Here is a 404,467-nt window from a genome sequence, read left to right as displayed (position 1 = left end):
CAGGCACCACCAGGCTACCCGGTGGGGTATAGAAAATTAACAAAAGCACAAGGTCTGGCCATTCCAGAGGGTCTAGAAAAAGGCAGTCACGCAGGGATTTCTACTTGGAGGATCCATTGGAAATGAGGCCTCAACCATTATTGTCTGGGAAAGAGGCCTCCTGATTGCGTGTCGTCTGCTTCCAAGGAGGAAGGAGCGGTCCAGTCCTCCTGACCTGCCCTCCGGCGAGCCGGTCTGCGCTCTCTGACAGCTCTGTCCGCAGGCGCCACTGCTCGGCTTCCCGAAGGTTTCTGAGGTTTCACTGCGAACCTCACATTAAATGGATCCCGGCACAAACGCGCGCGTTACAATCCTTTCTCTCCTGCGCGGCTTCGTGCACGTGCGCTGCTTCTGATAACCCTGTCTGGCTGCGCACTGTGGCTGGACTGTGAGCGGAAAGGCAGGCAGGTGCCGCGTGGACCCCGCGGGGAGGGCGGCCCCGGACCTTCCACCCCCCGGGTGTCTTACCGCCAGCATCGCCTGGCGCGGGTCCGACCTGCCAGAGCAGGAGAGGGGAAACACTTGTCCATGAAATCTGTGCCTTTCGGTTTGGACGCCTCTAACGCACACCCCCTCTTGCAGTGCTGTTTTCTCCGCTTACAACGCGGATCTACCTGATGCTATTCAGTGCTCGACCCAATTTTCTGAGACTTAAGTGAATTTGGGAGAGGTATTTTTTTGCTTTTTTTTTTAACCAAGAGCTTTGGGCCTGAGGCTGGTGGGGAAATACTATATAATAACCTTTCCTGTGGGCTGGAGCCGAGGGAGAGGCAGAGAAGCACATCCCAAACAGGTTGAAATGCCAGGAGTTCTAAGCAAAGGAACAGACAAAACTAACAAACAAACCAACCCAATCTCTACCTCCCCTTCCACCCCTAGAAATATGACAGCAGAACTGAAGCTACCAGTGGTGGGTGGGGTGAGGAGTAAAGGGGGTGGGGCCCAATGCCCTGTGGTGGACTATGCTGGAGGGTCATGGGTGCCTTGGTTATGGGTGTGGTGTGATAAGAAACCTTTGGAGGGGTGTGGGCCTGTATTCCTAAAACATGTAGTGTGTCAACCAACTTTTCCTCAATAAGATAAATAATTTTTAAAACTGCGAGGAGTTCTGGAGAAAATTGGGAAAGACCCTAACGAAACAGGCCTTGAAAAGCCTGGAAAGGCAGCAGTGAGGAGCAGCCCCCTTGGGAGCAAAGAGGAAGGGGTTGGGAGAGGGGCATTGGGGGAGAAAGGCCATTGAGGGATGTCAGACATTTTCATAGTCATCCCAGATTCGTTTTAAGGCAAGGAGTCACTTAAGACAAGCTGTGGTCATGGAAAGGATATTGGGTTTTGCTCTAGGAGTCATTGGATTGAAATTTGAGAATGATTGAGAGGAGGAATCAAGAAACCAACTGATGGTGCCGCTTATGGGCGTGAAGCATTTTAGACAAGGACGAACATCCTTGACCCTGAAAGAGAATCTGAAGAATTTCAGTTTGCCTTTGTTAAGTTTGAGTTGTGTTTGGATGCAAGTGCCTGTCTGAGGAGAGGTTTGGGTTGGAGAAATGAATTTGGGAGTGGCCAGCACATAGTGAATGCCTGGGAATGGATGTAACCGTTCAGGAAAGGGGGGAAATGAGGGTTGTCTACATTTTAAAAGTTGGGGGAAGTTAAGTGACTTGTCACATCCACCCATTTTGCCACCGATATTCAAACCAAAGCCCATAATGAGTAAAGAGTAGATATGGTTATTTTTGTTGTTATTATAGCACTTATTTCTTGCTGAGGTTAAGAGCTTGACTCCATTTAATTTATTATGTTAAACCAGCTTAGCACCCTAAATACCTCCATAAAACTCCTCTGTGATGATACTCCATAGCCCTGAGAACTCCCAGGCTCTGTTTCCTACCCTTTTTTTTTTTAGATTAATTTATTTATACAAGAACGAGGGTACAGGCCAGATGTGTGGGAGGGTGAGAGGATTCACTAGAGACAGAGTGGGGAGCAGAACAGGCGGATTGACCAAAGTACACTGCTGAGGGGAGCAGCGGGTGAGATAGGAGAGGTCTGCTGTGCCATGTGGGCATCTCTGCGGCCAGCAGGGATCGAACCTACACTGTAGAGGCTGCGGACAGCTTCACAGCGCTGCGCTCAACCACCTGCGCCACCAGGGAGGCCCCCCCACCTGTTATTCTTAACAGCTTGTCTTGTCCTGGGGTCTCAGTTTCTGTTCCTTTGCCCAGCACCTGGTTACTTCTGCGTCTTTGCCCAGATCCTTTGGCCCCACACTTGAGTGAGTGTCTGGTATCTCCCAGCTTTGCCAGGGTTCTACCTTTCCCTTGGCTCTACCAGCTATAGCCAATGAGCCAGTTTGACCTCACCTCTGAGCCTTGTTTTAGATGCCAGATCCCTAAAGTGAGTACTTGCTTGTCCAGGAGGAAAGTTCAGGCCTTATCTAGCCTTGTCCTTTAATATATATTCTTTCCATTAAAAGCATTCTGGATATATTCTTACTCCTATCTTATCTTTCCAAGCTCGGACTAATCAAATAAGATATAATCTTCAAGCCATTATCTTGAATTTTCTAAAGATTCCTTCTTGCTTTTTTCTTCTATTCCTCTTTTATAAGACTTTTATATACTTTTTAAACCTATTTCCCTTCTTGTTTCCAGATGTCCTTGTTTTTCTTGAAGACCTTTCATCATTCCCCTCCTGTGTATTTGCTCTCTCACACCGTATCAGATTATTGCTAGCTTCAACTTAAAAAAAATTAGTTTAAACTTCACTGTTCTTTTGACATTGACTAATTCTATCTCTTGCATTGAGGTGTCTTCTCACAATTCATAAATATTGTTGGGGAAGAGCCAGGTACTTAATCATACCTTTTCTCCATTGCTAAGTACAGGGTGACCTTCAGGTAGAATTACATCTAATGGTTGTTTATACTCAAATTCATTCAGATTGTCTGGTAGCTGTATGGACTATCTATTCAGCATTTTAAAGATTACACTGGTTAGAATATGAACATCTCTAGAATATAGGCACACTGAGGAATGACATCTTTTAACTTTAATCCACCTGAGAACTCATTGATCCTCAATGTTAGTTTATAAGACGCTTGATGGCCCACTGACCTCTACATTCTTTCAGGAAACAGAGTGATGAAATAAACTCAGCAAACATTCCAAACCAGTTTATAGGCCTTCCTTGCTAGGATTGGTGCTGCTCTTACCACTCAAAAGACTTGAGTTTGCTCTGCCTTCAACCAGTGATTCTCAGTGAGGGCACTCAGCCTGCTGTGGAAATATTAGACTCTGCAGGTGGAGGGAAGGGGGATTATTTGGGGGGAAAAAACCCACGCTCATTAACAAGTATACTTTTATATTTGAAAAATATATGTGAACTTTATTTTTCATTATGATTATGCAAGCAAAAGAAAGTAAAGATGCACCTACAGAAAATAAAATCTCCATAGAGAGTCCAGGGAAAAGGCTGTTTTCTAACTTCTTGGTTATGAACCACAATGAGAAATAATTTTACACCTTAATCTGTACACATTGTGTATGTGTGCATGTTTGTGTGTGTATGGTTAAAACAAATGTTTTAGTAGAGCTTGGTGGCTGAGTGTTCATGTATCTGATTTTGATGCTGGGAGCTGTTGCATCTATGAGGTACAAAACATATGCAGTGTCCATGATCAAAGGGGAAAACTGTCAGGGGTTAGGTGAGAACGTGTTCTGGGTCTCTTTCTGGCCAGGTTGCTGGTCTGGGTATGTGTATGGTAAATGAAGTTAAAAATTAGGCTTTTTTCCTCCTTCCCGCCACTGCAGTAGATGCCTGGCCAAGGGGCTTGGGTCTGCCCCCTCGTGTGTGCCCTGAGAGCCCACCTGGGCCCCAGAGAGCACAGGGTGCACGCAGATGGCAGTGCTCACACCTGTGCCTGGAGGTGAATGATAAAGGCAGCAGTGGCAGCACAGCCAGAGGACCCCTCTGCGGCAAGACCATGAGATGACACAGACTGAGAAGACCAGAGAAAGGCCAGAGAAAGATGCATAGAAAGCTGGGAGGCGGGGTGCCTGCCTGCCTCCTAGGCCCCCTGCTCGGCCCGTGCCTGCCTCCTGGCATGCCAGCCTCCCTGCCGGAGTGCCTGTGTACCTGGTTCCCTGCTCCAATATTAAAGGCCTGTAAAAATCCATTGAGGTCTCCAAGACTCCGTTCTGTCTGCCCGAATCAGCAGTGAATCCTGCCCTGTGCATGCTTGTACTAGAGTATGTTTCCCCTAAGTCCACAAAATGAAAAAGTACACAAAGCTATTCCATCTTTATGAATTTAATCTTTAGGTTCTTTGTGCATGTGCACCAGAGAGCTCCAGCCCCAGCATTTTTGGAAGTGGTTGTAGGGGCAGGACAGGATGCAGGGCAGGTTTTCTGATCCCATGCAGACCGGGTAAAGGAGGAGTCAGAGTCCTCAGTGGCTTTTTTGCAGGTCTTTTATTGGGGTTCACCAGGCATATGGCAGGCAGGGGTGCTGGCTGGGGGGCTGAGAGGCTGGCAGGCCTCCCAGCCCCCAGCAAGTCTTCACCCTATCTGGACTCTCTGGCGTTCGTTCTGCTGCTTCTTGGCTTCTGCTTCGGCTTCTCCTGGCATCCCCGTGACGCCGCCCTTAAAAGCACAGTCTTAGCCCAGGTGTACCCACTCCAGGTGCCCGCCATCAGGCATGCATTCAGGATCACAGGGTTCCCTCATCTATCCTGATGGCGGGAGGGCAGAAAAGCCTGATATTTTTCCTTACCCTACATGGTGGTAAAGAAATCACAAATATTGGAAACCTATTCATTTATCATAAACTGTGGTACATCTGCTTTATGGAACTCCATGCACCTTTGGAAAATAAGATGGGTGTGAAGAGCTAATGACAAATTTAGAGAGGGCAAAAGAACGTGTGCTACACAGTATATTTTTTTATTTATATACAATCAAATATGAGGGTAAGACTCAGAGGGAAAAGGACAAACTGGTAACTCTAAGGATCAAGACAGGAGGAAAGTGATTGAGAGTTACTTTCATTTCATGTATATTGCTTTAAATTGTTTACAAAACAATTTTAGTACGTATTTCCTAACAAAGTTCTGAACATTCTGGAAAAAATGAAAAGCTTACTACTTGTAAAATAATGGTCATGACCAACTAAATTTCTGATTTCTGAACTCAGACATTACCCTCAGGCGACAGTGTCAGAATCTCGGGCAAGTGTAAGATTTTTGAGTTTATTGAAAAAAGAGGCGTCTTTAAAGAAATTGACCACATCCTGGAGATTGCAGGCTTCTCTCTTTTCTTCTCTTCAAGGCCCCTGCTGCAGATACTTTGTTCTATTTCAACTTGCAGACAACAAACCAGACTGCAAAACCAGCCTTCCACGAAGTGTGGAAATCCTGGGTTAACGGCCACGCAAAGTTGATAAACTGTAGGTACATGATTTCATTTTTTTATACTTCAACTTATCTAACAATCTGTGATGAGCTGGATTAACACACCATTAAGAAGCACATAATTAATTAATTTGCTTTACCTTGTGATTTTTATTCTATCCAGTAACTTTTACTCCTCCTTCTAAATGAAGGTCAGGATCTTTGCTCACCTGGCTGACAGGAAGCAAAGTCCTATTTTCCCTTCAAACTTGAGGCCTCACCCTCCCGTACAGGATGGGTCACATTCCACTTGGCCTCTTGAAATTTCAAGCGGTGATACTCTCCTGATCCCCCCCCTCCCCAATGATCAACAATTCCTGCAGCTGGTCTCTCTTGCTCACCTTCCTCTTAATCTGCCTTTTAAGTCAAGCAGTTTTTTCTCCCATTTTCTCCCTGTCGTCCTCCAGCCTTCCTTTCCCGTCCCCGGAAGGCAAGAGCCCAGAGCAGGCACACCACTGGCTCTGTCCATCAAGCAATTATGCAAGCATAATTTTTTAAATCTAGCCTGATAATGTGATTTTTCCTGGCATAAGCCAACAAGATTCATGTCAACATTTCCAGCTGTTGGGAGAGGAATGGCCTCTGAATAAGTGCAACAACCCTGTCTGTGCTAATGACTGTGGTGGGTGTGGGGCACAATAGTGTGTTATGAGCAGAAATTTTAGGGTCGGGCACACTTGGATTGGAGCCCTATACTCCGCCACTCCCTCATGGCTTATGACATTGAGCAAGTTTGTACCTCTTTGGGGCTTTGGTGATGACGCTTGTAGTGGCGGGAAGGCACAGAGCAGGTTTTCTATGATCCGGCAGATGGGTAAAGGAGAGTCCTGGAGCCCTCGGTGGCTTTTCAGGCTCTTATTGAGCTTTTTACAAGGCAGAAGGGCCAGGAGGCTGGCGGGACTCCCACCCCCCGGCGAATCTTCACTCTTTCTGGGCTCTCCGGCTTTCTCTCCTGGTCTCTGCTTCTCCTTTGCTGCTCTGCTGTTTCCGCTCTGGTTCTGCTGCTCTCCTCGTTCTCTCTTTCTCGCTCTCTGCTGGCATCCCCGTGACGCCACTCTTACAAACCCAGTCTCATCCCAGGCGTGCCCACCTATGCATGCCCACACCCTTCTCCAGGTGCCCGCCATCAGGCATGCATGTAGGACCGCAGGGCTCCATCATTAATGCTAATGGTGGGAGGGTGGAAAAGCCTGATAATTTTTCACTTACCCTACAATGCTATTTCACAGAGACCTGATGAAAAGAAATAATGCAGTAACATAGGACCTGGAACCCAGTAAGAATTAGTAAGTGGAAGCTATTATCAGCTGTTGTCTCTGGGAAAATGTACATTATGTCAAGACTGTTCTGACACTCAAACTCTAATGGGAGGCTTCCTTGCATGATGCACACCTTTTTGGCTTGTGGTTTTTCTGCATCTGTCTGCACATCCATTTTCCTCTGTCTATAGCAGCTTCTCTTCTGCTTTCTCACATTTCTTGCCTTTTCAACTTTTTTTTTTAAGATTTATTTATTTATTTATAGAAGAACTGGGGTACAGGCCAGATGCGTGGGAGGGTGAATAGGATTCACCAGAGACAGAGCGGGGAACAGAACAGGCAGTCTGACGAAATACACTGCTGAGGGGAGCAGCGGGTGAGACAGAAGAGGTCTGCTGCATCATGTGGGACCCTCGCCAGCCGGCTGGGATTGAACCGGCGCTGCAGAGGCTGCGGACAGCTTCACAGCGCTGCGTTCAACTGCCTGCACCACCAGGGGAGGCCCATCTTTTCAACTTTGATTGGCAGTTTGGCATCCTTACCATCTCAGCCATCACTGCTGGGTTTCGTAGCCCAAAAACCTGGAGAGGGAAGTGCACCTGCTTAGTTCACCTCTTAGCACCAACCCACTCTTGGGGCCAAACCTTCAGTCCATCACTTCATGGTTACTTCTGGAAGTAGAGGTGTGGCACCTCCAGCAGATTCATTTAGGAAAATGTTCTTGGTAGAGAAGCTAGAAAAAAGTTTATCACTAGTGTAGGGGCAGGAAGGACACAGGGCAGGTTTTCTATGATCCCATGCAGACTGGGTAAAGAAGGAGAGAGTCCTGGAGACCTCGGCGGGTTTTCAGGTTTTTATTGGGATTTACCAGGTACACAGCAGGCAGGAGTGCTGGGGAGCCGGAAGGCTGGCAGGCCTCCCAGCCCCCAGCAAGTCTTCACTCTTGTAAAGGGCAGGAATGGGCACAGTGCAGGTTTTCTGATCCCATGCAGAACGGGTAAAGGAGGAGTCAGAGTCCTCAGTGGTTTTGCAGGTCTTTTATTTGGGGTTCACCAGGCATATGGCAGGTAGGGGTGCTGGCTGGGGGGCTGGCAGGCCTCCCAGCCCCCAGCAAGTCTTCACTCTATCTGGGCTCTCTAGCGTTCGTTCTGCTGCTTCTCGGCTTCTCTTTCGGCTTCGGCTTCTACTGCTTCTACTGCTGCTGCTGCTGCTGCTGCTACTGCTGCTACTGCTGCTGGTGTCCCCGTGACGCCGCCCTTAAAAAAGCACAGTCTTAACTCAGCTGAATCCCATCTACCTCTGCCCACACCCTATTCCAGGTGTCCGCCATCAGGCATGCATTCAGGACAAGGATCCATCATCTATCCTGATGGCGGAAGGGCAGAAAAGCCTGATATTTTCTTTACCCTACAGTCCACCCCCTCAGGGTTTTCTGCCATACAGTCTATACATGTATATACAATTTTCTAAGCAAACAAACAATGCAGCCATGGCCCACAAAAGCAAATACATCAAATATAACAAATTACAATATAACAAAATACAACAGAACACAAATAAGTCCAGGCAGGGCACCAACCTAGTGCAAAAGACAATTATTGGTACCAGCAGATGAGCTACCAAATCTGCTTCCAAAGGCACTGCTCATGCGAGGGAGGGGAATTACTCACGGCATCTACTATATCACACCAGGAGCTGTCAGGCTTCCTGGCCTTCTCTGGCTGTAGTCTCGGCTACAAGGCACACACAGCATCCACCCCCAGGATACACTCGCTCTGGGATTGGCAATTTTATTCTGTTGGGGGCAATCGCCAACCCTCAGGGTTTCTGTCAGCAGTCGCTCCAACACTCGGCCTTCACAGCCACCCATGCGACTCACAGACCCCTGCACTCAAGCCAACCCACTGCACAATCACATGGGTCGGGGATCCAAACTCTGCATTCGGCTTGGGCTCCACCCCAAGCCACATTCCCCACCCGTCCCCCAAGGACAGGTTCCTCAGCTCCTCACCCTCACTCAAGAATGAGCAGGGCATCACCCACAGGTGATTTTACGAGACTCACAGTTTTTCAGCATACTCAGGCTGCTTAACAGCCGCTTAGGGCTTCTCAACTTAGCATCAGTACCAGCTTTTGCTGTCTCAGTTGGCTTTTCTCCTCCACCTGGCTGCTGGGCATGCACAGGCTGCTTTTGGCCATCTAGGCCCACTGGCCACCCCCAGATCCTCAAAAAAAAAACATAACCTGCCAAGGTCCTCCGCCTGCTGGCGGTATTGTCAGTCCAAGATCATCAGTTCATCAGTCCATCAGTCCATTGGCCTCTCCCTGCTTCAGCAACGGCCTGCTGCCTCAGGGGTCATTGGCTGGTCCTTTCTGGTGTCGTTGGCTGGTCCTATCCGGTGTCGTTGGCTGGTCCTTTCGGGCGTCTCCTTCACGCCAGGTCTCATCCTGTAGCTTGTGGACGTATCCATCTTCTATACCGCCATGGCACCTCCAGCGTCGTCACAGGCAGTCTTTTACTCCTTAGTCCCTCCAGGTCTTCGGAGGGCTCCAACACCCGTCTGCACGGATCTTGCCAACTTATGCCAATTGTAAAGGGCAGGAATGGGCACAGTGCAGGTTTTCTGATCCCATGTAGAACGGGTAAAGGAGGCAGAGTCCTCAGTGGTTTTGCAGGTCTTTTATTTGGGGTTCACCAGGCATATGGCAGGCAGGGGTGCTGGCTGGGGGGCTGGGAGGCTGGCAGGCCTCCCAGCCCCCAGCAAGTCTTCACTCTATCTGGGCTCTCTAGCGTTCGTTCTGCTGCTTCTCGGCTTCTCTTTCGGCTTCGGCTTCTACTGCTGCTGCTGCTGCTGGTGTCCCCGTGACGCCACCCTTAAAAAGCACAGTCTTAACTCAGCTGAATCCCATCTACCTATGCCCACACCCTATTCCAGGTGCCCGCCATCAGGCATGCATTCAGGACAAGGATCCATCATCTATCCTGATGGCGGAAGGGCAGAAAAGCCTGATATTTTCTTTACCCTACAACTCTATTTGGGCTCTCCGGCCTTCTCTCGCGTTCTCCCTACTTCTCTCCTTCTCTGCTTCTTTCTCGGCTTCTGTTCGTTCTCGGCTGCTGCTGGCATCCCCATGACGCCACCCTTAAAAGCCCCATCTTAGCCCAGGTGAATCCCATCTACCTAGGCCCACACCCTATTCCAGGTGCCCGCCGTCAGGCATGCGTTCAGGACCACAGGGTTCCGTCATCCATCCTAATGGCAGGAGGGCAGAAAAGCCTGACACTTTTTACCTTACCCTACAACTAGTTAAGCTTCAGGTTCAACACATAATCTTATTTTCATTTACAAAGTCCTAATAGATAAAAGTTCTACCAAAGTGATAAATTGAGCAATTGACCAATTCACCCATTTAAAAAATAAGAGAGAGCTCTTTTGCTTTTTGAAGAGAATTCTGCTTTACAGGACAAACCATGGTAGGAATCCTCCAAACGGCAAATTCTCTTGTGGTACATACTCTATATTTTACAAAGGGTGATAACCAATAACTTCTTCTCATGATAAAAATGAGTGAGTTTCCTTTCATCTCTACTTTTCCTCGCAGTTTTTTTTTTCTTTTTTCTTTTTAAAGATTTATTTATTTATGCATACAAGAGCTGGGGGGTACAGGCCAGAGGTGCTGCAGTGGGGTGAGAGGATTCACCAGAGACAGAGTGGGGAACAGAACAGGCAGATCAACTGAGGTACAATGCTGAGGGGAGCAGCGGGCGAGTCAGGAGAGGTCTGCTGCGCCATGTGGGCTGCTCCCTGGCCAGCCAGGGATCGAATTCCTGCTGCAGAGGCTGTGGATTGCTTCATAGTGCGGTGCTGTAAAGGCAGGACAGGACACAGTGCAGGTTTTCTGATCCCATGCAGACCAGGTAAAGGAGGAGTCAGAGTCCACAGTGGTTTTGCAGGTTTTTATTGGGGTTCAGCGGGTACGTGGCAGGCAGGTGTGCTGGGGGGCTGGGAGGCTGGCAGTCCTCCCAGCCCCCAGCAAATCTTCACTCTGTCTGGGCTCTCTGGCATTTTCTGCTCCTGCTTCGGGCTTCTTCTCTTTCGGCTTCTACTGGCGTCCCCGTGACACCACCCTTAAAAGCACTGTCTTAGCACAGGTGTACCCACTTCAGGTGCCCTCCATCAGGCATGCATTCAGGATCACAGGGTTCCCTCATCTATCCTGATGGCAGGAGGGCAGAAAAGCCTGATTTTTTACCTTACCCTACAGGTGCTTAACCCCTTGTGCCACCGGGGAGGCCATTCTCACAGTTTTTACATAATACTCAGACTAGCGCATTAATTTCCATTCCTTTTTTTTAAAGATTTATTTATTTATGCATACACGAACTGGGGTGTAGGCCGGGGGTGGGGTGGAATGTGTGAGAGGATTCACCAGTGACAGAGTGGGGAGCAGAACAGGCAGATCTACTGAAATACACTGCTGAGGGGAGCAGTGGGCGAGACAGGAGAGGTCTGCTGTGCCATGTGGGTCAGCTCCTTGGTGGGTGATCAAACTCATGCTGCAGTGGCTACCCATAGCTTCATAGTGCTGACGCTTAACCCCTTGCGCCACCAGGGAGGCCCTGGTTTACATCCTTAAGCATATTCACATCTTTCTTCACTAAACTATATTTGCAGTTGCAATGGTGGGCAAATATTCTTCACTCAGCATTTCTTTTTATTTTCCCACTTTATTCTTCCTTTTCTATTTGCTCCTGTACCACTTTCCCTTAATTTCAGTCTTATTTGCTTTTGCTATTTTCTGTGTACTTTGCACGAGTGGACATTCAAGCACATTGATGGATGGGTCTTTGGCAAGTATTGGTTGTCTTGGGCAGCCAGAGCCAGGCTTCCATAGAGTACAGAAGTCAGCACATTGTTCCTCAGGTGCCTTGTGTATGGCACTTCCATGCATGCAAGCGATTATATGCCTTAGTTCTACTGCTGAGTCCACATGCCAATATTATGTCAATTAACTAGAGGACTTGACTTTATGGAAACCTGCCCTTGTTCTAGATAATGGCCCTGACTCATTAACTCTTTAATTCATTCTTCCACACTGGCTATTACCTGCTCTCTCCACTTATGTTTTATGCCATCATCTTAACATCTTTAAAATTGAATCTACTGTGTTCTTCCTCCAACTATCAATATATCCCTTTCCAGTTTTTCTACTGACAATGAGAACCATGATGGCAAATAGCCCTTTTGTTTGTCCAGGGTATTGTAGCTTGTTTTTTGTTTTGTTTTTAATAAAACACCTCTTATTTCTTAAACACATCGTGTAGCTTGTGTTCTTGTTTTGACTCACAAAAACACAAGACTGATAGAGACACTTTACAAATGAAGAAACTGAGCCCAAGAGGGGTGTAGGGTAAGGAAAAAATGTCAGGCTTTTCTGCCCTCCTGCCATCAGGATAGATGATGGATCCTTTCAGTCCTGAATGCATGCCTGATGGCGGGCACCTGGAATAGGGTGTGGGCATAGGTAGATGGGATTTACCTGGGCTGAGACTGCTTTTCAAGGGTGGCCATCACGGGGATGCCAGAAGAAGCCGAAAGAGAAGCAAGAGCAGCAGAAGCCGAGAGAGAAGCAGAGCCATAGAAAGAGCAGAGAGAATGTGAGAGAAGGTCAGAGAGCCCAGAGTGAAGACTTGCTGGGGGCTGGGAGGCCTGCCAGCCTGCCAGCCCCCCAGCGCCCCTGCCTGCTGTGTACCTGGTAATCTAAATAAAAAACCTGCAAAAGCCACTGAGGACTCTAACTCTTTTACCCGGTCTGCATGGGATCAGAAAACCTGCTCAGTGGTCCTTCCTGCCCCTTACAAGGGGATTAATAACTTGTTCAAAATAGTGGATGCAAGTGTTCCACAATCAGTTCTTTGTTTTAAGTCGAGTACTACCCTCCACTCTACCTTGTAACCACATGGTTGTTTCTGTTCCTTCTTCTCTGTCATGTCCCATATTTAATCCGTCACAAAGGTCTCCTGTTTTTTTTTCTGCAGTGTCTCATACTTGGCCATTATCAAAAGCAATTAAAAAACTGTCCAGGCCTTATCTGCTCATTCCTTAGTCACTGCAGACATCTCTTGGTTTATGTTTCTTTTGCTCTAGTTCATCCAAAGACATTTGTTGGAATATCATGTTTATTTTGTTTTCTTAAAATATTTTTCTTCTTTATTAAAAAAGACCAAAACACCCAGCACCATCTTTTACATTCCCTTTGCTCTCGCTCTCATTCCCTGCCCCTATCCTCTCCCCCTCTGTCAACCTCAGTTCTGTTGTGCCCACTGGTTTATTTTTACTTTGCTTCTTCCATTCATTTGCTTTATTTCCTTACATTGCACATATAGGAGAAGTGATGCAATATTTGTCTTTTTCTTCCTGAATTATTTTGCTATTTTTTTCCCTTCTACTCCAAGGGCATTTTGAGGTCTAATTCTGGTTTCCTATCAGCACTAACATAGTGGTTTCAGATACAACAGTGGCTCCCATACAAATCTCGATAGTCCCTTACCCTCAGTGCCAAAGCCATCGAGCACTTAAGCCACCTGTGCCAATATTCACGGGTGCAGGTAGCCAGGGCTCCCTTCAGGGGATGATGGAGCCACCAATGTCAGAGGTACTAGAAGCACAACGAGGAATACGAAAGGAACCGACACTTACTGTGTACCTTCTTGACGTCACCACCACATCTGATATTTTAACTCCCTTGTCTAATTGAATGCCAACATCAATCCTGCAAAGCACGATAAAGATGAGATGAGGGTGGAGGAGTCCCAGTCTGGCCGCCTAAACTGGAATTCAGAGTTCTGTCAGGTCTAGGAATGTCTGGAAACCTGCCTGGTAGGAAGAGAGATATTCGCTGGAAGAATCAAAGAGGTCCTGAGAAATAATTTGTTCTACGAAGAGGAGGGCAAATTTGGACAAAAATGAGAGGGATGTTGTGAGTATTTAGGCTGCCTGTCACTAGCATTATCCTCTATTTCTGCTCCAGGGATGCTGCCTTAATCTGGATGACATAGTTCTTTACTGATGAGGCAACCACTGCTTCCTTGTTACATAACTCCTTCTCCACTCCTACTTATTTGGGAGGGTATTGAAGAGGCCTATTTAACAGAAACTACTTTGGTTGGCATATTTTGAGCCACTATCCATTCCCACAGCTGGCTGATAGGGTCTGGGAACATGTTTCATCTCCATCATACAAATGAGAAACTGAGGGTCAGGAGATTTAAATCTAAATTAATGCAATTAGAGAGTGGCAGAGCTTCGTTTAGAACCCAGGTCTTGATTTCAAAGTCCATGCTCTTTTCACTATTTTATTTATCCAACAAATGTTTATTGATCACCTACTGTGTATCAGGCATAGGAAGCAACGGGAAACAGATAAGTTTCTCCCAAATGAATCTCATACTCAGTGTCAGATTTTTTTTTTAAAGATTTATTTATTTATGCATTCAAAAGCTGGGGTGTAGGCCAGAGGTGAGAGGATTCACCAGATACAGAGTGGGGAGCAGAACAGGCAGACTGACTGAAATACAGTGCTGAGGGGAGCAGTGGTGAGACAGGAGAGGTCTGCTGCGCCATGTGGGTCAGCTCCCTGGCCGTGGATTGAACTTGTGCTGCGGTTCAATGGCTGCGGATTGTGTCATAGTGCTGAGACTTAGTCCCTTGCCCCACCAGGGAAGCCCCACAGTGACAGATTTTGATCACTGTTCCCCAACATTTACAATTTCCTCTTTTTCCTGGACTCATTGTAAGACTACATTTTCCAGCTTCCTGTTCAGTTAAGACTTGGCCTGCTGAATGTGAGTAAAAAGGATGAATGACACTTCCAGTCGTGGTCCATGAAAAGGCCCCCTCACATGTTTCTCTGTACTGAGATGACTGGTGAAACATTGGAAGCCATGTGTGGAAAATGGCAGAGCCGCCTCTGCTGATGAAGAACATATGATTTGGTCTGTTACAAGAACAAGAAATCAGTTTATATTGTGCTTGAAACATTATACATTTAAGAGTTTATTTTTTATAGCACTTAGCTTTATCTTAATTAAAACACACTTCTACATGCATACTGCCTACAGTGGTTTCCTTTTTACTGAAAGAATTGCAGGTAAACTCTCCTTCTTTTTGAACTGAACTACTTTCTAGAGGCAACTTTGAACGTCTCATGTTGTTGAATGGGAAGCAACCACCTGGTGGCCAGAGGGTTTTTTTTCATTGAACAGGCAACACAAGGGACTCATGTGAGAAAGCTTCCCTTTGTCCAGCATTGTCCATACTGAGGGCTTCATTCTTCCTGAGCCTGGTTCTGTGTTAACCATTGCACTTTGCAAACAGATTTGAAACTATGTTCACCAACCTGGCCTCAATCAGTCAGGATAAAAGGTGCCATCGTTAGATGTCTCCCTGGTGGCACAAGGGGTTAAGCACAGCACTATGAAGCTATCGCAGCATAAGTTCGATCCCCGGGTGGCCGGGGAGATACCGACATGGTGCAGCAGACCTCTCCTGTCTCACCTGCTGCTCCCCTCAGCAGTGTTTTCAGTCAATCTGCTGGTTCTATTCCTCACTCTATCTCTGGTGAACCCTCTCACCCCCCCAACACCTCTGGCCTTTATCCCAGTTCTTGTATGCATAAATAAATCTTTAAAAAGAAAAAGGTGCCATCTTTACATCTCTGCCACTCTTTCTTCTTATTTCTCAATTTGTTCAGAATCAGGTTAGAAAGATTGTTGCCACTTACATGGTTGTCTAAAAGATCTTGAAAGTTATCATAATTTTTGACTAAACTGTCATTAGTGGTTATATTATGATGACTATAAAACTAATCTTCACATTCAACTGAATTGTATACTATGACTATGTTTTGTTTCTACTACAATTTTTTTTCTGGAATTAATAAATGCCACATTTTATATTTTTAATTTTTTAAGTTTTCTAGGACCAATCACTGCTTTTCCAGCTACTACAATTCCTCTATCAATGGTCTTTTCTCAAGCAGTTTACTAAAAGTGCTTACTGTAAGAAAAAGTTGATAAGTTGGAAAACATTAAAATTAAACACTTACACTCATCAAATGATTAAGGAAGTAAAAAGGAAAAACACAGAATGGAAAAAGATATTTGTCCTACATATATCCAAGAAAAATCTTCTGTCTGGAAAATATAAAGAACCTCAGTGTATCCACAAGAGAAAAGAAAGAACACAATAAAAAAGGGAGGGGAGCAAAACTTTTTTCAACAGGCATCTCACAAAAGAGAATCTCAAATGACTTATAAGCATATGAAAATTGATCAACTTCCCTAAGAAAATATAAATTAATACTACAATAAATGCCTATATACTTACCAGAATGGTTAAAATCAAAAAGGCAGACAATCATCTGATATTAAGGATGTGGAATAACTGGAACTCTTATATGAATATTGGAAATGTGAATCTGTACAACCATTTTGGAAACCTATTTTGTACTATCTATTAAAGCTGAATTTACACATACTCTATGGATTAACAATTCTACTCCTTGATATATACCCAACAGAAATGAGTATACATAATCATAAAAAGACATGTACAAGAATGCTCATAGAGTACTATTTGTAATAGTTAAAAACAAATGTGTCCATCCACAGCAGAAGGATAAACAGTTTTGTACACATTAAACAAAATATTATGTAGCAATGAAAATGAGCAAACCAATGGTATTTGGAGAATCATGGATGAATCTCATAAAATACAACATTGAATGATAGAAAGCTGACACAAGAGAGCATATAGTATATGATTCAATTTGTACAAAGTTCAGAACCAGACAGAACTCATTGTTGGAGATGGAAGGTAGTTTAATTGTTACCTTTTTTGGGAGTAAGAAGGTTTGAGGGAGAACTTCTGGGGTGCTGAGTATATTCTATTTCAAAATCTGGGCTCTGATTACATTATTTTGTTTGCTGATTGCATTGTATTGTTTACTGATTACATTATATTTCACTTTGTGAAATTTTTTGGTGATGAGTACTTAAGATTTGTGCATCTTTCTGCATATGAGTTAGACTATAATGAAAAATTCAAAATCCAGGTCGTGTAGACATAGTGAAGAAATAATGAAAAGTCTAGGAAATTAGATCTTTCTGCATCAATAAGCTCACACAGTCTATGGTTTTATCATTCTCTATAGGATTTGGTCACCAGAGTGACAAAAGTTCATTCCAATGTATAGATTTCTCAAAGGTAGAAGGACCCTTATTAAGCAGCATCTCATTTAATCACCTGTCCACCCTCTTTGAAGGATGAATGTTGAAGTGGAATTATCTAGAGTGGACACAGGTTGTGGTTTGTCTGTCCAAAATTCCTTCCTTGGGGGCTGCTCTTGCACAATGTGTCAAATATGTGGTTTTGATGGGGTTGTCAGTAACAACAGGTCACTACCTGTTCCCACGTAGAGTTTGATGTTTGAGCTTTGTTTAGAAAGTAACATTATTTTCCCAGGAAGCTGGACTTTGAACTAAGAGACCCAGGCACAGAGGTGGTGAAGCTATGTTCTCTGAAAGCAATGCCATGGAAAGATAGTTCATAAATTCCTGCACCTAAGATCCCTGAAGCTCCTTTGGTTCTGGCCGCCTGAGGCCAAATGACCCAACAGATCTTTTTTATTCTCTGACCTCAATTATTTTATGCCTTGGTAATGAGAGTCTATTTCCATTGTTTTCAACCAATAATTGCCACATCAGATCCTCAACCTGAGAAGTTTGGAAACTCAGCTCTAATTAGTTCGCCCAGGAATGATTAGGCTACATGGAAGTGATTTACTTTGGCTAACTTTGTAGGAACTTAATATCTAAAGTATGATGTGTACTTATTTCACTCTGAGAGATTTTCTCAGTCTAAGGACAAAAACAATCATTTTTACAGAGGGCATTCATTTCATAGTTAACATTTGTTAAATAAGCACTGCCTATTAGGTACTGTGGTGAGCAAAGAAAAATGAAATTGGGTATTTTGAAAAAGCTTTTCATAACCTTCACATTATGTCTCAATGTGCTGCTGTCCTACTAACTTTAGTTCTACAATGCTACTTTATTGATTTTTCTAAAATATCATTTTAATCCCCCTGGTCAATAACCTCCATCATCTACTTACTGTCCAGGATGCTTCCATCCTCTTAATGTTGCCCTCCCCACCCCTAGCCAAGGTTTCCATAAAGATCTGGTGCCTCATTCTGGGGGCTGGAGTTGCTTCAGGCACTTTTCCCACCTCCTTTCAGAACCTGCCTGCCTCAGCTCCTCTAGGTCAGTCTGGTTACCTCATAACTAGTTCTGCTTCTCTGATTTGTTTATCTTGACCCTGGCCGTGCCCCAGTTTGCTGTCTCTTGATCTTTCCACCCTACACTTTGTAATTCCTTGGGCCAATCTTTCCTTCCCACTTAGCCTGCATCAGCTGCCAGGCCAGACGGGAATAGTGTCTCATGTCTTCTAGATCCAATGGAAGTTAGGACAAGGATTATGTCCTGAGGCCTGAAACTGGCATTCCAAACCCTCCAAATTGAGGTGTATTTTCTTTACATAAACATGCGACCCTGGCTGGAACAATTATTTACTCTCTTGTTAATAGAAAGTAAAGTATTCCCAACTCTCTTGCTTACAGGGTCTTGCTTCATTGTGCTCTCTCCAGAATTGCTCCCTACTTCTTCTCTTCCTATTTGAATCCTAGCCATCAAACACTCCACAAAAGCTTCTACAGGTCCCTCAGGGTTTCACAACTCCCCCTCCCCCCCCCCAGCTTCTCCTGCTGTGCTGGTTACTTAGTTATGCCTGTCCTATCTCCACTACCAGTTTTCAAGTATCTTGGAAGTAGTGACTGCATCGTAGATTTTTCACATACTATCAACTTAAATATTTGTGCTGAGATGCTATTCCATGAAGGGAATTTCAGTGGGTCTTTGGGGAAAACAAAGAAATATAAGACTTAGGTCCTGCCTTCAAATACAGCCCAGTTGAGGACACTTTGTCATTATAAGCTATGTGCCTTAGGCCTGCAATAAGGACCTGTTTGCATTAGCCTGCTCTGGCTACCACAGCAAAATACTGCAGACTGGGTGATTTAAACAACAGAAATGTATTTTCTCACAGTACCAGAGGCTGGGAAATCCAAGATCAAGGTGTTGGCAGGTTTGGTTTCTTCTGGAGTTGCTCTCCTTGCCTTGTGGCGGGCCTCCTTCACACTATGTCCTCATGTGGTTTTTCTTTTTTTAAACATTTATTTCTTTATGCGTACAAGAGCTGGGGTACAGGCCAGAGGTGCAGGGGGAGGTGAGAGGACTCACCAGAGACAGAATGGGGAGCAGAACAGGTGGATCTACTAAAATATACTGCTAAGGGGAGCAGTGGGTGAGACAGGAGAGGTCTGCTGAGCCATGTGAGTTAGCTCCCTGGCTGGGGACCAAACTCGTGCTGCAGAAAACTTCATAGTGCTGCGACTTAACCCTTTGTGTCACTGAGAGGCCCCAGGCTTCTTGAAGCTTGTAAGCTTTCAACCATTGGTCCTCCCCACCATAACATTTTCTTGGAGTCTTTTCTGTGTTAAGTCTTGTCAAGAACTTAGACTGGTAGGCACATGGCCAGGGTAGGTGACAGATATTGGGGATAATTGCAGGTTAGTGAAGGTATTTGACATATGGATTGGCTAAGGATAGGCTTCATACAGGTAGGTGTGGCTAGCTCAGGAGTTATATGAGTCACAGAAGACAGAGATTTTAAAAAATGGCTACTATCAGGGCCTCCCCTGGTGGTGCAGCGGTTGAGCGCTGGACTGCGGGGCTGCCTGCAGCCTCTGCAGCGCCAGTTTGTTCCCCGGCCGCCGGCGAGGGTCCCACAAAAAAAAAAAAAAAAAAGTGGCCACTATCAGCATTGTATGAAATCTGACAGACAAAGTTGCAGGAAAAATGAGTAAAGTTCTGGTCTGTGGGGTAGAGAAGCATTAGGCCAAGAATTTGTGGAAAGATGTTGCTCTGAAAGCCTGTGACATTGCTTTGCACATTCTATCTTCCACCCAGCAGAATGGCCTTTTAAAAACGTAGCACTGTTGGTCTCTGAACGTCAATATAAGCAACAGCCATGAGCAGTCCTGACTGCCGGTGTGCACAGGTACAGCCACACCGGTTGCTTAGGAATGACCTGTTGGATTCTGTGTTATACTAGGTGTTAAATATTTTGAACGTCAGCCCTGTGCATAGGTATAATTTTTCTATCTTTTTTGATAAAGTTTTTATCAAGGGCACCAGCTAGTCTGTTATTCAGTGTCCTCATATAAAGATTTACATGATAAATTTCACTTGGCATTCAGAACCCAGAATGATAAATAACTTTATGCTATAGTGTACAGTTCCAATTAACATCAGCACTGAAGTCACCAGAACTGTCAGTTTCTCTCTATGGCACTGTCTACTGACAATTTGTCTTGGTTTCCTGGATGTCATCCAGTACATTGGCCAAAGAGGCCAAAGCAGGCATTTGTGTTATATTTCAACCTTCCTCTTGTCTCTCTTTCCTTAGTCTTTAATTTGAACCTAAACTTTTGCTACTAAGTACAAAAGTGCAGCATGGGAAGTTTCATTATCATTTATTCACTCCTCGAACTCCTGGAGTTCCTATGATGTGCCAGATGGTAGTCACAGTGGTGGGCAAAACTGGACCTTGTCCTGGTCTTCGTGGAGTTTAGAGTGAAATAGATAGTTAATGGTAGGATAAACCAAGAAGTCACGTCCCCACTTATGGTTTTAATCTCATCTCCCTCTACTTCCCTTAAACCCTGCTTGGTCAATTATTTTCCTATTTTTAGTGCTACAGAAGTGAGCACTAATTATTTTCCTTTTTGTAACTTCAGTCTTTTCTGGTAAATGATCTTCCCCTTTGACCACCAACATGCTCATATCCCCCTTTTACTGAAATAATAATCCTCTTATTTTCATTTAAGTTCTTGATGGCCATCTTCTCTCCCCATCAATAGATTTCACAAAGGAGTTGCTCACTCACATCTTGTCACTTGTAATCCTGTTTCCATCCTTACTTCTTGGGTGGTGAGGTGATTTTATTGCTCTACCGAGGATTCTCTTTTCCAAGCTAACAGCTTGCTTACAGCAGAGTAGCAAGATCCTTTAAACTCTATAAAATGTTGTTCCTGAAAGCCTTCCCCCCAGACTCATTCTAGCAACAATGCACCCTGCAGGAAGCCACTAACTTACTATTTGGCCTTGGACAAGTTACTTAAGCTCTCTGGGCCTCAGTTGCTTTATCTGTAATAAGAGTAAGTGGTGCCAAGATCTCTTACTGCTTTAAGCATTTGTGGGTATAGGAAATTAGATGAGGAATAAGCCACAAGGGAAAGTGAACCCCCCCCAGTGTCTCATGACCCTAAGGAAAAGGAAATAAAGTGAGGAAATAGCAAACTCTCCTACTGTTGGAGAAGGTTTGGCAAGGAGAGTTTGGAGGGCAATAATGTGGCTGGGTAACGGGGAAGTGCAGAAAGGCAAAAGAAAACCTTTCTTGGAATATTAGCTACAGACACTTTTGTGTGTAGGCTCTGAGCTTGTGGAACCAGGATATGCTGAGTTTGAAGCAAGTCCTTGCTTGACACACACCAGCACCAAGAAAGGAAACACATCTCTCCTCCGAAAATGAGACCTACGGCACAAGCACCAACTGGCTCCATGAAGCTCCAATCTGTACCAATTGAATCCAGCTATATCCAACCTGCTCTAACTGACTCCAACCAGTTCAAACCAGGTCCAGCCAGCACCGACTGACTCCAACCTGTTCTAAAATCCTCTAGTCTGCTCTAAGATGTTCCAGTCTGCTAAAGTGTTCTCTAGGAGGCTCAAACTGGATTAAAGAGATTGAATGAGCTCTAATTGGCTCCAACCAGCTCCAACCTGCTCCAGTCTGCTCTAATCTGCTATTTTCAGCTCCAACAGGAACCAAGCAAATCTTACCTACTCCAACTGGCTAAAACTGGCTCAATCTTTCTCAGACTATCTGGAACTGGCTCCAACTAACTTCCTTTCCAACTGACTCAATAGGACTCAAACTAGTTCCATCCAGCTTGGACTACTCCAACCAATCTGAAGTGACTCAAAGTGGATCCAACCACCTCAAACTGGCTCCAACTGGCTTCAACAGACTCCAACCAGCTTGAGCTCCAACAGGCTTGAACTGGCTATAATCAGTTCCAACTGGCTGTCTGGCTCAAACAAGGTGTGACCAGTTCCCACAGGATCAAGTTGGCTCCAGGCAGATCCAACCAGCTCCAAGTGACTTGAACCAGATCCAACTGATCTGCCTGGCTCCAACCAGGTATCACCAGCTCTAGCCAGCACCAACAGGCTCGATCTGGCTGAATCAGATCCATCTGGGTATGGTTCCAACTGGCTTAAACCAGCTCAAACACGCTGAATCCAGTCCACATGGGATGGAACCTGCTCAAACTGGATTGAAGGGGCTCTAAGTGTATCCAATCAGCTCCAACCTACTCTGGCCCCAACCAACCCAGTCTGACTCAAAGAGGCTGAAACAAGGTCCAAACGTATCAGACAGGCTCCAAGCAGATCCAACTGGACCCAACTAGTTAGAATTGTATCTAACCAACTCAATCTAACCAGAAATGGTTCCAACCAGTTAAAACCAGCTAATCAGCTTCAAACCAGCTGGAATGAGCACCAACCTGATTGAACAGTTTCAACTGGCTACATCTGGCTCAATTCAGGTCAAAGCAGTTGGAAATGGCTGGTTTCCAGGATCAACGGATCCAACAGGCTACATCTGGCTCCAACTGGCTTGAACCCTATCCAACTGGATGATTCCAGATCAAACCTGCTAGAACTGCCTATACCGGCTCCAACCAGATTGAGCTGGCTTCAACCAGAACCAACCAGCTTGAACTGAATGCAACTGGATCAGTCCAACTAAAACAGGCTGGAACCAGTTTCAGCGAGTTTGAAAGAGCTAAAAACAGCTATAACCAGATTCAATTGGGTGAAACTGGTTCCAACTGGATCCAACTTGTTGCAACAAGTCCCAACTGTCAGAAATGGCCTCCAACTGGATGAATCCAATGCAAAAATCACTGGAACCAGTTCTAACTGGCTCAAACCAGCTCCAACCAGATAGAAGGGGCTCCAACCAGACCCAACTGCATACAACTGGATGCAACTGGCTTGATCTGGCTCCAACCATTTCCAATTGGCTCAAACCAATAGTAACTGGCTCCAACCATTTTAATCCAATTCAAACCAGCCAGAACTGATTTGAACTGACTCTTAAACTGGCTGAAACTGGCTCTAACCAGATCCAGTGGCTCCAACTGGCTCAAGCCAACTCTAACAGAATTCAGACAGTTTCAACTGGATCCAACTGGCCCAATCAGCTCAATTAGGTCAAACTGAATCCAATGGGCCCCAATCAGCTGCAACTGGCTTGACTAGCTGGAACCAGTTCCAACTGCCAACCAGCTCCAGTTGGCTTTGACTGGCTCCAACTGGCTCAGTCCAGATCAGTGCACCTAGAACTGGCTCCAACAAGCTCCAACAGGCTCTCTAGTTTACTCTATTCATGTTGATCTGCCTCTAACCTGCTCTAACTGTCATCAACCTGCTCCAATGGATTTCAACCAGCTTTAGCCTGCTCCAAACTGCTTCAACTGGCTCCATTCTGCTATGACTGGCTCTAACCTGTTATAATGTGCTCTAAGTTGTCTTCTTCAAGCTTCTCTTGACCAACCCCTGGTTTATGAGCTTCTGTGCCAGTCCCTGCATTGTCCAGTTTTAGCAAGGCTCCTGCAAAGCCAATTTAGCTAAAACCCTTAAACCCTGAAATCATTGCCCCACTGCCTGTAAGGCAGGACAAATCAGCTTCATTGTTGCTGAGGGCAAATTTTCACCTGGCTGCCCCAGTGAGAGTATGCTCACGAGGGTTCCAGCAGTTGGCCCCTGCGCACAGCACCAGTAGGCAGTGCCCAGGCCATTCCTGAAGTGGCAAGGCTCACCTTGCCTCTGGAGTGGGCTCGGTCCTGGGTTCTGACAGTGGTGGTCATCCCACCCTAGAGCAGGCCATCAGTGGGGCTCCAGCAGTCAGCCCTAGTATGTACTGCCCAGGCTAACCTGACAGTGGGTGGCTGCATTGGTGGCAGTGACAGCGGCAGCTTTTGTGGTGCCTGTGGTAGCAGTGGTTTCATCACTTACCGCCCAAGTATTCTGCCTATGGGCAGCACCCAGGCTGCCCCTGGAGTGGCAGCAGTGATTCTCTCATCCCACTCTAGTGTGGACTGGCCCCTGGGCTCTGGTGGCATGGGCCTGGGCTGCCCTGAAGCAGTCTCCTATCATCCATCAATTCTACTCTTGGGTATATACCCACCCCCAAATTGAAAGCAAGGTCTCAAAGAGATATTTGCATACCCATGTTCATAGCAGTATTACAATAGTCAAAACATGGATACAATGCAGTGTCCAATAGATAAATAAGCAAATGTGATAGATACATACAATGGAATATTCATCCTTATAAAAGAAGGAAATTCTGACACATTATGGTAAGTGAAATAAGCTAATCACAAAAGGCAAATAGTGTATGGTTTCACTTATATGAGGCACTTGTAATAAAAAAATGTGTAACAGTGGTTGATAGAGACTGGAGGAGAGGGGAGAACAGGGAGTTGTGTAGTGGGCACAGTTTTCTGAGATGAGAAAAGTTGTGGGGATGAATGGTGATGATGACTGCACAATGCTGTGACTGTATTCATTGCCACTGAAACGAATGCTTAAAAATGGAAATGATGGGAAATTTTATGGTATTTTAACACTACAAGAAAGGAAAAGAGTGGGCTTTAACTGTTTGAGCAAGTGGCTGATTTGCAGGAGAAAAGGTCAAAGGATCATGCCTAAGGAGTCTCTCTAGAAAAGAAGTTCTTTCTTTACCATAACTGGTTGGTTATGGTAATGCCTTTAGTAAATAATGCCTTTCATTTTCACCACTATTCAACAGAACCTCAACACTGCATGTCCTGAGGCTTTAGAAAAGTTAATTAAGACACTGGGCTGCAGAGTGGGAGGGAGGCTGGAAGAAGGAGATGCAGGTGTTATTCACAGTTGAAGCTATGGAAATAAATGAGTCAATCTAAGTGAGAGGAGAGCAGGGGAAAAATAAAACCTTGAGGATACCCTCCTTTCATGACTTTGTAAAAAATGAGCAGTTAAGGAAGTAGGTCCATTTAGGAAAAGTAGATGGAGCCAGAGAGGTAGAGAAGAACTAGAGAAGTGAAGCCCAATAGAGAGAGAAACATGGGTTATAAGTTCATGAAGAGATGTCCAACATCACTAACCATAAAAGAAACGCAAGTCAAAACTATAATGCAATACCACCTCACAGCTACTAGGACGGCTATTACAAAAATAAAAATAAAAAATAAGAACAGTGCTGGCAAAGGGAACTTGACATAAAAGGTGAGATGGAGAATGATGTAGAAGTCAGGGGAGGAGGAGTTATACAAAGGAGGAGTTAGCAGAATGAAGGTCTATAGAAAGGCCAGGGGATGATCTTTGACCGAAGTGTCCACTGGCTTTGTCAATCAGCAATAACTGCAGTGTGTCCCCAACAGGAAACACTGTCACCTGCACATGTGTCTCATTTGTAGGCACCTTCACAAGGATGGGGCTGGACCAGACTGAGAGGTAGGTCCTCCCAGACGGAACTAAGCTGGAACCCAACCCCCCCCCCCTGGTATTCCAGCTATTAGTGGGGATGGGGACTCTGCAAGTGGCTAGAAGTCTGCTAAACCAGGTGAGTGCAAGAACCAATGAGATTCTTGCCTCTAGGGCAAGACTGAATATAATTAATATATAAATGGGGTCTGGGCTAAAGGTTGTTTTATGAGCAGGACAGGGAGAGGACCATGATGGCCGTGAAGGATGGAGTACCTGCCTCTGGGAGAAGTTGCTCACGGTCTCAGAGAGGTCCCAGGGAATTTTCAAGTGGTGTTTTCAAGGCCATCGGATTTCAGTTAGGACAAGGGGTGTGAAGGACTTAAGGTTTACAGAGGTAGCTTTAAAAACACTGGGAGAGAACCTGCAGGCAAGGCTGGGAGACTGCAGCAGCAGCAGCAGCAGGACAGCATGAGGTAGGCGAAGGCAGCTAGCTGGGGACAGGAGTGCGGGAAAGGACAGACGTATGCACTTGGGCAGCCAGTGACTCATTCATCCTCAGCACAACCAGGGAGGAGAGACAGGTATTATATCGCCAGCCTTTGCAATGAGGGATGCTTTCTAGATAAGGCCATCACGGCTCAGAAAGCCTGTTCAGCAGCTGTTTGATTTCTCCAGCGACAAGGAACATTACTTTTGGAAGTAGCACTTCCATTACAGAACAGAAAAAACGGTCGGAAGAGAAGAAAGCTGTGGGCCCCTTTTGGGTACATTTTGGGTAATTCAAAGAATAGACATTTTGGGTCATTCATGGACGCAGAGCCAGACTCTGTGTCAGTCAGTCATCTGTGAAGCCAAGGGGGCAGGTGCTCTTCCCTCGCTCCGTCCCACAGTCTGTGAAATCACCTGGGCAGCCACCTCCCAGTCTCACAGAATAAAACCACGGCCCGCGGCACGGGTCTCGCTCAAAGTGACAGCGCGAGCCAGCGGAGGGGCAGGTCCGGGGCTGCCTGCCGGTCTGCGGGGCCTCTGGCAACAGCGCCCCGGCCCCGCTCTCGGGGAGGTGGGCGGCGGGAGGCCGAGATCAAAGCGCCCCGCGGCTCCAGGTCGCTCCCGGGCGGCGGCCGCGGCGAGGAACGCCCCGCGGGAGGAGGAGACGGGCCGCCTCTCCCGCACTTCGAAGGCCGGGCCGGGCGGGCCGGGCGGGCTCCCCTCGGGCCGCGGCCGGCAGGGGGCGCGGGGCGTGCGGCCCGCCCGGGGCGCGCCGTCGGAGCTCGCGGGCGCGGCGCGGGCCGGGCGGCCGGGCCCAGCCGGAGCCGGCGGGGGCCGCGGGCCGGGCGGCGGCGGGGCCCGGCGGGGCGGGCGGGCGGGCGGCGGGGCGGGGCGGGGCGGGGCGGGGCCGGCGGGGGCGGGGCGGCGCGGGGGCGGCGGCGCGGCGGCCGCGGAGGAGGAGGAGGAGAACATGGCGGCCGCGGAGAGCGGCTGAAGCGCCTGTTCCTCAGGCCGGGCGAGCGGGAGTCTGACGCGGTCGCCGAGCGCGCCCCAGACGGCTGCCCGCGGCCCGGGCCCCTCGGCCGGCGGTCCCGGCGGCTCCCCGAGCGCGGCGGCGGGCGTGCGGCCCCCGCGGGTCCCCGCGCCGGAGGAGGGGTCGGCGCGCGGCGCGGCGCGGCGGGCTCGCGGCCCGGGAGCGGCGGAGGCCGCGGCGGCGGCGCGGGGCGCGGGGAGCGCGGCCCCGCCAGCGCGGCCCGGCGGCGGCGGCGGCAGGTGAGCGCGGGCGCGGGCGCCGGGCCGCCCGGGGGGCGCAGCTGTCACGAGCCGCGCGGCGCCGAGGCCCTCGGGGGCGGGGAGCAGCTGCGCCCCCGCCCCGCGCCCTCGGCCCGGCCCCCTCCACTTCCCCGAGTTCGCCCGCGGCCGCCGGGCGGGGGCGGGGGCGCAGCTGTCACGGCGCCGGCGGGGCTCGCCCGGGGACCGCGGCGCGCGGGGCGGCGGGCGGCGTCCGCGGGGGGCGCGAGGCCCCGGCCCGCGGAGGGGAGCGGCGCCCCGAGCCGCCGCCGCCGAGAGGGGGAGCCGGAAGTCGGCGCGGGCGCCCCTCGGCCCGGCGAGCGCGGTGACCTTGGCGAGCCCGCCGGCCTCCGGGTCTCGCGCGCCCCGGCTGCGAAATGGGGATGACCGGGGCGCGCGCCCCCCGGAGGCAGCCTGGACGGCGCCCCGCCGCCCCCGGCCGGGGTGTCGGAGGTGGGCGCGGGGTGGAGAGGCGCCCCCCGGGGCCGGGGCCGCGCCGCGCGGACGGGGAAAGGGGAGCGAACCTGTGGACCGCGCGCCGGAGGCGGGGTGGCCCGGTGGTCAGCGCCGGCGCTCCGGCCGCGGCCGCCCCTCGGGAGGGAGGCGGAGAAGCCGGACCCCGGGGCCCCCCCGCTCTTGCTAACTCGGCGACGGGCTCGGCTTTTGTTCTTTTTTCAAGCAGTCACCCCGTGGGCCAGACGCTGCTCGTCTGACAGCGTTAGGGGGGCCGGGGGTGGCACTAAAGCCTGTGCGACGAGGACCGGCCACGCCGCGGTGGCTGCAGAGTTTGGTGGGAAGGAAAACTTTAAGCTCGGGGGATCTTTGCAGCCGTGCATGCTCGGCTCTCTCCCCTCGCCGTGGAGGCGTGGAAGAAGAGGCATTTGTCCTTGTGTGGAAGGTGACATTTTTCCTTTGAGGCTGTGCATTTTTAATGTCGAGTGTGATGATGGTGAATGAAGGGTTCTTGAGTGAATTGCAGTCCCAGCACCCTCTGTTGATGCCAAGAATAATCTCTGTGGCGATGATTTGTGAGGGCTGAGGCTTACACTTCAGTGATTAAGAAATCTTCAAATGTCGCTGTAAAGCATTGCTGCCTGCAGCTTGGGTTGTACTGCACTGTCGAAGAGATGGATTCCAAGGGTTAAATTTGCTTGAGGTTTGTCTCCTCTTCTGGAATTGGTTGGAGGTTAGTCTCCAAAAAAAAAAAAAAAAAAAGTTGGCCAAAGACGCCTCTCAGCTTGTTTCACAGAAGTTGTGATGTAGTAGGAAGGGGGTCAGATTTCTTCATGTTGAGAATAATGTGAAAAGAAAGTATTTGCTTGGGTCTTTTTTTGGCTCTTGAACTTGCAATAGTTTTGGGTTAAAGGTGGCAGTGGGGTTTGATTGAGTTTAATAAATGGATATTCTTTGAACTATTTGTTATAAGCTAGAGAAACTTGTGTTTCTATTTTATCTCTTCTATTTTGTGGAAAGATCTAATTTGGTTTTGTGAACTAGTTTCTGAAATGTTTCCTTCCATTTTTTAATTTAGATTTTATACCTTGGGAACAGTGGCTCAAAAAGGGTCCTGAATAAGGAGTATGTGGTTTGGAGGGAAAATGGAGGGGTGCTGCTTATCAGAACAGGTGTTTGGTTTGATTTTTATAGACATTTTGTTTGCATACATAACCAACAATGAAGTTTGACTTTTAAGGTGCAAAAAAAAAAAAAAAAGACTTGAATTTTTCATAGTTGATAGTTAATTTCTTCCTCATTTCTTTCTGAGAAAATCTGTAGGATTGTGTCTATTAAATTGCTCTTTGTGTGGTTTAAGCCAAGGGAGTATTTTAGATCTGCATTTTTGGGTAAGTGGTTTTATTGGGGAGGGGGAGCGCTTGATGGAACTAATGGTGATTGTTCCATTTAAACTAGGATTATATAGACAATGCATTTTCCTCCCTCCTTTGGCCAACATTTGTTTTTCTTTCTCCCTCAATTCCAGGATTTCATTTCTAGAAATCTGGGCTGGAAACAGAAGCAGCAGTTTGTATAATCCCAAGAACTTGCTTATGCTAGGAAGCTGTAAGGGTAGCATGAAGTGGGTGTGATATAAAGATACTGCTACTACATTTAACTGTTGAGGGAGTCTAGGGTCAAACTTTAATTTTTGTTGAATTTCCTGTTTTCTGTGTATGTGTTAATCTTTTGGTCGGCAGAGGATTGAGTTGCTATGGTGCTGACTGGTATATTGTGAAAGCGTTGGCAAAATTTCATGCTTTTACTCTATAGGGAAGAATGGTAAACAGCCTAAATAATTTAAAGATGTTGTTCCCAGGATGGAATGTTCTCTTCATGTACTCTTGATCCTGCTAATCCAGTGATCAGTCTTCTCTGGTACTAAATGTTGAGTAAGTGGTGAGGGTGGTATAGAGGTGTTGAAAGGTGGAGTCGGGGAGAAAGGATATTGGGCATTCCTTCAAAATCTGTTCTCTAGAGGTCTATCAGAAATAATTATTTTTTCGAGAACATGTTACCTTGTCCTTCCTTGTGATCATCAATTTCACATACCTTCTCTTTGATATTACCTGTTCCTTACTTTAGTTTGTGTTTTTCCTTTTTTTTTAAGATTTATTTATTTATTTACACAAGCACTGGGTACAGTCAGAAGCGTAGAAGGGTGAGAGAATTCACCAGAGCCAGAGCGGGGAACAGAACAGACAGACCGATGAAATACACTGCTGAGGGGAGCAGTGGGCGCAGCAGGAGAGGTCTGCATGCCATGTGGGACCCTCGCCGGTGGTGGCCGGGAATCGAACCAGCAGTGCAGAGGCTGCGGGCAGCTTTGCAGCCCGACGCTCAACCGCTGCACCACCGGGGAGGCCCCTTTAGTCTGTGTTTTTTGCTGTATCTCCAAGGGCTCCACGTGGTTTGACTGACATGTTGCACCTTTTGGATTTTGTTGGCCTTAAACAGGTAACATAGCTTTCATTTTAGGGCAAGAATGGGAGGTTAGTAAGAGCACACAGAACCAAATAGAATCCCCTAAGGCAGTGGCGGAGGAAGAGATCCCCATGATACTCATTATTGTCTTGGCTGTGATTTTTGCCTTCCACATATGATAATCACAGGAATTCTCAGAGGACCAGCAACTGCTTCTCTGGCAAAGATCCAAAACTTTATGGCGGGCTCCTTTCTAAATGTTAACCTGCAAGTATCAGGCGCAGAGGGGAGGGTGGGATTGCATGAAATACATGTGTTTTTTGACAGTACACTGTATCCAGTCTGGGCTGCAAAACCATTCCAATTTGTCCTGTCTGTGTACAATTTTCTACCCATTTGCGTAGATCAGACTGTAGGAAAGACCTTCTTTACTACTTTTCTCCCAAGCTAACGAGTATCTTAATCTTTGGTTGTTGGTCATTGAGGCCTTGTGGTCTCTGACCTTTTTTCTCACCTCTGGAGGTAAAGTCTAGACATTTCAGGTCTCCTCTTTTTTATTATTTATTTATTTTTAAAGCTTTATTTATGCATAAGAAGAGCTGGGGTACAGGCCAGAGATGCGGGGGTGAGAGGATTCACCAGAGACAGAGTGGGGAACAGAAAAGGCAGACTGACTGAAAGACACTGCTGAGGGATGCAGCAGGCGAGACAGGAGAGGTCTTCTGTACCATGTGGGTTGCTCCCTGGCTGGCCAGGGATTGAACCGGTGCTGCAGAGGTTGCAGATTGCTTCATAGTGCGTTGCTTAACCCCTGCACCACCAGGGAGGCCCTCCTCTCTTTTTTATATTTTAGTTAGACTTTGTGCCTTTTCTCAACATATGGGGTCAGAGGTCATAAGTGGCATTAGAGGCAATTCTTGGTACTATAGGGTACCATTCTTGGTTGCTTAGTTTAAGAAGGAAGTGCAGGATTTAGTTCTGGACAATATTTTGTGGGATTAATGTAGAGTATAGAGATGATTATATTTCTTAAGATATGTGGTTGAATAAGAGAAATTATTATAAAACACTGATACCAACACATAAGTCCTATCCCACAGTGCAGAAAGAGTGGGTTGCTGTATCCATGCTTCCTCCCCCACACCCCCATCTGTAACACAGTACTTTGAGGATCCTTGATATGACAGGTTTTTAGAAAAGCTTAGTATAGTTATCATATTTTGAAGATAAATAGCTATGTCAAACCAGAAGCTATAGTTACTGGAGAAGTTGTGGAAGGCTTGAAATTAATCAGTTTAGTTAGCCTTATATATATTTTGATATAATCCCTTTCCATAGGTATGTTTCAGTGTGGATGGGATGGGGAGTTTGGCTTTAATGAGAAGTCCTAGACCTGCCTATTGGTAACAGACAGATTGGACTGATAATAGGTATAAGCACAGAGGTGACATATCTCTATTAATAGGACTGAATTAAAATAACGGTGGGTTTCCTGGCTCTTCAGAATGATACTTCAGTTTTGCTCTTTGTGCTTGTAGATTTGAGATCATTTTAAAGAGTCTTAAAAGTGGAGCTTTTACTTCAAATGAATGGTGTCCTGACTCTTTGCGATACTTAGTGGATGTAACCGTGGACTAGTTAACCACCGCAGACCTCAGGTTTTCATGTTTAAAATTGGAATCCTGTACTTACCTTTATGATGTTATATTTAAATTAACTTATATTTAGGAAAAAAACAAATTGTCTAGCATAATGATTGACACATAGAAAGACCTTAATAATGTTTTCTTACATTTCTCTTACCTAAACATGTCACTGTCAATCACCAAATTTAATTTTCTGATTCCTCTCTTTGCAATTTCTTGGATTTCCTGTTTTATATCTGGTTCTGCACTCTGGTCCTCCTGTCATTTTGCACATGGAATATTGAGAGTCATATCAACTCTGTGGTCCTGAGTTTCTTTATCATTAAATGAGCATATTTGTCAGATTTTATGTTTCTTCTCATGTTAAAATTTTATGATTTGTTTATAGTTGTTTGCCTGAATGCATAGGTCTTACTAATTCATTCTAGATATCAATGTTGAAAAATTCTAAAATATTATTGTATTTGGTGAAAACTCTGTGGCCAAATTTATCTAATGTAAGTCATTTACATTGTTCTTTTATTTCTCATTCCAGATAGTTTGCTACAGATGGCATATGCAGAAATGCTTTATAAACTGTAAAGTGCTCTATAAGTGAAGAAAGTGTTAAAATTACCCATAGTGTTAAAATTGCTTCTTTGATTTTACAAGTTTCTTTTTGTTTAAATTTTGGTATGTTCTCCAGAAAGGTTAATTTTTATCATTCCCTTAGCATCATTTACTTAATTTATTCTCTAATTTTTCTTCCTTTCCCTTCTTTCCTCTTCCCACTCCACTTGTGTCCTCCTTTTTTTAAAAGATTCTTTTTAGTGTATATTGAATTGGTTTTCTTAATTAAATTTGAAAATCCTTGAGCAGACAGAATCAGAGCATTTAGAATAAAGGGGCCTTAATGGTAATTTAGGATGGCCTCCATAATATTACAGATGAGAAGACTAAGGCCAGGTGAATATATTGATAATTTTCATGGTTCTTGTATTTTGTGGCATTACTTTTGGTAAGAACCTAGGTATTTGGCTACCAGGCTTCTTTATGAGAGTTACTTTTGTACTTGAAAGTTGTTACAAGGAGATTTAAAAATCTAAGAATTCTAGTAAGTTTTTAAGTAATGTGTAAGCTAGGAGAAATGAGTGTTTTTATTTTTTGGTCAAAAATTGACTGTCAAATATTGTAAGAAGGTATTAATCAGGTGTTAATTAAGGCTGTGCTCTTAAAAGTGACAGAAGTGCCTAGAGAGAAATGTCTACTTTTTGTGTATGGCACTTATTCAACAATTTTTTTTTTAAAGATTTATCTATTTATGCATACAAGAACTGGGGTACAGGCCAGAGATGTGGGGGTATGTGTGTGAGAGGATTCACCAGAGACACAGTGGGGAGCAGAACAGGCAGATTGACTGAAAATACACTGCTGAGGGGAGCAGCAGGTGAGACAGGAGAGGTCTGCTTCACCATGAGGTTTCTCCCTGGCTGGCCAGGGATTGAACTTGTGCTACAGAAGCTGCGGATTGCTTCACAGTGCGGTGCTTAACCCCTTGCACCACCAGGGAGGCCAACAAATACATTCATTCATTCATTCATTCATTCATTCATTCATTCATTCATTCATTTTTGTGTATAGAATAGCTGGGGTACAGGCCAGAGCCTCGGGAGGGTGAGAGGATTCACCAGAGACAGAGTGGGGAACAGAACAGGCAGAGGGACTGAAAATTCAGCACTGTTGAGGGGAGCAGCAGGTGAGTCAGCAGAGGTCTGCCTTGCCGTATCGGAATCTCTCTGGCCGGGCAGAATTGAACCTGCACTGCAGAGGCTGCAGACAGCTTCACAGCGCTGTGCTCAACCCGCTGCGCCACTGGGGAGGCCCTCAACAAATATTTTTTAAGTGCTATCTCTGAGGTACACTCTACCGGGGAACTGTGCTAACTTATATATTACATTTTATAAAGGAAAATACAAGGCTCAGGGATGTTAAGTGGCTGATATAAGGTTGCACAGCTTCTGGGTATTAGTGATGACATTGGAGTCCAGTTTTCTGACTTGAAATCACATTCATGCTTTCTAAATTGGCTTCTTTACAATCATGTTTGCCACACTTGGCCACTTTGTAGCTCTTTCCCTTGTAGCACTTTCTGTTCTATATAGTGTTGTGGAGACTTCTGCAATCTTGTTTTCTGATAACTCAGGAGTCACATATAATAGTTATTTAATGAAAGAGTCCCTTTAAGATTTTTCTTGCTGTTTTTGGTCTCACCTTTGTACTTTAGTAATGTTGATTCTTTGGTACTTCTATCTAGGTAAGCTTATCTCTGAGTGGTTGATTTTGGATCTGAGCAATAAAATTCTGCCTCTCAAGTGTTTTTTTTTTAAAGATTTTTTTTATTTATACAAGAACTGGGGTACAGGCCAGATGTGCAGGAGGGTGAGAGGATTCACCAGAGATCTGCCTCTCAAGTTTTGTTGGCATTCAAATAGTTAAGTTTTGGAGATACACACACATAGACACAGTGTGTGCACATATATACACACACATGCGTATTAATTCATTTGGAATATGGAATAAATTGTTTGGGGTCATTCAGTATGTTTCCACTTGTATTTTGAATTATTTATCTTATTCTGATAGCTTTAATATATAACATCTTAAACTTTTGGTTTGCCTTTATGGTTAAAATATTTACATGCTTTATTATCAAACATTGACTTGATTATTTAACAGTAGAGGGTATTCTATTGTGAATGTATGTGTATTAATAAAGATATCACACCATAATTAATCAAATAGTTGAAGGATGAAGTGTCCTTGCTTTTTGAAAGCCACCTGCATGTGTAATACTGGCTTTACTTCAGTGAGTTTGGAGGAAACTGGGAAAAAGTTATTTGTTCTGCAGGCTCAGTCATACCTCCTTCTTCATTCCAGATGGTACAGGAAGTCTGTAATTGAATTTCTAAGTAGTCACTCAATCTTTCATTCAAGACATAGTTATAAGAGTACCTACTTTGTTGAAGGTGCTGTGTACTTAAAAGATAGGAAAATTTAAAAAAAAGATATAGATCCTGTTCTTAAGGAGATTATGACTTAAGAGAGCAACGATTAGACAAAAACACAAATACCTGTAACACTAATTGAATGTGATGAGTGCTGTGACAGTATGGGAATGGTACTTTGAGGATTCAGTAGAAGGAGGAATTCATTTCATTTAATGTGGATCAGGGCAAGTTTCATGGGGGATTTGGTGGTAGGTAAGAACATTGAAGGCAAGGGATGATTTCTATTGAGGGAGGGTAAGGAGAGCAGTATATTTGGAGAAAATGAAGAACAGAGATGAAAGGACAGACTTTAAGGGTGTAGTGAAGGGGGAAAGTGCAAGGAGTAGTGTGGTACCCACTGAAGTGGGAGAGGGAATCAGATGTATTGGGTAGTAAGGCTTTTAGTGAAGGAATTTTTTTTAAAGATTTATTTATTTATACTTAGAAGAACTGGGGTGTAGGCCAGAGGTGCAGGGGGTAAGAGGATTTACCAGAGGCAGTAAGGAGCAGAACAGGTGGATCTACTGAAATACACTGCTGAGGGGAGCAGCGGGCGGGACAGGAGAGGTCTGCTATACCTTGTGGGTCAGCTCCCTGGCCAGGATTGAACTCATGCAGCAGTGGCTGCCATAGCTTGATAGCACTGAGACTTTAATCCATGAGCCAACAGGGAAGCCTATAGTGAAGGAATTTAATGAAGGATTTTAATGGAGGGAGATGGGGGGGAACAGTAAAGTATATAGATCTGGATAAAAATGAGAAATGTCAGATTTCCAAATTTATGTGGATCTTTTTGGGAAGATTTTACACCCTACATTTTATATTATCATAATTTCTGAAATGGTTCCACATGTAAAGATTACCAAACTGGAAACTTACTAATTTTTATGTGTATTTGAGAACAGATTACGGTCTCCCCACTATCTAAAAGTGGAATGTTCTTACTTGGTACAATTTGGTAGGTTCTTTTATGGGCCTGGAAATGCTATTACCGTTAATTTATATGGAAATTTATTTTAGCATTTCCAGGTCCAAAAAGAACCTGTCAGGTCATACCAAATAGGAGCATTCTGCTTTCAAATTATGGGGTAAACTTGTATGTGCTTTTAAAGTAAAAGTCTTTTTCACTGGTGTATCCTTTTTTTATTTTTCAAGCAGTAGACATTTCTTTTTAATTGTATCATTTTTATTGCAACAACGTTGATTTACAACACTGTATGTGATTTAGGGGTATAGGTTCACACCTCTTCAGATGTAATTTTTTTAAAGGTTTATTTATGCATGCAAGAACTGGGGTACAGGCCAGAGGTGCTGGGGGTGAGAGGATTCACCAGAGACAGAGTGGGGAACAGAACAGGCAGATTGACTGAAATACACTGCTGAGGGGGAGCAGCGGGTGAGTCAGGAGAGGCCTGCTGCGCCATGTGGGTAGCTCCCTGGCCAGGATCGAACTTGTGCTGCAGAGGCTGCGAATAGCTTCATAGGTTGCATCTTAATCCCTTGCGCCACCAGGGAGGCCCAGATGTATATTTTTTTAAGCAGTGTATTATCATTTGACGTTCTTAAGATGATGCAGTGGCTAGTTTTGTATAAATATGATTTATCTCACTGTATAGGTGAGATTGGTCATGTAAGTTGAAAGCCCCAGCTCTCAGTTTAGCTCGTGATTTCTTTAAATTATTTCAGCAGCATGATACCTCTGAAATTTTTTTTTTTTAAAGATTTATTTATTTGTTTATACAAGCACTAGGTTATAGTCAGAAGCGGGGAGGGTGAGAGAATTCACCAGAAACAGAACAGGCAGAGTGACGAAATACACTGCTAAGGGGAGCAGCAGGCGGCAGGAGAGTGGGACCCTCACTGGAGGCCAGGGATCAAACTGGCACTGCAGAGGCTGTGGTCAGCTTCGCAGCCCAGCGCTCAATCACTGCACCACCAGGGGAGGCCCTTAGCTCATGCTTTCTTTTACTGATTTATTGATACCCTGTCATGTTCCAAAAAGGATTTAAAGTAGGATATGTCATGAAGTGTCCTGGATCATGTTCCAGCCCTGTTTATTAGTTGACTGAACTGCTAGCTGACATTACATAGAGGGAATGGTGGTGAAGACAACTGGTGTACAGAATGTCCTGCAAGTTTTGTCTTTTGCCAAACTGATAGTACTTCAAACTGATAGAACATCTTTAAAGGTAAGTCCTTTAAATTTTGATAGCATGCAAGGGAAATTGGTGGAAGGCTCTTGTAAAGACCCTTGGCCCTTGGGAGCCCAGGCACTTTAGAAGAGTGGTTTCTACAGTAGGATTCACATAAAATTGTCTGAGAAATGGGAGAAATAATAGATGTACATGGAACTCTCTTTACTTTCATTCTATTATGATGCTTTACAGTTTATAGGACCAGGATAGCTTTTTAGATTTATTATTTTGAATAATAGACTTTTAACATACTTTGTATTGCAGTAGAGTTACCATGCCAGATGTTTTTATATTTCATAGAAGTTAACTGTTCATAACTTCAGTCATCTTTAGGCAAATGACTTAAGAATTGTCTAACTTAAAGATGATATTCATTTTTTTCTCACAAAAACACAAATTTACTGACATTTTCTGGGACAAGTGGCTATAAGCTACTTAGTAGATATTTATGAAAAATAAACATACTGGGCCTCCCTTGTAGTGCAGCGGGTTGAGCGCTGTGCTGTGAAGCTGTCCGCAGCCTCTGCAGTGGCAGGTTTGATTCCCGGCTGGCCAGGGAGAAACCCACATAGCGTAGCAGACCTCTCCTACTTCGCCCGCTGCTCCCCTCAGCAGTGTCTTCCGTTGGTATGCCTGTTCTGCTCCCCGCTCTCTCTGGTGAATTCTCTCACCCTCCTGCGCCTCTGACCTGTGCCCCAGTTCTTATATAAATAAATAAATCTTTAAAAAAAAAGAAAAATAAACATACTTATTTAATATGTTCCTTTGGATGATGAGAAATTCTTAACAGTGACTTGAAAAGTTACTGCCTTTCAAATAAAATTCATTGTTACAACGTATTGAAAATGGGCCTCCCTGGTGGCACAGGGGTTAAAGACAATGCTGTCAGGTTCTCCCCAGTCACTGCAGCACTGAGTTCCATCCCTGGCCTGCCAGGGAGCAACCCACATGGCACAGCAGGCCTCTCCTGTCTCGCCCGCTGTTCCCCTTAGCTGTGTGTTTCGGTGGATCAGCCTGTTCTGTTTCCCACTCTGGTGAATCCTCTCACCCTTCGCACCTCTGGCCTGCACCCCAGTTCTTGTATGCATAAAGAAAAAAAAAAAAACAAACTATTGAAAGTGGATATTTGAAAATATTTCTAACCATTGGATTTAATTACTGATAGTCATGTATGTTAACTTTAAGAACATTTTCATATATATGTTTAATTTTGGGAGCACAATAATCTAACCTGTATAAAAACCTGGTAAAAGTGGCATATTAGTAGAGTTGAGTCTGTCCGCTGAAAATGTAAAAAGGAACTACCATCTGATTAGTGTGTAAGAACTGAGTGTCATCAGGATATATGGAAATGCACTAACTGAATTTTAGCAAAAATCTTTGCATAAATGGCAAATGGAATTGAAAATTGAATGTCATGTTTTATTCAGTACAGCAAGTGATACACTTTTTCCTTTTGGTCTTACTCATCTTCATAAGGTATATATTTTTGGCAATGCTAGCCATGAAAACTGAATGAAATAATTATTATAAAAATGAATTTAGAATCAGACCCTCAAGTTGCTGTATTGCAAGATGTGAAAAAATGAAAAAATAGCAAACCATGTTCATTCACATTACTCTCATGAGAAATGGTGTTAATTAAGAGGCTATGTTATCAAAAATATGTGTTTACATGTTTAAAAATTCTGTTTATCATAAGTATTCTTTAAAGTTTCCATTTTTGTGTATGTTTTACAAGTTGTATAATTTTTTGGTCTGGTGTGCAATGTATATAAATGATACATATTCATATACATATACCAGCCTCTTCATAAACTTTTAAATTATGCAATTTATAGTAAAAATGGTTATCACTTTTATAGTAAGGATTCTTAACTAACAACCCTTGGAGTTCATAGTTTAAGTGTCTCTAGATAGATCTTAGGAGGTCTGTGAACACTGAAATTATATGCAAAATTTTGTGAATCTCTGCTTTTCTTCTTGGGAGATAGTCTACAGATTTCACCAAACTCCCCCAAAGGTCCATGAGTTCCCCAAAGGCTAAAAACCTTGGTTGTTAAAGAGTAGAACCTCAATAACTTCATTCTTCCAGACATACCCTCTTGTGCCAAGTTTAATGGATATATCTGATGTCATTACTCAAGCCCGCAGTATGACTGGATTTGCAGTCTGTTTTTCCATTTTGCAATAGACGTGATTGCAATGCCTTTGGCCTTTACAGATGTTTGAGCTTTATCTATTTGTTGCACAACTACCTGACCTTCATCATTTGGCTGCTTTTATGTATTGTTTCCTACCTCTTTTTCCCCCAAACCCTAGTAAGAAAGAGTATACCTTCTGTAATTGCGGAGATGGGAGAGCATAGATGTACGGAAGAGCCCAATACCTGTTCAAGTACAGGGAGGTCTTGCTGGATAGGCTAGAATTCACAGTTGCTGAGCTTTTAACTTCTTTCTAGTATCTGAGTCTCAGTTTTACTAGAGTCCTTTGGGTCTAATTTGACATATGCTAAAAACACTTTCCAAGTTTCATTAGCTGCTTCTGTTCCTCACTGTCATCTTTTCTGTTGTCACCCTGTTATATATTCCTTTCCCTGGAATGTTCTACTTATCCCAGTCTGTACCTCTTGCAATTTTACCCATCCTTTAAGCTCAGCTCAGATTCCACCTTGCTTGTTCACTGTTCAGATGATACAATTAGGAAGTAATCTCTTTCTTCTATGAACTCTTTAAATATCTGCTTTCCTCATTCATTTAATACTTTATACTGCCTTGTACTGTGTGGAATTTTTCATTTTTATGTGTCCTGTCTCTCAGGCTAGGATATAAGAATGGCAATAAGGGATCACATTTTATGTTTTGTCCTCTGCAATTTCTTATGCATATAAATATTAAAATATTTTGCAAGTCACATTGATTAATCATAATGCTAGTTATTAATGTACTTAGAGAAATAGATGTGTGTCTGAAATACTGAATAATATCTAGGGATTCTCTTTAATGGTTTCAGGGCAGTTGGGAGATTGAATTGGAAACCAGATATTACTCAGAGAGCATGTAGTCCTACAGCATAAAAAGTTGGCTTTTAAAGGCTATGTTCAAAGTCTGGATTTGTTGTTCTCCAGTGTACAGCTCCACCTGCCAAGGATGATGGAAAAATGTGTGTTCCTTCCCTCCTTAACCACATTGGCTACACATATTCCTAATGTCTTGGGATTCTACACTTCTTTCTAAACTTTTCATCTCATTATTCTCAATAAAAGATACGTATTTGTTGAATACTTGTTCTTTGAATGATAACTATGAGGCAGCATGAAACTATTATATTTTAGGGTTCCTGCCTTTCAAGGAGAGTTTCCCTTAAGGCATTCTCATTTGCTTTAAATTTTTTTATATATTAATTTAAAAATAATGTAAAAGGTGTCATATGGAGTACCTACTTAGTTGCTAACTGAGATTTGTGGAAACTCCTCTAGCACTTTACTGATTTCAGCGCTCACCTGGAATGTATTTATTATCTATTCTTTCCATTTTTACATCTGTCCTTTCCCACCAACCACATTGTAAATAGAGGATAGAGGCCATTTCTTACTCTAGTTGCATACCAGTACCAAAGTATTTCCATAGTACTTTACCAACAGTACACATTCATAAATTTATAACTGATGATGCTGACAACATGATCTATACAGGCGTGGTCTGGGTAGACTTCCTGGAGGTAGCAGTATCTGAATTACATTTGTCAGATTTGGGATTCTGCTCATAGCATAGTCCAAATGAACATGGGAAAAAAAGGCTTCCGTAGTAGTTGAAATAATAAAGTATACTTCTGGCGCACTGTCTGGAACATAGAACCTCCTTGGTTACTGTGCCTTTGGCTCTGAAGTGACTGACTTCAGTTTCTTTGTAACCAATGGGCTGGAAGTAGTCATGGGATGCTACTTAAGAGGGCTAGGAAGTGTGGGCAAGAACATGCATATTTGGTGAGCAGTGAACGTTTTTGCCTCCCCATAGCAGAACATTTTGTTGTTTTTTTCTCTCGAGAGGTGAGTACTAGAATTGGTAGTTCCTGCTTCGAGTCATTGAAGTAAAGAGGAATTGTTTTAGTGTGTCAGTCTAAATGGGATTTTTATAATTAAGATTGTGAAAAAAAAATGTGTGGTGCTGAATGGTAGTCCTTCAGATGGTAAAGGAGAAGTTTTACCAATGTCTCTAGCAGTAGATGTTATAAATTATTTTAGTTTAGGTCATTTACTACCATCTCTAGAGTAGCTATTTGAAACAGGTAGAAAGTGATTATTTTGCTTCAGTAAAACTGACCCAGATAGTCTACATATACTGCTCCCCCCATGTCTGGTCAGAGTATCCTCCTTCCTGGCTAACCGGTAGGCGTGTGACCTAAGCTTGGTCTGTCATAGTGCTCCATTCCTCGGGACACAGTGACTGCTGCGGGATGGCCACGTGACCAAAGCAGGTTCAGAGCCCTTCTTTGATATTGAAAAACAGATGTTGGATGAGAGACAGGCTCATTCCATTAGAGTTGCTAAGCTGAGTGAAGATAGAGGGTGCCTGGCCACATGAAAGGATCCCATCTGTCACAGGAAAAAATGAGGCCAGCATAGTGAAGCAGAGCTGACTGAGACAGTCTGTCTCTGTTTCTGTCTCTCTCTTTGTCGCTGTCTCTGTCTCTCTTTCTCCCCTGCCTTCTCCTACCCTCTCCCTCTTCATTTTCCCTCCCAGCCCCCCCCCCCAAACACTCACACACACACTCACAAGTGCGTAATCACACACTTTCTTAGACACTAGCATGTATGAGCATGGGGAGTGTTTGGAGCCTTTGCATCCACTTGAGCTTTAACTTAGGTCCACTCTGTATCTCCCAGTTAAATGAACTAATCACTTGCCTGACTTGTGCTAGTTTGAATTGGGTTTCTGTCCTGGAACTGAGAGAATCCTTACTGATTCAGACCTCTGTTGGCATCTTGTCCCTCTGTGCACTGCCTCCCTCTCCCTCACCCCATGCTCTGTCTCTCCCCTCCCTCCCTCACCCTGTCTCCACTCTGTCCTTTCTCCCCTTCCCTTCTCCCCTTGCTCTGTCTGCCCCTGATTCTCCTGTCAGTAGGGCCACACTTTTTGAATTGTTAAAGATTTCTTTACTTAATGCCATGGAATCTTTCTGTGTCAGAATATGAGGGAGCCATTTTATTTTTGCATGTATGTATATACTTAGATGTATATATTGATAGTATCCCCCCTTAACTGTGGTTTCGATGTTTCAGTTACAGTTAATCTCAGTCTGAAAATATTACATACAATGAGATTTGGAGAGAGAGAGCATGTGTACCCACATTCACATAACTTTTACTGCAGTATATTGGTTTTTTTTTAAGTTAATGAATAAATTGCTTGATTTTATTCAAGTGATATTGATATTAACTAGGTGATGTAAAGGTAGTACTACAGTATATTGTTGTTCTTTTTTATTATTAGTTATTGTTAATCTTTCACTGTGCTTAATTTATAAATTAAAGCTTTATCATAGGTATGTATAGATAGGAATACATACATACCTACATATATAAAGTTCCATAATATCTGAGATTTCAGGCATCCACTGGGGGTTTTGTGTTCCTCCACAATAAAGGGGTACCACTATATTCTGGCATTTAATCATTTCTCTTTGTGCATTTAGAGATTCTGTTTTTTGTTGTATGCTATATTTTTTTTGTATGCTATATTTCAGTAAACATCCTAGTTTGTACTTGGTTTTGTACATGTATGAGAGCATACCTATGGAATTAATTGTTACGTGTATTTAAAACATTGATGTCTTTTCAAAATGTTACCCCAAAGCCTATATCAGTTTATGTGTTCACCAATAGTATATAATAGTTGCTGTTTTCCCCACATTTTTAATTTTGGATATTATCAGTTATTTATTTTTTAAAAAAAGATTTATTTATTTATACAAGCACTGGGTACAGTCAGAAGCCCAGGAGGGTGAGAGAATCCACCAGAGCCAGAGTGGGGAGCAGAGCAGGCAGAAGGACCAAGGTACACTGCTGAGGGGAGCAGCAGGCAGCAGGAGGGGTCTGCGCACCATGTGGGACCCTCCTCCGGTGGCCCGGGAGCAGCTGGGGATCGAACCGGCGCTGCAGAGGCTGCGGGCAGCTTCGCAACCCAGCGCTCAACCGCTGCGCCACCTGGGAGGCCCTATTATCAGTTATTTTTATTTGGATCTATCTGATGGGTAAAATGGTTAGGTTGTTAGAATTTTTTTTTAAGATTTATTTATGTATACAAGAACTGGGGTACAGACCAGAGGGGTGGGGGGTGAGAGGATTCACCAGAGACAGAGTGGGGAACAGAACAGGCAGACTGACTTAAATACACTGCTGACGGGAGCAGTGGGCGAGACAGGAGAGGTCTGCTGCACCATGTGGGTATCTCCCTGGCCGCCTGGGGATCGAACTCGTACTGCAGTGGCTACGGACAGCTTCATAGGTTGCGTCTTAACCCCTTGCAGCACTAGGGAGGCCCTAGGTTGTTATAATTTTTAACTCCCTGATTATTAATAAGGTTGATTATTTTATCAGATGTTCATTGTACATTTGATTTTTTTCTTTTTGTCTCTTTTATTTGCTTTTGGTCACTTTCCTACTGGGATGTTTGTCTTTTTTAAATTGCTTCCTACTTTTAATATGATTATGATGTAATTGTATTTATATGGCTTCAGATGACCCTGCTTCCTAGTAATTTCAGAAAGAAAGATATATTTACTTTTCCCAAATCTGTATCATATATATATATATGTATTTGCAGATATATATATATATATATATACACACACACAGATATCCTGGCTATTTGATTATATTTAATAAATTTTTATATAGCTACCCAGTTCATTTAGTAAACTTGGGGGTATATATCTCCATTGGACGTGTCTTAATTTATAAGCATCTGAGGATACTTAATTGTATGGCTAAATGTTGGGAAGCTCTTGCTTTGAGAATTGTCCAGTCAGAATAATTTGGAGTACATGGAATGGTAAGAACTCTGTACTCATTTGGCCACCTGTCCATTGGTGCAGAGTCAGAACCATATTATGGAAAAACTTTTGGCCCTACAAAAAAATACTTTTTTGGCTTAACTCCATGAAGAGGTGGGTTGGCTATATACTTAGACATCTTTAGTGGTTAATTTTTGTAAGAGCATATTAACCAGACACTTCTGCACTTGATTGACTGTGAAAGTATATAGTTGGCCTGTCATTGGCATTATAGAATACTGTTGCAAGTATGAATCCACTTACTTAGCTCCCTAATTCTCATAAACCTGGTAATTAGAAACAGATCTCTGAAATTGCTTGATAAACACATCCATTTCATTGCATTAGAAGCAATCATTTTTACTTGGACCAAACTGGGATATGAGAGCGCTACCTCTATTGATTGTAATTTTTTAGACTGGGGTAGAATTACTTGTACAGAATTTTGGTTTGGTATAATGTAGTCTACCTTTATTGAGGGGCATTAAAACAAACAGCTTTATAAATTTAGTCTTCATAAAATTCTTGTGAGGACATTCTCCTTTATCTCAGGGTCCTTGTAGTTGTAATTTCTGTTACAACTACAGCTGATCTGGCAGCTGATCTGTCGGATGAAGGCAGAACACAAAATGAGCTAATAATTGATGGGCAAATACTGCTTTTAGCTGAAAGCAAATGCTTTTGCTGAAAGGAAGACACTAGAATGGATGAGGGCTTATGTAATAGTGACCAGGAATGTGGACTCTACAGACAGATTTCCTGGGCTTGAATTCTGACTCTGCTGCGTCCTAGTGTTGTGTGTTACTTAACATTTGAGGCTTAAGTTTTCTCATCTATAAAATGGGGGTAGCCTCAAAGGGTGTTTTTTAGAATTTTGTAAGTTTTAGAGATACCAAAGGCTTAAAACATGCCTGATCCATTGCATGTGCAATGAAAATGAGTTGGTGTTTCCCCACACCAATTTTGTTTTTTTTTAGGTAAGATACACGTAAAGTTTATCATTTAACCATTAGCACATAGTTTGAACTGCTATTGTTTTCATGATTATCATTACTATTAGAACCCATGTAGTAATTCTGCTCACCTCCCCAACCTTTCCAGGTTTTAGTACCTTGAAAAGCTGTGTTTCCTTCAACCTACTAGTTAGTTTACTTGTACCACGCAGTCGACTCTTATAACCTGTGGCATCTCTGTCTTTGTAAAGGAGCTCACTCAAATGTGCAGCTCTTCCCTGGCAACTACACAAACCCTTGTGAGACATAGTTTGTGTGGTAAATTTACCTCTGACTTAGTTTCCTTCTGTATGGTCTTTTGCCGCAATCTTAACACTTCTTTCTTATTAATTCTGATGCACTCTGAATGACATCAAATCCTTTTTGGAATAATGCGGAAATTAACAAATAATCTTCATTACAGTTATGTGTCCATCTTGGAATTCAGATTAATTTTCATTCAGTTTACCTTAGGCTGGCAGACATGAAGGTCTTGGTGACAGGGAGATACTCTTATTTTCATTAGAATATCTCAGCACCCTTCCATGGGTTGTTTCTGGGAACCTTCCTGTTGACAGCTAATCCTGTTTACGGTGTGGGGATTTTCTTTTAAGCTTCAATTACAAAAGCTCTCCTTCCTGACTTTTTTTGTTTGCCTTTTCCCTTGACCTTTGCTCCAGCCATCTCTTGTAGATGGGGGGTGGGAGGGGTGGAGAATGCATTTTAAGAATTTGTAAACCTGTATTTTTTTAAAAATACTGTTCAGAACAAGACTTTTGTTACAGGTATAGTATAGGCACAGTAGAGGTTATGTGTGTTATTACTGCCTTTCTTTAAAACCAGGATGTTAATTTATTGATTTACTAGGGAAAAAAGAAATGTTCCAAAACCTAAAATATTTCTGAATATCCTGGCTATGTCACTAGTATATTTGTTTCCCTAGGAAACATACATGAACTGATGCTATTGCCTTTTGGGGGGAGAATTAAAAAAACATTTTTGGATTCAGGATTGATTGAAATGTCTTTGAAGTTTTTTACCCCTTCAGTTTATAGATTCCTCCTCTCCTCTCTCTCCTCCCCCCTCATACTTTATCTGCAGTAGAATCTGAATGAGAGCTGTTCTGTAGGCTGTCCTACAGTCTGGATTTCCCTTTAGTGGAACATTGTAGGGTAAGGAAAAATGTCAGGCTTTTCTGCCCTTTTGCCATCAGGAGAGATGATGGATCCTTGTCCTGAATGCATGCCTGATGGCGGGCGCCTGGAATAGGGTGTGGGCATAGGTAGATGGGATTCACCTGGGCTAAGACTGTGCTTTTTAAGGGCGGCGTTGCGGGGACGCCAGTAGAAGCCGAAAGAGAAGCCAAGAAGCAGCAGAAGGAACGGAAGAGCAGAGAAGCAGAGAGAACGCCAGAGAGCCCAGATAGAGTGAGGGTTTGCTGGGGGCTGGAGGACTGCCAGCCTCCCGGCCCCCCAGCACCCCTGCCTGCCATATGCCTGGTGAACCCCAATAAAAGCCTGAAAACCCGCCGAGGTCTCCAGGACTCTCTCCTCCTTTACCCTGTCTGCATGGGATCCTAGAAAACCTGCTCAGTGTCCATTCCTGCCCTCTAGAAACATGTTCTCTACCCTTTATATAGCCTGTAAGTTGTTGTGTGACAAAAAGGGTTAAGTAAGGTTTCATTTGGATGGAAATAAGACTTCTTTAGAGATGGTATTATGAGACGCAGATATTGTCTGTCTTTTTGTGAATTTGGTAGCTGTTTATATCACCATTGACTTTTTCGATTTTTAAAATCCTGATGTGACCACCATGCTGAGAAAGGGTAGTCATTGCCTGGAAATGGTAGCATTTGCTGTTTTGGTAGGGCTTCTGGTGACCATTTGAGAATGAAGCAGTGTTGTGTGGAATCAAAGATGGCCTAGGTTTCAGTCTTGGTTCTGCTATTTAGGAGCTGTTTGATTTCACATGAAAAACAGCCAGGGTAGGAACAACTGCCATTCATTCATTGCTTGGTTTATACTAGGTTCTGTGCTAAATGCTTTATACATGTTGTGTTTTAATCCTCCCAGCTACTCCTTATCATCTTAATTTTGCAGTTTACTTTGTTAAAAAGTAGAGAAGCAAGGATTCAAACCATGCTTGACTCCAGTCAGGTGGTCTTAATTGCTTTGTTTCCATTTCTGTAAAAAGGGGATGTAAGTATTAGCCACCTTATCTATCTTGTAGGGCTAATGAGACATTGTGGGTGAAAGTGCCTTGTAATATAAAGATGTTAAAATGAGAAGGTGATTGGCAGAGGCCTTTGCCTTTGGCTAAGTGATAATGAAAATTTTGGTTGGAAAGAACCCTCTGGTCATTTTCTAACTTCTGTTTCCATTACTACTGCTGTTGACGTGGGAGAATTTCCTTCTCTTGTTTAAATCGACAATGACAGAGATTTCATATGTGTAAATGTCACAGATCAGAGCTTGCTTAAGAGTCTCTGGGAGAATATGTGATGTCTTCATTTTGTTTCATGGGTCATTTGTGTGGTTTTAGCACAGATGACTTTAACTGAGAGCAAGAATGTATAGTAGTCACAGTTCTCCTTCTGAAAAGGTAGAAGTGTTAACTGAATTTGTAATATTATATGTCTTTAACTGGTTGGTAGCTACATTATGTATGTTAAAGTTGTTTCCAATACTTTTTATATGTCTGAGGTATTTTATAATTAATAAATCCATTTCTGTCTGACCACTTATAGTTGCTTAGACTAACAAAGAAATAGGTGTGAAGTTAGTAACTTTAGGTCTAACCTTCAGCAATTTGTTATCAATTATGATAAATTTGTAATGAGTTTATGGAAAACTGTTGAGAAGAGATCTATCACCTTGTTTGGTGGCAGAGGGTGTTGTAACTGATGACTGCCTGGGGCTTTGTTTAAATCTTGGTAAAAGAATTTTATCAGAAAGTTCCAGGACTTGACCTCCCACATTTTCTTGGTACTGGGCTTCTTGCAGTTACTGGGAATTACATTGCTCTTCTGTATTTACATTCACATTACATTCACAGCATCTGTGAATTATCTAGGTGATATTTAAAAAAATTTTTTTTCCCACATTTTAAAAATTATTTTTGTTAAGATATAATTCTCATGCTATGAAGTCACCCTTTTAATGTAAACAATTGAGTGGTTTTTTTGCATATTTACAAAGTTAGGGAGGTTATCATTACTAATAACTAGACTGTTTTATTATCTCCCAAAATAAGCTTCATGGAATCATATATGTATGGCTTCTTTCACTTTGCTTACTGTTTGCAAGGTTTATTCATATTATAGAATATATCAGAATGTCATTCCTTTTTAGGGCCAAATAATGTTTCTTTGTGTGGATGTATAATTTTATCTATTCAACTGTGAGGGCATTTGGGTTATTTCCACCTTTTGACTATTATGAATAATGCTCCCATCAACTTTTCATGTATTAATTTTTGCATAGACATATGTTTTCCTTTCTTTTCATTATATACTTAGTGGAATTGTTGAGTCATAGTATAACAAACACCATGTTTAACATTTTGAGGAATTACAAAACTTTTCCACAATGAATATGCATGCCATTTTACATTCCAACAGTATATGAGCTTTCTGATTTCTCTGCATCCTTGCAGATACGTGGTATATGACTCTTTGATTCTAGCCATCTTAGTGTAAAATGGCATCTCATTGTAATTGGTGAACATTTCCCCACCAGTGGCTGAGCTGTTATCTATTGGCCATTTGTATACATCTTTGGAGAAATGTCTACTCAGATCTTTTGCCCATTATAAAATTTGGTTATTTGTTCTTTTATTACTGAATTTTAGGGGTTCTTTATATATATATATTGCATACAAGTCTTCATGATGGCATAAGTGATCTTCTAAGAGGAGACATTTTCTTATCCTCCGACCACCCTCCTTCTCTAACTCCCAACTTGTGAGGATACAACAAGAAGGCAGGAAAAGGGCTTTCATGAGGCATGGAATCTGTTGATACCTGTATGGTTGCTGTTTGAGACACCCAGCCTATGATATTTTGTTATAGCAGCCCCAGTGTCCTAAGACACATCATAACCCACAGTGCCTTATAATTAAATGAGTGCATTATATCTACCAGCACAGTAGGATATTCCTAATTGCTTATATTCCTAAAGCAATGCAGTTCAGTTTTTAAAAACTAATGTTTAGAACATTTATTCTTTTATTCAGTTGGAATGTTGCCTTTGGTAACAACCACCCATTTAATCAAATAAACTCAAGAGTCTAAAATTAAACTCAGTAATTCAGTTATGTCCATAGTAGTACAAAATATAGTTGGCTAATAGCTTTTTGTTTTTCCTTTCAAAATAACCCAAAAGTAAGCTGTTGGTAACCATATTATCTTTGGGGTTATCTTGAGTTTGTGATCAAATGAAACCCCCTTTAATAAGAATTACTGTGCTCTATTTCCCATGCATTGAAACACCAGCGTTACTGTAAAAGTTGGTTTACACTATAGATTATGTTACACCTATAGATTATTCAAGTTCTCTGTAATTTATTGGCTATGTGATCTTAACCAAGACACCCAATTTCTTGGACCTCAATTTTTTTAATCTGCCGAATGGAGGTAATTCCTCTTTTTTTCTCAGTGTTGTTAGAGGGTTGAATGCGATTATTTGTGCCTGAGCATGCACATGGCTCTGACACTCCCAGATGGAAATAAGCTTGTGAAAACAGTCTTCTGTTGCAGGTGCTTCTTCCCTAGCTTTATTTACTCTTGAATAGATATTAACTATTTGTTAAATAGAGTCCACACAATTCAGATTTCTTTCAGTCCTGAATTTATAGGAACTATTTCAAACACGTAGAGAAGAATAAATAATAATAAAAATATTACTCCTGTACCATCCACCCAACTTAATTGGTTCTTAACATTTTGTTGTATTTGCTTCAGATTTTTTATTTTATTTTTAAAAATATTTATTTATTTATGCATATAAGAAGCAGGGTATAGGCCAGAAGTGCAGGGGGTGAGAGGATTCACAGAGACAGAGTGGGGAGCAGAACAGACAGACAGACTGAAATAGACCACTGAGGGGAGCAGCAGGCAAGACAGGAGAGGTCTGCTGCGCCATAGCTCCCTGGCCGGGGATCAAACTGCTGCAGTATCTGCTGATAGCAACATAGTGCTGATGCTTAACCCCTTGCGCCATCAGGGAGGTCCCTGGTTCAGATTTTTTAAAGAAGTAAAACATTGTGAAGATGAATCTGTGTACCCCTTCTCTTTCTCCTGCCCTCCCATTTCCTGGAGGTAAACACTATTCTGAATATATTCATTTCCATAAATAATGTAATTATTTTTTTATTTTTTAAGTTTAATTTTATTATTTTTTGATTTATTTATTTATGCATACAAGAACTGGGGTACAGGCCAGAGGTGTGGGGGTAACAGGATTCACCAGAAACAGAGTGGGGAACAGAACAGGCAGATTGACTGAAATACACTGCTGAGGGGAGCAACGGGAGAGTCAGGAGAGGTCTGCTGTGCCATGTGGGTTTCTCCCTGGCCGGGAATTGAACTTATGTTGCAGAGGCTGCGGATAGCTTCACAGTGCTGCGCTTAACATCTTGCACCACTAGGGAGGCCCCAAATAGTGTAATTCTTTTGAATGCTTTTTATCAACATATTTTTCCTACAATGTCTATTGCTTGGGTACACCATAATTTATTTACCCATTTTTCTTCATGTGGTTTTCAATTTTGTATTAGATAATGCTACAGTGAACATGTGTGAATTCCTATAGAGAACTTTGGAGTAGGGGAGAGGAGAGGTAGAGAGAGGAGAGGGAGAAGGAGAGAGAGAGAGAATTGGAATCACTGGTTGAAGAGCTTCTCCAACTTTGAAGAGTAATGTGACTTTTAATAGAGTATATCAATTTAGACATTATTGATTAGAGTGTGAGAGTTTTACCTTTCCCATATTCCCTCCATCACATATCAGCATTATCTAAAATGGGAATTCATAAGGTTCTAGATGGTGAGCATGTATTAGTTTCAGTAATTTATCTGGTTAACTCTAGAAGCACTTGGTGTGTGCAAGGAAACATATTATCAAACAAACAGGCTTCTGGAATTGTGTGCCTCAGGATCAGTGACTAACTTATTCTGGTGTAAGGTCACCCATAATTCACTTGACCAATTTAGTTAAAAAGTAGCAAATTTTAATATCTTGGCAATAACATCTCTGAGCATTGGTTATAGTCTTCATTACCTGTATTTTATTTGATTAAACTCTATGTGGAGCAAATAAATAAGATTCTAGTCTCGCACTTCTGAGTTCTGTTAGCAGAATAATAAAATTAACATAGCATCTTGGGTAAACATATAAACATAACTAGAAAGTTAAGTTTTTATGGCCTGAAATTTTGATACTGAAAGACATCTAGGATTTTTTAAGGCAATGTAAATATGTTTAAGTGTAGTATAATTGTCAGGTCAATCTGCAGAACCAATAATTAATATTCACAGTTTAAAGGGAAAGATGGTACAGTTTCAGTAAATTAAGAAACAAATAGATGAGCCACAAGTAATGGTGCTTATCCCATCTTGACCCTTGCTCGAATTCCAGCTGTCAAATCTTTTATTTTAAAAAATGTAGCACTAAGACATTGTTTCCTCTGAAGTTCCTAGTTATTTAAGGTTTATTTAGGAATAATTTATTTGGGGGGGCACTTATTGTGTCACCCTTTATTAAATCTCTCTGGTTATTTTGAGAGATTAAAAGTGATTGATGGATGTTGTATTACTTGGAAGAAGGTTGTCTTGTTTTCTTGCTTCTATGTTATGAAAAAAAAATGGGAGTAGTGTGGAGAATAGGAAAATATTAAAAAATAGAAGGAAGGAAAAAAACACTGATCAAGTGAAAAAAACCATGCATAGGCCTATCCCAGGCAAAAGCTACTCATATTCTGGTGGACTTTTTTTAAAAATTTATTTATTTATACATACAAGAACTGGGGTATAGGCCAGAGGTGCGAGGTGTGTGTGTGTGTGTGTGTGTGTGTGTGTGTGTGTGTGTATTCACCAGAGACAGAGTTGGGAGCAGAACAGGTGGATCTAATAAAAACACTGCTGAGAGGAGCAGTGGGTGAGACAGGAGAGGTCTACTGTGCCATGTGGGCCACCTCCCTGGCCAGGGAAGGAACTCATGCTGCAGATAGCTTCATAGTGCTGAGACTTAACCCCTTGTGCCACCAGGGAGGCCCTAAACTATTTCTTGTTATTTCATTTATCCCTGAGGGATATAGTCTTCAGCAAATTTAAAAACATTTAGTATCAGGCTTTGCATGCTAGCCTCATAAAGAGAAAGAAAATGTGAACCTTGTCCTTCAGGAACTTTCAGACTATATTGGTGGTGGGTATGTCAACAGTTATTATAATGGTATCTGATAAAGGAACATGTAAGTGGCGTTTTGAAGGTACAAAGAGAGTACACCAGATGCAGTGCTCAACTCTGTGGGAATTAGAGATTTGGTCCTGAATAAGGGGATGCAGTAATGAGATGTACATTGAAGAATTGTTTTGCCCAGATATTAAATTAACAGATTAAAAGAGGGCTAAAGACTGTTGATGAAAAGAGTGAAGTTAAAATTCAATTAGCAATGTAATGATATTTAGTTATATGTAATCTAACACACCATTTTTGTTAGAAGATTCTTGCTTTTAAAGATCTTGAAAGGAGGTAGTATATTTGGATTGTATTTATCTTAAAATATGTAATACACTTTCAGAAGAATGTAGGATAGAGTATTTAGAATTCCTTTAAACTATAAACAAAGAAACCACTATGAGCAGTGGATATTATAAATTAGTTGTAGAAGTGAGCACTTTCTATGTGTTTATTTTATTCCAGCCAGGGCTCCAAGCACTCTACATGTGTTAGTCCAGAATAATATATTTCATCTTCAGTTGTATGTGTGGTCAAGACCTGGTTGTCTGTAGGTAGTTTATTTGCATTTGGTTTACACATTCATTTCAAAAGACATTGATTGTGTCCTTTTGTTTCCTCCTCAATATCCTTCTCCCATTTGCTTCTATTGTACCTGACTGGTTTTTTAAAAAGTCATCATTTAGACCTATTTTTAAAAACCCTTAAATAGATTATTTTTGTCTCTCTGTCATTTATTGATATTTGATGGGTTATAAAGAGAGAACAGGTGTCACCTGAACCTGAGAAAGTATACAGACTCATTTTTCTGAGTCTTTGTGTTTTCCTGACTTCCTGTTCTCAGTATTTCATTTCTCTATTGAAAGTTTGTCTTCAAATTTCAATTTAATCATCTATAAAAGTACAAATGGAAGCCATTTCCCTCAGCCTTTTTATTGTCTTAGACTCAGTCACCTCCACAAGCCATGAATACAGTTCTTAGAAATTGCAGGTTTTTAAAGGAGTTGAGGGCTCAAAACTAGAGGAAGAAAACTTACGAAGCGGAATCCACTTATGGGAGCTGATTTCACACTTTGTGATAGACTTTACACAAAAATATCTTCACCCACATTGTCTGATTTGTCTTTGTGTTGCTTGAAAGTCTGTTTATTAAACGTTAATTTGAACACACAAATCCAAATTAATGCTTAACGGATGTCTCCAGTTAGACTAAGGGGTTATAATAATTTTTAGATGTTTTAGGTAAGTTTTTTCTTGGTCCCTACTACATAGTTTTTGATTCATGGAGCAGGAGTTGTGCAATTAGAAGGGAGAAATGTAATTTTGGAGATTAGAAAATTATGGTAAATTTTGCCCAGCAAGTGTAGGGTATGGGAATGGGGGGTTGGGATTTGAGGTCACTGAAATTAGAAAAAGTGGCATGGAGAGTGCTGTGCAGAAAGGTAGAATTTACAAGAGAAAAATTGTGTTATTAAAAAAAAAATCACTAGAAATAGTACTTTATGGAGTGACCATTTTATGGGGGAAAAGGACATTTTTTTCTTCAAGTCTGTCCTGTTCTGATGACCTCTTGATTGCTTGCTTAGAATTCAGGTTCCTTTCATCAGTGTAGTCTCTTTTTCCATATCTGAGGTGAATTTGGGAAAGATAAAGAAAATAAAATGCATTTCATATAATTAATACAGTACAGCTTTGTAAAAGAAGTTTTTGTGGACTAGTCTGCCAATTGGACCATAATTAGTTATATTTCCCTTATGGGAATATACCTATGAAATGTTAAATGGCAAATGTATATTTAAAATCAAGTATACAATTTGTTTTAGAGTACAAAGACCTCACAAAGACTAAAGACTAGGAAAACATAATCTGAGATTGTAAGGGACCTTTGCATATTTTAGTCCTCTTTTGCTTAATTTTAGTAATTATGATTCTGACTTCTTTGTATTATCTACTTTTTTTTTAAGATTTATTTATTTATGCATACAAGAGCTGGGGTACAGGCCAGAGATGCGGTGGGGGGAGGAGGCGGGTGAGAGGATTCACTAGAGACAAAACGGGACCAGAACAGGCAGATGGACTGAAATCCACTACTGAGGGGAGCAGTGGGCAAGACAGGAGAGGTCTGCTGCGCCATGTGGGTTTCTCTCTGGCTGGCCGAGGAACGAACTGTTGCAGAGGCTGCGGATTGCTTCAGAGTGTGGTGGTTAACCCCTTGCGCCACCTGGGAGGCCCCCTATTATCTACTTACTATTGGCCCTAATTCTACTCTCTGGAATCCTATAGAACAAATTTCTGTCCATTTTGATATATCAGATGTTCAGATATTTGCTGATACTTATTGTTTCTTCCCATGTGCTGCTGCTTTTCCAGACTAATTTTCCTCGAATTGTCTCTTATAAACCATGTTTCCAGACTCTTCCAATTTTAAATTCTTTAAATCTTGATAGTTTAGATATTATGCTGATCAGCTCAGATTAGTCTGGGTCTGTTTTATCAGTGTGATTAAGACAGTACAAGTTGCAATTAGTATTTTTTAATTACTGTATCCCACATTTTGTTCCCATTAACTACTTTGATAATGTAAGCTATAGGTAAATTTATGTCTGTCTATCTGTCTGCCTAGCTTCATAATTGCTATGAAACCAGGTCTTGTTTTCTTTTTAACCTATGAATACAGGAGAGAATGTTGTAGCAAAACAAACCATTGACTTTAGGGGCAAAAAGATTTGGGTTTTTCCATTTATTAGTAAATCATCCTTGGATTATTGACTTAAAAAAAAGTGTGGAAAATAATGCCTCATTACTAGGAATGTTGCATGAAATAACTAGGGAAAAGACTTTAATGTGCTTTATTTTTAATTTTTAACAACATTTTAAATATTTAACAGATACCAAAGAATATATAAAATACATAAAATGAAAAAAATATATAAAACATCTATAAAATACTTTATAGCAAACACTGTGTTCTTACCACCTTTGATAATTTGATTTTGACCCAGTGTTTTGCCTTTTAGATCCTTTTACCTCTTAAATTTTCATTTATTGCATTGTATGGCCTACTCAGCTTTGTGTTATCATCAGATAAGATAAACACATTCTTGAATTATTTGAACAAATTGAAAACTATTTAGCAGGGCAACCTGTTAGCACTGAGGCAGGTCACTGCCACTGTGTTCATTGGTGGATACTGAGTCATTAATCAGCACTTTCTGGGGCAGAGGTTTTTATATATAATTTTAGCTTTATCCTCTCCCTATGGAAGTACCATGAGCCACTTACTTTCTACCTCTTTTATTTTTTCTTTCCAAGCATATTTGAGAGATCAGCATCAGATGCATATATATGTATATGTATGTATTCTGTATAGTATAGTCCTGACTTATACACCTAATTTTTTGGATAACACTGTGTGATGTATGCTAATTTTTTTTTAAATCAGTGATATTTAGCATAATGATATAACAAAATTATAGATAATTATGGCTAGTGGTAAAACATGCATTTTCATCAGTTTTAGTATATTGAAGATTTTGAAAAATTGGTTTTAAAAATTTATACTTTTTTAGTTTTCAGGGCAACCCAACATGAACTAAGAAATTCCCTACCATTTTTCAGAAATAGTATTTTATTAAATCGTTTCTGACCAAAAACTGCATAGTGTATGAGTTGCAAACTAAGATTTCCAATTTTAGTATTAATAATAATTTACTCTCCTGGTGCCACATTTTTTTTTTTTTAAAGATTTATTTGTTTGTTTATTTATACAAGCACTGGATACAGTCAGAAGTGCGGGAGGGTGAGAGAATTCACCAGAGCCAGAGCGGGGAGCAGAACAGGCAGAAGGACCAAAGCACACTGCTGAGGGGAGCAGCGGGCGGCAGGAGAGGTCTGCGCGCCATGCGGGACCCTCCTCCGGTGGCCGGGGAGCAGCCGGTGATCGAACCGGCGCTGCAGAGGCTGCGGGCAGCTTCGCAACCCAGTGCTCAACCGCTGCGCCGCCGGGGAGGCCCCTGGTGCCACATTTTAAAGTCTTTTTTAAATAGACTGTCTAGACTGATATTGGGCAAAAAATATTTAATACAATTTTTATTTAAAAATTATATTTGCTTATTATTAAGAGCTAGAGAAGGATCATTGTTTTAATAATTGCATTCACCTTACTATTTCATTTTTTTAAAAGATTTATTTATTTATACAAGAACCAGGGTACTGGCCAGAGGCACGGGAGAGTGAGAGGATTCACCAGAGGCAGAGCAGGGAACAGAACAGGCAGATGGACCGAAAACATTGCTGAGGGGAACAGTGGGCGAGACAGGAGAGGTCTGCCGTGCCATGTGGGATTCTCACTGTCCTGCTGGGATCAAACCCATGCTGCAGAGGCTTCGGACAGCTTCACAGTGCGGGGCTCAACCGCCTGCGCCACCAGGGAGGCCCCTATTTATTTATTTTATGACATTTAATGAGTAACTTTTGACTATGGAATTTTTAGCTAGTGAAGGGTATTTATTTTGGGAAATAAAGTCACATCTGTTTCTTTTTATTTTCCAAAGATTTATTTATACGTACAAGAACTGGGGTACAGGCCAGAGGTGTGGGGGTGAGAGGATTCACTGGAGACAGAGTGGGGAACAGAACAGGCAGACTGACTGAAATACACTGCTGAGGGGAGCAGTGAGCGAGTCAGGAGAGGTCTGCTGTGCGATGTGGGTAGCTCCCTGGCCAGGGATCGAACTCGGGCTGCAGTGGCTGTGGATAGCTTCATAGGTTGTGTCTTAACCCCATGCACCACCAAGGAGGCCCCCACATGTGTTTTGTAATAATAGGGCTCTGGGTCTATTAGCTGGCAGACTGAGGTACCCTGGGGCCCCCAAAATTGCATGCTTTAAAGGGATTCTGCCATCCATCCACCACATAAAGACAATGCATACTCTAAGTGTGTAAGATCTTTAATAGAATGATTGTGCATACAGAGGGAAGAAGAGAAATGATATAGTTTCTCAATGAAGCACCCAAAACTACCCATTCCCTCATGGATAAATGCCCAGCCAAACAGTTCACCTGAAACAGGGCCACTGGGGCCCAAAATCTTGCCAAAAGTCTACCTTCTGCTGGGGAAGCATAGGAAAGGAGCAAAAGGGACCAGGCAAGTCTAGGACAAAAGGAGCGAAATTAAAGTACAGGTTAAGATAGAGGCTGCCATTGTCAGCCTCTCCATGAGTCTTCACCCACATGTCTCTTCATGTCTCTCCTCCATGGGTCTCCCTCCATGCCCCCCAAGTCCCCGGTGCAAGCTCAAAGCCAAGAAGCAAGCAGGCCCTTCTTTTCCCTGGGTATTTCTCTCCAAAGGTCTCTCTTGTTCCCACCTACATTCCTTGTCATCTAGCTTCACCTGGCCTCTTAGCTCCACTGCTCATTAGATGGGACAGGAACATGGGACCTCCCCTTTTAATGGAGATACCGCTGCTGCAGATATGTGTTTCACATTTTTGACTTATGTCCATTTTGTGTCTCAGGTGGCTTGGCTTTTTTTTTCCTACTGAGGCCCTTTATTCTTAAACTAGCTTTTGTTTTCACATAGCCACTTCCCATTAGTTCATCATTTATATGTGAATCAAACGTAATCAACATGCCATTGCATTCCAATCACTCTGTTTCAAGTTCACTAAGATAGTTTGTATTTTCCTTTTGTTTAGCACTTCTTTTCTGGTGGCACAGGCCAGAGTCCCCTTGTGTTTAGGCTTGGATGTTTAGGACCTCTGCAAATCTCTCTAGTGGTGGTAGGGAATGAAAGGACTAAGAAAAGTTTTGAGGTGGAAACGTAAGTATATTTATGAAATATACTTAGATAAGTATATTTAGAAAAGTATACTTAGAAAAGAAAGTATATTTATGAATATTTGAAATAAAGCATTTTTTAAAGGGATTGATTGGTGATAGTAAAATTATTATGGGAATGTCATAAATACCAGATTTCTTTATAGCCTCCTATCAACATTAATGCTTTATAATTAAAAAAAGAAGTTACTACTTCTTGAGTGTTATAATGCAAAACTACTTAGAGTAGTCATGATGCTGCTCATTTAAAAATTATGTTTGCAAATGTTTTGTTTCCAGAATAGGGGGATTTATAACCCTGTAATGGGTTATTTAATGGTGTTTATTAAATAACTTGGGTTATTATAACCCAAAAGGAGTTTTTGTCAATTTGTTTTAATAATAACCTATTACTGAAACAAACTGGGGGAAAAAAAGGTTTTCCTTCTTGTCAGCACATAAGTATGCAGATTAGGGAAATTTATCTTGCTTTGTAAATTTACCTTGTTTTTGTTTTTAAAAATGTCTCCTGAATGCAATGGAGCAAAGAAAGTTTGTTCAATAATTGGTGCTGGGAAAACTGGGTCGCTACATGCAAAAGAATGACGCTTGACTACTTCACACCATGCACAAAAACCAACTCAAAATGGATTAAAGAACTAGACATAAGACCTGAAGCCATAAACTATATAGAAGGAAATATAGGCGAAACACTACATGACATACATCTCAGTAACATCTTTAAAGGCACATCACCCAAAGCAGTGATAGTGAAGGCAAAGATAAACAGCTGGGACTACATCAAATTAAAGAGCGTCTGTACAGCAAAAGAGACAGTCACCAAAACAAAGAGACCACTACCCCCATTGGGAGAAAATTTTTGCATACAACACTAATGATAAAGGACTGATCACAAAAATCTACAAAGAGCTGATGAAACGCAACAAAAACAAATAATCCAGTCAAAAAAAGGTCAGAAGAGCTAAAAAGAAACTTCTCCAAAGAGGAAATGCAAATGGCCAACAGGCATATGAAAAAATGTTCAACATCACTTGTAATCAGGGAAATGCAAATCAAAACTACAATGAGATAACCATCTTACACCAGTGAAAAATGGCACATATTAAAAAAACTAGCAACAACAAATGTTGGCGAGGATGTGGAGAAAAAGGAACTCTCCTGCACTGCTGGTGGGAGTGCAAACTGGTCCAACCACTATGGAGAGCTGTGCGGAGATTCCTTAACCTACTAAAAATGGAGCTTCCCTATGATCCAGCAATTCCACTCCTAGGTATTTACCCAAAGGACACAGAAACATTAATTCCAAAGAGCACCTGCACCCCTATGTTTATAGCAGCAGTATTTACAATAGGTAAGCTGTAGAAACCACCCAAATGTCCAAAAATAGATGACTGGATCAAGAAGATGTGGTGCATATACACAATGGAATATTACTCAGCAATCAAAAAAGATAAACTCATGCCATTTGCAGCAAAATGGATGGGGCTGGAGGGGATCATGCTCAGCGAAATAAGCCAAAAAGAAAAATATCAGATGGTCTCACTCATAGCAGGAATTTAGAAAACTTAAATAAGGGACCAGGAAAAAGACTAATTATAATAAAGTGAAAATCAAAATCAACAAGCAGCTATAAACCAGACACACACTACGGGGGTGGGGGTGGAGGGAGAAGGGAGTAGGAGCAAAACAAGGGGGGTGGGAATTGTATGGGGACTATAAACAAGATGAAAATGCATACATTGTACAAAAATGAAAAATGATGTAAAAAATATACAAAATTTAAAAAAAGCTAAAAAAATAAAAATGTCTATTGAAGTTACAAAATACAGTATATCCACAAAAAGAGCAAGTGTTTGTTATTTGGTTACCTGGTAAAAACAAATCTATGGCCTGAATGTTTTTCATCTTTCCTTCTCTAGTTTGAGTTCGAATAGTAGTTGCCTCAAGAAGTCTTACTCAAAGGCAAGCCCTGGCAAAATGAAGGACTAAAATTTAGGTGACATTTCATGTTGGGATAACTTTCTTTTTCAAGCAATATTCAACTGTTAAATGGTATTCTCCTTACCAAAACATGAAGTGAATAGTAATAGAATAAATCAGCAAAGTTGATTGAACAACATTAGAAGACCTGATTTCTAATGCATTTTTTGTCAGAGGTTCTGATCTTGGGTAGATCACTTTACCTCTCTGAGATGCAATTCTTTAATCTGTAACATGAGGACTCAGACCTATTGCTCTCTTAAGTAAAGCTTTTCCAATGTAAAATGATTGTGTAATTATTATACCTTCCTTACTACTCCTATATGTCTGCGTATACTTTTCCCTCTTTTTTTTTCTGGGAGGATACGTTAAATAACTTTGCAAAACTAGTTCCTATGATAGTGAAACTGCCCATTTCCAGTTCCTCCAGTTTTGTTATTGTTCATTTATTCAGCAAACATATATTAAGCTTATATAAGATTTCGGGTTCTTTTAGGTTCTGGGAAGAGAAGGGTCAAGACACAGACACTTCCCTCAGGGAGATTACAGTCTAGTAAGGGAAGAAAGACCACGTAACTGCCAAAGGGTGCTAGGTACAGTGTGGTGGCACAGAGAGGACGTGAGTCTTTGTGGGCTGGTGGAGTCAGGGTGTACAAATCCTGATCAGAGTCGGTGTTTACATTTTTTTAATTTAAAAAAACAATTCCCCTTCCTCCCTCATAAAAGCAGTAGATTCTTCATGTAAAAAAAAGAAATTAGGAACTATGGATAAGCAAAAAATCAGGAAAATAACTTCTGCTAACATCTTAATAAGCAGCTCTTTCTACTCTTTTGAAAGTGGTTTTAAATGGTGCTTAGGAGACCGAAAGGAACCAGACTTGAGGAGGAAGCTTTAGGGACAAAAGGAATGAGGATGAAAAGGTATGAAGGTCTGAAAAAGCATGTCTGGCATGGCTAATTATAAGTAGGTAGGTGTGGCTGGACCATGAGGGGTATGCATGTGCAGTGTCATCATTCATATTGTGGAGGACTTTGAATATGATACTAAAGCATTTGGCGTCTGCCTGCAGGAAGTCAGGTGCTAGCAAAGAGTTTTTAGTTGGGCAGGGGGCAGATTCATGATGTGATTTGCATTTTAAAGAAAACTTACTCTGGCCAGTTTTAAGAAGGCCAACTGAACATTATGTTTTGCATCACCAAATCTATGGAAGTAATAGAAAAATAAATATGTACCCATCTATAGAAACAACAAGGGGAATTTTCCATAAGTCAGAAACTGTGAAGAATTTCTGCAAATAGGAGGCCCTATATGTAATGTTCTTATCCAGACTGGTGAAGACTGGTAACCAGAGGGGTTCTGTGAGTAATCACTAGAGTGACTCATTAGCATTACTGCAGCATGAGCTGTCAAGCAGCTCCGACCTCTTGTCATTCTAATGTCATTTTTGGCCAACTTCAAGGTCAGTTTTCATGTGAGAACTGCATGAAGGAACCTGGATTCGTGAGACCAGGAAGCTCACTGGGTAACTAGTTATACTCACACCTAGAGGACCAGCTACTGAGGCATCCCATCTGGTGGTATGTTTTGCTCCTCCTCTACTACTGAAAGCTATATGAAATGAGTATTGCTCCCTGAGTGCAGCCAGCAGATTGTAACAGAATTCATGTACAAAGATAAGAATCTCCAAATGTTTCAGGAAAACCACACCATGAAAGAGAGTCAACATACAAGAACTCGGTTGAATAAAAGGTTCCTAGTACAGAGTTCTAAAATAAGTGTAGCCAGTAATTTTAGGTAGAGAATTTATCCTTTAAAAAAAACACAAATTGTTATAAAATAAGAGTAAGCATTTATTATAAAGAATCACCTAGGGACCTGGGGAATGAAAAATGTGATTGCTGAAATGAAATGATCCTTTTTGGTGCCAATGGAAGATGAATTAGAATGGTACATGATAGGTAGTAGGGAAAACTGATAGGCTCTTTCTCTTGATCTCATGGTATAATGAGACCTTGAACTAAGAAGTAGTAGAGCTAGGGCTGAGGAAACAAATATATGCTTATATGCTCCTTATATAAAAAGGAGCGCCAGCACAGGCAAGGAAGGAAAGGATGTTTGGAAGAAAAAGGTGATCCAAGAGAACTGTCATGGAAACCAGAGAAATAAGGGCGTGGTCATCACTGCCAGATTACCGTTGGGTACATAAGGGCCATAAATGACTTGACAATAGTAAGGTGACGAGTGAATGTAAGGTGAAGTGGGAGAGGATGTGAACAAAATTCTGCAGACAGGTTTGCAGAGCTCTCTCAGAGCTGGGAAATGGGGGTGGGAGACAGGGTTAAAGGAGAGGATGTTGTTCCATTAGTCCTGTTTTCTTCTGTAGCCTCTTTTCTATACTAGTTTCTTAACCTTTTTCAGATTGTCAGATGTTTACTTTCATTTTCTTTTAACCTCTCACCTCCTCCCGTTTCACTTGTACACATTTCTCTTAATACCATATTTTTGTAGCACTTATTTTTTTTTTCCTTCATGTGGAAAGATTCACATAATATCTTACATCCTTGTTATTGTTATTTATATGCTGTCTCCTTAGTTACCTGATGCTACACATCATTCAAGGTTCTTTTTGTCTTTACCTTGACCACAGTGTCACATTGAAAGTTCTCAAGAGTCCTTGAAAAATCAATTGCTCAAATACAAGATGGAAAAATCCTGATTTGGAATAGTTCTAGCAAAAAAAGTGTGCATTTTAGATAATTAGAAGTTTGATAGAGCCTTTGGGAAATTTGGGGCAACCTTAAAATGCCTTAGTTTAAGTATTATGTTCAGACTACAGGAAGAATTAATTATTTTACTCAAGTGAAAATATATCTAACATCTGTTGTTTGACTTTAATTTGTGAATATCATATTTGAGAGGCACATTGGTAAGCTAGAAACTTGTTCAGGAGGGGGAGAAAAATGATGGGGCTGAAACTCCCTGTTGTCTACCCAGTAGCTATATATAGAAGTCTTTAATTGGGACTTCCAGGAAAGCTCTTTAAAGGAGATGAACTCACCTGGGATGCTTCTGAAGAAGCTCTTGTTCCTTCTTCCTTTCTTTGGCCGAGGGCATGGATGTAAATGCTGGAGTTGGAGTGATTATCACTTGACCATGAGATGACTTTGAGCACAGATGTCATAAGGGTAAGGTGGCAATATGAAAAGGTAGGAGTGAGGATCCTTGGTGCTACAGAGAATAGACTAGGTTCTATTCTGAACCTGTCAACTTCCATACCTCTCATATGAGAGAAAAATAAATTTCTCTTTTCTATGTATCACAAGTATTTGTTCATGAACCTAATCCTAACTGACACAGAGGTTCAGTCCATTACTGGATTAAAACCATTACTGAGGCAACCTTAGCAGGTGGAGAAGAGGTTGTGGTCCCAGCTGGTTTTTAGACTTCCAAATTTGACATAAAGGGGAGATTATCTGAAAAGGAATTTAACATTGACCTAAATAATTCTTGAGAGAGGCTTTCTCAACTCCTGATTCTGGAAGATGGCCATCCCACTTGTAGGTGTGAGCACCCAGAAAAATCATTTATGAGAAGACTCGGCAGTTTAAAGGAAGGAATGATTTGAGTTTGTATAGCAGATAGTTCTCTGTAAAATATTTATAACATTATGCCAGATGTAAATAAAATTCATATTAGACTTGGTGGGATTAAGAGAAGAATGCCATGAACAAGGAGCATTCTGAGAACAAGAAAAAAAGGTTTTGGAAAACAAAATAATATCAAACTAAAGTAAATAATAGTGAAAAGTAGATTGGATACTCCAGAGAATTGTATTAGTGAATTAGTCAGCTATTTCAAATGATGTTTCAGAATTATGGAAAGAGAGAGATGGTAATTATGGCACAAAAAAAAGTAGGAATAAAAAGATAGCTATCATAGATAGAGCCAAGAGTATAAGCTGGGTGTTCTGGAAGGGAAAAATAGACATGATATATAAGTTAAGTAATCAAGAAATACTCAAAGTGTAGAAAATGTTGCAAAATGGAAGACTTAAGACTTATACTTTTAAAAAGAAGCAAATAGCAAACAAGTTGATACTAGTCATGTTTTTGATGTTCAAGGATGAGAGAAAATTCTACAAGTATTCAGGGAGGTGAGCCAAATGCTTTTCAGAAGAAAGAAGTTGAAATCTGGTCTTCTATATAGTTGAAAAAAGCTAGATCAGAGAATTCCAGATCTTTGGACTTAGGTACTTATAAAATCCTTGTAGAAAGTTGGAGTGATTAACATAAATTATCAAACTTGTAGAAAGTTGGAGTGATTAACATAAATTATCAAACTTATTTTTGGCTACATACAGACTTAAAATATAAAACAAATAAATGCTTTTTTTTTTAAGTTGAACAATACTGTTACCATTTTTGATTACACTGAAGACTAATGAAATTGCATCACCAAATAGCATTGGTTTCTGGTTTGAAATTTGGTAATTACTGTAATATCTATAATGTTATGAGGGAAAAGGATTTGACCTTCAGATTTTATACCTTACTACACTGTCATTTATATATCAAGGCAAAAGAGTGGTTTCTGGACAGATGGTTTCAGAAATTATATGAGCTTTTTAGCTTTGCTTAAAAAAAAAAGCTGCCAATTAATACTAAACTTTGTTCTGTACAGAAGGTATTTCATTTTGACTGCCTATAAAAGTCATTAAACCTAACCCACAGTAGGTTTCTACAAAAGTAGAAACTCAGAAGTATTTATTTTGAAACTTTATCGTGTTATTGCTGTGTATTAGACAGAGAGCTAGGCTTTGAATACAGTGAAAAACTAGGCAATATGATTTTTACCATGATAGAACTTACAGTCTACCCAGCAATACAAGAAGTAGGCAGCTGGTTACACAGCTGTGGATGCTATAGTGGATAGACTACATGGTGAAGGGTGAGCATGAAGCAGGAGCATTTAAACTAAGTGTGGAGAAGAGCCAGAGATGGCTTTCTGAAGAAGGAACATCTGAGTTGAAACAATAAAACAGAAGAGAGAAATTGAGATTTCAGATTAGCTGATTGCAGAGAGTACAAAGTGAGAGAAAGGAACACATGACACCAATAGGTAACTAAGGACAGTATCCACAGAAGCTTGAGAACATTGTTGAGGCAATTTCTTTTTTTTTTTTTTTTAAGATTTATTTATTTATGCATACAAGAGCTGGGGTACAGGCCAGAGATGTGGGGGGTGAGAGGATCCACCAGAGACAGAGTGGGGAACAGAAAGGAAGATTGACTAAAATACACTGCTGAGAGGAGCAGCGGACAAGACAGGAGAGGTCTGCTGCGCCATGTGGTTTCTCCCTGGCTGGCCAGGGATCGAACTAGTGCTGCAGAGACTGTGTGTTGCTTCATAGTGCGATGCTTAACCCCTTGCATCACTAGGGAGGCCCTGAGGCAATTTCTTGAGATGGGCTTTTCCTTGAGATGAATGGGGAACTAGTAAAAGATTTTAATCATAAAAAAGAACCGTCATCATCGAATTTGTTTTTTAGAAAGGTCATGTGGGGCAGTAGTGTGGGAAATATTGGAGTAGTACCAAGTAAGATTGAAGCTAATGTTATAATTAGAGAATCTTTATTTGTTTAAACAATAAATATTATAAGTCACAGGTGGATATTGGACTAGTTATGGTAGAATTATTGGATGGCAAGAAATAGATGGGTTTGAAAAAAATTTAGGATTTGGTGATTGTGTGTTAGGAAGATATAGAGAGAAGAAAAAGCTAATCTTAAATTTCTGGCTTGTGCAATAATAAGTAGATCATGATGATGCCATTTATCATCATCTTGTGTATACGTATTTCTGAAATGAGGATTCTTCTAAGACTTTTGGCAGGAATGGCTAAAAAAAGTAGAGCAAAAATTCAGGAAAATGTAGGTTAAAAATTCTGAAACCATTGTATATTGATATTAAATAAGTAAATAGACTGTCAGTTGTGGGACCCAGGTTTCTTACTTTGAGAGAACATTAGAGAGCAAGGTTACAGATAACCATGGGCAAGCAGAAGGGTAGAAGGATTTATTTTGTACTGGGTTAGAGTTTGAGAATTCAGTATGAACTCAGGTTTACCTTAATGTAGATACAGATATGGAAATAATTATAGATACGTATGTACAGGTGGCTTAGTATACATACATATATTTTCTAGTTCTCTCTATGGAGTCTTCTGATCACCCAAATGTTGGCCTCTATTACCACTTTCCAATGAAAAGAAATAAGACTCCATGGAAAATGTTTCATTCTCGGACTGGGACAGGGAATATGCAATATTAGCCTGGAACATTTTGTGGCAGAAAGTAAGAAAATACTCAAAATCTGAAAGGATAGAGTCTTGGCAAAAGAATATAGGAGCCAGCCTGAAAGCACCCAGTGACCAAAGCTGAAACAATTTGAACAACACAACTTAGTATTGGATTTTAACCCAAGTTTAAAGTTAATATCCCTAAATCCATACTGACCAAAATGATTGAATAAATAAGCTCTATACATTTAATCCTATATATTTAATCCCTATAGAAGAATTCCAAGTAATTTATGTAGACACTTCCCTCAGCTAAGGAGGTAGAATTTAAATCCCCACCCCTTGAGTGTGGATTGCACTTAATGACTAGAAGAGAATGACTCTTAGTGTAGAGGTTAAGAATAAATAAGTCAAGGACCAGTGTCTTTTTGTGGGCTAGAATATTAATGAATATTAGTGATATCAGTGGGAGCATTTCTAGGAAAAAGGCATTTTTTTTGGCTATCAGTGTATATGACTAACTTTAATCAACCTTCTAAAGCACTTATTCTGTGTGTTCTTATTCGAAGATTCAATCACAAACTGACAACCCGTTAGTGTCTATCAAAAACTCACTCGAAATATCAGATATGAGAAATAGTCTAATGAATATCTAATTATTCATCCAGTTTTTGTATTAAGTCTTCAGAGAACAAAAGTATCAAGACCATGTCATCTCAGTCTCCCCTGACCTAAAATTGTTATCACTGAGTTGATCTAATGGGATACCGTCTGACTGTCTAAAATCTATAAGGTGCATCATTTGAATGATGTGCCTTTTCAAAATTATATTTCAAATTATGGTCCAATAGGTTCATTGTTCTTTGCATAAGTGCATGTACTTCTACATATTTTCTTCTTATCAAAAAATAAAAGCTTATAACCTGGAAAACATAGACCTAAATTTGACGCTCAATGTTTATAATTTGCTGATATCATTAGTTTGATAGTGTCTGTTTCAGTTGCCTACTGCCATGTAATGAATTACTCCAGACTTAATGGGTTAAAAAAATGACTTACTACTTTTACAGTTCTGTGTTCAGGAATTTGGGCAGGATGTGGCTAGGGGATTCTTCAGCTGAGTGTGGCATCAATGGGATCTCTTTCAGGTATTCGCTTCTGGGCTGGACAACCTGACTTTACTCACATGTCTGGCACATTGGCCTGTCTCCTCATGGCCTCTCCACAGGGTAATCAGCTTTGTTATATGGCCTCTAGGTTCCAAGGGGAGGAAAGGGAAGCTGCCTGTCCTCCTGGTCTCTGGAGTTGCGGAATGTCACTTTCTCTACATCCTGTTGGTTACAGCAAATCACAAGACCAGCTTGGATTTAAGAAACAGAGAAATAAGCCTCATCTCTTTTTTTTTTTTAAAATATTTATTTATTTATTTATTTATTTATACAAGCACTGGGCACAGTCAGAAGCGCGGGAGGGTGAGAGAATTCACCAGAGCCAGAGCGGGGAGCAGAGCAGGCAGAAGGACCGAAGTACACTGCTGAGGGGAGCAGCGGGTGGCAGGAGAGGTCTGCGCACCATGTGGGACCCTCCTCCGGTGGCCGGGGAGCAGCCGGGGATCGAACCGATGCTGCAGAGGCTGCGGGCAGCCCCGCAACCCAGTGCTCAACCGCTGCGCCACCGGGGAAGCCCAGCCTCATCTCTTGATGGGTGGAGTGACATAAGCACACAGGGAGGGAAGGACCGATGGCAGTCATTTTTAGAGGATATTATGTGGTCATACCAATTATAGCAGTATCTAGTTTTGAATTTTTAAAAAAGATTTATTTATTTATACAAGAACTGGGGTACAGGCCAGAGGCGTGGGAGGGTGAGAGAATTCACCAGAGAGAAAGCGGGGAGCAGAACAGGCAGACTGACTGAAATACACTGCTGAGGGGAGCAGCGGGCGAGTCAGGAGAGGTCTGCTGCGCCATGTGGGTCACCTCCCTGGCCAGGGATGAAACTCGTGCTGCAGTGGCTGCGAATAGCTTCATAGATTGCATCTTAACCCCTTGCACCACCATTGAGAATCTCTTTATCTTGCATTTTAACTTGTACCCAGTTCAAGTCCTCCAGAATTTAGACAGGTTATAAATACTAAATAAAAATTATTACTTTAATGTAATGGAACAGATTTTGGGTATAAATTTACCTGAGATTAGCAAGTATCTTGGGTTACTTAGAGCTAGAAGTCTTCCCAAACATCTGCTTAGTAATTGGGGTTGTATTTTGAGAATTTGCTGCTTTGTAGTAGTTTCCCTGATCTAAACGGCTTACTGATATTTACTCATACTTTTTAAAGTCCTGATAAACTTTGTGGAACACAGTTAGCAAAGCTATCATAGTTGAAAATCCAGATGCTCTTTTTTTTTTAAAAAAAAAATTTATATATATTTTACATCATTGCTCATTTTTTTTTTTTTTTTAAAACAATGTTTGCTTTCTTTTCTCAGGTGTAGTTTCCCATAGAATTCCCACCACCAATTCACTGGTGCACCATCATCATGGTCCCTTGTGCTCTTCCCACCGGCATTTTGATCCCTCTCCCTCATCCTCCCCTGCAGAATGTCTCCAATTTATAGTTGTCTGTTTGTTATTATTTCGTTTTGTTGTGTTTTTTGTTATTATTTTTCTCCTTTGATCCTTTGTATGGTTCCCCTATATTCCTCCTGTAAGTGAAACTATCCGAGAGTTTTCATTTTCCTTGTGGCTTATTTCACTGATCATAATCTCTTCTAGCTCCACCCATGTGGCTGTGAATGTCATTAGTTTATCTTTTGATTTCTGTATAGTACTCCATTGTGTATATGTACCACATCTTCTTGATCCAGTCATCTGTTTTTGGGCATTTGAGTTGATTCCAAGTCTTACCTATTATAAATAGTGCTGCAGTAAACATGGGGGTGCAGGTTTCCTTTTGAATTAATGTTTTTGTTTCCTTTGGGTAGATCTCTAGGAGTGGAATTGCTGGCTCATAAGGTAGCTCCATTTTTAGTAGTCTGAGGAACCTCCATACAGATATCCATAGTGGTTGGACCAGTTTTCACTCCCACCAGCAATGTGGGAGAGTTCCTTTTTCACCACATCCTTGCCAACATTTGTTGTTGCTAGCCTTTTAAATATGTGCCATTCTTACTGGTGTAAGGTGGTATCTCAGTGTGGTTTTAATTTGCATTTCCCTGATTATAAGGGATGTTGAACATTTGAAAAATCTAGATACTCTTTAATTCAGTATTTCAACTTTTTGACTATCCAGATATTCTTTATCCTTTACAGTCTTTTCAAATAATGACAAAATATTATAAACAACCTATGAGTCCATTAGTGAGAAACTGGTTAAATTGATGTATTTATAAAATGATATGAAATTGTTTTAAAAATGTGGGAATTCTATAAGGAAAAATAGTAATAAAGCTCTAAGATTCATTAAGTGAAAAAATCATAATGAGAACCTCTGTGTAGTATACTGCCACTTTTGTTAAAGAATATTTCTAAATACTGTTATATGTATAGAATACCTGTGAATAGACAGTAAACAAGGAATGGGGAGATTTTTCTATTCATTGTAACAGTCCTTTAGTACAGTTCATTTTTTGTGCATAGTTCTTATAGTAACTACTTTAAAAACTAACTTTAAAAATGCTCCATTTTGGGGCCTCCCCGGTGGCGCAGCGGTTGAGCGCTGGGTTGCGAAGCTGCCCGCGGCCTCTGCGGCGCCGGTTCGATCCCCGGCTGCTCCCCGGCCACCGGAGGAGGATCCCACATGGTGCGCAGACCTCTCCTGCCGCCCGCTGCTCCCCTCAGCAGTGTACTTCAGTCCTTCTGCCTGCTCTGCTCCCCGCTCTGGCTCTGGTGAATTCTCTCACCCTCCCGCGCTTCTGACTGTACCCAGTGCATGTATAAACAAAAACAAACAAATATAATAAATAAATAAAAAAACATGCCTCTATAAAAAAAAAAAAAAAAAAAAGAAATAAAAAAATGCTCCATTTTGTTTCATTTGTTGGTTATCTTGAGTAAAACAGAATGTCGGATGCTACATCCAGGCAGGAGTAATCCAGCTTCAGGATGTCTTCAAGCCCATAGAAAAGATTAAACACCTGTATCATGTAACCAGGCAGCTTTTAGAGTTATTATTTTTGGATTGTTCAAATACTTTGCCCTTCATTTTTATTGGATTATTTGTTTTTCTCATTATTATATAGAAGAGTCCTTTGTATTTCAGAAACAAATCCTGTATCAGATATTTGTTTGCAAATATTGTCTCCACGCTTGAGAGTGTCTTAACATTTTCATAGCACTGTCTTTTGAAGAACAGAAGTATGAAATTTAGTTTTAAATGCCTTATCAATTTTTTATGGTTCAAGCTTTTGTGTCATATCTGAAAACTTTGCTTAATTCATGGGTTGGCAAATGACAGCCAAATCAGCCCACTGATTGTTTTGTAAATAAGGTTTATTGGCATGTGGCCATTCCAGTTTGTTTACATATTGTCTATCACTGCTTGCATGCTACAGTGATGGAATTGAGTACTGGCAACAGACTCTATAACCCGCAAAGCCTAAAATATTTAGTTTTTGGCTCTTTGCAGAAAAAAAATTGCCAAACCCTGGGCTAACCAAGAGTTCCCCAAATTTCCTCCTATATGTTTTTCTCTAGAAGTTTTATAGTTTTGCACATTTTTTTTTTAATATTAAATTTTATTTTTATATTCCCCCATACAATTGCAAACGCCCCATTCTGACCCCAATCCTTCCCTCCCGCCCCCACCCCCAAAAGTGTCTCTGGTTCATAGTTTTTTGTTGATTTTGATTTTCACTTTCTTATATTCATTTTCCTGGTCCTTATTTAAGTTTTCTAGATTCCTGCTATGAGTGAGACCATCCGGTATTTTTCTTTTTCTTTTTGGCTTATTTCACTGAGCATGATCCCTTCCAGTGCCATCCATGTTGCTGCAAATTGCATGTGTTTATCTTTTTTGAATGCTGAGTAATATTCCATGGTATATATGTACCACATCTTCTTGATCCAGTCATCTATTTTTGGGCATTTGGGTTGTTTCCAAAGCTTAGCTATTGTAAACAGTGCTGCTATAAACATAGGAGTGCAGGTGCTCTTTGGAATTGATGTTTCTGTGTCCTTTGGGTAAATACCTAGGAGTGGAATGCTGGATCATATGGAAGCTCTATGTTTAGTAGGTCCAGAAATCTCCACACAGCTCTCCATAGTGGTTGGACCAGTTTGCACTCCCACCAACAGTGCACAAGAGTTCCTTTTTCTCCACATCCTCGCCAACATTTGTTGTTGCTAGTTTTTTTTAATATGTGCCATTCTCACTGGTGTGAGATGGTATCTCATGGTAGTTTTGATTTGCATTTCCCTGATTACAAGTGATGTTGAACATTTTTCATATGTCTGTTGGCCATTTGCATTTCCTCTTCAGAGAAGTTTCTTTTTAGCTCTTCTGCCCATTTTTTGACTGGATTATTTTCTTTGTTGTTGCTGAGTCTCATCAGCTCTTTGCAGATTTTTGTGATCAGTCCTTTATCATTAGTGTTGGGTGCAAAAATGTTCTCCCAGTTGGTGGGGTTTCTCTTTCTTTTTGTTATTGTCTCTTTTGCTGTGCAGAAGCTCTTTAATTTGATGTAGTCCAGCTGTTTATCTTTGTCTTCACTATCACTGCTTTGGGTGATGTGTCTGTAAAGATGTCTTTGAATGTGCAAATCCCGTAGTGTTTCGCCTATATTTCCTTCTATGTATTTTATGGTTTCAGGTCTTATGTCTAGTTCTTTAATCCATTTTGAGTTGATTTTTGTGTATGGTGCGAGGTAGTGGTCAAGCTTCATTCTTTTGCATGTAGCGACCCAGTTTTCCCAGCACCATTTATTGAACAACTTTCTTTTTTTGCTCCAATGCATAGTCTTTTGCTCCTTTGTCAAAGATTAGTTGACCATAAATCTGTGGGTTTATTTCTGGATTTTCTATTCGATTCCATTGGTCTGTATGTCTGTTCTTGTTCCAATACCATGCAGTTTTGATGATTATGGCTTTGTAGTATAGTTTGAAGTCTGGGAGTGTGATGCCTCCATTTCCTTCTTTTTTTTTCAGTAGAGCTTTGGCTATTCGGGGTTTTTGGTGATTCCATATGAATTTCATCAATAATTGTTCTATTTCTTTGAAGAATGCCATTGAGATTTTGATTGGAATAGCATTGAATCTGTATATTGCTTTTGGTAGGATGGCCATTTTAATAATGTTTATTCTTCCAATCCATGAGCAGGGGATGTCTTTCCATTTCTTTGTGTCTTCTTCTATTTCTTTTAACAGTGTTTTATAGTTTTCTTTGTATAGGTCCTTTACCTCTTTTGTTAGATTTATTCCCAAATATTTGATTTTTTTTTTTTTTTTGATTTCTTCTTCTTCAGATTTATTGTTTGTGTATAGGAAGGCTACTGACTTTTGCGTGTTGATTTTGTATCCTGCCACTTTACTGAATTGATTGATGAGCTGAATTAGTTTTTCTGTGGAGATTTTGGGGTTCTCTATGTATATTATCATATCATCTGCAAATAGTGATAGTTTGACTTCTTCTTTTCCTATTTGGATTCCTTGGATGTCTTTCTCTTGTCTTATTGCTCTGGCTAGAACTTCCAGTATTATATTTGAAAAGCAGTGGTGAGAGTGGACATCCTTGTCTTGTTCCAGATCTTAATGGAATTGCTTTCAGCTTTTCACCATTGAGAATGATACTGGCTGTTGGCTTGTCATAGATGGCCTTTATGATGTTGAGTATGTTCCTTGTATCCCAAGATTTCAAGGGCTTTTATCATGAATGTGTTTGCACTTTGTCGAAAGCTTTCTCAGCATCTATTGATATTATCAAATGGTTTTTATATTTCTTTTTGTTGATGTGTTGGATAACGTTGATTGATTTTCGGATGTTAAACCATCCTTGTGCCCCTGGAATGAATCCAACTTGGTCGTGGTGAATTATCTTATGGATACATTGTTGGATTCTGATAGCTAAAATTTTATTGAGGATTTTTGCATCAGTGTTCATTAGGGAGATTGGCCTATAGTTTTCCTTTTTTGTGTTGTCCTTATTCGGTTTTGGTATTAGTGTAATATTGGCTTCATAGAACGTGTTTGGTATTGTCCCTTCCTTCTCAATTTTTTGGAAGAGTTTGTGAAGGATAGGCACTAATTCGTCTCTGAATGTTTGGTAGAATTCATTTGTAAATCCATCAGGTCCTGGGCTTTTGTTTTTGGGGAGGTTTTTAATTACCATTTCAATTTCGCTGCTTGTAATTGTCTGTTTAGGTGTTCTATTTCTTCTTTATCTAGCTTTGGGTGATTGTAGAGTTGTAGGAATTTGTCCATCTCCTCTAGATTGTTAAACTTGTTTCCATATAACTGTTCATAGTAGTTACTGATTATTCTTTGGATTTCTGCTGTGTCCGTTGTGATTTCTCCTCTTTCATTTATGATCCTGTGTATTTGTGCTTTCTCCCTTTTTTCCTTTGTGAGCCTGGCTAGGGGTTTGTCTATTTTATTTATTTTTTCAAAGAACCAGCTCTTGGTTTCATTGATCTTTTGGATTGTTTTTTTAGTTTCAATTTCATTTATTTCTGCTTTGGTTTTTATTATTTCTTTTCTTCTACTGGTTTGGGGTTTTTTTGTTGTTCTTTTTCTAGATCTTTGAGCTTCGAGATTAGGTTGTTTCTTTGAGTTCTTTCTTGTTTTTGATGTGAGCTTCTATTGCTATATATTTTCCTCTTATTACTGCTTTTGCTGCATCCCATACATTTAGGATATTGGTGTCCTCCTTGTCATTCAATTCAAAGAATTTTTTAATTTCTTCTTTGATCTCCTCGTTAGTCCAGTGGTCTTCCAGTAGTGTGGCTTTTTAATCTCCATGAGGTAGGATAGTTCCTTGCCTTCTTTTTATGATTTATTTCTAGTTTGATGCCTCGTGGTCAGAAAAGATGGTTGGTATGATTTAATCTTGGTGTATCTGTTGATGTTTGTCTTGTGCCCCAGTATGTGATCGATCCTGGAGAATGATCCGTGTGCGCTTTAGAAAAATGTGTACTCTGTTTTTTTTGGGTTTAGTGTTCTATAGATGTCTGTTAAGCCCAAATGCTCTAGGTCCTTATTTAGAGCTTTAGTTTCTTTACTTATTTTTTGTCTTGTTGATCTATCCATTGTTGATAGTGGTGTGTTGAAGTCTCCCACTACGTATGTGTTTTTCTCTGATGTCTGTTTTCAGAGAGGACAACAGTTGTCTGATATATTTTGGTGCTCTTTCGTTTGGTGAGTATATGTTATGAGTGTTATTTCTTCTTGAAGTATTGTCCCTTAATCATAATGTAGTGACCATTGGGGTCCTTTTTATTTTTTTTGAGTTTGGAAGTCTGTTTTATCTGATATAAGTATAGCTGTTCCTGCTTTCTTTTTTGGCCCATTTGCTTGTAGGATTGTTTTCCATCCTTTGACTTTGAGCCTATTTTTATCTTTTGTAGCTAAATGTGTTCCTGGAGACAGCAAAAGGTTGGGTTTTGTTTCTTAATCCAGGCTGCACTCTGTGTCTTTTTATTGAAGAGTTTAGTCCATTTACATTTAGAGTTAATATATGATATGTTAGCATCTGTATTTGCCATTATGTTTGTCTTTCCTTTGATTTTATTTATTTATTCTTTTAATAACTTTTTTTTTTTTTTTTTTGGTCTTCTTTCATTGTTATTCGTCCCTCTGAGGTTCTGGCTTTAGGTTCCTTGTAGTATTTTTTGGAGTGGGGGTTTAGTCGCAATGAATTCCGAGTTTCTCTTTGTCTGGGAAGGTCCATATTCTTTCTTCATGGAGGAAGAGAGCTTTGCGGGATAGAGTATTCTTGGTTGGCATCTGTTTTCTTGGAGTCTGTTGACTATGTCCCTCCACTCTCTCCTTGCCCGTAGTGTTTCTTCGGAGAAGTCTGATGTCAGCCTGATTGGCTTTCCTTTGAATGGTTACTGTTTCTTCCCTCTTGTCAGCTTCATTATTTTTTCCTTGTCCTGATTCTTGGGAGCTTTACTATTATGTGTCTTGCTGTGTTTTTCCTTTCGTCGTGGAAGTTTGGTGTTCTTCTTGCTTCTTGTATATCAATTTTCAGCTCCTTCTTCGCATTTGGGAAGTTCTCTTCAATTATATCCGTGAATATTTTCTCTGTTCCTACATCTCTCTCCTCTCCTTCTGGAATTCCTATAACTCTTATATTTCCTTTCCTCATGGAGTCGGATAGTTCCCTAAGTCTTTCTTCATTCTTTTTCCTTCGTACTTCTCTTTCCTTTCTGTTTTTGGTTCTTTTTATTTCTGTGTCTTCAAGATTACTTATTCGTTCTTCCATTTCATCTATTCTGCTTTCATTGCTTTTCCCAGAGTTCTTTAGTTCCTCCATTAATTCTTTGATCTCCTGCATTTCTCTCTTCCCTCTTAGGGACTCAATTTCCTTCTTTTTGATCTATCACTTTTTAATCATGGCAATTTTAAATTCTCTTTCTGGAAGGCTCAGAAGTTCTTCCAAGTTGCTGTCGTTGCAATCTGGGAGTGGTTTTCTTTTGTGGTGTGCTTCTTTCCTGAGGAGTTGTTAGTTGCGTGTGGTTCTTCTACTCCCTACTGTCTGTTTTCTAATTTGTCGTATGCGTTGGGACACTGTGTTGCTCGGACTGACTGGCATCTTGGGTGAAACTTCTCCGCTCCCTCTGGCTCTTCCAGGAGCCATCTCTGGTCTTCTGGGGGAGCTTTCTGCTGGTTTTAGGCAGTTTTTACTGAAGAAATGTCCCTGTTCTCAAATGGCGAAGTGGGATGCAGTCCCTGCGCCTCCGGTTTCAGGCACACTCTTCTGCGCCCCCGGTCGGCCCCGGACGTGGGTGCCTGCTCCCTCTGTGGGCTCAGACTGCTGGTCGAAGGGCCTGGCGTGGAATAACTTCCCGGCTGGCCACTGGGTCCTCCAGAAGCTTCTGCCTTTTCAAGCAGTCCTAAGAAATTTCCTGTTTTTATGGGGTGTTAGTGACTTTTTTTTCCTGGTCACTAGGTTGGCGCCAGAGATCTCTCCTATTGTCCTTGGGGGGCTGTTTTTCGCCTCCCCCAACCTGTGGGACAGGGAACAGAGCAGGAATGGTAGGGTACACCTCAACAGCTTTTGGGGTGCTGTGTCTGCCTGTGCCCCACCGTCCGTGGAGAACCCACGCCCCGAATTTTCGTGCCCCGGGTCTCAGTTCAAAGCCCTCAGTTCCAGGACGCGGGCTGTAGCCCAGTTCAGTGGCGCGGGAATGGCGCCTTTTGCACTGCTCCCGTGCCTGGGCGCCTGGTTCCTGCTCACTCAGGGAGGGACCTTCACCTCAGTGAGGACCTCCGCGCGTCTCCCCGCAAGCCTAGGTCGTCTCCCCGCAAGCCTAGGTCTCAGGCGCGGGGACCTGGGCAGCCGCGATCCAGGTCTGCACTTGCTTTTCAAGCGCGCGCCGAGTGCGCCGTTTTCCCGCGCAAGCTTACCGGCAGCCCGGGCTGGGTGCGCGTCTCCGGGGGTCTTTGTTCTTCTCTAATGGCGCCCGGAGCCGTTCGCTCACCGCCGTGGCGGATCCTGCAGGGTTCGCCTCAGCTCCCGTTCACGGGGTGTGGTGGCTGCACTAGTTCCTTTCCACTCACAGTCCCACTTGCTGCGTCGTTTGTTTTTGTTGGCCGTTTTGGTTTGTTGTTTTCCTCCTCTCTGCCGGTCGGAGAGTGCCGCCTCTGTGGGCGGGGGAGGGGACCAGGGTTCTGCGCTTTCCTCCCTTCTAGTCCTCTTTTATGGCCACTTTCTTCTTCGGGTAATTTGCTGGAGTCACCCGTTTATCTTCCGTGTCCCAGTTCTCACTGGGACCTGCCGCTTTTCCTCCCTATTCACTTTTTTTAATGGGAGATCTTACTCGCAGCGTCTCCTCGCCGCCATGTTGCTCCGCCCACGTCATCACCCTGCACATTTTTTTTTTAAAGGATGGAATATATACATTGTCAAGTATTCCAGATTTTTTTTTTTTTTAAAGATTTATTTATTTATACATGCACTGGGTACAGTCAGAAGCACGGGAGGGTGAGAGAATTCACCAGAGCCAGAGCGGGGAGCAGAGCAGGCAGAAGGACCGAAGCACACTGCTGAGGGGAGCAGCGGGCGGCAGGAGAGGTCTGCGCGCCATGTGGGACCCTCCTCCGGTGGCCGGGGAGCAGCCGGGGATCGAACCAGAGCTGTAGAGGCTGCGGGCAGCTTCGCAACCCAGTGCTCAACCACTGCGCCACCGGGGAGGCCCAGTTTTGCACATTTTAATATTTATATCTACTAATTTTTGTAGAAGACATGAGGTATGGATTGAGGTTCTTTTTCCCCCCAGGTGGATTGTCAATTGTTCAAACACCATTTGTTACAAGGACAATTCTTTTTCTGCTGCATTAGCCTGGTACTTTTGTTGAAAATCAATCGACCATAAATATGTAGATCTATTTCTGGACTCTCTCTTCTGTTCTATTGGTTTATGTATTTATCCTCATGCCAGAGCTACAATATCTGATAACTGTAGCTTTATACAAAGTCTTGAGTCCAGATGATGTAAGTTTTCCAACTTTGTTCTTTTTCAAAATTGTTTTGATTATTTCTATATAAATTTCAGTGTAAATTTATACTTTTAGAGTAAAAGTATAGTGTTTATAAAAAGACCTACTGGGATTATTTGAATTTTTGTTAAATATACAGAGTAAAAATTGATCTTAATAATTTTGATCAATCTGATATTTGAAAACTATGTTCATTTATTGAGGTTTTTGATTTCTCAGTGTTTAAATTTTGGGTCATGCAAATTTTCCATTTATTTTGTTTGAGTTATCTTAAGAATTTTTTTATTTGATGCTAAATACTGTTTTGTTCATTTATTTCTAATTATTCATAACTGCCATACAGAAATAGAATTGAATTTTTTGGCTGACCTTGTATCTTACAGTTTAGCAAAATTCATGTAATAGCTTTTGTAGTAGATTCTTTGGAAATCTCTATATAGACAATACTGTTGTTTGAGGGAAAAAGCCAATTTTTGTTTCTATATCTCTAGATTCTTATTTCTTTTCTAAGGTGTTATTTGGCAATATAAACAATGTTGAATAGGTTTGTGAGAGAATATGTCTTGCCTATTCCCAATCTTGGAGGGGAAGCATTTAGTCTTTCATAATTATGCATATTAACTGTAGATTTGTTGTAGATTCATATTCTAGGCCAAGGATTTTTTCTTCAGTTTCTGGTTTCTTGAGAGTTTTGAACAGCTGTGGATATTTTCTAATATATTTTTTTGTATCTGTTAACATGATCGCTTATATTTTAATCTATTGACATGGTGATTTACATTGATGAATTTTTTTTTTTAAACATTGAATTAATACTGCATACCTGGGATAAAAGCTGTTTGGTCAAAGGATATATTTCCTTTCTATTATGCTATATTGCTTTCCATTATAGTATATTCATTTTTCTAATATTTGGTTAACATATTTCATTTCTATGTTCATAATAGGATATTGGTCTGTAATTCATATTTTTCTGTGAGAATAATGCTGTCCTTATAAAATGAATTTGAAAGTATTTTCTCATCACTTATTTCTGGAAGAGTTTATGTAATATTGGTATGGTATCTTACTTAGATGTTTGGTAGGACTTACCAGGGAAGCCATTTGTCATGGATCTCTCTTTGTGGGAAGATTTTAACTTATGAATTACATTTTCATAGTATGTCAAGAGCTAATCCTGTTATTTAATTTCTTGAGTGAACTTAGTAGAGTTTGTCTTTAGATTTTCAAGGAATTGGTACATTTATCAAAGTTGTAGAATTTATTGCCATAAATTGCTCATAATCTTTAATTATCTTTTTAATATTTATAAGGTTTTTAGTGATATGTATAATTTGTGCCTTCCCTTTTTGTTCACTTTGGCCAGAAGTTTATTCAGTTTTGTTGAACTTTTCAAAGAACTAGATTTTAGTTCTTTCAATGGTATAAATTTCTGTGAACTGCTTTGCTTTAGTATATCCCACAAATTTTGATAGGTTCTGTTTTGCTTTTCATTCAATCAAAAATAATTTCTATTTCTTTTACTCTTTGACCCTTCGGTTATTTGAAAGTATGTTGTTTAATATATAACCTTTGGTAACTCTTAATCTTTTAGCCATTGATTCTAATTTAATTATGTTTCGGTTAGAGAAAATACGTTATTTGATTTTAATTCCTCTTAAATATCTTGAGGTTTGTTTTATGAGTTTGGTCTTTCCATGTGACCTTTAAAAGAATGTATGTTCTTTTCTCAATGTGTAGAATGTTTTAAATGTTCAATTAGGTCAAGTCAATTGATACTGTTTTTCAAGTCTTCTGTATCTTAATGAGTTCCTGTATTCTTGTTCTGTTGATTGATGATACAGAAGGATTGATGCCTATGGCTGTAATTATGGATTTGTCTAATCTCCTAACAGTTTCATCAGTTTTTTATTTCATTTATTTTCAAGATGTTGTTAAGTGAAAATACATTTGTGATTGGTAAGTCCTCCTAATGAATCAGTCCTTTATTGTTATGTCTCTCATTGTCACTGGTTATATTACTCATTGTAAGGCCTGCTTTGCCATATATTTAAACAGCTACACTATCATTTCTTTCCTTTCTATCCTTTTCCTTTTAACCTTTTATTTTTAAATTTTTTTTTTTGCATTTAAAGTATCTTGTGGATCTTCTATTTTTTTTTTTTAATTTGGAAATCTACCTTTTAATTTGGTCTTTGGATAATTGCAATTTAATATAATCATAATGAGTTTGGACCTAAATCTACCATATTGCTAGTTGTCTTCTATTTTTGAATTATTTTTTGCTTTTTTCCTGCCTTCTGTTGAATTAATCATTTTTTGAAATTCCATTTTATTTAACACTCTGGGCTTATCCTGTATTAATATATATACACATGTATGCACACACACACATATACAGAAACATATACTAGTGGTTGCCCCAGGCCATAGTTTCTCAGCCTTGGCACAATTGGTATTTTCAGTTGGTAATTCTTTGTTAGTCTGTATTGCATATCCTGTGTGCATTGTGGGACTTTAGCATCATCTCTGGCCTCTATTAGATGATCGTAACAATCACTTCTTTTCCCAGCTACCAGTTGTGTCAACCAAAAATTGTTTTTCAGACTGCTTCATGTGTTACATAATAACCCTGTAAGAGTATATTTCAATGTTCTACCTTCCCATTTTATACTATATTGTCATGAATTTTACTTGTATATATGTTACTAATCTCACAGTATACTGTAAGGCCTCCTAAAATGAAAATAAGGAAAAAAAGGTTTTTATGTTCTTTTTTCTTTCTTGTAATCTTAATTTTTTCCTGGTAATTTTCACTCCTACATAAAGAATTTCCTTAAACTTTTCTGTTATCTATATGCAGTGAAGTCTTAAGGTTTATTTGCCAAATCTTTCTTTGTTAATTCAGTTTTGAAAAATATTTTTGCTGATTATAGAATTCTGTATTCAGCTTGATTTTCTTTCAGTGCCTGAAAGGTGTGTTATTTACTATTATTTTTTGACTTGTATGGTTTCCTCAAGAGGAAGAAATTTTAATCTTTTTTCTTTATATGTAATCTTTCTTTTTTCTCTTTCTGCCTTTGAGATTTTTATCTTGCTTTTCTGAGTTTGATTGTGTTTGTTTTATTCTACAGTTTGACCGTTTGTATATTTTTGATTTGTCATGATTGGGATTTTCTGGAATTTTTAATTTCTGTTTTGCTGTATTGTATTCATTGGGAACATTCTTGGCAACTATCAATTGATGTATTACTTGTATTATTTTGTTATCTACTCCTGGCCTTCCTATTAAGTAGATATTAGACATTTGATACTGTTGACCCTTGAACGGTGCAGGATTAAGAACACTAGACTCCAATTATTTGCAGTAGGAAGTCTGCACAGAATTGATAGTTGAACCTTTGTGTATGAGGGTTCTGCATCTGTAGTTTGAACCACCTGACATCCAAGGTTGGTTGAATCTGCAAATGTGTAATCTGAGGTTAGGAAAAAAATCCACATATAGGGCCTCCCCTGGTGGTGCAGGTGGTTGAACGCTGGGCTGCAAAGCTGCTGCAGCCTCTGCAGCACTGGTTCGATCCCCAGCCACCGGTGAGGGTCCCACATGGTGCTCAGACCTCTCCTGCTGTGCCCGCTGCTCCCCTCAGCAGTGTACTTTGATCCTTCTGCCTGTTCTGCTCCCCGCTCTGGCTCTGGTGAGTCCTCTCACCCTCCCGCACTTCTGACTGTACCCAGTGCTTGCATAAATAAATAAATAGATAAATCTTTTTTAAAAAAAATCCACGTATAAATGGTCTTAGTGTTAGAATCCCTCTCACAGAGATAGATTGTTGTTGTTTGATACTCAGTATGATGCTTGTGGGGCAGGGTGGGTTCTCTTTTGTTCTGGTCCAGAATTTACTCTGGTCAGGTCTATGTTCCTGGTCATTGGTGGTAAGAATTTCAGCTTTTCAGTTCTCCTTATCTGTGGCAGTGAAGCTGCTACATATTTGTAGTTGGTCTTGATCAGAAATATGTTATTCCTCCATTTGATCAGAAATATGTTATCTCTCCTTGGTATAAGAGCAAAATCCATTGCCCTTCCTGCTCCCTCTTTCTTACTGTGGCAGAGAAAGTTTTTTGCCTGGTCCCAGGAATGAGAAGTTTTTCTCTCCTTTTCCTAGTGAATAGGTAGAAGAACTTCAAATGAGCATCATAAATTCTCCTTGTCTCTGGGTTCCCCAGCCTTTCCAAACTACACACTAGCCAACACTTGGTCTTTAAGAATTTGTTAAAAAAAATCTTAACTTTTTTCCTTACACTATACACTTGTGTGCTGGTCAGTTCTTTTTCTGTGACCTGCCAGAGGTAAAATAGTTTATGTATATGGTCTCTCCTTAGAGGATCTTGTCCCTCTTCGGAATTAAGTTTGTTTGCTGTGATCTCAAATCTTTGTTCGGCTCAAGAGAATTTTTTTTTCCCTCCATTAGGGTAGGAATGACATTGTTTTGTGGCTTCCAGTATTCCTAGTCAAAATGGACACTTAGAATTCTTGACAAGCTGTGCTCTTTCAAACTGTTGTTTGTCTATCAGTAATGGTTTCTTTTACCTTCATCTGCCTCTGGAGCACTTCATCATTTAGGATTGAACCCACAAGTTTATTCCCACTTGAATCCTTTCTTAATCCCACTAAGTAGAATGAGACATTTCTTGATTTAGTAAATATCTTGACTCTTATACAACTGTATTTTATTTTTGCAAACCCATTAAAATGAGGTTAGGCAACTTTCAGAATTTAAGAACTTTTACCCTGAGAACTACACTTTTCTTTCAGAGCTTATGATTATAAAGGTTGATAGATTTTAAATCGACTGAGAATAACTTTGTAATAAAAGATAAAGCAAGGTACAGTAAGTCCTCATTTAATGTCATTGGTAGGTTCTTGGAAACTGACTTGAAGCTAAATGACTTATAATGAAAGCAGATCCTTGAATAACATCATTTTGCTCAGTGTTAACTGGAATTGTTTGTTTCCTTATCAACATTGTAATGAAACGTTACTGAAGGACCTGGTGTACAAGAGAACTTGCATTTGTTAATAGGATAAAAATTTGTGAAGTCATATTCCATAAGTTCTTGTATTGCTTGGTTTGTACAGTTATTGCTCTTGAACTAACTTACTTTCAGAAAAAAAGCTTAAATTCATAGAATCTAATTTCTTAAAAATAGGGACTTAGTTATACAAGCTAGTATATTTTGTCACAATGAAATATTATGGAACTTCAGTTGACAATGAAGAAACATAACAGAAAATATGCAGCATATACCAAGTGAAAAAAAGAAGGGTTGACACAACTCAACATGTGTAAGAAAGTGGAAAGAATATGACTATTGCAGTTGTATATTTGCATAAAGAATTACTGGAAGGATATATGAGAATATAATAAAAGTGGCAACCTATAATAAACATGGGCTGTATATATGGGTGATGTAGGAATGAGAATTCTCAGATATATTTTTCGTTTTGCGTCATTTTTGATTTTTTAATCAGGTGATTTTTATAATATTCAAAAATTTTAAAAAATAATAAACATAATTGTGGTACTTAAAAGATAGCAGGACGAGCTGATAAATACTTCAGAGCTGATAAAAAAATATTGACCTATGAAATTAAAATCATCTATGAAACAGCCTTTATTTTACACAAACCAGGTTTTACCGATGAAAAAGTAAATACAAAGCATGGGAAATTACAGAGAACAAGGTTTTATGAATCTGGTTTCAAATGAATAAATATGTAAGTAGACTGGCTCTCTAGCACAAGTAGAAAGGTTTTGGTTCTAGACCCAGTAGGTTGTGAGTCATATAATGATGGGGATAAGTTCTGAGAAATGCAGTGTCATAGAGTGTGATTGTACACCTAGGTGATTTCGCCCACCATGAACACTTGTCACATATGTGGTTCATCATTGACCGAAATTTCATTAAGTGATGCACGGTTAGTATGTATGATAACTCAACGCAGAAAACAGCACAGCGTGGAGGCAACAGCTATCACAGAAATACACAGCATTCAGAGTGAACTGGACAACTGTTTTTTTGCTCATGGAATAATCAGGCATATCCTTGGAAACTGATAAAAATGTATCTTGACTGTTGTCAGGAAGAATAGGGGACTAGAATACCAAGGAATAGTCTTATCACAAATGAAAGCATATAAAGACATAATAATTATATTGTTTAAATAGATTATACTCCAGAAATCCATCTTCTTGTAAACCAACAAGTGAAATAGATGAGAGGAAACTTTATAAACCAAAAAACTGTGAGAATTACCTAATGTTGGTAGGAAATTGGCTGGCAGCTTGGAATACAGCTCAGTTTAGAGTTAAATCTCATTCCATACATCATTTGAAATAAGGAATTCAAATAATTAGTCCACACAAAAATGAAAATCACAGTACTTCTCTGTTATCACTGAGAAGTTTTTTTTTTTTTTTAAGATTTATTTATTTATGCATACAAGAGCTGGAGTACAGGCCAGAGGTGTCGGGGGTGAGAGGATTCACCAGAGACAGAGTGGGGAGCAGAACAGGCAGATTGACTGAAGTACACTGCTGAGGGGAGCAGCAGGTGAGTCAGGAGACGTCTGCTGCACCGTGTGGGTTGCTCCCTGGCTGGCCAGGGATTGAACTCATGCTGCAGAGTCTGCGGACAGCTTGATAGATTGTGTCTTAACCCACTGCGCCATGTGGGAGGCCCTATCACTAAGAAGTTTCTAAGTGTAGAAATAATAAAAATAAATGAAAAAGGCAAAGATGAGCAAAACTGACCACTTGGAAGGAAAAATTTGTGTATTAAAAGTCAGTGATAGATTGAGAAAATGTTAAAATAAGTTAAAAAATAGTGTTTTCACAATATAACAATCTATACGAACTTTTAAGGGAAGATTGGAAAAGAGAGAGTGTGAGTTAGGGAGGAAGGACCTGCTTTAAAGACATGTGAAATTCAGCATGGAACTGAATTTGAATATCTTAATATTATAGAAGGGGCATCCATGTCATTGTTTGATTTTTCTCGAGCAGGTGATTGAATTGACCCAAGTTTAAAAATTTGAGGTTGGTGAAGTGGAAGGAAGAAAGAACACACTGGGTGTTCTGATAGTGGGTAACAGCCGAGATTTTGAGATAGGTGAGATGAAAGAGTTGGTGGAGACCTTTTAAGGGTTTGAGTCTGACCCCAGGTTAGTAAAAATGAAATGGGATATTGGATGACAAAGAGAAGAGGTTAGGACAGACAGATACCACAAGCCTGAAGGAAAGTGTGGTGGGGGGTGGGGGGCATTGCTTGTGTGTTAGGGTCTGGAAATTTTACTGTGAAGATTGATCCCTTCTGCCTAAGTCTTCATTTTAGACGTTTCTTTTCAAGAGCCAGATTTAGCCCACTGGTTGAAAGGAATGCTCATTGATCAGGTTGAGTATGTAGAGGTTATTAGTTTTAGTGTATAAAAGGGGTTCCCAGAGATCTCTGTGGAAAAGGTTGGCAGGTAGGGCAGCAGTCAGGGAAAACTTGCGGTGATGAGAAAGCATAGACAACACTGTGTGGGAATGAAAATAGGAGAGAGGCTAGTTGGACCAGAATGGAGTGGGATCTACTGGTAGAATTAACTAGCAATATTGCTGAATGGACCTGGAATAATGATTGTTTTTAGAGTCTAATTCATTGTATTTTTGTGATCTAAAGGGAAGGAATATTAGTAAAATATTTAACCCTGTGGGTAAAACCTAAAGCAATTAGCTTAGGGTTTGAATAATGAAATAGTAGGACTCACGTTGCTTAAGCATTCTCTGATACTGCACAATCCTCTGTTGTTTCCTTCTACTGTTCCATTTTACCCATAAGTCAGTGCTGGCCACTTGGAAATAAAAATTTGTGTATTAAAAGTCAGTGATAGATTGAGAAAATGTTAAAATAAGTTAAAAAATAGTATTTTCACAATATAACAATCTATACAAACTTTTAAGGGAAGATTGGAAAAGAGAGAATGTGAGTTAGGGAGGAAGGACCTGATTTAAAGACATGCTCCCAACTGCTCCTGGGGAGATTTCAGCAACTCTGATGAATGAGCCAATACTTTCGGGCCCATTGCCTCCTTGGACTATCAATGCAAAGCCCAATTTGGTGTGTATCTCTTTTGGGCATCTGACTCATTTTAAAGCAAATAATTACTTTTTAATCAACTTTATATATATATTTTTGAAGATTTTATTTATTTATACAAGCACTGGGGTACAGGCCAGAGGAGCAGGAGGGTGAGAGGATTCACCAGAGACAGAGCAGGGTGCAGAACAGGCAGAAGGACCAATAACACTGCTGAGGGGAGCAGCCGGCGAGACAGGAGAGGTCTGCTGAACCATGTGGGTTGCTCCCTGGCCGACCAGGGATTGAACTGGAGCTGCAGAGGCAGCGGACAGTTTCACAGCGCTGCGGTCAACCCGCTGCGCCACCAGGGAGGCCCAACTTTATATATTTATTGTGCTGATAACCTTTAATTTCGATTTAAAGAATCTATAATAGTGACAAGAATGGGACTTGGCATTTCTTGAGAAACAAAAGCATTCTGTATGGGAATCTTTGTATGTGTACAGGGAAGCTATCTAAAACCTGTGATGTTTCAGTGGACTAACTGTGTCTTCTTTCTCCTATATTAGATCTGTCCATACTAATGGAAATGTAGCTGGAACCGACTCTGATGATAATATCAAGTACCACCAGGCGAGATTATGCAGTAAGAATCTTTGTTTCCAAATGAAGGCACCAACCTTCAGAATTTCTACGTATTCTAAGGTATTTGAGATACAATTTTACTTTAATATAACTTTCAGTCATTTTATAATGCTGGTTTCTGTATGCAAATCCCATAAATTTGAAAGTTTTGTTAGAATGTTTAGCTTTTAGGGATGTGTTTACCCCCCTCTCACCTACTCTTCCCCAAAACTGAGAAAAGATTCAAATTTCTGAAGGTAATCCTTGTAACTAGGAATGCATTTAAATTATAAGACGTATACAGAGTATAGATTAAAGCTCAGTAAATTGTTTAGACGAACTGGAAAAAAAAATAAATAAAATATCAATGTAATTTATTATTTATGAGTCTCAGATGAGCAACTGAATTCAGTACTCTAACAGCATCTGCCCAGATGGTCCAGAATTCTTTAGTTTGATTTGGAAACCTCTCTCCTCTTCTCCTAAATTGTCAAGGATTTTCCATTTACCAAGAAGTGTTACTTTTTGCACTCTGTAGATTATCCTAGAGGACCTTTGGGATTTGATGGGTTACTTTCAGTTGACCAATAAAACAACACTTTCAAATCATGGGGTGGATCCTGATTTTAAAGACTACATAAGACATTTGGAAACAACCAAATGGAAGCGTAATACCAACCAAAAACAAACATGGTGCTATTTTTTTAAAGTATGTATAAGTTCCAAACAGGGTGCAGTTAGCTAGGTGTTCATTTAAAAACAAAATATGTTTAATTACATTTTTCCAAGTAGGCAGAAAGTATGGAAAGAGGATTATTTTAGGTGTCCAAGCCTGTTATTTGTTTCTCTGTAGATATTATAGAGGTCTCTAAATTACTCTTGCTAGACTATAAAGAAGATGAAAATTTGAGAAAAATATATCACTTATTACTAGGATTATTAATTTCATTTTGTTTGTTTTAGAAGAAGAATATGTAAAACAATAAATTCTAAAATAACCAGAATCCATGATATTGGAAAATCCAAAGACTTCCTCAGTTAAAATAAATGGATTTACCTCCTCAAATGGGATGGTGTAATTCCGCAATTTTTTGCCAAAGAAAAGTTACTTTGAATCAAATAGCAGATGAGAAAGTTAGGTTGCTTTGGGAAGTTTTAACAATTCTCTAACACCTAGCAGCTATATTAAATTTTCTAAAAATTTTTGAGGTCATTTTGAATCAAAGGATAATGATGCTTAAATATGTAATTTGTCTTATTAAAAGAGCCATCTTTCTTATTTTTTTAAAGATATCTTTCCTTCTTGTTTCATTTAACAACAGTTGAATGTCCAGACTTTGCAAAAAATGATTTTAGATATGTGGAAGAATATAAATTATTCTACAACTTCATTATGAATGAAGTTGAAGACATCTTTCCCATAGGATGTTTATCTGAGGCTAAGTACACTTAAAAGTAATCATAAACTGAGTACATAAAATCATAATTTAATCCCTTTCTAAGTAATATAATCATGTTCTACATTCAGACCACAACAAAAATTAAAATTAAGGAGCAGGAAGTTCTGATCAATTGAATTTGCTTACTAACTGGTTGTGGTTGTCAACTATTTATGGTCTACAAATAAAATCCTTAAATTAAGGATTTCTAATTCATCAATTTCTTATAGCCTCACTCTTTTGCAGGCTTTCACAGAATGACATCTCCTATTAATATATGTCATTTTCCCATTTGGAAATGGAGAAGAGTGAAAATTTCATAAATTTGTTCTCAGAAGTTTTATATAATACATTTTGACAATATTTTCTTATAATTTTTTTGGAGAGGACTTTAGATTTTGAGATTATGGGATGGGGGGTGTTTTTTGGTGGGGGGAGTTAAAACAAAATCAGTACATGAATGAAGCTGCTAGAACATTTATAAGGTTATATCTTGCACTGCAGTTTGCATTAATAGGCACCTTAAAAAATACTTTCTTTGGACTCAAGAAAACCTTTGAAAACAAATTTCAGGAAAGTTTTGAATGGAGTGGGTACTCCCTTGCTGCAGCTTCCTCTGTACACCACATGGAAAGAGCACAGGCTTTGGCTTTTCTACCTCTGTGCTACCTTGGGAGACTTAGTATTTCTTGGTTTCCTTTTCTAAAATAACTTAAATATGAAATCATTATATAATATCATATAAAATAATTTTTTGAGAGTGAAATTAAGGAATGATGTTGCTAAAGAGTTTTAGCACTGAAGAATCATCCACAATTATCCTTCTCAGAGCAAAAAACAGGTCAACTCGCACTACTATTGAGAAGCTTGTAAAACCAGTTTCAAAGTTAATGACAAATATTATGTTTGGAGAGAAAGTAAAATGAGCTTTTGGCAAAAATCCCTTATCAAAGGCATACCATCTGGAAAAGCAATTACTGTCATGTGTGCATGCTAGCAGATATTTTCTTTTTCAGTTGGACAAAAGTACAGATGGCAGAGGACATACCAGCACTTTCTATAGAAGCATTACTGTTTATCACTGAGAAATCCACACTGCTGCAGAAGACTTTTTTTGTTGTTGCTTTGCTTTTGGTGTTGGTTGTTCTTAAGCCATTGTCGCATGGAAAGTTGCTCTGATCAAAGCCGACTTTAACTGCCAGAAATAGTGCACTTGGTTTGTGAGCAAAGGAGAGTGCAATGGGATATCAATTCATGTCCTACTTTGTACAGAGAGAAAAACTGACATTCAGTAATGTGGTTTCTGATTTTGATTTAGTGTCAAAGAAAATAATATAAATTTTGGGTGCAAGCAAACTTTGTCCACTAAAGCTATGCTTCTTCAGAGCTTTGTGACAAAATGGCTCATAGTTGCAAGATTCTGCTTTTTCCACAGTGGTGTATGCTAGCTGTGTAGCATGGTAGAGCTTTCCATGTCTGCGAATTAGTTCTTTTGCACAATAAGAGAACTGTATCTTCACTACAGGTAATGCCATTTTATTCCAAGGGGCATAATTTAGCAAATACATTTCATATTTCAAACAGAACTTATAAGTTCGTACTCATGGTATCTTGACTTTTAATGTTAAGGATAAAGTATGAGGATTTTATTAAAAAATCTGAGATATGGTACAAAATATAAGAATTTGACTGTTTCCCCATACTTGATATTTCATTCATTTATCAAAGGGAAAAAACTGAATTTTCATTGTGCATGTTTAAAAAACATACCCAAATTTGAAACAGAACATGAAGAAATACTTTCCAGAGCCAAAATACCAGCAGAGAATAGATTAAGAATCTTTTTGCTTCAGTCTTTCAAATCAGAAGGTTTAATTTCCAGTTTTGAGTGGGATATACTTTTGTTTAGCGTTCAATGGAATGCTAAAAGTAGACTTCAGTGAGAAATTTTGCTTTAATTTCTGGGCCCATGTATAATCATAATATCCAGAATGTTTAATATAGACGTTTTATAATTAAGAATTATAAAATTTTAATTTACTTCAAGTAAGGAATAAGACAGAAACTAGTTGACTATGGAAAGCAGTTTATGACTTGAATACCTTGCAAGGAAGTTATCAAACAATAATTGGGATTGTTGCAGGTCAACTAAGTGTTTAATGAATGGGCTCTGGCTGAGACAATTTGTGCATTACTAAATATAACTATATTACAACTAAGCACATTGAATATATTTAAATGAGTTATACTAATACTTAAGAAAACTGATTATCTTTTTCTTTGGATATTGTTATGGAACCAACTGTACCTGAAGGTTACTTGTTGATGAGTGGAACTTTCTTTTCTCAGGAGCATTCTAGTTAATAAATGAAGGTGTGATAACTGGAACATCATAATTTTGTAGTGAATTCCTGGACCTAAGCAAAGATCTTCAGTGGCTGCTTATGTCTCAGAGAGAGAGACATTTGGTTTCTTTTAGTAAAGTTCATAACACAACCAATGAGGTATCTTACCAAAAATGTGAGCTCCAATGACCAGTTTTTAGGAAACACAGAAGGGAATCATGAAATAATGTGAGGATGCAGTCAGCAAAATCTAGACTGGGGAAAGTCCTTGGAACACAGGACTTAGTTTTTCAAGAAGGAAAAAAAAGGAAAATTAAGGAAGAAAAAATGAGAAAGGAAGGTAGAAATGTAAGATTAATAGCAAAATCTGAACTTTATTTGTGTTGATTTTAATAAATATATATGAAATAAAATGAACAGTGAATAGATACTTGATATGAAGAAATTATTGCTAATTTTTAGGTGTGATAGCAAGGTACAGTCATGTTTTGAAAAATCCTTGTCTTTTAGACATACATAATTCATATACTGATGGACACAAGAATTTGTCTGGAATTTGCTTCATTATTATCTGGAATAGAGGGGAGGCTGTGGGTAGGGATGAAACAAGATTGCTTGTGAGTTGTTAATCTTTTTAGCTGTACACTTGTGCTGGGAGTAATGAAAAGAAGCTTAGTGTTTTTTTTCCTATATGATTTTTAAGAGTATAGTTGAATTATATATGTTTAGCAACCTTCTCAATTCTTATTTCCAACAATTTCTTGTTTTGTAATGAATTCCTGGACTTAAGCATTGGATTTTCTATTTAGAAAATAATATTGCCTGTAAAGAACAGTTTATCATATAAGCATTTACACATTTTTTTAAGTCTTTTTTTAAAAGATTTATTTATGCATGCATGCAAGAGCTGGGGTGCAGGCCAGAGATGCGGTGGGTGAGAGGATTCACCAGAGACAGAGTGGGGAGCAGAACAGGCAGATGTACTGAAATACACTGCTGAGGGGAGCAGTGGGTAAGGCAGGAGAGGTCTGCTGTCCGATGTGGGTCACCTCCCATGCTGGGGATCCAACTGCTGCAGTAGCTGCAGATAGCTTCATGGTGCTGAATCTTAAACCCTTGCTCCACCAGGGAGGCCCCACATTTACACATATTAACCCATTAAATTCTCGCAAGCGTTCTAATGTAGTAGAAATTAACCTGCCCAAGGTTACCTAACTGAATGTGGCAGAGCTGGGATATGAATCCAGGCGTTCTTGCCCCAGTATTTGTTTTTTGTATCTTGTCTAAAAATTTTTAATCTCTATATTCTAATCCTTACACCTTTTATTTCTTTTGTTTGCCTTAGTGTGCTGGCCAAGAAGTTAAACTTTTGAAGACCAGAGTTTTTCTATTTGTAATTTTGATTGTGGAAGTTGTCTGGATACTTAGGGAATCTAGAGTTGAGATGAGTTTACTCCTTTAAAATACAAGGTATTCAGTGAGAGACTAAGAATTAATTTAGGATGCAGCCAAAACCATAGTATAAAGAGTATTGTAACAGCTTCCAGTGTTTTTATTTCATTTTTTAAATTATATTTACCATCTAATCTGTAAACAGCCTATTTATGGCTTATTTTACTTTCTTTTACTAGCTGATTTTATTGGTCTTATTTGATGAATTTCTTTGTGACTCTTAGATGAAATTACTCTTTCCTTCCTTCCTTCCTTTACATAAGTTACATGATAAAATTAGGGAAAGCACTTAGGACACTGCTTAGCACATAACATGTATTTAGTAAATACGCCTTTTGGTTTAAGAGGCCACTACAAAATAATTTTGTCTAAAAATAGTTTTTTCTTTAAGTTTTAAAATGGGAAGGGAGGGAATAACTTAAATACTTTAAGACATTCAAGGCCTGAGACAGGTAGAAAAAAACTGTTAATAATGTGTGATGGTGGTTTAATGAATAATCTCTGTGTTCTCTGTAAGGAACTTTTTTGTAATTGTCTCTGAGTTTGAGGAAAATTATTAAGAGAGTTGGCTGCCAAAAGAATACTTGCCTATTAGAGGGTGGGGTAAGAACAAAGAAAAATATTTAAGTTGAATCAAACTTTATAATTCACCTCTCATATATAAAATATACATAGGCTCACTAAAATAAATGCTGGAAGAAAGCTCATAAAAATATTACCAGTGTTTCTCTGGATCATGGGTGGTTTTATTTCTTCATGTATACTTTTCTGTATTTTCAAAATTCTTAAACAGATAAGTGATTCTTTCATATTCAGGAAAACTACATTGTTCTTAAAAAGAATCTAAGAAGAAAAGTGAAACGCATCAAACTAACAACGGTAGCCAGAAACTGGCCCCAGGCCCCTTACTCAGCCCACTCTTCAGAAAACTCATTCTACACCCACACCTCTTACCCCTAAGGAACTTTCAGTCTCTGGGCCCTCTTTATGCTTCCTCCCACCTTTTTACCCAAGATCACTCTTCTGCAATTAAAGCAAAGAAGGTCAGATCACAACCCAAGTCCATGGATTGATCGGGACTTTTCCCCAGCTCCATAGATTTTTAAAAAAATTTTCTTTGACCAGTTGCAAAGTATGAGGACACATAAGCTGAGCTTCATGAAAGGAGGCATATCAGCCTCTTCCAGTAAAAAGGAAAAGTTTTAGTTTCACTGCTAAGAGAAAGAGATGAGTCACAATTATGGACAATCTTTTCCTGAAGGTTATGGAAGGTGGCCACTTGAAGACCTGGTGTAGCTAGATAATACTTTGCTGTGTTTCTGTCCTTTACCATTCTCCTCCCTCAGACCCTGGTGAGCATGTTAGTTTGGATAGTAATAAAGGGAAACAACCTTTTAAGAAATCTTTAACGATAGCTTTGAAAATGATATTAAAGTGTTAGGAAACTGAAGACTATAGGAGCCTGAGAGTTTCTTTCATTTTCCAAATAACAGTTATAATTATTGCTACTGAAATAGAGTAACCAATTACTTGACTGTGTTCAAGAAGAGGATTTGCTTTTACTGGATGTAGTTTATTGGTAAGACATAAAATATTTTGTGAGGACTGAAATAGAAGTGTGTGATAGAAATATTCTTACCTTTCTGATTCTGAAAGCTTTGAGTAGAGAGACATGAAATACTTTCCAAACTATTCCTGGATGCTGTGGAAACTAGAAGGTGATATTCATATAGAATAAGCTCAGTTGAGAGGTGCCCAGTTTAACATCTGTTATCAGTTAGATGGTAAAGATATCGAGAGCTCTATTAACTCTATTATTTGAAATCTCTCTGAAATGAATTGTGAAACATCCAAACTGTTTTAGGAAGAAAACGGTGTGACCTAAAAACTCTGGAAGAAAGTTCAAGGAATTTTCTTCAAAAATAGATTCTGGGGTCAGATCATTTCGCCAGTGAGTTTTTTCCTAAATTTCAACAAACATATTTCCAATGGTGAGAAATTGTTGTAGAGATTATGAGAAGATAGAAACTTGCCTAATTAGTGTTATGCAATCAGTATGAATATCATAACAATGGTTGTGTCAATGATTAGGGGCTTTACTTTTTTGTTCCTATTGTAAGCACAGGTTTTTCTTGAAATTAAGGAAATTGAGAAAAAAATCCAGAAATTAAAAACTTAAGAGATGTCTTTCATATTTACTGTTAGTCTCATTTATTTATAGAGATAAAAATTTTGATCTAGTATTTTTTTTCCTTCTGCCCAACAACATTTCTGTAAGTGCATATCTTCTTGTAATGCTTTTTCCTCAAACTTTGTTTAATAACATTTTTACATTTGTTTTGAAATATATTTTAACTGGATATAGAATTTTATATTGACAGGCTCTTTTCCTGTAGTACTTAGCAATATCTCTCTGTGCATTTCTCCTTTGTGTAATTTCTAATGAGAAGTCCGCTATTGCCAGTGTCTTCGTTTTTCTATACATAATATGCCTTTCCCCCATAACTTTAACATTCTTTATTAATCACCAATTTTTGTTTGATTGTGATATTTCTAAGTGTGGTTTTCTTTGCTTATCATTCTTAGATTTTTTTTTTTTTTGGAACCACTTGGATCTGTGTGTTTTTGGTTTGAAAAAAAAATTGCCATTGTTTCTGCAAATTTTTTTTTATTACTTTGTTCCTTCTAGTTTTTGGATAGCAATTGTGTGTACATTAGATTGTTAGTTATATTGTTGCAACTCATTGGTGTCCACTTTCTTCTTCTTTCTTGTTTTAACCCTCTTTCCCTTCATTTTGAGTATTTTCTGTGTTTTCAAGTTAACTGTCCTATTCCCAGCCAGTGTACTTTTCATTTGTAGATGTGCCTTTAGTGCCTTAAAAAATCTTGTGCTTCTCAACATTTTCATGTCTTTCTCTACCTTCATGAGCATATTGAGACTATTTATAGAATCTCTTTTAACATCATTGTCTGCCAAGTTCTGAGTCTCCATCAGTTCTCTGTTTCTATTGATTTGTTACTCTGCTGTTTTTAGGTCATATTTTCCTTTAACTTATATGCCTGGTAAATTTTTATTATATGTCAGATACTGTAAATTTTATGTTGTTGGTTTTAGATTTTGTTTTGTTTTTTGAAGTAATGTTGATCTGAGTTTTAGTATGCATTTACATTTTTTTAAAATCACTTTGAGGTTTTTTTGAGAGTTGCTATGTTTTGAGAAAGCTTTGTTAAGAGCAATACAGAACAGCCTTTTTTCCCCCCAAGATCTAATTTAGAGTCGATACCCAGCAAGTACTTAATTTATTATGGGGTATAGTATTATGGGTTTTTTCCCCTCCACTTAGTGGGACTATGAACTGTTTCCTCGTCTTGTACTACTCTCAGGAATTTTTTGGCCTATTTGTTTTTCAGTGATCCTTTCCCCAACTCAGCTGTAGTTTCTTTTTATACATGACAGATCAGGATTCTCCCAAAGGCTCAAGAGTACATCTCTGCAGATGTCCATCACTCTGAGTGTCTCTTTAGGCAGTTCCTTTTTTTGGTATGCTTTTCCACAAATTCTGGCTACCATAGCTTTCCTGACTTGGGTGTTCAACTCTCTGAGACATCTTCTTTTTCTGGGTCACATCCTAGAAACTGCTTCAAGAATGAGGTGAAGGCAATTGTAGGGTTCACTTCTGATTTCTCCTTTTCTCAGTGATTCCACTCCTGCTCCAATATCTGAAAACTGTTGTGTATTCTATTTTACTCATTTGTCTACTTGTATAAGCCAGCAGAATTAATCAGATCTCTATTACTGTTCTGTGTGTACTTCATTATCTTTTCCTTTTTCTTTTCTGTGGGTTAAGATATGGGCCTCTCTGGTGGTGCAGGGGTTAGCCATGGAGCTAACCCACATGGTGCAGCAGACCTCTCCTGTCTCGCCCGCTGCTCCCCTCAGCAGTGTATTTCAGTAACTCTGCCTGTTCTGCTCCCCACTCTGTCTCCGGAAAATCCTCTCACTCCCCACACCTCTGGCCTAGACCCCAGTTCTTGTATGCATAAATAAATAAAATAAATCTTTAAAAAAAAAAGATCTGGGCCTAAGTAAAAGAAGACAAGAAACTGGTTGGCTTGTTCTCAGTGTTTCAGATGTTAGGCTTATTTGTACTGAGGCTGAGTAGTTCCTAATTGCCTGTGATCCAAATCCTTTGATCATAATAAACAGATGATTTTGCCTGGTATAGCCCCTCTCACTTTACTCTTTGGAACCTATTGCAGAGGTAAGTGATTGGTCAAGAATCATGGTGTACTGAATTTATGGCCACTATCACATAGTTTCAATAAGTTCTTAATAATGTACTTTTAATTGGATTAAAGCCCATTTATGTCTACTTTTCCTCAGATATTTCTACTTGGTATTCACTTTTAATTTTGTCAGGTTTTTGCATTACATGGTTTGCTAGTTATCTGATGGGTATTCATTTTTTTCGTTTCTTTCTTCAATATAGATTCAAATTCTTTATTCAATGTAGACTATTCAAATAAATATTCATGTATTTTTCTGCATTGCAGTAGTCTTTAGGATATTGGAAGAGTTTGATATTTAAGGATTATACCTTAGTTTTCTTCTTATTTCTCTGTTACTGCTCTCTATTAGAAATGAATGAGCTAGTAAATAACTGAATAGATGTAAACAAATATATTCACACAGTATGCATTTTCTCAATTTTAAGACTTAATTGTAGTATATACTATTGACTTAATATATTTTCAAGATAAAACATTAAATTTATATTTAAAATCCTTCTTAGAAATTAGGGCCTCCCCTGGTGCCGCAGTGGTTGAGCGCTGGGCTGCGAAGCTGCCTGCAGCCTCTGCAGCGCCAATTGGATCCCCAGCCGCTGGCGAGGGTCCCACATGGCACGCAGACCTCTCCTGCTGCCTGCTGCTCCCCTCAGCAGTGTATTTCGTCAGTCTGCCTGTTCTGTTCTATTTATTTATTTATGCTCTGGCCCTGGTGAGTTCTCTCACCCTTCTGCGCTTCTGACTATACCCAGTGCTTGTATAAATAAATAAATCTTTAAAAAGTATATATATAAAAGAAAATACATTTCAAAAAAAATTAATTGACAGAAGCATGCATTTATTCATATAATTTCTATACCATCTTCTCTGGAATTGTAAGGCTGAGTCTAATCCTTTTTCACATTCTGATGTGCTAATTTCCTCACCTGTGTTTGCTTTTTGGTCTCTTTACACATTATGATTGTTGGTATAGTTTTGAGTCACATGGGAAATATTTGGAATGTAACTGCTTTTCTTTTTTGGTTAAACCCAAAGTTTCAGTTTTTCTATAGATAAACTGTGAATTAAATAACTTCCTTTTTGACTCAGTTGGAAACTTTAGACAGATTGATATCCAGAACTTGGGTGATAGTACTTTGTGAAATGTAAATGGGTCACAGGGATGTCTCCCGGCTTGATAATTCTGTGATCTATTTTGAGATATTGAGCAATTTCTACTGTCTTTAATTGTTCTTGCTGTTTTTGCAACAGACAACTTTTACATCACAATAGTTTTTTTTTTAATTTCAGTGTTTTATCCTACTTCATTCTTTCTGAAAACATTTTCAAGAACAATTAGGCTTTCAGATTTAACTTAAAATTCAACTGCATGTGAGTTTGGCTATGCATTTAACTCAGCTGTGGTCATGTATGGATAAACATGCATGGGAAGGTGTTTCCCATCAGTTTACACATGGGCAAGCAATGACGTATATCAAAACTTCTCTGTTGCCTGGCTACTGTTAGGTTTTTTTGACATTAATACTGATACTTCTTCTAGTTTCAGAAACCTTTAAGTGTTATTTTAAGAACAAAAAATCTTCAGAATTGACAAAATATGGTCTAGGAATTTAATATAAAATAAGCATAAAGTCTGTGAAGTGGTAGAATAATAAGTTTTGGGATGATCAGATAGCAGAAAAATTATTGTTGAGCCTGTCTGTATGCAAATGTATGGTTTACTTTTTAAAATAAAAAAACTAGAGAAGTTATGCAAAGAACAGTAATATAAAATAAGAAAACTAAAAAATTGAGCATATCTATATGAAAAAGACCAACACATAGTTGAAAAATAACAAAATGAAAAATATTTGCAAATATAATCTTAAATATTATTTTAAATTGCTATGAATGTTAAAACAATGTTTACAATGCTAAGATTCCAGTAAGTATATTGATAAAGGGCTTTCCAATTAAGTCATAAGGGAACTTATGTGTGTACAAATATAAGAAAAAGAGTTAGATCTCATGGGTAATTAAAAAATAGTGAATGACCTTTTATACTTATTGGCTAGCCATTAATAAAGGTCCACAAAGATTCAAATATGCTGCATTACTTTCTGAATTGGTATAGTTCATTTGAAGAGTAAAATGGTGGTCTATATCTTAAAAGCTGTAAAGCAAGGCTAAGGTCATTAATTGGCTAAGGTCAATTGAGAATTGACCCTAAGTAATTAAAAGAATAAAAGGCTGTATTGTAGCAATGTTTATAATAATATTACTTGTAATAATAAAAACTAAAGACAACCTAATTGGCCAACAATAGGAATTGTGATATATTATGATAAGTTAATAACCAGTTGTTTCATGACTGTTACATAGACATGATTGTATCTTTTGTTCTCAATTATATCTAGAGTGACTTGGCTTATTGTAGTTACTCAATAATTATTATTAAAATGAACAAATCAGTGAAAGATTATTACATACACAATTTTGTTCTTAAGTTCCTTAATGAGTAAAGAAGATGGGGAGCAAGTTGGTTGATGAAAATATTTTGGACAAATCTGAATTGGTGTTAGAAAATTCAGAAGGATATGGATTTTCATGGGTGCTAGGAGTTGAGAAAGGCACCACAAGAGGAGGGACAGTCTGAGGAAGCTTTGACTGTAGGAATTAACTGGAAAGTAAGATAGAAACTGAGGCATACCTAAGGACATGGTCCTGAGGGAACCTGCTAATAGTTAGGGCTTTATTCTGTAGTGTGGCACATCATTGATGGTTTTTCAACTGAAGTTAACATTGAAAGAGTTATTTAATTCAGGAGTGTAATCTTGTGTTGGTATATAGGACAGGTTCAGGCAGGGAGATCAATTTAAATTGTGTGGAAGTAGAGTGAAACATCATGTAAGAAATTCAATTACAGTAATTGTAAGGCTGTTTTATTTGTCATCGTGAACTATGAATAGGAATATGGCAATTTGTTTCTTCGCATTAATGTTATTTTTATTAATTTAAGAGATAAATGTCACTATATCTAAAGATAGAGGTATTAGATTAAATAAAAATTTAAATTAATGCTGGAAAAATTTTACATTTAAAATTACAAAAATGTTTGGTGTCAAAATAAAACTGTCTTAGGAATCACCCATTGAACGATGCCACATAAACATGTCATTTTTTCAGCTTGTGTATCTCTCCTCTCTTCAATAAAGAACAAAGAAAACTATATCACTGTTATGTCACAAACATTGCTAGAATATTAAAATTATTAATTTTAAAATTGTAATATTCTAGTGAAAGACCACGTTTTAAAGTGTTTGAATTAAGAGTCTACTTTTTTTCTAGGGCTTTATGAAAAAGTAGCATTTTCTTTCCCCCAACATTTAACATGTGACTTGTCATAGTTGACATTTATGAAGCAGGCCACTGTGCAAAATTAGAGTATTGAAATTTATTTGGAATAAACTAAGAGAAGTCTTTATAGAAAAAACAATTTGTTGCCAATAATCGTGCAAAATTACTTCTGCATTGTTTATAAAATGGAGAAGCAACATAAATGATCCCTAGATGCATGTGCAGATGATGATGATGAGGAGGATTATCATCATTATTATTATTATGTTGCATAGAAGAACTGGGGTGTAGGCCAGAGGTGTGGGGTGTGAGAGGATTCACCAGAGACAGAGTGGGGAGCAGAACAGGCAGATTTACTGAGATATGCTGCTAAGGGGAACAGTGGGTGAGACAGGAGAGGTCTGCTGGGCCACATTGGGTTAGCTCCCTGCTGGGAATTGAACTCAGGCTATAGAGGTGATAGTGTTGAGAGTTAACCCCTATGTCACCAGGTAGGCTCCAGATTATTATTTTTTTTAATGACAAGAATTAAAAAAATTTTTTTTTAATTAATAGCTGGGGTACAGGCAGAAGCACAGGAGGGTGAAAGGATTCACCAGAGACAGAGTGGGGAGCAGAACAGACAGACAGACTGAAAGCACTACTTAGGGGAGCAGCATCTTCCATGCCATGTGGGAGTCTCCCTGGGCAGCCAGGAATCGAACCCTCGCTGCCAAGGCTGCAGACAGCCTCACAGCGCTGCGCTCAACCCACTGCACCACCGGGGAGGCCCTTAATGGCAAGAATTTTATTAAGAAGTTGATAAGTATTTTTGAACATTAATGTTTAACTCAGTTTAAAATTTAAATGAAAGCTTTAGGTGATGAATTTTTAATTAAGTTGACAATGAAATTGCATTGTTTGAATAGTAGTTTAGAAGAACATCCTCATACCTAACCAAATTTATTTATTTTTTAAAGATTTATTTATGCATACAAGAGCTGGGGTGCAGGCCAGAGATTTGGGGGGGGGGGGTGAGAGGATTCACCAGAGACAGAGAGGGGAACAGAACAGGCAGATTGACCGAAAACACTGCTGCTGGGAGCAGCGGGCGAGACAGGAGAGGTCTGTCTTGCCATGTGGGTTTCTCCCTGGCAGGCCGGGGATCGAACTCATGCTGCAAAGGCTGCCAATTGCTTCATAGTGCGGTGCTCAACCCCTTGCGCCACCAGGGAGGCCCTACCTAACCAAATTTAATCTATACTTTCAGAGTTAGAGGTTAAGTTGGAAAGCACTTTATTGAGTAGGTGACACATTACTTGACTCTTAAGATTTATTTATTGAGGGCCTCCCCGGTGGTGCAGCGGTTGAGCGCTGGGTTGCGAAGCTGCCCGCAGCCTTTGCAGTGCCGGTTCAATCCCCGGCTGCTCCCCGGCCACCAGAGGAGGGTCCCACATGGCGCGCTAGACCTCTCCTGCCGCCCGCTGCTCCCCTCAGCAGTGTACTTCGGTCATTCTGCCTGCTCTGCTCCCTGCTCTGGCTCTGGTGAATTCTCTCACCCTCCCGCGCTTCTGACTGTACCCAGTGCTTGTATAAATAAATAAATAAATCTTTGAAAAAAAATTAAAAAAAAAAAAAAAGATTTATTTATTGAGCTTGTACTATATGCTCTGTGTACCTGATGCTGGGTTTGTACATATATATAAGACATAGTCCTTTCCTTAATGGACTAATAATTGTAAACTATTTAGCAAATATTGAGATAAAGGTAACACTAATGAGACTTGAGTGGTAAACTCATATTCTCTGGAGAGGGGGAAAAGAGATGCTCTTAGATTGTGTAGTATGAGAAGATTATATAAGGGTTTTTCCTTTCTTCTCATTAAATATAAATAAACATTTTGATCCTTTAATTGGTGACTGCAGAAAAAAGCTCTGTTATGCCAAGCCATTTCTCATAGAATTCATTTTGATACTCTTAAATATTAAAGATTGTCTGGACTGCAGTTATGGAGAAGCATTTTGAGACCATGGAATTACAAGCAGTCCTTGTTTCTATACTTTTGACTGGTAAACCTGTATTTTTGCACATTGTATCCTGAGACACAGTAGCCAACTAATACAGTATTGCATATTTGTATCTATCCAATATTTTGGTTGCCATTTGAAGATATTATGTGATCCTTGGAATATTATTATACTTGCTCTTATTTGTAAAAATGAGTGGAAAAATGAAAGACATTCAGTGGATAGTTGTAGTAATATGTATGTTTATAAACTGAGTATTACTTAAGACCAAGATAAAAATGACAAATCTTTGGCTTCAGTCAGATGCTTATTGTGTGTGAAACAAGAACCAAATTTGAAGAAAATATAGAAATGATTTAGTTATGTTATTGACAATCAGATCAGTGAGAGTAAAATTAGGGACAAACATCTTGTTTAACCTTCTAATAACAGCCCATTTTATATTTTCACATTTTATTTTTCATACAAGAATATATTAAATATAAATGTAAAGAATTTCCTGCAGTGCTAGTGTTGCTATTAGAAAAATCTATTGGGTCAAACCTCATGAAATTTCCATTTTTTTAGAGACAAAAATAATAGAATATTCTAAATTTTTTGTGGCTTAACCTAGTATTTTTTTTCTCAGATTGATTGCATTCCTGTATATAGATTCTTGGTTGTGTGATTTTCTAGATTTTTCTTGGTTCTGTTTCTGTACAGAAGTAAAGAGATTTGATTTGCAGAGATAGCAAAAATGTGAATTAGTATCTTTTTAAAAGATACAGTTTACCTACATAAGTAATTTTCTGTTTTTGAAATATTAACAAGGTAGATAAAACTAAAGTCTATTTTGAACATTCCCATAGTCTTTGTTCATTCCCATTCTCTCCATAGACAATCACTGTTAAACATTTGGTCTTAATTTTTTCAGGTATTAACAATTTATTTGTATTTTGTATATAGGTATGTATATACAAACATATGCACAGATGTACATGCTCATATATACATATATACACACATACTTGTAGGAAATGTATATTATTGTGAATTATAGTAAATGAATGCTACATTTATATTATGTGATCCTTTGTTTTTTTTCATGCTGCAATGTGTTTGGATCTGTGTTCTGTTTTGTTTCAAAATTTCTGCTTTCCATTTTGTGCTACGGCTATACCATAGTTTTATTTGGACTGTCCAGATTTTTACAGCAGATTGTTTATAATTTTTCAGAAATACAAACAATGAATACAGGAGTGTCTTTGTATATGTTTTCTTGTGCACCTACATAAGAGTGCCTTTAAGATAAAGAGAAATGGAATTTCTGAGTCGTATGGTAAATACTCTTTGAAAGTGTTTTATTATGGAAAATATCAAACATATGCCAAAGTAGACAAAATAGAGTAATGAATTCCTATCTACCTTCTAACAATTATCACTCCATGACCAATCTTGCTTTATCTATAATCCCCCCTTTTTCTCCTCTCTCAAACTTTGGAGGAAAAAAAAACCCAAATATCATGTCACTTGATCTGTAAATATTTCTAATGTTTCTAGAAAAGATAAGGTCCTTTTTTTCCTAGAAAAACAATCACAATACCACTATCATCCTTCAAAACAAACAATTCTTTAATATTAAATATTCTGTCATTTTTGAAGCTTTAAATTATTTTAATATCAAACATCTTATCCATATTTTTAGCATTTGACTTGACTTAAGGCACAAGCTAATGGATAGAAAGGATGGGCAGAAAATGATTACTTAAGGGCCTCCCCGGTGGCGCAGTGGTTGAGCACTGGGTTGCGATGCTGACTGTGGCCTCTGCGGCGCCGGTTCGATCCCCAGCTGCTCCCTGGCCACCAGAGGAGGGTCCCACATGGCGCGCAGACCTCTCCTGCCGCCCGCTGCTCCCCTCAGCAGTGTAGTTTGGTCCTTCTGCCTGCTCTGCTCCCCGCTCTGGCTCTGGTGAATTCTCTCACCCTCCCGCGCTTCTGACTGTACCCAGTGCTTGTATAAATAAATAAATCTTTAAAAAAAAAAAAAAAAAAAAAAAAAAAAGAAATGATTACTTAAAAAGCCAAGAAGTTCAGAATTTCATTAGTCTCAAGGTGGTGTAGAGATAGACGTCTGGCAAACATCTGAGGCTTTAGGTTGAGACCTCTTGACTATGAGTGAAAACTGGCTTCAAATTAGCTTAATCTCTGGATTAGTTCTTACTGTAAAACAGAAACTAAAGTAAACTTATTGATGAAAAAGATAGTATCATTCACAGCCTCTACAATTTTTATTACATAATAGTTGACATTCAATCCCCAGATTCTAGGTGCGCCAAGAGTCAGAAACAAGAGAAAAATAGATATAGAATCACAAATGATCACATGTGTACTTCAGTGAAAATGTGCCTCTTCATCCTTCCTTTCTTTTAGAGGAGAAATTGGTCATTTGCATTGTTTTCCCACTATAAGTAAAGCATTTTCTTTATTGTTTTCACTGTTTTTACCTTTCACAAGGTATGTCTTATGTGGATTGCTATGTCTTAGTGTGGATTGCTTCGGACTTACCATGTTTGAATCTGTAATTTTATGTGTTTTGCCAAGCTTGAGATGTAATCAACCATTATTTCTTAGAGTAACTTTTTAACCCTGCCCTCCTCCTTCACTCTTTGTACGACTCTGATGACATTGATAACTTTTGTTATAATACCATAAAACTCCAAAGCTCTGCTTATTTGTTGTGTTTTATCTCTGTTCAGGCTGGGTGATTTCTTTTGTTTTATCTTGCAGTTCAAGATTCCCTTCTCTGTCCTCTCTGTGCTACTGTTGCCCTCATTCATTGAGGCTTTTTATTTCATTGTATTTTTCAGTTCTGAAATTTCCATTTGGGTCATCTTTATATTTTTCTTTCTTTGCTGAGGCTATTTTTGTTTGTTTCAAGCATGTGTGTAATTGCTTTTTGAGTCATTTTTGTTATGGCTGCTTCAAAATCCTTTTCAGATAATCTTAAGAACTCCTTCATCTTAATATTAGCATCTGTGGATGGACTGCTCTGGCTCATTGCTGCTGGATTGGGAGAAAAATCCAAATTCTTCACTTTGCTTGTGTTGCCTCTGAAGTTGGGGTGGCGCGAGGGAGATTCCTTATTGTTATTGGTTAGGGGTGGGAGTTTTTGCCTTCCCTCACTTTTCCCTTGCTGTGAGGGCCAGGAATGCCTTAGTATTGCTGGAGAGGGCACACCTCCACAGGAGAGGGCATTTCTACTTATGGGTGATGGTAAAAGGCCTGACCGCAGGAGACCTCTTTTGATACCAGCCTATAGTATGAGTGGAAGAGCACCTTGTTCTGTCAGATAGATAGCACAGTTCTCCACAAAGTCTTCATTAATACCATGGCGAAGGAGGTCTCTTTATCTTGGGGACCAACTCTCAGCTGGCCTTCTCTTACAACACCAGGGTGGGGACTATAGAGTACCCCGTTACAGCTTGGCAGGGATGGAAGTCTAGGCTCCCTGTTTGACCTTTGGTAGTAAAAGTGAGCCCATAATCTGTGTGTGGAGGGGTGGGGGGCAGGTTTGGATATAACAGCTTTTGTCTAGTTGTCCCTTTCCTAACTTTTGAGTATGAAGAACTGGATTTTTGTCTGGTTTGTTAGTTTGGATGGTTTTATGTGAGGTCTGGGCTTAGTGGTATTTCAGGTTACCAGTTTCTTTATCTCCCAAGTCCGGGATGTAGAAGGCACAGAAGAAAACTCATAAAACTATTAAGGCTCAGATGATGAGGTTCGGTGTATGGAGTTCTTGGGTTCCTCTGAGAAGGAATTTAGCAAATGTCCCCATTTGTCAGCACATGGCACACTTATTTTTTTTTTAAGATTTATTTATTTATGTCTACTAGAACTGGGGTACAAGCCAGGGGTGTGGGGGGGGGGTGAGAGGATTCACCAGAGACAGAGTGGGGAACAGAACAGGCAGATTGACTGAAATACACTGCTGAGGAGAGCAGTGGGCAAGCAGCATGGCACGCTTATTTGAGTAAAGGGAAAAAAGGAAAGAGAGATGCCTGCATAGATAGACAGGCAGTCTTAAAAGAACTGCATTTTGCCAGAGCAAGGGGTGTTCTTTTATAGTGTTCTTGGATGCAATTATTGTGGAAATTATTACCTTTGGGTCAGGTTGGGTTGGTCTTGTAAGATCGGTAATCCTCCCTGCCTCCACCTATGACTGATAATCTTTTCTGACGCCGCCTTAGATTCCTGGACACTTTCATAGCTGGTTTAGTTAAGATTTATTAATTATCCTTACCCCCCACTTTAGGTGTTTGTCCTGGGGAGACCTTCCATCCTAAATTTTTCTATGCTAAGGTTCCATCATAACTGCAGTATCATTTTCCTTGAATTCTGAGATCTCTATGTCGTCTGTCTTTTCCCTAGTTTTAGAGTCTTCTTTTGCTTGTTGCTTTTTTTTTTTTTTTAAAGATTTATTTATTTATACAAGCACTGGGTACAGTCAGAAGTATGGGAGGGTGAGAGAATTCACCAGAGACAGAGTGGGGAGCAGAACAGGCAGACTGAAGAAGTACACTGCTGAGGGGAGCAACGGGCGTGGCAGGAAAGGTCTGCACGCCATGTGGGACCCTCGTTGGCGGCCGGGGATTGAACCGCCACTTCAGAGGCTGCGGGCAGCTTTGCAGCCCAGCTCTCAACCACTGTGCCACCGGGGAGGCTCTTCTTTTGCTTGTTATATATAGTATCCAGGACTTTTAGTTTTACTTAGTCTTAATTATTTTGGAAAATTGTTTTTCAAAATCCCACTTTATGAATTAAGAATAATACTCTATGTTAAATTTATTTACTGCCTCTCCCAATTAAAAAGTGGGTTCTATGAATTTCATGTGATTGATCCAAGTAGACCTAACTATCAAATGTTTTCCTAATTTCAGATTCCCTTTACAACTACATCAAAGAATGAATTAATGTGCTAAGTAATAACTAAATACTACAGTGAGGGATTTAGAAATAAGTGGGGTAAGTTTAATGTCATCTTAAATACTCTCTGGATTTTTATAATGAATTACTGATTTGGGCCTATAAGGTGCCTAGCATCAAAACAGACACTGGGAGCAATATCTTCACTTTTAATTAAGCTGTCCCTGTTTGCAAGTATCACATAGCTGTCAAATGTGAGTCTAGAATTACAGAGTTTCCTAAATTATAATAATTCCGTCAGAGGGCAACAACATTTTCGAAGGGCCTTGCTACTTATGTCAAGTTGCTTCCTAGGTAGTTTGTTTCACCTTTTCTTCACTGTGAGCAAATGACCTGTTTTACCATATTATCACATTGAGTGTTCCACTCCCTCACTGTTTGTTAAATTGATGTGTACATTAGAATATTTAATGTTTCTTTGTTTGTATTTACATATCCATGGGAGTCTTGTCAGTTCTTACAGCATTATGTTATACATTTTTAATTATTAACAAAAATAACTTCGGCATTTTTTTTTGAAAATACATTTATCCTTTTTATTTGCTTTTTAATTTATTTTTTTGAGGATTTATTTATTTGTGCATACAGGAGCTGGGGTGCAGGCCAGAGGTGCAGGGGGTGAGAGGATTCACCAGAGACAGAGTGGGAGCAGAACAGGTGGATCTACTGAAATACACTGCTGAGGGGAGCAGTGGAGGAGACAGGAGAGATCTGCTGTGCCATGTGTGGGTCAGCTCCCTGGCCACGGGTGGAATTCAGGCCGTAGTAGTGATAATGCTGAGGTGTAACCCCTATGCCACCAGGGAGGCCCCAGCTTTTTAATTTTATGTGATTTCTTTTATATAGAGAAGTTTTGAAATAAGTATGCATGTCAACCATTTTCTCTAATTTTCCATTTTCTTTTTTAGTGTAGAAACAGCCGAAGATTTGACATACAAGTAAATGCATACACACATATATTCACAGACTTTATTTAAAAAACATAATGGAAATAGAAAAGATTAAGAAAAGGAATGTCATTTTAGTTACATTTATTTGATTTTTTGTCAGTGTCTCTTTGGCTGTTGGGGTTTTTAAAATATATTTTTTGTTTAATTTTTTGGAATTCTTATAAATGTTGTTATATAGAAATCTAGCTATTTTTCAACCTAAAATACGTAATTAGTTCTGATAGCATTTATTGAATGTTTCATTTTGTCAGGGCACAAAAGTAATCATCCTGTACCCTTCTGGGTTCTTCTAGGCTGACAAATAATCAAACAGGCACCAGACACATTGATAAGGGAAAAAACACAGGGGTTTAATAATAACATGTTTAACTCCTATGTACATGGGAGAGACCTACTATGGCTGAGTAACTCACCATGGCTTTAGGCACCATCTTAAATACTTTAGTTAAAACCTGAGAGGTTAAGAGAAGAGATGGGAAATTAGGGTGTTTATTGGGAAAACAAAGGAATGAATACAAATTTAAGTTCTGGGTTCTCTAGGGAAAAGAGAGAAGGAGATTAGGCCTTGTTGGAATAGGTCTTTACAGAGAAAAGTTTACAGGTAAATAGCAAAGCAACTTCCACCCAGCCTCAGAGCCTGTCCCATAAAAATGTCTTGCAAAAGACATGCTTTATGGTAGCAAATGTTCCCTCCTATAATTTCTTTCCCCCTTTCAAAATCTATACTTTCCTCATATACAAGATTCCCATATATACATGTCTTTGTGTGTCCGTACTAAGCTCCTTTAATCTATACTTTACACTGGTTTAATGTTGGAGCTTTAAAGTCTTGTCTTACTAGTCTTTCAAAAATGTTTGTCTTTCATAATTCCCTTATTTTTGATATTAATACTTACAGATTGAGAATATATTGATCGGGCCTCCCCGGTGGCGCAGCGGTTGAGCACTGGGTTGCGAAGCTGCCTGCGGCCTCTGCGGCTCCGGTTTGATCCCTGGCTGCTCCCCTGCCACTCCCTGGCCACCGGAGGAGGGTCCCACATGGCGCGCAGACCTCCCCTGCCGCCCGCTGCTCCTCTCAGCAGTGTACTTCGGTCCCTCTGCCTGCTCTGCTCCCTGCTCTGGCTCTGGTGAATTCTCTCACCCTGCCGGGTTCTGACTGTACCCAGTGCATGTATAAACAAACAAACAAACAAATAAGTAAATAAAACATGCCTCTATATAAAAAAATAAAAAATAAAAAAAAAGAATATATTGATCAAGTTGAAAAATAAGGATATGAAGGATTTTAATTAAAATTGCTTTGATTTTAAGATCCATTTGGGGGGAATTTATATCTGTCATCCTTAGTGGATCCAGGATCTCTATCTCTGTACTCTTGGGGACTTCCCTTATGCTCTTTGAATGGTCTTTTTTTTTTTTTTTTAGAGGCATGCTTTATTTATTTGTTTGCTGGTTTGTTTGTTTTGTTTATACATGCACTGGGTACAGACAGAAGCGCGGGAGGGTGAGAGAATTCACCAGAGCCAGAGCGGGGAGCAGAGCAGGCAGAAGGACCGAAGTACACTGCTGAGGGGAGCAGCGGGCGGCAGGAGAGGTCTGCGCGCCATGTGGGACCCTCCTCCGGTGGCCGGGGAGCAGCCGGGGATCGAACTGGCGCCGCAGAGGCCGCAGGCAGCTTCGCAACCCAGCGCTCAACCGCTGAGCCACGGGGGAGGCCCTTCCCTTATGCTCTTTGATTTCTAGGAGTCCCTATGGGCCATCTCACTAGAAAGCTGAAGTTTCTTTCTTTGAGTCTTACTGTTACAGGGCAACCCCAATATAAAACAGGTTGCCTGACTGTGGGTCCTCACCCATGCACTTAAAAGGGACTTATTAATACTCAACTGCAGGTGCATACAAAAGGTTAATAAAAGGTTTATTTACAAGGGAAGGGGAAATGAGGAAATGTACAACTCAGGGAGATAAGAGGGAGATAAAGTCTTAAATGCTCCTACCCTTCCACCAACCTGAAATCCCAATGGCACAGCTGAGAGCTGGCAAAGAGCCAAGAGTCGTGAAGCCAACAACCCTACCCAAGGCCCACATGTCTGGTTTTATACCAAACCGGCAGCTTAGCTCTGCCCTGAGATCCCAGCAACCCTCCCTTTGGTGATGATGGGATTTGCCATTTCCAGTGTCTTGATGGCTTTGGTCTGGAGTGTGGGTGGAGTCCACAAAGCTGTATGGAATTAGCTTAGGACATCCTTTCCCCCTAGCATTACTGCCTTGGTCAACTCCTCCTATTGCAAGGTTAGATATCATTGAAATCATCCTGGCAGCACTCTTTAGGTTGACTTCCCAGCTTACTGTGGGAGATAAAAAGTGAAGTTCCCATTGGAATCATCCTGGGTTAAAGCAATGTGGGAAGAAAGAGAGGAATACATAGTGGGGATTTCCCCACATAGTCTTCATAATTCCCTGTCTCCTTTTTCTTAGTTCCTTAGAATAAAGGGACCAACGTATTCTTAGACTTTTAGGTGTTCTACCTCAGAACTGCAGCTCTGTGACTTGGACTGGCTTCAGGGAAAGGTAAGCAGAAAGAGAAGAGGAGAGAAGGGGAGAGGAGGGGAAGGGAAGGGAAGGGAAGGGAAGAGAAAAGGTATTAAAGATTTATTCATACAGGAGCTGGGGTGTAGGCCAGAGGTGCAAGTGGGGGGGGTGGTGAGAGGATTCACCAGAGACAGTGGGGAGCACAACAGGCAGACTGACTGAGGGGAGCAGCAGGCGAGACAGGAGAGGTCTGCTGCGCCATGTGGGTCACTTCCCTGGTCGGGGATTGAACTCATGCTACAGTGGCTGTGGATAGCTTGATAGTGCTGACACTTAACCCCTTGCTCCATTAGGGAGGCCCAGATTCTGGGCTGTTCTCTAAAGTTTTTTCAAAGAAAAGTCTAAATCAGTGGTTGTCCAAATTGTATATGTATAGCAATCCCCCAGGCACCCGGTTTAAATGCAGTTTCCTCCCTTAGGTTTAAATGCAGTTTCCCTCACTCAGAAAAGTCTGATTAAGTATATCTGGGGTGGGACACCTAAAAACTAGATGATTTTGATGGAGTAGCCAGATGTTCTGTTAAATGTCAGTATTCTCCCTTACAAAGCATTGTCTTTTCCACTGAATATCAACTCTGGTGGCAGCACTCTGTAGGTTGACTTCCCAGCTTGCTGTGGGAAATAGAAAGTGAAGTTCCCTTTTTCTTTATCATGCACCTGCAGAGACATTACTAACAAGCTGGGACCTCTCCCACAATTTCTGCTATAGAGAAGAAATTTATCTGCAGAGTTCTAGTTGGTTTTCAATTGTCTCTGTTCCCCCATCCCCACTAGCCTGCTTTTATCACCCTATAAGTGCTCTGATAAAGTCTTAAAATTCAGTGCTGCATTTACTGCTTACTTACCATTAGAGTTGGTGGTTTTACATTACTTGTCCTGTGACCACCTATTCTTTTACGCCCTCCTGAATTGAGATGTTTTAGGAGGTCAATGAATGGACTCAATGTACCATCTTGAACAGCAAGTCCACTATTACTTTTAAAGTGATGTAGATTTCTATTGTGCCAAGAAGTATTTCTTTTGAATTCTCACATAATATTCTCACATTGAATTCTCACATTGCTGTGTAGCAGTATCATAGCTTACTCATACTCAACAATGCAAAGAAAATAATGGCTTCTTTATTTTTTATAATTTCTCTCTTCTTTTGATGAATCCTGTTTACTGGGTAACTGGGGGAAGAGTATTAGTCCAGACTCCAACCTGGTAAACTCTGTCATATCCAGTATCTTAAATTGATTTCTTCGAGTATTTCAGTTTCTATTTGGGTATACTCACTCACGTATCATCTCTTCTCTCATGCCTTCCCCCACTGGGAACAAAAATTGTGGGTTGAATGCAGGTGGCATGTGTGACCTTGTGTTGTAGACGGGTGCCAAGAACTTCAGTCAATATGCTGTTTTCTCTGGTTTCTCATGTGTCTCACTTTTAAAGTAAAATGGTGGGGACTGTCCTCTGGGATATCAACACTGTGCTGCTACCAGAACTGTTCTTGGGAATTCAGATTTCTGTGACTGAAATTTTTGAGACTGACGCACTACCTACTGTGCTAACGAGGCACCTTGTGACTGAAATTTATAACTGATGTTACTTGAAATCTGCTCTCTTGTCTCCCAGGATGCGTTCACCACATTTTCTAGTGTTAAAGACAACCTGAGATCTGGCCAGCGCTTCCCACGGCCCCTTGGCCAGGTGGTCTCTTTTCCAGGTCTCTGCTATGGAGTTACTTTGCCCTTATCACAGTGACCTCTTCTGGCAAACTTATTCTCCAGCATCTCAAGTTTCCTTTTCTGTCCTACTTTAGCGAACCCAGGAATTTCCCTGTGCCTTCCGTGGCCTTAGGAGAAAAGGGAGATTCCAGGGCCAATCTCATAACCTTCTTCAATCATTTTGTGCTTCTATGCATGTTTTAATATGACTCTCTCCAGCTTGGAGAGAGTCAGAGAGTTAGAGGATGGGTGTGTGCGTGCACCTGTGTGTGTGTGTGTGTGTGTGTGTGTGTGTTGGGGGTGTACTCCTGGAAGGCATTCACTTTGCACAGTCTCAAGAGGAAGCAGAATGGAAGCCATTCCAATTTCCAAATTTCCTCACTCCATCAAACTTTCCTTTTACAGCCTCTACCTGGAGAGTGGGAGTATTGGTGTAATCACTTTCTTCTCCTGTCTCTGTCTCCTATCTCTTCTTCCTTCTTTATCCCATAATCCTTTAATCAGAATCATTATTTTGAGATAGTAATTTACACCTTCTCTAGGTTTTATCCTCCTTTTATCCTAGGTAGTAGCATTCTGGTCTAGCTGTCAAGAGCAGAGAAATATCTGTTCTATAATGTGGAAGAAACTATAACCTGAATCTTTCAGACTTGGTCAGAAAATATTAGTATTTAAAAATATTCCCTCTTTGGGAAGACCAGATTTCCAAGACTTATATCTTACTAAAGGATTCTTTCTTTAATTCAGAAGATGAATATTAACTATCTCTTTTCATTCCTAAACTTAAAGGATATGAATGCTACTTACACAATAGGAAAGCTGGGAGAAAGAAATACAAATGGGTAAAAAATATTAATAACTTTTCATAATCATTGGAATATATCTACCTTCACTATACTTTTCGAAATTTCCTTGATTTTATTACATATTTACCCTTTTAGTTTTTCTATAGATTCTCATGTTATTATGCTTCTAAAACATACCATTTTTTGATTTGTATGGAGCCTATATTTTTTGGATCAGTTTGTATCTTGTTTTTCTAAATAGTCTGTTTTTTCATATCTTTTAAAAATGTTTATTAGTAAGGGTTTGTGAGATTTTGAAATGTGGCTTTAAAATATTGGTCTCTTGGGCCTCCCTGGTGGCGCAGCGGTTGAGCGCTGGGTTGCCAAGCTGCCTGCAGCCTCTGCAGCACCGGTTCGATCCCCGGCCACCAGCGAGGGTCCCACATGTCATGCAGACCTCTACTGCCGCCTGCTGCTCCCCTCAGCAGTGTACTTTGTCAGTCTGCCTTCTACTCTCCCCTCTGGCTCTGGTGAATTCGCTCACCCTCCCATGCTTCTGACTGTACCCAGTGCTTGTATAAATAAATAAATAAATCTTAAAAAATAAAATAAAATATTGGTCTCGGGCCTCCCTGGTGGCACAAGGGGTTAAGCAATGCACTGTGAAGCAATCGGCAGCATCTGCAGCACAAGTTCAATCCCCTGCCAGCCAGGGAGCAGCCCACGTGGCGCAGCAGACCTCTCCTGTCTCGCCCGCTGCTCCCCTCAGCAGTGTGTTTCATCAGTCTGCCTGTTCTGTTTTCCTCCTCTCACCCCCCAGATCTCTGGCCTGTACCCCAGCTCTTGTATGCATGAATAAATAAATCTTAAAAAAATAAAATATTGGTCTCAAGATTCATTTTTACACAATCTTTTTTTTTTTCCCATTTTGACTGTGTGTTTTTAAGAGCGAAAACGCCAACTTGCAACTCAGTTTTTTCTGCCTTGCAACTCTTTCCTGTGTGTTCCCAGAGTTCTTTGTTTGCCTTTTGTAGAATTCCTCATTTTTGTGTTTACTAGAGTGTGATCAGCTCAAGGACAAGGGACTCAGGTATTGCTTGTTCTTAATCGCCTTGTTGCCTAACAAATTCCTGGCATGTGGAAATCAATAATCCCTATACTCCTTCCTTGGTTTGTTTTTCTCCATAGTACTTATCACATTCTAACATATTGTATTATTTACTTATTTGTTTTATCCATAGCCTGTCTCCCACTAAATTGTGTCAGCGAGTCAGAGGTTTTTAACTGGTTTTTTTTTTTTGCTTACTAACATCTGGAAGATTACTTGGCACAAAGGTGATCAGTGATTTTTAGTTGAATGATTATTCAATGAAATGTCTAAAATTATTCCACATGATCTATAAAATATAAGTATAAATATCTGGTATGGGAAAAGTAGTAATCATAAAGATTTAATTAATTTTAATGTCATCTAATTCTGTCCCATTTCATGAAATGTCCAAGAGGTGAAATGACTAATTTAAGTACAGAGTTGGTTAATTGTAGAGATAGAATAAGAATTTAAAACTCTTGAATAAAATTTAATAATTTAAAGTGGCATTGGATTTGTGGTAGGCAAGGTTTATGATTGTGGTTAAGAAGCAGCACAGCTTTTACAATCAAATATAAGTAGGCAAATTACCTGATCCCCTATGCATCAGTTTCCTCCTCTGCAAACTAGGAATAATTTTATCTTTCTTATGGATTGTTCTGAGACAGATGAGACAAGTATATTAACTCTGAGCACAATGCCTGGCATTTAGTGAAGACTCAGTAAAGGTAGTTTCCTTTATCACTATTTGGAATATTTTTCACCTATATCTAATGAAGTGTGAAAGTTCCTCGGCTTTAATCCCTGCAGTGTGCCAAGCTCCTAGGTTCTCTGAATTGATGCATCTGTTCTTCTTTTGTTCTAGAGAACACTCTTTCCTGGTAACTCTTTGCCTGTTCTCTTATTTCTTTCATTTTTATACTTTTATTTTGAGAATTTTTTGATCATATACCAAAGTAGATAGTATGGTGAATTGCTGTGTATCCATTACCCAGCATTAATGCTGTCAACTTTAGGTCTCTCTATATATCAGAGAAGCTTTTCTTGATATTCCAGGAAATACTTTTTGTTTTTTTTCCCTCCATAGCACTTCAACACAATTTGCATTGATCTATTTTCTAACTCTACTTTCAGTTAGACTATAAGCTCTATGAATGCATGAATTGTGTCTGTTTTCTTTATCATGATATACCCAGTGTCTTATACAGTACCTGAAACACAAGAAGTTGTAAGGGGTTGAAAAAGAAGAATATTTGATGAAAAACTTGACCAACAGTGAGAATTACTTCAGCAGGTTAGTACCTAAAAAGGTACTACTTCTTAGGCTCAGAGTCATATACTTCTAAGCAACATTGTGTTCTTAATTTGTCTTTTCTAAGTAAGCTTCTCTGCTGAAAAGCAGATTTACTGCCTGACAAGAGTATTAGTTGAGTTTTAAGATATTATCCTTGTAATTGACTAGATTCGCTTTGGGGGATCACTAAGGTAAAATGACCCATTGAGGCACTAGATTTTGAGGCTGAAAGATCAAACACCTCAATGGCCCTATAGAGAAGTAATAATCTTGAGACCCTTGTTCAGCCATCAGCCTCTCTATCTCTTGTTACTATAGCTTCATTTGATGAAAATCAAGAAAACTATTTTTCTTTTTAAATTGCTATCCCCTCCTGCTTTTTTTTTTTTTTTTTTTTTTGGTACTGTTTTGAAGCAGTAACCATGGATACTAGTAGAGTCTCCTTAGAGCTTTAAAATCATCAGTCAGTTTCACAGCTGGAGGCAGAGTGATCTAGATAAAAGCATAAGAATAAAGCTTACTGTGGTTTTTTTCCCCTGTGTTATAACTGAGTTCTTTCATTAGGGAGCACTTTGCATAAAGTGAAATGTTCTTTGTTCCTACTAGAGTAGACAACATTTTCATTTAAATTAACAGTAAGTTAGCACTTGGCTCATTTTTAGATTCAGGATAAGTGAGATAATGCTATCACTTACCTGTCCTCCATCTCTTTATCTACTCATCTTTTTCTTCTCTATTTTCTTACCATCTTCCCTGACCAATAGTGAGTGATAGTAATACTGACATTTGTGTCTCAAATGAATTAGGTTGTAGAATTGCAGTTTTGGATTAATGGGATGGGAAAAGGAGTAATGAGGGAATACTAAAACTTTGATATGGTGGTACCAGGAGCATATTTGCCCAGGATCAAAAAGAATCAAGGGCCCTCTCTTGTCAGAGCGCCAGAACAAAGTGATTTCTAAAAGTAAGATTGGCAGTAAATACTGTCCTGGCTGTATGACACTGTTGAGAAGGGAAAGGAAATCTAGATTTATTATTAAGCATCAAGTATGTATGTATTAAATACCTGCATAAGTCCTTTTGACTGTATCATCCTCTCAGAGTATGCTATAAGGATTCTGAGAAATTTAAAATGACTTCTAATTGTTTTACTTGTAATGATTTTCTAGTCTGCAACTAGACATCTTAGCTTATACCTGCTTTACACCATCTTGTTTCTTAGTGTGATGTAGACCAGGGAATGGCAAACTATGGCCTATGGATCAAATCTGCTCCACAGACTATTTTCTGTAAGTAAAGTTTTATTAGAACACAAGCAACATGTTCATTATGTTATAGGGTAACCCTAGGGGAAACAGGAGTGATCCAGATTGTGAGCACTCACCCACATACTTAACACAGATGCCCAGAGAGAAACAAAAAAGGTTTATTTGTAAGGAGAATGAAAAGAGGAGGAAGAGAAAGTGAGAGAGATTATTGGCCAGTTTGGGGCTGGGTGCCTTATGTCCTGCCAGCGGCACTATCTGGGCAGAGACCAGAGTAGTGTAAGCCAAAACTGGAAAAGCAAGAGAGTGAGGCTCACCTGTCTCCAAACTTTAAAGGTCAACATCACTGCTCAGCTTCACCCTTAGTCCTCACCACACCCTACCACCTACCACCCACCCCACCCCCAGGTTCAGGTGATATGCTGTGCAATATAATGCTTTTCCCCTGAGCTTTTGGCAGTATGGAGATGGGGGCGAATTCAGAAAGACTTCATAGTGGAGTCTAGTATAGGCTCTGCCTTCACTGTGTCACTCACTCAGAGTTTATTCCTTACTGTTCCTCTAACAGTTTTTTTATATATTGTCTGTGGCAGCTTTTACACTCTGAATAGCCTATAAAATCCAGAATATTTACTGTCTGGTTCTTTACAGAAAGGTTTGCAAACCCTTCATCTAGGTGGACTGAATCAGTTTATTTTGGACCAGATAGGGAAATGGTTATATTGGGGGACACCATACTCATAGGTTATATTCCTTCCGACATTAGAATAGTAGAGGCATGAAAGGAGGTGCTAGAATTTGGATGAAGGTGTTGGGGCTTTCTGGAACCTTTTTAATCTTATCATAGACTATGTTCACAGGGACATAGTCTAATTCTGTTATTCATTCATATACTCATATAAATGTAAACTTGCACAAGTGTAATTGCAAGTAACTTTGGAGGTCATCTGCTCCATCTTATTTCACAGATGGCAAAAACTTTGTCTCTTAAAAAGTTGTCATATGCCTGATGTCACTAAAGCAGATTAGTGGCAAATCCCAGGAGTAAAGTTTTTTGTCTAATTTCCCACTATCATGTATAGCTATTCACATATGAAGCCTGCTTTGTAAAATCTTGCCCAGCGTATCTTTCTTAGCTTGAAGAAGAGCTTCTTTGACAATGAAAGAAACAGCTGAAGAGAAGCATTAAATTTAGATTCTAGTTTTAACTCTGCTACTGATACCTCTATGCATGCATATTCTCTAATAAACAAAAGTGAGAAAATAGGATGTAAATTAGACTTGTAAAGATGAATGTCGACTGAGAGCCAGATTATTTGCTTCGTTTTCTGGTCCCTTTATAGAATGTAATTCATGTGGGGGGAAATGTGCAGTTATTCAGGTAAACACAGTGGTATATTCAATCCCTAAGAAATTTTAAGTGGAACATTGAATCTAGATCATGTTGCTATAAGTATGTCTGTCACATAAATTGTGTTTAAGCATTTCCTTTTTAACATTGAGCTAAATGTAATTTGTAATTTATTTTTTAAAAGGTTTCATTTATGATTTCTTAATTTAATGCAAAACTTCCTTAAGAAGTTATTTTTAAAAGCACAAAAGAAATACACCAGAAAAGTTAAAAGTTAATATTTAATATTCTTATAGGGATATAGCTGTCACAATCAGGGTATTGTAATTATTTTCCCTAAATTTAGTGTTTTAGGAAAAGCTTTTCTCTTTATTGCATCAGAAAAGAATCAGGGCCTCCCTGGTGGCGCAGCGTTTGAGCGCTGGGTTGCGAAGCTGCCAGCGACCTCTGCGGCGCCGGTTCGATCCCCGGCTGCTCCCCGGCTACCGGAGGAGGGTCCCACATGGCGCGCAGACCTCTCCTGCCGCCCGCTGCTCCCCTCAGCAGTGTACTTCGGTCCTTCTGCCTGCTCTGCTCCCCGCTCTGGCTCTGGTGAATTCTCTCACCCTCCCGCGCTTCTGACTGTACCCAGTGCATGTATAAACAAAACAAACAAACAAACAAATAAATAAAACATGCCTCTATTAAAAAAATAAATAAATAAAAATTAATTTAAAAAAAAAAAAAAAAAGAAAAGAATCATAGAATTTCTTTTTGCTGGCTCCCCGAGGACCTATTTAAAACAAGAGAAATCCTAAGAGAAATGTGTATAAAAGATCTATATGGCATTAGCACCCTTTTAGCTTATTCTGTAAACGACTTATAAAACCTTAACACAGGTATTACTTGCCTGTATTTAATCTTTACAGGGTTGTGTAATTATTCCTTCTTCCCCTCCATGTGATATCAGACCCTTCTACTTCATTTTATTTCACACTGAAAAGTGTTTAAAATTTTTTTGTAAGTAATATTAGTAATGAGCAAGTTCATGTTGTAGCTAGACAGACATTAACCAATCTCAATTATAAATTAGGGTTTGTGAAACTGTTCAACTTCTAAGTTTTTATTTAATCTTTCAGATATTTAAGTCATTCTAGTAATTCAGTATTTCATAGTTTTGTATTTTGATAACTGGATGTTATTTCTAAATGGATTTTTCACATAAAGAGAATCAAATGGAGCACATGTTTGCCTAAGTTTGGAATTCTAAATAAATATTTTCATTACAGTTGGTTCATTAGAATGGAGATTAACATAAAACCCTAATGGTTTGGGTATCACTTATCTGGAACTCTGGCTTAACAGTGGTTCAATTATCTAAGCCAGTAGTTTTCATTTCTTCTAACTGTGTTTCTCTTTGATAGTTATAAGATCACTTTACAGTTCTTTGAAATTTAAAATAAGTTTAATTTGTTTAAATATCAAAAGAATTAGATACAGGGCCTCCCTGGTGACCTATGTGTTAAGTCTCAGAGCTACCATTCCTCCTAGCAAAGCAACCTGATTTCTATCCCTGTCCTGGAAGCTAACCCAAATGGTGCAGTAGACCTCTCCTGTCTTGCCTGCTGCTCCCCTCAGCAGTGTATTCCAGTAGATCTGCCTGTTCTGCTCCCCACTCTGTCTCTGGTGAATTGTCTCACCACCACCCCCCGCACCTACACCCCAGTTCTAATGTGCAGAAATAAAATAAAAATCTTACAACAAAGGAATAATTCTTAAATAAAAAGAATTAGATAACAGCTGCTGCTTTGTTTTCAAGCTTCTGAACACATCTCCAATTTATTGAATTCTGGTTATATTTACAGAAGTTTCTAATGTGAGTTCCACTCACCACACATCATTTAAACCCTCCTGGTATTATATACAAAGTTTCTTTCCACGTGGGAATTCTTTTGATATGAAGTGTCTGTAGCTTTTATTGGGGTCTCAAAGCTGTCCATCACCCAAACAAAGTTAAAAATCACTTTTATAGTGAGTCTGAAGTATTATACATTTCAGAGAAGTATTCAAGGTAAATTTGCTTTGTTTTCTAGAATCACTTAGTTATAGAATCTTGGAGAGACTGACCTTCATTTTCAACAGATGAGGTAATTGAAACTCTTAGAAGTTAAGTGAGTTACTCAAGAATATTGCAATTTAATCTTTGTTAAATTAGCAGGGGATCTGGGGCTCTTGTGATATCCTGATTGATTTCTTAGGACCCTTTTAACCTTCCAATTCTGTACAGATCTTGTTGAGCTATCAACTTGGCAGCAAGGTATTTGTATGTGAATATAGAGTTATCTGGGCACAACAGAGATCTTTAATAACTTGCTCCAATTATGTCATAAAGTATTAGTGTGATGCCAGTTTTATGTTTCTTAGAGGGAGGATTTATGAATGTCCATATAGTCAGCAAGGAAAATCTTAGTCTTTATTAAGAAATTATACTTTTTGGGCCTCCCTGGTGGCGCAGGGGTTAAAGTCTTAGTGCCGTCAAGCTGTTGCTCCAGCCATTGCAGCCCAGCCAGGGAGCTGACCAACATGGGGCAGCAGACCTCTCCTGTCTCTCCCTGCTCTCCTCAGGAGTGTATTTCAGTAGATCTGCCTGTTCTGCTCCCTACTCTGTCTCTGGTGATTCCTCTTACACATACCCTGCCCCCTGCACCTCTGGCCTGCACCCCAGTTCTTGTATGCATAAATAAATAAAAAGAAATTTCAAAAAAGAAATTATAGTTTTGATAGTGTATGTGTTGAAGTTGATACTAGAAACTTGTTATAAACTTTTAATTTAAATGTTAATCTTATCTAAAAAATATGTTCAGGGCCTCCCCTGGTGGCGCAGTGGTTGAGCGCTGGGCTGCGAGGCTGCCGGCAACCTCTGCAGCGCCGGCAAGGGTCTCGCCCAAAAATAAATAAATAAATAAATAATAAAAAATATGTTCACAGCAAAATCTAGGGTGTTTGACCATCTAGCTAGGTACTATGGTTTCGCCAAGTCAGCACCTAAAATTAAGCATCACAGCTACCAAATAAGTGATTAGTTTTGGTGGGGAAAAAAGATTCTTGAGTATTTCCATAGTGTTGTTAACTATGGAAAAATGAAAATTAGTGTAAGGAATATATATTAACAAGTTTAAATAAACAGGAGAGGAATATATTGGTATACTAGAATTTTTTTTAATATTTATTTATGCACACAAGAACTGGGGTATAGGCCAGAGGTGTGGGGGGTGTGTGTGAGAGTATCCAGCAGAGACAGAGTGGGGAACAGAACAGGCGGATTGATTGAAATACACTGCTGAGGGGAGCAGCAGGGGAGCCAGGAGAGGTCTGAGGCAGCATGTGGGTCACTTCCCTGGCTGGGGGTCAAACTCATGCTGCAATGGCTGTGGATAGTTTCATTGTGTTGCAACTTAACCCCTTACGCCACCAGGGAGGCCCCAGTATATTAGAATCTTATATTTAAGTATAGCATGGGAAAAAAATTAAGGCTTCTGGAATATTACAAAATATATAAATTGGGAAATTTATAAGAAATAGTGATTAGAATGGGTGAACTTGGGAAAGTATTCTTAAAAAATATAAATTTTTATCACAATTTGAAAAATGTTTATTTTTATTGCAAATATGGATTTAAGGGATAATCCCAATTAAAAAGAATATCAAAGGCCTGAGATTTTGGGGAAGAAAAGGCAGAGAAAAACTGAAGGAGGACCCTGAATATACATTTTAAATTTGTTTAGCTATGCAATTAAAGAAAAAAAAAATCCTTTGAGAGTTAATTAGGAGTGAAGTGATTAAATAAAAACATTTCTTAAAAATAATCAGTCTCCAAAATCCTTATATTGATCATTTCCTGAGGTTAGCATTGAGATTGTTGTTTCGCATTTGTTGTGGTATCTATTTATTTTTGGCAGCACACTGTGCGTGCCTTCATTTTTATTACTTTGACCCATAGTTCTAGTGGCATTAATTGGAATGTTCCTTGATCCAGAGCCACATATTTTTACTATTGTCATTGTGCTTTAGCCTTCCTCTTCTTGCTTCCTTTGAGTGCTTTTCAATGCTGGTATTTCTTCCTGTGCTGCTTCTCAGACCCCATTCTAATTTCTATTCTCCAAACCTTATTGCCTCTTGTTATGACTCCTGTGGTAAATCTCTTCTTTGGATTGTATTGTTGCAGTTTTTATGATATGCAAAAATACTGAATTACTGAAATAAAACTACACTTATTTTCTGTACTTGAGTTAATGTTCTGTACCTCAGTTTTCAATGAGTCAAACTGATTTTCTCTCCAGGTGATCCATATTTTCAAGGTTTTAGTACATGTTAATCATCTTGCCTTTTAAAAATAATATCAGGTATTGTTAAGGTTTGTTATTTACAAAGTTACTAGAGAATGGGATAGTTAAAATATTCATGCAGTTTAATGGAAAACTTTTCATAAGCTTCTGTACTCCAGTTTTTTTTTTAATTGCTGTTTGTTTATAATCAGTCAATGAAGGTATATTTTTAACAGTGCTGGGAGGAAAGAATTAAATAGCTCCTGAACATCTTAATCCCACCTCTTTTCCTGACAGTTTTATTAATTGGGATTCCTCTAGAGATCATTCTTTGGAAAACAACCCTACCTTCCTCTCACCTTTACCCAAGAGGTCAGAATACAAGTATTCCTTCCTTGACATGTACTTTAATCTTGGCTACAATTATTATGCCTTTCCCCCTTAATTGTTCCTTGTTACTACTTCTGTAGTTTCAAAACATAACCACTATAATTAAAATTTAGGTAGAGCACTGAGACTCCAATGTAGCTGTCAGTTATTAAATTAATTACAATTTAAGCGATGATCATGTGATTGGGGGAGAATAGGAACAAGTAATCGGATGCTTAACCAGTAAACTGTTTTAATAAACTGTAAATACTTTTCTGCATTTATGTAATAACTAGTAGTTTCTTGAATAGTAGTATTCTAGGTACTAATCAAGGCAATACATTTTAATTAATAAGTAAAGATTATTTGAAATATTAGTTATTTCATGGTAGGGTTATTTGAAATATTTAAGCTATTCTTCATAAAATACTATTCTTCATAAAATAGTCCATTTAATAAAAATGTACTGCCTTTCATTAAAAAAGTAGATTTTAAAATATTGGTTAGTATGTTAATATGAACCAAACAGTACTGTGAATACCTAACCTAAAATGGAATTTTACTAATAAAATCAAAATTCTTATATAAGCCTTTCTACTCTTCCTGTCTCCCCCTCCCCCAGTATACACACTTCCAGATAATTCATAAATATTTTATTGATTTCCAGAGGGGACTACATTACAGAATGCAGAAAAAATAGGTTTGATCATTATGTATTCATGTTGACTTAATATAGTATGGGGAAAGCAAAATATATAGTAGAAACAACCTCAATTTATAGTGAGACAGACAGACATGAATCTTTTTTCTCAACTGCTTGCTTTGTAACTATTAGAAAGTAATCTGTCTTTTCTGAGTTTTCATTTCTGATTTGCAAATGTACACGATTATTTTTTCTTCATAGAGATTTTGAAGGTAGCTGTAGAATCAGTAACATATTACCTGACACAGTGGGTGGTCAGTGTCCCAATTCTCAGTGTCCCAGAAGAAAATGTTCAGTTGCCTACCATGCAGGAGATTGTAATAAGCCTTGGGACGAGGCTTGTAGAACAATGGATGGTGCTGGTTGGGGCCATGCTGACCATCTCTATTGAGCATATACTTGGTGTCAAATACTGACCTAGACTCAGTAGTAGGCTCAGGGAAATAATAGTAAGACATTGCTTTCCTGCTTTTAAGGAGTTTAGAATCCATTTGGGGATATAGGCAGGTATGAAGTCTATTACTTTGCTAGATGCTATATAATGGGGTAAGTATAGTATGCTATGGGGACACATATCAGTAGGAGAATTACTCAATGAAACCATAGCAGATGAAGAATGGTTTCTTGGAGGAAGAGGAGGATGTGAGGGATTAGTCATAAATCCACATAGGCGGCAAGGCAAAGTCTGATAGAAATTTGAAATTTCTAAAAGGTCTAAAATGATCTAGCATTAACAAAAATATCAGAGATACTAGGAAAGTATGCTTTAACGTGTTCAATATTAAAAGTTAACTTTTATGTTTAGGCTTTACTAAAGTAGACAATTTCTTTTTTTTTAATGGTAAGATTTTTTTTTAATTAAATTTTAATTGAGTAGTAATTGGGGTATTAGATTTTACCACCATAGTGCACACACCAACTTACCCATATTCCACTACCATAAGCCATTGTGCTTCCTTCCCTTTTGTTCTTACCCCTCCCTCACCGCTACCCTGTTGGTGCTTCATTTCTGCAAGTCAATTATCAAGGGTTAGTTTTTAAGCTTGTCTTTATCTGACTATTAATTTAGTTACTTATATTCCATCTACTTGTGACAACCATCAGTATTCCTTATGACGTGTTTCACTTAGCATTATCCTTTCAAGCTCCATCTGTGTTGCCACAAATGGCTGAGTTTATCTTTTTTGATTACTGGGTAATATTCCATTGTGTATATGCACCACATCTTGATCCACTCACCTGTCCTGGCGCACTTAGGTTGTTTCCATAGTTTCGCTATGGTAAATAGAGCTGCGATAAACATGGGAATGCAAGTTGCCTTTCCAATTGGGATCGATGCCTACGTTTGAATGGGAGATCTATCTTTTTTGTTTTGAGACACCTCCATACTGCTTTCCATAAGGGCTGGACCATTTTGTGTTCCTACCAGCACTGTAGGGGAATTCTTTTCTCCACACCTCACAGTCCTTGTTTCTGGTCTTTTCCATATGGGACATTCTCACAGGTGTGAGATGGGATCTCACTGTGGTCTTGATTTTTGCATTTCTCTAATAAGTGTCTGTGAATATTTTTTCATGTGCCTGCTGGATGTTTCATTATCTTTTTTGGAGAAGTATCTAAGGCAGACAGTTTCTTAAAGCAAAATTAAAGTGGCATTATGTAAAATATTGAAATTTCTATAAAATAGTATTTTCTGATGTCTTCTATACACAAGACCTACATACTTGCTATTCAGTATTATTGTCACATTAAGCTAGACTTCTGGGGAAGAGAAAGAACTATGATTAAAGGATAGAAATGATGATTTGTGAGTTATGCTGGGTCTGCTGTTTGCAAGTTTTCCTTTTCCTTACTATCTTTAAAAAAAAAAAAAGATTTATTTATTTATTTATTTATTTATTTATAAAAGCACTGGGTATAGTCAGAAGCGCGGGAGGGTGAGAGAATTCACCAGAGCCAGAGCGGGGGAACAGAACAGACAGACTGACGAAGTACACTGCTGAGGGGAGCAGCAGGCGCGGCAGGAGAGGTCTGCATGCCATGTAGGACCCTTGCCGGCAGCTGGGGATCGAGCTGGGGATCGAGCAGGGGATGGAGCAGGGGCTGCAGAGGCTGCGGGCAGCTTTGCAGCCCAGTGCTCAACCACTGCGCCACCAGGGGAAGCCCTTTTTCCTTACTATCTTTATTCACATGTTGATTAAAAGTTTGAGTGTTTCATCCACATTGCATAGTTCACTTTTAATTTGGTAGCATGCAGTGCTCTGATAGGGATTTGATATTGATCCAAAATTGTATGTATTGGAGTTGAGATTTCTTTTCATCTGTTTATAGTGTCCCTTCCCAATAAAAATAGGCAGGGAAAGACCACTTCTTTTGGCAAAAGGGGCTAAGAAAAAGAATGAATAAAGAATTCCTTGAAAGAGGAGGAATATGGGTCTAGAAGAAAGAAGGGTGTTGAAATAGGTAGCCGTAGTGGATAAAATTACATCAGAGATTATAGGAATAATGGATGAGCTTGATTTTAAAAATACCCTAAAGGCAGCCAGTATCTCTGTATGTTTTGGCAATCAGATGAGTGTGACTTGATATGAGAGGATGTGTTGATCTCCAACAACTAAACTTGTATATGCACGTGAAACCCACAGTACTTTTAAGTACTGGTTTTGTTTTTTTTTTAACCATCAATCTTTCACCAGAGTTGGAGAAGACAGTTTATCAGAGGATGAAAATAATGATTCCTGAGTTGTGCTGTGTCTGCTGTTTATAATTTCCGTTTGTGTGAGCAATTGGTGTAGGTATTTGGAAACACTTGAACACAGTTGCTGGGGGACTAAAACTCTTAATGGCTAAGGATTAACTACAGGTAAGAAAGAAGATGGGAAATTTGAACTCAAGTTTGTAAAAATTAATTCTGAAAAAGATACTTAGGAAAGTTTGAAGAAGTTGGGCCTCCCCTGGTGGCGCAGCAGTTGAGCGCTGGGCTGTGAAGCTGCCTGCAGACTCTGTAGCACCAGTTCTATCCCCGGCTGTTGGCGAGGGTCCCACATGGTGTGCAGACCTCTCTTGCCACGCCCGCTGCTCCCCTCAGCAGTTTACTTCGTCAGACTGCCCGTTCTGTTTCCCGCTCTGGCTCTGGTGAATTTTCTCACCCTCCTACGCTTCTGACTGTACCCAGTGCTTGTATAAATAAATAAATAAATAAATCTTTAAAAAAAAAAAAAAAAGAAAGTTTGAAGAAGTAGGTGGAAATTGTGAATGTGTTTACTATGATGATAAATCTTTTTATCTTAGGACTAGTCAAAACATTTAACCAAGAAAACAGTTTTAAGCCATCCCCATCACCAAACCACTTTATAATGCCATTCCACAAATTTATAATAGAATTCTTTGTTGTTTGGACCTTTATGGCATGAAATTAAGGAGGGTGGTAGATAATATAGAGCATAAAAGAATGTAGGTGCAATTGATTGTGGTGCTGTAGAGATTTGTTGAGTTTTTGGTGCCTTTGGGGGAAAGTGTTTGTGCCTCACTGCAGTTTATTTTAGCAAGGACTCTTGACTATCTTTGGCCCCTTATCTAAGAGTTTGTGGTGTGCTAAAGGAATTGTGATTGTTTTGGCAGATTCAAAATAATTCTTGAAACTGACCATCATTATTTCCTTTATCAGCTTCTGCTGATTTTCCTTTTAACTTTATTCATTGTTTCTCTTTTTGTACTTGATAGCTCAGCTTTAACTGTCTGCCTCCTTCAGTATTGGAACATTTCCATAGTAATCTATTCTCTCTTTTTTTCATTTTTCGTTGTTCTTTTCATCCACTTCACTACCATCAATATGTCAGCAGTTCCAAAAACCTTTGTATCCCACTTCTTTGGAAGTCAGCTGGACTTACCTGCTTGGAGGTCATATTCATGATCAATGTGTTTCTACTGAATTCAGTGGGCTTTTCCTCAGTTATCTCCTGTAAGCTCAGTCTTGGTTAAATGGCATTAATACCCACCCAGTCTCCCATGCCAGGAACCTTGGTGTTTGTTGGAACTTATTCAGAGAATATAATCCTGAATGTAAACAAAGTTTTAGCCAGAAAGGCACCTCATCATAGAAATGTTTTTAATAGCTGAAATTGGAGCCAGTTTAAAGGCCTGCACCACTGTGTTGCTTAGAAATTGTGACACACACATTGAGAGATATTTTACAGACAATGCACACATATAGAAGAATATTTAATAACATGAGTAGTTTTATATATAAATTTAATGAAAAGGATTATTTGAAATTATGTATATCATATAATCATTAAAACAAAATTATATGTTTATTTGTAGAAGAATAAATACACAAATGTTCACCATCAACTGCAACAATTATGGATGATTTTTATTTTATTCTTTTTGTTTACCTATATTTTCTAGATTGTACAGTAAACGTGAATTACTTCCATAATTTGGTCTTTTCCACCTCTGTTCTTGTTGATTTAGCTCAGTATCTCACTCACCTCAACTACTGTTGCAACAGTATAACCAGTTGTTGTATTAGAATTAGATTATCACATCAACCCTGTTGCTCATTTATCAGAGCTGTCTTCCTAAAATTCTTAGTTGGGTGGTTTCTTCCCTTATTTAACTTTTCCAATTTAAGTAGCTAAATGTGAATTTTCCATAACCATGAAGAGTAGAGAAAATTTGAATGTTTTCTCTTGTTAGAATTTGGTCTGAAAACTTTAAGCCAACTGGAATTTAGCCAATTCAAGATTTCATGTCACATTTTTTTCATATCCCTAACGAAGTCACTTTTAACCAGAGCACAGATATGCCCGATTTGGGAGTTGAGGGAAGAGGAGAGAAAGAGAAAGTGGGAAAGAAAATAGGAATTGAACTCAGGCATTTACAAATGCTTGCTCTTTGCTTTTCACTTCTGTTCCTCTTCTGCAACCTGTCACACTTTGCCATTGCTAGGTGTTTTTCATTTTCTATTTAAGGAAAAATTTGTTGGTTTTCTTGAACATTTAGTCAGTAAGAACAAATAGCCAAATAATGAATATCCATCAGTTTTAGTGCCAATTATTATATCAGCAGATCCTATTAGGAGTATTTATTGAAGCATGTCATGCTAATAGTCCCAGAGTGTAATTATACTTGCAGATTTTTCTTGCTTTCAGGGAGTTTGTAACATGTTCCAGATGGTTAAATAGGAAAGTGTATACATTTTGTACTGTCTTTTCAATTATGATTAACAATTTGATATTACTACTTATATTACCATTATTGCTTTAGTTAGCTTTAAACATAGGAGAAATTTAACCAAAATGTGTGTGTGTGGTGGTGTATGTGTGTGTGTGTATTTTAACTCTTACTCTATATTTTCATATTAACAGGACCTTTCATGGATTCTTTTCCCCTGATAAATCATTTAATTGCTTTAATTTAAGCATCATTAAAGTGAGATAATTACATCTTAAGTAGTAATTCTTTTATGAATGTAGTCCTTAATTTATTCTTGGAAAGTATTCACTTGGATTTGTTTTAGACTTAAAATTACATGGTGAACCTTCTTGAAAAAACTTTCATTAGACTGAAATAGAATAATTTTCCAAATTGTTGAAGGTTCCTTTCCTTTTCCCCAAACTAATATAATCTTGGAGTCAAAATCAGTGGGACATGTACTTTAAAATTTGCCAATAGTAGTAGTGGTTACTTTTTGTTCATTTATTCGTGTTCTTTTATCTACCCTTAACTGACCATCAAGCTACCCTCAATTGAAATGCAGTTTACCAAAAATTAGGCATGTAGTCTGTGAACTCAGAGTAGAGCAGTTCATGGATGTTAGGGGGTCCAGACGCCTCAGCCTTGGCTTCATTATGACTTTATATTAGCCAATTTGCTCTCTGGTTAGTTGACTTAGAGAAATACGTTATTTTTCAATAAGAAATAAAATACTCTGTAATTCAGCTTAACCACCTAACATTTTCATAATGTAATTTTTTTTTTATAGAGGCATGTTTTCTTTCTTTATTTGTTTGTTTGTTTGTTTTGTTTATACATGCACTGGGTACAGTCAAGCGCGGGAGGGTGAGAGAATTCACCAGAGCCAGAGCGGGGAGCAGAACAGGCAGAAGGACCGAAGTACACTGCTGAGGGGAGCAGCGGGCGGCTGGAGAGGTCTGCACGCCATGCGGGACCCTCCTCCGGTGGCCGGGGAGCAGCCGGGGATCGAACCGGCGGCGCAGAGGCTGCGGGCAGCTTTGCAACCCAGCGCTCAACCTCTGCGCCACTGGGGAGGCCCCATAATGTAATATTGTAGGAGGAAGGACAAGTAGGTTTTGATCCTTAGACTACAATTCTCTGTCCTTGAGGTTTTCAGGTCCTGTTGTATATGAGAAAAACAAGCAAAAACATAACATATATAATGACAAAATTTCATTTATGTAGGCTATTTCTAAAGATTTTGTTGGAATAAAGGGAGTAGTTTATATTCTGTATCATCAGTAAAACTCACATCCTATGAATTGCTTTATTTATTTATTTTTTTTATAGAGGCATGTTATTTATTTATTTGTTTGTTTGTTTGTTTTTTGTTTATACATGCACTGGGTACAATCAGAAGCACGGGAGGGTGAGAGAATTCACTAGAGCCAGAGCGGGGAGCAGAGCAGGCAGAAGGACCGAAGTACACTGCTGAGGGGAGCAGCGGGCGGCAGGAGAGTTCTGCGCGCCATATTGGACCCTCCTCCAGTGGCCGGGGAGCAGCCGGGGATCGAACCAGTGCCGCAGAGGCTGCGGGCAGCTTCGCAACCCAGCGCTCAACCGCTGCGCCACCGGGGAGGCCCCTATGAATTGCTTTAAAATGACTTTGTTCATTGGGCCTCCCTCGTGGCGCAAGGGGTTAAGACACAACCCATGAAGCTGTTCGCAGCCTCTGCAGTGCGAGTTCAATCCCCAGCCAGCCAGGGAGAAACCCACATGGTGCAGAGACCTCTCCTGTCTAGCCCGCTGTTCCCCTCAGCAGTGTATTTCAGTCAGTCTGCCTGTTCTGTTCCCCACTCTGTCTCTGGTGAATCCTCTCACCCCCCACACCTCTGGCCTGTACTCCAGCTCTTGTATGCATAAATAAATAAATCTTTTTAAAAAACCCAAAACTTTGTTCATTCTCAAACTTCCCTATTCCTCATAAAATTGCCATATTGCCTTTTCTTCCCCCCACCCCAGTATATCACCTTTTCTTAAACACTTTCCTGAGCAACCTGACCCTTCATCCTCTTCAGATTCCTCCACGCTGCTTCCCTACACCCACTCTACAAACTTTTTATAATTTTTCCAAGTAAAATTACTATACTCTCTGAAATGTTCTTTAGATTCCTTCCCAGCAAAATCAGAGTTAAATCAAACTATGACTAAGAAAAGTATGTTTTCATGAGATTCAGTTCATCTTGCTACATAAATTGTCATTAAGCTGGGATTTATATTTTCTTGGCTTTTGCCATATTTTATCTAATTTGGCTTGTTTAACATGTACAACAGATGTCATAATTAAGTTATTAACTGTTCAGTATTATGAGTTTGTGGGAAGATGTTCAGATTTATTTATTTTTAAAAAGATTTATTTATGCATACAAGAGCTGGGTTATAGGCCAGAGGTATGGGGCCGGGGGACGGTGAGAGGACACCGCGGAACAGGCGGATTGACCGCAACACACTGCTAAGGGGAGCAGCGGGCGAGACAGGAGAGGTCTGCTGCACCATGTGGGTTGCTCCCTGGCTGGGGATCTAACTCATGCTGCAGTAGCTGCTGATAGCTTCATAATTCTGAGACTTAGCCCCTTGTGCCACCAGGGAGACCCTGTATGGTCCAATTTAAATCTTCTGTTGTATGTCTTTGAAGTGTTTTTATATATTCACTTGTCTTATATGTAAATTTTAATCTTATCCAAAAGGACATGTTAAAATGGAATTAATTTTTAAAAGATGATTCACACTAGGGTTTCTTTGAATAAAATATTTTAGTTTTACTAAATAAAAGATAAGATTTGATTTATAGAATTTAGTATATCGAAGACCTTTCCATGAATATCTGGTTAAGATTTACATATATGTGATGAAATTTAGGCTAATGTAGGGAAAATACCTCTTTGGGTTAATGCATATATCCCTTTGAATTAGTGTTTTGGGATTTCAGATAGATCCCTAGGAGTGGAATTACTGGTAGATCTATTTTTAGTATTTTGAGATGAGATTTTGATATACCAGTATATTTGAAAAGCAGTTCTACTTTGGATTCATGATACCATCTTTTATCTAGTTAGCTAGGCTAAAATTTTTCCTTACCCCTTTTTTGCAGTACCCTAGTCTCCATCTCCTGGAAAAAGTTGTTACTGTGATTCCCATAATATTGGAGGCAGTGTGGGTTTGCTTATCTATCTGGAATATGGCTTTTGAAAGTCTTTATCTTTTTGAAACATTTAGAAAAGTGCTGTAATGGTACATCATCCCTGATGTTTCCTTTGTGTCCTTAATATACGAATGGTATATTTAAAATCTGTTTATTTTTCTCTTTTTCCTTTGAACACTTTAACCAAAATGCTGCAGTTTAATTGAACCTAGGTACTCACTATAGAGTCAGATTTCATTTTTTGTGTATATGCAGGCAACTTTCTAAGCAGAGCTTATGAATTTGCATCTCTCCCATAGGTCCAATTTATTACTGATCTTTGTATTCCTGTATCCTAAGAGGCTGTATTAGGAATTTGTCTCATTTCCCTAATCTTCCCTAATGTTTGACCTTACTTCCTTATAACAGAACTCCCTGTCAAGTTCTGTTCACAGCATGATAGGTGTGTGGTAGTACTAGTGATACCTCTAATCCCCTTGTGTTTTGACCCATTAACTGTGTGAAATGAAAACACTCAGCCATTCCTAGAAAATCAGGCCGAATCAACGTATAGCAAAATAGATGATGGGTGTAGGGGAGGGGAAATTGCATAGTAGTTTGAACTTTCAGGGCACATTGTCCCCTGCCTTCCAGTTATGTAGCCAATCAATGGACTAGATTTTAACCTAAATAAGAATGTTTTTCCCCTCTGGGGAGGAGGAAGGGTAGTTTTAGTAATAAAAGCTCCTGATCATCCCATATCAGGATGATCAGGGTTTCTCAATTATTGACATTTTGAATCAGATAATTCTTTGTTGCAAGGGGGAAGTCTTCTGCTCTGATCTCTGCCCACCAGATGCTTGTCGCTCTCACTATCCTGAGTTCTCACAAATACAAACATGTCTTCAGAGATGGCTAAATGTTCCCTGAAATAGTATAGGTCCCAATTGAGAACTGCCCTATACTTAATGCGCTTTCGATGATATGATGATAACAAGTTATTAGAAAGTGGGTTGCTTTTTAGGTACATTTTGATTATTTGGTAACTCCAGAAAGGCCTATCAATTTACAGTCCTAACAATAATGTAGGACATTGCATATTTCCTGGACCTTCTCCATAGTTGGACTTCGTCAGTCTTTTTAATCTTTTGCAAGTGAAATAGATGAGAAATTACTTTGCCTTAATTTTAATTCAATTCAAGCAATTATTAATTAGGTTCATTATATTTTCATTTTATTGACAATTTGTATTACTTTATGTAATATGCTTGTCTTAATTCTTTGCCCAACTTCTTGGGGATATTGACTTGGTCATTTATGGGATTATGAGATTGTTTTTTGTTTTGTTTCTTACTGAGGTAACATTGGCTTCCAATCACACTATATGTGATTCAGAAGCATAGGATCACAGATCCTTAGGTGCATGTCACCATTCCATACTGACCATCCATATGTCCTCTACCATAGTCCATTGCATCCCCTCTTCCCTTTACTCTTCTCCCCTCCCTTGAACACTCTGGTAGTGTCAATTCTACTGTCAGACTTCTAAATTTTCTTATTGATTTGGCTTTATCTGACCCTTTGTTTTGTTTCTCTGTATTCTACAATAAGTGAAACCATCAGGTATTTGTCTTTCACCTTCTGACTCATTTTGCTTAGCATTATCCTCTCCAGTTCCATGCACGTTGTCCCAAATGGCAAGAGTTCATATATGTATATATCCAAGTGGTATTCCCTATTTTGGAAATTTGCGTTTTATTTAAAAATCACTTCATTTTTAATCATGATCCAACATTATCTCCTTTAATGGATCTGAGAAAATTTGAAAATTAAAAAAAAAATTACTTTTAAGTAAGGTAATATTTGGATATTGCCATCAGGTATTGCCACCATAGTGCACTCACCACATCTTCCTAATCCAATCATCTGTCCTTGGGCACTTAGGTTTTTCTGTAACTTGGCAATTGTAAATAATGCTGCGATGAACATAGGAGTGCATATATCCCTTTGAATTAATGTTTTTACATCCTTCAGATAGATACCTAGAAGTAGAATTGCTGGATTATATGAGGATCTATTTTTATTATTTTGAGAAACCTCTGTACTGTTCTCCATAGGGGCTGTTCATTCCCACCAGCAGTGTTGGTATGGGTTTCTTTTCTTCCACTAACACTTGTTTCTGGTCTTTTTGATATGGGTCTTTCTCACAGGTGTGGGATACTATCTTGTTGTGGTTTTGATTTGTATTTCCCTGAGCATTTTTTCCATGTACCTGTTGGCCATCTGTATGTCTTCCTTGGAGAAGTGTCTCCAAATTTAGCTGTTCTGTACATTTTATAATTGGGTTATTTTCTTTTTGTTGACTTGTGTGAGTTCTTTATATATCTTCGATATCTTTGTATAAGTAGGATGTATGATGTGTAAATATGTTTTGCATTCAGTAAATTTTCTTTTTGTTTTAATGCTGGTCTCTTGGTATGCAGGAGCTTATTAGTTTGATATAGTCCCTTTGGTTATATTCACTTTTGTTTCTCTTGCTTTGATGACAAATCCATAAGGACATTGCAGAAGCCAGTATCATAGAGTGTTACGCCTATATTTTCTTCAATTTATATTATTGTTTTGGGTCTTACATCTATGTCTTTAATCCATTTTGAGTTAATTTTTGTGTAAGGTGTGAGATGGTTTTATTCTTTTGCATGTGGTTGTCCAGTTTTCTAATACCATTTGTTGAAGAGACTGTCCTTTTTCCATTGTATACTTGTGGCTCCTTTGTCATAGATTAACTGTTCATAGATGTGTGGGTTTATTCCTGGGCTCTCCATTCTATTCCATTAGTCTGTGTGTCTGGTTATGTTCCATTACCATACCATAATGTTTTGATTACTATTATTTATAATATAGTTTAAAGTCTGGGAGTGTGATGCTATTGTACTTCCTCTTTTTTTGTCAGGATTGCTTTGGCTATACCAGGTCTTTTGTGGTTCCATATGAATTTCGGGATTGTTTGTTCTATGTCTCTGAAGAATACCTATGGAGCCTTGTTAAAGGTTGCATTGAATGTATATATTGCTTGGGAAAAGGTGACCATTTTAACAATGTTAATTCTTCCAATCTAAGAACAGGGATATCTTTACTTTTTTTAAAAAAAAAAATTTTTATCTTCTTATTTTTCTTGGTTTTTGTTTTTTGTGGTTTTTTTTTTTAGATTTATTTATTGTGCATAGAAGAACTGGGATATGGGCCATAGGTTTGGGGGTAAAAGGATTCACTAGAGACAGAGTGGGGAGCAGAACAGGCAAATCTACTGAAATATACTGCTGAGGGGTGCAGCAGGTGAGACAGGAGAGGTCTGCTGCACCATAAATGGGTTAGCTCCTTGGCCAGGGATCAAAACTCAGGCTGTCGTGGTGAGAGACTTAACCCCTAGGCCACCAGAGAGGCTCCTTCTTTTTCTTTTAGCAATGTCTTATAGTTTTCATTGTACAGACCCTTCACCTCCTTTGTTAAGTTTACTCCCAAGTACCTTAAATTCTTTTTGGTGAGATTATAAATGATATTTTTTTCTTGATTTCTTTCTCTTGTAGCTCATTGTTTGCAATTAGAAGCACAACTGACTTTTGTATATCGATTTTGTAACATGCCACTTTATTGATTTGTTAGTTCAATTAGTTTTTTGGTGGAGTCTTTATGGCTTTTTTGGATATTATTTTGTCATCTGCAAGTAATGATAGTTTTACTCCTCCTTCCCAATTTGAATTCCTTTTATATCTTTCTCTTGCCTAATTTGTTCCCACTAGTAGATGTCAAAGTGGACAACCTTGTCTTATATCAGATCTTAGAGGAAAAGCTTTCAGTCTTTCACCATTGAGGAGGATGTTAGCTGTGTGTTCGTTATATATGGCCTTTATCATGTTCCACCTGTCCCCAGTTTTTTGAGAGTTTTGAGCACAAATAGATGTTGAATCTTATTAAATAATTTATCTATATCTATTAATACAATCATATGACATTTATCTTTCCTTTTGTTGGTGGGGTGAATTATAATGATATATTTTTGGATGTTGACCCATCCTGTGCCCTGGAATAAATCCTACTTGGTTATGATATATGATCCTTTTGTTGTATTGTTGAATTTGGCATGTTAAATTTTGTTGAGGATTTTTGTATATTATTCATCAGGAATATTGATCTGTAATTTTCTTTTTTTTTTTTTAATTTCTCTGTCTGGGTTTGGTATCAGAGTGATGTTGAATTCATAGAATGTGTTTGGAAACATTCCCTCTTAAGTATTGGGAAGATTTTGGGAAAGATAAGTATTCGTAGGCCTTTGAAGTTTTTTGTTTTTTTTTTAAATAGCATTTTTTTTTTTTTTTTTTTTTTATACAAGCACTGGGTACAGTCAGAAGCGCGGGAGGGTGAGAGAATTCACCAGAGCCAGAGCGGGGAGCAGAGCAGGCAGAAGGACCGAAGCACACTGCTGAGGGGAGCAGCGGGCGGCAGGAGAGGTCTGCACGCCATGTAGGACCTGCCTCCGGTGGCTGGGGAGTAACCGGGGATCGAACTGGCGCCGCGGAGGCCACGGGCAGCTTCGCAACCCAGCACTCAACCGCTGTGCCACCGGGGAGGCCCCCCTTTGAAGTTTTGATAGAACTCACTAGTGAAAATGTCTGGGCCAATTCTTCTGGTTTTTGGAAAACTTTTGATTACTGTGTCAATTTCCTTACATGTGATTAGTGTTTTCAGGTTTTCTATTCTTCCTCATTAATTCTTGAAGGGTTGTACATTTATAAGAATTTGTCCAGCTGATCTAGGTCATTCAATTTGTTGGCATGTAGATGTTTTAGTAATCTCTTATGGAGAGCTGACTTAAAAGTTCTAAGATCCTGGGTCTCCCTGGTGGCTCAGCAAGCTATCAAGCTGTCACCAGTCACTGCAACATGAGTTCAATCCCCAGCCAGGGAGGTGACCCACATGGTGCAGCAGACCTCTCCTGTCTTGCCGGCTACTCCCCTCAGCAGTGTATTTCAGTAGATCTGCCTCTTCTGCTCCCCACTTTGTGTCTGGTGAATCCTCTCACACACACACTCCCGCCCCATGCCTCTGGCCTACACCCCAGTTTTTATATGAACAAATACAAATAAATCTTTTTTTTTTTTTTAAAGAAAAGTTCTAAGATCCCGGAGAACTGAAAAATGGCGATATGATTATTAGTGATAACAATATACTTAGTAGTGACTGAGTGATAGTTATCAGAATTTTCTTTTTGGCTCAATAGATTTTGGGTGTTGCCTGCATATACAAATATAGGCATCATATGGGTAGAAACTAGAAATTCAAGATTAGTGAAAAAGAATAAGGGGTTCCCCTGAGGTTTTTTGTTTTTTTTTAAAAGATTTATTTATTTATTTATACAAGCACTGGGTACAGTCAGAAGCACAGGAGGGTGAGAGAATTTGCCAGAGCCAGAGCAGGGAGCAGAGCAGGCAGAAGGACCGAAGTACACTGCTGAGGGGAGCAGCGGGCGGCAGGAGAGGTCTGCGCGCCCTGTGGGACCCTCCTCCAGTGGCCTGGGAGCAGCCGGGGATCGAACCAACTCTGCAGAGTCTGCAGGCAGCTTCGCAACCCAGCACAAAACGCTGCGCCACCGGGGAGGCCCTCCCCTGAGTTTTTATTACACACACACACACACACTATGAAATGATAAATTTTTGAAATAATTTTGGTATTAAGGTTTTGATATTTGTAGTCTCAACTCATGTTATTCTCAAATATAAATTCCCTTTGATCATCAAAATAGCTCCCTTACTAACTCTTTATCTCAAATTACTCAATTTTATTTACTGCCCTTTATCTCCCATTTGAATGTGAACTTCAAAGAGTAAGAACTTTTTCTTGTCCATTGCTGTATCCCAGCTGCTGTACAGTGCTTTCATGTATTAGGCTCTTAAATATTTGCGTATTGAATGACTCAGCCTGTTACAAAAGAAATGGTATATACTGAGTAAAAGAAATAAAAAGAGAATGTTATTGATTTTTACGTATCTTATTAATGTTTATTACCTGGTTTTTGAAATCCTAGTCTAAGTCCCTGGTTATTGTCATTTTTGCCAGCCCTACCCCCTACTGCCTGCCCTAAGATACTAGTCATGTCACTTTTTGGATAGTGATGATTAAATGTAATCATAGCATGACATCATTATAATTTTGCATTCCAAAAACTGAAATTATTTAACAAAATACATGCTGGCTACTTCTCTTTTAAAAATATGTAATTTAAAAATATAAAAAGAAAGAAATGTCTAGATACAAATAGTTGTATTTGTTAATTTTAGTATCTTTGCTACTTTAAGAGGCATGAAGAAGTAGTGAGACCATCTTTGTCCATTAATGATGTGTGGAGTAGACAGAGCCTACACATAAGAAAAGTGTGTGTTGCAAATATATATCTGACATAGTATATGTCATTGTTAACTGTTACCTAAAGTGATGTAGCCTTTGCTTTAGACTTTACTGAAACACCATCTTCTAACGAAATCTGTATTGTAAAAATCCTATCTGAGCATTCACTATAGTGTTTTGGAGATTTAAAACAGCTTAGTTTTGATAATCCTCAGCAGCTGCCTTCCAATTTAGTAGAGCTGCTCTTTAGGGAAGAACTAAACACTTGAGTTTAGGTGTTACATTTCATTTTTAGCTCTTTGAATGTGGACTCCCTCCAATACCCTGGTATTTTCTCTTGCCTCGTGGCAAAAACAGAGGGATAAATTCTATTCTAGAATGATACCACAGAAATGGGCTTTCTCCTGTTAACAGAAACTAACCTAGCACTTTTACTACTTTCAGCTTTCTTTCCTGACTGCATTCTCACCTGCAAACATAAGCCTAGTCTCCTGTAGGAATAACTGAGTATGCCCCCTCCATGCCATTATACTACTCTTGGATTTACTGAGAAAGAGGTGGAATATCCTTTGACCACTTTAAACATCTTCATTCTCTTTGAGCTTTTAACTACATTGCCATTGTTGAGTGAGAGCAGATTCACTAATTCCACCAATTAATCTTTTAAAATATTGTATGCCTACTCTGTGCCAAAAAAATATCCCCCAGGGAGATTACAGTCTAGCGAGGGAAATAGCAACTAGCATATAATCACACAAACACAAATGTATATAAATATTGTGAAAAATGCTAAGAAGATAAAGTTGAAAGTGCTTCGAAAGTATAGTGGAGGACTGATTTAGACTACTAGAGGAAGGTAAGTGGAATTTTAATTGAAACTGGACCAATGAATAGGAATTGAGCAGGTGAAGAAAGTAGGCAGCAGAATTATTCCCAGCAGAGGAAATATTGAAATGAAAGCTTTGGAATGGGGGGAGATGGGGAGATTGAAGATTAAAGAGCAACTAAAGGGAAGGTCAGTGGGAGTGGCTATGTTAGAATTCTGGATTTTGTTATAAGTGAAATAAAACCTTGTGGAAGGAGGTTGAACAGTAATAAGATACTGGATTTGTGTGTTTGTGAATTGATGATTTATTTTTGAAGTATACTAGATGAGATTTGGTGATTAAATATATACAGTATGAGGGTAGAAAAGATTTTGAGTGTCATCTGAGTTTCTGGTAGCAAAAGTTGGGTGGATATGAAGGTGATTTTTTTTTGTTTGTTTTTTGTTTTTTTGCATAGGGAAGAGTCAGGGAGAAGGAAAATGGAGTTTAGATTGGAACTCCTTAAAAAATAGGCAAACATAGGTATGGAACATAGTGTAGAGCATAAAAATAGTAGTAGGAACACTATTTTTTGAGAATAACTTATCCCTAAAATAGATGTATTTATACTACATCCAGAATTAGTGGTGTTGAAATGCCTAGTCTAGGCTTTTCAGTTTTTGTGTCTTTAATATAACAAATGGTGACTGTGGGCCTCTCTGTGGCACAAGGGGTAAGCACAGCACTGTGAAGCTGTCCGAAGCTATCCCTGGCCAGGGAACTAACCACATGGCGCAGCAAATCTCTCCTGTCTCACCTGCTGCTCCCCTCAGCAATGTATTTCAGTCAGTCTGCCTGGTCTGCTCCCCACTGTCTCTGGTGAATCCTCTCACCACCATTCCCGCCCCCACACCTCTGGCCTGTACCCCAGTTCTTGTATGCATAAATAAATAAATCTTTTTTAAAAATGAGTCTAAGAGTCTTTAATATTTTATATCTAGCAATTTATGTGCAGGCACTTGAACACAGTTATGGTTTTACGTTTATAATTAAAAAAAAAAAAGGCACCAAGAAAAAGAAACTAGGATACAAGTTACTCCTGAATTAGTTTCTTCCTTTTATTTTATCTTTAAAACTTAGAATTTTAAGCCTTAGTATCTCCCTAGAGCAGAGTAAGAATTAAAATCAAAAAGTTCTAAGAAGCTGCATAAAACTTGCTACATATTTATTACTGAAATAAATAATTAAAGGACTGCATATTAACCAAGTCTGGCAAAAACTAAGGGAAAATGTGATAGGCATCATTTATTAGCAAGTTGGCTGCCAGGAAAGAGAGATAATTAAACTTAGTTGGTTATGGCCTATTTGTTTAAACACTTCCACAGTGTTTACTATGTGCAAGGCACTGTTTTATTTATTTTTTTAAAAGATTTATTTACACATGCAAAAAATGGGGTACAGGCCAGAGGTGTGGCGGTGAGAGGATTCACCAGAGGCAGAGTAGGGAGCCAAACAGGTGGATCTACTAAGACACACTACTGAGGGGAGCAGTGGGTGAGACAGCAGAGGTCTGCTGTGCCATGTGGTTCACCTCCGTTGCTGAGGATTTGCTGCAGTGGCGCGGATAGCCTCACAGTGCTGCATCTTAACCCCTTGTGCCACCAGGGAGGCACCGCAAGGCACTGTTTTAAGTAAGTTAAAAACATTAATATTTACTCTTCTAACAACTCATGAGTAGATCCAAATATTATCCTGCATTTTTTTGTAGATCAGAAAACTGAAGCATGATTAAACAGACATACTGTGTAAACACAATGGAATATTGTTCAGAGATCAAAAAAGATAAACTCATGCCATCTGCAGCAACTGGATGGAGGTAGAAGGGATAATGCAGGGTGAAATAAGTTAGAAGAAGAAAGATAAATACTGGATGCAGCCACTAATACAAGGAATATAGAGTGACTAAATTAAGAGTCAGATGAAGATAAGTTTAAAAACTAACCCTTGAAAGCTGACTCCAGGACTGAAGCACCAAAAGCAGGAAAGGGATGAAGCAGGAGGAAGAAGGAAGCACCGTGGGCTGTGGTGGTGGCCTGTGGGTGCTTTTATCACCACTTACGGTGGTGCTACCTGATGGGGGTTGGGGTGGGGGAATCCACATAGTACCTCGGTTAGAAATAAATTTAATATTTAAAAAAAAAGGAAAAAAAGAAAACCGAGGCATGGAAAGGTTAAGGCCAGAAAGTTAGTAATGGTGGCGTTGGACTAACTTTTATTAAAGTAATGTATAAGCATTGTCAATAGTTGAGTGTTATTAGGAACAGCTTACTTTCCTCACACTGCACAGTTAATGTATGTGGATAAGAGAATCCACTGCTCTTAGAAGTTTGAGTTTCTTTTATTTCCTTATAGGGATGAGAACATTAGACCACAGCTTCTTCTGATAGTCATCTCATAAGGTAACAGTTGTTAACAGAAGATGGATTTTTTTTTCCTGCTTTCTCAAAGTCACAATCCATGATATCAGCTTGTGTGTGAGAGGCATTCCCTTACTCTAAAGCTGATCCTTTTTGTAAACTTTCCTGGCTAACTCTTGCATCGGCCTTGCTGCTTACTGTTAGTTCTGTTTCTGTTTCTGTCATATAATACTTCAGGTTATTGAGTGATTTCAGTTGCTAAGTCTCAAAAATGTCAGGATCGTGAGTGTTTTGATTTTCAAAATTAAGACTTAATAGCATAGAAGAAGAAGACATTTTAAAAAGACTAACAGTACCAAATGATTAAAAAATATATATATATAGCATAAATAATAGCAGTATTCTAGGTAAAGGAGATAGGTTAAGCACACATTTAATATTTTTCCCTCCTCAACCACAGGTTATATGTACTCTTCTATTTGCTTCTTTTTTTTTTTTAAAGATTTATTTATTTATTTATTTATTTATTTATTTATATATTTATACAAGCATTGGGTACAGTCAGAAGCCAGGAGGGTGAGAGAATTCACCAGAGCCAGAGCCAGGAGCAGAGCAGGCAGACTGAAGTACACTGCTGAGGGGAGCAGCGGGCGGCAGGAGAGGTCTGTGCGCCATGTGGGACCCTCCTCCGGTGGCCGGGGAGCAGCCGGGGATCGAAATGGCGCTGCAGAGGCTGCGGGCAGCTTCGCAACCCAGCGCTCAACTTCTGCGCCACCAGGGAGGCCCTACTTTGCTTCTTAATCTAATTCTTAAATCAGATTGAATTTATGAAGTTATTTTGATAATAAATTAAATGAAAGAAAATTGAGTATTAACTAGCATATGTGCCAAAATCCAGCAATGGAAGCAGATAATGAAAATTAAAAGATCTTAACCCATAAAATGAAAATTGGAATTAGTCATTTGACGCCTCCAGGCATGCCCAGTAGACAACAGGGTTATTAGGTTTTTGTATCATCCACATCTGATCTCCTGCTCTGGATTCACGGGGAAGAGGTAGTGAGGAAAGACTTAAAATACGGAACCCTTGGGGCCCCCCTGGTGGTGCAAGAGGTTGAGTTGCAGCACTATGAAGCAATCCACAGCCACTGCACGAGTTCAATCCCAGGACAGGGAGCTACCCACATGGCACAGCAGACCTCCCTTGCCTTGCCCTCAGCAGTGTATTTCAGTCAATCTGCCTGTTCTGTACCACACTCTGTCTCTGGTGAATCCTCTCATCCACTGCACTTCTGGCCTGTACCCCAGTTCTTGTATGCATAAATAAATAAATCTTAAAAAAAAAACAGAACTCTTGATACGGATAATTATATAAATTACTGGAAAATTATATTTTTAGAACAATAATCAGTAATTTCATAACATCAGATCAACATTACCCAATCCTTTCATATTCTTCATTTTCTTCTTCAATTCTCTGTGTCACCCACTTTTTAGTTTCCATATTTTATACTTCTCATTCTCTACATGTCTATTTTGGATATGGATTTATCATGAGCTTTTCTGCCTTTATGCAGTCCCTAAATAAATGACTGCTCAGCCGCCCCCTCAGCATTGTTTCTGTATTCCCTTGCGTGATGGGCCCTGAGTCCACCAGCATGAGCAAGCTGTTCTGGACTCTAAAAATCATTAGCAGGAATCCATCTGGCTTCAGTTACTGACTGATTTTGAAAAGTACCCATAACAACTTTCAGGTTTTATAGAACAGAGTGGCGTTATTTGGCAAATGTTAAACCTGCAGGGTACAGTACAAAATTAATTTTTGGGTGTGCTCTTCGTTGGGCATCAAATAATGACAGAAACTTGATGCCATCTTTGCCATAGTCAGTTACTACTTCCTATTCTTACATGGATTCATCTAGGGGAAATTCAAAGATACAGTGTTTCACAAATGAAAGAATTTATGAAGTAGTAATCAGGATTCTCATCTGCTAAGAAATGTTTTAGGGCTAGCCTAACTCTAAATCTCTTTCTTTAATAGTTTTAATTACAAGTCAATATGAAGAGTTAGAAGAGTTAAGTTTCATTGAGGTTTTTTGTTGTTGCAAGTTTAGTTTTTTTTGGTGGTGGTTTTTGTTTTTGGATTTTTTTTTTCTTTTCTGATAGACAGGTTTAATGATACATTGCTCTTCACACAGATGGCTACAAAGACTTTAAACTATAATCCAGGAATTTGCAACCATACAACACAGGCCAATTAGCCATCTGAAATACACTGTCTTCTTACAACTATCCTGTAAATTTAGCAGCCCTTCTTACATCCAGAATCACCCTAATCTCACATCAAAGCAGTCATTGTAAGGGAACCAGAAATCTAACTTTGCTGCCAAAAGAAAGAACCCAAAGAGAATTAGTGATTCAGTGGTTAGTAGGTAAAGGTAGGAAATCCACCGACCTCTACTGTGCTGCTTTGCAATTCTGCAGTACTTTTTGTCCCTGTTCTTCAGGTCTTCCACATTAGCTTTCCACAGCTTTGAGTAAGCCACCTGAAACTTCCTTCTCTGGAGCTCACCACAGTGCTGAGCTTTCCCCCCTCAGTAGCTTTTAACAGACTATATTGCCTGAGGATTCAAACCACAGACCCCTCCCTTGGAATGAGTTTTTGTTTGACCAAAATCAAGGAAAGACAAAGAATCTTGGGGGGGAGGGGGTGAGAAGGGTGGAGGGAGAGTCACTTAGTTTAATTTAGAGGGACTATCAAAGGTAAGCACTTTTGGATCCAGGTGATAGCATCATTCAATTTTCTAACATTAAACATTCCGTTTTAATAAGAAATTCAACATTGGGAAAAATAATGATCAGAAGAAACGTATTCTTTATATATAAAGCAAAAATTCCTAGCATCCATTAAAAATAAACAAATATATTGTAAAACAAAACAAATCACTGATAGTAGAATACCCTGGGTTTGTAACAACCATAAGTTTTAATTTTGTGTACTTAAGAGCTCCCTTTAATGCTTAACTTGCTGAGAATTTTATCTTGAATAGGTGCTAAATTTTGTCAGATGCTTTTCCTGCAGCTAATTGTAATATTTAGTCAATTTACATTTATTATAATATTGATATGTTTAAATTTAGGGTATCATTTTACTTTTTGTTCCTTCTGATTTTTGTTTTTTTCCTAATGTATTGCTTTCCCTATGGCTAACCAGTAATTTTTAGTGAATGCTAAAACCTGTTCTATCAAACTGTTCTCTATTTTAAGATATTTTTAAATACAGAAAAATTTCTCTACCTTTCTGTATTTTAAAATTCCTTTATGACCTTTTAAATTTTACCTTAAAAAATATTTTTAAGTAGTTGCTCCAGGAATAATAATATGTATTTTTACTTTATCAGTCTACTAAAAGTTTATGTTGTAGTTCTTCCTGTAAAATGAAAGAACCTTGCAGCAGTATTACATTTACACTTTCTCATCCTTTATACTATTATTTTAATATAATTAACATTTAATATGTTGTAAACTCCATAATGCAGTGGTATATATTTTTTTGCATGAATAATCACTTGTCTTAAAAAATTAAAAAGAAAAAATTTAGACTTCTTACTTTACCCTCATACTTATGATTCCTGGTGTTTTTCCTCCTTTGTTACAGATCTAATTTTCCATCTGGTATCATTTCTCTCTAGCTAAAAAAAGGGTTAGCATTTCTTATCTGTCCATTCTGTAGCATATTTACTCAATGTTTGATCATCTTAACAGTGTCTTCAATTTTGTCTCCAGTTTTGAAGGATATTTTTTTCTGGATGTAGAATTGTAGTATATAGGTTGTATTTTATCTTATAGCACTTTGAAGAAATCGTTGTCTTTTTGCCTCCGTTATTACCAATGAAAATGTCAGTATCATTTATGTCATGTTTCCCTGTATATGATGTACCACTTTTCTCAGGATGCTTTCCAGATTTTCCTTTTATCTTTGATTCTTAGCAATTCGACACTGATTAGTTACTGTGGGCTTTCTTTTATTTTATTTATACTGAGTAAAGTTCACTGAGGTATTTGTTTTTGTTTTACGGGATAGCCATTTATTCAACTTCATCCTCTTTTTTAAAAGTTATTTTATTTTTTAATGAAGCACCATTTCCTTACATCCTTGTTGATTTCTCCGCTCTGGAGAGGTTCCTGTCCTTCTCCTACCGCCAAAGCACCTATACTCCATGGCCATAGTCCACTGTGCTCTTCCCTCCCTAGCCTTCTCCTTCCCTTTCTTCTGCGCCTCTTTCTCTCCTCTACTGGATGCCTCAGATCTGGGGTCAAGTTTTCAGGGTTTGTCCTTGTCTGAACCACTAAGATACTTGGATCTGAGTTTGTTTTTCACCAAATTTTGGAAAATTTCAACAATTATTTCCCTTAATATTTTTTTCTCTGTCCTAGTCTCTTTCTACTCATTGTCTATGAATCAGGTTACATGCCTGATGTTGCCAAGAGGTTCCTTCCTACAATTTTCCCTCTTCTGTAGCCCAATCTTTTGTTTTTCAGATTGGGTGTTATTTTGATTTCAAGTTCACTGACTTTCATGCCGTCTTGACTCTATTATTAAGTCCAGTAATTTAAAATATTTTTATATTGAACTACCTAATTCTTTAATTCCTTTTTGTAGTTTCTATTTGCTGCCAATATTTCATACCTGTTCACTGTATCTAACATATTTATAACAACTGTGTTAACATCCTCGTTAGTTAATCTCAACATCTAGATCATCCTATGGTAGTCCCTATTGACAACTTTTTTTCCTTATCTTGAGTTACAATTTCTAACTTCTTTGTTTAGTAATTTTTATTATATATTGGATATTGTGGATTGTTATCTTTTTCTGATTGTTATACTAGTAGGTAGCTTAATTACTGATTGTTAAATATATATTTCCCATGCAACTCAGCAATTGAATTTCTGGATATTTATCCTAGAAAAATAAAATAAATTAAAAACTAAAAAAAAAAACTAAATTCATATATAAACCTGTACATAAATTCTCATAGTGGCTTTATCAATACTACCCACAAAACTGAAAACAACCCAGATGTATTTCAGCAGGTTAATGATGAACTCAAACAAACAACAAAAAAACTACAGTATCTCCATACCATGGAAAAATAAAAAAGAATTGAACTATTGATATATGTAACAAAGTGGATGGATTGCAGAGTCATTATTCTGAATGAAAAAAGTCAATCCAAAATGTTTCCATACGGTGTAACTTAAATGTAAGAAGCATTCTCAAAGTGACAAAGTTATCAAAATAGATAACTAGTTACCAGCTGTTAAGGAAAGGGGTGGAGATGTGATTATAAATAGCAGAGGGGAATGTCAGTTGTGATGTGGTTATGTGAATCTATGCACATTCTAAGATGTCACAGAATTATAAACAAAGATATACCCAAAAAATGTGTGCTTGAAAAAAATTGGCAAAACCCAAGTAAGGCGTATAGCCTAGATAATTGTATTATGTCTGTCTCTTTCTTGGTTTTGGTAACACTCTATAGTTACATAAGATGTCACCATTATGGTAGGTAAGTGATACATACATGGGATATCTCTATACTGGTTTTACAGCTTCTTGTGAAGTTGTGAGGGTGTAATTATTTTAAAAGAAAATTACTGATCAGTTATTTTTACCTGGGTTTTTGTACTTTGTTATATCAGATGTATTTCATTTTTGCCCCTAGCCTTAGGAAAATCTTTAGTCCTGGGATATAGCTTATTTCTGAGATGTGGGCCTGCTAGGGTTTCTAAGAGAAGCCTGTTGTGTTCACCAAGCCCTTTTAACTTGGCAGAATGAAAAATCCAAACTATGTCTTTCCTGTGGTAGGCAGCAGCTGAAATCACTGTTGTTTTAGCCTTTCAGCTGTTGTCTTCTCGGTACTTGGTGCCTTCCTGTTCAGGGATCAGCCAGGTATTTGAGTAACATTTGTACACTGATTTGAGGATCCCCCTTCTTCCTGTGCCATCCTTACTTCCATGGTTTCCCCCTTCTATATAGCTTTCTGTCAGCTCTGAACTATACCCTTTAGTACCTCAAACATTGATAAGATTGGTTTTCTCCTTAAGGTCTAGCTTCTTAGTTAAGAGGTGTCCAGAGGAGAGTTCTCTTAGGGCACGTCTTTTTTTTTTTAATTGATGAATTTATTTTTAAAAAATTATTTATTTTAGTAAAAGAACTAGGATATAGGCCAGAAATGCAGGGAGGATGGGAGTGAGAGGATTCATCAGAGATAGAGTGGGAGCAAAACAGGTGGATTTACTGAAATACACTGCTGAGGGGGTCTGCAGGCGAGACAGGAGAGGTCTGCCGCGCCATTTGGGTTGCTCCCTGGCTGGGGATCGAACTCAGTCATTGTGGTGACAGTGCTGAGACTTAACCCCTAGGCCACCAGGAAGACCCAGGGCAGCTCTTTTAAATGTAGCTGTCATCCAGGATGGCTCTTTTCCTTCAGTGATCAAATTCCCTACATTTCTGCCACCTTCTAACCACTTTTTTAATGTCTGAACAGTTATTTTTTTGTTTTGTCCAGTGTTGATGATTGTTATCTGTGAGCAATACCAGACTATACAGTACAATACCAGACTATGCAGATGGTCTATCATGACTGGTATCAGAAATCAGTGAACTTTATTTTTAAGTATTGTCACTGAAATATTTGTCTATTTTTTCAATAAAAATTTGAAAGTAAAATATAGTAACATATTGTAGTGAGGAGTATTATGTAAATCAAAGAAAGATTGAAATGTAAGCCCTGTAAAGTCAGAACTTATAAGTAGAAAAAAAGAAAAACATACAAACATAACCAGAAACAATTTTCAAATGGTATATAAATGGGTCTTTCAGAAGATTAAGGACAAATGTCATTATATATTAACCAAGCAACACTCTTAAATAGGAATTACACACTGAATCACCAAAAGGATCCCACTGTCACATCAAATCTTCACCCATTGTCTTTTGGGAATACTTTTCTATGTGGTCTTAAAAGTTGTATTTTATTTCTTTATGTAGAATTTTGGTATTTTTATCATTTCATAGATAGTGAAATGATAGTCTAACTTTTGTTTTTTTTTTCTTTTCCTTTGTTTCAGTTATTTGCATAATTATCCTTAAATGAAGTGAGGGTAAAGACACTTAGCATCATCTCTGGAAAACATCATTACCCCATTCGCTTGGAAGCTACCCTCCTGAGCACTAAATTTCACCGTATTTGTTTTGTGGACTCATTATGAACAAAGCCGTCTCCCAGGTAGGAATTGTAGCTCTATTTTATTTTATTTTATTTTTTTAAAGATATATTTATTTATTTATACAAGAACCGGGGTATAGGCCAGATGCGCGGGAGGGTGAGAGGATTCACCAGAGACAGAGCGGAGAACAGAACAGGCAGACTGATGAAATACACTGCTGAGGGGAGCAGTGGGCACGACAGGAGAGGTCTGCCACGCCATGTGGGACCCTCACTGGCCGGCCGGGATTAAACTGACGCTGCAAAAGCTGCGGACAGCTTCACAGTGTGGTGCTCAACTGCCTGCGCCACCAGGGGAGGCCCTGTAGCTCTGTTTTAAAAGAGCTTTGTCTTTACAAAAGCATAGAAAAAAAATAATTACCTGTTGGCTATTTTTTATTTAAATATGTGTTTTATCAGAAAAACTTACTATAAAACATGTTGACATTCCTAAATAAAAATTTAGGAATGTTCTAGATTCACTTTTTTTGAAATATTTTTTTTAAGATTTATTTATTTATGCATATCAGAGCTGGAGTGTAGGGCAGAAGTGGGAGAGGGGTGAGAGGATTCACCAGAGAGAGAGTGGGGAGCAGAACAGACAGATTGACTGAAGTACACAGCTGAGGGGAGCAGCTGGTGAGACAGGAGAGGTCTGCTGCACCACATGGGTTAGCTTCCTGGCCAGGGATCGAACTTGTGCTGCAGTGGCTATGGATAGCTTCATAGTGCTGAGACTTAATTAATCCCCTGCGCCCCCAGGGAGGCACTAGATTTCACTTTTTAAACCACTTTTATATATGTTGAAATTAATAGGGACTTCAGATTTAAATCCTGTAGTAAGACCCTCAAATCCTTACTGAATAAAAATGGCAGCAGGAAAACTACATTGAGCCATCCCCAGATGGTGACCCCTGGATATGTATTTCTTACATATATCCAGACATTAATTCTCCATGTATATTTTTTTTCCAGTGCCCATTTTATATATTTGGGCATTTTTACATTGCTGTTTTCCAAGATTTTGTAAGCCAAGGGAAAAAAACTGGTTTATCCATGAACAATGCAGTGTTCATAGCAGCCTGCCTTTCTTCCAAACTCATTTTTTCCATTTAGAAAAATTCAATGCAAAGAATCTTCTCAATCTGTCAGATAAATTTTTAGTGGGAAACAAATTTACTAAGTACTTTGAGAATTTACCAAGTCCTTGATGTCTTTATGACTAGCATAATAATTTTAAAAGACTTTGCACAGGATTTCATTTTTTTTTTAGGATTTAATTTTAACAAAAAAAAAACCACTTTAAGATAGATCTGATATTTTATAGAATCAATGAAATAAGATAAAATAATGCCTTTGATTTTATAAGAACTCATTGCTTGAAATACATTTCTTTGCCTTTGCTTTTATCCCTGGACTTAGTGGCTCAGACATTGACAGATTTTTTTTTTTTTTTTTTTTTTTTTTTTTTTTGTGGGACCCTCGCCCGGTGGCTGGGGATCGAACCGGTGCTGCAGAGGCTGCGGGCAGCCTCGCAACCCAGTGCTCAACTGCTGAGCCAGCAGGGGAGACCCTATTGACAGATTGTTTAAGAGAGATTTGTGGGGGCAGGAGCTCTCTGGTTTCGGGATAATCACCATGCAAGTTTTGGTCCCTGGCTTTGTAGGTTCAGAGAGAATTTTTGTTTCTGCATGTTTAAAGAAATGCTTTTCGTCATTAGCTTCAAAGTATCTGGATTTTAACAAAAAAATAGGAGGCATTCAAGGAAACAAAATACTGTCCATTGCACAAGAAAAATACAATCAATAGAAACTGCTTTTAAGAAAGCCTAGGCAGGGGGGCCTCCCCTGGTGGCGCAGCGATTGAGTGCTGGGCTGAGAAGCTGCCCCTGCAGCGCTGGTTCCATCTCCAGCTGCTCCCCGGCCACAGGAGGAGGGTTCCACATGGCGCGCAAACCTCTCCTGCCGCCCGCTGCTCCCCTCAGCAGTGTACTTTGGTCCTTCTGCCTGTAGTGCTCCCCGCTCTGGCTCTGGTGAATTCCCTCACCCTCCCACGCTTCTTGACTGTACCCAGTGCTTGTAGAAATAAATAAATAAATCTTTAAAAAAAAAAAAAGCTAGGCATTGTACTTATTAAAAAAGGAAAAGTAGATAAGTTATATTTCATCAAAATTAAAAACTTTTCTTTTCAAAAGACACTGTAAAGGGCCTCCCTGGTGGCGCAAGGGGTTAAACACCACACTATGAAGCAATCTGAAGCCTCTGCAGCACGAGTTCAATCCCCAGCCCACCAGGGAGCAACTCACATTGCATAGCAAACCTCTCCTGTCCTGCCCGTTGCTCCCGTCAGCAGGGTATTTCAGTTAGTCTGCCTGTTCTGTTGCCCACTCTGCCTCTGGTGATTCTCTCCACCCCCACCACCCCTAATCTCTGGCCTGTGCCCCAGCTCTTGTATGCATAAATAAATAAATCTTTAAAAAAAAATAGACACTGTAAAGAAAGTGAAAAAATAACACAGTGGAAGAAAATGTTTGCAAATCATATATCTGATAGGGGTCTAGTATCCAAATATATGGATGACTCAGTAATAAAAACATAAGTAACCCAACTGAAAAAAAAAAAATCTGAACAAAAAACCTGAATAAACATTTCTGCTAAGAAGATCTAAAAATGATCAATAAGCACATAAAAAAGATGCCCAGTGTCATTAGCAATTAGAGAAATGTAAATCAATACATTGCCATAACTAATACTAATTCACACCCTCTAGGATGGCTATGATTAAATTATAAAAGGAAAATAACAATTTTTGATGATGATGTAGAGGAATTAGAGCACTTGTACATTGCTGCTGAGAACTTAATGGTGGTAGTGCCATAGAGGAAGATAGTTTGGCAGTTCATCAAAAACATAGAGTTACAATATCACCAAATAGTTTTGTTCTTAGATATATACACAAGAGAACTGAAAACATGATTATGCAAAAAAGTGCATAAAATTGTTTATTGTAGCATTGTTGTTAAGTAGCCCCCAAATTGGAAAAATCTAAATGACTACTAACTAATGAATAGATAAATAAAATATGGTATATCTAAACAATGGAAAAATATTCAACCATTAAAAAGGAAATGGAACCACTAAAGTCTCCATCCTTATCACATGAGAAAGATTTCAACTGCCTGTGAAATAAAAAGACAAAATTGAAAACTTCCTTTATAAAACCCTAAGTATCTGAGGACTCCAGATGGAGAAATACTTCTTTATGGCAGTTACCCAATCCAGGAGCTCACATTTCTCATGACTTTTCCAGTGAGATACTCTCAGTTTGGGGAAGCTTAGCTCTCAGAGTGCTGGCTCATCTTGCCTATGCTTCTCTATTAATTTCCTGCTAAGCATTCTAAACTACATATTAGAGTTATTAACTGTTATTGATTTTTCAAATCATGCAGTTCTCAGCTAAATCTGGGAGATGAGTGACAAATTTCTTATGTAGAAATTACATCTTTTCTATGTAGAAATTGTAACTCAACTGAAACATATAGCACTGACCTGTTTTTTTCAGTCCCACCTATTTTATTTAGTCCAGTCCATTTGAGTAGAGATAGATGTGGTTTCTGGTTCCTACAACTGCTCTCTAGAGGTTGCATGAGATTATTTGGGTATAACAGCAATTCTTTTTAAATCAACAGGATATTTTTACTTAGAAACCTTACCTCTTTTTAAAAGGTGATATGCAAATTGGTTTCCTGAAACCAGCATTTCTTTCCTAATTGGACCTTATTTAAGTACCCTTACTGCCAAGTATAAAGCCATTCCACAAATAGAACAGCTGTAATAGTTTTCACTCATCAAAGGCTTTGCATTCCACTATCTGTTTGTATTTTGTAACTAGTAAGCCATTAATACCAGAATCATATCATCAGCAAATTGTTGGTGACTTTCTTGTAGCTTGACTATTGGCTTGTATTTTGGTAGGGCAATCTGACTGGCTTCAGTTGCATTGTTCTCAGCCCTAGAATCTTAGATTAAGTAGATGGTAGTTTACAGCCAGTAGTCTGAGGGTAACCCCCATAGGGGGAAATCTTACTTTAAATTCATAAGTGGATTTGATTGTTATTGTTCAAAATTATCCAGTCTATGTGAGATTGTATTATTTACTTTTGGAGTTGTATAACTGTAACATATCTCTGTGACTCTATTACTGTGAAATACTGTAGGAGGTTTCTTCAAAATAGTAGAACTAAGGGTTTCATGAAAGCTCAATCAATAGGTAAGAATTCCAAAGTATTGTATGTAAGATTCCACAAAATATTTAATCATAAAATAATTTTAAATATCCTTTAAAAAATTAAAATATTGTATTAGTAAAAGAATAACTTTTAATTTGTCAACTATTTTCATTTATATATTCTAGGCATTATGTTAGATATTGGGTTTACAGTAAAAAGATCTGGTAAGTGAATTCACAATCTAGGAAAGAACATGAATAAAATAATTATAATTAATATTACTTTATAATTAAAAAATACACTAGGAGTAGTTTGAGAGATAGTAGAATTCCACATGGTCAAATTCTCAGATGAGTGTAATCTACTAGTGTCTTTGGAGGCAGAGAAATGGGCAGCTAAGGAAATACGTGCTCCCTGAGATTAAGCCAAATCTTGTTTTTTTGGTTTTAGCAAACTCTGAAGACTTAATGTTTATTTTCTTCCCTAGTCATCATTTTCTTATTTACATTTTTGTTGAAAAGTTTAGAGTTGATACTTTTTGTTATTATAAATGTATTGTATAATTTCATTTTTTATATTAGTAAATTTTAAAATGTTAAACACTTTTTATCAAAATAAAAATGAATGGCTGTTTTACTTCTGTGATATTTGGTTAACCTCATTTATACGTCTGTGAATCTCCATAAGTTAAAAAAGAGTAGTAGTTTTATTAATTATAGTAATATATCACTTATCCAATTATTTATATTTTGTGTTTGGGTCTTTACAAAATATATTTTTGTTGTGGTGATTGTTTCAAGTCTGGCATGTCTGCCTTTGTTTTGCAGGTTGTTTGCCATAAATTATAATTTCTTTGTCTTTTCAATAATAGGTCCTTCCTTCCCAACCCCCCCAACAAGTGATTTAGTAATTTTTTTAATGATGACATTAATCTACAATGCAGCTTACCCATCCGTTTGTCGTTAATAGAAATCTGGAATTTAAAAGTCCGTCGTGTTTTAAACATGTAGAGTTTGAAGAACAGTAGTGGGATATCCAAATGGAAATAATCATGAAACTAAAATTGATATTAGTGACTTGTATGTGTATATAGAGATTATATGTAGTATATAACATATAAAATTTGTTCACATGTTGATTATATATGAAATATGTAATATATGAAATATGTAATATATAATATATAATCTATTTAGACTCTTGTTACTCAATTCTATAATAGCTACACAATAGGTGAGAGCTGATGCAAACTGTTTACTATGTTTAAGGTGGTTGAATGTTGGCCTGTGAGCAATGAGGATTTAGTGAAGGGTATTTTAAACAAGAGAGTGACATGATTAGACTTACATTTTTGATAGCCTACTCTGGTGGCTCAGGGATACCATCTGGTAAGCTATTTTAGTAGTCCAGCAAGAGACGATGAGAGGACTTTATGAGGAAGGACTTTAGAAATGCTTAGGAAATAAAAATGAATAATCTCGTTGTTTGCTTGTATGTGAGGTAGGAGCAAAGTGGCTAGAGTTATTCCAGTGTATCAGCTTAGAGAAAAAATATATGAGGAGATATTAAGTCCATTTTGAAAAATTGAGTTTGAAATGCCTGTGTGACAATCAAATGAAGATATCTGGTGAAGAGTTGGATTATGGCTTTGAGATCAGGAGATCCGAACTAGAAAGGAAGATTCAAGAGTATGGCAATGTTTTGTGAAATCATGTTCCACGATGATATGTTACCCCAGAATAATGTATGGTATTTCCCCCTACAGTATGGGGGGAAAGAGGATTTAAGACATTAGAACATTGAAGAATTCTAATTGGGAATTGGACCAGAAGTACTAATAATAAGATATGAAGAAAACCATATTAATTCTACTAGCCCCTTAGGTCATGGCTTAAACATCCCCATCTCAGAGACGCCTCAGTTGATTCCCAATTAAAATTAAGTCTCTTCTATTGTTTTTCTTTTTTTTTTAAAGATTTACTTATTTATTTATACAAGCACTGGGTACAGTCAGAAATGCGGGAGGGTGAGAGAATTCACCAGAGCCAGAGCAGGGAGCAGAACAGGCAGACTGACGAAGCACACTGCTGAGGGGAGCGGTGGGTGAGTCAGGAGAGGTCTGCGAGAGGCTGCAGGCAGCTTCACAGCCCAGTGCTCAACCGCTGTGCCACCAGGGAGGCCCTTGTTTTTCTCTTTGAACCTCGTTCTTTTCCTTTATAACTTTTTTTTTTTGGACAGGTCACATTAGAGCTCTTTTTTTTTTTTTTTTTTTTAAGATTTATTTATTTATTTATACAAGCACTGGGTACAGTCAGAAGCGCAGGAGGGTGAGAGAAGAGCCAGAGCGGGGAGCAGAGCAGGCAGGGTGACGAAGTATACTGCGAGGGGAGCAGCGGGCCGCAGTACACTGCTGAGGGGAGGAGTGGGCGGCAGGAGGGGTCTGCGCGCCATATGGGACCCTCCTCCGGTGGCCGGGGAGCAGCCGGGGATCGAACTGGCGCTGCAGAGGCTGCAGGCAGCTTCGCAACCCAGCGCTCAACCATTACGCCACCGGGGAGGCCCTCCTTTATAACTTATCACAATTCAGAATTTATTTACTATTTTGCATTTTGTTTATTTCGTCCACTCTGTGAGAGCAGGAACTTATGTTTTTCTGTCCACTAATTTGTTCAACTCCTAGCACAGTGCCTGGTGTATATGAGAGATGCTTGATGTATTGTTACGTGAAAGAAGGAAGTTTGTGCTCACAGAAACCAATGGATGACAGTATTTCCAGAAGGAAATAGTTTCAAATGCTGGTTCTAACAGTTCAGTAAAGTAGTAAGTAGTAGCAGTAGCAACAGTAGCAATAGCAGTATTAGTAGAAATAGTAGTAACAGCAGCACACATTGAGCACTCACATATAAAGGAATGAAAAAGTATCCATTTATCAATGAGTAAATACCAGATGAGTTATCTGCTAAACAAATATTATCTCACAGAGCTCTTTTTATTTTGATTCATTTATTTATGCATACATGAGCTGGGGTACAGGCCAGACGTGCAGGGGGTGAGAGGATTCACCAGAGACAGAGTAAGGTAGCAGAACAGGTGGATCTGCTGAAATACACTGCCGAGGGGAGCAGTGGGCGAGACAGGAAAGGTCTGCTGTGCCTCGTGGGTCACCTCCCTGACCGTGGATTGAACACATGCTGCAGTGGCTGTGGATAGCTTCATAGTGCAGACGCTTAACCCCTTGCGCCACCAGGGAGGCCCCTCACAGAGCTGTTTTTCTGAAAGAGAGATAATAACAATAGCCAACATTCTCTAGGAACTTTCAGTGCACTCTTTTTATGCACTGTTTTACTCAGTCCTCACAAAAATCTGAAGGTAGGTAGATATAGTTATTATCTTCTGTTACAGATGAAGATAGAAGTTTGAGATGATTGTGTATTTTTCCTAAGTACAGACAGATAGTGGTTAAGCCAGGACTAAAACTAGACATTTCTGACCCCAAAATCCATATTTTTCCATCACCATATTCTAATAGAGGCATCCAGCTGATTCTTCATCAAGGAAATATCTCGAAAATGAACTTTGGCCAGGAACGTTATTGCTGCTGTTTATTGTAAACCTATGGTAAATCAGTAAAATTTTATTTTTTAAAATATGCCTATTTGGTTACATGAAATAGTAAATTGATTGGAATCATAGATGTTATTTATATACCAAAAAATGGAATAGATATGACTATCTTTGGTATTGAGAAAGGGCTAGAGATAGAGTAAGTTTTAGACCTAGAGAAAAGGAATTTACTCAGATTATTAAGGAAAGCCACGTGAGAGATCTCATGAATCTCAACATTTATAATAATCTTTATAAAACATTGCTGTCAACATGTGGTGCTGTGATTGATAATTTTAGAGATAAGTTAAAGATTTTTTTCATTTAACAAGAATTTTTTCACCTTTTACAAGAGTAGATAGATTAAAAAAGAATGGAAAGGTATATTATTTGGTGATAATAAAATCCTAAAGATAGTGATGAAGATAACTATCTTTAATTACATATGAATGCCCAGTCAGAATTGTCAGTTTCAGTGGGGACTCAGGGAACAGTGGTTGATAGGGACAGATCAGAGGAGTCTTTGCTGCTGTCACGAACAGGCACAACATGTGAGGGAAAGCCTGACTGGTGTGCTAGGGAAATGACTGCTCTCTGGCATCTGAACCAAGGTGCTGACATAGACTAAACACTTGATCTTTGTCACCTGACTACAATAAACACAGGGTTAGGGGTATAGAATTCAAAGTTGGTAAGTACGATGCAAAATCCAAATCTAGTCCATTACTTTATTTAAAGATTCATTTTATTTATTTATGCATACAAGAGCAGGGGCGTAGTCCCTAAGGAAGGGTGGGAGTGAGAGGATCCACCAGAGACAGAGTGGGGAGCCGAACAGGCAGTTGACTAAAATCACTGCTGAGGGGAGCAAAGGGCGAGACAGTAGAGGTCTGCCGCACCATGTGGAGATCTCCCTGGCCGGGGAGTGAACTGCAGATAGCTTCATAGTGTTGAGACTTAACCCCCTACGCCACCAGTAATTTAAAATTAAATTAATTTTAATCATATATATATATTATTTTCCTATCAATATAAAGCCTCAAACCTTATGAATAAAAGTTGTTTTAAATTGTTTTAAGAGTAGAGTCTAAAATTTATAAATATAAAAAAAATTTCTCTGACTCCCAGTTACATACGCAGTTTTTACATTTATATATTTGATTTTTTCTTTTGGGGAAAAAAACCTCAGTGTCTATTTAATTAGTCTAACAGTATTTTCTTCCTTATCTCTATGATTTCATAAAGGGTGATTAATTTTATTTTACAGATATAGAAAAGAAAGTATAGAAACAATAAATAGCTGATGATTCCTGTGCTTTTGTATAGATGTGGATGCTTTTATGAAGACTGTAATTGTTTATTCACTCTGAGACAGCAGTGTTTGGATAGTTTCAAACATAAAAGAACTTCCTCTCCTGTGGTTGGAAAGTTCATCGGGGTGGATTTCTTATTGTTGTCTTTTCTTTTTTAGGTGTGAAGTTTTTCAACATGAGTGGCCTCGGGGACAGTTCATCCGACCCTGCTAACCCAGACTCACATAAGAGAAAAGGATCGCCATGTGACACACTGGCATCAAGGTAGGAACACTCTTTTCTCAGTCTATTTCTGGTACTGCTGCTTTATCAGTTCCATTGCCACTGTAGAGCTTTCGTTTCATTTACTCCAAGTTTGCTGGCAGTCTCTGTGTCTTGCATAACTCACCAAGTTCGCTTTCTTCCTCAGAGTCTTTAAGCATGCTGTTCCACAAGTCAGCCAGATTTCCCATAGTCAACACCTATGCATTCTCCCAAAGCCAGCTCTGTCATTGCTTCCTTAAAGGGACCCTTCTCTTCCTTCCATAACAGTTAGGTCAAATCTCCCAATTCGTTTACCTGCCTCAGACATTTCTTATAGCTGCAATCCATTATTTCAGGTTTTTACTAGTGTGTGTGGTTGTTTCATGAATCCCCTGGCTTCTCTATTACATTCTAAGCTGCTATTAGGTAAGGGCCTTGTCTGTTCTTGCTCACCATTTTATCCCTTGTTCTTGGTACAGTGTTTATTTTACATATAGTAAAGACACAGTAAATATTTGTCAAATGAATAAGTAAATCTTATGCATCTTTAAGTGCTGTATTAGAACATTATGGTATTAGTGGAGCTAAAAATATGTTGTTATAATATCAAGATTTCAAGGAAAGATTATTTGTAAAATTAAATATTTGTGTGTTAAAAGGAATATGATCGTCTTAAATAGGCTGGAAAAAAGCTAACATTACCATCAGAGACCCTTTCCCTGCAGCTGCTCTGTCTCTCACCGCCTCCTCCCATTCCCCTCAGTGTCTCAGTTCTGAGGACAGTGTCATCCTTGTGATTTCCTGTACACCTTGTAATACCTATGTAATAAGTAAATCTTACAGAAACTACTCAGTTATCACCTTTGAAAAAAAATCATCATCATAATAAAGATATATTGCTAAAAAATTCTAACAAATGCCAAATAGAGAAGGAACCTCATTCACATCAAAAGAGCAGAGTGGGGATTTTATTCCATTCATCTCCTAGGATCTAGAGCCAAGTTTCTCCCCCTCCACACTATTGACATTGCTGGTCAGGTCAGTCTTTGTTATGGGGAGCTATTCTGTATCTTGCAGGATGCTTATCAGTATCCCTGGCTTCTACATATTAGATCTACATATTAGATGCATTAGATGCATCTTTATATCAATTATGATAACCAAAATGTCATTCAGTTGTGATAACCAAAAGTGTTTCCAAACATTGTTCAGTGTCCCGTGGGGACATGGAATGCAGTTTGACCCCCACTGATAATCACTGAGTTGGCAAATAAAGCAATAGAAGACACTGTTTTTCATTGGAATACAGGATTCCAGTCATACATAGGGAAGGATTTTAACTGGAAAGTAATAGGGCACACGGTTAAAGAAAGAAATTTCTCTTAATCAGCTCAGATGACTGTTATAAAGAGATGGTAACCTGAATGCTGTCATCACCAGTAAGAGTGCAGTGTGAGGAGGGATGCTGATACAAAACATAGACTTGTATTTTCAAAGTTAATGTTTATATCTGTATATAAAACCAGTCCTACTTAAAGGAAAAGTTAAAAATAAATAAAAATTTTATCTTTTACATTTAATTTTCTTTAGATAAATGTTTTAAATTTATAAAAGAACAGACTAGGAAATTAGTTTACCCACAATATGTAATTGATAATATTTTGCTGTATTGTTAATATTTTATCATATTTATAGTCTTATTTAAGGAAAAGTAAAAATAATTTATCAGCAATTTCACCAATCTGTTTTAACAGTTTTATATAGATACATGTATGTGTCCATGAACAATATGGAATATTTGTTAAATTTACATAATTTTTATAGTATTGTGTGTAATTTCTAGAATGTACATTTTTACCATGGAACATGAGATATACATACAAAATTATTTATTCAGCCCTATTAACTTTTGATTAATATTATATTGCATGTGTTACATGATTAAGTGCATTTAAAAGATCCATTTTCCTGCAGCTCTGCATTCCCTATAAACCACCTTTTTATTACACATTTTTTCACAGCCAGCCCTGCAGTGAAAATTCTCATACACACCCCCTATTTTGTCTATAAGAGTCTTTAGATTTGTGCACTCTTTTAGTTTGACTTGGTAATTACTGCATTGCTCCTCAGATGACAAGCATTAAGAATTCCTCTTTTTTTTTAAATTTTTTTTAAATTTATACAAGAGCTGGGTTACAGGCCAGAGGCATGGGAGGGTGAGAGGATTCACCAGAGACAGAGTGGTTAGCAGAACAGGCAGACAGACCGAAAGCACTGCTGAGGGGAGCAGCAGGCGCGACGGGAGAGGTCTACTGCACTTTGTGGGAATCTTCCTGGCCACCAGGAATCGAACCCACTGCAGAGGCTGCAGACAGCTTCACAGCGCTGTGCTCAACCCGCTGCGCCACTGGGGAGGCCCAAGAATTCCTCTTTTCTCACTGCCTTGCCCACAGTATTCTCTCCTCACTTTAATTTTTGTCTAATATATATGGGGTTATAGTTTTAAGTACATTTTCTTTGTAACTATTTGTTGATCCTCAGTTTCATTTGTATGTCCATTGTGTTTTTTTCTTCTGTGAAGTTATGTCTTTTGCCCATGTTCTTCCTGCTGGATTGTTTGTCCTTTTCCATTTTTAGCTGTCAGCGTAAATTTTAATTTTCTAGTTACTAACCTTTTTTGCTTGTATTTGATGGGATATCTTCTTCCAGACTGTCTAAGTCTACTGATGATGTTTGTTGACATACCTTACAACCTTAATTTTCATGTATCAAACTTTTTGGGGTCTTCAGAATTTTTCCCTCTACTTCAAGGGTTTTAATTACTCTGGAATTTATTTTTGTATATGGCATAAAGTTTATGTATTAGGCATAAACCTAATTTTATGCCCTCCCGTTAGAAAGTCAGGAGTTATGACCTTATTCTTTCCCTGCTTTTGTGCTATTATCTTTATGGTAGACCAAGTTCCTGCAGAGATAGGGATCTGATTGTTAATTTTCTATGACAGTCACCTTAATATCTGATGGGGCCAGTCACTCTTCCTTGTTTTTGTTTTTGTTTTGTTTTTTCAAAATTAGTTTACTTGTTCTCGGCCTTCTTTTCCACACAAATTTTACCATAGCTTTTTAAGTTTCCCCTGAAAAAAAATTCTGCTGAGATCTGGATTGATTTCATTTACTTTTATAGATTAAAGTGGGGAGAATTGACATCTTTATGATACAGACTATTTATATCTAGAGTGATATTGATAACTGTAGTTCTCACTTAAATCTTCACTGTTCTTCAGTAATAGTTTATTGTTTTCGTCATGAATGTCTAGCCCATCTTTAGTTAGGCATATTCTAGGGTACCATTGAGGTGTGTGTGTGTTTCCTTGCTTTTAGGAATGATACTGTTTTGTTTGTCGTGTTTCTAATTAGCAGTTATTAATGTATAGGAATAATGAGTGATTTGGAGTATTGATCTCATTTTCATCCATTGTTCTTAAATTTCTTATTTGTTTTAGTGGCTTCTCTGTAGATTCTCTTTGTTTATTGTTTTTTCTTTTCTTGGATGTCTTAAAGATAATTACCTTTCCATGTTTACTTTGAAAATACCGTCCTCAGGCTTGTACATATGGGCTTGAGTTATAATAAAGTGGTATTTTTGATAAGGTAAACTTAAGAATTTGTCATTTTGGGGCCTCCCCAGTGGCGCAGCGGTTGAGCGCTGGGTTGCGAAGCTGCCTGCAGCCTCCACAGCACCTGTTCGATCCCCTGCTACTCCCCGGCGACCGGAGGAGGGTCCCACATGGCACGCAGACCTCTCCTGCCGCCCGCTGCTCCCCTCAGCAGTGTACTTCGGTCCTTCTGCCTGCTCTGCTCCCCGCTTTGGCTCTGGTGGATTCTCTCACCCTCCCGCGCTTCTGACTGTACCCAGTGCTTGTATAAATGAATAAATAAATCTTTTTTTAAAAAAAAAAAGGAGAATTTGTCATTTTGAAACTGAGTTTGTGCATTAATACCACCTTGTAATGTTTCTTTTGTTTTTGGTATTACATACACTGCCCTCCCCCAAACAGATTGTGAAATCACTAATCATAAAGAGAACATATTAGACCTTGGGATATTATCAGCACTGTTTCCAAGAGCCCTCCCAGGAGAGTTCCCTACTTGTTTGGTGGGGTGAGCTGTCTTGTATCCCCTTCTGTTACCTCTTCTCCATTCTTCAACTCTTCTAGGAGAATAAGGATTAAAACACCTATCTTAAAATGGCAGGTAGCTGTGCCTTTTGTGTGTTTAGAAAATCCAATTCAACTCAACAAGTGCTTTTAAAGCCTAATGCAGCCTGCCTCAAGTGTGTGGTATTATAAAGCTCTAAGTGCAGTGTGAGAGACATGTTTTCTATCTTCAAGGAGCTTGCAAATCAGGTCATGCCACTTTTTTTCTTTTTAAAGTCTTATTCTGTTCTCCCCCTTTCCCTGAAAATAATCATAAAGATAACATAATAATCATAATGATAACATACATTGAACCAATAGTATATGCCAGGAGCTCTGCCAAGTACTTTACGTGTATCATCTTTTTTATTCCTTACAAAAATCATAGGAAGAAAATAATGTCATTATACCTGTTTTGCAGATAAAGAAATAAAAGCTTTGAGGAGTTACATTGCTATTAAGTAACTTGTTAAGGGTTACCTTGCTAGTAAATGACAGGAAGGTTGAACTTGCACTTACAAGTAATATACTATGCTCTTTATCATGGCATGCAAGAATCCTTGTGATCTGGTCTGGACCTCATCTCTGTCCTTTTGTTTCTTATAACCTGTTGTTCAGCCATTCTGAACTATTTATAGGTTCTTTAACTTGACTTTTTATCATGCTCACTTTTTACCTTTGAAAAATCTGGAGGGTGGTAGTTGCTTTTTCTTCAGGAAACCACCTCATTCTCTAGGTTTTGGTGCCATCGCTGTACCTTTCTGAAGCATTATTGTGTTGCCACATCATGTTGTAATGATCTGTTTCCTTTTCTTTGTTTTCCCACTAATTGGGAGCTACATCTAATTTATTCCTGGGTCCCTAGGACATAGCACATACATCATTATCTGGCACATAGAGAAAGGTAGTAAGTTGAAGGAAAAAAGATACATGAGAAGTTAACTCATAGTAGCATTAACTAGCATGTATGCAATATAAATGGAAATAAAGCAGGTTCATGAGAAGAGAAATGTAGGTGGCCCAAAATAATAAAGAAAATATTCTTTTCTATGAAGATAGAATTTGTTTGGTCATCTCTGCCCTTCCTTCAGTTTTGGCTTTTTTTTTTTTTTTAACATATTTGCTCTCATTTTTTTGTCCTTGTTTATTGATTACTTCATTTTGTGGTGATTTTCCTGTTTCATTCTTAATTCATTTTTTAGATTCCCTAGTTCATTACTTTTAGCTTCTTTTTCCTGTTACCTCTCTGATTATCCTGCCCATTCTATTGGTTTTTCTTTTAATTTATGGTGGTTTCAAGCATTTCAGTTTTATATAAAATTGAATGTCATAAACAGATTTGGTCGTCCCACCAGATGAATCTAATTTATTTGAGTTGAAATTTAGACCCAAGGATTCAGATCACACTTTAGACTACACCTGCTAAGTCTAGTATCAACTAGTTTCTTTAAGGTAAAAATCAGTTGTTCTTAAAAACACTATCAGATTGCAGAGCTGGAGTTGTATAAACCCTTGTGTATGTCAAATGTATGTTACTCATTTTCCTCATGCCTGGTCTTCAGTGACTTATTGTAAAATTTGTCATTGTATCCTGCTGTGTATACTTGGTGTGGAAGTTGCAACTTAAAGTTTTACTAAGTAAAAAATTAAAAAGATAAAGACAGAAAGTGTGATCATTATAGTTTTAAAATTTGGATTTATGTTGGGGTGTGCCAGACAGTAGTCTTGTTTTATGTAGGTATGTGCATTTGCTTAGTTGAATTAGTCCTTTCTGCTTATCATGTTGTAATGTAAATGTGTGCTTTTATAGTCTTTTTCTGTTAAGAAAAGAAAATGGTACTTTAATTGTTGCCAGTTATGAGATTTTTGGCAATTGATCTTTCCCTCTTTCCATCAGCACTTTCATATTGCAGTTAAATGATTTTGATTGCTGCTTATAAAACAGGAGGATACTTGTGATGTGACCAGTCTTTCGTATATCAATTTTGTGATAGATAATTCACTGTCTTTGTATGTTTTGCAAAGCAAATTTGCCTAATAAACAAGCAAGGGTGAAGTCTGGAAAACAAAAATGAACATTATTCAAATGTATAGAATGAATGTAAAGTGCTATTTGTACTATTTTTTTCTTGTTATTTGAAGATAAACTGAGTTTGATTTTATTTATTAATTTGTGAGTACTAATAGGTAGCTGTTTTTTGTTTTTTAGAACAAAGTCATATACATGAGACATTCTTCTTTATACCTTTTTAATTATGATTTGTAATTTTTTATTTTACTTTTTGAATCATTACATTTTTCTTTTTGATGAAGAACAACTATTTTTCTAATCATTTTAAGAATTAAGGCCTTTGTTATCATAACTCAATTGAACTCTAGTATAGTCTGCCCGGCTTAACTTATGGCAAAGTCATTTGAGTATTAAGATTTTCTATTTCAAAGTGCTATTGTTTAGAAATAAAATAATTCTAAATTTGACTAATATAAATAGTACCTGGTTCCTTGTAACATATACTGTTCACTGATTATTTGGAATATTCAGTGTGTATGTAACTTTGAGGAAATTAATGTGATAGCAGTCATTTTCTATGTTTTAGCAGTATTGTTTTCTGTACTTTTATAGTACCTACCTGCTTTTTATATATGAATTTCAAATTGTTTTCTAAATCTGGCTTATATTCTGAATAAAAATAAGGAGCCCTTTAAAGTGTAAACATGAAATACTTGTTCAAAGAAGGAAAAATGGTGGTAGAAATGTATACTAACTGGATTTATTTTGTATAACAGCACTGAAAAGAGGCGCAGGGAGCAAGAAAACAAATATTTAGAAGAGCTAGCTGAGTTATTGTCTGCCAACATCAGTGACATTGACAGCTTGAGTGTAAAACCAGACAAATGCAAGATTTTGAAGAAAACAGTAGATCAGATACAGCTAATGAAGAGAATGGAACAAGGTAAAAAACCAAACCAAATGGTTAAGACATTGGCAATAATGGTTTTATTATTTTTAGAAAATTGCCTTGGACTTTGTAATTTTATTCAGAAAACATTTTTGTTTTGTTTCATTTTAGAAAGTGAAGCTGAGAGCCTTCTTATTACAATAAAGTGGCTATTAAGTTAACTTGAAAGCTGATTGCCTTGGGAAATTATGGTAGCTAGTATCATAGGGGGTTGAGTCAGGAATCATAACTTCAACTTGTGTGTAGATAGAGGATTCCCTGAGGAATGTTTCCATGGAAAAGCTGGAACATAGGGGAGTATCAGATGAATGATGAGATTGAGAAGAAGAGTTTAGGGATGAGTTAAACTACACAGAAATACTAAAACATAAAATATAAGAAGTGTAGCTTGGAATACACACCTTGAATCATTTGAGAACTATGTTTATGTGGCGATATAATTGTAACATTAAAGAGAGGGTGCTCTGAAAATTGTTGTAACTACTTTGGGAGGATGGAAGGACAGAAATGTGAGTGTAGGCAGTTGATGCATATAAGTTAAATTATTGGCTTTCATGATAGCATGCCAATAGATTGTGTCCAGAATGGACATAATCAGGTTAAAACAAATACACATGCTATTGAGAAATATGAAATATATTATTAGGATACAGGCGAAGGTAGTATAACAAGGGACCCAATGTACAGTGGCTTTAACAAGATAGTCTAGGCATGTATCAGAGGACCATCTTTCTTGCTATAACATTCCTACGGTACGGCCATTATCCACATGGTCAAGTGTGATTGCCCTGTCCATGTCTCAGCCAACAAGAAGGGGAAAAAAGCAAATAGGAAGTCATGCTTCTTTCCTCTTAAGGGCAAGACCCAGAAATTCTCTTCACATCCTATTAGCCAAAATCTAGTTGCATAGCAGCTAAAATTTTACATGTTTTGCTTTTCACACATAGTTATTTAATCTACTTAGACCTGATGGTTTATTTGGAGAAGCGGGGAGGAACTTGTTTAAAAAAGAAAAACTGTCTTAATGTTATAAACACACAAAATGATGGTGGAAGTATATTTTATAATTAAATGAGACATTCCTTTCATAATAATAAAAAGATAAATAACCCAATTAAAGCATAGACAAAGCCCTAGAATAGACATTACTCCAAAGAAGACTTATAGTCAGTAGCACATAAAAAGATGTTCAGTATTTTAACCACCAGAAAAATGCAAATCAAAACCACAATGGTACCTCTTTATGCCCACTCAGAAGGCTATAATTAAAACAGACAAATAATAATAAGTGTTGATAAGTATGTAAGAATTTGGAACCTTCATATACCACTGGTAGGAATGTAAATTGTACAGCTACTTTGGAAAACAGCCAAGTAGTTTTTCAAAAGGTTAAGCATAGAGATAGCATATGACCACTGCTGCATATCTGCTCAAGAGGAAAGGAAAACATATGTCCATACAAAAACTTTTATACAAATATGCCTAACATCATGATTCATAAGTGGCTGAATAAATAGCCAAAAGTAGAAACAATCCATATGTCTATGTACAGATCAGTGTATAAATAAAATAAGGTATAGCTATACAAAGAAATATTATTCAGCAATGAAAAAGTATCAATAAATGTTTCAACATGGATGAACCGTGGAAACATGCTAAGCAAGAGTCACAAAGATTCATGTGTATGATTCTATTTATCTAAAATATCTAGAACAGGTAAATCCATACAGACAGAAAGTAGATTGTTAATTACCTAGCCTCCCAAGAACTCCAGCATCTGCTTTCCTGGGATTCCCAGAAAATCCTGGGACCTCTGTGGACCAGGCCAGGGGACTCCACAGGACAAAAAGTGCCTGTGCCTGAGTGCCTCAGTAGCCTTGGAACAAGCAGACACTCAGCAGGTTTTTTTTTTTTTTTTTTTGGTTTGTTTGTTTTAAAGATTTATTTGTTTATTTATACAAGCACTGGCTACAGTCAGAAACGCAGGAGGGTGAGAGAATTCACCAGAGCCAGAGCAGGGAGCAGAACAGGCAGAAGGACTGAAGTACACTGCTAAGGGGAACAGTGGGCGTGGCAGGAGAGGTCTGCGCACCATATGGGACCCTCGCCAGATGGCTGGGGATCCAACTGGCGCTGCAGAGGCTGTGGACAGCTTCGCAGCCCAACGTTCAATGGCTGCGTCACCAGGGAGGCCCTCAGCAGTTTAGGATTGAATTACTCAACACAATGTAAGATCCCCCTCCCCCCGAAAAGAGTCCCTCACCTCTCATAGCCCCTTTCACTGGTCTTGGCTATTGGTCTTCAAATCAATTTGGTGCCACTGCCTGTAAAATGCCTCTGGCTATGAGGAAAACTCACAGTTGAGGCCATTTACAACAGATATGTGTACTTAGAATGGAGGTCCCCGAGATTGGGTAAATATATGCGGTGGTCAGTGGCAATTGTGGCACCCAATGATTAGGGCCACTGGCTCCTGAATCTAGGGTAGTACAGTTGCTGTGTCAGTTGACACCTCATGTGACTTAGAAGATTTGGTGCCCTTTTTGATGAAATGGAATTTATACCTAACCTGTGGGGTTATTAATAAAATGAAAGGCTAAAGCATGAATCTCTCTCTCACACACACACACACACACAGACACACACACACACACTTAGAAATGGTTGTATTCACCTCAAAATACCTGTTGCTTCTGAAAAGGGACAGAAGAGGAATGGTGGCAGAACTATAATACCATATTTGGTTTTTTTTTGTGAACTAAGTTAGTTTGACAGACTGGAAACTTTAAGGTTGATGTTGCTGTAAGATGATGGATAGATTTTCAACATCACTGCACAAAAGAATTCCAGATCACTTAGCATTTACAGTTTTATCAATCACATCATCATGACATGAATGTGAAAGGTTAGTTCATTCAGGTTCATAAAAATCATATCTTCATTCTCCGTTCAGTGGCAGTTGATCAGGTCAGAAAAGGAAATGGAGACACTGGAGTAATTCTTTTCTGTTTATCCATTTCTTAAAAACCTTTTTTGTTTTTTTTGCTTTTTAACAAGTTATAATTTATACCTTTTTTTTCATTGTTGGGATGCTGGACTTCATAGGTCAAATCCTCCTGCTGCCATTTATTAGTTATGTGATTTGGGGCTCATTATTTAACTTTCGTGACCCTCAATTTTATCATCCATAAGATGAGTAAAATTGAAATTAAATGTAAAAGTGCCTAGATAATAAGTGTTTTCTGAATCCGAAGTCAGGTGAATCTTTGTAGGAATGAGCTCTTTTTGGATGTGTCACTTTTTGTTTTTTTATTACAGAGAAATCAACAACTGATGATGAAGTACAAAAATCAGACATCTCCTCGAGTAGTCAAGGAGTGATAGAAAAGGAATCCTTGGGACCTCTTCTTTTGGAGGTAACTATTCTCATCTACTCAGGAAGTGTGATCAAGAGCTATATTCTAGCCAATTTGGTTTTTTCTTTTTCTTTTATATCTTACAGCCAATTAATAAATTATAAAACAAACTAAAGTTTTAAAGAACTTTTAATAATTATTTTATTATTGAAACTATTTTGACACATGTTACTATTTCAGAATTAAATGTAAGTAATGAACATAAGAAGTTTTCATCAAAGCATTCTAAATAGTAAGGTGAAAACTGAAGCCTACTGTATGACTTTGCCATTTATTTCTGGGATGGCTGGGAAAATAAAACATTAGAATTTTTTAGCTAGTTATTGATTACTATCTGTGTCCCTACTGTAGAATTTTACTTTTGAGTGAGGGATGTCCCACTTTTTTTGAAGTAGATATTTTCCTGAAATTTTTCTGAGGATTTTTTAAATTGTTTATATATATTCTGTAAGAGAACTGACTATTTTAACAACCTTACTATTTTATCAGCCCTCTTTTTAAAGTGAAAAACTTTTAAACTTGACTTTCTTTGTATTACTGTATAATTTTTACTCAGTTTTCCCATCTAACATTCACTCTCTCTTTTCTCATCACAGAAGTTTTGTCCAAGCCCCATCATCTAAATGCCCTCTCTCCTACATGAATGTTCAAAAATATGTATATATTTGTACATGTATGTACATACATACATACTCATTCCCCACAGTATATGCCTTTCTGTCTCTAGGCCTAATGTTTTGTGTTTGTGTGTGTTACTTATATGTGTGTATAGTATATACATATATGTATATATTCATATATGTATGTGTGTATATAAAATACATTCTATTCGCAGCTTTCCTCTCAGAGTGTAAATTCTTTATTTCTCCTCCATATTGAGCAAGCACTTTGCTAGAGTATTGGTTTTGGTGATTTTTATTAGGGGAACAGATATTTTGTAGAATTGTAAAATAAAGATATTTCCTGTTGAAGCTGGATAGAAATTGCACTCTTAGCCACATGTCTTCTTTCAGTTCATCAAATATTTATTAAATGTATTTTTTGCATTTTTGGTCATTTGAAACACTGAAGAAGTATAAGGTATAGAAGTTCTTGAGATTTCTAGGGATTTTGTAGGAAAACAGTTATCACTTTGCTCCTCATTTCATCATTACATCCTCATTACATTCTTCAGAAAGCACACAGATCAATAAGAACAAGTAGATTATCCACAAACTGAATATAGCAACTACTGGAGACAGAGAATATCATCTAGACTACAGTCTAGAGCTGAATGAAGTGTTCAGTAAGGCAGCCAGTAGCCACATTTGACTATTCAAAGTTAAATAAAATTTAAAAATCAGTGATGCAGTCTCATAAGTCACATTTAAAATGCTCAGCACCCACACATGATTAATGACTACTATATCAGACAACACAGACATAGAACATTGACATTGCAGAAAGTTCTGTTTGACAGCCTTTGTCTAGAGGGACTTGCTAAGATGGGAGATTTACACATCTACAGAAGTAACCAAACGTCTACCATAAGATAAATTCTCACCATATACCTACCATACAGTTTTCTCCTCTTCCTTTTTAAATTCTCACCATACAGTTTTCTCCAGTCCCTTCTTAAACAAAAAATACAGGTAAGCAATTAGTTGAGAATGAGGATATTAGAGGTAACTTCCTAACATTTAGAGAGATGGTATTCGAGTTTATTTATTGAACAAATACTTGTTGGTGGCACGTAGTAAGTAGTCATCAATTCAGCTATTGTTTTAAATTCCTCGTTCTCCATTGCTCTCTGCAGCCTAAATTCTCTGCCCCCAACTCCAAGCTTTACATTATCTGATTCTAACACTCATATTTTCCACTGCTCCCCAGGAAAATTTTGTTTTAGTCACTGAAGTCTCCCTGGCATGTCCATTTGGCCTTCTTACCTGGCTCCTTGCCTACCATTCCCTACATTGATGTGTGGCTCTTGGCACACAGTGGATGGAGTTCCCACCATCCACTCTCTCCCTTAAATCTCTTCCCCTGCCTTTCTTAATAAAACCAGCTCCTCTACGGCTACTCCTTAGCCTCTTTCTCAGATTTCTCTTTCTTTATTTGCTCTTAAATGTTAGCACCCCCCAGGATTCAGAACTTGGTTCCCCTCCCCCTTTTTTCTCTTCTGTGCACATCTTAGGCAGTTTTATCTGTAACTGTGACTGTGCAGTGTATTCATGTGTGTTGAAAATATCATATAGAGGGTCTCTGATTTTAAGAAGCAGGCGTGAATTCTAACTAAAGTCAGCAAATATGAATTTACTGGAATGCCATTTGGATATTACAGAAACCGTGCTTGGAAATAAGATGGCATCAAGGCATCTTAAGGAGGCTAAAGCATGCACTGTATGGTCTCTTAGAAAGAACTATCTGGGCAGTGCCCTGCTGCTAGAATGAACATGGCCAGTCTTCTTGTAATTCTCATCAAGGCTCACGTTTAGGGAAAGAGTCTCACTATGGCCTGATTAAGAATGCCACAAAGCTTTATTTAATATAGAAGAAGGAGCCCCCCAAAGGCAATCACAGTATTCTTTGGGAGGGGAAAAGATGATTGTAGTTAAAAACAAATAAAGAAACAGATGATACAACATGTACCTGTAAATTGCAAGTCTAAATCTCTGTTAGAGCTTCCATTTCGGAACCTTTTGCCTATCTCCCTCTGAATGTTCCTCAGTCATAACAAATACACCATTCTAAAATTGAATTTACAATCCATCCCTTTGCCTCCTGTTTAAAAAAAGTAAAAAAAAAACATAACATTAGATTTCCACACCTCCCTGCCCCCCCATCCTTACTCAGAGACAGGCACTTACCTTCCTAAAGAATCACAAACACTAGTCTCCACAGCTGCTAGAGTTCACAACAGTGTGTTTCCTCTGCCTATCACATTCTTTTTTGTCACTTCCAATGCCTTAATTCAGGGTCTTATTTTAGCTAGAGTATCACAATGCATTGCAACTGGTCTGCTTCCAGTCTGCATGCCACACCCACTGCCAGAAGGATCTTTGTAAAAGCAGATCATGTCACTCTCCTGCTTAAAAATGTTGCTTTCAAAATAATCCCCATTGCCTTTAGGAAATAGTCCTATTGTTTTGTTTTTCCTTGAAGCTTTTTCGAAAAAAGTCTACTGTTAAATGTAATACAAATAAGACAGATGTATACAAGGGTTGTTTTTTTTTTTTAAATCCTCTGAACAGTTTCGAATTTCCTTTCCACCCTTTGCCTACCTTGAATTACTGATTTGTGTCCTTCAAATCTTGACTCAGGTGTAGTGTGCCCTCTTCCCAGAAAACCTTACTGATAACAAATATCCATTCTTCCATTTGTGTTAGTTTGTCTAATATACCTTGTTATAACTATATACTTGTCTACTTTGGAAGCTATAAAATTGTTGAGAATTGTGTGATTTATTCCTAGAACTTTGTCCAGTGGCTAACACTTAGGTGGCACTCAGTGTAGCTTGTATAGTCATTTAAAACCAGGGCTGTGAGAAGCCTTGGTTAGTGTGAATTACCTGCTCTGAGACCTAAGGTGGTTCTCTTCAAAGGGTGATATCCTGTGTAGAGAGAAACCCGTCTGACTGATTATGTTGCTTTTAATGAATAGGCATTTGTTATCATCTCCTTGTGCAGCTGGGTGTGAAACCAGCTGTCAAGACTTGAAGAAACAGGAAGATTCCCTCCTAGGAGCAATTTAAATTGGAAGTTAAATTTATGCACAACATATGAGGGAAACTTGTAGAATCAGAACAAGTATTAGTAGATTAGTCAGACATACCTTTAGAAATCAGAGTTGCTATCATATTCATAGTAATAGTCTCCAAAAAAATTCCCTGAAGTGTTACCAATCTCTTGGGAGTGAGATTTTGTACATCTACTATTGTCTGCATTTTCATACTTTAAATTTTTTATAAGTGTATATTTCATGTATAACTTTAAAATATATATATGGGCATTTCCAGCAAAAAGACAAATGATCTACATATCAGGAGTAGGTTCAGCAGGATATCTCTGTGGCCAAGCCTTTGCTGACCTATTTTCCCAGCCAGCCTTTTTGGAGGAAGCTCAAAAGAAATATGATGCCCCAGACTTCACAGAGGAAAGATGAGTCCACATAACTAGGCCAAGCAGAGACCTGATGAAAGTTCTACATTCCCTATAAGACTGACCAGTCGCCTGGTTGAATATTCAAAAGCCAGTTACTAGAATAACTTCCCAGGCTGGCAGTGAGCTCAGGTGCAGTCAATGGGAGGAGAACTTGGAGAAGCCCCAGTAAGTCTGTGGAAACAGGAGACTGCAGCAGTTCCAGGTCCACTGCACTGAATAGGGGAGTAGGGAGGAAATCTTTGAATTTCTCAAATGCCTTAGAAATTACCCCAGGTAATTCAGGTGAATCCCTGGGCTTGTGGGTGCTAAGGGTCTGCACACCAGCTCTAGGCCTACCACTGGCCAGTCTTCAGATTGGACAGAGATGTTCTCAGGAGTGGGTCCATCTCTCCCAATGTGCTGCAGACAAGTAACTTCTAGAGATACACAGATTCAGAAAGTGAAGAAAGCAAGGAGAGATTGGCTGTGACTTTGGAGGTAGATAGGACCACTAGGGAGGCAGAGGGTATGGCTCCAAGAAGGATTCCTTGAAAACCAGATGAAAAAAAGGAGGTGGGAGTGCTGAAGAAGCTAGCAAGGTGGTGTGGCCCTTGGAAATAGTTGACCATGAACAGCCAGGTTGTAGTTGCCTATCTTTCATGTCAACCTGTTTTTGGTTCTGAACCTTACTTATACCCAAATTGTTGTTTATTAAACTCTTTTGAGAGACCAAAAGAAAAAATAAGTTAAATTGTATTTACACTGGTAAATATTTTAATAGCTAGAAATATTTTTAAAAAATTAGATCTACTTTACAAATTGATAGGTATGTTTTAGTTTTCCCTGTTTTCATATAAGTCACATGGCAAGTGTATAAAGATACACTGATCTCCTGCTTTGAAATTTATGGCTAAATTAACTTTAAAAAGAAAACTAGTTAGATATGAGAGTTTACTTCCCTATGCTCACTTCAGCCTAACCAGTTTAGCACAGGGTTTATTTAGTGTTGAAGTTTTTAGATTATTAATCACATCCCGCTCCCCTTTGCATGTACTGAGAAGCAGGAGAGGTCTGCTCGCCATGTGGGACCCTCCTCCGGTGGCCGGGGAGCAGCCGGGAATTGAACTAGCGCTGCAGAGGCTGCGGGCAGCTTCGCAACCCAGCGCTCAACCGCTGTGCCACTGGGGAGGCCTCTTATATTTGTTCTTATTTAAAAAAAGATTAGCAGTATTTTTAATGAGAGCATTGTGGTTGTGCTTCATTATTTTTTAAAATCTTCATTGAGTGTTTTGTGATGCAGTGATTTGAAGATGTAGCACAAAGTTTAGTTTATTTTAATATTTGGTTTAAATAAGCATCTTAACTGAAAAGGACACTTCACAAAATGCAAATGGAAAGATGTATCATTAGATGAGTTTACTAAGTCATAATTCTCATTTTAAAACTATGTGGTTGTTCTCATTACGGTTCCATCTTCCTTGATCTCAAACAGTGATTCTTAGAGACTAATGAAAAAAATATATTTTCACCTTTCTCATATGGGTTTAAAACCTGCTAAAACTCTGATAGAGGATTTTTTGAGCAGGTAAAATGTTCTATTTCTGAATATTTAAACTGAGAAGGTAATTTTTACAGTGATTTATATCATTTTCAGCAACAAAACTGTAACTACAATAGCATTTCAAAACATCCATTTTCGAATGCTGTTTCTATAGCATGTGTCTTTTAAAAAGTTTACTTTTCATTCATTATTAAGATTTCATCTTTACCCTCAAAATTGTGTTTACCTTTTGGAAAATTTCTGCTGGGAATGACATCATCATTCCCATTTGTCATCGTAGAAAACGTTGGCAAATTTCACATACTTGTCTTTTTTCAAATAAAAATAATCTATCAGCATTGTTAAATGGCTCCGTTTAGTGTTTTGCCACAGACAACCAGCAAACCTGTGTGTGATGCAAAGAATTTTTAGGGTCATTTTGTATCTTGTAACAAAATTTTGTAAAATTTTAAAAAAGCCTTTTTACTGCTGTTAACATTTTGTAACAGGTTAACTGCAGTGTGTTGCAGTGAATGTCATGTTCTCTCCTCTGCCTAGAATGTTCTTCCCTCAGGCCTCCTCCCCTCTTCGATTATGCTTTTTATAACTAAGGTTAGGATCTCTAACCCACCTTGATCCTGAATTAAATGTCCTTCTTTGTGAGCGAAGAATATTCTGTGTATGTCTCTGGTACTGCATTTATCATTGGTGTTTTGTCATTGTTGTTTGTTTTATGTCTATGTCTCTTCCCCATTGTACTGCAAGTTCCTTGACGGCAGCAACCATATCTTAACCTACACAATTTGAACTTTTTACCTGCTCAAAAAATCCTCCATCAGAGTTTTAGCAGGTTTTGATTAAAAGAATGGGCCAGTCACTTGTATCTGCTGCCATGAAACTTCTAAGGTAGACGGCTGACATATGCATTCATGCCTACCTGAGTAAACAGAGATTTAAAAACCCTGTCCCATCCACAGTGAAGATGCAGTATTAATTGTATTCAGTATCCCTCTCCCCTTTCACTAACTTGACATTATTTCTGATCTCCTTTAAAATGGAAAAATAATGTTTATTTTTCTTTTACTTTTTAGCCTCCTAACCTCAGAATCCTTTTTCTTTTCGTTTTTGGCTTTGCAGGCTTTGGATGGATTTTTCTTTGTTGTGAACTGTGAAGGGAGAATTGTATTTGTGTCAGAAAATGTGACCAGCTACTTGGGTTACAATCAAGAGGAATTAATGAATACCAGTGTCTACAGCATACTGCATGTAGGGGATCATGCAGAATTTGTGAAAAACTTGCTACCAAAATCACTAGGTATAAAGAAAATCATTCTTTAAAAGAACACTATGTAGCTTGTTTTTAGATAATATAATAACATTATTATATGTCTTATGCATAACATTCTTTTAATATGTGTTAATATGTAATATAGTTAAACATTTTAAAATGTAGTTTAAGCTTCAGGTGTGATTATGAAAGGGAAATGTCATCAAATAGCTGATGGAGAATTATTTTCTTTCTCTAGATTGTGCCATGGACAAGTGACAGTAGTGGGAGGCAGAGTAGTTAGTTGCTTAGCACAAGAAGCTTTTGCTTGAAATTCTCTTTGTTTTCAATTGTTATCAATTCCACAAAAGAGACAGATGTATATCCTACACACCACTCTGACCAAAGGGGAAAAAAGGGAAGAAGGGTAGAAGGATGGAAAGGCAGGAGGGATGATGGAAGGGAGGAATATCCTGTCATATTACACACGTATTAAAATTAATAATTTGGGATATAAGGGGTCTCAATTCAGGAGTTCCAAATATGGTTGGCCAGGTTGTTGACGGCCAAAGAAACTTAGCTGAGAGGATCAAAGGGGTCTGACACCAGCCTCTATTTCCTTCCCTTGATCATCTACCTGCTCTGCCTACTTGTGCTCCAAAATTGGGGTGAGGGCCTTGGCTAGAAATCCTATGTAACTAAACCAGAGATGCAGGTAAAGTATTATCCATAGCTCTTTAATTTTCATATTGTTCCCTTGCTGGGATGGAAGCCTAGTTTATCTTTGAAATGAGTAGTATATATTTTATAGTAACTTGAGAGTCTGATTATTTCAGTTAAGTCACTAGTCTAATATTTAAATTATCAAAGGGTCTTGTGTGTTTTGTTATATAATTTTAGTGTATAAATGACTTTAGAGGTAATGTAGTAGATTCTTTTATTTTGATGAGGCAAAGATTAGTTAATTAACCCCAACCTCACAACTAGTTCATATCAGAACCAAGGCTCCTATTCCAATATAAGTTTGTTTCTGTGATTTCCTATTAAATTTATAAAGTAATGAGATAGTAAAAGAGAAGAAGGGTCATTGGAGAGGATAAAGTAAGAAAAACATTTGGCAATGGTGAGAGAATAGGCTTGAAAACCCACTGACTGCCACTATGGTTTAAATATAACATTGCAACTGGAAAATCATGACCCACCAGCCACACTGTGATTCTCACTTGAAATGAATTGACATCTTTTCTATAATTAAACTCAATTTTCTTGTACTGAATCAGATGACCTTTCCATTTTAACAAGTCATTTTTATGTAACAACTTATTGATTACCCACTATATCCGAAGTGTTGTAGCATATAAACTGTACTAATGAAGTGCAAGAAAAGAAATGGTTTTAAGAAACCAAGATTAGTCCCTATTCTAAATATTTTTTGAGTCACAGACTCATTTCAGAAACTTAATCCTCTTCTTGAAAAAATACACTTGCACACAAAGGCCCTTCCTTAAGAATCCATGACTGCCAGGTTAAAACCACTGCTTAACAAGGAACCTATGGTTTTCAATTATTTCATTCATTGCCAGAATTTACCTGGAAACAAACAGAAAAACTCATTAATTAGCTGGCATAAAATTCTGAGCAAAAGAATTAGTAAGCTATTAATTTAAAACTTTTGCCTTTAACTGCTTATGAAGACTATTAAGTTATGTCTTATCTTTGAAGGTGGAGATCCTATACAGTTTCTGGAAAATTTCACGGTTTTCTAATTGTTAGACATTTAGATTTGCTAAGAAAGATAATGCCAGACCTGAAGAGGTCAGTCTGTCTTTTAATCTGCGTATCTAGTTAAGCAGATGACTTAGAGAATGTCGTGTCTATCTTCAGAGTGTACTTTTCCCTTTATTCACAGCATTATAATGAATTTTCTTCCATAGTAAATGGAGTTCCTTGGCCTCAAGAGGCAACCCGACGAAATAGCCATACTTTTAACTGTAGGATGCTAATTCACCCTCCTGATGAACCAGGCACCGAGAACCAAGAAGCTTGCCAGCGGTATGAAGTAATGCAGTGTTTCACTGTGTCACAGCCAAAATCAATTCAAGAGGATGGAGAAGGTAAACAAAGGGTGATTTTAAGGTGTTTGATTACTTTTTCCATGGCTTTCAGAACAGAGAGCTAATTGACTATAAGTTGCTTTCTTCGGATAGCACATGTTTGTGTCATAGTGGCTGTGTATTTATTAATGCTTAAGAAAAAACTTGCTAACATGTAGAATCACCCCTCTTAAATGTCCCCAAATTTTCAGTTTTAAGCTGGCATTCCCAATCAAATGTCAAATTCAAACCAACTTTCTGCCTAGAAATAAGAGATGTAACTAACTGCTGCCAGTTGGAAATGTACCAGATACAGCAGGCTGTTGAACAGTTCTGATTTTTAGAAGGTTTCAAGTTTAGAGTGTAGGGAACACTGGAAAATAGAGTTTGCATTTTTGAGGCCATTCAAGGTAATTTATAAGGAGAAAGCTCGTGAACAGATATAAACACAGCTGAAGCTCTAATATGAACATAGTATAACATGGAATTAGGTACATGACAATGGACGAGTTTTCCGTGTGAGCTTAGACTGAACTGAGTTTAAAATGCCACAAATTGGAAACTGGAGTAAGGACCGGAGAAGATAGTAGATAAGAAGTCAATCAGATGCAAAAAAAAAAAAAAAAAAAAAAAAAAGACCGTGTATGTAGCAGAGAACAAGTGCCACCACCCACTGGGAATTTTTCACAAAATATACATGTGAGTCTGCTTTACTTAATAAAAGCTCATATTTAGCTGTTAGCTATATTGAATGTATATGATATCTCAAAGAAAATTGGAAATGAGACTTTGAATAATATATATATTTAAAAACAAAATCCTCTGTTGGAGGAAAAAAAAATGCCTCTTCAGAAATAGTTAAAAATTTTCTTATATGTGGGCCTCCCTGGTGGCACAGCAGTGCAGCGCTGGGTTGCAAAGCTGCCCGCAGCCTCTGCGGCGCCGGTTCAATCCCCGGCTGCTCCCCGGCCACCGGAGGAGGGTCCCACATGGCGCGCAGACCTCTCCTGCCGCCCGCTGCTCCCCTCAGCAGTGTACTTCGGTCCTTCTGCCTGCTCTGCTCCCTGCTCTGGCTCTGGTGAATTCTCTCACTCTCCCGCGCTTCTGACTGTACCCAGTGCTTGTATAAGTAAATAAATAAATCTAAAAAAAAAAAAAAAAATCACATTTAAAAAAAATTTTTTCTTATATGAGAATTACTGTCTGCACAGTGGTTAAAAACTAATCTTTGTATGGGGCCTCCCCGGTGGCGCAGCGGTTGAGCGCTGGGTTGCGAAGCTGCCCGCGGCCTCTGCGGCGCTGGTTCGATCCCCGGCTGCTCCCCGGCCACCGGAGGAGGGTCCCACATGGCGCGCAGACCTCTCCTGCCGCCCGCTGCTCCCCTCAGCAGTGTACTTTGGTCCTTCTGCCTGCTCTGCTCCCCGCTCTGGCTCTGGTGAATTCTCTCACCCTCCCGCGCTTCTGACTGTACCCAGTGCATGTATAAACCAAAACAAACAAACAAATAATAAATAAATAAATAAAACATGCCTCTAGAAAATTAAAAAAAAAAAACTAATCTTTGTATGGCCTCCCTGGTGGTGAAGGAGTTAATCTCAGTGCTATCAAGCTATCACCAGCCACCACAGCAGGAGTTAAATCCCTGGACAGGGAGCTAACCCAGGTGGCATGGCAGACCTCTGCTGTCTCGCCTGCTGCTCCCCTCAGCAGTGTGTTTCAGTAGATCCACCTATTCTACTCCCCTCTGTCTCTGGTGAATTCTCTCTCTCTCTCTCTCTCTCTCTCTCTCTCTCTCTCTCTCACACACACACACACACACACACACACACACCCTCTGGCCTACACCAGTTCTTCTATGTATAAATAAATAAATCTTTTAAAAAAGATAATCTTTGTAGCCATTAACTACTTTTGAGTATAGGAAATTATCTAGATAAAAAGCCCTACTGTGTTGCTTAAATCTTGCCAAACTGCTTTTCTGACTCTTTATTATCCAAGTACATGAGATGGTTCAGTCACCTCTAGTTTATATAAGAACATTCAATGGGAAGGGATAATTTATGTTAATAAGATCTTTACATGGAGATGCCAGTTTTGGTTGCCAGCAATCTTATATCTACTGTACTGTTAGATCAGAATGATTTCAGTATTGTATCAGCTACTATAACATGTATTTCTATAAAAGCCACTTATTGGAAATGATAAATATGAACCATTTTCTACCCTCTTTCCTTCAATTTTCCCTCCTTGTTTTTCTTAGACTTCCAGTCTTGTTTGATTTGTATTGCACGGCGATTACCTCGGCCTCCTGCCATCACAGGAGTAGAATCCTTTATGACCAAGCAAGATACTACAGGTATTAACTGCAAAATTCAGAATGCTCCATCATTATGCTCCATCATAATGTTTCAGTATTATATGTCACTGGGCCTTTAAAACTAATTACATCCAAAATAATGTAATTATAAATCTAGCAGATACTAAAGAGAACACAGAACCAGCCTACCCATTTTACAAATGAGGGAATGGTGACTTTTCCAGAGCCATACAGTTGATTGGTAAGAACAGACATCTTTAGCTCTTACCACTACCTCACACCATACATAAAAATCAACTCAAAATGGATTAAAGAACTAGACATAAGACCTGAAACCATAAAATACATAGAAGGAAATATAGGCGAAACACTACATGATGTCCACATCAAAGACATCTTTACAGACACATCACCCAAAGCAGTGATAGTGAAGGCAAAGATAAACAGCTGGGACTACATCAAATTAAAGAGTTTCTGCACAGCAAAAGAGACAATAACAAAAACAAAGAGAAACCCCACTGACTGGGAGAACATTTTTGCATACAACACTAATGATAAAGGACTGATCACAAAAGCTGATGAGACTCAACAACAAAGAAAATAATCCTGTCAAAAAATGGGCAGAAGAGCTAAAAAGAAACTTCTCTGAAGAAGAAATGCAAATGGCCAACAGGCATATGAAAAAATGTTCAACATCACTTATAATCAGGGAAATGCAAATCAAAACTACCATGAGATACCATCTTACACCAGTGAGAATGGCACATATTAAACAAACTAGCAACAACAAATGTTGGCGAGGATGTGGAGAAAAAGGAACTCTCCTGCACTGTTGGTGGGAGTGCAAACTGGTCCAACCACTATGGAGAGCTGTGTGGAGATTTCTGGACCTGCTAAACATAGAGCTTCCATATGATCCAGCAATTCCACTCCTAGGTATTTACCCAAAGGACACAGAAACATCAATTCCAATGAGCACCTGCACTCCTATGTTTATAGCAGCACTGTTTACAATAGCTAAGCTTTGGAAACAACCCAAATGGCCAAAACTAGATGACTGGATCAAGAAGATGTGGTACATACACACCATGGAATATTACTCAGCATTCAAAAAAGATAAACACATGCAATTTGCAGCAACATGGATGGCGCTGGAAGAGATCATGCTCAGCAAAATAAGCCAGAAAGAAAAAGAAAAATACCGGGTGGTCTCACTCATAGCAGGAATCTAAAAAACTTAAATAAGGGACCAGGAAAATGAGTAACTATAAGAAAGTGAAAATCAAAATCAACAAAAAACTATGAACCAGAGACACTCTATGGGGGGTGGGGTGCGGGGAGGGGAGGGATTGAGGTCAAAATAAGGGGTTTGCAATTGAATGGGGAATATAAAAATAAAATTTATTTTTAAAAAATGCCATGAGGAGGGGAAAAAAAAAAACAGACATCTTTAGCTCTTAATATAGAACTTTTCCTTTATTTTGCATTGCCTTCCATCAAAGCATTATTAAGTGGACATCACTGTACTGTATATATTTACTGTACAAAAGATACCAGAGGAAATATAGAATAAAATGATGCCAGAGAAATAAATTTTTTAAGTTGTTATTTTTATCCTTAAAATGTAAAACTAATACTCTATTATAGCATATAATTGATTTGGATAAAAAATAACAAGCTAGCTTTAAGTATTAGATATTCAGTTCCTTTAATTTTAGAAGTACATTTAACCGTACATGGAGCAGTCCATGTTCCTTAAAAAAAGAAGATCTTTTACCAGGAAATGCTGAGCAAAGGTTTCATTGGTTGGTTGGTTGGTTGGTTGGTTGGTTGGTTAATTAATTTCCTCTAGTCACTAGAGATATTCTAGGTCAAACTATACCTGAATCTCTTCTAATATATCATTGCACTGCCCAATCATTTTGTTACACTTTCTCCCCTCCAGCTCTACAATTTCAGGTTCTTCTTGCTCTCTTGTGGGCCAGTATGTACATGAGCACATGAGTGCATGCATTACACACACAAATACACACATGTGCATTTCCCCTGGTCACTGCCCATGAGAGGTATTACTGCATACTAAGTTTATCTAACAGTGAATTCTCTACTTTAAGATGCTCAACATTTTTTACTGATGTGTTTAAAATGGTCTCTTAATTAAAAGTTAAGGAGAGCATTTTTAAAGACTTAAAGTAGAATAAATGGAGATATATTAATTTTATGGCACTTAAAAATATAATATCCTACAAGAAAGTGAAAATCAAAATCAACAAAAATCTATGAACCAGAGACACTTTTGGGGGGGGGGTGGAGGGAGGGGAGGGATTGGGGTCAAAATGGGGTGGTTGAAATTGTATGGGGAATATAAAAATAAAATTTATTATAAAAAAAATAAAAAAATAATATCCACACATATAATTTCATTTAATGCAAGTTCAATTTAAGTTTTTTAATTGAGTTAACATTGGCTTACATTGTATATATTTTAGGTTTGTAGGCTCATACTTCTTACAGTATATCTTACCACATTACATGAGTGGATTACCAACTCTTAATCTTTGACATAATAAGAGGCAAAGATGAAATAATTGAAATTCTTAGAAAGTCCAAAATTATCTTTTATTTCAGCAGTGTTCACCAGCTTTACCCAAGCTGTTCTTAAATAACAAAACTCCTTTAAGTTTTAATTTTTCTTTCTACCACCTAAATTAGACTTGGGCAACATCTAAGTTTGACACATCTACACATTCAAGTCTCTAAGTTAAAGAGGGTTAATAAATACTTTATTTCTAAACCAAATGAATATATAAAGGAGAGATTAGTTAAAGGGAGGAGCCACTTGGGCCTCCCTGGTGGCAAAGGGGTTAAGTCTGTGTTATCAAGCTATCACCAGCCACTGCAGTGTGAGTTCAATCCCTGGCCAGGGAGCTGAACCCCTTGAGAGGCATACCTCTCCTGTCTCACCCACTGCTCCCCTCAGCAGTGTATTTCAGTAGATCCACCTGTTCTGCTCCCCACTCTGTCTCTGGTGAATCCTCTTAGCCCCCACATCTCTGGCCTATACCCCAGTTCTTCTATGCATAAATAAATCTTTAAAAAAAAAAAAAGAGGAGCCACAAACAGTACAATAGATTTGAATTGATTTTATGAAAAAAGGGAAGATGAGGAAAAAACACATCCAAGCATTCACAGAAGAAGAAATTATGGGTGGTGAATAAACATGAAAAATTCTCAAATTAATTGGGAAAATACAAGTTTAATTCATAACCATTTTCCATCTGCTTATTGTGAAAAAATAAAGAAACCTGATAATACTAAGCGATAGAGAGAATGTTGGATCAACAGTAACTTTTATATACATTTCTGCAAAACAACATGATGTTATAAAGTTGAATATTTGTATTTTCTATGACTCAACAGTTCTATTCTTCCATATGCATCCTAGAGAAAGTCTTACACACATGCATTCTGAAAATTGTGCAAGATGTTGATAGTAGCATTGATTGTAATGGCAAGAAACTGGAAACAGTTTAAATGCCCATTGACAGGAATATGAAAAGGCAGAGGGATGTGACAAGTAAGGAGTTCACACACAATGGAATGGTATTGGTAATAATCAACTTCTGTAGCTGGGTGATGGGTTTACAGGTTTTCAATTTACTAATCTAATTTTTATATATGTATATAATTTATTTTATATGAATATAAGATCATATAAAGAATAAAACATCTGAATAATCACAAACTAGAGTAATAATTTACCCTTTATTAACAAAGGGATAACTTACCTGAACTATTCCATAGCCATTTGGAAAATGTGTTCAGATACGATGAAAACATCAAATCACCACTAGATTTCATAAAGATATATTCTGTGTATAGGATGCCTAATAAATCTTCATGTTTTCACTTGTTATTTTTCTAATCTCACTTCAGGTATTTATGGTATGACTTAATACTTGACTGGAATTTAATTTTAAAATATGATATTCTAGTATATTTAGTCCAAGGCCAAAAATAATTTGTATTATCATGTCACTGACATGCTGCATTACCATATATAATAAAAATTAATAGTGCTTTTTAAAGGTTGTTACAGATGTGGGGGGAGGCAGAATATTTCTTTATTGTAGTTGTTAATTTGAAATATGGGTGATTTATGAGGCTATCATAAATGTAAATTTCCATTCTTTATTTAGGTAAAATCATCTCTATTGATACGAGTTCCCTGAGAGCTGCTGGCAGAACTGGCTGGGAAGATTTAGTGAGAAAGTGCATTTATGCTTTTTTTCAGCCTCAGGGCAGAGAGCCATCTTATGCCCGACAACTATTTCAAGAAGGTAAAGTTTTTCCCTCTTACTTACTTTCATTAACCTTGTTCTTTATTAATATTGAGTAATTTATGTAGAATTCATGGCTTGATAAGTATTTTCTCCAAATTACAGTTTTTGCAATCAGTTTTAGGAAAGGAAGAAATGGGTAAGCAAAGTAATTCATGAGTGGATCCTGAAATTTGGGATGCACATTTTAAAGGACAGGATATCATGTGATGGTCACTCATTCATTCATCCATTCATTCAGCAGACATACCAAGTTCCTCACATGCATAGAACACTTTGTCAGGTACCAAGGATACATTGATGACTAAGAAGTAGGGTTTTGTCCTCAAGGGGCTCAAAATATATCAGTAGAATATATGACAACTTTAAATTAGTATGGCGAGGGGTATAATAGAGATCTGATCAAAGAAGAACAAAATTCATTTTGACATGGAAAATCCAGGATGACCTTAGAGGAAGTGATATTTTTGTCTAGCTCTTGAAGATCATTCTCAGCAGAGTAAGGGCGTCAGAGGGCGTCTGGATAATGCAGAGAGCTATATCATGAATGTTTACTTAATGACTATTACAATACCTGTATCTCCTGACTGAAGTTTCAAGTGAAGAAACACAACACATGAAATTATTAATTAGTAATGTAATAGCTGCTGTGTCATAGAAAGTACCTCTGGAAGTATAAAGCAAATATATTTTCCTACTGGTATAGAACTTAACAAGAAAAGTAAGGAAAATGATAGGAGAATTAAGGCCAGAAAGAACATAGAGATTCAGACCTAAAGGATTTTGATGTATTTAAAGTGTTATTGTATAATTATGGTAACCTAATATTCCTTTCCCAGTGTAATTGTCCAATCTCTAAGTAGTTTCTTCGGGAAGAAACTCTTTATATGGCTGTTCCTAAAAAACAATTTTGAAAATACTTTTCATTATTCCTTCACTGTTCTTATACATTTCCCATATACTAATGGGAAGGATATTCCATTCATTGCATTTTAGGTCAACTACTTCCTAATGGTTTGTGAAGGAAGTAGCTTGATTTTTTTTTTTTTTTTCTTCAGGAAGCCATCTATATAAATCTCACTGGCTTACTTCTGGGATAGCTTTGTATTGACTCATGGTTTCCATTTAACCTCTTACTGTACCAATACCATTCCCAAAGATGGTATTTCCACAAATAGGGTTAAGAATCTTTATTTTTAAAAAGTTTCCAGGGCAGTCTTCAAGTGTAGTCAGGTCTGGGAGCATTGCAATAAGCAACTAATATCATCCACTGGTGCAAACTTTGTGACTCTATCTGCTGAGTATGGTGCTTGTCTTATACATCAGTTTGAGACTCAAAGCACTGTCTACTGACTCCTGAAAGTGCTGAAAGATACAATACTCTTTGGTTGTTGCCATAACCTTTTAAGTTTGTACTTCTAAGGATTCACTTAAAATGCTTTAATTTTATTTTCCTATAATTTATATACCTTTCCACCAGGCAAAGCAGGTTGAGATTGCTGCCTCATCATCCAAAGTACTAAGCTCCATATAGATGTTATTGAGCTACAGATTAAAGTATGTGTTTTTAAATCATTACAATCCTCCATAAAATAGGTTGATTACAATGTAGTAACTTAAGGAAAAGATTCTATAGCCACAGTTGGAGATTTTAATATGCAGTAAAGACATAGAAGACCTAAAAGATCCTATCTATCACCTTCAACAAATTGATATGGATCATCACTATGTGATTTGTTTAAATCACATAGAGTATGTTGTTTGACCACAGTGGAGATAAGTTAGAAATCAATAAAAGTAAGATAGCTATGAGCTGCAAAAAATGTCCAAATATTTGGATATGAGGCAGCATACTTCTATATAATCATTTTTTATCATAAGGGACTCATAAAAATATTTTGAACTATAGGATAATGAAAATAAAGCATTCCAAACTTTGTGATATTTAAAAGAAATAGTGTAGCTAATCTGCCATATACATATGAAGTGAAAGCAGAGTAACATTGTGTTGAGGAGCCACTGGTCTCTCAAACATGTAAAGGTACAGATTTGCCTTTTCAGTTTCCTTGCTGCCTCTTCACTTACAGTGTGAAATGAGTGAGACAAACTCTGCCTCTGTATCCTTGATTTTGTTTGAATTTTTCAAAAATTTGAAAGTTTGTAAAGCTTTACAGTGATTGATATTTAGGCATGAAAATTTTGCCCTACATCTGTTCTTTTTCTTGTCCATTAAGTTACTCTTTGAAGGCTGGTATAAAATCCTAATACATATTTAAAATTAAGTTCTTAATATAGTTTTTCAGCTGCTTTTGACAGACGACAGCTCATGGACTGCTTTTAAAAGGAAGTTTTATTATTTATTTATTTTCGAGAATCAAATTTGAAAATGCATTTCAGCCAAAGACTGTAATATATAGGAACATTCACCATGAACTAGATTTATGCAGTAATTCTCTACAGAGATTAAATTGGTTATCAAGAACACCTGAGGCATTTTTTTTTTTTAACTAGGAAAAGTTTATATAGTTCCTAGGATCTGTTCCATTCAGAACAATTCCGTTAAAGAAGATTCTAGGTTACAATGCTTCCCAAAGGTCCCTGATAAGATTCATATAGGACAGTTGTTTTTCAACTAGATTCCTGGAGCCCAGCCACATTACTGAATTGAATCAGTCTATAGTCTGAGATATGTTCTTACAGAGAAGTTTGGAAAACAGAAACTTGGGTTCCACAAGCTATTAATAGGAAATGATCTTTCATGTTTAATTAATAAGGTTCAGAAGTGCTTCAGTCTCCCACTTTAGGGGAATTCATAAGACTATTATAAGGTCAAGATAGTTACGTTTGTGGAAAGTTCTACAATAAAGGTACCTGTTTGGCTTTGTTACCCATTTGTATTTTCCTTAGAATACTTTTTTCCTGTAGTATACCCACAAGTACTTAGAGAGAGAGTAGTAGTCTTGGCAAATGCTGAGCAAAATAGCCTAAAAAGGTTTCACGAAAGTTCTTTTCCCTATTATCAGTGATGAAATGGATCATCATTTCTTATCTTTGAAAAATGTCCATGATATATCATTGTATTAAAAAGTAGGCTAAGAAAACAAATAAAGTAGACTATGAAACAAACACAATAGTAGGCTAAGAAAACAGCATATATAGTATGATCTTACTCTTGTATCTCTATCCGATTCTAGAGGGTTAGCAAAATGTTAACAATGGTTATATCTGCTAAAATTGCAAATGACTTTTCTTTTTACTTCTTTCTTCATTTCTCTATTATCTTAACTTTATAATTACAAAATAAAATCATTTTCATTAAAAAAGAAAACTCCATGAGATAGTTGGAAGTTAATAGTATCAACAAGTTTGGAAGCATTGCTATAAAACATAAGTACCCATATATAATGATTAACCAGAATGTTCTTTAACTCCATAGTCCATGTAACAGTGTTAATTGAAAATCTTTTTATGTCAAATTTTGTTGAAAATGTTTTTTTGTTTGTTTGTTTTTTTAATAAATTTTATTTTATATTCCCCATACAATTGCAACCCCCTCCATTCTGACCCCAATCCCTCCCCTCCCGCCCCCCACCCCTCAAAGAGTGTCTCTGGTTCATAGTTTTTTGTTGATTTTGATTTTTACTTTCTTATAGTTATTCATTTGTTGAAAATGTTTTAAATATGGGTTTTCAAAAATTTGATATATAGAATACAGTTTACTTATTGGTAACTGAAAATTTTTCTAAGAGCATCTAGGGGCACTTTTTTTCTTTATCTTAATAACAATTTTTAAAATTGTATTCTTTCTGAATTTTATCTAGAGAAATACCAAAAAGGAAAAAAAAAAGAATCTCTACCAGCATTGATCCTGACTCACATTTTATATGTGCCCATTTGGTTAACATCAGTAAGGCATGCTTATTGAGATTTGCTGAGCACCAAAATTGAGTAGAGCCAAAACCCAAATATATCTACTTTTAAAGCTACTATAAATAGAGAAAAGTTGGCTCTTTGCTCTCTAGTTCTGCTCAGGTGTAGTTGGTGGGGAGGGGAAAACAGGAAATTTGTCATGTTAAATATTCTTATTAATGGTTTCTGGGGTATCAATAATACCAAATCAATAAAAGCCTCCCTACCAAGTGTTCTAAAAATTTTAGAAATTGACACAAGAGTCAGGGATCAAAATGCAATATAATTGACAGAAACAGATCAGAAAACAGGACTAGAATGTGTGATCAAAGTGAGATTCCAACTAGTTTTGTGCAGGGTAAACCCTGAAATCCAGTAAGAGGGAAAATCTGGTGTGCAGAGCAAATGTTTATCTAACCAGCTCTGTAAAGGATTATAGCTCTCTAAAACATGTCTTAATTTAAAATATAAGTAATTAGCTACAAGGTTGCAGTTATTGCTATAAATGGTGTCTGGGAATTGAATGAATTTATCGCTGAGCATGTGTGACTCAGGACATATATTCTTTGGAAGTTGCTTCTTGTCTGTGATTTTTTGTTTTGTTTTGTTTCTTTCCCATAAACTGTTCTTTCAATATCTGCTATATACAAGGCCTCCTACTAGATATTAGCTCACATTATTACTGGGTCCATTTTAGTGATGATGGGCAAAGGTTAATTTGCATTCAGCCCTGAACTTGTGAATGACAAAGTCAGTGTTCAAGCATGAATCTGACTCCTAAGGCTTTGTTCTTTTCATTGATTCATGCTACCTTCTTGTTTACCTCTCCATCTGAACAGTTGAGCACCAGAAGGATTTTGGTTAGCTGGAGTCTTAATTAGATTCTAATTAATTGAAGTCTTTTACTATATATTTAATATTGCATTTTTTCCTTTCAAAGAATATGTAAATTACGATGTGCTAAGCAATAGGAGTTCCCCAATTTTGGGCTTATTACTAATTTAGATACAGTCCTACAAATTAAGGCAGCATATTTACCGAAGGACTGTTTCTGCAATCTACATGAAGTATCTTGATTCCGGTGCTAGCCTGAGTTTTGAGTTCTTTTCAACAAAGTAAGAAATTTCTCTCCATTAATTTCCATTTGTAAAGTAAGTCTAGAATCATTCAAGAGTAAAGTTATAAACTGAGGTGTAATATAGGCATTTGAGAACATAATTGAGAATTAAAATCTATCCTCTAAAGGTATAGCAGTTGGTCACAAGTAAAAACTAACCTATTTAGATGAGATTCAAATTGAGGATTAACTAATAAGTATTCACATGTAAAATATCATGCAAATAAAGAGTAGAAAACAAGAATGGAACATGAGACTAGTCCTTATGTTGATTCTAGCTGAAGAAGAAAAATAAATGTGTAAAATGTTAACTACGTCCTATTCCAAGAGATATATAAGATGTGTTTATGAATTAATGACAAATAAGATCAGAAATATAACTTGAAATCAGATTATATAGAGCTTTGTTGTCAGCATAGTAGCCACTGGTCTCATGGAGCTTTTGAGTATTTGAATTATGGCTAGTGTGACTGAGGAACTGTTCTAAATTTTATTTAGAACAAGTGATGTGACTGGTGGTTATCGTATCGTATTGTGAATCTTTTTTAAAATTTATTTTTATGAATTTTTTTAATTTTTTACATCATTGTTCATTTTTAAACAATATTTGCTTCCCCCCCAAGTTAGTCCCCATAGTTTCCTTCCCCAATGCACCCATGCACCATCACCTCAATCCCCTGTGCTTCTCCCTCCCTTCCTCTGATCCCTCTCCCTCCCACTCCCCTGCAGTATGTCTCTGATTTATAATTGTCCATTTTTGCTTTGTTGTGTTTTATACTGTTGTTATTTACACTGATGTCTTATTTGGTTCCCCTATATTCCTGCTATAAGTGAAACCATCCAATATTTTTCTTTTTCCTTCTGGCTATGATTCCTTCTAGCTCCATCCACGTTGCTGAATTTATCTTTTTTGATTGCTTAGTAATATTCCATTGTGTATATATGCCACATCTTCTTGATCCAGCCATCTATTTTTGGGCATTTGGGTTGTTTCCAGGTTTTATCTATTGTAAATAGTGCTGCAATAAACATAGGTGTACAGGTTTTCTTTTGAATCAGTGTTTCTGTGTCCTTTGGGTAGATCCCTAGGAGTGGAATTGCTGTGTGGTATGGTAGCTCCATTTTCAATAGACTGAGGAACCTCCAGACAGCTTTCCATAGTAGTTGGACCAGTTTGCTCTCCCACCAGCAATGTGGGAGCGTTCCTTTTTCACCACATCCTTGCCAACATTTGTCGTTGCTTGTTTTCTTGATGTAACATTCTTACTGGTGTAAGGTGGTCTCTCAATGTGTTTTTGATTTGCATTTCCCTGATGATAAGGGATGTTGAGCATTTTTCCATATGCCTGTTGGCCATTTGCATTTCGTCTTTGGAGAAATGTCTTTTAAGTTCTTCTGCCCATTTCTTGACTGAATTGTTTATTTTGTTTTTGTTGAGTCATGTGAGTTCTTTGTATATCATTGTGATCAGTCCCTTATCAATTGACTGGAGTGCAAAGATTTTTCCCCAGTCAGTGGGGTGTGTCTGTTTTGGTTAATGTCTCTGTTGCTGTGCAGAAGCTTTTCAGTTTGATGTAATCCTAGGTGTTTATCTTTTCCTTAACTTTCTTTGCTTTGGGTCATGAGTCTTTAAAGATGTTATTGCGATGTATGTCTTGTAGTGTTTGACCTATATTTTCTTCTATATATTTTATGGTTTCAGGTCTTATATCCAGTTCTTTTCTCCATTTTGAGTTGATTTTTGTGCACGGTGAAAGGTAGTGGTTTAGTTTCATTTTTTTGCCTGTGGTGGTCCAGTTTTCCCAGCACCATTTATTGAACAAACTTAGACAGTGAATCTTAATGGTGAAGAGCCATTGATTGTTTTCCAGCAGAAGAAGAGGTTCTGAAGAAATAGACAAAATGGCATAAGCAAAATCACATGAACTCTATTGTGTCTTACATTTATGTAACCTTATCATCATTATGATAATGATTTATCCCAGGATAATAGTTTATTTTAAAATGCCACCCTTTTGTTGCAGTTTTATTTTCCAAAATGTATTTCCAAAATAAATTGTTATTTTCCAAAATATATTGTTAAAAAGATTTTCCAAAATATATTGTTAAAAATGAGAATTTTTCATGTTTTTAAAAAAGATTTTGCTATATTATACATTTTCTTGTTATCTTACAGAAAAATTACCAGTTTCCATTAAGGACACATTTTTCATCATTTGTTTTTTGACTAGATTCTAAATTTTTCCATGTTTTAGTAAAAATGCCAATGATTTGTCTTAAATTGCTAGAGGGGTAAGGAATGTGGTTGATTGGGCATAAATCATAATCCTTTCAATTAAGTTTATATCCTGGTTTGGGTACATAGGCGGATCTGTGTGTGGTATAGATTAGCAACAGATTATGCCCCCCTTAGTTTATACTGTACAACCAGGACAATAAAATAGAGCATGTCTGCGCATTACTTAAAGTAATATGTATCTTCAGAAGTTGTTAGTTGGTCATTTTAGTCTCTTTCATGTCTCTTTAAAGTGTAATTGAAGCCCTTTCTGAGATGTCTTGAAAAATAGCACTAAAACATGTATTACAGGCTAAATTGTAATAGTCATTTGGGATAGTAATTCTTGTGTTTCTTTCAGTAGGCATAATTTTTAACTTTGGTAAAGCTGATTATTAAATTAAATCTTTCTTAAAAGTGGATTTTATTAGTAAATCATCAATTCTTAGTCATCTGGCATAGCCTTTATATATTTAGTAAATACCAATTTGCTTAGAATTTTATCTGCTATTAAAGCTGTACAACATAAGTAAGTTTTCTTGTTTATGTAGTGACTTGACTTGACTCCTTAATTTAGCTTTTGTTCCTTGTATTAATCATCACTGGCTTTATCTTAATTTGCTTACTAAACTACATTCAAACATCAAAAATAATACATATATATAATACAATAATTTGTTAAATGGGACTGTAGTGATTCATATTCCTGAGTGATAAGTTAAATTTGAATTTTGGTTAATAAACTCTGCAAATTAATCAAAGCATAGAGGATAAGTTTATGGTATCTGTTAATAAAAAATCAGACATCCCAAGAAAAAAAAAAACTTATTAGAGGTAATACTGAAAGTGAGAGTGGAGATTATATCCTTGTATTTTTAATGTACACTCAATAAATTTGACGAGCTACCCCATTGTAGGTAAATATTAAGGTTGATTTTTTCCTCCCTATTTGGAGTTTCTTCATAACCATAACTTACGTGAGGAGGCACTCATTCCAGTAGGACTAAATTAAAACTTGTCACCAAATGATATATTTCAATGAAATAAATTTTCCCCCTGAGATATTTGCTTTGTCTGAACTATTCTTTCCTTTGAGTCTGAGCAGGTAGCGCTTGTGGGAGGGGGCGGTTATAAAGGAGGTTCTAGGTAGAAATAAAGTTTGGTAACTCTCCTTTGCCCAGAGTACAAGTGTCCGAATTTTAACTAGGTTTCTCTTTTGTTTGACACAGTGATGACTCGTGGCACTGCCTCCAGCCCCTCCTATAGATTCATATTGAATGATGGGACAATGCTTAGCGCCCACACCAAGTGTAAACTTTGCTACCCTCAAAGTCCAGACATGCAACCTTTCATCATGGGAATTCATATCATCGACAGGTACTACTTATTTGGAGAGCTTCATATGAAATAAATCAGTTCACATATCTCAGAGAAAAATTTTTATGCTCTTGATAGAAAACAAACATTCCAAATTAGGCATTAAACTAGTGTGATGAGTATATAATCAATAGATACATACTGGGATTTATAGTTTTGTTGCCTAACAATAGCTTTGTTGTTCAGAGAAGGAGTTAGGACGTGTGAGGCTGCTAATATGTGTTTTAGGGGTAAAAACCAAAAAGGGGCTAAAAATTTACAACTTTCCACATGTGAACTTATGGTCTTACAAAAGATTTCAAAGTTTGTTAACATTGTTATTTTTATTTTTTAAAATGCTTTATTTTCATTAGGACAAACTCGATGGCTCCTGAATTCAAGTTGACAGTTTTTCAAAGTATAATTCATTAAGCTATCAACTTGAGATTTTTGAATGTCATTGCCTGTCATTTCCTCTAATTTCTTCTCTTCTCTAAATGTTTTACACTGGCATATATGGTAAATTCATGGAACCATTCTTTTATCCTATGAATTATTCAAAACCCTACATTTACAACTATTAAAATTTAGCATTAAACAAAAACAAAGACATTTCCTCTCACTTCATCTTTTCCTCATCTGATATATTTGCTTATTGGAACATGGTAATACCAGTCACAAACCTTTTGTCATAATTATGGATTTGAGTAGAGAACGCGATGAAAATCTGAATTCAGAATGCTGGCTTTTTCTAATTTTAGTTAATTTATGCTTGTGAGTGGAATTAGCACAGTTCTTTTTTTTCATATTGTGATTTCTCTTTCAAAACATCTGCTGTATCTGCATCTCACCCTTTTTCATTTTTGCATCAGTGACACAGTATTTTCCTTACCCAGTCTTCCTCTTGGAGTTGAAATATTTAAAAGCTGGAACAAGGGAGTCATGAATAAGTGATTTGTAAACAGAAGTGTAGGAAGTTTCTCTTTGAACAAAAGTATTGTTGTAGTGTTAGTTATCTGTATAAATTTCAAAAAGTTTAAATGACACATATTGGATTTTTCCCAAAACCAAGAAGATTTATTTCTCATATAAGATACCATAAGTGCTATTTCCTACTAAGTGGTGCTAATATTTCACAGTAGGAGTAAGTCTACTGTTTTTTCTTAAAGGGATACAGAAGCTCTTTACGTGACAACTTGCACTGTCAGTGAGGTTAATGGTTTTATTTTATAATATATATCAGAAAAATATTTTAATGGAATCTTATGAAGATGTTTGGATAGTAATGTTTCTTTCTTCCCCTTTCCCCAGGGAACACAGTGGGCTTTCTCCTCAAGATGACACTAATTCTGGAATGTCTATTCCCCGAGTAAACCCTCCCATCAATCCTGGCATCTCTCCAGCTCACGGTGTGGCCCGTTCATCCACATTGCCGCCATCCAACAGCAACATGGTATCCCCCAGAGTCAGCCGCCAGCAGAGCTCAGACCTGCATAGCAGCAGTCATAGTAATTCTAGCAACAACCAAGGGAATTTTGGATGCTCACCTGGAAATCAGATTGTAGCCAGTGTTGCCTTAAACCAGGGACAGACCAGTTCCCAGAGCACTAATTCCTCCTTAAACCTCAATAATTCTCCTATAGAAGGTACAGGAATATCCCTCGCACAGTTCATGTCTCCAAGACGACAAGTTAGTTCTGGATTGGCAGCAAGGCCCAGGATGCCAAATAATTCATTTCCTCCTAATATTCCCACATTAAGCTCCCCCGTTGGCATGACAAGTACTGCCTGTAATAATAGTAACCGATCTTATTCAAACATCCCAGTAACATCTCTACAGAGTATGAATGAAGGACCCAATAACTCCGTTGGCTTCTCTTCTAGTTCTCCAGTCCTCAGGCAGATGAGCTCACAGAATTCACCTAGCAGATTAAATATACAGCCAGCAAAAGCTGAGTCCAAAGATAACAAAGAGATTACATCCATTTTAAATGAAATGATTCAGTCTGACAACAGCTCTAATGATGGCAAACCTCTGGATTCTGGACTTCTGCATAACAGTGACAGACTCTCAGATGGAGATAATAAATATGCTCAAACCAGTCACAAACTAGTGCAGCTTTTGACAACAACTGCAGAGCAGCAGTTACGGCATGCTGATATAGACACAAGTTGCAAAGAGGTGCTTTCTTGCACAGGCACTTCCAGCTCCACTTCTGCTAATTCTTCAGGTGGCTCTTGCCCCTCCTCTCATAGCTCACTGACAGAGCGCCACAAAATTCTACACCGACTGTTACAGGAGGGTAGCCCCTCGGATATCACCACTTTGTCTGTTGAGCCTGATAAAAAGGACAGTGCATCTACTTCTGTGTCAGTGACTGGACAGGTACAAGGGAACTCCAGTATAAAACTAGAACTGGATGCGTCAAAGAAAAAAGAATCAAAAGACCATCAGCTCCTGCGCTACCTTTTAGATAAAGATGAGAAAGATTTAAGAGCAACCCCAAACCTGAGCCTTGATGATGTTAAGGTGAAAGTGGAAAAGAAAGAACAGATGGAGCCTTGTAACACAAACCCAACTCCATTGACTAAACCTGCTCCTGAGGAAATAAAATTGGAGTCCCAAAGCCAGGTGGGTGATTGCTAACTTCACAGAATGAACATACCTGGTTATTTTTTCCTTTAATTTTACTCCAGCTATAGACCTGATTTGGATTCAGGCTATGTTTTGTGTTATCCATTGGACATATATTAAAAGGTTAGTATCAATGACAGAAAAATCCCTGGATACCTGCAAGAATTCTCTTTAGAATTTTGGAGGCCTGCAATACTAATGTGGCATTCTGTGAAAGTAGATCTTTCTTTCTTTCTATCAAATCAGAGTTTGCCTTTTTGGAGATTTAAAAATGATACCTTTCCTACTCCCTGTTCCCAACCTTACCTGTTGAATGCAATTCTCTGAGAATAGGACTCAGGGATCTGCATCTCAGAGAAACTTCTTAGAGAACTCTGATGCATAGTGAATTTGGGGGATCTCTGATTAAGTGAAATGGGAGAGAAATGTGAAGAGGTAGACGAGAGGCTGCTTTGTTTGGCTTGCTTTGCTATTAAATTTCCTTTGAAGCCTTTTCTAAGGTTATTTACTTCTTTTGTGATGATGACAACCCTCAACCCCCATCAGAGAATAGGGACTTGGATTATTCTGGGTAGAAGGATATATAAACACACTGTAGAGAAACCTATGCATAAATGCTTATGGATTAGGACATCGATGTTTAGGTTTATTGTCGTTGTTGTTTTTTTGTTTGTGGAGGGTGGGGGAATGGTTTGGGGCAGAGTATAAAATTGATAGTTTCATTTATTGAATAAATTGCTTGTGGACTCTGAAAGTATTTAAGCAACACAGAAAATATGATCCCTTCCTTCTAGGAACTTACAAATAATTATTTGGATAAAAGATAGATATTCAAGAAATAGCTGAAAATTTATTTACAAAGCAGTTTATCAAAAAAACATTGTGAAACAAGATTCACACTTAGTATGCATAGGTCCTTCAGTTTTTTGAGCCAGCTTTATTTTCTGACATCTCACAAAAATCTCTCTTTTCCCTTAGGCATACTGCATTCTAGGCACATGGAAGTCCTTGCCATTCCTGGGATAAGTCATGTCTCTTCTAAGCATCTTCTGCCTTGTTCTCCTTTCTCTGTCTGCTGAACTTCTACTCATCCTTCACAAACCAATTCAGACATCATCTCTGTAAAGCCTTCCCCAGCAGCCCTCGTTAGACATTTCCTTCCTCTCCACTCTAGTGCTTTGTATTGTCTCTACATACTATATAGAATAACACTATTTTGGCTAGTTCTTTACCTGTGTGCTTTTTGCAGAGAAGACTGTCGTGTTTCTTGGTACAACTAAACTAATCATGTGTTTTTAAGCTGAAAAACAACTTTAGATAATAATTATATTAAACCATTACTCTTTAAAAGTAACAGCTTCATAAAATACAGTCATGTGTACAATCCTGTACATCTCTTTTTGGTGCACATATACAGGCATTTCTGCTGAGTTTATATATAGGAGTGGAATTGCAGCATCAGAAGATGTGTGTGTGTTCATTTTTAGTAACTAATGCCAATTTTCCTAGTGTATGAGAATTCCTCCTAGTTGTTCCATGTCCTCGCTGATACTTGTTATTGTCAATCTTTTAAATTCTAGGTGCTCTGGAGTCTGTGTAGTGGTATGTCATAGTTTGATTTGTATTTCTATGATAAATGTTTATTCGTTATTTGGGTATCTTCTTTTATGAACTGCCTAAACTAGTGTCTTGCCCATTTTTTTAATATGTTCTCTCCTTCTTGACTGTTAAGAATCATTTATATGTTTTAATTATGACACCTTTATATAATGGTTATATATTTCAGGTCTCATCTCTATGATGTGGCTTGCCTTTTATTTCGCTTAATGGTACTTTTTGGTAAAGTGGAGTTCTTCATTTTAGGGTTGCCCAGTTTTTCTTTTTTTCTTTTTTTTTATGGTTAGTGGTTTTTTCACATGCATAACAAAAGACACGTTCACAAGTGTTCAGAGTAACTTTTTTGTGCTAGCAAAAAAACTGGAAACATCTGAAATCCATCACAGTTTGAATGGATAAACATATTGTGATATAACATACGTGTGTATGTATTCCATTCATACAATGGAATATTACTCAGCAGCAAAAACGGTGACTAGTGCTACATGTGATCAGATGTCTAAACTTCAGAAATGTAAAGTAAAAGAAGCCCAGACCTCAAAATATGTATATACACAAATAAATCTACTTATGCAAACTATAAACAAAAATTTTAATTAAATCATAAAGGCCAAACAGATATTTTATGTTGATGAATTATCTCAAAATAACCATAGTAGGATAATAAAGCCAGTTAAGCATAACCTTAGACTGATGTAGGGATTATATTCTAGAAGATTTATTTCTCTATTATATCCTCAAGTGGGAAGTCACTTTTCTGGAAACTTTGAAATGGATATACTGTTTACAAAATGGTTTCCCAAACTTTTCTAAATTATTAAAAAAAAGTTATGTAAGTATAAATTTGTTTTTCATTTCATCATAAAAATAGTTTTACAAAATTTTGAACAATATGTCCAAAAAAATCATTCATGATGCTGTCATCATAACATTGTACATTGTACTCTGGACACATTTTCCTAATCCAGCTTTTTTCTAAGGCATAAATTTTATACTGAAACATATTCAATACTATGTGTATATTATCTCATGTCCTTTAGTATATTAATTTATAAACATACAAATTTTTTCTAGTGAAACAGTTCGGTCATATAATTTCAATGAGACCTCAATCTAATAATTTTTTTCTTTCTTCATTATCTCAGAATTACACTAAATTCATAGAGCTTAAAGGAACAACTTTTTTCTACATTGTTTCTGATGTGTGTAGAATATATTGCCACTAATGTTGGTTTCCTTTCTTAGTTTGCAGCTGATCTTGACCAGTTTGATCAGTTATTGCCCACGCTGGAGAAGGCAGCACAGTTGCCAGGCTTATGTGAGACAGACAGGATGGATGGTGCGGTCACCAGTGTAACCATCAAATCGGAGATCCTGCCAACTTCACTTCAGTCCACCACTGCCAGACCCACTTCCAGGCTGACTAGTATGTGTTGAAGGCAAAACCTCATTTTAAATGTTTAATGAAAATGTGGATTAGTGCTTGCTTTGTCTCTCACCATTATTGCACAGACCTTTGTTTGTTAAGAGTGAAATGTGTTTTTTTAATGCCATTCTGAGTAATATACAGTTATATTTAGACATGAACTTCATTCATCATGTGTGTTTTAAAGTACAGTATAACCGGGCCTCCCCGGTGGCGCAGCAGTTAAGCGCTGGGTTGCGGAGCTGCCCGCAGTCTCTGCAGCACTGGTTCAATCCCCGGCTGCTCCCCGGCCACCAGAGGAGGGTCCCGCATGGCGCGCAGACCTCTCCTGCCGCCCGCTGCTCCCCTCAGCAGTGTACCTTGGTCCTTCTGCCTGCTCTGTTCCCTGCTCTGGCTCTGGTGAATTCTCTCACCCTCCCGCGCTTCTGACTATACCCAGTGCTTGTATAAATATAAATAAAAAATATTAAAAAAAAAAGTGCAGTATAACCTCTGCATTTTTTTAAAGATTTATTTATTTATTTATACAAGCATTGGGTACAGTCAGAAGCGCGGGAGGGCGAGAGAATTCACCAGAGCCAGAGCAGGCAGCAGAACAGGCAGACAGACGGAGGACACTGCTGAGGGGAGCAGCGGGCGTGGCAGGAGAGGTCTGCGCAGCATGTAGGACCCTGCTGGTGGCCGTGGATCCAACTGGCGCTGCAGAGGCTGCGGGCAGCCTTGCAGCCCAGCACTCAACCGCCGCGCCACCGGCAAGGCCCCAACCTCTGCATTTTGTAATTAACTCTAAGGCAAGCAGATAATGTTAAGAAGAGTGATGTCGTGTTCTTAACCAAACCCTTCCATAGCAGGACTTATAAAAATATACCATTGGGTCAGATTGTGTTCCCCACAGTGTCTCCCTTGAACACTAGTCTTCTGAGTTGCATAAAAAGTGCTAAAATACCCTGGCAAATGCTATCTGGCTCATACATTATTCCCCTACTAAAGTACTTCAGTTCATATTAAAGATTTAAGAAGACCTATGTAAAAGAAACCAGTTTAGATTTCTTTAACACAGTATTTACTAAATTTCCTTAATTATGAAATTCCTTTTCTCAAGTAATACATGTTACTCCACAGAATGAGTTTTCCATGAAGCACTGTTGAGGAGACAATTATGTTGAAATACATCTCCACTGCTCAAGCCCAGATTAGCATTTTCCTAATTCAGAGAGACTTTGATAGTATAATACTTCAAATTCATGAAGAAAGGGCTGTCAAATTTTTGTCACCTATCAAATTTTGAAGTTGAAAAAAAAACAGTGTTTATAATTCCTTTGTGTTATCTTGAAACTTAAGGAAGCTGTTCAGCTTATTTTCAGAATCTGCCTGGGATCCTGACCTAAATCCTGTCACCCTTCTGATGAGATCAAATGTAGAATTGACTGATTTCAGTCTTACTGCAGCGTTTAGCTGTCTTGATATACTTATTGAAAATTGACCAAGATTTCCAGGCATCTAGAAAGAAGAATCTTGAGTCGTCTCTGACAGTTTGGGAAATTTAGTAAATACTGTGTTATTTCAGCTAGCCAGAAAATAAGATGAGAACAGGAGCTAGAGTCAAATTTCATGTTCTCCATGTAGTAAGTGTTCCCTCGTGCAAATGGATTTTCTGAACCTTATTCTCTTTATCTGCAAAATAAGAATTACATGAAATGACTTTGAAAATCTTTTTAATTGAAACTGAGAGACTTTAGAATCTGAGATATCAGGCACAGGTGGGAAACTATTGGGTGCCAGGATGAAAGGAATAAAATAAAAATCAACATTTTCATTGGTTTACTACTAGCCCCTTTTCTCCATCCACTATGGGATACTGGAGGAGTTTTATCAGGAGACACTGAATATCCAGAAAGATGTCTAGACATGAGTTAAGGGGAGGTCCCTAAAGTGCAAAGGTAATATTGCCATCTAATCATCCTCACAATCAGCCTCCCAGTCAGTGTTTTAGAATACTGATGGAAGTCTACAACTTGAGAGAGGACCAAAAAAAAGCCAAACAGAAAAAAAAAAAAAAAAAACATGCAATAAAACTCTACAATGAGTGCATAGAATAAGAAAGACATTAAAGATTCTGAAAAAAGATATTTTATCCATAATTAATATGGGAAGGGGGAAAAAGGGGGCAAAGATGAAGGAAGAACTTTTAGAAATTTAAAATCTAAAATCTCAAGAGAAATGTTAGATAATAAAACTGAGAAAAAAGTTCCCAGAAAGAACAAAAGACCAAAGGGCAAATAGAAAATAGGGAAGAAAAAGTTAAGATTGATGTAAGGAGAGCCAAACATGATCAATACAATTTCAGAAACAATGAAAGGAGTATGTGGAAATGGAAGAAATGATATTATTAAACAAAATGTATAAACATTTTCTAGAATTGAAGGACATAATTCTCCAGACTTAAATGTTGCAGCAACTATACACTTGAAATTGTTCAACAGGTACCCAAAACACACACACAGACACATTCTGGAGACCTACACCAAAGTTTATCATTATGTAATTCTGGAACATCAGAGATTAAAAGATCCTAACAGCTTTCAGAGAGAAAATATGAATTGCATAGAGTTAATTGGCAAAACTTGAAAGCTATCAAGCCACAAAAAGCATTGAGAAGCTTCAAATGCTTATTGTTGAGTGAAAGAAACCAATCTGAAAAGGCTACAGGTAGTGTAATTCCACCTACATTACATTCTGGAAAAAGCAAGACATAAAAAGATCGGTGGTTGCCAGGGATTCATTGTCATAGGTTGCCAAAGGGAGAGATGAACAGGTGAAGCATGGGGGATTTTTATGACAGTGAAACTATTCTGTATGATGCTGTTATGGTGAATGCCTGTTATTATACATTTGTCAAAGCCTGTAGATACCACAAAGAGCAAGCCTGGATGTAAACAAAGACTTTAGTTACGAAAAATGTATCAGTATTAGCTCATCAGTTCTAACAAATGTACTGCACTAATACAAGATGTTAACAATAAGGGAAACAGCCCAACTAAAAAATGGGCAGACTTTTAAAAGACAGTTTTGGGCAAGAGAAAGGAAAGAGAATAAAGGTTTAGAAAAGGAGCAAGAAAGAAGATGGGGACAAAAATAGGATAGCATATAAAAGGGAAGAGGAGAACAGCCTCTAATCCTCCCCCTTTACCTCTGCGCCCCTACCTTTCAGATGAAGGAGCCCATTGTTGCGTTGCCGTTTCTACATTTTAACCTTTGGCCCAACCAAGAAAATCAAGCATTTTTCCTTACTTTAGTCTTTAACCTTAAGCTGAACTGTGTCAAGTGCAAATAGCTCACATAAGACAGTTTAATTATCATTATATTTCATTGCCTGAGAGACACCAATTAGAACTTCTGGGCATTTGTCTTTTCTTTCATACTTTCCTTTCCCTTGCCCTTTTGCACTGTATTCTGAGCAACTCTCTGGGCCACATTTTTCAAATCAAAGTTCAATCTTCAACCATTTCCACCTATTGAGTTCTTTTCATCATAACTAGCATGCTTTTAATTTCTATAAATTATTTTTCTTTCTTGTAGAAGACTGTTACCTTTATGAAATGATAAATTTATTATACTGTGTAGTGATAAATTTATTATACTTAAAGGTTCATCCATTTTCTTACTAATCCTTTTTTCTTTGAAACTCCTTCCTTCATTAAATCTGCTTTCTCTCCTCATGCTCTTGATTTTTCTTGATTGTTTGGCAAGCTTTGGCTGTCTACTCATATACGCTGCAAAAGACACAGACTGAAAAATGTTGGTAGCTAGAGTGTTTTTTTAGCTAAAAGTGAGAAGCCCTTTACTCTGGCAGTGAATGTAAGTTCTGATTATAGAGGTCCTGTTTTTCACTTGCTGTGCAGGAAGTGGGGGTTGGTGATGGGGAAATCCCTTGTGTAGCTCTGCCTCTGTCTCTGGGAGGTTCCCTGGCGGAACTCGCACTTGAGCCATGTCACTACTAACTCACAGGCAGATGCCAGCAGCAGTTGCTTTCTGAGTGGGCTCTGGGGGTACTGGTCGGCCATTTCAAGGGCCAGTTCCTTCATCTACATGAAGGACCTCTGCTCTTGGAGCTGTCTGGTGTTCTCCTAGGAAAATGCTTCTTTCTGAAAAATCTTCTTTTCGTCTTGTAAGTTTTTTCATTTATTTGAAGATTTGCCATCAGTTTGATTCCAAGTGTTTTTCAGAAACTTTTCGTTGCTCTACTCGTACCCCATTGTTCTTTTGCCTTTCCTTTAGCTGTAGATTTACTTTTCCCTCTTAATTTCTTTTGTTATTTCAGTTTTAGAGGAAGAATAAAATATAGGTACTAATTTTTATACTGGTTTAAGATTATTCTAGATTTCCAAAAGTATTTGAACATTGACAACATCATTGGAGTAGGTGAATGACCTCCTAGGTAGTTGTTTTTGTGACCTCTGAACATACACAGTCCAAGATGACTACTTCTATTTTATTAACTTATAGCATGTTAAAAATACATCATGTGTCTAGAGTTTTGCATAAAACATTTTCAGTACTTAAAAAAAATCCATTTTAATTTTCCTGTTTTTGAGGTTCCATTGAGGGTGTTGTGCCTATTAGCAGGTACCGTTTACTATTATGAAGCTGTAATGAATAGTATCTGATATACAGATAATTTACTGCATATGAGAGTATGTCTAAAATATATATTCTTGTTAGGATTGCTATTTACTAAATAGCCCCAGTCTGCTATGCCCAGTTTCTGTTCCTGCCTTTTATAGAACATATAGAACATATATTTCACCTTTTGCTTGCAACTCTCATCTCATGATAATAACATTTTCCCTACTTATAGTATAGTGTAACATACTGCAGACTAGAAAAAGCAATTAACTAAAATTATTATCATTATCTTTAAAATAAATAATTTCTGACAAAGTTCTGAGTGATTCTCCTAACATTAACTCATGTAATTCATGTGCAAATATCTTAGCTTCAGATTTTCTCTGATTCAGAAACCTTTTCTCACATTCTCATCTACTTGTTGCTATGTAGCTACACTCTAGATAGTTTAAATTTCTGAATAAATGATTTTTATATTATGAGTTACTATTTTATAGAGGAAGTCTCAATCTACAATATATTACTTCTGAAAAATGCTGTTATTTTATCTTCCATCTTGACACTGATTTCTTACACTTTCCTCTTCAATCAGGATTACCTGAGCTGGAATTGGAAGCAATTGATAACCAGTTTGGACAAACAGGAACAGGTGATCAGATTCCATGGGCAAATAATACAGTGACAGCTGTAAATCAGAATAAACCAGAAGAGTGAGTAATGCATTTTGTATTTTATAAGATACCAGATGCCAAATTCTACAACAAAACCACTTTTCCCAAATTGGAGTCCAGTCTGCGTTGGTATTTGTGAGATTAATAGAAGTAAATGGTGAATGACAAAAAAAGAAGAAATGGGATGGGCACCAAGTTAAGCAGATTTATTTGCTGCATAACTACCAGGCTAGTGTACATTGTAATTACCAAGACACTTATAAAGTACACAACTGTTATTACACATCCCTTATTTTAGTTTGATTGAATGCCGTAAAACTCCTGGGAACTATGGCTGAATTGACCTCAGTACAAAATTATGTGACTCTTGAGCTTTTAGTTATATAATTCTTTTGTCCAGTTTTTCTCTCTTTTAAGCAGGAGAAAATAAGGAAGAAAGTGCTCTCTATATCTAGTCAGTGTCCCAACTTGATTAGAAAGTAATTTCTGACTCCATCTAGGTAATTCTATTCCATGGTATACAGTACAGCTCATGCATAACAACAGAGAGATGCATATATAAGAGTATGGCTTAGAACCTTAACTAGCTTAACTGATACATTTACCTCCCAAAAGAAGGATTCATACATTATTATAGTATTAATTGTAGTAGTATCAGTAACAGTAGTAGTATCATTTCTATATAATCCTACATTTTAAGTATCAGTTGGTATCTATCTGGATTGAATATGTGTTTCCTACATGTGATCAGTGAATCATTTGTCTTATTGCACAACACTGAGCACAAAAATGAATTTCATTTTTCTAGTTCAATTTCTTTTGTATATGGCAGTTTTATCAGGCTATCAATATGATGTGATCATCCTTGATAAGTAATGTAATGTGTACTATCTTGATTACTGTTCAGTTTTCAACAATGGCATCTATAGAATAAGTAGAATAAATATGAATATAGACTAAATGATATTTTCCTAAGTATTTGATTTTTGTTTCTTTGCTTTTGTTAATTCTCTTTTTTATTGTATCTAAATAAGTAGATGGGTGTTAGCAGAACCTATTGCATTTATTATTGTATTAATTTTATTGAGGTAATATTGGTTTACAGCATAATATGTGATTTAGAGGTATAGGTTCACACCTTTTCCTTTTCTTAAAAATGTTTGGTTAATTTTTTTTTTTGGCTATTTCTATAAACTAATATGAAGACTATGAAACAAAGTTCAGTGATTGGTCAAATAAAAAATATATTTAAGCTATATACCAAATGGTCATAAAATTTCCTCATATTAAGTATAGAGCATTTAATTGGGTAAGAAATGGTTGAAAAGTACCCCAACAGAGAATTTTCTGAAACTGGATTTGCATATATGTGTGTATACATTATTAGGATTGAATAATTATATGTATATCAATCTGAACTTTCTTATGTTCTGATCCTGCAGCCAGTGTATTAGTTCACAATTAGATGAGCTTCTCTGTCCACCAACAACAGTAGAAGGAAGAAATGATGAGAAGGCTCTTCTTGAACAGCTGGTATCTTTCCTTAGTGGCAAAGATGAAACTGAGCTAGCTGAACTAGACAGAGCTCTGGGAATTGACAAACTTGTTCAGGTATTTATTGAAGTTGGCATTATTTCAATGATGCAGCTTTCAATGAGAAGCTAGCCAATGACTTTCAAACAAAATTTTTCATTGTTCTTACTGTGTCTCTGCCGTTTTATAATTTACCCTTGTGAAAGTTATTGTCATATTATAAATAATCAACTTTTTGAAGAAAAAGTGAATAGTTAGAATTATAAAGTCTTAACCTTTCACTACGGAACAGACTTAGAAGCTCCCCTTGGAATAGAATGCATATTTGTATCAATGCTTCTTATTTTAAGACTTAATTTGTCCATCATTCTTTCTATTTTTCAACCCATAGGTCCCATGACTTTCCAACTGCTAAGTTAGTATTTTTCAAATTGTGGGGTAATACTTTTGTTAATGGAAAATAATAGCATAGAATACAGTGTCAGAATACATAGTCCATAAAAGGGGGGAATTATGTTTCGTGATATTTTCTTTTTAGTTGCACATAAAAAAGGTCACAATTTAAGTTATTATTCTTAGAGTGAATATTAGTCAAAAGTTGGAAAGCCATACACTATGACATTCTGTTAAGTCAGCTATTAAATTTTTTTTAAATAAGGTAAAAGCATAGTTTCTGTTTTTGAGATAGAAAAAAGTGCCTAAATGAGTTCTCATTTAAGAATCTACTTCTGGTATCTTTATTGATTATCAGACTTTATAATGAAGTTCTTTTCAAATATTGGAGCCTCATTTTGTTGTTTTAGGGCCTTTATTTTAACCTTGTTTTCATCTCTTTACTGAGATTTAAAATATCTAGCTAATCTGTTAATTCGTTTCAAAAGTAACTTTCATAAGTGATTCCTTTAGATAATAAGCTTCTGGAGGGTCTCAGGAATTCAGCATGACTATATTATAGTGAAACTTTCTAGAGATAACATGCTCTTAGATCTAAAATTATGTAGAGAAACGTGTTCCTTATGGGTAGGCATTTATTTGTAAAATGTTCTGGCTTATTTTCTAACAGGGAGGTGGATTAGATGTATTATCAGAAAGATTTCCTCCACAACAAGCAACACCACCTTTGATGATGGAAGAAAGACCCAACCTTTATTCCCAGCCTTATTCTTCTCCTTCACCCACTGCCAATCTCTCTAGCCCTTTCCAGGGTATGGTCAGACAAAAACCTTCATTGGGGACTATGCCTGTTCAAGTAACACCTCCCCGAGGAGCTTTTTCACCTGGCATGGGCATGCAGCCCAGACAAACTCTAAACAGACCTCCCGCTGCACCCAACCAACTTCGTCTTCAACTCCAACAGCGATTACAGGGACAACAGCAGGTGAGCATTCTTATTTAAAGGTATGTGCTGACTCTCTGTAATAAGACTGCCTAGTTGCTACAATGAAGATGCCAAATCCACTCCCAGAACCTTTTTGAAAGACTTAAAAAACCGTCCTTGTCTGCTAGGATAAAAATTTGAGACATTTTTAGTCCATTAAAATTGCTGGCTTACAACAAAGTGCTTTAAGTCAGACAATAAAAGCAATTTAGTTTTATTTTTGAGAAATAATTAGGATGAACATAATTTAATATTAAGTAATATAAAGAGAAACAGTTTAATTTATGAAATGGAACATCAAGAAATGTTCATGATTGTTGGAACAGAAAATCAAGTTTATGTATGTTGGTTGAAGTTAGAGTGCTTGAAGTGTAGTGATGTTACTGCATTAAAAGAATGGAAGATAGGATAGTTTTGGGGTCCTAGGGAATATGGGAGAGTTAAATGTTTTCTCATGACAGGTAAAGACTAGATATAGTCATGTAAATATTTAAAATGTGTAAGCAGACAATATAGAAATAATCTCCAAGAACTAAAAATGCAAATACTTCTTTGTTATCTTTTGGAAGTGGGACTAGGCCAGTAGATTGTTGCTTCCTGTTATTAATCCTCTGCATGTTTTTGAAATTGTTTTGGATGTTTTTTTAAAAAGCCTTACTAATTCAAGAAGGAGTCAGAAGGTAGTAAATGATACTAGAAATGAAGTATGAAATAGTGGTTATCAGAGTTGGCTCTAATTTCAAGTCCTAGTTCTAACCTTAGCTCGGGTGAGTTGATATTCAAATTATTTACCCTTCTCAAATCTCTGATTTCTCATCCATTAAACATCTAAAAATAATTCCTTTCCTGATAGGTGCCTGTATGAATTAAATGAGTTAATAGACGTGAAGTTCTTCATAGCACAATGCCTGGTGTAAGAATCAGTATTGATAATCTTTTAATTTTTATGGAGAATAGAAGTGACCAGAAAAAAAAGTAAGATCAAAAGGGCAGAAAATACTGGGAAGTAGATTTTACCTTGGAGATACCTGGCAATGAAAAACAACTGATAAAAGAATAAGCTTCTTGGACCTCCCCTGGTGGTGCAGCGGTTGAGCGCTGGGTTGCGAGGCTGCCCGCAGCCTCTGCAGCACCAGTTTGATCCCCGGCCACTGGTGAGGGTCCCACAAAAAAAAAAAAAAAGAAAGAAAGAAAAAGAATAAGCTTCTTTGAAGAATTATTTGTCATGGCAGGAATTTATGTGGTGACTGGACTGGGATTTTCAGCCTTAGCACTGTAATATTTTGGGATCTTGTTACAAAGGACTTTATATGCATTAAAGAATGATTAGTATCATCCTAGCCCCCAACCATTAGATGCTGGTAGCAGTTTTGGTTGTAACAACCAAAAACCTTTCAGTCATTGCCAAGTGTCCCTTGTGGGGCAGATCAGCCCCTTAGGTTGATAACATCTGGTTTGGTTGATAACATAAAAGAATATCATCTTTTATGTTTACTGTAGAAGGGCTTCTTGCTAAGGCATTGGGAAAAATTCCATTCAGAAAGACAGAATGCCAGCCTGAGTGTGTGTACACTCATGTTTTATGTGTAGCATAGGCTGTGTCCTTCCCTTACCACAGCCCCACATTTCCTTTTGTAATGCAAGTCTTTTAACCTCACCTTAGTAGATTTTAGAATTTGTGTCCCCAGCTCTAAAGGGTACCAGCCTCTCTCCTCACACTTTCCAATCCCCCCAAAAGTTAAGATTGCTACAGAGATAAAGGATATGGTGATCCTTTGGGGAAGATTTCACTGGAAGAAGTAGAACTTGATCTTGCTGAGAAAAAAAATTAGTAATCAGAGAAAAGAGGCAGATCAGAGTAGAATAGTTGTACACAATATTAGTCAGGTTACACACACAGATAGTCAAGAGGAGGGAAAGTGAACAAGATTTGTTTCAAGGATATAAATAGGTCAATTTTTCAGTAACAGAAAGTGCTTATAGATTTTTGCTATTTAGGGTAATTCCTTCTATTTCAATAATAGCCTCTTCATTTTCTACATTTATTTTTTCATTTTTACTATTTCTCATGTATCTTTCTCTCTCCCTATCCATTTCACTCTCACATTATCTCACAAGTCAAGTATAAAGCTGTAAGTTTGGAATCCCACTTGCCCTGCTTCATCACTAAGTACTAATGTATTTCCACTTGTCCTCATGGTTTTCTCTCCTGTTTTCATATTTGCTTTTTTTTCTGCCTTAACTCTACCATCTTTCTGGCCACCTGGCATTCTCTCCATTCAGGGTCCCACTGAGCTTCCTTACGCTCTTGGTCCCTGCCTTCGAATCCCAGATTACGTTAGCTGCTCCTTCTGGGGTGGCTGAGGATGTCCCTATATATGCAAGTACAGAACTTGTGCATTGCCCACCTTTGTCTTGGCCTCTGCTCTTAGGAAGAATTCCCAGGGTATAAGAGTTTCCTTACCTTTGAAGCCTTCAAACTGGGGTGTTGTTGGTTTGTTGTTGTTTTTTAATAAAGCTTCATAAAATTAATGGTTTGTTTAAACTTATATCCATGGTCTGTTGAGTTTAAGAAGTATATAAATTTTGACACTTAAGAGTTCCTTTGACATTTAAAGCCATATGTTGATATCTTTAGTTTTGAAGTGATTCCGACTATTTTATCCTATTCCATAATGCCTGAAATTTATAATTTTGCTATTTACATTATATTGAGATTTCCCCCCTAAATTTAGTTTGTTTCCTGATCGGATAGGAATCAGAAAATGAATGAAACCAGAAGTAAGAGTTGAGCTATTTAGAGATGAGAGATTTGATCACTATTCATAACCCTTTGGATTCTTTTATAAAATTTTCATAGCCCTTCTAGTTTACATATAGTAATTTATATTAAATATATTAAGATAAAAATACGTTGATACATCGGTGTCATATGTCAATATGCTCTATAAGTAACTTATGTTATAAAATACCATGTAAATATTAAGTAGAATTTATATTATTTTTACTATCATCTCTCTGAAGATTTTATTCATATCAAATTAAATAACACTTCCAAGGAAGTGCTTGTTTTGTTACCTGATAAAGTCAAGACATGCCTGGGACTTGGAACCCTAAGCCTGACATAGACTGCATCTTGCAAACTAGAGTTCCATAGAGATTGTCCTAGAGATAATTATTGGTGGCTGTATATCAGGGGGAAAGGGTTTGTGATTAATAAGTTGCAAATGTGCTTTGGCCAATTAAAGGCTCATAGAATCACAGCAGTAAAGAAATCTGTTTCACCTTATGTAACCCATCATTTCCAATACTTAATACAGCACAGCATGCTATTTTCCCAGCACATCTATTAATATCCTGCAGAACAATGTTCTGTAGAACACCAATTTGGGAAATGCTGGTCTAAAGTAATTACTTCTTCTAGCTAAATAAATAGTCCATTTTCTCAGACCATTTGTTTCTTATATAATTCTCTCTAATGAAATCACATTGGATTTTCCCCAAATGTATACCCATCAAATAGGCACCCTTCAAGTCCCTCAACTTTCCTATTCATCTTTTAGAACTTTGTAGAATGTACCCTTATTTTATACTTACTTTTTATTCACAATAGTTTAATACCTAGAGATGATGTTTCTATTCTTTCCATTATTGCACTTGTCTGAAATGACTAAGATTAACAATTTTTTTTTAAGACTTATTTATTTGTTTGTTTGTTTATACAAGCACTGGGTACAGTCAGAAGCACGGGAGGGTGAGAGAATTCACCAGAGCCAGAGCAGGGAGCAGAGCAGGCAGAAGGACCCAAGTACACTGCTGAGGGGAGCAGTGGGCGGCAGGAGAGGTCTGCGCGCCATGTGGGACCCTCCTCCGGTGGTCGGGGAGCAGCCGGGGATCGAACCGGTGCTGCAGAGGCTGCGGGCAGCTTCGCAACCCAGCGCTCAACCGCTGCGCCACCGGGGAGGCCCAGATTAACAATTTTTTAAAAGTATAATGAGCATGCTGCTGTGTATGTACACATACTGCAGGGCATCTGAAAGTATGTGTACAAATATATATACATATGTATACATAGTCTACTTTGAAATGCTCTGCTGTAAGCAGGAAACATTTGATAAATATTAGGAATTGCCAGCATTTTGGCAAAGAAACTAAAACTTTTAGTAATCAGTGAAAAGTTTGTGTTACTCTGTACAGGCCTGCTATATATGTTTGTATGTGGAAATATGCTCTCTCATTGTTTGCATTTCTCTCTAGTTAATACACCAAAATCGGCAAGCTATCTTGAACCAGTTTGCAGCAACTGCTCCTGTTGGCATCAATATGAGATCAGGCATGCAGCAGCAAATTACACCTCAGGTAATGTGAGAGAACAAGACATTGTTAGTACTGCTTTAACCCAAGGTATAGTGCTTAAACTATTGACTTAAGCAACTTTAAGATGATCTCTGAAATGATCTTTTAATGATTTTGATAATGTGGTTTTATCCTGGTATGAATTTATAATATATTTGTGATACCCCTTACTGGCACCTGATTGAAAGCTGAGGGTCCTTTGTTTTATTGTTATTGTCATTGCTCCTAGATGCCAGATGACTAAGTAGGAAACACTTGTTGCTGTATTCCTGTACTGAATAGTACAAGTAATAAGAAGCCCAAGACATGAAACTGTGTGATTGGTACCTAAAACCTGATCAAAACCCAGTTACAGTGCTAACTTATCTTGATGACCTTGTGTTCTCTGCTCAGTCTGAGCATTAACATTTTCTGCATCTTATTTATTTTAAAGATCCTTATGTATGAACCCAAAGCCATAGGAACTTTAAATGTAAAAACAGCTGTTAGCCTTCTAAATATCATCTAATACTTATTCCCTACTTAACTTCCATACATACTTTGAGTATTTTTGCTTTTGCCACTTTTCATATTTTCATAAAGTTGACACCAAAATTTGGGAGATGACAGGTTTAAAAGAGGATTCAAACAAACAAAATTCTTTTTCTCCATAAATTGGACCTTGATGGATAGGGACAAATACAGGACACCAACATCAACCAAAGGGATAGATATTGACAAACATCACTGGTAAAAGAACAGATACCGCATCCTCATGGATCCAGACTTGAGCTTCTCAGCCTTATAAGTAGTAGGTAGCTGTTACAAAGGTGATAACATTATAAGAAAACAATATCCTCACTTCTAAAATTCACATAAAGATTATTTCTATCAGCAAGTCATATGTCACAGTTTATTCTAGATTGGACTATGTCTAATTGATCAGTTTAATAATTTTAATGGAGCTGTATGTTTTAAGTAAACCTTCAAAATTCTGGCTCAACATTTCCTGAGAAAGGCGTTATTGACATGCCTTTTTCTCTTTACAAGTCAGATCAAAAAGTGATTTTAACCTAATCTTACCATTTCTTTCTTCACTGATAGTATTATAGCTATTAAGACACTCTAATGCCTGAAGTAGTATTGTACTGTAACAATGATATAAAGTATTTCCATTTATTTCTGTGATTTTATTTCTAATTAATTATTTTCTTTTAAGTGATTTGTTAAATCATTTATTCAACATTAGATCCTGAATTTCTGATTCTTCATTTTTTAATGGTACCTATAGGTTGTTCTCTGCTCAGATAGATTGTGACTACAGTACATATTCACTGTAGATAATAGGAAATGCAAGAAAATATAGTGGGAAAATTAAAATCACCTATAATCAATCATATTTTATTCACTTATATAAAATAGAATAAATGACCTCAGAAATGGGGAAACTAAGTGTCTCCCTAATAGAAACACAACAAATTTTTGGAAATGAAAAGTTTCTTAACCTAATGTCAGATAAGGTAGACGCCATCAAGCACATTTCCTTTCTTCTCTTTATGGTTTTCATGTTTCTCCTAATAGTTTTCATGGCCTGTATTATAATATTAATCCATCTATACTTTCTTTGATTCTCAGTTCTGTGTGACTTTTAATTGGTAATGTTCTCTAATAGTCAGATACTGTTTTAGCATTTCTCAATTTATTTTCTTCTGTGATTATTACTTAAGATGTTTTTGTTCCTTTTCTGTTGTAGTTTCCCTTGTACACTGATAATTGCTACATATCTTTATTTGCACCACCTACTAGACTTTATCCTGTAGGTTTTCCAATATAGGCAGTGATTATAATAATATTAATAAATGAGGGTTTTTTTTTTTCCTCCCTTGCAGCCACCTCTGAATGCCCAAATGCTGGCACAGCGCCAGCGGGAGTTATACAGTCAACAGCACCGACAGCGGCAGCTAATACAGCAGCAAAGAGCCATGCTCATGAGACAACAGAACTTTGGGAACAACCTCCCTCCCTCATCTGGACTGCCAGTTCAAATGGGGAACCCCCGTCTTCCTCAGGGTGCTCCACAGCAATTCCCCTACCCACCAAACTATGGTACAAATCCAGGAACTCCACCTGCTTCCACCAGCCCATTTTCACAACTGGCAGCAAATCCTGAGGCAGCCTTGGCCAACCGCAATAGCATGGTGAACAGAGGCGTGGCAGGGAACATGGGAGGACAGTTTGGCACTGGAATCAGTCCTCAGATGCAGCAGAATGTCTTCCAGTATCCAGGATCAGGTATGAGGGTCACCCCTGTGTGTTGCATAGGCTCAGGTCTTCTCCAGGTGCGTTTCAGTTCACTGCCTCTGAGGCAGTAGCTGAGTACGAAAGGCACTGACAGGCAGGTTCAAGCTCCAGACTCAGGTCTTGACACTGGATGTTTGAATGGTTTGAGATCTCCCTCTCTTTGATAGCTAAGATGATTAAATTAGAGAATCCCTCAGGATCTGCCTCAAATTTTTGACTCTTTGTATGCAAAATGCACTCTTATTTTCCTATGTATTCTTACAGATACCTGTGAAAATCTATTGAAAGTCTGCTTCAGACAATGGGTTTAAGTTCCTTTTCTCAAAATCTGCTGCTGTTGGAGATTCTCTTTTTGATAAATTTCATAAGGATAATCAATCTTCACAGAGTGTCTCAGGTTTCTCCTTGGTGTACCGCTCAAAGATGCTTAGGTTACAAGCTATGCCTCTGCAGTATCAGTCAACTTTCTGACTTCCAAAAGGTTTTTTCTTTTTAACCTTTCATTTGCAGTGTCTCTCTTCCATTATCTCTGTCCTCAGTGACAATACTTTTTTAAAATTTTTCTTCCATCACTTTTCGGTTCTAATAGATTCTCTGTAATAAAACACATGATTAATCCACCACATTTAATCAAACTTTAATGCAAAACTAATGGCAAATTCCTGGGAAAAAAAGATAAAATTAGTCCCTTGCTCTTATAAATGAAAGAAAAAGTAAATTTTAAGACTGCTTAAAAATGAATTTCAATGAAAAAAACTGCTATTAGACATGGATAAAATGTTGAAGTTCTACAGAGATTTTTGACATAAGCAATATGCTTATCAACTCTGACAGCCAAATCAATTTAGACTGTTCATTGTGACAGCAACAAGTGCTAAAATTCTTTGACTATTAAGTATCTAGGGAGACTTGTGGAAGAGAGCACCAGAATTCTCGAAGACATTTTAATTAAAATTATGCCACATCAGTTCCTTTGTCCTCAAGACAATGAAGTCATCTTTGGCTGGTTTCTATCACTGACACTATCTGTATGAGCACAAAAAGGATTATAAATCCATAATTTAATTATAACATTGTCTGAGCAAGGGTGGCCTTCATTCAAGTTGTATTTCCATGTGTCCTACAACCTCTGTATGCAAAGAAGTTAACAAGACTTTCTCACTTTATTCTAGCCTGTGAAAGTAATTCCTGCAACATTAGAGGACTTGTACTATTTCCCCATCCCTCTTCCAGAACGGCATCTAGCTAAAACAGATTCTTAATAGCATTTAAGATATCGATTGCAGAGCCTTAAGTAAAAAAAAAATTCTCTTATTCATTAGAGGGGAAAAAAAATATATTACAAGTAAGCCAAACATTAATAAATTCTCTAAGGATTCCCTTCTTTAATAAAATAGTATTTTCAGCCATGCTTTTTGACACCTTTTTTTCCTGAAAAGCCAGGAAAGGAACACTACTATCCTGCTCTCATTCCATGAGAAGTCTCCCTGGGAAGACAGTGCTTCAAAGCCCCAGTTCCAACTAAGTTGACAAGATTTCACTTGGGGTTGTGGGTCTATTTTTTTACCAACTGCATGTCTACGTAGAACACAGAGATGGAGATGTTGAGTGGGTGGAGTTTCCTTCTTCACCAGGCAGTATACCAGATGCCATCATAAGTACATACTCTCTGTTACCTGGATTTTTCTTCCATGCCAACTTTTGATTGACAAGAAAATACTTCTCACAAGTGAAAATTTTTCTTTGATAAAGTTAGCATTCATCCTACAAACATATCCTGGGTGGAGAGAGTAGTACTTTCATCTATTTGCAGACAGAAATGGAATGGCGGTGCTTTCAGTTCTTCTATGAACTGCTTCAAAATACTAGGGAGGAGGAAATTTTTCATTTTTCTGGAGAACATAAGACATTTAAGAATGCAATGTTTCTGATTTCTTCTGCTGTTCTAAATCATAAACTTGTTCCAACATGATTAGCGGCCTGGTAGAAACTTTCACGACCAGCATTTGTGTTGGTACAAATTCAAGCAACCTTTTCAAATCAAATATTCGAAAAACAAAAGTCAACCTGTTTTTATAAACTTTTATTAGAAAACAACTATGCTCATTACATATTGTCTGTGACTAGTTTCATGCAACAGAGTTTAGTAATTATTACAGAAACTGTGTGGCCAACAGAACCAAAAATATTTACTGTCTGGCCCTTTGGAGAAAAAGTTTACTGATGCTTGTGTTAACTGGACAGTAAACCAAAGGATGACTGTTAACTTTGCCTTGAACCTTTGCTTTCCTGTCGTTCAACTGAATATAGTCCCACAGTAAATGAAGAAACATAGGTATTAGTAATGGCAGAGTATGCTTCCTTTTATTTCAGAAGACAAAAATTTTCTAGACTATCGTGTCACAGGAACAGAATTAAATTTTATTGTTAATTTTATCTCATACTTAGGCAATAGTAAAAATATGAGAGAAGTTTTAATTCTTGTACCCGCATCATGAATTTCTTGAAACACATCCATAGCCCCCTCTTCTATGAACTGAAACATGCTCTTCCACCTACTCCACTTGAGACATCTTATCTATTCCTGTGACCTCAGTGACCTCTTTGTGCTAATGACTATTTACTATCTCTAAACCAGATCTCTTGGCTAATATGTTGAGTGGGTGGAGTTTACTAGACAGACATTCTTGAATTTTTCACCAGCACCCCAAACTCATTCAAAGCTAGTCTGGTCAATTCCATTTCCCCTTTCCTCCATATCAGTTCATCTGTACCCCTTGTCTAAAGTACAGTACCCTTCCCATCCCCGCCTCATTTCTCTTCCTCCATCCTCTCGGAGGTATCTCTACCAGGAAGTCTCCCCAACACAATCATAAGCACTCACCACCTTGTCTTACAGCCACTTGGTAACCTAGCTGCCTTTCTTTTTAAACAGCAAGTTATTTCAGTGAGCAAAATATGACCTTTTTAATCTTTATTTCTCAAATACTTAGCACAGTATTCTGGCAGGGAGTAGGTGTGCGGTGACTCTTTGAAGAAATAAATGAATGGAACTGTGAGTCCTAATTCTGGTTGGTGCTGCCAAATGGCTATGATTCTATTTATGGTCCCACAGAAAGAAAACATTATAGAATTTTTAAACTAGAAAGAACTAGATTGTCTGTTCCAAGGAACTAAAGGTCAAATGTTGTGATGGAACTGGGACCAGAAACTGCCCCTCCAATTCATTATTCACAGGTTGGTTCTTTCTACTAAACTAGGTCATCTGATAAGGAAAACATGGGTACTTAGAATGTGAGATGAGACCAGAAAGAAATGTGGAAAAGCATGCCAGTGTACTTGGAGTATCTTATTTGTTATTTAACTCTGATCCCACAAGCAAAATCTCCAAACTATGAGAACTCTTTCTTTTTTTTTTTTTTTAAAGGTTTATTTATTTATACAAGCACTGGGTACAGTAAGAAGCGCGGGAGGGTGAGAGAATTCACAGAGCCAGAGCGGGGAGCAGAACAGGCAGAAGGACCAAAGTACACGGCTGAGGGGAGCAGCGGGCGGCAGGAGAGGTCTGCGCGCCATGTGGGACCCTCGCCGGTGGCTAGGGATCTAACCGGCACTGCAGAGGCTGCAGGCAGCTTCGCAGCCCAGCGCTCAACCGCTGTGCCACCAGGGGAGGCCCACTATGAGAACTCTTTCTCTTTTGCATATGTCTTTTTGGGAGAAATGAGTTCATCATAAATAATTTAAAAATGCATTTGGAACAGACAAGTATATTTATAAGGATCACGACCAAAAGAGTTAAAATTTAAAATGTAGAGTTAATGCAAAGACTATTATCATATTAAATGAAGATGATGGGAAAGAAAACCCACTCTCTAGAATGATATGTGAAAAAAGTTCCCCAGGTATTCTAAGTCAAAATTATTTACCAAATATTAAATTACATATGGAGGAAGCATCAAGGGGAAAATATGTAGCTTTATCCAAGAATAAACTTAAACAGTTAATGACAGAAAAAATTACAGAAAGTCTGCAGTTGGCTCAGCTTTCACAGAAAATTTTAAATACTAAAAAAAAATTTAAGTACTCTTATAAACAAAAGTGAATAAATTATACCACTGACCAGATTTTTTTTGTAACATTGGTTTACAGCACTGTATATGATTTAGAGGAATGGCTTTACACCTGCTCCTATGTTTGTCATCATTGCACACCTACCACCAAAGCACCATGGTCCTTTACTATAGGTCATTGGGTCCCCCCACTTTGTTCCTTCCCCTGCACTCTCTCCCCTTTTTTAGTAGCCTTAATTTTCATATTTCCAGGGTTTGCAGATTAACCAAACAAAAAATGAAATGTCATAGTGTTAACAATGATAGGACACAGAATATGATACAGTCATAAACACTTACTCACAAAGAGACATTAAGAACATAGAAACACAGTTAATGACATAATGTTATGGGAGAGAAGCAGATCACAAAACTATGCAAGAATTTTATCAAGAAAAATTGATAGAAATTCTGCACAATGGATAATTAATTATAACATTCTCTTTTTTGCCTGTACCTTTATCTTTCTCTACCTCAAAACTATGAAATGTGTTTCATCAAGAAAAACAGGAAAAGAATACAAAGTGCTGGCATAACAGAAAACATAAAAAGAAACCCATTTTTACTCTTTTAAATTGTTAGCAACTTCCACTTTTGGTCAAGACAAAGTAACAGGGGTCAGATTTATTCTTTCATCTAAAACCAAAAGTCAAAGTATATTAAACAGACTGTGCTGCAGGGAGGAGGGCTCCAACTGGACCAAGTTATTCCCTGACTTAAGGGAGTGGAGCCCGGAGTCCAGGGCAGCCAGAGAGCTCACGTCCCCATACCAGACAGGAGAGTACCACATGCAGTGCGAACTCCTGGGGTGTGTGGACAGTTCCCTAGTACAAACCAAGACCTGGGAAAACTGCTTGAGAAGATTAGAGGGAACAGTCTTCAAAGTTCACACAAGGCCAGTTCCTTTTGCCGCCAGCCAGCATAGAAAATGTCATAATCGGGCCTCCCCTGTGGCGCAGCGGTTGAGCGCTGGGTTGCAAAGCTGCCCACGGCCTCTGCGGCGCCAGTTCAATCCCCGGCTGCTCCCCGGCCACCAGAGGAGGGTCCCACATGGCGCGCAGACCTCTCCTGCCGCCCGCTGCTCCCTCAGCAGTGTACTTCGGTCCTTCTGCCTGCTCTGCTCCCCGCTCTGGCTCTGGTGAATTCTCTCACCCTCCCGCGCTTCTGACTGTACCCAGTGCAAGTATAAACAAAAAAACAAACAAATAAATAAATAAAACATGCCTCTATAAAAAAATAATAAAAAAAAGAAAAAAGAAAATGTCATAATCCAGGGGGTTAGATGGGACACTCAAGGGTTTTCCTCAATAGTGGGGCAAGAGAAAAGAAGCCTTTGACGAAACCCTGCTCACGCCTCCTTAGGCACAAAACCCAAAACTGTCTCCAAATAACCTAACCATAGGGGCCACCCTGGTGGCACAAGGGGTTAAGACGCAGCACTATGAACCTATTTGCAGCTACTGCAGCAAGCCACTTCCATCCCTGACAGGGAGGTGACCCGTATGGCACAGACCTCTCCTGCCTCGCCTACTGCTCCCCTCAGCAGTGTAATTCAATACTTCTGCCTGTTCTGCTCCCCAATCTGTCTCTGGTGAATCCTCTCACCCACTGCATCTCTGGCCTGCATAAATAAATAAATGCATAAATAAATAAATCTTAAAAAAAAAATAACCACAGTCCAGACAAAGGTTGAAAATATTTAAAGGAGTTTTAAAAATTCAGTCTCTAACAAGGTAAAATTTATAAGGTCTGGAGTCTGACTTACAATATTACCAGGTATGCACAGAAGCAGGAGAATATAACCCATGATGAGGACAACAATCAGCTCATCAAAACAACCTCAGAAATACACGGATAAGAATTAGTAACCAGGAACATTAAAACAATTGTAAATCATACATTCTTTAGAAGCTAGGAGAAAGGTTGAACTTGTTAAGTAGAGTTAATATAAATATAAATAAAACAAATCAAACTTCAGGGCATGAAAACTACAATATCTGAGATGAAAAATAAACTGGATGGGATAAGAAGAAGACTGACATAAAAGAAAAATTAGTGAACTCAAAGATAAAACAATTGAAACTATACAAAGTGGAATCAGGAAAAGATTGAAAAGATCAGTTGATCCAAGTTGATCTTATAATTCAATGCAATCCTTGTCAAAGTATCAGCATACTTTTTGGTGAACCTGATGTCTCCTAATTTTTGTAGAAATGCAAGGGGTCTAGATTAGCCAAAACAATTTTGAAAACAAGGTTTAATGACTAACAGTTTTAAAAATTGCCATAAAGTTAGCAAATCAAGACAACATGGTACTGCTATAAATGTAGACATATAGATCACTGAAATAAAAAGTTCAAAAAATAAAACTTTATTTTTATTGTCCATTGATTTTCAACACAGTCATTTCAATCTCTGCTAGTAACACTACCCTGAAAAAAAAGGAACAAGCTACTAATAGATGTTACAGAGTGGTTGAACCTCAAAACCTTTACCCTAAGTGAAAGCAGCCAGAGACAAAAGATCAGATATGATTACATTTATATTAATTTTTTTTTAAAAAAAAAGAAGGCAAGCCTGCAGTCAGAAAGTGGATCAGTGGTTGCTTTAGGCTAGAGGTGGGAATAGGAATTGCCTGCAAACAGGCAACAAAGAGAATTTGAAGATAATAAAAATGTCTAAACTGGATAGTGGTGATGGTTGCACAGCACTATATATCGTTGAATTTTGTTCACTGGGTGAATTTGATTTTCTATAGATTACATCCAAATAAAGTTTTAAAAAAAAAAGACACAAAAGGGAAGAAGATGACTAAGAAGGAATGGTAATAAAACTCTTTGTTTTTCATTTCACATACGAGTTTTCCTTATATTTTTCCCCTTTCTACATAGTTTTACTATAGAAACAGTTTCCTCATGTACATTCATAAATATTTTTACACTTAAAAATTCATATATGCAAAAAAGAACAGGAAAAAAAATCATGCATAGTCCTGGTACCCAGATTAGCAACTTAGTTACTGGAAAGCATTCTCCCAATCTTAGTTTATATGTTTATTGATCTGTTTATGCTGAAATTTCATCTTACTTTTAAGAGACTAAATTTTCCCCCTACACTATTGAATAGGATATTTCTAAGTATATTATGACAGATCCTTGTGGGTTTTTTTTCTTTTATGGAGTTAATTAATTTAGTGTATTTATGTAAATTACTCTGTGTCAATTTGCAGGAATGGTTCCCCAAGGTGAGACCAACTTTGCTCCATCTCTAAGCCCTGGTAGCTCCATGGTGCCGATGCCAATTCCTCCTCCTCAAAGTTCTCTGCTCCAGCAAACTCCACCTGCTTCTGGGTACCAGTCACCAGACATGAAGGCCTGGCAGCAAGGAGCAATGGGAAACAACAAGTAAGGGGGCATTTTTTATATATGAGTACTGTCAGGCTACAGCACTTAAGGGTAGCCATGCCCTCAAAATCTAAATGGGAGATTGTTGGCTGCTGCCATTTGCACATTCAAGGAACTGAATGTTATGTTTTCAGCAAAGAAAATCATTTTAAGGCAAATTTGTGTGTTCATAGTAGAGAAAAGTGGACCCCCCCCCCCGTGCTAGCACACCCGAAGTATATGATCAGTTCCCATGAGTCACAGATGTACAAATGGATATTTTTAAAAAGGTTTTCTTTATAAAAACACTTAGAAATCTAAAGCAAGAATTACAAGATGTTAGAATTTAGTGAAGCTGATCAAGTTTCAGTCTTTTCAGTATGTTTGAAATTTTTCATGGGAACAACAAAGGTTTTAAAGGCTTCTCAGGTCATTCTGTCAATTCTTTGAATCTCTAGATAATCAGTGGCCTCATCTTGCCCATTTTGCTTAGAATTAGCTCACTAAAGTCAGTTTTCCCCCAAATCCTGACTGCTGAACTTTTCACACATCACTTGAATTTTATAAAGGTTTTAATTTGGTTGTATCTTGGTTCTAATGACAGGGAAGCCGTTTGATCTGACAACATAATAAGTACAGCAGTTAAAGTTGAAAACTTTAAGACCATATTCTCTTAAAGTTCATTCAAAGGTGAGAGAGGGAACCTTCCTGTTAGAGAACTGTGTAGCTCTCAGTAAGGACTGTGTGTGAATTAGGTAGAAATGGAACCATCGTGAAACATGCAAGAAGAATTTAGTCTTGTAGACGCAAAAAGGGTCTCCTAGTCTCTTCTAAATTCCAGTCTCCTAAGCCCACTTTAGGTTCTGTGGGGCATCGTTATAATTACTTCCTTCCAGGCTGCCCCTCTATTGCACTTGTGCCTCCCAAAACATTTTATTAATATCCAGCTGGGCTCTTCATCATTCCTGCATCTAAACATTTAAATGTAACTTGGTAAAAACAGTTGTACTGACAGTTCTGCTCCCCTTTACAATTAAATTCTTTAGAAGATTCTGTCACTTCCCTTCCTCTGGTTCCTTGTTGAACCACTCAGGTTTTCATCCCTACCAAAAGTGTCTGGTCAAGATCATTACTGTGCTCTCCATTGCCAATGCAAAAATCACTGGTAGCATTTGACATATTTGAGTATTTATTCTTTTTTTAAAAAAAATATTTTTTTTTGTTAAGGTAATGTTGGTTTACAACATTGTACATAATTTAGGGGTATAGGTCCACATCTTCAGACATATGTCACTATGTCACACCCATCACCAAAAGCATTTACTCTTTCTTGAAGTTCTTTTTTCATTTTGACTTCTGGAATGACTCTGGCTCACTCTGGTGATTCTCCTATGTCTTAAATCCCTCTGCCAGATCTTCCTCATCAACCTGACTCCATTTGAGGGTCTCCATCACAGCTCATTCTGTGACCTTTTCCCATATTGACTTGCTCCCTTGGTTTATATCATCTGCTGATAGATAGATAGATAGATAGATAGATAGATAGATAGATAGATAGATAGATAGATAGATAGATTTTTTTAATTTTATTTATTTTTTTCTTAATGATGATAACACTGGTTTACACCAGTGTATATGTTTCAGAAATAAAGTATCCCACCCCTTCAGGTGTATGTCAGCACACCGTATCATCCAGTTTTAATACTGTGAATACCTGTTACTATGCCTATAACTCCCAAATTTAAATCTCCAACCCAAACCTCTCCCCTGAACACTGTGCATCCTGCAGCCTAATTGGCACCTTCACTTAAAAGTCCCAAGGTATCCCAACCTTAACATGACAAAAGGCAAAATGTTAGTCTCCCCAAAACCTGCTCCTCTCCTACTTTTCCCCATCTCAGTAGCAACTCCATTCTTCCAGTAATTCAAAAGAAAAACTTTTTCTCTTTCTCTCACATCACACATCAAACATACCAGCAGATCATATCAGTCTCTTAGCAGCTCTCACTTCTTACCTGCTTCACTTGTACACAAGTCACTGTCATGTTTTCTGTGGACCCCTTCAGTACCTCTTATCTCCCTTCTTCTACCTCACTCCACTACAGTTTAACTTCTACACCATAGCTGAAGTAATGCTTTTTTAAATATTTAAGGCAGTATGTTAGTCCTTTACCAAACTCCCCAACTTACTCAGAGAACAATAGAGAGCCTACAAAGCCCTCTGTAACTTACTCCTGGATACCTCTCTGATATCATCTGCTATTCCCATCACTCACTGTGCTGCACTGGCTCCTGTTACACTTCTGTTCCTCAAATGTGATGTTACATTGCAAACTCAGGACCTTTGCATTTGTTAATCCCTCTGTTGGAAAGGTCTTCCCTCAGTAGCCATGTAGCGTGCTCCCACTTCAAGTCTATCCTTAAATTTTACCTTATTAGACAGACAAGTGTCATCATATTAAACTTTCCTGGCAATCATTTCTACAACAATGCCATTATCCCAACCCCTGGTCCCTCCTTGCCCTTCTTTATTTCTCTTCCTAGTGCTTAACATCTGACATTTTATATTAGTCTTTATTTTTGTGGTCTGACTCCTCCAACTAGAGAATATAAGCTTCATAAGTACACTTTATTTCTGTATGTCCATCCTCTAGAGCAGGGAAGCGCTTCATTCCAAAGTCACCTCTTGGATTCAAATTCAAATGTGGGCTAGAGTTTTTGTAGTACTTCAGTAGTTTGAATTTGACTTTCCCAAACCATTTGGGAAGAAGAAATAATTTTCACTAACTCTTTTTTTTTTTTTTTTTTTTAGAGGCATGTTATTTATTTATTTGTTTGTTTGTTTGTTTGTTTATACATGCACTGGGTACAGTCAGAAGCGCAGGAGGGTGAGAGAATTCACCAGAGCCAGAGCGGGGAGCAGAGCAGGCAGAAGGACTGAAGTACACTGCTGAGGGGAGCAGCGGGCGGCAGGAGAGGTCTGCGCGCCATGTGGGACCCTCCTCCGGTGGCCGGGGAGCAGCCGGGGATCGAACCGGCGCTGCAGAGGCCGGTTAGCTTCGCAACCAGCGCTCAACCGCTGCGCCACCGGGGAGGCCCCATTTTCACTAACTCTTTAAATAGTCACGGTGCTTATTTGGCTTCTGTGTAAAACTTCACATGTAGATGCTTGCTGGTCAGTGCAGACAGCATATCAGTTATGACCACACACTGTCTCTGCTGCACAGTACAAGGTATCACAAAGAAGGGGGAAACAGCCTCAGTGGTCAGTTACCAAGAGTCTGTTGGCTCAAAGTAGATCACAGAGAATGAGAACATGAAGCAAAGTGTCATGAAGTTGAATGATGCAGTAGAGTTTGGAGACACTGTAACAGGATTCTTTTTCATTATCTCTGGTGGTAAGTGAAATAGAGGGTTAAACCAAATCTATTTGTCAGTATAGGGCAGTGTTTCTGTGTACCAGTAGTCACTAAAGAGAGTCCTGGTGCCTGTTAGCATTTTAAAGGCTAAAAAAGCCTGTTGTTGAACCCTTTGTTTCTCAGACTTGATGAGGAACTATCTCCCACTGGTTATTACCTACTAGACTAAACAAAGTCTTCACCTTTTCCCTTCCCCACCATGATTTAGGGGAGACCAAATCCCTGGTGCTAGCCTAAGGAAACTGATAATTGCCACTAAGCCTGGAAAGCAGAGAGAGGGTGGGGTCCTTCTTGCAGGGGCCTAGTGCCTTCAAACCCCACAGCCCATTCCAGGATGTGTCACCATGGTTGATGCTGCAATAGGGTTTGTTCTCCTTCCCATGATAGAAGAAACTCAAATGGAACTATTGGCAGGAAGTTTGCATGAATATAAGCTAATATAGCCCCAAATATAAATTTGAAAGGAAATTAAACCTTGAACTTTTCACTAAGTATGACATCATTGCAGTCCTTGTAGCTACTGCAGGCATTATCTTACATAACTGTGCCTACACAGTGGTGATATATGTATCAGTGACAAATGAGCATTGTCTAAGGCAGAAATGTCCTCATTAGAAAATGACCAGTAGACTAATAGCTTTTTTTCTCACCTTTAGTTGTGGGGACACTGCCTCACAAGCATACACACTGTGCAAACATTAATGGTCCACAGATAAATTATTGACCATTTCCTAAGCATATAATTTTTTTTGAGCATTTGTATTTTATAATTACTTGAAGAAATTTTGCTGCTTTCTTCATACATGATGAATAGGCATTTCTCTGCCTGTTAATTTCAGTATGATTACTTTAATCTACTAGAAGTTATAAATGTCAGTACATCCTGCTTACCTCCCAAGAGGTAAGGTATTTATTTAGCAAAAAATAAACCACTGATAGAGTAAATAATTTTTTTTTTTAAAGAGGCATGTTTTTATTTATTTATTTGTTTGTTTGTTTGTTTGTTTGTTTGTTTGTTTGTTTTTATACATGCACTGGGTACAGTCAGAAGCGCGGGAGGGTGAGAGAATTCACCAGAGCCAGAGTGGGGAGCAGAGCAGGCAGAAGGACCGAAGTACACTGCTGAGGGGAGCAGCGGGCGGCAGGAGAGGTCTGCGCGCCATGTGGGACCCTCCTCCAGTGGCCGGGGAGCAGCCGGGGATCGAACCGGCGCCGCGGAGGCTGCGGGCAGCTTCGCAACCCAGCGCTCAACTGCTGCGCCACTGGGGAGGCCCTAGAGTAAATAATTTTTAAAAGTCAAAGTCTCCAGAATTAATATTAAAATGGGTAGAATTTTACCAGCACCTTGTTGTTTAACAATTAATAGATAATCATAAGACATTTGATGTTTTGTAGGGTTTACAAAGACACAATTCATAATAATTTTCCTTTAGATATGTACATCTGTACACTTAGAATTTTGAGGGATTGAAATATGAAGTTTCAAGATGGATTTACTTGAAGTTTATTCCATACTATTCTACCTACTAATAAAACTGGTTTAACATTTGAGATCCTTAGTATAAAACAACTTGACCATGAAGAAGGAAGTCAATAAAACAAATTCTGAAAAACAGAATTACCTTTGCATTTTACTTCCTAAAAAAGACATGAAGGTATCTTCAGGCCCAAGAAGATCTTTGAAGTCTTTAAAAACATTGTTTGGCAAATAAAAATATCTGGTTATTTTCACTTCTGATTTATTACATCTGATTTCTTCTTAATTCATAACATTAAAAACAGCTGGAAGCTGATATCTTGAGAGAATAGACAGCACACTATATAAAACATTGAATAAAGTCTCTCAAATTTTAAGGTGCATAAATAATTAGAAATGCAGGTTTCTGGTCACACCCTCAGAAACTGATTCACTGGGGCTAGAGTAAGTCCTGGGACTCTCAATTTTCAACAAGTCCTAGGAAATTCTCTTGTAGATAGTCTCTGAACTACACTTTAAAAAACATTGGTGTGGGGCCTCCCCAGTGGCGCAGCGGTTGAGCAGTGGGTTGCGAAGCTGCCCAAAGCCTCTGCAGCACCGGTTCGATCCCCGGCTGCTCCCTGGCCACCGGAGGAGGGACCCGCATGGCGCGCAGACCTCTCTGCCGCCCTGCTCCCCTCAGCAGTGTACTTCGGTCCTTCTGCCTGTTTGCTCCCCAGTCTGGCTCTGGTGAATTCTCTCACCCTCCCTCACTTCTGACTGTACCAGTGCTTGTATAAATAAATAAAATCTTTAAAAAAAAAATAAAATAAAAATAAACATTGGTGTGGATATTATAAGATCTGTAAATAAAAAACAGTATGAATAGCATGAATTGATAGCACTGAGTAGTAATGCATGTCCGTAAATAAAAAACAGTATGAATAGCATGAATTGATAGCACTGAGTAGTAATGCATGTCCATAATTCAGCTGATTACCAGGTATTAGTAACTAATATACATCACTTATTACTAAACAACAGGAATAATTCTCCTCAAATGTTAAAGCTAAGAAGATACATAGTCTCAATATAACAAATGCTACCTTTGAGGGCCTCCCTGGTGGTGCAGGGGTTAAGTCTCAGCACTGTGAAGCTGTCGGCAGCCACTGCAGCACAAGTTCGATCCCCCAGCCAGGAAGGTGACCCACATGGCACAGCAGACCTCTCATGTCTCGCTCGCTAATCCCTCAGCAGCATATTTCAGTAGATCCGCTTGTTCTGCTCCCCAATCTGTCTCTGGTGAATCCTCTCACGCCCCTTAGCTCTAGCCTACACCCCAGCTCTTGTATGCATAAATAAATCTATCTTAAAAAGCAAATGTTACCTTTTAATCATTTCTTTATTAATTCATTCAATTAACATTTATTAAGAATTGATATATATGCCATATATATATTTAAACACTTTGCTTAAATAGGATATTATTTAAGAAGGTAAAATAGTACAATGCATTTTAGAATGGTTTTTTATGGTTAAATGGATAAACTTCAGTTATCTGAAAGATTTACTTACATGGAAAATGTCCTTTATTGATTGTTCAGATAATTGAAACTTAGCTTCCCTGATATTAGGCCATATAATGTAACTTAAATTGAGCTCTTTTCAATTATTAAACCCCTTAGGCAGAGTTCAATATTTATCTGACTTATATTCAATCATTATATATTGTAATAAGATACAATCTTAAGAATATAAAGTATTTTCTTTGGGATTCTATCTAATAATTAAGAAACAGCAAAGTTATGTTATCCCCATATTCATGATCAGTGGATGTAATTTGGATTGTTTTTGAGTTAACAGTGTGTTCAGTCAAGCTGTCCAGAACCAGCCCACACCTGCGCAGCCAGGAGTGTACAACAACATGAGCATCACTGTGTCCATGGCAGGGGGAAACACAAATGTTCAGAACATGAACCCAATGATGGGCCAGATGCAGATGAGCTCTTTGCAGATGCCTGGAATGAATACTGTGTGCCCAGAGCAGGTAAGTGGCACAACTGGCACATTTGCTACACACACACACCCCACCACACCACAGTTCCTTATTTTAAGGAAAATCAAGTGTGTTGATAGTCACTCATCAAAAATAACCACACTTCTTTATTCTCCCCACTATCTTTTGATAATTACTATCCCTTAAGATAAACAATGGAAATTTTGGCAAACGTTCTAAGATTTTGGTTTCATGGATTTATTATAAAATGATAGATATGATAAAGACACATCACCCAAAGCGGTGATCGTGAAGGCAAAGATAAACAGCTGGGACTACATCAGATTAAAGAGCTTCTGTGCAGCAAAAGAGACAATAACAAAAACAAAGAGACACCCCACTGATTGGGAGAAAATTTTTGCACACAACACTAATGATAAAGGACTGATCACAAAAATCTACAAAGAGCTGATGAGACTCAACAAAGACAAAGTAAATAATCCAGTCAAAAAATGGGCAGAAGAGCTAAAAAGAAACTCCTCCAAAGAGGAAATGCAAATGGCCAACAGGCATATGAAAAAATGTCAAAATCACTTGTAATCAGGGAAATGCAAATCAAAACTACAAGGAGATACCATCTTACACCAGTGAGAATGGCACATACTAAAAAAACTAGCAACGACAAATGTTGATGAGGATGTGGAGAAAAAGGAACTCTCCTGCACTGCTGGTGGGAGTGCAAACTGGTCCAACCACTATGGAGAGCTGTGTGGAGATTCCTCAACCTGTTAAAACGGAGCTTCCCTATGATCCAGCAATTCCTCTCCTAGGTATTTACCCAAAGGACACAGAAACATTAATTCAAAAGGGCACTTGCACCTCTATGTTTATAGCAGCACTATTTACAATAGCTAAGCTATGGAAACAACCCAAATGCCCAAAAACAGATGACTGGATCAAGAAGATGTAGTATATATACACAATGGAATATTACGCCGCAATCAAAAAAGATAAACTCAATTTGCAGCAACATGGATGGCGCTGGAAGGGATCATGCTCAGCAAAATAAGCCAGAAAGAAAAAGAAAAATAAGGGATGGTCTCACTCATAGCAGGAATTTAGAAAAACTAAATAAGGGACCAGGAAAAAGACTAATTATAATAAAGTAAAAATCAAAATCAACAAGCAACTATAAACCAGAGACACACTATAGTGGGGTGTGGGGGAGGGAGGGAGTAGGATCAAAACAAGGCGGGTGGGAAATGTATGGGGACTATAACCAAGATGAAATGCATACATTGTGCAAAAATGAAAAATGATGTAAAAAACATATAAAATTTTAAAAATGGAAAAAAAATGATAGACATGATGCATTCATTGGCTTTGGACTTCACCCCTTTGTATTCTGAATGCATATGCATATTCTTCAATTCTCCCTTTAAATCAACAAGCATTTATTACCATGCACATAGTGTTCTATGGTAGATACATATTAACAAGTTGGGGAGACCAGTATGAACAAAGGACCAGACTAATAAGACAAAAAAACTGTGCAAGAGATGGACCCTCATAGGACCAGACATTTTTTATGTCCAATGAAGAGTATATACAACTAACTACTGAGGGTTTAAAGGAAAGTCTTCATGGAAATTTTCCCTAAATTAAGAATAGAAAAGAACATTCAAGACTGATTATCACAGCATGACTTAGGTAGGAATAGAGGCTAAAAAAATCTAATGACATAGGAATATTTATACATAGAACAATTTATGTGATAATAATTTGGGAGGTGTTGTAAGCTATCTACATATTTAAAGTTTATCATAGAACCTCCTAAAGATTTTTAGGAGGAAATGACTAAATTCAAAGTGATATTTAAGACGATTGGGGTTAAGACCCTATAGTTTACTGGTCTCACTCATAGCAGGAATCTAGAAAACTTAAATAAGGGACCAGGAAAATGAATAACTACAAGAAAGTGAAAATCAAAATCAACAAAAAATGACCAGAGACACTTTTAGGGGGCGGGGGTGGGAGGGGAGGGATTGGGGTCAGAATGGGGGGGCTGCAATTGTAGGGGAATTAAATAAAATTTATTTAAAAAAAAAAAAAAAAAAAAAAAAAGACCCTATAGTTTACTGTTCTCATTATCAGCAGCCACAAAGTAGACTAGTAAACAAAGTAGTCACTGTGGTGACGAGGCTATCACCATGTAGCCTTAATTTATAGCAAGTCTTAAAAGTCAGTATAAATACTGTTTACCTTTTGTGTAGAACTCCTTTTTGATAAGAAATTTTAGGGAAAAAAAATATTTCCCAGGTATCATTTAGTAAGTCTAAGAAAGTTAGCAGGATAAAACCAACAACTTAAGTGATCCATATCTTTTAGCAAAATGAAAGAACTAAGTAGTATTGTTTCTTGCCCTTATTATCTTGTTATTTAGTTATAAGAATTACTATCTCCAGGAGATTAAAACAAAATGATAAAAAATATAATGAATTATGTAAAGGAATATTACATTTAAAGTGCATTTATAGTTAGGTCTTGCTTTTTTTTATTCAGTTTGACAATTTCTGCCTTTTAATCAGAATAGTTGGCTCAGTTACATTTAATGTGATTATTGATACAGTTGAATTAAAATCTCTGCTCTTATTTTCTCTTTGGCCCAATCTTGCCTCATTTTGATTTAATTGAATATTTTAGTTTATTTTATCTGTTTTGGATCACTAGCTATTTTAGATCACTAGTTCTATTTTATAGTTGCTTTAACATTTCTAGTATACATCTTTAACTTATCACAACCTTCAAGTGGTATTATAGTACCTCATATGTAATATAAGGATCTCACAGCAATTTATTTCCATTTCTCTCTTCCTGTGCTATTATCATACATGTCTGCATGTATCATAAACCCCACCATATATCATTAGTATTTTTAGTTTAAACAGTTAGGTATATATTTTTTTAAGTAAGAAGTCTCTTGCAGTTATAAAAGTAGCTCTTCATTCCTTTGTATAGATCCAAATTTCCACCTGCTATCACTTTCCTTCAACCTTAAATTCTTCATTTAAAATTTTTCATAGTAAGTCTGATGAATTCTTTCAGTTTTTTTATGTCAGAAAATGTCTCTGTTTCACTTTCATCTTTGAAAGTTCTTTTCTCTGAATTTTAGGTTGACGTTTTAACTTTCAATACTTTAAAGATGTTGCTCCACTGCAATATTTCTGATGAGATAGTTGCTGTCATTTTATCTTTGTTCCTCTATACGTGATTGATTTTTTTTCCCCTCTTTGACTGCTTTTAAGATTATTTTCGTTGCCACTGGTTTTGAGCAACTTGATTAATATGCCTTATGTGATTTTTTTCTTGTGCTTGGCATTCATTGAGCTTTTTGATTTATGGGTGTATAATTTTCATGAAATTTGGGGTTAATGTTGGCCATTATTTCTTTAAATACTTGTTCTGTTACTATGCTCCTCTTTTCCATCAGATTTTCCAGTTGCATGTATATTAGGCCACTTAAAGTTCTATATCTCACTGATTCTTTTGGTTTGGGGGTTTTATTTGAGTGTCTGTCTGCAGGATCAATCATTTTTTTCCTGCGTGTTTCATTTCGGGTAGTTTCTACTAATCTTTATTTTTTTAAGATTGATTTATTTATGCATACAAGCACTGGGGTACAGGCCAGAGATGCAGGGGTGAGAGGATTCACCAGAGATAGAGTAGGGAACAGAACAGGCAGACTGACTAAAATACACTGATGAAGGGAACGGCGGGCAAGACTGGAGAGGTCTGCTTCGCCATGTGGGTCACATCTCTGGCCGGGGCTCAAACTCGTGATGCAGAGGCTGCAAATAGCTTTACAGTGCTGTGCTTAACCCCTTGCACCACCAGGGAGACCCTCTACTAATCTTTTCTTTTGCATTATTTTGTCTGTTAATTTTTTTCATCCCACATATTGCTATTTTCATCTCCAGTAGTTCAATTTAGACTTTTTAATATCATCTATGTCTCTAATGTGTTCAATCTTTCCTCTGTCTACTTGAACACACAGAATAGTTATTATACTAGCATTATTAATATCCTTGCCTGTCTATTCTATCATCTGCATCAACTGGGGGTTGGTTTCAACTAATTGCCTTTTCATTAGGAGTCATATTTTTCTGTACTTTGAGTGCCTGGTAATTTTTTTGTTGGAGGCCAGAGGTGAATTTTACCTTGTTTATATTCTATTAATATTCTTTTTTTTTTTGTTAGTTTTCATTTGATTTATTTTTTATATTAATTTTTTATATTTTTACATCATTGTTCATTCTTAAACAATATTTGCTTCCCCCCACCCCCTCAGGTATAGTCCCTATAGAGTTTCCTTCCCCAGTGCACCCATGCACCATCACCTCAGTCCCCTGTGCTCCTCCCTCTCTCCCTCTGATCCCTCTCCCTCCTCCTCCCCTGCAGGATGTCTCTGATTTATAATTGTCCGTTTTTGCTTTGTTGTGTTTTGTACTGTTGTTTTTTTTTTTTTAACACGGATGCCTTATTTGGTTCTCCTATATTCCTGCTATAAGTGAAACCGTCTGAAATTTTTCTTTTTCCTTCTGGCTTATTTCACTGAGCATAATTCCTTCTAGTTCCATCCACGTTGCTGCGAATGGCATGTTTATCTTTTTTGATTGCTGAATAATATTCCATTGTGTATATATACTACATCTTCTGGATCCAGTCATCTATTTTTGGGTATTTGGGTTGTTTCCAGGTTTTACCTGTTGTAAATAGTGCTGCAATAAACATAGGTATACAGGTGTTCTTGAAGTTTGGAAGTGTGATACCCCTTTCTCCTTTGTTTTCATCAGTAGAGCTTTGGCTATTAGTGGTTTTTTGTGCTTCCATATGAATTTCATCAGTATTCTATTTCTTTGAAGAATACCATTGAGATTTTTATTGGAATAGCATTGAATCTATATATTGCTTTTGGTAAGATGGACATTTTAATAATGTTAATTCTTCCAATCCTTGAGCAGGAGATGTCTTTCCATTTCTTTGTGTCTTCTTCTATTTCTTTTAACAGTGTTTTATAATTTTCTTTGTATAGGCCTTTCACCTCTTTTGTTAGGTTTCTTCCCAAGTATTTGATTGTTTTGTTTCAATTATAAAAGGGATGGTTTTCTTGATTTCTTCCTCTTCAGATTGATTGTGTATAGGAAGGCTACTGATTTTTGTGTGTTGATTTTGTATCCTGCTACGAACTGGTTGATTATTTTGAGTAGTTTTTCTGTGGAGTTTTTAGGGTTCTCTAGGTATATTATCATATCATCTGCAAATAGTGATAGTTTTACTTCTTCTTTCCCTATCTGGGTTCCTTGTATGTCTTTCTCTTGTCTTATTGCCCTGGCTAGGACCTCCAGTATTACATTGAAGAGCAGTGTTGAGAGAGGACATCCTTGTCTGATCTTAAAGGAAAGGCCTTCAGCTTTTTGCCATTGATAATAATATTGACGGTGGGTTTGTCATGTATGGCATTTATCATATTAAGGTATGTTCCTTCTATCCTGAGAATTTCAAGGGCCTTCATCACAAATGGATGTTGGACTTTGTCAAATGCTTTCTCAGCATCTATTGATATGATCATATGCTTTTTATTTTTCTTTTTGTTGATGTGTTGGATTACACTGATCGATTTTCATATGTTGAACCATCCCTGTGCCCTTGGGATGAATCCCACTTGATCGTGGTGTATTATCCCTTTGATGCATTTTTGGATTCTGTTGGCAAGGATTTTGTTGAGGATTTTTGCATCAGTGTTCATTAGGGATATTGGCCTATAATTTTCTATTTTTTGTGCTGTCTTTCTTTGGTTTTGGTATTAGTGTAATGTTGGCTTCATAGAACGTATTTGGTAGTATTCCTTCTTTTTCAATTTTTTGAAAGCATTTGTGTAGGATAGGCACTAATTCAGTGCTGAACATTTGGTAGAATTCATTTGTGAAGCCATCTGGACCTGGGCTTTTGTTTTTGGGGAGTGCTTTGATTACTGCCTCAATTTTGCTGCATGTAATTGGTCTGTTTAGGTGTTCTGTTTCTTCTTTGTCCAGCTTTGGATGATTGTATCGTTTTAGGAATTTGCCCATCTCTTCTAGGTCGTTCAATTTGTTTGCATATAAGAGTTCATAGTAATCTCTGATTATTCTTTTGATTTCTACTGAGTCTGTTGTGATTTCTTCTCTTTCATTTATAATCCTATTTATATGTGTTTTCTCCTGTTTTTTCTTTGTGAGCCTAGCTAGAGGTTTGTCTATTTTGTTTATTTTTTCAAAGAACCAACTTTTGGTTTCATTGATCTTTTGGATTGTTTTTTTTTTTAATTTCTATTTTGTTTATTTCTGCTTCAATTTTTATTATTTCCTTTCTTCTGCTGGCTTTAGGGTTTTTTTGTTGTTCTTTTTCTAGCTCTTTGAGATGTGAGATTAGGTTGTTTCTTTGAGTTCTTTCTTGTTTGTTGATGTGAGCCTGTATTGCTATATATTTTCCTCTTATTACTGCTTTTGCTGCATCCCATACATTCTGGAAAGTGGTGTCCTCCCTGTCATTCAACTCAAAGTATTATTTAATTTCTTCTTCAATCTCTTCATTAGTTCAGTGGTCTTCCAGTAGTGTGGATTTCAATCTCCATGATGTGGGAGGGTTCCTTATTTTCTTTTCATGATTTATTTCTAGTTTGATGTCTTTATGATCGGAGAAGATAGTTGGAATGATTTTGATCTTCATGTACTGTTGATGTTTGTCTTGTGGCCCAGTATGTGATCAATTCTGGAGAATGATCCATGTGCGTGTGAGAAAAATGTGTGCTCGGATTTTTTTGGGTGCCGTGTCCTATAGATGCCTGTTAAGTCCATGAGTTCGATGTCTTTATTTAGGGCTCTAGTGTCTTTATTTATTTTTTGTCTAATTTATCTGTCCATTGGTGAGAGTGGAGTGTTGAAGTCTCCCACTATATATGTATTTTCTTTAATGTCCATTTTCAGAGCTGATAATAACTGTCTAATATATTTTGGTGCTCCTTTATTGGGTGAGTATATGTTGATGAGTGTTATATCTTCCTGATGTATTGTCCCCTTGATCATAATGTAGTGTCCATCTATGTCTCTTTTTACTTTTTTTATTTTGAAGTCTATTTCATGTGATATAAGTATAGCTGTTCCTGCCTTCTTTTTGGGTCCATTTGCTTGTAGGATTGTTTCCCAACCTTTTACTTTCATTCTGTGTTTATCTTTTGTGGCTAAATGTGTTTCCTGGAGACAGCAGAAGGATGGATTTTGTTTTTTAATCCAGAGTGCTACTCTGTGTCTTTTTATTGATGAGTTTAACCCATTTGCATTTAGAGTTAAAATTGATATGTTAGCATCTGTACTTGCCATGTTGTTTGTCTTTTTTGTGATTTTATTCCTTGCTTTCTTCTGTCTTCTTGTTCATTCCTCTGTTTGTTTTGGCTTTAGGACTTTTTGTAGAATTTTTTGGAGTGGGAGCTTAGTTGTAATTAATTTCTGGAGTTTCTTTTTGTCTGAGAAAGTCCATATTTTTTCCTCATAGAGGAAGGAGAGCTTTGCAGGGTAAAGTATTCTTGGTCGGCATTTCCTGTCTTGAAGTTTATTGAATATGTTACTCCATTCTCTTCTTGCCCATAGTGTTTCTTTGGAGAAGTCTGAGGTTAATCTGATTGATTTTCCCTTGTAAGTTATCTGTTTCTTCCCCCTTGCCAGTTTCATTATTTTTTCTTTGTCTTGGACTCTTGCAAACTTTACTATTATGAGTCTTGCTGTAGTTTTCTTTCATTGTGGTAATTGGGTGTTCTTCTCACTTCTTGTATGTCTATATGCACCTCCTTTTTTATACTTGGGAAGTTTTCTTCAATTATCTCCTTGAATAATTTCTCAGATCCTTTGTCTCTCTCCTCACCTTCTGGAATGCCTATAACTCTTATATTTCCTCTCTTCATGGAGTCTGATAATTGTCTGAGGGTATTCTCATTCTTCTTCCTTTGCACTTCTCTCTCTTTTTCCTCTTTTGGTTCTTTCTATTTCTGTGTCTTCAAGAGTACTGATCTCTTCTTCCATTTCCTCGGTTCTTTTTGCAGTGCTTTTCCAAGAACCTTTGTCTCCTCCAGTAATCTTTTAGTCTCCTCCTTTTCGTTTATTTCCTTTCTTAAGGTCTCATTTTTGTTCTTCAGCTCATTGATTATTTGTCTCATCTCATTATACTTTTTAATCATGATGATTATTAATTCTCTATCTGACAGGCAGAGAAGTTCTTCCATGTTATTGTTGAGCTCTGGTGACTGATTTTCTTTTTGTTGTGTGTCCTTCTCCTGCAGGCTTGCTTGGTTATTTGTATTTTTCCTTCTCCCTGCTGTTTGCTTTCCAATTTGTTCTATGCGTTGACATGTTGTGTCACTGGTGTTGGCCGGCATCTCTTTGGATTGCTCCTTCAGGGGTGTCGGAAACTATTTGCCAGACTGAGACCAGCACTGGTAGGCCAAAATTCCACCAGGGTGTTGATGCTGTGACTGTGTTGCTGGGCACTGTCTCTTTCAGTTCCCTCTCTCTGTATTTATACATTTCCAGTGGGAAATCAGTTAGTTGGTGATTTTGCTCTGGTCACTAGGTGGCGCTAGAGACCTGTACTTGCCGACCTGTGCTTTTCTCCTGTAGTTCTCTGAGAAGCGGAGGGGGGAGGGGAGCACCTCGACACAGGGGCTATTGCTCATGCTGGGTGCTGTGTCTGCCCCATGTTCACGCGGTGCTGTGCCCGCGGCTATGTGGATCCCATGCCCTGAATTCTGGGCTCTAGTTCTCAATCAGAGGTCTCAGATCCAAAACAATGGCTGTCACCCTGTGCGGTGTCCACTGTTATGGCACGTCCCACACCCCAAATCCTGTGCCTAGCTCTCAGTTCCAGAATGGGGTCTTGCTCCATGCCTTGTTTCCCTTCTTACCCCCATTTGCGTGGCCCACCCCCTCTCCGAGCCTGAGGATGGTTTTGGAAGCCCTGGCTTCCAACTCTTAGGAAGTTGGTGATTTTGTTCTGATCACTAGGTGGCACCAGAGATCTTTCCTAGTATCCTTCCAGAGCTGTGCTTTTTCCCCCCCGCCGTGGGTCTCTGGGGAACTGAGTGGGGGTGGCGTGGAATGGCTCAATGGCGGTGGGGTACTGTGTCTGCCCTGTGCCGCGTCATGGAGATCCCATGCCCCAAATTTCGTGCCCTAGGTCTCAGTTCTGAAACCCTCAGATTCAGGACATGGGTGGTAGCCCAGTTAAGTTGTTGTAGAGCAACCCCGATACAAAACAGGGTGCCTGACTGTGGGTCCTCACCTGCGCGCTAAAAAGGACTTATCAATGCTCTACTGCAGGCACACACAAAAGGTTAATAAAAGGTTTATTTACAAGGGAAGGGGAAATGAGGAAATGTACAGCTCAAGGAGAAAAGTGGGAGACAAAGTTTTAAATGAGTCCTACCCGATCCGCAGATCAGGAATCCCAAAATGGTGCTCTGAGAACTGGCCGCCAGCCAGGAGCCGTGAAGCCAGGAGGCGAGGTTTTTATATCCAACCTGGCTGCCCAACTCTACCCTCAGGTTCCAGCCACCTTCCCTTTCGTGGTGATGGGATTTGTCTTTCCCAATGTCTTGATGGCTTTAGTCTGGAGTGGGGGTGGGGTCCACAAAGCCTGTATGGGATTATCTCAGGACATCCTTTCCCCCTAACAAAGTGTCCACAGAAGTGGCACCTTTTGCACCCCACTCCCATGCCCAAGCACCTGGTTTTTGATTATTCAGTGAGTGTCATTTCACCTCAGTGACAGTTCCCACATGTCTCCCCATGAACCTAGATCATGGGCATGAGGACTTGGGCAGCCGCGATCCACATATGCTTTTTGAGCGAGTGCTCAAGTGCGCTTTTCCACACAAGCTTACCGGCTGGCCTTGGGCTATTTGTAGGTCTCTCCTCAAAGTCCTTATCTTCCTCTAAAGGTGCCCAGAGCCGTTCTTCTACCTCTATGGCAATTCCCACACGGTTCTCCACAGATCCCATTTGCGTGTTGCGTTGCCTGCAATAGTTCCTTTCCAACTCACAGCCCCGCTTGATCTGTAGTTTGTTCTCGTTGTTGTTGTTGTTGTTGTCGTTTTCTTTCTGTTGGTCGAAATATACCAGCTTTGTGGGTGGGGGAGGTTAGCAGGGTTCTGAGCTTTCCTCTCTTTTCATCTTCTTTTATGACAACTTTCTTCTTCGGGCAGTTTGCCAGAGTTGCCCGGATTTATCTTCCATGTCCTGGTTTTCACAGGGACCTGCTGCTTTTCCTCCCTATTAACCTTTTTTTATGGGAGGACTTACTTGCAACATTTCCCCACCGCCATGTTGATCCGAATCCCTCTATTAAAATTATTAAACTTTTTTGTGGAAATGGTTACATCACATGGAAACAGCTTGATCCTTTCAGGTCTTACATTTTTGTTTGCTGGGAGCAGATCAGTATTTAGCTAATTCATCTACTAAGGTGATATCTTCTAGTATGAAACCTGATACTAAATGAATTTTTATGTTTTCCACTCTGGGTTGGTAGAATTAGTGCCTATTCCCAGTTTTGTGTGATTATTGGAGATTATTCCCTATAAATATTTTTCAGGTGAATCTTTCCTTTGTACTTTTCCTGAACTTTCGATCTGTGTAGCTCTCTCCCCTGATATTCTACCCTGTGAGTTACAGCTGCCTTGGCCATCTCAGACTTCCAGTCTCATCTCCTTAATTCAAGGAGACTCCCAGGCTCTGCTTGGGTTTCCTGTCCCAATGCTGCAACTTGGAAATTCTCTCCAGACAGTGGAGTAGGGAAATCACAGGATTCAGATCATTTGTTTCTCAACTCATAGGGACCACTCTCCTCCATTGCCTTTTTGTCCAGTGTCTTGAGTGCCTCCATTTCATGCATTTTGCTCAGGTTTTTGTATTTCATATATTTTGTCCAGTTCAGACAGAGAATAAATCTGAGCTCTGTTGCTGAATCTTGACCAACACTAGAAGTCTTTTACTAATTAACTTTCATATGTATGTGTAAATTAACCTTTTGACTTTTATTTATCACATATAAGAATATACAGAAGCATATACAACTCAATGAATTTTCACAAACTTTATAACTATCATCCAGATGAAGAAGTAGAACATTACCATCAATCAGAGACTCCTCATGCTCCCTTACACATACTTCTCTCCCACAAAGGGAACCAGTGCCTGTCTTCTAACAGTACAGTAAATGCTAAGTTTTTTATTTCTGCTATCCTCCTTTTACTTTTCTGTCAGTGAGATTGTTTTTCATTGAAGAATTTGGTCTTCAACTTAAACAACTAGCTTGTAATTTGGTCTTATATCTATCTCTGATAGATAAATGATCCAGCACTGAGACACACAGGCCTCTACTGCAACCAGCTGTCATCCACTGACCTTCTCAAAACAGAAGCAGATGGAACCCAGGTCAGTAAGAAAATTCTAAGCCCAGAGCTGCCAAATGTGCTCTAGATAACACAGGGAATTTTGTATAGCAATGTGGTTAAGAATCTGCCCTTGGGAGTCAGACCTGGATATGAGTCCTGGTGCTATCCTGCTTAGCTGTGTCATCCTGGGCATGTTAGGGAACTTTCCTGAACTTTTGTATAACCAGCAAGACTAACCAAGATGCCTATGTATAGCGCTGTGGAGAGGGTTAAAAGAGATCCACTGCCAGAAGGCTTACCCCACTGTTCAGACAGTCTAAAGAAATCACAAAAGGTGGCCACTAGTTGGTATTATGTAAATACAGTGTTAAAATACATGTGTAATCAATATACCTCAAAAGCTCTTGGTAAAATCATACAAAATAAAAAATCTGCTATGTGCCCAGTTTCCTTTCAGAAATTTGTTTCAAAACAATACAAATAAGGATGACCACTTACCTGTATTAACACTAATTTCTTCATTTTGTAACTTTGGTTTAGTCTTTAGTCTCTTAATATTTTTTTTATTAAGGCATTATGATAAGGTAGAAATGCAAAGAAACATGAGGCATGTTTGCTTTTTAGGTAAACTGTGTAAAGAAGTGAAGAAAGGAAGTTCCATTTGTGAAATGCTTATGACTTGCCACATACTATGAAGGCATTGTTTTTATCTCATGTAAGCCTCACTGTAACCCTGTGAAGCATATAGTATTCCCTTTCTTTGCAGATGAAGAAACTGAACCTGAGGAGGTTTAAGTGCATGCACAATTCACAAAGCTAGCAAGTGGCAGAGCCAAGATTTTAAATCTAGGCCTTTTGTCAACACCAAAGTTCATGCTGTTTCTGCAATACCACTTAGGGCCTGTTGAAAGATAAACTGTATAGACATATACACATACATTGTCATGTAATCAAAGAAAACAGACTCAAATTTATGTTAAAGTAACAAGCACTGTACACATTACAATAGGAATTGCTGAGATGGTCAGAAGAACTTTACATAGGAGATAGCTCTTGAGGGACAGATAGTAAGGCAAAGAAAAGGCATTAGCTATCATGATCATCAGAGGTGAGGAGAAGACTTTTTAGACTTGGAAGTCTAGGGGACTGGAAATAGAGGCACAGAGACAGGGAAACAGTAATATCTTAGCATAATCCCAGGGGGAAAAAATCCACTGAAGGTAACACATTTATTATAAGAATTCATAGAAAGTAAACTTGGTAGGATAGATAGGGACAAATATCCAGGCACTTTTTTTTTTAATATATATTATTTATTTATTTATACAAGCACTGGGTACAGTCAGAAGCGCAGGAGGGTGAGAGAATTCACCAGAGCCAGAGCGGGGAGCAGAGCAGGCAGAAGGACTGAAGTACACTGCTGAGGGGAGCAGTGGGCAGCAGGAGAGGTCTGCGCGCCATGTGGGACCCTCCTCCAGTGGCTGGGGAGCAGCCGGGAATCAAACCAGCGCTGCAGAGGCTGTGGGCAGCCTCGCAACCCAGCGCTCAACCGCTGCGCAACCGGGAAGGCCCAAATATCCAGGCACTTTGAATGGATCTAAAGGATTTGGATTCATTCTTTCAGGTGAAGCATCATCCCTGAAAGGGAAGAGTGACAGATGTGCCAGTTCAGCTTCATTTGAGGGAGAAAAGCAGAGAGGAGCAGTAAGCAGCCAGCTCAGAAGGCAAAGTTAGAAGGTTGTGCCTGTAGTCTGAGTACTAGGAGATAGTATTTGAATTCTGTGAAGGTGAGGAGAGGGGGTTTTGTGATGGGGAAAATGAAGTCTTCATTCACAAGACTTTTTTAAAAGTCTTATACCCACAGTGATGAATACTAGCAACTTAACACATTAGTTAAAATAAAACAACTAAGTTTTAAAGTTTCTGAATCCTGGGACATTATGTGAGTTGAAGTTAAAATTGTGCTAGGAAATTTTAATTTCTTCTCAACTGGCAAATTTTAAGCGTTATTTATGTCTTGCTTGCCTGTCTGTGAAGGTGAGACAATATCATAAGTCCTTTGAAGTCTGGTCTAAAGCTCCCATTTTTAATTAACAGTTCAAAATGACTAAAATGTGTACTTTTTACAGTTTGATTTAATTGCTTCAATTTTTTTAAATTTCAGAACACATCTATTTTTTAAAGCATTTTTGAAGAGCAAAATTTTCTCTTATTTGTTTTATGCATTTACTGAGAATGTTTTTAAGTGTTTAGGAACAGAAACACCTTATATTCTGCCCCACTGTTTCATATTTTGAAATATATAAACATTAAATTTTACATGTTAATTTTTTTTAAATCAGCACCGAAAAACACTGAAGTTTTCAGTAGCAAAATCTTCCTGTTGAGCCCATCATGACATCTCTGATTACCCCAGTGTTTTTTATTTGCCCAATGGAAACTGGAAAGTGAGTCTGACAGAAATATGGAAACAAATATATGTAAAAAGAGAAGGAAAAGAATAAGTTGAGGAGGACCTGGGGAGGACTGGCTATATTTAAGAGCTGGAATGGGGAGGTGGCAAGACCAAGGAGAGAAGGGGAGAACACAGAGAATTGAGAAGCAGGAAAAGGGCTAGAGGGGGCTTGTTAATGTGGGGTGAAAGGAAGGCCAGAGTGGAGCACTGGATGCAAACAGTAGGAATGAGACATTAGGCAGCACAGGTGCAGAGAAGAACAGAGGCAGAGAATAGACTCAGACAGAAAGGAGGTGTATTTTAGAGAAAGAATCCAAAAGAAGACAGATGGGAGCATACAGGGACAAGGAACACAATTTGGAAACTAGAGAAAGAAGAGGATAGGAAAGAAATGACACTGATTTCACTAGAGGTTTAATTCATCAGATTAAAATAGCTCAACTCAAGTGGTGTCCACTTTGGCTTAGAGAGTAGCGTGGAGGCATGGATGGACTAGACTGATGCGGCAATTGGGTGGTCAATGAAGATTGATGGAAGACAACTTTTAGTGAATTAGGATAGAAAAGTTGTCCCAGAAGTTGAGTATAATTAACATAAATTAGTAATGAATGATCAAAAAAATGTATGACTAATCTGCAGTACTTCATGGACTTATTAAAATGAGGCAAAAGTTTGCCAGAAGCAAATGCACTTGGATGTCATAGAAGACATCTCTTTTCTTGACTTGGAACATTCAAGAATGTGATACTGGCCTTAATCAGGTCTACAAATGGCTTTGAATAAGGCTGACTGGTAAAGACTAACTTCCGGCTTTGTTTTCCCAATAGAAAATGCTAGAACTATGCAACTTTAGGCATTTTGAAGGAAAACATGTATTATTACTGGAAGTAGTTAAAGGGAAAATTCACACTGTTCTCAGCTAGTTGTTTACCATTATTTTTAGCTCATTTGTTTAAATGGATTGTCTATCAGGAAAAAGAAGTTAAATATAAAATTGTTCTACTAATATTTTGCTGTAATTCTAAAGGCAATGTATAAAGGAGCTATGTAATAGTATATTTAGCTACCATGCAAATCTGGACATTAGCTTTAGTAATGCTGATGTCATATTATTCAGTTGTGGTGGTTTTATTTTGCTAATACTGGGTTAAAGCCCTTAATTTCCTAACATCTTAAAGATCTATTTATTCTACTCAAGTCATCCATAGAGTGCTGTTAAACCAGTTTTTTCAAATAATATATACATATATTTTAAACCCACCACTGGATACCCAGAATCTGAAACTGGGCTTTTCCCAATCTTGGCAATATTAGCAGTGATGATCACATTCAGTACTGATGGCAACCCTGTAGGAGGCTTGACCATTCCAATTTTGATATTAATTTTAAAGTGTGAACTTTCCAGAACCCTGAGCAAAATGAGTGCAGCGATTTTCTTTTTGTAGGACAAGAAGACAGAAGAGTTCTTCTCTGTGGTGACTACAGACTAGAGGAATGCTCTAGTGAGTTTCCACTTCAAGTAGTACCCACTCATAAGCCGGGGGGGCAGACCCTTCTGTCTAAACACATCTTTTATTTGTGTTCCAGCAGGTGCAACAGGTTCAGGTGTTTGCTGACGTCCAGTGTACAGTGAATCTGGTAGGCGGGGACCCTTACCTGAACCAGCCTGGTCCACTGGGAACTCAAAAACCCACGGCAGGACCACAGACCCCCCAGGCCCAGCAGAAGAGCCTCCTTCAGCAGCTACTGACTGAATAACCACTTTTAAAGGAATGTGAAATTTAAATAATAGACATACAGAGATATACAAATATATTATATATTTTTCTGAGATTTTTGATATCTCAATCTGCAGCCATTCTTCAGGTCGTAGCATTTGGAGCAAAAAAAAAAAGAGTTCACTTTTGTTGGGAGATTGAGAGATGTTTTTGTTTCTTTGTAAAGGCCTTGGATATCGAAAAAAATAACAAGGCAGAACAGTTGGACAATCTATTTCTTGAGCCAAATTTAATTATTCTTATTTTTGTAATCAGTCATTGGCTTCTTATCTGGATGAAGGCTTTTGGAGGAGAACCAAAACAAGTTCCAAGGGGGAAGATGATGCTCCGCCTCCACTGGCTCAGTCCGACCCTGCCGAGGAAGACGGTCTGGTGGGGCTCTCCCCCTGCCTGTCCATCACCGGCCATCACGGGTCTCTAAATCAGCAGCCCTTCGCTTCCTGACCCAGGCAGCTTGTGTGTACAATCAGCTTCTTCTAGCAACTCTGTATCTGTTGGCTTCAAGACAATATTTTGCCTCCACATATATACCCCTTCTCCTTTTTTTAAAGATGGATTTAAACCACGATGCCTCCAGGAACGAGGACAAAATGAGTATAATCATAGAGGAATCCAAAAAATACAGTTTGGGGGAAAATGCAATAATTTTGATGAGGTTGGTGAAGGACAAGAAGCGAGTTATGTCAATTATTGTAGATACCTTTTCTGATTAAATCTGGGGGGAAAAAAGGCAGCCTGTTCTTTCTGCTTTTATTGTATTAACAGCTGAGGTAGCTAAAGTTATTTAAAATAAAATTAAATTTATGATCCTAGTAGCTTATTTTTCCCTTTAAATCTCACTGTAAATATATTTGATTTCTTGTAGAAGTTGATTTCCATCTGTTAATTTTAAGATTTTATTATCATACTCTTCATTTTTCTAAATATGTGTGTGAAATATAACATTGATTGAATTGCAGTTACATTTGGCTAATAATATTTCATTATTTTAATAACTGTGACATCATGTTATGGATTTACTTTGGGGTTCAAATAAAAATGCCACTGCCAGAAAGAGCTATTCTGATGAGCTAGAGCACACCGCCCTAGAATGTCCCTGGGATCATCTAACTTGAGAGCAGTGCAAGGAATTATCACCAGAAGTGCACAGGCTACTTGTACCGAAAAAAACTAGCACTCAAAGAAGTCTTCAATTTTTTTAAATTGACTTTGGGAATTTGAATTTTCATCAGTGCAAACATAAATTTCTCTATTCTGCTCTGAGGCGAATTGGTACTATATTTTACCTTTGTGTCTTGTCACTCGGCCACATCCTGTTTCATCCTGGCCTCTGAGTCAAGGACCCAGTGAACTGACTTTCTAGTTCTAGAAGTTCAACTGCAAGGCCAGGAAAGCTTGCGAAGGGTACTGTGGAAGAAGCAAAGGTAGAGCCCCATCATTCGCCTTTACCTGTGCCCCTGGGCCTGTGTTGATGACAACACCTGACGTTGTGCACCAGCTACCTCTGCTTCCACGGCAGAGAAAAGGCCATAAGAACTAACAACGGAAGAGGAGCATGGACTCAGACATCAAGGAAGAAGCCATTTTCCCAGTTCCTCCTTTCTGCATCTCACCACCCCTAGTTACAGATAACTCCATTGAACAGCATCTATTCAGAAACTACACCGAATAAAAAGATTGGTGGAAGGGCTCGTGTGGGTAGCAACTATGAAACAGAAATAGGACACTCAGTTACAAACATTATCTCTTTAAGTTTCTCAGAAACTGCATCCCTGATTTCATTCATTCCCAGCTTGAAAGCTCAGCCATATTACTCTGGTCCCTACCAAACTGCTCTAGGAGGTCATTTCTGTTTTGTTTGTGATATTTAGTCGTGCAGACTTCAGGAAGTCCACTTTTAACTTCAGCATTCCAAATGAAGTTTCCTGACTCAGTACTTTTGCATAAGGAACTAGAAAAAAAAAAAGGTAAGGAAAATTGGAGATGCTAACATCCTCCCCATCCCAACTGCACCTTAAAGTATGCATGTCACCTTCAAGGTTTTATAATTGCACTGTTTGTTTTATGTATGTACAGATTAAAATTATTGCTACATTTGAGGAAAATAAAATTGCTTGCTTCTATGTAATTCCTGTCACTCTACAGGAAATTAACTTTTCCAGCTACTGAATAGAATTTGTTTAACAACCTCATGGGTTGCCTCTTCATTTACAGGGAAGAACTGAAACCTACCTCCTGCAGGAGTTGCCACAACCCATAAAGACAAATGAGTAATTCAAGGGTAATAAAAGAAAGGAAGCCAAAATCCTCTAGTTCACCCTTTTATGAACCATCCCAGTGAAACTTAGCCCAAATGAAGTCATGATAGAGGAAATTCTAACTTTGGCCATTTGTCTGATGATGAAATGCTCTGGTCCTGCTGTTTCTTCACCCAGAAGACCTGATTCAGGCAGCACTTCATAGATACCAGATACCACCCATGTGTCTCTCCTTCATTGGTTTTCATGTACTGATATTTGCTATTATTACAGATTATAAAGATGTGGGATCTAACCTGAAGAGGCGCCTTCAGTTTGGAGATGCATTTTATAAAATCCTGGCCCTGGCAGCCTAAATCCACCAACACATGGCCTAGGAGGATAAGCAAATGCGATTCTAGAGGGCAGGGGAAGATGTATATCCCACACACATTCTGACACATAACTGCACACAGATTTGGGCAGTTGCTGTCTGAACTCATGAGGGAACAAAACCTTTTTCCTTAAAGTTAGAATGAGGTAAAAATGATACCTCTCTGAGATGTATGCTGATTTAAACTTATCCTCTGGGGTAGGGAGGCCATTAGAAAAATAACCAGAAGCAATTGAGGAAAAAGTGGGATTGATATAAAGAAACTTCATCATCTTTATGGTTTGCCTAAAATAGGTTCCTGCCTAAAAATTCTCTCCTGGGCCCTGACAAGGAAAGAATGGACAATTGTCTGCTTACAAACGAAGTTGTGCTGATTTCCTTGTTGACTTTAACTGTTCTTCCCAGAAGAGCAGCTCCACTTGAATCAAGTGAATAATTAGAGCAAGCTTGATCCATGACCATTCCTGTACCTCTGGAAAATATCTTGATGATTTTAATTAAGCCTATAAATTCTTTTTATTAGGGAAAACTGCCAAAGGAAGCATTCCTCCATCCAGAACCTTTTTTGCCAGCACTAAATTAGTTTCCTTTATATATTTTCTTTTCATTGCCTCAAGAGCTTTTAAGATTGAAGAAATGCAAACCTCTGACCTCATTCACGCATTCAGCACATTTTACTGTTGTTATCCAAGGCACTCGGGATGTGGGAGGATCCAGGCATGGACCCTGCCCTCTCAGAGCACAGATCCCATAGAAAGAGAGGCTTACATGGTAACAATCACAATTGGATTAAATGGCATAAAGTATAAAGGAGAGTTAGACATTTCTTTGGGAGTGAAACCCTGTCTGAACCATCGAGGAAGGTTTCCCTGAGGGAAAAATGGTATTTGCAGTGAGATTTGCAGGATGGTGAGGAAGTAGCTCAGTGAAAAGAGGGTGAGAAGATTCAATGGAACAGCACACGTGAAGGCCTGGAGATAGGAAAGGGCCCCAGAGAACTAGTTTTTTAAATTGTTACCCAGTGTTCTCAGAAACGTTATTAGACATGTCAGCCCATGGAATGGAGTGATTTCAGTCAGTCTTTGGCACTAGGAGAAACGTGAACTAGACTTTGTTACTGTCAGTGGGAGATTGAACCAGTCAATAGCTAAGGTATTTTTCATAACTACCCCTATTCAGCCAGAAGGACATGTTCTCTATCTTTTACACAGTAATCTGTTACAGCACATACAGTGTTTAAATAAATTTGTACTGTAACAATTTGTAACATGCTTGTAAGTACAAGGTCTCATTGAATCTGCGGGCCTTTGAGAGAGTTGTCAGAGGAAAAAAACTAAAAGTTTATGACACAAACATGTTTGATGGTGGAACTGGGACTTGAAAGAAGTCTTCTAATTCTAACTTCAGATGATTCGCTATCCTATGGTATGCTTTAGGACTGATTTGGAGTTTGCAGACTGATCTCTGACCTGTTTTCTTACATGAAATAAGTTTTAGAAACAGGCTATGATAAGAGGGGTGAGAACTCAAGAACACAGATGAGGGGACCCAACCCCTCTCTGCAGGCAGGAGAGCCCTGTGGAGACTCAAGTGAGTGAGCTTTGGCATGAGGTGGGCAGGGTGTGCTCTACAGCTTTGGGAGTGGCATTCTGTCCCTATAGATCTAACGGGAAATGTAGAAATGGAAGTAAAACCCCAGTGTCAGCTTAAAAAAAAAAATTGGAAAATATAGATTCCTGCAGGGCAGATAAAAAACAACTGACAGAGGGTCCTCTTTATGAGGCAGTGGAATTTAGCCCTACAGTTCCCCCCTAGGATTTTGGAGTTCTTGGATCAGATCATGGAAGCATTCACTTTTCTCTGACTTTTAATCCTTCATTGTCTTTCCCCTTTGCTAGACTTTGGCTTTGTGATCATTTGTGCTTGTCGCAGAACTTTGGCACTTTGTGCAACCAGCAAGACTAAGCAGTGCCCAAGGGCATCCAGGGCAAACCTGAAGACAGTGACCTGAGAAAGAAGAACTAAAGTGTTAGGAGGAATTTCAGTTCCACCAGGCATTCCTCCTGATCCAATGCCCTCAGGTGCTAAGGTGCAGAATAAAACAAAAAGCCTCAGACCAAGGTTTTGAGATTCCATTTTTTTGATGCGCTGTTACAGTACACGCTCTAACAGACAGCATGGGAAGCACAGAGGGCACCTGCCTGAAGTGTCTTCCTTCCTGATAATGGAGATTTGACATCAGTGAAGAAACACTTTTCATTTCTTTTCCACCAGGCAATACTCTTAGGCTAATATTTTTTAGTTTGTACAGCACTTTAACTTACAGTATATCATTTGATCTTCAAATTCCTATGAAGCAATTAGAGTTGATTGTAGCCCTATTTCACAGGTGGTGAAGCAAGCTCAGATTTATGGCCAGGTGGCTAGGCCATCCTGGCCCAAGAGTAAATCCATGGGCTTGGGGATGAAGCCTGCCACTGAATAGCACATTACAACTATGAGAGGAAAAAGCACCGTTAGCCAATGACATTTAAAAACTGGGACTCCTGGGGCCTCCCTGGTGGCGCAAGGGTTAAAGACAGCGCTATCAAGATATCTACAGCCATTGCAGCACGAGTTCAATCCCTGTGGCCAGGGAGCTACCCACATGGCGTAGCAGACCTCTCCTGTCTCATCTGCTGTTCCCCAAGGCAGTATATTTCAGTCTATCAGCCTCCTCTGCTCCCCACTCTGTCTCTGGTGAATCCTCTCACCACCCTACCCCCTCTGGCTTACACCCCAGTTCTTGTATGCATAAATAAATACATATTTTTTAAAAATCTGGGAATCCTGGTGAATTAAAAATTGATCTCTGGAACTCAAGTTCCTTAAAAGCTTGTAGGAAATTTTTAAATAAATCTGGGCACTAATTTTGAGTTTGTTAAAATACGTTTTTTTTTTTTTTTCAAATTTTCAATTTGCATGAGGATAATAAAGTTACTCCCCCTAAAAATTTTCATCTTTTCCTTTGAAATCAATACACTTACATGTGTATGCATCTGAAGTCCGCTGTTCTGTGCAGAGTGTCAAGACCCAGCCCTGAATTTCTCACCATTCATGTAGTGAACATTACTGCCTGAATGGATCCCACCGCCCTCCAGAGCACCTCAAAACATAGGTCCCACACCAAGGGACTTCCTGCCTTACAAATAGATTGTATCTTTCATTGAATTGACTGCATCATCATTCTTCAGTGGTCACTTTCAACAGCTTGCTCCCTCCCACTTGTCTCACTAAATGAGTTCCAAGAAGGTATCCTTTCTTCTTGGAACTTCTTCTTACTTCTCCTTTCTAACCCCTATGAATCACTGAATTCAAAATTAAAGTATATTCCTTTGGACAATTAAAATTACAACCTTCATGCCTCTTACCTTCAACAACATACTCATCAGATCAGTCTTTTTAAAAAAATTTATACACACAAGAACTGGGGTACAGGCCAGAGGTGTGGGGGGTGAGAGGATCCACCAGAGACAGAGTGGGGAACAGAAGGGCAGACTGAGTGAAATACATTGCTGAGGGGAGCAGCAGGTGGGCAAGACAGGAGAGGTCTGCTGCACCATGTGGGTAGCTCCCTGGCCAGGGATTGAACTTGTGCTGCAGTGGCTGTGGACAGCCTCATAGGTTGAGTCCTAACCCCTTGTGCCACAGGGAGGCCCCCGCATCAGATAAGTCTTTCTAAACACAATCTTCAGAATCTGCCAAAGACTATTTCTTGCCTGTCTAAAGACATCTGAAGTCAGCCTGCCTTTTCAGCTTCATTCCCCGCTACACCCTCTCTAAACAAATGTTCTTTATCCTGGAATTTCCCATGTATGTTCTTACTTCCCAGGCCACATTCATTCCCTTCACCTATAATACGGCTTTCTGCTTCCTACTCTTCAAAGCCTCAATCTAGATACCCTTTCCAAGATTTCCCTAGTCCCCACACATTAGGCCTGCCTTTTGTGCTATCTTTTTTTTTAAGATTTATTTTGTTTGTTTATGCATACAAGAACTGGGGTGTAGGCCGGAGGGGGTAGGGCAGTGAGAAGATTCACCAGAGACAGAGTAGGAGCAGAACAGGCAGATCTACTGAAATACACTGCTGAGGGGAGCAGTGGGTGAGACAGGAGAGGTCTGCTGCGCCTTGTGGGTCAGCTCCCTGCCCAGGGATGGCACTCATACCTCAGTGGCCAGAGATAGCTTGATAGCGCTGAGACTTAGCCCCTGCACCACCAGGGAGGCCCTTCTTTTGTGCTGTCTTGCTGCAATTGTTTGGGCCTCCATTTGGTACTTGGTTGTATATACACAGCTCTCTCCTCCTCCAAGGTGTAAGCTTCTTTAAAAAGTCCACATCTCTTTTTTTCCCCCTCAGAGTCTTCCACAAAGTCAGCTTCTGCATGCTGGTTGACGATATAGATTCAGAAGCAATATCCTAAATAAGGAAGAGGAGTTGATGGACAGACCAGGCACTGAATTGTCCCCCTAGTAACTGGATTGTTGAACTAAGAGAAGGTTCAAATTGTCCAAGAGTTCAAGACAAGGTCAAGATTCTATCTTGATTTTTCCTTTTTTCATGGAATGTGAGCAAATGCATGTCCTTTTCATTAGAAGATTTTGAAAGTCCCACATATTTGGAGAGTGTACAGAAAATTAGCAGTTATCTTTATTCATCCTGTTCTTGAGTTTTACATTTGTAGATTGATACAAGCTTCTTTTAAACCTTTTAAGCTTTTCTCAGAAATGACCTCCCCACTGAAAATCAGCTGACTGGGTTGACTGAGAAAATAGAGGGGCAAATCAACAGAGACAACCCCAGTTTTCTCTCTTAAAATGAGTATATAGAATGCCCTGCTATCTCTTTCACCAGTAATGTAATGCATGGAGAGACAATTCATGATGAAATTAAATAATGAGATGGCTCTTTGTGAACTCCCCATTAGACTGGCCTTTTAAAATAGTGCCTCTGAAAACTGAGCGACTGAACTTGAAAGTAGGCAGATGGAATAGGTCAATGGAAGACCTTCCTCTAGCAGAACTAATGTGTTACCTTGAATTTCTTTCCTCACATCTAAAGTGCTATCCCTGCTAAGTTCTGCTTTGTTTGTTTTCAAATCTAAAGTAATTTATCTTATGCCTGTCTGTACTAAATTTTAGGCTGCACATTTCCTCTTCACTGTCCTTTTTAACTTGCAAGCTTTCATAAAATAGGCATTCATTTTTAAAATTAGCATTCCCTTTTAACATTCTTCTGATGCCAGTGATTGTATTTTAAATGATAATTACTAACTAAGCTAGACTTTTAAAGTTCAACCAAAATCAAATGGGGAAAAGGCTCCACATGGAACATACTCTATTTAAAGACTCAGGCATATCTAAGCTTAGGCTTCAAAATTTTATTCTACCTTCTCTTGAAAGCTTTTTGAAAGTCTTTTATTAAAGACATTTGCAAGCATATGTGAAAGTATAAAGAATAGTGTAATGAATCAATCCTAAGTTTTTTAAATAAGTCTTTGATATGTGATTTTTTTTTTAAAGATTTATTTATTTATTTATTTATTTATACAAGCACTGGGTACAGTCAGAAGCGCGGGAGGGTGGGAGAATTCACCAGAGCCAGAGCGGGGAGCAGAGCAGGCAGAAGGACCGAAGTACACTGCTGAGGGGAGCAGCGGGCGGCAGGAGAGGTCTGCGCGCCATGCGGGACCCTCCTCTGGTGGCTGGGGAGCAGCCGGGGGTCGAACCGGTGCTGCAGAGGCTGCAGGCAGCTTTGCAACCCAGCGCTCAACCGCTGCGCCACCGGGGAGGCCCTGATATGTGATTTTTTAAAAGATTTTATTTATTCATGCACACAGGAACTAGGGTACAGACCAGAGGTCAGAGGGGTGAGGAGAGGATTCACCAGAGAGAGTGGGGAACAGAACAGGCAGATCTACTGAAATACACTGCTGAGGGGAGCAGCGGGTGGGAGACTGGAAAGGTCTGCTGCGCCATGTGGGTCAGCTCCCTGGTCAGGGATCGAACTTGTGCCGCAATGACTTCCCATAGCTTGATAGCACTGAGACTTAATCCTTGTGCCACCAGGGAGGTCCCAGATTCTAGATATATTTTGAAAGTAGAGACAACTTGCTGGCAGATCAGATTGGAGTGTGAGAGAATTAAAAGTGAATCCTAAGATTTTTGACCGTAACAACTGGAAAGATAGAATTTGCATTAACGGAGATAGGGAGAGGAGCAAGTTGAATTCATTCTGTCATGATGAGTTTGAGATTCCTGTTGGACATCCAAGAGTAGGTATCAACTTAGTTGGATATAGATGGATCTGAAATCTAGCATTTGGGGCTGAAAAATCAAATATAGGTGATTTTTAAGATTGATTTATTTATACAAGCGCTGGGTACAGTCAGAAGCGTGGCGGGGTGAGAGAATTCACCAGAGCCAGAGCAGGGAAAAGAACAGGCCGACCGATGAAGTACACTGCTTGAGAGGAGCAGCGGGCAGCAGGAGAGGTCTGCGTGCCATGTGGGACCCTCGCCGGTGGCTGGGGATCGAGCTGGCGCTGCAGAGGCTGCGGGCAGCTTCGCAGCTCAGAGCTCAACTGCTGCACCACCAGGGGAGGCCCAATATAGGTGATTTTTAAAAGCATGAGACTGAAAGATAACTGGAACCCAGGTCTCCTAACGAGGCTACCTCTCTCGTGTTAAATAACCATGCCAACGCAGGGTTTATTCCCAGAACAAAGATGGGTCAATACTTGAAGTCTTGCAATGCAGTTCACCTCAGTGACAGCAGAGAAAAACCATATGATCATCTCAGTAAATGCAGAAAGATATTTGAAAAAAATCCATATATGATTTTTGTAATTTAGCAAACCAGTGGCACAAGGGACTTTCCTTAATCTAATACAGAATATTTTCTGAAACTCTCAACAAGTAACTACGAGTGAAGCTCTAAAAACATTCCCATTATAATCAATAGCAAGTCAACAGTAGCTATTAACACTGATATTATTATTCTAGCGCTTCTAGCCAGTGCAAGGACCTGATCTGCCATCCACACAATGCAACAAGATGAGGGGTGATGATTGCATGGAGAGACAAATTGTGTATTGATATTTATTTTTGCTTTTTTGGAGTGTTGTTTAGTGACCCTATTAGAATTACTCACAGGTAAGGGAATTGAGGCAAAATTGAATAGCCATTAAATAGCAGAGTTGAACCTTACTCTCAAGTCCTCTGGGACTGTCACCTGCTGTGCTCCTTCTGTTTGTACGGATGGAAGTAACACCCTAACTATGGCTCACTGCATTCTGCAGCCACATCCCTGCATTCTGGTGTCTTGATTATTTCAAATAGACTCCAACTGCCATCCGGCTTTCTTCCCCATTCCCAAAAAATGCATCTTGTTCCCATTGCCAAATTAATCTCCCTCTCATTAGCGTTCTTTCAGAAATGTTTACATGTGAGGTTGGGGCAGAAGTGGAATGCTTTATTCCCACTTCTTTTACAGAGTGAGCATTAATTAACCATGGTCCTAATCTGTGACCTCCCTGGTGGCGTAGGGGTTAAGTCTCAGCACTATCATGTTATCACTGCTGCGGCATGAGTTTGATCCCCAGCCAGGGGCTAACCCACATATGGCGCAGCAGACCTCTCCTGTCTTCCTGTCTCCCCTGCTGCTCCCCTCAGCAGTGTATTTCAGATCTGCCTCTTCTGCTCCCAACTCTGGTAAATCCTCTAGGCACTCCCCCGGCCCCCACCATCCTGCACCTCTGGCCTACACCACAGTTCTGTACATAAGTAAATAAATAAATTTTTTAAAAAAAATTCCCAATCTGTTAATTCACCTCTTACTCTTTCTCATATAAGTTGAATGAATAACCTAATTAATGAATGACTGGCTTTGGTCCATATTTCTCAGGTGGTGGAACAAATCTATCAAAGCTTGAGAGACTGAATGTGGAGGATTTGTCCTTCCCTTACCTTTCCACACAGCCAGTAGGAAGCAGCAACTTAGGTGAGTGTCTGGTCTGCTTACTCACACTTTTCCTTAGGACAGGAAATTAGCAAGCCTGTTGAGGCTATCACACAGAGCCACACCTTCTAACCTATTAACAGTAGTCATTATATTAAAATGTAAGTCCTATTTTGTTTCTTCATCTGCTTTTAGTCTTATTTCTTAAGAACCTAGTTTCAGGCCCTCCCCTGGTGGTGCAGGCGGTTGAGCGCCGCGCTATGAAGCTGTCCACAGTCTCTGCAGCGCTGGTTCGATCCCAGCCGGCGGGCGAGGGTCCCACATGGCATGACAGACCTCTCTTGTCACGCCCACTGTTCCCCTCAGCAGTGTATTTTGTCAGTCTGCCTGTTCTGTTCCCTGCTCTGTCTCTGGTGAATTCTCTCACCCTACTGCGCATCTGGCCTGTACCCGGTTCTTGTATAAATGAATAAATAAATCTTTAAAAAAAAAAAAAAAAAAGGGCCTCCCCAGTGGCGCAGCGGTTGAGCACTGGGTTGCAAAGCTGCATGCAGCATCTGCAGCACCGGTTTGATCCCCGGCTGCTGGGCGAGGATCCCACATGGAGCGCAGACCTCTCCTGCCACCTGCTGCTCCCCTCAGTGGTGTATTTTGTCAGTCAGCCTGCTCTGCTCCCCACTCTGGCTCTGGTGAATTCTCTCACCCTCCCACACTTCTGACTGTACCCAGTGCTTGTATAAATAAATAAATAAATAAATAAATCTTTAAAAAAACAAACCAAAAAAACCCTAGTTTCAGAACTTGGTGCCAATTATTTGGCACTTGCAAAAATCTAGCCTTAGGCCAGCATTCAAGACATTCTGGATGCTACAGTAGAGGAGAAGGCGGGCTGTGTTAAAGTTGTCCACTCTGAGGACAGCGAGGCACACATGGCCAAAGACAGTAGTTCACAACCATTTTACCCACTGACTCTTCCCATCAGCATCAGAGTTTCACTACTGCTGGGATTCTCAACCAAAGCAGGAAGGAGGGCAGACCCCTAGGTCAGCACCCCCTAATCTGTGGGTAAGATAGAAATGCTGATTAAATAACAACAACTGGCTATTTGAACACGCCCCTCTAGGGGAGGCCTTCACATTCTGCCAGCCCCAGGAGAAGCGGTGACCTACACACTGATCCTCAGCTTTACAAGTTCAGAAACTCAATTTTGTCAGTTCATCCAGTGATAATTGGGCTCTAGAGTATTGAGTCACACAACTCACAGTCACAGGAGGCTGATTTAGAATCCAGAATGTCAATTAACCAATTTAAAATGGAAGATACAGTTTCATAGCGCTTGAACTACTCATGACCCCTTGCAAGTCATGCACTTGTGTCTAGATGGCTGAAAACCAAATTAGCAGCCAACTAAGAGAGGTGAAGCGAAAACTGGACCGATGAGAGACCAGTTTTCAATCCCAGCTTTCTGCTGACTTTGATCCCCGGCATGTTGAAGCCTCTCTGGGTCTGTGAACGTGAGAGAAGTTGCCTGAACCACGAAGTCATCAGGATTGAGTAGCCCCATGGAAGCTCTTCACACTTTTTGCACTTAAGAGAAACCAGAGAACAGAGATTCCTTTCAAGGCTATTCTAGGGTTTGCAGTACAATCTTTTCTCTATTGGAAATACATCATTTTTTGTAAACTTGGCATGCAAGGCCAGACATACTGTTCTTAGTGCTAGATTCTTGCTCAATCTCTTGACTTTCTTCCCATAAGCACATTGTACACTATCGTAATGTGTTGATTCCAAATCACAACATTTTATTCACCACTTAGATTGGCTGCCTCCTGGGATCAGGCTGTTTCAGACAGCACTGGAGTTCCTGGTTCAGTAGATCTGGGGTAGGGCTCAAGAATTTGCATTTCTGACAAGTATGCAAGAATACTGATCTAAGGACCACACTTTGAGAACCACTGATCCAGTGCAAATGATGATGGTCTTTTGCTGATCTGCTACTGCCCTTCTGCTGTCTTATCTGCGTCAGCACATGGGTGCCTGCCTTTCCCTGCATAGTTGGAAATTTCTGCGATTTGTGCTCAGCTCTCTGCTTTACAGATTTGCCTGAGCTGTTAAATCTCAGCTCTTTATCAGTTTATCTTTGTGCAGAATTCAGAATTTTAAAAAATAATTTTTTTTACAGTTGAAGTATCATTTGTAAACATTTTCCTAATTGTCCTGAGTGGAGTAAATAGCAGTGAGGATTTGCTGTTCTTGGGACTGCACTCCCGGCAGAAAGGCAACTAGACAACCGGCTGACTTGACTCTCTGACCCCGATGTCTTATCATATCTTTTATATATAGATTCTAGTACCACCTGCCTAGATTACTACATCTGCCACATTAGACTTGCAACAGGTATCTGTTGAACAAATTATCCTTCATAAACTTTGCTTCATAAATGGCCAATTTCTGTAGTGTCGCCAAATTTTTATAGGAATAGTTTAAACATTACATGGCATATTACAGAACATCAAGAAAAGAACTATAATTTTTGGCTGGGTAAGATTTTGTGATGGTGCTAGCAATTGAGCTGGAAATAGTTTAAGAGGCAGGAATGGGAGGAAAAGAGAACTAACATTTGACTCCCAGGCCAGAGACTGGAGGGCAGTAACTAGAGTGTCTCTGTTGAACAACATCAATTTTGGATAAGGGAAAAATAGAATATTCACCTAAAACAGGTAGGAAATCTAAATGTGGAGGGCTGGAGGCTAAACTAAGGAGTTATGACTTAATTCCATGGATTAGGGGACTCCCTGGTGGTGCAAGGGGTTAAGTGTCAGCACTTATGAAGCTATCCGCAGCCACTGCAGCAGGAGTTCGATCCCCAGCCAGGGAGGTGACCCACATGGTGCAGCAAACCTCTCCCATCTCGCCTGCTGCTCCCCTTGGCAGGGTATTTGAGTGGATCTGCATGTTCTGCTCCCCACTCTGTCTCTGGTGAATCCTCTTACTCTCCTGCATCTATGGCCTGCACCCCAGCTCTTGTATGCATAAATAAGTAAATCTTTTTTTAAGATTCATTTATTTTTATAAAAGAACCAGGGTACAGGCCAGATGCGCGGGAGGGTGAGAGGATTCACCAGAGACAGAGTGGGGAACAGAACAGGCAGACTGACGAAATACACTGCTGAGGGGAGCAACAGGCGAGACAGGAGAGGTCTGCCGTGCCATGTGGGATTCTCGCCCGCCAGCCAGGATTGAACCAGACAGAGGTTCACTGCAGAGGCTGTGGACAGATTCACAGTGAGGCACTCAACTGCCTGCACCACCAGGGAGGACCAATAAATAAATCTTTAAAAAAAAAAATAAATCCATGGACTAGTAGGAGCATATATTGAACATGGTGCTCAGTAATCCTATATAAACCTGATGGAAGATGTTTGCTGGATTATAACCAGGATCTACTAGAGGTGAGACCAGTGGGATACTGTAAAGAGCAAAATGAGAACCTGGAAACTCTAAGAAAACATTCATAGTACTTGACAAATTTCATCAAATCTAAGAAATAAATGTGTATACATATATACATATTTTAACATCTTTGAAGCTGAAATATATCTTACAGTTAGCTGCATGTCTTAATTTAATTGGCAGTATTTCTTCCTTCTTAACAACATGTAAAATGTGTATCAAAGTTGAGGTTGTCCTAGATTCAATAAAATATTATAAGTGCATATGAGTAAGAAATAAGGAATTCAAAGGCAAAACTTAACATGTCAGTGGTTGGAAAACTCTATTATACCTAACCAAAAAAAAAAAGGGCGGGGGGAGTTTCCTTACATTTCTATAGGCATTTAACCACATGTTCTATTTGAGCCATGACCCATAGACAATATTACTGTTCACCCATTTTCCCATCTGAACTTATGAATAATTACAAATAAGATGAAGTGGCCCTCCCTGGTTCATAAGACGGAACCTATGAACCTATGCGCAGCCACTGTAGCACAAGTTCAATCCCCAGCCAGGGAGATACCCACATGGCACAGCAGAACTCTCCTGTCTCGCCCACTGCTCCCCTCAGCAGTGTATTTCAGTCAGTCTGTCTATTCTGTTCCCCACTCTGTTTCTGGTGAATCCTCTCACCCCCACACCCCCGCACCTCTGGCCTGTACCCCAGCTCTTGTATGCATAAAATAAATAAATCTTTATTTATTTTAAAATAAAATAAAATTATTTTAAGTAAATCCCCTGGCCAGCCAGGAATCGAACTTGTGCTGCAGAGGCTAAGGATTGCTTCATAGTGCAGTGCTTAAACCCTTGACCACCAGGGAGGCCCAAATAAATAAGTCTTTAAAAAAAAAAATAAGATGAAGTACTTATAATGGCAACTTTAATGTGAACATGTGTTTGACTCTCAAGAAACTGCTATATTTTAAAGGGAAGAGCAAGTTGCCACTGAAAGGAGTACATGATACTTAGGGATGGATGGTCTGCAGCTTCTCAATCCAGCTGATATTCATATATATCCAAGCAATGGATAATATCAGTCATTTGAACAATCGGAACTTCTTCAAATACTGGTTTACATCTTCCTTAGGGTAGGGACGGAGTGCAATGCACGTGGGGATATTCTCAGGCTGCTCCACCCACAGCATGTGATCAATGTTCTTCTGTTGTAGGGTCTCAGCCAGCTCCTTTAGGGTGGCCTCGTTGGGGGCCTACAAGGAGCAGAACACAGAACACAGTCTGAACAGCTCCTTTAGAAAGACAAAAGACAAAGAAAAAAGGTCTGGAGGAGAGCTTCTCTTACCTTAAGCTCTACCAACGAAAGAACTGTACAGCATGTCTCCAGAAGCAAGCTTAATATTTCCATTTGCCAACAACAATTTTTTTTAATATTTTTGTCAGCCTTCAGTGAAGGAATTACTCCACTTCAGGGTTCTGGTTTATTAAAATGAATTTCATGACAAAAAATGCATTTCCCCTCATGATAAAATACATTTAATGTAGAAAACTAAAAAGAATAGAAAAGCAATAGGAAATAACCAAAATTCCACCATCTACCACTTAATATTTGGATGCATTTCCTTCATTTTTCTTTTAACAATCGGGATCATTTTGTACACACAAGACAGTTGAATTAGCATGACGTCATGTGTTCCATGCCAATTAAATACGGTCCAAGAACATCATTTATGCTAGCTTATGATAATCCATTATAAGGGTATAGATGAGTCGATCTCTAGTATTGGAAATTTAGGACTTTCCACATTTTTTGCTGCTGTAAAGTACTCCTGTGAAAACGCTTGTGCAAAACTTTTCTAAGGATGCAATTCCAGCAGAACCGACAGTCAAGGGGTCTGTTTGATCATTGCACAAATAAACTTACAGCTATTTTACACTCCATGAGTGTGATATTTCCAATGCTAGGTTCAATTTACACTAGGGTTAACATTTATTTTCAATAATTCGACGTCATGCCCAGGTAAAAGCTTCAGTTTGACTCCAGTTTTCAATAAGAAACTTCATGTTCCTATCACTTCGGATAGGTTTGGCGGGGCAGAAGAGGGCAGCACTTTTTAGCGCAGGTGTAAAAGGCCCACCCCGCGCACAGGTGAGCCAGGCAGGCATCCGCGAAGGACGCAGGTGAGAGCCGAGGGGTGCAGGAAACATTAGCAAACGTCCTCTGCCCAGTCAAAGAAGGTTCCCTGGCAACAGCTGTACCCCCAGAGTCCTTCCAAAACTTCCAAGTTAGAAGACTCGCCCCCTTACACCGCGCCCACTCCCGAAATTAGGCAGGGGCCTCAAGGCCACGCCCACTTCCGGCCTCGGCGTCCTCAGCGCCCCGCCCCCCGCGCCGCCTCACCTCGAGCACCACCTTGCGCATGCGCTCCAGCTCCCGGAGGTACGCCTGTGTGTGCGGGTGGTCGCGGTGAACGTGCAAGGCCGCGGTGGCGGCGTGACAAGCCTGCGCTACCAGTGCGCCGAGCGGCCATGAGAAGGGAGCTTGCGATAGATCCTTTCGTAACACCAAGTACTGTACCAGGATCTGCGGCTCTGCGCCGGAGGCCGCCATTTTCCTGCCCAACAGAAAGGCTGGACGTAGTCCCCGGTGCATGCCGGGAGTAAGGAGGTGCCCTGCGCGCAGCCATGTTTTGTACGGTGGGAGCGCAAAGCACGCTGGGACCAACTGGCTTGGATTTGAAGACGAGGACGCGGGAACTCGGGGTGAGTCCCGGGCGGCCGGGACCGTGACCCGGGTGGGGGGCTGAACGGCTTCTTTGAGCCTTCCGTGTGCAAGGAAGCCCGGTGAGCCCGAGAGCCGCGCCCGGGGCGCAGGGCCGGGGAGGTGAACGCGGCGCGGCCGGCGCGGCCGGCGCGGACCTGGGGACGGGCCCGCGGGTCAGAGTCGGGGCGTCGGGCCGGGAGGCGGGGTGCTTGCCTGAGGGGTGCGAGCCTGAGGGGTGCGTGCCTGCCTCGTGGCCTGTTTGAGTGTGAATAGCCGTGACTTCTTGTCATTTTTCTTTTACCAGCGAGGAAGTCACGTCCCTGCTACGGCCTTCCTGGACGGCGTTATAGGGCGGCTTTGTAGGGCGGCGCCTGGAAACCCGAGGAGATGCAGTCGGCGAGTGGAGACAGCGAGTCCCAAGGAGGTATTCAAGGGGTCGCCTTCTTTCCCTTGCTACTGCTGCGCAGAGATGGCCCCCAGTTTGAAACACACCTGTGTTCTCCAACCTGTTTGGGGTGAGCGTGTGAGAAACCCTCACACAAGATTTAAAGGGACAGTCAGGATTGTTGATGAGAAAATATATTATTGAGCAAATGAATATAATAAAGAGTCCAGCAGAAATTCCAGGCCAGGTGCAATGAACACGCCAGTGCAGGCATAATTAACAAGTTTGCTTACAGCTCCTCCCCTTTCAGGATTCATGGCCAGGCCCTCAGCACTCTTACCTATAGGGTCGGGCAGCCGGCCAAGCTGGTCTTTCTCTTTCTCCAAGGCCATCCCCAAATGCCTGCATCTTTCCCCCCTTGCCTTGCCCGCCCCGCCTTGTCTGGGGACTTTGCGGCAAATGGTTGTGCCTGCTGAAAAACGATGCTATCAATGCAACAGATATGGAGACAGTTGTATATTAAAGGAACTCTTGGTCTTTAAGTGGGTGCTCAGACCTTACGGGGCTCCCCAGGTCTGGGACCTCATGCATGAGTACTAAAGCGTCCCCTGACCTCACCATTCCTGAAGTACCTCTTGTTCTTCCTCTGCCTGGGTAAAAGGCTAGAATTTATTTCTGCAACATTGTGACTACAAATACATCTAGTCTCTTCTTTAAAGGGACAGGTTGCATTCGTAATAGACTGTGTTCATAGAACTACATTTCTAGCTGGTAAGGTCTCGCCTCTCTTCCCTGGATTTGTTTGGGCCACTCTACATGCTCCTGTGAAGGGGGCAGTGCCAGGCACTGACATTGATTTTGTTTAGATGGTGCTTGAGTCCTGGTTCTGCCATTATGAATAGTCTGGCCATAGGCAAGATATTTTACCTTTTTCTGCTTTAATTTCTTCATCTGGAAGTGAATAGTAGTATTGTGTTGGTGGTTGTGGAGATTAGACAAATATTTGTTTTCATGCTTTCCAGCTGAAGTGCTTAGCATATGTCTAATGTATAGGAAATTGTCACTAAATTTTTTTATTCCTTCACATGATTTGCAAATAAAGCATCTAGCACAAGTGTCTTAATATGTAGGAGATAATTAGCAAATGCTGTACTCTTAGAGTCCATTAGCGTTGTGAAAATGTGACTTTTTAATATTAATTCTTAGTCCTTCTCTTGGGAACTGAGGTTGCCTTCTGTGTTTCTGTTGAATGGTGAGGTTTTTTCCCTTTCCCAGAATTAATGCCACTTTTAGTGTGTGCCCTTATAGTCCTGTGCTACTAATACTTTTCAGAGCTTCGAAGTAGTTAGTCAAACCTGATGTCCCAATCCAACAAGTTATGAATTAACACTTTGGGAAAATATGCAACAAATCCAAGTAAGACAATTTTTGAGAGTGAATTTGGTGACCCCTTTTCTCTTTTTTTAAAGATTTATTTATGAAAACAAGAACTGGGGTAAGGCCAGAGATGTGGGGGGTAAAAGGATTCACCAGAGACAGAGTGGGGAACGGGACAGGCAGATTTACCGAAATACACTGCTGAGGGGAGTAGCGGGAGAGTCCGGAAAGGTCTACAGCGCCATGTGGGTTCCTCCCTGGCGGGCCGGGGATCCAACTTGTGCTGAGTGGCTGCGGATAGCTTCATAGCACTGTGTCTTAACCTTTTGCACCACCAAGGAGGCCCCGATCCCTTTTTTCTCTAGGTCCATTATCATGGATAACTCAGGTGAGCTATGTTAAGATAATGTACTGTTCAGATAGTGTCCTGACCAGGGACTGCTTATACATTAGTGTTCAACTGAAAAGGTTGCTGATAATTGAACTCAGTGTCAGCGCCTCTGGTTTTGTAAATTGTATCCAAAGTCTAACATTTTAGTTGGCCACAAAGGTCTGAAAAAAATGAGCCACTTCTGTTCATAAGTGCTTCCTGTTGCCAGAGTTAAATATTGGCTTACCTAATGAAATTCCCTTTTTACTTTCCTTAGGTGTTTTAGCTCACTTGGAAAGGTTAGAGGCACAAGCGAACCTATCCCGTAAAAAATTGGAACAGCAGAAAGTGGAAAATGCTCTTGGAACAAAGATTCGTAAATTGAGATATGTTCGAGATAAACTAAAGGCTGAAGTGAAGCAACGACAAGCCAGAGTGAGTAGAACGGTGTTTCTTAGAGTATAAAGGAATGAAAATCATCTGGAAATGAGCACATTTTATAATATGATTCACCTGTGCTCTTCAGGCTCCGTGTCAGTCCTTGATTCCTCAAACAATCAAACCTGTGGAGTCTCAGCTACTAGCAGCAACAGCTAACAATTGTTGGGCCTTACTGGTGGGCCAGATGAGTTCTTCATAAATCTCTTAACCTGCCCTCGTGCATGTGAGCCTGTTACCTCAGTTTCAGTCTGACCTAAGTCATTGGTTCTTTTGTCATTTGCACCACCTGTTGCCTAGACTGGAAACCTCACAGTAAACTTTACCCCTTCCCTCTTTTTCACTTTCTTTCTAGCCCAAGTCCAGTCAGCAAGACTTGTTCAATTTTCTTTAGATTGTCTTTGTTTCCCCCCACTCCATTTTCATAGCTCAAGTATTAGCCACATTGGTCATAATTATTTATCAGGGAATTTGGATGCCAGGATTATAGCAGAAGTATTTCTACTTCTCCAATAAATCCTGCACAACCAAGAAAATGCTTCATAAAATTCTACATACTTTTCTTGTTCAAAAACTTTGAATTAGTCCACAGAATAAGGTCAGCCTTTTTTTGTGTGTGTGCCTTCCTTCTCTATCCTATTTTCTTCCTTCTCGCCTTCCATCCCTTAGCTTTTTTGTTAAAAAAAAAAAAAAACCCACAGAAGTCTGAGGAACCCACACCTGGCATAGAGCATAGGGTAGTAACCACAGAGCATAGAGTAGTACCCGTGTCCCAGGAGTCTCCCCCCTATACACTCCTTTTCATTTCCCTCCCGGAAACCACCACTGTTTTTGAATTTCATAAGTATATACTCATGGCTGGCTTTTGCTGAATGTTATCTCTGAGATTCATCCTTCTCGGTGCATATAGTGGTCTTTCTTTTTTATTGCCATAGAGTAATTCCAGCTTATGAGTATTCCACAGTTTATTTCCCTATTGTACTGTTGGTGGCATTTGGGTTAATTGGGTTGTTTCGCTTGGGGCTTTTAATGCTGCTGTGAACATTCTTGTTCCTGTGTTTTGATATAAAAACATGTATTTTTCTTTTTGTCTCCCAGAATCATGTGGATAATCATTTCGGTTATCTCTCATTTTTATTGCAGAAATCATTAATGCCATAATAGTTAATATTAAGTTGTAAAAGTTGGGAGAAAGTATAAGGGTTATGAGTGCATTTATATGTTAAGTGAGTCCTGAGGCTTCCCTTAACGCTGGCCCAATTCTTTCATCATCAATTAAGGAGAAGTAGGTGAATATTTTTCTTTCTTTTTTTTTAAAGATTTATTTTACCTATGCATACAAGACCTGGGGTGTAGGCCTGGGGCGGTGGGGTGAGAGGTTTCACAGAGACAGAGTGGGGAGCAGAGCAGGTGGATCTACTGAAATACACTGCTGAGGAGAGCAGCAGGTGAGACAGGAGAGGTCTGCCGCGCCATGTGGGTAGTTCCCTGGCCCGCCAGGATCTACAGAGATCCTACACTGCAGAGGCTGCGGACAGATTCATAGTGCTGTGCTCAACCACCTGTGCCACCAGGGAGGCCCAGTCAGTGAACTTTCAATGTGATTAGTGATATATCTGGATCTCAGTCTGCCGTATTTCTATTTTATTATCTTATTTGTTCTGTTTCTCTTGTTGCCTTTCAGATTGATCTTTCTGTCATTCCACTTCTCCATTAGCTCATTAATTACACATAGGTTCATCATGTATACACTTGGTTATTCTAGAGAAAACGTGATACTTTTTTAGAGTATATGTTAGATTAGTACTTTTTTTTTTATTTGTTTGTTTGTTTGTTTATACATACAAGCACTGGGTACAGTCAGAAGCGCGGGAAGGTGAGAGAACTCACCAGAGCCAGAGCGGGGAGCAGAGCAGGCAGAAGGACCGAAGTACACTGCTGAGGGGAGCAGCGGGCGGCAGGAGAGGTCCGCGCGCCATGTGGGACCCTCCTCCGGTGGCCGGGGAGCAGCCGGGGATCGAACCGGCGCTGCAGAGGCTGCGGGCAGCTTCGCAACCCAGCGCTCAACCACTGCGCCACTGCGGAGGCCCAGATTAGTACATTTTTTTTTACCCCACTCTGCATTCTGGGTAATACAGAACCTTAAATTTTCTCTACCGCAGATGCACCTTTCTATTATTGTCATACATTTATTTCTTTGTATACTTAAACTCTGAAAGTTGTATTGTTTGTACACTCTTCCTTTAGTTATATACATAGTTACTTTCTCAGTGTTATTACTTCCCGGCATTTCCACATTTCCATCTGAAATTATTTTCCTTCAACATAAGTAGCTCTTTCTGGTACTTCTTTCAGTACAGATCTATTGACAAATTCTCTTTTTTTTTTTTTTTTGACTGGAAACACCCTTTTTCACTTTTTAAGAATATTTTTGCTAGATATAGGGTTACAGATTGGAAGTTTTCTTTCATACTTTAAATATATTGTTCTGTTGTCTCCTAGTTCTATAATGTGTTAAATTTATTATTTGAATGTAGTGTCTGTTTACCTCTAGTTTTTTAAATTTTGTCTTGGTTTTAGCAATGTTATGTCATAAAGTGACTAGGTGTTGTTTCTTTCCTTATCCTGCTTGGTATTTGTAGAACTCCTTAATTGCTTGAATTTTTTTCATTTAATTTGGGAAATATCCTTCAAAGGTATGCATCGGCCTCATTCTTTCTGTGTATGGAGTTGTCTTTGTGGGTTTTTTTTTTTCTGTAAGCTATTTCTTACATGTTTGCTAAATTCTGATCTTTATGTTTTTTTGTGTGTGCTTTAGTTTGGTTATAGAAATGCACCTATTTTCCACTTATGTATCAAGTCAGCTCTAACCTTAAGTTCCTAATTTTAGTTGATTTTTTGTTTGTTTTTGGTTCTAGGCTTTCCATGTGATGCATTTTTATAGATCCCTAATCTTTTTTTTTTTGAGTTCTCTTAATTTATTTTAGTGGCTGTACCTGATAATTCAAATAGTCGAATCCCCTTGAAGCTGCTTCTGTTTTATTTTTCCTCTAGGTTTCCAATCATCTGTTGTTCTTTCCTGACATCCTGGTAATTTTTTGATTCAGTGATGGGTATTATATTTAAAAAAAAAAAAAAAAAAAGGATTCAGAAGTATGGTGTCTTCCTCCAGAGAGAATTTCAGTTTTTTGTTTGTTTGTTTTGTTTGTTTTTGTGTTGTTGTTTTTTGGGGGCAGATACCATATATTAATCTGGTTGAAGTGATCTGTTTCTGGTTTGTGCAACCCTCTATTTAAGGCCTTGGCTGAAAGTTGAGACATGTTGGGTCTAGTATATCAAGACCCCTCTTCTGGGCCTCCCCGGTGGCGCAGTGGTTGAGCACTGGGCTGCAAAGCTGCCTGCAGCCTCTGCAGCGCTGGTTCGATCCCTGGCCGCGGGCGAGGGTCCCACATGACGTGCAGACCTCTCCTGCCACTCGCTGCTCCCCTCAGCAGTGTACTTCGTCAGTCTGCCTGTTCTGTTCCCCGCTCTGGCTCTGGTGAATTCTCTCACCCTCCCGCGCTTCTGACTGTAACCAGTGCTTGTATGTATATAAATAAATAAATAAATAAATCTTTAAAAAAAAAAAAAGACCCCTCTTCTTCAGCAAGCTATGAACTTGCAGTTGCTGGCAATAGCTTGATAGTGCTGAGACTAACCCCTGCGCCACCAGGGAGGCCCTAGTCAGTGAACTTTTGGCAAACCAAGCTTGGTTTGCCAGAATTTCTGCTTAGATTTTTAACTCTTTATTATTAGCTTATTTCTGTTTGGTTTCTCAGTCCCTCCTTACGCAGTTTAATAATTGACCAGTGGTAGAGGGCGAATTGCATCCAGAATGTTCGTGTCCCTTTTCTGTGGGATCTCGACTGTGGAAAGATTTTCCCAGTAGTATTCCTAAATCTCCCAAGTTTTGGCTCCCCCACAAAGTGAGACTGCTACAAAGCCTGCAGCTTTCTGTTGCACACACTTGCTATGTGATCCAAATCAGCATATACTGTGAAGGGAAGGCTGCAGCAGAAAACCATCTAACTTCAGCGCATTTCTCTTTAATCTTCCATCTGGCTATTTTGGTTGCTCTCTAATGCCTTCAGACCATGTTCTATTTGCTTGCCTGTGTTTTGGCTTATGTAATTTAATCCAGCTTACATGGTTCTCAGAGGGGAGGTTAGTTTGATATCAGAGCTCAAAGTGTACATCTTAGAGTCAGTATTTCTCATCCCTGTACTTGAAAGCCTGTGGTCTGGCTCAAACCATTTTTCCTAGTCTTGTTTCTTTACAGCTGTTTCGCTTAACCTGTGCTCATCCTAGACTTTTCCCTCATAACTTTTTTTTCCTTCTCTCATAATATTCTCTATTTCCACCAAATTCTAATTGTTTTTTAGGACATCACAACTCCTCTTTTTGATTCCCAGCTTTGTGAACCACAGATTTCCTCCTTTGCTATGAATTCACAGCACTCACTCACTGCTGTATTTCTTGATTTGTTCCAGAATTGCTTTTTACCAGTTAAGTGAGAGCAAAGGCTTTGTATTATGCCCTTTTTACCCCATTTAATTTGTGCATATCTTACAGGTTAAAACCTCAACGGCCAATGTAGAACCCAACCCAACATTGGAGATCATGGAGCAAGAAGTTCTGGAAAGAAAACAGGAAAATGTGAAGGCCATTCTGCAGGCATATCATTTTACAGGTATGATTGTGTTTCACCTATTTCAGCCTGGGTGTATGTCTCCGTTGAGTTAGTTTGCTAGATGTGTTAATCCTGGACTTAGGTCATGGGTACTGATTTTGCCTTCCTCATCATACAAACACATATTGGTGTGCCGTTTGTCAGCATCTACAAACCTCTAAGATTGGCCTCTTTATGCAGAAGATTGGTTGGTGACTGGCTTAGAGAGTTTGTTTAAGCTATTTAATATGTGCCAGACCCTGTACTAGAATTTCCTTCATTGCTGGCTGGCTTTATGCTGCTGATCAGATTTTAAACCCTTGGGTTTTTGTTCACCATTAAAATTGGGATTTATTCTCCCTATTGTTTATGTCACATGAGGATTGTGGAAGGACTGTCAAATTATTTGATACCCTCAAAAAAAAATGATAGGTAAATCGAAAATTTCAAAATCTTCCTCAATAATTTCATCTTTTTTCCACTCTTCTTTCATTGTTTCAACAACTCAAATGTAAAGTGTACCTGCGTTAATGAGGAAAAAGTTTGGTGGTATTTACTGAACACACATTTTAGCACACACTGTATGTACTAGGTTGTGTTAAAGGTAACACTGGATAGCTTGATGAATAAGATACTGTTTTGCCTGATGCCTGTTGAGAGGTCTCCTCTTGTTTGCTTCAGGGCTCAGTGGGAAGCTGACCAGTCGAGGAGTCTGTGTCTGTATCAACACCTCTTTTCAGGGAAACCTGCTGGGCTCCTATTTTGTGGACCTTGTTATACAGAAACCGCTTCGGATACATCGCCATTCAGTTCCAGTCTTTATTCCTTTAGAGGAATTGTCAGCAAAATACTTACAGACTGATATTCAGCACTTTCTGTTCAGTCTCTGTGAATACCTAAATGCTTACTCTGGAAGGAAGTACCAGGCAGATCGACTTCAGGTATGTTTGGGATCTTATTTGGCATCTTAAGGGCCCAGGATAGTCTTGAAAGGAAAAAGGGAGACAGGTTTTCTTTTGTATTTTAAAATGTTTCATAACTCTTTGCCAAAAGTTTGATCATTGTCCTTCTAATGTTTGTGTCTTACTGACATGCAGACTATTTTCCACCTTTATTCCATCCCCTTTTAAAAACTCTGGATGATCCAAATAGGAAAAGAAGAAGTCAAACTATCACTATTTGCAGATGATATGATAATACACATAGAGAACCCCAAAAACTCCACAGAAAAACTAATTCAACTTATCAATCAATTCAGTAAAGTGGCAGGATACAAAATCAACACTCAAAAGTCAGTAGCCTTCCTATACACAAACAATAAATCTGAAGAAGAAATAAAAAAAAAACATCCCTTTTATTATCGAAACAAAAAAAATCAAATATTTGGGAATAAATCTAACAAAAGAGGTAAAGGACCTATACAAAGAAAATTATAAAATACTGTTAAAAGAAATAGAAGAAGACACAAAGAAATGGAAAGACATCCCCTGCTCATGGATTGGAAGAATAAACATTATTAAAATGGCCATCCTACCAAAAGCAATATACCGATTCAATTTCATTCCAATCAAAATTTCAATGTCATTCTTCAAAGAAATAGAACAATTATTGATGAAATTCATATGGAATCACCAAAAACCCCGAATAGCCAAAGCTCTCCTGAAAAAAAAAGAAGGGAATGGAGGCATCACACTCCCAGACTTCAAACTATACTACAAAGCCATAATCATCAAAACTGCATGGTATTGGAACAAGAACAGACATACAGACCAATGGAATCGAATAGAAAATCCAGAAATAAACCCACAGATTTATGGTCAACTAATCTTTGACAAAGGAGAAAGACTATGCATTGGAGCAAAGAAAGTTTGTTCAATAAATGGTGCTGGGAAAACTGGGTTGCTACATGCAAAAGAATGAAGCTTGACCACTACCTCACACCATACACAAAAATCAACTCAAAATGGGTTAAAGAACTAGACATAAGACCTGAAACCATAAAATACATAGAAGGAAATATAGGTGAAACACTACGTGATTTGCATATCAAAGACATCTTTACAGACACATCACCCAAAGCAGTGATAGTGAAGGCAAAGATAAACAGCTGGGACTACATCAAATTAAAGAGCTTCTGCACAGCAAAAGAGACAATAACAAAAACAAAGAGAAACCCCACCAACTGGGAGAACATTTTTGCACCCAACACTAATGATAAAGGACTGATCACAAAAATCTGCAAAGAGCTGATGAAACTCAACAACAACAAAGAAAATAACCCAGTCAAAAAATGGGCAGAAGAGCTAAAAAGAAACTTCTCTGAAGAGGAAATGCAAATGGCCAACAGACATATGAAAAAATGTTCAACATCACTTGTCATCAGGGAAATGCAAATCAAAACTACCATGAGATACCATCTTACACCAGTGAGAATGGCACATATTAAAAAAACTAGCAACAACAAATGTTGGCGAGGGTGTGGAGAAAAAGGAACTCTCCTGCACTGTTGGTGGGAATGCAAGCTGGTCCAACCACTATGGAGAGCTGTGTGGAGATTTCTGGACCTACTAAACATAGAGCTTCCATATGATCCAGCAATTCCACTCCTAGGTATTTACCCAAAGGACACAGAAACATCAATTCCAAAGAACACCTGCACCCCTATGTTTATAGCAGCACTATTTACAATAGCTAAGCTTTGGAAACAGCCCAAATGCCCAAAAATAGATGACTGGATCAAGAAGATGTGGTACATATATACCATGGAATATTACTCAGCATTCAAAAAAGATAAACACATGCAATTTGCAGCAACATGGATGGCGCTGGAAGGGATCATGCTCAGCAAAATAAGCCAGAAAGAAAAAGAAAAATACCGGATGGTCTCACTCATAGCAGGAATCTAGAAAACTTAAATAAGGGATCAGGAAAATGAATAACTATAAGAAAGTGAAAATCAAAATCAACAAAAAACTATGAACCAGAGACACTTTTTGGGGGGTGGGGGCCGGGAGGGGAGGGATTGGGGTCAGAATGGGGCATGTGCAGTTGTATGGGGGAATATATAAAAATAAAATTTATTATTTAATAAAAAAAATAAAAAAACTCTGGATGATGTTGAACTGTGGCAGTTGGCTAAGGGATTATTCACTCCCAAATGGTGGTCCTTAGCCTTTTATATTTGAGCCTTTTTCTCACATGGTAGTAATATTCAGTTGCTTCTTTTCAGTTCAGCAGAGATTTATAGAGTACCAGAATGTGCTTGCTGAGCAGTGTCTGAAGTACTGTGGAGGAATACTATCTGTCTTGAACTAAACTGACCTACTTTCTGAGGTTGGAATCGGAAAAAGAACAGGAAATGCATGCAGATAGGGAGTGATTTAAGAGTCACTTAGCATTTCCCCTTTTGTGCATCTGAAGCTCCTGGTTGATAATGTGAATTCAGACACAAAGCATCTTAACCATATGTATGATGTCAACAAGACTTTTAGCAAAAATAGTACCTCCATAACCCTCAACCCCCTGGCCATTTACTTAGTGCCTTTCTAGGTTGGCACTGACTTTAGTCCTTTTTTTCAGGCCTTTCTCTGTTCATTTTTCTGAAAAATTGATTAATGGGCCCTGGTTTTAGTAGACATATCTGAAATGTGATATATGTTCTTTGTCTTTTTGATCCCCTTCCCTCCATTAGAGTGACTTTGCAGCCTTTCTGGCTGGACCCTTGCAGAGAAACTCACTGTGCAACTTGCTGGTGTTTACTTATAAAGTGGAATCGAAGAGTCAGTCCTTCCCATTTTGTGCAAGATTGCTGTACAAGGACCTTACAATAACCCTTCCAACTGACGTCAGCATTACATATCAAGGTAAGAGGAAGGTTGCCTCAGTGGAGAAATTAGACCATGCTCTGGATTGTTCTGTGTGAACGAAGCAGGGTAAAATAGGTAGCCTGCAGTAATTGTACCTCTTGAGACCTTTCCTTCTCTGCATTTACTGATAGTAAAATACTACCTATTTGTCCTCTCCTCTTTGTGGGTAGTAAACATGATTATCCTAGTTTTCCCTACTCTTTTCCATCTGACTGCCAGTGTTCTTTCAGCTTATGTTTTCATTGGAGACCCCTCAGAAGAGAGCTAGCTAATGAGACTGACTCATAGGGCTGCTTGTGGTGAAGAGCGCCAGAGACTCATTTCACTGTGAAACTAATAGACTTGACAAGTCAGTATACACTTAGCTCTCTAGAGAATATTCTCTAAATGGGAATTTTCCAGGGCAGCTGAGACATTTTTTGTGATTTTTGTTTCAGTTAAGTGTACCATAGTGATGTAACTATGGGCATAGTTACATGGGCAATAATAAAAAAAAAAAAATATATAGGGTTTTTAGGAAGCAGATGTTTTGAAGCTGCCATAGGTTTCCTATCATAAATTTTAGATTTTTCTAGGCAGAGTATTAACAAATTTCCAGTCTCAAAATTACATGGGTCTAATAAAAGTCAGCCTCTCTTAGCACCCCCCCAAAATAGTTTATGTGGGTTCAGAATATTAATAATCTAGATTCTGATTCCTTCCGTTGCACTGGGATTGATAGAATCTTTCTTTTTTTAGGGATGGACACATTACCCACCTCATGGGAAGAGCAGCAAGCAGCCCATGAAAACCTGTTTTCTACACAGCCCCTACATCAAGTGTTTACAGCATTTGCAAGGAAAGGAGAAAGGTTGGACATGAGCCTCATCTCCTAAAATGCTTCTAGTGGGAACACGTCAGACGTGAGTAAATCAGTACTCCCTACAGCTCCATCCCTGGGGATGTCCCGGCAGGAGAATGCACACCCTCAGTAGGATGCTGACAGTTTTGAGTCAGACGTGTGTTTGGACAGTTCATTGATGGCTCACTTGTTAAAATGCCCAAGATCGTCTATTCTTTGGCGAGAGTAGGGGATGGTATGTTTTCGTTAAAAGTCAGGTTTGTGGGACAGTAAAAGATGGTCTGTGAAAGAGGGAATGTGTACCATTCAACAGAACACAGTATTCCTGGTTTTTATGGAAGCTGGACATAATTCTATCTCCTTTCCCTTTTGGAGGCTTTTGAAATGAAAGTTTTTGGAACAGGCTAGGTTTGTCTTGTGTGGTGAACCCTAGAGTTAAGGGAAGTGTTTAACCTTTGATTTGAAGTGGTGTGTTCCAGGTCTCTGCTTTATAAAGAATGTGCTATGAGAAAGAACTGTCAGTACAATAGGGTTCTGTGTATCCTAAGACAGCTATGACAGCATGTTCAAAATCTGCTCATACCTCACCTTGTTGTAAAGTGGAGTTGACACTCCCTCTTCTGCCACTCTAGGCCATGGCTGTGCTGAGTCTTCCCCATCTCCTAGTTGGTTAGTGTGCAGTCTCTCTTGGTCGCCTCTGGTTGCCGGGACTTCTGTTGTTGGCTGATGGGAGTGCACGTTGGTCCAGTTCACAGATGTGAACACCTGTGTCTGGCCAGGCCCTGCCATTTCTTTTGTCACCCTCACTCTAAGGCGGTTACTTCTTAGACCAGATGACCAGGAAGTGGCTACCTAGGAGGGTAGGAGCGCCAGCTCACCCTGGGAAGAGCATGGAGGATGGTCAGGCTAGTTCAGGTCAAGCTCTTGCCTTCCGGATATGTGGTGAGGACCCAGTGGTGGGAGATAGCAGAGCACTTAATATTCCTCTCATCTGAGAAGCGTTTAACAGAATTTTCACATTGATCACATTCAAGTTGAATAAAGCTTTTAATAAAACAGTCTTATTCTTTACAATACCTGTAAATTCTCTTTTAAAGCAGTAGCAAAGGCAACTGTAGCAAGAGCTCAAAAGGCAAGGCAATATCGGAAAAGTTTTTTAACAGAAAGTTAAAAATATAAATGTAGAAGATTTGTTTATATATTTTTCTTTCAGAAATAGATCCCCCTCCCCCCTCCCATCAGGTAAAAGGAAATATTGCACTTTCTGCTCTCGTGACTAAGGTGACAGGGGTTCCAGAAGAACCTTTCAAGATTATCAGGAACATCAGGACGAGGGCCATTTCACCTACTGTCAAGTGCTGCTCTGGGCCACAGCCAGCCCTCTGCCAAGCTCATGTTAAGCAGAGACGTCCACCCTGTGCTCCCAGCCCAGCGCCAAGGCAGCTCTGCTCCCCCCCATGCACTCCTGCTCACAGTGGCCACGGCCTCTCGGCGGGGGGAGAAGGGCGGGTCGGAACTAGGACTCAAAAGGTTCAGTTCCAGTGCTATGCCTACGACCCCTACTCTCTGAGGAAGCTACAGGCATACTGAGGAGGAGTATGGCCACCTCAGAGCTCACAGAGCCACAAACAGATGAAGGCTTGAGGAGACTGTTAAACCTAAAGTCTATGTTGAGTGTGCACTTCAGCAGTTACTTGGTAATTTGTCCTCTCCCAAGGCCTTTCTTCAACTCCAAAAGTAAATTCTCCCCTCCCCTGTGGACTGTCACCGGGCGAGAGGCCATTCAGGAGTTGTCTACCACCTGGTGGGGCAGTGTAACCGAGGAGCCGTTAGGGAAGGCGGCTGGCTTGTCACGCCCCTTCAAGAAAAAGGTCAGTAGCTCCCCCTTCCCTTTCACAAAGATGGGCCCTCGCCTCACGAAGCGGAAGCCGTACTCTCGAAGAATGACTTGTGTTTCTTCCACAACCTGTAAAGGGAGAACAGCACAAGAGATTGGGGTTAGAGAGGCTAGACTGAGGGTACCAGTTGGTACCCACACGTGATCCACAGGGCCCCTGCTCTTCTCCAAGCCTCCTAAAGTAAAGTTCCCTCCCCACCACACACATGGCACAGGGTAGGGAGCCACAGTCTCAGTGCGCCCTCCCTGGGAGGACGGCCAGTGGGGCAGCATTCGTGTTTTGAAATTTTACTGCCTGTTCTGTTCCCTTTGTTGTTTCTTCACATCAGGGTGGCTGCGGGGGAAACTGCTGTAGGAACAGTGTGCTAGAAAATTCATACCAAGAGGCAGGGTTTTCTTACTCAGAATTTAAACCTAAATTTTGTAAACAGGGTTGAAGTGTTTTTTCTCCTCTGAGGCATCTCTGCCCACCCACCCTTGCCCTTAATCTCACAGCACTGCCAACTGCACATTCTGGGCCAGCAGAAACGAGCAGTCGTGGATGGCAGAACACACACTATTCCGGTCTGTTCCCGGTCTCTGGGCCTGGTAGACATACCTGAATGTTGCCCATGACCCCTGTGGACTCCATCCTGCTGGCCACGTTGACGGTATTGCCCCAGATGTCATAGTGTGGTTTCCGGGCTCCGATGACGCCAGCAAGTACCCCACCTTTGTTCATGCCTGGGGTGGAGGCATGTGATTCAGCACAGCCACATGCTAAACCTTGTCATGTCTTAGAAGCCAATTGCTCCCATAGACTTTGTCAGCTGGCCCCTGGAACTCTACAACACGTCATATCCCTTTCTTAAGCTTCTCTCTCTGAACTTACTGGAGGGCTAAAATCGTATCTCCTCTTCATCCTGTGCTTTCCAGGTGCTTAAAAACATGGTTACTCAATATGGAAGCTGCCAGTTTTTAACACCTGCCTGGTACTTCGTACTTCACATTTCAAGTGACCTCACCCAGGAGTGAAACCCACTTCCCAGTAGCAGGGAGCAGGTGACATTAATGCCTGAGAGGCTGGACTGAGGTGAGCAAAACCCTGAGCAGGCATAGAAGTTTCCTTAGAAGGTAGACACAAGCTGACTTCCCAGCCAGATTCCGAAGGAAGGCCGTCATTGCAAAGGGTACACAGGGATGGGGGCCGTTTCGCCCTAAGAGGGGTTCTTAAGATCCCTTGCACTTCTGAGTGTGTAATCCCCAACCTAAGTGCCTCAGGTCTTTTTAAGCCTCTAGTCCTTGCTGCTGTGTCACAGGGGAGCACGTGGGGTTGGCAGGCCTCGAGCCCTTACCTATGCGCAGCATGAAGTTGTTGAAGGACTGGTTGTTGATGTTCGTAAGCGTGTCCTTCATGGCCAGTGCGAAGTCAGCCAGGTCCGCCAGGTGCTGCCAGCGCTCCTTGTCTGACTTCTCCTCCTGTGCCGAGAGCAGCAGTGGAAGGTTCAGGGACCCGTCTGACCCATAACCGCGGCCTGCTTGCCTCCCTTCCCTTCACCATGTGGGAGGCGACGCCCTGTGCCTAGGTGTGGAAACCTTACTCTCCTCTTGCCGCAGAGGAGTCAGTGACCGCCTGCTCCGACTTGTCATTGTGACAAAGTGCACTGGGCTCGCTGGGTCCAGGGCAGACAGCCCGGTATCCCTGTCTGCCATGTAGCTGAACACAAGTCATTTCACCAGCCCCTTGTCGGACCTGCTCTTCACATCTGGAATAATTGTCCTTATTTTGATTCAACTAGATTCTATTTAGACAATACTTCAGATGTAGACAGTCCTGGGGACCAGGCCCCCATAGCGTACCGCTGGTAGCTCCTCAGGTGTGAGCAGGCTGATCACAGGGGTGAGCTCTGAAACCTCCCCTTTTCCTAACAAAACCACTTTCCCAACCCGGAAGTTGTCATCGTTAGTTACGTAGTTTCAAGATGGTTTCTGCTCCCCACTTCTTAAAGCATGGCACATTAAGGGGGCATGGCCAGTTAGACAAAGGGTTTCGGGGCAGCGGGAACAGGCTGCTGTTCTCTTCTGTTGTGGAGCAGTAAGGGGGTGTGTGTATGTGTTCTGCTGTTTCTCCACTGTAAACCCAATTTTATGTGTCACGGGTGCTAGTGGATGGACGACGTCAACCATCTGGGCAACTTCTCATTTCCCACGTGCGCCAGGTCTCCTGTCTCAGGGAGCAGAGCCCCATCCCCACTAGCCTCTAAGGAGGTTAAGCTACCTTGCTGGAGCTAGTAAAGCCATTGGTGTTGACATCTGGGGTGACTCCAGAAGCTGCCATGTAGGTGCTGCCGATGGTTTTGATCTTGGTGATGACTCGGAATTTGGGGTTGTCCAGGAGCTGAGGGCAGTGGTAGGAAGAGAGTTGTCAGTAGGGGCACAGGAGATGAGTGAGCCACTAAGTGTTTACGAGGTGCTTTCCTATAAAAGCTTCATTCTGCATGTATCTGTGCGATCTGGGCAAACTGCCTGATGTTCTGAGACTTGATTACTGTAACGTTAACATTCGGGTAAAAGTGCCAGTCCCCTGTGGCGCTGCGCACATGCATAAATCAAAGCATTTTCAGGTGACCTAGTAAAGGGTTACTGACCGAGGATATCACGAATCAGAGGGGCTAAAGAGCTCGTTTTGGGCCAGTCCTTATTCTCAAAACTTGTAGGTGCTTTCCCAGGCTTTCACCTCAGGCCCTACATTGACCGTCAGGTACCGTAACTTCACCTTCCCTTTGACCTCTACGACCTGTTACGGGGTGTGATCCGGAATGAACTGGTATTGCGGCAGGACAGGAGGTGGAAACGGGAGGCTGACAAGGCACTCACAGAATCAAAATCCGAGATGATCTCATTGAGGAAGCGCAGACACTCGATGCCACCGTTATTGATACTCTCCTCGGTGTAGAAGTCGGCGAAGTTGGGCAGGGAGGCAAACATGACTCCGATCTCGTCGTAAGACTGGCTGTACAGCTCCTACGGGGAGGCGGCCGCGTGCTCTCAGCAAGCGGATGAGCACGTGCTGGGGAAATGCGTCTCCCCACCCGTGACAGCGCACTCGGCTTCACGGCAGCACCCTTCCAGATTACCCCAACTTTGAAATACTAGAAAGTAGCTCAACACAACTTTGAAGAAATGCAAAAAGAACGCCCTAGTTTCTGTAAGAGCCCCAGCTATGAGAGAGGGGGGAGTGGAGCCGGGGAGTGAGGTGTAAGAACCATTCTGTTTGAGGTCACAGTTGACAGAGAGACCTCTAGCAAGCCCTCGTCCCCTGAAGTGGGCCTCGCAGAGAGATGTGTGTCAGGTCCTTTACCAAAAAGCCTGGGAAAGTCTTCTCTTCTGCTTCTGTTGCAGTTGCTGGTCGGCTCCTGCCTGCCCTACCTCGGCCCCCAAGACATGTCATGAGAGAGCTGTATCCAGAGGGTCCCGGAGGGGGCAGCAAGAGCAGAGGAAGCCGCGCAGTTCCATGGCTCAAGGCCACCCCTCACCTCATCTCTCTTCTTGGACCCCAGGAAATGGCGGGCCACGTGCTCAGGCAGCATGTTGGTGACCAAGGCCTCGTTCCAGCGTCGCATTTCATAGACACGTTCCTTCTGGTCATGGACCTCAATTTTCCACAAGAACAGTGTCCTCGCCAGTTTTTCCACCTACAGACAGACAGGCAAGGAACTTGAAGTGGGAAAACACAGGAAGATGGCTCCATGGCAGGGCTGCAGTGAGTGACCCACGCCCTGTGGTCACAGCAGAGACCCCAGAGGCCTCCTGCCTTTGTGTGGCCTCCAGGGGACCTAATTTTAGCTACCAGTTTTTCTTGTGGGTGGTGGTGGGGCGGGGGAGCTCCCAGCTCAGGAAGGAGCCCTGTTTCCAGCAGGCGCCATCTGGCAAGCGCTTGGGAAGGCTGTAGTTCTCCGGCAGGCCACTGGGTGGCACTGGAGCTAATGGGGAGCGATAAGTGCCTAGTGAGGACACCACCCCTCCTTCCTCCTTCCTCAGCTCCTCTCCCTTTGTCTTCTGGCTCTGGGCGCATAAAAGTCCAGGAGCCACTAGCCTGGGGAAGGGGTTTTTTTTTGTTTTTGTTTTTTTAATAGAGGCATGTTTTATTTATTTGTTTGTTTTGTTTATACATGCACTGGGTACAGTCAGAAGCGCGGGAGGGTGAGAGAATTCACCAGAGCCAGAGCGGGGAGCAGAGCAGGCAGAAGGACCGAAGTACACTGCTGAGGGCAGCAGCGGGCGGCAGGAGAGACCTGCGCGCGGCAGGACAGGCCTGCACGCGGCAGGACAGGCCTGCCGCGCGCGGCTAAGAGAGGCCTGCGCAAGGCTAGGAGAGGCCTGCCGCGCGCGGCAGGAGTAGGCCTGCCGCGCGCGGCAGGAGAGGCCTGCGCGCCATGTGGGACCCTCCTCCAGAGGCCGGGGAGCAGCCGGGGATCGAACCGGCACCGCAGAGGCTGCGGGCAGCTTCGCAAGCCAGCGCTCAACCGCTGCGCCACCGGGGAGGCCCTGGGGGAGGGATTTTATCCAGACTGTTGTGTCCTTCCCCATGTTTGCTTCCTTCAACGTCCTGGAGGGGTCAGAAGAGGAGGTAAGGAAGTTTTCCTCGGATGAGTGAGGAGGGAGCCAGGAAGCAGACGGTGGCGGCTTGCCCAGCGTCACATGCCGTGTGGAGTGAAGGGAACCAGCGGTCCTTAGGAATCTGGGTGTTTACAGCCACGACTGCCTCTCAGGAGGCCCTGATAGGTTGTGAGCAAAAGAGCAGGAGCGTGTGCGGTACTCACGTGGCGGGCAAAGTAGTAAAAGCTCAGCATCATGATGAAGATCATCACTGTCATTGAGTACTTGGAAGGCATGAGGGGCAGCATGAGGGGCAGCCTGCGGGGCGGAGAGGGAGTCAGCTGGGAGAGCACACACGCTGCCCTTGGGGGAGGAAGTCTTCCTCCCGCAGACGGCTGTCAGCCTGCTAGTGCCGTACGCACCTTGCGTCACTCCCAGGCTCCACGGGGCAGCAAAGCTTCTGTACCTTACTGGGTGACTGTCTTAAGGGCCAAGTAAGCCAGGGCCCTCCTGATTGTGCTTGGACTCCACATCAGAGCTTCTCCCAGAGAGTAGTCAACCCTGCATCCCCTGGCTGGCCACAGAAGAGCTGCCGCCACGTAGGAGAGGCTTCCGTACACAGCGGGCCCAAGGCCCCAGCTCTCGCCCACTGTTGTGTGTGGAGCTGCAAGCACTTTCCTCGCCGACAGCGGTCAGGTGTGACTGGACCACAGCTCTGTGCCCATTTGCTGCGGCTACCGTTTGCTTGGGATGCTGGTTTGTGTAGCTATTAAAAACATGACTGGACATTCTTGAGCAAGTGTGCGTGAATTTCTCTAAGGTATACAGATAGAATTGCTGGGTCATAGATCAACTTTCAACTTCACTAAATAATTGCAAATATTTTTCAAAAAGGGGTAGTACCAGCTTTCACTCCCCTCAGGACTCGGTGTTACCACAGGATTTGCTCTCAGGCTTCCTAATTCTTCCCAACTAGTAGATGTGTAAGGTCTCTGACTCTGGTCTTGACTTGGATTTCCTTGGTTACCTGAATACCTTTCTTTTATTAGTAGCCATTTAGTCTGTTCTCTCGTGATGGGCCTATTCAAGTCTTCCACTCACCCATCTGCTAGGTAATTGTCCAGTCACTGAATCATAAAATTCTAAAACTTTAGTGCTAGAAGGGCCCTTGGGAAACTTCCTCTTCAAGAGGAAACTTGAGAGCCGGCCTGCTCGCCGCCCGGAGAATCACTGCAGCAGCTTGAGCTGCTTGCATCCCACATAGCATTTTTTGTCCTGCCAGCCTGTCCTCCACTTGGCTGTTCCTTCTCTCAGCCCTCACCCCTACCTCCCTACTCCACCCTGTAAACCACACTGCTGCTCTCCAAACTGCACTCTGACTCAGGACGGTCAGGTCCAAGTTAACATCAGTACAACACAGCTCCAGCCTTCCTGTAAAAACACAGGCTGCTTGAACATCCCCACCGTGTGCTTTCGGACAGTTAAGCTCACGGGGCCGTGGCCTGTGCCCAGAAGAAGGGTGCGGCCAGCATAGACCAGGGGGCAAAGCAGTCACCCTTACCCGTCGGTGCTGTTGAGCCCGGGGCTGGAAAGTATTTGCTTCTTCTCCAAGGCGACCATGGAAAAGCTGTTGGGCAAATACAACACTCAGGCCCCATGTTAGTACAAAGGCTGGGACCCAGTCAAACCCTGAGGCAGCCCCAATCTACTCAACAACGGGAAGGATCCACCCCAGAACCACAGCCAGCCAGTGGCATGTCTGAAACGCCACGAGCCGTGTCCCATATACACCTTTGATGAGACCTGGAGACCGACAGCCACTTCAGTTAAGGCCTGTGGCCCCTTGAAATGGGGACCTGCAGGGTGGCAGGAAGGAGACGACATAGATCCCCAAACAGGCTGCTGCTTACTCATGTTCCTGGAAACGCTTGTGGTCATATTCATCGAAGATGGGGCGCCAGGCGTAGATGTTGACGACGGCCACGGCCCCAGACACGAGCAGCATGAGCGTGAGCTTCACCATGTGGCTGACCTGCACCAGCATGATGGTGGCGATGAGGGACAGCACGGCCACGTAGTTGTAATACTTGGGGTTCTCCATGCAGCCGTCTTCTATCTGCATCACCGCGGTGACATTGCCGGCTCCCGTGTAGTACTGGAGACAGGACAGCTGCAGGCCAGCACGCGGGGTGCAAGCAGACACCAGTCAGACAGGCCCGTCGTGGCAGTGCATGCCCTGCTGCCACTCCCCCCAGACCCCCGAGGGCGTTGGAACACTGGCCAAGGCACGAGATACAAAAGTGAGCAGCACCCGCTCGCCTTCCCTCCCCTCATCTGATGCTCAGGGGTTCTGAGCTTTCTCAGTATGGCCACCACGGTCGGGGAGGCTGGGCTTGCCCCAAGTGGCGCAGTTACTAGGCAGCAGTGAAGCTGGAGCTAGGAGTGTAGTCTTCAGATGCCCAATCCCACGTGCCCTCGCCCGCATTCCACTGCTGCTTCTGCCGGGCTGTGGCGCCGGCTCTACCCAGCCTCGCGGCAGCGGCAGCCTGTCTCAAGCTCAGGCACTTGCATCTCTGGGGTCTGCTGACCGATCCCATTGCTGGGCAGATGTAGCCCACGGGAAATGCATCCAGAAACTGAGTCACCCAATTGGACTTGTCTGGCTCTGGGGACATTCTTAAGTGTGTCATCCTGGCACGCGAAAAATATTCACACCTCCCTAGTTTTCCACCTTCGCCAGTGACAGGCTCTCTGGATGACCTGCGTTGCGTAACAGTGGTCCCCGGACCTGGACGCCAGGCACCAGGGGTGTCCTGATGTGGGAGAAGCCTGAGGCTTTTCTTCCCTGCCATGTGGGCACCGAGTGACCCTGGGGCCTAGGGCTCCCAACGACCGACCAGAAGCCACAGAGCTTTCACATCTACGCTGCTGCCAGAGCAGCCTCCACTGAGTGGTTCCTGTGCTTGCTTGTTGGAGCAAATCATGTAACATTATGTTTGAAAAAAGGTTTCAACTTTCAGAGCATGAATAGAGCACTACCAAAATTAGAGCAAGTGGGCCTCCCCAGTGGCGCAGCATGAGCGCCACGCAGGCTCGATCCTGGCCGGCCAGGGAGAAACCCACTTGGTGCGGCAGACCTCTCGTCTCGCCCGCTGCTTCCCATAGCAGTGTCTTCGGTCCGTCTGCCTGTTCTGCTCCCTGCTCTGTCTGGTGAATTCCCTCACCCTCCCGCACCTCTGACCTGTACCCCAGTTCTTGTATAAATAAATAAATCTTTAAAGAAAACAAACAATAAAAAAAAAACCCAACAATATTAGAGGGAGTGTGTGAGTTACTGTGGACAGTTCGATCTAGAGGCTCGGAATCCACAGGCCAGGGCTGCCGGCTGCTCTCCCTTCTCCCCAAGAAAGCACCTTTCACCCCTGAGTGGCAGGCACTCACCATGTCCACGACATTTGCCATAACCAGGATGAAGATGGCTAACATGGCCCAGGTGTTCCTGGCCCAGCGGGTCCGGTCAATCCAAGTTGAGAAGGCCACGAGCTTCTTAGGAAAGGCCTAGCAGGAATGAATTCCAAGAGTCATCACACTCTGACCGCCTTTTCTCCCGTAAACTTGACACCGGCTGCTCCCACGCTCCCAGGATGCTAGGAAGCAGCCCTGTGCATTTGACTCAACTAGAACCGCCAGGCTAAGAACACGTCAAAGACCGACTTGTCTTGGTCCTGGCGGTGTTGGTGAAACTGGCTTCCAGGTAGGTAACCCCCTTCCAGAGCACAGAAACCAGCCCCTGGGAACCCACGCCCCACCTCTGAGCGGTGAGTTTGGGTTCGGGAACAATGTTCAAGGCCCGTTGTCTGCCAGCTGCTACTGCCCTCCCTGGGTCAGTTCCTCCCAAGTCACCTGCTGGATTAGTTTTCCTCAAACACTGTTTATTCCTTGTCATTCTGATCAAAAGCTCCGCGTAGTACCCAGTGCTTCTAGAGGGAAGTCTTCGTGCTTTTGACTGGCTTTCAAGGTCCCTCACCATCGGGCCCCGTCCACTTCTCCCCTGGAGGCCGCCGGGTTTCCATTTACCCAGACCTCGGCCTGCTGGCCCACACGTGCCCCTGCGCCAGAGCCCAGCCCAGATGGGGGCTGGGGGGAGTGGAGGCCGAAGACGGCCTATTTGCAAGGATTTCATCGGCAGTGTCAAGACCCGCTTTCACGGGGCGCGAGGCCCACTTCCAGAGGGCTTCTGAGCGAAAAGGAAAAGTGCCTCTTACCCGGGGAAAGATGGCAGCCAGCGAGCAGATCGTCAGGATCAGCAGCAGAATCTCCCCCACCACAAAGGTCACGTAGTTTGTCATTAGCCTGTAACAGAGGGAAGGCGGTGGGGGGCGGGGTGCACCGGAGGGCACGGTGAGTGTGCTGACAGGCTAGCAGAGGGAAGGAAAGGAGACAGAAGGCGCGAGCCTGTGCCCAAGAGTTCCAGGTGACAGGGAGTGGGGACCGCCTGCTGCTGCGCAGGCGACGGAGAGGCGCGGGGCCTGGAGCGGTGACCCCTCCAGCGGTGACCGCCTGGCTCTCTAACTGGTGGGTGCTCCCTCCGGGAACGTCAGTCCCGAGAGGAGGGGCTCCTTCCGTTGTGTTCCCTGCGCTGGCCCAGACCCCAGCTCAGGCGAGGCAGAGCCCACACGGCTGCCAACACGGCTGCAGTGAACGAGCTTGAGCCTCAGTCTGGGGCGCTGCTGGGCAGGCAGCACCCTCACTTCACAGGGGAGGAAACAGAAGGTTGTCCAGCAAATAGGTGAGGAAGCCGCGTCCAGAACTTAGGGCCCGGTGGCTGGGTCCAAGGCTCGTGAGTTTCCCCAGCCAACCGGAGCGGGCTCCACACCCCTTCCTTTCTAGCGGGAGACCCTCAGGCGGGAGTGAGCTGCTGCTGAGCCTCGAGGAGAGGGGGGTGGGAGTCGTTCTTCAGATGGGCCTGCGCAGTGGGGCAGGAGCCCACGTCACCCCAGCAGGCTGCGGCTGAGCTCGGGCTCCTGGTCCTGAGGTCAGTCCTTCCTACGCCGAGCCAGAACGGCAGCCAGGCCGACCTCGGTGACGGGGTGGGGCCCATTCACTGTCTGCGTCCAGAGTGCTGAGGCCCACCTGGCTAAGGGCTCATCCTCCTGCACCCCTCTGCCCCTGGCCTTCCTCAGCCCTGGTGTGAGGCCCACTGTGACGTGAATGCCTTTCTGGACCCCAGGACAGAGAGAAGGGGCGGGTCTCAGGGCTCGGTCCTGGCACTGCTGAGGCCGGTTCCCCAGGGGGCAGCAAAGAACAGAGACAAGACTGCCCAGCCTGGGGAGCTCACAGCACCCCCTCCTTGGCCACGGGTCCCCACACGGCCCGCCCTCACCAGGGGTCGATGAGTATCTCCACCAGGGCGGCACACAGCAGGACGACACAGGAGCAGCTGAAGGCGGCCCCGCTCTGCTTTTCCTTCTCCACCGAGTAGCGGGTTTCCAGCTCGGGGTCCATGAACCGCATGGACAGGAGGAAGGTGTTTCTCTTCTTCACTCTGCGGGGGAAACAGCCCCGGGAAACATCAACGCCACGTCTGTCTGGGCCTGTAGCGCAGGGCCCTGAAGGGCCTGGAGGGCCAGGGTGTCTGGGGGTCGCTTACACCTGGGCGGACTCGCGCTCCAGCAGGGCCTCGTTGAGCAGCTGGTTGAGCTCGTGCTCGTCCTCGGAGGCGTCCACCACGCGGTCGGCCAGGTCCTGCAGGCGCAGCCTCCGGCGGGGGTTTGGGAAGGAGGGGTTGTCTGCCTGTTGGCGGGCAGGTGGGGAGAGTTGGGGAGAGAGGGCGGTGGGGTGACAGGCAACCAAAGAGAACGCACTAGGGCTTCTGGCTCTAAAATACCAATTTCTGGAAGCGCCTTCCCGGTGCTTGTGCAGGGCCGCATCCTGCTTGGGTCTGGACCCAACGCCACTGTCCTTCCTGCCTGCCTGGCATGCCAGGTCCTGGGTCCTGCGGGCCCTAGTGGAAGCTGGGCAGTGGCCACCCACCAATGGCTCCCGAGGGGGCGTTTTGGGGGTGAGAGCGCTGCTGGGTCAGCACGGCCCTGCACACCCTGCCACGACGATGGGCTGTCACACAGCTGGGCACATCAGCACCCAGGGACGCTGCCCCCCAGCCACAGGGCTGAAGGGAGCTCTTAAAGGAGCTCTCACCTGCTTCTTTGTGGGGACAGAGACCTGAGGGGAAAAGTAGCAGGAGAGTGGGGTGGTGGGGTTGGGGCCACAACTGCTTTTATTCCAGTCACAAAGAGCACCAGCTCCAAAAAATATGCACCAGACAGTGATTACAGCCACCACCCAGACAAGAGCTGGGCCTGGCACGGGGCTGTCTGCCTGGCTCAGAGCATATGGAGGGCAGAAGCATGACGCCCTGGGCTCAGCTCCCATGCACCCCTGGGTGATACGCTGACCCCATGAAAATGTACCTCCTCCTCCCCCAGGCCCATTTTTCTTCTCTGTAAAATGACATGGATGGTCTCTTCTAACACCGAGAACCTGTGTCTCCGAAGGATACCCTGGAGCAGCGAGGCCTCGGCTAGCGGTCGGCTATGAACAGTGCACAGGCTGGCTACACCCCTGTCGCTGTCAGTGACTTACATCACGTGTGACTGTCGCATTCTCTCAAGAAAGTCACCAGAGGGGGAATTCACCACATGTTGTGCTCGAGAAAAACCCAGCTAACTTTAAACCCTGTCTACCTTCTGAGCTAAGGACATCGGGGGCACCTCTCCTGCCCCCCTCACACAGCTCCTGCAGTCGCACGAGATGGAGACCCCCACCCCCATGGCATTTGCCTTTGTCAGGAGCATTCTCAGGAGACTGTGTGGTCACCACGGGTCCTGGACACTCCGGGATGGCCTGGCCTCTGAGGGGAAGCATGTTAACTCCTTGGAAACCCCCCATCGGTACTTGGGGACTGTGGTGCTAGACCTAGCCAGAGAGGTGAGCCAGCCCTGAAGTCACTTCCAAAACAGTCTCAGATCCTATAGAATTTTCCATGGATGCCCTCATGGACCTCAGATCTATAGATTCAGGGACGTCAGAGCCAGACGAGGTCTCAGAGTTGAGCACCTATCGTAACTCCCCACCCCCGGCCCCCCGTGGTTTACCATGAGGTGACAGCCAGGTTGGGTGAGGCAGGGGGTGTTCAAGGCTGCACTGCCACAGGGAGCAGAGCCCGGGCTGGAGGCCGGGTGTCCCGCTCTCAGCACGAGACCTCCCTGCCCACATCCTGGTCCTGGGTCCTGCACATACCTGGCCCTCTTGCTCTTCGGGCGCCTCCGCTGTGGACCCGGCGGTGTAGGCACCCCCGTTGGGCTCCTTGGTCTCAATGAGGGCAGGGGTGCTGGGCTTTGAGGCTGGTGCTCCGTTCGGCAGGGCCTGCAGCAGAAAGGATTGGCCATCAGGGGCTCAGACGTTGCCAGCTGCCCACCCCACCCTGAGATTGTCTGCTTGTCTGTCCCTCTGGAATCTTCCTACTAGTCGTTAGAAGCCTCGTAGTCTTACAAATTTCACTACTCAGTTCTTTCTCTGGAGCAGTAGTTTTCTAATATCATTTTCTACCATCACATTTTCTCTAGGCAACGAACAGCTCTCGTTCCGGTTCCTATTTCCAAAGCAGTCACTCAGTGGCGCCGCGAGCCAGAGGTCTCTCCTTGGGGAGAGCCCTGTCACATGCCTTCTCAATTCCATAAACCATTTTCCTGAGTGTTTTTCCTTGACGGAATAAGTTCAACATGGAAACACTTCCGTTCCAAGTATCACTGCGTCCCTACTATGTGACAGGAACTGTCCTAACTCCTGGGGAGACGAAATGCCCTGACCCCGAGAGCAGACATTCTGGGGAGGCCGGATGGCAAAAGAAATAAGCAAGAGACCGTCCGTGAGAAGACAGCAGGTGCTCTGACGAGGAAGGCGCGCGCGGTGACTGTGGGGCGTGTGATTGTAAAGAGGAGGCATCACTGTGAAGAGGGCCTTTCCCTGATGACCCAACTTGTCCTCAAGGAGCAAATCACGCTGCTCCGAGCGACAGCCGGGGTGAGAGCAGTGTGGCCTCAGGATGGAGGGGGGTCCCCCGACCGCTGGAGGACTTGGCTCTCCCTCTGAGGTGGGACGGGAGTGCAGGGTGTGGAGCGGGGGCAGTGATGACTGACTGCTGTGTGACAGGGGCCCAGGGCCAGGACAGAAGCAGGACGGCCGCGGGGAGACCACCGCGCTGTCCAGGTGGGCGCGGACAGTGGCCTGGCTGGAGCGTCGTGAGGGGGGGGGGGGGAGGGGCCGGAGTGACATCCCGCGGGCAGGGTCGGCGGGGCTTGCGCGGGGGTCACGAAGAGACAGGCCAAGGAGGTCTTCAAGTGTTTGGTGTGAGCAGTTCATGGAGTTGCTGCTGGCTGAGCTGAAGAGACTGAGGAAGACGAGCTGGCGGGCAGAGGAAGCCCAAGAGCTCGCTCTGGACCCGTCAGTGCCCGGCTCCTGCAGCTACACACGGGTTTTTAAGCAGCTCTGAGCTGAGCACAGGGAAGCTTGTTGGGGCCGAGATCCGGCCCCGGGAATGGTCAAGGATGGCACTGACAACAGTGAGACTGGATGCGGTTCCAAGGCTAGAAGAGATGGGGTGTCTCCGCGGCGTCACGCAGAAAGGCTGCTCTGTGACAGTTCCCCTCACGCGCCCCAGATCACGTCGTTCGGCTGACCCACAGGGAGAGGTTTCTGCCTACGGGGAGCTCACCGAGCCGTTGAGGCCATTTTGGGCGGCCGTTTTCTTCACTTCCGGCCCGGACGCGATGATGAGGTAGGTCTCGATGCCCTTCTCATCGAGGTAATCGCAGCGGCTGCCCCCGTCACCCGGTTCCACATCAAACTCCCCTTTCAGGCAGTCCATGGTGCTCTGGGAGATGTGCACGCGCCTGGGGGCAGAGGAGGCCCTAAACATCAGCCAGAGGCCCCCCCCACCCACCCAGTGGTCAGGGGACAGTGGCCAGGCTGCTGCTTGGGCCCATCTCCCAGACACGTGGGGCTGAGGGGCTCCCCAGGGGTGCCAGGAAGTCCTGCTCTAACGGGCTCTCTGGGCCTTCGACTTCAATCCCCGAGTCAGACCTAGGGGCTGCTGGAGCCTCACGAGGCGGGGTTTGGAAGTCTCTTCTGAACTCTGAAGGCGTGAGGTGAGGCCATCGCCCCTGTGACAATACCTTTGTCACTTCTGGGACCCACGTCTGGGAGTCAGCATTGAGGAGAGGATGGGCCTGCCTTTGAGGGAAGCTCCCTGCCAGGTGGGGAAGGTTTCACTGTCCTCAGCCTGCCCAGCAGAGGGCAGGGCCTGCCTAGCAACTGGCCGACTGGTGAAAGCTCAGGTGCCAGTGCCCAGGACCTGCCCCTCAGAGCCTGTTGCTCTGATTAGCGCTAGTGGTAGCACCCTTTGGGGAGACTTGCCATCTGAAGTGGCCACAGCGGTGACATCAGAGGCTGGGCAGCCCGACAAGTGGGTAAAGGGGAGAGGCCAGGCTGCTGCAGAGGGCCGGGCAGCAGTGGCTACAGCCAAGCTCAGGCCATGAGTCAGGCACCCCATGGAGGATGTCCCCGGGTGGGATGTCCCTGCCTGGGCCGCTGTCATGAGGGCGAGAAGGGATGGCCCCTCCCCGGTTGTCCACACATGCCCACTCGCTCACCCAGGAATGCCGCCGGCCTCCATCTTGTTGGCCACCGTGACGTCGGTGGACCACACGTCATATTGCCAGCGCTTCTGGCCCAGGACGCCCCCCAGCACCGTGCCCGTGTGCACACCCACACGCATGTCCACCCCGGTCTTCGTCTTCTCCCGCACATACCTGCCAGGTACACACGGAAAGGGGGTTCAGGCATGGCCATGCAAGGCGGCAGCCTTCCCCCCAGAGGCACCCACTTACGAGATGGCCTCCACCATGGCCAGCCCCATGAGGATGGAGCAGACCGCGTGGTCCTCCCGGTAGTCGGGCAGGCCGCAGATGCAGTAGTAACAGTCGCCCAGGATCTTGATCCGCAGCTGGTGGTATTTCTGAAAGGGCAGGACAGGGCCCGGGTCCTCCTCAGCATGGTGAGCGGCAAAGGCGGCAAGGCACAGACAGGGGGGAGGAACCGCAGGGAGGCTGGGCACTGGCCCAGGGACCCCCACGTTGGCAGGCGGGCAGGGTGGGTACTTACTTGTGCCAGCTTGTCGAAGCGGGCAAAGAGCTCGTTGAGCAGCTTCACGAGCTCCTGGGCGCTGCAGGCAGAGGACAGCTGGGTGAAGCCCACGATGTCGGCAAAGAGGATGCTGCAGGAGGGAGGGTGCAGGCCTGGGTGAGGTGGGAGGGAGTTCTCGCCCGAGCCCCAACGCGGTGAGACCCTAACGCTTCCCGGAGAGAGGCTGCCCGCGCCTGCCCACCCCAGGATGGCATGTCCTTCCTGGAAGGGACGCAGCTGTCCCCCCCCAGCATGGGCCCTGAGGGCTGGGTGGCCTCCCGGATGGATGTCACTGCCCCACTCTGGGTGACGGTGGCACAGGGCCTATTGCGCGTCTCAGCCCTGCTGCCCGGGAGCGAGGCTGCCTCCGCAGGGGCTGAGCTTCAGGTCTGGCCTCCTGGCTGGTCCCTGGGGAAGACTCTGGAAGCCATGGAGCTCAGCCCCCTGAGCCGGCGCGGGCCGCACCTGACATTCTCGTGGCGGTACATGTACATGGTGTTGAACTGCTGCTGGTCCTTCTGACTCTCGTCCTTCTTCATGTCCTTTAACATCTCGTCGGCCACGTGCTTGGGCAGGATGGACAGCATAAGGTTCTCCTGCGAGAGGGGCACGGGGTTAGTGGGGAAGGTGGCTCTGGCCTGTGCCCTTCTGGTAAGAAACTGCCTGATCCCGGTGACCCAGAAGCCTGGCGGTGCTGACCCCACCTGGGGCGGCAGCCAGAGGCCCAGCTGGGCAGCTTCTTGCGTGGAGCAGGCCCAGCACTGACCCGGCGGGATCCAGCAGGGCTCTGTGCAAGCAGGCAGGGCTCTGTGCCCACAGCGATCCCAGGCGCACGAGCAGAGGGACGGGGTCCCCGCGGCCACTCTCCTCTGCTACTGCACCGTGCGTCCCCGAGGGCAGGGCCTTTGAGTCACCGCCCCTCCCGCAAGGAGCAATCGCTCAAGAAATTCAGATTCAACCTGACTGAAGTCCAGGGCACACGGGTACCACGCATACAGGGCCCCCAAGCCCGGCGTGTTCCACCACGGAGCAGGGACACGGTCACGGCCCGGTGGAGGGGGAGGCAGGAGGGGCGACGCGAAACAGCATCCACCAGGGGTGTGCATGCACGCGGGCCTGCAAGGAGACCCTGGAGCAGGGCTTAAGACGGAGATGCTGGGGGGCCATGTGACAGGGGAACAGGCTCAGGGACCCTCAAGCCTCTGGGTGGTGGAGAAACTGAGGTGCGCAGATCCAGTCTGATCAGGGCCAGCAAACCCCCTGCGCTGCCCGGCCATGCTCACTTGCTGAGCAGCCTGCTTTGCTCTCTCGCTCAGCGGTGAGCAGCTGCCAGAGACCCTGTGGCCTGCAAAGCCGAAAGATTGACCATCTGGCCTCTTGCAGAAAACATCCGCTGAGTTGGGATCGTGAAGGGCCATGTGAGCCAGGGGAACTGGGGGGCAGGGAGGGGGCGCGGGGCAGAGGCTGTGACGAGACGAGGGGTGTCTTAGGAAGACCCTGCAGACGGCGTGGGGCAGCAGGGGAGGCAGAGGCGGGCCTGAATGAGGGCGGCCCCCGGGCAGGGGCCAGGCGTGATGGCTGCGGCTCTGGGTAGACCCTGCCAGGCCCTGAAATAAGGGACAGAAGAGGAGGCAGATGGGCGAGACGGATGGGCGCCTGGGGGGGTCTGACCCGGGGACCCGGCGCAGGACGCCCATGCAGGACGCAGGAAGGCTCTGTGGCGAGCCTGCGGCTCTCCGGCTGGGGGTCAGACTGAGCAGCAGGAAGAGGGGAGACGCGGGATCCCCCCAGGGAGAAGCTCAAGTTGAGGTTTCGCGGAGGAATGGTCAGGATGGAGGCGCAAGAGACCCTGCTAATGGCAGGGGCCTGGGGCAAGGCAGCAAGAGGCGTGAGGTCGGCCTGAGGTGGGGGGGGGGGCTTTGACCCCGCGGTGGGGCAGTGCAGAGGGTGCGGGTGTTGGAGGAGGCAGGATTCAGGGCAGTCCCAGAATCAGGTCCTGATCCGACTGTTGGGCACAGGAGCGACCTGCTCCGGGTGGACAGAAAACCCAGAGCTGCTGTCAGTGCTCAGCACTCAGGGCCTGGCCAGGGGTCACCAGATCCCAGTGCAATGGAGGCTGCAGGTCCCAGACCTCGGTGTGAGGCCAGCCAGGGGGTGCAGGAGTAGGGCCGCGCCTCCCGCCGGGGCCTGGGCAGAGGCGTGGCCGCTCCTGCTCTCTGATGTGGGCGGGTGCTGATGCACAGAACCCACCGCACCCGTGCTCTGGGGCAGGAGAACTGAGGGTGCAGGTTCTTCTCCGGGGTGGGGGGCGGGCAGCCAAGCCACCCCCAAGGGTCTAGTGTCCTATCCAGGCCCCTCCCCTGCCCTGAAAGCTTGCACACTGCCCCACAGAGGGTCCCCGTCTCCTCTGCCTTCACGGGGAACCCTCTTTCTCGCAGTGAGTCACAGGGTTAATGGCGCGTCTGCCCAGCGTGGCACAGGCAGCCTGAAGCGCTTCCACGGCTGCTGCTATTAGCCTCCCGTCTCCACCGCTAAGGACCTCGCACATGGCATCATTACAGCTCAGGAATGAGAAGCCAAAATAACCCCAGTGCGCCGGCCCTGGCTCCACCTGAGCCCGAGAAGCTGCAACCAGGTCTCCCGGGGTGCCACCACCCTGGCAGAGCGAGAGCAAGGGACTCCGGGACCTGTGCACTTGGCTCACCTCCACCCACACCTGTGCGGGCGAGGTCCGAGGCGCCCCCTCCCAGGGCTGCAGAACATGAGCCTCTGGGAGGGTTTTCAAAAGACATCAGCTACAGGGGGTGCTACACCAGTGAGCGCGGGGCAGGAGCCACAGGACTCCAGCCCACCTTCATGCCCGGCAAGCGTCCGTGCAGGCTGGCAGGGATGGGAGGGGGTGGCGGTCGGCCTTCGGTCAGACGCCAGCCCTGCCCCTCACCTGCTGCGGGATTCCAGGCCACGACGACACCCCTGGGCCTGGCGTCATCGGTCAAACAGGACGAAGGGAGGGTCACGGGAACGCGCCTGGCGCAGGTCTGCACACGGCCAGTGCGCGCGCGCTCTGGCTCGGCGTGGGCCACTTGCTAAGGGTGTCCGAGGAGCAGCACATGAGAGGCCAGGCCTCTACCTGCGCTTCCGGGCGGGCCCATTGGAAAGTCCCAGGGCAGCTGAAAACCCCCCGTCACTCAGTCGGCCCCAGGACTCCACCCAGTCCAGGAGCACTGAAAAAGGGGGTCCCCAGGGCACTCCCTCCCGTACACGTCTCAGCCCCCCGTGTATGCACACGGGGTGCCTGCCAAGGCGAGGAGGATGAGCGTGGGGCAGGCCGGCCAGGCTGCGGAAGGGGACACGCGGGTGTGTGGCAGGGGGTGGGAGGCACCCCAGTGGGCGAGTCACAGCACTGCGCCGCCGCAGGTCACCCTCCTGCCCGCCCAGCCAGTCTCCCGAAAAGCCTCTCTGGGTTCCCGGAGAACCTCGGGGCCCTCAGAATCCAGCCCAGTCCTGCGAGCGCTCCGAGCCCCGACCACAATACCCCCGGGGTCCAGCCGGCCTCCCCGCACTGCCCGGGCCCGGCAGCAGCGGCAGAGCCAAGGCGGCCTGGAGCCCAGACTCGGGTGCCCCTCTACTCCCAGGGAGGACGCCCGGCAAGTCTCCTCCGGGGTGGGGCACGGGACCGTCACCTCTGGCATTATACATTTCGGCCACTTTTCTCAAGAGCACAGATGAGTTCCGAAGCAGAAAATCATTCAATGTCAATTTTGAAACATACTGAGCAAGCAGCCATGGCCGCCAACTGCCCTGCGCGGTTTATGGAAACCAGAGAGGCAACCTCAAAGGCCAGGCAGGCAGAGTCCCTGTTGGGTCACTCTGATAAAACGGGTTGTAAAGAAGCAGACACGGAGAAGAACGGGCAAACACAATCTGACACGAGGAAGGACCGAACAGCCAACTGCCAAGGGGCTCGACAGGAAAGAACATTCTGGTAGGTGAGGTCAGAGGGAGAAAGCGAGAGGGGACAGCAAAGGAGGCTGCTGTCCCCTGCAGGGCCAGACCCACGTCGCAGGCCCCAGGATACTGGTAACCGCCGGCTCCCCCTGCCCGTCAAGCCGCGGTGTCTGTGCCCCCGGGCCGCTAAGCCACGCGCCGCCCACCGGCTCGCCCACCGGCCTGAGCCGTCTGCCCTGCTCTCCTCCGTGGCCCCAAACAGGATTGTTTGCTTTCCTCGGCGCCCCTCCCACCTCACTCGCCACCTCTCCAGGGACCCCCGTCCCTGCCTCAGGAGCCTGTCCCTCCTTGCTGACACCCGTTTAACTGGTGTCTCTGGCGCTGGCCTTGTCTGCCCTGATAATTCTAAGCCCTTTCCTGGATGTTGGCCCCAAGGAGGAATAGGAGCTGGGAGCTCGGCTCTCCGAGCAACCCCACACAGGGGCGGTCCCTGGCACCCGTCCTCAGGCTTCAGGTTACAGACCCCAACACCCCAAATGTGTTCTTGGAACAGGAAGGCGGCGGAGTCCAGGTGCACCTGTCTCGTGTGTTCCACAGGGGTAGGTGGAGAGGGGTCGCCCGGAAGAACCAAGGCGGGCCCAGGGTCAGAGCCGAGTTTTGTGGCTTGGCCTGCCGAGTACCGAGGCAGAGCCCACTCCTCCTAAAATAGCAGTTGCTGTATATTTCTGGAGCCATAGGAATGTTCCAAGCCTTTGACCCATGAATGGCTCTTCTGGGAATTTATCCAAAAGAAATAATCCGAAAGCAGCAGCAGGATGGGTGTGCAGGAAGCAGCCGACACCTGGGGAACAGGCGGTGCGAGCACTGAGCAGCTGGCGGGGCCCGTTCAACCCCGACACGCCCTCTGCATGGAGGACTCTGCAGCTTGAGAAACGCTAGTGATGCAAACTGTTGGAACACGAACATGACAAGAGCAGGACACGAACCGTCTCCTGTGGCGAGGACGCCGGGGCATGTGCCTCTGAAGAGCAGGGCGCCGTGGGCAGAAAAGGAGGGCAGCTTCACTGGGGTGTGGAATAGAGACAAATGCTAATTCTTAAATTGCTATATGCTTGTGAGGCTGCTGCAGCTTCCTTAAAACACTCTTTAAACTGGAAAAACACAAACTTCTCTTGCCTCCAGCTGTGACTCTGACCCTGACCCCAGCTGTGTGTCACCACGGCAGTTTTCTTAGAAAGGGGAAGCCCCGTAGGTCGCGGGCTGGTTCCATCCGCCCAAGTCTGCGTGGATCTAAACCTGAGAAAGGGGGCGTGAGGGGCCAGTGGCCCTCTTAGGGAGCCAGGGGACAGCATCTGGCCGCTGGTGGGCTTTCCACATGTCGGTTCTCTTAGCACCACCGGCCACTGTCCTGCCATGACCATGAAGGAACAAGAAGTTCCCTCAGCTGAGGACCTGGGGGTAAAAAAGCAGCAAACGGGAGCTGCGAAGCCAGGGACCAGGACAGCGCGGACGTGCAGCCCAAGGTGGACACGGCAACAAGCCTCTGGAAACTCGACAGAGACGCAGGTTGAAGGCTGGCCGCCCGGGCCACAGCTGCTCGAAACCTCCCTCCCAGGGACTGGCGGAGGAGGAAGACCTGACTGTGCTGGTCAGGGACCAACAACTGCATCGCCTTTTATTTAGATGTTTTCCCTTAACCCTTTATTTTTAAAATTGGTTGTTTCGTCATGTCCTTTGCAAAGCTGAACCAAACAGGCCAGCCAGCTCTTCAGAACTCCTGCTATCTTGAGCCCAAGTGCTCACTCGGCAGCACAAGGCCCTCTGTGAGCCTCGCCAGCCCCTCCTGGGGACTGTCCTTGTGAAAGGGGCCCCTTCTCAGAACTGTGCCTTTCGAGTGTCCTCTGTATCCCAAGTTCTGGCATGTGCTGCTTCACTCTTACAGCAGGACTTCCAATGGCAGGGTGGAAGTTTTCCAGAAAACTGGGCTGTAAGAAAATGACATTTTCTTGCCTGGAAGCTACTTTTAAAATCTGAGGCTCTAGATCAAAAGGAACACCAGGTGGTGGCTGAGGAGACAGACAGGACGGTGGTAATGACTAACTCCAAAGGAGGCTTCACTGAAGAGACAAAGCGTGTATGAATTTTAGCAGCTTCTCAGGGGGAGAGGAGCAGCCACATCTTCTGAGGCTTTAGGGGGTGAGCAAAGGTCACTGACCTGGGTTTGGGCTGCCAAGGCCCCTGTGACCCTGGGCAAGCACTTTGCCCCTTTGGGTTGGTTCCTTATGTGGAAAACAGGTGATCTCTTGGGCCTCTTTCTTTGTTTTCAAAGTGGAAATTATTCCAGAAGGAAAACTTCAGAAGATACAGGAGGTGTTTATAAAATGTGTGGATCGCCTTTCCCTGGGACAATTGGCTCATGTGGATTTTGCTCCAGAATGATCTGGTAAAAGGGGCCAGATGAAAGCTGAAAGGAGCAATGGTAATCATCTCTACCTGAGGCTCCAAAACCAACTGTGCGACAGCAGAATGGGGAGTCAGCATCAACCCGGGTGGGATCCGAGACGCCACCAGGTCCCGGTGAGTCACAGCACAGAGCCGCTGCCTGGTCCACACCCTCCAACCCATTCCTCGTGGTCTTCACAGAAGTCCGGGGGGGTGAGCACCTGCCCTGCCCGGCGGGTCACACAGGTGAGAGAGGGAGCTGGGGTGGCTCAGGGCGAGGTGAGGGGCTGGGGCCTGCCCTGTGCAGGGCCTCGCGGCCTGACGGGGAATCTGAGGAGAGCTGCTGTGTGGAAGGGATGACACCAGCTCGCGGGCCCCTGAGAGAAAGCTAACGAGCACAGACTGCTGGGGAACAGCTTGTTGCTTCCAGGGGACAAAGAATTTCTAAGAGTCACAATAGTTCAAGGAAAAAAATGTGCCGCTCTGAGAGCTGGGGAGCGCCCGCTGCCACACACTAGTGAGCAGGCCGCGGGGGAGTCACCCCGGCGTGGGGATCCCAGGACTCTGGGGCCCGGGCCAGGCCGGGCTGGGCCGGGGCCGCAGCAGGCGGGAGCCGGGAAACAGCTTCACACGGTCTCCCGTGCCCCACGGCGCTTTGATGGGAGCCCTGAAAACAGCAACATCAGTCAAGGTGCTGACCTTCTCTGGGAAAAGAAACAGAGGAGGTTTGGACAGAGAAAGGGCAAGCCCTGGAAGGCTTTTTTGCAGATTTTTGGATCCGGGCCTGGGGAGTCCGCCGGGGGCTGCCCTGAGTGAGTGCAAGGGGTGGGCGGGGTGTGGAGCAGGCCTGTGCCCAAGCCAGCAGAGTGAGGATGAAGCTGCTGCGCAGGCTTCGCTGACCCCCACGGGCCTGCGAGGTCCTGAGACAAGCACTAGGGCTGGGAGTCCAGCCCGAAGACAGGGAGCAGGGCCTGCTCCACTCTCCATGGGGAAAGCCCCACAGCAGACCCGCCCGGATGTCAGGCGTGTTCTGGTCTTGGCCGGGAAGGGCTGGGTGGGGTGTCTGACCTGGTCCCTGGGAAGACAGGCCACAGTAGCCCAGGGAAACAGTTACCTGCTGCGCTGCTCAGGTGGGCTGTGAGCCCGTGGCCTAGGCAGCCTTCAGCCTGGCCCTTACCAGGTTCTGGCTCCGCCCTGGGGACGCACGCAGGCCTCGCCCTCGCCGCTCAGGATGGAGACGGGAAGGAGATCAGTGCTGCTCCCCTGGGCCCAAGCTGTTAGAGCTGATGCTCTGATGAGGCATTCAGGTGTTAATTACAGCAAGGAGGCCAGCAGGGATTTGGATAAATGAGCCAGGCTGACGAGAAGCTAAGTTTCTTCAACATCCTTGTACCAGGGGCAGAGAGGGAGAGACCTGAGTGTGGCGAGAGCGCGGCGGGGGCAGGCTGGGGGGAGCACAGCGCGTGTTCACAGACACAGAGACGCGGCGCAGCCACCCAGCGCAGGCTGGCACAGATCCACAGATGTTTGGCAAACGTGTCCATTCTAGCCCCACTCAGCTTCTCAGAGCCCACACAGCCCAGCTCTGCCCGGGGAGGGGATGAAAGACCTCACAGGTGAAATCTGCAGTGAGGGGCAGGCAACCTCCATGCAGACCAAGGCCCACAAGTGCTACCCCATCTCAAAGACAGGGTGAGCACTGCGGCCAGGGAGGAACTGTCACGGGGCATCTAGAGTCCCCGGCTAACTGCTGGGAGGGCCAAAGGCAGCACTCCCCGGAGCCGGGGTGGGGAGGCCGAGCAGTCACATGTGGAGGGACTGGCCCCGCGAGGCAGGAGAGCTCTGCTGTTCTCGGTGGAAGGCTGTGCCGCTCAAAAACCAGCGTATCTTACAAAACAAGACCCTCCAGGGTGAGAACAGGCTCCACTCAGCAGCCCCAGCCTCCCCGCAGGGTGAGAACAGGCTCCACTCAGCAGCCCCAGCCTCCCCGCCGCCGACAGGCTCCACGAGGGAAGCAGGGTCCTACTCGAGCTCAGTGTTGGGGGAGTCAGACTAGCAAGTCACACCAGGTGATGTCACCCACGCGAATCACAAGGCCTGGGGCAGCCCAGCAGACAGAACTTCTGGGCACTGGCCTGGACTCCTGTGCAGTCAGAGGCAGGGGCCACTGTGTGGGCCAAGGTGACCGCAGGCCCAGGAGACGGCCCATGCGTGTGTACCTGGAGCCCTCAGCAGGAGTGTTGCCACGAAGCAGGTGCTCCTAGAGGCTTTGGTGAGTTAATGAGCTGTCAACGAGGAGATGCGGCCCAAGGGACAAGAAGCTGCCGTGCCACAAGGCTGGCCTATCGCCCACTGCCCAGTACAGCACTGGCCACACGCAGCTCCTGAGGCACATGAAATGTGGCTGGTGGAACTGAGGAACTGATTTTTAATTATTAGTGGATTTAATCTGAAATAGTCACATAAATGGCTGCCCTCCTGGACAGCTCGACTCCAAACATGGTGGCAGGCAGTGAGGCAGTGCTGATGCCCCAGCCCTGACGGCCAGCCGGCAGCGTGGGCGCTGTGCTGAGGATGCTGAGGCTACAGACATGACAGGCAAAGCCACGTGTCTGCCGGGAAGCTCACGTCGCCTGTTGCAGCCTCGACTCTGAAGCAGCTGCTCAGTCTAGCCCGGCGTGACGCCCACGCAAGGCGAACCAATAAAATCTCCACCGGTCAAAGGTTAATGGAGGTTTGGCTTCCCTCCCTTTCCAACGAACTCTGCCAGAGCCTTCTCCGTTCTCTACCCACAGCCACCCCAGCCCCGTTCCACACCGGTGTCTGGACAGAGAATGGTCCTCAAATGAGGACTGCGACCCCGGCTCCCAAATGCCGCCCACCAGCCCCCAACAACCCCAACCCCGCTCCTCGGAAACCCCACGTTTCTCCCCACATCTTTGACAGCTCCCCTCCCTTTTCTTGAAAAGCGCCGCGAGAATACACACCCGCCACGTTCCTTCATTCTGAACACAGTTCTGAGTCCCGGGGGGTGTGCCGACCGCCCCTCCTCCACAGGCCGCACTTTGTCTGGGCCCACTGCCCCCTTTCCTGCCGCGCGGGCTCGTGTGGTTGTATCTGACACCCCCCAGATCCACGGGGCCCACTGTACGCACTGTGTTGTTCATGGGGGCACATCCCACACGTCCCACCCACGCAGGCCGGGACAGGGAGCCACAGGCTCATAAACCAGTCACCGCAAAGACAGATTTCTCCCAGAGCGCCCCTCTGCGCCTCTGGGTGGCTTCTCCTGAGGCCCTGAGTGCTCTGGGGCAGAAAAGAGGCCAGGGCAGGTCTGGGACTCATGTGTGGCACCTAGTAGCAGAAGCAGTAACTTTACTGCGATTCCCCGGGTGCTATTTGGCTGTAAATTTACCAAGCTCCCGGCACGCTGGGGTGCCATCTGACAGGCCCCAGTCCTCATCCTGGCAGGACTCATGCCTGAGCCTGCAAACAGACCCTCCAACCTGCCAGATGTGTGGCCGGCGAGCACAACAGGCCCCGTGCACTGAGGCCCCCTGAGCATGTCCATCCAACTCTCCTCCTGGGTCTCCACTATCCTCCCCATCTCTGTAAATACCACCCTGCCTCTGCTTCCAGGCCAAAATCCTTAGCACCACCAATAACTCCCATCTCCCATTCCATCCAGCAGTAAGTCCTGTTGGCTCTGCCTCCAAAACACATTCAGAACCACCCCCATCCTGGTCTGAGCCACTATCTTCTCTCACTAAAACGACCACTCAGCTTCTAACCAGTCCCCCAGCCTCCACTGCCGCTTCTCCCACCAGCAGCCAAATGGCAACACCTACAACCCTCCTTGGTGAAAGACAAAGGTACTGTAGGGTCTGCCCCCATCACCTCCCTACCTCACCGTCTACCTCTCTTCCCCTCACTGCTGCTCCACCTACACTAGCTGCCTTGACATCCAGTTAACACACCCCAGGGCCTTTGCACTTCCTGCTCCCTCTCCCTAAACACTGCATGCCCTCACTGCCCTCGGGTTCAAATCTCACCTAGTCACAAAGCCTTCCCTGGCCAGGTGAGGTTAACAGCCACTCCACCCCCCCCCCCAATCCCTGTGTTCCTTCCACAGCACAGACTCACCTGTTTAGTGCCTGTTTGTCCCCTTCTCTCCCCATCACCTGCTCTGCTTACATTATCCCCAGTGCCCAGAAGAGCGCATGCATCATTTCACAAGAACGCTCTCTTTTGGACCTTTTGACAATCTTATTCTGTTCCCATTTCACAGAGGGTCTCAGAGGGCATAAGAGATTGGCTCAAGGTGGTGGCAAGCAATCTAGGATGTGGACGCCAACTTTACTCCAAGTTCTGCATTGCCGCGTCTTTCCATTTCCCAAGGCAGTCAGTTATGCAACTTTTTATATAGAACGTCCAAATGTTTCAGTGTTAGAAACTCTGAAAACTCTGATCAAACAAGAGACACCCACAGGCAGGAGGTGGCCCAGGGACTGACTGTCCAGTGAGCAAAGCCCCAGAACAGAAGCTGTTATCGGGAGGGAGGCAATTCCCCATGTTTGTGCAGATGATTCAATGACATGACCCGGTAAAAATGCAACCCAGGGCTTGGCACAAAGTAAGTGCTCAATAAATTATCCCATTACTAAGTGAAACTTCCTTCTGTTACAGCCAGGCACAGGCGAGCAAGTCCACACCCTGCCTGGACATGGCCAGTGGACGCCACCGCTGGAGAAAAGGTGCTGCCAGAGCGCATGGCCAGGATCCCGGCTCGGAAGCCACACAGCCCATTCACTGGGCGTCCGCAACACTGTCCTCACCCCGGCCTCCCAGGTCTGCCTGACACAGCCAGGACCCCCACCCCCCCCCGGGGCGTCAGAGGCGCCTGTCCACTCTGGGCCCATCGGCTGCACCATCTAAGGGAGGAGGGTGGGGGCCGAAGCAGCCCTCTCCGCCCTGCATGAGGACAAGGCTGCTGACCTAACCAACGCCACCTGCAGAAGCGCGGCCTGCCTGGCAGACTCCTGCCGTCCCTCCGTCCCCGGGCCCCCTCTGGCCACACCCCACTCCCTGGGAAATAGTTCTGAGATGTGATCCAGGGCAGCTCTGAACTCTGTCGTTTTCCCCTGGCAACAGGTGTATACTGGGTGGATTTCCTGGATGCCTGCTGTTGCCAGGTGGCAGTGGGGGTGCTTAGCAACCCCTAAGGTCCCCAACTAAACCCTAGAGTACGGTCGCATGGGAATGAAGAAAACAACTCTGGTTCTTTCCTCTGGGCCTCCTGTTCTACCCTAACAGGCCCAGGGAGCTGAGGGGAGGTTAGCGAGAGGCTGAAGGCAGTGGCCCTGCGTCACAGGGAAAAGCCACGGGCTGCCTGGGAGGTTCGCTGTGTGCTGGGCAGATGCAGAGTCCCCTCCTGTGCCACAGCCATGCGCGCTCAGCAGGGTTCAATCCATAGGGACCCCAGGGTGGTCAGGATGTACCCCTCCCCACGCCAGAGGAGGCGGCTGGGGCCAGGGAGGCTAAAGCGGCCACAGCAACTGGAATCTAAGACCGCAACCCGCTTCTTTTCATTTCCCAGACGCTGCCACAGCTCGCATCTCACGGGCCCTCTGATAAGCCAGACTTGCCTACCTTGGTGACAAAGCAAAATTGAAGCCTGTTCCTGAAGGCCGGGCCTGGGGCCACCACAGGGGTGCGGTGGCTGCAGCCCACCCACTGGGAGCAGCCTGCTATCAGCAGGAGGTGCCTCTCACCAAGTGGAGAACAGCTGCCTGGGAGTTAGGCAGGGAGGGTGAGGCCCCAAAGAAAAGTCAAGGCCAACACATCCAAGACCCAGGGAACACTTGCCAGAGCCAGTAAAGCAGGGGAGAGGCAAGAAACGCCCAGAGGGAGAGACAGGTCCCCAGCCCAGCCTACAGGCAGGCCGGAAAGCCAGAGGAGAGCGAAACGCCAAAGGTGGGGAGGCAGACCCCGCCTCCGCCTGCTGCTGGGGCCGATAAAACCACAGAGCGCCTGTGCAGTAAAACCCCAAAAAGGGACGCAGCGAGCAGCCCCTTCTTCCCCACTTAAGCCAGGAACCCCCTGGCCGTCTGGGGCAGGTGTTCTCCATGGACTCTGCCGGCTCAAACCACTTCCCGAGTGCACAGCAGCTAAGTCAGCTCTGCTTCGCTTTGCCTGGACGCGGCTCTGAATTCTCTCATGGACATAGTCAGGAACCACGGAACCCCAGAAGCTGGTAATATCACCTCCCAGGTGACAGCAGCAAAGAGCGGGCCACAGATCAGGGAAGGGGCCCCTGACGCCAGCTCACCCGCATCTGTCTCCCGGCTGCGGGTGGGCCCGGAGGACACTGACCCGCGGAGGCCGCAGCCACCTGGCGGGACCGCCCTGCACACGGAGGACAGGTCAGGAAACGAGATAACCACACCCCGAGCACTTGAAAAGTGAGACAAAGACCCTGAGAGCGAAATCCTGGGGGCAGGCCTAGCCTGCAAAGGACAGACGGATGATTGTTTTTAACTGGGACTTTCAAGTGGGATTTAAACCCCGTGTGTGCCGGTGGCCAGACCTCAAATGCCCCCTCAGACAGGCGCCACGAGCAAAGCAGCTTCCGTTTCCTCTCCAGCTGGGACTTTCTGCAGCCCTTGCCCAAAGTGTTTTCACACCCATTATTTCGCTTTTATTCGCGCAAGGAAGGTGAGTGAGAGGCATTTGGACTTCTACTACCAGCCTGCGCTCTGCTCCAAAGACACAGCTGCTGACGTAAATCAGCCAGAGCCCAGGCCAGGATCACAATGGCAATGTCAGTCCCAATGTCCAGGGCAGGCGTGACCTCTGTCCTGACTGGACCCATGAAGACGGGCCTGTGGCCCTGTCCCACCAGGGGCCTGTGCTGGGCCCTGCTGACACCAGGGGCCTCTCTGCTTGGTTTCAAAAATCAAGTCTGGGGGCCTCCCCTGGTGGCGCAGCGGTTGAGCGCTGGGCTGCGAGGCTGCCCACAGCCGGTGCACCGCCGGTTCCTTCCCTGGTGGCCAGCGAGGGTCCCACAAAAAAAAGAAATCAAGTCTGGGGACCAGGTTTTTTCGAGGCGTGATAAGAATGCTCTGGAACTGGGCAGAGTCCACACACTGTGTGGCACAATTTGTGCTTCTATGACAGAGGCTATTACAGCAGAACAACTATAAAAACTGGATAAAATACAAAAGAATAGGCATTTGAAGGCAGTGGGAAATAACTGGAGCAGCTAGGACTTGAGGGGAGACGGTCTCCAGGGGAAGGGAATCACATTTGAATGAGCTCAACATACTCTGCCCTTCCCTGGAGACCTGGACTGAGAAGTTGACCAGAGAACAACGACTAGAGCTTTCAAGGGGCTGGTGAGGAAGGATTTCGAGGCGGAGTGGAGTGGAGGCTGAGCTCCTAGAGAAGAAAGTGCCATAAAAAAGCAAGTCCAGCTTTCTCTACACTGATCCCCTTGAGACATTTGTCAATCCCTAGGCTGCAAAGGGCAAGAAATGAAAATCTGGGCAAAAAGTGACAGCTAAGAAGCAAAAAGTGAAGGACAATTCCCATAATGGTGTGGAGTTCAGGTCCCTCAAGAAGAGGACCAGCCTTTCAGTTAAGGCCCCAGAGGCCTGTTTCCTAACAGAAGGCACAGAACAGAAACAGACCCGCTCTCAGGTGAAAACCCAGCCTTAAATCTTTCTCAACTCCACACGGATCAACGTGCACTTCCCCTAATCTAACCATCTGTTGTAAAAAAAAGTAAATAGAGACACATCATCCAGAGCTGCTATTATTTTCTATACTTCATATCCAGCATTTAATTTTAAAAAGCCAGGAGACAACAGCAATCAACTGAGAAAGGAGATTTATCAGTATTCTAGAAGGCTTTAAAATAAATGTTTAATATGTTCCCCCAAAACAGATGACAAATGGAGAATTTAACGAGAGCACTGGAATCTCTCTTTCACTCAAATGGAAAAATAAATACAGTAACTGAATTTAAGGATCCAAAGATAAAGATAAGCTCAATCATTGATTTGACAAAGCAAAAGAAGGGATTAGTAAACCGGATGTTAGGTTTGAAGCATTCAGAAAGGGAAAAAAGGAAGATTCAAAAAAAAAGGGAGACATTTATACAAAACTTGGTAAAAATGTCAAAGACATTTAGAGTCCTCGAATAGAAGGAGAGAATGGGCTGTTTATTTAAGCTATTTATTAAAACTGTTTATTTAAGATATTTTGAACTAAATGGCAATCAAAATACGATAACAAAACTTGTAGACTAAAGCTAAAGCAATGTAACGTAATGAAGGAAATCTACAGCATGGAAAGCACAATGTAAGAAAAAAATTAAAATTATTTAGTTCCTGCTCAAGAAGTGAAAAACAAATACCAAATTAACCCCAAATATAGACAATGACAATGTAAAAATGTAAATTAATTATAGAAATGTATGAAGAAGACAATAAAAATGAAAAGGCTATTACTGTAGCAAGACAGATGAAAAAATAAAACACAGATGGCACAAATTACCATTAAGGAATGAACAAAGGAACACTTATTAATGACAAATCCCACAGACAATAAAAGATTAAAAAAAGAGATGAGCATAATGTTGAAAAATTTGAAGATTAGATGAAATGAAACAAGTTCCTGAAAAACACTTTCCAAACGTATGGATACAAAACTTGTATCTGTGAAGGGAACTGAATCTTCCTGTAAAGACAACTTCATACCCACGAGGCTGCACCAGTGAATTTGTCTCACTTAAAGAATAGTCCACACCCTCCTTAAATTCCTCCAAGGACTGGAAAGGAAGAAGCACTTCTCAAATTACTGCCTAAATCTGGCATCATCACGCCCCCCCCCCCCCAAACCTGTTAAGCCCAGCTCTCCTGCACCAACCCTGCCCCTAGGGAGCACCTGGTGCTGAGCCATAGAAAACAGGCCTCAGAGCCCATGTGCTAAGGCCTGAACATCACCGTTCCCAGGCTCTACAGGTTACAAGACCCTTCCGGCTGGGTTTCTCACCGGGCCCTCGGGGAACCCTGCAAGACTAGTATGGATACTTTCACTTTGGATTTCAACACGTCATTATAAAGTACCAACCCCCCCACCCCCCCATTACAGACAAGGAGGGCAAGGCTTGAAGGAACAGACACACAACTAGCTTATCCAGAGTGAAACCCCAGAGCTTGTTTAGCACACCAGGAGGCCCCGCCGAGCACCGTTCAATGGGACTGAAATGTCCTGGGTTACACGCCGAGACAGGCAAGGCCGACACAGACAGACGCTGGACCCTGCGTGGACACTGTATGAAAGGGAACTCCCTGCCTTGCTAAACGGTGACATGCATTTTTTGTTTAGACTCAGAGAATCTGGAGGGCTTTCTCCACAGTATGAGATCAGATGCAAACAAGAAACAGGCAGCGTAAAAACCAGAAATCAAACGACGCCTTTCAAGGAGCTCTGTAACGGCAGGAAGGTGGGATTCTTGACATTTAAGCGGCAGTAGCTCCTCGGTGGCGCGGGATGCTGGCCCGGGGAGAAGTGGATGAACAGATGGGCTGTGATGCATGCGTGGGGGCCAGGGAGGCTCCCCTTCCAGACCCACTTTCTGAAAGAGCCCAAGGCCCAGCTCAGAAGCTTTTAAATCTCATTGACAAATAAAGGGAAAAAAAACAGCTCCGGGGCAGGGAGGCCAGGATGCATCCTGAGTAACTGAGTGCGTGTCTTCAAACAGCCCTAGATAGAGAACGAGAGGCCCAACCATGGACTCCCCACCACCTTCACCGAGGGCTCCAGAATGACTCCCCAAAACTACAGCCCCATCCCCCAGGGGCAGAATCTATGGAAACAGGAATTTCAGCGAACCCAGAGCAAACAGCCCCCCTGAGCACAGAACGGCCTGGTTCCAAGAGCGGAGAACGATGCCTTCAAGCTAACGGGTTTGTTTGTTAACAGGAAATAAACCTATGGATAACAGGAAGTCAGTGGACGTAATTTCTAGAGACCTTCAAAAGGATTCAGGATGAATTCAGACCAAAAACTATTTAAAAGACCGAGTCACATGAACTGGGAGGTTCTGTGGTGGCTCAGGCTGGAGGGAAGCCAGTACACAGAGTGGGAACTGCCAGGCCCTTCTCAAGATGGAAAAATGTAAACAGTGGGGTCCCTGGGGAAAGGGCTGGCTTTTACTTCTTCATAAATGACTTGGAAGGCCGGCAGAGTGGGGAGATTGCCTGGAGAATGAAGGAGACTTAGCACCCCTGGGTGGTGAGTGTGGGGCCGATGGACTTCACCCAGAGGACCCCCGAGGCCAGGGGCTGCCCTTCCCCAACACAGTGAGCGCAGCTCTGAGCACACAGTAGGCAGCAGTGTGACTCTGCTGGGAGGCAGGAGGGAGGCAGGAGGAATAGCCTGGAAGGAAAGAAGCAGAGGTGCATCCACCGAGAAAGGAGCACAGAGTCACTGGGGCTGCTTGGGCAATGCAGTTCTTTAAAAAGTTGTAAATTACAGGAAAAAAAATAGAACAGAAAGAAGCGAGAGGGAAGGTTTAGGTCAAGCCCATAGGAGATTTAGGAGTTTCCAGCGAGAGAAGCTTCCAGAAGTCAGGAGGACGCCTCTGCCAGCAAGGGGCCAATGAGGCCATGTCAGCCAGCAAACACGTGACCCCGGCCGCTGAACTCCAAGCCCCACAGGGCCCCTGGGCCCCTGCACCACACTGGACTCACACCCTCCAAACGGGACCCCCTGTCCCAGTCATGGTCCCTGAAATGAGGCTTCTGCCCGACTGCCCCAAGAATAGCCCCAAAAAGCTGCTAGTGGGCCTCCCCTGGTGGCGCAGGAGGTTGAGTACCACGCTGTGAAGCTGTCTGCAGGCTCTGCAGCGCCGGTTCAATCCCAGCTTGCCAGCAAGGGTCCCCCATGGCGCAGCAGACCTCTCCTGTCTCGCCGGCTGCTCCCCTCAGCAGTGCATTTCAGTCAGTCTGCCTGTTCTGTTCCCTGCTCTGGCTCTGGTGGAATCCTCTCACCTTCCCACACATCTGGCCTGTACCCCAGTTCTTATATAAACAAGCAAACAAATAAATAAATAAATCTTTACAAAAAAAAAAAGCTGCTAGTGACCCACAGCTCACCTGCTGCTGGCTCTGCTCCTCCAAGTTCATCTTCACTTCCAGCGACTGGCGAGCCTCCAGGAAGGCCTTGCGGTGCTTGCGGTCCGCCATGTAGTAGGACTTGATGCCCACGATGATGGCACACAGGTAGAGGAAGACATTGGCCAGGATCTGTGCCGGGGGGGAGAGAAAAGACAAGGTGAAGGCACGTCATCAGAAGGGACGGGGGGTGGTGGGGTGGAGGCACCCAGACCAAGCCCCCTGTGGGGCTGAGCAGTCCCTGCGTCTGCACCAGTCACGTCTGCTCAGGTGCCACTATCCCTGTGCTTGCCCACTAGGTGCCCTCAGGAGCAGAGGGGTGGAGCCCAGGCCAAGTAGCCAGAACAGATGATCCCAAAAGCCACAGAGCACATGGAACAGCACAGGAAGGAAACAAAATGGCCCTGGGCCCACTCAGTAGTTACAATGTGACTTTACACACACAAGCAGGTTTATAGGTTTCTGGGATTCCCCTGCATCCTCTCAGCCAACCCCACCTGCCAGGTAAGGGGGGCCAGTACCAGTGTCCAGGTCCTATGGGCAATGGATTCAAGGGAAGGGGCTAGGGAGCTGAGATGGGTCACGCCAGCTCAGAGCACTCGCACAAAAGGTCTCCTGGGCATCCAGAGTCTGCTCCCCTGCCCCACCACCCTGCAAACCCAATGGGGAGTCCCCTGCCCACTCCCCCAGGCTGCCGGAACTGCAGACCCAGTGGCTGCTACTGGGGGGGGGGGACTTTAAATATGGGCCTGAACATCCTGTCACACCTAATATCCTGCTTCTGGCGGCTGCTGGCGCCAGTGTTTAAGCCTAAGTGCACCCCATTGGGGCTGGACCAGGCTCCAGTTCCTCCTGCTACTCCAAGACCACTGGCCAGAAGCCTCTCCAGCAAGGCTAGTTCCCAGCTCTGGTCCTCCCAGTTCCCTGAAGTGTGCTCACACCCGCCACCTGCGGCTGCCCCACCTCCTTCCTGAAATCCCTGAGGACCTGCCGGGGCAGGACGGAGCCTTCCTCTGCAGAGTGTGGTTTCTCGGACAAGTCTGGAGCAGAGATGCTGGAAGGGAGCAGGAATTCTTAGTATCTGGCCCTATGGGAAGGGCCCAGGGGGGTATAATGGAGTATAACACAGCCAAGTCGGCTTTAGACTTTGTAACAAGATGCGATGGGCAATAAGAGGTCATGTCTGCTATTACTTTTCCAGTTACTCTTGGTTACCCCCTCGGAACGCCTCTGTGTTTCACCAGGGCCATCGGCGCTGACCCGAGGGCCCAGCAACCCCCGAGGTGGGGCATCTCTCCTTGGTCACCAGTGACCCACTGGGGACGCCCATCAGAGGACGCTGAGGAGTGAATTCATGAGTGAGGTGTGTCCTCAAGTCACCAGAACTTGAGGCTGGTTCCAGCAGCTGACGACCCATTGCTCTTGGGCCTGGGCAGCCCATCACCTTCCCGTTCCTGGGGAAAGTCAGACTTCAAAAAGTCCCTGAACATCTTCTGTCCCTCTGTCGGGGGGTGAGAGCCCATTCTGCCTGAGCTGTGGGCATCAGCAAGGACTCAGGCCACCTGAGAGCCCAAAGAACTGCCGCGTCGGAGCATGTGACACAGATCCCGCCACCTCAACCCGTCTGGATAGAAGCCGCCTTCCCATGGGGCAGGAAGCTGCACCCTGAGTGTGCTCTGAGCAGTGGCAGGCACCCCCGTCAGAGTCCCCGCAGGATCCAGACACAGCAGTCCCCGGGCGAGGGTGTCCAGACAGCGGAGGGCCGGGAGAAGCTGCACACAGGAGCCAAGCATCTGGGCCTCATGCCTATGGCGTCGGTCACGCGGGACCAGTCAAAGCAGGCTGTCCTGGGCCACAGCTCACTCGCTGGCCCTGGCCACAACCTACTTGGGCTGTCACACTGGGTTGGGGGACAGAGATCAGAGTTTGAGGGTCTTCCTGCCCCCCATGGACGGCTCCCGGGGATGGGCAGGGCAGGCTCTGTAAAGCCGCAGTGCTGAGCTCGTATCAGGAAAGCCTGATTCAGCGGGCGTCCTCCTTGCAGACCGCCAGGCAGCAAAGCTTCACGCAGCCACCAGCAAAGGCGGTGATGCAGAGCGTGGCACGTCAGGCAGGCTCATGCTCGGGGGTCTACACAGGACAGCACCCCTTCATGGAGCTGCGTATTTCAAAATGAAATTCACTTTGGCTTTCCACATGTAGGTATGTACAGTGTAGAAAATAAAGGCAGGGGAGCCCCGGAATTTGGCACTGCCCCTCACAGCCGCTGACCTCTCCGAGCTCCAGCCTCTTCATCTACCAGCCGCGGGGAGCACCCGCTTATCTGAAAGTCCCTCCAGTCCTGACACTGTCTGGTCATCAGACCTCACTTCTGAGGGCGGAGGCTGGGACTGGAGGTGCCCCGTCCAGAGAGGAGGGCAGGTTCCCCAGGTGGTGAGAGAGCACCTGCCTCTCCCCTGAGCACCTACAGCCTCAGGGCCCATTCCCTTCCCAACTGGCCCACACCTGCAGGGCTGTGGAGGCCAACATCCAGGCCAGGCCATGCACTGAGGAGTCACGTCCACATCAAGGAATTTCCTCCCAACGCCCAGTGGGTTCATCTGTTTCTAGACAACTCTTCCCAGGGCCCCAGGAGCTGGGTTTCTTAGAGCTCCCAGAGCCTCTAAATCTGAAGACACGGTCCTCCCGGGCATGGGTGCTCGTTGCCATCGAGGCCTGGATGAAACTCGGCAACCCCTGTGCCAGGGAAAGTGGCTGAGGCCAGCACCCCATAGGCCTGGGCACAAATCCAAAAGGGTGATGTTGCCAAGGCTGGAGACCTCCAGCCAGGCAGCAGGTTGGGTGGGAAGGCTCGGGAAGGATCAGGAAGAGCTGCGCTGCTGATGGGAGCCGTCTCTCAGCAGAGCATCCAGTCCCCAGCTCGCTCCCCACCAGGGGTGCTCAGGCCACAGGGGGGATGGGAGGCCCCCGGGGACCCCAACACACAGCCAGAACTGAGCACCCTCTGCTGCCTCGCTTCCTTGCCTGGTATCATGCCGCAGCACCCGGCAGGCCTCCCCGCCCGGCACCTGTACACGGCGGCTGAGGCTAATTCGATTTCATAGCAGGAGCAGAGAGGAAGGGCTCGAGGCCTCCCAGACTCGCCTCTCCGGCACGGAGGAGTCAAAGCCCACCTTGAAGCGCCCCTCAGCTTAGTTACAGAGTTATAAGCCACCTTCCCCTAGAAAGGAGAACATTTTTAAACTAAAACTAAAGTCGTCGGGAAGATACGGCCCCGAAGCACTGACGGGTGCGCTGCTCGCATTCTTTAATGTGAAACGAAGCAGCATCTAAGATTTCCGGCTTCCAGCCCTAATGGCGGCCATTATCTCTGGGCTCGTCCCATTCAGAAATCCCTGTTGCACACTTACCAATGCAAGTGTGTCTCACTTAGCAAAACGGATGTGCTCCTCAAATATGTTTGGATGAAAATGATTTTTGCTCCTCCAGCCGAGCTGGGTCGGGCATTGAGGAGCGACATGGTGGGGACACCGTCCCGGACCCTGCGGCCACCGCTGTCGGGCGGCCCGGGGCGGCCCAGGGCGGCCATGCGCTGTTCCCCAGAACACTGATCAGCCTGGGCGCTCGATCCTGCAGGCCTTGGGGAAACCGCGGCCACCAGGGAAAACTGGAAGCCTGAGAAGCTGGACTGGCCTCTCTTATGACTGTGACAAATGGGCTTCTCCAGACTCTGGACTCTGCAGGTCTGGGATTAATTTTCTGATGTCCCCACTCCAGGGGGCGGGGGGACGGCTTCTTTTTCAGAACTGGTGTCTTCTCCAGGCCTGCCTCCCCAGTTGTGCCAATGCTGGCCCCCGACCATGCCCGGCCCCACCTGGCCCACCTAGCAGGCCCCTCTTCCCCCGAGAGCCCTGCTCAGCCTCCATTCACCCAACAGTCCCTCCTCCTTCGCCCAAGCTCCCAAACAGGGTACCGTGCCCTCTAGCACAAGGGGTGCCCGGGAAGGCGACCCTGCTGATCTCACCTCTGCACCCCCAGAGCCCACTCCAGGCCTCATCTAGAACAGATGCTCAGAAGCAAGAGCTGCTGGCTGGACAGACATGTCACAACTCATCCCTCAACCCTCTGTCTCCAGTCAGCAGACAAGCAGACCAGAGCCGCTTGGTCCCCATGTTCTCCCAGGCCCAGCCCCGGCCGCCTCCAGCCCTCCCACGAACATCCGCCCTACCCTGCCCACCGCAGCCTAGGAGCACAGAGAACTGAGGCCTGGCCGCTCCCCCACGGCCCGACAGGCCGGGACAGCGAGGCAGGACAGCTGGGAAGCCCAGAGCGTGAGGCCACACACCACGGCATCAGGCGGGTTGAGGTCACGTCCACTCAGGGAGCCAGTGGGCGGCTTCCTGGAAACAGGCTCTCGAGAACGGGCTCCAACGCCCTCCGGTGACCGAGGGCAGGGTCCTCCCTCTAGGATCTGGGGGTGTTGCACACCTGACATAGAGCAGACAGGAGGTGCCCTGGCCAGGCCACTTGGGGGGTCACAGGGCCCTGACGTGCACCCCGGCTCCCAGGCGTGGACAGGGCCTCAGCACCAAGCACATCACAGGCACCTCCACAGCATGCTTGCTCCTTGGGGAGATCTCGGCAGTGACCAAGCTGAGAAGTCTGGGGACCCCCAGGATCACCTCGTAGCTCCTGAAGACCGGGCAGCAGTCTATTTCAAGAGAAACCTTTTTTTAAGACGCAATATTTTCTAGATAATGAAAACAATGAATGAGCCTCCCACGTGGGTAAACATTCAGACTGAAGTTTCATCTGACCTACAACAGCTGCATAAAGTTTTTGTGATACCCCAGCTCGGAAAGGCGCGTGAGAAAATTCCTTCACAAAAATCCTCCCTCATGGAATGTGATGAATCACGATTCCCTGCACTTTTTTCTGCCAGCCCCTGGGGACAAGGGCTGCTGTGAGCAGGGCTTGAACGTGGAGCCGCCCCACGGGAGGCAGGCTGCTGCTCTCCGCCCAGCTGACCCCTCCCTGCAGACTCACCCCAGCCTGCAGATCCCACAGCACCCCAGGAGGATCTGGGGGAGAGAACGCTGCTCTGGGGTGTCAGGGCCACATCAGCCACGTCAACCATCCTTAGAGACCGAGTGATGCTCCGTTGTTGGGAGAAGGCAGCGCTGGAGCTTCAGTTCATTAAAACTAACTTAGATGTTTTGGAAAACATCTCCAAGGAGCTGCAGGGCAGGAAGGAGCAGGGGAGAAGGCACCTGCACAGGCGACCAGCCTCCCCAGCCGGGACACCGCCAGAGACTAGGGTGGCCGCCACACAGGGCCCAGGGCCCTGTGCTGCAGCGCCTTGGAGGGGTGGGTGGTGGCAGACAGAGGTGGGCTACGCAGTCACTCACACCGCCCATGCGGCGCCCTGGCTGTGTGGCCTGAAGCAAGTTACTCAACCTCTCTGAGACGTGGCTTCCTCATCCTCACAAGGGCTGCTCCAGTAAGACGAAAGAGAGATTATGTGCAACACCATCCGGTATTCATTGTCTTGTTGTCACAACAAGCAAGATATTCTGTTTTGTGGAAGAGACTAAGTGTAGAGATGCAACAGGGTGGTCCCCAGGAAAGGGGGAGGTTCCCTGCCCCACCCAAGGGAGGGTGGAGCTGACCAGGGAGAGAAGAAGCTGCAGAAGAGACTGAGGAAGGAAGAAGCAGGATGGAGCCAGGAGACCTGGAGGAGGCGCATGGAGCCTAGAGACACGTGAAGAAACTGCGCTTGTCTTTTGGTCGTGGACTGGGTGACACAGATGTGGGTGAGACCCATGGGGAGGTGACCATGGCAGCTTTTATCTTGATGTTGATTTTGCTCTTTTCCTTCCAGGCTTGTCCGGTTGTTTGTGACCCTTTTCTGTGGGTCCCCACTGGAAGATGCTTTAGACTTGTGGCAGGCCTTGGGGCCTTGCTCTGGGCCAATCCCATTTGGATGGACTTTTACCCACGAGGGGACGGGTAACTTTGGGTGCTTCATTTAGAAACTAGACTCTTGGCCTTACCTGTATTGTTTCCTAGTTTTATTAAAGTTCCTTTTCATTAAAGTCTCCTATGTTTTGTGTTGATGCGGCGGATGGCAGAACCCACTTAGAATAGGCAGGTTTGCGGGGCTTGGGCTGCCCCTCTCCCTGTCCTATAACAGATTAACTAGGGTCCGAGTCAGTCCCCTAAAAGTGCTGAGATTAGAACCCCGCTCTCCATCCTGTGCGTCCAGGGCTCGCTCCCAAAAAAAAAAGTACATCAGCGATTAGCAGAGAATAAAGGGACAGACGGACGGTGAGCAGCAGCTGCTCTGCGCTGGGGAGGGGCCCCGGTTCTTCACTCCCCGGTAGTACGGTGAAGTGCTCTTCCCTCACGCTCACCACGTCACTTGCTTTGGCCCAGTGAACTGTCATGCACCTGACATGAGCGCATCTGTGAAACATGCCGCTGTGACCAGGAGAACAAGGGCCACCAGAAGCTCACTGGTACATAAGGAGACCCATGGAGTGACACGGCCCTGCGGCTGCAGCGCGGGGCCAAACCCAGAGCAGCAACCAGATGAGCCACAGCCCGGCCAACGCACAGATGCGCGAGTGGGAAAGGTGAGCTGGGAGCCGCTGGGTTGGGGTTGTGCGGCATTAGGTGGAAACAGCTGACTACGACAGGTGCTTAGGTCAAGGTCTCCTTGTCATTTAAACCGAGAAATGAATGCCGGCGACCCAGCCCTGGGGTAAACGGGAAGATAACCGGGAAGAAAGAGCAGTCTGCATGAGAGCATGCCCCGCAAAGACAGAGGACACGCGCCTCTTTTCCAGGAGACACCTCCTTCCCCAGGCACCTCGGAGGTCTCCCCCGTCAGCATAAGATCAGCCCAGGAGGCCAGTGTGTGCACCTCACATCTGCAGTGCTGAGACCTGCTGCAGCCTTCCGCACACTGCACTTTGCTGGGTGAATAACTACACAGTAGGAAGAAGCTAAAGAGTATTCCCTTCTCCACCAAGGTGTCCCCTTGACAAGAGAGACAATATCAAGCTGATAAAAAGGCTAGAGCAGCAGTTCTCAATGGGGTTAGGGGGTTGACCTGCTTCTCCCCACGGGGCCATTTGGCAGCGTGTCTGGGACATTCTTCATTGTCACGACTAGGGGGAGAGAGAGGGGAACGTAAAATCTGGAGACAGAAGATTTTTGGAATTCCAGAACTACTACCATCACACCAACGCAGCATGTGAAAATGTGAAGGGAGACCGTGGGTTCCACAGAACCAAGGAAGCCCTTGCTGAGGTCCCCATGGGACAGAGCAAAAGCTTTTGCCATTCTAGGAATGACCGCGGGCTTGGGAATAAAACCTTCTGCACGCTCAGCTGCAGAGAGCAGGGGGGGCTCCTCCCCTCTCCTGAACCAGGGCTTTCTCCTTGGAGAGCCCTCCCTTCTCCTTTCCATAGAGCTTCCTAGGGAGGCCGGGGCCTCTGAGTCTGCCTGGGAGCAGCAGACTTTGTTTTCCGCCAATGGTTCTGACTCAACCCTTCACAGCTTTTTCTTTAGCCGCTGTTCGTCTAGCCCAGTGTTCTGGGCCAGGTACATCAGCATCTGGAGGGAAACTGGTTAGGAAAAGCTCTGCCGGGGTCCCATTTTGCCTGCTGAGCCCCAGGAATCTGCATGTCACACTTCTCCAGGGAAGTCTCTTCTATTCCATTGCTGTCCCAGCTGGTGTAAGAAATGAGAAAAAGCCCAGACCCCCCAATCTTCCTGGTTCTCCAAACCAAACTCTCAACATAGGCGACTGCTCTTGGTTATCCCGGTGCCAGCATCTGATTTTCATTTATTCCCTTTTCTTTTCTAACGGCCTTCTGGTCCTGGCTTCCCCCGCCCTGCTTATGGGGTCTCCTCAGCATCATTTCCCGGTCTGATCTGCATCCCTTTCATACGAGTCCAGGGAAATGCCTTCCATCCCTTGAAGTTATTTCATGTGAACTCTTTTTAGTCCCTGGTTTTCAATTCAGATTTTAAGTCATTGTACAAGTTTCCTACTCACTGCCCAACCCTCCTCCTCCTGTTTCCTCTCCCGGACTGGGGAAGCGGCGGGTACTCACAATCAGAGACTGGGCTGGGAGGGCCTGCGAGGGCCCTGGCCCCATCTTCTCGGTGCACTCTCTTAGTCCCTTCACCCCCTGAAGCTTTCAACCCCAAATCTGAATGTGAAGACCTGGCAAACTGCTACTTCTCAGATTTCAGTTGCTCTGCCTCAAATGCCTGGAATTAGTGCCCCCAGGGTGTGTGGCTCTCACCCTACTTAGCGATTCCCAGCTCTGGCTGCACCACAGTCACCTGGGAGCTGTGGCTGGGCAGCACCCAAAAAAGTGAAGCAGAAGCACATATACTGGCATTGTTAAAATGCTCCCAGGTGCCGCCTAGCAGCACTGCGACTTCGGCCTGGGCCACTGCCCGCACAGACTTTTGTCGACAGAGATGATCTCATAGGGGAAGAGAAGATTTAAGAAATTTTCTGGTTTCTTCTTTCTGCCTTATAATCTTTCTGTAATCAATCTCTTTGTGAAGAGACAGTAAAGAACAATTATTATTTGACATTTCATATTGTTCCACTCACTTGGACCGCGCAGACCAGCAGCAGACCCCCGGGGCCCTGCATGACAACACAGGGCACAGAAACTCCCTTCCTGCACACGGAGGCCTCAGTAAACACCCCCACAGCAAAGAGAATCTCTGGTAGTGGCTCCCCAGCCTCGCCCAGAGGCCCTGTATCTCGTCCACGAGTCCATGGGAACCCCCTCTCCACACCTGCTTCTACTGAACACATCTCGCCTCTCACTGGATCTTCCCAGGCCAGCTGGGGTGACAGACCTCCCCCAGATCTTCAAACAAGATGCGGGCACACAAGTCCAAGGCCTTGCCCTCTTCCCTCCTGCACTGTGAAGGGGGAGACCCCTGTGATCAGTGGGAGCCAAGCTGCCAAGCCCGTCTCCTGCCGCTCAGCATTCAGCGCCAACACTACAAAGGATGTTCTGTCTATAAACTGGAGCTGGGTCTGGTCATCCCCACAGAATCAACATCTCACTCACTCTCATGAGCCTTCCAAGGGGAAGTCAGCCGGCGGGACACCCCGTGGTAAGTGGTCCCGAGCCAGCCAATGCCCGTGGCCTCCAGTCACCAGGCCTTGCTGGCATATAGGATCGCTTATCACCCACCCGACAGGCCCCTGCCAACACTGCCATGCGGCTCACTGGCTGGCTAATGTCTCCTCTGCAGTCACCTGGCTGTCTTCCTCTCCCCCACTGCTTCTCCTGCAGGAGCCACCATCTGTCCTGTCCCTCAGAGACAGGCACACAGCTGGCGGGATTTTCTCATCCCGGGACACACATTTGGGGCTTGCAAGAATCCTAAAACCACTCCGGGATTCCAGAGAAGTTCTGACTATTAACATACTGGGTTTTGCCTAATTTCTCCACTCAAGGATCTTACACTTTTTGACACACAAGAGCCTCACCTGGATTTCCTCCTCCCTGCCTAGGTGGGGTGCACCCACCGTCAGCTGCGGTCTGCCCACATGAGAGGGCCTCTCCCATCTCACCCCGGGGTGCCACACGCAATGACCATGGCACTTACTTCTAGGGACGTAAATGCTCAGGGACCGTGGACTGTGGTGAGAGACCGGGCTTGAGGTCACCGAGGCGCCAGCCGTGCTCCCTCCTCTGTGGAAGGCGCACACACCGGCCCCACCTCGGAGTGGGCTGTGAGAATTCGTTACGATGTGCCTGGGGCGCCGGGCAAGAGCCGGTACTGCGTGAGCACCCGGAGAGTCCCGTAAGCAGACGGCGGCTACTCTGAGCCAGCAAACTACAAATTCCCAATATTGCAGCTGAGCTTTAGCCCCAGGGTTGCGCTTACTCCGGGCCCAGAACGTGCCCTCTCACGACCTCGGAAGGTGAGGACTGGCAGTGCCTCTGGAACCTGTCTGTGCTCGCCCCGCGCACCTCAGAGGCTCCAGGGGCTCGCTCCAGCCCGCTGCAGTCGGCCAGTGTGGCAAAGTGAGTCACACAGAGTTTTTGTTTTTCCAAGACAAACAAAAGTTATGCCGGCACGACGCCGTAGCCTAAGTGTCCTGCATGCAATGGCATCACGTCTTAGAAAATACTTTTTTGCTAAAAACGTTTCTCATCATCTGAGCTATCAGAGAATCTTTTTGCCACAAATCTTCAATTTATAAGCAACACTATCTGTGAAGCACAGTAAAGTGCTTTATTCAAAGGGACATGTCTGTTTGCAAAAGCTTCACCCCCAGACATCCTGCTTTCCTGCATCTGGAGCCACCGGGATCTGTGTTCTGAACACGGCCCTCCTCCCGACCCAGGGGGGTCCAGGCAGCCGGGGGGTCATGAACCGAAGTGCCACCTCATTGTTGCTGCTCATGTGTGATCCATGGCCCTGACCTTGTCCTGTAAGGCTCACCCTGCCGTCCATTCGGGTTGTCCCCTGCATAAGCTCTCCACCCCTGCATAAGCTCTCCACGGTTTCCTGCTGCCGTCAGGTCCCCGGGGTGCCAAGTACAGTTCTCCCGTGTCCATCATGGCTGGCTGGGCTGCAAGCCCACAGGGTGGCTCCACCCAGACCCCAGAATCCTACTCCCAGCTGGAGGGCTCAGTTCCTCTACTGTGCCCTTCCCAAGTCCCCGGAGGCAACGCCAGAAGCTGCAGGAACCACGTGCCCACCCCTCACCTATCAAGTACTCTCCCAGCCCCCTGTGCCGCCAGGAACCTGGGGATACCAAGGAGCCTTGAGCCACTGGTCCGCAAGCCCTTCTCCTGCCCCGAACCAGCACTGGTTGGGGGCAAGACAAGCTCCAGTTCTATTATTCTCGGCGAGCCCCCTCCCTCTTCAGCTTCTTCACATGGGAGAGAGGGCTAATTGCTTCAACTTATCTCCATTTAAGAATTCCTGACCCAACCCACAGTCACAAAGGTTTTTCTCCCACATTTTTTCTTTGAGAAGTTTTATAGTTTAAATCCTACTATGATCCATCTCATTTTTTAGTGTGTGTGGGACCCTCACAGGCGGCCGGGGAATGAACCGGCGCTGCAGAGGCTGCGGGCAGCCTCGCAGCCCAGCGCTCAACTGCTGCGTCACCGGGGGAGGCCCCATCTCATTAATTTTTATATATGGGGTAAGGGATGGGATTATAATTTTTTTCCCAATTGGGTATCTAGTTATTCCAGCATCATCTACGGACAGGTTATTCTTTCTCCAGGTCTTATATCTAAGTCTTTAGTTCATTTTGAATCAGTTTTTATACATGCAGTTACAGTGATCCAACTTTATTCTTTTCCATGCAGCTGCTCAGCTTTCCCAGCATCATATTTAAGAAGACACTCTTTCTCCCGCTGTACAGTCATGGCCTCTTCATCAGAATCAAGAATTGATATATATGTGGGTAGATTTCTGGGCTTTCCGTTCAGTTTTATGAAGCCATGTCTCTATTTTTATGCCAATATCATCCTGCCTTAATTACTACTGTGTATAGTACAGTTCAAAGGCAGGTAACACGATGCTTCTGTTTCTCTTTTGCTATTCGAGGCCTTTTGTGGTTCCATATAACTTTCCACATCCTTTATTCAACTTCTTTCAAGAACACTGTTGGTATTCCGATAAGGGTTGCATTAAGTTTATATATAGCTTTTGAGAAAGTCACTTTAATTGTATTGTCTCTCTCCATCCATGAGCATGGAATGACTTTCCATCACTTTATGTTATGATCTGAGTCCTTTAATAACGTCTTGTATTTTTCATTGAATACATCCTTCACCTCCTGGGTTAGGATACCATCTTTCTTTAAATTGTGCGATGCCAGTTGTCAATGAGAGGACTTAAATGCAGAATCACTGATGTGTGTTAATTTTATGGCTCATTTGTACTTATGTACACATATAAGAATTTCATTCTCACTAAAAGAGTAGAAATGTTGCATAAAACTAAATCAACTGTTTTTATTTCACTTTTAATATGCACACGTTCTACCAATATTCTCTAGAGACATTTAGCCTACTAGGAAGGAATGAAAAGAAAAGAAACCGTAGTTGCTCCTCTCTCTCTCTTTGTCATCGACTTCAACATAGACTGGCTGGCTAATGAAAGGAAGCAACAGGAGTAAAAGAAAGGACCCAGGTCCCTGGATGGTCATGTCTCTTAGAATGCCACTCTCTTCTTTCTGCACTTGAAGAAAGTTCTAGTTTGAACTGAAAGCACGGTCCCTTGGGCTGTCATCTTCTTAGCCACAGATGTAACATGCGTACTATGTAAATGCTTTGCATCCTGCTGAACTCCCAGACACTGTGGGTTCATGAGAATTCCATGCTGTTGGGGGCATCACGAATCCTCGTATGTTATATGAAATAGGATGGCAAAGCATGGCAGACACACATATTAGGCATGTTTCCTCTGCTCATGAGCATGTTCCACTGTCCCAACAGATCGATTACAAGAACACAAGGTCAAAGACAAAGCTGTGAAAAACGTCGAGAATGCAAAAGTCACATGCCTATAGGCCACCCTGTGTACAAGGAAGGCATTCAGATTTTCACCATTAAGCACAATGTTGGGTTTTCAGAGATGTATTTTCTCAGGCTGAAGGAATTTTCTTCTATTCCTGGTTTACTGAGGGTTTTATCTTGAAAGGGTGTTGAATTTGTCAAGTGGTTTCTTCTGCACTTATGGAGATCATATGGGTTTTCCTTATTAGTCCTAAATTACACTGACTAATTTTAGGATGTTTAAACAACCTTGCATTCCAATCAAAATCTCCCCCCAACCCATCCCAGTCATCATGTGTTATTCTATTGTACATAGTGCTGGGTATTATTAGCTAATGTTCTGTTAAAGAATTTTATATATACAGAGAGAGATTTTTTTTTTTTGGATGATTTTTCAAGTTTTGATATCAGAGCAATGTTGACCTCATAAAATGACTGGGGAATGTTCCTTCTATATCCTAGCAGAATTGTGTTGACTGGTATTATTTGATTCTTAAATGTTTGGTAGAATTCAGTATTGAAACCAGCTGGAACTGGAGTTTTCTTGGGGGAGGTTTTAAACTACAAAATCAATTTCTTTGATAATTTCTTGGATAAAGGGCTATTCAACTTTGGTAGTTTAAGTCGTTCAGTAATTTGATCAATTTGTCTAAGTTGTCAAATTTGTTAGCACTCTTTGTTCATATTAATCTGTTAATGCTGTAGGTCCTGTAGAAATTTGTGAATTCCTGGCATTTGTAATTTGTGTCCTATCATTTCCCTGATCATCTAGTAAGAGGTTTATTAATTTCAGTGATCTTTTCAAAGAACTAGCTTTGAATTCATGATTTTTCTTTACTATTTGTCCACTTTTTTTTTTTTATTACTTCCTACTTCTTACTTTGGATTTAATTTTTCTACTTAAGGTAGAAGTAGAGAGCATTGATTTTATTTTATTTTTTTTTAAAGATTTGTTTTTATTTATTTATACAAGCACTGGGTACAGTCAGAGTGTGGGAGGATGAGAGAATTCACCAGGGCCAGAGAGGGGAGCAGAGCAGGCAGACTGAAGTACACTGCTGAGGGGAGCAGCGGGCGGCAGGAGAGGTCTGCGCGCCATGTGGGACCCTCCTCCGGTGGCCGGGGAGCAGCCAGGGATCAAACCAGTGCTGCAGAGGCTGCGGGCAGCTTTGCAACCCAGTGCTCAACCGCTGCGCCACCAGGGAGGCCCCGAGAGCATTGATTTTAGACCCTTTTTATTAATATAAGCGTTTAGTGCTATAATTGTCCCTCTTAGCACGTACTGCTTTGCCTGCAACCCACAAACTTTGGTATGTTGTATTTTTTCTTAAGTGAACACAACACATTTTCTAATGCCTTTAGTAATTTTTGTCTTGACTCAGGGGTTACTTAGGTATATGTTATTTAATTTCCAAATACTTTGGGATTTCTAAGATATAGTTCTGTTATTTCTACTTCAGTCCATTATTTCCATCAGATAGCACATTTTATATGACTTTAATCATTTTTAAATGTACCAAATCTTGTGGTATGTCCCAGCAGATGTGCCTTCATGAACATTTCAGGAAACTTGAAAAGAATGTATATTCAATAGCTGCATGGTAGAGGGCCCTACAACTATCTCCTGACTAGCTGATTATTCAGGTTTTTCAAGTGTTCTATATATTTATGAATTTGTCTATTTGTTTTACCAATGACAGACAGAAGTATTACAAAACCCATATATAATTACGAATTTGTCTATTTCTCCTTTTAGTGCTATCAGTTTTCGCTTCATGTATTTTGAAGCTTTGTTATTAGATGCATATGTATTTAGGATCATGATGTCCTTTTGATGATCCTTTACCAATACGAAATGTCCCTCTTTACACCTGATAATATTCCTTATTCCAAAGTCTACATTGATGATAATACAGTCGGTCACTCCAGGTTTTTTCTTATTAGTATTTGCATAAAAATGTCTTTCCATCCTTTTACTTTTAAGCTATCTGTGTTTTTATATTAATAATGGGTCTCTTTATAATTGTTGGTTCTTGCTTTGTTAGCCATTATCCATCTTTCCATCTATTAAATGGAAATCATCACAAACATGATTAAGACTGAATTTAAACTTATCATCTTGATTTGTGTCTTATTTGTCTCAGTTGTTCTTTGTCACTTTCCCACCTCTTTCCTGCCACCTTTTGAATTACGTTGCTTCTTGCTCAACTTTATCTCGACTTTTGGTTTATGAACCATACTTCTTTGTTAGGCTTTTAACGGTCTCTTTGAAATTTACATTATACATCTGCCACTGAGTTCTTCTTACTTCAAATATACTTCTTTACATGTAGTACAAATAATTTTTAGTAGTACTCCTCTCTTGTCCTTTGCGCTACTGCTGTCATACACTTTGTTTCTGTATCAGTTATAAACACCATCCATTATTTATATTTTTACTTAGACTTTTAAAGAGATTAAAACTGAGAAAAAATAACTTTCATATTTTCTCACTTATTTACCATTTGGGAGCCTCTTCATTTCTTTGTGCAGTCCAAATTTCTATCCCGTATCATTTTCCTTCTGCCTGAACAACTTGCCTTAGTGCTTTGTGTAGTGCAGGTCTGCTCTCCAAAAAGTCTTTATTTCACCTTCATTTTTGAAGGCTATTTCTGTGGAGTACAGGATTCTAGAAGGCCCATGTTTGCCTCTCAGTTCTTGTCTTTCATCTTGAAAAATCTCTGACCAGACATCTGCTATCATTCTTTCCTGTGTTCCTCTCCATGAGATCTTCTTTCCTTCCTTCTTCCCCCCTTGTCATTTTTATTTTCCCTTTATTATAAGTATTTTATTTTCCCTTGATCACTAGTACTCGGCTATTTAATTAAGACATGTCTATTTAATTTTCATTATTTATATGTAGTTGAGTTAAAGTGAGCTTCTAGAACTGTGGGCTTATGGTCTTCATCAAATTTGGATTTTTTCCCATTATTTCTTCACATATTTTTTTCTCTCCCTCTCTCTGTCTGGTACTTCACTGCTCCCCAGCGCATACAGAATACAAACAAAGCCATTTCATATAGCTTCTGAGGTCCTCTTTCAGATCCCGAGTTAGCTTCTAGCTTTTTCTTTCTATCCACAGAGCCAATCCTCCAGTCAAAGGTTCTCTGCTGATACATACATGTTCACTCCCCTAAATCAATGCTCACCAGCAAGCACCTATGCATCTCTTCTACTAATCAACCTAAGACTCAAAATCCAATTTACATTTCATCACCCAGCTCAGGACAGCCTCCTCCATGAAGCCTTCCTTTACTGAGGCAGAATGAGGCTTTTCCTCTGTTCTCCCACATGTCTTATATGTCACAGAGGCTCCCCAAGGGCTTGTAGGCATCCTTTCAGTCCTCACAGGATGACCCCAGACCCAGAAAGGACCTGATTATCTCTGGGACTAGAAGAGTAATGATTGTATCAAAATGTGCCTTTGTGAGACTTTCCTGAGGGAGAAGTTGAACACACAGTATTTTATGAAGAAGTGAGTCAGACAGCGTTTCTCCTTTTTCCAAAGGGAAAAATGAGCCACAATAGCAGATTAAGTCAATTACACTGAGCCAGAGGAAATAGCCTCTGCGGACCTTCACTCTCAGACCAGTCTCTCAATGCAGCTACTCAAGAGTTGGAAAAAAAAAACAAAACATCCCAACCTCTGACTTTCTTTTTCAAAAGCAGGGAAGCAGGAGCTAGCGATCCTTTTCAGGAAACTGCACAGCTCTTGGTTCTAGGTCTCTGGAGAGAGAACCCTGGCCTAGTGAGGCCTTAGAGGGCGCAGGGTAGCAGACTGAATTCCCAAGATTGGGGGAATAAAAGCAAATTAACCAGGCAACCTGGAGCAGCTCGCTGGGGAAGACCTGAAATCCAATTTACACTGGAAACTCAACGGCAGAGGACTCCCAACCAGACCCTTAGCACGCACCCATGCCAGGCCACCGGCCCTCCCTCACTCTCAGCTCCCCCGACAGTCACACTCAACAGCCTCCTACCGCAACAGTATCCTAACACCCCGGGCCCCCTCACCACCCTTGTCACCCCATATCCCAGCTGCCAGCCATCCCTCCCGTCCACACCCTGCTGATGCTCATGAGCCTCCACAGAAATTCCCGAGCAGAGCCACACAGATAGTTGAGAAGAAACCCTCTGTCCCCTTTCTACTTCCTGCACCTGTCTCAGGTCCCCACCCCACCACCCAGGTGGTATCACGGTGTCTGCCAGCTTCCTCTCGAAGGGGCTGGAGGCTCCAGAGAGTGGCCAATATGACCACTTCCCCACTGGGCATCAGCATCTCTGAGCTCAGCAGCGTCTCTGAGCTGCCCCTCCTGACAGCAGAGGCAGAACCAACAAGATCCTCTCAGGTGCAAACCCCAACTCATCCTGATTTGTAAATTCCACTTAAGCAAAATTCCTAATAGTGTCACCCAGGCAGGTTACACAGCAAACTTGTTTTATCAGGATGAACCCCTGCAGAGATCTGAACCTGTCTGGCTAAGGGGCAAATGGTCAGTTCCAGCACAAGCCAGTTAAATCAACATGCAGAGAAGACCCTCGGTGACCTCACCTTGCCTTGGTTTCATTAATGTCCACTTACATTAAAAAATCCCCCTTGAGGAGACATTCGGTCACTATTTTCTAAACATGACTCATGAAGAGACACATCTGATTTGGTCATGAAGTTACACTGTGTGCACAGCCACGACTTCAGACATCCCAGCCTGTCCCGCCCTGTCCAAATGCCAGAAACCCTGCAAAACCCTCACTCCCTTCGGCAAGAGGAGACTGTGCTTTGAGAGTGACACCCTGTCTCCTTCAAGTAAAACTCTTTGCCATGAATCATTGACTTGGTCTGGTCAATTGGCTGCTGCCAACTGTTCAGCAACAACACAGATACAATTTTTTGCTTTTAAGTAGTTCCAGATAAATACCTAATAACAGTAACACTTGCAGCTGAGTGGGGTCTTGTGGTTTACAAACTGCTTTTATTTTTTTTCAAAGATTTATTTATTTATAAAAGAACTGGGGTGCAGGCCAGATGTGTGGGAGGGCGAGAGGATTCACCAGAGACAGAGCGGGGAATAGAACAGGGAGACAGACTGAAATACACTGCTGAGGGGAGCAGTGGGTGAGACAGGAGAGGTCTGCCGCGCCGTGTGGATTGCTCCACGGCCGGCAGGGATCAAACCGCACTGCAGAGGCTGCGGACAGCTTCACAGCGCTGTGTTCAGCAGCTGCCTGTGCCACCAGGAATGTTAACAAAAGGAACCCTTCAGGGACACCGGCATAGGCACTATATTTCCATACTATTATTTTCCAGGCTTTCCAGAATGAGCATATTTGCTATTTTTATATAAAATTGAACCATATGAAATGCAACTGTCACTTCTTCCAGGTCACAATTAGTACGATATCAGCAGTTTCATGTGATTCAACCTGACAGCGATTCATGCATCAACACTGAACAAACACTCATGCAGAGCTACTCTGTGCCAGGCCCAGGCCCAACTCCAGACAATGATTCTTGTATTTTTTTTAAGTAAATAAATTAAGCTGGGTTTCCTTGCAGGCAGGACCCCGTTACTTGTCTGTATCCCCAGCATCTAGAAATGTGTGCAAACAAATTAGTAGACAGAAGGGAAATAGATGTCCACAAATAGGCACACAAATGAAATTATCCACTCTAAGTAATCAACAACTACAGCATCCCTATAAGAAGAGGGCTGTCAAAGAGGAGGATGTGTCAGATTCCAACTAATTTGATAATCATGCCAATCTGAGCTGTTCTGCAGAGACAGGACAGAAAAGCAGTGGGGATGGGAGAAGGCACAAGGGCGGCAGTCAGCAGGGAGCCCAGGAGCAACAGCTTCTGCCTAAAGCACCTCTCCCCACTGTCGTATACAGCACATCCTGTCAGGCCAGGGAGCACTCATTCAGTCTCTACAGAGATGCCCAGCTCATCAGGCCACAGTGGGTTTCTCTAAATTAAATTTTTATGCAGACTATAATTCTTTCATTAAGGACTGATCTCTAAACTTCTAGAACAGAGACCACCCTCCCCACCAAATAACTAGAGAGTTTATACCCCCAGTATGTGTGTCCTGCAACAGCTAGGATGGGCAGGGGCCTTAGAGCAGGTGTGTGTAGAGCAGGTGTGTGAAACAGGGAAGATGTGGGTGCTGCATTTCAGTATGCAGTCAGAGAAAGTGCCCAAGATGATGCAAGGCACAGAAACCACGCCACACGGGGATTTCCTGAAAAATGAGATGAGTTAAGGGGAGACCAAGGAAGCGCACGATTGCTGGATTCAAATACAGAAAGGGTCACGAGGCAGAAAATAAGAGGCAGCTGTGTTACTTCCTCTGGCTGAACTAGAATCAGGAATGAAAGCTTGGAGGGGGGCAGAATGAGGCCCCACAACCGGGGCAGGAGCTCAGAAACTCTCCAAACCAAATTTCCACATCAGTCAAGACCACCCACCCTGTAAGGCCCACTGGCCTCACACTCACAGCAGGCAGGGTCCTCTTTGCAGCTCCAATTTTGCTCCAACCTTTGGAGCATCTCCCAAGAGTCAGTTTGATTTAGTCCCAAACCTATTTGATGATAGTTGTTTTCTCATAATTTAATTACATATAGCCCCCAAAGATAAAATAAGTGTAAAAGAAAGTTGTATCTACCCAAAAAAAGTGACAGTTTGAGGAACTTCTGATGTGAGCAGTTAAAAGAAACTCTTGTTGAATGAGAAGCGGACCAGCCAAAAGGTAAGAAAAGTCATCAACATCTAGAAGGCTCTGTACCCAGATTATTTCCAAGTGACTTTAAATTCTCTCTCCACTTTCAGGAAACTTGAAATTGCAGACAATACATCATGAGCTACAGGGAGCGCCAACTAGGGCTCCTAACTGCAAAGGAAAGATCTTTCCCTTCAACCAAAGATAAGTGATTGTAGAGCTGAATATTTTTAATTAAAAGCTATTTTATTTATTTTTTAAAAGATTTATTTATTTATGCATACAAGAACTGGGGCACAGGCCAGAGGTGTAGAGGGTGAGAGGATTCACCAGAGACAGAGTGGGGAACAGAACAGGCAGATTGACTGAAACACACCGCTAAGGAGAGCAGCGGGCAAGTCAGGAGAGGTCTGCTGTGCCATGTGGGTAGGATAGCTCCCTGGCCTGGGATCGAACTCGTGCTGCAGTGGCTGTGGACCACTTCATAGGTTGCGTCCCAACTCCTTGTGCCACCAGGGAGGCCAGAAAAGCTATTTTAAATACATATAAATGTGTATAGATACACACATACAATTTTTATTGGATTACTGGATTTTACTGACTTTTAAAAAAATCAGTAAAAACCCAGTACTTTTAGTTTACACAATAAAAAGCAAAAAGTGCTTTGTTTTAGGGTTTGAGTTGATGGAAAGTTACACAGCTGTGACTACAGCCACATCATTATACAGAATACCTCCAGCACCCCGAAATGTTCCTCCATGGCTTGTCCAAGCCCACCCATCTTACCCACAGAGGGTCTTACCATGCTGCACCGGGGTCATCCGCTGACCCCCTGTGCTGGCCACCATCAAGCTTTTGTTTTTACTCCTTTTTCACACACAGTGAAATTCACTGGGGGCGGGTAGAGTCTATGAGCCAACACACAGCGTGTGACCATGACCACAAAAAATGTAACATTTTGCATTAACTGACCAACTACCCGTCTGTCTCATCAGCGAGGAGGCCCTTCTCTGCATTTGGGCCTGGAAGACTTGGCCTTGAGACCAGAGTTCACTGCGTGTTCACTGTGGATGGTTTATCTGTCTATGTTCCTCCTCTCTTCTCGTCTAGAAAATGCCAAGGACAAGAACATCACTCGCAGGCCTCCCTGGTGGCCCAAGGGGTTAAGACGCAACTTTGAAGCTATTCAAGCCACTGCAGTGCGAGTTCGATCCCTGGCCAGGGAGCTACCTACATGGCGCAACAGACCTCTCCTGTCTCACACGCTGCTCCCCTCAGCAGTGATTTTCAGTCCATCTGCCTGTTCTGCTCCCCGCTCTGTCTCTGGTGAATCCTCTCACCCCCCACACCTCTGGTCTGTACCCCAGTTCTTGTATGCATAAATAAATTTAAAAAAAAAAAAAAAAAGAACATCACTCACAGAAGAGGCCTGAGGACTAAATGACATAACAAAGAGAAGAATGACTTGAAAGATCCACATGAATGTTACTTGTAGCTAACTTTGCCAGTCTTCAGCCCGGGGAGGTTGTTCTGAGTGCAAGTGAGCCCCCATTGCTACAGCAGTGGAAGCAAAGACTAGAGGGGGTGTTGGGGACCCCACAGAAGGGACCCCACATGGCCTGCAAGTTGGACTGTGAGCCCCACCATCCTTTCTACCCCTAAATCCATGATGAATCTTGCGTGAAGTCATTAACCCTCATACAGAGGAAGGAAGTGAGGCCACCAGAGGCCACAGCCTAGGCTAGGTGTCTTCTCCATTCTCAGTAGAGGAAGAAGCTCCACAGGCCAAGAATATCAGCAACATCTGTCAGGGCTGAATCACTCTATACCCGCTACCTACTCTTAATCCACTCCTCGCCAAAACAGGGGATAAAGAAAAAAGCTATTAAGTGAGAGACCATAGCCGTGATGCAAAAACAAACAAAACCCTGCATCAAAAGTACAATATTCTTTGTCCCCATGCAGAACTTCATCTGAAAAGTGTATGTTTCATTTGCAAGACAAGAAAAAAGTGGTTGCTCAGAAAAATGGGGGTGGAGTGGGGAGATGGGAGTCCAATGACCAGCCCAGCTCCCCTCCAGACAGCCGGAACCTAGAGCCGCTCTTGTTGCCCCTGGGGTTGGCCACATCACTCTAGGTCCTCTCTGTCAGAGCCAAGATAATGACAATGACGGTGTGGCCTGAGCAACAAGCACCAGGGCTTGCCGTGTGTCAGGTGCACTGCAAGGCCATGTCCAAGGACACGCATAGTGCTTCACTGTCACCTTTGGGAAGGATGGTTAGCCCAGCTCCCAAAGGCAGAAGCTAAACTGGGAGATTAATGTAGCAAGCTCCTGCTGCTGGCAGGAGATAATCCTGGTGAAATGATTGTGAAACCGATCTTTGGACAGAGTCCGACTGCAGAAAGCCCCCCACCCCCAGGGGTCAGGTCCCAGGTCCTGCCTGAGTTTGTAGCTGCTGAGGTCAACTGGACTGAGATAAGACCTGATGGAAGGGATCAGAAATGTTGCCTGAAGTCACCACCCTACATTGGCTCCTGCACTGAAATAATCAGGGACGTCCCATACTGGTCCCCAGAGCTGGGCACTGTAACATTAGCAACTACCACCCCAATGAGGGAGAATTATATGTTTCTAGAATGCTTAATGCTGAACCAATGGCAGATAAACTGTTGTCACGTGCAGGAGTGGAGACGAGGGCTGAAAAGGGACGACACGTGCCACTTCCCTGGCATTTGGGGGAGTTGTGGCAGCTCCCAACCTGGGTGATGACCTTCCCAGCACCACCACGCAATGCCCTTTGCCCAGACAGCCCCTGGGGAATTAATTGCTTGGCTTCTTAGGAATCTATAGCAAATCTGTACCCAATAACTCTCCCTGGGAGGAGAGAGCGGAAGGTCCACCTGCCACTCTCCAGTGGGAGACCCAGCCTTAGGTTTATGGGTCAATCTCTTAAGAATTTGGCCCCTGAGGGCCAATTCCCCAGTGCCAAGTGACAAACTCAGCCTTCCAGGGACAGCCCTGGAGCCCACCTAGAGGCACCACGAAGCTGGGACGGCAGCTGCCCTGGCCCGCCACTGCCAGCACTCACCCTGCTGGCACCCAGCCCCATTCCATGGGGACCAGTGTTGAAACGACTCGTGAACAAGCCACAACCATGGGAATCCAGCAAACGCTCAAATCCAGGCTGCTTACGTTTCTGAATGGGGGTAAAGGGTGGGATGGGAGCGCCTGTGAAACATGTCATTTTCTTCTCTGTTGACAACAAAGAACACGTTTTTATTTTATTTTTTTTTAAATTTTTTTTTAAAGATTTATTTTTATTTATTTATACAAGCACTGGATACAGTCAGAAGCGCGGGAGGGTGAGAGAATTCACCAGAGCCAGAGCGGGGAGCAGAGCAGGCAGAAGGACCGAAGTACACTGCTGAGGGGAGCAGCGGGCGGCAGGAGAGGTCTGCGCGCCATGTGGGACCCTCCTCTGGTGGCCGGGGAGCAGCCGGGGATCGAACCGGCGCTGCAGAGGCTGCGGGCAGATTTGCAACCCAGCGCTCAACCGCTGCGCCACCGGGGAGGCCCAAGAACACGTTTTTAAAAAGAGAAAAGGGGGAGAGGAAAGAAAAGGTCTCCTTGCTAATCAAAGCAAATTTCTCAGGGGCCACAAAATGAAATTTTGCTGGAGAAACAGCTGAAACATGATCAGAGAAAGGAAGAAACATCGAATGCAACATAGCCAGGAGGGGCCAGGAGAGAGGAAACGGGCCTGCTGGTGTTATATATAAATAATAAACTATCAATGATAAATAAATGAATGATGAGGAACCAAATGCCTACAGAAAAGGACCAGCTGAGCTAATTATGGTACATCTAGCCAACATCACATTATGAAGTCATTAAAAAATGATGATCATGAAGACTTGTTTAAAATAGAAAAAAGTCCGCACTACAGAGTTCAGAAAAGCCGGAGCTTTACATATATCCATATGGCTTTAATATTTTCACATGAAAGAACAGAAAGGAAAACACCAAAACTTATTTATGATAGGATAATAATTCCTTTCACTTATCTCCAAAGTTTTTACAACATTATACCACATTTTATTATTGAAAACATTCTTAAAATTTTAAATTTCACAATGAGGAAAAGCGAATCAGTTGGTTATACAGGAAAGTGATGAAGAAAAGGATAAGGAACAAACTTGGTCTGATTTATTCATAGGCCAAAGAAAGACCAGTGAGGGTTTGCCAAGAAAGGAGGAATGAACACTATTTGCAAGGTGCTTTAGGGTTTGTAAGATGCCTCTAGACACATGAGCACCCCCTCCCCAACAGGTAACAAAACAATGCCAGCTAATTAAATATGCCCTTATTCTCTGGCCCCCGCTCCCTGGCCTGTTTATGCCTCCCCAATGCACAAGGACCAAGGGTGCTTCCTGCCCCTAAGGTGCACCTGCCCAAAGCAGGCCACCTGGCACAGGCGGAGGCCCCGGGCAGCAGCAGAGGCTAGGGTGGGGCATGGATGCTCCTTGACCTTTGGCTGCTCCCTACTGTTGGGTCCTAAGCTCCTTCCCCTTTTAATTCTTCATTCTCCTTATGGCTACGGGTGCCATTTAAATGCTGATAGTTCCCAAATCTGGAACTACAGATCTTTTAAGCTTCAGATCTGGAACAGAGGGTCTGATACACAGAAGGTGTTTGATAATTATTCACTAAGTAATTTGACAGCTCCAACTGGCTATCGCCTGGCACATCCAACTGAAACCATCTCCATCCCTGGGTTCCGTCTTAGTGGGTATCTCTCCTTGCATTATGCCTGGACTCCTTGAAGGCCTCCTGAACAGTCTTAGCTTCATTCACATCCACCAGAATGATGCTCCTATAAGCTTATCAGATCCTATCTGTCCTCTGCTTAAATTCCTTCAATGGAGTCTCATCTTGTAAAAATAAAGCACAAATTCCTGAGCCCTTCTACTCTCTATTCCTTGCCTTTCCTTGTCTATTCCTTGTCTCTCCAGCTCTGGATACCCACTCATGCTTCTGTTCCACAGTAATTCTTACCAGTCCCAGGCAAGTAAGCTCCTACCGTGACTCAGTGAAAACATGTTCGCCATCTTGCAAACTCCTACTCATTCTTCAAAACTCAACTCCATGGCCAGCTCTTTAGAAGCTTCCTGTGTTTCCCTAGGCAGGACTGCGCTCACTAAGGGGACTTTTATTACCGCCTGTGAGCTCCTCCAGGGCAGGAGCCAGGTGTTACTCACTCTTTGTCTACCCTACCTAACAAAGCAATCCTGGCGAAATGTTTAACAAACGGTAAAGGAACAAAGTTTCTCTTAGAGCTGATGAGATTCAACAACAACAAAGAAAATAATCCAGTCAAAAAATGGGCAGAAGAGCTAAAAAGAAACTTCTCTGAAGAGGAAATGAAAATGGCCAACAGGCATATGAAAAAATGTTCAACATCACTTGTCATCAGGGAAATGCAAATCAAAACTACCATGAGATACCATCTTACACCAGTGAGAATGGCACATATTAAAAAAACTAGCAACAACAAATGTTGGCGAGGGTGTGGAGAAAAAGGAACTCTCCTGCACTGTTGGTGGGAGTGCAAACTGGTTCAACCACTGTGGAGAGCTGTGTGGAGATTTCTGGACCTACTAAACATAGAGCTTCCATATGATCCAGCAATTCCACTCCTAGGTATTTACCCAAAGGACACAGAAACATCAATTCCAAAGAGCACCTGCACCCCTATGTTTATAGCAGCACTATATACAATAGCTAAGCTTTGGAAACAACCCAAATGCCCAAAAATAGATGACTGGATCAAGAAGATGTGGTACATATATACCATGGAATATTACTCAGCATTCAAAAAAGATAAACACATGCAATTTGCAGCAACATGGATGGCACTGGAAGGGATCATGCTCAGCGAAATAAGCCAGAAAGAAAAAGAAAAATACCGGATGGTCTCACTCATAGCAGGAATCTAAAAAACTTAAATAAGGGACCAGGAAAACGAATAACTATAAGAAAGTGAAAATCAAAATCAACAAAAAACTATGAACCAGAGACACTTTTAAGGGGGCGGGGGTGGGAGGGGAGAGATTGGGGTCAGAATGGGGGGGCTGCAATTGTATGGGGAATATAACAATAAAATTTATTATTAAAATAAAAAAAAAACAACAACAAAGTTTCTCTTAGACTGGAGGAACAAGAGGGGAGATGGTGAAAGCTCCAAATCTGCTCAGCCATCCTTCGGTATGCTGCTGTGCAAATCACTTTTGCCCAAGGAGATTAGAATTAGGGGAAGAGGCTATCAATGACTCATTTTCTGGGCTCCAAAGAACCCTCCTCTAGTGCTGCTTTTGCCTAGACCAGAAAGAACCTTTACGAACAAGAGGCAAAGGGGTATTGATTAGCACCTCTGAAGAGTTACATAAATCCCACTTTAAGAGAATCATTCTCAAATCACTTAGATTAACACCAGAATGCTTACCCTAGCCTAGATCGCACCAAAATTTTATCAAACTCTCAGAGAATTGATGAGGAAAGAAATAAAGACAAAAGCAAAGCAGGACTCTAAGCATTTATAGCGTGTGGGTCAGACCAAAGCAGAGGAATTTACTATCGTCTTAATTCCCCTTGAGGTAAATGGCAACCCGCTAAGAAAGGCAAATTCTACATGTTTCTGAAAGACACAGAAACAAATTCCTACCTCCTAGGAAAGGAACACAAACCTCAGAGCCAGGCTGTGCCTCTGGCTGAGAGAAAAAGACCTGGACCAGTGCCAGATGGGGCAGGCACCACTTCCCCAAAACGGGGCGGCATGTGGTGCTGGGCTGCAGGGCTCAACATGGTTTAAACAGTCAAGGAAACGCATTCTCATGAATGCAGGGCCCAAGCAGATGAACGACGAGGGCCTTCTTCTTATGCGCGCTCAGTTTCCGAAACTTTCCAAAAATCTTAGAAAGGCACTGGATCTCGATACCTTAAAGAGATTCTCTACACCTTGCTCTGGATCACATTTCAAACTTCTGGAGCATCCTGTGGCCACAGAGTATTTTTGTTCCCCACCCAGACTCACGGGCCCCATGGGCCCCGACCTAGCAGATGCCTCAGAAGACGCCTGCTCTCCGTTCCTTCCCTCCCTGAGCGCGCACAGCCTTGTCACCCGTGGTCGAATCAACTCTCCGTGATCCTGGTGGGTCTAGCCTTGGCACACTCATCATTTTCACTCTCCCCTGACACCACCATGCTGAGAAGACGACGGAGCTAAGTGCTTGGAGGGGTGACAGGGAGGATTCCGGGGCTCCAGACACGTGAGGAAGGCCTTCTTAGAGGTCGCCTGAACGAGCTAGCACAGGCAGCGCGTGACTGGCCTGGCCAGGGAAGCCGAAAACCTGCCCAGCTGAGCAGAATCATGGGATGATAAATTGTTAAGCTCCCCAAGCTTTGTTATACAGCAATGGGTAACAGATGGGCAGTGGGGGACCGGATGAAGGGGGAGGGGAGAGCGAGTGTGGAGGCAGTAAGGCCACGGAGGAAGGACCATCCCACACTGGTGAATTTTCCATAGAGTCAAAATATAATCCTGACTTGTCCAGCCTTGTTTTCATCCATTTCCAATTTTAAAAAAGGGGTTTAGAATCCAGGACTATACTCCACCTTACGCTAAGTATCATCTAGTATTTTCTCCAGACCTTGGTCATCACACGGCAATCATCACTACCCTGTCCTATGGCCGGTGTTCAGCCACAGGAAGTGTGGAAGGGCTGCTGGTTGCCACACTCAAGCCCAGACAGCTGGGGTCTGTGATCAGGGTGACACACCTGCCACCAGAAACACCTCCTCGTCGTCCCCACGTGGTTCCTTCTAACAGCCATGGGCTGAGAAACCAAGAGCCCAACCCTGTCGGGACTGGGTCACTATGGGTCTGAGGGATGACTGATCCACGGGGTCCTTTCATGACGGCAGGAGAGAAGGAACCCCACTCACCTGAGTTCTGATCCTGCTCCGCCGCTTACTAGCTGTGGCCCCAAACAAGTCATTTCACTCATCACTCATCCCGTTTCCCTCTCTGTAAAACGACATCCACCTCTGGCTGGGCTGAGACAGCAAGAGTTCAGCCGGTGGAGATGCGCCACCTGGCACCTGGGTGCTACCTCTGCACACATGCCTGAGCACGGTCAGGACTGTCCCCTTGGGGGCCTCCATGTTTATTCAGGGCTGGGCTACTCTAGCAGGTTTTACTGTACATTTATGAAGAAACTGTACAACAGGGATGACCTCGGAGTCCTAGAAACTCGTCTCATGAATTTACAAAGGCTACAGGCAGACCAGGCCCAGGTAGGGGCATGTGCGTGGGTGTGTGCGTGGGTGTGTGCATGCATGCACATCTGCACATGCACGTACCAAGGGAATTCAGTGCTCACGAGGCAGGCCTGGGGGCCACTCAAGCATGGAAATGGGTGTCCGGACCTGGCCCTGCCCGGGGCTTTAGTTTCCTCTCCAGAAAAACCGAAGGACAATGAAGTGTCACTTTAAATTAATACACATGAGGACTCTGGGAGTCACAGCAAAATGTCAGTGACATCATGTGGGTGAAAGTGGGGCCGAAGCCGCACATGGACCATGAAGACAAGCTGGGAAAGCCATGTTTACACACAGATAAGGATCAGGAGGCTACGGAGACATGCCACCGGGGAAGGGATTGAGGGGTGACTCCCACAAAGCTGTGTACATGGTCTCTAATGGACTCTTCTCCCCGCGTGTGGTGAGGTTCGGTGCCTCCATGCCCTCCACCTGTGCATCCCCTTATCATCCTGGCTCACGGGAGAGGAGGCGCCTCTGTTCCACCCTGTACAACAGCGGGGCGCGGGGCCCGGGCCAAGAGCTGGGCTGGATCTGCCTCCTCCCTACCTGTTCCCGGCACACCCCTCCCACCTCACTGTCTGGCTGCTCAGAGCCCCCAAACCTGCTGTCCACACCTCAGTTCCTGTCCCAACCCAGGCCAGGTGGTTTCTCATGTCCTCCTGGCCAGGTTCCCACAAGGATACTCTGTCCTGGGCTTCTTCCCACCTGTGGCCAATCCCCAGGAGGACAGAGATGGGCTCTTCCTGTTATATTTGATGGCCACCTGCCTCTGTTCTCCAACACTGCCTAGGAGATAATTTGGGGGTTCCAGAGAAGCAGGAAGGAGGCCCAGAGAGGCTTTCAGGAAGCCTGGGGAACCTGCCCTGCCAGCCACCCAGCCCCCAACTTCTCCTCTCTAGTGACCCCTCCCTCCCCAGTGACCCAGGCCCAGTCCCTCCTCCCAGCCTGTCACCTCCTCTGGGCAGTGGAGCCAGTAAGTACCATCAGGATTAAAGAGGATGACGTGCACAGAACCCCCAACTCCCGCCTGCCCACTGGATGCCCAAGTTCCTCTCACGTTCCCCTCGGCCCCTCAGAGTCAAAGCATGGAGGCGTGTGCTATGGCACCCGCAGGTGTGGTTGAGGGGTTTGCAATGGCACCCGTTGGTGTGAGAGGCAACACACATCCACAGCTCTATCGTGTTCTAATCTGTGAACAAAGGTCTCAACAGCCTATTTATTCCAGGAGAGAATTTTGCCCCCACACAGCCTTTCTGCTATGAAATAAGGCTATTAAAGACTTTTCAGGGGGTCCAGCCCCTTACTCCCCGCGGCTCCTGGCCCGTGTGTGAGGTCTCGGGGGCACACACAGGAAAGCTGCCCACCGTCCAGCTATGTTTTTCATCCCCTCCCCCCTCTTCCCCTTCACCCTCACCCCCCTGGTCCAGCTGCATGGACCTGCCCTCAAACTCCTGCTTCACCATCCACCCCATGGACAGTTCGGTGGCATAAAAGGTGAGCTGTGCCAGGCTCCACGTGAGAAGAGGAATGAGGGGAATCTCTGGTGGCCACAGTTCACTTCTCCTGCGCCCCAGTGCCCCCCCCACCTCCAGCCCTAAACTGCTCTCTCCACGACTACAGCCTCAAGGTCATGTTGCTCAGTACTATTCACTCATTCGCTGATAAAGGAAGCCCCAGCTCCACCCTGAACCCCACACCTGACTCCACCTGCTTTTCCCGTTGGAACCCCAACTTGCCCGCAGTGGAAGAGTCCAGGGCAGGCGGGCCAGCTTGCCTGGCATTTCAGGCTTCCTCACAGATCTAAGCATGGGTTGGGGGCACGAGGGCGCAGAGGAAAAGACTTGGATATTGTCAAGGCATCTTCAGTGCGACAGGTGACAGCGGCAACAAAAGCTCCCAACCCCCTGGAAATCCAGCACCCGCTTGAAAGTGTGAAACTGGATTTGTTCCCCACCCACCCAAGAGGGAGCCCCTGGCCGGAGCCAAAGCTGACAGGAGCGGGGAAGGGGTATCTAAGGACGGGGAGAAAAGGAGGAGTGGCAGGAGAAAGTTCCCAGTGTTACCCTGAGGGGGGTGTCTGGTCACAGGGTCCTCATTGCTGTCCTCCAGCCCCTGCCCCTCCCGTCCTTGACAGAGCCCCCATCCCTGGAGGTGCCGGCCCAGAGGAGCAGCGGGCAGGTGGATGACGCTCTGCTGGCGGCTGGGGAAGGGCTGTATCCTGGGGTTTCAGGGCAGCACAGGGCCGCAGGGAGCTTAGTTTCCACCATATTCAGAGACAGCGAAAGCAGGGAAATGTGTCTTAAGAGGACTTTGGTGGGTGGGCCTGGGAACTGAGGCACCTTTTTAAAAGTCACATTAGTTCCAAACAAGTGACTCAGAAACTTCTGGAACACAGCCTACTGAAAGTTGGGGCCTCCCGCATTCTATCTCAGGCTCCCAAACAGACCTTGAAAGCCATCTCCCCTCCCCCTCCACTCCCAAAGGCCCATCGGGGCAAAGCTTCTAGGTCAAGGTCATGTTCTCCTGGGATATGAACGTTTTTTAGTCTTGATTTACTTATTTTTCTATCTTTTCTGCTTCCTAGTCTTCTGGGAGTTTTGTTTCTTAGCAGCACAAGCAATCGTGGGTCCAGCCTCTGGGCCCCAATGGGGAGAACCTGTTTTGCTCCCTTCATGGGCGGCAAAGCCTACTAGAAACTCAAGTGGTCTAGGGCCCCTGGCAGAGAGGAAAGGGCCGGAAGTGACTGTGCAGCAAAGGTCATGGTCAGTTTGAACCCAGACCTCAAATGCTACCATGCCCACGTGTCTATGGGCCCGGCGCTGTGCTTTTCACTGGTTGCCTATAGGAATGACTCTCTCCATGCCGCCCCAGACAGCTGCCAGCCAGGCCCACAACCAGCAGAGACACGGACTGAAACCCACCAGCCTGGATGTACCTATACGCATGAACCTATACGCGCCAGCCCCCGCTGGGCTCCTGCAGAATGGAGAGGCACAAAGCGTCTATGAGAGAGGACACTGCACGAGCCAGAATGGAAAAGCAGGAAGAAACTTGGCCCAAGAACCAGGAAAAAGTTAAAGCAGCGAAAAACTCATGTTTACTTCTAACCAAGTTGGAGGTAATGGGACAGTCCGACAGAGCTCTTGCATCAACCACCGACGGCACCAGTGGGCCCCTGGAGGCTCAGCCCCCAATCCCAGGAGACAGCGGTAATAGCTTTGGTGGAGATGGAGGTGGCAGCGTGACGGAGCAGGAAGAGCAGTGAATTGGGCAATGGACGCTATAGCCGTGTGACTATGACGCTGGCTGTGTGGCCTTGGGCAGGTCACGTTCCGTCTCTGGGCCCATGAACTAAACAAGGAATAGCAAGGAAGGCAGCTATGGAACTCACTGACTCTGCACCCCATAGACCCCCGAGATGGTTTACCAGATAATAAACTCAGAAGCCGGGAACCACCTAGCTGGGGTCTTTGGCACCTGGTGAGAACACGATACAGTCTAGCAATTAAGCTGGGGTCAAAATTCCAACCCCTCGGGCACCCCTCCAGGACTAGCAGGCCCTCAGCACGGTGGCCAGCACGGCTGTCCCCTGCACTCGCGCTCACATCCAGCTGCTCAGGCACCCTGGGCTCCCAGTGGCAGAAGGGGGTCTATGACAGCACATCTCTCCCCTCTGCAGCCCCTCGGCTCCCCCACCTGACAGAGGGCCACCGAGTCCACACGAGTCAGTCACTTGTGAAGCCAGGGGAAGCCAGGCAGAGGCCAGAACCAAGAGGACCCTCTTCCCCACAAGGTCACCGACAGGGAACAGCCAGGACAAACTGCCTTGACACAGGCCTTGGTGGGCCTCTGGCCCCAGGTGACAGCGGCCCTGGGGCCTAGTCCTGCCATCTTCCAGCCTCGGGGTCAAGCACAGACAAATTCCAGTGCAAAGCAGGAGCTGAGGGGGCAGCCCTTCCAGCACAGACAGCTGTGAGCCCCGAGGTGTCTGGGCACACTGACTCAGGGCACAGCAAATGAAGGGATGCCCCCTCTGCTGAGGGTCGGGGGGGAGCAGGCACAGGCTGGGGCCAAGGGCAGAACTCACCTCCCTCAGCAACTGCACGCCGTTGAGCGCCTCCTGCTGCTGGGCCACGGTGACCCCCAGGACCAGCGTGTGGACCACACAGGACACCACGGAGATGATGACGATGGGGCTGAGGCTGAGGGGCAGCGTGATGAAGTAGGAGAAGACAAAGAAGGCCTGCCAGCCCACCGTGTCGCTGGCCGCGTGGGCGCCCGCGAAGTTCAGGCCCAGGTAGGAGAAGATCTGGGCGGTGATCAGCAGCCACAGCAGGTAGGGCACCACTTTCCGGGTCACCCGGTCCGGGAGCAGCCCCTTCTTGCAGAGCACGAAGAGTATGAGGTCCACCACCAGCCCCACGGCGGCCACCAGGAGGGGCGCCAGCTTGTCTCCCGAGAAGACCACGGCGCACATGACCACCACGTAGCAGTCGAAGAGCGCGGCGAAGACCACCAGCACCAGCAGGGTCTCGTGGCGCTGCCGCTTGAAGTAGGTCTGGTAGAGGTTCTCCAGGGACTCGGGCACGAAGGTCAGGCGCATGAAGCGGGGCAGGCACAGGCAGGGCCCCGAGTTCCGGACGGAGATTTCATGGGTCCGGCCCGCCCCGCGGTCGGGGTCGGAGGGCAGGGTGACCGAGTACTCCGCGGAGTACTCGGCCGAGTACTCGGGGTCGGAGAAGCCCTGGTTCCTCGGCATCCTGGCAGCTGTCCGCGCCTCCGGGCCGGCCGAGGGACAGCGCTGCAGCGCGAGGCCGGCGCCGGGCCACCTAGCAGGGCGCGCGGGCGCGCGGCGGGGCAGGGCGGCCGGGCAGGCGGGCGGCGCGGGCGTCCAGGGCGCAGGGGGCGCCGACCATCTGGAACTTAAAAGGACCCGCTGAGTAGAGGCCCCTCTCCCCTCCGCCCGGGGCCCCCCGGACCCGCCGCCCTCGCGCGCGCCCTCGCGCCGGCGGCCCCGAGCCGAGCCCGCCCGCCGCCCCCGCGCCCCGCCGCGCCCGACCACGGCGCCCCCAGTCCTTCCGCGCAGACACCCCGCTGCCCGCCCGCACCCCTGGCGCCCCCGTGCCCCTCGGCCAGCGCCTGGCCTCCTCCGGGCTCCTCCAGGCCCGAGCCGGGGAAGGATGAAGCGCCCGCAGAGCCCCCGAGGCTCCCGGCGCCTCCTTCCGTTCGCTTCTCCCCCCCAGCCCCGGCGCCCCCCGGCCGCGGCCGCGCCCCGCTTACCTGCGCGGGACTCGGAGCCTCGCGGCCCGGCCGGGCCACGCGTGCGGCGCGCGGGGCCGCTCCCCCCCGGAGCCGTGGCCCCCGCCCCGCCGGGGCGCGCCTCCCCCGCTGTCAGGCCCGGGGTCCGGCCGCGAGAGGCGCGGGCTGCCCCCGGCACCCACGGGCGCCGGCCGCAGGGGAGGGCGGCGGTGGGGGCGCCGCGGGCCGGAGATTCGGGGCGCCCGCCGGGGGCCGGGCGAGCGCGGCGCGGCGGGTCCCCTCTGGCCTCGCGGGGTGGCGGCGGCGCGGCTAGGGGCGCGCCCGGGGCCCTGCGCGGCGGGAGCGCGGGCCGAGGCCGGGGGAGCCCGCCAGCATCCTTGGCCGCCCGCGCCCAGCGAGCCAGCGAGTCGGGGCGCGGCGCGCTGCACACTGAGCCCCGCGCGCTCCAGGCCCGGAGGCGGCGGCCCCGCCCTCCCGCCCGCAGGCGCCGCCCTCGCGCCCAGCGCGCCGGAGTTCTGGGGGGCGCAAGGGGCGCCCCGCTGCGGAGCCGGGGAGCGGGAGGGGGAAGGCGGGGGCGCGGGCGGGGGGACCCCCGTGGCCCCGGCTCGGCGGCGCGTCGGACGGCGGGAGAACCTGCGCCTTCCCGCGCCGGCGCCCCGGGACGCGCCCTCCCGCAGGTGAGGCGCGGCGCCCCCGACGCCCCCGCCCGGCCGCCGCTTCCTTCCGGACCCGCAGAGGCCGGGGCTGCGGTGGGGGGACCGCGGGCTCCCCCGCCCGCGCGGCCTCCGTGTCCCCGCCCACCCTGGCCGCTCACACCCGGGCGCCCGGGCCTGAATCGCCTCGGAAGGGCCTGTAGCTGCGCCCGGCGCCTGGCACGTGGGGCTGGAGGCCGCCCTGCTTCCAGGGGGCCTGGGATGTGCTTGAATTTACAACCCCCACACACACCCTGAAAACTAAAAGGCTCCTTGAATGGCTAAGCCTATCAGTCTCTTACACCATAGTGCGGATTTACTTTCCTGTACTTTGATAGAACATCTTGCCAAGATCCATCACGGATTTCAGGAATTTAGATAAAGGGAGAGGAGACTGTGCGGGAGCAAAAGTACGTCTGCGGTTGGAGGACGCTGCTAAGACAGCTAGAAGCTTTAGGGGACAGGCTCCCTGGAGAGAGAAGAAGAAATAGGTCAGGGAGGAGAAAAAGTCCCCATCCAGGCCCTGCATGGTGGTGCTTCCTCAAGCTCCTGAAAGTCGCCCACGGGTGCCCTTTCCAGAGCCTCAAACGTCCCTCAGAGAACAGATGTATTAGAGAATGGATCCTGTCACAGCTGCTTCTATGGTTTCCTCACACTGATTCCGAAAATCTGCGGTCCTCAGCCCAAGCTTGTCAGGACCTTAATTACAAAGGCGAGGGCATAATCTCAGATTTAGGAGGAGGGTAATTTGACGAAGGTTTTGCTGCATGTTCCCCATTGTTTTGTTTGCAGTCCAAACATTTATTTTTAATTGTTACAAGATGTTAAAGGAAGCTTGATTTTTGTTTAACAAAGGGACAAATGTTCATGGAAGGAAAAAAGCGGATAGTCTGGGCTGACTTTGGTACATGGACACCCACATTGCATCCTTGTGGGTTCCTCCCCCTTCTCAGGTACATGTCAACTCTTGGAGTTCTGTGCAGCTCCCTGCTTGGCAAGGCCACACCCCTGAGGGTTCAGGCAAGGCCCTGAGGGTTCCCTGCTGGATCTGCTGTTGTCCCCGTGCCCCAGCTTCTTCTCCCTACCCACCCCATGAAGGAAGAGTGTTCCTCACAGATATCCCTGGTAAAAATCCCAATCTGGCCTCCCTGGTGGCGCAAAGGGTTAAGGACCGCACCATGAAGCAATCCTCAGCCTCTGTAGCTCTAGTTGGATCCCCAGCGGCCAGGGAGAAACCATATGGTGCAGCAGACCTCTCCTGCCTCGCGGGCTGTTCCCCTCAGCAGTGTATTTCAGTCAGTCTGCCTGTTCTGTTCCCCACTCTGTCTCTGGTGAGTCCTCTCACCACCCCCCACATGTTTGGCCCCACATCTTTGTACCCCAGCTCTCGTATGCATAAAAATTTTAAAAACTCTAATATGTATGCATACGAAATCTTTTTTTAAAGATTGATTTATGCATACGAAATTTTTTTAAGATTTATTTATGTGGGCCTCCCCGGTGGCACAGCAGTTGAGCGCTGGGTTGCGAAGCTGCCTGCAGCCTTTGCAGTGCCGGTTCGATCCCCGGCTGCTCCCCGGCCACTGGAGGAGGGTCCCACATGGCGCGCAGACCTCTCCTGCCGCCCGCTGCTCCCCTCAGCAGTGTACTTCGGTCCTTCTGCCTGCTCTGCTCCCCGCTCTGGCTCTGGTGAATTCTCTCACCCTCCCGCGCTTCTGACTGTACCCAGTGCTTGTATAAATAAATAAATAAATGTTTTAAAAAAAAAAAAAAAGATTTATTTATGCAACAAAATTTTTTTTAAGATTTATTTATGCATACGAGAGCTGGGGTACAGGCCAGAGATGCGAGGGGTGAGAGGATTCACCAGAGACAGAGTGGGGAACAGAACAGGCAGATTTAACGAAATACACTGCTGAGGGGAGCAGCGGGTGAGTCAGGAGAGGTCTGCTGTGCCATGTGGGTTGCTCCCTGGGCGGCCGTGGATAGAACTCAGGCTGCAGAGGCTGAGGACAGCTTCATAGTGCTGTGCTTAACCCCTTGCGCCACCAGGGAGGCCTTAAATAAATAAATCTTTAAAAAATAAATCCCAATCTCCTGCCCTTACCAATGACCTCACTGCTCCCCTCCCTTCCCTCCCCTTTCCTGTGGGCACCTGTTCATCAGCCATGTGTGAGAGCACAGAGCTGATGCCCAGCCGCTTGGGCATCAGCCAGGACCAGAGGAACATCCAGCCCCCGCCCTCAGGATGCCTGCTAGCTCCTCCAGGACACCATGTCCACCAACATCAAGAAATTAGATTCTATGCATGTAAGTCATATCTAAATATAATTTAGTTTAAGAGCAACAGTTATACAAACCAAACAACGTAGGAACGGTGGAGTATACCTGGGCACAGGTAGCAGTCAGGGGTGACTGAAACTGGGCGTTTCAGGACTGGATGCTCTGATTGGGCCTGAAGGGGTGGTAGCTGAAGCCTCCTGACGGCGGCTCAGCTGCAGGAAAGGCCCGGAGCATGTTCCCTCCCTGCTCTGCATTCAGGTTATGGGTGCGGTCCTGCCCTGTGGGTGTGGGAAGGCCACTGGGACTGCTGCAGCCACTCGCTGGGCCTCCCTGGAAGTCAGAGACAACTGAGTGAATATCCAGAGCAAGAAAGCCGCTCCCAGCCCTGCTCAGAGAAAAATGCAACTAGTAGGAAACTGGCAAGGCCACAAGAGCCTGGCTTGTCTCGCTCGCAGCTGCTTCTCCGTACCTGGCACCTAGTAGTCACTCGAAACAGCCCAGGAGTGAATGGGTGATTTCCCGAAGAAATAAGTGCACTGGCTATCCCTGAGGGGACCAACCAGGCCTCCCTCACTGAAGCTGAAATATCCCAGTCCAGGGGCAATTAAAAATAAGCACACTCAAGTGAAAAGGGTGGGCAGTGCCTTCCATCTCAAGCTATGCATTTTGTGTAATCTGCTCCACTGGTGCCACTGCTTTTGTAACCAAAAGCTCCAGTAACTCTCTTTAGAACCCAAGCGCATGCACCCATGCAACCCGAGACCATGAATGGCTGCGTGGGTAATAGGTGAGTGTGCTAAAGTGAAGACAGAATCATGGACTTGAGTGTAAGCTTGGAAGGCATCCTAACCCCACCCAGTCCCAGCGTCCACTCTGGATAAAATACTTCTTTGCTGAAGGTGCCCTTTGTTCATAGGGTTTGAGATTAGTGATGATGGCTAAGAATTAATTGTTATTGGATAAACAAGAGTGGTTTGGCCCCTTGGGGAAATGTGGTAGCTCCTGAATCCAGCAAACAATAGACCAGAGTGGAGCCCGGGTGTCCTGGGGAAAGAGAAATGGGAGGAGAGAAGATCGTTAGCTCCCCTGATGCCAAGCCCCTGGAGAGCCCTGTTTGGGGCCTTGGCTGAACGCAGAGCCTGAGGTAGGGGCCTGCATACAGGTGGTTTCATTGGGAAGTGATCCCAGGTAAGCACAAGGTGTGTGAAGAAGCGGTCACTGCCCAGGGCAATGGAACTCATCCTGGTGCCCCCTGAGGAGCCTGCAGAAGGCATCTCAGAATTTTCCACTGGAGGGGTAGAAGAGAAGGGTTTTTTTCATCCACCTACTTCCCTCCCCGTTGTTGAAGGGTAACCACCAAGTCTTTCCAGATGTGTGTGTCAGCGGGTGTGTGGGCATGGAGCAAGACACACTTGGTGCAGCGAGGACTGTGCTTCCAAGGAGAACGTAGCAACAACACGGCAGACAGGTGGGCCAGGAGTGGCCCAGTGGGCCCAGGCCCCCTCATCCGCCTGTGCAGTCACCTGGGCCCTGTCACCTGGAGAGGCTTGTGGAACGGCCGTGTCAGCCCTCAGTTGGCAGAGAACTTGGCCTGTGCGCCAGCTCGGATGCTCCATGGCACCTTGGACAAGCGACTCCACCTCCCCAGGCCTCAGGGCCCCGTGGTGCAAGGGCACAGCCCTGGCCAGGGTCACTGGGAAGAAGGAAGGTTAACAGGAACCCAAGTGGTTGGCAAACCTGCACAGAACAAGTCACACAGGCCGCGGCCCACCGCACGGCTGGACTGCTGAGCAGCTCTGGCCACTTGCGTTCCAGCGTAGCCATCACAGGGCTGGCTGGGCGGCCATCTCCCTCCAGCCTTCTCTTCAGTCCATGGCGCTTCCCTGTCCCACAGCACCTGCCACATTTTTGTCTCTCTCTATCCTTGCTGCCCTCTTTGTCCATCTCTGTGTCTATTACTGCTCCTACTTCCATGGTAGGGTCTCCCTGGCCCTGTGTCAGGTCAGGTCATTCATTGGGCCACAGTGTGTGTGTGTGTGTGTGCGTGTGTTGTGAATATGTGTGAGCAACAGTGTGCGAGGGGCTGTGTGAGGTCAGTGGTGGTGTGAGCAACCTTTGAGCACGTGTGTGTGTGTGAGTGAGCAGAGAGAGCGTGTGGTATGAGTGAGCACGTGTAGTGAGTCAGCCCATGTGGGTGAACACGTGAGATGACTGTGTGGTGAGTGTGTGAGCACCGGCCCCACCCTTGCAGGTCCCCCTCCTCCTGCTCCCAGCTCCTCCTCCATGCTGAGCAGCGCAGGGCTGGCCCTCCTGGGGGCGTTCCTGGGTCTGTCCCCACCCGGGTGTGAGGTCTGCTCCTGGTGCCTCCAGCCCAGCTGTTGAAACACAGTAGTTACCCCTTTCACCTGCCATTAAGACAAATCAGGGTCATGTCAGGGCCCGGCCTCAGTCTGGCCGCCCATAGGCAGCACCCGCTTCCTACAAGATCCTGCTGTCCCAGCACTGTGGATCGTGTTCCTCCTTTAGCGTTGTGAGGTAGGTACTGCTGATGGCCCCATTTTACAGTGAGGCAGCTCAGGGACATGAGGTAATTTGCTCCTGACCCACAGCCCAGAAGGGGCGAGGTTGGACGGGAACCCAGGAGGCCCAGACCTCACACGGCCTGCGGGCAGGCTGGAGTCCCGGGGAAGCTGGCTGCTGCTCACTGCTCTCAAAGATCCTAATTTGTAGCCTGGGGAAACTTGGAAGACGGTGGTTCCTGGGTGTCAGAGCTGAGACTTCAAGCTTTATTCAGCTCCAGCCAGGATGATGAAGTTGAGGCCCACATAAGTTAAATTTGGGGAGAGGAAGACACATGCCATGGAGCGTGGAGCAACGTGTGAATGCTGAGTAATCCCGAGGCCTCCATGGAAATGTCTCCTTTCCCAGAGCGCTCCAGCCAGGGCCCCTCGGGGAAGAGGCACCATAGAAATGCATGCTAACAAGCCTCTCCCCGGCCTGCTGGGGATAAGAAGGCGCAGCAAAAGATTTCAGAACAACAAGAGGTGGCTAAAAAAGGCCCAGGCTGGGAGAGATGGGGACCTCCACCGTCCCTTTCACAGATGGAAGGTGATCAGTACCCAGAAGAGCGAGGCTGGACAGCTGAGTCCTGGGGGTGCCAGGCTGGAGGGCTGGTTCAAGCTTTTCCTCATGCCACCCCCATTTCAGCAATTAGGAACCACCTTTGACCCTGCCCTGCCTCTCCCCCCCAATACCCATTCTCTGCACCCCAACCAGGGTTTCATCATTCCAAATTCAAATCCCAGTCTTCTTAAAAAGTCTGGTGCACTAGCTGCCTCTGGCCCAGGGTAGGAGGACACCCCACCTTCCCACGTGCTAGGGGATTAAATAGGAAAATGCGAAGTGCTCAGAGCTCACCTTCCCTTTGTAATCATTCTCCAAGAACATTAGTCATTGCACTTAAAGATCTGTGGGCAGATCTGCCCTTGAGAGTGGTGGTCCCCCCAAGAGACTGGTGCACACTGTTGTGCCCAAGGTCAGCAGACTCGGCAAGCATAGCCTCCAAGAACCCAAAGACAGCTGATGCAAACACAAAAGGGAGTTTATTTCAGACTCGAGTCCGGGTTCAAGGCACCTACCAACACAGTGGCAGATACCGAGAGCCCCGAACAAAGGAAGCAGGGGTCTTTAATAAGGTTAAATTATGCTGGCAGTTACTCATTGGCTACAAGGATGCGTTCTCCAACTTTGCCAGGCTATCATTCTAAGCTGACTGGCCAGGCCAAGATGCAGCTCCAACCTGCAGCTCCAATTACAGCAAGTTCACCCTCATTGGTGACCAGAGAGTAAGGGTGGAGTGAGGGTCCAAACTATCTCTGGAATGCAGTCTTTCCCGGGACAGCAAGACCTGCAAGACCTGAAATTCTAAAATGGCAGTTACACACAAAATGACAAAGCAATGGCTAAGAATACTTATGCTTGGTTCCACACACACCATGGATCCTGTGATGGTAACCTCATTTGTGAAGAGTCTTTGTGGATCTAATTGTTGTGGGTCTTGAGATCACCCTGGGCTACCAGGGGCCCTCATACAAGGACGAGCATTCTAAGGAGACACGCAGGTGACGTGAATTGGGAGGCTGAGGTTGGAGGGAAGCGGATGCGAGCCAGGGAACCCCTGCAGTGCCCGGAAGTTGAAGAGGGGAGGAGGGACTCTCCCCTCCAGATGGGGCGGGGCTCTGCTGCCCCTCTTGACCGAGGACTTCTGGCCTCCAGAACTTTGAATCTTTGTTGTTTGAAGCCAACTGATTTGTAATCATGTCATTGCGGCCATGAGAAACTAAGACAGGATCCAACCTCGCATCATCCGTGCCCCTCATAACCCTCGCTGACTTCCTGGAATTTTCATGACCGAGACCCCACCCGCTGGCAAGTCAAGCAGGGTCAAGGCCTTTGTGCCCTTTGTCCCTGATTACCAGCCCCTGATAGATTCTCAGTAAATTTTGTTGAATTAAAAACCTGTTGGATCCTCTTTTCCAGGCTGCTTCCGTTAGGGGGCTCAGCCCCTAAGAATGGCAAGAGCCACAGAATCCACCTGGTTCTTATCCCGGTACAGCAATTTACTTGTTTTTTTTTCTTCCTGGAGGTAAGCTGAGTGATTTTAAACAGTCTTTGTATTGTGAAACCACCAGGAATTGATTGTGGGATGGGAGCGTACAAGTCTGTAACTGCTTTCTAGGGACATGCAGGACTGTAAGAAAACGGAGACATGGGTCTCTGCGGATCATGTCCCGTGCCTGCTCCTGGAGGGCTCGTCCTCTCTCCTGCAGGGACACCAGAGAGCCCCAGCCCAGAACCGACCCCCCAGGCCCAGGCCCCCAGGAAGACCTTCCCTGCTGCTCCCTGAGCCCTTCACATTCTGCGCACCCCAGGCCATAGTCACTTTGCATATGCTGTTCCCTCTGAATCAGAAGGTCAGAAATCGAAAGTGGGTCTCACCGGGCTGCAGTCACGGTACTGGCACGGTTATGCTCCCTTCTGGACATTCCAGGGGAGAATCTACTTCCTTACTTTTTTCTGCTTCCCAGGGCCACTCACATTCCTTGGCTGTGACCCTTCCTCCATCTTCAAAGCTGGTGCTGTTGCATCTCTCTGACCCTTCTTCCCCAGCCACTTCTCCCTCTGAGCAGAGCTGGGGAAGCTTTGCCAATTTTCAGGAACCATGTGATTAGATTGGACCCACCTGGATAATTTCTCTGTCCCAAGGCCCTAAACTTAATCACAGCTACTAACTTGCTTTTGCCAATAGGGCAGCATATTCAGAGTTTCTGGAGGTTAGGTTGATGGAACTGGGGGACATTGTCCTGCCTGTCACGCTGGCTCCAGGTGAGATATCCAGGCAGCGCTGGCCGGAGCACAGACCTGAGTTAATCCCACCACTGCAAATCTTCCCCAGGTGTTTCCAATCTTGATGTTGCACCAACTGACACTAGCAGGTTAAACCTGGAGATTGTAAAAAATCTTAAATGTCTGTGAAAAGCTGCTTTTTTTCCTTTAGAGTAACAGCGTCCTCAAAATCTTCCAAAGCAAGAAAAAGCAGAAGAAAATCCGCCCCTATTGCACGTCACCGAGTCTGCATGAGCAGGGCAGGACTGTTAGGGGGGAAAGGATGTCCCAAAGCAAATTCCATATAGGCTTTGTGGACTCCACCCCCACCCCAGGTCAAAGCCAAAGACACTGGGAACTCCAAATCCCATCCCCACCCAAGGGAAGGTGGCTGGGACCTGAGGGTGGGGTTAAGCAGCCAGGTGGATATAAAAGGCAGACACGTGGGCTTTGGGGGACCCCATTTTGGCTCTCCACCAGCTAGCAGCGTCTGGCCAGCTCTGAGAGTGACTTTGGGTTTCCAGGTCGTCGGATCGGGTAGGACGCATGAAAGACTTTATTTCCCTATTTTCTCCCTGAGTTGTCCATTTTCCTTATTTCCTTTTCTCTTGTAAGTAAACCTTTTATTAACCTTTTTGTGTGTGTCTGTAGTAGAGTATTCATAAGTCCCTTTAAAGCACGCAGGTGAGGACCCACAGCCAGGAACCCGTTTAATATCGGGGTTGCTCTGTAACAGGACCACTGTTCCACAAAGGACGAGAGGCCAGACGCAGAGCCGGCAGAAGAATGGGTGCCCGCGGTTTACAGGATTCAATCCAAGATTCTTCTCCAAACCCCCCTTTTTCTGCCATTGGAATTTTCTCCCAGAAGTACATTTCACTTCCTCACAAATGTTTAGTTTTCCTACTGCAGATTCCATTTAAATGCAATTATTGTGTCCTTTGTAAAGATGAGCAGACTGAAACGAGGCGCACAACTTGCCCGAGGAGCCACAGCGAATGAAGGACATTGTCCAAGTGGACCCCGCACCTCAATCCCCAGGGCCGGGCACCCAGGCACTGAGAGCCTCCCCTGCCCTGCGTCCCGGGTCTCTGCTCTGGGAATGAGGGGCTCCACAGCCTGCCCCTCTTCTTGGGTGGGGGTCCACTTAGTGCAGGTCCAAGGGCGTCGGTCAGGAGAAAGCAAAGCAGGAGTGAGCCGTGACCGAGGAGCCTGGGCCTTAGCCTCACCGGTATGTCTGTCCATGTCCAGAGCCATCCTCGCCAGCCTGGGAGGGGAAGGCAGTCCTGCAGAGGGGAGGAGAACCAGCAGATCCACAGCAGGGCAACACCCGGGGGAAGGCCTGCGGCCTGGCCAGAAAGGACTCGGTCAGCTTGATAGACATACTGTTGACCCATTTTTATATCTCAAAATAGAAAACGGCAGTACAAGTCTCAGCAGTAATCAAATCAGCACAGAGAGGCCCAGCTTTATGAAGCTGAGGGTTTTGCCCCCTTCGGTCTTTTAGAGTGCCCTCCTGTTGCACCCTGGCCTCTGTGGCCATCACCTGCGGCCTTGAATGCACGAGGGGCTTGGGCGCGTGGGCATGTGGCACGCATGCCTGGTGGCGGACACCTGGAGTATGGTGGCGGCACGCATAGGTGGGCGCACCTGAGCCTGGAGGTGGAGTATATAGGTGCAGCAGAGTGCACTGGAGAGCGGCAGAGAGCCATGAGACCACCCCAGGGAGAACCCAGCGAGGACAGATTCGCCAGGGTCTGGAGGCCTGCCCGGCACCTGGTGGCCTCACTACAAGTGGCATAGAAAGGTCATTAAAAGCCTGAAAAGCCACTGAGGGCTCCAGGACTCTCCTTTACCCGTCTGCCCGGCCCCATGGAGAACCTGCCCCGTGCCCCGCAGGCCTGACGCTACACCTCCTTACCCCCTCAGCGTCTGGACTCTTTCCTCCTCGACCCCTGATGTCAACACCAGATCCCAGTGGCCCTCCCAGTGGGAGAGGGAGTGACTTGGATGTCACTGCAGAGGTCGTAGGACACTCCTTCCCCTCTGCCTGCCCCGTTTAGAGCCAGCTAGGAACTGGGCCCAGGAATCGAGCTGATGGGGCTCACAGATCAGCCTCAGCAGGAATGGAAGCTCAGCAGAACCTGAGGCGCAGGTGTGTGGTGACATTGGGGCAAACTCTTTACTCTGGACTTGAACCCTTTACCCAGTCCCAGGCACTGGGGAGGGGGACACAGGGCTTCCTGGAGGGGCAGAACATGCGCTGGGAAGCATGGAGGGGAGACGACAATATGCACCCCCCCCATCCAGTCAATTAATGAATGCTAAATAAGAGGAGCAAGCAGATGGGGCCCAGTTTCTGCTCCCCATTTTACCAGGAGAAAGGTTAGCAAGGACAGATGGGCTCTCCAGGGGGGTCTCTGTGGAAGCAGAAGACTAAGGGAGAAGGAGGGTGTAGGGTAAGGAAAGAGTGTCAGGCTTTTCTGCCCTCCTGCCACTGGGATAGATGGGGGAACCCTGTGGTCCCGAATGCATGCCTGATGGCACCTGGAGTGGGTCCACCTGGGCTGAGAGACTGAGTTTATAAGGGCGGCGTCACGGGGACGCCAGCGGAAGCCAAGAACGAACGGAAGCCGAGAGAAGAAGAAGAGAAGCAGAGAGAGCGCCAGAGAGCCCAGATAGAGTGAGGATTTGCTGGGGGCTGGGCGGCCTGCCAGCCTCCCAGCCCCCCAGCACCCCTGCCTGCCATGTGCCTGGTAAATCTAAATAAAAAACCTGCAAAAGCCACAGAGCTCCATGACTCTCTTCCTCCTTTACCCGGTCTGCTGGATCATAGAAAAACCTGCACTGTGGTCTTCCTGACCCTACAGAGGGTCTCCACTAACCCTATCTCCCTACGCCCACGTGCACAGGCCACAGACTGCACCGCGGGCACACATCACACGCATTCACACCTGGCATTTCAGATTTCACTAAGGGAAGAGGAGGCCCCCACCCCGACCCTTTAGATCAGAGCACATATGATCCAAAACAGTGGGGATGCAGAGGAGAGGCCCCAGGGCTGACCCCTCCCTGGCCCTGGAGCGCACCCCCTGCTCCCCCAGGACCTCCCCCTTCCCCCTGGGCACTTTCCTCTCAGCAGACAAAGCTTCCCCCATCCCAAATCACAAAAAATGGCAACCCTTCTAGGCCCTTCATCCCTCCAGCTGCCCTCTCTCATCCTCCTTTCCAAGACAAGCTTCTTGCAGAAGTTTGCTCAACAGCATTCATGGTGTTTACTTCAAGGGGGGGGGACCAGAAAAGGCACGTCTGAGGGGGAAGAAGAGAGAATTTGCCTGGAGATGAAGAAAGGACCCACGGGGCGGGGCGGAGGGGGCAGGGTGAACCGAGGGGTGGAGGCAGGATAGTGAGGGAGTAGCGGGAGATGAAGACGGGCCGGGAGGGCGGGAAGAGGCCAGGTCACAGGCGGCCACGCCAGCTGAAACTGCTTCGCTCGGGCTTTACATTTTACATTGTTGACGAGTCATTTGAGCAAACGCCATTTCCTGACCAGATGCGTTCTTTCAGAGGACTGATTTGGGATAAAAGATGGTTTGGAAAAGGACGAGACTGTCCAGGGAAAACTGGCAAGGAGGCACAAAATAACCACCAGCAGACAGAGGTCCAGATCTCAGTCACCCTCTCTAGGATTCCCGGCTCGGGTGCTCAGGCTTCCTGCGTGAGTCGCCATGCTGATTGCGCTGGAATTAGACACATTTGGGTTTTTAGTGAAGCATATCCATGCATTCCTGCAGATAGTAATTTTTGTAACTATTAAATAATTCATGCTGGCATTGTTTTCCCTCTTGTATTCTTTTTTAAAAAGAAAAGGATGCGGTTGACAGCACAAGTGGTGGCGGAAACAAATTAGCCACCAGCTTTGCTGCTCCCCCCCATCTTTGTGTGCATGTGGGGGCTGGGGACGCCAGCCACAGCCAGACACCTGTCTGAAAGGGGGATGTTCAGTGGAATACATGCTAAGCCTTTTCTTTTTCTTCTTTTGAAAGATTTATTTCTATTTATTTATGCATACAAAAATGGGGTTGTAGGGTAAGGAAAAATGTCAGGCTTTTCTGCCCTCCCGCCATCAGGATAGATGATGGATCCTTGAGGTCCTGATTGCATGACTGATGGGCGCCTGGAGTAGGGTGTGGGCATAGGTAGATGGGATTCACCTGGGCTAAGACTGCTTTTTTAAGGGCGGCATCGCGGGACGCCAGTAGAAGCCGAGCGAGAAGCAAGAGAAGCAGTAGAAGCCGAAAGAAGCAGCCGAGAGAGAAGCAGAGAACGCTGGAGAGCCCAGATAGAGTGAAGACTTGCTGGGGGCTGGGAGGGCTGCCAGCCTCCCGGCCCCCCAGCACCCCTGCCTGCTGTGTACCGGGTAAATCCCAATAAAAGACCTGCATGAAACCACTGAGGACTCTTGACTCCTCCTTCACCCGGTCTGCATGGGATCAGAAAACCTACACTGTGGTCCAGTTCTGCTCTTTACAGGGGTCTAGGCCAGAAGTGTGGGGGGTGAGAGGCTTCACCAGAGACAGAGTGGGGAGCAGAACAGACGGATCTACTGAAGTACACTGCTGAGGGGAGCAGTGCGGAGACAGGAGAAGTCTGCTGTGCCATGTGGTCTAGCTCTCTGGCGAGGGATGGAACCTAGGCTGGCAATAGCTTCATAGGACTGAGACTTAAACCTCTGAGCCACCAGGGAGTCCTTTTTTTTTTTGGCCAAGCTTTTTGGAAGCCAGATCAAGAGCTTAGTCCTTTAAAAAAATTGTAAAAAAAATTCTTTTTCACTCTATTAAAACGCATTTCAGTGAAATGTATTCTGAGTGGGTTTTGCCCCTGGATTGATAATGCAACCTGCCCCACCAAATGGAAGCAAGGGATGGCTCCACTTACTTTGGGTGAGCAGGGACCCAGGGCTCCAATGTAAGGCTGTCTGCTCAAGATGGCGCCAACCCTCTCCATCCATTAACGGCCCCACACCGCCAGCCGGTTTTAGGTCTGTTTGGACTGGAAAGCTTATAGCCCTGCTGGGCTATTTTTAGGAGCTGCGAGCACTGAGTCAGTCTTCCTGCTGGCATGGAGGATCTTTCCTGCTCATGCTGTCTGAGCTCACATCTTGGAGCAGGGAGCGATTCTCTGGCCTCCCTTGCCTGCTCAGCGTGGACCTGCACCCTGCTCTTATCACTTTCATGCCACGGGGCAGATAACTAGGGGGTCTGCATTTCCTTGCTTCTCTCATTAAAGCCTCCCTACTAGTCATGTTCATTAACTTGGGTGGAGCTGGAGAATTTTCATCTTGCTCATCGTTTTGCATTAATGGAGCTGTACATGCCAACTGCTTTATTGTTTTAAACCAAGTCCAAGTCCAAATATACCAAAGGAAAGCTCATTACATTTACATAACTTTAGAGAGAAGGAGATAGAGGGTTTAACCGTTAGCTATAAATTGATCCTCATTGTTCTTTTTCTTTTTTTCTAATCCCAGAGTATAGCAGAGTGAGTGGCATAAGAAAAGGCACTTAAATGCTTAGTTAGTGGAGGAAGGAAAGCTCAGGAATAAATGAATAAATTTTAAGGTGTTAAAAGTTCAGGGATTTATCCCTCTTGCGGGTAAAACTTGTAATTTAACACACAGCACTTTTCTTTAATAAACTGCAGATGGTGGTGCTCTCAGGCCTCTGTCCAGGGGTGGGGCCGGGGGTGTTTTCAGCAATTGGGTTGTATTGGAGTTGTTAGGATGATTTCTGTGTTAAGTAACCCTGAACTCAACTCAAACTGGCTTAAACATTAGAGAAATGTATTACTCCTATACCAACTCTTTAGAAAGGGCTTCTATCTAGTCTTTGAATAGGGCAGGTCTAAGGGTTGTTATTCCAGTGGCTCAATATATCTTGAATGGGGCCTCCCTGGTTGCGCAAGGGGTTAGGACGCAGCACTATGAACCTATCCACAGCCACTGCAGCAGGAGTTCGATCCCCGGCCAAGGAGGTGACCCACATGGCGCAGCAGAACTCTCCTGTCTCACCTGCTGCTCCCCTCAGCATGTACTTCAGTCTGCCTGTTCTGTTCCCCACTGTCTCTGGTGAATCCTCTCACCCCATGCATCTCTGGCCTGCACCCCAGTTCTTGCATGCATAAATAAATCTTTAAAAAATTAACATAACATTCATTTAAAAAAATGTATCTTGAAGCCCCCTGACACTTCCATCCTGTGCCCTGCTGCCCTTGGGGTCTCCATGCTGCCACCGCAGGCTAACTCGCCCCTTGCTGAGAGAGAGCTCCCTGAGCTGGCATCATATGCAGACATGACAGTGTTCAACAGAAGAGGAACGGTCTCTCTCTTCCATGCCTCTCTCTGCTGGAGAATAAAATCTTTCTTAGAAGCTCCCCAGGAGAATGCCCATCATATCCTGTGGGCTTGGGCAGGTCACATGCCCACTTCCAACCAGCCATGGGCAATAGAACCACAACCACCATGACTGGTTTCCATCAGTCATGCCTGACCACCGAGCCACACCGTGGAAGGACAGACATCTGGGCAACGTTAGGGTTCTGCCAACAAGGAAGGGGGGAGGATGGTTCTGGATGGGCCATCAACAGGGTCGGCTCTGGTGTTCCTCAAAGGCCAGCCAGATTCCTGGCAAAGGGATGCTTTTGTCATGTTTCTAAGGAGCTTCTGTAAACCAAGGAAATACTTAGACAAATTTCATAAATTTACCAAGACTTGACTATTTGATAACCTATACTTTTAAATTTTCTTATTCTCAGTGAGCCCCCCCTCCTTTTATATCAACATTCAATTGTATTCTGTGACTTAAAAATATTCACTTGGGAATTGTGTGGTGGAAGTTTCTATAATCTATTTCACAGTTAAGCAAGAGGTCATTGATTCATCAAACACTTGCTATGCTTTTATTGGGCACTGAGGGCACAAACGCAGAAAAGCTAAGGTCCTTGTGTGCCAAGAAATCACATGTTGGGGAGAGTTGCCCTGCTGAGGGAACAATATACTACATGTGCCTGGGCAAGAGAAGAGTCCGGAGAAATGTCAGAGGAAGAGGCATTTGAAGTGGATATAAAAGCTCAGCAGGGGGAGAAGCAAAGGGGAGAAGGAGAGAAGGTGTGTCTTAGTTTTGGGTCCTATGACGAAATACCACAGACCCGGGTTCAAACAACAGACACTCATTTCTCACAGTTCTGGAGGCCAGAAGTCCACGGTCACGGTGCCGGTGGAGTTGGCTGTTGGTGAGGGCTCTCGCCTGATTTCCAGATGCCCACCTTCTTGCTGTCTTCACCTAGTGGAGAGAGGATGCACTGGTGTCTCCTCTCCTTATGAGGACATCATGGGGCGCCACCCTCATCTAAATCTAATTACCTCCAAATAGCCACGCCTCCAAATACCATCACATTGGAGGTTGGGTTTTTAAGTCTGGGATTTGGGGGGACACACAAATATGTAGTACGTGACAGCGTGTCAGGTTGCAGGGACATCTACCGAGGCACAAGACCTTGAGGAGCACAGTGAATACAAAGAACACCAAGAATTCCATGTGCCTCGAGCACAGGGGAGGGTAGAGGTAAAATGTGGAGACACAAGATGGGAGGCTGGAGGATGCCAGGCCAACGCTGTGGCACAGAGCTTGGACTCTAGAGTCAGGACCCAGTTTGAATCCAGATTCCACTCTTACTGTAACTCAATTTTATTTTTTTTTTTTTTTTTTTTTTTTTTTTAGAGGCATGTTTTTTTTTTTTTTTTATTTATTTGTTTGTTTCTTTGTTTATACATGCACTGGGTACAGTCAGAAGCGCGGGAGGGTGAGAGAATTCACCAGAGCCAGAGCGGGGAGCAGAACAGGCAGGGGGACCGAAGTACACTGCTGAGGGGAGCAGCGGGCGGCAGGAGAGGTCTGCGCGCCATGTGGGACCCTCCTCTGGTGGCCGGGGAGCTGCCGGGGATCGAACCGGTGCCGCAGAGGTCGCCGGCAGCTTCGCAACCCAGCGCTCAACCGCTGCGCCACCAGGGAGGCCCTGTAACTCAATTTTATTTCTCTTCTTCTCTGGAGGTGGTTAGAGGGCAGGGGAGATGGTAGAGCTACAGGTAAGAGGTCTGGGGGACCTAGTACTTACTGACTTCATAAAACTTCATAAAGTCATGGGCTTCTGACCAACAGCCTCTTATGATGGAGGAAACTGAACCTCAAGTGAATCCACGCGCCCGTGGCTTCTCCATTCACACACAGGAGAGTTAAGACTATCCAGGTCTTCTTGCTTTAACTCCAGTTTCTGTGCTATATGAGAGAATGAGTTTAGGGACATGTGGCTACATTAAGGGAATTTAAAATTCCAGCCAGAGAGCACGGATTATTTTATTAGCTTTTCAAAAAAAGTTTCAAGTGACTGACAGCTTCCCCCCCGTAGTCTGAGGTTTCTACTAATGTAAAGAATCAAGATTTAATGATAGGGCCTCCCCGGTGGCGCAGCGGTTGAGCGCTGGTCTGCGAAGCTGCCCGCAGCCTCTGCAGCACCAGTTTGATCCTCAGCCGCCGGGCGAGGGTCCCACATGGCGCGCAGACCTCTCCTGCCGCCCGCTGCTCCCCTCAGCAGTGTACTTCGTCTGTCTGCCTGCTCTGGCTCTGGTGAATTCTCTCACCCTCCCATGCTTCTGACTGTACCCAGTGCTTGTATAAATAAATAATAAAAAAAAAAATAAGTGCCCTTTACCTAGTTTAAAAAAAAAAAAAGATTTAATGATAGCCCAGAGGTTCCCACGAGCAGCTACGGAATGAGTCTTTTTTTTTTTTTTTAAACTGGTGCACTATTTAATTTGGGTTTCATATAATTTTTGTAGGTGATTAAAACAGATTAAAACAGATTAAAACTCAAATTCATTGGGAGAACTCAAACAATGTAGACAAGGATAGAGCAAAAATCAAACCATTCCAACCCACTGCTTTGGGAAAGACGGACATTTTAACAATGTTAATACTTCCAATCCATGAGCAAGGAACATCTTCCCACTTCTTAGTGTCTTCAGTTTCTTTGAAGAACATCTTGTGGTTTTCATTATACAGGTCTTTCACCTCCTTTGCTAAGTTTATTTCCTGGAACCAGGTCTGTGTCTCAGGCTGGGCACTGTCCCCACTGGTGCCTGAGAGCAGGGGGGAGTGATGTGGGGCGTTATCACCTTCTGATATAAATTGTCATCTCCCTTGGGAGGCAGAACTGCCTGATATGTGGCTTTTATAAGGAGTGATGTTGTGTGAACTTATAAATATATCCTAGCAAAATGTCGTTCTTAACCATTTTTATATATAGGGATCCCCCGACGGAGCCCGCTAGAGTTATAGGATTCTGTCAATAAAAAACATTTGACAAGCACGGACTTGGTGCTTTTCTATTTGTCCCCTGCTATCAGAATGGAGATAGCTGGCTTTTATTTTCCTTGTGAACCACTAAGATGCCTAATGTCACTTTACAATTTATTAACCATTTTTTATTTCAAATTCTGAAAGCAGCAGAACATCCACATCCTGTTATCTGAGGCATCTAGGCACTTCCTGTCTTAATTTCTGTCAACCGTAACAGACCTTACATTCTTCCTAGCACAAATGCTTTGATGGGCTGCATCTGAAGATTTTTGTAATTATTATCAACAACTAATTGTTTTGGATGTAGGGTAAAGTATCAGGCTTTTCTGCCCTCCCACCATTAGGACTGATGATGGATCCCTGCGGTCCTGAATACATGCCTGATGGCAGGCACCTGGAGTGCAGTGTGGCCATACGTAAGTGGATATCCCTGTGCTGAGACTGGGCTTATAAGGGCGGCGTCACGGGGATGCCAGCAGAACAAGAGCAGAACCACGAGAAAAGCAAAACCATGAGAGAAGCAGAGACCACCAGAGAGCCCAGAGAGAGTGAAGACTTGCTGGGGGCTGGGAGGCCTGCCAGCTTCCCTGCTCCACAGCAGCCCTGCCTGCTGTGTACCTGGTAAATCCCAATAAAAGCCTGAAAAGCCACGGAGGGCTCCAGGACTCCTCTACCTGTCTGCTCCAATCATAGCAAACCTGCTCTGTGCCCATTCCTGCCCCCTACAAGGGAGAAATAATTTTCTTAAAGTCATAGCAGCTGTAGGAACAGTCAGCTGATCAGGTATGAGCAACAGATATCAGAGACACACTATTTAACTAAAACAACAACTTAGACTCTCAATGCTTTTCCTCAAAATAAGCACCACCTCAACAACTCTCTTGGAAGAATATAGTAGTATTTTAATTATAAATATAAAACCATATAAAGAAATCCCTAAAATCTGGAACAATATCCTCTAGGACAATATGAAAAGAGTAAGCTTTGTAGATTGACAATGGTTATCAAAAAAATCAATACAGCATTTTAACAATCTACAATGACCTTGAGTATGTAGTAGCAAAAAAATGCAGATCTGCTTCTTCAGAAATAAATCTATAAGAAACAAACCTGGAGGGCTTCCCTGGTGGCCTAGAGGTTAAGTCTCAGTGCTACCACTGCCACAGCCTGAGTTCGACCCCCGGCCAGGGAGCTTACCCACATGGCGCAGCAGACCTCTCCTGTCCCCACCTGCTGCTCCCCTCAGCGGTATATTTCAATCAATCCACCTGTTCTGCTCCCCACTCTGTCTCTGGTGAATCCTCTCACCCACCACACCTCTTACCTATACCCCAGTTCTTGTATGCATAAATAAATAAATCTTACCAAAAAAAAAATAAACCTATAGGAAAAAAAGAGCCTTTCTTCAAAACTTCACGAATAACTTTTGGTGGGGGTCATAAGGTAGACTAGACAGACGGTCAATATAGAAAGCTGTACACATCTGAAACTTAAGCAGTTACATTATTCCCACAGTAAAACATTTCACAAGTAAAAAGTGTAAGAATGCATGCCCCCTTGAGCAGGGCTTTTTGTTGATTCTATGTTTGCTACATCCCCAGGGCTTAGAACAGGGCCCGACACATAGTAGGTGCTTAGTAAATACATGGTGAATGACTATTTTAACAATAAAGTTTGATTAGAAATTTAAGAAATTAGAAGTGTCCCTAATAGGATCAAATAGAAGCTACAAAGTTAGGTAAACTTTTGCTATTAAATGAACTCTGAAACAAATTAAATAAACTAATTTCTCAATCTACTACTGGTTATCACTGTCTTGCAAAATAGCCAAAGACTCCAGGTGAGAAACAGCAAGTGAAGAGATATGCTGTAAGTGTACTTAGGGCCTTCTGCCTGTTCTGCTCCCTGCTCTGTCTCTGGAGAATTCTCTCACCCTCCCGCACCTCTGGTCTGTACCCCAATGCTTGTATAAATAAGTAAATCTTAAAAATAAATAAATAGAGATATGCTGTAATATGTAAAATGTACTTAGCCCATATTTTACCTGCCTACAACCAAAGCTTTCTCATTCCTGCTTATGATCTTTGACGATGTCTCTGTTGCAAGCAACAGAGAGCAAACTCTCACATCAGCTGAAAACAAGGGGTGGAGATTTAGTGAAAGGACTCTGGGGTGGCCAATGGCTTGAAGAACCACCACTGCAGGGGACATAAGGGACTGGCTGGAAAGTTTCCATCACCAGGCCTCTTTCTCAAAGTCTGCTTCACTCTCTCCAGTTTTTTCCGTGGGGTGGAATCAAGGTCGCCGGCATCTGCAGGACTCCTCCTCTCTTCCTCTCCTGAGAAGTAGCTTCTTTTCCTAGATCCAGTTAGAAAGATCCCAGGGAGGGACACCAATTGGTTCAACTTGGATGACATCCCGTCTTGTGAACCAATCTCTGTGGCCAGCGAGGAAGGGTGGGACACTGGAAACTCTGGCAACTCTCCTTTAGGACATGTTGGCAGTACCGGGCGGGCAGAGCAGTTCCCCGCAGTGGGATGGGCATCCTCAGGCAGGGACACATGTTGTTCATAATGAAAATTAAAGCTCTCAACGTAAAACCTCAGAGTTAGCCGCCTTCTGCGGGTTGGCCTTATGAGGCTTTCATTTACAAATTCTGGTTCACAAAATAGTCTGTTATTAAGGCTTCTTCTTGTCCAGGGAACAGCTAACTGAATTATTAAGTTATTCAGCCAAGATCTGCATTATTAGAGTGAGATAACAACAGTTCCATCTGAATTAAAATGGCAAACATAACATTATCATCTTTCTTTAAGAGATCAAAACACTTTCATCACAACTTAATAAGGTCAGAATAGTCTGATGGCTGAGGAATAAAATTTTCTCCATTTTACCAACTGGGAACTAACACCAGATATCCTGTCTATGGTCTCCGTGGATAAGGGGCCGGACTGGCTTCTGGAATGGCATTAATGGCCAGCGTCTCCACAAATAAGGGCAGCCCCCAGAGCAGTGTTTGATATTTGGCTTTATTTATAAAAATACACAACTTAAATAATATGACACTCTCTATACAAGACATAAACAACTGTTAGATTTAACATTTTCAGTTATTTCAACAAAAAGAAAATATGTAAATTACCTCGTTAGAGCAAAGGGTCTTTTAGAGATTCCGCATTCACAGTCAAAGGGGAAGAACACCCCAAATAATTGTTGCAAGAAGTTCACTCAGTCGGTTCTAGCTCTCCCACAAGCCTCTATTGCACAGTTTACGATCCCACTGCTTGTGAGACCCAACCTAACTTCTCCACACCGCAGACTTAAGCTATTGTCTTCTCTAGAAATGTTGAGTGGGGAAAAAAAATCAATGTACAAACAGTATCAACTGCTTGTACTAAACACCAACCATGAGAAGTAGGAACTTTTCTTCACTTTGCAAAATTTGCAGTGGATGGAGGTTAGCTATATTTTGCAGCTAAATTCATTTTCAAAAGTTTGACACAAATGGCCGACTCAGAGCTAGTTAGATGGAGTTCAGTGGAGAAGAGGGTGACTCCCACTGAAGCCAATTTGAAGAAGAGCCCTGTCACTGTCCAAGGCCACGTCAGCTCGACCTTTCCTAAAACAGGACAGAAATGCCTCCCTCTCCCCTTAGGTTTTGTCATTTTCAGTGAGGAGCAGCTACTTCCATACAGACTCAGCACTTACAGGGACTGTTACTAACTCTGGTTCCCACCAGAGATGCAGCTGCCTCTCTATGGCTCATTTAACTAACAGTGAATTAGGTACCAGTTTATGAGCAGAAAGAAATACTTAACAGTTGAGACTTCAGTACATGAAAATACACGAGAGTGAGCTTCCTGAGGTAAACGTCAGCCTTCAAGAATAGCGTACAATCTACAGAAGTATCGCAGCTTATCTTGGGCAGTCACACAACACCCCCAAGTCTGGACTTTTAAGTTTATAAACTAACAAAACCAAGGGCACATCTATGTAAAATGAAAAAGTGCAATGCTGAAATAAAAGAAATGTTGACAGTTGAGAATATCAACTCAAAGGAGGTGAAAGAGGAGGGCTGGATGGGGGACAGAGGAACAAAAGCAGGGTATATTTTAAAGTGCTTAGGTAGGTTGGTCGATTATTTTGAAATGCCTCTGGGGATTTCTAACAAGTTTCAAAGGTGTTAATTCTGGGTGACTCAGATGGGAATAAATGGCTTTTCTTTAATAATAGCTGTTCAAACTTTTATTCTTTTTTGAAAACCAAAATTAAGAAATTTTTTTTAGCCTTAATGAAATTATTCTGCTAGTTATTAGCCTTAATGATGTATTTTTGAAATTTTAACTGACTAAAGAATTATAGTATGGTGAACTACAAAATACATGGTCACACCAAGAACATAAATTAATACACAAAGGCCTGTAAAGTTTTATATGAAGTTTATATCCAAAAAACTTTTCATTGCAAATCATGCTTTATTACCTCTTTTTATTCTACTTAAGGTTGATGGAAATTAGAAAATTCTGAAGCTTTCTTTTCTTTTACTTAAATGAAGCAGTACACGGCCATCCTTAATGTTAAAAATGAAGGCATTGGGGAATGAACCCAGGACTTCCAGAATTCAGCTCAGGCTAACTTTCAACAACTTACTCATTAGACAAGGATAGGACCAGAAGCACTAAAGAACTCTCTGCTTTACCTGCTCATCTGCACAATATAGCTGAACAAGGTGACCTCTAGTCTTTAACAGCAGTGGGGAAAACTGGCCGCTGCCGTCACACAGAGCGGTCACGTCAACTGGGCTGATGCTGCCGTGCACGAGCCCACATTCATGACTCCCAAATTCTGTTGGAGAACAGATAATTTTAGGTGTGATGACGGCTGTATACAAATTTTAGGCCCAGAGGAACTTTGGGTTGGAGTTCAGCAACACTGTCAACTAGTTCGAATGAAAAGGCCAGAGGAAAATCTCACATCTCAATTCATAAGACAAGCATTTTCAGTATCACTAAGGTGAAAACTCTTACTAGAAAATAATTTTCTTCAAAGAAGCCTGAATGCAGTCACACCAGATGAAGGGGCTTTGGAGAAGGGAAGGGTCTAGAAGACTGTAGTGGGCCCCAATTAAACAAAAGTGGGTTTTCTTCTTAAATAGTAAGGGAGATGCTATTTGGCAGTCAATATGGGGTAACTGTTTAAAATTCAAGGATAGTAACATTTTATATACTTTAAAGCCCAAAATAGTACAGCGTGGTCACAGGTAAAAACATGAATGACATAAAGAGCGGGTGAGACTGGCTCCTTGATCTGAAGAAAGGCCAGCCCTAACACTTGATCCTTATCCATCCCTTGCATACTGAGGAGGACTAACTATGGCAAGAGAATACATTTCACTTTGTGAAGTTAGTTTTCATAATCTATAGTTTAAAACTATTACTACTCAGAAATTTGGAGCCCAAGCAAGAATTCTTGAGATTCCTCCCACATAGAAAGCATTAAGATCTCCTGCTCTAGCACCATCCAAAGGACCCACAGTTGTGGCTAGTCAGTGAGGCCCAGGGGTCAGGTCTTGTAAGGAGGAGACAGTGGCCAGAAGCCAGGGATCAAGAAGAGAGAAATGACAGCATATGTGGTGGAGTAAGAAAACGAGTGGGGAAGAGAAGAGGCAGGAAAGAGGGAACTAACACTAATGAGGAAGCAAGGAGGCCTGACTGGCAGAGTAACATTCCTGCCTTACACCCGTCTGCAGCCAATGATGCAGAAGCAAGGAAAGGCAAGGCTTGGTCTCACACCGGCACTGTTCCGAGGCATCAAACACGCTGGAGCCAGGTGGGCAGTGCCTCAGGCCTTGCCATCCAGGGACGCGTATACAGTCTGGCGTGGCCCTGGGGTCTGACTCCTAACTTCTACTGCTCCCTACATGCATTCTCAGGGTGGAGAAGCCTGCAAGTCCAGGGGCAGCACTAACACTGCATTACCAGCATGTGGCTGCTGCGCCTGGCTGGTTTAGGACTGGCTTGTCTCTCCCCCTGGTGGTTAAAAAAGGGGAGCAGACTGAATGTCACAAAGGGCTGTTCAATTCAGAAACGTATTGCATCCTTCCACAAGCTTCCAAAGGACTGCCAAGCATTCATTAATAGTAGATTGATGGTAAATTGTAGATCCAGGACCTGAGGCGCTCACTGTGAAGGGAGCAGTTTGCTTGGGAGGTCACACTAAATTTTCAGCTTTTAATATTGTCTGCTTCCATTTTTGTGGTTTCTTCTGATGATAAATTAAAAGAAAAAAAAGTGAAGGGCCCTGTAGTCCTCCGTCCCTCCTACAGAAACCCCAGGGACTTTCAGGAGCCAAGGGCCTAAGGGATGCCGCAGCAACAGCTTACAAATGAAAGAGAAAAGAAATTCAGATTACTTGGAAATAAGAGATGAGTGACACGTAAGTGGCCCTTGGGCCTCTTCTGTACAATGCCCACGAAATGACAACCGCCTGAATTATGGACTCACAATGACAGCACATGAGTGAAAAGCACAGAACCATTTGGTGGTGGGAAAATCCATGCTGGCTGGTTCACCTCTATAAAAGTCTGCTTGCTCTCGTGGCCCACACTGTTTTCTCTCTTTCCTACTTGATGCTTTTCAGAAGGGCTGTCCGGGCATTCACAACTGCTTTGAAGGCATCTTCACTGCCAGGGGCCACACACTTGTCAGGGTGCAGAAGCACAGCGAGTTTCCGATACGCTTTATTGACTTCATCCCTAAGGAAAGCAGCAAAGTTCTATGTTAGTAATAGCCACTGCATTTCAGTTATCTGGATAAAATACCTCTTGCTGTAAGCACATTCCCTTTCTCAAAGGTTGGACTAAAGGACTGGGAAACAAACAAACAACAAATCATGTGTCCTAAAGAAGTAGGAAAACTTGCAATGCAAAATGAGTAGGTAAATGCTAATGGACCTCCTGGTAAAAGAACCATCAGGGGAAACTAGAGGTGCTCACCACCACGCAGGCATTCAGGTGAGGAAAAGAAGCCCCTGGAGTTGGTCTGAGAAGGTAGGGCTCGGGAAGCTGTAGGGGTACAGCCATGGGGAGAGGACCAGTGGACATCAGGAGAGAAGCATGGACTCTGCTTGGGGGTCTATGGGGAAACCATGCCAGGAAGCACAGGAAACAGAGTTGGCCAGGGAGCAGGCATCAGAAAGGCCCCTGAAGGCATGACAAAAAAATTGGACAAAAAAAAAAAAGAGTAACAATGGCAGGTGTTTCATAACAAAATGATGCTGGGGAAACTGTTGTTGAAATTAGCACTCAATCAAGAGGTTGCTACGATAACCCAAGCAAGAATACAAGAGTTTAGATTATGGTGCTTATGGGAGCACCAGGGAAGATAAATAAAGTATGAAGAAAGATACAGCAGAAGAGATGATAAACTGTGGAGACTTCTCTACAGACTGTGGAGAAGACATGAGGGAGAGGGGTTGGAAAGAGTTGCAGTGTTATGGGGAACTTTAGGCCCTGAGAAGTTGGTAATACCACTGCCCAAGACAGGGACTCCCTGAGACCACAGAAGAAACAAGAAATTAATATTATGCAGAGAGGAAGGAAGAGTAACAGTGAACATTCCCCAGAGGCCAGCAGAACTGCAGGAGACCCCTAGGCCTGACTCCTCTGGGGGGAACAGGTTTGAGAGGGGTCTGGAAACCACATGTCCTGTCCTTCCACTTTCTCTTTACCATCTTAGCCATCACGCCTCCCAGAGGTTTCTATGTGCCCGAGCGCTCCCCTGGCCAGATGACCTCTGTCTGCCAGAGAGCTTACTTCCCGCCTTCCTTGCGATTCAGGGTTCCAGGGATCTTCTAAGCATGTGGTATGGTGCTTCCCCAACACCCTAGCTATTAGCCTTCATTTTTTTATCAGAAGGATTTCTAATTTGCCTCTCCACATTAGGGAGATGGTTTGAAATCCTGGATGTGACAGTCTTGTGTCAACTTGGAGACACTGAGGTCGTGGGCCATGTTACTTGTTCAGGGTGCAAGCACATATCCTAAGGCTTTTTCTGTTTAATGCTTTTAGATGCATCCTTCTGAATTTTCTTCTTTTAACCTTGCATGTAGCTGTTTCACATACGTAGTTTTGATGGTAGCTAACAAGAATCTCAGTCTCCTTCTGTGAAGAACTTGAACTGCCAGAATTCTTATTTTTCCAAAAGACCCCCATTCCTTCAGACATCTTCCCCATGGGTGAGGCCTGGACAGGGCCCTGCTAGTGACTCTGCTTCCTGAGGGAGCATGTTCACATGGACTTAGGAATTAGGCCTGGGCCTCTGCACTAACAGTGCCTTTCAAGAATTCTGAGTAGCAGGGAGATTTTCAAGGAAAAGTTTTGGAAAAACAAGCCTGAGTGTCATATGTAACAAATACATTAACTCTGCTGAAGATGAGGATTTTCTTAAAATGCAAGAACAATAAACACAGCAGCAAAAAAACATGAAAAATCCTCTGTAACTTAAAAAAAATGTTTTTGGTTTGCCCAAAAGTACTCAAAAGCACAGAAAATTAGTTTGATAAATGCTGAGGAAGAAAGAGAAGTACCTGTTTATATCGGTTAAAGATATGGAACGTGTGGAGGTCCTGATAGTTCGGTACATTCCAATTAACCACAGTAAATAAAGAAAGAGCTAAGAGTTTCTTTTTTCCTTAATGAGTATTATTCTAAGTTAATTAATAAGTAATAGCTTTTTTGGTTGTATGGTCACTATCCCTTGGAGATGAAATGGAAGACTTCAGAATGAGACAGTGGAAAAATTCAGAATGAGACTACAAGTGCCTAAAAGTACATGTAAAAGACACCAATTAACTCCGGGTTATGCATGTGAGCCCCCCTGAATGCCCTCACATGTTCAAGCACCCTCAATAAGGTGGGAAGTTGAGGGTAACTGTCTCTCACTGTTCCTCTTCCTTCTGGACTTAAAGACATTCTGGGAGACCAAAACAGGTTAAGAGATACTTAATGCTGACATGGTATTTCAAGACACAATTTTTTCTTTTGTGGGGATCAAGGTGAAAAAGTAGGAAAAAAGCAAGAGGAGAAAAACTGTGGGCAAAATAGAGAGCTCTGAGCAGTCTAATAGATACTATGTATAATAATAGTAGTAGTATATGGTTAAAAGTTATATAACCATATTGAAAAATGATTTATTCTTGCACGAACAACAAAAAATAGTGATTTTATTTTTCTTCTTCCTGAATGATTTTTTTGGCATTTAAAATAAAGTAATTTAACCAAAATATATACACAGATGAAGAACTGGCAGGATTTTTGAAAGAAACAGCAAAAACAGACAGCAAGAGGTAGACACATCAAGTTCAATTCTGCCACCTGCTCCTTGGCGCCTGAATACGTGATTAGTCTCATTGAGTTCTGATTTTCCAACATCTAAAATAAAATGTTTAGACAAGTTGATTGCTAATATTCTTTCCTCCTCTAAATGCTATGACTTAAGAATTCTCTTCTGTAAGGTTATTTTATTAAGGTTACATTGGCTTCAAGGCTCTTATTTAATACAAACATTAGCAGACATGCATAAACACAGTAAACCAGTTCAGAAAGAAGTTATGTGTGTACACGACACAGTTCCCTTATCAGGAAACCATGTCCTCTATTTTGTTCCTCTCATATTCAGTTACTTCAGTGAAGGAGAGTGGAGAGTCATTAAATAATTTATTTTTACAAATCTTCATAATTCTAGGCAACTACAAGATCTCTAGCCCCTATAATTTGGATGATTGTGTTTCTAAGAGAACTCAGCACTCAGGACCCTAGAGCACTGCTTACCTGGAGGCTCCAGGTTTGACTCCCAACATGTCCCAACTGTCTTTACTGTTTCGAATTCTGCGGATGGTGTCTGCTTGTTCTTTGGTGAAACTAGCATTGCTATTGGTGACAGGACGTTTCCCGCCATTTTCACATAAATCAACTATGGATAAATAGAAAGTCTGAAAAAAAAAAAAAAAAAAACAAAAACACCACACATCCCAGTAGAGAATTAATCTTGGGAAAACAGGAATACCTTTTAAGCATCAACTTAAGTAACTTTTAATTGCAATAACTTAAAATTCATGATAAAGCTAGTATGTACTTTGGAAGATTTTTTTTTCTTTTGTTACGTATAAGAAATATATTATACAACATTATGTAATTTGTAAATATACACGTGTATATATGTGTGTATATATATACTTAAACACTTTACTTAAAAAGTAAAAGGAATAAAATTTAAATGACTCATAATCCTACTCTTAGATAATTACACTTAAGGTTAAAATGTAGTAGATGAACATTGTTAAAAAATTTCAAATAGGCTTAAAAAATGTGTAAAATGAAAACTATTTCCCCTCAAGTTCCTCTCTTCAATGTAACCACTGTTAATAATTTAAAAGTATTGGGCCTCCTTGGTGGTGCAGGGGTTAAGATGCAACCTATGAAGCTATCCACAGCCACTGTAGCACGAGTTCAATCCCTGGCCAGGGAGCAACCCACATGGCACAGCAGACCTCTCCTGTCTCGCCCGCTGCTCCCCTCAGCAGTGTATTTCGTCCATCTGCCTGTTCTGTTCCCCACTCTGCCTCTGGTGAATCCTCTCACCCTCCCCATACCTCTGGCCTGTACCCCAGTTCTTATATACATAAATAAATCTTTTAAAAAAAATTTTAAAGTATCCTTCCAGAAAGTTTTACTATTTAATCTCTGTTTACAGAGATGATTATATTATTATAATTATTACAATGTAAATAAGACAAAATCAAGTTATTGCATGACATAAGTCTCTAGTAAGTGTATAGGCTGCAAAGAAAAGATTTGTTAAATTGAACCAGCAGGAAAGCACTACTTGTAAGTACTTAATTACAGAATAATTTTATTATACTGTTAGTCTTTTTCTTTAACAGACTAATTTATCCATTAGTTCTACTCAAGATTTATCTAAAGGATAAAAGTATCCCAAAAGTGGCCAGAGTTCATAGATGTTTCCTTGTGCTAGGTATCAAAAACTTTTCTTCTAGGCTATAAGTTATACTAAAATAAAAATACTCAGATTTCTGAGCACACAAGTATTCACTCTTAACACATATAGCTTTAGAAGAACAGCTATGGTATACTACACAGAACACTAAAATTAAAGCAAAAATCTTTACTATTTTATTATTTCCATGTGTGAGTTCTACCCATAATGGAGTAATGGATACTGGATGAGGTCTCCTGCCATATAAACTACCATAAAAGTGAAAAAATATTTATAGGCAGTGGACAAAGCAAGTGCAAGACTGTACCTCAGTTTTCCAACCTGGAACCTACTGCCTGTTCATGTCACAGATGACTGGAGTCTATGATGCCACTGAGCTAAGGACACACAGATTAGAGCTAGAGGATGCTGAAGTGGCTAGACTGCAGATCAGGGTGCTCAAGAGGGAGTTGTGTAGAGCTTGGCCCCTGGAATACACGTAGGGGGAGTTCCCCACTAGTCTGTAGCTTAGAGCTAGCCCATACATATAGAGGGTGAAGTGACCTGAGGCTAGCCAGGTAAGAGCTACTACAGCACTCAGAACAGAACTGATGTACTGGAGTCATGTGCTGGGGAACTGATGTGCTGGGGAAAGCCATCCTGGGGACACTAGAGTCTGACTTGCCAGAATAGAGAGACGGCCCTAGTACTTCATTAATACCCCCAGTATCCAGCTGAGACACCAGGGAAAGGTCATGCCTCAGGAGTTAGACTCACCCTAACAAAACCTAAACCAAGAGGTTTTAAGATCTGTAAGACAGAGGTGAGTCTAGCCAAATTAGAAGGCCTTGGGAAACCCTTTACTTCCTTAAGATCCTTGCTATTAAAGAAAAAAGAAAAAAATCAAATCTACGCAAGTTCATGTAATCTGCCCACAATTAAACAGCCTGCTGAAGCAAGAATCAACATTATTCTGAGGAAAACAAAAGAATATATGTATTTACCCTCTACAGTGTATTAGCCACAATGAATGGTGTTAAATCAAAACTCACTACTCATACAAAGGAACGAGAAAATGTGATCCATAGTCAGGAAAAAAATAGTAGTCAATAGAAACTATTCCCAAAATAGTTCAGCTACTATACTTAGCAGACAAAGACTTTAAAGCAACTATTATAGCTAATTCAAAGAGGCAAAGGAAAATGAATTCAAAGAATTAGAGGAAAACATACTCTTAATGAGTGAACAGATAAAGGATCTCAAAAGAAAACTAGGAAGGACAAAAAAATGCAGATTTTAGAAATGAAAGACACTGACTGAAAAATTCACCCATTGGACTTAGCAGCTTGATGAAGTCAAATCAACAGAATATATGCAATCTGAAAAATACAGAAGAAAAATAAACATCACTTTAAGGACTGTACAAAATCAAATGGTTGAATATATACTTAAAGTCCCAGAAGTAAAATATGGAGAATAGTGCAAAAAAAAATTGTTTTGGTAAAAAAAAAAAAAAAAACCCGAACGCCAAACCTCACCATATTTGATGAAAAAATACCTGCCCACAAATTCAAGAAAATCAACAAACTCCAAATAAGATAAATATAAATATAAATAGATCTATATTTGGGCACGGTCCAGCTGCTGAAAATCAAAGATAAGAGAAACTCTGAAAGTACCTGGAGGGGGAGAAAAAGACAGACCATCTGCAGAGTGAGTGAGTGTCGGGACGGGCGCCGACCTCTCCTGAGGCACGACTGAGGCCACAAGAGAACAGAGCAATATCTTTAAAGTGCTGAGAGAAATTTAATCTCTAACAGTTATTGTTTCCACCTCCTGGACAAGTCATTACTACTCCTAGATGCCCTTATATCTGAAATGAGAACACCAGGCTCAAGAGTCTCAAATGAGATGAAACACGTAAACTTTTCTAGAACTGTAAAATACTATTCAAATGGTTAAGTGTCACTGTGGCACATATATGGTTAAAAACGCCCATACTCGAAAGAATACAAAGTGGCAAACCAGCATCAACCTTATCTGGTCTTGAAATAGAAGCTACTGATGCCCAATTCAGTCTGTCAGGCAAGGATGAAGCTTGTCTTCTAGTAGGAGGAGTGACATCTTGTGAGAAGGAAATTCAGCATAAAATCCCACTCAATAATTAAGAACAACTCTTTATAGTATAGCTACATTATTTGAAATGCTAAAAATTCCCAAAATATCAGATATATTCGCAAGAAAAAATGCATTATTCATATCACCACTTACTTCCAAATGTATCTATAATTAAGAGTTGACTTTACTTTGTAACATTGTTTTAAATAGCCTCCTCCTTCCTTTAAAATTATTCAAGATTAGTAACTCTGAAAAAGTGACCATCCATTCAGGCTGCAATGTGAGTAGATTCTTCTATTATCTACCTAATTGGTAAGACCTAATTTTTGTATAGCTGGTTGGATTCTGCAATTACAATTGTCTATTGACTAACTGCATCCCTTTGGGCTACAATATAGAACTCTATTAGCTATGACAAGGCGATTTTGCCAAAGTAATGCTTCCATTTGATTACAGATTATAAATCTCACACTACGAGCCAAAGGTAGTTTTAAAGAAAATCTTTGTCTTGCTAAAGGAGGGTATCATAACCAATGTTAAACTTCACAGTCATCAGAATCATCTGAAGAGCTTTTTCAAAATTTAGATTTCTCATTGCCATTACATTGGGCCCCAGAAGGCACAGAGCTCAGCAATTGGTATTTTGGAGAATTTCCCCTGGGAATTTTGAATAGCAGCTAGGCTGGACCAGAGCTAATCAAGGGCATTTCTTTTTCTCTCATTCTCATACCAGCTTCTGAAAAGAAAGAACTATTCTAATGAGAAATTCTGAATTAGCTTTTTGCTTTCCCTGACTTAAAATTTGGTATGGTTAGCCTTGACACAAAATGACAAAATGCTAGGGTACCTGGAACATCTCATTGATTCCTTCTCCAGTCTGTGCTGAAGTTTCGAAGTACAGGAAACCTTTACTTTCGGCCCAGAGACGGCCCTCGCTCTCATCTACACAGCGGTGCTTGGTACAGTCGATCTGCAATACAAAGTTGAGAGAGAAGATTCCAACCTGTCCCACTAGAACAGGCCCTTTCTGGGGCCCTTTCTGGACTTATTCTATGCAAAACAACAACAAAAAACTATTTTTAATGATAAAATTACCAAGAGCAATAAAGACCAAAAATTACTAATACTGAACATAGATTGATTTTATGTGGCAAAACTACCAGTGTCTGCAACTACACTTCCCACTGTGCCCTATAAGAAAACTGCAGCTGTTCGTCTCTAAAAACTAGCGTGGTGATGTTACCACACTCGAGGCCACACTTTCCGCACACCACGGTTCACCTATACGGCCCCTCCTCCAGTCAGGTCAGAGCTCCACCATTAGGCCCCACCTCTCCTACTCAGTTACCAATATCCTTCCCCAAGAGTGACACCAGAAAGAAATGGATAAAAATCATGCTATATGAGATTTGTAAAAATTATTCTAGTTTTAGAGACATGTTTGGAAGGTTGTGTAAGGAATTTTCTGTTGTGTACCCTAAAACTCCGAGCAGTAAGAGGAATGAATCTAGAAAGTTGAGCATACCATTCCCAAAGAAATTACCTTATTGGCACACACTACAAATACAATATTCTCCATGTTTCCATGAGGTCCAAGATCCTGCTTCATTTCTGCCAGCCATGCATCAAGGGCATCAAAGGAATCTTTCTGCCCAACATCATAGACCAGTATCACACCCTGTGTGTCCTTGTAAAACTCGTTGCGAACCTTCACATGAAAGAATAAAAGCACAAAATGCAGACTTTTTGATTTTATAAAAATGCCTTTCATAGTCACCAACTTCACAAAGTGTGCTCTTGTGTGCAGCCGTAGTATTTGCGTCATGGTGTCGCAGTATCTACTGGTCTTTAGGGGACATCTTATAAATCAGCGTAATGTGATTTTAAAAACCTGTTAGTACAGAGGACTTGTAATGGAAACAACAGCCTCCTGCCCCACCCCTCCTTACCTCCAGTTCCTCTCCCCAGAGGCAATCAGTCTTTAATTGTTGTTAGATCTTGAAAGAACACAAATCTTATGAAGTGAGGCTCTTAGCAAGAACTCATAAGGTGAGTGAACAATTAAAAAGAACTTAAAGTGAAAGTGACACCAATATCAGTAATAGGTACAGCCACTTATCTATCACATCCCAAAGCTGGCTTCCCTGGAATCTTGGGCAGAGCTTCCTGTGAGTCTTAGGTCTGTAAACAAATTCTGGAATTCCAAACTCAGAGCCCAATGTAATATAATGTAAAAGAGGACCAGCTCTGGAGTTAGATGGATCTGGGTTCACACTTCCTAGTTGTGTGATCTTGGGCAAGTCACTTAACCTCTCTCCATGTCAGTTTCCTCATCTGTAAATGGGGATACTACTACTTACTTCACAGGATTATTATGAGGATTAAATGAGAGCATGAAGGCAGAGCACCAAAAGGCACCTGAACAATAATGTGTATTAGGCCCTTTTCCCTTCCTTCTTGGCATTCATTCTCTGACTGTCCTCCTCCGAACTGTCCTCCTAGAAATGGCCACTTGCCCCTGGGGCATGTCTACAATATTGGGCAGCATGAAGCACAGGGCAAACTAAAGTGGCAAAGGCAATGATAGGTTAAGTGAGTGATGGGCAATTGCAGATTGGGGGTTTTAGGCCAAAGTCCAGGAAGAACCTTGACAGTGATGTACTATATGTTCTTTTCAGAAAATTCCAGTGTATACCCAGAAACACTGACTATGTACTAAGAAATGGGGCCTCCCCGGTGGTGCAGAGGTTGAGCACTGGGTTGCAAAGCTGCCCACAGCCTCTGCAGTGCCGGTTCGATCCCCGGCCGCTAGGCGAGGGTCCCACATGGCGCGCAGACCTCTCCTGCCGCACCCGCTGCTCCCCTCAGCAGTGTACTTCGGTCCTTCTGCCTGTTCTGTTCCCTGCTCTGGCTCTGGTGAATTCTCTCACCCTCCTGCGCTTCTGACTGTACCCAGTGCTTATATAAATAAATAAATAAATAGATAGATAGATAAATAAATAAATAAATAAATCTTAAAAAAAAAAAAAAATGAAGATAACATGTACACATCAGGCATGAAGTGTCTATAGGTTTCTGAGCAAAGATACTACCTGAACCAAGAATGAAATGCCTGTTAATTTGCAGATTCTTATGACGTTATTCCCTAAAATTAAAACCAACAAAATCAGAAAAAATTGAAAGTGATGAAGACAATGTCTTCCTCCCTCAGTACTCAGGCCCTGTGCCCTCCTGCTGCAGTTACAACAGGAGTCTCCCGTCTTTCCTGAAACTCTTGCTACCTTGGCTCCCAAACCTCATTTTCAGGGTCTTAACTGATCTCATTCACCAACTCCTTTTCTCTCCATTGTTCCCTCCTGGCTGCCACCACAATCCCCCAAATCTTGCCATAGCGCCTTGTCCTTTTTCTTTTTTTTTTTTTAAATCCCAACTCAGCAACAACAACCACTTGGACAGTTTCCAGTGTGAAAACCTCCAAGATGAGCCCTTTCATCTCAGCTTCCGGACCCACATCTGGTGTCCCTCCACGGGATGGGAAGCAAGGCGCTGCACCCTCACAATGCACCATCATTGCATTACCCTCTGGGCCTTCCAAGTATAAGTACTTGAGACATTTTTTTTTTTTAATAAAGAGGGTTTTATTTATTTATTTTTTAATAAAAGATTTATTTATTTATTTATACAAACACTGGGTACAGTCAGAAGAGTGGGAGGGTGAGAGAATTCACCAGAGCCAGAGCGGGGAGCAGAGCAGGAAGACTGAAGTACACTGCTGAGGGGAGCAGCGGGCGGCAGGGGAGGTTTGCGCACCATGTGGGACCCTTGCCCAGCGGTTGGGGAATGAACTGGGGCGCTGCAGAGGCTGTGGGCAGCTTTGCAACCCAGCACTCAACCGCTGCGCCACCAGGGAGGCCCTTGAGACATTTTTTTTAACTGACTGACTGAACGACTGAATGTGCTATAGTAGAGAACAAAAGTAGAGACCGAAGGGGAAAAGAATGAATTTCAAAATGTAGATCATGATGTCCAGTGGGAGATTTGTGTATAAAGAGATTTAGCAAACGCAAAGGATTTCTCTTTCAAGAGACTCAATCAAGTTCACATCTGGACTCAGCAACTAGCTACCTATATAATCTTGAGTAAGTTTTGTTTTTTTAAATTACCTTGGGTCTTAGTTTTCTTCTTTGTAAAATGAAAAGTTCAAAGTAGAGGTTTCAGTTATCCCCGATGGTTCAATTATCCTTGTCTCCCAAACAGGTTTGAATGTTAGTCCTAACAGACTTGCTACATCCAAAGTTTAATTAAATAGGATGCATGGGGAATTGGGATTATCTCATTCTTCAGGCAGAGATGGCGTATTTTCTAGCTTATAGGTTTGAGAAAACTGTTATTTAAGCTGCAGAAAATTTCTCTAGACCCTGTAACACCAGAATTCAGCCATGAGCCCCAGTGAAAACAAGACTGGTGGTAAGATCCAAGCCATGCCACTCCCTTGCAGTCCTCTCTCTGACACTTTCTAAGATTGCTACCTCACATACTGAGTGGACTGCACTTTCTCAGCTCTGATGGAGGATAGACACCAAGGTCTGAGGAGGCCATCGGTGGTGAGAATCGCTGTGGCACTTCACAAGAGTGTGCTGAGCACAGGCACCCTTTGGCCAACGTGGGGCTGAGGAAGATGAAGGTTTCTGACTTGTCAAAAGGGAGAAGTTGAGATATAAATAGCAAATGTTTGATAAAAAAAGGGCAAGATTAAGCTCATTAAGGCTAATTCAGAGAAAAAGTATCTCAGAAGTGGTGACTTCAAGAACCTTCTATTAATTATACTTCTATTTTTATGAGTTGCTGGGGGAAAAAAAGCTATTATGATTTCAGTGTCTAATGATAGAAAGTAATAGAAACTCAGTGTTTTCCACTAGTCAGTATCTAGAATGCTGTGTTTCCTTCTCAGCTCCCTATCAGCTACCTAGAGATTATTCACAGAGGATGTGACAGGGATAGCTGTGGCAGCAATAAAAAAAAGTGTTACCTGGTAAGGAGCAGATTAACAAATATTAGAAAGGCTCTCATGTAGAATCACAGCCTGTGTTGCTCCCCAAACAAGACCAGAATCAGTGGTGGAGTCAAAGAAAGACAATCTTCATAAAGGAGAAATGGTCAAATGGAGTTTTTAATTCCATAAAGGATCAGCACTTGAAGCTGATCATGACATTCTCCGAGCTCTTTAGTCTGCTCCACTCAAAACTGCCCTGTGTACTCTATCACCCTTGGGTTCCTAACAGCCTACGTGACTCCTACTTACCCATCAACAGTCAGTTTAAGTGTTCTTTCAGCAGGACTTCCTGCACTCCCAGGTAAGCTGCACCTGGGTACTGAGCGCTCTGTCATCTGTTTAACATGTGTCTTTTCTGACATACTTATGCCCACGAGAACACGGGCTGTGTAGTTCTAGTATCCAGTATCAGAGATTTTGGGATCTCTTCCTAAACCCACTGACAGTACTGGATGTACTGGATATAGGTTTCTTCAAAAAAAAAAAAAAAAAAAAAAAAAGGCTTTCTTACCTCGTAGAAGAAGGGGTGTCCAGCCATATCAAAGATGTTGACTTTGATTTCTCGGTCTCTGACCTGTACCCTGCAATGGATAAATGAAAATAATTCCAAAGAAGGTCATGGTTTCTGCATTATCATTCATCATTTATTTCATTTACAAATTTCATAGTGTATATGTATGAAATTTTAAGAAGACTTTCTTAGTGCCTCTTCTTGATTCCATTTAATCTTTAAAACAGGAGTTGGCAACTTAACAGATGATCCTGCACCTAATTTTAAGAACAATGAACTTGAACATAAGCACCCAACCTCATTTACCTTCAATTTACGTCAAGATTCTTCAGTCCACACCTCTTACCTAACAAATGGCAGCTATTACTATGGTACAAAGAAAAAATTATTTGGGACAAATAGGAATAAATTAAAGTAAAAGAAAATGTTTTATTACTCTTAGCAAAACATCTTAATTACTATGGTCATGCCTGGTTACCATGTTGTACAATAACAAAGGCCTATTATTATTGACATCTATTAAATTTTCTTGTGAAAAACTGAAAACAGAGAAAAGAACAAAAAGTAACAATCATTCATATTACAGTTAACTACTGTTTTTGTTTTTTTTTTTTTTTTTTTTTATAAAGGCATGTTTTATTTATTTGTTTGTTTGTTTGTTTTGTTTATACATGCACTGGGTACAGTCAGAAGTGCGGGAGGGTGAGAGAATTCACCAGAGCCAGAGCGGGGAGCAGAGCAGGCAGAAGGACCGAAGTACACTGCTGAGGGGAGCAGCGGGCGGCAGGAGAGGTCTGCGCGCCATGTGGGACCCTCCTCCGGTGGCCGGGGAGCAGCCGGGGATCGAACCGGCGCCACAGAGGCTGCGGGCAGCTTCGCAACCCAGCGCTCAACCGCTGCGCCACTGGGGAGGCCAAGAGTTAACTACTGTTAATGTCATAGTATATTTACTTTTTTTAGTAAAGAAATTATCAGAAAATTATTGAACAGATAATTCAAGCAAAAGAAAAAAAAAATACAAAGATAAAAGTTTCAAAGTTATACCAAATCTAACACCTAGGAAAAAAAGTTCATTAATATACATGAACATCTCTGCAGACCTTTTATTCACAGGTAAGGCTGATAAACATATTTTTCTAAAAATGGAATTCTACTATTTAAAAATAAAAAGCATAAAATTTACATTTTATTGAATTTAACAAAAGCAAAAGAGACTGAAGTGATCTCAGAATTATTATTAAGCTTTTAAAAACAAATGTTTCCTCATCACAGGAAATATTATTTCAAAAAGAGACTATTCACAATTAGCTACAGAGTAGAGTCACTATGTTTTTCAAGTAAACATGTTTCAATTGACACAGCATTGGTATGTCTCCTATGGACTATGAGGACATTAGCACTTGCCTCAATGTCCCTATATCACCCCTGGCATATTTATTATTATTCCCTTGTTGATGTTTATAACATCCACTTTCTGTTTGAACCTTAATTACTACAGTAGTTTTACATTACTTGCATATTTAAATCAAACCAAGCACTAATCATCTTATGAATTCTTCATTCCTGACCATGTTTCATACATGACCATATTTCATCCATTCTAAGATGCATATTGCTTTCATTTTGACATCTGTAAAATCAAGATCCAGCTTATAGAAACAGAGTGTGAGGAAAGCAAAACAAAACAAAACAATAACAAGAATTTGAGAGCAACCAGAGAAATCCCATACAATAATTTATACTAGAACATTTTACCGTAAAAAGATAGGAGCTGAGAAGGGATGGGCTGAGAGTCAGGAAGTAACACAAATGTGTTCACACATTGAAACAAAGGAGGTCAATTTAACTCAGAAGCCAAAGAGGGGAAATTACCTTAAGAAAAATGGTAACACATTACCTTGAGGCAGCACTTTCCCAAGGTGTGGCCTAAATGCCACCTGTATCACAATTATGAGCCGGAAATTGTCAAAAATTCAGATTACTGGGCACCACCTCAGACCCAGTAATCAGAATCTTAGTGGTTGGGTCCTAAGAATCTGCACATTTCCAAGTTGTACAAATAATTTAGAATGCCGAAATTTGAGCTTTGCCGTACTAAAAACAGGAAGGATGGAAAAGGCATCTACTATTTTGATGGCCCAAAATTCTGCCTCCCAACTTTCTCCTCCTAGTGAAGATTATTCACAGAAGATGTAGTTGAAATGAGCTCTGTCATCTCCTGGATCCCACCCTGCTGACCACAGCTAGCTGAGCTGGAGAAAGGGATCCCCCCTGGGACAACTAAAACCTTCCCTGGATTTCCGATCTTGGGAATATTCGTTCTGACTCCTCTCTAAAAGGAATTTTACAATGTGAGCCTGAGAGCTGCTGGCAGCTGTGCAAAGGAAGCCAAAAGGCAGAAAGAGAGAGATGTAGTAAAATGATTTGGTTTTAATCTGTCCTTGGTTCCAGGCATCTCTGAGGCCTTGCCTCATCCCTGTAATTGGATTAAGTGAATTGATTCTTAGCCTTTTCTTCTCCTTGAGTTGGTTTGAGTTGGGTTTTTGTCAATTACATCCTCTTGAATCATAAGGGACAACCATGTGATTGTTGGATTGAATTGTTGAATGAACCACAGTTCTAAGGCATAATATGGTAATTCTCATTTCTTAGTTACTTAAATGGATTAAAAGCAAAACTGCCTTAAATAGGATATCCTACCATCTCGGTGATAAAATTCTGTGCCCTGAAGAACAGATAGCCCCACCACTTTAGTTTGCCTTCTTAAATTTTCCTCTTATATTCTAAACTTGCACACTTTCTGTTTAGATGTATCTTAACTTACCACACAAAAAATATTTATTGTGTGTCTACTATGTACAAACATGCACCAGGCACTTAGAGAGAACAGCCTCTTCTTCACAGGGCTTATAATTAGCAGGAGACATTAAACACATGCAAACAAAATAAGACAAGGCAGTTTGTGGTAATTATCACAAACAACATAAAGAAGCTTAAGATTTCTGTCATTTATAACCAAAAAGAGTCCTGACTGATAAAGGGGGTGTTTAGAAGGCCTTATGGGAACAGGAGTACTTCAGACCTTGAAGAAACTGACAAGTGGCAAGATGAGGGGGGAGAACATTTCAGGCAGACAGAATGAATAAGGGCACTGAGGTAGGAAAATGTGAGGGCAGCAGTTCCCTGCTGATAGAGCAAAGCATGCAAAGGAACCCAGTGAAAGAAGGAGAGAGGCAGGTTAGGGGCAGAATAGTGAGTGCCTAGAATTCCACCTTTATGGAGAGTGCGGTCTTCTTAATTCTACACTTTGGCAATATTATTTCTTGCTAATGTAGCTATCTCCCCGAGCTCAACCTACCTTTGATTGAGCACCAAATGAATACCCAATTTACCCAATTTTACTCTTCCAGATCATTTCTGCTAGATTCCAATAGGCTATAAAGGCCATGGATCACTAAAGTCCTTAGAAAATTTGCCATACAGTAGTTATACATTTTAGAGAGAATATTTCAAATTCTCCAAAAACATAATGACTGACAGAACAATTTTATATAGAAACATGTTACCTGCAAACATGTTGACTTGCTCATGGCTGCTGACTCTACACCCAACATACAACTAGAATCTAATGCCCAATGATGAGCAAATGACACGATCATTACTTATCTGTAAAAAGGCCTCTTATCTTTCTCTTTCTGAATTTATCTTCACAGTCTCTATTTCAAGAAAGATAATTTTAGAAGGGTTCTAATTTATAACCCCCTTCAAAACAATATACTCACTTTGTGACTCCATAGTCAATTCCAATTGTTGCAAGGTATTTAGACACAAATCTTTTCTCACAGTATCGCTTTATAATACAGCTCTAGAAAGGTAAAAAATACATGTCATTAGTAAATAAGCTCTGGGAAAGTATACAAAATAAGCACATTTTCTCATTATGATTCCTTCATTCACCACTATGGAAGTCTTTTCAAAAGTCAAAATTGTAAAATAACTGAAATGTATGCTCAAAGTGAAAATTTTAAAGAAACATTTTTATATTTTTCCCTTAATACCATATATGGGTCTTTTTCAGTTTGTTTATTTATTTATTTATTTTTGTGGAGCGGCTGGGGAGCAGCTGGGGAACGAACCAGGGCAGCGCCCCGCAGCCCAGGGCTCAACCGCTGCGCCACCAGGGGAGGCCCTCTTTTTCAGTTTAGTTCTCAATCCTCCTTTCTTCTAAAGATCTCTTCTTCCACTTTCAACAATATTACTAAAATATCTGTTTAGCCCTGCTCTCCCCACCAAGACCAGATCCACACCTCCATCCACGAGCTTCTATTCAGATGTCCATTAACATGTCCCAAAACATAAAAAAAAACTCATCCTGCTAACATCCTAGTCCTGCTAAAAACAACACCATTTTATCAATCACAGAGGATTAAAATAGTAAAGACATATTTGATTTTGAGTCCTTCTAATCTTCTTTTGACTGTTTCTTCCCTCTTTCTTTCATCCTGATTCCCATTGATAACACGTTGCTTTAGCTCCTCATCATCCACTCCAAGAAAATTGTAGGGAATTCTTTATTGGCCTTTCTGCTTCCTTTTCCGGTCAACTTTAATCAATATGGCTCACTAATAACATTATTCATTTCTGAACTCAAAAATCTTCAGTGGTTAACAAAATCCCTTTGTCCTTGATTCAAGGTCCTCCATAATCTGGTCAGCTCCCTGGCCGGCCACGGATCAAACTCATGCTGCAGTGGCTGGCAGTACCTTGAAAGTGCTGTCTTTAAGCCCTGCGCCACCAGGAAATGCCCCTTAAGCTCTATTTCTGCAAAACCCCAGACCTTGGCTTACTGACTTTCCATCTACTTGGAATACATTTTCTCCCTTTTTTCCAAATCTTACTGATCCTTTAAGGTCCAGCTCAAGTGATGAGCACCCTGTTTATGAGCACCCTTGCCTGCTCTAGACTCCTCTAGCACTCTGCATATGTCTTATTACACACTCATGCGCACTGTGTATTTGCCATCGGTCAACACTACCTTCTATTGTTAGTTATCTTTTCACATGTGTATATTTGCCTTATCTCTTCAGCTAGACAGCAAACTATCTGAGAGCAAGCCCCAGTATTTTACTTATTTATATTGTTTGCAGCAATTTGCTTCGCACCAAGAAAAACAATTTAAAATGACAAATATTATTAGTAAATAGTTAGCACTCACAAAACTTATAATTTACTTGAAGTGCTGATAATGGAGTTATTCTGCTCAAATCCTTTCATGATGAACCATAATCTAAGTTAAATAGAACAGTTACTTTAAAAAGTACTTAATAAGTTCATGGTGAACTGGAGGTAAAACTTCATTGGCGTCACTACTCCTTAGAGACTAACTGCACTTTTAAAAACACTTCATAGCTTAAAAGCACTTCTCGGATGTTTTCTTCCACATTATCCTTTTTCTAAATTATTCACGAGATTAAGAGGTCTGGAAGTTCCAGTGTGCTATTTAAACACTAGTCCTAAATGTTTAAAGAGACACGCATTTTTTTTTTTTTTTATGTTTTTATTTATTTATTTAGTTAGTTAGTTTTTGTTTGTTTGTTTATACATGCACTGGGTACAGTCAGAAGCGCAGGAGGGTGAGAGAATTCACCAGAGCCAGAGCGGGGAGCAGAGCAGGCAGAAGGACTGAAGTACACTGCTGAGGGGAGCAGCGGGCGACAGGAGAGGTTTGCGCGCCATGTGGGACCCTCCTCCAGTGGCCGGGGAGCAGCCGGGGATTGAACCAGCGCCGCAGAGGCCGCGGGCAGCTTCGCAACCCAGCGCTCAACCGCTGCGCCACCGGGGAGGCCCAAAGAGACACGCATTTAAATAATAGTATTAATAACTACTCCCTAAGACACAGAGACACAGGTTCCTGGCCCTCAGGATCTTACAAGCCAAGTTAAATAACATAATAAGGGAATTTTTTGCTTTCTCCACTTAGATTTTTTTAGACACTTTTTTAATGCGTTCTAATCAAACTCTTAACAGGCTTGAGTCTTTTTTTCTTCCTAAAATTCATCTGCAAGAACAGCTATCTGAGAAGAACTAATCAAAGAATGAAAAAGAGGAATGGGGCAGGGCAGTAGAAAGAGGAGGAATTTGCACTGACAGATATTAAAATATCATCTGAAACCAATCAAGACAATATAATATTGACGTCAGAACAGACAAATAGGTCAGTAAAACAGAACAGAATCTCGAAATAGATCCCATTATATAAGGAAAATTTAAAAGTGATGGAAGTGATACCGAAAGCCAATAGGAAAAGGATGATTTAGTAAAATTAACTGAAATACTTGTGTAAGTTATTTAAAAGAAGTGACATTGGTACAACATTGTGGGATATTAATTGGAAAGTATATATTTCCCTTTGCTTAAGTAGTTTCATATCCTTTACAGAGCTTGAAATTTTCCTTCATGTGTATCCTACCTATTTCTTAAGTTTAAACACAGGTACTTTATTTTGGTTATTATTGTAAGCTGAAAGTTTTTCTACCATGGGTACCAAACATTTATCATTTGATGTGGTAAAGCTATTGATTAATGTATATTAATGATTTCGTTGAATTTTCATATTTTTTAAGTTTTCTATTAATGCTCTTTGGGTTTCCAGAGAAACAATCATATCATTTGCAAATAACAATAATTTTGCTTTCTCCTTCCCACGACTTCATATTTTATTTCACCCTCTTGCCTAATTGCATTGACCAATAAATCTAGAACAATGTTAAATAAAAGTGATGACACTGGCCATTTCTGATGTTGCACCATTCAACATAATAAAATTACAAAAGTGATTTCTACTCATTTAGACAATTTAGTACATAACCTTCTAGAGGCTCTATGCTTTTCTTCTTAATGCCTAGCACATAGCTCACATGCAATGACTGTTGACTTTCAAGGAATGCTACATTAATACACAGATACACCTACAGCGCTCCATAAGTAGCACAGGATAATAGTAAAAGGAAAGAAAACACCAATAAACATTTACTGAGCATAAACTACGAGTGGAGCATTGGCCTAACCACCTTAACAGTACTTTGGCCTTGTCCATCCTGTTGGAGCTGAGTCTGACCGCGTGCTTGGAGTGCGGCAGTGGAACAAGTGCGAAGATCCGGGTGCTAATGCTGTCTCTGATTTGATTACCTGGGGAGGTTGTTAACCAACAGTTTCCACGCATCCAAAAGAAGGGACAATTTGGGTAAAGAGGAGGCAGCCTTAGAATTCATCTGGAGAATGGCCCACTTCTCACCCTACCACCCCAATTACGGGGGAACTTAGAGTGGATACCCAGTGGATGGAGCGCAGGAAAAGGCGGTAGAAGCCAGGCTTCTTTGAGAGAACGGATGTGGAGACATTACCAGAGAGAAAAACAAAACAAGCAAACAGAACAGAACATCCCTGACACCTGCCCTTGCACACGCCAGCCTCCTGGTGGACATGCAGATTCTGGGCTCCAGAACGAATGCAAAGCGGCATTTTACAAACCCCCAATGCGCACACGCACTCCCGGGTCCCCGCAGCCCTGCTGGGGTAACTAAACTGTCGTTTCTCCACCGCCAGGTCCTCGACGGGCGCCGGGACCGCACATGCGGCGCCGGAGCAGACGACCTGCTACAAGGACCAGGCCTCCTTGTCCTCTTTGGGGTCCGCTCAAGGTTAGCGGCCACACCAGACCCCGTCTCGGGGGAGTGACGTCGGCGCAGCAGGGGCAACCCAAAGGTCAAGAAAGTCGGGAGAGTTTTCCTCTCCGAGCCGCTCCCCAAGGAGGAGACCCCGGCCGGCGCGGGGCGGGCAGGAGGCTGGGCCCCCGCGGGTGAGTGGCCGCCCTGGCAGCCAATCGGCACGTCGCGCCGCCGCGCCGAGGTCCCGCCCCCCCGGCGCGGTACTCACTTTGCCCACCTCGGCGTTGCCCATGGAGATGACTTTGATGCGCAGGGACTTGGCTGACTCCTTCCGCTTCGGCATGCTGGCCTCCATGGCCCTCGCGCTCTCGGGGCCACCCGCCGCGGTGTCTCCGTGTTCACCACCCTGGCCCGTCCCTCAGGCGTCCTCGTCCAATGGCGGCCCCGTTGCTCGCGTCACCGCCCCAGCTCCGCGGCTGGCCATCCCCGCCGCTACCTGGCAGCGGGCGCGGGCGGTTGGGAGCGCCGGGATCCCGGGGAGGGAGCGCAAGTCTCGCGATGCTAGGACGGCGCCGTGACGTCATCACCCGGCCCCGGAGACGGCGCTGTGGCTACCTAGTCCCCGGGTCACGCGGCGGGGTCGAGGCCGGCTCTCTGGAAGTGGATGGGGGGGTGTTGACGCTGCTCTTCGTGGGAGTGGGGGGCCGGCGGGGTGTTCACTGCATTTGTCGCAATCTCAGCAGAGTGGTAGAGACTTATCGGCTGTTCAGGGCAGCTCCCGGGCGGGAAGTATAGAAGGGTTAGTTCCAGGCCCAGTCGCGCTAAAAATTCGAAGTAGCCCGCGGTTCGTTTTAGGTGTTTACTGAATTTTTTAGGCTCCACGTGTCCGTCCGCTGCACCCCGCACCCTCAGATATTGCTTCCCTTGTTCTGACTCCCTGAGAAGCAGGGTCTGGAGCCAGGAGAGTGGGCAAATGAGGCTCAGGCAAGGCTGGGAACGACGCTGAATCCCTTTCTGAACGTTTGAAATAAAGCTGCCCCTCTGGAGTCAGGCGGGGTTTAGCTTTGTCCTTGCTCCTCGATTGTGTGGAAATAACTATTTCACAATTGTTATTTGAAGTCAGATTTTTAAATAATTCATTTTTTAATTTTAAAATGTTAATACTTAAGGAAAAAAGCTTGTTCTAAATTGCTTTCATCATCAACAAGTGCTACAAGTTAGTTCTGTGAAGCTTCTAAAATTATTTACAAATGTAAGTCCTGGTTAGAACTCTGATAGTTCAGTTTAAAAGAATTGGATTTATACTAATTCTCCAGCGGACCTCTCAGTATATTTCATTAAATCAGTGAATGTCTATTTGAGATTCATCTTTGACCCTGTAATAGAATTGGTCTTGCGAAGGAATAATTGCAAAATGTCCAATTATCAGCTATTAAAGACTGATTAGTTACTGCTGATCATAAGAGCAGGAAAATTCATGCCAAATATTAAAATTACCATGTTTTTCATATTGATGTTTTCCAGGTTTTAATAGGTATAGCCCTAATTTTACTGGGTGTTGAATTAATTTGGAGTTGAAAAAATGAGGCAGTGAGCTTCTTTCCCAGTCTTTTAGATAAAAAGAAGATAGAGAAGGATGAATTAGCTGTGTGGTATGAAGCTGGAAGGCCTGGGATAGGGGTTTGGAACACTATGTTGGCATGATAGGGGCATGTGGTAGTGGTAAGGATAATAGGCGATAAAGCACATGATGTACTTATTAACTTTCAATAAAAATAGTCGTGTTTTCATTTACTTATGTTTTTATGCATTAAGAAAGCATACATATTTTCAAAGTAAATTATGAAGTATGTTGGACATACTTAAAGCTCTAAAGAATAATATAAATAATTCTTGGTATATCCACCACTTAGCTTAAGAAATAAAATACCACCAATACTGCATTTACTTTTCCCCAGCACATCCCTCCACCTTCTCTACAAAAGATTGCCACTGTCTGGATTGTTGCTTTTAATTTCCGTGCATTTAAACATTATTTGCTATATATGTGTATATACCTTACTGTATATATTTCTTTTTGAGAAATCTTTACTTTGAAATAATTTCACTCATAAAAAATAAATAGGGAGAAATCATATACACTTTATCCAGATTCATCAATTGTTAACATTTTGCCTTATTTACTACATCAGCTGTGCTCACTATATATACATAAATATCCACGTTTTTAATGAATCACTTGAGAGTAATTTGCAATGTGTTTCTTTATCCTCAAATACTCCAGTGTATATTTCCTAAGAACAGGGACTTTCTCTTACACAGAAACAGTATATTTATCAAAATGAGGAAATATATCCATCACCATTACTTAATCCTGTGGTACTCAAACTGTGCCTTGAGGTCCCCAAAGCCCCACAAGTGAATTCACATGGGGGATATCGGTTATCATCTTTTACTTTCCGAATTTTCAAGGCAAACAAATGAGAGATCTAAGACTATGCAAAACGAGTGGCGCAATGTTATTTACAATTTCAACAATAGATGGCACCATATTCCTTGACTATGTCATCTTGTTGGGATGCTGGGTTTTTTGGTGGTGTGATGAAAAGCAAGTACATAGCAAAAAATTGGTGTGGAAAAGGAAATGAGCATGGGCTTGTCCAAGCTTAATCTAAGGGTTTGAGCATGGGCTTGTCCAAGCTTAATCTAAGGTTTGAGAAGTGCTGTGCTTAATAGAGGCACAGAAGATCCCACTAGTAAGCAATTGTGATTATTCTAAAATGAAATAAATATTTTTTCTTCCAATTTATATTATTTTTTTCAAATGGCTACTAAATTGTTAGGCCACAAATACTTAATAAGTTGTTTGCACCTAGAATTTTTTTTTTTTTTTTTGCTGCAGGTCACCATGAAAATATTATTGAGACATTAGGGCACTTTGAACTAAAAATGCTTGGGAAACTTCCATCTACTCATAGTTGATATTCAAGTTCACTGATGGTCCCAATAATATCCTTTATAGATGTATTCCCTGTCTCCTTACTCCCTGGTCTATAGTCTAATCCAGCAGCATTTTGTTGTCATATATCTTTTTTTTTTAAAGATTTATTTATTTATGCAAAAACTGGGGCACAGGTTAGATATGCGGGAGGGTGAGAGGATCCACCAGAGACAGAGCAGGGGAACAGGACAGGCAGATGACTGAAAACACTGCTGAAGGGAGCAGCAGGCGAGACAGGAGAGGTCTGCCTCGCCATGTGGGAATCTCCCTGGCCGGCCAGGAATCAAACCGGCGCTGCAGAGGCTGCAGACAGCTTCACAGTGCTGCGCTCAACCTGCTGTGCCACCGGGGAGGCCCTGTTGTCATACATCTTTAGTCGTCTTCCTTTTTTCATTTTGTACACTACCACAAATCACTGCAAACCCTTTTCTCCAGGGTAATAGAATATGCAGCAATGGCACAGGACCACATTTTATTTCTATAGGAAGAAAAAGGTTTAATATTAACATATATAAGGGTGTGCATCAAGAGGAACTTGTAATAATAATAATAATAATAATAATAATAATAATAATAAAGACATGCCTTGAACCCTCTGCCCCTGTCCCAACACTGCCATCTTCTGGCAAAAAGGGAACCTGGGAAAGAAGTCAGGGGCTTTGCTTCCAGCAGATTGATCCCCATTGGTTGTATTTTCAGATAAAACGATAGTAGTGTTTTTTAAAGTACAGTAGTGAGGACCTGAAGCTCAGACCTGCAACCTTTATCTACCTGCTTCATGTCAGGTCCTTATTGTTTCCTTAAAGAAGCCCTTTTATTTGGGTATTCCTACCAGGAGAACTGAAATTTTGGCTCCCAAGTTTCATTCAACAACACATACGAAATATTTCAGATAAATGAGCTTTAATCCTCAACTTCCTCCTCTTTTTTATCCTGGTAGTCTGCAAGTGATGTGATTGGTAACTCTATTTGCTGTTAGTAACTACGGGTAACCAATCACATAGATTATTCTTCAAATATGGAGAGCCCACGTTTTGGGGAAGTGAGCCTGGCACTTGGCCCTACGACAGCCACAGCTGAACTCCTGTCTGTCAGCCAGCACCGCCTCACCAGCCATGGGATAGAGCCATCTAGCCGTTTATAAAACAAGGTTGCCAACAGAACTGGAATGTAGTGATAAGGACTTTATTTTGAAGGTGATGCTCAGTAATACACACAGGTAGGAAATCACCATTAACCCCACCAAGGAATTTGAGTTCAGAGCAAGGTGCCAATTCCTTGGGAGATGTACTACCTGGGTGAAAGACTGAAAGTGCTGAAATGCCATCTTACTCCTCTTTTTTGAAGGTCAAGTTCATTTGAACCTCATGACCTTTGTTCTTATTTTCACTCTGCCTAAAATGCTCTTCACCAGACCTCAGCCATGCTGTATGGTTCTAGCCATACTGATCTTGTTATAGGACAGGGAGAGGGGCAGCCCAAACCCCGCAAACCTGTCTATTCTAAGTGGGTTCTGCCATCCGCCGCATCAACACAAAACATAGGAGACTTTAATGGGAAGGAACTTTAATAAAACTAGGAAATAATACAGGTAAGGCAAAGAGTCTAGTTTCTAAATGAAGCACCCAAAGTTACCCGTCCCCTCGTGGGTAAAAGTCCATCCAAATGGGATTGGCCCAGAGCAAGGCCCCAAAGCCTGCCACAAATCTAAGGCATCTTCCAGTGGGGACCCACAGAAAAGGGTCAGAAACTACCAGACAAGGCCGGAAGGAAAAGAGCAAAATCAACATCAAAATAAAAGCTGCCATTGTCACCTCCCCATGGGTCTCACCCACATCTGTGTTACCCAGTCCACGACCAAAAGACAAGCGCAGTTTCTTCACGTGTCTCTAGGCTCCACGCGCCTCCTCCAGGTCTCCTGGCTCCATCCTGCTTCCTTCCTCAGTCTCTTCTTCAGCTTCTCCTCCTGCTCAGCTCCACCCTTCCTTGGGTGGGGCAGGGAACATGGAACCTCCCCCTTTCCTGGGGACCACCCTGTTACAATCTGATTACCTACAGAGGAGAGATCTTGGCACAAACCAGTTTTCACCTACATATCCAGTTGCAGTTAATAGCACCCAATTGCCTAATAACAGATTTAACAAAGAAGGGAAGGGAAGGGAAGGGGGGCGGGAAGGAAAGAATGAGGAGTAGAAGGACAAACTCCCCAGTGCAATGCCGTAGGGATCTGCTTTACCCAGTTTCTCACTAACAGTTTGGATAAAATTACAGCAGAGATGTTGGCAAAAGTTCTGGCTAGCTCTAGAAAAGTAGGAATTATGCCAGTTATGATGGACAAGAAGATTTAAAATGACCACCCTGCTTCTGATTAGTCAAGCACATGAATAGCTTGATGCAATTTTAACATTTTGGAAAGTCCATCAAAATTATCTAAGTTCGAATTCTTGTGGAGTTGAATTGCTCTGTCTTAGGATATTTCTTTGGTATGTGCTGCCAGACAGTTTTGTAAAATGACTTTATCAGGGCCTCCCTGGCTAAGCACTGCACTAAGAAGCAATCTATGAAGCAATCTGCAGCCTCTGCAGCACGAGTTCCATCCCCAGTCGGTCAGGGAACAACCCACATGGCGCAGCAGAACTCTCTCCTGACTCGCCTGCCACTCCCCTCAGCAGTGTATTTCAGTCAGTCTGCCTGTTCTCTTCCCCACTCTGTCTCTGGTGAATCCTCTCACCACCAACCCCCCACCCCAATCTCTGGCCAATACCCCAACTATTGTATGCATAAATAAATAAATCTTTAAAAAATAAATAAAATTACTTTATCAATTTACATTCCTACCCACAATGAATTAGAGTCTTAGTTATTCTGGATTTTCATTGGTCCTCAACTTTGTCAGTCTCTTAATTTTAGCCTCCCTTCTGGGTTTGTAATAGTACCTCATTGTAGTTTTAATTTGCCCATCTCTGATGATTAATAAGGTTGGGTGTCTTTTCACATGTTTATTGGCAATTTCCTCTTATACAAAGTGCCTATTCAATAATCTCCAATATTTTATTGAGTTGTTTATTTTTTTCTTATTGATAGATAAAAATTCATTATATATTATAGACATAGATCCCTTATCAGAAAAAAAAAAAAACACCTTGTAGAAGAATAATTGTAGCACTAGTATTAGTAAGAGTCAAAAGATAGAAACAACTCAATTACCCAGCAGGGCAGAATGGATAAATAAATTGTGCTATATTCGTAAAATAGAGAACTACAATATTGCTCTACCATACTATACTCGATTGCCAAAGATAACATTGAATGAAAGAAGATAAACACAAAAGTACGAGATGTACCCTGTACTAGATAACTCGTATCAAATTCAAAAACAGATACAACTCATCAGTGATTGGGCTCAGGATCCTGGCTCTCTTTGGAGATAGTGAATGAAAGTGGGTGTAAAGAGGGTTTCTGGGTGCTGGTAATATTCTATATTTGATCTCGGTGGTGATTATTTAGGGGTATTTGTGAAAATTCACTGGGAGGCATACTAATGATTTGCACGTTTTTCTGGATTATGTTTCATTTTAACATAAAAAAGTTAGAAATACAATTCCTACCTAATTTTCACAGGAGCCTAAGAGCTGAAACAACAGACAGGGCCTGATGCTTTTCTCTGCTCAGACTTTCTCACATTGTCCCTGTGAAAGACCATGGTATCCATGAAAACCAGACAGAGAACGTGCAGTGGGGTGAAAGGAGAAGGGATGGGGGTTTGGAAGCAGCATGCGGAGACGGTCTCCAGAAGATGAGATGGGAAAGGTGAGGTGAGACCAGTGCTACTTGTTTTAAGAATATATATGCTGTGGTTTTGAAAATGCAGAAAGACATAATTATGGGTGCTCAAGGATTAGGCAACAAGGGTAGGAAACTTCTTTTTCACTGTACACCCTTTCATACATTTAGTATTTTGTGCCATGTAGCTATCAATTATTCAGAAAATGAGTATTTAAGAGAATATATTAAGAAACACAGATATTGGAAATGAACAGCAAATTGGATGGGGCCAAAAACAGAATTTGGATTTTTGTGCTACATCTTATGAGGCCAAAAGAAACGTTCACAAGGACAGCATGCTCCTCATTACAACTAAGATTAATGCTTAGGGTAGACCTTCCCCACAACAAAAAGACTTTCAGCTAAAATGGGCAACAGGAAGCATAGGGCCAAGCTACAGCGGCAAAGCTAAAACCTCTGAAGAGATACTAGCTTCAGACTTGCAGCTGGGAGAGGATGAGTTGCTGAACACCGGCTATTTGATTCTGGCAAGTACCAAAGTAATAACCACAGTAAATTGAGGAAGTAAAAAAAAATTCGCCTGTAGTTCTAAACCAGACACTGTTTTTTAACCTGCCTGCTGCTGGAAAGGAAGGGGGTGTCCATGGTTTCTGTCCAGCTTCACTCATGGAGACCAAACCCTGGGCATCCACAGCCTGCTTTGTATCAAGCTTTGGATTGCTTCAAGCTCATGATTGCCTTTGAGCCAAGATATTTACAGAAGATACAAGGTCAAGGATCTAAGAAAGCTACTTGAATGGAGGCAAACACATGCCAATGCATTGGAACAGGAGTGAAAATCTTTGGAGGCTGCGAAATGCCACCCCGCAAAGAACAGTCTCCAAAGTCCTCTCCTGAGAAGATGCTCATGGACATCGAAAGACAAGGACTGTTAGTTGGGTATAAAGCATCTTTGCTCTCTAAAGAAAGTGCAGCAGATTGGATGGATGATTTGTGGGATTAAAAAGTCATATAACCAGCAAGAAGAGGAATATGTGTTCATGCCAGCATGGGCTATTCACAGGGGTCAATGGAACAAAGTCTGGGGGGTGGTCAAGAGTACTTGATCAAGGTCATGTCAGAATGATAGTGTACTAAAAAAACAGGCACTAACCAAAGGAACCCAAGAGTCTCATTGAGTCCTCAATATTGTTGAATAATTCAGGGCTAAAGAAGAGAAAAAGAACCCAGGATGATCCGAGAGAAAGAGAACAGGCAAAGAATTGAGACCCAGAGCAGCAGAGGAAATGGTGTGGCTGAACCTTTGCCCCTTAAGCCAGCTCTTCAGCCAGTAGTGCATGGGGGTCACCTGTTGTCCGACCCCAATTAAGGATCCCTATTCTCAGTGTGGCTGTGTGTGTCACAGGCCACATCGTTGTGAGATGCTTGGGCCCCATCCCTCGACATTTATCAGGCCCTGAATGATTGACCACATTTGGAACTTGAACAGATGGGAGATGGCTGCATCTGCTTCAGAGAAGCAGCTAGTGGGAGCATGCGGTCCTGGGGATGTTTGCTCAGTAAACATATCTGCTCTTGCTTGGGTAATGCGAAATCCTCCCAGCGAAATCCCCCACTTTGACCTGAAGGATTTCAAGAAGAAGCTATGAATAACTAAGAATCTGGAAGCAGCTCTCCTACCAGGGGACTGGAGTGTAAATATGAAAGAGCATGGGTGGCCTAAATGGATATGTATCACTCTTTGTGGAGAGCCACAAATGTTTGGCCAGGGAGAAAGAAAAAGAGTTGTGAGTAGGGGGAGAGAGAGGCAGATTAAGAGGAATGGAGGAGAAGGAGATTTTTATTAAGCATCACTGTAAGTTATGAATAGGTCTTTATTGACAGTCTTTGAAGAATGCACATACAGTTGCAATTCCTTTTAGTTATTTTTTCTTTTTTTGGTTGCTGGACTCTATTGATTTGACTGTGACAGCAGGCAGAGACTAGGGACCAGGCTCTGGGTTACACCAGGGACCACCCCTTGAAGCAGTTAGAATCGTAACAGAATTTTATGGTTTGTAAATATTTGCTCTTGAGTGAGTGAAAGAATTAATTCATGAAAAATGGCAGGTAGCAAAGAGAGGAGATGAAAACATGAGAACAGGCAATGAACTGAAGATGGAAAGGATTATATAACCTTAGAGCAATAAGTGGGCCTGTGGGTCACTGTCTCTGGAGGCTGAGAGACTAGAAGATTGATATAAAGACAAGAAGTGGTTGTAAGACTTAGAAAAACCAAGTTCAGGAGCAGGGAACTGGACATGGCTTTAGGCAGAGGCCAGAGAGAACATTACCAAGATACGCTCTAAGGCCAAAATTCCATGTTGGACAAATAAAGCCCTTTTTTAAAAATTTTCAAGTTTATTTTCTTACATCATTGTTCATTTTTGTATAATATTTGATTTTTCCCCATGGTTCTCCCACTACCATATCACCTGTGAACCTTCAGCACAGTCCCTGGTGCTCTTCCTTCTCCTGTTTTGACCCCACTCCCGTCCCCACCCCTGCTGTGTGCCTCAGATCTATGGTCAGTTTGCAAGTTTTCTCTTTTTCCTGACCCTTTGTTCAATTTCCCTGTATTCCTTCTATAAGTGAAACCATCTGATAGCTTTCTTTTTCCTTCTGACTTATTTTCTTAGCATAATCCCTTCTAGCTCCACCCACATTGTTGCAAATGGCATGAGTTTGTCTTTTTTGATCGCTAGATAGTATTCCATTGTGTATACCACATCATCTTGATCCAGTCATCTGTTTTGGACATTTAGGTTGTTTCCATATCTTGGCCACTGTAAATAGGTCTGCAATATACATAGGAGTGCAGGTTTCCTTTCGATCAGTGTTTTTGTGTGCTTTGGGTAGATTCATAGGAGTGGAATTGCTGAGTCACGCATGGTAGATCCATTTTTAGTAGTTTGAGGGTCCTCCACACTGATTTCCATCATGGTTGGATCACTTTGCACTCCCACCAGCAGTGTAAGAGGGTTCCTTTTTATCCACATCCTCACCAGCATTGTTGTTTCCAGTTTCTTTAATGTGGGCCATTCTCATCGGTGTGAGGTAGTATCTCATTGTGGTTTTGATTTGCATTTCATGAGTGATGTTGAACATTTTTTCAATGCCTGTTGGCCACTTGCATTTCTTCTTTGGAGAAGTGTCTTTTGGCTCTTCTGTCCATTTTTTGACTGGGTTGTTCATTCAAAGCTTTTAATTCTTTGAGTCAGCAAACATTTAGCAAACACTTGTTTGATAGCTATCGTACTGGTCCTGGAGACTGATTATAAATGAGGCAGAGCCCTGACAATATGAATCTCATAGTCTAGCATAGGGTTCAGCAAATGATGGTCCATGGACCAAATCCAATTGTTTTTGTAAATAATGTTTATTGGAACACAGTCAACCCATTTGTCTATATATTGTCTGTGCCTCTTTTTAAAAATAGCTTTATTGAGCTATCATTCTACTACCACGAGTCCCCCTTTAATGTTTGCAATGCAGTGGTTTTTAGTACATTCATAGAATTGTGCACCCATCACTGGTACACAATTTTAGAACATTACATAACCCCCCAAAAGAAACCTCACACTCATTAGCAAACATTCCCCACCCTCACTTTCCACGCAGCCCCTAGAAACCACTAATCCACTTTCTGTCTCTATGGAATTGCCTATTCTGGACATTTCTTATAAATGGAATCATATAACATGCAGCCTTTCGCATCTGGCTTTTTTCATATAGCATAACATTCTCAAGGTTCATCTTTGAAGCCTTGGAATATAGCAGTACTTCTTTACATGGCTTTCTGGGAGCTTTGACACTATGTCAGCAGAGTTACACAGTTGCAACAGAGATTACATGGCTAGCAACACCTAAAATATTTACTAATATTTACTAAATATTATGAAAAAAATTTGGACTCATGGTCTAAAGGGGGAAAGACACTAGAATCTTGAAGTTGGAGTAAAGTTTACAAGTCAGCAATTTCAATGTCATACATAACTGTGGATTCCATTCATTAGCATCCCTGCAGGAAGTCGTATTCTGATAGATTCTTAATTTTCCTTGCAACTGATAAATGGATTCTTAATGTAGGAGTGATGAGAAAGTGGAGAGAAAAGGTAGGGACTTGGGGCTAGTCAGACCAGAGCCCTAAATTTTAGAAAACCACAGCCTTACAAATAAAAAGACATTTGATCCAGTCATTAAAAATTCAAAAAAGGCATGGGACAAATAAATGGAAAGACATCTGTGTTCATGAGTGGGAAGACTTAATATTGTTAAGACGTCAATACCCAGAGGGAACTGTAGATTCAATGCAATCCCTATCAAAATATCAATGACATTTTTTGCAAAAAAATAGAAAAATCCATCCTGAAATTCATATGGAATCTCAAGGAACCCTGAATAACCAAAGCAAGGTTAAAAAAGGACAAAGTTGGGGGATTCACATGTGATGGAAGGTATTTTGGAAATCAGTGGGTGCATTTTTGGCTCTGTAATGCTGAAGGAGCACTAGTAACTTGCATGCCTGGAGGCCAGAGGTGCTGGACATCCTGCAATGCAGGCCAGGCCCACACAATAAAGCACCATCCCACATCCCACTTACTACTTTCCAGAGCCTTCCAGAAATTGCTGGAAGGGGAAAACCCTTTTATACTTGTCCAGTCTAGACATAGACTCCATTTTACATATAAATAAAAATTCTGCATGGTAGTACTAAACACTGAATTTTCTACAAATGCAATGTTAGTTAAATGGAGAGTAAAATTGCATTTTATTTTGTTGGGAACTTTACCAGGAGTTGCTCAAAATTTCAGACATGACATCACCGAAGGCAATGTTTCTCATAATATCTGAGTCAGCTTACCTGTGCCAGCCTGCATTTATGTGTCCACTTCACGGTGATTTCGTGGTTATGAAGGAGCACATTTGTTTAAACTTTATTTATAAATGTTAACTACAAAGATAAAAGATTAACAGTGATCAGATGAATATGGTCTTATTTTTTTGAATCCAAACATTTCATTATCAGTACTTAATAAACATCTGCCTGCTTTTTAAATATCTTTTAGTTAGCTGTGCCTGAGTATTTATGTATTAAAATACACATTTCCGGGGCCTCCCTGGTGGTGCAAGGGGTTAAGCACTGCACTATGAAGCAATCCGCAGCCTCTGCAGCACAAGTTTGATCACTGGCCTGCCAGGGAGCAACCCACAGGGCGCTCCTGTGGGTTCTCTGACTAGCCCACTGCTCCCCTCAGCAGCATATTTCAATCAGTCTGCCTGTTCTGTTCCCCACTCTGTCTCTGGTGAATCCTTTCACTCCCCACATCTCTGACCTGTACCCCAGCTCTTGTATGCATAAATAAATAAATCTTAAAAAAAAATAAATAAATACAGGGCCTCCCCTGGTGGTGCAGGCGGTTGAGCACAGCACTGTGAAGCTGTCCACAGCCTCTGCAGTGTCGGTTCGATTCCCGCCGGCGGGCGAGAATTCCACATGGCACAGCAGACCTCTCCTGTTGTGCCCACTGCTCCCCTCAGCAGTGTATTTCATCAGTCTGTTTGTTCTGTTCCCCTCTCTATCTCTGGTGAATCCTCTCACCCTCCCATGCATCTGACCTGTACCCCGGTTCTTGTATGTATGAATAAATAAATCTTAAAAAAATAAAATAAAATAAAAAATAAAATACACATTTCCTTCTAAATACTTCTCCTTTACCATAAGTATAAATTTTGGAAAATAATATGATTATTATTATTGCCTGTGAATTTCATTTCAGTATGTTACAAATATTTTTAATAAAGAGCTAATGTTAAGGGGCCTCCCCGGTGGCGCAGCGGTTGAGCGCTGGGTTGCGAAGCTGCCCGCAGCCTCTGCAGCACCGGTTCAATCCCCGGTTGCTCCCCGGCCACCAGAGGAGGGTCCACATGGTGCACAGACCTCTCCTGCCGCCCGCTGCTCCCCTCAGCAGTGTACTTCGGTCCTTCTGCCTGCTCTGCTCCCCGCTCTGGCTCTGGTGAATTCTCTCACCCTCCCGTGCTTCTGAATGTACCCAGTGCTTGTATAAATAAATAAAATAAATATTTAAAAAAAAGAAAATTACATTAAAAAAATAAAGAGCTAATGTTAAGACTTACAGGATTAAAACAACTACTCTAGAATATTAAGTGAACTCTTACATGTAACTGTAAACTATAGTCTATATATGCATATACACATATCTGTGTCCAAATATCTTGCACATACAAAGCAGACCCCCTCTTATAACATGGCTTCTTATTATAAACAATCAGATGTAACACATGTCAAGTGATTGCCCCAGGACATACGTTCCTATGGAAAAATGGAACCTAACTTGTCTTTAAATATCTGTTCTGGCCAGACTTGTATTCTTGGAACCAGACCAAAGGAAAACAGTTTTGGTGCATTTATTACTTTCCCAGCCTAAAAGAAACCATGTTTCTTGTCCTTAAGATTTCACAATCTACATGCCACTGAATTTGTATATGCAATATGTATTATATCATACTGCAATCGACAGTATTGCCATTATAGTATCATCCTTTTATCATCTTAGTCCCCTCTTCTCTGCAAAGTGACAGCAAACAACGGCTAGACTCTGTAATGAAGATATTTCATCCTATTATTTTGTCTTCACTGACTGCAGAGTTCCTCTTTCCAGATTCAAAGTTCAGAAGCCTTTGTTCATTTGCCCCCACCCCACCTGTTTCCCCGTGTCCCTCCCCTTCCTCCTACTCCTGCTCCCATTTGCTATGCCTCCACACTTTGAGTCACAGGCTGCACCCCGCCTTGCAGGCGTGATCATTAGTCAGGGCTGCACGCTGGCCTTCCCCCTGGTTTCCTCTGGCTGGGAGAACTGTGTACAGCCACACTAGCTCTGCGGATGTGGGGGTGGGGGGCACTGCAGGGACAGCCTGCAGCGTCCCCTGGAGCTGTGACAATGATGGCCACAGTGACACCGTTGACAGTGACGGTGATAGCAGGAGGAAGGTGCTGGAGGCTGACAGAGGCCTTGCAGGGGAGGTAAGAGGGATGTGCTGCTGCGCTGAGCTGCAGGCAGGCAGGCAGGCAGGCACACGTGGAAAGGCAGATCCTGGCCCTGACCTGCCTACAGACACCTCCCCGGCCCCAGACACCTCCCCGGCCCCAGACACCTCCCCGGCCCGCGAGCCACAGTGCAGATATTAAACTAATCATCTGCCTGTGTCCCTAAGCTCTGGGACAGGCACAGCAAGGAGCAAGAGTGCACCCCTGGCTGTGCCTGGAATCAGCCCTTAACTTTCCCTCTTTCCTCTCTGCCTCAGTTCTCACCCTGACTCTCACCCCACTGCTTCTGGAGAAACTGAGCTCCCGGGGTACTTTTTAATAGTTGCTTTGAGGCGATGCTCTGGAATCCCCAGGTCAATTATGTAGAATTGACTCAGAGGAAGTCAGCTGCTCTCAGAATCCAGTTCTGTAGGCAAGAAGGAAGCCTAGTGTCTTCCTTTCCTTTCCTTTCCCTAACCTCCTCAAACTCTTTTTTCTTTTTAACTTAAATTTGCTGCTGTTCTTTTTGAAACTTAGGGTGTTCACCCTCTCCTGTCTTTTTCAATTTAGAAGCCAGGGAAGAACTGCACCCCCCACCCTTTGTTGACTAAAGTGAACACAAAAGCTGAAAATGACTGCAAGGGTGTGGTTTCCTGGAGCTGCAGACAGGCCCCCCTGGGGACGCTTGGTGGGTCATGGAAATGGCTTTGGTGAGATGACTCTGCTCTTCTCCATCCCCCTTCATTGTTCTAAGTCAGGCTTCTGCTCTTCCCCAGGGAGGATATTTGGTAACCAGGATCAGGAAAATTAAAGTCCAAGATTGGAAGAGGTTTCCAGGGGACGAAGTAGGCATGGCAGCCTCCCTTCCCACCAAATCCAGAATTATAAGATGACAGACTCTTAATATTTTTCACTCTTGAATCTCTAGAAAGGACAACTTTGGTGTGGACCAGGAGCTCTAGCCTTAAGTGAAATCTATATCTATATCTATATCTATATCTATATCTATATCTATATCTATATCTATATGGGTGTCCTCTGTTCTGTGTTTCTTCCCTCTCTCATCCCCAGGTCTTTGCCTTGCTGGCTTTCCCTTCCCTTTCCCTCTGTCCAGGGAATAAGCTCCCCAGGCTTCTCTATGCCAGACCTCCCCAAGGCAAGAATGCTTCTCCTTTCTCTTTCCACACTTCATCACCACTCTGCCTCCCTTGGGGCAGTTTATCTTAGCTAGACTTTAGGAGAAAAGCATCTAATTAAGCTAATTCAAATTGAAGTCTCAAAAATGTTCTTCATAAAGAGCTTTGCTATTTCCCCTTGTGCCTAAAAATAATCACCCAGGGTCCCCAATTCGGCTGACAAGAAGGAATCTTCCTTAAACCAAGACACTCCTCTTTCCCCCACTTTTCATGGCCAACAAGTTCTTTTGGCAACTTTAGGAGAAACCAGACTCTCTCTTACCTCCTCTCAGAGGACTTGCCCAGAGATGTGAGATAAAGCTAGAAAATATCCCCACTGACTCCTCTGGTCCTCAGGCCTTGGGCTGGAGTTGAATCACATCACTGGCTTTCCCAGTTCTTCAGCTTGGGGCAGACAGCGGGACTCCTTGGCCCACAAAGTGATGTGAGTCAATTCCTACAACAAATCTCCTCTTATGTATTGTACCTCTCTTTACGTCTATTTCTACATCCTATTGGTTCAGTTTCTCTGGAGAACCTTGACGTATACACACCTCTACACAATTTCCCCCAAATCAGTGAAAGACTAAGTGAAAATGAAATTCTTATTCTCTGTCTTAGTTTACCTGTTAACCCAATGCAGTGTTGTAGAATCAAATCTTGGACATTTGCCACAATTTTCTTAACATAAAAGGCAAGAAGAAAGGGGTTGGTTGACTTATGTGGCAGGAAACCTGATGTGACTGGGTTTAGGGGGTTTAAACACCATTAGTTCTGTCTCCTTTCCTTGGCTTATCTGTCTGTGTGTTGGCTTATTTCCTGCTAGTTGCTTTAAAAGTCTCAGGGAGGGCCTCCCCTGGTGGTGCAGCGGTTGAGCCCTGGGCTGAGAAGCTGCCTGCAGCCTCTGCAGCGCTGGTTGGATCCCTGGCCCCCGGCGAGGGTCCCACATAGCGCAACAGACCTCTCCTGCCGCTCCCACTGCTCCCCTCAGCAGTGTATTTCGTCAGTCTGCCTGTTCTGTTCCCTGCTCTGGCTCTGGTGAATTCTCTCACCCTCCTGCACTTCTGACTGTACCCAGTGCTTGTATATATAAATAAATATTAAAAAAAAAAGTCTCAGGGACAGCTCTGATAGGTCCATCTTGGGTCAAGTGTCCTTACCTGAACCAATCATTGCAGCCAGGAGGGCAGAGTCCTCTAATTGACTAGCCCCACCATTTGTGGGAAGACCAGCCAAGGGAGGGACCATTCTGTAGGTAGAAAAGGAGAAAATCCTAAGCGGAAAATATCCTGGGCAGATCAGAGATAATATATCCATATACTTTAATAAGTGCCAACATACTTGCTCAAAAATTAATTCAAATTAATTCAATAGGGCAGGAGCTGTGAACAATACAAAGATTTACAAGACATTTTTTGTGTGTGTCCTTAAAGGGCATATATATATACATACATATATATATATATATATACACACAGAGTTGTTCAGAAAACTTGATTACATTCTTTAATAATTTGAAGAAACCCTAATTAATTCATTGGAAAATATTTCCCAAGTGCTTACTTGGTGTCAGACATCATGCTAGACTCTTGTCATACAGAGAGAAAGACAATTCTCTTTCCACAAAGAACTTATAATAAAGTGGGAAAGTTAAGTAAACCAGAAACTATTTTTAATGTAAGGCCATGAGCGTGGTGGTAGAATTGTGCACAGGTGTCCAGAGAACCCCCAGAGGCACATGTTGAGCTGAGGTTTGAACCCACATTTGAGAAACTAGTGAGGGTCAGCTGAGGTTGGAGGGTGGGAAGGGTCTCGCAGGCTGAGGTATGATGGGTGCAGCGGTTCATTGGTATGAAGTAGGGTGCTGTGTTTGGAGAACTCTAGGTAGTTTGAATGGAGTACATGAGGAGGTGCAGTGAGAGGTGAGCCCAAAGAGGAGGCAGGAGCCAGATCACAAAGAGCCCTGTGCCAAACTCACAGATTTGAGCTTGTCCCTGAAGGATTTTAACAGGGCCTGGACGTATTCAGATTTGCAATTGAGCGTGCTTCTTCTGGGAGCAGATGGGGTGGAATGAGTCTGGCTGGAGGTAGGAGGGGTGGTCAGAAGACAGCCGTGGGAGAGTGCACAGGATGTGATGAGGACTTCTTCACAGAGCACACCTGCTAATAAAAGAGAAGAATTGGCAAAATCACCATTTTGCAAACCCAGTTCAGGCAAGGATTATAATTGTCAACAGATGCTAAGATATGGTCTCACAGAACCACAGATTATTAGTTACAGGGGAAAATGTGAACTTTGCAATGGAAAGAGCAGATGACTGTCATCTTAACAGGTCAAAGAGCAGCGGAACAATGGGTTGTTACCCACTTTCTGATGTGATGCCAAGTGGAGACAAGGTAACAGCTCCTAGATAATATTGCTTCCAAAAATGTGGAACCTGAATCCAATCATGAGAAAACAATTGGATAAATCCAGAAAGTGGGAGATTATCTAAGAAAACTGGCTGGATCGCTTAAAAAATTCAGTGTCACGAGAAACTGAAATAGACACAAAAGATGAGGGGACTATTCTAAATGGAAAGAGATAGGTAGGTTGAGATCCCTTATCAATAATCAAATAGCCATCAGGGACATTTGGGTGACAATGGGGATATTTGATTGGGAAACAGTTTTCTTAGGTGTGATAATGACATGATAGCCATGTAGGAGAATGTCTTTATTCTTCAATGACAAAGACAGATGGATGCTTTTCCATACACATGCTATGTGTCTGACATCTGCAGGGATCTTCCTGGTGACGTGGGAATTCCCATCCTGATCTAACATTCGATGATGAGCTTTCTTAATGCAAACAGTGGCAAAAATCATGGTCAGAGCAGCTCTTACCTCACCCTTGGAGGAGCAGCGAGCTGCTGACCCCAGATCCCTGGCTGGGAAGCAGGAAGCTGCGTTCTGCTCTGGCTCAGTCACCAAGCAGCTGTGAGTGAACAAGTTTCCTCTCCCTGTAGTTTTCCTCTGACAATGGGATGATTGGACCTGACCTGCCCTGAGGTCCTGTTTGACCTTCTACAACACATAATATATCACCCTTCCTTACTGCGATTGTCTTTGATGAGCTCTTGACTGGTCTGCCATTTCATTCTGTGTTGGCTAATTTCTCCAGCCCCTTTTGACCACCTTCTCTTGAGAGTCGCTCCCCCACACCACCTCTCCGTACCCCCACTAAATTAGGAGACCCTTGTGGAACTCTGAGGAACTCAAACAGGCGCCAGTTCCTGGCCCGGGCTGCCCCTTGACTTAATATCAGCAAGTCTTCCCAGACTCTTAGGCACTGCTTTCTATTAATAGTCTTCCAATTTTCTCTTTGTTACAGAGCTAAAACACGCTCCTGGTAGGAAATGTGGGAAAATTGCGGACTATATAGAAGAAAATTTAAATTGCTTATAATTCCATCACTTCACTGATAGCCATTATTAAAATCTTTTCTGAATGGATATAAGTGTGTATGTGTAAGCGGGTGTGTGTTATATAATTAATCTTACATCATTTACATAATGTTGTATTCCAGTTTTAAAAACTTTTTTTTTTTTAATAATTTTTTTTTTTTTTAATAGAGGCATGTTTTATTTATTTATTTATTTGTTTGTTTTGTTTTTTATACATGCACTGGGTACAGTCAGAAGCGCGGGAGGGTGAGAGAATTCACCAGAGCCAGAGCGGGAGCAGAGCAGGCAGAAGGACCGAAGTACACTGCTGAGAGGAGCAGCGGGCGGCAGGAGAGGTCTGCGCGCCATGTGGGACCCTCCTCTGGTGGCCGGGGAGCAGCCGGGGATCGAACCGGCGCCACAGAGACTGCGGGCAGCTTCGCAACCCAGCGCTCAACCGCTGCGCCACCAGGGAGGCCCCAGTTTTAAAAACTTAATAACATATCTTGAGCACCCTCTTGCCGGGGAATGAAACAAATTATCATTCTGTAATTTCTTTTTCAGAATTTCATAAGCTTGGAATGTCATTTGGAACCTCATTTTTAACAGCTCTTAATATAATGAAAGGCATTATAGCCAAGAAATGTAATAAAATAAACAAAATGTTAAATGTCAAAATAAAGTATGTTAAAATGAAATATTTAAATGTCTTTATCATTATTTGTATCTCCTTATATAATTAAAGGGTCCACCATTTTCACATATATTTTCCAAATGATTTGACAAATCTGCCCATTTCTTGTTCTCAGGAAAGGCCAGCTTATATCACACATCCTCAGTACTGATGGGGAAGTAACAGAAGAGAGAAAGGACAATGGGAAAAAATAGATGTAGAATTTCTCAGTTTATGATGCTGCCTTGTTAATGGTGGAGCCACAGAACCACTCCTGGGTGGTGGTGGGATGTGTGTGTGTGAGTGGGTGAGTGTAAGCGTGAGTGTGTGTGCACGTGTGTGATGAGTAAGCTGTAAGGGAGAGCCAAGTGGGAGAGTAAAGAAATGAATTAAATATGATAGGTTAGAGGCACATCAGGTTACTCTGGATGTCCCTTCACTTTCTATTATGCCAATTTATTAGATTATGTGTGGGGAAGGGCCCTTGCAGGGGAGATGTAGTAGAGACATTTGAAGGGGGATGCATTCTAGAATCCTTCTCTAAAACGTTAATACTAATCATGAGCATTTTATAATGTCATTATTAATTCAACAACCTCATAACAGTTGACACAATGATATGTCTCCAAGGAAGAACCTGAACCATTCATTCATTCTAACATCTAATATTTCAATGACTATCAACCGTTATTTTTAATAGTTATGTAGTATTCCATCTTATTTGGCACACCATAGTTTGCTCAATTGTGTTGGTATTATAAGGGCTTTTGGGATTGTTTCCAAATTATTTTGAGCATCATCAATAATATTATGAATGGTCATTGTGCAAATAAATTTTTTCCTCTACTTTGATGCTAGCTTTTATTATTTCACTTTTGTTAGACTTAGACATAAATGATAATAAGCTGTTTGATTTGTATTTGTCTAATTTCTCTCAGTAGTTTAGGCCATGGTTTTTATTTTCCTATTTTCAATTATCTCTAAAATTGTCTATTCTTATTCCTTTACATCCTGACCACTTGCCAAGAAGCTAAGGATTTAAAAATTTAAATATAAATTTTTATTAGATTGAGTTTTTTAAGGAATGTAAGCTTTTACAAGTTATATTTACCATGAGTCATTTTCACATTCTGTGGTATTCCTGTTTAAAACTTTGTTCAGTTACATTATTTTATATGATGTATTTTTAAATGTTAAGAAAGGATAGTGACAATTTTTTCAAGGACTCTTTTCCAGTGATTTCTATTGCGCTTGGAAACCTCCATATCACCTTTGCAACTGCTAACACCTGAATCCTCTGGTCTCAGCACAAAAGAAGAAACTAGCATTGGCTTAAGGTTGAAATAGGGCCTGGGTATCCTGGAATGTGGCCTCCCCCTGCAGAATGTGGCTGGGAGGTGGGCCGCCCATCGCCAGGGACCATGCTACCAGCATGCTTTTCCTCTTCACTCTTTCCTTCCCAGCCATCAGCATGACAGCTCAGAATTAAATCTCTAGCTTAAATTGTGCAGCTCAAGATCAGAACTGATTATACCAAGAGCTGCCTGTGGGTCATTGGAAAAAGAAGCAAGATCAGTGCAGCTCCTTGACTCAGACATGCTAGCTCCGGGCCATTGTGATGACAGTGGCCTCCTGAGTCAGGCAGGGCACACTTCCCTGGCTGGCAGCTAGAGGTGCGAGGTGGAT

At 42.3% G+C, this 404,467-nt stretch overlaps 5 protein-coding genes across 13 annotated transcripts; 2 read left to right on the top strand and 3 right to left on the bottom strand.

Moving 5' to 3' along the window:
- Nucleotides 1-27,196: 27,196 nt before the first annotated feature.
- Nucleotides 27,197-248,271, top strand: NCOA1 (nuclear receptor coactivator 1). Of its 4 annotated transcripts, none has more exons than XM_054701301.1 (23): nucleotides 27,197-27,235; nucleotides 86,999-87,134; nucleotides 148,415-148,572; nucleotides 157,854-157,959; nucleotides 164,922-165,088; nucleotides 168,413-168,510; nucleotides 175,306-175,483; nucleotides 177,370-177,549; nucleotides 179,789-179,884; nucleotides 184,045-184,185; nucleotides 192,716-192,863; nucleotides 194,154-195,474; nucleotides 198,340-198,520; nucleotides 203,739-203,856; nucleotides 205,260-205,428; nucleotides 206,414-206,728; nucleotides 210,986-211,087; nucleotides 212,953-213,355; nucleotides 220,703-220,877; nucleotides 227,595-227,778; nucleotides 239,157-239,246; nucleotides 243,107-243,163; nucleotides 243,252-243,291. In XM_054701301.1, exons 4-22 carry the CDS (start codon nucleotides 157,871-157,873, stop codon nucleotides 243,149-243,151), a joined length of 4,200 nt encoding a protein of 1,399 aa, XP_054557276.1. In that variant the 5' UTR covers nucleotides 27,197-27,235; nucleotides 86,999-87,134; nucleotides 148,415-148,572; nucleotides 157,854-157,870; the 3' UTR covers nucleotides 243,152-243,163; nucleotides 243,252-243,291. The 4 variants fall into 4 exon arrangements, with proteins under 4 accessions (XP_054557276.1, XP_054557275.1, XP_054557274.1 ...); XM_054701300.1 differs by having other exon boundaries at nucleotides 243,249-243,288; XM_054701299.1 differs by lacking the exon at nucleotides 243,107-243,163 and having other exon boundaries at nucleotides 243,252-248,271.
- Nucleotides 248,272-258,431: 10,160 nt separating this feature from the next.
- Nucleotides 258,432-260,197, bottom strand: PTRHD1 (peptidyl-tRNA hydrolase domain containing 1). Its single transcript, XM_037528416.1, has 2 exons — nucleotides 259,917-260,197; nucleotides 258,432-258,768 (listed from the first exon to the last, which is right to left on the bottom strand). The coding sequence occupies exons 1-2, from the start codon at nucleotides 260,166-260,168 to the stop codon at nucleotides 258,598-258,600; spliced, it is 423 nt and encodes a 140-aa protein (XP_037384313.1). The 5' UTR covers nucleotides 260,169-260,197; the 3' UTR covers nucleotides 258,432-258,597.
- On the top strand, nucleotides 259,929-278,342 carry CENPO (centromere protein O). 3 transcript variants are annotated; one of them, XR_008554131.1, is made up of 9 exons: nucleotides 259,929-260,278; nucleotides 260,584-260,703; nucleotides 262,689-262,846; nucleotides 267,461-267,578; nucleotides 268,239-268,498; nucleotides 271,249-271,420; nucleotides 272,162-272,325; nucleotides 275,077-275,233; nucleotides 277,543-278,342. XR_008554131.1 is itself a non-coding variant. In XM_037528415.2 (8 exons), the coding sequence occupies exons 2-7, from the start codon at nucleotides 260,667-260,669 to the stop codon at nucleotides 272,296-272,298; spliced, it is 882 nt and encodes a 293-aa protein (XP_037384312.1). In that variant the 5' UTR covers nucleotides 259,929-260,278; nucleotides 260,584-260,666; the 3' UTR covers nucleotides 272,299-272,325; nucleotides 277,543-278,342. The 3 variants fall into 3 exon arrangements, 1 of the variants encoding a protein (XP_037384312.1); XR_008554130.1 differs by having other exon boundaries at nucleotides 272,162-275,233; XM_037528415.2 differs by lacking the exon at nucleotides 275,077-275,233.
- Nucleotides 273,296-339,072, bottom strand: ADCY3 (adenylate cyclase 3). The gene is made up of 21 exons (XM_037528414.2): nucleotides 338,347-339,072; nucleotides 306,534-306,683; nucleotides 289,447-289,577; nucleotides 288,961-289,072; nucleotides 288,687-288,814; nucleotides 288,450-288,608; nucleotides 287,513-287,690; nucleotides 286,039-286,164; nucleotides 284,390-284,532; nucleotides 284,123-284,284; nucleotides 283,005-283,092; nucleotides 282,181-282,297; nucleotides 280,650-280,909; nucleotides 280,301-280,366; nucleotides 278,964-279,057; nucleotides 277,677-277,835; nucleotides 277,018-277,164; nucleotides 276,419-276,538; nucleotides 275,496-275,619; nucleotides 274,760-274,884; nucleotides 273,296-274,230 (listed from the first exon to the last, which is right to left on the bottom strand). The coding sequence occupies exons 1-21, from the start codon at nucleotides 339,016-339,018 to the stop codon at nucleotides 274,048-274,050; spliced, it is 3,444 nt and encodes a 1,147-aa protein (XP_037384311.1). The 5' UTR covers nucleotides 339,019-339,072; the 3' UTR covers nucleotides 273,296-274,047.
- Nucleotides 339,073-354,769: 15,697 nt separating this feature from the next.
- On the bottom strand, nucleotides 354,770-384,103 carry DNAJC27 (DnaJ heat shock protein family (Hsp40) member C27). 4 transcript variants are annotated; one of them, XR_008554129.1, is made up of 9 exons: nucleotides 383,903-384,103; nucleotides 379,750-379,832; nucleotides 375,968-376,037; nucleotides 371,947-372,111; nucleotides 371,251-371,373; nucleotides 367,121-367,281; nucleotides 363,863-364,045; nucleotides 356,051-356,211; nucleotides 354,770-355,218 (listed from the first exon to the last, which is right to left on the bottom strand). XR_008554129.1 is itself a non-coding variant. In XM_037528410.2 (7 exons), the coding sequence occupies exons 1-7, from the start codon at nucleotides 383,987-383,989 to the stop codon at nucleotides 363,913-363,915; spliced, it is 822 nt and encodes a 273-aa protein (XP_037384307.1). In that variant the 5' UTR covers nucleotides 383,990-384,103; the 3' UTR covers nucleotides 360,159-363,912. The 4 variants fall into 4 exon arrangements, 2 of the variants coding, with proteins under 2 accessions (XP_037384307.1, XP_037384310.1); XR_005128460.2 differs by lacking the exon at nucleotides 356,051-356,211 and having other exon boundaries at nucleotides 354,781-355,218; XM_037528410.2 differs by lacking the exons at nucleotides 354,770-355,218; nucleotides 356,051-356,211 and having other exon boundaries at nucleotides 360,159-364,045.
- Nucleotides 384,104-404,467: the final 20,364 nt, after the last annotated feature.

Source organism: Talpa occidentalis, unplaced genomic scaffold, assembly GCF_014898055.3.
Source record: "Talpa occidentalis isolate TD23 unplaced genomic scaffold, MPIMG_talOcc4v2.1 talOcc4.5, whole genome shotgun sequence".
NCBI classification, from domain to species: Eukaryota; Metazoa; Chordata; class Mammalia; order Eulipotyphla; family Talpidae; genus Talpa; species Talpa occidentalis.
Note: the sequence above shows the minus strand (reverse complement) of the source record. Positions and strands in the feature narration are given on the sequence as shown.

Bases quoted from the DNA above. Each gene is read 5' to 3' on its own strand.
- NCOA1 (XM_054701298.1), top strand. From the start codon at position 157,871: ATGAGTGGCCTCGGGGACAGTTCATCCGACCCTGCTAACCCAGACTCA. The intron at 206,729-210,985 runs GTGAGCATTCTT...ATTTCTCTCTAG, and splicing joins GATTACAGGGACAACAGCAG to TTAATACACCAAAATCGGCA. The intron at 213,356-220,702 runs GTATGAGGGTCA...GTCAATTTGCAG, and splicing joins CTTCCAGTATCCAGGATCAG to GAATGGTTCCCCAAGGTGAG.
- PTRHD1 (XM_037528416.1), bottom strand. From the start codon at position 260,168: ATGCACCGGGGACTACGTCCAGCCTTTCTGTTGGGCAGGAAAATGGCG. The intron at 258,769-259,916 runs GTGAGGCGGCGC...TGCTCCTTGTAG, and splicing joins TGCGCAAGGTGGTGCTCGAG to GCCCCCAACGAGGCCACCCT.
- CENPO (XM_037528415.2), top strand. From the start codon at position 260,667: ATGCAGTCGGCGAGTGGAGACAGCGAGTCCCAAGGAG. The intron at 260,704-262,688 runs GTATTCAAGGGG...TACTTTCCTTAG, and splicing joins AGACAGCGAGTCCCAAGGAG to GTGTTTTAGCTCACTTGGAA. The intron at 267,579-268,238 runs GTATGATTGTGT...TGTTTGCTTCAG, and splicing joins GCAGGCATATCATTTTACAG to GGCTCAGTGGGAAGCTGACC.
- ADCY3 (XM_037528414.2), bottom strand. From the start codon at position 339,018: ATGCCGAGGAACCAGGGCTTCTCCGACCCCGAGTACTCGGCCGAGTAC. The intron at 279,058-280,300 runs GTAAGGGTGACT...TCCGCCCCGCAG, and splicing joins GGGCTCAACAGCACCGACGG to GCTGCCCCTCATGCTGCCCC. The intron at 277,165-277,676 runs GTGAGGGGTGGC...GCCTCCCCGTAG, and splicing joins GGTCCAAGAAGAGAGATGAG to GAGCTGTACAGCCAGTCTTA.
- DNAJC27 (XM_037528410.2), bottom strand. From the start codon at position 383,989: ATGGAGGCCAGCATGCCGAAGCGGAAGGAGTCAGCCAAGTCCCTGCGC. The intron at 371,374-371,946 runs GTAATTTCTTTG...TTTGTATTGCAG, and splicing joins TTGTAGTGTGTGCCAATAAG to ATCGACTGTACCAAGCACCG. The intron at 367,282-371,250 runs GTACCCTAGCAT...TTTTTTTTTCAG, and splicing joins GAATCAATGAGATGTTCCAG to ACTTTCTATTTATCCATAGT.